This window comes from Anser anser, assembly GCF_964211835.1.
Source record: "Anser anser genome assembly, chromosome: Z".
In the NCBI taxonomy this organism is placed as follows: domain Eukaryota; kingdom Metazoa; phylum Chordata; class Aves; order Anseriformes; family Anatidae; genus Anser; species Anser anser.
Genome location: NC_139723.1, coordinates 66,687,895 through 67,264,610, shown reverse-complemented (window position 1 = coordinate 67,264,610; position 576,716 = coordinate 66,687,895). Strand labels below are relative to the sequence as shown.

The 576,716-nt window shown below is 40.1% G+C and overlaps 8 protein-coding genes and 5 long non-coding RNA genes across 50 annotated transcripts in view; 5 read left to right on the top strand and 8 right to left on the bottom strand.

Moving 5' to 3' along the window:
• Positions 1-123,030, bottom strand: part of PDE4D (phosphodiesterase 4D) — a 636,407-nt gene extending 513,377 nt beyond the window's left edge. Inside the window, exons 1-2 of one of the 2 annotated variants that reach the window (XM_083816167.1) lie at positions 122,877-123,030; positions 32,817-32,942 (exon numbers count right to left, since the gene is read on the bottom strand). In XM_083816167.1, the coding sequence (XP_083672293.1) occupies positions 32,817-32,858 (42 nt within the window). In that variant the 5' untranslated portion in view covers positions 32,859-32,942; positions 122,877-123,030. Of the gene's footprint in view, positions 1-32,816; positions 32,943-121,828; positions 121,950-122,876 lie in introns of those variants that run through there. The other variant, XM_083816168.1, reaches the window with a different exon arrangement.
• A 28,721-nt stretch (positions 123,031-151,751) lies between these two features.
• On the bottom strand, positions 151,752-174,240 carry DEPDC1B (DEP domain containing 1B). The gene is made up of 11 exons (XM_083816176.1): positions 174,077-174,240; positions 173,382-173,647; positions 167,174-167,309; positions 165,173-165,300; positions 164,300-164,430; positions 162,192-162,239; positions 161,625-161,765; positions 154,367-154,533; positions 153,326-153,502; positions 152,450-152,635; positions 151,752-152,153 (listed from the first exon to the last, which is right to left on the bottom strand). The coding sequence occupies exons 1-11, from the start codon at positions 174,122-174,124 to the stop codon at positions 151,992-151,994; spliced, it is 1,590 nt and encodes a 529-aa protein (XP_083672302.1). The 5' UTR covers positions 174,125-174,240; the 3' UTR covers positions 151,752-151,991.
• Positions 174,241-175,947: 1,707 nt separating this feature from the next.
• Positions 175,948-210,213, bottom strand: ELOVL7 (ELOVL fatty acid elongase 7). 6 transcript variants are annotated; one of them, XM_083816179.1, is made up of 9 exons: positions 210,059-210,100; positions 202,331-202,490; positions 189,286-189,379; positions 186,519-186,709; positions 184,182-184,262; positions 183,707-183,763; positions 181,974-182,079; positions 179,065-179,201; positions 175,948-177,829 (listed from the first exon to the last, which is right to left on the bottom strand). In XM_083816179.1, exons 3-9 carry the CDS (start codon positions 189,347-189,349, stop codon positions 177,626-177,628), a joined length of 840 nt encoding a protein of 279 aa, XP_083672305.1. In that variant the 5' UTR covers positions 189,350-189,379; positions 202,331-202,490; positions 210,059-210,100; the 3' UTR covers positions 175,948-177,625. The 6 variants fall into 6 exon arrangements, with proteins under 6 accessions (XP_083672305.1, XP_083672307.1, XP_083672304.1 ...); XM_083816181.1 differs by lacking the exon at positions 202,331-202,490 and having other exon boundaries at positions 210,080-210,213; XM_083816178.1 differs by lacking the exon at positions 202,331-202,490 and having other exon boundaries at positions 210,059-210,191.
• Positions 210,214-226,573: 16,360 nt separating this feature from the next.
• LOC310889118 lies at positions 226,574-228,465 on the top strand. The gene is made up of 2 exons (XR_014576389.1): positions 226,574-227,750; positions 228,299-228,465. It is a non-coding gene; the product is annotated as an uncharacterized lncRNA (long non-coding RNA).
• Positions 228,466-233,917: 5,452 nt separating this feature from the next.
• On the bottom strand, positions 233,918-268,617 carry ERCC8 (ERCC excision repair 8, CSA ubiquitin ligase complex subunit; the record flags this gene model as incomplete). Of its 3 annotated transcripts, XM_083816158.1 has the most annotated exons (13): positions 233,918-234,893; positions 237,269-237,355; positions 242,533-242,730; positions 252,495-252,619; positions 253,996-254,099; positions 256,794-256,860; positions 258,386-258,454; positions 259,074-259,155; positions 260,798-260,921; positions 264,176-264,354; positions 266,571-266,672; positions 266,813-266,908; positions 268,334-268,456. In XM_083816158.1, the coding sequence occupies 9 exons, from the start codon at positions 260,855-260,857 to the stop codon at positions 234,825-234,827; spliced, it is 861 nt and encodes a 286-aa protein (XP_083672284.1). In that variant the 3' UTR covers positions 233,918-234,824. The 3 variants fall into 3 exon arrangements, with proteins under 3 accessions (XP_083672284.1, XP_083672283.1, XP_083672285.1); XM_083816157.1 differs by lacking the exon at positions 264,176-264,354 and having other exon boundaries at positions 268,334-268,617; XM_083816159.1 differs by lacking the exons at positions 260,798-260,921; positions 264,176-264,354; positions 266,571-266,672; positions 266,813-266,908; positions 268,334-268,456 and adding an exon at positions 259,804-259,904.
• On the bottom strand, positions 245,189-252,488 carry LOC310889117. Its single transcript, XR_014576388.1, has 3 exons — positions 249,652-252,488; positions 249,406-249,501; positions 245,189-247,130 (listed from the first exon to the last, which is right to left on the bottom strand). It is a non-coding gene; the product is annotated as an uncharacterized lncRNA (long non-coding RNA).
• On the top strand, positions 268,607-328,438 carry NDUFAF2 (NADH:ubiquinone oxidoreductase complex assembly factor 2). Its single transcript, XM_083816160.1, has 4 exons — positions 268,607-268,742; positions 308,122-308,211; positions 315,401-315,441; positions 327,303-328,438. Exons 1-4 carry the CDS (start codon positions 268,616-268,618, stop codon positions 327,558-327,560), a joined length of 516 nt encoding a protein of 171 aa, XP_083672286.1. The 5' UTR covers positions 268,607-268,615; the 3' UTR covers positions 327,561-328,438.
• SMIM15 (small integral membrane protein 15) lies at positions 328,429-330,769 on the bottom strand. 2 transcript variants are annotated; one of them, XM_083816162.1, is made up of 2 exons: positions 330,629-330,769; positions 328,429-330,341 (listed from the first exon to the last, which is right to left on the bottom strand). In XM_083816162.1, exon 2 carries the CDS (start codon positions 330,314-330,316, stop codon positions 330,092-330,094), a length of 225 nt encoding a protein of 74 aa, XP_083672288.1. In that variant the 5' UTR covers positions 330,317-330,341; positions 330,629-330,769; the 3' UTR covers positions 328,429-330,091. The 2 variants fall into 2 exon arrangements, with proteins under 2 accessions (XP_083672288.1, XP_083672287.1); XM_083816161.1 differs by having other exon boundaries at positions 330,530-330,670.
• On the top strand, positions 330,769-339,089 carry LOC310889116. Of its 2 annotated transcripts, XR_014576386.1 has the most exons (3): positions 330,769-330,906; positions 333,649-334,608; positions 335,132-339,089. It is a non-coding gene; the product is annotated as an uncharacterized lncRNA (long non-coding RNA). The 2 variants fall into 2 exon arrangements; XR_014576387.1 differs by lacking the exon at positions 335,132-339,089 and having other exon boundaries at positions 333,649-335,088.
• A 16,202-nt stretch (positions 339,090-355,291) lies between these two features.
• LOC310889905 lies at positions 355,292-383,397 on the bottom strand. Of its 2 annotated transcripts, none has more exons than XR_014576901.1 (7): positions 383,293-383,397; positions 378,782-378,915; positions 375,816-376,075; positions 374,763-374,828; positions 369,151-369,312; positions 365,833-366,773; positions 355,292-357,216 (listed from the first exon to the last, which is right to left on the bottom strand). It is a non-coding gene; the product is annotated as an uncharacterized lncRNA (long non-coding RNA). The 2 variants fall into 2 exon arrangements; XR_014576902.1 differs by having other exon boundaries at positions 366,680-366,773.
• Positions 382,942-387,671, top strand: LOC310889904. Its single transcript, XR_014576900.1, has 3 exons — positions 382,942-383,639; positions 383,894-384,078; positions 387,534-387,671. It is a non-coding gene; the product is annotated as an uncharacterized lncRNA (long non-coding RNA).
• Positions 387,672-390,472: 2,801 nt separating this feature from the next.
• LOC310889902 (uncharacterized protein) lies at positions 390,473-405,287 on the bottom strand (the record flags this gene model as incomplete). Of its 27 annotated transcripts, none has more annotated exons than XM_083818135.1 (5): positions 405,181-405,287; positions 398,569-403,630; positions 397,059-397,133; positions 395,585-395,650; positions 393,928-394,379 (listed from the first exon to the last, which is right to left on the bottom strand). In XM_083818135.1, the coding sequence occupies exons 2-5, from the start codon at positions 398,690-398,692 to the stop codon at positions 393,928-393,930; spliced, it is 717 nt and encodes a 238-aa protein (XP_083674261.1). In that variant the 5' UTR covers positions 398,693-403,630; positions 405,181-405,287. The 27 variants fall into 27 exon arrangements, 8 of the variants coding, with proteins under 8 accessions (XP_083674264.1, XP_083674266.1, XP_083674265.1 ...); XM_083818137.1 differs by having other exon boundaries at positions 398,569-399,373; positions 405,181-405,242; XM_083818134.1 differs by lacking the exon at positions 405,181-405,287 and adding an exon at positions 405,065-405,179.
• A 220-nt stretch (positions 405,288-405,507) lies between these two features.
• Positions 405,508-520,463, top strand: ZSWIM6 (zinc finger SWIM-type containing 6). The gene is given in 16 exon segments (XM_083816156.1): positions 405,508-405,968; positions 405,970-406,004; positions 406,007-406,135; positions 467,920-468,276; positions 477,549-477,697; positions 478,231-478,381; positions 493,521-493,700; positions 495,264-495,440; positions 495,728-495,874; positions 498,926-499,072; positions 501,179-501,439; positions 504,708-504,843; positions 510,206-510,363; positions 510,894-511,057; positions 515,423-515,504; positions 517,852-520,463. Coding segments are annotated over 16 exon segments (3,516 nt in total). The 5' UTR covers positions 405,508-405,588; the 3' UTR covers positions 518,715-520,463.
• Positions 520,464-576,716: the final 56,253 nt, after the last annotated feature.

The following is a 576,716-nucleotide window of genomic DNA, read 5'->3' as shown; positions in this document are numbered from 1 at the left end:
CTTTCCTTTCCTTTCCTTTCCTTTCCTTTCCTTTCCTTTCCTTTCCTTTCCTTTCCTTTCCTTTCCTTTCCTTTCCTTTCCTTTCCTTTCCTTTCCTTCCTCTCTTTCTTTTCTTTTCTTTTCTTTTCTTTTTTCTTTCTTTTCTTTTCTTTTCTTTTCTTTTCTTTTCTTTTCTTTTCTTTTCTTTTCTTTTCTTTTCTTTTCTTTTCTTTTCTTTTCTTTTCTTTTCTTTTCTTTTCTTTTCTTTTCTTTTCTTTTCTTTTCTTTTCTTTTCTTTTCTTTTCTTTTCTTTTCTTTTCTTTTCTTTTCTTTTCTTTTCTTTTCTTTTCTTTTCTTTTCTCCTCTCCTCTCCTCTCCTCTCCTCTCCTCTCCTCTCCTCTCCTCTCCTCTCCTCTCCTCTCCTCTCCTCTCCTCTCCTCTCCTCTCCCTCTCCTCTCCTCTCCTCTCCTCTCCTCTCCTCTCCTCTCCTCTCCTCTCCTCTCCTCTCCTCTCCTCTCCTCTCCTCTCCTCTCCTCTCCTCTCCTCTCCTCTCCTCTCCTCTCCTCTCCTCTCCTTTCCTTTCCTTTTCCTTTTCTCTCCTTTTCTCTCCTTTCTTGTCTTTCTGAAATATTTCACTTTGAAATTTTGAATGCAAATTAGTTAAAATTTATTATATTAAACCAGTATTTCCCTTGGTGGTACTATAAATAGGAGTACTTTTATTTTATTTGTAGGATTGCCTACAAGTGGACAGCTGAAGAAAAAAATAATAACTGATTATCCTTTCAGAATAGAGACATACTGGCAAGAATATCAAACTAATTGAAGTCCACTTGTGTAGGAAAGTTTTCTAGCACTTAAAGTAATGAGGGTAAGAAAGGATGAATTATTAAAGATCCTTTTTAAAGGTCTGTCATGAAAATGCAGTCTTGTACAGGCCTGCCCAGTAATAAAAAACAGTCAAGCAAAATATTTCAAATAGGCTTGCAAATCACTATTTCAGCCTCTGACTGCTGCCTAACTGAAAAACATACAGAACCCAAAAATGATACATTTTGTATGTTTTTAAAATGTCTGTGTTTGTAACAGGATATTAAAACAGAAATGAAGAAAATTCAAAGAATTTCTGAGGATTTTTCACAGGTCTATTTCATGCTTTTTCTCTTGAATTCTCATGCAAAAGGAGCAACAGAAGGATTAGCAGTCCACTGAAGAGATAGCTTATTTGATTCCCAGCATCAGTGAAGTAAGCAACGACATGGTCACTCTCTCTATGTATGCTGCATAAGCAGACAAAAGACAAATAGAGGAGCAAAATTTCTGAGCATTTCAGGTAGTTCATTTTTCTTCACTGGACTTGAGAAACCTCTGTTTGACTTTAATGATGTTTTATTTCATTAGGAATGTTCCACTGGGTTTTTGGTTACCACTCTTCATCCTCTGTGTTCCCCAGCTTCACACCACATCTGTTTATGCCTTTCCCTTTATTGGCTGAAAGGCTTTCTCATAGACATGGAACCACCAACAACTCTTGCTTTGCTACTCCTGCACAGTTCTCAATACATTGTTTCTTCTGATTTCCTTTTCTTCCTTCAGTTTGGACTTTCAAAAAATGTTCTTATTAAATCATCCACTCATCTTCCATTACATGTATATATATCCCACTAACTATTACTATTATAGGACAACCGATGATCCAGGACAAATCAGCAGTGCAAGCACAATGTACACATCTTGCTTCCACTCTGCTCTTAAGAATAGAGTTATCTTAGGTAAACTGTTGCACAGACTGTGGTAGCAACCTTGATTTCATTTGTTTCTGCCTTACAGAAAGCTCCATGCTGGACTGTGTCAGGAGCTGTCTTTAGCAGGTCACTAGTCATAATAAGTCTGCCCACAAAAGTCTCCTCTCAAAAGTGATCATATGGGAACTGTACCAGGAAACAAAAAGACTTCATGGTCTCATTCAAGACTAAATCAGAAGAAATCATGAAAACAAAGTCAGATATGTTAATCCACTCTTTTAATAATACCATCCATGTGCAAGTTTTAGCAGTTGAGCAGAGAAATGCAATTTCTCCATCCACAGCTACTAGCACCACTTCAAGAAACCAAATACTTCAGTTCCAATAGGATATATTAGTAAAAGAAATAAACTACTGATCTAATCTGTGGAAACATTACAGATTCCCTTTATACTGGTGAGGCAGAAGAAAGTTTATTCCCTCATCTCCTCATTCTGTCCAGGTATTAAGACCTATTTTGAACAGCTTTCCAGCACAAGACAGAAAAGCTTAAGACCCTCAGGCTTCATCAAGCATGAAAATAGCATTCCAGTGCAAGCCTTGCCATTTTGGGCTACCATTTAATAGCTTAAAATAATCCTGAAATCTCTTCAAAATGCTGCTTAGAAATAGTTTCGAAACTAACAACTGCTGAAATGCCACTTTCTTAAAAGAAAATTCCTTTCACAATTTGTTGAATTTTAAAAGATTTTAAGTGTATTCTATTCTTTCAGATGGCATATATTGGTAATCATTCCCTATCTTGTTTTTGATATTTCAGTATATATACTATACATATGGTAAGAACAAATCTTGCTCTCCACAGACCTTGCAGTCCATTGCACATTATCATTTTTTCTGCATTTTCTCTCTTCTATAGGTACTTAAGGTAAGAACTGCCTCATTTTTCAACATAGAAAATGATCAATGATGCAACAGTTGAATAACAGGGCTATGCCACAGGTGGGAAATCCAGGAAGAATTTGTCTATATCAGCAGAACCAATCTTGGGATGTTTCTGGGCCTGCATGACTCGTTTTCAGCCTTCCTTTCCTCCCACCCTGCTGTGCCGGGGGAAATGGATCCATCCATGTTTTACCCTCTAATATCCTGTTAACAGACTGAAGGGCTTTTAGAACAGACATTGGAGAAGCCACTCTTTTCTAACATGGAGTTGATTTTCTATGGCTTTGTTTCAGAGAGCACAGCAGTAACCCTATTAACTGCATTGTGCTTCCATAATAAAGCTTCCTATTTACTCTACTCATGCCACCCATGTCTGCTGGGTATTAACCCATGCAGTAAGTCCTGACTGCAGAGTCCCTTTGCTCAGCACTGAGCAAGACAATCTGAGACAGCAGTTGAGATACCATGAGGAGACATTACGCCACACTCGACCTGCACTGCTTGTTCTCTTCCCTCTGTGTCCAGTGGCACTTCATGCATTGATTGCTCTCCTAACCAACTGCTAGAGAAAAGCGTAATTACCACTTATATGTTGGAAAATAATCATGTGACAAGGAAAACATCCAGGTTCAGTTCTGCACAGTGACAACAGATCAACTGAAGTGGACTGAGCGAGATGGACATACACACCCTTGCCCATATCCACAGACTGTGGACACCTTGTCCAATTGTGGCATCAGTGCTCTTACATTGTAACCAGACACCCTTTAGTGGGTCACATCAATACAGAAAATGAGCAAATGAAAACAGAGATAACTAGGCAAAAAAAAAAAAAAAAAGTTGGAAAATACCTCTGCAAGCCATTTAGTTTGACATCCTTTTGACATCAAGCAGTGCTGGCTTCAAAGCTGGGTCTAGTAGTTCAGGTGGCATTTGGACACAGTCTGTCTTTGGAGAACCCAACGTCCTTGCACAGCCCCTTCCAGTACTGGACCATGTTCACAAGGAGGACTTTTTCCCCTTCGCCCAACAAGTGTAACGCTTTATGATTTGCTGCCTCTTGACCTTTCACTGTACACAGAAGAATCTGTCTCTTCCCTCTCTACAAGCAGTGCCTAGCTCGTGGAAGGCTGGAGTTATCTCCCCCTGTGCCTGAACCTTCTCCAGGCCAAACCAGCCCATCTCCCTCAGCCTCTCCTTTGGATGTTATTTGCTCCAGCCCCCTGACCACACTGGTGACTCTTGCCCTGCTGAACTCTCTCCACCTTGTCCTCATCCCTCTTCAAATAAAAGTTGAACATAATTCCCTGTTTCTATCTTGTATTTATTCCAATGCCATAAAAAGACATTACCACAATGCTAGAACAGCTTTTCTAGATTACATTCAACAGGAGAAGGTGTACCAGCAGCTCCAAATACTGAAGCACTCTGTGATCTCGGTAATAAATACAGGAAACCAAAGTTCAGTGACCGTGACCTTAAAACTAAACTCAAGGTATTAAATTATCCTGGGCTGTAACTGAAATGTAATGGTCTGACAATGGGGATGTGAGTTTAATATTAGGTATTTCTTGCACCTGTGTTTAGACAATCAAGTACCTACTAGTAGATTGAGATGAACAGTCTCAGATCAAACAGAAATACAGAGAGTTAGACAACAGCTAGATTTCAAATAAATCTGAAGCAAAAGCGACCTGCCAATAGGCAACCAAAAGTGTTTCTTTAAGAATAAAAAAAAAATTAAAAAATCAAGATCTCTTTACCAGGGCACTTTCTAAGACTCTATTCTGGTCCAACTAAAACTGTTTTTTGTTTGTTTGCTTGTTTGTTTGTTTGTTTTTAAGAAAAAACTCATACAGTCATCAAAAATGAATTTTGACATGCAAACAGTAAACTGCAGAAATTTCACTGTAATATCTACCTGTAAAGGTTTCTTGGCACTTTTGTCTAGCTTTACATTTCCATATCTATTGCTCTAACAATCTCAGTGTTGAAATGTTAACTGTGTTGAAGGGATACTCAAACTGTGAACTGAATCGTAAATACTACAGTACTTGTACCCGTTCACATCTGTTTCCTTTCCTTCTCTTATTTCTTTCTCTTATTTATTGTCTTATGATAAAATTACAAACTCTTTAAGACTGTCTTGGTTTGTTTACAGTCATTCTGCTACATAGCCAGAACACATTTCAAATCAAAAATACAGAGTTTTTAATTTTATATAAATCATTCACATGCCTAATTTTGGTATATGAGTTTATAAGATGTATATTTATATGAGGTGTATTTTTGTTTGTTTTTGAAGTCTGATCTAACAATTCTATCAAGTCTCTGTAATGTCACTGAAGAAAATAACTCGTGGTTGGAAATATGCAACCTTGCTCATCCACTGTCTTCATCTATGTTTATGTAATACCACTAAATAAATATGCCATTACGCAAACTCCTGATTATTGGCAAAACTGAAATTAGTAGATGTGAAAAACAAGGGACAGATTCTGACCTCCAAACAAGAAGTTGTAGGAAGTTATACTAATGTAAGACCAGGGAGTATATAGTATGTTTCACTGAGTTCAGAAGAGGATTTGAATAAGGATTGGAACAAACCACCTAACATTCATTATCAAAAATGTTCTTTCATATTAAGAATGGTTCACCTTGACATATATGCTATGCCATTCTACTCATGTTTAAAGTGAGAACCTGGTAACTGATAATGTAGATTCTTCTCATCAGACACCATTATAATGTGCAACAAGTAAGAAATCAAGACTCAGATGCATTCTGTGTTGAATTTGAATACAAAGACAAAAGATTCAAATGATATACTATTTATAGCAATGGTATGCTTCGATTTATCCCACATTTTTCCTATTTTCTGCATTTTCCATAAAAGAGAGTGTAACCCCAAAATAGCTGCTGCAGCCAAAACAATAGCATTTCAATGCAACATGGTGCTCTGACCCAATGAATATCAGATGCTTCTGTCAAGCAGGAAACTTGCAGTTAGAGCAGCAACAGCCATACTGTGCCTTTTATTCTAACAAGAAGAGGAAAAAGAGCATTGGAATCTGCCATAATCCATCTTGGCTTAGCAGTATTTAATGACAGCTTGAGAAAAAAAAAAAGAAAAAAAAAAAGAAAAAAAAAAAAGAAAAAACAAAGGAAGGTGGGAAGCAGCTCACATTGAGAAACTGAAAGGGGAATTAAAATGATTAAAATAAAATAGTACTGATGCTTGCATTTTTATGGCTGTTTAGAAAGATCTTTAGTCAGAAAAAGGCTTCACCAAGATGTTAAGTACACTTTTAGCTAAATTCTGGTGATTTTCCACCTGAGAAATCAGTGGTAAATCATATTTCCAAAACTGAACTGTAGGACCTGATAAATCATTTACCAGTTTGCAATGAATAACTCAAGATTAGGTCCAGTAAGCAAATTATGCATTTCCTACATTTCTACCCTGGCTCTAGGAACCTGAGATTCAGATTTTCAACAGGGGCTATGTAACAGTAACGAATGATGCACATCAGCTCAAGTTCTCCCACTGAAGCCAATGGCAAAGGTTCCATCTCCTTTCAACCTAGTCAGAATTGTAACCAAATACTAATCCTAAATTAATTGCTTCTGTAAAACAGAAATTAATTGAACTCCTCTGATGTTTGACTCCTATCTGAGATAGGAGAAACAAATTCCCAGCAGTTTTTCAGTCCCTGTATCTATTTGCCAGGAAAGGCAGTACACGAGAAATTAGATTGGCACATCCTTTTAAAACCTTGCTGCAATTATTAATCTAAAGAGGGATGTGCTGGTATATACAGTCAGCGTTCATGAACACTTCAGGGACTTTATCAGCAAAAGTTTGGTTTATAGTCATGCACTACATTATAAGTAACACAGTCATAAGTCTTATTTTGAATCACTTAGAGGATTTCCTGCCAATGTTAAAAATGGCCATAGTTTATCTGAATGTGACATATCACACTCAGAAGAGGATTTCCCCACCAAAAAGGAAATATATATATATAATAATAATAAATATAATATATATATCCTATATCTTATATTTATGATTTCATCTTGTAAATTAATTCTGCTTGTTAATGACTACAGTAACTTACTATAATAATTTAAAGAGTTTCAATATTTTCACTGCAATATTCCATGCTATGGGAATTTGCAGTGTAACAAATTGAACCTGTCCTTCATAAGAAAGGAATCCATTTTCAGTAGGCACATATCTTTTAAATCTTCTATGACTTGATTTTGTTACTAAGTATTGTTACCACTGGAGAAGCACTCTTAATCAAAAGAAAATGCTCTGTCTTTTGCACACTGTAGACAATGTATATTGTGTTAACAATTCTAAACCTGATTTAGCACAATTCTCTACAGATTTGTTCTGTTCTCATATTCTGTATAATTGCATTAGATTTGAAATTTAGCACTTAATGGTAAACGAAGGTGTTTATTCCTACCTGCAGGAGCCTGCCATATGACTGGAATCTAGTTTACATTATGTTCTATATAGTCAAAATCTAGATGTACACTTATAATAAGAAAATAAAAAGCCTACATTGATTTTAAAAGGACAGTTAAATAAACTTCTGCTAATCCAGATTATTTCTTATTACTTTCATAAACCAGAACTTGAGTACTGACATGGAAAAATACTATGCCTCAGAAAATGATTCTCAGTAAAAAGTTCCTAATCCAGTCATAATCATCTATAAAAATAACAAAAACAAGACATCATTAAATCAACAGCCAAGAGTTATATTAAAGGAGGTATTAGAGCTGAAATCAGAATGAACTTGAATACAACAACATTGGAAGGGTATTGAAGTATTTTGTCTCCAGAATACACACAACTGTCTGTTGGACTTGCCAGAGAAAAGTGTCTGAATAAAAGTTTTAAGAGATAGCAAGGAATGAAATGAAAGGGATGTTCCTCCAAGGCACTATTATCATACTAAAATGTATACAGGTTTTACCCTTAATATATTACAAAAGCTAAGGAAAGAATTTATTTGTTTGACTTCTTACAGCACAGTCTCCCCATTCATACATGTCTGCTCTGAACATAACAGCTTTTCGGCATCACTGAACAATTTATAGACTGGGGACTTAATTTTGGAATATTAATCTCCTTTCAGTCTTTGCTTGTTTGCCAGATTGCAAGAAATACAACTAGATGGATATCAACAAAAATGTAACATGTCAGTCATAACAGAAAAATCACATTAAATAAATCTACAGATACAATACAAAGATAAAAATCAAAAACAGAAATAATGGATATTTTGAGAAAATTATTCTAGAAAATAGCCACTTAATCTTTTCTAAGTGGAAATCATGCCACACAAATCTAATAAAAGCCTTTGAAAGGGGTCACACAGTTCTTATTTAGTTAATAACCTGCTTGGACTCACAGAAGATTTTCTCCCAAGGCTTTTGAGGAAACTAGAATGATAACAAAATAAGAAGAGGACTTTGCATAAATAACCGATTATTTAAAAGACAAAAAAGGCAGGGACTGGGAAAATGATCAGGTTCAAGACCATCTAAGGAGCCTGAATGTGTACGTCTACGAGACCTGATGAGATGAATCCAAAGGTCCTGAGGCAACTGGCAGATGAAGTTGCTAAGACACTATTCATGATATAGGAGAATGTGTGGCAGTCCAGTGAAGTTCCCACGGACTACAAAAGGGGAAAGATAACCCCCCATTTTTAAAAAGAATTTAAAAAAATAAGACCCAGGGTGCTAGAGCCCAGTCAGCCTCACCTCTGTGCATGGCAAGATCATGGAGCACATCCTCTGGGAAATTGTGCTAAGGCACATGGAAGATAAGAAGGTGACTGGTGACAGCTGGCATGCCTTCACTGAGGGCAAATTGACAACGTTGGTGGCCTTCTGAGACAGGGTTACAGCATTGGTGGGTAAGGGAAGAATAACTGACGTCATCTACCTGGACTTGTGAAAAGCATTTGACACTGTCCCCGTACAGCATTATTATCTCTAAATTGAAGAGACATGGATTTGATTGATGGGTTCATAAATGTAAAAGGAATTGGCTGGATGGTCACACTTCTACAACTCTCTGAGTCTCTCTCCAGTGGCTCCATGTCCAGCTGGAGACCATTGGTGAGTGCTGCTCCTCAGGGGCTGGTATTGGGACCAGTACTATTTAACATCTTTGTCGGTGACATGCACAGTGGGATTGAGTGCACCCTCACCAAGTCTGCAGATGTCACCAAACTGTGTGGTGTGGTCAACACTAGGGAAGGGATGCCATCCAGAGGGACCTTAACACACTTGAGAGTTAGGCCTGTACAAACCTCATGAAGTTCAACAAGGCCAAGTGCACCCAGGTCCTGCACCCGGCTTGGGAAAATTCCAAGCATAAACACGAGCCGGGTGAGGAATGCATTGAAAGAAGCCCTGAGGAGAAGGACTTAGTGGTGTTGGTAGATGAAAAACTCACCATGAGCTGGCAATGTGTGCTTGCAGCCCAGAAAGCCAACCGTATCCTGGGCTGCATCAAAAGAAGCATGGGCAGCAGGGCAAGGGAGGTAGTTGTCACCCTCTGCTCTGCTCTCATGAGACCCCACCTGGAGTCCTGTGTTCAGCTTTGGGGTCCCCAGACACAAGAAGAACACAGACTTATTAGAATGAGTCCAGAGAAAGATCACAAGGATGATCAGAAGGCTGGAACACCTCTCCTATGAAGACAGGCTGAGGGAGTTGCGACTGTTTATCTTAGAGAAGAGAAGGCTCCAGGAAGACCTTATTGCAGCCTTTCAACACTTAGAGGGGGAGAAACTTTTTACTTGGGCCTGTAGACACAAGACAAGGAGTACTGATTTTAAACTAAAAGAGGGCAGATTTAGATTAAACAATGGGAAGGAATTATTCTCCATGAGGGTGGTGAGGCAGAGGAACAGTTCAGTGCCTGTCCAGAGAAGTTGTGGATGCCCTATCCCTGGAAGTGTCCAAGGCCTTGCTGGTTAGGGATTTGGGCAATCTGATCTTTAAGCTTCCTTCCAACCCAAACCATTTTGTGGTTCTATGAAACAGAAGATAGGTGTAAATTGTCAGTCTCTGCCTTCGAATAAGATCCCAGAATCACAGAATATCCCGAGTTGGAAGGGACCCACAAGAATCACTGAGTCCAACTCCTGATTCCACAAAGGACCACCCAAAAATCAGACCAAGTGTCTAAGAGCGTTGCCCAAACACTTCTTGAACTCCAGCAGCTCGGTGCTGTGACAACTGCTCTGGGGAGCCTGTCCCAGTGCCCAACCACCCTCTGAGAGAAGAATCTTTTCCTAACACCCAGCCTGACCCTCTCCTGTCCCAGCTCCATGCCGTTCCCTCAGGCCCTATCACCAATCACCTGAGAGAAGAGGTCAGTGTCTGCACCTCCACTCCCCCTCATGTAGGCCATGATGAGGTCTCCCCTCAGTCCCCTCTTTTCTATGCTGAACAAACCAAGTGATTTCTTCACTCCTCATATGTCTTCCTGTCTAGTCCCTTCAACATCTTTGTAGCACTGGAGTTCCATTGGAATGTGCCCTTAGGTCTGTGCTATTCAAGGGGCATATCAACAATATGATGAGAAAGTTTGGTAATGTTACTAGGTGTCCTGGTTTCAGCTAGGATAGAGTTAATTTTCTTCCTAGTAGCTGGCATGGTGCTGTGTTTTGGATTCAGGATGAGAATAGTGGTGATAACACAATGATGTTTTAGCTTTTGTAGCACAGTGCTTGCACAGAGCCAAGGACTCTCCTGCTTCATATTCTGCCCTGCCAGCAACAACGCTGGGGGTGCACCAGGAGCTGGGGGCGGGACACAACCAGGACAGCTGGCCCAGGCTGGCCAAAGGGACGGCCCATACCATGTGGTATCATGCTCAGCAATTAATATGGGGTGGTTGGCTGGGGGGCTGGGAGGGGTTGCTGAGCTGCCAGACAGGTTAAACCATAACACTAGGTAACAGTACTAAAATTAAGAGCTAATTGTGAAGAAGAGCAGAACACAGGCACAGGACTGAATGACCAGACAATAAAATAGCAGCTGAAATATAATACATACAAATAAAAAGTGATGCACTTGAGAACAAAAGATCTGATTTTACATATAAATCAAGAGTTCTGAATTTACCAAACAACTCAGAAGACTGTGGAGTTAACACTCCATGGAAACATAAGCTCACTGTTCAGTAAAGGTTAAAAAACAAACAAGAAAAAAAAAAAAAAACAAAAACAAAAACAGGTGTTTGACATTATTAGGGAAGGAATAGGAAATGAAACAGAGCACAACATTATACCACTGTATAAATATGTGCTTCAGGAGCATTTTGAAGCATGACGTAGTTCTGGCCTACTCTCATTTCAAAAAGAGCTTTATAGACATCAGGGAGGTTCAGAGATGGGTAACAAGGATGATGCAAAGTGCGGAAAAGCTTCTTCGCAAAGAGCTGCTAAATAAAATCATCATCATTATCATTGTTTTCCTCAGTGAAAAATGTTTCCTTTATGTCTAGCCAAAACCTCCACTCTTCCATTGAAAGTCACTGAACTGGCTGATGCTTATCTGTATCTTCATTCTTCAAAATAAAAAAAAAAAAAAGGAATTGGGGGAAGGGTCATCAGATGAAGATGGCAGGAGTAAGGTTCAAAACAGGAAAAGGATAGACAGTCTACACAGAGCTGTTTGAGTTGTGGGAGTTCTTGCCAAGACTCTTACAGGTTACAAAACTTAATGCGACTTCAAGGAGAGACTTGGCATGTTCATTCATATACATGGAAGCTTCTTAATAAATGCGTAGGAGACATGATATTTGGATAAATGAACCCTCATTTTCACCTGGCATAGCTGTTCTTAAATTACTGGTCTTTAAATAGTCATAAACTCACAGAATGGTTTGGGTTGGAAGGGACATTAAAGGTCAACCACTTCCAACCGCCTGCCATGGGCAGGGACACCTCCCACCAGACCAGGCTCCTCAAAGCCCCATCCAACCTGGCCTTGAGCACCTCCAGGGATGGGGCATCCACAGCTTCTCTGGGCAGCCTGTGCCAGTGCCTCACCAGCCTCACAATAAAGACCTTCTTCCTACTGTCTAATCTAAATTTCCCCTCTTTCCATTTAAAGCCATTCCTCTTGTCCTATCACTCCACCCCGTGACAAAGAGTCCCTCCCCAGCTTTCCTGCAGGCTCCGTGTATGTGCTGAAAGGCTGCTGCAAGGTCTCTCCAGAGCCTTCTCTTCTCCAGGCCGAACAACCCCAACTCCCTCAGCCCCTCTTCATAGGAAAGGTGCTCCAGCCCTCTGATCATCCTTGTAGCACTCCTCTGGGCTCATTCTAATCTGTGTCCTTGTGCTTTTAACTGTTCCTTGTAAAATATAACCGTCATTGGTGGGAACTGTAGAAAAACATTTTTTCTGTTCAATTTTTCTCCTTACTAATTCTGCATTAATGATAGCACATCTTCTACGTGGAGCTTTTTTATACAGTGTGTATAAAAGAAAGTTCTTCAGTTTTAAACATCATGATTCTACAGTCCATTTTACCTCTCATAAACCCACCTACATTGTCTTACTAGAGACCCAAAACATCACCTCTTTGTCTCTTTCAGACATTAAATTAGATGTACAGCAGGCAAGTGAGGATTTGTCAAAAATACCTTCAAGGCTCACAAGGCATTACAAATAATGGTTCTGATGGACAAGAACCTTTTTCATAAGTGCTAGCTCTCATGCTGTTATGAAAGCCGAATTCAGTGCTCTTGAACATTAAGGATAAATGTTACTTGCTACATACGGAGAAAGTGCACCTAAAATCTCTCCCAAGCACATTCACCAGTGTACTTCACGACTATCTCCAGCAGCATATCACTCATTTGGAACTAAAACTCTCCTGAGTATATGTTGCTGATCATTAAAAATTGTCCCAAATGCCCAGTTTCATACTTTGCATCAGCTGACTCCAGAGTCAAAACTCATGTAATTTAAGTCATTTCACTTGGGAAGGGGGAGGGAATAAAGATAAATCCCTCAAACAAACAAAAATAGGACAAAGCCCCAAAAAACTGACCACAGTTCTCCTCCATCTTGGTGAAATGTTGCTCTTTGTATGGTTTACTAACAAGAAACAGACCTTGAAGTTAAAATCTGCATGTTAAAACATTTTAATATCAAAACTGAAGTGCCAGTATCAGAGCATACTGTAATTGTCTCATGTCTGGTTTTATGATGGACGCCATTAGTTTTGTTATTTTATTTTAGGTAGTAAATCCTGAAGACCTCATTGAATATAAAAAATTAAGCAAAGAATAGTACAGAAAAGAAAATCTGGAAGAACATTTGTAACTAGGGAGAGAGACTATATTTTGTAGAATATATGACTGCTATGCAATTCCCCACAGTTAACTATGTTTACTGAGCTAACCATTAAAATTTTGGATTTTAGCAGCATAAAAAGCCAGATGAAATCATTTCAAATTAGGATGTGATTATCCTTTCCACGGTGTGTTTTATTTTTATCAACTGAAAATAAAAACAAAAGTTGCTGACCCAAGATTTAGTTCAAAGATGGGAACATACTGAACTTGTGTGGAAAAGGGAGGTTCAAAGATAAAGAGGAAAGAAAGGAATAAAATTACTCAGGCCAAAGCCGAAAGCTATAATGTGTCTGCATAACCAGTTTTGTAATTTTTAATACTGAGTGGTGAAAAAAGTTGAATAACTCAAAGTTGTAAACAAAGTCAGCCTTCAGTAGACAGAAATATGAGAAATTTGCCAGAGGTAAAAACACACTCTAAAAAAATATATCTCCTTCCCTGAAGGGAAAGTTTTCATTACATTGCTCTGCTTTCACTTGATTGAAAGATATTCCAAAAGAGACCTGTATGATATACAGAAGAGACACATCTTCTAATTTTACCAAAGACATTTTCTGAAATGCCTTTGAATACTACAGACAGCGTAGTTTAAGAGCTCCATAATGTCTTTCATTGCACCAATCATTGCATCAGTGCAGGCCCAACACTACTGAAAGGAGCACCCATACAAAACAAAGTACAATAGCATCACTGACGAAAACAGGGTTTTTTGTGCTTTTTCCTTCAGAAAAATAATTTGAGACCTGGTGGAGAAGGGACAACTATTTTCCCAACATACAGGATTCTCCAGAACCTTTATCTTCAAGGAAAAACTTATGTCAATTTACACTCTAACAATTTACCCTTTCCAGAAGCAACTTAGAGTATAAATAAACTGTAAAGCCAAGTACTTTGAAGAACCTTGCAGAAGAGGAAGCAGTCTAGCTAAAAACTGAGTTAATTATATGCTGTTTGATATAACAGAACTTAAGTCCCATAAGTGGGTAGTAAATCATTTATTAGGCGTAAAGTCCAGATTTCCACACATGGATCAACAAATTTCATTACAAGCAAATCTGAATCTTAAAAAAAAAAAAAAAAAGCATGTACTCTCCTCATAAAAGGTGTATCCAGCTTTATTCTTAGTTTCTTAGTTTAAATTTAACAGACTAAGAAGATATTTTTTTCAGAACATAGCCATTATATAACTTTTTTTTTGTAGTTTCCAGACCCAGCATCCCCAAAGTGTTGATAGCATTACAAGAGCTGCCCAGGATAATACAAAGGCAAACATATTTAGCCAATACAGTTTCTCCACAGCATTGAAAGTCTAAATGTGTAGACATTGCTGAAAAATTAACACTTCAAGCTGGGAAAAAAAGGAAAAATTCCTTAGGACAATTTATTTTCCCCTTCCCCAACCAGTAGCTTTGCAACCATTTAAAATTAAAGCCCAGAGGGGAAAAGATATGTCAGAAAGCAGATGGGAAAGAGGGGGAAAGAGGAACAGAACTTTCTAACACATCAGTGAAGACAAAGCAGCAGATATTCATTATCTAAATGTAGGAATGTGACTTTATGCAGGAGCCCAGAATCCTAACCTGCTCAGCACAGACAAGGACATGCTCCCATCTCATATCCTCTGAAATGTCCTAGAGAGTTCTCAGACAGTGGGAAACAAACGCTCCCGACCTGTGTATCTGAACAGCATACCTAAAGCATACCTGGGACCTGATGAGATGAATCCAAGGGTCCTGAGGCAACTGGCAGATGAAGTTGCTAAGACACTATTCATGATATAGGAGAACGTGTGGCAGTCCAGTGAAGTTCCCACGGACTACAAAAGGGGAAAGATAACCCCCCATTTTTAAAAAGAATTTAAAAAAATAAGACCCAGGGTGCTAGAGCCCAGTCAGCCTCACCTCTGTGCATGGCAAGATCATGGAGCACATCCTCTGGGAAATTGTGCTAAGGCACATGGAAGATAAGGTGACTGGTGACAGCTGGCATGCCTTCACTGAGGGCAAATTGACAACGTTGGTGGCCTTCTGAGACAGGGTTACAGCATTGGTGGGTAAGGGAAGAATAACTGACGTCATCTACCTGGACTTGTGAAAAGCATTTGACACTGTCCCCGCACAGCATTATTGTCTCTAAATTGGAGAGACGTGGATTTGATTGATGGATTCATAAATGTAAAAGGAATTGGCTGGATGGTCAAACTCAGAAAGTCGTAGTCAATGGCTCCATGTCCAGCTGGAGACCACTGGTGAGTGCTGCTCCTCAGGCGTTGGTACTGGGACCAGTACTATTTAACATCTTTGTCGGTGACATGCACAGTGGGATTGAGTGCACCCTCACCAAACTTGTGGACAACACAGTTGAGGGAAAGGACAACACATCCAGAGGTGTGGGTGAGAGGTAGGTCCATGGGAACCTCATGAAGTTCAACAAAGCCAAGTGCACCCAGGACCTACACCTGGGTTGGGATGATTCCAAGCAAAAGTACCAGCTGGGTGGAAAAAGAAGCATTTCAAAAACGCATGACCACCAGGACAAGGGAGTAGACTGTCCCCCTCTTCTCCACTCTCATGAGACCCCACCTGGAGTCCTGTGTTCAGCTCTGAGGCCCCCAGCACAAAAAGGGCATAAATGTATTATAGTGAGCCCAGAGGAGGGCCATGAGGACGCTCAGAGGGCTGGAGCATCTCTCCTATGAAGACAGGCTGAGGGAGCTGGGGTTGTTCAGAAAGCTCCAGGGAGACAATGGGATCCCATAGACAATGGGATCAGGTGCACCATCAGCAAGTTTGCAGATGACACCAAGTTGAGTTGTGCAGTTGATACAATAGAAGGAAGAGATGCCATCCAAAGGGACCTGGACTGGCTGGAGAAGTGGGCCCATGTGAACTGCATGAGGTTCAACAAATCCAAGTGCAAGGTGCTGCACCTGGGTTGGGGCAATCCCAGACAAGAGAACAGACTGTGATGGGAGAAGAATTCACTGAGGGCAGCCCTGCAGAGAAGGACCTGGGGGTCCTAGTGGATGAAAAGCTCGACATGAGCCAGCAGTGTGTGCTTGCAGTCCAGAAGTCCAACTGCATCCTGGGCTGCATCAGAAGAGGTGTGACCAGCAGGTCGAGGGAGGTGATTCTCTCCCTCTCCTGTGCTCTTGTGAGGCCTCACCTGAAGTGCCACGTTCAGCTCTGGGGCTCCCAGTATAAGAAGGATATGGACCTGTTTGAGTGAGTCCAGAAAAGAGCTACAAAGGTATGGTCAGAGTGCTGGAACAGCTCTCCAATGAAGGCAGGCTGAGAGAGCTGGGAATGTTCAGCCTGGAGAAGGGAAAGCTCCAGGGAGACCTCATTGTTACCTTTCAATATTTAAAGGGGTCTTGTGAAAAAGGTGGGGAAGGACGTTTTACTTAGGTAAATAATGATAGGACAAAGGGGAATAGTCTTAAACTAAGAGAGGATACATTTTGACTAGGTATTAGGAGGAAAGTCTTCACCGTAAGGGTAGTGAGGCACTGGAATAGGTTTCCCAGAGAAGCTGTGGATGCCCCATCCCTGGAGGTGTTCAAGGCCAGGCTGGATGGGACTTTGGCCAACCTGATCTAGTGGATGGCATCCCTGCCTATTGCAGGGGGGTTGAGTTAGATGATCTTTAAGGTTCCTTCCAACCCGAGCCATTCTACGATTCTATAATTAATGAAAGAAGAAAGCAGGAAAGCTGGAATGCATCTTTCACAACATGCCACATTGAAGATGGGAACTTTTTCCTATACTTCCAAATTCATGTTAATAAATCAAAGGAAAACAGTTCAATGTTACTAAGTTTCACTGGCATGGCATTTGAAGAATCCTCCTGTAAGGCCTCAATTATTTTCAGGCTGCATTTCCTGTTACCTTTAATAAAAGGCCATGTGGTGAGAGTTGCAACATGTGCTGAATTTGGCAATGATGTATCAGCAATTTATCCTAAGAACTGCAAGTGTAGGACTCAAGGAATGTCTTGCTCCAAAACTAAAATTTCAAATAGCTTCCACAATTGATTTCATTCTGCAAATACTCAAAAACTTAAAAGTGGAGAACACCCTCTGAAGAATATAGAATTGGGGTCACACTACAGTATCATCTTGATTCAAAAGAGAAAATAAAATGAGACATGGATATACAGGATAATTACTGTCCATTTTGTGCATATTTAAACTCAATATCCCTTTGTTTCAAAGCAGTAAACAGAAATAATTTTAAGCATCATCAACAAAACTTATTTTGATCAGGCATTTCTTTTCAAAAAAAAAAAAAAAACGATTTATTGTGGGTGAAGTTAGTCCATAGAAAAATGGTGTTATGATGCCAAAATCTAAGCTACCCCTTCTAAACTGGTGGAATCACTTAAAATACTATATGTTCCACTTGCTGCTTTCTATTCTTCACTATTTCACAAACCTTATTGGTTATACACAGATCACAGAACTCAGAACACGGAATTGTAACATTTAACAAATTTAAATTTCTTTAGCTGGCATCATGAAACTGCAACAGCATGAAAAATGAAGATTGTGGCCGTAGAGATACGTACACAGCAGCCAAGCCTGCTCTTGAACTTCAATAGTATCTGTACTCTGTGTCCACTTGTAAAAGTCTCTGCAGCTCCTAAAACACAAATTCAGTGCTTAAGCTCTGAATTTCCAGAAGCACTGAATGTGCACAGAGACGCAGATTTCTGTCACTTCACTTAGTGCTGTATAGACTCAAGTAGTGGCTATGACTCAACACCTTGGCAGGAACATCTCCTAATCATGCTGTGTTCACCTGAGAATCAGGCAATTAACTACTGACATGTAATTACTAACAGCCAATAAATTCACTGAACTCATTTCATACAATAATATCACAAAGTTATTTTACTAGAGATTTCTTATTTTAGAACATGTTTAAAAATTCAATTTACTGTTGAGAGAGGAGAGGAAGGAGCTGGACTGCTAGCTATTTGGATGGGTTTGAGACATAAAAATGTGCAACATCTGCACACAAATGTGTAGTGCCTCATTGCAGAGCTCATGATAAATTGCTCATCTCTGTCCATGCAAACATTGCCTGTGCTGACAAAACTTTTACCTACTCTGAAACTGGTACTTTAACAACTTGGTCTTATAACTAAAATCTTGTCATTTTCCAAAAATTAAGACATTGTTAGCAAGTGTGCAAACTTGCAAAAATGAAACTTTAGATCTCAGGTATCCATTTACGCACAGTCAAAAATGTCTTCAAAATATTGACCACATGTCATTTACAAGTCTGCAGTCCCTGGCTAAAGAAACAGGGTTTTGCTCATTTACCTGCTTTCAAAAACATTACACAGTAACAACAAGACTTCTACTCTTTCACTCCTCAGCTTGTAAAGGGATTTTTAATTAGATTTTGTTGTTTTTATATAACGAATCTTGTCCATTTTACATTTATGTTCCAATAAGAAGTCCACTTTAAAGAAACTTTCCTCCGAGAAGCTACAGGTGGCCTTTTTCCCCAGTCTTGTGTTTATCGAGTGCCACATTAAGCCATGTATCTTGCCTTTACTACTTTTACCGAGGACACAGCTTCCTGGATTCTATTCCAGTACTCTGAAAAACTTGCACTTTTTAGTTCTTCATGAATAGGAGAAATGGTTAGAAATACAGGTTGTAGTTTGAGTCTGTTCTCTGCTACTGTTTACTAACCCAACCAACAAATTACGGTCTTTCCTACACAATCATCCTGCATGAGAACCTTGTAACATCTGACCATTAACCAAATAATACAAATCTTAAAACACAGCTGCCACTGACACTGTCCAGTTCACAATTTCAGAGATACTCACACCTCTAATGAAAGTATGCTTACAATGTTATTTCTTTGTTGCCTTGGTGATGTCATGAATTTACTTTTGTTTCTATAGCACTCAGGAAAGGAATTCTTACATAGAAAAAAATAGATATATATATGTATTTCTATAATGCTGCGGACCTCGGATACAGACTGCTGTGTAGGAAAGAACATAACATTGTTTTGCTGAGATTTGTGTAAGTCTTTATCAGCTGCTCCTGAGTTTTACGATTTGAAATTTTCCCTTGAGTTTTAACACCCAAGCTCATCCTCTCCACCCCAAATAAGCCAAATTGCGCACTCCCTTGTCTTGATAATTTCCTCTCTTAAAACACTTTTACAACACTACTGTTTATTTTAAAGCCCTAGAAAAACAGGGCAGAGGAGAGAGGGGAGACAGACAAAGGCAGAAAGGAACGGTTCTAAAGGTTGAAGTAGTTGTCATCATCCTCGATGCATGCTCCAGGGTGCACACCAATTTACTGGAATTAAGAGTGTGTTAGCAAATCGTTGTTCACTCTAGACTGCTTCAGGAGTCACTACAACAGCATCCTTCCCTTATTTTGTTTTCTTACTCTTGGCAGCAAGGAGAGAACAATGAGCAAGAGCACACTCGAAAAACCCAGCAACATCTGTAGGTATCTTATGTCCTTGAGCCTTTTCAGATTGAACAAAATGCAAAAATTATGATGTTCAGTCTCTTTGTAACAGGTAAAAGATCAATGGCAATGGTTTTCTTTTTGGTCGATCAGCTCTCTTCAAAATATTGACCACATGTCATTAACAAGTCTGCAGTCCCTGGTTAAAGAGACAAGGTTTTGCTTATTTACCTGCTTTCAAAAAGCCCCAAAGACACCACACATACACAAAATATATTTTTTTAACTTACAACAAGATTCTCTCTTTCTTGTCAGCTCATACATAAGGCTGGAAGGGGAAAAGATAAGACCACACGGACAGCATTACTATCAGTGTAGAGATTGCCATCTGTTCTACATCTCTCCTTTAGTAGCTGCATGTTTTCCAGCCATTTAGTTTTCTTTGGCTGAGACTGTACTTGACTGAAAGCCAGCATGCAGAAACTCATTTTAGGTAGAACACAGCAATTAAAGCAGCAAAGCAATCAAAGGTAAGCACAGAAGGAAGACCATCCTTTTGGCATTGAGTTTATAACCACCCCATAAAAGGAGGTTGGGGAATCAATTGTGCATCTCCTGTTTACTATAGCCAGGCAGCAACAAGTGAGAAAATGGTATTTTTGCCCATTTGGGATGAAGATTTTGTGTTTCTCAGTCTTTAGCCATTCCCAGCATGGACTTCTGTGAAAAGCTGCACATAGGGTTTTCAAGGCCACATACGACATATCTTCTCATATCACAAATTGCTCCCTTTCCTGTTTGTAAATTGCCAACTGAGATGAATTCCCAGACCCTTGACAAAAGCAATAAATCATCTTTAAACATATTTCAACCTGCAGTCTACCAAACCCTGAGGGTTTTCTTTTTGCAGACCTTCAGGGCATATTGCAAAGCCAACAGATACTTTTCATCAGGGAGAGTTTTTGTTTCAGGGGAAAGAATAGCATTCAGTTCTATGAATAGAGTAATTAGTACTTTCAACCATATGATATTTACTTTATTCCACTATTAATATTTTTCCTTAGTGATACTGTGATGGATGAATTGCATAAACTGAAAGAATAAATATGATGCTTCACAGCTAGTTTTCAATGCTCTTAGAGACAAAATAACATTTTCTGTCCCCCATTACTTTTACTTGGGTTTCACTATTACATTTCTTTTCATTGATTCAGCATTATAATAATACACTGGAAATAATTTTTTTAATGACTTTGCATTTATAATCTAGAAGGATTGTTCACGGAGAAATAAAACTAGACGAAATACTGAAGTTAAAATAGAGCCACATACAGAAACCGGAAACATAGAAGGAACTGTTATGCAGTGAGAAACAATATGAACATATGGTTAACTAATGGGAAAATGAGCAGAGACCTAGTACTTGTGAACACTGGGGTGGGGGGAAGGCATGATTAACAAAGAAGCATCAAATGAATTTATTCCTTAACTGTATCTTTTCTATCCTGCTAGCTGATAAAGGCCATTAGGCAGCTGTCCGTAAATGACATCAGGGTCAGCACAAGCTAATTAATTAACATATATTTAATTCTAATTAGATTTTTTAGGAAAAAAAAAACTGTTTTTTTCCTCTGTTTCTTTTTCCTCTTTTCTATATGCACACACTTCTCTACAAATATAAAATCCTACAGTTGAAGAAAACAGGTGAAAATTTAAGACGTTCAGCCACAGTTAGCACATTGAGCCTTGTAATTGGAACAATCAAAACATGGCAGTTTGCTTTCCCAGGGAATTATGCAAGTCACACTTCATTCACTGTGCAATAAACTTGAGATTGATGAGCTTGCCATGACAGTATATAAGCTTTAGAGGTTCCAGTCTGTACCTCTGCTGCTGACAACTCATCTGAGAGCATACCGCTGTGTATTATTTAATGCAACAAAATAGGAATAGAAGGAGCAGAAGAGGAGACTATCAGTAGGATTAAAGAAAAAGGCAAGAATTTCCCATCTCCAAAATACCTTTTGCAAAGGCTGTTAGGTAACTGCTGAAAATTCCTATTTTATTTATTAATGAAAATGTACAAGACAACAGTCATTAACCAAATTCAGTACACAAAATAATTGAAGAATATCACAGAACCATAATTGTGTTAATTCTTTTTTCATCCATGGAGGAATCTCAAAGTGCAGACTTTTTGTTGAGGACATCACATCTGTTGTCTGTTATTTTAATGGCTTTAATTAAATCTTTGCACCAACATGCAGATGACAAGTGAAAAGCAATCACAAAAATAGCAGATGCTTGTAAAATAGCAATACTTCTGATCAGACTTCCGATCCAGTGCATGATTAAGGAAATACAAATGCTTAGCGGGGACTGCACTGCTATTCAAAGTACTACATAATCAATGAAAGTCAGAGGACAGCTTAGAAAATGCAAATACTTTGAATAGAAGTATTTGTGAATGCTCTTACAGGTGTGTTCAAAAGTTGTCAGAGCATCCCAATTATTTTCTATGTGTTCCTATTACCTAGCAATCTAGGTAGTAATTTTTTTAATGTAGCAATCAGAATAGTAATAATCATAGTAACCTTTGATTCTATCATCAGGAAAAAAAAATTCAATTAAGTTATTTTTATATAATTTTACTACCTGAGAATTTTCACCAATCTGAAGTAATCCCAAAAGGCACAGAATGAAAGAAAACTGTAAAGGTGTGACTAAATGCGTAGTAGGCATCACTGTTTTCTCCTCTTTACACCAGTTTAGTTTTGCTTAACAGTTGGTAAAATGTGGTACCATTTAATAATGCACAAGAGGAGAAAAAAAAATAGGCTGAATCAAGTTTACATTGGATAGCAGTTTTATGATGATTACAGGTCAATAGCTTATGGCAAACAATAATACATCTCCTTAGCGACAGACCTGCTAACCCTCATCACTAGGTGGGTATTCATTTGATATAAACATAATTTCCAGCCTTGCAAGACAGAGTTTAAATTATTAAAAGTATTATCTTTTACCCTGAGGAGAATGCAGTTTAAAGAAAATTAGGCAAACATTCAGAGTGAGGAAGGAAAGTGGTACAATACAGACTGTAGAAGAAGACTGTAGATGACTCCAAACTCCAGGTTTGGTTGTTTTTTGCTGTTTTAAACCAGTTCCATATGCAAATAGCGTAAATTACTAGATGGCACGTAGAGTGGGATGCTAGGACAGCCTACAGAGATACTTGTAGAAAGGTCCAAGTACAGCCCATCACAAGCCATAACACCATGCTGTATTTTTTAGAGTCACCTTCACAGACCCCAACTCAGGCCTTATTAGAAAACCACACAGCCTCTACAAAACATCATTAATCACTGCTTTACCTCATTTCATAACCCCTTATAGCTTCTTTTTCTTCTTTCCTAAAACAACCCCTTCCAGAGACAGAGAAGCTGCCATTTTGAAAGATGGAAACACAGAAAGAAGGAAAAGAAAATAGACAGCCTAATTTGCTCTATCAAGAGAAGATCATTAAATAAGAGTATCTGAACTGGGATGATTGCTTTATTTTGAACACTGCCTTGCAAAACCCCTGAGACCTGAGCGTTTACTGTCTAGATTGTGCTGTTGAGCTGAGCTCGTTTCTCATGAGGAGACTAACAACAGCTGAAAATTGTTTCAAGAAGGAAATTTTAAAAAGAACCAAGAAAACTTCCAGTACTTTATTTCCTGAAGCAAAGCAACCACAGGAAAGGCCAGAAGCAGATGCTTGTAGATAAAAGATCATTTGATTAATTATTTTTTTCTCACTGTCCATGTGTAAATTCTTCCCCTTCCATCCTATTTCATTTGCTCTTATGTTACCACTCAGAAACTATTGTTACTAAGCAATATCTAGGTCTCAGCATGTGTCATGTAATGTAGATATAGAGCCCTGCTGGGAAATCAATGATATGCAATGTTCTGCCCCAGAAAGAGAAGGAAGTTGGCTATTAAGTGACATTATTTATAAAGCACATGCAGTGAAATGAATGTAGACAACAAGAGTATGACAGTCTTTGTTTAAGTTTCAAGCTTCATATGTAGAAAACTCAATTATTTATTTACCTAACAGAAATATTGGGCAGTATTGCTTCTATGTATTTTCAACAGCTCACTTCCATTTTGAAGACTGTTTTCTCAAGACTCTGTACTTCAAAATAAATCAGAAAAAAACACAGCATATATGCTGAAAGAATATCTCATCTCATACAAAATTTGACGTTTCTCTCAATTCTTTAGCTAAAAATACTGAATATGCTAGTTTATTTTTAAAAATCATGTTATAACCAGCTGTAACTTGTGTTTATTTTCCTTGTAAGAGCAAAGTACCTAAGTGTCAGTTTGATATTCCTGCATTGGCCTTCTTCAGGTGAGCCCTAATACATTTTCTTTATACTTTTCCTTTTTCTTTTAGGAATCACTGAAAGGGCAGTGGGCAGCAACAACTTTCGTCAGTTCTATGAAGAGACAAAAGAGAAGAGAACGGGAAAATTTCTAGTTATTCTGCATATTTAAATATTAAAAATACAGAAATAAACATGAAAATAACAGAAATATAGAAGGACGAACTACACCACATGGGACAAACATCTCTTGGGGTCTCACTTGGTCTTTTGGGGTTGTTATTTAAAATGCATCTCCAAAGTATCTGCTGCAAACAACCCAGAAGTTTCATCAAAATATCTTAGATACATATTTTTTTTTTCCTATCTTGAAAATCAAAACATTAACATTAACCCAGTCTCAGCTCTGAAAGAAGAGACCATCACTTCGTGGCAGTTGTACCACCTCGTCGCACAGGCTTTACTAAAGGTAATGCTGCTCGTCTCTTTCTGTTAACTGTGTTCTCAAACTATATTCAAGATGTATCAAAAAACTTATTCTCTGAAACATGGCGAACAGCCTTTTTCTTTTAGACTGAAAATGGGAGAACAATACTGTAAACTGCTTTAAAGTCCACAAGTAGACCGATTTAGCTCTACAGAAGTATTACTGAGGACATTATTATTAATTCAGTATGGATATAATACATAGATTTCAGAAACAAGTTCACTATATATAATCATTACAGAAATTGACTGAAAAGCAAAACTTCCCCAGAACTAGGACATTTTCTTCCTTTTTTTGAATTTTTTTTTTTTTTTTGGTCTGAATCGTGTCAATTCAAAAGGGGTGGGAGGAAAATGGACAAACCAGATTTTCACAAATCCTACAGTGCTAAGGGAAACAGGAAAGCACCTGAAGATCTAATTATCACTTTCCGAGATGTTACAAGGTTTTCCATCTTCAAGCTACCAGAAGCAACATCCCAGGGGCTTCAGACCACACAGTATTGTTCATAGGCTGTCATGAGGATAGTTTGCCATGTTCTGTCTCAGGTAGCTTTATAATAATAATAATAAGCCTTACCTTGCTATGTAAGGTAACCAGACTTCATTTACTGTGAACTAAGTTATACTCAGTCACTGAGTTGAAGAAAACTAGCATTTCATAGAAAAGTTACATTTGTTATTAACTCTTTTCAGGACATTATTATTTGATATTTTTTTTTCTGAATAAAGGAATTACATATTCATTTAAAGAAAGCTCATCATAAGTTAAGGGCTTCCTGATGCATATTCACAGCATCCTGTTATTTCTAGACTAGCATGCAAATGTGTGCAAACATGCATGTATGTACAAGTACAAGATGAGATATATTACATGTGTTACAAGGAAATAAAGTGTGCAGCACAGATTAAAAAAAGCTCATTTTTCACATATAATTACAATTCTTTCTGAAGCCACTGCCAAAGGAACAGAATATAAATTGTAAAACTCCAGTAACACGAGAGCAGTGTATGAGTTCAGGGATAGTTTTAATTCTGAAATTTACTGCTCTTGTCAGCCTACTCAGAAACTTAAATAGTACTCAACTGTTTCACACATTCTGTTTCAAATTCTTCATATCTCCTGTTACTCCTGGTGGCCAAAGAACAGTAATCCTTGCTGTGGAATTATCTGCTTTTTCCATAACAACTTGCAGGAAAATATTTCCACGTTCTACAAAAATCTCTAGCAAACTATTCTTCCACCAGTTATATTTGTTCCCCTAGAAACACCTTCCATGTAACTGCTTCTTACCAGTCTTTAGTACCCAAGCAGTTACATCATATGTTGATATTTGCGTATTTTTATTAAAACTGTTTAATATTTATATTGCAAGCATGCCAAGGACCTCATCCATCATGCTGTTGTTCTATCCATTGCAGACACTCTGACAGACACAGATATTGTCCATTAACAACCTGCAATTTAAAATGACAATTAAAAGATGATAGGTAGATAAGGAATGTACGATTGAATTACACAATTTTGCATTTTCTCCATATATACTGTGCATCTGTCACATGCTTATTCCCCTCATGGGCCCTTCACTCTATCAGTGTGAGCCTGCTCCCTGGCATCATGTCAAAATTTGGTCTGAAAGAAGGGTTCAAAGGAGATCATGAACTGAAGTGCCTGAAAGATCACTTTCGTATTTAAAGAACAGAAAAAAGTGTGGAAACACTGAGTAATGGATTAGAAAGATAAAATAGTAAATAAGAAGTGAAAAAATAGGAAGAGACCATGTTGTTCAAATCTCTAACAGTACTGTGCATTATTTATAATATCCAACACCTTCATGCTTATCCTCTACTCCTCCCCTGACCACCAGCCTTCTACATTACAAAGTGCAATATCTAAAGTCTTGATCTTTATAGTCTTTTTCAGTCTAATTAATTTGCTCCATGTCCTCAAGCATTTCAGTTACCAATCTATTGCTTTCTTCTCTAATATATTCCTCTGTACTACATTCAAGTATGTGCTCTTTGAAGCAAGTATACTCTATTACAGAACAGCAGTAGAATCCTCAGGTTCACTTACTTTTATTTTCATCCATGTAGTAAATGATTACAAAGGTAAGAGAAAGTTCTCTCAAACAGCAAAAGCAAGAGGGCTGGAGCTGTTTTCAGAGAACAAGAACTGGTTTTGGCCAAACAGTAGGTAGTAACACACAACTGTAGTTGTTATTCTGATAAGAATGGCTGATGCCCCTCAGCCCATCCCACAGAACAGGGCCTGAACAATCTACTGTGCCTCCCAGAGACAGCCTGATTTCCAGCACTGGATGGAAATATTCAGAATTATAAAAGTAATCTGTATTGCTATGAACATACAGCATCACGTGTAGATGATTATCCTTGGGGAGAGAAAGAACTGGGATGGCAGTGACACAAATGTGCAAGAACTCCAGAAAACAGTTTGCTTGTGTAGCTGAGCTGTCAAATTCTCAGTCAGACCCACTCAAACCATCAAGAGATATTTTCTGTTGATACAGTTTAAACTAAATAAATGTTACTAGCCCACAGATTATTTTTTAAATCTGCATAACCATGGATGACATTTGAGTTATAGGTTAGACTTGTTACGTCAGTTAACATATAGGTGGGAGTGTTTTCTTGTTCCAAACTTTGTAGTTTTAAGATGCAAACTTCTAACTATTGCCCAAGCCTGAGATAAGGAAGTATGAAGACTTGCTTCAAAAAGATTGGAACTTACTTAAGAAGGTAGGCAGGAACGGAACCAGGAGATGAGTCACAAAAAGAGAGAGAATGATGACAAGATTGTGTGTATTAGTGTCAGAAATATCGCAGGCAGAAGGAAGAAAAGCATGCAGAACAGATTTTAGATCTGATGAGAATGGGATGGCTGGAAACATTAGTCGGAACATCCATGAAAGACTAGAGAGGGTGGAAGACAGAAAGGAAGAAATCCAGAATGAGTGGGAGGAGAGAAACAACACATTTGCAATTGCTTTTTCAGGAGTACACTAGCATCTTCCTGCTACAGAACCTTTTCTTTGTCTCCAAATGCCAATCCCATAGTCAAAATGAATTAATATGTACCCATGTCATTGCAGTAAATGCATACAAAACTACTCAACTTCATCAACAGTGCATATTGAAGGAATTAATTTGTTTGGAGTCAAATCCAACCACTCTCTCAGACTGCACTCTCACCATGGATATAAATTACTAACCTCTGTAAAAGGAATGTTAGAAAACATACAGGAAGGGTTAAAGTTGCTTCAGGTATTACTCATTCTCTCTTCAGGCATTTTCTGTGCATCTACTGCAGCTCTGCTTAAGGGAACCTGCTGCTTATAATGCCTCTATTCTGCCACTCGCCCACAGTAACTGACATTAACAGAAAGAGGCAGCACTCAATAGGCTTCAATTTGCCCTTTAGCAATGTCCCACCTTTGCTTTTTCTATCCTTTGCTTCTTTTGCAAACACAGTATTATGGATGGAGGGGTGGAAGAAGGCAAAGAATACCTAATGTCTTTGCTTACCAGTAATAAAGAATGGTCAGTCCAAGCAATCTCTTTCTAAATATTCTTTTATCAGTTAACAAATAGACCTAACTTTTTGGCAATGAGAGAAAAATCAATTTATTTCAAAGTAATACAAATTTACCATGAAAAAATGCTTCTGGAACACTCAAGCTTCTCCCATTTCTGTTGATGAATTGGTTACTTAGAACTATGTCCTAAAGCACGATTGCTCCCTGACAGAACTGCGCTGTGACAAGAAAAGGCCTGGGAATGAATTTATTTGCAGTTTCTTCACACGCCATGGAGAGCTACATCATTCTGCTCTTTGCTGTGGAGTGTCTTACCCTGTTGCTGAATAGCTCTTCTGTTTGGTGAGCAGAGGAGCAACCAGAGGACACTGCCTCTCCCTGATCGTTTGCTTACATGGAGAGTGGCAGAGAAAGAGCCCCTTGGTTTTGTCATCTCTGTGAGTCATCATCTAAGCAGAAATGAGCATAGGAGTAAAGGAAGTTTTTAACTTCCTCTTCACTCCCCCGCACCCTAGCAAGGGTTACGACAATCTAGCCCTAACTCCTTTGGATGAAAACATCTCAGTGAGTCAGTTGTTTGCAAATAGCTCTCCGCCTTCCTTTGCATTTCATCTCTGTGGGTGCTCCATGTCTGCTTTGCATTCGGATGAGATTTTTCCTCAGCGTCTGCACACAGCTAAGCTCGCAGCTGCTTTGCTGCAGTTTCTCTGAGCATCCTCCTTTGAGGTCCAGCATCGTTTGATCCCAACTTTGCTTTTAAAGTTTTGATCACAGGATGCGACAGCCATTTTGTCTCCTACTGGTGATCTGTAGTTTATCCAGAATTCAACCAACAGCTGTTGAAAATACACCTTTTATGAGACATATGTTTATGAATTCAAAACTGTCTCAGACTTCTAGGTTTTTACAGATATTCTGAAGTTAGAAGGCTGACCAAGCATTGTTGAATGTGGTACACAGCAGCTTTTGTTCTTTATAATAACATAAATGCTCCATAAATGCTCTAATTTTATTTTTTGCTCCCTCCAACCCCCTTCCCCTCCCCCCCCCCCCCCTTCTTTTTCTTTTTGGTTAAAGCTGTTGAAATACTGTAGGTTAAGCAGGCCCAGTTGCTAAACATATCTTCTTGGTTGGTTCATTTTCTTGCAATATAGCGACTTTCTGATTTCACCAGAATTGACTCACTTCTGACACAATGTTCCAAGATGAACACCCACAGAGTGTAACATTCAGACTTTATTCTTTCCTCCACATACACTGCTACTCTCATCACTTGAAAGTAGACGTTTTCATCCTTTGGCTGACCTGGTATGCCTCCACTATACCCCCTTAGAAATCTAGCTATTATAATACACTACTGAAAAAATATTATTACTGAATGGTCCGTAAAGCTATGTAAATTTAACTGAAGATAGGCTCCAAGCTTGATTTTTAAAATACTAATAAATAATGCATTTCATTATCTTTTTTGATAAAGAAAAAAATTACGCTGAAATTCATAAAGCTATCTGGATCCACCTACACTGTAGAAACATATTGGGTTGTCCATCCAGTTATGAAAATAATATGAAGCCCTTTCAAAACACAGGGAATTAAGTTTAACACTTTATTACAAACATACTACGAAAAAAAAAAAGTCTCCTTCCATAGTTGATCAGCACTAAATAAAATCCCTAACCTCAACTAGAAGTAACTTTGTAAGTAAAAAGAGAATCAAAATAGAGGGAGTGGGGGGAAAGAACAATGTTTAGCTGCATTTTCAGAATTACCAGATGGTAAGTCATGGAAGTTAAAGTGATAAAACAGCTAGGATATTCTGAGTAGTTCAAGACATTGAAAAATATAAATTTCAGAAAAAGAGGAATTTATTTATTGCATAACAATTTAAAGAAACAAAAAGCTACCTGAAGAAATTGGCTAGTAGTGAATAGACAAATACCATACATATATTGGAAAGGATGTAAATGCAGACATTCTCACTGAATACTGTGAGCAAGAGTAAGAGAGCTGACTACTGTATAAACCTTTATTACAAAACACAGTTAAATGCAATTTCATAGGCTACTAACAGAAGAATGATTAGGAATACTGTGCAAACCAGCCAGGCAGAGGGTGGCACACTAGCAAGATTACACATATTGTACTCTCTTAGGACATGAAGTACAAGCAATGGAATAAAAATCTATTAGAGAAAATTTTAAAATAAATACTAACAATGTATTTTCAATGACTAGAGTGCTTGCAAAGATTTTTTATTTATACAGCATCATAGCTCCAAGTTACAGCAGCACTCAACAATATTATAACTTTTTTTTTTTCTGTCAGAAAACCTGGTAATGTTAACAATGTCTTTTCTCTCTGCAGTTTGTATTACTCTGCACTGCTAAACTAAGCTTCAGCTGGTTCATGACACACAAAGTTAGTTCTACATTTAATGAAAATCAAAATGGTTACACGCATCTGCAGGTTCATTTTCCGTATTAGACAAATTATGTTCCTTGATATCTGAAACTACTGAACCAAAACGTTGATTGCCGTGCTTCCTAGAAACAAAATCTTCTTTGAAAGCCATGCAACAACATCCCAAGAAACAAAAGCTATAGTCCTTTTCTCTTTTCAAGATTATTCAGCTCACTGAAGAATTTCTTCCTTAATTCACTAGAAAGTCTTTGATGAAATGACTGGTCTGACAAACCACGGATAACTTTAACAATGCAAATGCAAATTGACAGATAAGTAGGAATTCAGAAGATGTGATATCACCATCATATGATATTAAGTCTTGGGCTGTACTCAACAAGTATAACAAGACACTTTCCTAAAGTCACTTTGTTCTAAGAGTAACACTATCCCCCTACTACCAGCAGTGAAGGAATTATTTAAACAGCACATTACCAATGGCTTAAAATAATTCCTTAGGAATAACATATTTTGCAATTTAAATTTAAAACAAAAGAGAGGAAGTATCTTATATGCCTGGTTTAAAGAAAAACTTCAAGGTGGTTATTCAAATTTACATTCAGACAGCAAGATGTACTAGGATTTAACACTAAAATAAATTTTGTGGGTTAAAAAAAAACTCAGGTTATGTTTTGATATATTTATTGATGTTTTAGAAGTAAATCTCACAAAATCTATATTTGGATGTTTGTACTAAAATATTAACATCAATTAACAGGTATTTGCTCAGAATTCATTCATTTAACTTATACTGAAATAATGCTGGTCTTTCCTCAGAATGTGACCAAATCTCATTAGCCTAACTAACATGAAAATGTTAAGCTTTGTAGTATTTAAAATTTTTTTTTGGACAGCTGCACACTTACCTAATTCCTCAGCAGATCAAACAACAGCATTAACGAAGCTTTGTTAAGCACTCTGAGTATCTGCCTTCAGTTTATTGAAACATATGATGCTATTTATTTGATCCACGCATCAAACAGTGGCACCGTTTAACATAGTTCTGTCACTTTCTTCCATGGCTATACTTAAATACACTGATGGCATATAGACCAAAGCTACAGGAAAGAAAAAGTTATCTGCACAGATTTTTCTTTTTTTTAAGAAATTCTTAAGTATAAGCCAAAAAGAACAATGGCTCTCAGCAAAAAGAGGGTAAAGCTGATACAGACTGCAGGATTCAGGAAGCTCCACACCAGACCTGATTGGAGATGTCTGCACTGACTTTCCACAGCCGAGAGAAAAGGGACACAGTTGAGCAATTCTGCATAAAGTTAACTAAGCTCACCCTCTTAGTCCAAGAACCAACCCCACTGGATGAAGAAGCAGAGGCAGCAAAGGGGAGAATGATGCAGACATACTAAGGCATTAGCAGCAACAAAGCAGAGGCAGCAGTCCCAGTGTCATTACCGGGCAAGATGGAAGAGGCTCAAAACAGAATTGAAAAGCTCAGTCCAGTGTGATCTGGAATATTTCTCAAGAGCACTTCCTTTACATACAAGCTGGGAATGCCTCAGGAAACAAAGAACTGTATCTGTAGCCTCCGTCCTTGTAGATGCAGCATCTGACATGCACTAACTTTTCTTTCCTATTGACATTTGTCAGAGCACTTAAATAAAATGTCCTTGACTACTAGGAGAAGGGGCATATTCAACAGCTTAAGCATAGCAATAGCATGTTAGAAAGGAACATTCAGTTCTTGTCTGTGCTTGTAAGGCAGAGTCATCAGTATATAGTATCACACATTAATGTTGTTCCACAAGCATCTGGAAGACAGTAAAGGCTACAGAAATATCCAAACCTATTTCGGCAGTACTCTTGAATATTGCGATAGATATACAAAGGACAAAATCACCACAAAGACCAGAGAACAAAAAAAAATTAAGCCTCATCCAAACCTAGGCATATATTGTTAGCGTATCGCCTCATTGTTCCCCTGGAGCACAGACAACATTTCTACAATGCATTATCAAATCAAGTGCATTCCTTGATACCAAAATCGATGCAGGGGCATATACTTATGACTGAATATGTTACATGTACTCAGTAAGCAGTACGTAAGCTTATATTTCAATGCATGCTCAAGAAAAATCTCACCTTTAATGACTTGGTGCAAAATGCGCTCACAAAAATGAACGTCTCAGTTCCGAAAAAATCACTCAAAACCATGCTATTATTGAATAATCTTTTATCTGTGTGTGTGTATCACATATACATATTCACTTAGGATACAGACACAAGAACAAGGTAAGACTAACAAAGATCTTATCACAGTTGCTATCCTGCTCAGAAGGGGGCATTTGAAAGGCTAACTTAAGTGGTATGGATGAATACCGCTATAAATATAGTGATAATAAATAAAATTAACTGATAACAAAAATAGAAGCAAGGAAAATAAAATCACCTACTTACACTTTTACTCCTCCCATGTAGAGTATAAGTATTCTTGTTCATGGTGACTCTGACTGAATCAGAAGTGTTCTGCAAGTTTCAGAGGAGATGTTTTCTCTCTTGGATATTCCAAAACCAGCTGTTATACTGAAAGCAAATTAATTTATCCAGTTAGCATCAAGGTCTTTTCAAGTTGTACAACATCCAGGCAAAAGCTGTTGCTTCACAGTACATGTAAGTTGCAAACAGTCCTAAGATCCAACAGAGCAGATGTTTTATATGCCACTAAACACAAGATGTACAGTTACACTGAACCATTCAATAAGCATATCCATGAACAGTGCGTGTTTTCCAGTCAATAACAAATGCAGGCCAAACCCAGAAAATTACAGAAGATTACACGCTTCTGAGGAAGGGCCTTTTGACACAGATAATTAACTAGATATTGGCAATATTGTTTGTAATAATGAAATAAGCCTTATTAGATATTTTTAGCCAGTCACTCAATCTGAGGGGAATCTGTTAACTTTCAGATTATTTAGACCAGCAGACACATGCTAATGTGGAAGAAGGTCAGCTAGAGTACTTTTCAAATCCAGGTGCCTAAGGATGCTTAAACCCCCAGCTGGGTACTTCCATATAGGTGACAGAGTTTGACAAATTGGCCTTTGTACTACAATAATAACTAAGCATAAGCCTTAGCAACTGGTAATGACATGGCACAGCAGCTTTGAAAAGCGGCATTCATCAGCCCCTGGGTAAGTGCACAGCAGTCAGCACGGAAGAGTAGAGTTAAAGGGAAATTCATATGCTCTACGATGAGGCAGTTGAAAGCTTTATATTCTCATTTAGGCCAGGTATATCTCTGCACACATTTTTTCCCTCCTCTGTCAGCCAAAGATGAGATAAAGTGTCATTTCTGACCAACAGAGCTGTTCTAGCAAAATCTCCTAATGTAGACTCAATCGTACCAGCAAAATGACAGGTATGGCTTATTTTCCTCATGGGCAGGCACATCACTGATACGACTCATACGGCTAGAAGTAATATTTTGCTAGGTTAGACTTCACCCACACCAGCACAGTGTTGCTGGCATAACTTGCTGTTTTAAAATGACCAAGTTTTTGAGACTCTCTGAAACCCACTTCCTCAACAACAACAGAAAATTAACTCTTCAGTGCAGTACGATACCAAAAGCCAAACACATGCATGCAGATACACACACATACAGGTGTAATTTCCCTCCCCAACAGGAGAACATGCAACAGATCTAAAAGTCTGGCATTCCTTCCTAAAAAACCCACTCATTGCAGCACATGATCAAGTCTCCAGCATACTACTTCATCTTTTGCTTTCTTTTCTAAAGTGTCAGTTCCTTCAAATAAATAAACAGAAAAAATAATAAAGACTTCTTGATTATTTATGTATTTAATTATTCATAGGCGGAATCCAGTTACAAAGAAGCAAAGCCAACTGTGGAGTACACAGATAATATTTCTTCATATTTAAATATATATTAACCCACACTGTCGTTGGCAGTTTTACAACAAAATACAGGATCTAATTTTCAACTAATGATATTAATTCACTGAAAGAAGCAAAAACTAATATAAGTATTGGATCTGCACATAGGTGATAAAGACTGTATGTGAAAAATCCTTTTAAAAGTTGCGTCAGTAGATTTGGGAGCACATAGTAGGTGATTAGTAGAGACTGCACTGAAAAAAAATATTATCTTAATTTGTGGGATATTTTTATAAGCTTTCCTTAAGAAAATTTGCATTTCCAGAAAACTATTTTATTATAAATAATTCCTGTACTAATAACAAACATAAATGAATACATGTAAAGGTACATAAAAGACATATCTACATTTTATGGAGAGAAAATGAATTTTCGGTGACAAAATTTTTACTTGCTATCTCTACATACAAATCAGTATCCACAAAACAGTGTCTTAGATTTACTTTTTCTGTTTAGTGTAGATACAGAATGAAACAGATACAAAGTCAGATAAGTCACTGCTTAATCTATTCCAGCAATGCTCAAAATATAAAAAAGAGAAATATTTACTTATTTAATTAAGTTAATGTATTTAGAAAAAAAAATCACCCAAATCATGTAAGATTTATGGGACCACAGATGAAGACAAGTTTTCATCTCATTCACCTCATTCAACTAGCCCAGAGGAGCTCCCAGCAGCCAGCTTGGTGCATTTTGATTGAGCAGGCATGTGACCCATATGGATAGATCATCCACTACAGACCTTCAAAGCTTCCCAAATTTTTATTCAAGATGCTATGAACCTTACTGCCATTGAACATGACAGATATGATCAATCCATTACCATAAGAAATAGCACAAGCAGAAGTTATTCATGGTGGACTTTAAGCAGAACCATAATATATATTTTCATATATACTTTCATTTATATAATTTCATATAATACTTATATTTCATATAATATATACTTTCATTTCATCATCTTAGTTATTAAGTCCTAGTAATTACTATTGAAATAGAAACTGTCAAACATCATCAAAGAAAGGAAAAGAGTCCTTCAAACAGGAGTTTTCTGATATCTCTTTGCTTTTAAGTAATAGGTCTAGGGAACAAGGTCTAGTAACAGGTCTAGGGAAGTGATTGTGCCCCTGTACTCGGCTCTGGTGAGGCCGCACCTTGAGTACTGTGTTCAGTTTTGGGCCCCTTGCTACAAGAAGGACGTCGAGGTGCTCGAAAGAGTCCAGAGAAGGGCGACCAAGCTGGTGAGGGGTCTGGAGAACGACTCTTACGAGGAGCGGCTGAGGGAGCTGGGATTGTTCAGCCTGGAGAAGAGGAGGCTCAGGGGCGACCTCATCGCTCTCTACAGGTACCTTAAAGGAGGCTGTAGCGAGGTGGGGGTTGGTCTGTTCTCCCACGTGCCTGGTGACAGGACGAGGGGGAATGGGCTAAAGTTGCGACAGGGGAGGTTTAGGTTGGATATTAGGAAGAACTTCTTTACTGAAAGGGTTGTTAGGCATTGGAATAGGCTGCCCAGGGAAGTGGTTGTCACCATCCCTGGAGGTCTTTAAGAGATGTTTAGATGTTGAGCTTAGTGATATGGTTTAGTGTAGGACTTGTTAGTGTTAGGTCAGAGGTTGGACTGGGTGATCTTGGAGGTCTCTTCCAACTTAGACGATTCTGTGATTCTGTAATAAAGGAAAATCAAAATGCAAACACTTCTACTAAGTTGGTAGCTCGATCACAAGGCATTTTTATTTTTGGAACTGGAGATTAAGCAATGACAAACTAAACCCATTTGTGTTCTGTTTCTAGGTTTATGTTTTGGCTACTCTTTCAAGACATTTGCATGTAGTGGAGGTCCATTGAGTAAAACAGCACATTCACACAAAGCAAAATACTATAACTCACTTCAAGAAATTCCAAGAAGCTAGGAAAAAAAGAAAAAAAAAAAAGAGTGATATTCAAGAAGGAGAAATGAAAAACAATCAGAAATTTGGCCAGATTGCTCGAGCAGATTACAGGTTGACTCAAGAGATTTTAAAAGTAAGTGACATAAGTTCTTGTAATATCTAGGGTATTGTGTGTATGTATGTATGCTTAACTCGCAGAATCACAGAATCATTGTGGTTGGAAAAGACCTCCAAGATCATCTGGCCCAACCATCCCCCTACCACCAATGTCACTCACTAATAAACCATGTCCCTAAGCACCAGGTCCAACCTTTCCTTGAACGCCCCCAGGGATGATGACTCCACCACCTCCTTGGGCAACTCGTTCCAATGCCTGAACTTGTCACAGGGGGAGCATATTTTATTTAAAAAGAACTACAGAACAATGCAAAATAATTCCTGCTGCACAGTTTCATGAACTAGCACTCTTTCTGCTTGCCAGCTAGCCTAACATTCCTTAAATTTGTTTTACTATTCAAAATCTTTCACTAAAACTTTTAAAAGCATATATTAAATTGGCTGCAAATCTCTTACTTTGTTTTGCTATTTATGACTTAACCATGAACAACCTGAGTGCTTTATGTTTGTGTATAACAGCCGCCCATCCACCTTGTATTAAGCATTTAACAAACAGCAACTAAGGTGAAGGCACTGTCTTCTGTGAGGGGTTAGCACTATGCATGCCAATATCCTACGCTTGCTCACTCTTACATGCCTAGTTTAAGTATTTTAACCTTAGGTACTTATCTAAAACCTGAGTAAATGGCCTTCAATAGAGACATTCAGACTGACGTTATCTTGGAGCATACGGCTGGCAGCTAGCAAGATTGTGGCACTAATTAATTTACCAAATCTGATTCTAAAGGCAATTGCATCTGTACCAGATCTTTGTTTAATGAAATATAGCTCTGGACTTTTTTTCTTTTTTCCCTCCTCCTTTTTGTGTGACCACAAACACAAATGTTACAGTTCATCATTTGGAAACATTCATAATCTATAAAGATTTTAAACTGATTTAGGTTGCCAATCACTGCCTAAAATCTTTCTTACAAAGGTGCAACAGGGACTTAAGGTATCTCTTAATCCCTGTTGTCAGCCCCCATCCATACAAATGAGTGAGATGAAGAACTCGTACCCTTTATCTCTGACATATTTCTCCTTCTGAGCAGTTCTGGGCTGAGAAAGTAGACAAAATTATTTCAATTAAAAAGATAGGAGGGGAAAAAAAAGCCCATCATCACACAGGATTAGAGACCTCTCGAATTAGCTACCTGTCTCTCTGATCTGCTATAAGAGACCTCACACAGCTCTGAAAGAGGCATGCTGTTTACAGATTTTTATCTCAGCGACAAGCACAGCACAGTCCCTTTACAATAACTGAGGATAAAAACACAAAAGGCCTGAGCTTCTTTCTCTCTGCAGTGTGTATGAGTCATTCAGTGACCAAGACTGATTCTTCAACGCTTTAATGTTGGTTTGTTTAATTTCAGCTGGAGATGCTGTTTAGGGACATTGTTCTTCCCCAGCACAACAAGAGGATACAAAAGAAAAAAGCTGAAACAAAAGAGCAAAGACACTCCAATGAATCTATTGAGCCCCACTGATGAAATTTTCAAGAGCAGCGGACTGTGAAAGGCCTGGACAACTGGAACAGACACTTGAAAGAAAGGAAAGAACATGAGGAGGAAAGAGGTTCCAAAATAAGAATGCATTTAGGCCCATCTCCTTCAGAGTACATACTCCATTTTTATTCATCCCTCCTATGTTTAGCAAGAGAATTTATTTCTCTAGTTATTATGACTGAGTAAGAAAAAAGAAAAACAGCTTTTATAGATAAATTGTTACTAAGATATGAGATCTGTAATTAAGAGACTACTGCAAATAAATTCTTGAATACTCAAGGCTGAAGGTATTCCTATCATGCTACTGGCATTTATTTCCTTAACCATTAGGTAAAGCCTGACCCAAAAATCAGTCAAACTTGTCTACCTAGACAAGCTTTTACCTGCCTTCATTCAACATCATGTATTTTTTATATCATCCACATCACACTACAGCCCTTTTTCATAACCATGGATTTCTTCAGTTAGAACACACAGCAATTTAAATAATAAATTTCAAGGTAGTATTTAAAACAAATTAGTTACATTGTTCTACAGAAAACAAATATCCAGAAACCGAGGCTGACAATTGAAGAACCCTGCCAAAATCTCCGGTTTTTTAAGTTACTTTAGAATAGTGCAACTTACATGGAATGTCATCATATCAAGCAGAATTTATATAACATCTGTGTTTTCATATGTTTACACTGCTATAAAAAACACAATTAGCATGACTGTAAGCATTCCACATTCTATACATTTGGCAAAATGGAGAGCAAGAAACAACATGTATGTTGTGCCACATGGTTAAATAAAATGTCAATGCCATATCAGTAAAAAAGCAAAACAAAACCAAACAAAAACAAGATTAGCCAGCAGGATGCTGGGGTTTTAACATAAAAGTTGGAGTAAAATTACCATAGCAGTTTATAAAGCGTCAAAGAATTCACAGATATTCCTATTGCTAGATTATCTGTTTTGTTCTGTGCATAAAGTTATAAAGCCTGGTTTTCAGGAGACAAGGGAATCTGATTTTAGCAGAATACAGCTTGACCTCTAGGGGGACACTAAAGTCCACTTAGTGGACACATTTTTTTAATACAACTTCCATCCATCCAGAGGTAAGTGCCCAGCACTTACTTGTCCAGAAAAATGCCTTTGAACAGAAAGACAGAGATGTGAAAGCTGGGTAACTCAGTCTGGCTTTTAGGCTGGGGGGGGGCGGGGCATGGGCAATTTTGAGTAAGAATATTTCCACTAAATACATTTTCCTTGTGACTACAGATTTGATGACTGCATTTATAAACTTACAATCCAATTACTAGTATTTTATTTGCACTGAGTACTTGCAGAAAGGGACTCAGGGCTAGAGATTATATTAAGACTTCCCCCAAGTATGTGCAACCCTACTGCATGTACAAGGCTAACGAACAACTGATCACAAACACGTGTGCACCTTTAACACATTTTTTTACAATTAACATTTTCCTTCTTTTTGTAAACAGTAAAAAGATTGTTTTTGTTTCAGTCTCTTTCTCCTACCTTAAAAGCAGATCAAAGGAAGACAGAAAACAGGGGGGAGGGGAGGAGAGGAGAGGGTTGGTTTTTTTACTAGTCCTCATCCTCTTCTGGCAGAGCAAATAAGAGTAGCATTAGATATCAACACTCTTGATTATGTAATGCTAAGTTCTACCTAAATAGAATTTAAATAAAAGGATGCCATGTTTCCCAGTCAGCATAATCCTTTTCATACTGAACAGGATCACTGAATATCCTGAGTTGGAAGGGACCCACACAGATCATGAGTCCAACTCCTGGCTCTGCACGGGACCACCCAAAAATCAGACCAGATGTCTGAGAGCGTTGTCCAAACAACTCCAGCAGGCTCAATACTGTGCCCACTGCCCTGGGGAGCCTGTCCCAGTGCCCGTGCAGAACCTTTCCCTAACCCCCAGCCTGACCCTCCCCTGTCCCAGCTCCATGCCGTTCCCTCGGGTCCTGTCGCTGTCCCCAGAGAGCAGAGCTCAGCGCCTGCCCCTCCGCCCCCCTCGTGAGGGAGCTGCAGGCTGCAATGTGTTTTATACTAGCCTGACAAATTAGACTTACCTGGGAGCACTGCCTGGCACCAAGGCCTAACAACCTGCATTCAAAACATTCAATTTAGCTTCCAAACCTTACTGTGACTTGCAAATTACCACAGCTATTGAGGAAGGCACTCGCAGACCAGAGCCCAGCCAGGCCCCCAATGACTCTGCCAGCAGAGCTGTTGAGGCAGTCTTGGCTCCCTGGCAACACACAGTCCCGTCCCATCCCATCGTCCCCATCACCACTCACCTACACTCGTATATGCTGGACATTGGGTGTAGAGGACAGGCTTTAAGGAGCAGGAGCTGAAGCAGTGCACTGCGTGTGTGGAGGCTGCGTGCTGCCCACAGCCAGTTCTGTCCACCCCGGTAAGCTGCTGACCTTCAGGCCCCACCACCCCAAGCACGCCCTGAGGGAAGAGGGAAGGGAACAGCCCCAAGGGCAGCTCCTGGTTTTCCTCAGCTACCTCTCTGTAGCCTGAGCTGTCCTGGTCAGCCTAACAATTTGTCATCCTGAACCCATGTCACATGAATCATCCCTCTCACTCATCTGAGCTCTACCTGAAGAGGCTTCCTTTTTTCACAGAGTGACCATTTGAATATTACACATGTGAGAGAATACAGTATGTGTCCCAACACAGTCAGGTACAGCTGATCCCAGGTTGGGTAATGATAACGCTGAGGAAGCTCTCTTTTTAATGGAGGAAATGGCTTTAAATAGCTGAAATGCACTGCAAGTTCTCAAACACATGTGAATCCTCCTAGCATTAAATGAATACTATACTTACTTAACAAATATGAGATGCATCCTGAGATACCAGACCAGAACCTCCCACACTGCTCAGCATGCAGGATCTCCTGGCACATACATATCAGCATAATACATTTCATGCTTTGTTTTCTGCCATTTTCCACATACCTGCTAACCATTCCACTTCCTCCTTGACCTCTGAGCATAAAGCTAATGTATTCATACATTGTTTACTTTTGTCCGATCTCATTTCTACATAGTAATATGTAGTCAGAACCCATCATACAAGTTTAAAGTTTGACGCCAGCACCACCGCATGCAACCAGTTTACATTTCATTTTCAATTTCATCTGGTATTTTACCACATTCTGCAGTTCTGCAATTTACACAGTTGTCTTTAACATCGTGAACAACTCTCACCAGCAAACTTTTTTTTCTTCCCCCCAAATCATTTTTATTGTATAGAACAGCATAAAGCTCTGCTTTCTTGCAAGCTTACATTGCAGAGGTAGTAATTCATCTGTTCAATTCCAGGGATCCTTTAATGTTCTGTCCACTGTTGTCCACTGTACCTCTTTATTTAATAGCATCTTCTACTGTTACTTAAATTTTGGACAGACCATTTAACGTCTCTTGCAAGAAATGTTCTCACAAGAGACTTCCCAAGATCTCCCGTATTAAGCCTTTGCCAAATGTTCTTTTAATCCTTGTTCTCTCTCTTCCATTTCACTAGCTGATCTGGAAGAGGGTTTTTAGGAGACCTTGTATGTTCACATCTTTGTTCCTGTTGCCTTTATTGGTCTTCCTTATTGCATTTTGTATGCAAACTACTCAGATTTTATAATGCTTTATATTTTCCTCATTTGGGTAAAACTTTTTGAAGGATGTCTTTTCTTTTCAAGCTTTATGTTTATCCCCCCATTTCACCATGTCAGCTTCCTTTCACTTTCTAAAAACTGCAAACCATACATTCAAGTTCTTCCAACTGTATTATTTGGCTTCTATTAATTGTACAATTACTGTTTCTTACTTATCTATTTTATAGAAACATATCCTTTTTCTTCTACCGTGTGTCCTTTAGTAATGATACTGGTTTTTTTGGCCCTTCCAAATTTTTTATCTGATAAAAATTTTCTAACTCAACTTTTCTTCAAAGGTACAGAAATCACCTAGGGGAATATATCATTTTGAAACATGATCTTTCAGAACTGTCGGTCTTCCCTCACACTTAAGATCTAAGACATAACTTAGGCTGAGTGAGTTTAAAACCTTAGTACAACCTCTTGATATGTCACCTGTCTATTTTGAGGTTCAAATAAAGTCTATCACCCTAAAAAGAATAAATCCCTCACTAGAGGCATAAATCCCTCATTCTTACTCTGTTTTCTCAATCACATGATAAAAGTTTGTCCCTCTGCTTCTCCTTGCAGATCAGCACAAAATGTGGGAAGCACTTCAGAGTACTACAGTGGAGATGGAGTATTACACAACTTTTAAAATCCTTTTCTGAAAGTGTTTACACTATCCCCATCTCATCACATTTTCATTTAATGAAGGGATTGCAATAACACATCATTTCAGAATAACACAGCCACCTTTTCTTTCCATTATAAGTACCTCTGTTAGAATTCATTGATGCAATTTTAGCACACAAAATTCATACTTGATTTCTTAATTTAAAAATGGAACATTACATACTTATCCACAAAACCTTGGCATATGCTATCCCCTGGAAAAATGTTTTAATTACTGTAAGGTGTCACTAGTTGTTTGCTTTCTGCCTTTCACCCATGCCATGCATTCACATTATGACCTTACATACGTGACCTTACACTGACCCCCTTCTATATGGTGTTTTTTGTGTCTTTTACAGACAGCAGCAGCACCAACATTGATCTGTGCCTTACGGTACTATAATTTTTTCACGTTCTGTGCTTTTCTCAAAACCATCGTAATTTCAGCTTTTCTGTCCATATGTATTACTGCATGTATTTCCTATTTTTCATAGTGCAAGTTTATTAAAAATTATTTCCTGAACCCCAAGCTGCTCAAATTCACACTGTATCATTTCAGGGCATTTCTGGAAGAAGAGGTCCAGGCTGAAGTGGTAGTGAGGCACTCAAACTCAGAATTTGGCTCAGTGCCAAATAATACCATGCATACAAGTCACTGTTCAGAGAGATCTGTGTGATGTGAGCTACAAACCCTTGAAACTTTTCTATGCAAGGCTAACATTTGTACCATTTAAGGCAGATGTGTGCAAGTATGAATTCTTCATACAGGTGAGACCTAGAAATAGATTAAAAGATTTGTAAAAAGCTAGAAAGAAAACCTTCTAGCATGATGATTTTCTATGTCATATAATGATAATGACAGAAAGCACAGAATAAAATAAAAGATGCTAAATCTAAAAGGAGATTGAGAAAACAACCTCACTGGTATGATTTTAATATTATTTTGTCTAACAGTGAACTACATAGTTAGGTGATATTGTATGCTATACAGACTCTTTAACACATTTGTTCCAGAGCAAATCCTCCTGCTTTATATTCTTGTCACATGTCAATGACACTCAAGGTCAAGTTGTTAATCCCTAGTTTGGAACTCTAAACATAAAAATATTACAGTGACAAGGATCTTTGCTTTCATAAAATAAGATGCATATGTACCTTTGGATGATATTATGTAATTTATTAAACTATCCAAAAATGAGAAGCATGTTACTCTGAAATAATTCACAGTGACTGAAAATGAGCTATTCTTAGGCTTCACAAACTTGAATATGAAAGGCTATTATTCCATAAGATTAAAGTGAGAAGGTGTACAAAATGTAAGTTTATACCGTTCTTCTTTTGGCTGAATTTAATTGAAGGAAATGGAGCTAAAAAAAACCAATTTGTTTAAACAGTTCAATATTTTTTAAAAAAATCATAATTTTTGACAGACATGATAGATTTTCATTACATAACACATTTTTCCTTTTTATTGTGTTTGCAGTCTTTGTCAATGGAAGACAATGTCCTTATGTCAAAGGACTTAAGATGATCTACAGAGAAACAAACAGAGGAGTCCTCATGGTATAGCTAAAATGCAGATTTATGGTTACACAAATAGTTCATTTGCTAGAGAATAATATTAATAATAACATATATATATATAAAGATATTCAGAAGAAGTGCAAAAGAAATGAGTAAAAGAAAAAAAAAAAAAGGAGAGAAATATAAGAAGTTGTGTTCAAGCCCAAAATAGTATTCTGTGTTTTCCCCCGTTTTTATCCAGCTGGACAGCAGCTTTCACAGATACAGATAGCACAGGCTTCATGGTATCTTAACTTTTCTCATCTCCTCTGCTGCAGATAAGATTTCTCTTAGTTCATGACAAACTCCAGGGTAAGTATCTGATTTTGAATACAGAAAAGATACAGCTAAATCTTTATCTCTAAAAGCCCAGGAAAGGCCACATAAACTTTTGTTTGATTGGATTTTTTCCCTCTTCTTTTCTGATGGAAGAGAGCAATTAAGAAGCATACAGAGGCCTCTATTTTGCTGTGTTTTCTAGTTAAAAATCCTAACTGCTTCTTTTGAAGTACTGACTATGGGAGGAAAATGAATAACAATTCCATGTATAAAGTATACCAAAATAATCACAGAAGCCATGAGAAATCAAAGCCATCACTGAAATTAAAGCAAATAAATAAATAAATAAAAACAGCCAAGTTACCTACTTGTGACTGAAAAAGAAGAGTATCAAGAGAAAGCATGCTAAGTCATTTGCAAGAGGACTTCAAGGTCCTTAATTTCAGAACTGAAAAATCCTTCTTAGCTACAAGTTACATGCCCAGACTCTTTATACAGTACATGTTAAGAAAATTACAAATATGATCTGCCACTAATAGACAACCAAGTTAACCTAGAACAAAGCCAAATAAATTTAATTAGAGATAATTTGAAAGACATTTCTTCTCACAGCCAGGAAAAAAAAATCTGAACTTTACATTAATGAGGAAAGGATTAAGGAAGAGGATGATACCTCCCCTCAGATCGGAAAGATTGTTGTCTTTGCTGGTTATCTTCATTACTTTACAAGGTCTAAATATTCCCAGAAATATGGGAAATAGAGGCTCAGCTTCATCTCCAGCCCACTTTGGAAGAGGGCCTTGAATACTCATTTTGCATTTCACAGGGTAGTGCTCTGTGTAACATGGAACTTATGTCTCATGGATTCTGAAGTATATCTGCCTTCTAGAGCTCCATGTATTACTATAATCAGGTATCTTCAAGAGTGGAAATTTAGTGCTCTGTCCTGAAAAACTGCAGTTTCTTTCTGCTTATGTTTTCGAATGGCATCATCAGAGGAAAACAAAGAATTCTAGTTAGTCAAGCTAATGTATCAAATAGCAAGATGCTCTCTACTCTAGACAAATTGCTAGTCTGGAGTAAACTAGCTTTATCTTGCTGAACCATAAATAAGATAAATTCCCTTATTCCCTTACTTTTCTTTGGGATAAGAACAGACATTGTAATTTTTAGGAAGAAACTGACATTCAGCTTTCATACAGGCACTGGCTTAGTGCACGAGAATTTGATCACCAGCCCATAACCCAGGAATGATTATTAGATTAATCCCCCCAGGCAAGATAACAGAGGAATGCTTAGTGTGAAAGTCTAGGTATTTTATACCAAATTAATGGCCAAACTGTTCAGTCATACCTGCTCATGGTATAATGCACAATCAGGAGCTAGTTTTACAGTGATACTCATGAAATTTATATACCTATATAGATACTAGCAGGTAACAGAATTGAGGATCCACATTTTAGTTCTATGCAGTTATACAGACTCTGAGTTAAGAGACCTGGTATTTACACACAGAAGGCTTAGACTTCTTCCCCACAAGACAGTAGATACACTGCTAAATTGTTTCTATGCAAAGTTCAAAAAATTGTTAGGAAAAGTGAAACAAAACAAGAAACATGAGATAAATGCAAACAGAAGAGAGCAGCCACAACAAGCTTAGTACAATTACCATGAAGTATATGTGATGTTGCTGACATTTCTGTGAGTTTGTACTTTTGAACTGATCATGTTCCCATCTGAGCTGCCACTGCCGCAATAACCATGATGATCGCACACAGCCTGCGTGACCTGGCCCACTGAGCCAGGACTTTACCAGCTGGTTAAACCTGCTGCACTGCATGGCTGGCAAACAAAGAACTTATCATTCAGTGTGTCCTTGACCTTTCCGAAATGTATGTTTTTCCCAGATGAGAAAAACAGTGTGAGTTTACGTTAATAGGTTCTTCAGTATTATGATGAATCTGAAATACTGCAGAACTGTATGTAAAAAATGCAAGCATATTTGTGGGTAGTTTCTAAAGCTGTGGTTTTTTTTTTTTGATAGCTGGATAGTGAAATAATAATAAACATGACAGTAAACCTACCTCAGGCACAGAATTGCATTTATTTTCTAGTTCCAGCAACCTAAGTATATACAGTGCCAGTAAGTGGTTCTTTAGAAAGTAAACAAGCTTAATTGCACACCTTTAACATCATTCATTAGATTTCTGTAGATCAGTAATGGATGAAACCGTTCTGCATGACTGCAGAACTGAACTTTAAATCCACAAGTCTATGTTTTCATATTAATTTCTTGATTAGTTTTTTCTATTCAAGGAATAATTTATTTTTTGTTTGGTCTTCCACCACAACAATAATAAGAATTTTTCTTTCGTTAAGTTTCTCCTTAAATATCTAGCTCTGTCTCAATTACTATTTTAAAAACCACTATTATAGCAATCATTACACAAGCAGTGCACTAAAAATTCTGCTTTTCTGAGCATTGTTGTCATTTCAGGCAGTAAAACCTCATTATACTACAAAACAAAATCTACATGCCTATTTTGTCCACCACACAAAGGGATTATACCCAGAAGGGATTTAATTCACAGGGGAAACCAAACACATGGAGGTGAGAAAGCATCTGATACTACGTAATCAGAAGAAAATCTTTTCCCAGCTAAAGAAAAAATCTACGTTGATGAGAATATCTGAACAGAAAATTATGTATGTTTAAATTTAAAAGCCTTGGAAACATGGATTGTTTAAAATCCTTTCAGTATGCTATAACTGTCACAAAACATACAGTTAAAGTGAGTATTCCTTATAAACAGTCCAGACAAAATTATTCATAATATGGATATTTCTTTTCAGGCTATAAAGTCAGCATGTTAATAACCTAAAAGTGAAAGGAATAAAAATAATCAAAATGGCAGCTTTGCAGTATAAGTAAATGTTAAACATGAGCCCCTAAGAACTGTCTCAGAGAAAGTTTTTCTTTGTTTCTTTCTCTCCTTTTCCTCAATATCTACATACCTGTGCTCCAACCAGATATATCATACCTTACAGGAAGTTATTATTGGAAAACAGAAATCTAATACTACCTTGAAAAATTAAAGTTAGAAAATTTGGACTTTTCTGTCCACTTTCTTCACAGATCTTCATCACTTCGATAAATTATTTCAAACTTTAACTCAACTCAAAAAGCTTTAACTCAGTCTTTAACTCAATGTAAATAAAGGCAAAAATCAAAGGAATACAGAAGAGAGATAACACACAAAGGGAAATGTTGCTCTCTAACTGCTGTAATTTATAGACAAATTTCAAAGTATTTGTATACTTAAATGCAAGAAAAAATATTCATTAAAATATTATAATATTTTTGACCTTTAAAGTATTTGAATATGTATATCTTGATACAGAAGCAACCAAATTACACAGAAAAGCTCATAGTAAAGTTGGCTTCAACACTGTCAGGTACACACGAAGCACAGATAACAGTTTTTCCCTGTATACAAAGAAATGCCATGTGTCCATCCCTACCCAATGCTCTACCTTCTACATCACTGCTACATCCCTATGCAATGTTTGACATACTAGGGACAGCATAAATAGTGTCATTTATTTTAATTCACTAGGACTAGTATTTTGTGTTTCAGCTTCTGTTCCCATTTGTTTGTTAAACTGTCATAAGTTAATGTTTCCTAAACTTTCCTCTCAAGAAATGTAATCTGCTAACTTGCTAACTGCATTGAAGTCCAGCTTCTTCTTAAAGTTCCTTGTATTTGTTTGCTGTTCTCTGCTGTTCCCTTATTTTCATTACTTTGTATAAACTGCCCTCCATTTTTACATTCTCAGGGAAATCCCACTACCTAGACAAAATCCACGTGAGCAGTACTTTATCTTCCTTTAACAAGAAGCTGTAACAAAATCATCAGGCATCTGATGGACAGTTACAGTCATGTTGTATTCCATCCCCAAAAGATTTCTGAGAACCCTTCCTGCTGCAATATCCAATGCCTTGATTTGTTCTCCAGTTGCCAGCAGAAAGCACTGACTACCCTGTCCTTCCAAGTTTGGTGGCATGCCAAGCAACCTCAACACAATAGTGCCTCTGATTGTTTTCCTGGTTTAAATACTGTCCATGGGATTTCAGCAGATCTCATTACTTCTGTATTCTGAAATCCAGACCAAGCATATACATCTTTGATTTATGGGGTCTCACACGTCTTCCCTCTTATCTGTCCTTTTATAGTAATATTCCAGTCAGACAAGTTCTCCCACACGTATCATTACGTCAGTAAAGCTGTAATGTCAATTTTGTGTTAGGACTTTCAGTTCCTTTTGCTTTGTTCCTGACTCTTCCTGTATTAACGCTGAGTCTGATTTAGAGTAAAGAAGTAATAGGAAGAGTAAAAGAAAAATATAGTAAGTTGGCAATGGCTTTAATGGTGAGGATTTCTCAATTTTTCCTTTAAGCACAGAAGATTTTTTTTAAATAGATTCCAAAAATCATTTTCATCTTCTAACTTGTTTCCCTTTGCTCCATACTAAATTTCTGTCTGGAACCTATCAAACCATCCTTTCCACATCTGGCTTACAGCTGTGCAATAGGGTAAGCCCCTAGAACTGATAAACTTTAATGACAGCAAACCGCTGTCGTTCAAAACTAAGTTTATTCAAAGGAGCCATTCCTGTACCTATACAATGGCACGACACTCGAAATATCTGTCCTTGCACCTGTGTACAACCTCTGCTGTGAAGAATGCTATGATTTCTAACGATTGCTAATGATTTTCAAGAAATTAGAAGAAAATAGGGAAATTATAATTGCACCTTCCCCTGGATCCACAGATTGGAGTCAGTTAAACATGTCAATTCTCTTTTGAGATTAAACAAGCCTGAAGTATATGAGCAAGTCAAAGATACAGGTTCGTTATGTACAATGCGGGATTAAAAAAAAAAAAATACTTCTTTGTCAATGTCCTCTCTTAGTGGATCTTCAGGGATTCTGTAGCGTAGGAGGTAGAAATATGATCAGATACAAAGTACAGCAAGTGCTGCTGCAGGTAGAGCACAAGGTGGATGAAAAATTAGAAAAATAGCTTATGGTTTAAGACATTAGGGAAGAGTGGAAAAAGTTGATTTCTTTCCTCCTTCTCTCACAAAAACTACTAGAACTTCCTGAGTACATACTGAAGCGGTTATCAAAAATGTCGTCAGGAATGGAAAGAGTGTCTGTAAGTAGTTTGATAATACATTTAATTACAAAATGTTGTGAATATCTTTATAAAAGTCAAATTTTCTATTTGCAAACTAAGATTACCCCATTTGTACATAGGAGATGTGCAAAAATTCACAGATTATATCACTGAAGGAAAAAAAATCCATGACAGCAAGGGCTTTCTTTCTTTTATTCTTTATTGTTTTTCTCTGATGCAGTCCCAAATATTTGGGGACATGAGGGCAGAGTGGAGACAAATCCCCTTCTTTTAAGCTCATCAGAAATGTGTAAAAGGCAATACCTTTCCTTAGAGATCTAACTACCCACTAGGAAAAAATGGCCTGGAAATTTTTTTCCACCCTTTGTTTACCATGCTTTGCTTACACCAGGACCACATTACAAATGCTACTTTGGTGTCTCCATCTCTCTTTCCAGCCCTGTGCTCTGCTGTTTTCTCCTGCCTTTCCTCAAAAACACAGGCTTCTTTACTCCTATGTCGCTCATCATATGATTTCTCAGTTTCTACAACCCATCTTTTTCCTTGACTGTTCTGCAGGCCTGACTATAAGACAGTGTCCTCTACTGATGAATAGCCCATAGGACAAAAGTGCTTCTTTGTCTTGTAAGTAGAAAGTTAGCTGCTACATCCAGGATGCTAAACTGTCTGGTAAGAACAGAAATCCTTCTGGAGGTGAATAAGACACATACATTCCCTTGGTGTTTCTGGGCATCTTTAAAAACTTTTTTTCACGCATGTTTTTTTTTTCTCTTGTCCCCACAGATGTGCTCAGATGAGTATCCCCCTGCCAAGAAAGGTATGTTATAGACAAGAATGTGTTTTCTTTTTATGTCCCTGTCACAACCTTCACATACCTGAGCAAGATGGTACATCTGAGCAGAGTAAAAAGATGTGTGCATAAATGATTTGGGTTAATAAACCCAGTCCAGATTTACAACTCTGCAAATCCCTTAAAATAAATAAATAAATAAATAACAAATAAATATATAAATAAATAAATTATAATCCTGCAGAGTCTCCTTTAAATGTAAAAGGAAAGTCAAATCCAGTTCCATTCAGGCTTCCTGTATGATTCCCCCTTTTTTTTGCCCTTCTGATATACTTGTTTTGTTTTACACCACAAAGATATTTGAATTTGAAATCAAGATCTTTGTCTCCATACAGTTTGTCTGATCAGGCCAGCTTCCTCTCTGCATACCAAAACCTTCTTTCAGGCATCACTAAGTCATCTGGAAACAACAGTATGATGGTCAAAAGATTACGCCAGAGTTCAAAGACCAAGGCCATAAATTATTCACAGATGGATGATTACAAATACAAATTTCATTTAAAAAATAAATGTATATATATGTAAATGCAGATGCATATCTTCCAAGACTATTTTATAGCTCATCCTGTAGCACAGCCCAACCATTTCCATTTTGTCTTTGTCCTAAATGAGAAAAATATGGGTTGCATCTAATCCACAATCAACTTTTAGTTCTCATGCTGACTGAAGAATTTTTTAGTAGTCAAATAAAATTCAGGTAATTCCTCTATTTTCACAAGCTTAATAATAATTAGCAATTGAAACAAAGATTTAAGTTCAGCTAGAAAGCAGTCTAGCTGAGCCAAGGTATCAAGAGCATCCAAGAGAAGTCTGACCTGCTTTAATTAAATTACTTCATGTCGGTCCATATGCAAGCCCTTTATCAAGCAACCTATCTATCCCCAGCCAAAGGAAGTGACAGCAAAAAGGACCATCTCTGCGGGAAGCACAGGCAGAGATTATATTGATTGTTACCATGTTTCTTGTTACATTCCAAGTTACAAGCCTGTATTTTGCTGCTGCAATGTGCATTTTTATTGTCCACAGATGAATAAAACAGAAACGCCATCCATGTGAATTTATAGATCATAAAAATAACTGCTAAGTTTCAATTGCAAAGACTGCCTCTGCTGAATGAAGAAAACCAAATGACCCCAGCTTTATTTCAATATACCAGTGTATTGGCAATACTTATAGTACATTTCTACCTTATAACAAAAAGAAAAAGAAAAAAAAAAAAAAAAGGAAAGGAAAGGAAAGATAAACATGCAAGCCGATAACATTATCATGAAAAAAGTTATTTCTTGGAGCAGAACTGAAGTAAATTATTTTTTATTTTCTCTTAGGGTTTGACTAACATGAGAGAGAACTGTCCTGGTTTTGCCAGGGGTAGAGTTAATTTTCCTCCTAGTAGCTGGTGTGGGACTGTGTTTTGGATTTAGGATGAGAATAATGCTGCTAACACACTGGTATTTTTCAGATGTTGAAGTGCTCTTGGCTTGCACAGAGCCCAGGACTTTTCAGCTCCTCGTGCTGCCCTGGCAGTGAGGAGGCTGGGGGTGCACCAGGAGCTGGGAGTGGACACAGCCAGGACAGCTGGCCCAGGATGGCCAGAGGGGTGTCCCACACCGTAAGATGTCAGGTGAAACAATAAAACTGGGAGGGCTGGCCAGGAGGGGCAGCCCAGGGGTGGCCTGGGCATCTTTGGTAGGTGGTGAGCAACTGCATTATGCATCATTTGCTTTGTATATTCTTTTTGTTATTGTTCCCCACCACCACCCATTTTCTTTCCTTTAAATTTACTTTCTTATTAAACTATCCCTATCTCAACCTATGAGTTCTTGCACTTTTCAGTTTCTGCATTGGAGAGGGCAGGGAAAGAGAGTGGACAGACATCTGTGTGGTGCTTAGCAGTCTGCTGGATTAAATCACAAGAAGAACAAAAAGAGTAACTGAATAGTTTGGTAAAAAGGATAAAACGTGTGGTAAAATAAATCCTGAATGACCATTTTTCTACAATCAGGCCAAGATTCAAATAATCACAATTATCTTCTAAAGATGTAGACTGATAAATAAATGTCATGCTATATTGTAGGTTATTGGAACCTAAGGAGACTATATTATAAAAATGCTCTCTCTAAGCCTATTGGTAAGTAAGAATCTGAGTAATATATTTTTAAAAGTACAAAATAGTGGTAATGGCAACTCATTAAATTTGTTCTACTGAAAGGCTTTAGTTATACACCATGTATTTTCTCCCTAGAAAGAAAGGTGTACTTGCTTGATGAAGAGCGAAGAGGAGGATGCACTGAGTATTTGATATTTGTTTTAGAGGAAGATTTTAACATTTCATGAAGCTGTATCTATCTTTGATCTCCTCTGTTTATAAATTTTTTCCCATGATTGAAATGAAGCAATAAAAATCAACAATGTGACACTTTGAGAATGGCAAGACACAGACTCATTGCAATGAAAGCTTTGATCTGATTGAGTCAATCAAAAGTAAATAGAAAAGCCTATCTATCTCTCAGCTTGTTAAAATTCAAGTGTCTGTGACAAAAATAAGCCAGCAATTCAGAAATTAATACTGAGGTTGTTGAACATTTTCTTTTAGCTGTAAGAGCAGACAGATCAACCCAGAAAATAAAACACAACAATAGCAAGTTAATAAGTGGAAATGGAACTATTTTGCTGATAGTAACAGGTGAAATACCTGTAGGAAGACACATCAAAATAACAGGTATTCTTAGAACAGGCCTATCATCAGTTCACAAAGTGTTCAACTGCTGGAATGGAAAAGGAAAGGGGAAAGGGGAAAGGGGAAAGGGGAAAGGGGAAAGGGGAAAGGGGAAAGGGGAAAGGGGAAAGGGGAAAGGGGAAAGGGGAAAGGGGAAAGGGGAAAGGGGAAAGGGGAAAGGGACTCACATTGTTATTGAAGAATTATGGTAGATGGTTTTGATCTTTCTAACATGAAGCATGTCACATTAAATCTTCATTCTGCGGTGCTTGGTTTGCAGATAAATCGGGGTATGAAGCAGTATGAGGTTAAACTTTGGATAAATGCCAAAATCACACTATTTGTTCTATTTTGTTAAAACAACAGTTACTGGGTGTTAAAACATGACCACTGATATCCCACAGTAGGGAGCAGACAGTATAGGTAATATATGGCTCAACAGGGTTTTACATTAAATTCTCATAGACCTGCTAACTGTCAGTATGGAAGAACTTCTGAAGCAAACTACTTTTCATTCACCTGTCTGTAGAGCAGAAAATACTTCACAATCATAAAGAGAAAATAATCTGTGCACAACAGAAAAACCTTGCAAATATTCGGGGTACTTTTAACAAAAGAGTATCAGTTGTAATATAACAAATTTCCAAAATGGTTTCACCATCAGCCTAATACACTTAATTAGAAAGTTTATTGTCCCTCCATACTTGACTCTGGTGAGGCTGCACCTTGAATACTGTGTTCAGTTTTGGGCCCCTCACTACGAAAAGGACATCGACGCCCTGGATCGTGTCCAGGGAAGGTCAATGAAGCTGGTAAAGAGTCTAGAGAACAAATCTTATGAGGAGTGCCTGAGGGAGCTGGGGTTGTTTAGCTTATGGAAAAGGAGGCTCGGGGGACTTTATAGTTACCTTAAAGGAGGTTGTAGCAAGGTGGGGATCGGTCTCTTTTCCCAAGTGATAAGAAATGGCCTCAAGTTGCTCCAGGGGAGGTTTAGGTTGGATATTAGGAGAAATTTCTTTACTGAAAGGGTTTTGCGGCATTGGAACAGGCTGTCCAGGGAAGTGGTTGAGTCACCATCCCTGGAGGTCTTCAAGAAATGTGTTGATGTAGAACTTAGTAGCATGGTTTAGTGGTGGACTTGTCAGTACTAGATTAAAGGTTGGACTAGATGATCTTAGAGGTCTTTTTCAAACAGAATGATTCTATGATTCTGTTCTATGATTTTATCTGGGACTGTAAAAAAAATTATACATGTGAAATGTAACAGCACTCCAATACATTTCCCCTTTCCCTACTTCTCATTAAAAATGGCTTACATCAATTACAAAATTGGAAATAATCACTGTGATCAAACTTGATTGCCTGCATAATCCAGACTAAGTGATTACACAAATTTAATTGTTATTTGAATAAAATGTATTCTTGAAACATCCAAGGCTGATTAAAAATGTTGCCACAATGAAGACTCCCTGGCAGTCTTAACAACTAGTCCTGTGATTGACTACTCTCAAATTTAAAAATAAAAAAAAATGTTCCTCAATCATCTAAATTTGTCTTGCTTCAATGTTCAGCCATTTAATCCCGTCTGACTCTCAGTCCTCTGTAATCAGTTTGATTGAACTCCTTGAGTCCTGTCGTGACAAGTCATTTTGCCTGAGCATTTTCTAGTTTTTCATCATCCTTGAACTTTAGTCTCCGCAACAGCATTCAGTAACAGTTTGCACCACTAGCAAATTGAAAGATAAACTGAGTAAGGCTATTCTAGCATTGTTTTGTTTTGTTTTAAATCCAATTTTGCAGTCTACGTTGTCATGGCACCTGGTTCTCTATCATGACCAGTTTTTTAAAAGTGCAGTAACTTTGTTAGGTCATTGGCATCTGTCAAACGAATAGCATAAAATGGTTATACCCCCCCCTCCTTTGTGAAAATTCACTTATATTCAAGCAATCAATAGGATAGTACAAATGGTCATTAACTACTTCAATTTCATTCCATACAGGTCAGTTAAAAGTTGATATTTCTATTATACAGGCTTTAGAGGTGAGCCCATGCAAGCCTCATGAGGTTTAACAAGACCAAGTGCAAGGTCCTGCAACTGTGTTGGGGCAATCCTAAGCAAAAATACAGGCTGGGCGATGAGTGGATTGAGAGCAGTCCTGCAGAGAAAGACTTTAGGACCTTGGTGGATAAAAAGCTTGACAAGAGCCAGCATTGTGTGCTTGCAGACCAGAAAGCCAACTGCATCCAGGGCAGCATCAAAAGAAGTGTAGCCAGCAGGTCAAGGGAGGCGATTCTCCTCCTCTACTCCACTCTTGTGAGACCCCACCTGGAGTCCTGCACCCAACTCTGGGCCCCCAGCACAAGAAGGGCATGGACATATTAAAGCAGGTCCAGACGAGGGCCACGAGAATGTTCAGAGGGTTGGAGGACCTCTCCTATGAAGAAAGGCTGAGGAAGCTGGGGTTCAGCCTGGAGAAGAGAAAGCTCCAGGGAGATCTTATAGAGGCCTTCAAGAACCTAGAGGGGCCTACAGGAAAGCTGGGGAGGGACTCTTTTTTAGGGAGTGGAGTGATAGGACAAGTGGGGTAGCTTTAAACTCAGAGGGTAGATTTAGATTGGATATAAAGGATAAATTCTTTAATGTGAGGGTGGTGAGGCACTGGAATAGGTTTGCCCGAGATGTTGTGGGTGCCCCATCCCTGGAAGTGTTCAAGGCCAGGCTGGATGGGGCTTTGGGCAACCTGGTCTGGTGGGAGGCATCCCTGCCCATTGATTCTGCTTTTTAGAGCTGCATACAATAGTGAGTTATAGCAGGAGTCTGAATACTGTTTACAGGTAAACAATGTGCTGCAAAATTACTTTACAGGTAGAGTCGTCTTATATTGGAACTCTCCAAGACAAGACAACATCTCACAATACATGAATGTCATAAACTCTATATTCTCCAAGTAATTCTAAACAGAACAGCCATGGGTTATTTTGGCCAATGCCTGAAAAGTAAGTATTTTTTATTCTAAGAGTAGAGGTAAGTGCAAAATACCTAGACAGAGGGCCGAGGCCTCATTGCTTCTGAGAACCAAACCTTAATAAATTAAATCATTTGTGCCTTTTATACAAAAATCCTTGAGATATTTCACAAGAGATGAAACATAATAGATGGAACATTTGTTAACAATAGGTATGTCAGATACTGGTCCAAACACTGGATGTAATATCATCCTTTTGTTTCAACAGACCTATGGCATTTTGTATGACCAAAAGTGACCAAGACCTCAGTTACACACACCTGCCATCTAAAAATTATATTTTCATTGATACAATAAAAGCTCTGAATTCATCTGTAACTTCACAGTAGGATAATATTAAGGCACTACTTGATGAGCAGTTCCATTTCCTGCACAATTCAGTAACTTCTTAAAATTGAACAATGTTCAAAAACTGGGATCATGGACTTTGCAGTAAGGTCAAAAGCCTTAATTGTCTTTTTTTATCTCCTGTTTTGCCCCATTATCTAGCCACAAAGCATGTTTATGCCGTCTGACCGATATCACAAGTAGTGAAACCTGTTTATGCAATGAGTTAAGTATGCATATTAACAGAAAGTCTCCTACTAGCAGAAAGATAGACAATTGTTTGATGGTGACATCACTCATTTGCACATGCATCTGAAGAGATACAGAAGTTCAAGAAGTGGAAGGAAACAACACAGGCTGGAGAGAGACTCCAAGAAATTGGTTAAGTCAGGAAAAGGAAAAAGTGATGGATATTTCCTTACATCGGTACTCCAGAGAAGGTGGCCTTTGGGTACAGAGTTTCCGTCACAAACAAAGCAAAACAAAATCTTGGAGTCTGGGACCCAGATATGGGAGCAGTCATTCTCCTTGCTGCTAGCACAGCTGCTTCTCCTGTCATTAGCAGGGTTTCCAACCAAAATACACACAAGGCAGGTTTGCAAATGGTCCTACAGGAGAACTATAGTTTAAAAAAAAAAAAAAATCCAGCAGCTCTACAATTACTTTCAGTTCTCAGAGTCTCAAATTTAAAAACTGAACTCATCCAACAACACGACTCAAGGAAGAAGAAAAAAAAAAAAAAAAAAACGCGAAATGAGTGACTCACCTTTACCATGAAGAAAGTGTGTCTTTTATTGAGGTTTTAAGCAGCAAACGTTTAAATCAGGTATAAATGATTCTATTTTTTAAAAAGGGCTACACCCAGTTTAAGGGCTACATCAATTTTGCAAGGTGCTGTGCTCAGTTGAACTCTATCATATTTTTGTCATTTTACTTTATTTTTCTTTAACATGTTATCAGAATACACAGGGGAAAAAAAAAAAAAAAAAAGAAGAAAAGCAGCTGAGCCACTGACCAATTTAAAGAGGGATTTACTTCTATTTGTGTGAAACCGAAGAACTCTGACCTGGAGTGCAATCACAGAGCAGGTTAAAATATTTAATAAAAAAAACAAAAGGACTATTTAAAATAATAATTATAATGAAACATAATATATTTATCATTGCAAGCTTGGCAAGTTTCTTTCCACCCTCTTCACCCTTTAAAATGCAATACATTTGTTAGAAGAGAAAGAGAACAGCCAAAGGATCTACTGTCCTCTCCCCCCTGTTTGTTTGCATGCCTCTGTGCAGTCCCACGAAGGGTTCTCTGCACTGCTCCCCACAGCCTTTCCTGACACTATTAGGGCCACTTTCAGCAATACAAGCCAGAGTACTCAGCTGTGTATATAGGAGGGAAAAAAAAGGAAAAAAGGAAAAAAAGAAAAGCCAACAATAACAACAACAACAACACAAAACAAAACAACAACAACAAAAAAACAGAAATTGTCACTTTGCAAACCAGCAAGAGGCATGCCAGAGTCTCACTGGGGATCTCGCAGTACAACAATGTGGTCACAAAGTGATTAGTCACAGGTTATTTTTGAAGCTCCAGACTGCTGCATGGACTGCCGTTGTAACCATTAAAGCGTGAAATGTTTGCACTCATTTTCATTCCTGTGCTTCATGGAACATTTAATGCCAGCTCCAAAATCATTTAAAAGGCAATCGAGTTTTCAGCTCAGAAAAATAAGATGACTCCCAAACAGTATCAGCATATTGACAAAGCTTCAAGTAAAGAACAGCTTGAACTCAAACAGAATGTGAATTCTTAAGGCAAAGGCAGATTTTGAAAAGTATTTTTGGAAATAAAGACTCAAGAATAGTGTGTAGGTACTCATTCTCTGCCTTTCATTCGAGTCTTGCTCCTGAAAGGATGACACTATAAAGGCCTGCAACATTTTCCAATTTAAGACTTTTCCTAAAATGATAGGATTACCGCTCTCCACACAACATGAAAAGCCTTTGCATGCATCCAGTCAGACATAAATAGATCGCTTAGATACTACCTAGACTGGTTGCAAAACCAGTCAAGACACCAGAGCTGTCCTTCATATAAGCTATATGTCATTGTTATGAAACTTTCTGCCTGTTATTACCCCTTTCTTAGAAGAAATGAAGTAGGTAACTAAATTCTGAATATTCACTGTGCAGCCTAAGTGACTCTCACTTCATCCAAATAAACTGGAAATTCTGGCTGAAATAATGACAGGGTCCCCATGAAAAGAGAAATCAGCTGGCCAGTTACTAATAAAACACCACTGTTGTTTTTTTTTTTACTGTGGTTTACCATGAATTCTTCAGAATTAGAAGGACAACATTTACATTATTTCCATTGAAGTCTGGGGAAAAATAATATTATTTGATAAAATCTACTTCAAAACAAAACCTGAACAAACAAACAAACACAAAACAGTGGCCCTAATAACTAACCTCAATCACTTAATTCATAGATAAGATCTGACAGGGTGTATTTCACATGAATTGGCCTTCATTCTACATTGGGCACCACCAGTTGTAGAGGTGAAGTGTACACAGCTACAGTGTTGTTAATTTAAGGAATAGCTATTAATTTAAAGAAATCCCTTAGCCTCCCTAATGCCTAGTCACATCCATTTTCAACCTCTAGTCTGCTCCCAGCTTTTTATCCATCATCATAACTGTTAATATTGATAGTACAGTTAATCTGCAATGTAGTTCCTTGATAAACAAGCCAGCTAGGCTGTTCAGCATTGCAAAATACTTGATAGTTTCAGTTTGACTACTCAAAAGTACAACAAGAATCTGTGTATTATGCTGGATTTTAAGTAGATTGAATGGTCAAATGCCCCTCATACTCACACAATGAACCCAGACACCTGGGGAGAAACAGTCTGGGGGCTGTTTGACACTAGACAGCAAGCCAGTTCTATAACTAAGAAAACAAACTGACAAGTTTCTGCTATATCATTTTTCCATGCTGTCTTCCCTTCATTTACAGAAATGTCTGAATTTAAAACAAGAGCCATAAATGGCCTGGCATCCTCAAAGAGAGGATAAGTCAAACAGCCTCCAAAGATATAAAAAGACATCATTCATTTCTTAAAGAAAAAATATCTTTACTTCTAATACCTTTGCTATTTAAGTATATTTTTTTCCAACAAAAATAAACATTTGAAAGAATTGAAAAGAATACCTGAAACAACAACAAGCAAAAGAGGAAGCTGGAGGACAGAGAACTTTCTCGTAAACTATTTAACCAATAGGAGAACATTTAGATCTCTGCTATCTAAAATGCAAAAATTTCTGTGACCTGAGGTAAGGTAACAGACCTTTCCATTTGAAAAGCCTTCATCCATGATTACCCATGCTTTGCAGGCAGCTCAATTCCAAAAGAAAAATGTTATATGAGCTAGTTAATGAATTGGGAATATTTCAGTCATTTATATCAAATTGGCAAAGGCATCACGCTCAAATGTGAGTTAGTAAATTATATCCCCATCATCAACAGTTAAGATTCTTCAGAGTAGGTAATACAAAAATCACCAGATGTTCAGAAAGGCGAATGAGCTCAGTTAATCCAATCGCTAATTAACATTTGTACATATCAGAACACCACCACACAGTTTAGCACAATTTGTACTTTCTATTCAAGGGAGCCCCAGACTGGACCAGCAGGAATACTACAGATTGCAACAGAGGAGTTTCAGTACTGTCTTGTATGAGAGTTTGCAACAGACCTGCTTACTCAGTGATTTCCAAGAGCACTAGCTGGAGGCATTCACTATCTTGAATAACAACTTCAGTCCCAAAAAGGGTGCAAAGGAGGTTAAGTTCATTCAGGTCAGCTCTGCACAGTTTATATAATTTAAGTGTAGACTTGATATTCCAAACCTAATTTACATTCTTCTGCTATAGATCTGTTGGGAGACCTAAGAGGTACTCAAAGCAATCATCTCAGATTAGGGAGAACTAGGAAGAAACTGCTCCTTGCATCTAAATAGACACTCATCAGATAGTCAGTGCCCTTTTTAAGGCAGAAAAATGTGTTTAATTTTAAGCAGACCACTTAAGTCAAGCGCAAAGCACTGCTGTGATGTAGTGTGCCTGAGCTGGCTACCAGCTGACTCTTTTGTTCCCTACTTATATTTTAATCCCACTGCCATCCTCTCCCTTCTTGTTTACGTAAGGTCTCCCTACTGAATCTATGCTTGGGGATGTGTTTAACACTTCTTGTAACATGGATAAGGAATCTAACCAGCTGAAGGGTCTAACTGATATCAGATAAATTCAAACTACAAGTAGTGACTGCAAAAAGGTTAGAGTAACCACTGGAATATTTATTAAGGAACACTACTGACTTTGTACTAGTCAAAGCTTTTATTCCAGACTGGATGATTTTATGTGTTCCGGGCAAGTGTAAGTCTTGCTGTGGAATAGCAGAGTTTATGTTACAAAGATCAGATTATATGACCCTAATAATCACTTCTAGCCTTCAAATTTATGCTGCTTATACACAGTGCATATTGCAAATATATAATGTACAAGTATTTAGCTTCTAGTACTGGATGTTATTTAGCTACAGATGTAAGCTTTTAGTCATTGTAGAACTGCAGCTTTTAAATGATATATGCAAAGAATTTATCAACTCCAGATCGACATTCATCATAATCCTTATATTCTATAGACTCATCAGCACAGTGAAATTGCTTTAAAAGGCAGTAAGTTTTGTTAATTATTAGCAGGTGCTTTGAAATCCACTCTCAGCTCTTAGCAAAATTTATACATTAAAAAACTTTAAAGTTTGCACCAGGAGACCAATAAGAATAAACTAAAAGGTTCCTCTGGAAATAATCACATGCTGCCAAGGACAATAACTTTATTTTACTGTTCTTATGTGCAGAACAGTAGGATTAAAGAATCCACTAACACCTAAGAGCTGATGAGTTTGTCTTGGCCCAGGCAAAAGGATATGGCTTGCATCAGGTAATCTAAGAAAACAGAAGGCAGTGATGAGGAATCTAGCTGCAGCCTGAAGAGTAGATTAGGGAGACATTTCAAACAGAACATCTCTTTGTCAGGAATAGTGCCACCAAGCAGCTCTCTAGGCTCTCAGCACTTACTTATGACACTAAGCTCCCTTCCATCACTAAAGCATATGTTTGTTCTTTCAGCATATTAGCTAGATATTGAATGAGATATGATTTAGATCATACAAACAAATAACATCTACGTAAGAGTTAGTTGAGCTAGGAAGGAACACAGTGAAAGGAAACATTCTTCTTAATGTTACCTTCCTAATGTAGTTACACTGCTCTAGAAGATTAATGAATGAGGTAATTACCGAATGCTGATCATGTTGCTATTGGTTTTTCCTTATATATTCTATTACAAGTAGCATCTCATTAGGACAACTAAACAGAATCAGACTCGGTCCATGAGTTGGGGATGGGTTAGCACCTTCTCTGACTGTAAAATTAGAAAGAAGCTTGCTTTGTTCCTCCAGCCAAAGCTGGATTTTAGGAAACTGAATTATATCCTGGCAGTTGTCTATTTTAGAGGGGGTACAGCAGATAAGTCAGATTTGCTCAGTTCTTCTATTTATGAATGTGTATTACAGGAATTAAACAACTTGTCGTCTTGATACATTTCTGAACTGCCTCAGTTAAAACACTGAAGCTATATTGTTGCAAGCTGTTGTAGTTTGAATTTCAGATCTATCCTTCATTTAAGTATAAATATACAGTATATTTTACAATAATAATTGTTATGTATTTCTCTGCTAGAATGTCATTCATAGGATCAGATGAACTTATTTTCAACAATGGCATTAAAACTTCAAGTTTCTCATTTACTTGGCAGGACTAAACCAGGCATTTCCAGAAACTGCAGTGAAAATTTACAATAGGATGAGATATTTAAGTATAGAGGAGTGTCCTGGTTTTGGCTGAGATAGAGTTAATTTTCTTCCTAGTAGCTGGTGTGGTGCTATGCTTTGGAGTTAGGATGAGAAAAACACTGATAACACACCGGTGTTTTAGCTGTTGCAGAGCAGTGCTTGCACAGAGCCCAGGACGTTTCAGCTCCTCGTGCTGCCCTGCCAGCGAGGAGGCTGGGGGTGCCCCAGGAGCTGGGAGGGGACACAGCCAGGACAGCTGGCCCAGGATGGCCAGAGGGGTGTCCCACACCATGTGGTGTCATGATGAACAATAAATATGAAGGAGCTGGCTGCGGGAGGGCTGCTGCTGCTCAGGGTCTGGCTGGGCATCGGTCAGTGGCAATTGCATTGTGCATCGTTTGCCTTGTATATTCTTTTATGATGATTATGATGATGGTGATTATGATGATGATGTTGATGATTCTCCCTTCCTTTTCTTTCCTATTAAATTTTCTTTCTCTCAACCCACAAGTTTTTACCCTCCCCCCCTCACCCCCCCCCCCCCACCCCCTCCGTTCTCTCCTCCATCCTACTAGGGGGTGGCAAGAACTGAGTGAACAGATGTGTGGTGCTGAGCTGCCTGCCAGGTTAAACCACAACAAGGAGATATATCATAGGGCTTTACGCTTAGAAGGAATAAAAATAAATAAATTGTCTTTCTCCCCTCTCCTCTCCATCCCCTAATATATCACTAGTAAAGCAAAGGTACAGTTTTATCTGTTGAATAGACAGGCAAAACTAGAACTGATTTCAAAAGCTCCTTGAATTATTCCTGGCTTCACTGCCTATGCTGAAATAATTTTGTCTTTAGAATTACATTCCATTTTATCAAATCCCATATCATACACAGCAAGATGATTCAAAAAGATTAGATCACTACCCTAAAAAGTTCAAATACTCACACTCTTAAAAAAGTGTGCCATTAAACTAATTCATTGAAATTACTGGAATAGTAGCTTTAAAGCTCATGAGAAAGGAAGACCTGTAATATTACAGAGTTCTATTTTAAGTACTACATTTTCCTTTCAGACGTTTCATTCATTTTTAGAATTTTTAAATTTCTAAAGTGCATCAGATACTTTTCTAACCTTAAAAGTGTAAGATCACATTAATCTCATCTGTATTTGACTAGATAAAATCACAGATAATTGAAGCAAGAACACCATCAGAATGAGAACAGAAGTTCTTCACCTACAAATGCATTCAGCATTAACATTCTGAGTCATGGATTCCAGGAACACAAAATATACTTCCTCTTCTCAACAATCTTCTTCAATATTATATTGATATTAATTTTTATTTTATTCAATATTATTTTTTACTTAAATAGGAAAATCATTAAACAGTTACCAAAGGGAACACACACAAACTATCTATCAGTGCAAACAAAATAATCCAAGACTCCTTGACGTTATTCTTATTATTCTCCCCATAAAGCAACACCATGTAGAATTAGGAACTGAACATGAAAACTACTAATTTCAGTTACCCATCAGAATGCCATGAAGGAGAGAGAGGAAAAAATTCTCCTTTTGGTAGCCTAAAGGTTGCTATTTTGTACCTATGGCAGTTAAGACACTAAAACTTCCAAAAGGACAACATCAGTGAAGTTATAATTTTGAAAGGGAAATGTAACACTCAGACTACCTTTCCATTTGCAATTCAACTGACTTTGAAATAAGCATGTCCTGTAGCTATAGAAATCCTAGCATTAGTATCAGCTAATGCTGGCAGTTATGGGAGATATCACTTTTACCATCTGGCTCTTACAATTCTTCCAGTAAAGTCTGTTTCACGTCAAAATACTATGAAGGTTTAGCTTCTGCTCCATTGGCAACATATTTTTTCCTTATGGCTGAGTCTCCTAATATTAAAACTATTATAAAAAGTATTTCTCTTTCCATTACTGAAATGGTTGCATAATCTCTTGGTATAGCATCATCTGTTAAGACAGTTTAAAGCTCAATTAAAATGTAAATTAAGTCTAGACAATGCAGCAGCAATTGCTGCAAATGAACAAAGGTAAAGCCAGGTTCAGCCGGAAATGAAAATGTTTGAGTTATAACTGAATTTGTAATTATTTTCATTGCAGTGCCTTCACAAATTTCATGGAAAACCAGCAGTGAATAAATGCAAATGTACCTGTTAAATTATTGGAGCCAGGTCACTCTGAGTGAAAAATGTTGGGATTGGACAAAATCAGCAATGTCTCCACAATTCCTTTCATTTTGAATTATGCCTAAATTGACTAAACAGGAATTCCTTAATGAACAATTATGGAGGAAAACAAAAATCCAAACCTGTTGTCCTAGCAAGGGAAGAGAGCTTTCCTATTACCATATATTACAATGACATGTGAAAAGAGCAACTGAGCTTCTTTATTATTGATGGTTTACCTCCAAATTTCTTCCCTTTATTCAAAGTTTGTGAGGAGACTTCTATCTGCTACTGTAACCTTTTTGTTTCTCTCTTTAAAAGTGGAGATAATTTAAATTAAGGTAGGTGTGATATTAGTTTTTCAGGAAAATGAGTGCTATCATTCCAAAAGCCTTCATTTTAATTGTTTATTCATTCTTCTCAAGAAGGATAGGAATCCATCAGTAGAATAGGCTTAGCATAATCACCTGTGAGATATGTTTTATTCCCTGGGCAAATTGGAAAACATGAGCAGAGTTAAGTTGAGATAAGCACTGGGGCAACCAATGAAAGAACAAGTCCTCTCTTAACAAAACCACTCCCTTATTATTATCTTTCCCAACTTTTTTTCTGATGGAAGTATGTTGACATTTCTTTTTACGTTTTCAGTACATCCAGCTTTTTCAAAACCTTTAATTTTACCATACAACAATCATAATAAAATAGGGATGAAAAGAAATTTTTACATTGTCTAAACTGGAGAAAAGCAAAACATACTTCCCCATCATTTCTATCTAATGAATTGTTTTAGTACTAAAGTGTTCTCTAATATTCCTCACATAGGCTATGAATTACTGGGAAATAAGTTTTGCATTACAAATTCACCATTTTCTACACTATTTTCCACATCGATTTCTTGTAATTAAAAAAAATAACATTATTTCACATACCTAACAAAGAGATATAACTAATCGATGTATGATACCAATATAGCCACTGGCTCTTCCAGTGAGTAATGCAGAGTATCAGAGGACGGAGGTACCAAATACTTGGGCCCTCATAAAGCTCTCATACCTCTGCCTCCCCAGCTGTGTGTCACTGGGATTTGTCTCTACACAGCTATACTAGTACAACAGAGCTGTCACGACAACAGTTCAAACCAGATCACTGAAATGACGAAAGATCCCTCTCCACAGCATGTTTTATTTTTAAGAGGGCTGTTTTGGGCTAGATCATGGCAGTACTCTTGATGCTGTTCACAAAACAGCAAAATGTTGCATAGGAAAAAGCTGGCAAATGTGGGATGCTGCAAATAACCCCTCCGCTGCCTTCATTACTACTGCCATCATCCAGTATCTTATCTGCAAGTTTAGCATCTTAGTATCTCCAGCTATGCAAGAAGGATGAGTGTCTAACCTGGGATTCAAAACTGAACATTTAAAATGAGCTGTTGTATACTCTCAAGTGTTTCTGAAATCCTAAGAGACAGATGTCAGTCTCCAGGGGTGGCTTTTTAGTACCTAGTTGGTTATGCTTATGCACAGGAAGCGTGCATTATATTGAAGCGCTGGAAAACCAGCCTCCCCTGGGAACTTGCAAAATTGAGCATTGCTAGCCAGAGTTTTTGCTAGGTTTCTGTGAAAACGAATGCCCTAAAATTTTGCTCTATTTTCATATGCATATATTTGATGTATTAAAAGCAAAGGCCTCCAACAAGAAAAAAAATATATGTTCTTTGCTTTATAGAATAAAGATCAGACTCTGTTCTCTTTTGGTCAGTAGATAGCTGGTTTTCTAGTAAAAATAAATGAGTTTTATTTCTTCTAAGAATTTAAAAAGCTGAGCATATTCCAGGTGCTCTTCGGTCCATAAATAAGAACCACGTTTCATTGCCAACCTCCATTTATGTAAACAAAGTCTTTTGTCACACACCATTAACTCAAGATGCTATGAATCATGACACAACACTTGGAAGTGACAGCAGTGACCTTAAAGAACACTGACATTTTAGAAATTGTTTTTAATCAGCCACAAAATAAGCATTTTCTAAATAAATAAATAAATAAATAAGACATAGCTGTTTCTCTGACGACTTTTTTAAATGACCATATTTAATATCACAGCCTTCTAAATATCTAATTCTATTACATCTCTTGAATGCAATGCCATTCTTTCTCAAAATATTACCTCGAATTTCCAATTTATCTGTCCATTATTACACAAAGATTTCATTGGTCCTTGGTTCTTGTTCGCATGTGTCAAGGTCAGAAGACTAAAACGTTAATATCAAAGATGTTCAAAGGCTTGCTAGCTGCAAAAATTACCTAGTGAGAGCTTTGAAAACTTCAAGGCATCATTCTTCCATTGATTTCAATGAGTTTTGCAGGGATAGGCAGTTTTTGAAGTTTCAGGAGTTGCCCGGCTCAGTCTGTGGGTCTATTTATTAAAATGAATCTCATCTCATGGGGTATTAGTTACTTCTGAAAAATGGGCCTAGAGCATTTTCAGAATTTTGAACCGGACCTCTAGCTGAGATAAAGATCTTTTTAGTATAACTCAGTATTCCTATGATATCATAAATCGTTTATTGCACTATTTATTGCTTGAGATTTTCTATGCATCAAACACAAGAACAGGTCTGGCAACGATGTTACTGCCGCCAAATCCTGCATCACTTCCTCCATTTGACAATCAGATCAATAAGACGGCTAAGGGGAACATATTATTTTAAACTTAGATTTGTACCTTGCTAATATAACCAGGAAACCAGAACATACAGATTGGTTTATTTCAATGACATTGTAAAAAATAAATTAACAAATAAAAGCAAAAATATGTTGTTTTCAAAGAGTTACTTGTATAGCAATTTTGCAGGCTACATTTGGGAAAATACAGCTAGTTTGTGTTTTTTGAAGTTGCTTTCCTTTTCATTGTCCAGGGCATCTAAAGAAAGTTCCAACTATTTATAAGCAATAGCCACAGAGAAGCAGAACACATTTAATATGATGTAATATAAAGTGGGCAGGACTCTAGAAACTGTATTTTGGTTTTTCTTTTACTTTTCGTTTTCTTATTTACTTCAGTTAAATAAGTAATTTTCTTTTGAAATGCTAATACGTTTAGCATTTAGAGGGCTACAGTACAGCCAATTTCATGACCTAACAAACATTTTTATCTGGTGATAATCTTAAACTGCAAGACAGTTTTAAATACATTGTTTTACATTGTGGTTCAGTAAAAGCAACATATGCTGTTAATAAGACTCTTTGTTATCTAAAATATAACGAGATATGGATCAACCAGAGCAATGATGGTCCTGCTGCAGCTTTAATCCACAAAATGTTATGTGCAGCAGAAGCTATATACACACCTTTTAAAGAGTGTATCATTATGAGTGGAAACAGAAATGAAAAGTCACACATCAAAAGCAATGCTTCCATGTGTGGAAACAAGCAATATCGAAAGAGCCAGCAATTTATTCACATTATTAAATTTTTACATGCATTTTGTACTGTGTACCTGCCTCAGAGGCAAAAGTGCCCATTTATGCTTAAAATTCCATGGGAGTAGGGGGAAGGAAGATATTATAAAATTGTAATGTAATACAGTAAATGACGTGAACCCACTTTCATGTAAAATGCATGATGACCCAATAAAATGATGGAAAAGAACCAAAAGCAAAAATTGTGCACAGACCTACCACTGAAATACTGAAAGATATTTTCCCACTATTGCTGGAATGTTAATCCCTTTTTCAGCAGTTTATTTTACAATCTTGCAGAAAGGATTATGAACAAAAACTTTGGAGGCTTTCAATCTAATTAATTAGTAGATAAGTCTAAGTCAAAGCTCTCAACAGTCTGTGGTAGTAATTCACATCTTGAATCTTTGGCACTATCAAGATTCAAATCCATTTAGTACCAAAAAAAAAGAAAAAAAAAAAAAAGAAGAAGATTTGGAAATTTTCACAGTTCTTGAAGACAACCTCAGGTAAAATACCACTTTGTGTGCACATAACTGTGACTCCAAAATGAACTCATGATTCCCCAATTCAAATTAATTTTCAGTTGAATCAGTGACTCGATTCACAAATACGGTATTAGAAAGAAAAAAAAAAATCGTTTCCACAACAACCAGTTTCACTGACATTACTGTGATCATCTAAATAGCAGAACAATATCTGGGACAGTTATCTTTACTCAACACCACTACGCAGCAGAAATAACAAGAATGCATTTTGTATCCTTATGTTTTATCTAGGTTTGTCTGATCCCTAAATTCCAGTTATAAAAGGCCCATTGCATTGGTATTGACTTACGGTTGAAGAATTAGCCATCCAAAATTAATAGACATAAGGAAAAAAAAAAAAGAAAAAGAAAAAAAAAAAAAGCTTATATATACCTTTGTTTGTAGTTCTGCAAAATTCAAAAGTGCAAAGAAAATCACGTAACAGCGAGTGATTCACCATGAATATCAAGGCTCTTTCCTCAGTATTTTAAACTGTCAGTAAATGGAGTTTAAATAGTTGAATTTTGAAAGATTTTGGAGCACACAGTTTATTCCATCTATTTCAGTAAGAAAGACAAAGGATAGTAGGGCAAGTTTCTGACAGCACAGAAGGCAGTGTAGTGGGATACATTGTATGGAAACACTGTGGCCTCCTTTTTTGGAGGGTTCTAGAAAAACCTTTCTCTGGAATGAAGATCCAGGTATATTTAGCCATACCCCAGGACAATTGCATGAGGCAACCAATTTTTTTTCCAGCCCAGTGATTCCATCATAGTGCAGTGAGCTAGTTAAATCCTGGGCAGATAACAAATCGCTGCAAACTAATAACAGCACACAGAAACTCCCTACACTTTAAGTACGACTTAACGGATTCAGACAGAAAAGCAAACCATATTCAACCTAACCACGCAAGGTTTTTATTTTCATTCACCTCCCTGGCACATGCAATTACAGAATCTCTTAAGAAAGTCATAGAAGAACTCAGTCATAACGAGCAAAGACCTCCCTCCCAGTCTACATGAAGAAGCAAGGATGATATGCTGAATTTTATCCTGTGTTCCTGTTTCACAAGATAACTATGCAAAGCCCAGCCTGCAAGATGAAGAGACTGTTGTTAGGACCTACAGCCTAGCAAGATGTCCTTTAACTTGTCTACAGGTGAGGAAAAAAAACCCAAACTCACTTCCAAGTGACTCCAACCTTATCATTCAGCTAAGCCCAGACACCCTTGCTGTTCTAAATCCTCTGATTTAATAATTTCTTCACTCCTGAGATTGCTAGGGTTTATTTTGACACTTCAGACTGGTCCTTTGCTCCTACGCTTGTTTTAGTCACAGTCCTCCAACCCTACATTATAATCATGTATGTAATTGAATGTGCTCCTTGAGCCTCCGCAAATATAGATGGGAGTTAAAGTCCACATTTCTCCTTAATACAAGCTCCATATAATCCACTTTTCAGTGAAGAGGCAGCTAAGGATTCTAGCTGAGTGAAGATGCAATTGAGTTGTGCAGAGATGATGATAGCCTGGTACCATCCCAAAATTCCCGAGTGTTGCATACTGCAGTGCTTCTGTTTACTCACTTCCCACTCATCTGCCTACACCTGAAGACATTTTCTAGTTCATAGGCAGTCGGCGTTTAACCCTTTCCTCCATCTTCAAGCAGCTCGCTGCAATTCACTTGGCAAACACTTGCCAAGCAGGCTTCCAGCTGAGCAGAGACACGCAGGAGCAGGATGGGTTTGCACGCTCAGTTAGAGCCTCCTTGCTGCAGCCTAAGCATTAGCCATAACTCACAGGCGGTTCAGGCAGCCTTGGCTCCCAGTCCATCCCCTCTGATGAGCAGGGCAGCAGAAGTGAGTCAGCTGTCCTTGGGGAGGCTGAACTCCCTGGATGTGCTGTTCTTTGGACACAGCGTCTGACATTTAATCACTGAGACCAATCTTTGCCCATGCGAGCACTTCTCTTCCATTTCAGTGCAAAAACCCGGGAGACTAGCCCATCTGACCATGGGGTGGAAGAGAGCAGAGCCGTGTAAGCACCAGAGGGAGCAGTTATAACTGAAATAACTTAAATACCTTCCAGTCTGAAACCATCTCAGAACAGAGAATGAAAGTGGGGATGAGCCAGAGTAACTAACAACATAAATAGCATCTGCCACAAATTCAAGGGTGGCAGCCACATGGCCTGAAACTCACTATTTACCTGTCACTGCACTGAAAGGTTTGACCTTTTATTTCACCATTACGTGCTCAGTAGGAATTTTTCAGGAAAATCAGTGTTCAGTATTTTACATTTTGTAACAAGTCAAACTGAAACAGCCACAGAAAAGATAAACAAATTACATATAGATCTCAGTGTATATATTACCCCAGGATTTAGTCTCTTGGATGGACAAGCTAAGGAATCTGGCATTCACAGACTAAAAATCTATTCAAGGCTAGACCAGGAGAATCATTTAGATATACTCCAGTGCTGCCAGAGAGGCAGTTAAATAGGAGCTACCATCTTCAGTTTGTATTCTGAGAAAACTTGCAAAAAGCAGGGGAGGAGTTTTCTGGTCTTAATCAACAAAAGGTACTATTTATTAGGGTAGCGCATGCAGTGAAGTAGCTCTATTTTTCATTAAGAGGATAACTTATTTATACCTCTATATACACAGACACAAACATATGTTTTTATACATACATATATATCTTTGCAATGAAATACCTAGGCAAGCACAGTCTGCCACTCTCCATATAGTCTCAGAAATCTGCTGTGCCAATCAGTTGCTGTTCCTACAGGAGCTTTGCTCCTGGCAACCTACATTATGTAGTCCTAATGCTGTAACTTTTGAAAAAGAAGAAAATTATTTGCGATGTATGTGCTTGGCTGCTCCAATTTAGCTGTGGTGGGATGTCTGGGGAAGAGCTACGCTCAGTTGTTAGCAGCTTTATGCAGCATTCCCCACGCTGTCCCCGCTGATGATACACTTGGGTAAATTTGGCTGCAGAGAATCCTAAGATACGTAAAGCAATTTTTTTTTTGGTGAGGGAATGGCTCCACAGCTTAAAGCAGAGAGTGGATGGAGCTGCTGGCAGCTCCGTTAGCATTTGAATGAAAGCAGGTCTCCTTTATCCAGATATACCAGATCTTATTGGCAAAATTGGCATCCTGCACTTCTCAAGAGTATCACGTGTTGTTCATCTGTCTGTCTCTGTGGTTGTTTGAGGCCTGTATAAAAGTTTGTGTGCCAAACATCACATTATGAATTCAGCTTTCTTGTTCTCTGAATGCCAGCTATGCCTAAGAGATGTTCATCCCATCCAGGATCCTATTCAGAGTCCATGTAAAAACATGTCATTAGAGATTCAGATTTACTGCAGTGTTGACATATATCCAAAAACAGTGAAAAGAAAACACGTATTTTATACACAGGAGACTGCAGATTGGCATTTTGTGTTCATTCCTTAATCTTTCATTAAAGCATTAACAGAGATGCCACTTGCAAAACTTCTGCTTTCATTACAGAGAGCTACAAAGCAGAAATGCAGTCAACTCATTCCAACGTGGCCTGCAAACAGTTTTAAGATGGCAGTGATTTCCTGTACTCATTGAACCAAGTTGTATTAAAGTAACTGATAAATTTTTATATAACATAATATTGCATCATCTTTTCCTGAGCCATCCCTGACCTGATTAGAAGTTCCTCTAAAATTTCTGAAATCAACATTTTTGTTTCTTATGCCATAGCAAAAAGGAGCTCTTTATGAAGAAAATAAGTTAGACACCTACATCTTTGAAAGAAGAAAAAATAAAAATAAAAATAAAAAATAAAAATAAAAGACATAGACACTTCAGATATGAAATACAACCACTTCCTTTCTGATGCTTTATTGTGGGCTTTGGGTACTAACATAACATGCTCCTATTCTGTGGTACAAATCTTTGTAAGAAGAGGATTTTAATCACACATCCTCGATACAATGCAGATCACACCAACTTGATTACAACAGCGGTATGAGAATTAGCTGATTATTTGATAACGAGTCTTCTTTCACACTTAAAAAAACCACAGTAGGCTAATATAAGCTGCATTTGTTTTCTGAATGTTTTTGTCTGTCTGGTGCTAGGGAAAGCCCTAGAAGACAGTCTGCATATCTCAGGAGACCTTACCTAAGTTTTTTGTTTTGTTTTGTTTTTTGGTAGAAGTCTATTTAGTGAAGTACATTTCTCACTACAGTGTTTCCAGATGTTCCCTTCTTCCTTGCCCTTGTGCCAAGTAATCCATATTCACTTTGGATTAGGACACTTTGGGATGCACGTTCAGGAGCAGAGGCCACTTCTGACATGATGAGAGCCACACAGCTGATTAGCACACTTGCTGCTCTACAGCCACACTCTGCAATATCTGTCTGCTGCATAACAGCCTGGAGTGCCTTGGAGCAGCAGGGAGCTGCTGGAGAGACATCACCAGAAAGGCCTCATGGGTGGTCAGAAGAAAAAGGTAACTTGAAATAGACAACCAAGAAATATAGAGCAGTTCAAGCTTGGACTGAATTCCAATTATCACCCAGGAGAAATGAAGGGTTGTATGTAAAGGGACACATGCAACCTGTGGAGATTGTTTCTGAAGTGTACTAAGGCTTCCCAGTAAATGTGAACGCTGAAATACACAATCTTTTGTTCTAGCACTACACCCTGAGTAGATTTTAAAAGTGTGGATGGAGAAGACAACAACCAACACACTTTAGCTTCTGCTAAATACAGTTAAAGTGCTTATGCTGAAAACCATCCACAGACTTCTAAACGTCTTTGCTGTTCACGCAGCATGAGCCGTCTTTTGTGTCAGATGTGCATATTATTGATCTGACTCTCCACCACAGGAAAGCCTTTATATCCTGTTCTGCCAAGCTAAAAGGTTGAAAGACTCAAATAAATTCACTTTGCTGCTGACTGCTCCTGTAGCCACAGTAATAAGTGAGAAAAAATCATGGAACATTGGAGAACTTCCGCTGATTTTCAATCAGATAAATAGCTACTACCCGAAAATGCTTTCCAAGTTCAACAGCTCTATTATGGAGCAGGTGAATTAAAAAATACTTGACAAGACAAGATACAGAGACACAATCTCAGGCATTTCTCTTTTCTATTCATCCAGCTAATACAACACCTGCTACACACTAACAAATGCACACACTTTACTCAGACAACTATAGAGGACATGACAGTCCACCCTTAAAATGTCTCTACTTGCAGTTCTTTCTTCGAGCTACTAGTCGAACAATACTGAAAAGAAATAGCAAAACCTGAGACCAATATATGTCACAATTTTGCAGCTAAAAACAGATGAGAGGAACTCATACCACCTTTTTGGAGATCCATGGATATTTGGAAGAACTGATTGAACTCTAAGCTTGTGTCTAAAGCTCCAAATTTTAGTAGGTTTTTGAACTGGAGTAACACAGTCACACCCAAAGGGAACAAATCCAGAGAAAAGAGAATCAGGAAGAACAAACAAATCCATTCAGAGCAAGATCTCCAATCTACAAGGCTCATACCTTAAGCTCATACCTTAAGATCTATGAGCTTCGCCACCATGGCTAGGAGGAACCTTTCAGTGACTAGCAAGGTTGAGTGAACAGCAAGACCTTCAGGGGGATCAATATTATCTGTGAACTCATATCAAATTCATTCATCACTTCCAGGTTAAAGAAATGGAGAATCTCCTTCAATACTAGTAGAAATACGGATTTTCAGTGGTCAGATCCACTTCCATGAAGGTCCCATCGCATTTAAATTTGTTATGACCACTTGATAAAATTAAACATTTTAATCACCATTGCTTCTGTTATCCAGGTAATGAGTTTTCCAGGGACCAGATAGGAATCATTATGCATGATGGATTTCCACAATGTAAAAGGCTTAGGGACCTGCTAAGACAGAGGAACCCTGGTGCTAGCCAGCTTTCCTCTCTATGCCCCAGAAAACCACACAGAGGAAGAAGGTTGTTTTGCTAGCTGTCTGTTTCCTCAGATAATAAACACTGCCTACTTGCTGCTGCTGCTCCACTCCCTATCACCTGGGAAAACACTCAACAGCAGTCTGACAAAATTAAACTGCTTCATGATTTACTTACATTGCGATCACATGCAAGTAAATCCAATACTACCACTCTTGTACCAAGAAAATGGCTGTTCAATATGATAGAATACTTCTAAGTGTCTACCAAGGGCGTCAGACAACTTGGTGTGTGCCTTGAGGCCTTCAGGATAGGAGCTCTGGTTACTCCTTCATTCACCTATAGACACATGAGGTTGCATCATGGCAGCTCCATCTGGCATTAAGAGACTGACTCATTCCTGACAGTGATTGTCAGAAATGGGTGCCCTGAAGCAGTATGTTTTTTCCTTGTCAGTTCAGAAAGAAGGAAACATGGCTTAAATATTAATTTAAGCAGTGTTAAGAGCTTGTTGCTTTCACACGTATATCAAAAACCTTGTAAAAATCATTACAGTTGCTAGTGTTGCCAGACTGTCCCAGAAAATGTCTATTAATTAGGCACAGCTTTCACAAATGAAACATATACCTCAAATGAACCGGTGAGAGACACTACGTCGAGAAGTATGTTTTATGTATTAATAACCTTTTTTTCCCTCTTAATTCTCCACATATCCATCAAGTTTCTACAGGGAAGATGAAATAATCATAAACAACCTTACACAAGCTGCTTGACTGAGTTTGAAGGACACTGTGCTGAACTGTTACAGACATCTGGAGTAGTGAGCCACTCCCCTAAACAAGGCTGATGTGCAAAAATACATGATGCAGTAGAGTTTGCATGATGTTGGGGTCAAAGAGACACGACCAGGTTTGGGGTCAGATACAGAGCTCTATCAAAATGTCAACATCCTAGTTAATTAGTTTAAGAGTCAGCAGAGGACCAGCAGTAGCAGGAGAAAAAAAAAAAAAAAAAGGATATTTGGATGGAGGGCCAATAAGCAAGCACATTATGACACTTGTGCAAGACAAAAACATGGTGATAGTAGCTAAGGACTGCTTGCTATTATTGCCTATTGATGTAACTTTTTTTTAATCATTCTTGTGCCATTTAAAGGAGACCTTGAAACAACCGTCCCCACCCCCCACCCCCAATGGCATTTTAAGCATCAATTACTGACTATCCACTCCAGATGTGAACATAACACAGGTTGAAAATGTTAAGTATATCTTAACATTTAATGAATCAACACCTGACTTAGCAAATATGTGTGGTAACTAAGGGTTTTAACAGTCCTTCAGTTGTTTTTTACCATCCATTTAACACAACCTCCCTACGGCTTTGCAAGTGAAATAGGGTGGTGCCAATTGGGATAATTTAAACTACCTTCATCAGGTATATAACCTTGCCCAGCTGGCTTTGCCTGAAGTAATGTAGGAACCAGTCATATAATCCCTTCTTTCAGTAGCAGACTTGTAGGCTAATAATGGAAGCAGGATGGCAAGCAACATAGTAGAGTTGTCTTCATCTGGCTTGGCTGGGTCCAAAGGAGGTCATTTGTAGCCTCCTACAAATCTTCAGTCTGAAGAGAAAGAAGGTTACTAGAACCTCAGTTTTAGCAATACATGGAGTTGCACAGGGAACTTTAGTTTTCTTTGTGCTATCTGATGTACTACACAACAGAAAATCAGCAATGACAGAACTCTGGGCTGTTCTGCCTCTGTGCATCATCTCACCAAGAGCTCACCCTCTGCCTCATCTCGTGTTAAGTGCCAGCGATGGCAGCTGGAAAAGGCAGTCGAGCATTTCTGTGAGTTACTACAATTTTTCTTCATCTGTTTTGAGAAAGGGTATTAGATTTCTTCTAAGAGAATAATCCTAAATACCTGATTTACCTATTTGGGTAAGGAGGAATGGATCATTACTCTTTTATAAACAAATTCCATCAAAACAGATCTCTTAATGTGCAAGCACAACACTCTCCTCCCACCTTTTTAATTCTTTGCTCATGTTTCTCAGAGAAAATATGTTTTTCCCTTATCAACAAACCTATTCACATGCAAAAAGGATTTTTATTAGGCTTTTAAAAGGACTTACACAGGCGTATGTTCTGTAAACAAATATGATTTCAGAGATGATTGTTGCAAAGGGCAACTATACATATTATTTCACCTTTATATAATGGTGTGTGTGTAGAAATCACAGGTTTAAACAACAACAACAAAATAATAATGGACAGATAACATAGCACTAAAAGGAATAAAATCCCAGGTTCAAACTATAACATAAGCAGGGAGCCATCTCAACCGCTGGTTAAATACTGTGTTTTATATAGAAAATATGGGATCTGGTGTATTTCTGCTCTTGCTTAAATCTCTATCTAGAGCATAATAAACAAGCCAGCCAGGAACAAACAGAGAATTATCCCTATGCAGCAATTAATTAATCAGACATTCATCAATGTTGGTAACTAATTATTGGAAAGCCCAAGTGAGAAAGTGAATCTATTCCGATCACATGCACTTCCTAGATGCATACAACATTGGGTATAATTAGAATTTTTTTTTCCAGCATTTGAGCTCTCCCATACTGCCCCCATTAAAATTTCATCATGATAGGCATTATATCAAAAGAGAGAAGAACAAAGAGTCCAGAAGTTCTCAAAGGAGAGTCTGGAATGAAAGGGAGGAAGTACACAGCTCCTAGCAGCCCTCCTACACCAGAGCTATGCAGACATCTGGCCTGGGTTGCAGCATTAGGCCAGTTATGATTCTTTTCAGTCTTTTCAAGGTTGGAAGTAACCCATATGATTGTGTCAACTGCTCCTGTTTTTTCTCCTTTTCCTCTCTCCGCTTACAATTTTTTATTTTGTAATTGAAAAACACAAGGCATAAATAAGGAGGAGAAAAAAGAATTAGCAGCAAACAACAACTTTTCATTTTCAGAAATGCAAGATTAAGGCTTACATTTCTCCATAGCCAGTTTAAAACAACAGCAAACAGTAAAAATGCTACTAAAACTTCTTTGTAGCACAAGTTATTTTAAAGTGTAAAGTGAAAAAATACCCAGCTTTATCTGTGCAACTGTGACTATTCAGAAATATCAGAAAGGATGCTTTCATATTTATAATGTTGATGTTGAGTAAGTCTGTGGCAGTTGTCAAGATTTTCCTTCCATTCCCAGCACTTCTTATATGAAAATAGATGTTTGCTCTTAAAACATCTGAATTCACCTTATTTTAATGGTTTTGTGTGCATCCAAAGATCTTTTATCAGCCATTATAACAACTCAACGTAAAACAAGCTCAGCATATTGCAGTCATTAAGAGACATATTTCAGCCCAAACCTGCCAGAAAAGAAAGCCAGGAAGAAACAAATTCATAGAGGAGCACGAAAAGAGAAAAATCCCACATAGCTTGCTATCTGGTTCAGTAGAGCAGCAGAATGTGAATGCATTTTATTCCAATAAAGACTCTCATTGAAGGAATCATTTCAGAATGGGTAACGATTGTTTTGCCAAGGAGGCAAAATTCAAATGCTGGGTACCTGACAGTAAAACATTCACACTGATTATTTTCCACATAAAATGCTGAGCTGTCACCATTAAAATATGATGAAAGGTTACAAGTTCTCCAGTTTTTCAACGGCTGCTTGTGGCTGCCATGTGATAGTTTGTCATCTTCAATCTTTTAGAAATGCAATATTCTTTATGCCAAAAAAATGTCATCTGCATGCCTGAATGGCTTTAAAATTATAAGGATGAATTTTGACATATTTCACAGATATATGAAAGGAATTAAAGCACCATGGCAAAATGCACTTCTATGGTTTCTCCTCATTCTCAGCTTATTTTGCATTATTTTATAGTGTTTGTTTCAAATACTGCAACCAGCAGAATCCATAAAAATAATCTCTTTACCCTCTGGGTCAGGAGGTAAGTATGGCAGATAAATCTCATTTGATTGTCAATTCTAAGGCTAGCTGGTTGCTAACACGTGATTCATCTGCAGCCAAAGTTTGCCCTGGAACAGGCCAGTCAGTGTGAATATGTCTTCAAAATGGTGTGGGACAACACGTAACAAGAAGGAATGCTCTTTAGTAGTTAGCTATGCCGCTATAAGTGCATTTTTTTATCAATAGCATTTCTTTTCAAAGTTACAGCCTTTTCTGATCTCTTGCAGTGCTTTCTCTATTTTCTCAGCAAAGAATTGCTGAAAGGCAACTTCCACAGGTTGATGAGAAATGAGGCTGAATTGGTGCCATTCCTTACTTCACTGTCATTTCCAAGAAGTGAAATACTTCACATGGACTTACTGAAATCATCTCATAAGGAAGCAAAAACATTAGCAATAATTTTCTAAGGTCCGTATGATAGAATACATTTCTCTCTCATATAGTCTGCAGATTTTGTCACTTCTTTGACTGTTAGCTACCTGGAAACTAGCATGCTTGCTTTTATTTATTTTATTTTTTCTCCTGAGGTTATCCGCACTCTACTTACTTTAAAAGCAGCCACGTTTTGTCTGTTAAAAGTAGACTTTGCAACTTGCAGAATGCACAACGGTTTCCAGCCATGGCTTTTGAAAGTTCTAGCAATGGAGCAAAAAATCCTTTGGTGTTCTTCTATCTTTTTCAAAAAGTAGTTAGCTGTTCTAGAGTGTGTTAAGATTTCAAGGATATTTTCCCATACAAGTATACCAAGATCACCACAAGAGACCTAATAAAGATGTAATGATATAGTAACATATTTTGACAGAGAAAAAGTAGATATTTTCAGACATATATTGTGGTTGGCAAAAAGTCTCTCTTCCTATTGACCTACATTTAATTATTTTTAAAAGGAATGCACCCTTTCCAAAATTTTTATCCTCATTTATTAACATTTAGAAATAGTTGCAGCCAAAATGAGCCTACATTGCAGTTAAGTTACCAAAAAGTCTCACCTCACTTTTTAATTTTGTTTTTAATTTTGTAAATTCATCAACAATGCACTTTCGCACACACTTTGGAAATAAACAGCCCTGGTAATGATATCAACACAGAACACTTTCTTTAAATTAACAAAAAATGTAAATTCAAAATGTAAAAAGAACATGTTAACCAAAGGTAAAAATCAGAAGACGACATCAAATGACTGCTATTTACCACAGTGAATATTCAAAAACAGTGCCATAGATCTTGTAAAAGTCAAGAAGATACTTGACATTGAATATTTCCAATCAGTATTGATAGGCAATGTTTAATACTCTCGATCTAATGGATAGAGAAACACTACAGGCATCAAACACTGAACAAGCAAATAAGACCCACAATCAACAGGCTAGCAAGCCCACATCTGAAGCATGAAAAAAAAAAAATCATTGATAGAAAGGAAATAAAGGACACAAGAAGAGATAGAAACACAGATTTTTAATGTTTTGAAAATCATCTCAATGACATTCAACAGACTGAAGCACTGCGCCAGAGTAGTCCTGAATATGTTAAATCTGCTTACTTTAGCTAAGTTATTTTATATTATAGCAGAAAAGCCAAAGATTACATAAAATCATTGTTTATGCATGTAAAGCCTAAAGTAGAGATTTAGAAGAAATCTTCATATAAGCTGCAAGACCTTTTAGGAATACAAGTGCCATTCATCTGCTTCTATTGCCTCATGTTAGAAAGGCTAACTTTGCTGCAGAAGATCTCTTAATGATCTGGGAAATGCTCACACTTTCTTCCCACCTTACCTGATTGGCTGTAAATGCAGACAGTTGAATAATTCTATACTTTATCGGATATAAGGCAGGATCTCCCATCACACATTGCCACCTTACCTACAGTTGTTCTTAACTCATAAGTAAACAAAACAAAACAACAACAGAACCACAGATGCAATTTCAACACTCTGTAAAGTCTAATTGCTTGCATCTATTACAGGTCATTTGTTAAAGGGCAACAGGTCATGGTATGCTCAGACATCAGGCTAAAGATAATACTGAACTTTGATAAAGATAATATGAACTTTGTCTGTGTTATGCAAATAATATACTTCTTCACTTTCAGTAGAACCTGTATAGACTTCAGCATAGAAAACTGTGATTTCTTTCTCAGCATTTTGTTAGAGCATGCAGTCAAATGCATACAAAATTGGAAGTACATGAGGAGATGCCCAACAAGTCGTAGTGTTCTCCCTTCCCGCTGAGTCACAGCACACCTTTGCCTTCTCCACAGAAAAAAAAGAAAAAAGAAAAAAAAAAAAAAAAGATAAATCCTCTGATAGAAGAAATTATCTTAAGTCTCTGCTATCAACAGCTATGCAAAAATAAAAGCATGGTCTTGACAGCACTTCAACAAGGCAAGTATTAGCAGCACAAAACCATGCCTGATCCTGGCTTGTCCACAAAATCATGCAAACATGAACTTACTGTGAGAGACAAGAAAGTAGCTCCACTTAAGCAGCCTCTTGAAAGCAAGGGAAAGATGCAATGGTAAAATGGAGTGGGGAAACAATAGCATTTATTGCCACCACTGAAGTTCTCCTGTGAAGGAGAGCAAGATTTATGTCACTCACTAGAGAACTTCAGCTTATTAATAGTTTCTTAAAAATTATCTTCCTCTTTCTGAATGTTTCTCATGCAAGTAGGCTTGCCACTCATTTGGGAAGTTTGCTTTTGGTCTCAGCCACACCTGCTGGCAAATAAATGCTCACGCCAGCCAGCAGCGAACTGGGACAAAGCCTGCAACTGCAGCAGAAAACCATCATCACAAACTATAGCCATATGCAAGTTTCTTATCAAACGTCCTCCCCCCATACAGAAACTATGCCCTATGGCTTAATTTTTTTATGTGACAAATGTCAAGTTTGATCAGGAAGAGGAACATCAGTAGACTTAAACACCCGATGCTAAGGCATTCATTAAAATTCAGGGCCACTTTCCCTCGTGCATGCCATGACATTAGCTACCAGCTGCCTGAGGAAGTTTACTATAATCATATAGAGCAGAAAGAAAACGAGGAGAATCATAAAACAAGCTGTGCTTTTTTTTTTTCCTTTTTTTCCCTTTTTTTTTTTTTGTAGAGTTTAGCTCTCTTTCAGAAGTATCATAGTAAGCATTTCCTTTGAATAAAGATTTAGTAAAAATACATAAATATCATAAATGCTAAAACAGGTTTTATACAAAATGATAGCAAGGCAGCTAAAAGCAAATCAATATTAAATGTTGGTATGTATAAAAATTCTAGTTGAACTCCTACCTCTTTATTCCTACAGTAGTTGTATTGTTATTGTCTCTTGGGAGTAGGAGGGAGTTGGGTTTTTGCTGTTGCTGTTTTTTAATGGAACTAGATGGATAAGTGATTGGTTACAAAATAAGACATTTTTTTCTATATATTTGTTGGATTTAGTAGCATCTAATTCTGTTCATCTAATTCCTAGCATCTAAGGGATTTCACATCCCTTACACTATCAAACAGAAGCTGTTGGTGTCCTCTGAGAAATGTATAGCATACCTCGGTACTGTTCCTTATCCTCTGGTTTGTTGTTAACACAGATTAGCTACGAGGCACAGATACCGACTAGTTTTCATTCAAGGGCAGCGAACACAAAGGACTGAACTCCAGTCAGAAATACTAAACCCTTTAAAATCTTTCTTTGCGAATGACTTGAGGGTAGAAGATATGCCTAGAAGCTGCATAAAAAAGAGAACTTGGAAAGCAGGCACTGAACCTTATACTTCCTTATGACGTTAGCTATCAGAATTCTTTGTCAAAAGAATCAGAAGATAATAATAAAATAATAATAAAAAAAAAAGCTGACTTAAAGTTCAGGTTTACACAAAGAGCAAGCCTGCTTATCATAAAGCTTAGATATTCCACATGGCTTGTGCAGTCAAATCAAGCTAGCTGTGAAAAGGATAGAGGAAAATATCTGAAAAACAAGAAGATGCACACCTACACTACATACAGGTATTTTAAGATCAAGTTTTAAACAAATTATTAAAAAAAAAAAAAAAAGAAAAAAAAAAAAGTCATAAGGAAGAAACTAGACCTGTAAGTATTCATTGCAAGGACTTTCGTTGATTTTCACTCAGCTATGTCCACAAAAATGATACTGTGCGAACTATTTTAGGACATGTGTAAGATCATTACACTGTATTCCATTGACAAGATGCCACAGATGTACTGCTATAACAGTGTGTCTCAGTAATTGCTGGTATAATACCTGCTTGGAACAGAGATGATTTCATCAAGTGTAAATCCAGGTTCTGTCTTATCTGTTTGCTTGCAAGTCTTGTGAAGAAATACATATAATAAAGCTCATAACCATACACATTTACACAGAATCACAGAATCGTCTAGGTTGGAAGAGACCTCCAAGATCACCCAGTCCAACCTCTGACCTAACACTAACAAGTCCTACACTAAACCATATCACTAAGGGCTACATCTAAACGTCTTTTAAAGACCTCCAGGGATGGTGACTCAACCACCTCCCTGGGCAGCCCATTCCAATGCCTAACAACCCTTTCAGTAAAGAAGTTCTTCCTAATATCCAACCTAAACCTCCCCTGGCACAACTTTAGCCCATTCCTCCTCGTCCTGTCACCAGGCACGTGGGAGAATAGACCAACCCCCACCTCGCTACAGCCTCCTTTAAGGTACCTATAGAGTGTAATAAGGTCGCCCCTGAGCCTCCTCTTCTCGAGGCTAAACAACCCCAGCTCCCTCAGCCGCTCCTCGTAAGACTTGTTCTCCAGACCCCACCAGCTTCGTTGCCCTTCTCTGGACTCTCTCGAGCACCTCGACGTCCTTCTTGTAGCGAGGGGCCCAAAACTGAACACAGTACTCAAGGTGCAGCCTCACCAGAGCCAAGTACAGGGGCACAATCACCTCCTTAGACCTGCTGGCCACACTGCTTCTTATGCAAGCCAGGATGCTGTTGGCCTTCTTGGCCACCTGAGCACACTGCTGGCTCATATTCAGCCGACTATCAACCAGTATTGCCAGGTCCTTCTTGGCCAGGCAGCTTTCCAGCCACTCATCTCCCAGCCTGTAGCGCTGCTTGGGGTTGTTACGCCCCAGATGCAGGACCCGGCACTTGGCCTTGTTGAACTTCATACAGTTGACTTCAGCCCATCGGTCCAGCCTATCCAGATCGTCCTGCAGAGCCTTCCTTCCCTCGAGCAGATCGACACACGCACCTAACTTGGTGTCGTCTGTAAACTTACTGAGGGTGCACTCGATCCCCTCATCCAGGTCATCGATAAAGATATTAAAGAGGACCGGCCCCAGCACTGAGCCCTGGGGGACTCCACTAGTGACCTGCCTCCAACTGGATTTGACTCCATTCACCACAACTCTTTGGGCCCGGCCATCCAGCCAGTTTTTAACCCAACGAAGCGTACGCCAGTCCAATCCACGAGCAGCCAGTTTCTTGAGGAGAATGTTGTGGGAAATGGCGTCAAAAGCCTTACTGAAGTCAAGGTAGACCACATCCACAGCTTTCCCCTCATACACCAAGCGCGTCACTTGGTCATAGAAGGAGATCAGATTTAATTGTATTCTAAATACATGTGCTGTTAAAGTAGCATGAACTCAGGTAGTAGATAATCAGCATGAAATTCCATATTTTAATAGGTATAGTATAACAAATAACTTTCTTTTCATCCAGCAGAAATAAAGACCTCTTTGTTCGTGTTGTACTCCAAACTCTAATCACATGAAGCACCTGGGAAGAATTATTCTGCAGACCATGAAACACTTAACATCCCTCCCATTTTACTATTAGAAAATAAAAAATAAAAAAATAATAATAATAAAAGGATTTATATCCGTTGCGTGTAGGTGAAAAGATATTCACAACATAGGAAAAACTCAGAGTGCCTTCAAAGCAACTATACTTTTATTTATCAAGAGGTGGAGATTGTTTGTTTTCATATTTAGAACTGTAAAAAATCTACTCTTTTGTTATTTTCCTTTTCTGGAATTAACCCAAAACAAAGAAGGTATTTGGAATTCAAACCACTAGGCTCATTTGCAATGCGTATCACCACGCCAGAAGCTAGGAGGCTATGTCAGAGAAAGCATTGTTCTGTACATGCCCTGTTATACTCTTCTGCAAACACTGGCTTCAGGACATTGTCAAATGGAGAATACTGCACTCTGTAGCTTTAGGCATACCAAGACTTTTATGGCTAACAGGTAGCACCTCTGACACAGAAGAGAGGAGGGAAAGCACAAATGGATAAAAAGTAATATAAGAAGGAAACAGCAGAAGCAAGTAATACTGATTATTTTTGTCCCTGGAGTTCCTAATGGATTCCACAAAAGCACCTTTCAGAATCCGTTGGACTAATCTCATTTTTTGCACTGAGCTCAAAACTGAAAATGTATAAGGAGCAATGACCCGTACACTTGCCCCACCGAAACTGGAGAACAGATATGACTTTTCCTCCCCCAGAAGCTGATAGTATCATTAACTATATGAAACCTCATAAAACATTTCCAGTTTAAACCTGAAGATTTTCCATTTCTGTCATAAATTCTACACAAACTGAAGATAAATAGGGACTTTTTCAAAACACAACTTTACTATTCTTTACTGGGATTAGCTTCCACTTCATTACATTCGACCAAGGATGAACAAAATACCTTAAATGGAACCATATTTGCTTTTTCTTTGTTCACTCCTTTGCAAGCCATAAAATTAAGCTATCAAATTTAATAGCACAAGTAATAACTCTTCATTGAGCAACAGAATGATGAAAGAGAAGGGTGAACAATGAATGTTTAAGGAGAAGGAATAGACACTGGAAATAAATCTAGGAATAGTTTGTTTTGATTTGCAAGTACTGTGCCTGCTTCGTTTGTACCCATGCCAGTATATCTCACAGCTCTTGTCTAAACCCGAGCTCCCTCACAAACATTCACATTAGACCAGAAGAGCTGTGTTTAACGTAAGCTTTAATGACCAACAAGCACCTAATGGAGAATTTTTGCATGTTCTAGATACTCATATTCCCCTCACCCCTGACCCTCAGTACTATGCCAGCAAGAGTGTGAACCATGGGTGCACTGACCCAAGGCAAAAAAGCAGAAGAAAAGCAATTACCTGGAAAGTAGTCCAGGAGCTACCCATTAACAGGTATTTCTTCCCTGAAAGTCTGGAATCATGAAAACACAAGAAGGTGGCTACCCCAGTTGACAGAACCCTTGTGCTCAGTGCCTTGTATTTGATGTAAGTTTTTTCCTTTGACCTGAACATGCAAATTTCCTTAGTTTGATTATCAACATTTTGGTTTGTTTTTTCCTCTTCTTTTTAAACAGAGTTGCTCTGGGCTTCATTTCTTCCTGCTGTTTTGCCCTCTTATCATCCTAATGTTCCAAAGTGAAACAGAATTTATTTCACAGTAATAAGTAGTAGTAATAAGTTATTTCATAAAAAATAAAATAAATAAATTTTAAAAGAGCACTCAAAGATTATCTCTGAACAGAATTCCTTTGAGCTTTCTCTATTTATCTGTTTAATTGTGAAATTATACAAATGGCATAAATTCAGCACAAGGAAAGACTTTCCATGCTAATACAGTAACCTTGATAGTAATACTTCCTTGTTATTTACATGCATGTAACAGAATGATAGACTACAGTGACAGATGCCATTCAGTAAATTCTGTGTAACGCTGACACCATGGCTGGGAACCAATCATCGAGAAGAGAAAGCTGTTGTATTAGAAAAGTTTACTTATTCATTAAACTCATTTCTCCAATGGTCTGAAGCCAGATCTGATTCTGTCAAGCACCTGAAGATCGTCAGTCTGTACTCTCCCCAGACTGTTTTCTGTGTTACTCTTTCAAAATGTAATATACACCAGCATTGTGGCAAATATTTAATGAAATCTGAGCTGAAACTTTGGAGAATTAAATAAATATATTTCCTCTAGCAGTTTACAAGCTTTTGTCTTCTGTTAAAGAAAATGCACATGCCTTTCATACACATAATCTGGTTAATGCATCCCTTGTGCACCTACTTCTCAGTGTGAGCTGATAATGATATCCATTGTTATGAAGTATGTAAAGAAAGTATCATAATTTAAAGTCATCCATCCAATCAAATCCTTTTTAATAAAATATCTAGAGGTTAATAAATCTTTCTGAACTGAAGTGTTCAGCAATATTTGTATTTAAAAGTGACCACCCTGTAGTAGATGAATATCAGAATAGTTTTTCTAGATAAAAATTTTATCTAGAAAATTTTACCTATTTTTTTCCAGATATAATTTTTATAGATAATAATAATAATAATCCCAGAAATAGCTGATGTTTAGAAGCACTTGGAATTGGAGTTTATCAGATCTGATTCAACATTTACATTAATTCTCCCTCAAACTGGCTGACTTAAAGGACAAATACAGAGACAGCACACATTTTCATAAATAACTATTTTGTATACTTTTGAATTTTCCCAAAGCTTATAATGCAACAACAACAACAATAAAAAATCATTAAAATTAAGTATAAACCTTTTTTCCCCTTCCATGGAAAATAAAAAATAAAAGGGGAAAAGGGCAAAAAAGGTATAGCAATGAAAAAAGGACATGTTGCCATACATGTATACAATCCTTTTTTGGGTTTTATTTTATACAACTTTATACTCCCAACAGCAAGTCTTCACTAAGTCAGTCTCAGCATCAATCCTTGCTGCTGCCAATGATGTACCAGCTCTGGAAAGGATGAGGGGTGGGACGGATTGCAATGCTATCTATTGGCAAGGTACAGAGAGGGAGATTGAAATCAATTTTAAGATAACCTGTCAGACAGAAGGGAACAGAGATATCCAAGCAGATGAGCAATGGATAAAAGTCAAAAAAAAAATAACATTAAAAGTAAAAAATAAAAAATAAAATTTAATCATTGCAACTCAGATCTGAGACTATTAGAATGAATCGGTGTTGCAAATTTTTATGTATGGAAATTGTTGCTGGAAACAATTCTACACCCATGCCATAGGAGATGCCATATTTATTTACCGTCAGAATTGCCCACACAGGGAAGGTTTCAGTACCTGGGAGCAGAAGTCAGGACAGAGTTGTCACAAACATCTAAGAAAAAATTGGGAAAAAAAGCACATGGTCTAAACACAGAGATGAAAGACAAAGGCTTTATTTTATATGTCTTTTTTCATGTCTCTACAACTTCCAGAATGAATGTGATTTATCTCACAAAAAGCTTATTACGTCTGGTTGATTTAAGGAAGTTATTGTAATATTGAATGCTAATAGTAGATATACATTGTTTTTCTGCCTAGTACCTGAGCCTGAATATTTCTATAAGATGGAGGAAATGGAGAGTCAGCCCTAATGGTTACCATTGGGATGAACAAAACACAGAAAAATAGGAAACCATAAATCTTTGAAACCGTGTTTGTCCCGACTTGTCTATAAGGCCAGGTGGGAGTAGAGGGAGGAGAGAAGTCGGATTTCCCTGGTAGGGGAAGAAAGGGCTGAGGTATTCATATTTACGAAATAGAGCAAGAACCCAGAAAAAAAAATGGAGAACAAAAAAGGAGAGAGACTGAAGAAGTCAGAGAAAAATTCTATGATTTTTACATTCTCAGTGTACAAAAGGAGAACTGAAAATTTGAAAGGATCCTTATTCAAAGTTCAAAGGGCACACAGGTATAGGAAATAACTATCTACAAGGAATGGCAGACATGTATGTTACTGCTATATCCAGTCTAAAATAAAACTAAAATGTCAAAAATGAATCACTGTTCTACAGTGCAAAGGCTCAGTTTGATTAACAATCTTATTAAAAAACACTCTCCAGAATACCCTCAGCAGGACTACCTGTCCTCTCACGGGTATCTTTTAGGAAACACAAGGCTCACTGTCAGTGAGTAAGAAGGTCTTGCTTCAGTAAGGGACATGATACAATGTGGTCAGAAGCCACCATGGATTCCATAGCTCTGGGGCCAGTCCAACAACCAGCGGGAGTTTAGCGCCAAGGTCTTCAGCACATGGTCCACACGGCAGCCCAATTAACGTAGCATTGGGAGAGTTTGCACAGAATAGCAGGAGAGCACAAATACTAGTTTTGTTTGCTTGTGGTGCAACTGATAGTGCATGGCCAAGCCACAGTGTTTAAAATATGCCATTCTGCTCACAATCATTCCCCTCATCAGTAAGGAACAGTTTAAGTTCAGGAACATGTGTTACTTCACCAGCTAAATAACTATGCACAAACCTACCCGCTACCGGCTTAGGAGAGACAGACTGATCCAAAGTAGAGCAAAGAAAAACCAGAAGATTCTCCGTATCATTGTGGCAGTTAATACGTCAAAAGAGTTGAGTACAGTTGCAGCAACTTGTCCACCCTGCATAAGTCACTGGAAGGGTCAATTAATCTTTATAAAAGACTTTAGAAATAGAAAGAGATTTTTTGTTTTGCCTTGTATTTTTTAAAAAACAACTTATGAAAAAAAAATGCCAACAATGTCAATGCTACTCCTCAATTTTGAAAAAAATTAAATGAAAAATGAGAATTGGTGAAATGCAAGTGAATCATGCAAATTGTACATTGACAAATTAGACTAATCTGATGGAAAGGGCTGAGAAATCAACCACCATTTATCAAGCTGATATCAGGCTTGCACTGGAACTTGCAACATCTCTTCCACAAAAGAGAACTTGAATGGGAACTGTTTTAATGCTTCCAGAACTCAAAAACTGTTTCTCTACTCCTGAAAGCCCCTTGTAGTTCCTAGGAAATATATTCGATTTGCCATACTGTCTAAGAAGCATGCAGTAATGTATGATCTGTGCTAGCATCCCCTTTTTCTCCAAAATGTAAAAGCAGATGACCTTGAATCATACAAAAACAGCTGTGAAGATCACACACATAAAATCTGCTTGAATAACCTGGACCTCTGCTAATGCCGTTGCATGTTACCAAGGTCTTACCATGTGAAAAACACACATATCCCTTCTCAGAAATTGTATTAGACTTGGACCTTGCTTCAATAAAGCCTCTGTCTAGTACAGAAATTCTCAAAAGAGGTAACTGAAAGCTTCCAAACTGCATTATTATTATCCACCCACCAAGTTAAATTACTAACAAAGAAAAAAAAAAAAGATATAATACTCAACAACATCCTAGAGGGTTTCCTTAATTTTACATATCATGGGATGAATCTTGCTTTGTGAATAACTGTTGTCATGGCAGTAGTGTCATGGTCCCAAAGGGAAATAAATCCTCCTAACAATTTGTGACAAACCAGCCTAGCAAAGAACAAAATTACTTCAATCTTGCTCAAGGATTATTGACTTATTAGTTGAAGCTCAGCATTGGTTATTGGAAAATCACTACCATGTGTTTCTTGCTTTGTCTTTTTTTTTTGCATGTTTTCAAGAGCAGAGTGGGGGATAGCTAAGGATTTTCTATAGGGGTAATTTTGTTTCAGAATATCAATTTCTGCAAAAGCAAACTTTCTGAACTCACCCAGGATAAAAGTCAACTATAAAAAAAAAAAAAAAAGAAAATGTGTATATTAGTTCTGGTTGTTTTCAACTGACTCAGAATACTTTTACAAATGGAGAGAGGCAAAACATTTCTCTTTAAAGCACTCTGATATTACACTGAATTTCTTACTCATTGCCTGCAGAAGATGTGCTTGCCGTTAGAGAGATGGATAAGATGAAGACTATAGCAAATGTTTTTTCACATAAACAATTGACCTGCATGACTCCTCATCACATGGAAACCACACCCAGTTCAAGATATCACCCATCTATTGCTACACAGGTAAAACCTGGACTGCATTGGCAGCTAGGAGAAGGAGCCACCATCTATGCTTGCTCTACTTCTACATCCTTCTCAGCAAATCTTAACCAAAGCTGAGATGGAATATGGGGAAAGATAGGCCTTATTTCTTTGCTGCTACAGGCATTTCAATGAGATTCAGGAATCTGAATTGCTTACTGAAGTTATTACGCCTTTTGCTAGATAGGACTATCTGGAATGACTCAGGCTTCTCTGCTGAATGGCATCTTCCATGATGCGACATAATCTCTGACAGTGACATGCTGTATTAAGGAATGCTCATCTCAAGGCAGAGGTCATGTAAAGATATAATCTAATAACTAGAATACCAAACATAACTCAAACAAACAGGCAAATTTGGTTTAACCTGGAATTGACCCATATTAAACATTTGGATTGTTCTTTAGCTGAAAGAGTATTCCCAAATAATAAACAAGTTGAAAATTGGGATTCTCTGAAAGGCAGAAAGCCTTCAGTTTCCCTGTTGTACTTTTAATTTAAGTTACTCTGATGATATATCATCTCTCTTAAAAGCTGTGCTGAGTACCTAAAACTTTATATTTCTTTCTGCACATAATAACTTTAGTTTCACTGTGACCGAGACTGATTAAAATTTTTAAACTGAAATTCTTATGACTCCAAATATAAAACTGAATTAAGTAGCAGTAACTAAATATAAATGTTATACTTGAAAATAAATCCAAATAGCTGTCTTTTCTAATTCATTGCTTAACTACAGCAAAACTATTTCCTCCCTTCAGACACAGATCTCCTGTGACCTTCTCTTTGTATGTTGTTCCAGCCTGGGTCTGCCACAGCTCCCCATTCTTTGGGCAACTTGATCACCCTCAGGCTCTGGGCATTGCTGGTTTGAAGCTGAAACCTAGCCTCAGCAACAGCTGTTTGATATGCCCAATTCAGCTAACAGAACAGCTGATCTGCAAAGCTAAGTCAGAAATAAAAACTTAACTGCTGTTTTAGGCTTCTATTCTTTAACATCAGACAGGGTAATTTCTCATGGTTTACTTAGAAGACTCAGCTCTTTGCAGAGCATGTGCCCTGCTGATGCCAAGTATGACTCAAACCATAGCCCTTCTTCAAGCAGTTCCCTGTTTTCTTAAGACAGGATTGCAAATGGACAAGGTAACCTTCATCTTCCTTACCCAACCCAAGGACCATGACTAAACAATTTCCCTCTAAGGTTTCACAGAATACAAAAGGGCACATCCAAACACACTTGCTTTCTGACTTCTTCATCAGGTCACTAGACTGCTCAATTTTCTATGGTTAGACCCTTCAAAACCTTACCAATATTTGTTACACCCTTCAAATGTGGATAGGTATGATAAAGCACACAGCATTTAGAAAGCAATCATTTTGAGAGACTTCTCAGCTTTGCTTCCAGTCATCTATGGTGGGGGTTCACATAGACTCACAGACTGGCTGAGGTTGTAAGGGACTTCTGGAGGTCATTTGGTCCAACCCTCCTGCTCAAGCAGGGATACCTACAGCAGGTTACCCAGGACCACATCCAGGTGGCTTTTGAAGATCTCCAAGGAGGAAGAATCCACAACCTCTCTGGGAAACCTGTGCCAGTGCCCTGTCACCCACACAGTGAAGAAGTGCTTCCTGGTGTTCAAATGGAACCTCCTGTGTTCCAGTTTGTGCTCATTGCCTCTTGTCTGGGCATTGGGCACCACTGAAAAGAGCCTGGTTCTGTCCTCTTTGTACCCCCCCTTCAGGTACTTATAGACATTGATGAGATCCCTCCTGAGCCTTCTCTTCTCCAGGCTGGACAGCCCCAGCTCTCTCAGCCTCTCCTCACAGAGGATGTGCTCCAGTCCCTTGATCATCTTGGTGACCCTTCACTGGACTCTTGCCTGTATGTCCACGTCTCTCTTGCGCTGGAGGGACCCAGAAATGGACCCAGTACTCCAGGTCTGGCCTCACCAGTGCTGGTAGAATGTTATCAATTTTTTATCAATAATCTGAGTCAGGGAACCGAATGTGCAATAGAGAAAGCAAATAGCTGTTGAGCATGTTTGGGGAGGAAGGGTAAAGGATGGCAGAGACAGGAACCATTTTAGTTGCAGAATGAGCTGAAAAAAGATAGAAGTTACCAAAAGGAGGAAATTTCTTACAGCAGAGTGAGTACCTTGGGAAAAAGAGCCAAATGCCTAGTGAGTAAGCAAAAGCAAAGGTCTGGGAGATGAGATTAAGCAAACAAGAAAGAGTCTGTTGTGGGCAACAGGAGTTGGAGATGAAAATTCTCTGGTAATACTTCCCAGAAGTTTCTAGTCCGCTTTCCTGTGTGGATGTTTATTTTCCAGAATTTTAATGCAGGGATGAGCATGTTTTCTCTCCACACAGGAACATGGAAATTCACTCTAACAGAATTTTGTATAAACTTCATCCCTCAGAAGACCTGAAGCTAGCTTGTGAGCTACTACTTCCATTGTTTTCCAAATGCTTTATGAGCTGTAATGCATTGAAATGCATTATTTAGTCCTGAGGTAGACATCTTCAGTCCCATGCAGCAGATGCCAGATCTCACAAGGAGGATGTGAGAACGCTGGCAGCAGTGATGTGGCACAAGTTGCCGAAATTCAGGAAGCTAGGGCAGAGATTAAAGAACGGTCTGAAAGATTTGACTGCAGCAGAATCCTCCCAGGAGAGAGGAGAGCACAGAAAACAGCACAGTAAAAAAATAGACCTTGTTAAAAGAATAAATGCATGAAGGACTTTAAATAATAGGAAGGAATCAGCAGGAAGGGGAAGAATATTAAACCAGCCAATCTGCACAAGTACAACTGACGTGTCAGTCCTTTTCATTTGGTTTCCAATCCCTTTGTGAAAAAGTTTAACTCTCACCTTCTTAAAATATTATAGCCTTTGCAGCCTAGACAATACATCAGCCTGACATCAAACATCCCTATGTTTGTTTTTATCTGTATCATATTTTGGTAGCTCAGTCTCTGGAGTACTACTCCTGATTGCCACCAAATTGTCATCTGAAAAGGTTATTGAACTGTACGCTGAATGTAACAGCAGCAGCATCTATACTTCACTGCTTATTGTGGAGCTTAATGAGTGTTCTTAATGAGCTTTCAAAGATCATCAAAACAAAGTAACTACCTCATAAGAACATAGGAAAAGTGAAATTAAAATAAGGAATCAGTATGTGTGGGGGTGACTGTTCGTATGCATTAATTTCATCTGCCAGTTCTCTGCATGTTCTATAATGAAGTAATTTCAGACCAGACATTTAAGGTTACATCTGCAGCTACATTTTAAAGCTACCAATTTAAAATTCTAAAGAGCCATGTCCATAATTTCCAAATTCAATTAAATATGAGAAATATTTATAGATACAGTTATTACTTCTACCATTATACTATGGTAAATTGAATCATCTACTAGAGATACTCCAGCTGATCAAAAGAATTAGAATCAATCACTCAGAAATAGGGAGTGAGAGACCTGCATGCCTAGCATTCCAGCCTAGCAATATTACAGTGAGATCATTACATTTCGTCTAGAGTTTCTTGACTGCTTAACATCATGACAGACCTATTAGAAAATATCCTGTCTAAAACACCTTCCCATTCCTCTTTTTCTTTCCTTTCCCCCAGAATCTTTGAGTATCTACTCCCAGCTCCATTTTTACTATTTTCTCTCCAAATTTCCTGCTGTGTACTGCCACAAAGAGCTTTTGGTATCAAGAATCACAGTACTTCTCCAGACCGGATGCTGTCATGCCTCTGTTTCCTTGTGTCTGTATATATGCCTAAAATCCTCAGCTCAGACAGAGAATTTCACTACGAACTCTTTTTCGGGCAATTCATTTGTAAACTAACTCCACCCTTTTGTCTTGTGCTTGGGGCTAAACCATTTTTCCTGCTTTGTCACAAGGCTGTCCAGTCATTTCTGGCTTGTCTTTTGCATTTCATCAAAATGCCATAAAATCCCTGTCAACCTTGTTTCTCAGTATCTGGCTGTGTTAGCAGTAGTACAGAAAATGTCTTGGTTATTCACTGGGCCTGTGGTTGTCCTCATCCTTCCTAAAGAGATGCTTGGCTACTTTGTGCAAAGGACACCCCATCTGGGGTCCTTGTAGGTCAGCCCAGACTGGATGAAGCTGTTGGCAACATATCATACATACCATTGCATCAAAATCTGAACCTGAAGAAAAAAAAAAATAAAAAAGATGTTTATTCTCACTGCTGAAAAAACAGGAATGTAAGCCTGAAAAGAATTCAGGGAGAGCTGAAAACAGCTGTCATCCAGAGGCACAAGACATATGAATGGCCACTGGGCATTTCGCCAGGTGGTAGCTAAAGACAGTTAAAACTTTTCCAAGATATCTCATTAAGGAAAAATGGCTATATGGAAACATATTTGTTTCAAAGTATGTTTATTTCAAAAAGGCACCTTTGGAGACAGAAAACATTTCAATATAGCTGAAGGATTTTTCTGACCTTTTTAAAAAGGAACATTTCAATCTGCCATTTCAACAGAACTCTTTATGTTTTAGAGAACACAAAATTGCTGTCAAAATGGCAACAAAAAATCTCAAATCAACCAAAATGAGTTTCCAGAGTTTGTTTCACTAAGAACACTGAAATGTATTGTTTTCATTTCGTGGAACAGATATGATTTTTTCTAACTGTGGGATTGCAAATATAAATGAAGATCCCACCCAGCTCAAGTCCTTATTGTACCAAGATGCACTGCTGTTGGAAGCTGCAATATTATTGCAATTTATTGCCTATAACAGTGCACACCATTTTCACCAAGCATTAAGGATTTCCCCTTGCTCTCTAGAGAATGGAAGAGAAGCAAACATCTCATGCTGCACAAACAATGGCAGAAATGAGAAGGAAGGTTCCTACACACCACTGTTCACCTGTGTTCATTCCCAAAGCAAACTAGGGGTAACCACAGGCCAGATGGAAAAAAACAATGTCATCTTTTCCTAGAACACCAAAAAAAACTGTCTATGAAAAGTGATGACTTCATGTAACTATTTTCATTAATTTGTACTTGTTCTCAAGATTGTATTTTTCCAGAAACATTCCTAGAGCTAGGGAGACGAGAATGATAGGCTATGCATGTCTACACCAAATAAGGCAACTGGTGAAGCACACGCACAGTCCTGGCCTGAACTATAACACAGGTCTAATCTCAGTGAAACCATTTCTGCCCTATTTTGTTGGTAGGAGGAAGATTTGCTAATGATACTAAACTGGGAGTTGCTGTTGCCTCCCTGGAGGATCGAGAGGCAGAGGGATCCCTTGCACAGGGATCTGGATACATTGGAGAATTGGACAATCGTTAATGGCATGAAGTTCAACAAAGCAAAATGCCCGGATCTGTAGCTGGGATGGAGCAATGCTGGACACAGGCACTGCCTGGGAGGCAAGTGGATGGGGAGCAGCTCAGCAGAAAGGGACTTGAGGGTGCTGGTCAACAGCAGGCTCCACATGAACCAGCAGTGTGCCCTGGCAGCCAAGGGGACAAACTGCATTTTGGGGTGCATTTGACACAGCATAGCCAACCGGTCATGCCCTGAATGTTGTGTGCAGTCCTGGTCTCTGCAATACAAAAAAGATGTTAAGGTCCTTGAAAGCATCCACAGAAGGGTAACAAAGCTGGTAACAGGGCTGGAAGGCCTGTCGTGTGAGGAGAGGCTAAGGACACCTGGGTTGTCCAGTCTGGAGAAAAGGACGCCAAGAGGCAGCCTCACTGCTTGCTGCAACTTCCTGAGGAGAGAAAGTGGAGAGGGAAATATTGATGTGTACTCCCTTGGTCGCCAATGACAGGACAGGGAATGACATGGAATGACACAAAGCAGCAGCAGGGGAAGTTCAGCCTGGACATAAGGAAAAATTCCTTTACCCTGAGGGTGGACAAATGCTGGAACAGACTCCTAGAGAGGTGCTTGATGTTCCATGCCTGTCAGTGTTCAAGAGGCATTTGGACAATGCCATCAGTAATGTAACTATTTGTTAGCCCTGGAGTGGTCAGGCTAAAGGATCTGCGAAGGTCCCTTCCAACTAAACTATTCTGTTCTAAAGTACAGAGATCCACAAATCATAGTAAGCAGGAGCTTTGACTGCCAGCAGATCTGAGAGGAAGCTAGTACATGGGAAGGATTCAAAGGAGCAGCCAGGAGAGAAAATTTGCAAAAAAAAAAAAAAAAAACCACAGAGCCAAATCCTCAGGAACACTCAAATATACAGAGGAAACAGACCAGAAATGGCAAAGAAATGATTCACTGTGTTGCCTAGATCCTGTAGTGGAACTGAGCTTGTGTACACAGTGTTACAAAGCAATACTACAAACACGCTTAATAGTAAATGTGCACAAATTAAAGCCCTGTTGGTCTTCTATACCTATATAGACCACCGCCTATAGCAATGTATCCCCTTTACTTTCTGAGGCAAAGAGCACTTGCTTTATAAATATATCAGGATAAACTATGTGATACTTGCTTCCCATAACTTGTCCTTGAAAGGATAAAGAGAATACCTACTGGGAGGAGGGGAAAGAAACAGGAAGGATATGCTCAAATCACTAGACAGTTTGAAGATGTTCTGTACTTAAGGCCAAGCAGATCACAGCCTCCTGCTACATATTCCCTATGGACTCCTGTAAGATTTCTGTGTTGGCTACACAGCCCTTGTTTCTGAATGTTCTTTTCACAACCAGAGCAGGTAGATAATTCCTTTTTTTTTTTCCTTTTTTTTTTCTTAAGTCAAACTCTGGAGGAATGCTGGGCATCTGGATACCATGAGGAGGCACAAATCTCTCTATGCTAACTTGTCCTGTGCCGCCAGATTCAGTAACAGGTACCTGCACTTGCTTGAGGAACAGTACCTATGCTGGCAAAGCCCACCTGAGATGTGCCAGCGTGTGCATACTAGTGCCCTACAGTGTCTCAGAGGCTCTGGAAGCACAGTCAGTTTGTGTCCTGCTGACCTGGAATATGTCAACTGTATGACTACAATTTGGAGAACTACAGCTTGCTTTCCATGTCCATCACATACCTGCTCTCATCATGGAAAACACAGACAACTGCCCTTCTTGTCTGTTCTGAAGTAGGATTTCAGCTGATGTTTTTTCTTCCCCAGAAAAGAAACAAACACTAAAAAGCTAACCCATTGAATAAAGGACTGTATGTCAGAAGGACACTAAAAATTGATGTGTGGGAATATAGCAGTGGGAATGCAGCACACCTAGCGCTGCGTAGTGAGGCAGGAGAGAGATGAACAGCTGCTTTGCTTTAAGATATATATTTATACAATTTGGCAAATTTTGCAGCTCCTTAGTACCCTGTAGATGCTGTGGGGGTGGATGGAAGAACATCGTGACCATCATCATGAATCTCATAACTTCCCAGAGAGATGGATAACGATGTTCTGAGAAAGGGGCTGCAATTCTGCTTGAGTTTTGCCTAAGAGGGCAAGAACTAATCGCCTTATGAAGAGGGGTCAGACAACATAGACCCAGTCCTAATTTACCCAGGGACTCTTTTACCACATTGGTACAAAAGGTAAACTAACTGTAACAGAACCAAACTGCAGTTCTGCATGGACAAAGACAACAAAAATCAGCCTTCTCATCAGCTACTTTGGAAAGCTACAGCTACTTTGGAAGCTACATCTTCCAATGCCAGCAATCTGCACTATGGCCTTTCCAGAGTGACATAATGCAGGATGTGGAAGCCAGAAATACCCCCAAAATACCACCACATTGAAGCAGGAAATTTCGTTATTGCATTCCCACACGTGTTCACATGTCATGCCACTTCCATAAATCAATTCAAATAAAAACAGAAGCCTGTTTTCACCCACCAGCATTGGATGGGGCTATATTGGTATCAGAGCAGTTCACAACTCTATTTGTAAATGTGACTACTAAAAGAACTAGCTTCTGAAAATAGTCTGTTTAAAGCAAAAACTGAATTTGTACAAGTTTTTATATGGAGTTTCTGAGATTAAATATGTTAAGTATTATTAAATATTAATATGCATTATTAAATATGTTGCTTCTATATATATGTGTGCACATGTATATTTTCAGTTTTTTTGGGGGGGCTTGTTCTTTTTTTTAATGAGCTAACATGTATCCCTTTACAACTCTTGCTCCAACAAAGCAATTTTCTTAGGGCATTTCCTTTTATGTACAGCTTCTAAATAAAGCAGTCTTCTATCTTGCATTTTCCGTGATTCTTATCAGATTCCTGTAAATGCCATGTACAGTCTGCACTGGACTTTCCAGACAGGAAAGTACAAAGTTCCTAACCACTTATATTTTAGCTCATTGAACTTAAAACTACTATTCAGAGAATCAGTAAGAGAAAATAAATATATTTATAACATCAGAATGACAAGCATTACAAATCTAGTCATGACCTATTTTACAGTGAATTAAGGACACTGCTGACACAAGCAGCGATGACAGACGTGAGAGACAAAAATTGGCGAGTATCTAAGGTTAGAAATGCATATTTCCACTTCTCTACATTTCTACTTTACATCAGAAGATTGCATTTGATCTTATTTCTCTATCATTTACTATACACATGAAATTTGTATCACAGATTTATCTCTTTACCACCATATTTCAGTGTAACACATTAACCTTTGGGTGTTGACATATTATGTTTCCACTAGAGCAGAAAGGAACATTTTAGCTGCTCTACCAGCTGCATGCCCAAGTATATTTGGGAGCAGAGGGAAGACCTGCACTCGTGGTGTGGAAGAAGGCAGAGAAACCAGTCTGAACTCTGAAGTTATAAAGGTGCACTTGTTTATCTTCCAAATTACTGGCCTCAGATGCCAACACAAAGATGGTTGCACTTAGAGAGTCGTGCTCAACATCTCAATGTCCAGGTGGAGACCAGTGATTAATGCTGTTCCTCAGGGGTCAGTATTGGGACTGGCACTATTCAACATCTTTGCTTTTTAACGGCATTTGATACTATTTCCCACAGTCTTCTCCTCAAGAAACTGGCTGCTCATGGCTTGGACAGATGTGCTGTTTCCTGGGTAAAAAGTGTCTGGATGGCTGGGCTAAAAGGGTTGTTGTGAATGGAGTTAAATCCAGCTGGTGATCAGTCCCAAGCGGTGTTCTCCAGGGCTCACTACTGGGGATGCTTTTGTTTAACATTTTCATCAACCATCTGGATGAGGGGATCAAGTGCACTCTCACTGAGTTTGCCCATGACACCAGCTTGGGCAGGACTGCTGATCTGGTTGAGGCTAGGAAGACCCTGCAGAGGGACCTCGATAGGCTAGATCAATGGGCCATGTCCAGCTGTATGGCATTCAACAGGGCTAAATGCTGGGTACAACACTTGGGGCATAACGACCCCTTGCAGCCATACAGGCGTGGGGAACAGTGGCTGGAAAGTTGCCTGGCAAAAAGGGACCTGGGGGTGCTGGTCAACAGCCCGATGGACATGAGACAGCTGTGTGGCTGGCTGGCCAAGAGAGCCAACAGCCTCCTGGCCTGCACCAGAAGCAGTCTGGCCAGCAGGAGGAGGAAAGTGATCGTCCCCTTGTCCGCAGCACTGGTGACACAGACCGCACCTTGCGTTCTCTGTTCACTTTGGCGTCCCTCGCTACAAGAAGGACATTGAGTTGCTGGAATGCATTGAGAGAAGAGCAGCAAAGCTGCTGAAGGGCCTCGAAAACAAGACCTATGAGGAGAGGCTGAGGGAGCTGGGGTTGTCTAGTCTGCTGAAAAGAAGGCTGAGGGGGACACTTCATCACTCTCTACAACTACCTGAAAGGGAGTGGTAGCAAGGTGTGAGTCAGGCTCTTCTCTCAGGTGACAAGTGATAGAATGTGAGGCGACAGCCTCAGGGTTCTCCAGGGGAGGTTTACATTGGATATCAAGAAGAATTTCTTCACAGACAGGCTGGTTAGACATTGGAAAGGGCTGCCCAGAGAAATGGTAGAGTTGCCATTGGGTTGGGTATTTGAGACGTGGATGTGCCGCTTAGGGGTACAGTTTAGTGGTAGAATTGATAGTGTTAGGTTGATGGTTGAACTTGATGATCTTAAGGGTCTTTTCTAACCTACATGATTCTGTAATTCTGTGAATACAGGCTGGGCAATAAGTGGAATGAGTGCAGCCCTGAGGAGAAGGACTTGGGGGTACTCATGGATGAAAAGCTTGACGTGAGTCAGCATTGTGTGCTTGCAGACCAGAAAGCCAACCATATCCTGGACTCCATCAAAAGAAGTGTAGCTAGCAGGAGGAGGGAGTTGATTATCCCACTCTGCTCTGGAACTGGGTGGTCTTTGAGGTCCCTTCTAACCCAAAGCATCCTATGATTCTACAATGAGAAACGAAGGGGCTCCGATGTTTTGCTAGACAACCTCAAAAAGCTTAAAATGTACAATGTGATTAGTCCTCTTCAGAGCCATTTTGTTAACTGAGGCAAATAATTTAATCACAATGTACCCCTATGTTGCTGGTTAACTTAGGACTAATAAAATACCCATATGAACACTACACACAAGATTAGATGATTGTCAGTCACAAGGCAAGTTTAAATAAAAATTTAACACCTATAAGTTAACAGTCCTATTTCTGTTGACTATATCATAAATACAGATCTATTCCACCTAGAAAGATCTCATTTTTCTTTCTTTAATTAATTTTTTTCATGTATTTTTTCCTCATAATAGTGGCTTTGTTTTTAATTTTCTACTGACAATAGAAGATTGTGCTTTGTTGGCTGCAAGACACATTCTATCAGTTTGTGAGCATGGTCATACTTCGTCACAAACACCCTGAGGATATTCTTTGAGAAATAGTAATTTTAAGTTACCATTAGGCAAGGCATAAGATTAAAAGCAATTTCACTATCCACATGTTAGAAACTGTTTTGGTTTTGGTATTCGCAGTCCATTTAATTATACGGCTAATGAATATGAAGCACAAAACAAAACTAAAAAAATATTTTTCATACTTTCTCTGCAGATTGCCAAATTTACCTGTTTTGTTCTTATTCACGTCTGTTATACTAAACAGTCATTGAGTAATGCCAGCTAATGCAAACACTTGAAGAAACATTATTAATAAATTTCATTTTTTTCCTGTGAAAGATGCATAACAAAAAACCTTGAATTGTCAGGATGAGGAAAGAGATAAATGTCTTCAATTTAAGTGCACCTTTACTATCTAGCTTCTTGAATATCTTTTCCCAGCATACAGAGTCATTTTGTCTATTATAATAAAAATAATTTAAAACTTAGATAGGCTCCTAATTGTGTAAAAAGGTAAGTAAATAGGCTTTTCAGAGGAAATATGAGCATAAATCCCATACATAGTTTTAATCTTCAGATATCTTAAAGTGTCTAGAATATAGCCTAAGATTTTCTTATGTGAGTGCTCATGTTTATGCACTTGTGATCCTTTGGTGCTTAGCTAAAGCCAAGTTTAGAAAATGTCCCCAGTTGCGAAAATAAATCAACATGAAATTCTAGTGTTTACAAGCCCTTCTCCCTGAGCAGTTTTATACACCAGGCTCTCTTGTTTAACCCTACATGGCACCATCTTGGCAGATGTCCTTACACATAATAAAATTTCCTGGACGAAGTGAAGTTATACTCAGAAATGCAAAGTCAAAGAACACAGACCGTACACAGAAACACACGTTCCTACTGCTCAAAGCTCCTCATCCTCATTTTTGGTCAACACAATCCACAGCTATGTTTTTGTGCAAACAACATCTCTTTTAAAGTGTTCAAACTGGCAACTGAATTGCCTCCATTAGCTTATGAGTCATCTTTGATTTCTAGTTTGCAATTAGCTTGAGACTATTTTTGTTTTCATTCTCTGCTTCCTCTAGTTTTCTCATACTGAATTGTTCAAAAAAGGGGAAAAAAACAAGTAAGCAAACAAATAAAAGCTGTTTTACATCATGGGTATATTTAAAGGAGTTATTACCTCTCATCTTCTTAATACACTACCTCTAGGCATGCTTTTTAAAGTCTGAATTGCATTTGCAGAGTCCTTTCTGCATTTTGGAAAGTCAGGCTCAATTTCTTGCCTACTGACTATTTGTTTTCTGAAAATTTTCCCCATATCACTAAGTTCTGCTTACAGGCTAAAAATCCCTAGATATTAAATTTTGTGACCTTCTATGATGGGTTACAGTGTTGCTGGATAAGGGAAAAGCAATTGAAGTCATCTAACAGGACTTGTGCAAAGCATTTGACACTGGCACAAAATCCTTGTCTCTAAATTGGAGAGAAATGGATTTAATGGACAGCCCACTCAGTGGATAAGGATTATGCTGGATGGTCACACTTAAAATGTTCTGGTCAATGGCTTGATGTCTTGGTGAAGACCAGTGAGAAACGCTGTTCCTCAGGGGATCTGTACTAGGACTGGCACTATTTAATGTCTTTGTCAGTGACATGGACTGTGGGATTGAGTGCACCCTCAACAAGTTTGCCAAGTTGTGTGGTAAGGTCAATGCACTGGAGGGAAGGCATGCCATCCAGAGGGACCTTGACAGGCTTGAGAGATAGGCCTCTAGAAACCTCATGCAGTTCAACAAGGCCCTGGAAGTGTTCAAAGTCAGGTTGAACGAGGCTTTGAGCAACCTGATCTAGTGGGAAGTGTCCCTACCCTTAGCAATGGGTTGGAACCAGGTGATCTTTAAGGTCCCTTCCAAATCAAACCATTCAATGATTCATTCGATGTCCCTGTGATTCTTCGCGCTATACCCTTCATCTTCAAGGATACTCTCATCCAGTTTAAATGTATTGTATTTAATATTCTGTACTACCTAATTTACACTGTTACTTCTAAGATTTATTTAGGCCATGATCAACACATCTCTCTGCAGCACTACCCTGTAGTTCTCATCTTTGGTTATTTATCACAGTTATTTGTGCAGTCTTTAAAGACTTCATACATACGACACACACAGCACACATACAACACACAGCACTGCTCACAGTAAACCCACTCTTCTCAGAATTAGGGTATTGCTCTGGTTTCTGGACCTACTGCCATTTCAATTGCATTTTACAGAAATCTGAAAACCACACTGAGTTCTCAGCCAACAGAAGAATCATCTCTTTATACTCACTTTTCCACCATACACTGCCAGTTGCTTTTTATCACTGCAACAGGATTTCTAAACACTGCCTAGCACATGGACATCACTAAAAGACTGTTCTTCATTTTAATGAGCTGACCTCAACAAAGATTGCATTTATTTCATTTTCAATCTTATAGCACTAGCTCTTCACCCCCTGCTAACATATCATGCACTCTTTCTAGCTTCACCCCACTTTTCTGCCTGTGGAATGAGAGCTACCTGCAAGGCCAAATCACAGAATAACACAGACTCACAGACTGGCTGAGGTCATAAGAGACTTCTGGAGGTCATTTGGTCCAACCCTCCTGCTCAAGCAGGGATACCTACAGCAGGTTACCCAGGACCACATCCAGGTGGCTTTTGAAGATCTCCAAGGAGGAAGAATCCACAACCTCTCTGGGAAACCTGTGCCAGTGCCCTGTCACCCACACAGTGAAGAAGTGCTTCCTGGTGTTCAAATGGAACCTCCTGTGTTCCAGTTTGTGCTCATTGCCTCTTGTCTGGGCATTGGGCACCACTGAAAAGAGCCTGGTTCTGTCCTCTTTGTACCCCCCCTTCAGGTACTTATAGACATTGATGAGATCCCTCCTGAGCCTTCTCTTCTCCAGGCTGGACAGCCCCAGCTCTCCCAGCCTCTCCTCATAGGGGATGTGCTCCAGTCCCTTGATCATTTTGGTGACCCTTCACTGGACTCTTTGCCTGTATGTCCATGTCTCTCGTGTGTGTGTGTCATGGGGCAGGGGGGGGATGGGGTGGGGTGGGGTAGGGGGGTGTCCTTTTAGAAACCCTTTTTGTTGCCCTTGTTGTCCTTGGCCAGATTCATTTCTATTTGGTTTTCAGCTTTCCTAACCTGACCCCTGTCTTCTCAGACAATGTCTCCGTATTCCTCCCAGGTTACCTGTCTCTGTTTCCTCCCTCTGTAAGCTTTCTTTTTGTGTCTGAGTTTCGTCAGGTGTTCTTTGTTCATTTATGCAGGCCTCCTTCCTCTGTGTTGGGATGCATTGTTCCTGAGTTTGGAGGAGGTAATCCTTAAATATTAGATAGCTTTCTTGGGCCTCCCTTCCCGCACTTTATCACACAGTACTTGACCAAGTGCATCCCTGTAGTGGCCAGTGTCTGCTCTCCTGATGTTCAGGCTTGTGAGTTTACTCTCCATGCTCCTGACTATCCTAAAGACCTTGAACTCCACCATTTCATGGTCGTAGCAGCCTAGGCAGCCTTTGATCTTCACATTCCCCACAAGCCCCTCTTGGTTGGTGAGAAGGAGGTCCAGCATAGCACCTCTCCTCACCGGCTCCTCTGTCACTTGTAGAAGGAACTTGTCAATGCATTCTTGCATTGCTTATGCCCTGTTGTGTTGCCCCTCCAACAGATACTGGGGTGGTTAAAGTCCCCCATGAAGACCAGGGTTTGTGAATGTTTGCACAGAGCCTCATCCACTTGTTCTTCCTTGTCGGGTAGCATGTAGCAGACACTCACTATCTCACTATATCACCTGTCCCTGCCCTCCCTTTAATCCTGACCTATAAATTCTGTCAGCTCCTCATCCATCCCCAGGCAGAGCTCAATGACCTCCAGTTGGTCATTGACATAGAAGGCAACACCCACTCCTTGTCTCCCCAGTCTGTCTTTCCTAAAAAGCCTGTATCCATCCAGCATCCAGCTCATCTTGTTTACTCCCCATACTGCATGCATTAGCGTACAGGTATGTAAGAGGGGCAACCGGCATTTTATGTTCCAAGAAAGTGGGGGGGGGGGGGCGAAGGGAGGGGGCGGGAGGAAATGGGATTTCTCCATGATGATGTATTGTATGCTAGCTAGCAAGCAAGTGCTGGAGGTGACACCACACAAACCGCATATCACTGATTTTGTGATCCCTCACTATCAAATCAATCCATGCCCCTTGTTCAGCAGCTTTCTGCATCTCACCTACACAGGGAAGCTGGTGCAGGTAAATTTCTCAAAAAATTCACCAACGATGAATTTCAAACATATTGAATGAAAGAAGGGATTAGGGGAATGACAATATTAATAACATAAATCTAAATACTTAGATTTTTTATAAAGAAGAAATTAGGGGTAATTCTTCCAAGCAAATTCTTTGAGTACTTTTTCTTCTCAGTCCATTTTAAGAAGGCTATAGTGAAAAACACAACAAGAAGAAAGTAATTAGTCCTGAGAACACTTGAGTGAGTTCAGAAACTTCTTCATAGTAAGTGAAGAACTCATTCATACATATAAAGAAATACATAGTTCTCAGAGTACAATGCTGCTAGCCAAAAATTTTTGCTTTAGCAGATTACCCCACACGTTCCCATTAAATGCATTCAAAAAGACAATGTCTCAAGTGAGAAAAGGAGTACCAGTGGTGATCAGAATCAATTGATTTTACAATTGGACATTTGATCAAGCTTTAAAGATGGGACTTGATGATCTTCAGGGTCTTTTCCAACCTACATCATGATTCTATGAAAAGGCCACAGATTTGATGCAGGAACTGGAGCATATATCCTGTGAAGAAAGGCTGAGAGAGCTGGCACTGTTCAGCCGGAAGAGCAGAAGGCTCAGGGGATCTCAACAAGGTGTACAAATATCTAAATGGAGGGTGCAAAGAGGACAGAGCCTGGCCCTTTTCAGTGGTGTCCAGTGCAACAGAACAACTTGCCCACAGAGGCTTTCCCACCAGCAACAAGGGACGAGCCCTTCTGGCGAGTCCCTCTGACAGCCCTCAGAGGAGCCGAGTCAGGGCGCTCTGTTTGCACCCAGGGCATCACCAGGGTTCCCTGCTTGCATTGCTGGAGCACGGAGCTCAGCAGCCTGCCACCACAGGACCCAGCATGTCGGAGGTCAAACACTGCCGCTAGGCTGTGACAAGATGGCAAATGCCCTGCAAAGCAGCAGGCTTTCCCCTGCGGAGGGGCTGCTGTCCCCACTGGGCAGCACTTGGGGGCAGCCCCAGAGGCCTCTGTGATGTCACAGAGCAGCACCCGTGACTTCTCCAACCTCACCGCTCTGCCGCGAGGTGCATTTGGTTCAGGACTCCTGTGAGTTCAGACGTGTGGCGTGCAGGCTCCAGGAGCGTCCCGGCCTTCACTGAGTTGCACCTTTGTGCGTTCTTGTGTGGTGGGGTACTGCTGGTCCCCACAGCACCTGTCCCGGAGCTGCAGGCACAACGAAGGTGCCAGGGTGCTTGGCACCATCAACAGCACCCAGCCAGCTCCTCCGCCTTCTCTGACCTCCTCCTTCAGGTACCCTCTGCTAACTCCAGCCGTGCTGCTGGCCTGGGAGACAACATGGGGGGCTGGACGGGCTGGGACTGGGGGGACAAGGCAGGTGCCGAGAGCAGCCCTTGTGATGGGTGGCCCACATGGCTGAACCTGATGATGATGAAGAGGAAGAAGAATTTCAGCCCACAAGAAGGCCCGTCAGGAGGCCCTCACCTCCCCGCTACCTCCACTCTCTTGGGCTCTCTTGGCAGGCAGGACACTCCATCCCGTGCCGAGGAGGACCTGAAGCAGAGCGGTTCTGCAGGAACAGCCAGCGGGGGCCAGATGCAGCAGGCGGGGCCATCGGAGGCAGCGGCAGGGAAACAGTGCCCCATCTGCCTGGGCACCACCAGAAACACCGCCTACGTCTCCACCTGTTTCCACACCTTCTGCTTCCGCTGCATCCGGCGGTGGGCCGCCACGAGATCCACGTGCCCGCTCTGCAGGCAGCCCATCGACCGCATCCTGCACACGGTGCGAGCGGACGACGACTACCAGCAGTACGTGTGCAGATCGTCCGCTCGCGGCCGCAGGAACGCCGCCAGGGAGAGGGTCCGCAGCAGATCCCCTCAGCGCCGCTACGACCTGCGCCCACGGCCCAGCAACAACGGCCCCGCAGCTGGGAGAAGGGCGCCGCAGGGGATCGGACAGGCAGACGGGGCTGGCGCAGCTCCAGGGCCCATCAACGCTGCCCCCCAGCAGGCTGCAGGGCAGCGCCCCACCAGCCCCACCAACGGACCCATCCTCCGCATCGGCTCGCTGCTGCTGCGGCCTCTGCGCATCCAGCTCCCCGACACGAGCGGCCGATGAACAGCAGGGGCCTGACAAGCACCCATGCGGGACGGGAGGGCTCTCACTGTGAAAACATCTGTCCTCCCGAACAACGGCTACGTGCATTGAGGCCCTGCTTTTCCCTTTAGTTAAATTATTTAATTAATAATGATTTTCCCTTAATAATTACTTTTCCTTTAAATAAATTATCCTTATCTCAACCCGTGAGTTGTTTCTCTCCTTTTCTTCTTCCTCTCCTCTGCTGAAGAGAGGGACAGAGCGCTTGTGGTGGAGTTCAGCTGCCTAGCGAGGTAAAATCACCACATGAGGGGATCAAGTGCACCCTCACCGAGTTTGCCCATGACACCAGCTTGGGCGGGATTGTTGATCTGCTTGAGGCTAGGAAGGCCCTGCAGAGGGATCTCGATAGGCTAGATCGATGGGCCATGTCCAGCTGTATGGCGTTCAACAGGGCTAAATGCTGGGTACAACACTTGGACCATAACGACCCCTTGCAGCGGTACAGGCTTGGGGAACAGTGGCATTGCACGGGGAAGTGGCGGAGTCAGCATGTACCCTGAAGTACTTGAGACATGTACGATGCGGCGCTTAGGGACATGGTTTTGTGGTGGACTTGGCAGTGTTAGGTTGGACTCTGCGCATCCAGCTCCCCGACAGGACCAGCCGCTGAACAGCAGGGGCCTGACAAGCACCAGGGCGGCGGCCTCCAAGCCCATCCACCAACAGCCGGGCTGCGGGTCCTCAAGGCCTGCCGCTCCTTCTGCCAGGACAGCCCTGGCCTCCCTGGCTCCCCGCCGCTGCCTCCACACCCAAATTTCATCTGGCCCAGCAGCAGCACTGGCCCAGAGGGAGTTCCTCTCCTTCCCAAAGCCAGGCTCGTCCTGCAGCAGCTCTGCACAAGAACCACCCCCTGCAACAGCGAGCAGAACTGCACTGCCAAGCAGCTGCGTAGTCTCCGTGCTTGCAGATACCTCAAAGCCATCTCAGCACGGTCCTGAGACACCTGTTCTGGGTCTGCCTGCTTGAGCGGGAGGGTGGGACAACAAGACCTCCAGAGGACCCTTCCAACCTCATCCATTCTGTGGCTTTTTAGTTATTTTCCAACACACCAATAAAACTACCACTGAAGTCAGAAAGCAGGGACCAGTTTGATCACAGTCATTTCATACAAAAGTCGGACATTTGATCAAGCTCTGCCCACGACCTAATAATTTCCCCGACAACCAAGCACCTCCTTCTACCTGGGCTTCAGCTGAGCTGGAGCACTGGCCGCTGTGGCTCTTCTAGCGACGCAGACGTCAGCCATCCAAGCACAAACGGAACCCTTTCAATGATCACAACGGCACTCCGTGGAGCTCTCTGAGATACATGGGCACGGAGAGAAGCGGGCTCACTGAGCCCTCTGCTTCCTTCCCCATCCAGCTATGTCCATCCCACAGTCCCGCCTTTGGGCCTTCCCCAAGAACGCTCACAGGGCCTCACACATTTCCACCAGCCTCTGAACAGCGGCCCCTCACAGTGTTTCGCCACCCGCAAATGCTCTTGCCCCGTAGCCTGTCAGGTCTCCCACAGCCCTGGACGCAGCGACCCCTTGCAGCCTGCGAGGCCCCCACACACAGCTGCTGCAGCTGACCCCTCCCAGCTCTGCAGAAGCCCACCTGGTGCTCCTTGTGGACACCAAGAAGAAGGACAAGAAGGCTATCAGCAAAGACGTCTGCCAGCTCCCTGGCCTGCATTAGGAAGGGTGCTGCCAGCACGCTGAGGCAGGTGATTCGTCTCTACTCAGCACTGCCTTCTTGCCCATCCTGCTGTGCTCTACCTTTGGGCCTTCCCCAGGAAAGCTTGTGTTGAGCTTCACACATTTTTCATTTCCTACTTAAAATTGTTTTCTCATGAGAAAGACTTCTAAGTAAATCACTATTCTTAGACATGTCCCTCATTTGGTTTTTCTATTTTACTCTATAGCAACTTCTAAATGCCTGTAATTTTTAGTGTAATCACATAAAGAACACGTTATGATACCTAATTTATCTACTATTTTGAAAGAGATTTTTTTTTTCCTATTAATTCTTAGGTTTAGATCTCTGTTCTTTTGCATAATGAAGTATCTATACAAAGGACATATGAAGACTTATTTGGAAATTACAAATGCTAACAGCTGTGCAATACACAAACATTCAGTAAAGGAAGAACAACAAAAGTAAAGAACAACGTAGGGTAGGCAGTTCCCATACTCCACCATAGGTAAATATCCAAGTATTTACTGCTACATTCTTCTCAATGTGGCAATGTGTATTTTTACTATAGGAGTATATACAAAGATCTGCAGAGCTTTTATCTTTTGGTCAACAAATAGTGAGTCTGCTCATTCTAGAGATACATGGTTTAATCAGAGATACATGGCACAATCATCTGGAAAAATATTTTTCCATCCAAGGGAATTACCTCTGTCAAACAGATAACGGTAGATACTTTCATCAGTTGCTTGTCTTAAAAGGGAAAAATATTATGATAATAGAAAAACAGTGAAAGAAACTAAGGAAAGTATTCAGAAACATTATTGGACCGACTTGGCATGGTCCTGGACAAGCTGCTCTAGGTGACTCTCCTTTGAGCAGGTTGGACCAGATGACCTCCAGAGGTCCCTTCCAAACTTAACATTCTGTGATTTTATCTACTGTAATTAAAAAGAAACAGAAGACTGTTAGACACAGAATATGATCTTTTTTTCTGAATTTAAGTTGCACATACAACTTTGTAGTGTCATAAGGACTGGTCAGATGTTCAACAACACAGATATTCTCTTAAGCAATTAAAAGAACTCTGTCTTTGTTTAACCAAACTATTCCATTGTCTTTCACCATACTGAAGCAGGTACTGAAGCAGGAAATAAAAAATCTTTCCATGTGTTTTTTTTTTTAGCTTTTTTTTTTAAACAAAAACTAATTCAAATTCACTAAAAAACTAATTTCAAATTGAAATATCAAATTAATAATACTTAACATTTACATAATTTGCATAACATTACCTTAAGAAATTTGGTGTAATAATGCCCTAAACCTTCCATTTTCTCTGAAATGCTTGTCCAAAGTCTTGCAAAATGCTTTCAGTACACATCTGAGTAGGAAGCACTATGTTTTTACATGAGCTTGTCCAGCAAATCTCTAAAACAAAACCAAGATTAAAAAAAAAAAAATCTAAAATAACTTTACACTAAAGGTAAAAAGTTGTTCTTTGCACAGAATCTGCTCTGTACATATCAGCAACATATTTCTCCAAAAATGGGCTTAAAACCAGATGACTATGAAGCAGAGGGGAATTCTAAGCCTTATTTGGACAGAATCATAGAGAAATTCAGGGTCCAGATTGTCAGCTGTATCTCAAGCCAGGCTAATGCTGGTGGTACGCAGATGTGCTTTTTCAGATGACAGCACACCTGTAGTGGTTTAGGGGCAAACACGTAAACCAGCTCTCATCTACAAGAGGGAGCAAAGCACAGAGGCCATCATTTCATCACTGTGAAACTGGCTGCCAACAAGCCTAGTGCCATCATGTCTGAGTGACACCAGGACCTCCTCTTCTCAAAGATCTCTGAAGTGAGCACCTGTCTCATCGTCATTACAGAAAAATGGCACATGAGATAAAGGCTACTAACTACCCTCAAACTACACCTCTTAGATAAAGTTCCTTTACCACTCCTCTCATGTGAATCTATTTTCTTCTGCTGATAAATTTTGCCAAACTTAATCTGTTTAGAGTGAAATTTCCCTTAACAGATTGTTACTTCAAACTGAATTTTGGGACACAGGTTGGCCATAGAGTTCAGCGAATCTGGAAAATGCAATGAAAGGAAAATTTGGATAAATAAAACACATCAGAGATGTGCTTTCAGCTAGCCCTGTAAATATTTCAAAGTAATAAAACCTTGGCAGGTCAGGGAGGAATAACAGATAACTTGCCATATGCACTATAGGGACCGAGTCCTGCTGCTGAATTTTCAGAAGACTTGGATTAAGTGATCATCTTCTGTCCTATCTCAACTTCTGTAGATATGACATCACTGTATCACAAAAAGACTAAGAAGGATATGCAGTTGACACATGTACAGACAGAGTTATAATGGACTGACATCCCAAGTACAGACCAGGTATATATTTCCGTAACCACCAGGACTCTCCTCTCCAAGATTGATACTGATTTTGAGGCATAGTGAGTACTAAGGCATAAGCAGCCACAGCAATGCATCAGGGAGTCAAAGTGCCTGCAGAGAAGAGAGAAGGACTGACACAGGGAAGTTAACAGGAAGGGGAAATGGAAGACAGTCAGAATGGAAATCAGCATGGCTATTGAGATAAGAGAGTGAAAAAGCTGTGGTAGGTTGACAAAAGGAAGTATAGGAGATGTTGCCAAAGGTGAGGACTGGATTAGAGTACAGGAGGAAGAGAGATACGTGGACACACAGAGATAGCCATAACCAGCAGATTAAAATCCCATAGAAAAGATGAAATTAAACCCAGAATTCTGCAGGGGACTGCCCCTGATGCAGAAAATGCAGCTGAAACTGCTGCCCAGGCCTGTACTCTTTCCCTTATTGAGTCATCTGCACAGTAGGGACTGGCAGTACTAGCTCTAAAATCTTCCTATAGTTGCATGTTTTCTGTGACCTGCACTTTGGTTTCAGAGATCTGAACCAAAATCAGGGACCAGGTGCACAACACATGTCACAACGCAATGGTGATTTATATTTGTTTCCTTTGAATTGAGTATGGTGTAAATTCTTGCCATGGCTTTAAATCTAGGGCTTTTGGAATGATCAAGCTTAAAATGCAATTTCATGAATGGATTAATATTATAAATGCTTTTAGCACTATGCTGCTTTTAAAATAAGCTATTTGCTGCTTGATTTACATGGTCTTATATAAGATATTTCACTGACTTTTATTAATAAAAAGTGTAATTGAATTCCAAAATTACTGTTTGACAGCTGATCACTTACAAATCTGATGAGAAAATGAATTTAAGTAGCAACTAGGAGGGAAAAAAGGAATAATGATAAAACAAATATTTTATTATAAATTGCCATTCTATCATAATTGTATGATTTGCCTCTCAGTTCAGCTGTCTTAGTTCAGTCATTAGTCAATATCTGATCATCGTAGAGTATAGCACACTAAAGTGTTTAGTGCATGTGTCAGCAAGATTTTACACACAAAGCAGCACCTGTAAATCTTTATTGTTCAATAGTAGCTTCAGGGCCAGAATTATTTTGCCTGGTGACATGTGTATATATATAATGCATATTATATATGTATTATACATGTTATCAGTCAGAAACTATTTTCTATTCACAGAATGTCTGTTCATGAATTAACTCCCAGAAGCAACATCAATATGTTACTTCAGATTTCCCTAGGAACCATTGATCGAAAATTTGGACATTTGACTTTATATGCATATCAATCAACTCCCTGAAGCAGCACAGTAAGATTTTTTATTTTTATTTTTTGACCAAGAAGGCAGAAACTTGATCCAAATTAAAGTACTTGTGTACTACTGGATATACTGATGTCAGACACTGTGGTGTAAAGCAAATCAATGAAAACACTCTACGCAAATACAAAATGCTTAAAAAAAAATCCCTGCCTTTTAAGCTGGCTGTGGATTATCCTGATGAACAACAAAAACTAGTGACCTTTAATATAAAAAGTGCAAACTACAAAGTAGGGGGAAAGTTACATTCTCAACCTTTTCATTGTGAATCTCTGAAATGCATTTTTAACGGAAGACAGCAAGGTGTTGCATTATTGCCTAATTTCAAGCACATACTTCCACTGAAATCATTAGCTTAACTTCTTTCATGCTTTAAAACATTGTGTTCTTTCTTTGGGATGTCAATACACTGTAAATATAAACCTCTCAATGAGCCTAGACACAAGCTCCTGTGGAAAAGCCTCAATTTGTGTTGTTCAACTTGAAGTTTTCTCAAGTCTTTTTGTAAAAAAAACTCCCAGAGCACTTGAGAGCAACACAACTGAAGCAGGAAAGGGAAGCTGGTCTAGATCTGCGCCCTCAGGATCACTTAGTAATGGCCATTTGAAAGCTACAGTCACAAAGCCACTGGCACCGGGTGCTGCAGAGAGCATGCATCCAACAAGAGGGAAAGCGCACACAGTCCCTAATCTGAAAAGAGGAATTCCTCTTACCTGCCAGGTTTTCTTTGTGCAACTGCATTAGGCAAACAGAGGGCAGTTGGTTGGTGAGAGCAGAGAGCCTGTCAGGGAGCTGGTCAGTCAGTATAGGCTGAGAAGTCACCCAAACAAAATACGACTGTAAAATGAAGAGGAAACAGTGGATAGACCTGTACTCCTGAAGGCCAAACAAAATGTGGCTGGGGTGCAAGCTTGAATCCTGGGCCACTCATCTTCCATGGGAACAGCAAACAGTTTGCTGGCATGGTACTGACTGTGCCGGCTCGCATGGTGGGATGACAGCCAGGCACGACTGGAAGGGTGGCACGTCACAGGAGTCATTCCCATCAGGAGGAAAGGACAAGGGTTCACCACGTCTGTCTCCCTTAACCTTTCAGCTGGCTTCATACCCTCAGATACACCATCAAGTGCTCCTGCCAGACTCCGGAGCACAGTAGACACATCACATTTTGTACTAAAAAAAATTCACCTGCAGGAAATTTTCTGCAAGAAATCATAATTTTAACATCATTTCAGATGTTTTCCTCCAGAGACAGAGAGAGGTAAATATATATATATATATGTATATAAATATTTTACCCTACAAAAAGCCTGAATTATATTTTAGAGCCACGGGACCTGGAGCTGCATAAGATGAGTGCATAGACTCAGGACCAGTGTGTACTTCATCCCTAGTTTATTAAGGATTCTGACACAGCAGTCTTGCAAACAGCTACCTTTTCAAATAAATAAATAAATAAACAAATATATAAATCCCAATAACAACACAGACTTTGCTTACTATCAGAAAAGCACATTTATAACTTTTAGTGGTCACCTTGCAGTGAATTTTGATCTTAGAAATATCATGAAAAAACAGATTTGAGGGAGAACAAATATAGAAGAAAATAAGTGTATTTTTTTTCCAGAACAGACCATCCTAACACACAGACACATGGTAAATTGCTTAATATTTCTGAATGTGACAACTGCGATGAGCCATGAAAACCTTCTGAGGGTGAAAAGCTTCAAATGAAGAGAGAAATTTTAAAGAAATGCTTCACATAGCTGAGACGGATCAAGACTATCTGAAACCAGGGATTACGTTAAAAACCTTAGAATCTTAGCCAGCACTGGAAAATGTTTATAATGATTTTATCACAGATTAATAACAGAATTAGAAGGTGATATTTTGCTCTTAAGCTGCAATAAGACTCACTAAGAGAATTAAGAGACAGTAGTTGAAGCTAGGGGAAAATAAAAGCCAAAGCTATGAAATTCTTCTTCTGTTAAAAACAGCATGTAAGTGCAGAATTTCAGAGAGAAGCTAGAACAAGACATCCAGAAAAATTTTCAGGCCATAAAGCATTGCCTTCAAATCTCTCAGTCCAATTGCTAAATGCATTCTTAAGTGAGGAAGACATTTCCTGGCTTTTCAATTAATGGCTTCTGAAAGGGTTGTTGTATGCATTTTTCCAGACTCTTTTCCCCATACTACCAACTACACCAATAAATGTTGCTAAATGCCCTGCAGAAAAATAGTTTTTTTGTTGTTGTTGTTGTTGTTGTTTTCCTTCTTTCTGCTATTGCTTTTTTTTCCTATTACACTCCAAAGCTGGAAATAGAAGGCCCTATAGCCCCATTGCATTGATAAAGCTATTTTCTAGTGCTACCTTTTTTTTGTGAATTTTAAATGCTATCTTTCATAATTTCTCTTGCACAGAAATATTACTAGAAGATTGTTGCTTTGAGAGGAATGCCAACAGTATCACTCTCTTCCTGTGGGTTACCCTACGTATCAATATCCCCACAGCTCGACACATGACCAGGCAATTGAATGTGAATGTTTTCATAAAGGACCTTAATATTATTTCTGTGAGAACACTTCAGGAAATGGCTGTAATGACTGAGGTTTATGTTCTCAAACTCTGTTTTGCCATCAGGAGTAGCTGGCTTTATCCAAATAAACTTGGACAGATGATTCAGAGCAACAGATGTTTTTCAAACACAGTCTTATGTTTAAATTTTTTAAAAATAAAAATAAAAAATGTTGATTAGCAAGGCATCAGGTAGATGATCTGATACCTTTTCATTTTAATTAAATACACAGCTTATCAATAACTGGTCTTTTCAGGTCTCAGCTAATTGTTTTATTTACTATATACACACATGCTGTGCTATATCCACTATATGAGAATTCCTCATAAAACAAGCCAGTAATTAACAAATACCCCCCTGTCCATAATTAAATATCTTCATAGGAAACATCAATGTGGAGATAACAGAGGCAAATAACAGATTTCACGTCCCTCAAGTCTAAGGGAAGCATGCAGCTAGAAATTTCATATACCAAATGGCTGGAACAAGGCCAGACTTTTTAATGGCCAAAGATAGGTAGATGTATAAACACACTTGTGCCAGACGCTGCAAAGGCCTGGGACATAACAGATCTTGCCATCTGTTTAAATGGATGGGCCACAGATGTTCAAGCTTCCATGTGAGTTCACTCCAGAAGCTGTATAAAGTATTCAGATTCTGAAAAGTGGAATATTAAAAAGCAAGCCCTCAATTTAATTTTAAGACCAGTTACGCATCTAATTTGGATTTTATAGCGTTTCTCTGTGTAATGAAGATTTATACACATAGGGATCTAACAGTAATTTTATGTCTGTGTATGCATCACAGGCTGTTGTGGTTTGGCCCTGGCTCAGCACCACCCAGCCACTTGCTCACCCTCCCCAGGTGGGATGGGGGAGAGAATCAGAAAAGTAAAAATGCAAGAACTCATGGGTTGAGATAAAGACAGTTTGTGAGGTAAAGCAAAATCCATGTGTGCAAGCAAAGCAAAACAAGGAATCCATTTACTACTTCCCACTGGCAGGCAGGTGTTCAGCCACTCCCGGGAAAGCAGGGCTCGTCACATGTGATGGTTTCTTGGGAAGACAAACACCATCACCCCTCCTTCTTCCTTTTTTAACGACAGTTTTTATTGCTGAGCAAGACACCACCTGGTGTGGGACACCCCTTTGGCCAGCCTGGGCCAGCTGTCCTGGCTGTGTCCCCTCCCGGCTCCTGGTGCACCCCCAGCCTCCTTGCTGGCAGGGCAGCACGAGGAGCTGAAATGTCCTGGACTCTGTGCAAGCACTGCTCTGCAACAATTAAATATATCAAGGTGTTATCATCAATATTTTCATCAAATGTCCAAAACACAGCATCAGAGAAGCCTCTAGGAAGAAAATTAACTCTATCTCAGCCAAAACCATGACAGACTAAAGGAAAAAACACTTTCTCATACACATATATCTTATCTTCCATATTGCTTTACTCATGAGGCAGGAAAGAACAGGCAGAAGGATAGAAATTAACACAGACTCGTTATCTGTAAATTAATGAATCTACAACCCTTCACATCAATACCCAGATCTCAAAGAGCTTGGGAAGGATCAGATCCCTAGATAATTAAATAAAGAATAGAAAGATTACATTTCAACTTCTTAACTATTAAAGATTAATTTTAAAATACTAAAACATTTTGGTATGGATTGAAAGAGATCTTACATTTAAAATTTAAAAACTGTAAACAAAGTCAGCATCAAAATTCAATTTTAAGCTGTGCATATATTTTTTTACATGTGTACAACACCACACTAACTCTGTTTTGGGTGTGTGTCATTACAAATAACACATGCAAAATAAAACATTTATGCTGTAGAAATAACTATGCTAAGGAGCTTAATGCTAAGTAAGGGCCTACATTTTCAAAATTGTAAGACAGAATAAGCAAATAGGGGAAATACAACTCTCACTGAAAACTTCTTTGGTCACATATCAAAATTCAGCTATTCAAGCAAGATCAATTGTATTCCTCTCTCCTGTTGAGTAAGATAGCTACATACAGTGGTCAATTGCAATTCTTCTCTTCTCTTCTATTTTTAAACAATAATCATAAAGTTTAAGATATAAGAGAGTTATTTGGGATAAACACAGACACAGACGAGTGTATTTGATTAATCTGTTTTTGTGGCATTCACATCCCTTATAAACTCTGTTTTTCTGGTGAAACTGCGTACTAAATATTTTTCAGGCTGTGCCAGCTCAGTTCAACAAACAGTTCAGCAGCCCTGCAGGTCCTAGGAGGTCTCCATCTAGATCCTTTTCTGTTGCAGGCCATAAAGCCACCTTTTTTTTGGTCCTCCACTTCAGCTTCTAACTTGCCTTCTGCCAACTTCCAAACACACATCAACCCTTCACACATGAATCCACAGCTGGTTGTATACACAACAAATTCCATACAGATAATACACAAAGCCATTTCTCTTCTTTCATCATCTTTCCAAATCTATTGCCGAGGTGGAATCATTTCATTTTTGTGTTTGGCAGCCTCCATACGTTATGCTTGCAGTCCTCAGAGTGCCTCTGATAATGAAAATTCGAGTTTTGGTTTGTATTGGTTTAGCAGAACTGGAGAGAGAAATGAGAACGTGATGCATCAAGAAAGCTAACAGAATATGTGTGTCCTATAATTTAGATCCTAGGCTATAGCAGACCTGATCTTTGCTAGCTATCCGAGTCGTTCTGGCAGGTAAAGCTCCTTGGCAGGTTATTTAATGCAGAAGACACTCATTTCTAGTACGGTGAACAGCAAGATCCAGTGAGCCCCTGAAGGAACAGCAAGTTCTCTGCGCAGCAGCCAGGAGCACTGGTACTTGGGGAGAATATTTGTGTTGCTGCCTGAAAACTGAAATATATCTGTATTCTCCTTTGTGCAGCAATACTTTCATTCAGGGAAAGCAAGCTGGGACACAAGAACAGATTATTACTCTTTCAGGTACACAAAAGGAAGCTAAAGCAACCCTATCCTTGACCCTGAGACTGTAAATAGATGCAGAGAACCTGTACCCTTTTTGATTCAGGCATTTTCCTCATATATAAAAACTGTAAATGCTCACCTGTTATGAACACCCAGCCGTGCAACTTTGAATTGTATTTTAGTACACGCACTGCATGACTGTTTACAGAAAGCAACTGTAATGATCAAATTATACAAGGTTGCCAAGAGCTGCCTCATTAATAATACTCCTGAAGATTTTCTTATTCCCCTCTGGGCTAAATTGCATCACATGCTTCATTTAAGAGTATATAATTTTTATTTTTTTTGAGATACTTTGGAGATCTTCATTTGAACAGCTAATTTTATCTTTAAATTTCCCACTTCTTCCCTTCTGGTTCCTCCTAACAGACTCTTTTTTTTTCCCTTGTAGATTTTCTTCTCTCCTCTTCACTCTTCACATGTTCTACAGCTTTGAATGTGACAAGAGATCTCTCAACAGACACATACCACGAATACATTTCTATGCTGTCTAAAGAGGATATAATACATTATCATACTGATGTTATTACATTTTTCTCTTTTCCAATATTGTTGTAACTCTAAATGATCAGCCAGGAAGGAAGCCACAGTTGTCCCATTTAAAAAGAAAAAAAAAAAATCTTCAGCTATTTATTTTTTTTCAAGCTCTAGAATAATCTTTATATTATGCAGAGGTAATTCAGAAATGTATACTGACCACCACAAACAAATGAGAAGTGCAGTACACTTTGGACAAAGCAATTTTTTTTCCTGTGAACTTTGTGTGTTTTGCATGAAAGATTATAACATTAAACCACAACAACCCAGCCATGTCAATATGTTTCTTCTGTAAAACCAAAGTATTTTAGATCTCTAAAACTGAGGAACACCAGAATATTTCTAGCATAAGCAGTGCCAGACTTAAAGTTCCTTTATGTTGTAATTCAAGTGATACTAGACAGCCACAGTGGCATAAGGCCCTGTCAGATCCTCTACTTAAGCAAACCTCTGCTTAATTCCCAAACCTGCCATGAATTATCAGCAGAATCAAGGGCTTGCACTAACTGCCCTACTAAGCAATGTTCATGCCTTTCTGTGGTTTTGTAGGATCACTTCTGTCAGTCGTTTGCATGAAGGGCAGTGGCTAAGATGGGCACATTGTTTTTAGAAGACAAAAGGAAGGTTTTTGTTTTGTTTTGTTTTGGATTGGTTTGATTTTAATTTGGGGGTGGGGATTTCTTCCCACAGCTGACATCTGGCACACAGAGACACAGGTGGAAGAAATGCTTCTACTGGCTGCAAATGGCTTAGAATTAACTGCCCATCAGGACGCTTTGACACAGAAGCAGAGCAGGACTCTAGTGCAGGACTGAGCAGATAGTTCTGAAAATTTGTAACCAAAATGTTTAGCAAAGTATTTTCCAAAGCATATCAGAGTTTTCACATAAATATGTTGCTGCAAAGGACACCTGAGCTTTACACTGATAGTTAACCAGCAAAGCGTCAGACCTTCAAGCTTTAAAGAAGATTTTAGTTCTTTTTATAAGCTCATCCAAATTACATACAAAAGCATTTCTTCATATCAGTCTTATATTTAAGCAGACAAACATGCATGAATTTTATCCGCCTAGGTCAAATACCAATGCATACAACACAAGCAGTAGGACTCAAGGTAGGGGCTATATACAAGCTATAACTTGGGCCACCTTTCCTTTAATTTATACAGAAAAGCCTCTGGCATGTTCTAAATATGAATGCAAATATGAGACTCTGCTAAACAATTGTGAAAAACTTAAAAAATTTCTGAAAAATCCATCTGTCCAGATTTCCTAAAATGGATGCAAAATATTGGAATATTTAATGTAATAGGGTAAAAAACGTTTCCCTTGAGAAGAGTCTGTATAGTCCAGGAGGCACTGAACTCTGAATTAAGGAAGCCTCTATGCAGGAAGTAGTACAATGTTCGATCCTAGTCCAGAAAAACCCTAATTACCCTTCTCACAACATACCTTTGCTGCTTCTAGGATCAAGAAGATGTTCTGTCGCGGACCCCCCAGTGCCCCACTTCTTTGCTACAGGTATGTCTAATAAAACATCATATCGCAGATATATCCCAGGATTTCATTCCTTCTTGAGTTGCTGACCTGCCGTGACTTGCCCAAGGTTATGTTTAAACTGTGTGTGCTTCCATCCTGTGCCTACCATCCTGTTTGGTTTATAATCTCAGAGGGGCAGGGACAACCTTTTAATACTTGTTTGAACAGCATCCAGCACAATAGGGCTTTGATCCAGCCTGTAGGCACTGCTTGCAGTACATTAGATTCCAAATCTCACCTATAGAATTCTGTATCAGTAAAGGTCCAGTTCCTGGAAACATGGTATTAACAGTATTGAAACAGTGCATGTACTCAGCTACAGCAGAAGACTGATTTTCCACGTTACTCCTCTTGAGATCACAGTGTACAGGTTGCTTTAAGAAACTCACTTTAAAACTTGCATTTTTTTTTATCCGTAAGTTGGTGTCTCTCACTTTTTTGAGCTCAGATAAAGTAGCAATACTCAAAGTTAAGCAACCAGACAAGATTTAAAAATAAATAAATTAAACTTTCATGGCAGAGATAACATTCATTCAAACGAGAAGTGACAAGTCACATGGCTGTTCAGACCACAGCACCACATTCTCCAAGTTAAATGCCTCACCAAGTTGTTTCCCTCTGTTTTGCATATGTCACAGAGAAACTATGCTGGTCCAGCTTTTCCCTTCTGAGAGAACTACTTTGGATTTCTTATTTTAGAAATATCCATAGAAAGTAGTAATTCATACTATAATTCATTGACTCACTAAATGAATACCTTCTCAGTCAAATGAATTTCACTGTGGTTTAGGTTTTATATTACATATATAAATAGCGTATGTATTTACTATACCTGACCACTACGGCAGAGCTGGCAGAAATTATCTCAAATATTACCTGCATGAACAAAATACATTTTTGTTCAACTTCATAAAGCAATTTAGAGGAACTAAACAGTTTGTTTTGCTGATCCACTTCTAACAAAAGTACTTTCAACAGTATCACAGCAGAATTAACTTTCATTTTGTGATCGTCTGCTTGATTCTATGCATTACAATGCAAGAGGTACAAACAACAATACTGCATTCACCCCAGGACACGGTATTTGTAACTGACCCATTGAAGTAATACACACACAAACACACATTCTTTACAAAAAGTGGTTCTATAAGCATAAAACCACTATTAAATTGTTTTACTTCAATGTTAAACATACATTTAACAGTTAATTCTTTTCTAACTGCTTTGAAAGTCGAAAATGTAGCCAAACACTACGTGAAATTAGAATTTTACAATAAGGATAAATGAAATTTCAAAATTTCATTCTTATTTTTCAGCTTCAAAAGATAATGTCTTTGCTGATGAAATGATTTTACAGAAGTTTTGCAAATGCATTTTATACCCCTGGAAGCTATAATATTCAGTGCAAAGAGCAAGTCACCTATCTGAAGAACTTCTAGTATTTTAAAATTCTTTACTCACACAAATCCATCTGAAAAGCTACAGCTTCAAGAAGGAAAGCTATTAAGGAACAGCGTAGGCTTATATCCTGCTTGCAGAAAGTATGCACTTCTTAGTATAAACCAAGCTATTTACCCACAAACGCTAGCTTTATTACACCACACAATGAAATGATGTTTCCAGTGGAAAAACAAGCAATGTGGAAAGTCCTTTGCATGAACTAATGCATTTATAGCAATGAATATGACCTTGTAGCATTTACCAGAGAGGTGTAGTGCACTAGCTTGGTAGCTTTCTGATTTCTGATTTCAATCTGCTGCTCCATTGTTTTAAACCCCAGTCGCACAGAGGTAACACCTGGCTATCTCAGGAAACCAACGAGGGAGTCATTGTGATAACTCCATCTGATTAAACTGCAGATCCTGAACAGCATTTCCCACTGGTTTCTAATTCACTGTGAGTAGTTTTTGTTTTTAAAATGTGTGAACTCTAACATGCTGGCATTTAGCTTGCTACAGAAACAACCCCTACAGATTAGGAAAAGCACTATAGCACCATGTGAAAAAGGGGTTAATTAAGCTATACAGTTGTTTAATATACTAGTTGTTAACACAGCTTTTTTATCAGTACGTCTGTTCTTATTTAGAGAATATTGGGGGGGGGGGGGTATTTATATAGTACGCTGAGAATATTGTGCATTCCTTCAATAGTTTGACTACAATTGCTACTGTACAACGTACAAACAGTATAGAAACATGACAGCAGCTGAAGACATGTTATACGCATTGATTAGGTAAAGCAACATCGTTATATTTGACTACAGGAGCACAAAAACATGAAGATCAAACACAGCTGGTTTCAGAAATGAATGAACCCCAACAGCACTGACCACGCATAGCATCGTGAAGCTCCGTTAGCCCTGGCAGGAGAAGAGCTACAAAGTTAACTGTACCTGAGCTGATACAGCACAGAGTCTCAAAGGCTAGCTACTAATGAACTACTTCCCAAACACAAGCATTCTTTTTTACAGTACTTAATTAACAAAGTTGAGAAAGTCAAAATTACTCACAGAGTCCTGAAGATGCAATAGCAAGCTATCTAAGACAGGAAATTCCAGGGCAATATTATAAAACAAGTAGAAATAAACATGCATAAAGTCAGGAACTGACAGGCCTCTGGATTACTGCAACTGTAGGAATCATGCTCATGCTTGCTGGGCTATAATTTATGAAATGGAGCCCAGGAAACAACCAATCAGTTAGCTCCTCCTAACAAGTCCAACTGGCTACAAAAAGCTGGAAGTGCGGCACAGAACAATGAAGAGGAGCTATCCCACGTATTAATCTGCTTATCTAGGATTGCTTTCTGTGTAGAGAGAGGGGAGCATGAAACAAGGGACAGGGGGGGAAGAGGAAAATCACAGTTTTGCTGTTGAAACAACAGGATAAATTTCAATCAATGGGCAAATCTTCCATTAAAATCAGATGTCTAGTATTATATTCAGACACTTGTGATATCAGTTAAGCATTTCAGAAGAGAACCATCCTCCTTATGAGCTGTTTTTTTTTTCTTTTCTAACATTATTGACAGAAAGCTATGCAAACAGAATTCATATTTCCTATGCCATTGTTTCAGTGCTCTCCTGCTCTTAATTTAAATATAATGCTACTGCTTAATATGAAATGTCCTTCCATAAAATCTGATTAGATTTTTTTTCAGACCACAGGTGGCTGTTCAGTGCATTAATGAGCAGCCCTCACCGGAAAGCCATCTGCATGCTCCTAGTTTAAAGAAATGAAGGGCTTAAGATTTAAAAGACTGTCATTTTACAGAGAGATAAGGAAAGAAACAAGAATGTCTTCAATAAATAACCGAAAACAGAAACATTTGAAGCAATCTAGGACAGGCCAGGATTTACACACTACAGCATATGCAGACCAAGTTGTCCCTCCTGGGAAATTCCATGGTTTTGAAAAGGGGGGATGACCAATTTGAAATAAACACACAACACTTTAACGTTTTCTACTGAATAACTTTTCTTGAGTGTTTCAAGCTAACATAAAACATTTTGTTTTCAATTCCGATTTTATAAAATATATATATATATTATGTATATTATATATATATTATATATTATTATTATTTTATATATACATATATATATATATGGTTTCACCTAAGGAAAAGTACTTAGGGATCTGACAAGACAAGAATCAAATTTTGTCCTTACAGAACTATCTTCCTGTACACAAGCCCACTGAATTCTTCAAGTTGATTAATTTCTACTTACTCTCAAAGAAGCATGAGAAATATTTTAATACAGGGAAAGCTACATTTTTTTAAAGGAGCTGTCAGGCTGTTTACACAGAAATCCTAGTAATGTTGAATGAAAACAGAGATACCTTGGGATGAGTTAGCATGAACTTTACAAGGGTAGAAGTCGTGTATGTTTGCTTGTTTCATGTTTAAATCCTTTTTACGTACAGTTATTCTTCACATTTCTTCCCTTTTCTCCTTCTTCTTGTAATCCATGCTTTATAATCATTTCAGAAATCTGCTAGGCAAGACATCTTTGATAAAATCCACTCCAATGTTTGCAGTCATGACATCAAATTTGACAGTTTCTACACATATTTTGCAGCTTTAGATATCTACCCAGGAAACAGCTAGTAGCTGCAGATGACCATCTGGACCCCCTTGTCCTGCTGGGCATCATTACTTGAATTAGAGAAATGGAAGCCTTTAATCTCATGAATCAGGTCTTTTTGCATACCTAAGCAGTCTTCTCCCCAGGTCTCCAGTATATCACTACATGTAATAATCATGAGCTATTTTAGCACTGCATCCTTTTAAATAGCTCTTGATGAAAAATTACTATTAAAAAAAAAAAAAAAACCACAAGGTGAAATTCAACATTTAACAAATTAAACAAGTGTTAAAAATTTATAAGGGCTTCTCAGGCTTGGAATTTGAGATGACCACCTTTGCAAGCCAGGTATCTAGTTGGAAAAGGAAAAGGAAAAAAAAAAAAGAAAAAGAAAAAAGGAAACAGAAACATTAAGTTTCAGTTTCAGCTTTCTGGTCCCATAACATGAGGAAAATAAAGCAATTACCATCCGGTTTCTTTCTGCAATAACTGAGGAACAGCCTTTTCCAAAGAAAAGGATTCACTAACCAAACAGATAGGTGAATATAGAGAGAGACATATGCAAAGGGTTTCTTTTTTTTTTGGTTTCTTTTTGCTTTTTGTTTGTTTGTTTGCTTGTTTTCAGGTTAATTCAAATAGAGCACTGCCTTTCTCACACATATAGACTTCATAGTCCCCCCTTCTACCCCACCATCCACTGAGACCATCCTCTGCAGGGAGGAGGAACCGTTCTTCCCACACCTCTTCCCACACCTCTTCCCACACCTCCCTGCCAAAAACACCCCTCTTACACCTTCTGCTTCCCCCCACTTCAAAAGTGAAGGTGCTAGCTCCAGTTCTCCCTCTCTCTCTCTCAAAAAAACAAAACAAAACAAAACAAAAAAAACCATACTCTCACCTACACCTTAAGAGAATGGTTCAAGAGAATTCAAGTTCAATGGTTCAAGAGAATTCAAGTTCACAAAAAGCATTACCTCCATTTCCACCAGTGCAGGAGATGTACAGCCTGACACCCACACTCAGTGTTTTGAAAACAAAATCCACTGCAGTACCGAAATATATTGGTACCGATCCCTTATTTACTGTGTAACTCTACAGAGTATCACATTGCCGGTTTTCTGTAGTTACATTTATAACCAAATAATTTACTGAAATGAAATCTGCAGCAAAGAAAAAACTTTCACTGAATAACTGGAATGGGAGAGCTAGGGCAATGAAGTTAATCCTTCCCTACTCAAGATATCATATCCTTGGCATTTCATTTTTTCCTATCTTGTTAAATTATTCACCTCCATAATAGGCGCTTTCTGTGTGTAATTCTTCCTGTCTGTCAGAACTCGCTGATTTATTGGGCTTCTGGGCCTGCCACACTGGCATTAATGTCATATCTACTCAGAAAGTCAGCAACCTTGAAAATAATTCATGCCTCTGCCTTTTTTTTTTTTTTTAATGGTTCACCCATAAGCCATTTCTCTTTGTCAATATTTAAAATACTTCTGTTAGCTGAAAACTTTTTAAACACTATAGCACGCAGCTTGAAAGGAAAGCATATCAAGTAGGAGCTTCAACACTTATCTGCCTGGAGGTTAGTCTTTCTGGCAGACTGAAGGGAAATCCCATTTTCATACATGGAAGTGTCTAGGCACAGTAGACTTTCAATGCTTAACTGATTGGAAGAGGCAGGAACACCTAAAGTGTGCATGAGGCAGCTTGACAATTGCAGCTGGCTGCATGGGAAAGTATTCACTGCGTCTGCTTCCTTCCTCCTCTCTCCTCAGCTAAGCTGGAACCTGTGAAAAAAGGCTACTCATATCATCGGCGTTTAGGTTGTCCAGGAGAAGAGTGCAAAATTATATATTATATATATTAAATGTGTTTTAGTTTTCTCAGCATACTTCCAACCTCACTGTTGGTCGTGCTGCTCATCCTTTAAGTTTCACATTCCATTATCCCTGCAGTTCCAAGAGTGTCTGAACTTTAGGTGAACTGATACATACAAGCTGGAACATCCACAGCATTCACTTGGTTCTGCAGAAAGTATTTGTGCTTAGCTTTACTAGGATTACTTGCAATCCATGAAGTTCATATGAATGTGATGGTAACTATTTCTCTGCATGGAGCAGCTATATATACAGTAACTATATAGAAGGAAGTAGCTATAAAATCATCCCTTGCCATTCAAACTTAAAAAATACGTGGAGAGAAAGGCTTATTACTATTATACCCAGCCCTAGAGACGGCAGGGAAATTCTACAAAATGGGAGAGCATTGAAAACAGAAGGTATGAACAACGCAAGCAGTGATCTGCAGCCAGTCTACAGAAGAAACTGTGTTTACTCATCTGATTAATCATCAGGTATAATACACTATTGAATGTAATTTGAAGAATAAGGTTACTCTGATAATATTAGGAAACAAGTGTAACTTGAGGTATAAACAAACATACAATAGTTTAATAAACAAAACTTATTCACGTCTACAGACACTTATTTTACTTAAAACAGCAGCAACGTCAACAAATAGATCATAAAAGATAATTGTACTCTATATGGTAGTTTTGTGCAGGAAATCTTTTGAACAGTGCACAAAAAAAAACATGGAAAATATGCAAGGAATGGAACATATGATCCATGAATACACTGCCTACGTCAGAAGCAGAAGGACCTCATCCAACATGTAATTGTGATGATTTAGCAAAACAGTACATAAAAGAATTTGAAACTCCTGCTTACAGTAAACAAAAGTAACCTCTAGTTAAGATTACACTGTGTAGCTACAAAAACAAGCAGAAGAGAGAATTCACTTGGCAGATTTTTTTAGGGGGGAAAAAATCCTATATACATATAGTAATTTAGTATCTCAAGCAGTCATTTGTACTGGTGGTTCAGAGCCAGTGAACAAGTTCACAAGCCCAGCCAGTGCTAAACTCACTATTAGATGCAGGGTTAACTGACAACTTTAACACAGAAGTAATGCAAGCAATTTTCATAGATAATCAGCTTTGCATAGAGAAAGAACAGTGCTGTATAGGTTGTCTGTACCACTTGCACCTTAGTATGTAAGCCAGCTCAGTATTATGCTGTATTGTATGGACTTGCTGGTATTGTGCTTCAGATGGAATTGCTTGAAGTCACCAAAGAACTTCTAAGACAACATAATATTTAATAAATATTTTTATTTTTGCAGTTAAAAAAAACCTACCTAATATTAATTTTGGTAATAGAACTGCTGTACCTAGTCAGACTGAAAATTAATTCAGCCCAGTGTCCCATATTTGAAAGTAAGCTGTACTGGATGCTTAGTGGAAAACATTCCCACCACCATCACCACAAAAAACAAATAGGTGGTGGGGAGAGGTGGGTGAGGAAGGAATAGAAAAAGGATAAAGATAGGCTTACTTATTAGCTTTTTTTTTTTTTTTTTTTTTATTAATATATAAAGCCTAGATCTCAGTCAGACTCTCTAGGACTCTTTTTCGTGTACATAGAAAGGAAAAACCTATACAGCACTTATTAAAAAAAAAAATGGGAGTACAGAATTCCTGTTTCACACATGCCAAGGGATTACACTATATTAAGCAACTTTCCCATGATCACTGACTATGGAAAGGAATCCATTTCTTCCAAGACTCACTCCAGGATTTAAGCTACAAACTGCCCATCTCCATCACTATTTACTGCAGTGAGTTATAGCTTTTAAACTACCAGTGAAGCCAGGAGGTTATTTAAACTGCTACTATATGACTGAGCATCCTGCATTTGTACAACCAGCTTAATGCTGCGTTGTACTACCTAGATCCCAGGCCAGCAGTGATGGAGAATTGTTAAATCTCAGTGGTCTTCTACAAAACAAAGTCATGTTTAGACTAAGAAAAGTCCAAAGTCGAGGGAAATCAGTCTACCCACACAGTCTGGTCCATAAATGGAGAAAGATAATAGAATTATTCCAGCACAAGATAGCACAAGATATTGGGACATCACTATGAGTCCATTAACAAGATATATATATTTATAGGAAGCTTGATCCAAGGGATGGCATCACAGGAGACAAACATATCAAAATACAAAATGTATTGCCTCTCCCAGAGAGGTAAGAAATACAGATGAATAGGAGGAAGAGAGACTCCTTGATCTGGATAAGTCTTCATAAGAAGGGGCTCCTGTGTTCCATAGGAACTACAGACATCTGGTCAGGAATGAAACAATCTCTGACAGCCTAAGACAGCATGCCTTTAAAAGGATGATAAACCTTACACTCAGACATGCCAGATAAGCTAAGAAAGGAACCATCAAGTTCAGAAGCTATAAACTCAATGCATTTACAACCCTATCAATAAACCTACTAAGCGCCTAGCTGGGGAAGCCTTACAAGGCTTACAGTTTTGTTTCTAGAAAAATCTGATTGTATTAAAAATAAAATAAAGATAAAAATAAAAATAAAGATAAAAATAAAAATAAAGATAAAAATTAAAATAAAGATAAAAAATAAAAATAAAAATAAAAATAAAAGTTGTTTGCATTGCAGACACAATCATTAGAAAGTTTAAAAATGCTAGCTCTGCAGTTGCACACAAAATTGATGCATTCAGTCACAGCAGTAATTTTGGAGTTCTTTGAGGATAGACAGCAACTGTGGTAGAAACTATCTATAAAGCCTGGCATTACCAAATTCTGAACACTAGATTTCAGAAAAAGTGTAGCATTTTGCAGAGGATTTGCAAGGGAAGTTTTTCTGGAGGGGGGAAATGTCGATACACATTTATATTGAGAAAAAGTGTACGCATGGTATCTGCCACTCGAAGGCTTCAGTGGTGGCTGGGGGGATCTGATGCTTGATGGCCTATAAAACATATTAAGCACTCACTATTTAAACATGTTACTGACAAGCCCACAAACTTAGTAGCCTGCTGGTGTGCCGAGCACTGGCTCCCAAGGAGTGAGAATGAGTGGATCCTCCCATTACTTCTCCCCATCCTAACCTGGGAAGCTCAGGCTCTTCTTTCATTGCTCCCAGTTGCAAAAAGGAGACATATTCAAACTATTTATTGGATCTTGGTCTCCTATAAATAGAACCAGGTACAAAACAGAGAAAACAGAGTGGGGAAGATTAAAACAACACGTTTCCTGCCTAGTGAAATTCTCAGAGGTGCTGTGAGTCAAGAGATCTGTGCAGAGTGATATTAACAGCAGGAAAAAAAACAAGGCATTTGGTGAGACACACACACACACACCGAATTACTAGGAAAGGGAGGAGAGTGCAAGGCTGTTAGGAAGAGGAGGATTAAAAAACAAAACCAAACAACAACAAACAAAGAGCAATTAAAAAAAAAAAAACCACCACTGAGCCTGCACTTTACCTTTTTCAGGGAGCTCCATACGTTCAATGGTAGTGATGGATCTGTGTGGGGCTGGACTCTTGCCCCGATCTTCCCTCTCACCCCCTCTGGCAGTCTCAGATGTTCTTAGTGAAGCAGCAGCTGTCACTCTGGCAGCAGCAGTGTGAGCCCAGCTGAGTTCATATGTGCAGTTATTTTAGCACATTGCCTTTTTCTTTCTTCTCAGAAAAAAAATCTGGCAATTTAATACTTTGGATAGTTCAGCTAGACCTGGATAGGATCTCACTCAGTAGAGAAAAAAAGCCCTAAACAAGACAGTTCTTTCAGTCCTGAAACTCTTTTTCTCAAACTGTTGTGAACAAAGGCACAAGAGATTTAAGAGGAAAGAGTTGTTGGTTTTTTTTTTTTTTTTTTTTTTTTTTTTTTTTTTTGGGGGGGGGTGCGGAGATGACCTTTTCTTTTCCTCTGGTAGGAATTGTTAAGCAACCAAGCTATAAGCAGAGTTGGTCACAATTTTGGTTGCAAAATGCCAACTGAAATACTCTTAAGAATATGAAATAGCCTTTTAAGAACTGTCAGTGTCATCTCTAGACCACAACCAACTTGTATAACGTTGCTACAGGATAAACCACGTTGACTCTTCCTTTTACACTCTCTTTCCTGTTGCTCTTCTCGTAGTAAGCTAGCCTGGAAGCTGAGCAATTGTTTGAGTCATATTTCTGTCCAATTCGCCTTCTGTAAAGTCAAAGTCTACCCTCCCTCCAGGTACAGGTTATTGACAGCCATTTCTTGTCAAAGGTTTTCCACTCTTTACAGAACAGGAACAGCTTGCAGTGGACACTTGAACGTCCCATATCTTCTTACCTCTATCCCAAACAGGGGCCATACCTTTCTGTCTTCATAAATCATAATAAATTAATAAATATCCTTGTATTGTACTGAAATATTACCAACAATGGGCAACCACATGGTAAAAATGTGACACGGGTCAAGTCTAAGCTTCACAAACTCTGGGATTTTCTCACATTGGCAACCAGAAGATGCCAATCAAAGAGCAAATGCATAAAAAAAAAGCCTCTACAGAATGCACTTGCAAACTTTAGTGACCTGTGGATCAGCAACATACTGAGACAAAGTTGGTATCTTATTTTATAACAACTCCCAACTAATTCTTTTCTTCCATTAATTTCCAGTCACTTCTTGAACCCATGTAAGACTTCAATATTCATAGAAACCTGCTAGAAAGAAACCCATAGCTCAACTAGACAGACTATAAAAACCACATCCTTTAGTTCCAAACCTGAAACCTGTCCTAGGTTCATTTGATGATTCCAAGATTTTGTATTTGATAATACAAGTAACTGATTCCTATTCTTTTTTTCTCTCATTATATCACAGACATCAGTTTTACCCTCTATCGCCTTTTCTCCAGGCTGCAGATTCCTGGTCTATTTATTCATTTCTTATGTGGAAGCCTTTCCAGTATTCTGTATACAGCTATAGAAACAACTTCTACACTGGCATAAAAACATAACCTTGACGTTGTAATGTAATTATGTAATTTCTATATATTCTATAGTGACAGCAAGTACCCTACCTGTCAAACAACTGTCATGTCATTATTGGACTCTGTGCAGAACTGGAAAAGTTCCTAGCACTGTCCGTTCTCCTTCTCTTCTACCTCACTGCAGAGAGGGAGAGATTCAAGATTTTCATACAGTAATGCAATAATGCAAAAGCCTCTTGCTGCATTGTATGACTAAGAACTTTCTATGTGCTTTAGAAGACCAAAAATGTGAATCATTGATGGTTTTCATCTCTGCTGAAGGTAGTTTCTTTCAGTAATTTCTTTTATTCCCCTTTTTTTAAGCTTGCATTTGTTAAGTCCTTAAAAAGTTACATCATGTTGTTAATACTGTTGCTGAATCTGATATTTAAGTATTGTTTAAGTAATTTCCAGTATTTTTATTATTTTTCCTATTAGCAGAAGTTGCTTTGGCAGGCAAGGCAATGAGCATAAGAGTTATCTTCCTTGTGCTATCTATTTCTCAACCATTCATGTGCACCGTTTTGTTTTTAAATGTTATTAAACTTATCAAAGATTATTAGCTCCTGGCTCCAGCATTGTTCATTTTGAGATATTGTACTTGCTAAACTTCTGGAAAAGTGTTATATTCCCTGAGATTTACTTACCTCATTGTTGGAAATGAAATTTGTTCATATCATTTGAGACACAGAATAATGACTAGTTTTGTTTTACTGTCACATACAATGAGAACTTGACCTTTGCTTTTAAGCACATGTTGAGTGGAAGAAATTATTCTTCAGGGCATCTGTGTATTCAAGCCCTTAATGAAATCTGGAGCTTTAGTAGTAAGGGAGACTATTGTTTAAGTCTAGTGCTAAATAGTTAACCGTATTTCACATCCACATGCATGATAAGCTCTTTGGCAGCAAGCATTAAAAGAGCAGACACCGGTTTGACCTTTAAAAGGTGGTACAAATGAAAGAATTACTAGTTCAGTCTCCCTTACTGGAAGAGTAAACAAGTTGAGACGTGATGAAAACCTTTTCAATTTCACATAATTAACACAAGGCATACAGCTCAATTTATGAAAATACCATAAATCCACACATATTCATTAAAAACTAAGTTAGTTTCTAAGAAACAGCTCTTGTTTAAATAATTGGTTGTTCTTTAAAGTATATCTGCCTGACTTGTTCAAAATGGCCTCTCTCCATTGCAACTTCTCTCTCCTAGGTAAATATGTGTAAATAGCTTTTATTTCTTGAGAAAATGATGATACTTTTGGAATAGGTACCATTTTCTTATGCATATTTTTAGCTTCATTAAAGTGTTTGAGAAATTCCTGTGAAATTATTTCTTATTATGCTATGTCAGATCTATGAAGCAAAAGTGATCAAACATGTTAGAAGACAAAGCAGCCATTCTAATTTAATCATATCAAGTTTGCCAGCAGTATTGTTACAGCTGGAGAAGAGGAAGAAATATTTATTTTCATATATTATCATAATGCCAATATAATTTCCTTTTTCTTTTCCTTTATTTTTTTCCTCTCATTTTTAAATCATTTCATATTGGGACAGTCCTCTCAACCCAATTTATATCTAGAGAACTGGGGAAGGTGTAGCCAATAAATACTGTATTGGAAAAGTAAAATGACCTGACTTCTAGGCTGAAAATATATTTCAGTGTCAGATGAAGCATCTAAGATTTAAAAGCAGTTCCACAGAGTCCTGCAGCTGGCATTCAGAGATTTAGCTATTTAGTCAATGAATGTGGAGCAGCAATTAACTAAACTCAGACCTTGGGTAAAGTTGCAAATAAACTAAAATTTATAGTGACCTTTTAGGTGTTGTGAGGTTTTTGGCAAACTACCTACAAAGGGTGAAGCAACAAAGCGTGAAGATTATGTACATAAACTGAACAGCCATTCAGTCTTGTTACAAAACACTAGCTCCTAATTTTTCCTCCTAACAAAAAACGTGCTACATAGACACAGACATAGAAATATTAAGGGATACTGTCATTTCTAAGGTCTGAATGTGAGCTGAAATACTCATACTGTTCTATCAGTGTTAATTATCATATACTACTAAAACATCAATTTCAGTAATCACCAAGCGTGATCAACCATCTTTCTGTGACATGTTTATGTTACAGCAAGAGAAAACAGAAGAGCGCTGCCATAGTCTCCTTAAAAATAAATGGGTACAGTGTGGAGAATGTCACCTGAGTGCCCTCAGGCAGTGCTTCAAGCACTTCAGCTACAATACCTACAGTTTCTGTGTGACTAGGTAAAAAGTAACAGTCCTTCCTAGTCTGACTACTCAAATTGAATACTTAAATTAGATGCAGAATTCATAATACTTTTTAATCCACTATCTGCAGCAATGAAAGCTACTGATATTTGGAACATATATTCAAAAGCCAAGACAGTATTTCCTTCCTGTCTTCAGGCATTCATATTTTTTGAGCTACAAAGAAAACAGGTTCCAATCACTCTTGAGAAATGCCTCGGAGATCTGTCATCTGGTAATTATTTCTTCAGTTTTCTCTCCATTAACTCACACATATTAGTGCAGACACAGAACACGACTCGTAAGCAGCTAGACAATTATTTAGGTTGACTAGACACATCAAGCTGCATATAGTAGTAGTCTAGTCATTTAGTCATTTTTGTTACATCACTAACAAACAGTTTCAGGGAATCCTGGGGAAGAAGCTCACTGGGGAGGGCTGGAGTGGAAGATTATAATAAGAGAAGATTACAGAAGTCCTGCATCACAACAACAAAAAAAAAAATTAAAAAAAAAAATTGCATGATCTAGATTTTTATTTTTAAGCAGATTCACTTGCCGTGTAGATTCATTTGAACAGTCAAGAAGTGACAAATGGATAGTCTAGGACAACCAGTACTCACCCCAAGCTAACAGGAACAAAGCCATATATTTTTAAAAAGTGAAAAACACTAGGACAAGTTTTGAAAAGTTTTCCAAAAAAGAAAGTTGATTCACTGTTCTGTGTTTCTAAGAAAGCTGTACTTCCATGGCACCAAGCTGAGATAAATACTAGTGAAACACTGCAAGCCAAATTAAGTTTTGTGATAGTTAGCTAAAAATAAATAATAATAATAATTAAAAAAAAAAATCCAGTAAGGTTTAAAGTTACCTGATAAATTTCATATTATAGTTCAAAATGGTTCACAGTTCACTCAGGCCCACATTGCCCAAGCAACAGTCTGTAGGCTCAGCCTGTCATGAAAAAGCTCATGGTCACATCTGTGTATCCTAAAAAGTTAACGTTGTGACAACTTAATGAAATAATTGCCACAAAACGAGTAAGCTGTCAAGTGGCAGAAAGTTGCTTTTAGAAAAGGACAGGGTAAGAACTGAAAATGTTATAACACCATTATGCTTACTCTTCTCTTAATTGTGGTCACTTGCTACCCGGGAGGACACAGCATAAATGGGAAATGGGAAAGGACTACCAAAGAGTTCAGAAGTGCCGAAAAAAAAGTGATTCAGAGAAATCATGACAAGAATTCTCCTTAGAAAATAGAAGACACTTAATTTGCCTCAAAAATACCAGAAGCAGTGGACATGCACTGAAATTAAAGGGCAATAAACTGACAAAAGTGGTTTTAGTATATTACTATTACATATTCAAATTTAATAAATATCAGTAAAGTTATCTTATGCCCAAAGTAAAAATTTACACTACTTTCCATTTTTTATATTCAGGAAAATGATATTTCAAGTCAATTGATTACCCAGGTAAGAAAGAGACTCCCGTTAATATATACCTCAATATATGAATCACACTGGCAGCCTATTTGAAAATACCTTTCATTTCTGGTATAGAGTAGTTGTTTTTTGTTTTGTTTTTTTCATTGGCATCACCTACTACTTTAAAAAAAAAAAAGTATGCAAGAGCAGCAGTGTCCAATATGCTTCTGAGTATTTACATGAGATGAATACTGTAACCTTTTTAGGTGTCACAATGGAACAGCACTAATTCTTTTCCTCTTAAAAAAAAAATAGTTGTTCAAGTCAGTTGACAACAAAAAAGTTAGTCTTTATTTTAGCTAGCTGACCTTTAGAATGTATGTTTGGCTATCAAGCAGTTTTTAGTAAGTATGGATCTGGCACTAGTCACATTCTTGCATAATTCCTATTTTCATAATGCATATGATGGAGTTCAAAGAGCTATTAAAGAGGAAAAAAATCAACAACGTACAAAGTAGCTTTTGTCAATAGCTGAACCACAGCTTTCCAGTTACTGAGTTTCCTGTGTCCCACCTTAATGCCAGCAAACATCAACACAAAGGAGTCCTTCATTTCACCAGGCTAACAAAGAGCTGGTACCACTCTTTTGAACTTTCTTTGTGTGTCTTTTCCCTCAAAAGGATTTAATAGCTCAAACTTGTCTTGGCCTGCTAAGCCAGAGTATGCATTGCAGGGAGAGTTTGGGAAGTCAGTAACGCTGAAAGGGTTAATATTGTAGGTGGTCTAAATAAAGAGCTACTTACTCCACTTTGTAAATAAAAACAATATCTGAAAGTGATTGTTCATAAACATTGTAGGCAAACGTTTAAATGCTTATATATCAAGTATATTTATTGATGTATTGATTGCTGTACAGTCTGTGAAACAAAATGTCTCATATTGGACCATTGAATTATAGTAATGAGCCATGCAAAAGGCTGCTAGATAGTCCTGTATAGAAAACAATATCTAATTTAAATAAAACAAATCTTGTTTTAGTAAAGGAGAATGGTCACCTGTCTCCTGAACAGTAAAGTGAGAGGAATTTGAGGTATGAAGACTAAAACTTCACAGACTTTTCAAATACTATTCTACACAAATTTTAATATTCTGACTGAAAATCCACTGTAAGAACTTTGTAAGCAGTTTTAAGTTTATTTTTTTCTGCTACTATAATAAATTAGTGGCTCCTAATTTCTAGTTCAGATTTGTCAGAATTCAGTTTCTAGTTGCTTTTGTCTGTTGTGTTTCATCCAGTAGACGATGAAGTTTCTATTAATAAATTTTATCTCTACTTACTGACAGAGTAATGTCTTAAAATCCTCTGAACATTATGCAACTCTTTTGCTGGGGACATCATTACTAACTATGGCAACAAATTAAAAGGTGTGTCCTGTCTGAAGCCATAATGATTAGGCACAGTAAATGAAAATACCAACCCTCATATAATACAGAAAATAAGCATTTTTTTGATGTTTCAGCTCAAAGAACAAACGCTTCAAGTTCTTGGACAAGCTACCTAGGCTGAAGTCAGAGAATCTGAAACTCTGTAAATATGCCCGACCTTATCTATGGCAATTTGTTGGCATTCTTAAGACTGCTTGCCAAGAAAGGTGTTAAACAAGGCAGCAATTAGGAAACAGCTATCAAGAAATACAGTAGCTGAAGGCGAAAGTGTTCACAGGAAAACAGAAAGGATTAAATAATTCAAGAAACTGCAGTCAGAGAAGCAAAGATGGCTTTGGCTTTTGAGATGGTGGAGGCGAGGAATCCATGAGCTGGCAGGTCAGCATTGGACACTGCAAGGTGAGTGGTGTGGCACACGAAAGTTAATGCTGCATAGCTGCAGCTGGTGTAAGCTATGATGCCTGAACATTTGCCTAGAAGTTTGGACCACACTGGATGTAAGGCTCTGGTGAAAAGCTCACTTATTAACTGAAAGAGATGTAGTAGAAAGCAGAACCTGGAAATGCATTCGTGTGGTTTCAAGAGGTGTGGCTGATTGGCAAGCCTCTCACATACTGGAGGGCTGGCAGCCCTGCAAAGGCAACTGCAGCATGGTGAATCGTGCCAATTTAGTGAGATTCGTGGGCAACTGCTCCAAGCAGAGGAAAACTAATTTCTCAGTGGAAACCCAAAGGATGATTAATTTGAGGCTTTTCAAGCATTACTAGTAATGTGTATAAGACAAAAACATTATGCTTCTTCACTGTCTGGGGCAATGCCTCAGAAGAACTTTCTGCAGCATAAGGACAACATACAGCGCAGCAAAATTATAGCTTTCCTATCCCTTTATTCAAGTACCAGGCTCCAGACACAGGGGCCCTCTAGAAGGGGGCATCATATCTTCAAAGTTACCCTAAAGGAAGGAGACTCGATGAAAGGGAATTCCAAATATAATGTATTCCAGCAACATCAAAGGGACTAGGGCTGCACTAAGCATCAGAAGCTTTCCATGGTCCTCCCAAAGCACAGGCAGTGAAACTGGCTTGCTGACAGAGGGAAAGAGAAGGTGCAAGAGGGTGTGTTTAAAAAAATAAAAGTCTACGATCCTAACAAATTGCACTAGCATAGTAGTAGAATACTACTACTACATACTAAAGTAGTATGCTACTAGTATGCTAGTAGTATGTCATTCTTTAAAGTACGCTACGTTGCTATAGTTAGCAAAGTAGCATACTTTAAAGAATGACAAAAGCACTAAAGCACAAAACCCATGCAATTTATTATATATATACAGATCATTCTACTGATAATTTTTCATAAAAATGAAAAAAAAAATACTGTTATTTCATATAGTTTGAACTACCAGTAATAAAACATCATCCTCATGTGTTCTTTGCAAAGGAATGGCAATTAGAGACTGGATTGATTTTTGTTTGCATACAAGAATTTGTAATCACCAGCTACAATTATAGGTCTCAACACCTTAAAGCTTTTCAAACAAAGACTATAATGACCTTGTTTAGACCTTAGGAATGTGCCTTGCATTATCTACATGATAGAGTATTTAGTCTCTATACTTTTTTTGATGCAGCTATGCAGTAACACCAAAACAAGCCTGCCCACATACTCCCCAGACACCAAAGGGCAGCTATGAGCAAATAAATGGTGACAAAGATCCTAACTTAACCTACCAGTTTGTACCTCCCAAGGATATAATCAAAAAATAACTTAACTGAACACAAATAATCGACACCAAGATTACAATTAACACCTGCTAAGTTTTCAAGGCAATATAAGGAAAGATCAGTCCTACTACTCTGAAGAGTCCTATGCTTATGAGGGACCAAGATAAAAGAGTATCTCTGTGTTTATGGAAGCACTGCAGATACAGAAGCTTACCCATCAGTCTCTTTCTTGAAACCCATAGCAGTTAACTGCAGTTTATACTGCACTGTACTGTGAAGCAAGCATCCGTATGGAAAAAATGTTGTCTGGAACGCAGAGGGAGGAAAATACTAAGAGGCTAAAAGCGTTCTTGACGACATATTTCAGGTTTCCTCATGTTATTTACATATGAAAATATCTGTAACAATGGTGAGACCAAAGCAAAGTTGCAACAGTGGAGATATGCCTCTCACTCCAAAAGACAATATATAACCATTCACAGTTTCATTCTTTGCTCCTGAAGCTGCTTAGTGGTACTTCTGTTTCTCTCTTCCAGTAACCTTGCACGGGGTTTTCTGAATACAGAACACTCTTACCATTTATTGCAAATTAACAATCCTTTAAAAAGCTGTCTGAAAGATCCTTTCCTGCCTCCTGAGCACACATTAGCTTTCAGCATTTCTTCACAAAGAAATGTTGAATGCATTTTTTCTCCCATGCTTTTATATTCCATTTTGGTGAAATAGGAACATGTCCTCAGTGGAAAATAACTCAGCCAACTACAAGCCCTCAAAGCAGTCTCCAGAAAGTAGAAGATGGGCTTTCCTCCTCCCTGCTAAATCCCTGCCTACCCAGAGGTAACCATCTCTAATTTCTAAGTCTTCTCTAAATTCAATTTTCCTGAAGAGAGTATCAGGCTAAGATAGTCTCATTACTGAATCATTTTGATTACCCTCCTGTGCATTATATTATTTTCTGTTGTTCATTTGTTCATGTACAAAGCTGAATGAAACCATATTAATTAATAATTGTGCCAGACAATTCATGGGTGGCTATAACAGGCATCTTGACAACCAGAGAAGGTTCCACCTCCTTCTAACAACATCACTCCATTGATTTTGTCCAAAAAATGCCTAATGTCATGGCTCACCATTCTTCACTCATCTGCTTTTTTACCACATCCTCCTTTTTTTCTACCCTCTACAATTGAACTTCTCTTATTCTGCCAAAAACTTGCATACTGGTCTTGTTGTAGGCTAACACTAAGAAAGTCTTGCCACTCTTGGATGTGATTACAAGTGCAGTTATGACCCTAGTTGGAGAACAGGGTTCATGAGTCCTGTGTGGATCTAGGTTTGTAGAGGTCATATACAAAACCTGGTCCTTACTTTGGTAGCAGAACATGTTTAAATTTGATATATCAGCATTAGTAAAAAATGTGTGAAAAGACAAGCCTCTGCAGGTGCTCTGCTAATGTAATTTCCAACCAATTGTCAACTGTGTTAGGGCAAGGACTAAAGACACAGGAAGCTGACTGTGACCTCATCTTGCTTAATGCTTACCTTGCCATAGAAAATTAACTGACAGAATCTTGTCTTAATAGAGGCTGTTCTTCTCTGAGCAAAGATATATGTTGAAAAGTCTTTCCCACTGAAAGCAAATACCTTGGAGAATAAGTGTATAAAAACAAACAAGCAAAATGCCTTTCATAAAATGGGATTATTCAGTTTGTATCTTACTAATGTGGATAGCATTCAGCCTCAAGTTTGCTCAATTCAGGTCTCAAGAGAAATGCTGTTTTGTGTTAAGCCTTTAGAACTGTGTAAGTAGGCATACTTTTATCCAGTCATTGAGACAACCCATCATTATTGATAGTAGTGGCCATTTTTTTTCTGTTATGCTCCATGACATCCTACAGCATCATTATCAAGATACCTGACTCCACAAGCCTTAGGGTGATTTATTTATCCACAGCAGATGGCAAGAGACAATATTCTTCTCTGCTTTCTAAATAAAAATGTAAATTAAGTATGACAAATTCTTCAAGTAACACACCAGAGATAATGCAAAAGAGATCCACATGCCATTTTCTTATCCATTTATTGTCCATGGAGGGCAAGAAAATTAAAGTCCTTATGATTTCCCTGTCCTCTTGGGGTGACATATCCCTACCCTCTCAGGGCAAAGCGGCTCTGTCTCTGGCCTGAAAAATTCTTGAATGATGAATCAAACTGATGGTTAGAGAAATGCCTCTCTTGTCTCTTTGGCTTTTAACGTTGCCTGTTTCCACAGAGTTGATATACAATATTTACCTTTTTTTAATTTATTATTTTTACTTTATTCTTATTTCTTGCCTAGGTATCCATCTTACGATGATCCTATGTCAAGTTGCTTTCCCACTAATTACCTTGAAAAAAATGTGTTATGCATGAACTTTTTTTCTTAGTTAAATACTGGAAATCAGAAAAAAATCAGCATATGTAATTTCTTTCCAAATATAAGGTTATCACTCAGCATAACACTATTTGATAGAAGCCAGATTTTTTCATTCTTTGTCTTGTAACTCATGCAAGATTGTAATCGCTTTTCTTTAAATATATATTTACAGTTCAATTTTACTAACCTGTATGACATTTAACTATGCAAGTTAGCTCATTTAATCTATATATTATACAATACTTTGTTAAACCTGTATTTGGATTCATGTGCTCTTCAGGTATTCTCCCAAATATATATTCAACACACCTCTGATGAGGACACAGTCATAGCTTTGAATTAAGCCGGCACTAACAGTCCTAACAAAGGTCATGACAGCAAGGACTTCTGAGTAGGCCAGAGACCAGAGCACATCTCCATGGCTCCGGACAGGTTTGCAAGCTGCACTGAAAGCTGTTTCTTCACTATTTGCATCCATGTTACCACATCAAATTAAATTCATCATGTTATAGAATGCTGCAATCTCACCTACATTTGGCTTCACGAACTTGAGGGAAAAAATAGCAGGTTGATTTTTTTTGGATGATAAAGTTCATCTTGCATTTTTATTACATGGAGCAAGAGAGAGACTTTCTGAAAACAATACATTTTAGTTCAAAAGGCAGGAAGTAAGTGCTGAAATTTACTGAAAACAGCAATAAAACATGATCCAGTTGGGATTTATTGTTTATGTAGCTGAACTTGCATATAACAACTCCCATCTTAAATAATAATAATAAGTTGGCCAAGCTTTCTGTATCACTCTGCTTTCAAATTTAAAATTCATTTTCAGGGTTTCATGGTTTGAGGCAATAATTGCTTTCTTTAATACGAATCTCAAAAATTATTGACAAAAATGAGGTGAGAAGTACAAAGAAAACTGCAATATTTGGTATGAGTCTGGATATTGAAAGCTTGACTTCCAACCAAATCTCAAGGTAGAAAAACAAATCATATATTATGCCAATATTACAGAATTAATGTTACACCTGAGTTTTATTCAAATCTAGATTCAAATGTCTAAATAAAGATGTTTTCTTTATGCTGCAGTGCTTTTCAAAATAAATAAGTAGATTTGGTAAAATAAAGCTTTCTAGATAGTTTATAAATTGTGAAGAAATTTTATTTTCCTAAGTTCATTCTTGCCTTTACTTACATATTTGGCATTGAAGACTATAAAACTTCATTTGCTTTGATTCTATTTCCTGACGCAATGAAAATCCACAGAAAAATAATTGGTGGTTTCAGATACCTGTGAAATGAACAAATAGGCTGTCTGGAACATATCCTTAATTATCTCTTATCAGTCAATATTTTGCAGATATTTTGAGCACGTTCATATACAATACCGATCATATATATGGAAAAACTTGGCAAATCAGGCAGTAAAGGATGGTGCCAGCTTCAAACCTTGACTCTTTTCTTCTTCTTTCCTTATGTTAAGAAAAGAGACACTATTGTGGTACAAACATTATTATTCTGCACACAGATGAATCTACACGTCATCACAAAATAGCAGATGAACCTGGCAACAGATGAACAGAAAAACAGTTGTTCTAACTGAAAAGAAGTCATGAGAGTAAGTGAAGCAATTAAAATTTGAGCCTTTTTGACTCTTAAGCAATGGAGAGGAAAAAAAACTTCATAGCCTGTCTTGTAATGAGCTTGAGTTAAAGAAACTCAGGTGGCTGTTTCCCAGATGAGCCTATTAAAACACTTCACAGGTGAGCATGTAGCCTAGGGAATTCAAATCTGATTTGTCTAGTTCACTGCATTTTCCTAGGTTGTTTTTTTTTTTATTTAAAGAAAAAAAGAAATTCAAGCCTTCATAAATTTTGAAGTGCACACTAGTTAAATATCATAGCGCATGCTGTTCTCCCAGGCTGAGGTGTCTGAAATCTAGTGTCCCACATTCAGGAGCATGTGGTGCAGCTTTTCCATACAGATTTACACGTTTACTCTTGCAATTTTTTTGAGTTATGTAAGTCTTTCCTCACCCCTAGCTGGGAAAAAAAGGAAGTGTTACCAGAATTTTTGTTTTGTTTTTGTTTTAAATATTCATGTTGCTAATTTGCCTTATAAACCACTATCCTCATTTTGAAAGGACAGAAATTGCCTGTTTGTTCCTGTTTAATTCAGATGTGTGGAATTTAAGGAGTAACACATCCTGGGTAAAAGCACTTAGATCTTTTAAAGACTCATGAGATTTGTAGACAGCATCCCAGAAGAACCTGAGCATTGCTGTGTACTTCCATTTGCCCAAATTATTTCTTTGATGAAAGTTTATGCATCCTTACAGATACAGATGTCTGAAGTCCAAAGAGGTTTTTAGCTGAGGCTTACATACCTGTGTGAAACTTTGAAAAGCAGGTTTCTCTGCCAAAACTAGACCAGATATTCCTGTGCTGTATTCTCAAATGCAAGTGTGGTACAGAGCACAGTGCAAACATCTCAGTGATTTTTGCTTCAATAGTCTATGTTCTGTTGGGTTAATCAGTTTCAGCACACCTGGACCCAAGCTGATTCAATTCAGAGAACCTGTCTCTGCACCTGCTTTTGCTTCTCAATGTTTAAGGAAGGCTTGTTATTTTGAATCAAAGAGTTGCTTACACGCCTGGGTTTTCTATATAACAAAAAGTGGTTGGAAAAAGCCAGTGTGCAGAGCACAAACTATGCTTTCAAATAAAAGATTAAGAAAACAGAGGCAAGAACTCAAGAGATGGGGTGCATGATATAGTGATAGTTACTTGTGCAACATTCACAATATCTTTCTATTAGGTTAGGGCCTAATTACATAAGCACATTATCAGAGTCCATAGGATGCCCAAATCATACAACACTGTTTTCATTTCCATGGAATGAGTGGACAGGCACAAGAACAGTAACACACACTGTGGCTGATTAAATAGAGTTCTTTGTCTTCAGACCTTGGCTTTCTTATTCTCCAACTAATAACAAACATTAAGTGTCCTCAATAACCTGTTCAAAAAGAACACACTACAGAGTTCTGGTCACAGCACACTAATAAGAGCTTCCATTTCAGGAAAAGCTTCCATTTTAACACAGTTATTTTATAAAAATATTCTTGAAATAGAGATAAAATAATGCTCTCTGGCTGGCAGTTTCTTGGAGGGTTTGTAACCATCTTTTGCAAAAGAGAAAGAAAAATGTAATAGCTGCTGTTGCACCAAGCTAATCTCACCTCCTTGAAGGCAAATTAAAGAAAAAAAGGAAAAAAGAAAGCATTAAAAAGCAGTCTCTATTCCTGAGGCTGATTTTGACTTGCAGCCTTGCTGCTAAAGAGACACTGAATATATTTTTATTAGCTATTCCAGAAACTCAGAATATTGTTCCCTTCTCAGTGTTTTTAATGTTTAAAAAACAACTCCAGAGCATTAGTAGCCCTATTTCACAGATTAAAAAAATTGTACAGTAACAATAAGGGAATAAAACATCTTTGCGACATTCAGAAAACAAACAGGATGTATGAAAAAGGCAACATGTTTTCTCAGTTTCCAATGTCATGCTCTAGTCATTAAAGCAAGTTCCATTGCAGAAGACTCAGCTGCAGCTTTGACAAGCCTGTTATTGCATATTCACTTCTGCTGCCTAACTGGATAAAACTACCTTGGACCTCTCTCAAGTTACACAGAAAATTGTGTTCAAGCTAGGCAGAGCAATTTTATCAGCCGTTGTTGACTCTGCCAGTTGAAACTGAACTTATAAATCAGGTAGTCAGACAATTTAAGACAAGATTGCCACTACTACTGATGAGGACTAAAATGTGAATTGCCAACGCTACATGCAATTAGAGTGTTATGCTTATTAATACCAAAGAAACTACCAGTGTGTATTCTAGCATTGTGATAAAAAATAGGAATAGCGTTTTACAGGGTGAACAAAACCTTTAGGCTTCAGAACTGGTCCTAGGGGTGGAACCCCTCCTTTTCATCCTATCTTTCCCCTAACTTTTTTTTAAGCATCAAAAATGAAAACAAGATTTTTTATGGAAAGGAAGGAAAACCTTTTATTCCTATGCACAGTTAGAAAGAAGTGACAATATCTGCCTATTCTTCCCACCTCCTTCCCCAACTTTTCTTCACACCTGCTTTCACCATTAATGTTGTCCAGAAATACCGCTTGAAGACATCATCATGAAGCATGCAATATTCAAACAACAGTTCCAAGTGTAGTTCAGTGAAACAATATCAAGAGGGAACACAACCAACTCTGAAAATATAATTCTGTTATTTAGTCAAATCAGTAAGAAGGTATATTAGTACACTAACAAGGCTAACATTTGAGAGGTAACAATTCTACAAAACAATAAAGAGTCCTAGTATGTAAAGACAATTTACAATGAGGTATTTAAGAAGCCACATCTAGCTACAACAGAGTAACATCACTCAATTCTAATTAGCAGGAATATATTTAATAAAATTCCAAAGGCTTTTATAATAACTTTACTTATACTCCTTTTCTTTGACTATACGCCTTGAAAACTGTCACAAGGCTGACCTCTGCTGGGTCATAAATTACCAAGCATCTAGAAGGATACACAATACATTAAACTCTATACAGTTAAAAGAGAAAAGTAAGAAATTTTTCATAGGATCCCCAAATAGTTTGCATAGATTCCAACATGAAAAAGACATTCTTCACACAGTTTCTTGAAACAAGAAAGCTAATATTCTCCAAGCCATTGTATCAGACAAGAAACTAGCAAACCCACTACTCATTCTCTCACCACTATTTGAACACAAAATCATCTACAGAAAGGACTGCATTTCATGAGATCAAATTTAAAAGCTAGCACTGCACATCAGCTTTGGAACAACATAGCAAATCTTAGTCATGCACAAGGCCAGATCCTCATGCAGATAAGCACTTAAGCAAGGAAACAAAAGATCTGCAAACATGTAAATGCATTAAATTATGCTTTTTATTCACCGTCAGAATCAGTCTTGAAGTGCCAAGGTCAGTCCATCCTCTCTTCAGCAGGCAAGCTCAGGAAACACTGCCAGAAGCTTCTCTTACATTGTTAAAATTTCAGGGAACCTTGCATTATTTCAAACCACAATTATAGAAACAGTGTAAAAAAATTCACAAGAAGAGTTAGCTATAGACAGCTATAGGTTAGTGCTAAGACAAAAGACACTTCAGGTTGCTTTGGATGTTCAAGAGTTGTCTTCCCTAAACATGAATTTGATCAGTTCAGCACCATATAAATACCACGTTGAAAAATACAAGACTAAGACATACATTTTAGAATGCCTACTTAGATCACAAAGCAACAAAGACTGTATTACTGGAATTCATACCAGCCACCAGACCACATTTCTATGCATCTTATCCTCTCTCATTCCCAGTGAAAGCAACTGCAGTACATCAGAGACATACCTCAGTCTCCCTGACCAGAGTGCTGTACAGAGCAGAGCTGATTTTCAATATCCCCATAAGCAGCTGTGCCCCAACAACACAAAAGGTGATGCCTCTTTGCCTATATTCACTGCAGTTTGGCTGAAAACCAAAAGTTAAAAGTACTGTTTTCTTTAGTTGCATTAAATAAAATTAAAAAATAAATCAAGAGAGTTAACTGTTTTACATCATTTCCTGAACACAAAGTCACTCGGTGAAGCTGATGACTTTGAACAGATGGGGGACTCCTGTAAAACTCCTTAGCACTCACACAAGGACTGATGAGCCGTGAGATTTTGCCTGGTCTCCCATATATTAAGTCATTATGCTTCTCCTTTGCTACCCATGCCCTCAGCTCAATGTTTTCAGTAAACATACACCAAAAAGAACACCTCTGAGAAACTAAGAAAAAGTTAAAATTCACCACATTCCAATCATTCAGTACCCTCAATGTCAAAACAAAACCACAACCCCCCCCTCCCTATTTAAACATATCTAGCTCCATCTTCCAACCACTGAGTATTGCTCCCTTCTCAACTCATGTCTTTATTCCTTACCAATATATGTACTTCTTTACGTGAATGTACTTCCACGAGCTAATCAAGTGACCTCTTGTTCCTGTTTCTCATGAATGGAAAAGACTGAAATAACGTAAATCCTCACTTTAAGGAAAGTTATTTTGAATTCTCATCTTGCATCATATACAGTTTTTCAAATGCCTGCAAAACCTGCAATGTTTCAGTGTCAGTCACTCAGTACTGAGCGCAGAGGTCACACGAAAGATGAGTCAGCTGATCTTATGTAACATCCTCCAATTTAGACCTCCAAGAATCACATTAGCCTTTTGCCTCAGCATAATGTTGGAAAGCCTTGTTCACTGTGGGAGTAAACCCTTACACAGTTTTAGTTCTCCAGAACACAATCTCTCCTCACCTTTTTTCTTCTTTTAAATGACCTACACTTTCCTCTTTCAGATAATTTTGATATGACCATGCTTGAATTAATTTTTAACCTGCACTGTTCCATATTAATGCCTCTATTATTACTGAGCATTCTGAAAACACCAATGAGATTACCTACACTACCAACAGCTTTTTTTTTAATATATATTTTCATATCCTGTTTCCTTTCCAGTGAAAACACTGACAGAAGAACCTAGTACTGATTTCCTGCAAAAATCATTAAGAGCATCTCCATCAGTTACTATACCCTTGAACTTGTATTTATGCAGTTCTTAATCACTTAAACTATTACTGGCTAATGTCAGTATTTGATCAGATGTTACTTAACGACATGCCATAAAAAGCCTAATGCATCCAAAATTTTCAGCCATATCTGTGGCTCCATAACTACTTATGAGGAATCCATAGTAAAACAAATAAAAAATAGGTCTCTTGTCAATTTACCTGAATCTGACATACTGCTATTTTACCCCCCACGGCAAAAGTTTCAGAATTAAAAGCTGAAACACACTCTTTAATGAACCTGCAGACTCCAACCCTAATAAAACCAAGTTCACCATCCAAGACAGCGTACTTTCCATAAAGAATTAAAAACAACATATTGACTAAACATTAGCTATATTACTCAGCATTAGATTTTTACCACTGAAATTCTGTATCAGTTTTCTCATTCTTTTACCCAGATTTGCTGTCAGATGCAATCACACTTTTCTTATTCAAGAGAATGTGGATTTGGTACTCTTCTAGTCTTCCACTTCTGCCAGAATGAGCAAGAAATTTCTCTATGCAGCCTTGGCTATCCAAAGTTCCCCCAAAAAGCAATGAATTTGAAAATGACAGCCCCTAAAAAAATAGTTTAAAAATCCTACCTCTTTTAATTTCTTCTAGAAAGGACTTCACATACATGTATCAGTTTCCTCTCTTTTAAAGAGATGTAAGCATATCTTTCATGTTACATAATTATGTCAGTAAAATCACATGAGAGTCAGGCACCCAAACATAAACTCATGAATAGGGACTTACTTCATCTAAATTCACCTGTTTATCATTAAACTTGCCAACTCCTTTTACAGACAGCAGAGTGCAACACCAATTTCTCAAGTATGAAAAGATATTGAAAAAAATATGAAAAAGATATGAAAAGTATTGAAAGATAAGATAAATCCAGTCTACCTGGACTTGTGCAAAGCATTTGACACCATCCCCCATGATATCCCTGTCTCTAAATTGGAGGGAAATGGATTTAATGGATAGAACACTCAGTGGGTAAGGAATTGGCTGGATAGACACACTAAGAATTGTGGTCAATGGCTCGATGTCCAGGTGGAGATCAGTAACGAGTGGTGTTCCTCAGGGAGTCAGTATCAGGACTGGCACTATACAACATCTTTGCCAGTGACATGGACAGTGGGATCAAGTGCACCCTCACCAAGTTTGCCGATGACACCAAGCAGTCAAAAACGCTGGAGGGAAAGGATGCCTGGGCAGGCTTGAGAGGTGGGCCCATGTGAACCTCACGATGATCAACAAGGCCAAGTAGATAGTGGATCTGGGTCTGGGCAATCGCAAGCACAAATACAGGCTGGGTGGAGAAAGGATTTAGAGCTGCCCTGAGGAGAAGGACTTGGGAGTGTTGGTTGACAAGAAGTTGAATATGAGCTGGCAACGTGCACTTGCAGCCCTGAAAGCCAACTGTACCCTGGGATGCATCAAAAGAAGCATGGCCAGCAGGTGGAAGGAGGGAGGTGATTTTGCACCTCTGCTCTGCTCTCAAGAGACAATACCTGGAGTTCTGCATTCAGCTCTGGAGCCCCAACAAAACAAGGACTCATTGGAGTGAGTCCAGAAGCAGGGCCATGAAGATGATCAGAGGGCTGGAGCACCTCTCCTGTGAAGACAGGCTGAGGGAGTTGGGGTGGTTCAGCTTGGAGAAGAGAAGGCTTTCCAGGGAAACATTACAGCAGCCATCCAGTACCTAAAAAAGGGCCTACAGGAAAGCTGGGGAGGGACTCTCTGTCAGGGAGTGGAGTGATAGGACAAGGGGGAATGGCTTTAAACTAACAGAGGTTTGGCTTAGATTAGATCTAAGGAAGAGATTCTTTACTCAGAAGGTGGTGAGACACTGGCACAGGTTGTCCAAAGCTGTGGATGCCGCATCCCTGGAAGTGTTCAAGGCCAGGTGGGATGGAGCTTTGAGCAACCTGATGTGAATGGAGGTGTCCCTGCCCATGGCAGGGGAGGTTGGAACTGGGTGGTCTTTAAGGTCCCTTCCAGACCAAACTGTTCCGTGATTAGCTGCTAACAATGGAAGCTAATACTCCAAGAGTGACTAACATCAGAGGATCTGAGCAGAAACAGAGACAAGCAAACCAAAAGATTTTTCAGATGACTGATAATTACCTTAGGAGCTGGAGTCACCTGCGTTTGTCGAAGGAAAGAAAGCAATGTAACAAATATCAAGAAAGAGGAATGTTGAGCAAAGTCCCAGCTCCCCTCCCAAGAAAGGAAGATCAATACTTTCTTACCTCTTTTAGGAAATGATTGAGCAGAGCTTTCACAGCTGTAGAATCACTAGGAAGTAATAGGTCAGGAAAAAAGTTATGGTCAAGGTGATGCTGGAAGAAAAAGGATTGCTCTGCTGGGGCAAAACTTAGCATAGCTAAAGAATAAATACAAAACCAAACCAAAATATGAAATAAAATAAAACCTTTAAACTCAAGATTCTGGTTCTTGTCCAAAAATCCTAACAGTAATTTGACACCTAATTTCGTTACAGTATAAGTTTTAGTACTGTCCAAATCTAATTTTTTTTGTACATTGTCCAAATCTAATGACAAATTAGCTCCTCTTTACGTATGAATTTACAAGTGGATATTTAAGATAATGCTCTTAGATGACAAACATGAATTTATCATCCTTAAATAGGAAGAAAAAGCAACTAAACCAACAACATCTACCTTTGAGTCTTCCACCTGCTATGTTTAAAAAGGGTGCCTGCTAAGACTTAATTTAGTGAGCCTCTTCAGTAAACAGCCACTGAGATAAGCAAAAGAATGTCTGGCCTCACAGTTTAAGGGAAATAAACCTAATAGATACCAGGTTGTTCAGTCTTGGCAACATCAAGACACTGAAGGGTTTTAATACAGCAGTAAAAGTTAAATTCCTGAGAACGTTAATACGAAAACTGAAGTTTCTATTGACTATAGCTTAGGGAGATAAAGTGTTGTGTTTTTTTCTTAGACAGTGAATCAAGGTCAGTCTTCTCTCAGCTAGCTTTCAAGCAGCCTTCTACACAAGTGCAGTTGACCCACAGAAATGTGTCATATCTTCAACTTCTACTACTGGAAACTAATAAGTGAACACTAATTGCTGTTTAAAACAGGCTAAAGATGGCTAAATGAATAGTAGGAGTGGAGCAGTGGGGAAACCATTCAATGTGACACTAGAAGGCTTATCAGCAAGCAGTGAGATTACTTCCTACCTCTCCTCCGCAGTTAAGAGCAAATGTCAGGTGACTTAGGGTTGGCTTCCTCATTTTTAAGCAAGACACTTTCCTAATAGCCGTTCTTATGCTTCATGCATTACTGTTGTAACCAAATGATTATACAAGTAGTCTAGTCAGTCTAAGATAATTGCAGATAAGCACATACAGCACGCTATCACAAATTTATGAAGTTACGTCACCTTCAGAGACCTAGAACAAAAGGTAAGAAGTGGCCTCAGGCTACTTTTAATATTAATATTTTCTTAATATCAAACAAGAACAAAGTTACTTTGTATCACTTTTGTTTAAACAATGATTACTGATATGAAGTCCAAGTATGAAGGCAGATCATGGAGACACACACTGTTCGTCAAAAGAACTATACCTGAGAAATATTGCAGTCTGCTAAGTCAGCAACCTCACAATATACATCTTAAGGCTTATTGACTGGTTAGGGGGTTAGCAAAGAGAAAAAACTCACTGTTTCATTCCACGATAATCACCTTGCCACTTATTAGAATTTCAGACATAATTGTTGAGATGTCAGCTATCTTCTCTACTGCATAAACTTTGTGACATTCAGTAAGGTATGAAATATTGTTCTTTAGAACTCTAATGGATAACCTGAAACTATCACTAAGTAAATACCTGAAAACATTAATGCTTTAATACCTCAGAGATGCTGTCACAATCAAGGTATACACAGTACAGTAGGTTTCATAATGTAAAACAAATGAAATCATTAAACTAAGAAATGTAAGGCTTCAGATTTTTCTCATAAAATGTGTTCTGTTGGACTGGCATCCAATTTTGTCCAGCAATATTTAGTAAGAGTTATGGAAAATAGTTAAAGGACTGGGTTGATTAACAGACTAGGTCTGCAATAGTGAAATCCATGGAACTTCAACAAGAGTTGGGTCAAGCTATAATGCATAAGAATTAAAATTAATAATGAGTCTTTACAGTTTTCTGAAATAAACCTTACATATTAAGAACACTAGGCTAGCATACACATTATCAAAAAATCCAGTGTTTCATACTTATTCAGTTCTGTACAGAATATGAATTTCTCAAGCTACGCGTGAACAAAAGCAAACTAATTTACATAAGATTCATTTTCAGGAAAAAATGCTGCTCACTAACAACATTACACAAATACATTTAGACCTTGAAATGGTCAAACTACAGCAAGTGTACCTTATCACCCATGTAAGTTAATCAAGTTTTTAAAAAAATACAAAATATTTTTAAAGTGTTTTACAAAAATACTGATATTGGTTCACATTCCTAACTCCTCAATACTTTCCTCTTCTTTTGACCTTTTTTTTTTTTTTTAAAAAAGTCTCAATAGTATCCCCAGTACTTTTTTTTTTTTTATGAGTTAATTACATGCTGCTTAGGCTCCTTTTGCATAAGATCAATTGATATGTTCTGACGCAGTCCGATGATGTATTACAAACCGTTCACATCCGAAAACTTCTGGTTCTGTGAAATGGTTGAAAAGGCTTTTTTAAGGCCCACATCAGAATTGGTGGTTTCTGTTTAGATTTTTCAGGAAATAGTACTGCTTCAGTTTCAGGGGTAGGAAATCGTTCTCTGTACACCTCAGGGTAAGATTTCTGAAACTAGAAAAACACAATTTAAAATGAAAAATTCATTCACACTTGGCATATTAAACAATGTCACCTCCATTTACAGAGCAAGAAAATTCCTCTGTCAGACTCTCTATACGGAAAATTAACTGATATTTTCCAATATGGCTTGATTCATTACAGTACCTCTATTCAAAACAATTAAACAGCAGTAATTGCCCAAGATTATCTATTATTTTAAGCCTCAATATTTGTCTTGAATACTTTACACCTAAGTCTTGATAAAGAAATTTTAAAAATTCTGTAAAGACTGAGGAGGAATTATTTACTTGTTTGAGCTTCTTCTTCTTGTCTTTCACAGATATTTCTTTGTTCATTGCTATTTCTTCCAATAAAGCTGCCAGTGGTTCTTGAGAGCCAGTAGCCCTTTGGTATTCAAACTCATCTGTGCTGATTTGGTGACAAAAAGATGGAGCAGGAAAAGTTGCATCAGTGTCAGCCCCAGTGTATTTTATCTGTAAAAAGAGGGAAAAGAGCTGTTTTCTGCAACAAATTTGCAAAAACCGGCCTAATCAAGTTGTCCATCATTTACGGAATATTAAAGTCATTCTGGTCATTAAAGTCATATATGGCCATTAAAGTCATTAAATGTTATTCACAGACATTAAACGGAAAAGGAGAAGAGACAACAAACTGTACTTATCTCCTGCACTATTTGATCAAGTGCTAGCAAGTCAAAAAAACAAGATACAAAGGAAGTCCACGTAACTCTGAAAAAGTTACAAAAAACTATTTCATTAAGAAAACTTGGAAGGCTGAACTAAAAAGCAGATTTAAACAAAAAATATGGTATCAGGAAAAAGAAATAAAGTTATACAAAAGTCGAGCAAGTATGGATGGCTCCAGAAGATTGGGATTCCATTCCTGGAGAAGATGATGCAGACCAAGACCACCAAGATGGGAACATATTTAAGAGTTCTTGTCCTTTAGTCATCGAGTCATTCAGGATCAGCATAGTTTCATTTAAATATGTTGTTATGATTGAGTATCAGCAGTCTGAATTAATTAGCTCTTCAAATGTTAGCAGAGACAGAATAAAGTGTTAGATGTGTCTTGTTGATCTGTAAGATCAACTGAAGACCAGAAAGCGTAAGCACAGAAGCACAGAGACAAGATTTTTTTTATTTTTTCTACTTGACACCTACTTGGACTCTTTGGACATGTACAACATGTTCCTCTATAGACGATTTCAAGGAAGAAGGAACATTTAAGATCTCTTGATAATTGTCCATGAGAAAAGATACTAGTTTAGCAGCAAGCAGTTCATCCAAGTCCATTTCATCTTTAGAGCAAAGAATGCAACGGGAAAATGCCTGAACCATCTGGAAAAAAACATCATTATTGTATATTTTTCTGTTTATAGAGAAAAATAGTTTGTTTTAAAAAAAGAGATCTTTTTAAAAAAGATTAACAGCACTATACTTACCATACTTCCAATGCATCAGTAAAAAAAAGAGCATTATGTACTGAGATGCTGAGTGGACTGAAAATGGCTCTTGCCCCATAAACATAATTTAACTCTTGATTTTTGGCATACAATGGCTGAATTCCATTTTATTCTCAAGACTTCATCAAACAGGCATTCCACGTGGCTTTTCCATTTAGGGCAACGATACTTTCAAGATTTTAACACAGCAATTGAATAGAAGTTGCACACCAGAAGGAAGACTTGATGCCATTATTTTCAAATCCAAACTTCACATCCAGCTTAGTACATGTAATCTCATACCAAAGTGTTCAGTTACAAGTCTTCTGGCTATGCACCAGTCACTTAATGTTTTAAGCACAGCCAGCACACAAGTTGTTCTGTCTTGTGTCATAGATGACACCACTAAATTAAAACTTAATACAAAGTACTTGTAAAGGACTGTAAAGGATTCACTTCTAAAAATAACATTTAGATTATAATGTAATTATTTTAATCAAATACCATTCATTATTAAACTCTTAATTGCTATGAAACAAATTTGGATTTATGAATGCTACTATAGGATTTTTAAGGACTGGCTCTCCAACCAAGTTTTGTTGTCCTACTCCACGCAGAAGACTTGAAAGTTAGCCAGAAAGACTAGAAAAACTATTCATCAAATAAGCAAGCTGTATTTTGTACATGCTCTCTAGTAAGAATGTTTTGTCTGTGCTATTTCAAAAGCCTTGTCCAACTTTTTGCCTTTCACTATACTTACCAAGGTTCTGGTCCTCACTGATTCAGAAAGAGGTGGCAAATCTTGGTTAAAGCTAATTCTTGCCATCATCCTCACTAACAGCTGTAGTTTCCTCCGATTTTCTGGTGGCAGCAGGAGACAAGATATTTGAAGAGCTTCTACAGCCTTGCTGTGTTTTTGCAACAGACCTGGTTTATCAGGATCAGGAAATATGGCAACATTTCTCAATTATGATTTTCCATAAAATTTAATACAGCACTTTCAAATCCATCTCTAAATTCCTTCCCCACATATTCACAACTCCACTCCCCAAAGAGTCTAGAAATATATTGCTAGAACTGGACTCACTTCACACTACTCACTTTAAGTATTTACAAGACTACATTCCGATACACTAGAAAATATTAATTATCATAACCCAAAGCTGTAGATACTAGCAGATATGAGCTACAATATTTTAGTTCATCCTTTGCTTATTTATGACACTGAGATCTGAAGATGGCTGAGATACATGCACAGATGTAGCAACTGTATAAAAATAGTTGTCTGGTGCAACAACCTGCGAACCCAAACAAAACATGTGCTCATACTTCATTAACACCAATGATGATATGTCCCCCAGACCTGTATAAGTTAAATTTGTGTTCTAATTCTACTTAAACTCTTGAGAAAAACATAGAATGTAAGCACACGAGATAAATTTGAAGATTGGATACACATAGTAAAATCTGGAGGTAGTTTATGCACCTATAAATAGGTCTTAACTTCAAAATATCATCCTCTTTTGGGTTTCTAAGGCTCATTCCAAGGCTCAGTGAAGGAAGCATCTACTAGATATTTGCTTAAATAGAACTAGTATCAGATTAGAACAGCTGTCAGGAGAAAAACATCTGATTGACTGTGTGGTTCCACACTGATGGCTAGCTAAGCTCCACCACATAGCTCTCTCACTCCCCCTACTCAACGGAAGAGGAAGAGAAAATACAATGGAAAGATAAGACTTTAAATAAGGACAGGAAGATCACTTATGAATTACTGTCACAGGCAAAACATACTCAGCATAAGGAAGATTAATGCAATTTATTGCCTACTACTAACAGACTAGAGCAGTGAGAACTAAAAGCAAACCAAAAACATTTCCCTGCCCCTCTATCCATTCTCCTCTATGTCTTTCCCCTAAGCAGTCCAGCAGAATGGTGGCTGCAGTCAGTCCCTGATGCTTCTGCTCCACTGCTCCCTCACGGTCACTCTCTGCCCCTGCTCCATTTGGGGTCCCTCCCACAGGATGCTGTTCCTCCCGAACTGAGCCTGCGGGGGCTGCCCACAGGCAGCAGCTCTTCAAGAACTGCTCCCACATGGTTCTGTACCACGGGGTCCATCCCCCAGGAGCAAACTGCTCCAGCACGGGTCCCCCACGGGCAGCAGTTCCCTCCGGGCCCCCTGCTCCTGCGTGGGCTCCTCTCCACGGGCTGCAGCTCCGGCCCGGGGCCTGCTCCTGCGGGGGCTCTCCATGGGCCGCAGCCTCCTCCAGGCCACATCCACCTGCTCCACCGGGGGCTCCTCCACGGGCTGCAGCGTGGAGATCTGCTCCGTGTGGGACCCATGGGCTGCAGGGGGACAGCCTGCTCCACCAGGGGCCTCTCCACAGGCCGCAGGGGAACTGCTGCTGCCTGCCTGGAGCACCTCCTGCCCTCCTCTGCACTGACCTGGGGGGCTGCAGGGCTGGTTCTCGCTGCTCTTTCCCAGCTGCTGTTGTGCAGCAGTTGTTTTTTCTTTCTTGCACATAGATTTATGACTGAGAATTATTGCTGGTTTTGAAAGTCATGCTACATTAAAAAGTACAGTCACAGATACAGACCTGTTTTTCCATGATTTGTAAATGCACAGGTTGCTAAGCAAATACTGCTTCAGAGGCAGCACTCAGTACTAGCAAGCCACAAATAACACTTACACAGGAGTACTGTGCAGTATGCATTATCCTTTACATCCCCCTAAAGCTTCATAACAGTCTGTACTTTGGCTTACTGCTAAGTGAAGACTGTATTATACATTAGGCTGAAACCCAAACTCTCCTCTTTCTCTCAGCTGAGCTCAGAAAGAATACCCCTCCTCCCCCAACCAAGAAACCCAGGTCTAGTCTCAGAAGAAATAATGCAAGTGATTAGAGATAACCTTACTAGCAAAATAAATCATGCATTTTCATCTTTTACTTCATAGAATGGTTTGGGTTTGAAGGGACCATTAAGATTGCCCAGTTCCAACCTCACATGGGCAGGGACACCTCCATTCACACCAGGTTGCTCAAGGCCCCTTCCAGCCTGGCCTTGAACACTTCCAGGGATGTGGCATCCACAGCTTCTTGGGCAATCTATGCCACTGTCTCACCACCTTCTGAGTAAAGAATCTCTTCCTTAGATCTAATCTAAGCCAACCCTCTGTTAGTTTAAAGCCATTCCCCCTTGTCCTGTCACTCCACTCCCTGACAGAGAGTCCCTCCCCAGCTTTCCTGTAGGCCCTTTTTTAGGTACTGGATGGCTGCTGTAATGTTTCCCTGGAAAGCCTTCTCTTCTCCAAGCTGAACCACCCCAACTCCCTCAGCCTGTCTTCACAGGAGAGGTGCTCCAGCCCTCTGATCATCTTCATGGCCCTGCTTCTGGACTCACTCCAATGAGTCCATGTCCTTGTTTTGCTGGGGCCTCAGAGCTCAACACAGTGCTCTAGCTAGGGTCTCACAAGAGCAGAGGAAGGGGACCATCACGTCCTTCTCCCTGCTGTTCACGGTTCTTTTGATGCAGTCCAGAAAGCCATCTGTACCCTGGGCTGCAAGTAGACATTGCTAGCTCATGTTCATTTTTCCTATCAACCAATAACCCCAAGCCCTTCTCAGGGCTGCTCTCAACCCATTTTCCATCCAGCCTCTATTTGTGCTTGAGATTGCCTGGACCTGCTGCAGAATCTTGCAGTTGGCCTTGTTGAACCTCATGAGGTTCTCACATGCCCACCTCTCAAGTCTGTCCAGCTACCTATGAATGACGTCCCTTTCCTCCAGCGTGTTGACCGCACCACACAACTTTGTGTCATTGGCAAACCTGGTGAGGATATCCTCAATCCCACTGTCCACATCACTGACAAAGATAATACCAGTCCCACCACAGACCCCTGAGGAACACCATTTGTCATTGGTCTCCACTTGAATATCAAGCTGTTGAGCAGAACTCAGAGTGTGACCATCCAGCCAATTCTTTTTATCCACAGTGTTCCATCTGTCAAATGCATCTCTCCCCCATTTGGGGACACAGATGTTGTATAAGACAGTACCAAATTCTTTGCACAGTCCAGGTAAATGACATCAGTTGCTCTTCCCCTATCCACCAATGCTGTAATCCTGTCACAGAAGGTCACCAAATTTATTAGACATGATTTGCCGTTGCTGACATGAAGCCATGCTGGCTGTCCGGTGACCTCTGTTCTCAGTGTGTTTTAGCACAGTTTCCAGGAGGATCTACTCCATGATCTTGCCTGGCACAGAGGCGAGACTGACAGGCCTGTAGTTCCCTGAGTCTTATTTTTCCCTTTTTAAAAATGGGAGTTATGTTTTGCTTTTTCCAATCCCTGAGAACTTCACCAGACTGCCACAACTTCTCAAATATGATGGACAGAGGCTTAGCCACTACACCCATCAGTTCCCTCAGATGCATCTCATCAGGTCCCATGCACTTGTGCACCTTTAAGTTCCTTATCTCATCCTGAACATGAACTTCTCCTACAGTGGGCAGTTCTTCATTCCCCCAGTCCCTGCCTTTGAATTCTGTGACTTGGATAGTGTGGCTAGATAACCTGTAAGCAAAGACTGAGGCAAAGAAGTCATTCAGTACCTCAGTATTCTCCACATCACAGGTAACCACGTCCCATGTAACCCAGTCTCCTGTTTCCTTCTTGAGTGCCCACATTTTCACTAGTCTTCCTTTCCTGACATACCTATAGATGATTTTCTTGTTACCTTTGACAGCCCTGGCCAGATTTAACATCACTGCTTCATCTTTCCTAACCTTATCCCTGTCTGCTCAGATAATACCTCTGTATTCCTCCCGGACTCTGTCCTTGCTTCCACCCTCTGTAAGCTTTCTTTCTGTGTTTGAGTTTGGCCAGGAGCTCCTTCTTCATCCATACAGGCTTCCTAGCATTTTTGCCTGACTTCCACTGTGTTGGGATGCATTGTTCCTGAATTTGGAGGAGGTGATTCTTAACTATTAACCAGTTTTCTTGTGCCCCTCTTCCTTCCAGTGCTTTATCCAACAGTACTCAAGCAAGTAGACCCCTGTAGAGGCCAAAGTCTGCTCTCCCAAAGTCCAGGGTTGTAGGCTTTCTCTGCGTACTCCTCACTGCCCTAAGGACTTTGGACTCCAACATTTCATGGTCATAGCAGCCTAAGCTGCCTTTGATCATTGCATTCCCACAAGTCCCTCCCTGTTGGTGAGAACAAGGTCCAGCATAGCACCTCTCCTCACTGGCTCCTCTATAACTTGGCAAAGGAAGCTGTCATCAACATATTCCAGGGACATCCTGGATCATTTAAGCCCTGTCGTGTTGCACCTCCAACAGATAACAGTTTTTCAAGTTCCCCACATAAGGCCCTGGCTTTTTGCATGTGAGGCTGCTCTTATCTGTCTATAGAGGGCCTCATCCACCTTTTCTTCCTTGTCAGGTGGCCTGTAGCAGACACCCCCTATAACATCACCTGTCCCTGCCCTCCCTTTAATCCTGACCCATAAATTCTCTGCAGATCCTTATCCATCCCCAGGAAGAGCTCCATGAGCTCCATCTGGTCACTGACAGAGGATAACACCCCCTCCTCATCTCCCCTGCCTGTCTTTCCGAAAGTCTGTATCCTTCCATTCAAACAATCCAGTCATGGGAACCATAACACTGCATCTCCGATGCCAGTAAGATCACAGCCCAGCGATTATATGCACACCTCCAGTTCATCTTATTTACTGCCCATACTATGTGCATTTCATAGAACTAAACGGCTTTGTTTGGAAGGGACCTCAAAGATCACCAAGTTTCAACTCCCCTGCCATAGGGAGGGATACCACCCACTAGATCAGGTTGCCCAGGGCCTCATCTAACCTGGCCTTGAACACTTCCAGGGATGGGGCATCCACAACCTCCCCGGGCAACCTGTTCTAGTGCCTCACCACCCTCTGAGGGAAGAATTTCCTCCTAACCTCTAATCTAAATCTCCCCTCTATTAGTTTAAAACGATTCTCCCTTGTCCTATCATTATCTGATTGAGCAAAGAGTTGATCTCCATCTTTTTTATAAGTCCCTTCAAACTGAAAAATTTCAGAGAGGTCACCCTGGAACTTTCACTTCTGTAGGCTGAACAGCCCCAGCTCTCTCAGCCTTTATTTGTAGGAGAGGTTCTCCAGCCCTCTGATCATCTTTGTGGCCCTCCTCTGGACCCACTCGAACAGTGGGTCTAACTCATCCTTCTTGTGCTGGAAGCTCCAGAATATGCATTTGCATAGAGGCATTTAAGTTGGGCCCCTTATTTGCATTCTTACTGCTAATTCCAAACAGTTTTGAGTGCAAAAAGGAGAGTTAGGCTCCATGACAGGAAGCCAAGTTGTCTTCTTGACCTCCCTCTGTTGGCTAAATAAGAAGCCTCAACAAAGCAAACAAAAAAAAATATGTTTCCCACAACATTCTCCTCAAAAAACTGGCTGCTCTTGGCTTGGACTGGCGTACGCTTCGTTGGGTTAAAAACTGGCTGGATAGCCAGGCCCAAAGAGTTGTGGTGAATGGAGTCAAATCCAGTTGGAGGCCGGTCACTAGTGGAGTCCACCAGGGCTCAGTACTGGGGCCGGTCCTCTTTAATATCTTTATCGATGATCTGCATGAGGGGATCAAGTGCACCCTCAGTAAGTTTGCAGACGACACCAAGTTAGGTGCATGTGTCGATCTGCTCGAGGGTAGGAAGGCTCTGCAGGACGATCTGGATAGGCTGGACCGATGGGCTGAGGCCAACTGTATGAAGTTCAACAAGGCCAAGTGCCGGGTCCTGCACCTGGGGCACAACAACCCCAAGCAGTGCTACAGGCTGGGAGATGAGTGGTTGGAAAGCTGCCTGGCCAAGAAGGACCTGGGAGTATTGGTTGATAGTCGGCTGAATATGAGCCAGCAGTGTGCTCAGGTGGCCAAGAAGGCCAACAGCATCCTGGCTTGTATAAGAAGCAGCGTGGCCAGCAGGGCTAGGGAGGTGATTGTCCCCCTGTACTCGGCTCTGGTGAGGCCGCACCTCGAGTACTGTGTTCAGTTTTGGGCCCCTCGCTACAAGAAGGACGTCGAGGTGCTCGAGAGAGTCCAGAGAAGGGCGATGAGGCTGGTGAGGGGTCTGGAGAACGACTCTTACGAGGAGCGGCTGGGGGAGCTGGGATTGTTCAGCCTGGAGAAGAGGAGGCTCAGGGGCGACCTTATCGCTCTCTACAGGTACCCTAAAGGAGGCTGTAGAGAGGTGGGGGTTGGTCTGTTCTCCCACGTGCCTGGTGACAGGACGAGGGGGAATGGGCTAAAGTTGCGGCAGGGGAGGTTTAGTTTGGATATTAGGAAGAACTTTACTGAAAGGGTTGTTAGGCATTGGAATAGGCTGCCCAGGGAAGTGGTTGAGTCACCATCCCTGGAGGTCTTTAAGAGACGTTTAGATGTAGAGTTTAGTGATATGGTTTAGTGGAGGACTTGTTAGTGTTAGGACAGAGGTTGGACTGGGTGATCTTGGAGGTCTCTTCCAACCTAGACGATTCTGTGATTCTGAAAGCAGGCCAGAAAGAATTTTTAAGGATATTACCAAGAGTATCTATTGTCTAAGATGAAAGTCAAAGAAAAGAAACTGTATTCAACTTGAAGCGAGATTGTCAACTAGATACTAACGAAGTATTAAAATACTAAATTCAAAAAAGCAAACCACTTTAACAGTAACTGACAAGTCTCTGTACTTATTGAAAGAGTGGTATATCACCTTAGCAATTAGTCAATGTAATTATTCTGAATTCTTTTTTCAACACCAAAGTTCATTAAATGCAATGTTATCTCCCAATTACTATAAAAGTTCAGAAAAAATGGCATGCTACAAAGTATGTTTACTTTTGAACTCAGAATTTGTTCTTTCCTGAAACACAAACATAAAATGTAATTTAATATTTTCATACTTACTGTATCTCAGGGGGCTTAGGGTGTTAATTCAAAAGAATATATTTTTGTTAAATCCAAGACCACTTACCTAACACACAGACAAAAATATCAAAAAAATTAAATGTAAGAAGCGGTTCTTTCATCTGGCCAAAGTAGTCCACTATAGTTTTGAAGACATCTCTTTCAAATCCTGAATATGTAGGCTGCTTCAAATCTGAGCAGCTTGGCCCTAAATAAAAAAAGAGAAAAAGACAGTTAATTTGCAGCTACCAACCAGGTCAGTATTTTCTATTCCAGACCATGTAAATGCAAATTCTATCAGAAAAACAAAACAAAAGCTTAGACAAACTATTCAAAATAACTTTTTCCATATATTTCCAATAGATCTAGTGAAAGTACACAAAAAATATGAGTAGGTATGAAATAACATGAATAGAATCTTTATACATTTCATGGAAATAAACTGCATTGTCAGGAGAAAATATGCTCAGTATTCTTTTCCAGCTTTGCTTTCAAGGCCAGGATCAGAAAAAATATTGACTGTGAATATAAATTATATATGATGAAGTGGTAAAGGAACAGTCAGTTCAGTTGATTTTTTTTAATGGGCTTTTAATATTTTTCCGTTTTACTTACAATTTTCCCATTTACTTACAATTTGCTAGGCATTTCATTGCTGACAATATCCAGTGAGGTAGGTCCTCTGCATAGGGGAAAAGCACAGAGAAATGAAAAGGTTAAATAAATCTGAGACACTTGTTAAAAAAATTCTAAGATAACAGTGAAACTGAAAATTCATTAAGTTACTTCTATAAGTAGATTGATTGCAAAAGCATATTATTCATGAATATCTCCATCATACAGTTTGAATTGGATCTATACTATAGAACTTTCAGTACTCAGTATCAGTTACACTACTGCTTGTACAGCTCAATTAGCAAAACCAATCACATAGCAAGTCCTTACTGTGCCTTGTAAAAAGTTAGCCAAGCACCTTCAAACCACACCTTCACTGCTGCATTATAATAAATTGCTTATTTAGCACTGAAGATGATGAATAGCACTCTCACATTCAGTTCTGTCATTCCTGAAAGGGGGAAGGTAATATCTTGAATTGCACCAATTGTTTGGAAAATGGACGTGTATATGCTCTAGAGTCGTTTACTTCCACAAACCAAGTCAGATTCCTACGTGATACGTCACTTCGCTACAGATCTTGTGGAAAACAAGGTGGTAATATTTTCAATAACCTATCACAGCAGAAGTGCTTTCATCTCTCCCTGATGAGCAAAGTAGTTTTAAACTTGGTACTAGTTTCAAAACATGTTGACTGAAAGCTCAAAAATGAAAAGTTCTAAGCTCCTCTGTGTGTATTTTGATGCTTTCTCAGTTTTTACTAAGTATTGCCTTCATGTAGACACTCCAATTCAGGTTAGACTTCATACACTCCATACGAGGTTAGTGTTCTTCAGCCTAACTTGACAAAGCCAGCTTCAGATGAAAAATATCCCTACCCTTGAAAGTGAAAACTCACTGCTCTTTCATCTTCTTTCGATGCTGATGTGGTGGTTTCACACTGGTAAGTAGCTAAGCTCGCCACATGGCTCTCTAACTCCCCCTCCTCAAAGGAAAAGGAGGAAAAAATACAATGGAAAAGGGATCAAGGGTTGAAATAAGGACAGGGAGATTGCTCATGGATTACCATCACAGGCAAAACAGACTCAGAGTAAGGGAGATTAATGTGATTTATTGTCTATTGCTAATAACAGACTAGAGCAGTGAAAAGTCAAAAACACTTTTCTCCCCATCCACCTACCTTTTCGTACCTCTTCTCCCCCCCCCCCCCCCCACACACAGCAGGGCAGGGGAACAGGGACAACAGTCAGTCCATCGTGCTTTGTCTCTGCCGCTCCTTGCCCCTGACTCTCCTTCTGCTCCACCATGGGGTCCCTCACAAGGCATGCTGTCCTACCCAGACTGATCCAATGTGGGCTTCCCACAAGCAGCAGCTCTTAAAGAACTGTTTCAATACGGGCTGTGCCACAGGGTCCATCTTTCAGTAATGGACTACTACAGCATGGGTCCCCCATAGGCGGCCGCTCCCACTAGACCTCATGCTCCACCAAGGACACCTCCATGGGCTGCAGGGTGGAAATCTCTTCCACTGTGGTACACCATGGTGGGCAGGAGGACAGCCTGCTCCACCGTGGGCCTCTCCACTACAGGCTGCCAGAGAAATTCTGCTACAGCACCTGGAGCAACTACACCTTCTCCTTGGTGTCTGTGGGGTTGTTTTGCTGGTTCTCACTCCACTCTCCAAGCTGCTGTAGCACAGCAGTGTTTTTTTTTCCTCTCCTAAATTTTTTCTTTCCTAAATCTGTTCTCCCAGAGGCCCAACCGGTGTCACTCACTGGATCGGCTCTGGCCGGCAGCAGGAACCTTTTGGAGCCAGCTCTTGTCTAACATGGGGCAGCTGCTGGGCTGTGCTCTCACCGGCCACCCTGGTAGCTCCTCTGCTACCAATGCATTGCCACATAAATCTAATACAATTACTAAAGCAGGGATATGTTCAGGAGTAAATATGGAAGAATAAACACTGATCCTTGTTATTTGGACAATAGCATAGTCAGTAAAAACTCTAGTATGTTTGTATGACCACATCTAAAGATGCTACATGTTAGTATAGAGTAGAATGAATGTTGTTTCTTTCCTTAAACCAATAAGCTACAATATAAAAAAGGTGAAAATTTCTAAAATACTCACTTGACTTATCTTCTAAAATGACAATGCCTTGCTTATTGACATTGTATGCATTTTGGACAATATGCTTTGAATTCACAAGCTTTGTGTCCAACACTTCATCCAGAGAATTCAAACCCAAGACCTTTTGTAGTCTGCAAAAATACATAAACACATAGTATGTACATCATCTGATCTGAAAGAGGTAAACGAAGTATTACAATATATAGTTTTGAAAGGGTATTCTTTCCAGTAATTGTCTTAGTCCCAAACACAGAGGATAGAGAATTTAGACATCTATTCTCCAATCATTTAAGTTTCTATGCTACTGCACCAGATCAGGTTTGTTACAGAGATGGTGTGCCAAGCCTAGATAAAAAGAACACATTAGTAAAGACTCAACTGTGGTGTAAAAATAGCTAATGTATATTTTTGTAGGAGGAAAAAAATATTCTAAATTAAAGCCCTCAATTTTGCATAAGATATTTGTTCTGAAGAGTGTAACAAATATCTCAAAGCCTTCTGTACTCAGATATTATGTTTCTTATATTAAGTATTATACTTGTCATTAAATGGTGTCATGGTATCATACCCATACAAAAGTGATTCAGTTTCATGAAAAGAAAAAGATTAACAAAAATGTGATTAAACAAAACAACCCCACACAGTAAAAGGACATATACTACAACAGGAAAGAAAAATTCAGAAGGTATTAAACAGTTTCCTTGCGGAAGTTATCTGCTGAATTTGATAGACAAATAACAGGTGGTATAGTTAGTCTAGCCACTGTGACTTTAATGGCATTAATGAAATGTCAGTGGATGAAATTATAAGTACTGCTAGAGAAGACAGACAAGACTATCACATACTATACAGTCCTACTCTACAAATGCTCACCGTGACAAAGTCATGGACTTCCATATCTCTTCTATATTTGCTTGTGTTAACTCCCTGCGGAGAACAAGTTTGCATGCTGGTACTTCCCCTATAGCTATACTGTGACGCTTGTACCACATTTCAGAGTTCTACAATCAGAAAAAAAACACTTCTCATTAGCTGATGATTTCTCAAATATTAAACAGTATAACATTTGTGGTAGAGCATGTTTCCTATTACTAGTGATCTAGTTATTCTTAAGTTCTAGCAAAACCTCCAGAATGCAAGTATTTAGGTTTCATAGATGTGCAACGTCTTTTCTCTTTTATATAACTTCTCCAAAGCTGAAAAATCACATCACTGACCATTAAAACTCAGGAGTCAATAGCACCTAGTCCTTTCTTCAGAACCTGGCCCTGATTAAAACTAGTTCAAGTCACTTGTTTTCAACTACCATTCCACCATTATAACAGGAATGTAAAAACAAGAACGAAAGCCTGTGTGACTACTTGTCCTTTATTCAGCATTCAGATCCCAGCTTGAAGATTGTCATTGGTGTGTCAATGTGTACACATACAATACAAGTTGTGTCAGCAACATACTTTAAAGCAGTGCTCTGGATCATTCCCAGTTACTGTGCTTTGACTTGCATCACAACCATCCTAGATCACATTAACAGTATTCCTTGTGATTACAGCTAAGCCACAAAATGCACTCCAGGAACACACCTAATTACTCCAACCACTAGTCATGTCATGAAGTAACAGACAAGAGCTGTCTCTTGTCTGTCTAGTTTGAAAGAACACCCTCTGAAATTAATATCTGGCTTTCCATACCAGTATTTCAGTACTCAGGTCCGCATCTATCAATTCACACGTAGACAATAAGTGCTCTGATCGATGCTGCAGCAATTTATGGTTTGCTTAAACCACTTTCAATTACCTGTCCACTTCACCCTTCTACTGGAAGCTACACCTTTTTTTTATAAGGCAGCCAGCAGAAGCAACCTTATTCCTTTGCCACAATTTCTTAAAGTCCTGTGTATTAACCAAATCTGCCAAAGAATATGCTTTTGAGCTATGCCAGATTTCATGCTGTCATATCCGAGACAGATGTAGATTGGCAGACCTTTGCTAACTCTTATCAGGGCAATAATCCTTTTCAGGGAACAGACGTTTATTCAGGACCTCTAGATGTCCAGCAGAATGGTAGGAACTACTTTTCCAAACAGATCTCCAAGAAAAATACCAAAGCTAAAGCCCTGCACTGGACAGCATTAATAAAAAGGCCAAAGTTATCGAAGATGTCCCAGCAGTTTACAAGAAGGATGTGAATACTCAATGTACACTGGAACAAAAGTTCAGAGCAAAGGTAACTCAGGAGGCCTATACTTTTAGGATGTCAAATTAGTAAGAAGTGATACAATTTTATTTTACTTATAAAAGCACATTTTTTTCCAATAACTTTGCAAAAGCTGGATCAAACTAAATGAATACAGAGTACAATGATTCTCCAAGCTCAAAAAAGGCTGACAACAAAGCTAGGGCGACTTCTCCTTATAGCCACAATATACTCCTTGGAAAAAAAAAAAAAAAGGAAATTGAATAACCAACAACTTCACAGTAGCTAGAAAGGGATTAATACTGTATATATTCTGCTACATGAAGAATTTGAATAGGAGTTACATTGTAGGTGACATTAAAGGAACTATTTTGTCTTGTAGTATAACAGATGCTTAGATGTGTTACTGGAATTAGAGCAAACAGAGGTAAACACATTGGCAAATGGAACCATGCTGAATTTAGGATGCCAAGGATATTACAGTCTGTAGCTGAAAGAAAACTTAAAACCAACATCCTCAGCAAATAATTAAGAACAACTTCACTTCACATACATTTAAAATAAAAGCATTTTACATTTAAATCTATAAGCAAATATTTTGTGCCACAATGAAGAAATCATTGGTTGAAATTGCTTTCCAGACATGCATATGTCTGGGGAAATGAAAACTGGATATCTTACCATTGTGACAGATTTCACCGGGATGTGTTCTTGGGAAACGCCAACCTTTGTTTCATTCCAGTCTGGAAATTTAATGACTTCCTTTCCAAATGAAGGCTTCTTTGGGTATGGCTTCAGAGGTGAGGAAGGAGGAAATCTGTAATTGGAGAACACTCTTAAAGCTTCTGAACTCCACACTATTCAGTATTTATTAATGCAAAACCATGTACTAGACCTTCACATGAGTAAACACAGCAAAAGCCTTAGAGATGCACAATGCAACTTAGTTGCCTGAAGACAGGTGTTGAATAAAAGTTCAGACATCTTAAGATGTCTCATTTGGCCTCCTTGTGCTGCTCCAGAGTAGTTCAAGTCCTTTGTACAGCCCATGACATACCTGAAAGACTTGGGTGGACATTTGATATCCCAGCGTGTCTCAAATAGCACCAGCTGCCTATACTCAACAACTGACCCTGGTCTTCACTAGAAGTTGTTGATTCTGCTGAAAAAGCTGTAGATAGATTTCCCTCATGTCATGTGCACTGCTAGCATGCATGTCCTAACGCACGTAAGTAAAGGCCAGGCTGGATGGGGCTTTGTGCAACCTGGTCTAGTGGGAGGTGTCCCTGCCCATGGCAGGGGGATTGAAATTACATGGTCTTTAAAGTCCCTTCCAACCCAAACCATTTTGTGATAATTAAGTGACCTGATTAACACTTTGATTTAATTAGAATGCATGCAAGTGCCTACACAAAGTTTTGTCCACATTACCATGTCCTTCTGTGTCTACATGCTTTCTATGCAACGACCATATCCAGCAGTTCTGGAGTATTTTTCCAGCTGTTTGTGCAGGAAGCTCATTCACCATTAAAGGCAATTCAAGAAATGCCTTGAAATTGGCAGAAAAACCTAAGCTAGCTCTTGCACATATTAGAAAACAAAAAACTCCAAATCACATTAAACTCAGGCACATCTTGAACTTGACCAGAATTAAATTACCTGCAAAACTAGGCCAGAGCACATACAAAGTAATAAATGGCAACACATCAGAAAGAAAAATCTGTTTCATAACATTCTTCATAAGCAGATCTCATTTACCTGCACTTATACGTTTTAGATCCTGAGTTTCCTTGTGCTTCAACAAATTGCTTCTGCCTCCCTCATTCCCTTGATCAGAATGTAAAGGATGCTTAAGGCAACAAGAGACTGTACACCACTGCGTAGCATACATTCATATCCTAAAAGAAAGCTTCCCATGCTCAAGAAATGCTCAAATTCTCTCTAAAGTTTAACCCCACCTCTCAAGGCAGTTCCAACATTCTATTAGTTTTCCAATTAGATTTGTCTTGTAGTTTTATTAGTCCAGTAGCAATATACTGCATGGGTTAAACTCTTCATGGTTTTGACTACACAACACTGAGCCCATTTGCTATGTTCAACTAAGCTCTTCAAGAAAATCTCTGTATCACAGGGAGGTATCACTTACAACAAACCCTGAGGGAGGGTAGGAAGCATCTTATGCCAATCCTGGAAATTTACTTTGTCTTTTAAAAGTACATTGCAGAAGATGTTCAGCTGCGTTAACTATTTTTTCAACAATTATTTGTTAGAGTTTAAGTCTATAACATCTGTTGTCTTCATCTTTTGCTTTACAGTATTCTCAGTAGTTTCCACTTTCCCTTCAAGTTCATTTTAACTTCTAGCTTTGTCACTTTCTACTCCGATTCCTCAAAGAATCATCAGTAAAGGAACGAGTTCTTACAACCAGAAAAGTATGTACATTCCTCCTTTTCAGGTATGACAGCAAGGTGCTGATAGAGCCAAGCTTTTGGACGCCCAATGAAAAGCTTCTGGTTTTATGTTTAATAAAAGAACATTAGATAAGAGCTAATACCTGGGGAGCATTCCAAGACTGACATGTTTTTCAACCAGCAATAGTAGTTTTGTAAGTCTAGAGAAGGAAGAAATAAAGCTACTTGTTTAAATCTAGAGTAAAGGCAATGTCAACTAACCTTGAATTGATGGTGTAACAAACGCCACAGATGAATTCCCAGAGGTTTACTAGCAGTGCACATGTACTGACCCTTTTGATTTCAATACAATTGCTCTGATTTCAAGACATGTAAAGCCTGAAAGCGTCCAAAACTGTAACATATCATTGTTATAGACTACACTGAGCCAGTAGGTCAGACTCACAGACAGCCTTCACTTATTTTAGAAGCCATAATACTTTTCTCACTCACATCTAATAGTTTTCTAACATTCTCACGCAAACAAACATTTGGCAACATCTGTTTTATGTTTTCTATGGAGTGAATAATAGAGGACAACTACAGTTACACAAGAAATTAAGGAAAGATTCAACTACCTTGTTTCCAATGACAACTCTGCATCAGAGTACAATTGCAGTTACAGTCAATTACCATAGAAATTTATAGAAAAGATGCTGAGCACATCAAGCTTTAAAGAGTAAGGATTACCAACAGAACTGAAAGCTCCTTGCATTTCTACTTAGAACATGGTGAGACATGCATTTAAAAAATTAACATTGGGGATGTCCACCAGAGGGAGCTGCCAGGACATTTAATACATGAGTAAAAGCATTCTGGAAGACTGATGTTTAGCTCCAAAAATAGGAAAAAAGCACGTTTTAATACTTAAACACACAAAGATCAAAAATATGAGTATCCTACGTATTTTATTTATGCATCATGGACAGTGGAGAAAAAGCTGGCTTCTATTCAAAATGCATGAAAGGTATACAAATTTATTTTAAAAATATCTAACTGTTCATTTAGTCACTTAGTTGCCTTCTGAGGAGAAAAAAGTTAAGGTAGTTATCACCAAAGAGCTCTCTCTATAGAGTTTAGTCTAATAGCAGAATATAAAATAAAATGAAAGGCATAGAGATAATTCACCCAACTCCTACAGCCAGCTCATAGAAGTCATGGCTGAAAATACAAAGGAGAAATGAACAAAATTTGAGTAAGTCATGATTATATTACAAAAAACACCACCAACCATTATACAGAATGTAGATATGTAGCAAAATACAGTTGTATATATAAATATAATTAAATTCAGAAAAAAATGATTTTTTTGACAAAAGGGAGTCAAAGTCTGGGAAGAAAGGAAACAATATTCAACATGTATGGCATCATTTTTTTTTTTAGAAGATAAAACACAACACCTCTGTGCAGATAAAGAACAGAGAGCAGGACTAGGCTAGGAAGTACACCAAACCAGTACCAGACTTATCAGAATGAGCTCTATCAGTGACTAATCATTTTAATAATATTTCAGAACACACTGCTTTTCTGTTCTTCAAAGACTGGGGGATGGTAGAAGGAAAAGGAAGTGATGGTCAGTGAAAACCCTGAGTTTGTGTTTGCAGGACACCTTAATATTCAAAATGTCAGACTGCCACCTTTTCAATTTTGAATGAAAAGCTAGTAATGTCCAACACAAGTATGAGAATGTTCTGTTTGTGTCACACATTTATCAGTTTACAGAATCTGATACAGAACACTGGTAGGAAGAATAAAACACACTTCACACCAAAACATAAGCTATCAGTAGATGAAACCTATGCTGTGGTAAAAAGATCAAAAGAAGCCACCAGGTCTACAAAACCTCTATTTGCACCCCCCACATGGTACAACCCATAGGTTCACAGTAGTCTCTAAACTTCTTCCTCGCAATTTGCTTGTTCCTAATTTACTCAGGGTAGCAAAAACAAATAGGAACAGAACCCTCAAAAGTTTCAGAAAAAATGGAAGGTACATTGTACTGCATGAGAAAAGATCTTCCCTGCACAGCTTGCATAAAGACCTAATCTTGGAAGGAAACCTGCCAGAATACTAGCATAAACAGAATAAATAGGTAGTTCTTTTATTTCTTCATCTGCAAGCAGACTTATATTTGAGTGTTTTAAGTTAAAGTTTTATTTGTACACTGCTTTCCCTGAGCTTCTTCCAATTTGAGGACAGTTTGAGTGTTGGTGGCTAACCAACAGTCCTCACCTGTAGGATAAAATCCATAAGCAATATGGCTCCTATGTAGAATGGACTGGAGGACATTGAAAGGATTAGAGTGCATCTTCACAGATTATGTCATTACCTGGGAGCAAGTGTTAGAAGTAACAGGAGACTGACAAGTCCAGTAAAGCAAAGCTTGTGAAAGCTCTCTGAGAAAATAAAAGCTAAAGCTCGAATTCATAAGATCTAAGATAAGCTTAGAATCAGTCTATCGCCCAGTACCAATATAAAACACCAGAGGACATCAATTATTATTCATTTGTCCTACTGTTTCCACATCAAATGTGGCTTTAAATAAAGTTTTCCATTCTTCTTCTAAAGGATTGTTTGTACAACCAATAAGAATTGTTTGTACAAACAACCAAAGGATTGTTTGTACAAGCAACAACAGTTTGTACAACCAGCAACCTGTGCCCTCCCCTTACTCTCCTCTTCTGTGTTTCTTCAAAACCCCCTCTCCTTCCTCAGCACTGCTGCTCAAACAGACACCTGAAATTATCCTTAGAACCAAGCTTGCAGTCTTTCTATTCCATTTCATGAACATAATCCCTACAACCACCAAACCAGTACACTGACAGATGTGATATCAATCTCTGTTCTCTGTCACTCTCAGCATTTTTATGCTACTACCCTCTGATCATCTTCCCAGCAGAAGATGATCTGTAGCTTAAGAGAAGAGACAGATGTTTTTCCATTTCTATTTAAACCAGCTAGAAGCCCACACCTTCACATTTAACCTTTGACTCCAGCTTGAAGTTCAGATCTAAGAGTCTCTACAGCTTGTTCTCTATGCCTGTCTTCCAACCCCAACTAGTCAATGATTACCTGCACCATCCCTCCTACAGGAGCCATAAACAGCTGGCCAGAAGAGAGTGTAAGAAGAGGACAACACACAGTACTTAACAGAGTCCTCACCCAGCCTGCAGTCATTCTCAGCTCATAACCTTCATGAGCAGCGTATCATTTGTAGATACTTAGGCAGAGACTTTCTTGGATGAACTTGTTAAAATATTTTCCATTTACAAGTCACCGGGTCCTTAGAAATTGAATTCAAATTTCAGAATTTAACATTTCCCTTTATTATTGACTACATTGAATTCCCCTTTTTGGAGCTAAATGAACAATGTCATGAACAATGGCACAGCACAGCTGTACAGCAAAGCAAAAAAGCTTAGGCATCATTTTGTGAAAAGATTAGTTAAGATCGCAAATCAAACAAGAATCTGTCTTTACATGAAATGAAAGACTTGTTTTTCCATGTATTAGGTTAAAAGAAATGGGTATAAAAAATTCATTACAAAATATCAATACAAAAATTCTGTAAGAAGAGGACTAACAAGTAGAAGCGTATCATTATTGCTTACCTATTTTCCTTATAGATCTGCATGAATAGAGCTCCTACTACCTCAAAAGAAGACTCATCACAATTTAAGTGACACACCCATGCTCGGGCTAATGCTAATTTTAACGCTACTAAACAGGACAACACCAGAAGGTACAAATTTGGAACCTGTAACTTCTTAACACCCAAGCCTTAACTGAAGTCGTAAGAGGTCAGAGAACAGCCTCCAATGCTAAGCTTTCATCACAAATAAAATTGTTTTCCTCTGTTGACAAACCACAAGTAACAAGGTTAAACAATCTCCTTTGAACATGAGCAAATAAAAATTTCTCAGTTTCAACAAATATCTTATCTAAAGGATACATTGATGACCCAAGGCATACAAAAAAAAAAACATTGTTATGAATAACTGTTAAATGCAGATGTCTTTCTCTTCTCTTAGAAGAAATGGAAATGTAGAACAGAGTAGCAGTGGGTGGGGTTGGGTGCTCAGTGCCATCCTGACTTTAAGCAGCACCTTTTTCACACAGTTTCAGTCACCAACAAACCTGATGTCTATCAACAGCAAACAGAAGTCACTACCTTCTAAAAGCTGTAAAAGCTTTTGCTAGTATTCATCAAATTGAAGTCAAGTTAAAAGTTCCCTAAAACTATTTAAAAAATAAAAATCAAACGTTAAACCCGACCCTTGTCATCACTAGAAAGACAAATGCCTTTAACAGGAAGGAAAAGGAAAAAAAACATTGATACCATTCCAACAGCATTTCACAAAAATATTTGCAAGACTAACAAAAGTTATTAGTGTATTCATAAAACTTAAGTTTTGCAGAGACATCATATATAGACTTACCTATACAAATGGCCGTCATCTTGAAAGTCCTCTTTACCCCATCTTCCTTTAATATCTTCAATGACGTGATTTTTCAGGAACTTTTTAAGCAGCTTAACCGTTTGACTGCGAGTCACTTCAGGGCCAAAGTTTTGATTGGAGCCGAGTAGTTCATGTAAACAGTCCACGGCCTCTGAGGCTTTGAAGCAACGCTCGTAGCTTTTGAAGCGGCACCGATGCTTCCGTAAAGGCATCGCGGCACGAAACAGTTCAATTATCTCGTTCCACTGGGAAAGGGGAACAAAGGAAACCGTTAAGGGGAATGTTGCACGGGAAACATTTGGGTTGTACGAAAGGAACTGAAAATTCAGATGGATGTGAATACAGAGGCGCATACTTTTGGATCACCTGTGCTGGCAAGCGCTCTGAAACGTGAAGCTATGGTTTAAATAGCTGAGATGTGAGAACATAAGATGGGGAACAGGGGAATCTACAGCCTTGTGCTACCCACAGCCACAGCTAATGCTTTAAATCCCCCCCCTTACGGCTTTAAATCTCCTCCCGGCCGCTACCGGGAGACCCCCCCACACACCCCCGGGCGGGGAGGTAGACCCCTCAGAGGCAACCCGGGGCCCCCAGCGGAGGAGCGAGCACCGAGTGGATCCCGGGGGGGCCCTCCCTCCCTCCCTCCCTCCCTCCCTCCCTCACTCCCTCACCAGCCGCGTGGCGCGGTAGGGCCCGGGGCCCACCAGCCGAGCCGACATGGGGGTGGCCGGGCCGAGCAGCGCCGTCCCCAGGGAAACCAAGGCCGCACGCGCCGCGCCCGCCGACCGTTTGAATCCCGGCCTGCCGGGAGCCGCCTTTTCCCATTGGGCAGCCACTTGTCCACGTGACCAAACCGCCGCCGCCTCGGATTGGTGGAGGCGGACCCTGCCTTGCCCCCCCCCCCCCCCCCTTGTAGAGCCCGGTGAGGGGGCGGGGCTGGGCGTAACGGGTCCGTCCCCACACACAGGCACAGGGAGGGGAAATGGCGGTTGCTGGGAGTGGTGGCTTCTGACAGCGCCCGTCGGTGGGGCGGTTCGGCTTCCCACGAGAGGCTTGTTTTTCTCAAAACGGGCATTAACTGCCGGTTTTCATTTCTGTGGCTGAGCAGAAAATGGTTCAGGACAGGGGCCCAGGCGTTGGCTTGGCAAACGCTCAAACGGTAGCAATGGAAGATGGATTTATCCATCAGTTCATCTGTTTAATTAGCACCTTGATAAAGAATTGTAATGTACCACAGTCCTTTCACTAATTCACAGAAAAAGAAAAAGTGATAATTTCAGGACTCAGTTTCTCAGGAGTAGCTAGTAATACCAGCATTTGTCCTCCACCAAACCTAAGGAACACAACATCCCAACCCACTTCCCCTCATTATCTCTCAGTGTTCACTGTAAACTTAGTGGTTTAATTGAGTGATGCACTCCACTTTCCCCTGTAATAACACAATTTTTAGGTAGGAAAAAATGTAACTGTCCAGGTGCACACCGCATGATTCTCACAGGCTACATCACAGAAATCTTTTCTATTGAAGCCACTCAGGTAACTGTACTACTATATGCAGCCTCTTACGATACACCCGTACACCACACTGAAAGAACGCATTTTCTTTCTTCAAATGCTTCGTAACACAGAGAAAACTAAACCATTGTGCAAGAAACGTAGCAGGACAGTGAAGTAGTACTTGCTGACAGCCCACAGACTGATCAGCATCTCCAGTTTCTGCTCCTGCTTATTAAAACTTAATCTCAAATTATGGAAGCAGTTGGCTGCTGCACAAGTGCCAGACTTGGACATTTTTCCTGGCTCCTTATAGGAGGCCTGAGCAGCTCAGTTTTGACCACGTGTATTCTCAGACCCTACTTAAGCTTCAGAGAGTTTGAAGAAGTAGGTGCTGATCTAGGTCGCAGACCAACAAACTACTGTCTGGCCCCTCACACTCAGCAGTAGGATGCACTCCTTTTACAATGCAGCTGCATACACCCTTTCTCTTACTTCCAAGTGGTTCTGACCTCTGCATATTTATGCATTTTCTATTGCTGCGGTGGGTGGAATAACTACAAAATAGTGGGCCAAAACTAGGACTTCCGCACCAGCAATGCAAAACTACAGAGTAGTCTTTCTTCATCAGTACCTAGTTAAAAAAATATGCAAAAATAGGTGCCACTCAAGCTTTAAGAAGAGACAAACCCTTTTCAGCTGCTTGAAAAAAAAAAAAAAAAAAAAACAACACAGCACTAGGCCCCTACTGTCAGGAAATGACCCCCCCCCTCCTTTGGAAGCTAAGCGTGTACACACAGCTTGGAGGCTGGAAGGATTTGAGACTTGGAGTCAGTGATCAGATTTCCCACTGAAAATACATGTGACCCCCAGTCAGCATCCTGGCTGTTCTGGGTTCTGTGCTAAAGCACCTCTCTCCCTCCCTGTGCACTGCCAGGGAGCTGAAACTCAGCACAGAGGATTCCGTGATTAAGCACCTAAAAACTGCAACAGTCATGATAATCGGATTTCAATCTGCCATGAGAGTTGATAGCTGCGGGGATTAAAATAGGGGAAAGATAAAACATAAATTACTTTTTATTTGTTTTATAAAGATGACTTGTATGCAATTTCATAAGAATTATATGCAACACATGTCCATGATAAAGTTTAAATTCTTTTAGCATTAACAATACACCATAAATGTTGCTATGCCTATAAATATATTGAGGTAACAAAACTTATTTTCTTGGAATTTTACAACAGGGAAGCAATTGAAACCTGCACCAACATTTTGGATATTTGAAAATCCCACAGATCAGGTCAAGCACAAAGCAAAAACGACAAGCTTCTTCTCTGTCAGTAGTGAACGTAATAGAAAACAGTACATTTAAAGGTAACATGTTAATTTAAACACCTCTACCTCCTCAGTTACAGGTCTGATGCATGAATCTTTTCCTTAATAACCTCATACAATACAAATGCAGCTTATGTGCAAATAGCTAGGCTCTTTAATTTCTCTACGTGTGTGCCCTTAACAATCTGCCATGTTTCCATGTTTCCTAACATGGAAAAAAACATACTGGTCAATCCGATATGGACTCCACACATGGCCTACCACCTTGGCCAGCCCCAGTCTCAGGAGTTCAGAGAATGTCTTGTATCTTTTTCTCTAGTTTGACAGAACAGAGACAAGGTAACCAGTGCTACTTAACAGAGAAAACTTTAAACTTGAGTTGTTAAAAACAAACAGTAATAATAATAAACAATAATAAGAAAACCCCAGAAAGTCTTTTGAGGCATGTATTTCAATAGATAATGGGAATGGAAGAAAACAGAGCACAGTACAGTCATGGTATCTAACATTTAGGCTTCAATCAAAAAATGTGTTTCTTTAAAAGATATATAAGGACTAAGATTTTGACTGCTGAATTACGTATTTATCCCCACTAAGCAGTCTATCCTACATATATAAAAACATACTCATAGATTAAGATTATTATAACACTTCGGTGAACAAATCACTAGGCTGTTTTGATCATTACACTACAAGACAGTTTGGATGACCCTCAAATTAGTAGGTTTCTTGCATTTAGGATAATTTTTAAATGAATACAAGTTTCCTACGTAAAATGAATTAAGTTATCTCAATCAAAGAGGGTACATATAAAAGTCTATCTTCAAACTAAATGCCATACTTCGACAGATTAACATACATTCCTTTCTTTAAAGTAATATTGTTTTTAAACACATAATGCTTATATGTATTAGTTATATTAAGAATAAGATTTATATTCAAATATAGTATTTATTGAAGATTCATTCTTTTAATAAATTGTAGCTGACATTCTCAACAACTTATAACAATTAAGGTCATTTTTTTCCTCAATGTTCAAAGTACTTTGTACTTGTCATACACACTAATTTTCTCAACAAGTATCTTTATTTTCCTGCATCTTCTAGATAGAGATCATCTATCCATTCATTTCTTGCAGGAAAGACATGAGGAAGTTGTTGAAAACACTTTTTTTTTCTTTTTAATTCAGAGATACATGCTGTTCTACCCCACCCCCCAAATTCTGAAACCCAAATAACTTATGGTAAAAATACAAGTTCTGCTTTGGAAGAAAACATACAAAATATACACAGTGTAGCGTGTGCACCTAAATATCTTGATTGTCAAGTAGCTCAAGTTTTCACTCTGATGTATACATTTTTTTCTTCTTTCTTGTAGACAAGAGTTTGTTTCACTGATCTTTGCTGATGCCATTTCGTGTCGTCTTTGGTAGTCGTTGTCCCTTTGTGTAAGCATGGTACCAGAAGTGCAGAAACAAGACTAAAAACATAGAACCATATAGCCAAATAATAAACATGAAAATTGGATACTGGTATGGACAATCATCCATGATGTAGATTTGTCCTATATGGACTGTAATCATAATGAACTGGACCTGGAGGGAAAAGATAAGGAAAATTATTAATTTTAAAAGAAAGACAAACTTTCTACAGACCTTTTAAAAGATTTAGCAGAACTTGCATTCACAAAAAGTTGAGGGCAGGGGCTTTTTCAGCTATAGATAGGGTCACCATTATTGACCCTCTCCCAGATTGTTACTGCATTGAAAAGCACTTCCAAAGAGTAAAGAAAGACATATTGTCCAAGGACAATACGAATTACAAGCAGCAATGAGGAACCCCTACTAGAAGAAAGGGAGTCTGCACTAGCCAGTTCAGTAAAGAAAGAAGTAATTTGACACGTTTGACCAGTGACAAATGGGATATTGCTCTGGAAAAAAAAAAGCCTGCAAAAAAAAAATACACATTAGGATCTGTGAACATGATAGTATGCAGGTCAGAGGTGAGGGGAAATTCATGTGACACAAAGGTCTGCAGGTCCCAAAAAAGCAATTTAAGGGAGGATTTAAAAAAATTCCACATGAATTCTAAGTTAATAATCGACAGGTAATACCGCCAAGACAAAAAGCCTCTAAACTTATAAATATTCAAGCTAAGTCATTCCTAGTTACACAGGGTTACGTAAACGAACACCAGACCTGGTGCAAGCAGTTACAGCCATGGCTGCTTCTCCCTGCTTCTTTTGCTCATCTGTGAACAGGCCAAACTGATTGTGTAGCCAGAAGCTGAATTTTTAAAATTTCTATTAAGGAAACTGGGCATCAAAAAGCACCCTGAGCAATAACCATTTCAGAGTGATCTAATGCTAATAAAACACTTAATGTAAATTCTCTACACACAATTTCTATGAAAGAAGGGACATGACATTAGGAAATACTTCTTTTTCCCTGCAGTCATTACTATTTACATGTAGACTCTGTACATTAGATATGTTTTCTTGGTGTAAATTTATATTCTAATTATTTTTATACAGCCAATGAGTTTTGCATGTAGTATTCAGTGAATACATTTAACTGAAAAGCTTGTGTCTATGATTTTATGGTGAATGTTGTCTATGATTTTATGGTGAATGTTGAAGTCAGCAGATTTAAGTAAATAACTCAGTGGGGGCTCACAACTTTTGTTTTACTCATTTAAAACATGAGTAAAAACTGTACCAACTGTACTGACCATATAGATCAACATTAAAGAGTACAAATCTATTGCACTGTTTGCATTAGCCACAATCAGCTTTCTGAGAGATGTTCAAGTCAAATAGAAAATTACTCACAAGTTGTATAGTTGTCATGTATTTTTTCCACCACAAGTATTTATGATAGGCTGGTCCCAAAGAACAGATGCCGTAGTAAGTATACATGACAACATGTACAATGCAGTTCAACAAAGCATGAAACGTCCCTAAACCACCTGTAGAAGGAATATAATAAGGTAGTATTATTGCATCAGGTTTATTTAGGTCATCTAAAAGCCACCTGAGGTCCTAGTAGTTTGTTTTGATTCAGAGGAAAACAACCAACCAACCAAAAAAGACGACAAAAATTATAGATTTTGGTTAATCAAAGTATTTAACCAGAATTGGGTTGACACCGATTCTGAAGGATCTTATCACACAGGTTTATCTTAGCTATCCCAAAACAGCAGTAAATTGGTCTGATCTAATGACCTTAAAAAAAAAAAATCACTATAACTTCTCAAAGTGACATATATACATGAAGGAGGCAGAAAGAATTTAGTAGAAGCAGCATTCCTCCTGTTTTACACCTATTTTCTGAGCATCACGACGAACTTTGCAAAGTTTTAGAGGATAAGTAATTCCCCAACAGATTTCCAGAGAAAGAATCACAGTTTCAGACAGTAAGTTTCTGGAATCATGATGTAAGTGAAGGCCTCAAAAATCCACGTTCCATCTCAAAAGCACACGTACAATGGAAAGGAAATTTAAGGCCAACTAATGACCTTCTTTGGGACAAACTCATGACTGAAACTGGTGAGATATTAAACAGAGTGAGTGAGGAAATTTTTTTTTGTTTGTTCGTTTGTTGTTTTTTTTTCCCCCTCCACGGATCAACAGTGGAGTTAGATGATGTTGCTCAAGGTAATTTTGTTTTAAAGAACATAATAAATTATAGGTTAAAAATGATACAAGAGGTGTCTGATAAAGTATTTTGAAGATAAATATGAACATGAAAATGTTGAGCATCAGGAAGAAAACAAAATGTTACGAAAAGCAGACACTTAGTGAGAAATATTTCTTATCCAAAAGCCAATTTGCCATTAAGAATCACTTAAGTTAAAAATAAAGCTTATTTTGTGATTTTAGTAGCTCACACTAGTCTTCCAGCTTGATAGATCATAACTCTTCCACCTGTGATTGCAAACTTTCTTTGAAAATTACTTGTCTTTTTGAAAATAATTTGAGTGTTCTCACAGTCCAAAAGTACATACTTTTTTTGGCCTGCACAGTGAATATTCAAAAGAAAAAATAAATAGTTAAAGCAGAGAGAGAGGCAACAGTACAAGAATATGCTTCAAAAAGCAACACCGTACATAAACAACATCTTACAGTTCTCTATTTATCAGAAGAAAAATCAGCATCTCCTTTCACAAACCCATTTTTTTTTAAACACAGGTTCCAAAGCTTGGTCAGTAGAGACCGTAGTGCCACTATTTAGAAGGAAGGACAAGCAGTGATGGAACTGAATATAAGATAATCATCAGCAGGATTGAAATTCTTGGAAAAAAAAATAAGTTGTCAAACAGAACAATATTTGGAAAGATCAGTATAAAGATAAGCAAAAGAGCTGCAGGAATAGATATAGCTCTTCAAGGCTCAGTATGACTATTATGAGCAGAGGATAAAACAGACCTTGCACAATTTTTTGAAATATATGTCAAATTATTACATGGGAAATTTGAATCTGATGCAAAATCAGAAGCCTGTATCTGGTATACTGATCCAATCTCCAGATAAAAGGCAGAAAGTTAATCACCTATAAGTGGAAACTTTTCAAGGTTGAAGAGGAGAGAGTGTTAGTTGCTGGAATTCTTTGCAGATCTATAAACAAACTGAACTGCATGCTGAAAAATCTACTTTCAGTTTCCTCATTAACTTAAAATACCAGTTATTCATCAACATTTGAGAAAGACATGATCAAGCTTCCTAATAACAGAAACTCAACAAATGCAGCAGAAGTATAGCCTTTCATACACTAGCAAAATCTGCACACTAGACTTCAAAAGACCCAATCTACAGATATCCTGGACTGCTTTTGGGGCTTATTTTCACATTCATAAAACAAAAACTAATAGATCAGATGTAACTACCATGGTTCTATTCTTCAGTTTGCTATAAAAATAACATGCCAGAGAGTATGGGTGAAGAAACATGTATGGGGAAAAAACAAAAACAAAAACGTACCCTCCTACAAAACATACCCTGTACTACTAAAGGACTCTCCATTGTGCTTACCAGGCTATTCTCATGGCATGCTATATTTATTAGTGTTGTACACTAGTTCTGTAGCATAGAAAGATGCATGCACATAGAGCAGGGAAGGAGACAAGTGGAGCTATTCTGGAGTGGACAGAAACTCTTAGTTCATCACAATACAAATACAGGTAGAGCCTAACTTTCTATAACACATAAGGTCAAAAAAATATGTCTGTAGTTTTCTGAAAGCTAAATAAAGTATTAGGTGTAAGTAAGCCCCACTTGTTCTGTGGCTTAAAGACAGTAAAAATGACTGCTAAAACAGCACTTTAAGGATAGTAAAAAACGATGAGAATGTAGTCCTCCCGTCCAATTCAATTCTTATGGATTGAAGGAAAAATGTCTTTGAAGAAGTATAAGGTAGATACTCTGAAACTTCTTCCATACCACTTCTAATTTTGCAATCACATTTCTTTTTCATGTAATATTGCTCTTTGTTTGTGTCTCTCTCCTGTGCACCTTTTTCCCTCAACACTGCACAAAATGACATCAAGTAAGAAAAATTAGTGCTCCCCACCCATTTAGATAGTTGTCGTGTATGGTGATCTCAGATGGTACAAAAAATTCTGAAGACATACAAATCTAAAAATGTTGGTGTTTGCAGGAATTTTTAATCCGTTCTTCAAGTATTTGTCTAGCATGTTTTTGGTACCAGAAGATATGTAAAAGTTGAACTGTCTCTTCACTACCTGCAGCAAATTTGACTCCAAACCACCAGGTCCATGGCATGATGGAATGATGAAAGACATGCAGGAATGTAACTTGGTTGTTTTTCTTACGTAGCACAAAAAATATCTGAAACAGATTTTAACAAACAGAATGTTATAGAACACTCAAGCCCAACATACTAAAAGAAAACTGTATGCATCTATGCTGGTTGCTCACTACTATACACTTAAAAATTCTTCACAGCTGCAGTCTAGAGAAAAGATGGGAAACATCTGACTGATTTTTCAAAAAAAATTAAAACCAGTATTAAAACCCACCTGTGGAGTGAAGCCAAAGCAAGCTTCAAAAAGCAAATACCCACAGCTGAGCAATGAGTGCAATGGACAATGTAAGATGGGCTTGCTTGGGCTGAGAATTATTTAGAAGCATCAGATTTTAAGTCCCCTGAACTTCTAAAGGAAACACATTTGAGAAAACGAAGTGAAGGACTAACAAAAGATACAGACAGGAGAAAATATTAATTTAGAGAAGTAGCCTTTCTCATTAATACTGACTTAGCTAGCCTTGGAAAAAGGCAACATTGGGAAGTATAAATGTAACTACTCTAAACAGATATTGACAGGCCACACTTAAAAGGACAGATATTGTGAGAAATGTTAAGGGAAGACAGAGCAAGAAAATTGTATAAGAAGTCAGGTCATGAGAAGGGTGGTATCAGATGGCAAAGAAAGTAATACAGAGAGAAGTCTGGCATGCTATGGAAAACATTTGGAAACAGATGACTTAAATACAGTTAATAAATAACTTCTGCAATAATACCAAAAAGCTGCTGAGAACCAGGTACCTGATTGGATAGATTCAAATAAAACAAATAATAATAAACAAAAATTTCAAGCCCAGGGCTAATTAAAAAGGGGCAATCTAACAAGAGGGTAGTAGAGAAGACTAAGCCAGTCAGGCTTTTCCAGTTTTAGCATTCCTGGCACTTACATTACCATTCCATTTGGCCCAGTCAGTAAGATGTTGAATCATGACTGTAGATGAAAGTTAGATGTCTAACTTTGCTTGCGGGGTATAGAACATCCCAGCTGCTCATGAGTCAGCTCCTGAATCACCACTATTGTGCCCGACACAGCTCCACCATCCCTAGTAGGTGCCAGCCTCAGGAAAAGGGGAAGGCAGATGGCCGGTGGTGGTGAGCAAGGTCTGCATTCTGCTTTAATGCACTGCAGCTCAGACTTTCTTTAAAACTGTTCAGAGTGCAGGCCAAGTACCAAACACATCTATGGCCAGCAAGGTATTCACAGGAGTTTAGAGCAGGTAGTTATGATAAATTATGCTGTATTCAGTTCTGTTGATGCAAATATTCCGAAAGTGGAAGATAAAATCTGAAGATGACATGGAAAAAAAATTCAATGTAATCAACACTGATTTTTTTTTTTTTAACCTGCCATGTTGAGACAAGCATTGCTGCAGCACAACAGGTTAGTGTATTTGACTGATAAATAGCTAAGTTATCAGGGCTTCCAATTTTTTTTTATGGTATGTTCTCTAATATTTTCCCTGATAAATAAGGAGTGACAGTGTAAGGGTAGAATAAGATAGTAAGGGTAAACGACCTGGTGGTATTCTAATAGTGAAGGCTGGAGTAATAATGAAAAAGCAATTTATGCTGTCAGCCCTCAACAGCAGTGGTTCTTCTACTGTGAAAGGGAAACATCACTACATTGTTTATTAGGCTACAAATACTTACAGTGTCTAATAGTTCAATGAACTTGGAAAAGTAGTACAACCAACAAGTTCGTACCATCTGCAAGAGTGAAAAACAGACATTGTTAAATCCTAATAGTGATAATTAAAATTAAGAAGCTGCAAGAAAAGTAAGAGTATAAAAGGAAAATAGAGAGAGAAGTAAGTGGTGTCTTGATGATGTATAGTTTGTTGTTGTGGTGTTTTTTTTCCTTAAAAAAATAAAAAAACGATATTCTTTAATTGTTAGAGAATTTTAAAACCAAGAGGAACAAGCCAACAAATAGGCTGCCTTTTTTTTTTCCAAACAGTAAACCCCTACAGTTAACCCCTAAATATGTGAATGCTTTATATTATACAGTAAGGCATTTTTCTTTAGAGCATTCCGCTCAACAGCAATACATTTGGTTGTTCAAAAAGAATTTCCAAAAATAAAGTCAGTGTAGCATAACAATTTGACCATGCATTTGGCAACTTACTCTTAGAGCTGTAGGTGACCTTGAGTAGTCAACAATATCACACCGGAATGAGTACCCGGTGGCCCAACCCGACATAAGAAACTGGAGCAGAGAAAAAGAAAAGGGCACGGATTACTTTGTGTCTTATGAAAAATTCATTAAATTCAGATTACTATTGCAATCACTAAGCATGAGGGGAAAACAACATTATAAACTTGTTGGATCAGCAACCTTGTCAATCATCTACCTCTGTGTCTACTAGCTACCACAAGATCATTTGCTGCTACGGATTGATTAATTTATAATTCCGTGACCACACCTATGGACAAGAAGCTTCTTTCTACACCCATTATGTCAGCATTAGTAAATGAAGAGGAGAAACAGCTGCATCTCAACACACATGCTGGCTAAGCAACTTATTGTGTAAATCAGAACACAAAAACAAGTGAACCTTTTAGAAATTTTTGGAAGTTATCACAGCCAAATATCTTACTACTCAAGAAAACCATCACAACATAACAACATAAAAGTAGACCTTAATACTTTAAAGACAAAAAACAAATCAATATGCACTATATTTTTAGTATCCTAGTTCCTAAAATCTTGCTTAGTTGAACTGCATGATTTAATGAGACTTTCACTAATACGATGGATGAGAAGCTACTGTTTTTACAATCAAGAGCACATGTACAGGGCAGGACTATATGTATCATCATTTAATCATTTCTTTTGATCATTTGATCTTTTCTCCTGGACTATATTAGAACTCAAGACAAGAGCCACATTGTTAATATTGCACTTGGCTCATTCTCCTACCAGCCATTAGGACAACTGTATCTTATATCAGTTAAAAAAAAAAACTTGTCATCAATTGATCATAACCCACTCATGCATGATATGAGGTTCAGCTCTTAACAGATGAAGGTTTTTAGTCTATGGCGCATTAGATGTTTTAACTTCTTAAAGAATCAGTTGCTTAAATAAAACAAGATTTAAAACGCCATCAAGATATCTTAACACTAAAACACCCACAAAATGGCTTGGGTCCAAAGAGGGAAAGAATCAGCTTTTTGCTGAGAGTCTGAATCCCTGCTATTGTCTCTCTGTTATACAGCATCTATGCACCCTTTCATGAAATTTTAAGATAGAAGTCATGACAGCAGATTGAGTACTGTGTTAGTAAGAGACACTGCTAGAAGTTTAATTTAATTTATTTAAGTTTCTGAGGGCTTATAATCAAACTAAGCTTATCACCAAATTACAAACAGATGTGTTTGGTGATTTTTCAGAAAAAAGAGCAAAAAAAATGTAAGCATTTTGTCCCAACACTTACAACATTCATTGCAGCTATTACATGAAGTAGCTGCTGCTGCACTGTCATTTAAGTGCTGTTAAAAGAAATGTCAAGCAGTTCACTGTAACTCATGATGAAATTTATGCAATTTGAGCTAACAGAAACATTGCCAATTTTATGGGATTATATTGCAACATTACCAATTTGCCAAACATAACCACATAACCAGACTTAATATGAAAAGCATCAGTACTGGCATAGTGATATTTAACCAGGCAAATGTAGACAGCTATCACTCACATAATACTATTGTTACACACACACACACACACATATTTTAATTGAAGCAGGCGTCAAGTATCTTAAGGTTTAAAAACTGGTTCTAAAACTTCTACATAGTCTATACCATTCATTCTTACGGATTTTTTGCTCTATCAACCCATAATCTTACACAATGCCAGGCTTTGCTGTTTTAAAGTCTAACATTTGCTTAAACACTTGCTACAGACTACAGCAAAATCTCAACACTCAAAAAAAAAAGACTTCCTGTTTCTGAAAAAAACAGGCTAAAACTGTTCACTTTTTTGTTTAAGTGTTTTAGAAGATGAAGGTCACCTAAGTAGATATCATTAACATTTGCGATTTATAAGGCTGACCTAACCGAAGATTATTGTTTAGTAAACATACAGTGTTTGAAACATCAGAGCTGACTATCAAATAGTAGGGTAAAACAATTACAACAGATTAAGAAAAACATATAGTCTACTTTACCTGCTACAACCCAGGGAAATTAAATAAGTTACAAAGATTTTTAATTTTGTGCATTATATATAACGGAACATTAAGTATTTTACCATGGTTCTCTCTAGGTATGACTTACTCCTTTTTTATCGAGTATCAGCTCAATAATTTTGTTGTATGGATCACAGAAATATAATTACAACAATCAGAATAATAGTTTTGAGAATTGAAAAGTGGAAATTGTATTAATAAATTTATTAAAATGTATAAGGGTTTTTAGAGACATAAAATATATGTGTGCTGCCTATAAAAGTAGTACTTACTTCGTAAGTCATGTACAAAGAAAGGATTACCACACTAAAGTTATAAAATGCCATTATCTGCCTGAGTTCAAAAGGTTTTTTATTTTCCATGAGTTTGGGTCCCAGAGAAGTGACAAAATAGATGTAGGTTCCAATGATAAAGGTCGTTGGAAAAGGTGAAGACATTAGTGGCCAGCCTTCCAGTCTTGGGTCTAGAGGAGGGGAAGAAAAAAAAATAAGTCAGATCTTTCCAGTACTCATTAAATCCTAAAGAGGCTGCTGAAAAGTACTTAATTCCTAACAGTTTGGGTTTTGTTTTCACTGATCAAGAAAACATTTACCTCAAATCTGCGCTGACTGGATAACAAGATTTAGCAACTGTCAGATTACGTCTTCCTGCATCATAGAATCATCTAGGTTGGAAAAGACCTAGAAGATCACCAAGTCCATCCATCGACCTGACCTACGGGGTCCCATCACTAAACCATGTCCCTGAGCGACACATCCACAGGGATGGTGACCCCACCACTTCCCTGAGCAGTGTGCTGCAATGCCTAACCACCCTCACCATAAAGAAATTCTTCATGATAAAAAGGATCTAAACTTCCACTGGCACAACTTGAGGCCATGTCCTCACATCCTGTCACCTGAGAAAAGAGACTGACACCCACCTCACTACAATCTCCTTTCAGGTAGTCGTACATAGCAATGAGGTCTGCCCTCAGGCTCCTCATCTCCAGACTAAACAGCCCCAGTTCCTTCAGGTGCTCCTCATAAGTCATTAATTCTTCACACAAAGAATCACAGGAAATGTGATTTTCAGTCCAGAGCCCTCCTCCATGAAAAGCCTGCATCTTCATACACTGCTGTGGCTCAGAAGGCATATAGGAAAGCAATGCACAAGCAGGTCACAGAGCCTGCATGTCCAAGTGAGACTTCATTACCCTGGAAAAGCATGTGTTTTGTCTCACAGGTGAAGGCACAGACAGGCAGTAGCCCCACTTTTCAAGATCCTCAAGCCTTATAAGCAGTATGGTGTTAGATGTAATAACCATGGGGAATTCAGACTGAGAAAACACCCTCTCATTGGTTGGCATTCACAGATTGTTCCTAAGAAGTCCTGACACGTCACCATTCACAGTACCTTAAAACTCATAATTTTATATTGCAGATCTCCAAACAGCAAATATGTTGCAAGTTCCTCTCCAGTTATCCCATACTGATTTCAGCTATTGCAGAGAGTCCTTCTCCTGCTCATGCTGCTGTTACCTCTCTTCACAGCTGGGACTGACAGACCTACCCTTTAAACTTCACCTTGATCCCATTGCACCCATTTGTCATTCATCACCAAGTCTCAGCTCAAAAAACTTCAACATTTCTCCATAACCAGGATAAATAGAACAATTTTTTTCTAAACTGACTTTTGGAAGTTTCGTTTCTGAAGGACCCCTAACCTTCCTGTTGAGTCAGCAAACGGCTGCTTTCATGGTCTGCTGCTGTATGTTGGGCTTGAAATTACATCATTGCAATTTTTGTTAAGTGTTAAAATCATGGCCAAATGTCTTAAGTTAGTGATGTTCAACCCATGGCATTCAAGCAACATGTCTTGAGGCACTCTGGTGTTGTTTACAGCCATCTTTATTGTTTGTTTGTTTTTTAAAAAAGGTTGAGGAAAGCAAATTATAATGCCATTTGCAGCCTGTTAGGTGCCCCATGCTGCTGCCCATGGGCCAACAAGTATTGCGAAATGCTGCACATTAGATTTAAAAAAAAATTACATCTGTTTGTGTAGCACTGCAAGAGAAGAACCCGCTCTCCACAACTGACTGCTTTTTTGCATTCACCCCTTGCACTGATACAACCAAAACCTTCCTGCTGGTTTTCCCAGCTTGATTCTGAGAAAACACATGTTCGGGCACTAACGGTACAATATGCTATGCCAAATGCAAGCACTGGTAGGCAGAGAGATGAGCAACTGAAATTGTGAATTCGTGGACAGGGCAGCAGCAATATTCCATCACCCGTCCCAATCCTCTTCATCCACTGAGTCATACTCACAAAGCGCCCTTTTCACGTGCATGCTCTGATGCTACAGAACAAGAGAAATGGTTTTCAGCTATACTGGAAAAGATGTTACTAATTGTAGTGATCAAACCTTAACTGCTTCTTAAGCTTTCCCCAGGAATAGACTAATCCTGTTCATTACGTGACTACCATGATGAGGAACATTTTAAGATTACGTTAATGTTCAGTGCTCAATGTCCTCCTTGTAAGAGGTGCACCAAGAGACTACAATTCTTTTCTGGAACAGGGCTGTGAGAATGAATTACTCTGAGGGCAAATTTCAATACACTATAACTCACCAGGGTTTGTATTTCCTTTTACTTTGCAAGGGGAAAATAGAGCAACACCGCACACCTAACTCAACTGATATCATAACATTGTTAGTTAATGAAAAAACAGAGCTTTACATTCAGTAGAACAGAAAAAATAATTAAACTATATATTCAAGGCGAGCCAGAGACTCTTACAAAGTAATCACTGTTGGCACTCTATTAGTCTGAGGTTATAGCCAGAAGTTACCTGAGTTTTGTTTTTTTCCTTTTTTTAAATTCAAAAAATAATTTGTTCTTTATAGTTAAAAATGTCAGTAGGTAGCCTGGCAAGTCTATTAAACATATACAGGAAGACTAGGCTACTTGAAGCTGATATTAGTACATCTACACTAGCTACATGCTGCTTTTCAAACTTATTGAAAGTTAATAAGTTTTAGACTTTAATGACTCACCAGCATCTTTGATCCATTCATCATACAGCAGCACAGCCTTTGATGTCAGATTGCTGAAGGCCATTTTCACTTGATTAAGATTTTATGATGCTGCCTGCAGGGAAAAAAAAAAAAAAAAAAAAAAACACAAATATGGATTTCAGTAATTAATAAAACAAAGGTGAATAAAGTGTTTTGGAAAAACAAATCAACAAACAGAATGGAAAGAAATGGAGGAGGTTAACAGAGCACAACGTGAAATACAGATCAGGTAGTGTTAGCTGGACAGATCACACTACACGTGATGTTGATTTATAGCTGAGCTGTTATGCAAAACAATGATTTTGTAATCTCTCCATGCCAAACAAGGTGCTTCCATGCCATAAGGCGTTATCTCAAGAAACCATGCTGTGGTTAACCGTTACAGTTAAGGGAAAAATATAAATAAAGAGCAGCTGCTAAAAATCGGTTTTATTGTCATCTCCTTTAGAAGTCCACACTGATAATGTAAAGTTCAGCTTTGCAGCATTTACTGCTGAAAAAGTAATTTTCTAACTAAGAAGTATTTCTAAGGTAGGTGGGAGGGAGAAGAGGTGCCAATGTCTGCACACTTGTTTTAAATACAATAATTAGCTATGTTATAATTAGTATGCAAATCACACACTGATGAATCAACTGTTTCCACACCAGGATTATGAAGCATCATAGTACCACCGGTAATACCATTAACTCACAAAAAATTTCCAGCACTTCCAGTTTGCCTGCAGCACCACCCGCATACGTAAAACGAAGAAGTATGCTTGTATGAATACTGATTTTTGCTCCAACATCAAGTACTCACCAGCCCTTTGCTTTACCACATTTCCCCCAGAAAATACTGTTGTTTCTTTTTTAAAAAAAAAAAAATATATATATATATGTTTGACTGGTGCTTCTCCTATTCCCACTCGGCGTTTCACTGTGCCATATGATTTCTCTCAATACCTCCACATAATCTTCACACAATATCCACCTCTTAGTCCAGGCTGCACACCTCGACAATCAGCTCCTTTCTTCTGGAGGAGAAGACGGCCTTCTCAGAGAGCCATCTCAGCCTCCTTCAGTCTAAGCCAGCTGCAGCTTTTGGGAGCCAGTTCTGCACCCCATGATGCTGCAATGCATCTCTGCTCACTCCCTAGATCTCCCCACTGTCTTCTTCTCATTTGTGCTCACCTTAGCAAGCCTACACAATAATTTCCCCCATATTTCTAGTTCTAAAGCTGTTCACTGCCATTTCATAGTATTTAGACACCTCAAAGAACACTATATCCCACACCCTTCATCACAATACAATTGCGACCAAGCTGGTGAGGGGTCTGGAGAACAAGTCTTACGAGGAGCGGCTGAGGGAGCTGGGCTTGTTCAGCCTGGAGAAGAGGAGGCTCAGGGGCGACCTTATCGCTCTCTACAGGTACCTTAAAGGAGGCTGTAGCGAGATGGGAGTTGGTCTGTTCTCCTACGAGCCTGGTGACAGGACGAGGGGGAATGGGCTAAAGTTGCGACGGGGGAGTTTTAGGTTGGATGTTAGGAAGTACTTCTTTATTGAAAGGGTTATTAAGCATTGGAACGGGCTGCCCAGGGAGGTGGTGGAGTCACCATCCCTGGAGGTCTTTAAAAGACGTTTAGATGTAGAGCTTAGCGATATGGTTTAGTGGAGTACTTAGTGTTAGGTCGGAGGTTGGACTCGATCTTGAGGTCTCTTCCAACATAGAAATCTGTGATACTGTGTGATACTGTGATACAAAATGCAACACTGACAAGCCTGCCTTTATTAGTTTTCACATGATTTACCTCTTCCCAATTCTCATTTTCCTACACGCTTTTTCCTGCTTGCATTTCTGCTATATGCACCTGTGCATCTGAAACTATTTCTTGTACAGAAAGTGTTCCCTCTGCTCACGTCTTCCAGAAATACAATTTTCCAGCATCAGCACTTCCCAGCTCAATGTCAGTGCCTTTATGCTGACCACCCTCACATGCCCACTGCTACCTTGATTTAGACAGCACCATATCAATTCAAATTGCTGCACAAAGCATCTTCAGTACAACAAAGAGGGCAGGCTTCTTATTTCTTCATAGCCATCTTTTTTAAGATATATCATCATAATTACTTCTTCCTCTCTACAGATGCTGCAAAGCTATTTTTGTGAATACCAGAAAAAGTCAACATTGATCCAGCAAGCCTGTCATCTTTCACCAAACGATTTCTAGGCAACCATCACACACATCATTGTAACAAGCAATACATTAAGCTAACAAACATTTTACATAAATGCAAAATTACTCCCTAACGCTCAACAACAGAAAAAGATACACAAAGCCACTAAAAAGGAGAGGACAATCCCATCCTCCACACAATCTGCTAACTGCAATGCTCACTTCACAGAAGTGTTATTTTGCTGTATTGAACTCTTCCTACTAAGTCGGACTCTCTACCACATACCCAGTGGGTACAGGGTGCTGCTGAGACAGCTCTAAACATTCATTGACATTCAAAGTCTTACTGAAAGCCATCAGAGTATTTCTGATTTTACTATGTAACTGCACAACAGCCAATTTCTACCTACATAGATTAATTTGATTGCTCTGAATTACTAACCGTACTATTCCAACATCATGAGTGTGGTTCAGACACATGAGCAAAGAAGCCCACAGTACAGCGACCAATTTCAAGTGATCAAATACTTCTTTTTAATCTAAATCACGTATGAATATCCCCTTTCTGCCCCCTTTTCCATTTAAACAAGCAAACATAATTCAATCTATATAGCTTAGAATAACACATCAGGAGCTGGATTTCTGTAGAAGCTTCAGTTTCTTCTTTTTTTTTTTTTTTTTTTTAATTAAATCCAGTGGTGCCTTGCTCTATCCATCTCACTGTCTCACTTTGATGAAGATCAAGGGCACTTACTGTAACCAACAAACTATTGTCCACGCGTTCCTCAGCAATAACTGTGGCCATAAGCCCATAGCAATTGCATTACTCCACCCCGCCCCCCCATCCCCCCACACACACACAATCATGCTGCAGGTCAGTGAGCACATGTAGGCACATGCACACTTTTAACAAAGCTCAATGTGAAAGAAATCCATGTCCATTCTTACAGAAGTATCGCAGCATTTGCTACAAAGAACACCAATGTGTTATAAAACTCCGTGTTTATAAAGGTTTATAAAGGAAAAAAGAGTAGATGCAGGGAACATCTCCTTCCTATTCTAATGGAAACCTGAGTGGCCCTATTCTTTTTGACACTAGCTGAAAATGGTTAGAAACAGATAAGTATTGCTGCCATCTTGCTCAATAAACCAAACCATGGATGATGTCAAATGAAGTAAACCCCACCCTGTCTTGAACACCACGTACTTCAGATTGTACAACAGTGACAACTGAGAAACCCAACTGAAGGTAGCTGGCACTGTGGGGGGAAGTATTATAAATCTGTATTTTATGTATAAATAACTATCAAAATAGATTGATTACAATAAGTTATACTTAAAATGCAGGATTCTTCCTATTTCCATCTCCTGAGAATAGTAAATTAAGAGACAAGGCATGTCAAACAAGATACCTAGTTCAAGAGTTCTAACAATATTCCACTAAAACCTACAAACACCTTGTGCACAGAAAGGCTCAATATTTCAATAATATAAAATATAAATATATATATACATACACATATATTCACTGAAGACAAATAACCACATGATATTTAATCAGCACTTCAATAAAGAAAAATAGCTTATTGAATTCACTGCCAGTCAGTCTTCCTTCTCTCAACCTGATGAAGATCTTAATGTAACTCAGACTGGCTAGTTCAACACGCTGACCAAGACCCATGTCAAATGAGCAGCCTACTGTTTCAAAATGTGCTTTCCAAAAACCGGAAATGCTGTGGTAGTTGGCTTAAAATGCATTGCCATTTATTACAAGTTTGGGGGTGTTGATTGACTTCTCCTCCTTATGGTGCAAACTGCTCAGCCTGCAGATTGCAACCTCACAAATTCACAGTTCTTTGCATTTATCCATTTGACATGTCAACACCAGTTCAGTTTTGTATTAGGAGTCAGATAAATGTGATGTTGGTATTTAATAAGCACTCTTAGGGTAGCTGGCCATTTGGACCAAACACTATCATTGTATCTGGAACTAGACTACTTCCAATACGTTGCTTTTGCTCATGGTAGAAATGCAGCAGACAAAATGGCATGTTCTCACTTTTCCCATGCTGCTGGAAAAACACTTATCTACCCCTCCTGACCCCAGAACTCACAGTTCTTCTCCATGTAAAAGATTTGATAAGAACTGATGCATCGGAGCCCCTTAGTCTTCAGAGTTTCTATGTTCAAGTCCACAACAGCTGCTAAACTTATTTTGAAAGTTTTGCAGTTAAGTTTTGCAGTTCTTTCATCCTTGAGAGAAGGATGCGCCAGTCAGAGCAGACAGCTTAGCTCAGCCTAAGGACACAGAGATACTGACTGAGAAATTACTCCTAATCTGAAAATAAGCAAAGCACAATAGACAAAACTTATTACTCTAAGAGTGGGAGTAATGTCAGGAAAGAAGATAAAGCCATTTATAACTTTTCTACAGTTAAAAGACTTGATATCAACTTTTGCATACAACACAAATACTTTATTTTCAAAGTGTTTTACAGCTCTACTTTTTTTTTTTAACTTAACTAGCTACCTAGTTTTTTCTTTGCAAGTCTACTTTTATGAAGAATTTTTTGCATTTACATAACTATGTCAGGATTTTTTTGTTCCTTTGTTAACTATCTCCAAGTAGAATTAGTGACAGCAAGGGAGGTATTTGGTCTTATCCCATTACATTTACTTCACACACAAGGTCTCACATACAGGGAAAAATATGATCAAGGCCTCTTGTGTTTTGTTACTGTTGATTTTGTGGGTTTCTTTTGTTCGTTTTTAATACAAGACTGAAAAAAAAAAAACACACACAAGATAAGCAACTAGATTATGCTTCAGCAAAATAAATAAATAAAATCATTTTGAAGGACTGCTCTTTCAGAGTACAACCATATCATTGGGAAAAAAAACCAAAGATGCTCTGGCTTAATACAGTTTTCCATAGTGTTTGGCACTTTTGAAGCCTACAGAACTTATCCTCTAAACATGAAGTTGGAAATGTTTAGACTGAAGGGGCAAAGACCTGTGGGCAGAGAAAGCCATTTGTTAACACACAGCTTCAGTTCTTCATGCTATAAAGCCATCCACACATGAAGCATTTGTTTAGCCACAGTTCAGTCAGAATAATGTACATTTAATTTGCATAAATGTTAACATATTTACAGAATCAGCACATCAGCACTTTTATTTCCAATGTTCTACTTTCTGCTTGTAACAGTATTACAAAAAGCAACTAGAATGTGCTAGCAACAGGGAAATTTATTTCAAAAATGACATCTAGACTGTAGTAAACTTTCCCAAAATTACAGAAGGCACACTAGCAGACTGATTTTCAAAATTGGGCTACTTTAAGTGATGCAAGAGAAGCAATTAACATAAATTTAAAAAAAAAAGTCATTTACATTCAGTCTGCCCAGTCCAAAAAATTCTAAAGAACATATATGCAGCCCCCTGAAGCACATACATTTGGAAAACAAGAACTGAAATTATGTCTATGAAACCTGTGAAATCACCTATGAAAAACTGAGGCAAGGCACTCAGCTCTTAGAAAGAAATAAGCGCTATTTTTCTTTTTATTTAAAAATGTCAATGGGAATCATCCTGTGTACCTCTGTTCAGGCCAGCTGCGCTAACATTTCTAAAGACACCTTTAAACAAATGTGCCTCTGTCATTGTAAATATAGGGGTGTAAGTGAGCCAAATGATAGAATGGGCTGTGTCAAAAGAGTAAAGCCATTTGCTGGCCCCTGGTTCCCTACAGCTCAGCAGACAGCTGAAATAGCTGCAGCTGAGCTAAGGCCCACAGCTTTGCAGAACCAATTTCAAATGTGACCATTACCTTTACCGGAGAGGGAGAGGTACATAAGATCATTTACATCAGCCAAGAATGTGCATTTTCCACCCAAAAATGCCACATCAGCAAACTATACGAGTATGCCACAAGATGACAAGTGGTAGGTATTAAGCTGTTACAAGTTCTGTTACTATGCAAAAAACATTAGTGATTCTTGTAATAGGAATTACTGGTATGCCTCACACATTCTTTATCTTTAAATGAGAACAACAAGCTTCTAGCATTCCTTGGCTTAACCCACATGAAAGATATTTGCCATTCTTTGTGCTTATTTATTCCCCCCACGTAGTTTTTAAATATTAAAACGTATCGAAATCTGCTTTTAAATAGTAATTTAAAAAGCAATGTTTTACATTGATGGCTACTAAACAAAGGAAGCAAGCAGAAGAGCGTGACAGAACCAAGCAAAATGAAACAATACCACTGGGAATCCAACATCAGCTTTGTCACTCTAGAAACCAACTTCTTAATTAATTTAATTAATTAATATTAAGGCAAGACTTTCTCTTCACAGAGAAAAGCTTGCTATTAGAAAGGTGGAGATACTAATCACAGAATCGTTTGGGTTGGAAGGAACCTTAAAGATCATCTTATTCCAACCCTGCACCATGGGCAGGGACACCTCCCACCAGACCAGGTTGCCCAAAGCCCCATCCAGCCTGGCCTTGAGCACCTCCAGGGATGGGGCACCCACAGCTTCTCTGGGCAGCCTGTGCCAGCGCCTCACCACCCTCTGAATGAAGAATTTCCTCCTTGTATCTAATCTAAACCTACCCTCTTTTAGTTTAAAGTCCCTTGTCCTACAGGCTCCAGTAAAAAGGGCCCTAGTTTTACAGGGACCTCTTAGCAAAAGACAGGAAAATATGATAACGTACAAGCTTCAGTGGGGTAATTTTCACCCAAGTCAGATGCCAGAAGCAAAGTTTCTGGAATATTACCCCTCTGACATATCCAGCAGGTTATGAGGGAAGGACCCCCCCCCATCCTGCAGGAAGATGGGAAGAACATTGACCCATGCCGGTCTGATTTCAAAACGATAGCACGAGAAGTGACAGTAATACTTTGTGACACATTCAGGCACAATTACGAAACATTAATGCTTCAGAATCACTTAATATACCATTGTTAATTTTGCTTTTGAAGTTCACAGGGTAATTAAATCAGAACATTTCACAGATCATATCTTTGGCTTTACCTGGGAAATATCAGCTCTGCCCTTCCTATTTCCCAAGGTTGTGTTGTTACATAATTGCAGTTATTTTAACTACTTTACTCCCTTATGCCAGGCTGCAAACAAGTACAAAATGCCTATTACATCAGATTGGTTACTCACCTATATTCTGCCACAAAGTTGGATATCACCTGGTGTTATAGGTTTGCCTGAGAAAAGTTTCTGTGACCTTCCTGATCCTGTATGTCTTCTCTCAACTAAACAGTGCATTTTGGGGAAGTTTCATCTCACATGTAGGCTGGCAACATCCTGCTTAGCATTAGGTGGCTTTTTTATTGCTGTTGTTAATATTGCTTGTAAGCACTGTTCCTGTCAGATGTCAGTGCTCGAGTTACAACTCTGTAACAGAGGGATGTGAGGAAATTTCCAAGTTTTTAAGAGATGTATTAGTTAAATGTTACCTTGATTAAATTTCAAACTTTGTCTCTGAAGCCAGCCCATTTTAAAATAAAAATTACTCCTTAGTGTGCATCAACCACCTCCAGTAGACATTGGTGAGGGAATAGCACATTTCCAAATAAATGTAAATCCCTTTGGAAAGAATGTGGACATCTTAAAAATAGATGAAGGAGGTTTAGAAACTGCATTAGAATGTCTGCTTATAAATTCCCACACCAGCAGTATTCAGTAAGAGACCTAATACTTACCCTGTATTGTCACCTTTATTGAATTTGTTGTATGGCACCTCATTATTTAATGCTTTGCTTTTTAAACTAGCACCAAAACTACCATTTACCTACACAACTAAAGTAGTCTGTAGGCAGCAGAACTAGTGAAAACACAATTCATTTCAACCACATTACATACTTTTTTTTTTTTTTGTCCTGTCAGCCTAGTAGATTTCCCATTCTGATGCTGGGTAAAATAAAAACCAATTTGTATTTCCTTCCATGCTCACACACAATTTGTTAAAAGAATGGATACTGCAGACTTCAAGCAAGGCTGATTGCTAATGGGCACATAAAAGCTCCTCCCTATGGGAACTGTTTCAGGTTCTTCACTGAGCATGAGTACAGCCCCACTTTTGCCCTGCTTCCAGCTGATGTCAAACAGGCATCCTCCTGGTCCACATACACTGATCCAATGACCAGTGACTGCTGAATAGGGAACCCCCAGCGTGTAGTCCCATGGCAGCCCTACTGATGGGTCTGGTCCTCAGGCAGCTGCAGGATAAGCCACAGCAGCTCAATGACCCAACTGAAATCATAATCTTGCAGAAAGAGTTCCTTTTTCAGTCAGCACAGTGGCTGCACCTGAGGGAGCTCATGCAAAGGAAGCAGCAAGACACCTAAGCTGGGATGCTGCAGGAAGGTGGAAAGGTGGGAGTAGCAGCCCTGTCATAGACGTTTAAGCTGATGATGAAATCATGTAGTGAGGACACAGAATCATCATGTCTGGTCCTGCCTGCGTAGCCATAGACAATCATGTGCCAGATCGTTAGTTAAGACGTGCACACACCGCGCCTCAGCAAGCCGTCACTCTGTCCATCACATGCACGAGGAGTACTTCACAACACAAGAACCGAAGCCACAAAAACGCCTTTGTGCTACAACCTGGCAGCAAAGTATTGGGCATCACCGATACGTTAAATTACCTAGTGAAGCAACTGAAAGCAATCTAGGTACTAATCCTAGGCCCTCCAGGACCAAAGAGCCCATGCAAACGTAGCCTGGGAAGAAGTTTCCTTAAAAGTCTGAACTCAATTATCAATTTAACTCAAGTATGAGAAAGACACTGGGCTGGTCCCTGAAAGAATTCCCAGTTTCACTTCGGAAACAACCACCATAAACTACATACCTACCCGTTTTTTAATCCTCATATTCCCATTGTTTCAGAGAAAGGCGAAAACATAAACTGGGTGTAAAGCTGCTAGAATTTTAACTAGTTATCAGTACTCCCCTGCCTTTACCAAACCCCCTTCAGCACTGGTATGTCAGCCACCCTGCCTCCAGCTAGCCTCACCTGCCTACCTGTGTGCTGCTGAGAGGCTCCTGAGCCTGGATTACCGCAAGAGCTCTTCTCGTTGGTCTGCCAGTGCATGACTTGCACTTGGCTCCCTTGGGTTTCATGCCAGTGGGGTGACAGCAGCTCACAAAGTCACCTAATCCCGCCTGCACAGTGAGCCCCATGACACACATCCCATGACAACTTTCACCTAGAAGTCAAAATAAGGTTTGCCTATGATGTAATATTTGTATTAATGCAACCGCATTTCCATTAGATTATGACACATCATTACCCTTATCAAAAACCTCTGGCAAATTATTCATTTAGTATTTGGGCCATATCCGACTCAGGTTAATCTTCTGCTTATCCAAAAGACTTAATAGCTCCTCCTTTTTCCTCCTTTCTAACTATACAAACAGAAAACTTTCTGCAGTGTCTTAATTTTTATTTCAAGATCAGCTAGTCTTTGTGTCACTTTGAGCAAGCTTTCACAAAGTGAGAACCAGGGGACAAGGCAGCAGTAAGGCAATCTGGTATGTTCAGATGAGCATCACAGGCATGCGCCCTGTGCAACCCATTCATTCCTCTACAAGTCGGTGTCTTCATAACACGCAGCTTTTACCCCTTCTGGACTTCTTTGTTCTGGAGCAGGGATAATTCTGACAGATATGTGAAAGTATTTTTAAGTGTGGTATTTCTAAAGCGTATACACATTGTTAGCAACCAAGCAAACCACAGTGTAAAACTGTGCTGATCTAGAGGGCTAAGAAGTGATATTTAAGCTGCAGTGGGTTTTTGTTTGTTTTTAGCCTGTACAGGAAATACTTTACTTTCAATAAGCAATTCACAGATGAGTTCTATAAAGGTAGTGGGAGTGGAAGTGCTAGCTGAATACCAAGAATGAAAATGATGTCTCATGACATCAAAAGTTCACATTTTAGAAGACTAAGAATGAAAGGGCTTTGTGGATGCATCCACAAAACAGAATTAATGGCATTTAATTTTCTCTCATTGTGATGATAAAAATTCCTTGTTTTAAGTATACACCATAGTTATTTGATTGCTTTGGTAAGAACCTTTTCAGCTTTCTACAGGACACCTATTTTTAGGGAAAAGCATAGACAAAGTAGGTAGAAGCATCCTTGTAACAGTCCTCAATACCTTTATTGGTATACCCCGAGAATGGGCAGGCCATAAGCAAAACAGACTCAGCTAATGATGTCACATTTGTGTTCAGCCTAAAGTTCTCCCTACTTCTCCTGTGTGATACCATTGCACAAAGTCTGCATCATTCTTACACCTCCATGTAGGATGGTTTAGAATTTGCTCCTGTTATGAGCAAAATTGGTTGTACCTACCTTAAAGGTACTTGTGAAAATATGAAGAGAGATAAGAGTGAGACCATCCCTTTCCTTCAGCTGCAAGCTGAGCCACTGGGTTGGCTCCACCACATCATCTATCCTCATTAAGAGTTAACAGGTGAATCACATGAGAATCTTATATATCCAATTAATTAAAATATAAACAGTTTGCTACCAAGAATGGGTAGAGAACTTAGTTTACGTTCACCCATTATTTAACAGAACAATGGCGTATATTGACATTAAGTAGGCATTGTGGGGGGCACTCCACAGAAGCTGAACAAAAAGAGATAAGAGGTGTAGCAAGAGTTCATCTTGCAGAGCAGACTCCTTAAAACATCTGGGAACGAGATTTGTTACACAGGTAACATACTGTGAATCTAGCTAATACCAATGGAAAATAAAAGCAAACAAGACTTCTTGTTTCCATTGACATTTTGTAACCAAATAATCAATGGCAATGTACCTGTAGCTATTCAAGAATGCAGAAATTGAAAATCAATAGAGGAAAAAAAAAAAAGACTATAAATTTCCATCCATGGTAGGCAAAGATGGGGACACTGTGCTGTCTTTTGTAATATGAAAATACAGCAGAAAGGAGATTCATGGGAAGAGGAGACAAATATATACCTGTATATATATAGTTACCTTAAGAGCACAGTACTTAAGAAAGAAGTGAGCAAAGAAAGTGAAAAATATTCATCAATACTGAATGAAGAAGTATTTTTCTACAGTCATATCTTGCCTATAGCACACACTCAGCTCAGTTACTGTCACCTCAGATGACATGATGCAGAGTCACTGCCGATTTATGGAACTTTTATTGCACCGCCTGCAATCTTGCTGGGTTCAAAATATTAGTAAGCAGCAACACTGATAACACCGGTGTGGAATTGCAACACATTATTTTGCTCATCCTTTAATGCAGCAATTTTCAGAAGCTGAGCTGCTCCCACACCACTCACTCATGCTGACATGGGCTAATTTCCTTTACCATTGTTTCCCGCCGCCTTGCACTTGCTCAACTTACCCACCCTCGGGTCCTAAGCTGATATCCTCGGCAGCAAAATAATGCATTCCTTTTGCTCCAATGTTGCTTGCACTGCACTAGGCAGGCATAAATTTTAAAGGCGTATGACCTAGAACTGACACCCTCCCTATCCACCCACCTTTTTTTTTTTTTTTAAGATACTATAGTGCATAGCGGACATGCTGTTGCACACTGTAAACATCAGCAACTGCATCCTCCCTAGCAGGCTCTTTCAAAAGAAAGCTGGGACCAGCTGTGTCCACAACCTTCTGCTGCAATGCACGCAGCACAGCCGCCAGCCCTGGGAAGTGCAACACAGGCTGCTGAGCACTGAGAGGAGATGGCAGGGATTTTAGGGCCATTTTCGGAGGAGCCACTTTAAAGGAAATCTGTGCTCAGCATTGTTTTTAAGCTAAAGTATTGGAACACGGAAGTCTGCTGTCATTGTCATTAAAAAAAAAAAACTGCTGCTCACAAGTTCAGTCTTGGCACATCGGCTGATGTTGTGAATGTGCTTTCTGGAGTGCTCCAGGAAGTTGCTGTATGGCCACATCCTAAATCTTTCCAGTGCAGAGGTGATAATTTATAGGGATGCAGTCCCAGATCATCAAGGGATGTGCAGCTGGATATAAAGGCCTTCTGTTTTTTTCATTTGTTTTTTAAATCAACATTCTTCAGCATGATGAAAGGTCTAGTTAATCAGTACAAAACAATCAGGAGTATTAGTGTCAGGCAACCCACGAAGACACATTATACTGTTGCTTGGAGATTCAGGCCTCTCAGTCAGAATAACCAAGCAAAGTAATAAGAACATGAATAGACTTCTAATTTCTCCTAGCAGCCCTGTTTTTCATCTACACCCCAAAGATCTCCACTTGGGGAAAAAAAAAAAATAGGAATTGGTTTACACTTGACCAGAGTTAACGCATAAGTCCAATGCAGCTTTAGAAATTGAGTTGACGTGGAAATGCCTTACAAAAAAGCCAGATGTTTCCCAGCCAGTGCTTGCTGTATTCTGTCCTCAAGGGAGGAATCACAGAGGGGTGGAGAACAGAAGGCAAAGGGATGCCCAAATGTCAGGGACGGCTGGAGGAAGTGACCCTGCAGACTCACCCTATAGTCAAGATATACACTGTCAAGATAGCATTGTGTTTATACTTTGAGTCCAGGGGTGAAAAGACAGAAACTAGTATTTTATAAACTCCCACTTGATACCATTTGAAATCTGAATAAGCTTCTGGGTTCCACCCAGGCAGTCTTGGATGCTGCTTGCAGTACGGCTTGGTCAATAGCTTTCCACAGCACCTTTCCCTTTCAAGATGACTGCACCCCTTGCATGGTGATCCAGTTTCCCAGAGCTTGGACACGAGACATGCATAAAAGAAAGGGAGCACCTTCACTTTGGCTTGGCATTAAGAGCAATTCCAGAAAAACTTTTGCACTTGCTGTGCAGGTACCTTTCAAAGGACTACAGATGTGCTGGGCATCCAAAGGGTTCCTGTGAAAGAGCTGTTGGTCAGGACTCAATTAGAAGTATGGACCATAGACATTCACAGCTGCCTACAAGTATTACAGAGAGGAAACATCCAGTCCAGATGAATCAGAGAAGTGGACAGCCTATGGAGACAAAAGGAAAAGGGCAAAGCAATGCTGTGTGGGACAGCAGCCAGAAGACAACCTACCCTCAAAAGTTTACACAGAAACAAGTCTCTCCATCAGCTAAGAATATTAACTGGCTTTGTTAGCTAAGGGAATCTTAAAACATTTTTAGAAATCAGACCTTATTAATAAAATTCAGGTTCAGGGATGGATATGAGCTTTTTGTTCCACTTCCGAGCAAAAAATATGCAGTAGTTTGCACAACACCAAATGTCAAGTAGAGGTTGATATTATGGACAAAATATGTTAATGACATGACAGAGTTGTGACAGGTGACTTTTGCCCCAGATCTGGTTACTTAGATCTTAGTTGCTGTGCTAATAGGAATTTTAAAAAGTCTTCAGTACATTGCACTTTCAAGAAGAGTGTATGAAACACCATTGTGCAGGCTGGGGTGTCTTTAAATTAGTTTAACACTGATTAATAACTTCACAAAAGAACAGAATGAAACACACCACGTTACCGGACAGGTTTATCACAGGTGTGCTGTAATGCACAATTCCACCTGGGAGAGATACTGAATATTTTCCACCTTCTATCAGCATTTTCCACTACCACAGCAGAATGCAGTTTTTATCGTCTTCCCAAACACTCAGAGACCACCCAGGACCACAACACATGGCCCCAGTTTAAAATAGATCAGCTCAGCTAGACAGTGTGTAGGGATGAACCAGGCCATATCAACCACACTTATTTTTCCCGTTTCTGATCCTGAAAGATTGCCAAATACAAATAGCTCAAGAAAAAAATAAAATAAAATAAAAAAAATCCATCAACAAAGTGCATTAGGCAGTGGACGTGCCACATTAGAATAACGCAGGAGACGATAATACTTTCAGTGCAGAAGCTTGGCAAGAAGCAGAGTACTCAGACTAATACTGACGTTCCTGTAAAACAACAGCACACGAGAAACACTCAGCATGCAACAGCAGGAAAGGAGAGGAAAGCTGGAATGTCTCCAGTAGAAAGACTGAGCTTATATCTACACATTTCTGTTACCAAAAAAAGTCTGAGATGGCATTTTTCAGGTACAGGTTTCAGCGTTCTGTGGAGGAGGTCAGCATGTTTGGTTTATTCTCTGTGCAGAGCAGAGGGCAGGTCACTAGAGAAAAAGCAGCACTTTTCGCACTCGGCACAGCAAAGCTGTGAACAAAACCAGAGTGTTGGTGCCAGCTCAGTATTCCAATTTCTATGCAAAACTACCAGGCCACACACCACTGTCTGAACCTAGAGCAACACCACAACCCTCGTCACCCAAGCAGGTTTCTAAACACAGCGGTTTGTCTCTTCTACCTCACCTCCAGATGATTTCACTGTTCACACTCAGACCAAGGAATTTGCTTTCACCCACGCTCACTGTCCTCCACACACACGATGCAGCTGCAGGTTCATTCAGCTGACTGGGTCCAAACAGTAAGATGCTTTCCCTCTGACGGGTGGAGGACTGGACCTCTTCCCACAACTGTTGTCTCAACAGACGAGCCAAGGTCATACAACTTCATCATCTGTAAAAGCAGCTCCCTTTCTTATCACAAGCCTGTCTTGGTTCAGTTATGTTTTGTCTGATGCTCCGACACCTTGGATGACATGAAATTAAGCTCCTCAAGGACACATATGAAGTGTCCACAGAACACCATACTGCACAATTTCCACAGGTCCAGAGGCAGTTTTCCATTCAATAACTTTAAATGTAGGTCAAATGGAGCACCTAAGCTGTTTAGTTTTAAAACAGAGTAGCAGCTTCCTTTCAATGAATCGGGAAGAACTCCAGATCAACCCAGAACTCCCTCAGGCCAATGCACTGATTAGATTTTGGGGAGCAGTTTCAGGATAACATGAAGCTTGGATGGGGAACTTCTTACTCTGTGACATTTCAAGCATTCATGAAAGAAGTTGTTGAAGGGAGTCAAGGAGACCTTTAACAGCTTATAACTTCTGCACTCCCTCCTCCCAGCTTTCTCCCTTCTCCAAAACGTAGGAGTTGTGTTCTTGGTTAAAACTTAAAATGAGCGGACTTCTTGACTGCCAGAGCTATGCGTGAAACAATTTACAGCCTTTCTTTACAGTTTTATTACTTCTTCATGAAAAAACAAACTCAGCCTCCTCTAACAACTTAGCTTATTGCAGAACAAAAGGTGCTACAGAAACAAAGTTGTTGGCACCATAGTAGTAATACAAGAGGCAGAAGAAATTAGCATCTATAATAAAGTTCCATGAAACATGGCTCAAAAACAGTTTTGTGAAAGGTTTAATTTCAAAGTTGGTGGTCAACACCTCACTTACTACACCAGTCTTGTGGCTTTTGTACATAGTCTTTCATACATCTTGTCATGAGTGATAAGGGTGGACAAGGCACGTCCTAAATGCATTACAGTAATTTAATTAAAAGCTTGTCAGGCCCATTCTGTACAGTTAAAAGTCTCAAAAATTAGCCTTTTATTTCAGTACAGAAAGACAAGCCACAGAACTCTGAGTACAAAAGCGATTAAAGAATGTAATTCAATCCAGATATTTCCAACTGTACATCCAAGCAAATAAAAAAGAGATTGTCATGGATGATGTAAATGCAAACACTGTAAAATACACTATTCTACTGCAGTGTATCTGGATTTAAGTAATTTTCACCTTTACAGGAGAAGGCAAAATTATGAGATACTACTGCTTTGAACAGACAATAGACATTATCTGTGTAGTGTCTATGTAGTCCATCCCTATCTATTCGTAACACCACATGGCAAACAAATACCACAGTATTTGCTTAACAGAATAAATGAGCATATCTGACCTACAACCCTGATACTCTTGACACTTCAGCCAATACCTTTTAATTAAAGAGAAAACTGGAAACATTTTACCAAAAGAAAACAAGTGAAAATATTGTCTGTTAAGTCCTTACCACAAAAAGACAGATATATTAAAAAAGATTGTATTTCAAAACCTTACGGAGCAGAAACATGTTTCCCCACTCCAAAAGATATTTTCTCCTCCAGCAGCAGCAGCAGCTCTAAATCAAGGACTTTCTACTTTCTGGTCACCTTGCACTCTGCTCTGGTACACATCACAAAACATCAGCTTCAAACACTAGTAACACGTTCCAGGCACTTTACTTTGTAACTGATCAGGCACAAAAACAATCAAAAAATAAAAATTAAAAAAAAAATTGTCACCTCAGATAACTTTCCTGAAAGAAAGGGAACAGTACCAACGTTAAATGTACCCATACTCTAAGAGCATACAGAGAAGCATTGAATCAGGCTTTTGTGACTTTGTTTTAAGCCATTTTGGGATTGATGATACAATGCAAATTATTTCCAAATCAACAAACAGATCTTTGTGTTTCAAACCCCAGCAGAAGTTGTCCCCTTCTTTTGTTGGGCGACAAAAGAATAAAAGGAACGGAGTTATTCTTGGTGAGCTATGTTTTTATCTCAGACATACCCGTAAGTCCGGCATACAGCCCCTGGGATAGCAGGCGTCTTCAACTTCCATCCAGGAGAAGCCTAGAGAAAGTTACTAACTTTTTGCACTGTACATGGTATTTGTCTGCATATGTTTTAAAAGCACACTGTACAGATTTATAACCACATTCACACCCATTTGGTGAGGTACTGCTTTAAAAAAAAAAAGATTTTGAATAGAGGCTCCAGGCACAGGGCCCAATGTGCAAGGCACCGTATCAATATAAAAGATAATCCGGACTACAAAGAACTCACAATACAATTAAACGTCCACAGGGAACACACAGGAATTCACAAAGCTTCGACAAGAAGCTTCTCTTGAGCACAGCAACTCTGGCTGTTTACAGGGTAAGTTTACAATTAAATAGTGGTTTTAATGGGACCGATGTCATCTTAATCAACTTCTCCTCCCATTATTCACTCCTAATCCCACTTCACCCTTTACTCATGCTGGAACAACCGTTTTTCTCACTGTGTAATAAAACAGACTGGGAAGCACATCAAGGGCAGGGGGGGGACAAGGCCACAGGAAAAAAAAATAAAAAATAAAAAGGTATTTTTAACCCAGAAGAGATCATCAGAATAGTTCAGCACTGGTCCTCTCCAAGGGTCCACACCAGCACAATAGAAAATAAAAATAATAATAATAATAATAATAATAAAGAAGAAAAAGCAGCACAAGGGCAAAAGCACTTAGGATAGGAGAACGGATGGTGCAACTGCAGCAGGAGGCGGAGGTGGTATGGTTAGGTGAAGGGAGATAAGAGTCAGCGTTCGCTGCTTTTACCGTGATGAGTAACGTGGCCCTGACACGGCGGAGAGGAGCAATCCAAATACCATTGCTCCTGGCAAATACGATGACTCAATGAGTTTATTTATTGCCACCTGAATTCATCCTCCCTGTGACATCCGTGCTACTCCGTGAGTGGCACCCGGAGCTTACTTTGGGCTGGATAGGCTGTATAAGTGGTAGTTTACAAGAGATGAAATTTGTGTGTAAGCTCTGGATTTCAAAGCTAAAAATCTGGTTCCTCTGATTCTCACACAGTACCAAGATAACAACCAAAGCCCTGTTTACACCTGCGCTGCTCTAAATTCAGTATTCTGTTCACATTATCCAATCTATGAACTGCTTACAGGTCTCCTCTAGTCAACATCTTAAGTAATAAAGCGTTTTCTGTAACCACCATAAACAGAGCATAAGTAGCAGAAGACACGAAAAAAAATCAAGACACATCGACAGACACATGGTAAGCATTTTACTACATGATTTTAGTGTGGGGGGGAACCCTGCACTATTCAGTGTTTCCTGTTCAATGACCAGCATTTAACACTGAAACCAAAGACAGGTAAAGAAGAGAGACGTCTGAGTTCCTCTGGTGTGTCATTAGGCTAGACTTTCATATTTAATATCAGCTGAAGTAATCCCGATTACTTCTGGGATTTCACCCAAGTATCAGAAAGATAGAAAAACTTTTAATTGCTACATCACCTGCAACTTTGCAAAAATTCCTGTAAATTGAACATGGCAATTGAACAGGCTCCAGAAAATTGCACTGTGTATCCCTTTTTAGCTTTCATTGTCTTGCTTTTTAAAGGAACTACTTTTTTTTTTTTAAAGTACAATCAAGCCTAAAAAATGAATTATTTATTTTCTTAATGTTTTTGTTCAAACATTCCAACATTTTCAAGTAGGAAAAGGTTCACTTTTCACCATTTAGGCTGCATTTGCCCTCTGTAGCTGCAGCACTTAGCCTGGGTACCAGGGGGAGGCCGCCAGGCACCTGCAGGGGCTCTGTGGCCCTGCACAACCACTGAGAGCAACCACCAACCTCTGAAAGAGTATTTAAAGTAAAATTAAGTGAGCAGAAAGCGCTGAACATTAAATCTCAAAGCAAACCATGAAGCTTTTCCTTTTCTTATATACTTTAACTCTTTTTAAGGTATAGGTTCTCTGCAAGTCTCTCGGTGCGGGGCTCCCAAACAGATCAGCTTCCTCCTTATATTCAGAACTGCTTTTTGAAGTATAAATTGTAACAGAGAAAAAGGTAACCAAGCCTATCAGCCCTTCAAACTCAAAGTGTTTTTGGGCAATGGGGAAAGAAATGAGAAAGTGCACCTGTGCATATCACCTGCTCTGAGTTCAGGAGAGAAGAGCAGGACAAAAGCTGCTGCGAGGGACAAGGGGGTAGCAAGAGGGAAGGGGCACGTCTCCCTTCCCAGCTGCATAGGATCTGGGAAGCGGCTCAGTGCTGCAGACATCTACTAGCCTGAAACCGATACTAACGCCAGGCTGTGAAATTATCTTTGCAGAATCAGGCTGCGCCCCTGAGGACGACGCCAGCCCTTCCATTCATCCCCGCCTGCCACAGGCACTCGCCATACGTGTTTTACGAGAGGTCCTGTCCTCTGTCCGCTCCGGGACAAGCCGGCGGGGAGCTGGCACAGACCCTGCCCTGGCACGGCCGGGATTTGGGGATTTGGCCGGCAGATGGGGAAGGGGAGATGGGGAAGGTGCAGGGCAGGATCCGGCTCCCTTCGCCTCCCCGCCGCCGGGCGTGGGAGCGGCGCAGCAAAAGTACAGGGTAGGAGGAAAAAAAAAAAAAAAAGAGAGAGAGACAAAAAGTTTCCCAGTTTCCTGGTTTGCTGCGGCTGAGCGAAACAAAGCCAGGAAGGGCACGGCACAGTCAGCAAAGGCAGCCGAGTCACGTCAGGATAGAGAAACGTACCTGATTAGCAATTTTGCCGGTATGCAATTAGTTGATAGACATTTCGTGGCATTCGGGGAGCTGCGTTAACGAGTCAAATCCTATTTGTCACGCGTTTTCCTTGGCTAACGCCGCGGCAGCTCCCCCGGCACATCCCGCGAGTATGAGTATCTCTTCCCGCGCCCTAACCTGCCTCCCTCCTCCCGAAAACGAGCCCCTAGTGGGAAGCTGGCGGGCACCCCGCAACGAAACGCCGCAAAAAGGCCTGCTGTTCCCCGCCCGGGCGGCAGAGGGGCTGCCCAGGAGGACTTTAAGCCGGGTTTTCTCACCTCGGGTCTTTCCTCGCACTTTCTCCGAGCCAACAAGCAAGTGCAGGGCGCTCCCGCTCCCCGGGAGCACCTCGCACACGAAAACGAGCGGCGGCCGTGCGCCGGCAGCCAGAAAAACCCGCCCGGGCTGCCCCCACGGGGAGAGCCGCTCTCGGGTCTGGGGCGCCAAGCGGGGAGGAAGGTTCCCGATTTGCCCAAACAGCCTCAGCCGACTCGTCTCGACCCCCCTCCCGCACAGCAAGAGCCGCTCCGCTGCCTCTTCGCGCTTTTTCCACCGCCGCCCGGCTCCATCCCCGCGGCTGGGGGGGGCCCGAAAGCGGGCCGAAACGTCGCCCACCCCACAGCCCGAGAGGCGGCAGCCCCCTGCCCCGCTCCCTCACCTCCCGGAGAGCCCCCTCCGCCGGGGGAAGGCAGCGGGACAGAAGGACAGACAGACAGAGCCGCCCCACTCCCAAGCGGCTGGACGCCGTCCTCCTAGCCCTACATTTTGGGATCCTCCCGAGCACGTGGAGCACACCTCTCCCCCGGGGCTGCTCCTGCGGAGCGGGGGTCCTCAATTCCTTGATGCCCGGCACCGCTCGTGGCTCGGGGGGGGTAGGAAAAGGCCACTTTGGGGGGGAAAACAGCCCCGGAGCAGCCTCCTGAGCAAGGCGGAGGCCGTGCTCCTGTCTCACCTCCGGCGCGGCTCCTTCCTCAAGACGGGGCGAAGAGCTCGGAGCGGGGGGCACGGCCGGGAAATCTGGGGGGCTGGGGGTGAGGATGAGCCTCAGGGGGCACAGGCACCGCGGGGGGGAGGCAGGAGGGGAAGGCACAGCGTGGGGAGAGGCTCGGGGAAGGCTTGGGGGAGCCGGGACGGACAGACGGAGGGAGGGAGGGAGGGAGAGAAGCGAGCAGTGATTTGGGGGCAGTGACTTTGGGGCGGGTAGGAGCCACCCCGTGTCCCGCCCCGCCCCCAGCACGGAGCCGGAGGGGCTCCCCTCAAGCCCTCCAAACCCCCCCCCCCCCAAAACCCCCGAGCCCCCCGCACTCACACGGCAGCGGCGCGGCCCCACCTGTCCCCGCACCGCCGGACGGGACTGCGGGGCGCCGCGGGACACGGGCCGCCACAGGGCGCGCGGCGGGGGCACGCCCCGGACACGCCCCGGACACGCCCAGGTCACGCCCAGGTCACGCCCAGGCCACGCCCAGGCCACGCCCATGCCACGCCCCGCGCCCCCTCCCTCGGCCCCGGCCGCCCCGGACCCCCCCGTTTCTGCAAGCAGCGGGATGTCGAGAGACCAGTAGGAAGTCTGGGAAGACAGAGCGTTAAAAATAACAATAATAATAATAATTAAGACAAACTGCCCAGCTTCAGCCTGATACCTCAAGCCACATCTTCATCCCCCAAAATATTGTGGTACACAGAGATTTTCCTCTCTCAGGACCTATTTAGGATGAAGATGATGCTCCCGGATGACTTCCATCCGCAGATGTAAAGGGCAAAATGGGAGGTGATGAGGAATTTCCAGGGTGTAAGTAGGTGATCCTCTTTTTTTTTTTTTTCTGTCATTCAGCCCACAGAAACCTGTAAACGACAGGTTTTGAGGTGGTTAGCAAGGATGTAATAGCTTGAGTGAAAAGAAGAAGCAAAATCAAGGAGGAAGGAGAGGATATAAAGGCAAAATTGAAGAAAAGAGACAAACGCCTTTTGCAACTTGTGGAAAAGCATAAAAGGAAGGGGCTGAGAGTTGATGGTGTGAAACTAGTACAGTCTATAAGTGCAGAAGTGGCCTCTGAGTTGGGGGACACCAAACAATTCAAAACTAGACGTCTGAGGCAGCAAAAAGCAGAACCAGCATAGGAAGCCTTTTGCAATTGTGGAAACACTAAGGCTAAAACCAGGTGCTGATGTGGAGATGGAGAAACAGCTCGTAACAGATCCTACGAGAGCTTTGCATTGCTGAGCAGTTGATTAGGCTGGAGATTAAGAGGAAGACCTTGAGGTTTTGGGTTTACTTCATGCTCCTATTGGAATTGTTAAGATTATGACGAGTGAGGAAATCCTGGCACTTTTGAGAGGGCATCATAATAAGTTCGTTGGGTTTGGCTAAAAGGGATATGTAGAAATATGACAGTCCATTGAGCAATACTACATGTCTCACCTAGGAGGGGAAAATCTCAAAACCAAATTAAACAGCCCCCCTCCTCCATCCCTTAATGTTCAGAACTTGGAAAGATTTCTTTGATTTTTTGGTTCAAAACTTTTTATTTTCTAAGACATCAGCCAAGAAAAACTACAAACAGACCTTAGGAACCAGTATGTCCCAGCTCAGGCAGAGCTTTTGGGTGCGTTATGACTAATAAGTCTTGACTTGTCCAGAGGGATGCGGCTATATGGCTCAGCAAGCAACTAATATTCCTCATGTGTTGTAATATCTATTTTCCCATGCCTGATAGGGCTGCCCTGGCTGTGGCAAAATGGGACACTGTGGTACACAATAATAAAAAGTAAGTAGGTCACCTGGAGTCTTCCAGATACAAGGTTGCTGCCATTAATGGAAAAAAAAAATAATAATAATATATTGACAGCAATTACCAGATGCAAACAAGAAGCTCCGGCACTTTTGATGCCAGCAGTGTTAGGAACAACTGCTGCTACTGCTCTCTTCAGGGCCTGATAACGAGAGCAAGCGGCCTCGCCTTCGGTGAGGAGCAAAGGTAATCCTAAGCATTGGGTCGGGAGGACAGGAATAATGGTTGACCTGCTCACGGCAGGTAAATGATTAACATCCAGTTACATGGGCAGGGGAAGGGCAGCAGGAAGGAGATGGCTGTGCCCTGCACAGAGGGAGAAAGCGCAGGCACGCCAGAGGTCAGAGACATTTAAATTACAAGAGAGGCAGCTCGCAGCAGCTCGGCTTTCTCAGTGTTTAGCACGTGAAAGATCTACCGTCAAGATAAATGGCTGCTTAGGTCCCCTGCATTTGCCATCCTACAATGGTGTGAGAGGGAAATGAGCGTAGGCACTGGCGATGTCTCCGTGGATGTCCTGAGGTGTTGAAGGCTCACCTCCATGCTGCACGACAAGCCGAGCTGGCCACGCATACATCTCCCCCATGCCTTTCCCTGCTTTGTTGCCTTACTAGAATCAAAGAGCTCATACACTACGCTCAGATGGTCATGTTGTGGGTGAGACTGTGATTCACCAGCCTGCTAGATACGGGTGCTCTCGGGGGCCATATTTGGAGCAGGAGGGCCCGGGGAGCAGGAGGATGGAGGAGCTCCCTCCAGCTCTCCACCAGCGCTGGGAGCCTGCTGGAGCAGGAACAGCTGTAAGGCAGCCAGGAAGTCACCCAAAGCAAACCAACAGCTATCTGCATACCTATCTTGGAGAGACGCGCAGAAGTTACCAGATCTTGTTTGCTTTCCTAGATATCACCTGTTCTGCCCATGTACTTGCGCGGGCGCCCCGAAACAGGACAGCCAATCCTGCCCCCAGCGGGCTCCGTAACAGCACCGGCCTGAAGCTGGAGCTACTCTCAGCTTTTCCTTGCTGTTCATTGTAGAGAAAAAATGGCCTTTTCTACCCAACTCTCGGCCCAAACAGTGCACAACGTGTGGCTGCAGCCTTCCCGAACGTCCCCCTGGCCAGGCCCTGACCCGCAGAGCTGTGCACGTTCAGGTCTGTGCTGGACACCAGCGCTGGCCTTCCAGCAGCCCAACGTCCACCCTGCGCCCACCACATGCTGCCGAGGTGTTGTCAGGCCTGTTCTGCTTCACCAGGGCTTTGCCTGCATGCTGGGCTCCACAGCTGATTGAACAACACCGACAGAGTCTTACAAAACCTGTTCAGAGGGGCGAGTTCATGGGGAAAGTTCCCTGTCTCAGGCGACCATAAAAAACATCAGGTCCTCACTGTGAAAAGCTGTTTTATGCAGCTGGGACCGGTGCTAAGCAGGAGTGAAGGAACATGCTCCAAAAATAAGGCAAAAAATGGCTGTGGCAAGAGGAGAAGCCATGATTGTGAGTACAAGAAATATCTTTAAAGGGGATGTTTAATAAAGTAGTGTTATGGTATAATATATATACACACAAAATGTACATATATTAATATGTATACACATGTCATAAGTATACATTTGAATCGTATATATGTGTATATACTATGTATGTACTTACATTTATAATATATGTATATAAACTATGTGTATATATATGTGTGATATATACTATCGATACACTTACATATACATATACCATATGTTTAAAAACACACATATATAATACATATACGCACAGATACATTACATAAAATCTAGTTTTTCTGTGCTTCTCAAATGAAAATCAGTAGTGATACAACTCTCCAGAACATATCACTTACGTGCAGGTTGATCTCAACTCAATCTATATACTGGGAAGCAAAATATATCCTGGTGTAAAATAAAGCCAAAACACTTGGCCAGCCTATTCCCAGATATCATAATCTTGAATCACCCAATTTTTTAATTCTCATCTGTCTCATCTCTGAAAATCATATGTGAAAAAATATGCTCACTATACTTACATACTTTATACTTATAAAATAAGCTCACTAACATTGTGAATACAATCTCCAATTTAAAAATGTGCAGAGAGAGATTTAAATGATCATTGCCCAGCACGGGGAAGCACCGAGTGAAGGCTCCAAGCATGTTCCACCAAACTGCAGCCCCGGCTGTTCAGGGGCCTGCAGCACCTTACGGCTTTTCACCACTGAGATCTTGAATACAGATGCTATCTACCAACTGTTTTGTTACACGAAATTAATAGCTACTTCTTTCATTTACCTGTTTGTATTATTGACAGTGATAGCAGCAAATGTTTCCTTCTGCAGGAGCTCACACAAAGGAAGCCAAAGGGATCTCTTCAGGATGTGGGAGGGTTGTGGGGTCTGGTTGTTGTACCTCGGCCACAACATCGTGCCATTTCCACAGCCCCATCTGTGAGCTGGGGGTGTAAACACGTCTGGAAAAATAACTTCCTTTTGGAGAGCAGTGCTCCATGACTGCCAACACAATCTAACACATATCATAAAACAAACAAAAAAACAAAAGCCCTTGACAAAACAATGAACATTAATTCTGCAGAATACCTGCCCTGTACTCAATAGGCTTTCGCTGGCCAACATGTGCAGGTGCAGGAACACCACCCTGGAATACACCAGAAGGATGGAGAGCACTGGGAAGATTGATAACAAAGTGCTGTTAGCGCAGACCTTGCCATCTCCAAATGAAAGTGAGAATCTTTGCCTGAATTAAAGTTTGTTTTGTGCTGTTAGAAGCAAACAAGTTGATTAGGCAACCTGAAGATAAAACGGTGCAGCCTAGGGAAATTCTTGGTGCTAGTGAGGGCTTAGCCGTGCACATGACTGTGGCATGCCATGTCCTGCATAACATCCGCAAGGATAAGAGCAAAATCTTTGCCAGGAGTGGGCTTGAGTAATTGCCGATTTGCATTTTGCCTGAACACGAAAGGGACAGCTCCTTCACCCACATCCCAGCAGCGTGTGATGACATGGAGCTGTGCAAAGAGCTGTGCCTCGCTTGTCATTTCGGCCAAAAGGCTGTGCTGCGTGAGCTTGTGTTCTCTGGCCAGGAGGGACAGGGATGCTGTTGAAAACTGTTCCCTTTGTGGTGTTCTGTGTCCATGCAGAAGCTTCAACTAATTTTGCCAGCTTCCAGACATTTTGCTGTGTGAGTCACACATGCACTATGCAGGAGGTACACCTGGGTTCAGGACCAAGAAAAGACCTTGAAACCAGAGGCCTTGGGTTACCCCATTTGTGTCACACCCAGGAGATGTCAAGGCTCAGCAGGTGTTGTATCAGATGACTGAGTAGCACAGAGAGAAATGGGCATCCACAAAACTTTTGGGGTACTCACTGAATGCTCACCTGCACCCTCTCCCAAAGACCAGCCACCTATTTTTTTCCCATCTGTTCTCATATTTCTCCTGCCTGTGTTCACACACAGTTTCACATGAACACTGCTAAATAGCAGTCTTGCTAACAGTAGAGCAGCTTGTCTTTCACTTCTCTGCCAGTCTCTGAGGCAGGGACAAAAACTAAGGACCAGGAAAAGGAGCTTAACCATTAATTACAACAAATACTCAGTCCGTTCTGCATTGACAAGTATTCCAATACTAACAGGATGCAAAACTACAACCTATCATAGCAAGAAATTAATCTCAAAAATTCAGGCTTGATCAGGCTAGAGGTCCTCAACAATGCATTGTGGAAAGTGGATTTTTTTCTTCCTTGATAAAACTTTCTGCAGACAGAGGGTTGGGAAGTAGAACAGGAAAATAAAAGCAGAGAAATCGAGAAGGAAAGAGAAAAAGGTATTCAACACCAATTCTGTGAAAACATTGCAGTTTCTCCTGGCTGGGGTTCCTGTCTGATTTCAGACAGTGGCTACCCTCCTCTCCATACTGCCCAACACAGTAATGTCACCTGTGCTTGATACATAGGCCACAGACCAATAAATTACTTTGAAGTTGAAGGTACCCACTCACTATTCATGGAAAGGTAAACCATGGAAAAATGTCCTTCATGCTTTCCAAGATGCACAGAAAAGGAGACATAGGTGAGCTATATTTCAAATGGATTAGAATGAGTACCACCAATTCCCTAATAAGGGCTACAATAAATTCAGAATAAACAAACTGATGAAGTTTAAAACTTGCTAGCTGAGATGAATAAGGTGAGATGCTAAGAATAAGCTTGGAATTTGAATGTCTAATCTTGCTGCAGATTAGAGGAGTCTTTGTAGTTCATGTGATGTTGTCAGAGCGAGGTTACACAAATAAACAGGTTGTTTTTGAAACTGAGCCTCTTCACTGGCAATGCTAGACCTGTGAGACAGCAGTTCCTGAAAATGAAATCCCATAACCTAATTACCAATCAATGTTTTATTTGTGTAACTGTTGCATCTGAAGCCATTAGGTTGCAATCAGCTATACCATAGGGTCTCTAAAACTGCTGACTCTTTTCACGTGACTGTAGTCAATAAATAGAAATCTGTATTACATTTCATAGCTAATTATGCTTCTTCTGTGATTTCTCATACCTTTAGTACTGTCACAGATCATGTACTTTAAAATGAGTCTTTTGAAATTAAAAAAAAAAAAAGCAAAAAAGCAAAAAAAAAGGAAAAACAACTCTTCATTTATATATTCATGTTTTTCTAGAAATATTTGCAAAAGGTATTAAGGATATCTTTCTATATGTACTATGTAAGGACACCATGTAAGGACATTTTATATGTAGAAATGTGGACACCCAATGACTTTCTTTCATGAGAGGACACACTCTGCTTCTTTCTTGTACCTCCTCTCCTTTGTGCCTTTCACAACATCTCGAAGGAGTAGCAGTTAGCATCACAGAATCAACTCAATTCTATGAGCAGAAAAGGTTGGCAAAGACCATCAAGATCATCAAGTCCAATCATCAACCTGCCCTACCGAGTCCCATCTCTAAACCATGTCCTTTAGTGCCCCATTCACACGTCTATTAAATATCTCCAGGCCAGGGACTCCACTGCTTCCCTGGCATCTGGTTCCAGTGCCTGACCACCCTCTGCATGACGAAATTCCTCCTGGAGTCCATTCTAAGCCTTCCCTGGCACAACCTGAGACCTTAAACAGCCCACAGTCTGAGTTACAAGACCACAACAAAACAAAATGAAAATAAAATAACGTGTGCAGATGGACAAGCCGTGCTCAATGTTTCCCATTCACTTACATGGGTCTATCTCTAGTGCTCTCCAGACAAGTCTGATCCTTTCTACATATCCCTGGCCAGCTAGCACAGACACGCATACTCATCACCATCTTTTCCTCCATGAGGGAAGCAGACAATCTTGGATTATAACAGAGACTTTTTTATTCAAAGCATTACTCGCATCCCTTTTTTCTTTAACCTTTGCAATCAGAAATGAGGTTTTCACAGGAAGCACCTGGACCACCACCAGACACAAGCAAGACAACACATGCCTACACATTGTCATTAAAGATCTTCTAAAGGAAGACACCCAGTTGCAGCATTATCAGTCGCAACAGTTCACATAATCATAGCTGGACTCGTATTTGTGCCAGCTCAAGTGCCTATAAGTAACATAACCACAGCAACAGCAAGCACAGAGCAAGTAACTAATGTTTCCTTGAGGGCTCAGCAAACACTCGTCAGCCTGCCGAGGGTGACAAATCTGGCTGTGCTCGGTAGGCACCATGGCAGGAGAGAGGAAAGGAGAGGAGCTGAATCTATCAGCTAATCCAGCAGTTGCTTGTGTTGTTACCAGGCTAAGCATCACCTCCCTTTGGGAGAGTTTACTGGCCTGGCTTTATTAGTGCCTCATGGAAAAAATCCTGTGCAGCCCATTGCAGACAAGCAGATGATTCAAAATTAACAGACCAGCACAGGTGCAATTTTATTCCCATACTATCACTGATCTTTAAGGCAGCTTTTTGCATGAGAGTGGTCTTTTAAGTAGGCAGTACTAATACATGCCACTGCTGCTGGTCAGGTGGGAGATGTGCTTCCAGAGGAGCTCTGAGTACTCCTTTTTTTCCCAAAGTGCTCAAAATTCCTGCATTTCTGCTCAGCAAAAACAGCAAAAATGTCACTGCCAACAGTTCAGAGCAATGTGCTTTTGCAAATAAAACTGTCTCCTTTCTGTGTATGAAGGAGCGCAGTGGAGCTATCAAGAGACATTCAAGGTGAGGCTTAAGGATATGAGTAGAAGCGTGACTTTAGAAATTCATTCTGCCTTGGAGAATCTGCCCTGAAACCTAAAATGTTCTGTAGAGGATTCTGGGGCCAGTGTGGAAGTAAGGTGTGAAAAAACAAACCAGTGAAACTTTTAGTCAGAATTGAGTAAAACAAAAGTTTTCTTCAAAAAGAGGTCCCAGTCTTCCTAGTTTAGCTGAGAAATGAGAGTTGTCAGTGAGAGCCTCCAAATGCAATGGGGGTGCAGCTGGGGTGGCTGCTGTGGGGGCTCTGCTGCCGCTGAGGATGCTCTCTCAGGAGAACTTCGGCTGCTGCATCTGGGGATGTGTTGGGCAACAGTGAGCAACTCACGGCAGGAGCTGTCGTTCTTCCTCTCCTGCAATTTCTTTACTGTTGGAGCTGAGAGTTTAAATAGGTCAAGAATAACAGGTGGAATTGGGAATGTGGCTTCGTATCAGATGGCAGAGCATTATCTGACTCTTATGTGTAGGTGGGAGCTGAGAAAAAATCCTTTTAAGTGGACTTGTTTTCATATCTCCACCCATTTTGACATGCCTTAACACTCACTCTAGTGTAGCTACAGGCAAAATAATGAGTTATAAGAACAGCTCAAACAGAGATTAATGCAATTCTTTACAGCATGTTGAATCTTATATAAAAAGTCCTAGTCTTTCAAAACAAAGCTTACACTTTCTTTGTTGTTACGGTTCAATGAATTGTTACTCCTGCATTAATCAACAGCATAGTACTACAGAATAACACAGAGCCCAATGTTCTTCAGCTGGATAAATTTTGGGAGTTAAATTTTCAGGGAGGTTTGGAAGACCTACGTTCTTAGACCATTTTTGAGCTGAGGTACTGCTTTCTCTGTGCATGTGATACACACACACAAAGACGATTTTAGAGGGAGGGAGATGGGGATGAGTTCTGTAATCTTATAATCCAGTAGTTTCTCTTCAAAACTTAGACACTGTATATTAGAAAACTGCTAAGTAAGGCTGCCAGTCCTTTTCTGCCATTCTAACATGGCTTCTCAAGTATTTCTAAAGGACACTCTGAAGCTTTCTCATTTTGCTGCTTCCTTCCTGACCATTGTCTTATCCAGAGGATTTACTGTGGTTGAAGTAAACCGTTATTATATTTATCGTGCCCACCTTTGCTTACTGAGAGATGCTGTAAGAGGACAGAATGGAAATTTTGCACTTAACAGCAGCATTTTTAGAGACATCTAATGCTCTTATCTGCTAGGCTGCCCTCAGCTTGATCTTGTTTTTTATTGCTTATAATGAGCTCTACATACATCTCCTAGTCTCAAAGGCTACACAAGCTCATACATATGAATGCAGATGAAATCTCTCTCTGCAGATACAATGTCACTGTGACACAGAGAAAGGTCTAAATTACTGTGCTTACTATTCTCTCTTAACCATTTTTAAGGCATTTTGTCTCTTCATCAAGTTCTCAAGACAACCAAAAGGAAGTTGCTTCCAAGCACCTTTGGTTCTTCTGGTGGTAGCATTTTCATATATGAGGCCATGCAGGAATTAGGGCTTTTTGTCAGGACATGTCCCCTAATCCTTTGGGTCTAAGACCTTGAACATGGAAGAGAATACTGAAGTAAGTCATCCTAAATACTACCAGTTGATGTAATAGCAATGAACAAATAACCATACAAAAATAAAATAGCAATTAAAAATAAAGAACTACAAAAAGCCAACATCATTTCATTTCTCCTACTCTCTGGTTGTCAGTTTGGTCAGTTCTTGTCCCAGGTCTTTGATTCTCCTAGAAGATCCAGGTGAATTTATAGCAGAATTTGTAACAAATAATTATTTTTCTTTTTAAGACAGAAATCGAAAGGCCACTTGAAATTTCACTGAAATTCCTGAAAGCAAAGTGATCTCACAGTCCAGCCTGCCTTTTACTCTTTCTTTAAGAAGAGTTTAGCTATTTCAGTCTAAATGGTGAAACAGTTTCTCCTGTGACTTAAAGTTAAAAAATATATCTCAGGGTCGCTAAAGAAGGATTAAGCAAAATACTCTGCAGGAAAACTCTCACTGACCTTGGCAACTACTTTTGTTCATCTTGTTCAAAGGAAAGGTTCAAGTATCTGTATCTCTTGCATATATCTGTATATCTTGCAGGGAAGTCCAGGTGAAGTTGGAAAGTTCTGAGCATTTAAATCAACTCTGGTCTCCAAAATTCAACGTGAGAGTAGACACCATTTGGAAAACACACAGCCTCAAGTTGCACCAGGGGAGGTTTAGATTGGACATTGGGAAGAACTTCTTCATGCAGAGAGTGGCCAAGCACTGGGATGGGCTGCCAGGGAAGTGCTGGAGTCACCATCCATGGAAGTATTTAAGAGAAGTTGGGACATGGCTCTAAGGGACATGTTTTAGTGATGGGACTTGGTAAGTCAGGTTGATGGCTGGACTTGGTGGCCCTGAAGGTCTTTGCCAGGATAAATGACTCTATCTGCTACCAGTGCTTTAGCATTGGGTTTTATCTGTATCACATTAGGTCTAATGGGGTCATTTCAGAGCTTTGCTTTTCCAGCCAGATGTGCCCTTCATCCTCTCCAAAAGGCCCTTTTATGTCTGAACTCCCCCACCTGGGCCTGACTCACTGCATTCATCCATCTGTCTCTGTGTGGCCATGTGTCCAGCCCTCCTGCCCTCCGCACTGCAGGCGCCCAAGCCTCTCTGAAGGAGCTCACTAGAAAGCTTTGTCAAAATCGAGATCTCCAACAAATTGTGCCACTGAAAGACAGGTTCTCGCACTGGCTCATTTGCTGTCAGCAGCTTTTGTGCCTCCCCATGCGGGCATACTCCTTTAGCCTGCGTTTGGTTGTTTTCCACATAAGATTTGAGCTTGTCTTACTACCAACCTGTGAAGTGTGAGTGAGCCATTGAAGCATTGCTAATAGCTGAGTTTCAGAATGTGGCAGGCAAGAGTCAAGTGTCAGGGAAATGTGTGCTTTTCCACAGATGTTTTAATGGTTAATCTTTAACAGTTAAAAGGCTTTTAGATTAGAGTTCCTAAGGAAACACCTTGTTCCCCCTCCACCCCCTCAACAGGCCACAAAGGAAGGTGGGGAGGCTGAGAATGGTCTAAAAATGTGAAAGGAAGATGGATTAGATAGAAAAGAGAGAGAGACACACACAGAGAGAAATAACCTGAGCAGACAAAGCAAGGTAGTTTCCATACAAATTCTACCCATTACGCCGGATTTCTTTTAAGGACTCTGCAATGACAGCAGGATTTTCATGCATGGAAGCTGAAGAAGCAATCTAGTCCTGCACAAAGAGCTTTCCTTCTTGCCACCTGAGGTGGGGCAAAGTTAATTTTAACTGCTTTGAACTCCCTCGCCCAAACTGCCAGGACGTCCCTGTGCCTGTTCAGCCTGTCTTGAGCTCAACAGCCCCGAGGGACTCCAGCGCTGCAGACTCGGGTGGCTGCTGCGGTGCAGACCTGGCAGGCAGCGATGGTGGAGGTGGTGGAGCAGGGCTCTTCCTGCTGACTCTGCCTGACCTTGCCGTCTCTGGGAATGACTTCGTCTCCTGCAAAAGGTGGTAGTGCTGAGAGAGATATAAGGTGGGGTGGGTTTGGGATAGTATCCACGCACTTGCAGATTTCTGCAGTGCCAGTCCAGGTCGTCTTCTCGTCTGCTTTGTGCAGTTTGTATCAGCTCTGGGACAACTATCTTTCTCTTCAAAGTGTTTCTGACAAAATTTCTGACAAAAGTGCGTCAAGCATTAGCAGCATCAAGCATCTCTGTCAAGGCACTCTATGCAGTGTTCTGTAGATATCTTCTGTATTTCTTTGTTAATTGTCCTGTAAAACTTTAGAATACGTTCATAAATGTAATCAAATACTACTTTGTTTTGCTGCTAATGTTAGGTGAAGGTTTACCTACTGTATTAATTCATTCACATGTTTACTGTACCTGTACTCTAGGATCGAGAATATATGAATCTTAATACAAAGAAGGGGTAAAAGCTTTTGGACAGGAGAAATGAAGAGGAGTGGATGATGTGATCATGCAGGAGAAGCAAGATATATTTGTTGGCTACAGTCAGTTTTCCATTCTCTAGGTTACTGATGGTTTTAGACACCCAGGACAATGTGAAAGCATGTGATGCTGCTGAGAGCACAATGCAGAAATGTCTCATGAATATTTAAGACGTAACCATAAACAAATGTCTGACTCATTTTCTAGGACATAATGACAGAAGTGGGTCTTGAAATCTGATAAGAATGGGAAGTTATAACCTGGGTAGACCAGCTTGGGGTAAGGTCATAAAAAGGGTGGAGATACTTGGAAGAGTAAATGAACAAAAATTGCTCACACAGGCTAGGTCAGAATTATGGAGTGTATTGAAAGGAAAGAAAAGTGGTTGAAAGAGGAATTGACATGGTGGAAGAATAGAAGCAAATAATAAAAAAAAAAAAGGTAAAAAAAAACACAACGTAAAAACAATTAGCTAGGTCTTAGTACAGGAATAATCTAATGATCTTAAAATTTGTGGCACCTTTCATTAAATAGGTGGTAGGCATGGGAGTAAGCGAAGGATGTCATGAGGATGGGAGATGAGGGAATGAAAGGTAATGGACTCTGAGACACTGAGCACAAAAACAAACAAACAAACAAAAAGTTAGACCAGATTTTATGAATAGTTATATGGGAAAAAGTGGTAAAATCTCAGTGCTGTATGGAGCAGAGCTTACAGCTTTGTGTCGTGGGGACTGCTGGTCTTAGATATGATGAAGGAAGACAAGGCAATGGAGAACACTTTAAAAGAAATTAAGTAACTCCATTTGAACTTGCCTAAGATTAAGGTGAAATGGCATTTAGAAAATCATGGGGGGAAAGTCAAAAATGTGAAATTTTTGTAGAAAAATTTGAGCAGAGGAAGATTATGGAGAGGTATCATTTACAAATCAGGATAAAGAACAAATCTGGCAGCTGTTCTATATTGCAAAGTTATAAAATTGGGAAACACTTTAATATGGCAATTAGTAGTGCTCCTGATTTTCTGCAATACTTCAGTTACACTTATTTAACTAAGTCTCCTTTTACATAAACTAGAGATCAAGCATTTATATGATAGCTTTTGTTATTAACAGTAAGATTTTAAGAAGCTGTAGTTGACCGGGTAAAACAATAATGAAAACAGGTCAATTGTAAATCAAAAATAATATTTAAATGTCAGGTTTTTCAGGACAACCTTTCCTAGTGACTTAATGAACAAAAGCTGCAATGTGGGAACTAATGAGCTCTTTGCAGAAGTATATTGCACTGGGTCCAAGTGAGTTAAAAAGCAGCTGTTACTCTAGAAACTGCCTGTATACGTTCACACAGGGTTACGAAAAAGCTAATGAATCCTCCCTCCCATTTGCCTTGTTCCGTGGGTACAGTTCAGCCCTAACATAGCCAAATAGGTTTCAGATCAAAGCTCTCACGTTCTTCTGCTCAAAAACACAATTTGACCTGGCAAACCGCTGTATGCACCTAAGCACGTAGCCGTGCCAGCCAAATGGAATTGGGGAAGCAAGGGGAGGATGGGCTGAAGGGCTGCCCAGAGAGGCTGGGTGATATTTCCAAAGCAAAGAGAACACCAGTTCTAAGCAGAAGAGCTTGATGAACACTACTCAGTGAGCAGAAGGTTGAAGATTTGAGTGTGGAGACAGGCTGGGACTGAGTCCCAGCTTGGCAAGCTGTGTGTGGGCATGGCTGTGTGCAGCAGAGAGCAGGGAAAGGAGATGCAAATTAACAGCAGTGATTAGAGGCAGGAGCTGGAGACCGTGAAAGACTTGAACTGAACTGCCTCTGGGTAAAGCAGTGGAGACAGAGGGAAGACGGAGCTGTGTGGGGTCCACTGCTCTCACAACCCACGTGTGGAGCAGTGCCTTCACCCACTGAGGTCTGGGAGGTCAGGGAGCCCAGAGGTGGGCACTGCCCTGATGACACACTGCTGCAGCAGAAGGTTGTTAAGCATCCATGCCCAGTGCATGCACAAACAGGGCTCTACCTTCCCTTCTGTAAACTAGAAAGGCTGCTGTGCTTCTCTTACCTTCATCCTTCCTCTGCCTGTTAAACTTAATGCTTGAGCAGGCTGGTGAGCTACAGGACCATGCTCCACCCTTTGATTTGTACATTTTTTCCTCTCTCTGGCAGGAAAAGAAACTTTTCTGGCTCAGTTCTCAAGGTTGCTTGGACATATAAGCCTTCCTACTGATAGGAGATATACCATTGAGAAGACATTATTACGTATTTAGGGTAGACAGAACAAGCCTGCTGAAGTCCTGAAGCCTATAATCCCAACACAGGGCAATTCTGCTAAGCAGCAGTATCACTCATATCCAAGAGGTCTGCATGTCTCACAGATACTTGCATTTAACAGGGCAGCCCATCACGGAGTGTTATTTAAATTACTTTGATATACTTCATTAGTCAACATAAACTTTAATAGGTATCTGTAGTGGCAGAACAGGATGAAGCAGCTGTTTCGCACATTCACTTAGGCCCTCAGGTATATTAGCTGTGTGCAAAACAATTAAATGTTCTGGAAACTTTTTTTATAAACAATGATGAATAGCATTCAGATGGCGGAGCTCTGTGCAACTTGAGAAATGTTTTTTTTTTTTTTTTCCCTGGGAAACAATATGTGCACTACCCTGAGAACGTGCCAAACACTGCGAGTGAGTGCCAAATGTGACATTTCCCATAGGAGATGTGCAGAAGTCCTGCACGGCATAAGGCTCCTGTTGAACGGCGGCCATGCAAAACCACAGGACAGTGTCAGGCTGTTTGGATACTTTGGTTGCTTAGCTTCAAATCAGAAGGGTGGTTATGCATGCTCTGTGTAGAAAGGTGTATTCTCTGGGCCACATACTCCACCTGCAAGCAGTAGTAATAGGCAAAAGAAAAGAGCTTCATTCAGATCCATTTCACAAAGTCCCAAAACATTTTTTTTTCATGTTTGCTAGCATGAGAATCATAATCAGCTGATTTCCTTAGGAGTTACAGCACAGTGTAGGAGGCGATAGCAACAGTAATTAAGTGTTGAGCAACACGAGACACTCCCTCCTGACTGCCACAAAACATGAGAACTCCGTATTCTTACCCTACACCTCCTCTTCGGCATATCCCTTATTACAGCAGACACGGGCTCCACAGGCTGCTGCATTCACCGTGCTCTTTTGGTGGGTAAATCCACCAAGAACAGGAGAGACGTGTGCTCACGCAGGAGCAAGGACAGCAGCCTGGCCGTGGCAGCAGGAAGCTCCACATGGGCGAACGGGGCAGCACCACAGCGCTGTGTGTGAGGCTGGGCTGCTGCAGCAGGGCTGCTCATCTAAGCTAGGGTTAACATGTCTGGATTATGCTGTTGCCTGCAGAGAAGACATACCCTAAGTTACAAGAAAGGATTCCCTTCCCTTTCTCTCTCTCTCTCTCTTTCCCCTAGACTAGCTGTGTTTCTTAAAATAGTCCTGACAGATTAAAGTTTCGCTGTGCAGACCAAGACACATTTCTGTGGATGAAAGTAGCACCATGCAGGCAAGCATTAATAGCTACAGTTCCTTCAGAGGCCACCCTGAACTACTAACACAGAGGATTATGAGTCAACTTTAAATTTTAAATACAAATGGAACTGGCTTGCTACCAAATGTAAGCCTGTTCTTCCCAATGATCTCCAGTGAGAGCATAACATATTCCTTCATTTATTATGAATTCATTTTTTTGGATGTAACTTTTCTAAATATATGATTCCAGATTTTGTTAGAATATTTTAATGATCCTGTTGCAGGCTAGGACCTTAGACTTAGAAGAATACCTTAGCCTATTATAACTAATATAAAACAAGTATGCTAACACTTGCAACTGATATGAAACAAGTATCCTGACAAATAAATGCAGAAAAAAACAGAAACAGAAAGTGCTCAGTATCTTTCAAACTCAGCCACTGAGATAAGCAAAAAACCTTTTTAATAACCTGTCTTTTCTCTGCCCCTTGTGTTACTCTATTCTGCATTAAACAAAGGCATATTATTTTTGTTGCTGAGTAAATTACCCTATTCTTGCTTAAACATGTTACTCTAGATTACAAACATATGGCTGTAAAAATAACTGGTTGGACTGATTTAAACTGCTGATGTTAATCTCCAATTTGGCACCAGGAAATTTACTATAAAACCTTTTTAGGATCACTGATGCAGCTCTGTCCCACAGCTGCAAGAAAAAGGTGGATTTGTAATCTTCAAAGTGTTCTGGGACAGTAGCACCTCTCCTGTGAGGAGAGGCTGAGAGAGCTGGGACACAGCCTGGAGACGAGGAGGCTCAGGGAGATCTCAGCAATGTCTATAAGTATCTGAAGGGGGGTGCAAAGAGGACAGAGCCAGTCTCTTCTCAGTGCCAGAACAAGAAGCAGTGAGCACAAACTGGAGCACAGGAGGGTCCCTCTGAACACCAGGAAGCACCTCTGTGCTGTGCAGGTGACAGAGCCCTGGCACAGGCTGCCCAGAGAGTTTGTGGAGTGTCTTTTTTGGAGATCTTCAAGAGCCACCTGGGCACAGTCCTGGGCAGCCTGCTTGAGCAGGGGTTGGGCCACATGGGCCCAGAGGTCCCTGCCTACCTCAGCCCTTCTGTGATTCTGTGCAGACTTCCTTGACTGAAAGTCTCCTTCTTAGCACAAAACTGAAATGCATAACCAAAAATACTCTCTTAATGCCCATGCAATTGAAGGAAAAAAAAAAAAAAAGTTTCACATGTAAGTAGAAAGCTCTTCTTCAGTAGTTCCTTTTTTTTTTTTTTTTTTTTTTTTCCCAGTCTCTTGGGCCTGGTGGAATTTGGCAGGAGTGGGGTGGTTGCAGGCAGCCAACATAGTGAATGACATTGGTTAGCTGTCATCCCGGCAGGACGTGTGGGCTGGTGGGTAAGGCTGACCACACAGAGCACGGATATGATTAGGAGGGATGAAACTGTGGGCAGCAGTTATGCACCTGCCTGAATTCCTGGCCACTCAGTCATGCCTTTTTATCCTCCATTCCCATTGTTTTCATAAAATAGACTAAAAGAAAACAAAAACAAGGAGAGGAGGAAGAAGGCATGTCCATTTTGTAGCTCATCTTTAACTACAAAAAAGGACTTCAATTACATGTTTTACATATTTTCCTTTAGTTGGATGTTACAAGCAGGTAACTGCTCTCTACTGAAACCAGTCTTGCCTTCAAGAACGTCTCTTAGGTGTCAAAACCTCAGCACACATCTCAGTGGCTATGCACATGGCAAGTATTCAGACTCTCTCTTTGTGGACTGCCTTAACCACGCTAATCCCTATGTGTTGTATGTCAACAGTAAGTAGCGGGACATTTCCCATGGCTTAACTAATAGTTAACCATATATCTCAAACTTTAATTGTACTAAGCTAATACTAAGGCTACATGTCCACCATGACAGGTCCTTGACCAATATTCAATGAAGAGCTTACAATTCTCAACTGTATGCATTAGACTTTTGCCTGTGCTAAAAATTTGGTAAGAAGAAAAGTAAGAACTTTCCCCTAATGGTGCCAAAACAGTATCATTTCTATTATATATATACACACCCTATATATGCCTTCCATATATATATATCATATATGTATATACACATATACATACAAGGTAGGATAAAAGCCGTAACACAAAGGTAAACATCAGGGAAAAAGTTAATTCTGTTGATATTCCTAAATCCAAGAAATTTTCAGCTTTGCAATGATGGGTGTCATACAGCCCAGAATTTAAGCTGAGTATATGAGGAACTCGTTATTGATTAAAAAAGATGTCTTGTGCAGTGAGAAGCCTGGCCTGACTACAAAACCAAACAATGCCAAAAAAAGTGGCAAACGAATACTTGCATTTTCAGTCTCACGAGCATAATATAAGAGCAAGTATAAGAGCAAGCATATCGGGTATAGAGAAAGGGGCAAAAGCAGGTAAGCACATGGTGTGAACCTGTTTTTTACAGAATCTGAGAGTTAACTATCTCTATATGCTCATGTGCTGATGCTTTCCCCCAGGTTTGTGTAGAACAGCAAAAACCAATCTGCTTGTTGCTTGGATGTCTAGATGCCCAACTCTTCAAGTGTCATAACTTAGACATAAATAATCAAGGAGTCCTGTCTGACCACAGAGCTCAGTTCTCACTCAGGCTGAAGGAGGCTTTTTTAGGTGATCTGGATTTCTTCAGTGGGACTGGGTAAGACTGGCTTCCACCTCCAATGTTTCCCTCGGCTAGAAGGGAAATTCTTTGATCTCTTGTCAGAGCAAATACATTCTTTTCTGTCTTTCGGTACATTGTGTGTCAAGCTCAAATAAAAGCCTTCTCATCTTCCTTGACCGGGACGCAAAGCAAGTCTTCCAAGCAATGTTAAATTCCTGGAATGGCCTGAAAGGATGAAAACACTTTTCTATGTATTCTAATATAGAGTATGACTGCTAAATCCCAGTACCTGCTACTGAGATTAAGTGCTCTCCAGTTCAGCTCAAACTCTTTTCCAAATCTAAACTTTCTTACTCTTTTTAACATGAACTTAAAATCCAGTTATCAGCTAGTTGTCTCTTAGTAAATGACTGTCCTGGTTCCAGTTAGGACAGAGTTAATTTTCCCTCATAGTAGCTGGTAGGGTGCTATGTTTTGGATTAGGATGAGAAGAGCGCTGATAACATGCTGATGTTTTAATTGTTGCAGAGCAGTGCTTACACCAGGCCAAGGACTTTTCGGCTTCTCGCTCTGTCCTGCCAGCGAGCAGGCTGGGGGTGCAGCAGGAGCTGGGAGGGGACAGACCCAGGACAGCTGACCCAAACTGGCCAAAGGGGTATTCCATACCATCTGACGTCATGCTAAACAATATATAGGGGTGGCTGGCCGGGGTGGGGGGCCGGCTGCTCGGGGATAGGCTGGGCATCGGTCAGCGGGTGGTGAGCAATTGCATTGTGCATCACTTGTGTCGTACACATTATTATTAATAATACTATCATCATTATTACTATTATTATTATTGTTATTATTATTTTCCTATCTTAATAAACTGTCTTTATCTCAACTCACAGGCTTCACTTTCCCGTTTCTCTCCCCCATCCCAGAGAGGGAGGGGGGAGGGTGAGCGAACGGCTGTGTGGTGTTTAGCTGCCAGCCGGGTTAAACCACAACAATGACTTTATTTCAACATGAATACAGTACTTCTTCTGACACCCGAATAGATTTTCAAAAGTTTTTTTTTTTTTTTGACTGACACAAGAAGTGCAATTAAGCCTATATTACCTTACTTCATGTGTTTCTGGCTCTGAAAGAGCTCAAATACTATAAAAATATTTGCTGTAAGCATAGAAACAAAATAGTCATAAAAGAAGGGGAAAATTCAGATCTAATTAGCACATTAAAAAGGTCTGGAAAACATAAATAATTTTACTACATCTAGAAAAAATTCACAGGAATTCTAGACAAATTTTCACAGAAACTGATGTCTGAGATGATGCACAATACCAAAAGGTTTCAAAACTTGGAAACTGAATATCACCTATGAGCTACTGCCATTATACTGAAGGTTTGCAGCTGCTTGATTGTAGAATGGTCCTGGATTCTTGCCCAGATGAGACAGAGCTGTTTCTAACTTCCCTCACCAGAAACATCTCTCCTTCCATCAGGAGGAAGGAGAATATCATCAACTGATAGCAGAAGAGACTATGGGAAGATGCCTGTGTAAGAGATAATAGGTGTTAATAGGAGCAATAACCCCCCCAGGCAACTAATTCCTATTTTTAGCTGTCTGGGACAGCATCAAACACTAACCCAACAGGTACCTGAAGAAATAAATACTTGGGCAGATAATCCCCAGCCCACCTCTTCCTGAGCTGAATCCCACGTTGTATTCATGGCAAAGCTTATGCAAAACTGGTGTGATGCAAAAAGTTATACTGCAACAGCATGAAAACGAGACCTGTAAAGGCATAGAAGAATAGAACAGAGCAGAACAGTTCAGTTGGAAGGGACCTTCACAGACCAACTGATCCAACTGCTCAGCCACTTCAGGGCTAACCAAAAGGTAAATCATGTTACTGAGGGCATTGTCCAAATGCCTCTTGATCATTGACAGGCCTGGGGCATCAACCACCTCCCTGTGAAACCTGTTCCAGTGTTTGACCACCCTCAGGGTAAAGGAATTTTCCTAATGTCCAGTCTGAACCTCCCCTGGTGCTGCTTTGTGCCGTTCCCTCGTGTCCCGTCATTGGTGACCAGGGAGCAGAGACCAGCACCTCTCCCTCTGTTTCCCCTTCTTCCAGTCAGGCTGCCTCTTGGCCTCCTCTTCTCCAGACTGGACAACCCCCGTGTCCCCAGCCTCTCCTCACAGGACAGGCCTTCCAGCCCTGTTACCAGCTCTGCTGCCTTCCTCTGGATGCTTCTAAATACCACAACATCCTTTTTGCATTGTGGACTGCTGAACTGCACACAATATTCAAGGTGAGGCCACATCAATGCTAAACATAGTGGGAAAATCACCTTTTTTTTTTTTTTTTTCCCACATTTTGAGATACTCAGGGTTCTGTTTGGAAGAATCCCATGTGACTTGGCCCTGGAAAGAAGATGGGTCCAGGAGAGCAGGTTGATTTTCACCTTCTCTAAGTTAAAGCATGATCCATCCCTACTCACAGGAAATCAAGCAGAGGTGGAAAGATATCTGTGAGGATGAAAAAGGAGCTCCTGACAAAAGTCAAGATTCAAATAGGAAGTATACAAGAGGTGGAAGCAGGGAGGAATATTAAAATATACATATATGTATATGTCTGATGGGGTTAGGAAAGCCAAAAACCATCTGGATTTAAATCTGGTGATGAATGTGAATGCAAAAAGAAAGCCTTCTATGGGTATATCAGCAGCAAAAGAAAAACTACTAGGGAACGTGTGGGCCCACTGAAAAGGTGGGCAAGGTAACTGGAGACAAAGGACATGGAAAAGACTGAGGTACTCAGTGCTTCTTTGCCACAATACTTACTCGTGAAACTGGCCTTTAGCAATTCCAAGTCCCTGAGATGAACCTAAAGTCTGCAACAAGGAAGAGTCACCCTTGGTGAAGAAGAATCAGTTAGGGAACAGCTGCACAGACCGGATATACCCAAGTTTGTTGTGCTTGTCTGGATGCACCCACAGCTGATGTCGTTGCAAAGCTGCTCCCAGTTATCTTGGAAAGGTCATGGCAAGCAGGAAGGGTTTCTGAGAACTGTAAATGCAATTATGTCCTCAAGAAGGTCAAGGAGGAGGACACAGGCCAGTCAACCTCACCTCCTTCCCTGTGAAGGTAATACAAGTAACCCTGGAAACCATTTCCAGACACGTGAAAGCAAAAGAAGCAAAAGAAGGTGACTGGGAGCAGTCAGTATGGGTATACGCTGGGGAAATCGTGACTGATCAGCCTTCTGGCCTTCTCCAAGGAGGTATCTAGCTTGGCAGGTGAGGGGAGAACAGTGGGTGATGCCTACCCTGACTTCAGTAAGGCTTTTGATACCGTCTCCCAAAGCACATAAGCACATACATAAGCTGAAAAAAGCACGAACTAGGTAAGTGGACAGTGAGACAGAGCGACAAGTGGGTGAAGTGCCAGGCGCAGAGGCTTGCAATTAGTGGCCTAAAACCCAGTTGGAGGCCAGTCAGTAGTGGAACACGCCACAGGTGTATACTGGAGCCAATACTGCTTAACAACTTCACTAATGACCTGGATGATAAAACAGGATGCGCCTCCAACAAGTTTGCAGATGACATATGACTGGGAGGAGTGCTTGGCACACCAGATGGTTGTGCTGCTGCTGCCATTCAGAGGGACCCCAACACATGGGAGAAACAGGCAAACAGCAATCTCATGATGTTCAATAAAGAAAAATGCCAAATGTGGCTCCCGGGGAAGAAAAAGCCCATGAGCCAGAACAAGCCACGGATCAACCTGCTAGCAACTTTTTTGAAAAGGACCTGGGAGTTTTGCTGGACACCATAAACCAGCGATGCACCCTTGCTGCAAAGAAGGCCATCAGCATCTTGGGTTGCATTAAGAAGAGTGCTGTCACCAGGCTGAGTGGGGTGATCCTTCATATGAGGAGGGGCTGAAAGAGCTGGGACTATTTAGCTTGGAGAGAAGGCTCAGGGGGACCGTATCAACATCTAGAGATACCTGATGGAGTGGAAAAAAGGCAGCATAGAGAAGAGGAAGTCATACTCCTCTCAGTGATATCTAACAATGAGGCAAGAGGCACTGGGTGCAAACTGAAATACAGAAAATGTGATTTAAACCTAAGAAGAAACTTCTACTGAGGGTGCTCAAACCCTGGAACATGTTCAGAAGTTGTGGAGATGATCAAAACCCAACTGGACACAGCCCAGAATGATCTGCTCTAGGTTACTGTGTTTCAGGCAGGGAGCTTGCACTAGATGATCTTCAGCGGATCCTTCCAACTTCAATGACTGTGTTCAAAGCAAGAGAAACGGAACTTAAGACAAAAAGGCCATTCAAAAAAACAACAGAAATAATACAACACTAATTTATGGCTTTTACTTTTATAATTTCACACCTTTTAAATAAATCTAGATTTCTTTACCTCTTCCATTTTATACACCATTCCAAGGCCACCACAGACCTGTATTCTTGCTTTTTTTCTGGTGTGCGTGCGTGTGAACCTTTTTTCTTACATCAACACCATTTATGGTCTTGTTACAGACAACTGAAAACTGATTGAAAAAATAATTAATTTATTCTTTGATAAGGAGATTTGCTATGACTTACTGAGGAACATTTTAGAAAATCAAATACCAAATGCATGCATTGCAGTTGAAATATACAAAATTGATATGAACAATTATCACATGCAAAAAAAAAAGTCACCCTTAATAATATTTTTAAAAAATAAAATGAAAATGTGTAATCTTGCTTCAAATTTGTACCCCAAGTTTTCCACTTTTAGATGGAACAGACAACATTGGTAATGAAAACTATAATTAAAAAAAGTAGAAAATTCTCTTCTCTAGTCTTGTAAAATGATAGGTTGGTCCTTAAACTAACTTCCTTTGAAAGTTCTGGAAGTCTTTCACCTACCAGCTATCAATCTAATAGGTCAAATTAAATTTTAGGTCTGCCTCAGCACATTTGCAGTATGTATGAAACTTGTTTAATCATAACATTCCCTTGATATGCCCACTCCTCACTTTGTATTATTCCACTTCTAGACTGACATAGAAACAGTCTCTATCTTGTATAGATATTAAAATACAAAAGCACAGTGAATTAATTCCAGAATGCATAATAATCGGCCTAACAATACACATTATACAAGGATTAACTTATTTTCTTTCATTTATTTATACAGTATTTTTTTCCTTCTGCCTGAACTTTTGCTCCTAGCATCACATCTGTTTTGAAAGGGATTTTTTCCTGGAAGAACTGTATTGAAACCTGATGGGACTCTCCAGCTTGGGTCTCTGATTGGTGATTAGACTATGTCTGAGGCACACACTACTGACTGAGATCAGACAATGAATCCAAAAAACTCCTCCTTTTCGAAGCAGAGAAGGTATTTGGACCACAAATTCAGATGAAAACAGTTTTGAAGGAGTACATTTGATATGTCTGACTTGACCATTCTTCGCCTTATTCTATACCTCAAGCCTGTTTCTGTTTGGGAATTCTTCATACTGGCAACTGATGTGAGTGAGGCATACATAGAAGCCTGATCTTGAAAACCTTTTAACAGGAGCGATAAAAACCTTAATAAAACTAATCTCTTTTCTTAACGTTATGGGACAGATTAAGATACTAGTTGATGGGATCACCATACAAATACTTGGACAATCCCAGCCATACCTCTGTTTCTGAACTGAATATAGCTGAATATAACTGAAGCAAAATTAATAAAATGCAAAAGAACACAACAAAATCCTGTTTGCTCCCGCAGCACAAAAGCACTTGAAAATGGACCCACTCCACTCCATCTAGACATTGCAAAAATAAACTTAAAGTAACCCTGAGTTAGTCCTCCTCAAGGCAAAATGCTTTGTATCATCTCTCTCCGAAATGAAGGGATTATCTAGCTATGTATTAGTGATACCAGAAACAATGCAATATTAACTGGTCCCAAGGGCTTTTTATTTTTTTCTTTATCAGTTGTTCAACACTGAACAAAATACACAAATACAAAAGGCTAAGTATAAATATCAGTAAATCTGAAAAAGCAATGCTTTAGAGGTGACAGTAACAGTGTGTCCTGGTTCCAGTTAGGACAGAGTTAATTTTCCCTCATAGTAGCTGGTAGGGTGCTATGTTTTGGATTAGGATGAGAAGAGCGCTGATAACATGCTGATGTTTTAATTGTTGCAGAGCAGTGTTTACACCAGGCCAAGGACTTTTCGGCTTCTCGCTCTGTCCTGCCAGCGAGCAGGCTGGGGGTGCAGCAGGAGCTGGGAGGGGACAGACCCAGGACAGCTGACCCAAACTGGCCAAAGGGGTATTCCATACCATCTGGCGTCATGCTAAACAATATATAGGGGTGGCTGGCCGGGGTGGGGGGCCGGCTGCTCGGGGATAGGCTGGGCATCGGTCAGCGGGTGGTGAGCAATTCCATTGTGCATCACTTGTTTTCTTACACATTATTATTATTAATACTATTATCATTATCACTATTATTATTATTATTGTTATTATTATATTCCTGTCTTAATAAACTGTCTTTATCTCAACTCACAGGCTTCACTTTCCCGTTTCTCTCCCCCATCCCAGAGAGGGAGGGGGGAGGGTGAGCGAACGGCTGTGTGGTGTTTAGCTGCCAGCCGGGTTAAACCACAACACAGTGAATAAAAAAACAAACAAACAAAAAACAAAGAGAAAAGTGGAAACTTATTTCTGAAAGACCTTGCTTTAACAGAACAGTACATGGAATCCGGTCACAATAAATCTGACAACATCCACTTCTGTAGATAAAGTCCTTGAATGCAGTGCTTGAATGTCAATTTTGTATCACCACCTAATTGAAATTCAGCCTTCATCATCAGTGCTGCTCCATGCATCTTCATACGCTGGATTTAAATGCTGCTGAGGCAGACACTAAAGAAAATAAAAATTCTCTCAGTGGTTTGCTTAATTAAAAATAATAAAATCAAATAAGGTCAATGCTAAAGGCATTTCTTAAACTACTATCTGTAGACAAACTATTGTTTGCCTTATGGCTATTGTATTTTTTTAACAACTTCTTTGGCCGTTTTGCTGTTTTGAGTCAAGATAAATTATGAGAAGAAACAATATTTAATTCCATTTTCAACAAAAATATCTGAAGCACTGGCTGAAAGCTTTACATAGATAGATATGACAGATAGATATTACTGTTTGTTTTGTGTCACTGGTTTCTGAATCATGATTTCACTAGCCTCGTATAGGTTGGCACTAGTGTCTCAAGAGGTAGTCCTGGCCTCTGTCCACTTATAGGCACACAGAATGGTTTGGGTTGGAAGGGACCTTAAAGACCACCCAGTTCCAACCCACCATGGGCAGGGACACCTCCCACCAGACCAGGTTGCCCAAAGCCCCATCCAGCCTGGCCTTGAGCACCTTCAGGGATGGGGCATCCACAGCTTCTACAGACAACCTGTGCCAGTGCCTCACCACCAGTAAAGAATTTCTTCCTTATATCTAATCTAACCCTACTCTCTTTTAGTTTAAAACCACTCCCGCTTGTCCTATCACTCCACTCCCTGACAAAGAGTCCCTCCCCAGCTTTCCCGCAGGCCCCCTTTAGGTACTGGAAGGCTGCTATAAGGTCTCTCCAGAGTCTTCTCTCAAGACTGAACAACCCCAACTCCCTGAGCCTGTCTTTGTAGGAGAAGCTCCAGCCCTCCTCTGGACTAGTTCTAACAGCTCCATGTCCTTCTTGTGCTGGGGGCCCCAGAGCTGAATGCAGGACTCCAGGCAGAGTCTCATGAGAGCAGAGCAAAGGGAGACAATCACCTTCCTCGCCCTGCTGGTCATGCTTCTTTTGATGCATCTCAGGATATTTTTGGCTTACTGGGCTGCAAGCACACGTTGCCACCTCATGTTGAGCTTCTCATCCACCAACACACCCGGGTCCTTCTCCTCACGGCTGCTCTCAATCCATTCTCCACCTAGCAGCTAGTTCTCACCTCAGCTTCCTTTGCGTCCACTCAGTGGTTCATGTAATCACACACTGCACTAAATCATAGTTCGGACACTGGGTAAAACTGTTTTTCTTGTTTACTTCTGTCCTGGGTTCATATTCTGCCCATACAGGCACTCAAATGTCTGTTCATGAGAGGTAGCAGGAACTAGTAGCTGGTGGAGGGCAGAACTGCTTCTTTCAGAGGCAGTGCTAATTTACAAAATTTGCAAATAACAACTGCAGCTTAATTGCTTTCGAAACAATGGCACATTTGACAGCTCCATAATGTCATACTTAAAGTGGCAGTTATAATCAGAGCTAGGCATGCAATGTATTTTGTGTTTATTTTGTTTTTTGTGTTAAAAAAAAAAACACAACAACAATAAATTTGCCAATAGGAAAATTCTCAGCTAAAGCAAAAATGTTTATTTCAGGTCAGTTGAACACATTTTGCCTTTGTCCAACTTCTGAAGCTACTTTTTAAAATTTGCTTAAACATGGGATAGTTTTGAAATATGTTGTGTTTCAAAGCAAAGAAATGTTACATAACTGTTACAATTCCTATCATTTCCCCCCCAAAATGAAATATTTCAGAAATTTAAAAAAGTGGATTTTCTTGTATGCTATGAGCCAAAACATTACTATCTCTTGATTTATTAACACAAATACAGTTTGTCATGCTCTGATTTTGTGAATGGTTTCAGTTGCTTGATATCTAGAAATTTCTTCCCCTCCCTTCAAACTGTTCATTCAAATTCTTATGGCCCGGATCTAATATAAGAGGAAAAACATACAGTCTTGGAAAACACTGCTATAATGATCTTCCTGATAACAGCCTGAATGTCTTGCATCAGCTGCTACAGTTAGCTTACTAGAATCTTCTTCATACTTCTGCACCAAAAATATTTGGGTATGAAGTATAGCATCCCTAATCTTATTGTTTAGTAAACTGTGTATTTCTAAACAAATTGAAATACAATCTTTGGTACCTTTCCAATTCCAAAATAGTGTAAACTACATGGAAATTAATGAACTTAAAGTGAAAGTTGAAAGACTTATAGCCAAATGACAAGTACTACTTTTAATTAAACAAGAAGCTAGATATCTGCAGAAGGTTATATGAGACTACCAATGAAAAAGCCCTCTCAAAACCCCACAACAACCAGAAGGCTGCACTGAAGCAGTACGTGATTCTCCTCTAAATCAGCAATTGCTACAAACACCTACTTCCTATGTAATTACTTTTTCCCCCAAGTATAACAGTCATAAAAAACATAGTTTAAACTGACAAAATATTAATTATAATTACCTTGTCAGAAACATCATCAGGAACTGGCTCTCGAAGAGCTGGTATCCATGCGAGGATATTGCAATCTTTGCCACCACTATAAAGTTCCTTTAAGAAAGCAAGCAAAAATGACTCTTATGCAAATATACTGGATACTGAACAATGTTGAGAAAAAAAAGTGTATGACATTTATTTAGAAATAAAGACAAACATATCATCTTGAGTTTGTAATATAATCCTGGTAAACAATATGCTTTAAAAATATGCTAAACAAAAAGAATAAGTTTTGATATTTCCCCCAGACCGCTCACCAAAACACTACAGTTCTTATTTAAATGAACTTTATTGCTTAAATGCACTTTTCTTCTTCCCTCTTTCATAGGTCCTGAAGAGAAATCTATTTTAAAAGTTAGTAAGCTTAAAGGATGATTTATTGTCAATGGGGAAGTAAGAAAAGGGGAAAAAAAAAAGGGAAAAGGAAAAGGAAACGATTTTTTAATGTAACTAAAAAGTATGAATCAACTCAAAATCATCTAAAAAGATACATGCCAGAAGAGTGCATAAGTATGGAGCAAAGAAGTATTAAGTAAACATAGTTTCAGTATGCCTAGGGAAGGAAAAGAACAAATAAAGAACAATATGAAACCTGTGTCCTGCTGGGAAGGCAGAGATCAGAAAGACCGATTTATTATTTTTAATATAAATAACCCTATTTATTATGGTAATGACAAAGGACTGAGATCCCATTGTGCAAGGCACCCTGCAAACACATGGAAGCAAACAGTCTCTGCACTGAACAGCTAACAGTCAAATATAGCTTTATCTATGTAGTTCGTTCGAATATGGACTTCTCTGTCATTTTAAACTGAGAATGTTTTGCTAATGAGAAATACTGCACCATCTTTGCATTACATTTTGCACTAACAATACTTATATTTTCCAAATGAACAAGCACAAAGTTATTCTCTTACGCCTTCAATCTTTAGTCATACTCCTGCTTATTATATAAAATGTCTGACAACACTTAAGTATTGTCATGTGTTTAAACTGCCCAAGAGAGATACACAAAATAATTTTTCTGTATTAAAGCTGACAGTAAAAAAGCTTTGTTTTAAACGTGCTGGCTTCTGAACCCAAGATAATAACTCTGTGCATGCGTGCATAATTATTATATGTTGATTCAACATAAATTCAATAAATTATTTCAGTTCCATCTTTGAAGAATGTCTCCTGTATTCTGTATATCTAATTCTAGAACTGCCTGAATTACACTGACGGTGTTGGAACTTAATGCCTAATTCCTCAAAATACCCATTTAGTCTTGGGTATTAGTGGGTGGTTTTATTCAAGTGAGCTAACATACTCACTTCTGTAAAACCACTCCCATGAATGAACACATAAAACACATAGAAGTTTAGAGTTTATAGTTTTATGACAGAGAAACAACCTACTTATCTTGCTTAATAGAAGACTACAGGTCAAAGTTACACCAAGGTACCGGTCAAATCTCACTTCATCCTGTCAGCAGTACTCTACTCAATCATACTATCTTTTGGCAGGATGCAGAATATCACTTGAACTTTAAAACAAGGAACCCCTCCCCCCTCCCAAATTCCTCTTTGTAAGCAATATAATGGGGACATCAGCATACTTCCACTTAATCTTTATTAATACTTGTCTCATTTTCTGATCCTGGGATTGCAAGATCTTCAGTTAATACACACTGCACTGACTAGTATTTACAATTAATTATTACAACGTGAAATGGTGACTCACACAAAGTCAGTCAAAAGAAGAGCCAGCGGATAAAGCTCATTTCATGTTTACAGTACAGTATAGTATAATATTTCCATATGATGCTTTAAAACTCTGAGGAAAGGTTGCAATAAGACCGAATCTAACTTTTAGTTATCTTTATGTGTTGTCCTACACTGTATTTGCCAAATACCTTTGCAGATGTCATTGGCATTTCCTGAACAATAAAAGTAACTATAATTTAGAACAACACTGGTTCCTGAGGCACAGCTAATATTTTATGACATGTTATTTGTGTGTGGAGCTTTATTTCGCTTCTTTTTCTGAGAGGGAAACGTAGGTCTTGTTTGTTTACTTAAATTATTTTAAGCAGTTAACGTCGCACAATGGTATCCAGCATATTCAATCGAACAGTAAACATCATCTAAAAGATTTCACAATGAGGATTTCCTCTTCCACACCACCCTTGAAATTACCTACCTCTGATTAGATTAATGGCTCTTATTAATGGGCCAAATTCTGCAGTTCTTATTACTCAAGCAGACTAACATCTTATTAACTTCACAGAGAGATTTACGTAAGAAAAAAATAGGCCAACAATAATATAGGGGATTTTATGGCTCTATTCCCAGGATCTCATAAGGGATATATACACACATTAACTAAATCTCATACCACCCTGTGGAGATAGCTCCACACAGTATCTCAAACACAAAGGATTTTCCACACAAACCTACTAATTAATTTGGACCTAATAAGAACAGACAAAGAGTAATATCATTGGATTGCAAATAGCTAGCTGCTTGGATATCTGGGATCATATTTGATTACATGGTTCTGATCAAACAAAAGAAACTTCTCACCTCAAATACAAAATCGGTGCAATGTTGAAGTGTCTTTAGAGACTAGGCCAGTTATGAGTTGAAACGATGATAGTGATTAAAATACAGCTAAATAAACAGAAAGAAAGTAAAGGACTGGCTGCAATCAGTATCAGCCAGAAGCTCTGAACATAGTAAGGAAAAACTACTGACCAGATTTGGGGGTGGGTAGGAAAAGCAATTTGGGAGGGTTGAAGAAAGAAAAAAAGTTTAAAATAATACTAATACAAAAAAAAAAAACTAACAAAGACAGAGACCAACTATTAGGTGGAAATGGTAAAAACTATACAGAACAGATGTAGACCTTGCTTTGTATGAACAGAGTTTACCAGTTTTGGATGTGCTAAAAAGTAAGAAAGTTGTGAGAAAATGTCACCAGTAGGTGAGTAACTTGCAAAGAGACTTAGAAGAGTTGTCTCAGAAAACTTCTGGCCTGATTATATCTTAATAAGCAGTGAAATATGACAAAGCGGAAAGTGAGCTAATACGCCATTCAGAAGAACTAAACAAAAGTAAGTGGAATAATACATATATTAAAGAACAAATAGACATTTCTTTAATCCTAAACAAGACAGTGGAAAGATGAATAAAGGAATCGGTTAATGCAGAGTGAAGGTATTAGGAATATAAATAAAACAAGGCAAAACATTTTGCAAATTATTAGGTTTTATCAAGCAAAATTGATTTTATTAACAATTAGTTCAACTGAAAATAGAAATGCACAGTTGTGAGTAACTCTAACATACTGATTTAATATTGCTTGCAAGAGTAAAATAGAATAAGTAACTATACATTTTACAAATGCGGCTGCATTCTCAAAAAAAGGAGATGTAACTAGGAAATCATAATTTCTAGGTGAATTATATGAAGACTGATCAATGTAATTGTCTCAAGACAGAATGAGCTATTTGGAAGCACAAGTGTGAACATAAACAGATGAAATACCACTGCCACTACCTTTAGTGTTGACACAAAGACTATAATAATGTGATTCCATCAGAGAAACAATTTAATACTAACAAAAGCAAGGACATTTAAAGAAAAAGAAAATCCAGCTACAGTTCAAGAATGCAGAACTGTACTGTGGTAAAGCATGAGTCTAAAAGAGAATCAGGGATCTCAGTGGATAAACAAATGAAGTTTCTATCAACATAAACCTACAGCTATAGTGACCGAGCATCCACCCACTGCGGCTCATGGGTGGATGCACAAAAGCACACAAATCACGAGTGATTGTTTTCTAAGGATCTTAAAAGGGAAGCACAACACAGAAAGATGCATTTCCAGACTGGAAAACATGATTTACATTGAGATTTAAGAAGTCTCATCTCTTCAGCTTATCAAAAAGAATACCGACAATGACTTCATATAAGCACACCACCACTTTCATTTGGAAACTATTCTTAAAAAGACAAAGGGCTTTTTACTCTAGTCAAGAAATATCAAAAAGAACTAATAAACAGAAACTAAATCTAGAAAAGATGTATCTTAGATATTACATGAATATTCCACCTTTCAGTGGATCCACTACCTGACATTCCAGAATATTTTACCAGGTCTAGTAAAGCCCTGGCTCTATTGACTCATCTATGTAAGTTGTTTAAAACTTTCTGTGACATCCTTCTCAGCGGCAGGGAAACTGTGTTTAAATCAAAGTTACAGGACTCAAAATGAGAGCTACCATATTAAATTCTGATGTGTTTTATAAGAGGTCACAAAAAGATACCACTATAGATACCACCATAAATGATACCACAATAAAAGATACCACCCTTTCTTGACTAAAATATTTCTGCCTGATATTTTAGAACTGAAAGACTAGAAAGGAGGAGCTGGAACATTAGGCGCAATCCTCAGCACCTAAAGGCAAGTATACAATGGACTTAAAATCCATGCTAACCTTTACTTTGCTCTTGCCACACCACCATAAGCCATAAGAACAATCTGTTGTAAAATATCACACGACAAATTGGTCTTTGTTATTATTAAGTCTTTAACAATGAGAGAAAAATATACCACAGGAGGAAAGGAAAAGTGTGAAAGAAAATAAAAAAGTTTGGCAGGGCCACAAATCCCTGTAATGCTGCGCTATTTACTAGATGAAACATTTTCAGATTAATTTATGAAGCTTATCAGGTTCTCAACGACTTTATTCAAACTACTCGTAGATCCAGTGATGGGTATAACTACAGACATCTGAACAAGATTATATTAGCCAAATACTTGAGAGGTTTCTCAGTACTGCAAGTAATACTAATGCATTTCACCTCAATGAACAACACATTCTTTCTTACTGTGAATATTCTTAGGTATTTCATGGAAAGACAAATACCTCCTCTTCACTCTTACAGAAAACAGGAAAAAGTCTTAATATATACGATGTATTAATAGCAATATATTGTCAAAAATTATTATAGGTGTATGGAAAAATTACCTATGTGAGAAGAAATGAATAGTGGACGGAACCCAACATACAAAGGGCCATCACAGGAACTTGACCAAACCTTTTTTCAGTCAATACAAAGGCCACAGAAATCCCTGTTTAGTCAAGTTTTTTGATTAAAGTTCTTCCCTGAAAATGCTTCTTTTTCTGCATATGGTTTGTCAATCTGCATAAATATTCCAGGTTGTCTCCAATACTTTACTTACCTGAAAGTTAGGTTGAAATACACAGCAGTCAACAGTATTATAATGTCCTCTAAGCATAGTTATCAGTTCTCCTGAGAATACTGTATAAACAGCAATGGTACTACCACATGGCACAAAGGCAAACTCTGGATTGCAGCCACAAGAGATGGCAAATTTGAGTCCTTTTCTACTTTCATTGCGGACTTTACCATAGTTCACCTGCAAAATAAAAGATTATGTAGTTAGCTATTAATTAAAATGACAGGAGATAACCTTACATAAAAAGGTCAATTTTATTTCTTCATTAATACCCAATAAAATTCATTAAGTAATCTTCACAATGCTAACTCAACTCTTGAGATTCCCAGTTACTGATGTGTATCAAGAGAATAATTTTATTGTTATTTGAACATTATTAATTAATTAATATTGTTATTGAACATTATTAATGTTCACTCTCGCCTTAGTATTAACTTTAAGGAAGGGAAAGAAAGATATGCCTAAAAGACAGCAATTTCACACTTGGAAATAAAATTTGCATAGGTTGTTATGTGCCAGATCTACACTGAGTACCTAAACTACCACTGAAATCAGAACTGGTTCAGGAATTACCTCCTTAAACAGACTCCTAGATGATCCAACATAATTGCTTTCTCTCAAATACTGAAACCATTAAAAGAACTCATTACACACAACACTATACAGTTATAAGACATATTATCTTAGGTTCCAACAATTGGATATTTAACATTTAGAGCTTTAAAGATACAGCAATTACCTTTTCACAGCAAGTTCTCCTTACAATATGCCAAGTGCACAAAAATAAACATTGATACATCACATCTAAATATTAGTTTTCAAATAGAAACAGAAGAAGGTAACAATGTTTATTCTAGTTGGTAGTGGGTGTAGGCCAAGCCACAGGGTTTTATTTACAATTTCAGCAGGAAGTGTAAAGTTAGTTAGTGGTCTCAGCCTAGCTTTCATCGACTGCATTCATGTCAGAAAGATATTTAAAATCACACCAGTTTTCTGCAAGACTTTTGTCCACAGACTGAAGAAAAACTGACCTACCATTAATTTCTCACTGTAAGTACCCTTTGTTTATCAGTCACCCAATGCTGCAGAGAACAAAATTTCTGAAGTGTATGCACGAATAGGATAGCAAAGAACTGAAATGCCAGTCTAGTCAACACAAGAACTAGCTCTCAAGAGTTTCTCAGTAAGTCATCCTTTGCTCTAGGAAGAAAGAACAGAGGAAAAGCATCTGCAACACAGAGATTCTGCATCTCTCCCTCATGAGTTAGCAAGAAATGATAGAAGATAATAAGCAGTATGAAAACAACTGAAGGGCAAGCAGAAGGATGGCATTAGTAAAAGACGTCAAAGATAAAAGTAAAGAGCTTAATAATTTGTTAAAATATTATGTACTAGTTAAGAATGATAAACAAAAATTCCCTGACCATATAAAAATGTCCCTGCCCATGGCAGAGATATTGGAATAAGACAATCTTTAAGGTCCCTTCCAATCCAAACCATGCGAAACCAAACTACAAAAAATGCCTGTCTTCTATCAGCAGCTAAAACTTGGGAGTTCACTACCAAGAAATTCAGTATTGTTCACTGTAAGAACAGCTGGGCTAGGAACAAATGTCACATTTCTGAGACCCTGGCTTATGAGTTGTATGAAGTGCCTTGAAAATTAAAAGTAGTTTGAAAATCAAAGTAGTATTAAATATTCATTGAAAATGAAAGTAGTATTAAAAAGAATAGCTTATTAGCATCTATACATTCAAGCTCTTGATAAGTCTTATGCAGATGAAAAGCTCCTGAAGGTTAGAAGCATTGTTTCCAAACTGGGAAACACTCTAGTTAGAAACATCAGTCTAAGTAGGTCCTCTATAATACACCAAAAGTAATTCATGAAAAAATACAGTAGCATATTTACAGGAAAAAACTGTATTGGGCTTACGTGGCAAGGTTTTGGTAGCAGGGGGGGCTGCAGGGGTGGCCTCTGTGAGCAGAGCCCAGCAGCTGCCCCATGTCAGAGCAGAGCCAGCTCCAGCCAGCTCCAAAAGGGACCCACTGCTGGCCAGAGACGAGCCAGGGAGCAGCGCTGGTTGGGCCTCTGGGAGAGCACATTGAAGAAAGAGAAAAACCTGCTGTGCTACAGCAGCTGGGAGAGAGGAGTGAGAAGCAGCCCTGCAGACCCCAGGTGAGTGCAGCAGGAGGGCAGGAGGTGCTCCAGGCAGGCAGCAGCAGTTCCCCTGCGGCCTGTGGAGAGGCCCCTGGTGGAGCAGGCTGTCCCCCTGCAGCCCACGGGTCCCACACGGAGCAGATCTCCACGCTGCAGCCCGTGGAGGAGCCCCCGGTGGAGCAGGTGGATGTGGCCTGGAGGAGGCTGCGGCCCATGGAGAGCCCCCGCAGGAGCAGGCCCCGGGCCGGAGCTGCAGCCCGTGGAGAGGAGCCCACGCAGGAGCAGGGGGTCTGGGGGGAGCTGCCGCCCGTGGGGGACCCGTGCTGGAGCAGTTTGCTCCTGGGGGATGGACCCCGTGGTACGGAGCCGTGTGGGAGCAGGTCTTGAGGAGCTGCTGCCTGTGGGCAGCCCCCGCAGGCTCAGTTCGGGAAGGACGGCATCCCGTGGGGGGGACCCCATGGCACAGGGGACGAGAGTGACCGAGAAGGAGCAGCGGAGACGAAGCCTCAGGGACTGACCACAGCCCCCATTCCCCTGCATTGCTTGGAGGGAGGAGGTAGGAGAGGGTGGATGGGGAGAGGGTGTTTTTAGTTTGCTTTTATTTTCTCACTGCTCTAGTCTGCTAGTGATAGGCAATAAATTGCGTTAATCTCCCTATGAGAGTCTGTTTTGCCTCTGACGATAATTGGTGAGTAATCTCCCTGTCCTTATCTCAAGCCATGATCCTTTTTTCATCATGTTTTCTCCCTCTTCCTGTGAGCAAGGGGAGTGAGAGAGCTGTGTGCCAGAGCTTAGTTAGCCATCATCATGAAACGGCATAGCTTACACCTAAATAAACTTAATCAAAACTATTATAATTTTGACAAATAAAACATACATATTTTTTCGTGTAGAGGGGGAAATCAACTATGAATGCCTGAAATTCACAAAATATTTCATGATTTAAAAGAAATAGTCTTTCTAATAGAAGTAACAATATTTTAAGACATTATATAAATTCACCGTACTACATAGCATTATAAAAATTTTGCTTTTCAAATAATATCATCCTGCAACCATTGCTCTTTGACAAAAATGCACACCTATTTGTATATGCACTGTTAATAAAGCTCCCTGGCTTAATTTTAAAGCTCTCTATCTAATTTCCATGGCTTTTAGTGAAAAAAAAATATCCTCAGTGTGAAATCTTTCAACAATAAGCTAACGCATTTGTAAAGGTTGTCAGGTAAATATTCTAAAACGGATGTCTTTCCTTGCCAGGTTCTTGATCCGTACCATGTTGATTGCCTTCACACATTTGAGGCAAATACAAGGATCAGTCAGGATGAGCCAGGCAAGGAGGAAGACTACTTGTTGCTGTAATGTTAAATAAAGTGCATTCATAGCTAAGAGCACTTACGTAAGAAAAAAATCAGTAAAAAGGAGTCTAGAGAAAAATCTCTCTCATCATAAAAGTGTGTACTAAGAAACAGTTTTATTAGCATACAAATAGGTTGTTTTTTTTATATTGAGAGAATATTTTCATGAGATATGGGTATTACATTATGTCCCTTGTGGATACTATTGCTCATTTTGTAAAGATAGTGTCTGTAAACACTGACTGTGTTAAGCCTTGTTAATGCTAGCACTTTTAAGAGGCATATTACTGTGCCTATAAAGAGCAATTAAAGTCCTTTTCATAACATGTCAGCTGTAAGAGCCACAATTCCCAAGTCACAACACTGCTCATAGCAAAGGCATGTACAATAAAAGGGAGGAGTAAAGGTTAGGAAGAAAAAAAATTTGGATATACATAGTTTAAACACTCCTGTTGGTAGAGATGCAATGGAAAAGAAAGAACGCTGCCAAAACAAGAACTGAATTAAGATCATAAAAACTGTTTTTGTTCTTAGAGCAGAGTAAGAAGCAAAAATCTGCCTCCTCCTATTTGATTATTCCTATTCTCTGTGAATCAGTGCTCTGTATTCGATTTTGCGATACAGGATGCACACAAGAGGTGAACAGTTCCAACATTAACTTCTTTTACTAGCAGAAACAATCCATTAGGCCCCAAGTTAGTCTTACTGCTCAAAAATTTCACATGCATGGATTAATTTCTGTATCCTTTGATGGAGGAATATTCAAATTTGAAGGAAAAAGTAGACATATCTATCACTGAGGTATAGATGGACTTCAGAAAACCATTGCGAAGAGTTGTTAAGCATTATATGAAGCAGCTTAAACTTTTGATGCAGATTTTCTTCTTTAAACACATTCTTCAGCATCTTGATTCTCTTTTGTGCCCAGTGGATTGCTTAGTAAGGATGGGATGCAGAATCATTGCATTTTAGAACTTACACCTTTTTCCGTGGCAACAAATAACATGTCTTTAAGTTTGTTTTATGCCAATGTTTTACTGAGTGATTCATCACAGGGGTCTTATCTTAAAAGGAAAGAAAAGACGCTAAGTGCTATTACTGGTTTACAATACAAACCAACAAATCTTGTCAAGAAGTCCCCATACTCTGAGTTTATAACTGTAAAGGAAAACTGTTCATTATCTCTTGTAATGTTCAAACCACATTTCACTTTTTCCAGTTACAATGTTTATTCTCTATCATCTACTCATGTAACTAGGAGTATTTTTGTCTGAACAGCTTATGACGTTTGTTGGTTACCACGAGTATTGAAAAAACTGCCATGCAAAATGGTCTCTTCTTTGAAATAAATAACCTTAAAAAAGAATTATAGTTTCAGTGCTGTTATTACATACCAGCTAAATAAGTGTATCTGTGCCACAGTTTGAAATTCTGCTGTAAAAATAACTATTTAGTATTTAATTAAAATTAATTGATAGGGTACACTGTCTTCGATCCTCACAGTTTATTTTTTATTTTGATCAGAGTTTTGAAGTTTTTATGTTGTCACTTAGCTGTGGAATGACTGCAATCAGCGAAAACACGCGATGTATTGGTTACATGCACTGTTTTAATTGGCTTAATATCCCCAAAGACAGTATAAAGGCACTAACCACATATATTAGGGCAGTGAGGGAAGAACATAATGTTGTCTTCTACAGGAAAGCTACAGTATCACTTCCCCAAGGGGATCCAAAATTCCTGTATTTCTTTCTCAACACTGCAAGCACGGTTCCTGTTTTACTTCCATGCCACCACTCTGTAGAATAGTGCATTTAATGGACTGGGATGTGAGCATCCTACAGTGGCACTGGCAGCTTGTTCCTTGTGCAAACTTCTCCAAATGCTTCCTGTTAGACTAACTCCAGCAGAGTATATTAAGAATGGTCAATCATAAAAAAAAAATAAAAATCTTTCAACATAGAGGAAAAACATGCTTTGCATTAAAACTGCAGTGTCACCTCATACCAGAGCTGGCACTTGCCCAGCCTCATAAGGAACCAAATCAAACAGCTCAAACTACAGATTAATAATCAATTATTTCTAAGGAGCTCACTAAAAGGTCACAATAGCTGTATGGGTGCTATATGGTGCAAAGGCATGCCAGTTAAAGTGTGCGACAGGGGAGAAGTGTGGTTTTATATATGCTGTTTTATTCCTTGAAACAGCAATGATGCATTTCATCAGCTTAGTTATAATGAAATTACAGCTGAAATGCACTTGCTACCTTGGTTATAATTGTTTCAATTTCCTCAAGCAGCTAATCAGTCTCACACGGAAAGATGTGCTGGGAAGACACACTGAATCATAGAATATCCCGAGTTGGACAGGGCGCACGAGGATCATCAGGCCCAGCTCCTGGCTTCACATAGGACCACCCAAAAATCAAACCTTAAACTGTATTCATTGTTACATTTCTCAGTATTTTTTCCTATAATATTCACATCTTAGTTTCTTCTTCTAACTTACTAATTGAAGGAAGCTAAAAAAAAATGCTGCACAATTTTTACTGTATTTAATTCACAAAAAGGAAAAAGAATAGCAGGTACAATATTTCTTTGTTGTTCATAACTAAATGTTAGAACTAAAGTGCTTTTTTCAATGTTTAAATTGATATTACAGTCATTTGTATTTCTGTAGACTATCCACATAAAAATACACTAAAATTTTCAATAGAAGAGTTGAAAACATAAATCAATTGGCATTCTAATAATAATAATAAAAAACTAACTAACCAAAACAAAAAATTGTAACTCAGGGCTCTTGGTCCTTGGCTCTCTCCACTGAGACTCTTCAGGGATCTGTTGTGGGACTGGTACTGTTTAATATCTTTATAAGTGACATAGACAGTGCGATTGAGTGCACCCTCAGCAAGTTTTCAGATGACAACCAAGCTGAGTGATACAGCTGATACAACAAAAGGAAGGGATGCCATCCAAAGGGACCTGGACAAGCTAGAAAAGTGGGCCCATGTGAGCCTAATGAGGTTCAACAAGTCCAAGTGCAAGGTGCTGCACCTGGGTTGTGGAAATCCCAGACATGAGCACAGCCTGGAAGAAGAACTCACTGAGAGCAGCCTTGCGGAGAAAGACTTAGGGGTTCTGGTGGATGAAAAGCTCGACACGAGCCAGCAGTGTGTGCTTGCAGCCCAGAAGGCCAACTGCGTCCCGGGCTGCATCAAAATAGGTGTGAACAGCAGATGGAGGGAGGGGATTGTCCCCTTCTACTCTTCCCTTTGTGAGGCCCCAGTTAGAGTACTGCGTCCAGGTCTGGGGCCCCCAGCACTAGAAAGACACTGACCTGTTAGAGCGGGTCCAGAGGAGGGCCATGAGGATGATCAGAGGGCTGGAGCACCTCTCCTACAGAGACAGGCTGAGGGAGCTGGGGCTGTTCAGCCTGGGGAAGAGAAGAAGCTCTGGGGTGACCTCATTGCAACTTTCCAATACTTAAAGGGGGCTTATAAGAGAGATGGAGAATGACCTTTTGCTTGAGCAGATAATGACAGGACAAGGGGAATGTTTTTAAACTAACAGAGGAGAGGCTTACATGAGATTTTAGGAGGAAATTCTTCACTCAGAGGGCAGCACGGCACTGGAACAAGTTGCCAAGAGAAGTTCTGTATGCCCCATCCCTGGAGGTGTTCAAGGCCAGGCTGGACGAGGCCTTGATCTGGTGGTTGGCATCCTTGCCCATGGCAGGGGCATTGGAACTAGGTAATCTTTAAGGTCCCTCCAAACCCAAGCTGTTCTGTGGACTCTGGATGGAAACAATCAAGTGACAGCAGCCACTTTCAGATCTGTCTCAAAGTCAGAATTTTCTAGCTTAAGCATCCCAGGTACAAAAACAATCCTCCCACTGTAAACAAAACAATACAAAAAAAAATGAAATAGCCAACTTTTATGGAAAAGGGTCCATAAATGTCCTGCATTATGGATTTGAGAAATTTGGGAGGACAGCTGAAACTTATTTGTATTTGTTTCTAGCACTTGCACTTAATCCTACTTGCATATTCAACCCCCCAAGAGTACAAACCAAACTTCATATAGTTATCAAGTATTTAAAGCTAGCTTACAGAGAAGTACTTATGTTTCATATCTGCTGTTGTGTGGTTCTCTTTCTCTTCATAAAAGCTAGGTATCCACCAAAACCTCTATTTGTTGATAAAAATTCCTGCTATAATCAGGAATAAAAAACTGGGACATTTGGGCAGAAGCATATATAGGAATTTGGGTGGAGAGGTGTAGAAAAAAAATGAGGCATACAGAGGTTATTTTTTGCATACATTTTCACCCAGTGTGGTGGCAGATTCAATATAGTCACCTGCTTTTAGTGCAGGCTTCTTTATATATTTCTATGTCCAGCCAAAGAGAAGGGGGAAGGTGGTATTAGCAAGGAGAAGGAAAAAAAAAAAAAAAAAAGAAAAAGAGTTCAAAAGGACTGGCTAGCAGGGGAAATAAAAGGACTGTGGTATGAGCGCATATTACCTTCACATGCATTTGTCTGCTGGTGTCTTAAAATTATTTTAAGAATACCTCTAGTAGAGTGTGAGAATAAAGAAAACTAAGCAAAATAAATCTGGACCTTAGATAGCATGATAGGATCATGCTACTCAACGCCAAAAAAGAAAAAAAAAAGTAGAACAGCCAATGAAACAAGTCAATGAACTAACAGGCACAGAAAAACAAGAAACAGTGACCCAGATGGTCATAGTAGAGTGAACAAACTGTATTATCTACTTTGGTAATGGTGATTTGAAGACAGAAAGATGTTTGTATATAAAGTACTGAGAACAAGCTGGCAAATATGGGTAGCATGGGGACAGAAAAGTGCTTTCATTTAAATGCCTACAGGGAATGTTTTTTGCTCTGTTCTGAAACTAAGCAGCAGAATTAAAACTGACAGTCTTAAGATGTGGGTCTGTGCAAACCTCATGAAGTTCAACAAGGTCACGCACCTGGCTGGGAGCAATCACAAGCACAAATACAGGCTGAGCAGAGAATTAGCTGACAGCAGCCCTGAGGAGCCCTTGGGGGTGTCAGTTGATGAAAAATTCACTGTGAGTGGGCAATGTGAGCCTGCAGCCCAGAAAGCCACCTGTCCTGGTCTGCATCAAAAGGAGCATGGTCAGCAGGCGGAGGGAGGTGATTGTCCCCCTCTGATCTGCTCTCGTGAGACCCCACCTGAAGCACTGCATTCAGCTCTAGGGACCCTAATATAAGAAGGGCATGGACCTATTGGAGCAAGCCCAGAGGAGGGCCACAAGGATGAATGAGAGGGCTGGAGGGGCTCTCCTATGAAGACAGGCTGAGGGAGGTGGGGTTGTTCAGCCCGGAGAAGAGAAGACTCTGGGGAGACCTTAGAGCAGCTTTTCAGTACCTAAAGGGGTTCTGCAAGAAAGCCGGGGAGGGACTCTTTGGAAGGACTATAGGAATTGGACAAGGGCTTTAAACTAAAAGAAGGAAGATTTAGATTAGATATTCAGAAGAAATTCTTTACTCAGAGGATGGTGAGGCACTGGCACAGGTTACACAGAGAAGCTGTGGATGCCCCATCCCTGGAAGTGCTCAAGGCCAGGCTGGATGGGGCTCTGGGCAACCTGGTCTGGTGGGAGGTGTCCCTGCCCATGGCAGGGGGTTAGAACTGGGGGGTCTTTAAGGTCCGTTCTAAGCCAAACCATTCTGTTATTCTATGAAAAGATTTCTAAGACAGAGATAAAATTTATTTTCCTGATAGCAATGACAGACCATCTTATCATGACCAGCTAAAATCCCATGGAAATTGACCTACCTGCTGTGTCCTTCTCTCAATTTAAATATAGGAGACAATTTTATTTACTGGTCAGAATATTAAAACAGGCCATAGAAAGCACTGGAGCAGCAGAAGCGATTTTCTTCCTGTTTGGTTGCAACGCAAATATAGAGGGATAGAAAATTTTAACACTGTTCTAAGACTCCCCAGGAGAGATTCCACTAAAACATAAAGGAGAGTTTCAAGAAAGCCAGACAGTCAATTAGTGAAACACTCTGATATGGACACCTGTCCTGTAAATAGTACAATGGTGACTGTAAAAAAATTCTACAGTCACTGTATATCAAGTTTTTCATTATTGTCTGAAGCATTTTCAGCTATGCTTACAAATAATGAGCTTCAAGTTAACAATCTTCAAGTAGATCCAAGCTTCTTGATATATTTTTTTTAATTTTAATAAGCAAAAATAAGAAAAGAACTCTGGAAAACAAAGTGCTCAAAAAGTCTTCAATGTGATTAAGCAGCTACATCCTTTATGAAAATGAATAAACAGCCAAAGTGGTAATGACAGTTGCACAAATAAGTGATCTTTTAAAACTGAATGTAAGTAAAATTATAACTGAAGATCCTTGAAAACTTACTAATGTATTTTCTCCAGTGGAGCTGTTCCAGAGTCTCATGCGATCATCCGTACCAATGGTCAACAGATGAAGCCCATCACTTGTATAGCATAAACCATTAACTCTCCCATTGTGAGCCGTATTTGCTGTCAGGAAAAAGAGCTGGTTCAGATTTCTACAGAGGAAGTTCTGTTTTGTATAGACATTTAAAGGTATGGTACTTAAAGTAATGTTTAAATGGTAATGTATAAGTAAATTAATAATTTAACTCTTGGTTTATAAAAGCATGACTATCTCCATGGTCACTTAATTTAAAAGAAAAACAATAATAAAGAGATGGTATATACAACAGTTCATTGCACATATTGCTTGTAGCTTAATAGAAATGCATTCTATTGATTTCACCTGGCGAAACTGCACATTCTTAAGTAGGATAAAGTGCTAAAATCCAGCTCCATTCTACCACAGCACAACTATGGTGCCCACAAATTAACTCACTCAGAAACAGATAAGGTATCTCTGTCTGCACTATACTGCAGTACACAATTCAGATGTACCTCTTAGGTTAAGAAGAATAAAAAAGCATTATCTGTTTTCCAACAATATTAATCACTATGAATTATGTTACAAAAATCCTTTTATTCAGAACCACAATATACAGTCAGTTTCTACTTTGTGATTTAATTCCACTTACTATGTATTTTTACCTCAGAGCAGAGACTGTTCAAGTAACTTTTTGGCATTCCAAAATTAAGTATCTTTGGTCCAAAGTTGATCCAGAGTTAAATTTATGGACTATAATCTACAGTACTGAATCTTTCCCTTTAATTTAGTTTTTTTTTTTTAGGTATAGAAATGTGACCTGAAGCTATACAAATAAGTTGATATTGTAACCCAGTAAGAATTGATACTAGGCACCATTAATGTGTAATGTATTGAAAAAAAGAGTTATTTAATTTTACAGGAAGCTAAATTATACTGTCATAAATCTAAACTCTGTTATATACCCTATAGGATATAATTAAGTAACATAATTGATTTTACAGCACCATATCTGAGACAAAATATTCTAGTGGCTTGCATTGGAATCAAGATTAATTTAAATAGGAAAAGGAATGTTCTTTTTGTGGGTTTTGTTTGTTTTGTCTTGCTTTTAAGAGAGGGTAATTAACTACTGGAAAAGCTCATAAGGTACGAAGTGATTGTTGATTTTATGAAACCTAATCTACACCAGCAATGAATTCTTCTGCTCATAAAATAGATGGCAAATTTTCCCATTTTAAGGGAAAAATCATTTAGAACAGAAACAACACTGTTGTCAAGGAGATGTCTCTAAACAATATCCCCAACCACAGACACACTCTCTGTAACAGATGTACCTGAAAAAATTCAATGGAATGTGTTATGCAGTAGGTAACAGCTGGGTTACCATTACTGCCCTTGCTGGCCCTAGTATTCAACACTTAGGAAATATAAGAAAGCTAGTTACAAATGGATTACTACCAGTTATGGTCTGTTTTACCTGCCTCAGAAGATGCTTTGGTCTTTTCTCCATTGTGCTGATCAAGCGTAGTTAGACATCCAGATGCTCTCCTCACATCCCATAATTTTACTTTACTGTCAGCACTAAGAAAAACAAATTTCACTGATGTATGCATTAGGGAAAATGCTTTCACCCACATCGATATCTGACGTTAGCCAACCCACCTGGCACCCACCCTGGTCCAACAACTACTCTGAACTACTCATCATGCAGTCACATTCAAGCCAATAGAATTTCATGAAGAGATTTTAAGACAGACTTCAGACTTTTGTTTACATGAATTAATAAATACAGCTGGTACCCTTTAAGCACCTAAGTTAAGAGTGAAATGGTTGCCTGGGAACTCAGGCAACTGCTTTGCTATCACAGCAGTATAGTGTCACTGGTACACAAGCTGGCTACCTACATGTAGGCTGGCTAAGTCACATGCTCAGTTGTCATACAGACCAATGACTGAAAAAACAGTGTGACAGCTGGCTCCTGTAAGAATGTACTGGGTCTGACTACATTGTCACACTGGCACAAGGAGGGAAAGACCAAATTTAACAGTATCTTCATCAGCAACAAAACCTATGCTAACTGTTGCATAGGTTCCTGCACAGATTCAGACAGCAACACTGCAGGCAGTGCACTTTGTTTGGCACCTTGATTTGAGCACTCCACTGGTGTGCTTCATGTGTACCACAAGACTCCAAAGTATACATGAGAAAAATTAATAGAAAAGAGCATTTTCCATGCACTAAGTGCATGTGTTGAGATGTGTTTACTAAAATGATTTGCACAGTTCCCCTCAAATTAACCATTCTCTTTGATTAAAACAACCAAAAACAGAGATCACTTTTCACCCCAGCTAAACAAAGACAACTGCAAGGACAGTACAACCAAACTGCTTCTTAGATAAGCCATCCTCTACCTGAAGTAAAACATGCCTTTTCCTTTGCATTCTCAAGTTAGATCTGCGCACTAATAGTGAAAACACATATAGTAGATATATACTGACAGACCAAAACAAAAACAACCATCTGTAAGATTATTCCACATCTGTTCTGCACCTGACAAAGCTAATGTTTAAATTTTTAATGTAAAAGCATGCTTTTCTGTGCTCCCATCCACTAGAGACTGGTTCTGTTTACTTCCAAGAGGTATTCCAAGTGAACAAGCTAACACATTAGTCTGCTGCAAACAGATATTGTAGGACCGTAAATACAGGTCATTGAAGTTTGAGCTTATCATAAAGTGAGCAACCAATTGCAGGTAGTTCACTGAAATATTCTTGACAAGGGCATATGAAGAGATTCGTTAGTACAAAAGCCTGTCATCCAGTTTTGATGATGCAGTGTCTATTGGCTAATCTTCTCAAACCATTTCTAATGAGAAAGAAAGAACTTATCATCTCTAGTGCCTGAAACTGAAGAGAATGGAAAACATCCAGAAAACATCTCTTCTCTGACTATTCCAGTCTCCTGGCAGAACTATAGAAGTGCCTAGCATCATTTAGAGAAATTTAAAACATGTTTCATAGGCAAGTCACATAAATATATATACACACAGTATATAGTATAATATTTTTTCCCTCCCTGAAGTGATGACAAGCAAACATACAATTGCCTAGGAAAATAGTTACATTGGATAAATAAGATCAGTCTAGATTCTCCTTTTAGCAGTACTGGTCATTTTCTCCTCTCTATATTTTCATTACTTCAGTGTTGACAAGTCTTATCCATATTTGTCTTGGCAGGCAGAAAGACTGCATTATGTTATTAGGAAATAGTAGTCCAACAATAGTAGTAAATCAAGAAATGAAGCCAGGAGAAACATATTTAACATACAATTACCATAAGGCAACATAACAAGATAGGTAGATGCAGTTTATAGTTATGTGACTTTGAAGCAAATTGCTTTTGGATATGTCAACAAATCAATATTTAATAAATATCAAAAATTGCTACTCTTTGTGTGATGGAAAGACAACGCAACAGTTTTTCATTTGCTAAAACAAAATCACACTGTTAAAAAATTTCCCAACTCTTTTGAGCCTTCTAAAAGCACAGCAGCACAAAGGCACACCAAGGGCACATAACCCTGTCATTGAAATGAATTGTGCAGACTTGAATTCTGAAGTTGAATTATTCAAATTTCACTCTCGATTTAAAAAACAAAAGCAAAACCAGCCATTTCTCTCTATAGTTCGAAAGGAAAAAAACTTGCCATTCAAAAAACTGAGTAATGACAGAAAAATCAAATCTCACAGTTTCAAAAGCTATAGGAAAGCCAAGAATATCTTTTACATTGGAAATTACTGGAATGAAAAAAATGGTCTGAGATTATCAACATACAATTCATACAGACTGAATTATTGAAGCTGGGAATTATTTCACCTAACCTACCTGCACTATTTGACATAACTGACCATGATTAACCAGGATGGTATTGTGAGCTAAACATGTGTTACTTTGTTATAAAACAGATTAGCAACATGCATAACATTACACAGTATGAAGTGAGCATTTCTATAGTGCTATATAATTTGCCTGTAACTTTAAATGCTACTACTATTTCCAAAACTCTGTACAATCTTCCCATAAAATAAGCATAATTTGGATAGCTCTTCAGGCTGCTTTTTTGGGGTAAGATCTACAAAAATTAAAATAAGTTAAAGCAAACAATGAAGACTAACTTTCAAAGTGCATGTGAATTGTAAAGTACATGCACAATATATACATCAAATTTTGTCATCAGACTTTTTATTGTATGTAACAGTAGAGCAGCATCTCTACCTTGCTGTTGCCAAAATATATTCATGACGTGGAGACCAAGACACTGCCAGTATTTCTTGTCTGTGACCTTTAAACAGTAAAAAAAAGCTTATATTATATTCTAGGAAAATATTTATACACACTATTTTACATAAATGACTAAAAATAAACCAAATGATTAATTCTATAAAACAGACCAATCCAGAACAATAATCTAAATTGCCTAAATTGTAACATATATTTGGATTTTGTGAAAACAAATTATTTTGAGCTAGAGATAATTCCCCTTTCCTCTTGCTCATGTGGGACTGCAATGAGCTGAATTTGAGGCATGGAGTATTACATATCTATATCTTTTGATAACAAAGATGGTTTTATATGTGCAAAATACAATATAAAACAGCACAGCTGTTGAGACTACTTTAAATATCATTATTAAATTGTAGCACTAATGTTCTCAAATGCAGAAGAAACATTACTTCAGTTTTTCAGCAAGTTTTTACAAAATATTTAACAAAAAATACGCTTATCCTATAAAGCTTTATTCAGCTTACCCTTTAACATTCTGCTCTTGAATTTGGGGGTAACCTTTGTTATGTTCCAGATATTAAGACAAATGTCTTAGTGGTAACATGCCCAGTGCAACTTAGCAGCAAGTAATATATATATAAACTTTACAACTTTGAAAGTTTCAAAAACATTAAACAAATACAGACAATAGGAAGTCTGGGTCAACCTAAATGCAAAGATTGTAACTAAACTTCACATAATAATATAAACACACTCCTGAAAAATAAAGTCATAAAAATACATTTTTGCTATGCAGTTTAGAGCTATGTGAACCACCTTGATTCTGGTGCATTAGCTGGCTTTCCATTACTTGACCATATATATAAATTCTCATCCCTTAAAAAGTAAACACTAGGAAAATAAGGGATTTTAGAAAAAGTTCTGAATATTACTTGATTTTACTATAACCTCCTAAATACAATGGGAATTTCTTATAAAACATCCACATACCTGCTATTAAACAGTGCTTTGTAGCAAAATAACACTAGACAATAAGGGCAAATTCTTATTAAGTGCAAGAAGTAATACATTACAGAATAAGAAAAAGCTATGGCTTACTAAACTAGGTAAATACGAGGGATTAGATGTTATTCTTCTAGAGTAAGTAGTATCTTACATTTTATTGATACCGCTAAAAAAATATGCAAGCATCTCTACAGGATATTTTGTTAAAAACAGTGACTTTTTTGCTCTATAAAACAAAAACGCCCCAAAAAAACAGAATCCCCGATATTGAATTTATGTGAATACAAAAACAATGCTAACACTTAACCATGTAATAATTAGTAATCGCTATTGATTAGATCATGAAAGTGTCCCAACATTTGTAATAACTATTCATTAATTAATATTTGTATTCTCCAATTCATTACCACTAGACTAACACCCAGAAGAATCTTTTTCACTGTGCAACTTTCACAACTGGCACTAAATACATTAGTCATGTTACTTACAAAGAATACATTGTATACAATGTTTCTTTATAGGGCCTAGTTAACTCAAAGTAGTTATTGTTTAACATTTATGTTTCAGACTAAAAGTACCCTGCAGAATGTGAGAACAGGATCCAGACTTCAAGTCACAGAGCTGTACTTTGGGGCTTTTGGTACCAACTGTAAACAAGAGAAACAAAAGACAGCTGAAAAAATACCATAATTTGAAAGAACAACAACAATCTTTGCAGTAAGAAAGAAATAGAAGAAAATTTTAGCTGCCTAACTGTTCATTTAATGAGAGTAACCAGCTCTGTAACATTTACATTTTTAGTGCAAGTAAATTTACTATCTAACAAGTAACATGTAGAATCTGGGGGCAAACAAGACAGTACTCATACAACTTAAGAATTAAAAATACGATCTCTTCTTTAAATATTTTTGGGCTAAACAGATAAAATTGTTTAGTTGGAAGCAATACAAACTCAACCACTTAAATGACTTATTCTGTTAGGTTTTAATAATCTCTAGAAGCTACTTATGTACTTAAAGGTAACTTAGCTGTAACTAGGAATTTTCATCTAGAAGGTGAATGGAATGATGTATTATTCCAGAAGAACAAATGAGAATTCTCATCAACACCATTCAACCAACTGAAATGTTTTTTTTTTCAAAAATGTATTTTTTATGAAGACTGAAATTATGTAAGAATGTCAGGAGGCGAAAAAGTTATGAATATTACTTGCTTTTTACTACAACCTCCTAAATATAGGGAATTTGTTAAAAAACATCCACATACCTGCTACTAAACAGTGCTTTGTAGCAACTGAAGACATGTGATGGCTATAGACTGTTCCCTCAAAGTGAAATACATCTGCAGGCTGATAATAAAAAGATTAAATTAATCAGACTGTAAATACGTTATCAGAATGTAAATCCTCACAAGTAAGTATTTTTCGAGTCACAGCTACAAATTAGACTAAAAAACACTACTATTTGCACACTAACAATAACTCCCCTAGTTAGAAATCCAATCATGCAAACATTGCTAAGTAAGAAAGTCTGCTTACAACACTAGACAACTATGCCAGAGCTGGGAGGAGACCCAGAAGAAAGTCCAAGGAAACTGGCTGATCAGAAACATGAATTCAGAGGATTTATGGATTATCATAAATTAAAAGTAAGCAAAGAAAAAAGAGCAAAAAAGAAAGCTGCAATATGGAGAAAAAGTCAACAAGAAGGAGGTACTCAGCCTAGATCTAAAAGCCGCTTGTCAATGCACAAACGTTGCATGCTAACTTACATTCCTAAAAATAATTTATATTTATAAAAACAAACAAAAAACCCACATAATTAGCCACTTTGTCAGTGTTAAAAATTAATGACATATAATATTGGCTTTAATAATCAGTACAATGAATTTCAGGTATCATTGCTTTTGTTGTCTAAGTCTAAAATACTGTATAGAAAAAAACTAATCTTCACACTAAGTTGTTTGTGTTTAGTGGAAGAACAGGTCAATCAATTACCTTCATGTGAACTTGTAAGTGATGCTCACAAAACCACCTGGAAAATGAACTGAACTCTGCATTTAGGAGGAGATTTAGTGTCTGCAAACATATCTTCACACCTCACAAAAAAAAAGTCTGTCATCCTAGGAACATAACTTAAACTTTTTTAAATTTTTCATTCTTTCACTGTGCATTGAAACAACATTCAAATACCACCAGTGTAAATCCATTAATATATGAATACTGGAAGCACAGTAAACTGCTCCACAGAATTCGTTGTTCAACAGTTAGGTGCTAGGATTAATGAGTCCACCTAAAAGCCTACAAAAACTGTTATCTTTAATAAAGTCAGTTACATTGGTTAGCATTTTCTTAGTGGCTTCTCTCATTCTCCATCAATTTTTAGGAAAAGTATCTGTAGTATTTGCAACAACAGACTTTTGGACTTAATGACCCAGCGAGTTCATTACAACCCTATGTGACTATCGCTCTCCATATAAAACACTTTGTCCTCTTTATTTCTAAATATCAAGAAGATCAGTCCTTCAAAAGCAGTATTTGTACCTTGGTTACTTAAATAATTAGCCCTGCTGTACACTGCTGTTGCTACACAACACAACCAAATAAACTGGAGAGGGGAGGAGGAGGAGAGGGGAAGATGGGCAGAGCAATCCCAGAGAATGAGCTACACCTTCAGACCAGTGGACAAACTTATGTAGCATAAATAAACTAGCTGTATTCCTGTTCACAGCAAAAACAGAAAGGAACTGTCCCAAGGGCTCCATGCTCTCATACAGTTTGAGCACTCAGGTCTTCAGAAACAGGCAGCTACACACCAATGAATGCATGAATGCCAGAACCATGCTACCCTGATGCCGTACCCACAGTTCTAACAACTGGCTGTTTTTCATCCTTCTAAATGCCCTCTCCTGTTGAGCTCTGGGTGAACTGCAGATATGAAATGAGTGACATGTATAAAAAGAAGCCTGAAGTTGCAGAAATTTTTTCTTACTTGTAAAGTATTAGTATCCCAAATTTTCAAGGTTTTATCAAATGAGCTGGATGTAAACATGCCAGTATCATGAGGATACCACTGGACTGTCTCCACACTGAATCTATGTCCATCAGGATGGCTCCTAAAATGAAGTAAAACATTCCAGTTGGTTAGTGTCTTGGTAATTCACTTATTATACCTAAGTTTTCAAGACAAACTAGTTATTTTCGTGTCTCAAATTTCAATCAACCAGTATAAATTGCCTAACAAGAGTCCTTATTTCAGCAATGTAGGGATCATTTACCTTTTCAAAATATGCTATCCGTAGCATACCTTAAATTAAGATCTAAGATTAAGTCTAAGGCATAAAAGGCATTAATGTCTTTTGAAATTTTTCAATTTTTATGCTTAAAAATCTAATGTTTAACGTTAGGGCCTAACACTACAAACATCCCACTACTACATCCCACTGGCTTAAAACAAGATCCATTGAAAAAGACAATCAAATAAATGGTTCATAAAATTCATGATTATTAGCTAATAATTACAGCTAAAGAGTTATTGGAAATTCAGGTATACTAAAGTCACCAGACAGCAGTAGATAAGTTACTGAGAGTTAATTTTTTTTGCATTCACAAATACAAAAGGAGGAATGATATGAAACTTTCAACTCAACAATGCATAGTAACAAAACGTAATCTAATTAATAATACATTAACAGTGCTGGGAAGAAGGGACACCAGAGCCAATCTTTTTACAGCTCCAGGATATGATTCAACCAGACAGACTCTGAACAGGACAGGCAGTTCCACATACCTGCTAGGCCACTCATATCTGAGCTGCATCCACAGGGATTCAGCTTCAGGGCCCAATACCATGCTCCCAGGTTCAGAAGCACCATACTGTTGTGGGTTAACCCTGGTAGCTAAGCACCACCAGAACTGCTTGCTCAGTCACTCGCTCTCCCCAAGTGGGATGGGAGAGAGAATTGGAAGGGCAAAATGAGAAAACTCGTGGGTTGAGATAAGAGACAGTCTAGTAACCCAAAAGAAAGAAACAACTGAACAAAAAGAACTAACAACAAAAAAATGAGTAGTGCAAAAGCCATCGCTCGCCACAAACTGGCCGATGAACAGGCAGTCCCTAGGCAACAGCAGCCCCTGAAAAACTACTCCCCCACACCTGCCCCAAGTCCGCATGACTTTATATGATATGGAACACCCCTTTGGTCACCTCAAATCAAGAGTGCAGGCTGCATTCCCTCCCAGCCTCTCATCCAGCCCCAACCTATTCGCCGAGGGAGCTCAGTGAAAAACAGTGAAAACCTGGATGCTATGCAAGTCCTGTTCGATGACAGCAAAGACACCGGTGTGCTATCAACACTGTTTTGGTCACAAATCTAAAACACAGCATCAGGCAAGCTACTATGAAGAAAAATAACTCTATCCCAGTTGGACCCAGTACACATGCAAAAGCAGTCCAACTGGCTCTTTCTGGAGCTAGTGAAGGGCTCACAGGATTTCTTCACTCCAACTCTTATCTGTATATTGTTCTTTCAAGTCTCCTGGCCTCCAAAGTGACAACTATTGCCGGGGTATCGTTGTGTAAATACAGATCCAGATCTTCTGTATAGATCTGGCACTACACCTAAGCTGATAAACATTTCTGTTTACTTAGGTTGCTAGAAAGCACAGAAGGTATCTGAATGTCTTTAAATAGAGTCAGCCTGAAGCCAGCACTGACAATACTAAGAACTATTGAGCAACTATTGAGCTCAGTTTAATAACTCCTCATTGGTTATCTCTAAGCCATAACCCTACAAGAGCCTGTTACCTTGTGCTTAGTCTACCCGTATTTTGGGCACCTATTCTAGAGGGGACCAGGGTAAATATCTTCAGTACCTGTAGTGCCAGCAAACTAAGCCTGACTCAGTGTGAACTTACTCCTGCAGAGGCATTTGTACACACCATGCAGAAAAATATCAATTCACTGCGCAGAAAAAATGAATAAATAAATAAATAAATAAATAAATAAATAAATAAATTCGTGGAACTAATTATGCTGGTGCAGTAAATACAAGTGTACAGCCCTGGACTGTGTTCAGTACTGCACCAAAACAGTCGGTTCTCCCATATTCCCTCTTGAGTAGCTCTGCAGAAATCATCTCTGTCTGGCCAGGCTTAGTCATGGCCACGTGCCATTCCACTTGGCTTCATCTCTCGAGGCATTGTAAGCTTCTAGTTCATTCTAAATGCAGTATTTTTCCCCATTACTCAGGATATCCCAACCTTTGCTACAAAAGAAAAATACAGAAATAATTCTACAGATGGTAATGTCACTATCATAAATCTTGGATAGGTTTCAAATAGAGGAGAAGACCTACACAAACTATGTATTATCTAGAAGCTGGTACTGTTCAGTTGCTCTCAAGTGTCAGTTTTTGCTACATCACAGCACCAACTGTACGAAACCAGGTAAAAGCTCAGTGTGTTGATGCCCAGCAGAGCAAGGAAAAACGTAAAAATTTCTTTTTTATTCTGAAGATAGCCCCTCATTCTAGATAGGAAACATTGGTTATCTTGCAGTCCACTGTCTGGAATTATCTCCTCTAATGGTCTAAACTGCTTTATCCTCAGCTAGCCCACGTCAGAATCTATTAAGAAATAGCTTCAAAGGGCATGTAACGAGAGCTTATTCTTTAAGCAAATTTCATACTAGAGTTGCCTTGTGCCCTGCAAACTTGGAGCACAGACAAACCTTTGCAATACGTAATTATCATATGTTTCAAAGATAGGAGCCAGATAGTCAGATGGGAAGTATTTCTCACTGGTAATTATAAATTCATTTATGATGTCATGAAGTCTGCATGAATGGTATTCTAATATCTGAAGCTGTATCTGTAGCTAATTAGCTACAGTAAGTACTTAAGACATACCAGAAAGCTACACAAATACTTGGAATAAATAATTTGAGGCAAAAACCCTGCTATGTTTACTTTAAGAAATAATAACAACAACCCCATCATTTAGAACACTGTGCTACATACACTTAGATTTGCTACTATGAATTAAACTTCTGTACAAGTGATGAGAAATAAAAGACAAATCTACCCAAACAAACACCTGCTCAAGAAACAGACTGCCAACTTGCTGTACTCATAAACATATTTTTTAAGTATGGTATGCTTCAACGTACCAGACTGAGAAGTAAACAATGGCTTGATTTTAGCACAGATTTATATTTTTTTTTGCTGTGTGTTATTAGCACATATTTCTTCAGTTTGCCGTGTTTCAAAATTTATTTTAGTTTTGGGATTCAGGGATATATAGTCATTACTTGTTCTTAATTACAATTTTAATTTATTTTGTTCAAGAAATCCCAGCCATCAACACTTACCAAATACAGCTTACTTGCAGTAGATTCTGTTCCTACCCATTTGTTTTGATGTAAGTTCTACAAGTCCTTTTTCTTTCTTATGGTCCAAGATACCAATCCGGGACTCTGTATCTGTTACAAATATGTTCCACTCTTGCTGATCTATTCATGAAGCTCTTAGACCTCAACTAATCTGAAGACTAGAGAAAAATAAGAGAAAAATGTAGCTACTGACTTTTTTACAGAGTTGGATAGATCTTGTTGTTACCCTCAGATAAAGTTCTAGCCTATGGGAAAACCTTAATATCTAAGCACAAGGAAAAAACAGCTTTTGCTAGAGGACAAAGCCAATAACGGACAAATTTATACTGTCTGCAGGGAAGGTCTTACACCAATAGAAGTTTTGATTTTTTTACTGATTATACAAGCATTATGGTAGTACCCAGTCTTCAGAATAATATGTCCAACTTTTGTTAGTAATGCATCTGTCCTCATTCAAACATGTTCTTAAGAAGTTCTGCATTAATTACTACTAGACCTGATGAACTTAAAATAGCTACTTGTAAAGCTGGGAGCAGAGAGGGGAAATTTGACACTGCTCCCCTTGATATCCTTGTCTCTAACTGGCAAAGACATGGATTTGATGGATGGACCACTCAGTGGGTAAGGAATTGGCTGGATGGTCGCATCAAAGAGTTTGGGTCAATGGCTCAATGTCCAGGTGGAAATCAGTGATGAGTGGTGTCAGTATTGGGTCACTAATGGTCAGTACTGGGATGGGCACTATTTAACATCTTTGTTGGTGACATGGACAGTGGGATTGAGTGCACCCTCACCAAGTTTGCTGATGACACCAAGCTGTGTGGTGCAGTCAACATGCTGGAGGGAAGGGATGCCATCCTGAGGGACCTGGGCAGGCTTGAGAGGTGAGCTTGTGTGAACCTCGTGAGGTTCAACAAGGCCAAGCGCAAGGTCCTGCATTTGGGCAGAGGCAATCCCAAGCAGAAACACAGGCTGGGTGGAGAATGGATAGAGAGAAGCCCTGAGGTGAAGGACCTGGGGGTGCTGGTTGACAAGAAGTTCAACAGAAGCTGGCAATGTGCACCTGCAGACCAGAAAGCCAACTGTATCCTGGGCTGCATTAAAAGAAGCATGGCCGGCAGGGCAAGGGAGGTGATTCTGCCCCTCTGCTCTGGTCTCATGACACCTCACCTAGAGAACTGTGTTCAGCTCTGGGGACAGCACAAGAAGGACACGGAAGTATTAGAACAAGTCCAGAGGAGGCCCTCGAGGATGATCAAAGTCCTGGAGCACCTCCCCTGTGAGGGTAGGCTGAGGGAGTTGGGGTTGTTCAGCCTGGAGAAGAGAAGGCTCTGGGGAGACCTTGCAGTGGCCTTCCAGTACCTAAAGGGGGCTTACAGGAAAGCTGGGGAGGGACTCATGGTCAGGGAGTGGAGTGATGGGTCAAAGAATAATGGCTTTAAACTGAAAAAGAGGGCACATTTAGATTAGATCTAAGGAAGAAATTCTTTACCATGAATGTGGTGAGGCACTGGCACAGGCTGCCCAGAGAAGCTGTGGATGCCCCATCCCTGGAGGTGCTCAAGGCCAGGCTGGATGGGGCTTTGGGCAGCCTGGTCTGGTGGGAGGTGTCCCTGCCCATGGCAGGGGGGCTGGAACTGGATGGTCTTTAAGGTCACTTCCAATACAAACTATTCTGTGATTCTAACTAAAACCCACAACTGTAAATATTTTTTTTTCCAATTAGCTGAACAAGTTATGCAAAGGTTATTTTTCCTTTCCTTAAACACATAATTATTCCAAGATGCATATATGTTTTTTAATTCAAGAAATATTTCTACAACAGTCATGAAGTGATCGCCTCATGGGTGATAGCATAAAGTCAGCAGATTTTAATATAAACTAGTAAGAAATCTCAAGGGTGAAGAATTGTGACATAGAAGAGGATTTTTTTTCTTACTGTCAAAATATGAGACTGGAGTACTATCTCTGACCATGGTCTACATCAACGCAAACCTCTCTACTTTAGTTTCTATTTGAGCACAATTAATCCTCTCCATTTTAACTTTCAAACTACCAGAGATGTGATCAAACAGTATCAACAATGAATCACTGCACATGCATAGTAGCTCTTAGAACCCAAAAACTAACAAACAAACAAAAAAAAACCAACAATCCCAATACTTAGTAAACCACATAAATTGTCACAATGTTTCTTGCTTTTTTTTCCCTGTATGCCAAAAACATAAACCACAATCTACTCCTCAAAGATTTCTGGCACTATTTTCATGTCTTCTATAGCCTAGAAATAAGAAAGCACATTAACCTGTGAATTTAGTGCTAGTAACTCAACATATATCACTATGAACTTTTACAAGAATTTCTGAGTACATACCTTCCCACGGAACAAAGTGCTTTACATGTGTAACTTGGTTTTCTGCTCAGGTTTTCAAGGTCATAAAGTACAATAACACCATCGGAACCACCTGATAACATGCTGAAAGGGTAAATAAAGCAGTCAAGTTACACGTATGATCTCAATTTGATCAATTAAGTTCAGAAATAAAATAATTTGGTATTACCAAAAGACAGTGAAGTGCTTAAAAACATTTTTACCAAACTAAAGTACATACTTACTATCTTCCCTCAACAGGCTCAATATCAAGGCTATTAATACCATTCCCATGTATTCTTTCCACATCTCTATCTTTATTTAATTCCAAACTGAGAACCCTTAAAAAAAAAAGAAGAAAAACAGAGATGAACAATAAGAACAACAGATCTTTAAAATGTTACTATGTAGTTATAAACAGCTAAAATCATATTTTCACCCCTCCTCAATGCATCTAACCCGTTCCCATATTTTTTCTTTTTTCCCAAAAATTAGACTTGCAGACACAATACAATGCTGGAAATAAGACTTGAAAATTTGACAGAAAAAGTATGTGTTGTTTGGAAGGTAAGATGGAAGTACGTATGTAAAACAGGCTCAAAGGAATACCAAAGCCGCACTTAGGGTCAACATACGAAGCATTAGAACAGGAATGTAGTTTAACAATACAACATAGGGTAAACATTACAAAATATTTGTCACAGCTGCAACAAATATTAGTTACTTAGAAGCTTTATTATGTGTCATCGCTCCTACTTGGAACTATGGACACCTAGTGGACAGATTTGTTTAGTTTAACAAATTACAGTATTTCCTCTCATGGCACAATCTTTGGGTGTTATGTTTTCTGCAGCATCAAATAAAAAGCACGCCCTCCACATGGTGAAGCTTCCCTGAAACATTTTGGAGCTGTGATTAGTATTTTCTAATATTTTCTGTGAGAAACTTAAAATGTTACAGGCAGACCCCTGACAGCATGCCTATAGACATGCTTCAAAAGCATTAAGTTCTTTAAGCCCTTTTAAAATACAGGAAGCAACACAATTATGCTAGAATTTTGACATGTACAAGATAGTTAATTAAACACTTTTGAGCTCAAGACTGAATTTTAGTGAAGGGGTTTTATCCCTTCAAGAAATGTTTTAAAGCATGTGACTTGAAAAGGTAGTTACAAATGCCATCTGCTGAAGACTATAGAAGATTTTTTTCAAAACCAAAATGAAAACGTTTAGGGAGGAAAGAAAAAAAAAGTTAGGTAAATGGTTGTTTGAGTTACGTAAAATCTGCACGCTGTGCTTCCTTCTCAGCGCTGAATGACACGTGAAGGGAGAGAAAGCACACGTTTTGTAAAGATACACAAGAGAAACGAGCTTCGTGAATTGCAGCATTTCCACCATTTACAGTTTATTTTCCTTTACAGCGATAGAGCCACAGAAGTCCAAGCGGAGAGGAACAGATGGGTAAATCCGCAGCACAAATCCTCCCAGCTGTGAGGGTGCCGTGAGGGTGCTGTGAGGAACTGAGCCGAGGTTGGCCCTACCGGATTTATCTTTGAAATACAGCCGCGAAACTTATTCCCCGATCAAACGTTATCGCGATATTCCAAGGAGCCCCGACGAGCCCCTCTGTCCCGTCACCGCTCCTCCGCTGGCCCCAGCGCTGCCGACGGGCAGCGGCGAGCACAACACACGTGAGGGCCCCGCGGGCTCTCAGCGGGCTCTCAGCGGGCTCCCCGCCCCCGTCCCCGTCCCCCCGGGCCCCGCTACCTCCGGGTGGCCTCGGCGCGGCGCAGCCGCAGCGGGTCGTCGAGCCCGGCCTGGCGGCCCGACAGGAACCCCAACATGGCGGCCAAGCGGCGACACCCGCCGCCGATCCGCCATCTTGGTCCCGGGCTGGCCGGGGTTGCCCGGGGGCGGGCGGGCCTCCGCCAATGGCGAGCGCCGTTGCTGGCATGCCCGCCTCCGACTCTAGGGGCGGGGCGGAGAGTGGCGGCGGGGCTGTGTGGTGGCGGCTGGTGGCCGTTGGGGGCCGTTAGCGGCCGCCCCGCCATGAGCCGGGCCCGTCAGGCGCTGCGGGCCCTGCGCCTGCGGATGTTCGGTCCCGGCAAGGAGCTGGCGGGCACCGACCAGTTCGGCAACAAGTACTACCGCGTGCCCGAGCACGAGTCCCGCGCAGGTAGGCAGGGCAGGGCCGTTACCCGCTGCCCCCGGGCGGGCCCGCGCGGCGTGTGGGGAGCGCAGCGGGTGTCTGTCCGGGCGGCTGTTGTAGGGCGAGGAGGAGGTGGAGCCCGTTATCCAGGGGTTTTAGAGCGCGGCTGCCAGCCTGCAGCGGGGAGGTAGCCTGCGAGGGGGCTCTTCTCATTACTTCTGAACTCTTTTAAAAGTGCATTCCTGCGTGTGTCCTCGCTGCACTTCTGAGGAAAAACGTTTTTCTCTGCTTCTGTTTGTATTTGAGGAACCTAGGTGTGCTTATAGCACGTCCTTACATCGTTCTCAGTGCTGCACAACCATGCGTAACTAACTGAAGGTGTCACCCCTGAAGTTGTGTGAGTGAGTGTACGCACCACGATGTTTTACAGTTATGTTTTCATTCCCTGCACAGGCTAATTTATCTGCTTGCTGTACTCCATATATTTTGCATGGTCAATTCAATCAGAACACCCCAAGGCTGTGGAGGCTCATTCTATGTGGTGTTCTTCAGAGTAAAAGCAGAGAAGTAGGAGCAGAAGCAGAAGGTCTGAGGCTGTGCAGTCACTGAAGTCAGTGTCCTTCCTGAAATGCAGGGGGTAGGGAGGGCACACATCATCCCTTCAGATACATGTAATGTCTTCTGGAGTAGTGGTGCCTTCCAAGTAGTTCCCTGACTTGTTTTGCTGTACAGCTTCCTGAAGAACTCGCGGTGACTTAAAGCAGGTCTGCTTGAACAAGTATTTGGGAAAATGATGTGAATGCCCTTTTGTCAGCAATGATTCCTCTGGGTTAATACAGCAACGTAACAATCCCAGGCTTCGTGTGTCTTGCTTTTGGTCTTCTCACTACTGGGGCTTATTGTGACTTTGAGGAGTATACAAAAGTACTTTAAGGAAAGCAGTCTGTATTCTGCACAGCTTTGTATTAAGGTTTAGAGGGCTTCTTAGATCCCAGGTGGAGGTTCACCAGCATAAAAACTTCCCTTACTCAGAAAGCGTTCCTCTTTATGCTGAAGGGAAAGAGAGACAAAAAAGAATCTATGAGTATCAGAAGGGTAGATACAGAGTTTACGGCAACCGAAAGGGAGAGATTTCTTCTCCCTATTTTCTTTCTCACTGCTGCTAACTTTTCACTGTTATTTATTTGACCTTTCTGCAGAAAACTTTAATAGAAAAATGATTTAAAATGACTTGATGAAGAATAAGCTGCAGGCTAGAGCTGGCACGGAAGAGAGAATGAAGGTGATGAGCTGTTAGATAGGGTAAGGTTATACAAGTTGTCTTGAAACAGAGTCAAGAGCTATCATGTTTACAGTCATACCATACAAACTTCTTTACCATGTTTACTTCAGTTTTCCTCGACTTTCTATTAGAAAGTTTGCTGTTAAGCTCTTTTCTACTTCCCATGATCAAACCCAGTTAAATGGATATTGCTTGAGAGAAATCAGGAATTTTAAAACAATATTAAAAAACAGGCGAGGAATAAATATCTGGCAAGGGGCTAATGTTTATTCACTCTTGCCATGCTTCTCTTCTATTTTTAGAATGAAAGTAAGGGAAGGGTTATAATTTTGCTCCACAAACTGAAATTTGGATTACTCAAAATCGATACCACATCTTTCATACATGTCTTAATTCACAGACAGACAGTTCTCTCTTTTTGTCCTTTTTATGTAACTACAGTACAGGAGAGTGCACATGGGAAAATATTACTAGATGTTTATGTGAAAATATTTTTGATAATTCTGTTTTATATTTATCTCACTGATGAATGCTTACAGGTCACTAATTTTGGCTTTAGATGATCTAAAAAAATCCGTCATCAGGAGCAGGATGAAAGAATTCAGAATGAAGTAAGCAAGAATTCCCCGCTCAAAGAAGTGGTGGTGGAACTTTTTCATGAATGCGTTTATACTTTGCTTTTTGTTCTGTTGATTTGTTCTGTATTATACTAACTGATGGAACTCACTGTTAAAATCTGACACACTTGACCATAGTATATGGGTTATAACAATTATTATGGAGGGAGGAAATAAGTAGAATGAAAACAGTATGCTTTAAGAAAATGGCCTTCAATACATTCAGAAAGTGGGTAGAAGAGATTCTGTGAATATCTAAGAAGAGTATAGGTGAAAAGGTGTGTAGGACAACTCATAACTCCTCCAGCTGTTAAGGTCCCAGTACACATGACCCTGCTGTGGATGGAGGCTTGGAAGCACAGCAATAAATTAATGTGGCCAAATCATGGATTTTTAGTGACCTCAAAAAGACAAAACCCTCCATGAATCCGGTTAACTGTCTTGGGTGCTGGAGAAATGGATGAACAAATAATAACTGTTACATATATTCACAGGATAATGAGTGAAAACTGACATAAAGTTGTTGGTTTTACGAGATATGTTCTTAATCAGAATTGTTTTCTAAGTTGATATTGCTGTGGTGTTTTTTTAGAACATTTTGTATGTAAAATCTAACTGTGAATTATGAATTTTCTGTGTGTCAGAAATGTTGCCCTGTAAAACATGGATGATGGGGAAGGAAATTTATTTTAGTCTACAGAAACTAAAATGTGTACATGCAGAAATTTTCTGAAGCTCCATTTTCAAAGAAGTTAGGAATTTAGGTGTGGAGGATAAATGTATCCAAGTGCTCTTTTTGTGTTGAAGAACATTTTTTGTTGTACATGAAGATAACAGAAAATGTTTTTATAAATAGATTAACACGAAAAGGAGGACTGAGGAGAATCTCCATCCTTTACTGAATGCGGGGAGAAACTTAGTGATGAGAAATGAGGAAAAGGCTGAGGTGCTTAATACCTTCTTTGTGTCTTCAGTGGTAAGACTAGTTGTTATCTGGATACCCAGTACCCTGAGCTGGTGGAAGGGGATCGGGAGCAGAATGTGGCCCTCATAATCCACGAGGAAATGGTTGGCGACCTGCTACAGCACTTAGATGTACGCAAGTCGATGGGGCTGGATGGGATCCACCCAAGGGTGCTGAGAGAACTGGCAGAGGAGCTTGCCAAGCCGCTTCCCATCATTTATCGGCAGTCCTGGCTATCAAGGGAGGTCCCAGTCGACTGGCGGCTAGCAAACGTGACGCCCATCTACAAGAAGGGCCGGAGGGTAGACCCGGGGAACTATAGGCCTGTTAGTTTGACGTCAGTGCCAGGGAAGCTCATGGAGCAGATTATCTTGAGTGCCATCACGCGGCACTTGCAGGGCAACCAGGCGATCAGGCCCAGTCAGCATGGGTTTACGAAAGGCAGGTCATGCTTGACGAACCTGATCTCCTTCTGTGACAAAGTGACGCGCTTAATGGATGAGGGAAAGGCTGTGGATGTGGTCTACCTTGACATCAGTAAGGCTTTTGACACCGTTTCCCACAACATTCTCCTCAAGAAACTGGCTGCTCTTGGCTTGGACTGGTGTACGCTTTGTTGGGGTAAAAACTGGCTGGGTAGCCAGGCCCAAAGAGTTGTGGTGAATGGAGTCAAATCCAGTTGGAGGCTGGTAACCAGTGGAGCCCCCCAGGGCTCAGTGCTGGGGCCAGTTCTCTTTAATATCTTTATCGATGATCTGCATGAGGGGATTGAGTGCACCCTCAGTAAGTTTGCAGACGACACCAAGTTAGGTGCATGTGTCGATCTGCTCGAGGGCAGGAAGGCTCTGCAGGACGATCTGGATAGGCTGGACCAATGGGCTGAGGCCAACTCTATGAAGTTCAACAAGGCCAAGTGCCGGGTCCTGCACCTGGGGCACAACAACCCCAAGCAGCGCTACAGGCTGGGAGATGAGTGGTTGGAAAGCTGCCTGGCCAAGAAGGACCTGGGAGTATTGGTTGATAGTCGGCTGAATATGAGCCAGCAGTGTGCTCAGGTGGCCAAGAAGGCCAACAGCATCCTGGCTTGCATAAGAAGCAGTGTGGCCAGCAGGTCTAGGGAGGTGATTGTCCCCCTGTACTCGGCTCTGGTGAGGCCGCACCTCGAGTACTGTGTTCAGTTTTGGGCCCCTCGCTACAAGAAGGACATGGAGGTGCTCGAGAGAGTCCAGAGAAGGGCGACGAGGCTGGTGAGGGGTCTGGAGAACAAGTCTTACGAGGAGCGGCTGAGGGAGCTGGGATTGTTCAGCCTGGAGAAGAGGAGGCTCAGGGGCGACCTCATCGCTCTCTACAGGTACCTTAAAGGAGGCTGTAGCGAGGTGGGGGTTGGTCTATTCTCCCATGTGCCTGGTGACAGGACAAGGGGGAATGGGCTAAAGTTGCGACAGGGGAGGTTTAGGTAGGATGTTAGGAAGAACTTCTTTACTGAAAGGGTTGTTAGGCATTGGAATAGGCTGCCCAGGGAAGTGGTTGAGTCGCCATCCCTGGAGGTCTTTAAGAGATGTTTAGATGTAGCCCTTAGTGATATGGTTTAGTGGAGGACTTGTTAGTGTTAGGTCAGAGGTTGGACTGGGTGATCTTGGAGGTCTCTTTCAACCTAGATGATTCTGTGATATATAGCACATATCTTGTGGGGAATGGGAACGGCACTGAAAATAAAATTAATTCTGGAGCAAATATTGTAGAAAGACTCGGTTGTTGTGTACAGGTTCCACTGTGAGATCCCTTCAGGGTGTCTGTGTCATGCTGTTGAGTTTTAGCCCCAACGGGCGGCTCTGTACCATGCACCTGCTCTCTCACTCTCCCCAGGTTGCATGGTGAAGAGAATCAGAAAGGTAATGGTGTGAGAACTCATAGGCTGACACAAAGATGGCTGTAAAAAGCAAAAAAAGGTAAAGCAAGGCCCACATGCTCAAGCAATACAGAATGGGGAATTCATTCATTACTTCCCATCTGTAACCAAGTGTTCAGCCACTCCCAGGAAAGCAGGGCTTGTCATGCACAATGGTTTCTTGGGAAGACAAACGGCATCACTTCAAATTCCCCTCCTTCTTCCTTTTTTAACCCCAGTTTTTACTGCTGATCACAGCACCACACAGTGTGGGACACCCCTCTGGCCATCCTGGGCCAGCTGTCCTGGCTGTGTCCCCTCCCAGCTCCTGGGGCACCCCCAGCCTCCTTGCTGGCAGGGCAGCACGAGGAGCTGAAACGTCCTGGGCTCTGTGCAAGTATTGCTCTGCAACAGCTAATGCATTGGTGTGTTATCACCACTATTTCCATCAACATACAAGCCTCTAGGAAGGAAATTAACTCTATCCCAGCCAAAACCACGACACATGCTTTTTTGTGCTCCAGATTTGGAGAGACTAAATAGCTCTAGCACAGTGCTGGGCCTAATGTGCTCTATGCCTTTGTACAGTACCTGACCAAATAAGCTTCTTGTAGAAGGAGAGTGCAAAACAGACAGCTGCTGCTTTCTCTTTAGTTTCCTGTGCTTGGTAGGTCTGCTGGGTCCCAGACCTGGGGCTGGACTTTGTTTCAGACAAACAGAGAGGTTCTACCTTGAACTGGAAGTGAGGATGGACTGTTTATAGTAGTATCCATCAATCTAAAAGCTAGCTGCCAACTTTCTTTTGGCCTGTGCCGATGTCTCATGGAAGTTAGAATAGAAATACATGGAGGCTATGATACAAATAATTTACATTTAATTTCTTTTGGTTGTTCTCTCCTAGACACAGTCCTAGGTCCAGGACTCTCTTGAACCTTGGGGCTCTGTCTACCATTAGTAAGGAGTGGTTGTAGCAGATCAGTGCATCTCAGTACTTGGTGTTGACTTCCCTTGTACCTCAGTTCAGATGCAGTGGGACTGACGGTACGTTGTGTGGTATTTTTCAGGGACTTTTATTTCAATGTAGGAAGAAACTCATCTTCTAAGGAGAGTCCAACCTTCAACGCTATGGTGAAGGAGGTTTGTTTTGAAGAAAAAATGACTCTCTTTTTAATAACATTATATAGATTTTTTTTGCCTTTTTTTTTTAAAGAAGATTACTCTTAAATGATGACAATGATTAAGTATTACAACTGCATTGTGCTTGTCATGAGATGAGCATCCAGCATAACTCATTAACTCTGAGATAACTCTTCAGATGCCAGTCCTGAAAGCAGATACAGTAGAAGCTGGGAGTAGACAACTGGGTAGTGGTGATTGATGACTCATTTTGGTATTTCAGACAAGTATTTCACTAAAAAGACTAAATTTATCAATGTGATGCATTTATTTTTCTTATTGTATAACACACTGCCATGGCATTGCTACATGATGAATTGTTTTTGCTGCAGAACATGCAGTGATTCTTAAAATGTTCATATATATTAATTACAAAACAAATTCTTCAGTTTATATTGACAACAATTTTTTTTGTAGGAAATAACCAATTTCATTTTCCATTGAAAAAGTTTATAGAGGCTCTTTCTGCATTTTTATTGATAGTGGTATAAAGAGTCACTGAATATTTAAGATCAGGTATATATTTTTTATCTTTTCTGAAGGCTGATTAATGACCAGTTTATATTTAACCTTTTTGTGTCATCTGTTGTGGGGACTAGTAGTTAAAATGAGCATTCCATAAAATAACAGCCATGTGCAAGTTTTTATAACAGTCGATTATCAACGAGAGATTAGTTTCTGTAAATGCTTATGTATCAGTGCTAAAAGCATGGATCATTAGTTTTAAAGATCCCTGTAGAAAACAGTAGACTAAGGTTAAACTTGGCTTGGAGTTGCATTGTGCCGGGAATAGCTGGAAAAGGCCTGAATTGTACCTAAGTTTTTATGTCTTGCATAAACTGCACATTAGGGGGCATATGTGGCCTGAGCTTGTGACGATCTGAGCTTTTAATATGGAAGCTGACACACAAGACAAGTTTCTCAGTATTCTTGTAAATTCTATCTAAAACAATAGTGGCAATGTTTCTGTGGGAAACATTTCTGCATGTGGAATACCATCTTAACTTCACATTGAAAGTGTTTTTTCCGAGGAATTGTTTTTCACAATAAAACAGAAATGTACAAATAAGAAAGAATCTGTACAGGAAAAGAAATAATTGCTCAATTGTGGGAAACATATAGGATGTCCTGACTTTAATAGAAATATGTACATGTATAAAACAGTCCTGATGGGATTAAAGGAATCCTGTACGATTGTTTTTGTTGCTGCTTGTATTTTTTTCTCTTCTGCTTTAGATAGTGGTCTGTTGCCTTCCTGTGCATCAGAAGCATAGAGCAGAATTTCTACTACTTTTTTTTTTCAGAATTCTCTATCAAATAAATCTTCTGCTGAAGGCTAGAGGGAAACATTCCTGTAATGTTTTGTAATGAACAGGATAGAGTGGAAGGAACAATGTCTCATCTCTAAAGCTTGTCTTCTGAGGTTAAAGTTAATGCTTTTCTTTTGAATATTACGTTTCTTGCTAACAGAAATGAAATCCGAGGAAGAGGCAGAAATTGATTCTGATGGTACGAAGCATTTGCAAACTGATTATTGAATATTACTGGTGTACATCCAAAAAGAAGTTCTTTAAGCTAATTTTTCAAGTAGAAAGTTACAGGTTTGTCCAGATGGTGGCAACCGTTGTTTCAGAAACAACCCTTATTGGAAACTCACGGAATTGAGCTTTCAATTGAGACTGCATAACAGGAACATAGCTCTAAAATAATTGTGTATATGTGTATTTGTACAGAAATAAAACTTGCATTGCAGACTGCCAGCTTCTAGGACAGTAATTCTGGAATGACAAAATAGCTTTTCAGTCTGGGTGATACATTATGCTGCAAAGCAATTACACTGTGAAGAGCTTACTGCAGATTATAAAAGCATTAATATTTTAAAAACAGTGTTTGGGTGCAGTGATATGTTTTTCTGTCAGCTGCCAGAAGTGAATTGACAACAGCCATGGTATGTTAATCTTGCCGACTTGAAAACCACAAATAGCAATAAGTAGTCCTGTGCACAAGCAGTAACTTGGCCGGGTTGGATCTCTGGTATGTACATTGATATTTTACTGAGATGCTGATTTAGTTGAATATGCTTGCCAGTGTTTAGTTTTATATGCTGAACATTTGTTACTTTTAATTATTCTGGTTTTGGTTTGAGAGCCTGTTTTCATACTTGCAGAGTGTGTGTTATTTTTTGTTTGTTTGTTTGGCCAAAAGTAAAAATGCATTTCTTGTGTTAATAACTTTCTCTTTTTATATATAGAGAAAGAAACAGTGGAGTACTAGGCAGATAAATGTTTTTAATATCTATAAAAATCTTAGCTGATGTTGTTAGTCACACTGTCTTAAACAGCTGCCACCTGCAGTGTTCTAAAAACAGCCCTTCTGTTGGTTGTTACGAACATGTTTCTCTAGACATATTTTTTCTAAGAGTTAAAATAACTATAGGGTACTTGTGCTGACTTGTTGAAGTTGCTTGCACTTTGTTTTCCTATCTGTATAATTCAAAGTAGCATGACTCACCACTACATCACTCCACTCACTGTGAGTTAGCACAGGTGAGCCTGTTTTGAGTCCAAAGTGTCAGGAAAAGGCAGCTGTCCCAAGAATAGAAGTAACGCTTTTGTTGCTATCCTGTGAAAAAGTCAGCAGCCTTGCCCATATTTCATCCTTGGAAAATGTTCACTACAGAGATACGAGTTTGTTGCAAACATGATCATCATATCATTCATGATTGTCATCATATTATCGTATCCACTTTATGGCATGAGTCTGTCACTTCTAGATTACTGGGGGAAAAAAAAGGAGAATTTGACTTATTTTCCTTGAGAAGAAAGAGGAAAAAAAACGATAAGAAAAATCACTCTGTATAAAGCTCTAGGGTTTGAAATTGTATTCATAAACTACAGAACAGATCTAATGTACAGCAGAGACTTGAAGTGTATCTAGCTCATATAGGAAACGTTTTTCTAATATCCCTGTTTAATTTTATTACTTATATGAATCTGGGTGAACAAAATTATAAATACTGTCCAAATGCTTTGTTCATTTTGATAGTCATGTGAAAATTTTTGATGTCCACATCTGCCGGTAGCTTATTTGGTATATCCATTTATAGGATATAGTGGTTTATTACTGTGAAATAGGACTAGGAAGAAAATTAGAAAAAAGTGGAGGGGCTATATTATTGTTTTTTAAAAAGGAAAAGATAGAATAGAAAGAGTAAAGAACTGAAGAAGAGAGTGCAGATGAGAAATCACAGTAAAAGAGAGGTTAAGTAAAAGGAGCTGAGGAAGGCTGGCATGCTACCCTGTGGGCCACTGTAACCTTTTTGGTTTCTCCTGAAGAATAGAGAAGGTGGTAAGGAATTAGGTTTGACTTCTGCTTTGTACAATAAGTTTTTTGTATTCTTTATAGATCATAAAAATACCAAATAAAGTTTCTGTCATAAGAGGCTTGATAGTTTTAAGGTCAGATTTACAGAGATACAAATGGCTTTACGTTGAGGGGAGGGAAGAATCATTTTCACGTTCTGCCTCTGGGTACAGGAGTTGCATAAAGAAGAAAAAAGACTTAAAGATGAGCATGACAAGCTGAAGAAATGGAAACAATGAAATAGGGAGGTAAAATCTCAACTTCCAGATGTCCTTTGTTTATGGCCATGTGCGTATAAAACAAGAGGTGTTACCATTCTTCACTTGAAGTGAAGGACTAATGTCCCTAACTTCTTTAGTCTAGATGATCTAAAAGGGAATCAAGAGGAACTGCAGTCAGTATGAAGTTTGAGTCTGGTCAGGAAAAGTCAAAGAATGGATGAATTCTGGCAGATGTCTGGCAGGTAGTGACTAATGCTGTAGGAGTTAGGATATGCCACAAGCCTTGGAACTCATGAAGCATGTGGACCTACTGACATTTTGTACCTGTAAGAGGGATATTGAACTTGCGTTAGGGCAGGGATGGGGGAAGAAAAGCTGGCCCACCGATCTACTACCAGAAAGGTAGAATGATAACATCATACAGGAGAATGACCACTGCAGACTTCAATTTTGGTGTTGAAAGCTGGTCATATTGAGTCACTGTTACTCAGAAAGACAGTGAAAATGTGTCAGTGAGAATGGCATCACCTCAGCCAAAATGTTTTTGATTGTTATGGTTAATATAGAGAATGGGGTAGCACGGTTATATATGGGTCTTTGCTTCCATATGGTCAGTATTTGGATAGGGGTGTTGTTTGGAAGCGTATTGGAAGAAAATACCTGTTTGGCAAATAGGTGCTTCTGCATCTAGTCTGCCTACATTGCCTTAATTTTTATTCCATCCTTGCAGTCGAACTTCCTATAATGTAGCATTTCCAAGTAACATAGTTTTATAGGCATTTAGATGTGTGTAGATTTTCCATACGCTCAGCGGTAGGTGCTTATTCCCATCAGTCATTTATTTGCTTCTTTGTAAGAAGACAGCAAAAAGGTTCAGGACATAAATTGAGGCTTACCTTCCAGTGCCATGGAATAATTGTTTCTTTTCCACTGAGGAATCTTAAATTATGATGATCTAATGAGGCAGCTTGGAGTAACAGAATACTGCTAGTGCTTCTTAGCCTCATAGTCCTGTCTACACCTTTTTCACCCTCACCCATAACCAGTATTCGTGTTTTTCCTCCTTTTTGATTAGTGTGTAGAAGTTACAGTTGAGAATGGAGAAATTAAAAGTTGTAACAGGAAGATACTATGTAATGAAGAAATGGAGATTAATTCAGATCAATTGCTACTTTCTATTTTCTTGTATAGAAAACTACATGCATCTTTTGCAATGTCCCTGTTTGGTCAGAAATATTATTTATCATGTTTTGTTTTCTGGATCAAGATGCACCATCCCAAAGGCTGATTGCAGTGAAGGCAAGGTTACCACTGAAGCAGGGGAGGAGTTCATTCAGGAGCATTGTTCATGTTGGATTAGTATAAAGGTTAAATCATGTAGATTGATAATTATCACTGCACTGTTAAATGAGCTAAACTGTTAGTATAGTTTCTCCCAAAGAGTGATCACAAGAAAGGAACTGAACATCTTTTTGATTCAGTGTCTTCAGTAAAATAAACTGATGTTCAGGGAAGACTTCGTTTCGTAGTCTGTTATCTGCTTCAGCTACTGTAATGGAGACTTAATGATTAGGAATTGGATAGGAGGGATATAATGTTCCCAGTCATGCTGAGTGGCAGAATCTGGGACTTCCTTTAGGATTGCAGGCGGTTATTTGAAGCAGATGCATTAAGTAGCAAGGTACTAAAGGAATACTTGTTTTGCTCCTATGACCAAACTGATCACAAAAGATTTATTTTTTTTTAAGAAGACATTTGGAAGGCACAGCTCACAGTAGCGTTGTTTGTGGGGAAGAAAACACAGGAAATTTAAAAAGAATTCAAAATTTATTTGCAATTCAACAGGACTTCAAGGATAGTTGTATAAGGTGAGCCATGTTCTTGGTAATTTTTTTGGGAGTGTCATGTTATGATTTTGTTTGCTTGGTCCATGGAAAACCACCTCTCTTTAGGTTGTGTTGCTTCAGATACTGGTGGTGCCTTAAGATGATCCTTGCTGCTACTTTTTCAGACAAGCATGGGCCCAGGGCCCAGTGAGTTTTGTTAGCTTAATCAGTTTGTATTTAGCACCTTTTCTTGTTGCACTATCAAGAAGCAATCATTCTGTGGTAACAGAAAGGGGAAAAAAAAAGTCTGGCGAAGAAGAGCTTCATGCCGTACAAGAGCTATGGTGGGTTCAGGTTGAGCGTAAGTTTAGAGTTCGTTTTTACCGGGAGACTTTACAAAAGCTGTTCCAATGTTATGGCTGAGTTAAGTCATGAAATCACAGAATGATTTGGGTTGGAAGGGAGCTTTAAAGATATCTAGTTCAACCCCCCTGTTTGGTCATTTGATCTTGCCCTCTTGTGTGAGGGAAGTAGCAACTTTTTCCATTACACTAGGAAGAAATTGAAGTACTGAATTCCGGTTGGCCCAATCATGACAGTATTGAAACAACCAAGGATTATTTTAAACTTCAGATGGATTGATATTCCTTAAAAGCTTAAAAAAGTACAGAAGTTTGTACTGATGTTAACCTCTAACTGTGAAACTGTGAACGTGTTGGTTATAGTGATGAGACCTTCATAAATGTGTATAGTGTATCTTTATCTATTTTTAGTTAGTCAAGAAGTGTTAGTTAATAGAGGAAGACTTGATTATGGCCAAACCCATGTGTCAATCTTTTACTACATAAGATTTTTAAAGACGACTTCGGACTTCTCAAAGATATAAGAAGAAATAGATTCTATTGAAGTGAATGACAAAGCTTCCGCTGTCTTGCAGGTTCTCACCTCTCTTTTTGCCATTCTTGCAAAATAGCTACTGAAAGAGCAGCTCTGTAAATAAATCTGTTTTTAATTTAATGCATGTGGCATGTATTGGGGTTTAAACTGATTTAAAACTATAAACTGTACATACTTGATCTGAGCAATACTCTAGAAACAGTGGATTCTAAAATTTCTGAAAATAAACTGTTAATGGCTCCATTTTGTGAGAAACTATGTGGCTATACTAACATTAACATTTGGGCTTATTTCCATGATACAGTAAATCTCTGAATAGAGAGCAGAAATTAGTATTTGTCAAAAAAAAAAAAAAGAAAGAAAAAAGAAGCAGGTGGTCTTTTTCCTTTGTCGGGCTGCTTACATTTACTTTCTTATCTTGGCCTCTGCCTCTCTTATTACAAGTGCTGGTGCAGCCTCATGCTTTGTCCGTCATCTGTGTAACCTAGTGTGCTTCCTATTTTCAGGAAGAGTTGTTACCTGGTCTAGTTCATGGTATGAGCCATACAAATACAACATTGTAAGGCAGTAAAGTACCCAGGGAGGAGACCAAGGCATGTCTGCTACTTTCAGTGGTTCTTCTAGTTCAAATGCCAGTTGTACAGCTTGCCAATCCACATTCACAATGGAACAATTCTGGTAGTTCTAAAGAATCAAGACTGCACTGCTCATTGTTGCCTATCTGTAAAAGCAGAGATTTGCAAGGTACTCATACTGTTTTTCTTAGCTCATATTTGTAAGAGCATTGTGAACTTTGTTTTGTAAACTAAGATAACAGTGGCAAAATTCTTAATTAAAGCTTGTATAATGATTATAAAGGAATCGAAGGAAAAAGGTTCAAAAATCAAAGGTTCTAGAAATAAGTTGTGGTTATTGTCTTACCTGGCTAGGATTAATTTTTATTTTTTTTTTTTTAGTTCAGCATAGTAGTTTTGTATCTCCGTAAGAATTTATTTAGTATGAACAAATATCTGTTTCATCTAATAGAATTTATTTGGTATTGTAATGTGGATATTTTCTCCTTTAAAAAAGAAAATAGTTTTCTTAGTCTACTCCTGATTTGAGAACCAAGAATGCAGCAGTAGCGATTTTTTTTAATAAGCAAATCATGATGTTGCTTCAGTGTGATGCACCAAGATTTCCTAGGTTGTTCTTGAAATAATTGTGAGAAAATGTCAGTTTATGAAATCGGTTGTTTTTGTGAAATTCCTGTCATCTCAGATAAAAGACATGTCATGTAAGCAGTTTCTGAGCCAGAGCTGGAAAATGGGCACCTCCTGTTTGTGGATCTGACCCAGATATGCAGCAGTAGGGGATGAAGTCCAAAAAATTGGAGCCATGATCTCTAGTTGAACCCAAAGGTGAAGTAAGATTGTTTTGGCTGATTTGCATAATAGATTGATGATACTGAAAGGGACAGATCTTGTTCTTTCTTTACCCTCTCTCCCTCAAGCTGGCTCTGGCACTTGAGACATGTGGAGCCAGTTTAACTCAGTGTTTTTGTAGGGTTTTTGTTTAGTGTTAGAACAAAGCATAAATTTTATTTTTATTTTTTATTTTTTGTAATGAAAAAAGTGGTAGTATTTGCTAGAATAGGGAAGTATAGTGTGATTTGTTTTGGTTGAAGGTGTATGGCAGGTATATTAAACGTTTTTATGGTCCTGGAAGAAGCCATTTTAGCGCTCTCACCAGAAGAGATTACCAAATTGAGGGTTTTAACAAAGTTTCTATAAAGATTCTGTCAGTGGAATTTCTATGAATTCTGTACTTCCCTTCAGGTGTACTGTGGGTTTACATGGTCTGTGCAGGTCCTGTGTGATGGCAAAATAATGCTTCTGAGCAGCTCCTCCTGATGGTTCTAGGACAGGGCTTTCTTCTGATCTGGAGAAGGAGGAAAGGATGCCCAATCTATTCTGAGGTCAAATTAACTCTTAGACTTTTGCAACAGCCACAGCATTTCCAAATGTGATTATCAGTGCTCTGAAACAGGAATACAGGCAGTCTCTATTTTGTGCAAAAGGGCTGTTCAGTACAGCCTGTAACTCTGACCTGATCTCTTCTGTGTCCTAGTTGTTGTGTATTTAGTATTTTGCTTTGCGATCGTTGAGACAGCTGGTGAGCAGACAGTTCAAATAAGGAACGAACGAGTCACCCGAGCACCTCAGAGTCAGTTGCATCTACCATGTGTACAGGGAGAGAAAGAGCTTCAACCAGCAATACATCCTGAGCTCTCTCCTGAGTGACAGCTGTGCGCTTGGCTGTCTGTCTGGCTTTTATGAATAGTGACTTTGTTTGCGTCTCTAAGCTTTGTCTGAGTATATCTACATACATGTAGTAAGCTTTGTTTGAAAAGCCGTAATCAAAATATCTTGTAGTAATGCATTTGTAAATTGTTAAAGTACATCAGAAAATGTTACTTCTAATATGAATTACTATCTTGGGACCCAAAAAAGGCTCTGGATTGAGTTTTGTCACATGGTTGCATAGCTGTAAATATTACTAGTTTACCATGGAAATCATTTATCACAACTGGTATACCTTTGGGATAGGGACAGGGAAGGGGCAAAACCACGTTATGGTATGCAAGGGAAGATGGAATTATCTAAGATACTTTTCTGTTCGATGTCTACATCTAAAGAATGATCTAAGTTTTCACCCTGGAGGTCTGCTGGTATGAAAATCTTACTGCAGTGGATCATGGACTTTACCATGAAGATCAGTAGGAAGACATAGCTGCACTTACCTGAATTTATGTCCCACCTGAATTTATGTCTAACCTTGTCACCCTCTCAGATAAGAATGAATCAGATGGTGGGTGAAGATGGAAACTGTCAAGGAGTGGTGCTGTTCCTTAGGAGAGCTTGAGTCTCTTTTGATGGAATAAATGTTATTCTGAATGCTTTTTTCTCTCTAAGCATTTTAAAAATCATCTGCAACTTGAAAAAGTTGCTTTGAATTACTCTGGCTTGAAAGTTTGGAATAACATGATGTTTAAGTGCATGTTAATTGATTGTTTCAGACTCTGCTTGCCAACATCCATGCACTTTTACTTACTGTGGGGCCTAAATACATTCAGTAATCTCTGGCTTGTGGAAATTTTTTCCAGCTTGGTCACTACTCTTTAAAAGGGGGTGTAGTAGTATGCCGACACAAAGCTACATTACCTCTGGTACCTGAGACAAAAGAGCTGGTGATTTAAAATATCCACTAAAAAATCTGCTTGTGGACTCTGACCACAGTTGAGCTGAAGGGGATTGTGTTTCCTTCCTCAAGTGTTCTTGTATCCCTGTAAATGCATCATTCTGGGTACAAAGAGTTCATGAAGGAAATCTTCCTGTAGTGCGGAGAGATGGCATAACTTGAACTAGTATTGCAACTAAACAAAATGCATATGGGAAGTTAAGTGGAACTGAATTGTGTGAGCTAGAAGAAATGAAGTTGGTAATTGTGGCACAGTGGGTGGCACAGTGGAAGTCAAATTTTGCACAATGCTTTGTTCTGTTCGGATGTATACAGCACAAATGTAGGTGCTCTGAATAGAGGGATGAGGAGATTATAATTCTTACCTTCTTTTCATTTAAATGTTGTTTTTGTTCAATTGGCCAGCATAGCCTGAAACCAGGGGTGGCCTCACTGGCTGTTTTCCTGTCTGGGTAAGCAGAATAGACTTATTAAAGAGTCTAGACAAAATATTGCAAGGCATTACATAATGCTAAAATTACAGCTGCCAGGTCATATGTTCTGTATATTGATCAGGTGTGGATTTATATAGGCAGCTAAGTGGATTATAGACATCTTTACTGTTACACTGACATTGCTCAGTGTAATGCAGTGGGATTGATGATTACTGGTCATTATTTCTGGCAACCCTGTTTTACTGTGACTGCCTCTATATATCTCCCTTCAAGTATTAATAAAGTTAGAAAATCTCGAATATGCTATTTCTTCCTTACTGCAATTTCATTATCTATAGGGAGCTGTTCTGTTTCTTTTTCTACTAAACACTAAATTGAAGTGTCTCATGTTTTGAAACTGGAAGAACCCAAAAGAACCACATTAAGAGCAAAAATAAGTTCAGTTTCTGCATGGGGAAATATGTTTGTTTATACGCAGTTTTTTCAAATTGCTTACCTTATAGCAGGAGAACACTCTGCCGTAGAACTACTTCAATATTTTCTGTATCACTGGCCAGAGAGCAAGAGGTGTCTGTAGTTTTTTGTTATCTTGCTGCTGGCTATTGCTGCACTATTTTTCCCATCCATGTAGTTTAAATTTTTTTACAGGTATTGCTTGTAAGTGTATTATTTGTAAGTGTATTATGCTTATGAGCTACAAACTGTGGCTTGCCTCTGAGTGTCTGCTTACCTGTTGAGACAGAAAGATAGTCTTCTTCAGAAAACTTTGAAGATGATTCATAAGAAAAGACACTTAAGACAAATGTGGATAGTAATGGCAAATATTTAACACACTTGTAGCCTGACTAACTGAAATTCTTGTTTTAGACTTCATGGCAAAGTAGAATGTATAGGAAAATTTTGAAATTAGTTTGTTGATATTAGAAGATAAATTCAGTTTGTCTGATACAGATTGGTCTGTGATAAGAGTCCACCTGTCTCAGGCTACAGAAAGACGACAGAGGAAGGGACAGTTTGCAGAGGAGTTTGAAAACAACTCGTATCCTGGGTGGAAAATAGAGATCCTGTGGAGGGCCTAGAGATAGAATTGAAGTGCTCACAGTTTCTGAGTAGAAAAGTAATCTTTGCAACAGTATTATAAATTCATGAGTAGGATAGAATGCATATGCCAAGTCAGGAGAAAATGATGTTGTAGTAATTGAGCCTGGATGACAGATTTAGCAGTGTGGAAAATCAGGAAAGTTTTACTGAAAAAATGTTTTGCAGAAAGAACTGGTAAGTTTGAGATATATCCCAAGTGTAGAGATGAGAGCTCCAATTCTAAAATAATACCAGTAAAAAAAGAAGGAGAGTGATGGCATTTTTCATAGTGACTGTGGGGAAAGGAAGGAGAATTAAGATCTGGTTTTAATATAAAGATCAGACATGTATTTGGAGATGTTGGAGAGACAGATCTTAAGGCAGAGGGAGGTACATCTTGAAGTTCTTATGAGAGAATAATTTGTGTTTGTGTATGAGATGGGAGAAGCCTAACAGTAAACTTGAACAGCTGTGGGAGGGTGCTTAGCAGTAGCGTGTATCAGAAATCAGCTCTGAAAGAGATTGGCTTTATGCTTTAGCATTTTGTGCTATACAGTATTTGTCTGAAGGGTGTTTGTGTTACAAAGATTACAGTGTATTCAGAGATGAAATACAGAAGGAGAAGAGGGGAACAAGGAATTCCCTAGTGCCAGGAGGCAGTAGCCTTTTAAGTACTGCAAAATAATTATTAGTTATGTATCTCTGAGAGCAGCTGTTAGAACAATTGCCACAAATCCTGTAGTGCACTGGAGCTTTCTAGCTCATCTTGCTGTTCAAAATGCTGACACAACAGAAAGATCTGGAAGCCAATGAGGTAGCATAAGAGAGACAAATGTAACCATGGCAAGAAAAGTGTCTTGTTTTGTGTTTTTTTTTTTTTTCAAATGAGTACACTCCAGATAAGGGTTTCAAGGCTATCAGAAATTAATTATATTTAACATTTCTGAGTAACTTGAATATTAGCATCACTTTGCAAACGGTGCAACAGTTCTGGAACACAAGCTTTTACAGCAGTTTTACGTGCACATTAATATACTGAGAACTAGATTTGAGAGACTGTAGAATGACCGTTTGCTATTAAGAGATGAACCTTGTGTATATTGGGGGTATTGTATAGTGGAGTATATTATATTATATGGAGTATATATATAGTGGAGTCTATTATATTATATAGTGCATATATTATATGCAGTATTACATTTATCTAAGGTAATCCGACGTTATCTGAGCAATGCTTACAAAATTCTAGGAATGCTTTAGTTTGTGCCTGAAGGATAAAATAAGCATTTCCATTCACTTTTTTAATTTCACTAAGGCTCTACACTACAGCTAATATGACAATTTTTCTCTAAGGATCCAACAGCTGGTGGAAGCACCCAGTTTCTGCTTTCTCATGGGTAATGGAAAAGGAGAGGCCATTGAAAGAGATAGATGCAGAAAGGAGATGAAGATACAAGCACATATGAACCTAGCTGTCTTTGGAAGGACCAGATATTTTTTCACAAAATCATAGAACTGTAGAATGGTTTGGGTTGGAAGGGACCTCAAAGACCACCCAGTTCCAACCCCCTGCCATGGGCAGGGACACCTCCCACCAGACCAGGTTGCCCAAAGCCCCATCCAGCCTGGCCTTGAGCACCTCCAGGGATGGGGCATCCACAGCTTCTCTGGGCAGCCTGTGCTACTGCTTCACCACCCTCACACTAAAGAATTTCCTCTTTATATCTAATCTAAATCTACCCTAATTTAGTTTAAAGCCATCATTGCTTGTCCTGTCATTGCTTTTTAAGTTGTGATGTTGTTTTTTCTCTGTTACTGCTGATGTCCAAGTTCTTGTCTGCAAAGTCTTCCAGAGAAAAGTCAAGAAGGAGAATATCCCGCCACACAGCTTCCTGTTGTTGCAGTGTTAGGCTGTTTGTTGTGAATCACTCTATTTCCTTGTTAACATGTGATGGATAAGTGATGGAAACTGTACAGAGTTTGAAAGTTGATGTTCCTGGGGAGGGCATATCTTTCATACCATGTCGTAAATGTGACAATCCTGCAAATAGTAGATTTGACTGCTGTATTTCTTTTCTGTTTTGAAAACTATTATATGCATTATAATGCTTGCTTAAGCTTCATCTCAGTTTTCATGATGATATTTTTAATGATTTTTTTAAGTGGAACAAGTTACCTCACTTTTCCTTAGGGGTTGTTATGTTACAAAATACCTTTGATGAGAAAGTAATGAACAGTTACATAAACAAAGAGCAAAACAAACCCTTTTGTTTATTTCCATTATTCATTTCATTGTCCCTTCACTCGTGGTTTTGCCCCCTTCTATTACTGTCATTGATTACCCTTTGTTTTAAGACAAAAATTAGCTTCACAAGGTTGTAGTGCTACCAGTCTTTCTAAGAAAAAACTTGTTAGATCTCATGCCATTTACAAATGATTGTAGTTGCTTTAGGAAGAAGATGGGGGAAAAAAAAAAAGAGAAATATTCATGAACTTGTGTACATGTGTTATTAAATTTAAAATGAAGCTAAATCAATACTATGTCCAATCAATATGAAATTCAACCAAGGTAAATGCTGAGTTCTATGCCTGGGACAGAGCAATGCTGGATGCAGATACGGACAAGTGGCTGGGGAGCAGCTCAGCAGAAAGGGACCTGCAGGTGCTGGTCAATAGCAGGCTCAACGTGAGCCAGCAGTGTGCCCTGGCAGCCAAGGGGACAAACTGCATTTTGGGGTGCATTGAACACAACACAGCCAGCCAGTCAGAAGAGGTGATTCTTCTGCTATATTTAGTGTTGGTGCAGCCTCACCGTAAATGTTTTGTGCAGCTCTGGGCTCTACAGTACAAAAAGGATGTTAAGGTGCTTGAAACCATCCAGAGGAGGGCAGCAAAGCTGGTAAGAGGGATGGAAGGCATGGCCCTGGCTCTCCTCAGAGGACACCTGGATTGCCCAGTCGGGAGAAGAGGAGGCTCAGAGGTGGCCTCATTGCTCTCTGCAACTTCCTGAAGAGGGGAAGCAGAGAGGGACGTGCAGGTCTCGCTCCCTGGGAAGCGATCACAGGATGCGAGCTAACAGCACAAAGTGGTACCAGGGGAGGTTCAGACTGGATATGAGGAAAAATTTCTTTACCATGAGTGTGGTCAAACACTGGAACAGGCTTCCTGGAGAGGTGTTTGATGCTCCAGGTCTGTCAGTGTTAAAGGGGCATTTGGATAATGCTTTAAGTTCTGGTTAGCCCTGAAATGGTCAGGCGGTTGCACTAGGTGATCTACGAAAGTCTTTTCCAACTGAGCTATTCTATTCTATTCTATTCTATTCTATTCTATTCTAGTTATTGACTATTGAGCAGAGAAGTCAGGGAAAATATTGTGGTGGAGTTTTAACCATGATCATTAAAAGACGTGAGCAAGGCAAAGTTTGTAGACAGAAGGGAACGTTTTTGTTAAAACAACCAATCTATATCTTAAGGAAAAAATAAACAGACCAACTTTGATCTAAGAAACATTAATTCAGGTTTTGAGTCAGAAGTCAACTATTTCAACGATAAACATGTGAGTTGGGAACATCTGGAAGAACATCAATACAATCTGCAGGTGATGAACCTTAATGCCATAAAAATTACAATTTTTGTGCATCTGAAATACTTCTGACACCGTGGACAAATGTAAGCTTAGTGTCATTCTAGGTTTATGAGACTTGTTTAATTACTATTATTTATGACTACTATTTATATTACTACTTTGTGCATTTTCTTTTATATATATTGGCAAATGACTGAATTCTTCTCCTAATATGACTTTGCATTACATAAAATTCTAAAACTATTTCACTCAGGGTTAGGGCTCGTTTCAAGTGCATAAATTTACTATGTTTGCTAAGCATACATGTGTAGTTGATATGCTAATGACTTTCAAGGTTATATTGGAAGGGGAAACATTACACTTGCTTAGTAACTATAACTATGATGCCAGAAGATGGTACTGAACAAATACATAGCACATCTTAGATTTTGTAGGGTTGAATGTGTTGGTTGCATACCATAGTGAGTTTTCTTTTGTGCAGCTCTGTGTTACCTATTCACAGTGGTTTAATTTTTCTTGCCGAGGTTTTACAGTGAGTTGGTGTTTACACTTATGGTAGGAAGCTTTGCAGTTGGCATGTCTGAGTCTGCATTAAAACTGGAAAAGTCCACACTTCGTTGTGTTAAATGAAGGTTTAATCAGCTCCCCATGGAAAGTGCTGCAGCAATCTGTGGTTTAATAAAGCATCGTGGCCTAGGACTTGAGAGGTGAATAAAATGGAAGTAATTGTTTTCGATGAATGGTTGTGAGGTTTTGAAATAGTGCAAGACAAAATTAAATCTTAAGCTAAATGGTAACAAGTGCCAAATGGTGGTTGATAGTACAATTAGAGTGGATTCCTGGTGCCTGTCCTTTGCATATATTGCAGTGAGTACTATCAGCAGTGCTCTGGATACTTTGAGAAGTGGACCCTGATTTTCTTGTTATACCTTCCTTGTTTTTTTTCTGGCAGGCTCCATAGGTAAATTTAACAAAATAATGTAATATCCAAGAAGCTGTTATAATTAAAGCTATTATAATGCATTCAGTAATTACCATTTTTACTATCTTCCCTACCAGAATCTGTAGCTATACTCAGGTGCTAAAACCTGTGAGTGGAAACTGTGTTATGGAATGTCTGCTTGACTATGCAAAGTGACTGGCATTAATGAATAGATTGGTATGTGCTTTTGTTTTGCTGTTAAAACTAATAAATATTTGACCATGTGAAACTGAAATCAAGTCCCAGCATTATTTGATCTGGGATGTTGTGACCCAATGAAGCAAAAACAGAGACCTGCTGAAATAACATTTTGAGTAAAATCTTTTTGTGTGTGTGTCATGCTGAGCAGAGAATTTGCAGTCTAGTAATAGCAGGTTTATAAAAGTGAGTTTAATGAGTATGACCTAAAAGGGAGCACAGGTATTTTTCTCTGAGTGAGTAGCCTTGCTCACCTGCTTGGTTGTTAGAGCATAAGGTTTCACTGAACTGCCCCCCTTAGCAGCTGCAGGCCAACATTCTTACCTTACCTACAAATCTGATTTTTTGACACAGACTAGTTCTCTCACTTTTCTTTTTTAATAAACAAACAAGTCATACTTAAGAAATTATTTATTTTTGTGTTTTTTTTTTTAATATATAAATAAATCATACTTAAGAAACATACAGGGAAATTGTAAGGATCAGTTAGTTTTGAGAGTTTGATAATATGATCAATTCTCAGGTCATTCTAGTTCACATAAAACAGAATGCAGTTACAAGTTACCTGGGGCAGGTGAGAGACTTGAACAAACCAGTGCTTCAGTGACAATAAGAGTGATAAAACCTCAGTAGATTTTCAAGGGAATCATTCTTTAGCTGCCCATATTTAGCTTGCTTTCCTCATTCTGAGAACTAACTGAAACTTTGAGGCATAGAAAAAGCAGATGCCCTATTGAATTTTTGTGCAAACTGAATAACAGGCTTGTGTTTGGGGAGATGGGGTTTCTGTTGAAACATCCAAAACAGAATCACACATTTCAGTGTTGATAAAGTACAGTTCAGTACATCCCCCTGGTCCCAACACAAACTTTCATCCTTGGAGAGGAGAAAACAAATAGACAGCTAGTTTTTAACTATATGGATATATAAATTGTTTTTATCAGTGAATTTCTCATTGTGAACGGTATTCTTGTATATGGAAAGGAGATGAGAAGGATATGTAATAAATTACGTAATATATCCACTACATTCTAATGTACATAAAATACATAAATTATCCATAAAGAAGGATACGCAATAGATCGTTTAGTCTACTCACAACTTGGAAAAGTAGTATTGTTTTACATATTTCATGTTAATGTATACAGAAAAGAAATAGTTTTTTAAAGCAAAATAGTTGGGTTGCTATATTACACTGGATAGTCTCTGTGTGCTTTCTGAACTGTGGTAATTGAATGAGAAATTGTATTTTGCTTTATGGTATTAAGAAAACAGTGATTTGTTCACAACTGTACCAACAGTTCCAGTCTTAGATATTTTCTTATGTTTTCTTTTTTTCCATCAACTTTTAATGTAAGTGAAGATTTAGAAGAAACAGAATCTGTCTCTGCAAATTGAATTTGCTCTCTTTGAATATTTGACGATCTTGACACTACAGGAATTTTTCTCAGTTTTACTGCAGCTAATTTCTGGGCTTTTATCAATGCAGAATACTCTAAAATGAATAGAGAGTTCAAATAACTGATTTGAAAAACCTTTGGTGTATACTCTCTATTTAATTCTACTAGTAAAAGGAATAGAAAATGTAACTTAATTTTTTATATAAAAGGTAAAAAAAAAAATCTGTGGGTTATTATTTAACCCTTTCAGTGACACAGAGGAGATAATGAGGAGAAAAATGACTTGTCTCAAGCTGCTAGACACTATATCTGGGCTAGCTCTATTTTAGTGCAGCTCAGATTCTAACATGAGAAAATTGCAGAAATTTACAATTCAAAGTACGTTTCATCAGGGAGAAATCCACAGATTGTTTTGACACTCAGTTAGAAATTCAGCATGAAGATGGACGTCTCATGAAATTTGCAGCTGCTGATTGAATTTATATTTCCATAAAGGCTATCAACAGTAGCAGCCTGCGGGGGAAGTGGGGGGGAAATGACAAAAATTGTGAGGCTAGCATTTTTTCCTCAGCCTTATAGTAGCAAATTACTTGTAATAAGGTCCTACACTGACCAGGATTAAAGAAAAATATAGGCAGCGAGGAGGGAATGATATCTCAGTTTAATTGATTTGAACTAAAAATGTCTGAATTTGATATTTAAATATACGTTTAGGCATGTGTATGGTATGTAAAATTCAACTACAAATCAGAAGTGTCCTTAAATTGAAAAATAAGACTCTTACTGGTAATTACAGAAGGTTTATCATACAGGTAATTTGATTTTATAATAAATTCCTAGGACACAGAATGAATGATATCAAGATGTACAAAAGTAGGTCGTCTTTATTAGGGGGTGAAAATCTCATCTCATCTCTCGAATGCACTTGCTCCCTCTCATTCATAGACACACATACATATATGAAAGGATGTGCAAAATCTGAATTTATTTTTCTGACTAACAGCTCTCATTATGTTGATCATTTAAAAAGCAAACATGCATTTGCAAAAACAAGTTGATGTTGTCAAAACAATTAGTAAGAAATGTCATTGGGACAAATGGCATAATATAATTGATCTTTTGTTTATGATGTTTTGTATCTTGCTTTCCATGCATGTTTCCATAGAAGGAATTGTGTGGGGAAAAATCTTAAATGTTGTAGAAATATTTTTTTTTTTTCTTAGAAACACTATCATTATTATAATCATCCTTGAGAGACTACAGCTTCCTTAACATCCATGTTTCAAAATACGTGTGGACTACAGAAAAGGTGAACGTTTAGGTGTTCTTTTTTCATCTCAATGCTTAGAGATCTAAGCATGTAACTCCTGATGCATAACAGGGCAGCTATACCCACCAAGTTGTATTCAGAAGCCTTTTCCTCATAGTGAGTGATCTGCATCTGTACCATCCTATGCTGCAGTTCCATCACGTCTTGCAAGATAAGCGAGGTCAACAAAAAATATTTTGAGTTCAATGGACACTTAAATGTTCCAGAAACTGGTAAGGGAGTTTTCTGTAGCTGATGAAAATTTATTTGGTACTAAAGACAAAAGTAGGTAAAGATGTAACTGTACAACTTACTATGAGAAGGGTTGTTTTTTTTTGTTTGTTTTATTAGTTGTTCTAAACTGTCTCCAAACTGTATTCAGTCTTTACATCTTGCATGACAAGTCTCCTTTGAACATGCTGAAAAAAAGAGTTATGCTTTCCTAAACAGTTATGAGATTTCCCTTGTTTCATTGCAGAGTTGTGCTTCAGTATGATGAGACATAGGTCATGTGTCGTCATGGTATCAGTACAGTTCCTTCATACTGAGGTCTTTAAGAATGAAAGAGTGTGGCGTCATAATTTAAAAACATAGGGATCATGTATCCTAGCTACTCAAATCAGAAAGGAGTATGTTAGAATTCTAATGAGATTAATTCAGTAACTTTGCAGTAATGAGAGGCTCTATGAACATCATTATTACTGAAAGTTTACATTTTAGAGAATGAATTGGGAAAATGTAAATAAAGTATATTTTTAGTTTTACTTTTTTAAATTAAAGTACAGGTTAGGAACCTACAAGTGTTTGAAGTACCTGGAAATGAAGTTGTTTGATTGTGGAGTTTATAAGTATCAACAAGAAAGCTTGTTTTTTGTTTGTTTTATTTTTTTGTTGTGTTTGCTTGTTTGTTTTTGTTTTTCTTTTCCGGTGATCATAAACTAAAGTTTGCCATCCAAAGGCAATCTTGCATTTTCTTTCATTGGCATAAGCATAAACGTTTTCACATAGAAACCTCTACATATACTTATTAGCTACAGTAGTTGTAATCAGTGCTTTCGCCCGCCTTTAATAACAGCAAAATACTCTAAAATCAACAGGCACACAATTGAGTATTTAGGTACTTGATTAGGTACTTATATACTGAGAGAGTACATAGTCCTCTGTATTTCCTGGTTAGCCTAAAGTTTCTTTACTGAATCTTGAACTATGGAAGTGGAAGAACTGATCAGTGGGGAATGGATGTTACTTTATTTATTTATCTATTTCTAACTTGCCAGGTAACCACAGAAACTCCCAAATTTGAACAGAAAAATACAGTTCTTGGGTTGACACAAGCTGAAAAAGTTTTTTGGATTTCAGCTAATCCTTAGTCCCTGTTCCACTCCTTTCTTTTCATGCTCAAAATACTTTTTTAAAGAAATTGAGACATTGCTGCAATACCTTGGTTGTGTGATTTTTTTAATTGTTTTTTTCCTTCTTAAACACCTACAGCACTCTGAGCTGACCAAAAGCAGCTAAAATGTTTGTTTGTTTTTCCTGAATTAGCACAATTGCAAAATACATTAACTAATAGATGTACACAGTCCAGCTTAAAGAGACAAACTTTAAGTGTTAAACTAGTGAATCAGAAACACATTTAGAAAGTTGTTTCTAAACTTGCGTGCATTCCCTTTTAGATATGTTATTTTAAGCATCTCTTTTTCAACTCTCATACGTTTTATGTATAAGTTAGGATGCAAGAATAAAACTGGGAAGTTTTCTGGCCTGTTAAGTGTCTACACAGCTTTTTAGGGATTCTGAGGGTCAAGCTATTATAATAATTAATATAAACTGCAAAGGATTGGGTATATCCTCTGTTTATTAGAACAGAGATAACAGTTTTGAATTTGTCTGTCCATGTCATGGTATTATATATACTGTCTTTAAGCCCTTTTCAGTAATAATTGTTTTCTTACAGTATATGATTTACTTAATGTGTAAGGTTCAGTTAGTTTACCTGAGTAAAAATTTAAACTTTCAAGTTGGAAATAAGTGATGGTAACGTACTTGTATTTGAACTCATTGCTGCAACATTTGTTCTACATAACATTGGTAGTTTGAAGCATGGAAAATTTTGTGATAGCATTTTGAGCTATTAGTTCAATGTACGTTGTTTTCAAACAAACTTCAATATTTTATATATAACATGAATAAAATGTGCAAAAGATGGTTGCAAGATCTCACTCTTCAGCTGTTAATACAGTGGCTGTATTCTCAGGCGGCAATGCTCCTGTGAGTACACCTGGATTTGGTGGAGTAATGTCGTTTTTCATGTCAGTATGTACCTTTTCACAGCCTTCTAGGCTGCTTTACCAAGAGCTGATGGGGAAAGGCAGTCAGTGTTGTCACTTTACCTGGTTGCATTGATCCTGACTGTCTCATCTCACAAGGCACTTCATTGCCATGTGGATTATTTTATAAAAGTACAAAACTTCCTGTTAGACTCAGCTTCATGATGAAAGTGTTTTCTTTCAGGGCAACCCTGGCAGACTTTACCATTATCTGCTTTTATTTCAGTCTTTGTTAGATATTTCATTTGCTTTAAGATGTATGGTTTTCCTCTTGACTCCAGTAGGCTACACTTAGCAGATATTTCTGCACACCATTTGCTTGCTGAGGGTCATGCTGCATTCACTTCTCTAATTAGAAATTGCTTCCTCATCTCACAAAAAGAAGCAATCCCCTGGCTGGCATTGTGTGAGGACCACCCTGTGTTTAGGCCCTGTACTCTAATTTCCAGCACTCCCCTTTTTTCCCAAAGCCTCAGGTTATCACAGCAGTAAATATTTCTTGTTTTCTCCCCAAAGTCGTATTATAACTCATGAAGAATCTTACATGACCTGCTGGATGAGGTAACCTTACTTCACCTGAGAGAGTTTATTCAAACAGAGTTCAGCATGTCTCAAGTTGACAATGGCATTTGCAGAGAGGGTTAGTAGTTCAGTCAGATTGTACTCAGACTGTTCAAACAGATTTCAGACTGTACCACCAACTTCAGAGTCACATTGGCACATTTAGATGGGGCCCACCTCCACCTTTTGTGCCTCAAATATTAGGCGCTCTGTTCACATCTAGCTGAGATGCAGACTTTGAAGGAGTTGTCTAATTACTTCGCAGGTGAGAACAAGCAGCTGAAGTACTGTAGGAGTTTATTATTTATTTATTATTATTTATTGTTGTGTTATGTTGATGTATCTGCATCCCCTTTCTTTTGGTCTGAGTCTGTATTTGTGAGACTTCTGTTCGTAAAAGGACTAGGTCCTTTATATATACCTTCTCTTGTGTTCTCAACTGTTCTGTCTTGGAGTACATGAATAGTGCAAGCACAGCTGCAAAGCATAATTTTGTAACATACATGATAGAATAAGTAGCATATAAATTGTAGGACAAAGTCATTTTTAGTGCTATGTAAAAGAAATGCCTGTAGGACAGGCATATATCTGATATGGATAATATATCTCAAAGGACAAGTTACTCTGTTGGCTGACATTCCTTCAGAAGTTGTGCTCATGTGGACTCCCCTATACTCTGCAATGAAAAACAAAATGAAGTGGAATACAAGTGTTCTCTAATCCTTCAAGTACTATGCACAGTATTAGTTGTAATTGTGTTCAGACCTTGTATGCGACTGAATTTGCTTTGCAAATCTCAAACCAGTAATCCTTTTGTAAAATTTATTAAAACTTGCTTAAAAAACAAAACAAAACACAGCAGCAATCGCATTAGCTCCTTGACAGTGTTATGTGCAGCCAGCTGTAATAATTCCATTTATTTTGGAAAAAAAAAAAAGGCAAATGAGAATTTGTAAATGACTTATAATTGAAATATAATTAATCATCCAAACCAGACTGTAACACTGCTGTGTTGGGTCATATTGCTTAATTGATGTTCTCCACAGCTGTAACTTTCTTTTCATTTCATTTCATTTACAATTCATACCCTTCCTGTCATTTGCCCATTTCTCTTCCCTGCATGACTGCCTTTTTGTTTATCTTCCTGCGTTATGTTTTTATTTATAGAGTACAAGTTATTGTACACTTTCTGTCTGCTTGCTAAATTCCCCTTATACATGCTAAATTCCCATTTTAAGCCATTCTTCATACATTTACAGAAAATATTCTGTACTTTATTCCTGGATTTATTCACGTTTTGACAGTAATTGGTAAAAAAAACGATTTCTTGAATCTGATAGACCAAAGCAAAACTAAAGAACAGTTGGGAGAAATCTTCTGCATGCCAAAACACTGAACATTGATCAGCTATTCAAGGAAGTAGGATCATTTAGACTTTTGTTGCAAAAACAATTGTGATGTTGCATATCTTTAGTACGTTTATTATAGATTCATTTACAAAACAGAAGTTCTTTTTAAAGATGTCATACGAAGTTGTTGGGCTTTGTGCTGCTTTAATGAGGTACAATGTGCAAGGCTTTTAATGAGCAAGAAATGGGGGCCAGGTTTTGGTATGTCATGCTGGGGGACTAGAGTGACAACGGGCATTCAGCAGAGAGCTTTTAAATCTCATTGTCCAGTGCAGGAACTTGCCTCTCAGTCAAACTGCAATAAGGTGTTGTTACAGCAGCTGCTGTTGTTAACAGCAGGCTTTCAAAACATAAGGTTTGCTTACAAATGTATCAAAGCCATGCACTCTGATCCCTAGTGCAATTACAGGTTCATCTTTTTCAGATTGTTAGATTTGTCATTCCTGAAAAGAAAACATAAAACACGGGATGCTTTTTTCATATATTGACATAGAAGTAGGTGAATACAACTTGACTGCTCAGCAGCTTATAATTGTTCATAGCAATGTAACTTTATTAGCATAAACTGTTTAATGTTAGAGAGAAAAACACAGTTCTAGCATCTCCTCTGAGCAGTTTGCATGTCCTACAATGACAAAAAGTAATAAAAAAAGCTGAAAACAAGATGGTAGATTGGGTACAGAGAAGAGAGATGAGAATGAGAATGTCTGAATTCATTTTGTCCTTATAAACAGAAAACAGGATGAATCTATGCAGTTCAAACAGAGGACAGTTATCACATATTTACATAAGACCTGAAGTGAGCATCAAAGCAGACTTCTTTCCTAAAGAGCTTTCAGGCCGATGTCACAAGTGAAGTTTCAGTATTTCTTACTTATATTTGTAAGGAAAGGCAAGGCAAGGTTTGTTGCTAATTCTGTATAACACCTGAATACATAGTACCAAAGGATAAATTATATTCAAGGCCAAGAAGGATACCAGTACCACATCTGAAGCAGAAGCTCATGGAGCTGAAGGAAAGGCTCTCTTCTGGCTCTTCCGTAGCTTACATTTATTAGTCATGCTTTCAAATAGAATAGAACAGTTCACTTGGAAGGGACCTTCAGAGATCATCTAGTTCAACTGGCTAACCTCTTCTAAGAGGTCAAAATTAAAACTGTGTTAATGTGGGCCTTATCCAAATACCCCTTGAACACTGACAGGCACATCAACCACCTCACTAGGAAGCCTGTTCCAGTATTTGACCACCCTCACTGTAAAGGCATTTTTCCTCAGGTGGTCCAGTCTGAACCTCCCCTGGTGCTGCTTTCAGCCGTTCCCTTGCATACTGGCATTGGTGACTTGGGGGCAGAGACCAGCACTTCCCTGTCCACGTCCCCTCCTCAGGAAGTTGCAGAGAGCAATGAGGCCACTTCTGAGCCTCCTCTTTTCCAGACTGGGAAACAGAAATGTCCTCAGGGTCTCCTCACAGTACAGGCCCTGTTACCAGCTCTGTTGCCCTTCTCTGGACACTTACCTCCCATTGCTTTTACTGTAAATAATACTACTAAAACGAGAATGTCTGTATAATGATAAGAGGAGTATCTGGAGTAAAAGCTTCAGAAAAAGTGTAGTTTTGCATTATAATCTCCTAAACTATGGTTACCTAAAGTACAGATTTACTGTTGAAACCTCTGCCATGTATCGTGCTCTGCCTGCATAGTGGTTTATCAGCTAAAGAGTTATGAAGTGATCATTTCTTGCTGAGAACTAGGCCATGTTCAGAACCTAGCCAGTCTTACAGTCATTCATAACAACAGAACAGGCTTCCTAGATTTTGCTGGACAATTTTTTCAGCCTACCTCTTAATTTTTTTATTATTTTGTATAATTTTTTAATAATGTTGTATTATATCATAAAAGTATTTTTGTATTTTGTAAAGTGTTAAATGAAATAATAGTTTATTTTTAATATATAAAAAATGGAATACCTAATTTATCAATGATTAATGGTTGTGGTGATCTTTTTCTCCCTTTGCTTATCTTTGACCTCATTAACAGAAGTGTTGCATCTGTTAGTTTTTTTTTTGATACCAGTTCATAGCTTTTTAGCATTAGAGTCAGAGTTGTAATAGCAACTACCAGTTTGCCAGGGACCATGTGCATGCATAGAAACTGTGAAACTGTCCTTCTCATCATTAGCTGCTTGACAGATGTGAATAAAATTTTTGAGTTGTTTCTGGGTAAATTGTACTGTCCAAAGACTTTTGCTAGAGCAGATATTGGCAGCGTGTATAGCTCTTGACCATTATTTTAAGAATGAGACAGTCAGAATCATCATCATAATCATTTGTTTGATCTTTGTGGAAGTAAAGTATTTCTCAGTGTGTATGAGCCCTAGGCAAATCCCTGACTGCACACTGACTTCTAATCTTTCAGGGAAATAATGTGAAGTAGCTGCACCAAATGTTTAATGTTCTCACTTCATATTTTGCATTCCAGTTCCCTTCCTTCTGTCTTTATAATGCATTTTTAGATATTTTACTGGACCAGCTTCTTACTCCCAGTGCACCAGTGGAGTGTTACATACTGTTTAGATATTGTGGACTTTCTGAAGTCTGCACACGTTTGTCTGCTTACCCAAGTGTAACACTTACATTGCAGTGAAAATGCACCATTTGGGCCTTGTCTTTTTGTCTAGGGCTAAGGTTTTGTGTGGTATTTTTGTTGTTGTTTAGTTTAGTTTTGTATTTTTTCTCCTTTCTGTCTGTAAAGAAGATGCTGTAGAGCACCTGGATCCAGGGAATTCTGTGACTTCCTTGTTTTTTTTATTATATGAGTTTAGTTTTGCTGCTTAGAAGGAATTTGTGATACCTCAGAATGGATGTCTTCATTTGGTTTACAATCCCTTTATCCCTAAGTGCTCTGACAAAATACTCTGATTACCAGAGAGAGAGAGTTTGTATCTTTTTTACTGCTAATTAACTACCCTTTTATTAGAGTAGTGTTTGGTGTTTTTTTCCTGTTGTGTGTTTGGTTTTGTTTGCTTGTGTGTTTTTCTTCTTCTTCTTTTTTTTTTTTTTTCCTTCAGTAGCACAGGCATCAAAGATAAAAAGCAGTATGGTTTCATCGTTGTCTATGACATAGATTTTTAAGGTATTGATATAGTATATGTAGTGCTACCTGTATCCTCAAGAACAGTGATGGCATCTGCATCCTCAAGAACAATGTGACAGAAACAATTACTTATAAAATTTAAGAGTCAGAGTTCTGGACAAATAGGCAGGGACTATGTACTAACGATTAACAAATTCAAATTCAGCCCAGCAGCTAAAATCTGTAGAAGTACTTAAATCAAACAATCCATGCCACACCAGATCCAATAAACTAATTCCTCAGATGAGTAGATGTCCTCAGAATATAAGGAACTGGGTAAATAAGCTTTGCTGCTTAACAATGTGCAGTATAGCCTCTTTATCAAAAGGCAGTAGGTGACCAGCACTGTGAAGTTGGGGTATGTCTGGACTGCAGTCCAGAAGTGACTGTAAAGCATGCTAATTTAGGCAAAATTTTTTGTTTGTACCTAACAGTTTAGAGATGTTTAAACACAGCTGCCATAATCCTCATGGAAATTGTTAAACTTTTGGCAATTAGAACACTCACACAGAAATACAGTTTGTAGGGTAAAGAAGAGACCAGCTTGAAAGAGAAAGGAATGCATGTATACACTAGCATTTTGAATTTCTTAATTCTGCAGGTGTTAATATAAAGTGACTTTTGGGAGACTATTTCTATTAACTTTTGCTTAAAGTTTGAATCAAGAAACATTATGAAGATCACCTTACAGGACTCAGTTCTAAAAGGTGGCAAGCTGTTTCTGTAAGGGACTGACCTTATTAACAGTGACATGGTACTATGTTGTCTTGGTGAGTAAACTAAATGCAGAGAACAGTGTGTTAAAGAACACCTTTTGACTTGTGTCAGATCTGTGGTTATAGATCGCCTTAAGAAAATGGATAGTGAAGTAGTTATTAGCACTGCACATTGTCTAATTGTTGTCCTGTTGTTCAGTTGTTGATTGCATCACTATTAGAATACTTGTTCCATTACCAGTTCCAGAAATTACAGCGATATATCAATGAGCCTTACAACCCATGTATGTGCATATTTCTTTCTGTCAAAGACATTGCTTCCAGACAGATTTTTATATTGTTTGTCATCTTAGTTTTCTGTGTACTAAACAGATGTGTTCAGGGTAGAGTCCTAGACTAGGCAGGTAGTGGTCTTCAAAAAAAGCAGACTTACAGTTATGAGAGAGAGAACATATGTGGGCATTTAAAAAACAAACAAGCGAACAAAACCCCCATAAAGTCTGTTTTCTGCTATTTCTTTTTTGACTTGTTTTTCACATTTTAACTATAGCAAATATATACTTAAACTCAGAGATCTCTTTTTTCCATTCCCATCCCCCCAGCCCTACCTTTGGGATTTTGTAAGTATTTTTTTCAGATTTATTGATCTATTCTGTGTCTTTATTATCAACACTTTGGTTGCGTAACTTTCATTTGAACGTTGGTATTATCTGTATTACACATTTTAAGCTCCTGAAACTTTTAATTTGTTCTGAAAGACTAATTAGGCAATGGGTCATAGAAAAAATGTGTATATATATATATACATATATTGAGTATATCAATGACTGAATACATGCAAGGGAATTACTAAGCAAAAATGTAATTAGGGTGGGCTAATGACTGACACAAGCATAGCTCCTTTGATTTAAGAGGGGAAAAAGCAGTCTGCTGTTTGCGTCAAACTGGAAAGCTTTTATATGCATAAACATTTTTAACTGGTAGATGGAATCAAATTGCAGCCTGTACACTATAGGTGTTTGAAAGATGTTATGAAAGCAGATTGTCTTTTTAAAGAGTTGAGGGAAAAGCTTGTTCCCTATTAAGCAAAATAGGGACAGTAAGAAGAAAGAAACAGATAAGCTAAATACAGAGAAAAAGAGAAACAGAGAAGCTAATGCTGTCAAAATAATTCTGGTTAGTGGACAAAAGGTACAAATTGGTATTTGAAATTGGAATGAATCCCTGTAGACCTGGTTACCTGACAGTATTATTCATGTTGGGTAGAAAACGTTACAGTATTATTCATGTTACAGTATTAATCATGTTAAGATTGGGTTAAGTAGTGCAGGACCGAGTTTTGCCCGCTTGGAAGGCACTGTTCTATAAGGTACTATGTGAGAGGATAAGGCATTTAATTTTGTTATAATTGTACAAGACTCCAGCAAGAATGTTACTAAATAATTTTTCTATGTGCCAGCAAATAATTTTCTTGCACTCTCTTCTCAGAAATAAACAGTATGGCTCTTCTTTCAAAGAATAATGTGTGGTCGTTCTTCTTGATGTAGGTTTGTTTTTTTGTTTCCTTGCCAAGTACCTAAACATTGTGATGGATCAGTTATCAATTTGTGGACTGTTGGACAGTAAACCTTGTTTGCAAAAACTTCAATTTTCAGCATATGCTTATAAGAAGGGCAAAATCTCAATGATATCTAGAGTTGGGTTTGTTAAGTTAACATTTTGGATTAACATTTAGGACAGTCAGGCTAACTGCACTATAATGCTGTTGAAATAGTAGCGTTGGTCACATTTACAAGAGTGAGAACTTCTCTGGAGTACCAACAGTCCATCCTAGAAAAGCTTTTGAAGTTTATTTATATACATACCCTTTTCATTGAGAAACTGACAGTGGATTCTATCAAGATGTGAAAAGTCATCATCAATGGAAATTTCAACAGAGAAGTAAAGTCTATGTGCTGCCGTTACACTCATATCTGTTTCTGACAAAACATACAAGGCAGGGACATGTCTCTGGCAAAGTTAACGTTCCCTCATCTAAATTCAGCTTTAAAATTTGATGTCTTCCCTGGTGACTGCAAGTACATTGTGACAACTAAAACAAAAGCAAAAAGCTTTCTCTCCTGTAAGAGACCATAAGTCCTGTAAGTCTGATTTCATCTGTGTTAAACTACTTGGGCCATATTTTTTAAGGTATATTGACCAGAGGCTTCAGTAAATGCAGAGTATTTGTGCTAGTGTTAATTGCTGGGTCAGGTTTCTGGAAGATTGTCAAACTCAGAGAGAAGATGGGAGAAAATGATCAGAGCTCTGAATTTGCTGTGAATAGGTAGTTTCTGGTATGTAAGAGAAGTCACTTAAAACTAGCTTGGCTATCTTTAGCTTTTGTTGCAACATAAACCTACCCTTAATCTTTTTGTACGATGTCAAACACATTATTTGTGGGATATGAAGAATACTTAATGAATGTTATTGGAAAAAAATCTCCTAATTAAGTGAATTAAACATGGCAAACTGTTTCTGCCTTGTTGAATGTTAGTTGAAAGTGCCATAGAAAATCAGAGCAAGGTAGGAATAATAATTTTGGTACACAGCGTGGGATTGTTGGAGCCGCAGTTAATATAAACGAAGAAGTAATACTTTGGCAGCATGGTTATGATGCTGGCACTGTCAGCTGGCATTTCTTTTAGGAAAAAGGTACTGGCAAGCATGTACTGCCTATGAGCTTTTTCCTTGGACATTGTGTTCCCAAAAGCAGACGCAATTGTCCTGACTTCAAACCTTCGATAGAAATCTGAAGAAACCTATCTTCCTTCGCAATGAAAATAACACTTGCAGACAACTCTATAAATCCAAATTTATTGTTGAGAAATGCAAGATAAATAGCAAAATAAAAATAGCAAAAATTAAAATCACGATTTTGGCTCTGAGTGCCAGGTACTTCAAGCTTCTCAGAACTTGCTCATTCAACACGAGTTTAGTATTGGTTGGTCCTGTACCACTGTAAAACTGGAATTCATTGATCCTTGTTCTCTTGAGGTTGATGGAAATAGGAACCATAGAATGAAGCAATCCATGGTCTCACTTGCTACTCTTAAAAGTTGAAATGAGTTTCTAATATAATTTTATAAAGCATAAAGTGACTTATAATTTTAGAAAGCATTAAATGACTTGAAGTCTATGAATTATTGGAGAAAATTCATAAATTGTGGTTAGAGATAGATGTGACATACAAATACTAATCTTCTTGTCTTCTGTTCCAGTCACTCTGCTAAAAATCTATGCCAAGGAGAGATCTAAGCTTGTACAAATTAGTTTTCACCTTTAAAAGGGTTGTTTTCCTTTTCTTCACAACATTTTTTTTCTCCAATAGGGACGAGAATTTACTTAGTTTGAAGGTGATGGATCACTTACGCAGCTGGGAGAGAAATAATCTATTTTTTTGTCCTTCCTAGAGAAGTAATTTTCTGTTTTGTGGGAAGAAATCCTGACGGTTCAGTTGCTTTGCTAACTAGCAAAACATGTGGAGTTTGTTGAGGTTTTACTGGGCATGAGATGAGAAACAGGGGACCCATTCAGTGAGCAACATAAGGTAGTGCTAGAAAAAAATTTAGAAACTTTTATTTTCACCAGGCAAAGTTTATGTTGCATTACTGATGATGACATAATGTACTGACAGTAAATGAGCTATGCAATGTCATCCCTTAGAAGTGTGTAGCACTTTTATAAATAGGTATGCTTTCAAATTGTTGGCTTGTTTCTTCAAAAAGTTTACAGCAATGCCGTGCAACTGAAATTCAGTCTGCTTAGTCTGTTTATCTTAAATTGAAGGCTGCATATTTGGTCTGAGTGTAGTTGATGGTTTTTTTTGTTTGTTTGTTTTTGTTTTTTCTTTATCATTACTTTTCTCTAAGCAATTAATGGTGTTTCTTCTATGGACTCTTATCATTCAAACAGTGCAAAATCAGGGGGCCAAAGGAGTCCTGGTCCTGAGTTCTCCTGAGTGTCTGAGATTTATTTGTTTTGCTTCGAAGTAGTGAATTGTTGCTTTAGTGTGGTAGCTCCATGCATGCACACATGTAAGCAAATGATCTCGTTTCCATCTGCTGAGTACAAAACATCCTGGTATTTCGCAGCTATGAGGAGCTCTTGCTTAGTTCAGGTATCAAAAATACCTAGGTCCTTGCTGGTAGTCCAGTTTCTTTTTTAACTGATAATGCATGCCATAGTTTGTCCTTGTTGTACATGTTAGGTGTACTTATCTGGAGTTTAGCAGAGAAAGCTTTTTCAAATAACAATTTTATAAACTGTGAAAATCTAGGGCTACTAGATATCTTTCAAATAATATATATATTGTTATAAGAAACTGATGTGGAAAGAATTTTCCTTCAATTACAGAAAAACACAAGCTTGGTATTATTCATTATTCAACTTCATTTTGCGTTTTGATATGGAGGGTTCTTCCTTTTTTTTTAGTACAGATGTGGTTTAGTGGCTGCAGTGAAAATTACTAGGATTTTTTGTTTCTAGGAGAGGGACCCTTCCCTAGAATACACTGAAGTATTAAAATATTAATTTCATAACATCTACACACGCCTACAGTTAACCATATTTTTGTCTGTAGAGAAGGCTGTAGAAATTTAGAAGGTAATCCATTAAGCCATTTGCTAACCTCTCATGTCAGCAGGCTGCATAATGCCTGTTAAACACTTTTGTTTTCAATCTTTAATAGAAATTAAAGTCATCACACTGACTTTTAGACAAACTGGGACAGAAAGGCTTAGAGGAAATAGGTGCAGTAAGAAAGTATGCAAATCCAACAAAACAAATCCAACAGTTGAAGTCAGTGTTCTAAGTGCATTACAAATGCAGAGAGATGTAAAAGCCACCAGCGCTACTATGCAATCATTCTTCAAAATAACATCTTTGAGAAATAATTTTTTGAGTTCAGCTCTCCAATGTGATTTGACTGTGGAATACAGGGAATGAATTTTTACATGTGTCTTACAAAAGCTTGCAGCACAATGCAAAGCATTGTATGTTAAAAGTAGATTATAAAAGTAGATTATACATTCTCAAATAAAATATATTCTTAACTAAAGATGTAACTTCAATCACCGTTTGAGGTAGCAGGTAGAAAAATACATTCCTTCTTTACTTTTGCTTATGTTAATTTACTCACAGTCGTCTTATACCTGCGTAGGACTGAAATAATGGACAGTTTTTAAAGTGATGCTGTGCTCACAGTAAAATGTAGTGACTATCCAACAATGGAGAACAGTGTTAATTCCAAGACTTCTATAGGATCTATAGATAGATCTTCAATTTTTCTGGGAATCTTCCCAATGGGGAGAAAATAAGTCTATCTTTATTTTGCTTAATATGTAAAGAAGAGGTTGTTAAAATGATTTATCCTCAGTATTGTTGAAAAGAAATTATTTTAAGCAAGTGTATGAAGTATAATATATTCAGCGTATACAAATTGTGTATTTATAAAACAAATAAATATAAAACATGTATCTTTTAACACTAATAAAAGAATCTAATTTTGGTGATGAAGGCACAAAACACTGTATTTTCTTTACCTGATGATGCATCTCTGAAACAGTAAAAATGTTAGATACAGAACTCAGCAAAACTGATACATTGTTTAAAAGTAAAAAGAGATAGTATAAGTTAAAGAAGGTACTTAGAAAAGGAATAGAAATATCTATACAAATTCTTATTATTTTGCTGTATTAAATACTTGATAATGAACAATAGTATGCACTTTAGCTATTAATCAGTGATGGGTTAATTGTAACTACTGACTTTTAGTATGAAAAATACATGTCTTATACAGTTACTTCTTTCATTGTTTCCTAACGATGTCAAATTTCTCCATAGCAGCCTCAGTGCTAGGAGAAAAAGCCTGGGAAATGTTACGTGTTTTTTTTGTCTGTAAAGAATGGGGAACTTTCACATATTTCCCAGTATCTGTTAATTTAAAAACATTGCAATGCTCTCTCACAAGTGAAAGCTTAGTGGTTAAAAACACTTTAAGTATTTTTTTTTCAATCTGAAATATACACCATATACTGCTGTATGCTATATCATCAGTCAAACATTCGTTTTTCCTTTTTGGGTATAGTAGAATCTGTGGGAAGGGTGTAGGTTGTGGTTCTCCACATTGGCTCGTCTTATAATGTATCAAATGTTTACTATCAGAGATATGCCTAATGGTTTTCATTTTTTAATACAGAAAATACTCAGTTTTCAAGTGCATGTGAAAAGACTCGTGCACAGAACAGTTGCCACCAATAGGACTGATGTGGCCTGGCTGATGGGCAGGGCTCACCAGTGAACCATCTGTGCTGGTTTTAGACTCTAGGGCAGTTTCAAGTTGCTGATTCCTCACCAGCAAAGGTGTGGAAAATGTCCAACTGAAGGAAAAAATGGGTGATGGAAAACTGATTGGAAACTTGCCTCAGAGAAACATCCTCAAAGGGAGGACTGAGGTGGGCATTTTGACTGGAAATACATTTGTCATTAGTGATCCAAGTGAACGGTAAAACATTGAAGCTTCTGTTAAAATTAATAAAATAGATAGCATTTCAGATAGGCTTCTGTGGGAGATGATAATTGTCTTCTCAGTATTTTAATCCTTCATTTTTATCCTGCAGCCATCGTTACGCTTGTGTAAGAAGAATTCTTTCAAAACAATAGCATAACCAGCAATTTAAATACTGTATATGTGTATATATATATATATATATACATATTTAACTGTCCCTTTTTTTTTTTTTTTTTTGCTATAGGGCAGATTATACCAGAGAGAAGATTTGTAGAAGCAATAAATCGGCAACCTTATCAGTATGAGATGGGTGACTTTCCAACAGAATGGGAAGGTAAATCTTGAAAATTTTGGTTTTATTTCAATATAACTTTGCCATTGAATTTAGGTTCTGTATTTTTAATGAAATGCCTGACTATATGAATAGGTTGTCTCTTATCTTTCCTTTTGGGTAATGCAGACTTTTGTTTAACTGCTCAGTTATTACAAATTCTTATCATAACCCCTTTACAAATAGGATAAATGTTTAGGAAATTGGTACTTAATAAAAATGTAAATAAAGCCTGTGTAATCATGACTCTCTCCTGTTAAATGTGAACATACTTGTGCCCGAGGGGGGATCAGATAGAATAACCACAACTAAACGTATTAAACTTCTTAATTATGCCTTCACTGCAGTGGTAATTTGTATATCAGTTGAATTATTGGTGGCACAGTGATGTTTGTTGTTGCTTTTGTTTTCAGAATCGTATCTGTTTTTCTGCACTCTGGTTTCTTATACTCCTCTTTGCACAATCTATGAGAATTGGAGAGCCTGTAAATAATTAAGCATTTTTCCACCAGTAGTGGTGGAAATTTCTAGGTCCCAAAGTTTCAGACAAATTCAGGGAGGCTGGGGAAATTCCTCAAAATTAACTGAGCAGCCCCTGGAGAAAGAGAGAAAGGAGAGAGGGAATGTGAGTTGGTCCTTGAGGCTATAGGAGCTTGAGCCAAGAATGGGGTCAACTGAGCCAAATGGACTCTATAAGGTAAGCAAGGATCCTCTGAAACATGGGAGTTCCACAAAAAAAGCTAGCCTATGGGCTTTTTTTGTTGAATGCCATCTAAATTGTATAAACAATTTTGTGGAAATTTAAAATAAATTTTAAAAGCCAAAACTAACTTCTGCTGTGTTTGTAGAGGCTCTTCAGAGAATTATCTTGTCTTTGCTACATATTGAGATATGAACTAGTGATGTGGGATGCTCTGAAGTTTCGTTCATCGCTACTTCTTTTCTGCTTCCTGTAAAATGCAAAATTTTCTTAGTAAGAAATGGGAAAGAATGAAAAGAGTAGAGGGTTCTCGTAATGCTGTAGAATACAGTCAACAGAGTGGGAAAAGTTTAACACAAGGTTTTAAGACGTACCTCGCTGAAAGGCTCATTACAATTCTCTCCCTGTGTTTTTTCCTCTAAGAGGAAAGGAGAAATCTGATGTTTCCCAGGTGCAGAAGACCTGTGCTGAACTTTCACTCTGTTATCTTGTGTCCAGGCACTTGAAAAATTCCCAGTGCATTCTTCCTTTGGGTGTTCACTTGATGACTTGTGCTGTTGTGGACACTGATCATTCCAGCAAATAGTCTGAGGCTTTGCAGGAGGATTTCTAAAACAGTTGCTGTTTATCTCTGTAGTAGAAGATTAATATAAGATTAGAAGGCTGTATAATACTTCCTATTATTGTTTTTTCCTTATTGTTGGATTTTGGGGGAGGATTTTTAGTATTCTAAATCCTCTCTGCTGGGCACATGCTTTATACCTCCAGGGGTCTTCTCTCCAAATACTGCATATGCACTCCGACATTTGCAGCCTCTCTGCTTCAGTTTTGTCTGGCTCATCAATAGCATTTTCCTTTCCTAGCCTTCTCATTCTTTCCAGTTAAAGGACTGTACTAAAGTCTCCGCTCCTTTTTTCTAGAGAGCTGCAGAGCACTTCTTTCACCTGAGCTGCCTTTGTGCTACCAGGGCTCAGCTTTTTCACTTCTGACTAATCCTTAGTGACTATCTGATGTAAAGCCACTTACCCGGGCGGCCTTTCCCCCTCCCCTTTCTTTACATCACAGTGTGATGTAACCTAAATGAATAAAAGTACTATCCCTGGAAATATTTAAGGGCAGGAGCTGCCTGAGGAAAACCTGCATGAAATTAGGGGCAAAGGGATTGCTTACAGAGTGGGAGCAGGCTGCAGTGAAATTTGGAGGGGGTCTAAGATAAATCTCATTGTATTTCTAAGACATACAGCCGGTACTGCTGGTAAACTAAGGGGCTAATTTTGGTACTGTGTTTATCAAGTTATAAACACGAAATAGGGTAAGTGAGACCAAGTAGGAAGCTATAAAGCAAGACAGTAAAGCAATCATCCAGATTACAGGCTCAATGTTGCAAGCTGCTTCTCAGACTTGGGAGAGGATGTTTGTGTGTTATTCCTGGGAGTTTACCAAATACAGGGCTGAGGGATCGCTCCCGAAGGGTTTGACTGGAATTTTCTCCTGAAGATACTAATTTTAAGTGCATAACAGGATTAAATTTCTTAAGTTATCAGACCTGTGAAATTTACAAGACGCTTGAATGTCCATTAAGGCTTTTGTAGAACTGAAACATGCTCAGTGATATAAAGATAATCCCTTGTGTTCTCCTTAGTGTTAACTATTTGTGTGCAGCATATAAAGTCAGTTTTTGTTTCAAAAATCCAAAAATGTTTCCTTTTATATTATAGTTTTGAATTTAGAAAGTAATTCCGGCACACAATACAAATAGTACATATTTTTGTTTAGATGAGGCCTCTTATATTTTAGTACAAGGTGAGAGTGCATACTTTTCTTTTCCCTAGGCAGCCAACATATAACCTTTCTGTGACATTAGTTCTGAATGTTCACCTACTGTACAACATGTAAGTTACCTCCTCAGGACGTGTCAATAATGCTTCTGAGAGGAAATCAGTAATTTTACATATTTACAGAGATTCATGAGATTGCATGCGTCTTGCAGCATTTTATTGCTCGTCTACTCCTAGTCCTCTTTTTTTTTTTCCCCCCCCCCCCGGTAACATTTAGTGATTAATGGGAGTCTTAATTTGCATGCTCACTTTTACGCTTATTACAGTGTGTTATATGCCAGTAGGAGTTTTAAAGTTCAATGAAAATCTCATGCATACCAATAAGAATGCAAATGAGCACTGATGAAAGAATGTTAGGGTCGCAAGGTAGGAAACATCTAACTATCTTGCTTAATTAACTTAAAAATTTCTTTTAGACAGAAGTCGCCTTACAATGTGTACAGAATGTAGGAAATGCTATCCAGATAACATTAGAAGCAGCAATGTAATTAGTTTGAAAATAGAGGCAATCAATCCATTTTGCTAAAGCATTGTAGGGGCTAGGGGTCAGGGAAGCATGTTTTGGTTGCAGTCAGTACGTACATGCAACCTTCATTGCTTCACCTTGTTTAAAGCATCATGGCTGACAATGCAAGAGAACATTTTGTTCTGTTGATGTAGAGGATGAGAGTGTTCATGTGGAAATACCTTCCATCTGTAAGTGTCACTGGACATTAATTAAGTGTGCATGCATATGTGTGTTCAAATAACATGTAATAAAGCACACACCTACCTTGTTTCCATCAACAAATAGGTATAAATCTGTTTACTAGTTTAAACCTCTGTTGACCAGAAGTGTAATGGAGAGCATAAAGAAAGCCGGGAAAGCTACATACTGACTATCCACCTCTAAATTATATATCCTGGCAGTATTTTTAAAAGAGAGAGTGAAGTGTGTTAATTTCAAGTTATCGTTCTGTTGGATATTGTTAAGACTGGTGCTAGATTAGTAAGGTATCACCGATGATACAGTTTTTAAACATACATTCTTTTTTTGTTACCATGAATTTCTTATGCCTAAGTTACAAAGGGTTGGTGTCCAGTATTTTGCAACTCTATGTTGGATGCTGAAAATATTATTGATACTATAGAAAAATTGGAAGGCTTTTTTAAACTTTTATTTGAAGTAGAACCACCAGAAAACTGTTGGGGATTAACTATATTAAAATCCCCCAGATCTTCTCCCTAAAGACTGATGAAGAGTAGTCAGGTAAGTGCTTTTTAGAAAAAAAAAAAAAATTAATTCAATTATAAATTGAAATAGAAAAGATTGATAAAACTATTTGAAACTTAAACAGAATATACTGAAATACACCCAATTCAGATGATGTTTTTCTTGCCTTTTCTTGCCTTTAATCTTGTAATGTATCCTGAGCTGTGCTTTGTGTAAAATATTTCTGAATTGGATTTTCACAGAGGGAATATTATATATTAAAGCTAACTAACTTCATCTTATGGCTATAAAGAGATTTTAGTGATTTTTGTTACCATATTTCTCCCTCAGCTCCCCAGCAGTGGAGGAATTTTTCATTAAATGGTGATTTTCTAATGCAGCTCATTAGAGATGCTAAAATGAGTTTACCTATAGGAAAATGGTCGCTCATCTTTGAGTTTTATTTTTAAGTTTTATTTAGAATTGAGGTGAAAAAGGTTTGTAATCCTGATGTTTGTTAAAAAGAAGGAAGGTTGATAGCACCTATATAGTGTGTAGTTAAATGTTTATTATAGCTGGGAAGAAAAATAGCATGGTAACTATATAAATTTTTTGTGTATTTAAATAAATACAGGATAATTATGGGTATGGTTGATGAGAAATATACCTAAGCTGAGGATTGTTTTGTTGCTTTTGAGCATGGGTTCTAATTGAGATGTATTAATGAACGAAAACAAGTTGCATAATGCTCCTTCTTCAGAGGTTTTATTCACAGAACTTGTTACAGTATATTACTCTTCACTGTTCTGTTTGTGGCTTGTTAAACTCAGGCAGATAATTAAAAGATAATATCATTTAATAGAAGCATTCCATTCATCTGAAAATCATTAATGAAACAACCAACTAAAAGTCTCATCCACCAGTAAAACAAAATCTATTGTAGTGACTATATATCAGCAAGATTTTCTAACTGCAGCTTAATTTTTGTAGGATTGCAAATTTTAAGAATCACTAGTTGTAATCTAGTTGTTAAAATGCAGCTATGAATATACTGGCATTGTAAGAAAATACTGGCAGTTTGAACAACATTAAGCAGTTTTTAGATGCTGAGAGCTGTGGAATTGAAACCAGTAGTATTATAACAAATTACCTCCATACAACTGAGAAATGACACATGTGAATGAAGGAGGATGATACTTTGTTGAAAGTAATCCCTTAAATTTAGAAGGCTTAATAATTCATTTTTCACCAGACATTTTGAACTACTACTTTTCCAATTTTCTCCAACTGTGCATCTTTTATTGGTTAGTCTCCGGTAGACATACTTCACTATACTTGATATTTCTAGCACTTTCTTGCTTTTCTGTATGTGGTTAGAACTGTTGCTAAGTATGAGCAAAGATGACTTCTGGCAGGAGGAAAGGCTTGTGTGCTACGATTTTCTCTAATAACATTGTTGATCCTTTTACAAAGAGTGTCTGCAAGGCTGTCAGCTGAGAAACGTCAGTCTCCATCATGCCAATTTAGGCTCTGGTCTTGCCAGATTTTATATTTGGAAATTCTAATAAAATTGAAATGCTTGAAAGTGCTACAGGTACATACAATTTTTTTTCTAACTCTGTAGAATTTAATGAAGTCGTATGGTTGCATTTGTATTATCATAATGGGCTTTTTTTTGCTTTCCAGTAACATAAAACTTCTGCAGAAAGGCTGATGTTGACTGTTCAGTAATCACTTACTTCCCCACATTGGCATATTTGGGTCTAATCTTTGTTAGTATCAAAAGACTACTGAGAAGAGCTGTCACGTAGTGGTGTTTGTAAGATGTTTCTGAAAATGTCATCTGATAGACAAGAAACAAAAGTAAGACCTTGTTTCATATCATTAAAGATATTTCATTGTTAACCTTTAATTAAGGCTGTTGGCCTTGCCACTTTTTCTAAGCTATGTAATGGCATTTTGCCTCCTTTAATTCCATTCTGATAATAATTGGAAGCTATTTCTCCTAAAACCAGTTTCATAATGTTGCTGAAGCAGAATAGCATTAGACTTTTATCGTATGGGTAATTACACTTTCAGTAGCTGGGTGAAATAATGACTCCATGCAGCTCGTAGTGTTTTGGACTTGCTGCCTGACCCATTCCCAGTTCCCCCCAGCACCTGGCATAAATGGCATTGGAAAATTAAAATTTGAAATAGTTCCTTCTTAAAGCATTTCTGAAACTTCAAAGGCAGTGTCAAGTCAGACCGGGAATTTGATTGTGGGATAACAAAATGTCATTTTTGCTCTAATTTTGAAGCACAGTAACAAGCATCTAAATCTTAATTATTCAAACCTACAAAAGAACATTTTGCTATTTCTCTGCACTTGGAACTGGCATTCCTTATGTTTGTCCTTCTGCTCATTAGTAGCCACTTGCATTCTCCTACTCATTCATCTGAAAAATACAAGCAGAAAAAAACAAGTGTCTACAAAATATGCAAACTGGCACTTAGCAATTCTGTGGATTTTAACTATTGTGAGAAAATGCTACAGCAGTGGTACTTTTAAAGAGATGGATATTGACTTGGTCACAGTCAGGGAATGTGTTTCTCTGATAACATCTGTAATAGAGTTGGGGCTCTCTATAATAACTCATTGACCGAATGAAGCAAGATTGGACACGGTGCTGCTTTTCCATCTGTAGGGGATCCCCTTGGATTGCTGCATCTGATCAGCTCCACACTGACTTTAAGTTTGTGGTGGGAGTGGGCACACATCTATTGACTTTGGTTCATGATGGAAAACCAAAATCACAGGACAACCAGCATTGACACTGCTTCAATTCCTCCGCTGTCCTTTCCAGCATGAATTTACAGAGATGGAGGGGGTGTGCCTTCCTTCCCTGTGTTACAGTACCTCCTCCTTGATGCAGCATGTAATCCTGTGCATCCATCTGACGTGATGCAACCAGGGCTCATGCAGGTTTCGGTCTGTATCTTGCATCCTTGTAAAGGAACTCCAGGCAGCACTAATGTCAATAAGAGGTTTTCAGGCTTTAACGATGCCTGGGGCATATACAGGAATCCTTTTTCTCCTGAGTGGTCTAAAGCTTTTCATACTTTTTAGTAGTCATCTTGTCATCTTCTCAGGGTGAAGCTCTGCTTTGTATAGCAAGCTCAACAAAAGGCTGGGCCTTGAGCCCTGCTTAAGCCCTGTTTCGGCAGTCTGGGTGGTATGTGAACTGTGCTTAAGCTCTCATAATAGGAGTGCCTTTTTTCCCTTCTGTGAAGACTGAGAGTATTGACATGGGAAATAACATCCTGGAACTTTATACTTTGGGAAATTATATTATGGCTTGCTAGGTTGTGGCAAGTTTTTGTATAAATATTTACTTTCTGTTAAAAAGTCATTATCATTTTGAGTTGTAATACTGGCTGTGGTCTTCAATATAATCAATTGGATTTTTATTTCCTTTGCAGCTTGGATAAGAAAAAAAAGAAAGGATCCACCAACCATTGAAGTAAGAGATGAATTGTCTTTATGTTTTCAATTGTTGTAGTTAAACTACGATAATACATTTAAAGTGAGTTTACCTGTACAGTGATTTGTCACTTTATGGAGAGAATTTAGTGCATTGCTTGCCTAATTTGTGAAATTTAGATGTCTATCTCTTAGGACAAAAAAGAAAAAGAAATGGGAATAAATACTTCAATGTCTTTAGTTGTTTCTCTTATCTGTGTGAAATAAGAGTCTTTAAGATAATCATGGTCACACAAGAATTTCTTTAATCAGGTGAATTCTCAAATTACTGCTGTGAATTTTTAAAACAGGTCCTCTACGTATTAATAGTTTTGTTTTTTTTCAAGGTAGTTGACATGAAACTGTGGGTTTCAAATTCAGTTGCCAGTGTATTCATCAGTACAAGAAAATAAAATGTATTAACATTTTACAGTGCTAACAAGATGAAGAAGTAACAGCAATGACTTCTTCCATAAGTGGTTTCTAGTGGAACAACACAGTGAAATATCCCACCGTCTTTCACGCTGATGAGTTTGTAAAGAGTGGAATGAGTTTAACTGTTGATCTGTGTACGCACACACATGCACTCCTTACCCTTGACTTGCTTTACAAGTTAAGTGCCAGCTAGAGTGATTGAGTAGATGAAGCATGGGTTACTATAGAAGACTGAAACTGACACCCAGAGGGGCAGGTTCTTGGCTTGCATCAGTAGAAATAAACTGCATTGAATGCAGTGAAGCTACGCTGGCATGCTCTGGCCAAGGGCTTGGCCACGTAGGTCTTCTAAAGCGCACTGGTTGTGAAAAGTTGTCCTGCCTACCTGTATGTTAGTACGAACTTGGAAAGCTTGTCCATTGATGTTTACAAGCCATAGCTCACAGAAGTGAGCCTCCCACACAACTTCAAGCTTTTCAACATTTATCTCTGCCTCTTTTTCCCATTTGCCACTGAGGTTTTAGAGACAATAAGGGTTATAATACACTCATGAATGGAAGAAAATTAAGTAAAATTTCTCCTCAGAGCTTTTTAGGACCTGAAACAAACGAACACACTTTGTATTAACCTTCAGAGAAGTAGTGTTTTGTTGTTTAAACTTAACTTTTTTTCCTCCTGCCTTCTAATCCTAGTTATCTGTGCAGAAGGGATACTTCAGTAGGTGTTCTGTCTAAGCTTGGGGCTGACCTCCTTATAATTAGTTGTGGCTCATGCTAATGGTATACATATAACTTTTATTGTTGAACATATCACCTCATGTGATACTTGAAGACATGGGGTGTTGCATGTCTTCTGTTCTGTCACTTTCAAAAGCCAGACTGCCCTAATTAGGCTAATATGAACCTGGCACAGAGAACATGGACAGCCCTGGTTTTAGAATTGGGGCAATAAAGCTCCTTCTGGCACTGGAGCTGTTCATTCTGTATCCAAAGGGAGTCTCTGCTGATGAGAGCACTGTGGATCAATGGTGTTCTGAATATTTTAGCTTCCAGAAAAAGCAGTTTATGGAGGATTAGACATTATTGTGAATAGTGGTGCATTCAGAGTAACAGGACTGCTTATACCTTCAGTTTCATAAGGTAATAGATCCGAAAAATTATTTAGCAGCTAGGTACTTTACCTGCAGGGCACTGCATTGACCTTATCAGAGCAGAAGTGATATACCAGGAATTTGAAAGGTAGTTACGTTTTCTTTGGAGTAATCTCTAAAGTGCTTTTTTTTCTCTCCTGTGTAAGAAAAGCTAGTTCAAATATACGCATATTAAAAATTCTTGTTAATTTGAAAATATTATAGTCACATTTTAAATGTGATATGCAGCTTGATTTTTTTCTGTAATATTATGGGGGTGATGAGCATGTTCTATTTTTTTTCTGATTTGAAACCTATATATCACGATATAATAATACTGGTGAAGCACATACTTACAAACATTACTGTTTGGCCCACATATGTAGGGCTGAATGGCTTTAGTGTTTTAGGTACATAAACTTTACTGGCTGCTATTCTGTGTTATATTCCCATTTTGACAGTAATGCTGATATGGTAAACTGCTGTTTGACAGCTAGGGAACCAGGGAATATTTCTGACCGTGTTTCTTGTTGAAACCCTGTATAACAAATCTCCTTGTTCTTTCATATATTTCTCACGGGGCTAGACTATTTCTGAAAAGGAATGCAAAGCCCACAAATCTTGTATTTTGTGCCTTAATGACATTTTATTGTCAACATCATATTGTAACACCACAAAACAGCATTACAGTTCCTGAAACATAAGTTTCTGCAATTGTGCCAATATTCCTACCTTTGGAGTCTGTATTAACACTTTTATGATTATTTTCCATTTTTTTCCACTGTCCATTGTGCATCTTTTTTTTATATCAAATTTGACATGTGTTAAGCTTTATTAAAATTTCTGTTCCTTTTCTTTATTCTGTTTGTCTACCATCCCCCTTTAGTGTGTTTTTTGTTTGTTTCTTTGTTTTTGTATTTGTTAGGCTTATCTTTTATTTACCCCCAGCTCCCCACATCTAACCTTCACGGAGTTGTAGAGAGCAGTAAGGTCTCCCCTTCACCTCCTCTTCCCCAGACTAAACAACCCCAGTGCCCTCAGCCGCTCCCCACAGGACTTGTGTTCCAGGCCCTTCACCAGCTTCGTAGCCCTTCTCTGGACACGCTCCAGGGCCTCGATGTCCTTCTTGTGGTGAGGGGCCCAAAGCTGAACACAGGACTCGAGGTGAGGCCTCACCAGAGCAGAGTACAGGGGGACGATCACCTCCCTGGGCCTGCTGGCTACACTGTTCCTGATACAAGCCAGGATGCCGTTGGTCTTCTTGGCCACCAGGGCACACTGCTGGCTCATGTTCAGGCGAGCATCAATCAGCACCCCCAGATCCTTTTCCCCTGCAGAGCTTTCCAGCCACTCTGCCCCAAGCCTGTAGCGCTGCATGGGGTTGTTGTGGCCAAAGTGCAGGACCCAGCACTTAGCCATGTTGAACCTCATCCCCTTGGCCTCTGCCCATAGACCCATCCTGTCCAGGTCCCTCTGCAGAGCCTACCCTCCAGCAGATTGACGCTTCCCCCCACCTTGGTGTTGTTTGCAAACTTACTGAAGTGAGAATGAATGTGAGTTGTCCTTACTTACACTGGTCAACACAGTGACCTTATGACAGCAGCTAAGGCTATTAGACACTGTTCTTAAGGCTTGGTAATATTTTGTAATCAGGCCATTCTTTCTTCCAGAAATACCTAACATCTTTTTTGTCATTATAAAACATGAATTTTCATGTAGAAGAAATGGCTTCACATCTTCTCTTTAGATTGTAATTTTCCTTATGGAAGAATACTGCAGTGACTTCACCAGACAACTTGTTCAGTGTTGAGTGTACCACATGCATACAGTTTCTTTCTTTCATATCCCCAATTGCAATTCCCCCACTATTTTTGGAGGACAGTCTTTTGGAGCAGGACTTTCGTGCTCTGGGCTAATCATAACCCAAGAATACTGCTTATTGCCTTGGTTATTTCTAATCTGACCACCAATAGAAGCCACAGCAAGCTTCTGGGACACTGGAAGCAGTTGCTTGCCTTTTGATATTATTACAGATTGAAATATGCCAAATCTCATTCTCAGTTATGATGAGGGTGAAAACTTCTCAAGTGAATGCATATCAGGTTGTTTCTTATCTTATGTTTAAGCTTACCCTGTTCCTATGGTGATTAGGGTGTCCATTTTGATAGAAAACTTTGCATCACATCTGTACCCTGTGTAAGCATGTGTGTGCATACACATATATACACATACTGCTTTATAATATGTGAGAATCTGAACTTGTATATGCATATTTTTGCATAGTTATATCATTCTGTCACCTGTCCCTTTACATATATTGTGTATGATCATAATATGGTTGTCTGAAAATAAATTGTCTTTACATTTGTTCCTGTGCAGCTCTAAATCATATTTTAAACAATTTAACAAGTGATAAATAATTGGAGTATCACATTTCCTTACTGTCTGTATAGGAAAATAGACAGATGTAGCCTTTGGGGGGAAAACAGGAAATCTTTCTTGCCTAGAGAAGTTTTTAAATAAATGAAAATATTTAAAGACTACAAATACTAAAATATTTTTAATCAAATCCTATTTTGTGGAAGCAGATTTGATAATTTATCCCTTTATATTGACTTCTGTTTACCTGCAAAGCATTCATGTCTGAAATTATTACTAAAAGTTGTCTTCAGATATAGCACTTGTTTTATAGGAGTGATGTTTCATCAAAGGAAATTATTTATTATAATTATAAGGAGCAGCTGAGGTCACTGGGCCTGAGGTCACTGGGCCTGTTCAGCCTGGAGAAGAGGAGGCTGAGGGGGGACCTCATCGCAGTCTACACCTTCCTTGCGGGGGGCAGTGGAGAGGCAGGTGACCTATTCTCCATAAACACCAGTGATGGGACCTGCAGGAGTCGTATCATCAAAATTGGTTTAGATATCTTGTATCTAAGACATGTTGAGTTTTCAGCTTCTAAACTGGAGATAAAGAATTAAGAGAGATTTTTAAGGGTGAAGCAAACCTTAAAAATATCAGGCATCTAGTGAGGTTTTTTAATCTTTTCTGTGCATAACTTCCATTTGGTTTCTTTAATATTTCTGATTTCAGTGTGCACTGGAGTTGTAGAGGCTTTTAGAGAATCCTGATGTCTGCAACACAAAGTACCTGAATGTATTGAGAAATTTAAGCCTTGTTTTTTGCCCACAACAGACCTTGCAGCTACACACTACTCCTGACAATGTCCTGAGGTTCAAAAGCATCAGAGTAGCTTGGCATTGTTTATGACCTCATTGGTAGAACGGAGATAGAAATAAGGTTACAGGCAATCTTGGGGTGCCAGAGAATGTATGAACTAAAACCACATAAAAGGTTCTCATGGCAGTTCCTAGAGAAATTGTTATGGGCAGGAATGTGGTTCGTTTCTGAACCTGCCAGTATGATAGCCTGCAATTGCCAGATGCCTACCTATAGTAAAACTACTCTGTGAACACACATCTTTATACTTGAAGACACTGCACTGTAACCTAGGTGCTGCTTTCTTTGGTGTCCATACAGGGCTGCATAGCTAGAGGTATGCCCAGTTGAAATCAAAACCTCACTGTTGCTTTGTATGCAGGTAATATATGGTAATATTGGTATATATGTGGTAATATGCATGCATATATGGTAATATTTCACGGGAGGTAAGATAAAATTGCCTGTTTTTTTAACTAGTGCCAAGAGCTTGGAAATAGTTTGAAATAAGAAGTACCATAGTGAAGGAGTGCTCTTCTCATGCATTATATACTTGTTACACAGTAATAAAACTCTGTAGCTTCTGAATTGCGTAGTTTTATAATGGATGAAATGTTGAGAGGGAGAGAAGGGAGGAAAAATGTACTTCAGTGACTTGTAATAAGCACCAGGTTTCAATGGTTGTCCCTCCCTGTCCATCCCCCAGCCCCAGTAATTGCACTGAAATTGCGTTCTGTTTGGTTGCCACAGCGCATACCCGCTTTTCCCATTTGTTTGATCATAAGAATTATTTATTTGAGAGATGGTATGCTGTAAACTAGTTTCAATCATGGAGATTCATTTATACAGAATTCACCTTCCTTTAACCAGAATGGGGCACAGTTTAGAAAAATTCATTGTTTGACACTGTTTGGATTGCACATTATAGTTTGCTTTTATCTTCTTTCAGATGCTTCAGTTGAGAAGTTTCAAAATAAGAGCTCTGACATTGTACATTCTTACTCAGAGAATAGGCTTTAGCAAATGAGTATTTTATTCCTGAAGCCACAAGAAAGCTGTGGAATATGATTTATAGTTCTTGGAAATGCTGTTAAAAAAGCAAAGGGATAAACAGCTCTTCTGAGCAAAATACTTTCCACCATTATTGTCAGGGATCACAACCATGATTGAAAATTTGGGACGTATTCAAATGATTTGACTTGCACTAAATAGTATTTTACGTAGTAAATTGTGCACGATCCCAGACAGGATTATTACTTAGTGTGAAAGGGCATTTTACTTGACAATATAGAGCTGAGCTACAAAGCCTAAATTAAAGCGAGTATTCAGAGAAGTTGCTGGGGGTGGGATTTGAAGAAGACATTATCTTTTACAGTTTTTCCTCTTATTCATTTTAACTTTGATTTCAAGTTCAAAACATAGGTGCTTGTCAACATCCGCAGAAGATTATTGAGGTCCCCATACTTCCCACTTGCCCATGTTGCAGATCCCAAAGCTGTATGGGAGAGAGCTGCTGCCACTCTGCTGCTCCTGTCAGTGTGGGTGGGAGTGCATGGAGGATTGATTGGCTCTGTCTCGTAATTCACTGTCAGCACAGCTGAATGGGGGTGGAGGGAAAAGTAACGTGTACCAGGAAGAGGGTTGGTACAGATTGCATCATGCATGAAGTAAGGGGAAAGCAAGCACCAAACTGGGACTGACTCACAGCTATAGTTCTTGTCTGCTCTATAGGCAGCAAGGCTGTGTGCTGCTGCCCTTTATTCCTGGCAGACTGCACTGGTGCCAGGCTAGTTTGTGATTTTTGCTGCTTTTACATAGTTTCAGCTGTGGTCTTGAACATCTCTGTGGTTCTGTACAGAAATCTTTGCTGTATTGCAAAAATAAGTCAGAAGCAAACCCCTTCTGACTCCAGGTGTTTTCAACACACTTTACATTCCAGGATCTGTGCCTTTCTTCTTTCTTTTCCCTCTCATTACAACATTCTTGCCAAATGTGTGTACCACACTGTAGTGCCCTAGAAACTCCTTCAGCCCATGCCAGTTATTCTGTAGCTCAGGAAGAACAATTCAGTAATTCAGTAATAGCTACCATTGCTTCTGCGTAGGTTTGATTTACACAAAAATTGCTGTGAGTTAGCATTAGTATTTAACAGATTTAACTTGGTAGTAAATACGGCACTGCGTTTAAAACTAAATACTGGGCTATTATTAAAGCATCTACTTGTAACTAATATATTGGTTTAACACACACTGTTTGTGGAGTGCTTTAAACCTTCATTGCAAGTTTTGTGCTGTTACTGATTAAAACCAAAGAGCTTGCGCACTTCTCATTTGCAGCATCAGGAGCACTGTTTTCACAAGGCACAAACAGCATTCAGCTTAAGTAAACTTTAACAGATAAACCTAAGGAATTACCTTTCCTTTACAGAATAGTGGGAGTGAAAGTTTGTCTTGCCAAAAAGCATGCAGTGCCATTACAGGTCTGTTTCTGCATCTGCATATGTTCAAGGGGTTGCTGCTGGTTGTAAGTAAAAGTAAGTGTTTTGAAACAGCAGCTATGCTCGTTCAGTAATTCGTTTGAGTAGTTTATCTGATTTACATTCAAAGGTAAAAAAAAACTGTTGTACAAAACCTAGACAATGAAAGATGCCATAAATTGTCATGTATCCTACCAAGATAATTCTGGTCGGTTTAGTTTTGAGTTATGTAGGGAGCATCCTTCTTAAAAAATAAGATCTATTGTACAGAACTCAATCTGTATTTTAATGTTGCAACTAGTCAGATATTTGAAGAAACAAAACAAAACTAAATAAAGCAAATCTTGGATTGATTTGACTAATACCAATTGTTGATTGACCAGAGATATTTAGAATATCTCTTTAGAATTAGTAACCAGCTGGCTCAGTGTTTCATTTAAATTAGTATTTTAAAAAAGCCAGATAAGTCTTTCTTTCTAGTTTAAACTGCTCTTCTGTTTTTTCCATGCACTGACACAGCCCTTCATTTACCACATCATTTGTTATTCCCGGCCTGGTGCTGCTGAGCTCATGCTCAGATGCTGAGTTAACAAGACCTGTCCTGGGTCAGAACATGCAGTGCTTCCCAGTGACAAGGTCATCTCTTGCCTCCTAGTCTTGAAATATGGTATAACATCCCATTATTTTGTCTTGCCTATTTAACGTGTGGAACTGGAAAAGGGAGTTTAGTGAACCAGTTTGGCAATACTACAGAAGCAGATCATTTGACATGACATCTAGCACTTTGCTGGACATTTGTTTATTTTGTCAGTAAAGAAAACAGTCTGACATTTTAAATTGTCTCACAATCAACTTTTTGAATATTGTTTCAAAACAGATTTTTCTCTCTGTCTTTTTAAAAATTTGAGTTTAAAAAGGATTTCTGCTAACTTATATATATTCATTCTTAAGAGTTCAAAGTTCAAGTTCACTCGTGATTAAACAAAGTGTTCAAGCTAGACACTAAAATGCATGCATTCTATGAATATGCAGTGTCTGTACAGCTCAAAGAACATTAATCTGTCCAGATGTTTCTCAGTTCTGGCACCAAATACTAGTGAGCTGATACTGTTCAAATCAGTTGAAATCATAAGTATGTCAGAGTATGTAATTAAAATAACTTAGGAAGTTGGAACAGTTTTTAAGGCAACATTAGGAAGCTATTTTTTATTTTAGTCAATATACAAACCCATCTGAAATGGAATCTTTGGTCAAAAATAATAATACATTAAGCCCTTGTATTTATGGGCTTCGGTGTAGTGTCTTTAGAAAATTGTCTGAATAGAACAAAAACAGGTAACAGTGTTAAAATAACCTTTAAACAAAATTCCTTTGGATATTGTTACATTGTACTGTATGTCTAGCTACCTTTATCCTTAGAGCTAGTTGCTCATAAGTCTGGATTGTCCTTTGCCTTCAGGAGATTGAAAATGCTTCATAAGAGGCAAGTGGTATTATAACCTGTGGATGGCTTGAAGATGTAGAGGGAAATGGGAAGGAAGGAAGAGGAAGGGGCGAAGGGGTTCCTCAGATTGAAGGGTTCAGGAGTGCTGCAGGATAAAAAGGGTGAAGTGAAGGCATTTGCCTGTGGAGATGAGCAGGAAGTACTCTTCAAGGACTAGTCACTTCTGAGCAAGACCCCAGCTGTGGGAATAAGCAAGTATAGAGAAACCTATTTTGCGTTTATGGTATTTTCCTACCAGGAGGAACTAATTTATTCTGTAAGTCTGCTTGTTTATTCAGAAAGGGTAAAGCAGCAACATTGTGAGATCCTTGAGGAGTGAAAGAACAGTCCATTCCAAACCTTCAACACAAAAAGCAGGTCCTCTATCTGCAGACTTACACCACTGAAAGTCCTTTGACCGGGGACAGACCTCTGAATTTTTCTCCCTTCCGTAGAGTATAGACATAGTTTCCAAATAACAGAGAATGCTTGGCAATACATCTCTGTGCAAGTTAAGTGAGAGCTCTATACAAAAATACAGCTTGCAAAAGTTAGCAAGAAAAGCAGAAATTACTGAAAAATCCCTCATCAGCTCACTCAGAGGCAGCAGCTGGAACAGGCACACCAAGGGGGTCACATGCCAGCAGCATGAAATACAGTGTGGTCCCTTTTGTAGCGATGCACTTGGGAGTCAGCCAGATGTCCTGGACTGCGCTCACTCCATGAGCAGGTCATCTTTTGCTCTTTGTTGGTTATCGCATTCAGATTTGGAACTACTGGGACTCCTTGGATTTATCTATCTATTTATTTATTTATTTAAATGTCTGTAGTGGCAGGGAAACTTCAGTCTCTTAATTGCTTGAAACTGTAGTGCCTATGGAAATTGAGCCAACGGTATTTAGATATACAATTTCAATGTTTAAAGAATGTGTAAGTTCTAGTGAGAATTGAGAATGAAGTAAACAAACAAAAAAAAAACAAGAAGTACTTAGCGTCTATGAGATGCTTTCGCAGAACAAACCTAGTATCAAAGAACAAGATGTTTATGCTAAGAAAACCCTAATCTGTTTGACTCAATGTCTCTAATCTGCCACAAGATTCCTGATTCACATTTTCTTTGGTTTCATCACAGGAACCCTAAATTCAGTGCACATGTTAGTAGCATGAATTTTATGCATAAACTGGATGTGCACAGTTTCTTTCAACCTGAAATTTTTGTCTTGATGTGATTGTATAGATTCTGAACAAAGAACTGCATTTTTATTTTTTTGGTATATTGGCTAATGACAATCATTTCTCATGCTTCTTTTTCAAGATAAGCATGGTTATTTTACTAAATTGCAGCTATACTTTGGCTACTGAAAGCTGATAAAAGAGCTTTATCTGAGTCCAAAAACCAGATGATGATCATACATCAACATGTAAAATGGGCTTAAAGCATTCAGGATTTAGTTACAGCTGTTATTACTCGACCACATGAGATAAATTTGCTGAAGGAATCATTGGAAAAGATTCGAAGTTATTAAGTAGCTGTTCACGGTAACTGAATTAAATTCCTATTTTAATAAACCATTCTGTGCTGTTGTAGCAGATGCTATGAAGCAGTCTTCAAACATCATAAAGGTATACGTTCTAATTTCTTAGTAGTGGGGTAATACAAGCACCCCTTGAAATCAATAAGGTCATGGTCGATTTATGTGGTAAACAAGACAGAATTGAGAGATGTAATAATGAGGTTTTGCTATATTGGCTGTTGAAAATTTGGCCTTGTTACACTTGGCAATATTTTTATTTTTGTATGGGAGAATTTTCCCCACTGCCCCCTCCAGTCTGCAAAGTCATTTATATTCTGCTTGTGTATTTTCTTGCTATATAGGCATGTGAAGTGTTTTGCCTCTGTTCAGTATGTTTGTGAATTTAAGCAAAGAGGCAATTAAGGACTAAGGAAAATATGTTAATATTTGTATCTCTGTGATAAGGCTTTCTTTAAATACTGCCTTATACATATGTGTGTTCTTAAATGTTGCACATAATTGCTATGTCAACTCTTGGCAATATCACATGCATTTTAATGCTGTTCCTAAAATAACGTTGTGGTCTTCTGCACAGAAAGAAGTGTACTGGTCTAGTTTCTCCCTAGCGCTGCCATGTACTTGTAACCTGGAGAAAGCTGCTCAGTCGTTTCGTTTTCTATCACAGTTCTGAATTTGGATATTAGCAACTTTCTTGTTAAACGGTGTTGGTTACAATTAAGTTGTATTTGGGCTCAGAGTATTGTAAAAATTCATTATCGCTTTGCTGCTGCTGCTTCTACTACTCTTCACTATCTGCCCTAACAAAAGCATAGGCAAGTTTTGTTTGAAGAATTTACACCCTTAATCATCCTTACAAATCTGATAGCTAGAGTTAACATTCAGCCAGCCTAAGCATTGGTGCACGCAGTGTCCTTACCACAATGCGCAGTTGGCCTTTGCTGGATCTCTGGGACAGGGTTCACCACAGCCAGTTTTATGTGGTTTTTTTGTTTGTTTTTGTTTGTTTTGTTTTGTTTTTCCTCTCCTGAATTACTAGTAACCACCTCAGTAATTTCAGTTCTGTTCTACCTCCTTTCAGTTATTTTATTTATCATGTATTTATTAATCTTGCATGGCTTTAGCATATGCACTAACCGAGTCAAGGTTGTCCATCTGCATTTCTCGAAACTGCACCCTGGGGCACAGATGCCTGAAGTTCAAGGCGTAGTGGGTTACAGGAGGAAACACAAGTGATAAATAGCTGTTTAGCAGTAAGTCCTACATAGAAAATAAGGTTAAAGGTAACTTGATTTTCAGTGCATTTGTGGATGACTATCTAATTATTCTCCTTTCTGATCTAATAGAATAGTGAAACTGGGACATTACAGTACGGCTTTGCTTCAACAACATAATCAGAGCATTAACATTTTAAACTAGGGCTGAAATTGCAGTTGTAGAAAAACAAGTTCACTGCATTTTATTTTACCTACAGAGCTGAACACTTGGATTATAAAATTAAGAAAAACACTTTCTTTAAAATGTTTCATTCCAACATTGTGCATTGAATTTTCATCCGTTGTATCTAATTATCTTTCTGCTGCGTTTTTAGGAGATTCTTAAGAATGAAAGTTATAGACAAGAGATGGAGCAGAAGGTCAAAGATGTGTATGAGAAGGATAAGCTTCTTCAGGCCAAGGAGTACAAGGAGGGACTTGTTGCTGAACCAGTTCGTACGCATGTTAAAGGCCATGCATCAGCTCCTTACTTCGGAAAGAGCGAGCCTTCCCAAGATCCAGCAAGCACCGCGAACACCTTTCAGCCAGGCTCCTGGATCCCACCAGGCAGCAGCAGTAGTCAACCTAAATAACCATCTGTAATGTACAGATATTGGCAATGGATAAACACGTCAACAGACGGCATAAACAGGCGTTATGTATGGCGAGTGTGCGCTTAACTGGTATTAAAACCAAGTTCCATGTATTTTTGCAGAACAGTTCAAGTAAGTTTAGTTGTGACAAACTACTCTAAAATGCTTTAATTTAGTGAAAAAGTGATGCATTACTAAGTTCATTCTCCACAGTTGCTGTTCTTCCATTATTCTTTAAATAATTTTAGGTGGGTTTTCTGGAAAACTTAATTTTCTTAAATAAGTTGCTTTTTTTTCTTGAAGATGGATTTATTTTTTAAATCGTTTTTGATGTAATAAACTTTTGTTAATTAGTACACTTAAATTATCTTCCCAAACATAGGCATTTAATATAGTTCTTCAGAATTCCTTTTCACTTCTATGACAGTGCCCAGCATTGCTGAATGTAGAAGCTTTCCTCTGGCAGTTAGATGGAAAAGTTGATTTAATGAACAGGAATCACTGTGACACTGCAGTAATTTTAGAGACATTCTTGCAACTTCAGTAAAGGAATCAACATATTTGAATAAAGTTTTACCTGAAGCCAGCAGTAAGCACAGGATAGTCAGTCTGAGTTAAACTGTCTAACATTATTGTAAGAGGTTTGAAGCATTTAGTAAAGCTGGTGAAAAATGGCAAAGAGATTTCGGGAGAAGGGATTGTCACTAATACCCCTCCACGCCCCAATAATTTTTAATGTCTGCTGTATGTTAAGACTTCCCTAAATTATTAGATGTGTTTGGTACTTGTTCAGATACAAAAAATGTGCACATTGTTTGCTTAGAAATCATGCTTGAGAACTTCAAGTCAAAATAAAGTCCACACAATCTTTTGAAAAAGTATCAAATTTATTTATGCAGTGCATCCTCAATCAGTTCTGTTCAATGTGTTTTAAACTATGTAGGTACTAAAGGTGGCATACACATTTGACATTTGAGACAATGGTGACTTAATCACGTACCACAGATGTGGGTATGTCATTCTAACAATGCTTGCCTTGACCAATAAAACTAAAAGATGGTCATCAGTTTCTGGTTGCAGTTACGTACTTCACGTTCACTTGAAGTCATTTCAGTTAAACGTCCCCCTTCTTATCCTGCTACTGTCAGCCAGCCCTACGGGTTTCTTTGCTTCCTCTGACATTAAGGTTTCATTTTTAAACATATAATGAAGTACTAGTTGGTAGCAACCATGACTTTGTGTTGCCTTTTAGAAATATGCAAAGTCTGAAAATGTAATGACTTTGACAAGCTTTAAAACTAGACTAATAATCAAGATTAGGCTTTGAAAAAAATTGTTTGTTAGAAAAACATGAATTGGAATTAAGGTTAAAAATTTTTGGCATATTTACAACAGAATCCCCACTAAGACTTTTTCTACTATGCCAGCATTTTGCAACCTGGAGGGCGGCGAAGTTTCAAGGGCCACAAGAACACAATGATACCACCTGGAGTCTGAAGGTCCTAAATCAAAGGTAGCAAGTAGGAAGAACCGCTGTCACCAGCATGCACATCCTACTTGTGTACTCTCCCCACAGCCACCTGGATCACGAAGACATAGAACATGAGACCATTGGGCCTTTGCTCTGACCCCATTTATGGCTACTCTCTGAGCCATAAAAAGCTTCTGAAGACAGAAATGAGTTACAGGTACACTGTTCCGGTGATAATGATGGAAAAACAAACAATGCTGTAGTGTACTTTGTAGAACATGAATAGCCTCAGACAAATGGAGGCATTAAGAACAAAAAATGAGTTTCCTAGAGAAAACAAAGACTGATGGTGGGTCGGTAGTTCTGGAAACAGGAAAAGCCAAGTTAGGTTCTTTGTGCAGCCAAGCCCCACCATCAAATAAGCTACAGCAGCCCCTACGGGCACACAGTGAATGAACTGCACAGCCATATGCCCTGAGTGTCGATGAAACACGAAATACGTTAGCAAACCAAGAAGCTTGGAAGCCAGCTTCTCTACAGCTCTGCTGCAGGTGTACCAAAGCTTGCCTTCCTGTATTCCAGTTTACCAGGAACTACAAAATACACATAAGCACAACATGAACAACCACATAAAAGAGGTCCTGCAACACAGAAAATGGCTTGCTATACCAAGAAACCAAAGGTTATAGCATTTAATGAGTCATCCCCATAATTTGACACTTTTAAGACACTTGTTAAGTCATAGCTCAGCTATAGAAAAAAATAATAATAAATAAATGCCCCCAGTGCCACCCGACTAATTCATTTTTGAATTTAACATGCAAATTTAGAAAAGCAGCCTGCACTGGAACACAAGTAGATTAAATGGCTGTAACATGTGTCACTTGGGCAAACTTTAACACAGATCATTTCGGCAGAAAAAAATATACTGAAGGAGTTAAATTTCATACTTCAAGATGTAAGAGGATCAAGTATCAAAGGAAGGTTACAACACAAAACGTCCAACAGTGCTTCAATAAAAAAGTGGATTCTTTTCACGAGGAAGGCCTTTCCTGCCCATTTAATCCTTCTTTGCTCGCTTGGCTTTTGCAATGTTCTCCTGGCGTTTCTGCTTCTTCTTTTGCTCTCGCTCCCTGGCCTCGATCATTTTCGCGAGCTTCCACGACAGCGCCGCGCTGATTATGAACAGCGGCGTCAGGGCCAGGATGACCGTGGTGAGGAAGCCGTACGGGTCCTTGGCAGCCCACTCCACGACGTACTCGGCCCAGCCCTTCACGTCCAACATCTTCCCCGCTCCTCAAGCGGCGACGCTGCGGGAGGAGACATAAAAAAAAAAATAAGAAACAGCTTCCGAGCGCCCAGAGGAGCGCGGCCACTCCCTCACGCCGAGCCACCCCTCCCCGCTACCGCGGGCAGCGAGCGGGCCGCGCCGGCAGCCAGGCCCCGGCCGTGTCGCGGGGCGGCCTGTCGCGACGTGCCCCGCGGTAACGGACCCCACCTGCGGGCGGCGCGGTGCCTGCGGGCCCAAGCGCCGTGCCGTGAGGGCGGGACGCGCCCCGGCCGCCCCCCGCCGCCCCTCGCCCGCCGCCGCCCGTACCGGAGCGCTGCGGGGCCGCACGGCGGAAGCAGGAAGGGGGCGGTGGCCCCGCCGCGCCTGCTTACGGCGGCACCGCCCCGCCCCGTCATGGCCGCCCGGCGGCGGTTGGGGCGCTAACGGCCGGCCTCAGGCGGCGCGGGGCTGGGGCGGGCGGGACGTGCGTCTGTTTTCTGCCCGTGAGTAGCTCTGTCGCTCAAAGGGCAGAAGGCAGGCAAATGAGAGTGCATTTTGGCAACGGGGAGTTACTGACGAGAGGTGGGAGCCACCCAAAATGCTCAGTAAGTTACATGCAGTAAGTTAAAAAGACTTGAGTAAGTTAAATGCAGTCCCGTACTGTGTGGTACTTCTCGTGAAGGGCTACCTGTGAGTTCCTACCCAACACCTGTCCGCAGAGTTCAGGCTCTTGTAACATCTGAAAACGTGATCTCTGCACATGACTTAACCTAGGCATGCACATAAGCATTAGATTTCTTCGGGTATAGGTCCCTGTTTGATCTGTAGTTTGCAAATGTTAGCAAAATGTAGCTGTCCGAATTTATTGGCACTTAGATATTAGTTCTGAGGTGTTGTTCTGTATCACTGTAAGGTGTTTTTGCGTGCTGCGTAGCCAAGCATGCCTAACATCATCACCTTTAAACCTACTGCAAAATTAATTTCTACTTCCCGTCTTTCCCATAATAATAATAGTCTCATCTGTCTGTTTGTGTCTCCAGCTCTTCTAAGCTTTATTGATTTAAAGACAAAAGTGCCTGATTCACCACAGCAGGGACTAAACAAAAAGCAGGGATTTTTTAATTTGCTTTCCCAAGGAATCATCTTATGTAATTACCTTCTCTGTGTGTTCTGCTCCCTCTCACAGCTTCTGAAGCTGTTGACCAGTTACGCTGGCAAAGCAGCAGAGACCTGCTGCATAATAATTATGTCCTGTTCAGGTTTGGGAAAGTGAGCAGCTAGCTGTAGGAGAGAGGCCCGGGCTATACACAGCCTTGCATCTGTGTTAGTCAGGAATGAAGGGAAGTTACAGGATGCCCACCCGAGGGGGCTTAATTCAGAACAGTTCAACCTCCTTGTTTTGCTTTTGTGAGTTACATTTTCAGTTGTTACACTTCAAGTAGTCAAAGAGTGAGCAGAAATTCCAGAGTTCTCTATCAGTTAAACAAAACAGCGCAACTGTTCGCTCGCCATCAGAGTACTTCAACAGACCACCGTAAGCGTATGTTTATGTTCACTGTAATTTTGGCAGTTAGCTGCGACTTTGTAAATCTGGACTTTATTTGACATCTCTTTTGAGACACCTTTAACTGATCCGTCCTGTTAATTTGTATGCATGTGCCTGTGTGTAGTTTAATCCAGGCACTATTTAATTTTGTATGTCAGTCATAAGCAGAAGAGTGAGAGAATTGTAAGGGCGAGGACAGGGAGGGAAGGATACACTGGTGAAAGATCACATCATTTAGAGTGTGTTTTGAAAGTCACGGTCTGCTGCTTCATACCAAATATACCAATGTTTTACTTAGGCCTCATTCCAGATATCTAGGATAGGGAGGAACCTTACTTAGCATGGAATTAAGCTTGTCCGTAACTACATGCCAACTCAATGCCAGCAGCTACAAAACTAGCATCAAAATATCATATAGCAGGAATTTATGAACCATCAAGTTTGATAAAATCACTTGTCAATTTTTAAAATGTATATACGTACACATACATGAGAAGCTTAAAAGTTTATTTCGATGGAATTTCATGAGAACATGCCGGAGGGGACAAGCATTACTGTCCATTGTCACACTTTCAAAGGGGGAGTGGGCAGAGGAATGGAAATGGCTCTCCAAAAATCCAGCAATAATAAAGTAAGATTCAGTGCACAGAAATGTGCTGAGAATGTAATGCAGGCATGGGAAACAGGAGAGCTACTTGCATGAAAGCAGAGCATTTCTCATGCCAACAGTCACTGAAGAGTCTATGGGTGTTTGAGCGTGCGTGCTGAAGATAAGCTTTGAGTAAACGCATTTGTTTCGCGGGGATGTGTTGACATGCGTCAGTGGTCCAGAATCTTTCTATATAAGGAAGTTGCTAAACTTTTCACGCTGTGTAATCTCTAACTACCCTTTCGTCATCTGTGAATTCTGAGGATGAACTGGTTCCTTGAAGCTACTTTTTTCTACATGCAGTATGAATTCTACAATAACCTTTGTGTTTACTTACTAATTTTGTGGGCATGTTGTATTCCACCTGCTGAATGTTCCTGTCTCTATAAGAGCCAGGTAAAAATCTTGTGCCATTGCACAAGGGTAGTTTTGAAAATTAAACTCAACTATTTTTTTTTCCCCCTCCCTGATCCTGTAAAATCTCAGCTGTGAAAGCTTTATTGGCACTTTTTTGACAGTGCATGATACATCCACAGTTTGTGCCAGCCAATAAGCAGTCTGGGTTCTATAGCTTTACTGGAGCCAACAAAACTCCTTTGTACCGCTGGGGATTAAGGATTCTTTTTTTTTTTTTTTTTTGCCTTGCTACAAATCTCTATTTAAAAACATTGGTGTTTTATGTTTAAGTGGATCTGCGTTACATCTTTGTTCTGTAAATTGCATGAGCAACCCCTTGTATTTGTTGTTTGGCTACCATTCAGCACAGCTAGGCCTGAGAATCCAAGATGAAGTCGTGAGTAATAATGCTGCTCCGCTTAGATCACTTCCAACCATCGTTATAAATTGTCCTGATACCGTGTGCTTCTAAGAATGGGAAATGTGTTAGGACAGTGCATGACAGATAGGCCAAGTAGTACCTTTTGTATCTTAAGAAAGTGGTAATACCTGTCTGTATCTGTATCTATAAATATAAATATATACATTTAAACAATACAAATATATGTAATATTAAAGAACGTTCAAATGCTTCTGTGCTCTTAGGGGACTTACTTAGGTAATAGCATTATTTTTATTATCCTTATAATTAATTATGTAACTGAAAAACTAAAGCGCATCAAGCCTTACTCCAACCTTTATTTGTTCCTATTTTAGTTCTTCTACATTTAAAAATGGAAAGGAAATATCAAAGATGCAAATGGAAGTTAAACAAATAATATAGATGTTCTCCTAGATCATTACTGCAATCTGATATGACAGTAACTGATACGAGTATTAACTGGTTCTTGGATTTTCTTGGAAAATCTTTAAGGGAAAGGAGGGTTAAAAATCATCATCAATAGAGCTTTATGAATCCTCAGAGCTTTTCACAGTTTAGTGTCACAGTTAAGTAAGAAACTGAGCATCACGGGATATTACACGGACGGTGACACTAGGCCTGGGCTCATCCTGAGAACTTTAGTCATCTCCCGCGAAGTCTCACCGGCCGGGAAGAGTGGAGAAAGTCCACGGAGAAAGACTGATGCCTCCGAACAATGATTCAGGCCCTCCACGATGCGAACCGCTCTCTGATGCTGCCTGTTCCCTTTCACGGACCATAGAGGGCACTAAGGATTGAGGATAATGCTCCCTGATTTAAGCACCTCTGTTAAATGCCAAAGTGAAGTGCAACGAACACAGAGCAAACAACATACCCTTCAGTGTATCAACTCCGTGTCTTTGTGTGTATGTTGGGGATAATATTTATGCGCCTTCTTAAAATACTTTGAAGTTGTTGAATAAAAGAAACAGTGCCCAGTTGACCACGAGTATAACTTTTAGGATTCAAATTCAGGTTTCCCTTCATTTTGTCGAACCTAGAGTTTAACATCCAGTACATGCTTATTATAAAGCCATACACAAGTAATGGATCTAAACACAAAGTTTTCAAATTCATGGAGTATTGATGCAGTTCTAATATTTTCTTCTATTTGTGGTCTGACCCTATTTTCTACTATATAAACTTCATAGAAGTTGGTGTTTGTAGTGGCTACCTACTCATCTCCCAAGATTTTTTTTGTGTGTGTGTGTGCCTCCCTTAGCAGAAAAGGTGAAGATGAGGAGACTGATTGACATGTAAGTCTTAAATTATTTTTATGACTTCATGCATGTACACTCTAAGGTAAAAAATTTAGCCTGCTCTGTAACTACCACATATGTTCTGAGAGGACCTGGAGAACCAGAGACATATTTCTATCTAGTTCATCACATTTCATAAAAGAGCTGAGATAGTTATTTTTAGTTTAATTCCAAGAGCAGTAGAAAGTAATGATGCTGCTTCATGAAGTTGCAGCTGCTTCAGTAAGTGTCACGCTATTCCTACCTGTAATTGCACGAATGTCCCAGGATGATGACTCCAAGAACCCCTCTGCTTGAATCATTGTGCTCTGTATACGGTGTAAAAATGAGGTCCTGATACTTGCAATAATAATAATTGTACTCTGTAGTATTTCAGTACTCTGAAGTGTTTGTCTCATAGCCAAGAACATCTCTCATGGCCTTTCTAGTGTCCTTGCTAAATGCTAGATCAAGTAAACCACATTTTCCTAAACAGAATTTCCCTTTCGTAGCTGTGATGATTTCGATTTCCATTTTACAGGGTACCACAAGAATTCTGTGTGATCCAGGACAGAAGTGAAATCTCAGACTCTTTCATTATGGGATAAGGTTTAATGACTCAGGACTGCTTTCATAACAAAGAACCTGTATCCTATTTCTTCTCTGGGGAACTAGACCTATATGCTACAGTATATTTTTCCTGTGTCTTGTCTGGCTACTATTTTCCATCTGAAGATTGCATAATCTTTTTTTTTTTTTCCCTTCATATATGTGTTCAGAAAAACTTCAAAAGCATTGGGAGCTCTCTGATGATTAAAGATACTGTGTAATTCCTCAGTACCAATATGGAGTGTCCATTTCAGCATTAAATTAACTTACAGGAGTGGTGTATGTACGAGTCTCTGAGATGGGAAAGACAGCCCATGTTGTGAGCTGCTTACTGCTCTGTCTCATATGGAAAAAAAACTGTTAGTAGAAGTGGGAGTCTGTACCTTGCTGGAATTCCTAGTCCTACAAAGTGGAATGCTCTAGTAGTCTGTAGCATTACATGTATATCCCTGCCTTCCACTCAGCAGCAAAGCCTTGGATATGGCAAAAAAGTGAATTCTAGTATGTTCTTTCACCTTGTATTCATGCTGGAGTTTAGACACCTAAAGTTAAAAGCTTTTCAATTCTTTCTTAGCAAAGCAGAATGATCAAAGATAGGGGAATGTTGCCAAGATTAGAATATAAAAACAGCAAACAGTCTTGAGACTGATCTCATGATCTGAAATACCTTGGCTTCAGGATTGTGCTCCAAAGACATCAGTGATCAGTTTAGCAAAACATACAAATGTGTATTCTTGAAATCAAGTTGTTAATGACATGCATATCAGTCTGGATAACTGTCAGCTTGCCCGTCCTTGCCAATGCCAGGTCCACTCCCAAGTTTTAAACATATAGAGGATCCACTTAGAACAGGCATCAATTAGCAAAAACAACCAGCTAAAATCGTGTGACTTAGGCTGTCACCAGATACACTAGTATGCATCTGATTCATTTGAGGAGCAGCTTGGTAGCCTGACTAGAACAGCTCAGACAGTTGAGCTCAGGCACATGATAATTGTTTTCAGGATGTTTCATGTCTGCAAGAAAATCAGTTGCTTTTCCTTAACAGTTTCTTCATTCTGAGTCATTCAGTATGGATCTTTCCTAAATCTGAACTTCGTATCTTCCACTTTCACACTTTAGTTTAAGAATGCTGTGAATACTTAAAAGCTAAACAAATTACAAAAATAAATAAATAAATAAATAAAGTACAAATGACTATTGGACACCTTTAAAGAACGTTTTACTAGATGCCCCATAAGTCAAAAATCCCAGCATCAAAAAGCAGATGATACAGTCTAAAAACCCCATTTAGAGAGAAAATTAAAGCAGCTATTTCAGAAATAAGTATAAAGAAAGGGAAAACTAAACATTAATTTGCATTAGTAAATCAGAAGATAGAAACTGCAGAAAAGTGGTAAGAAGAAAAGAGGATGAGTTTACAGCCAGCAGGTTTAAGGATAACTAGGAGTTTTGATTATATTCTATTCTAATAAAAGAATTGGTTCAGAAATAGTTGAAATATTCACTAAATATTTATGATCCACATCTGGAGAAGAGACTCGTTCATGGCCTAATATGTGCATGCACTTACTATAAAAGGATAGGTCAGGCTCACATACCTTGAAAGGACCTTTTTCCAGGGAAAGAGAGATTTTATGAAGAGGATGCTTCAAAGAAATCTTGTGACCAGGATTAAACAAGAGCTGGAACAGGTGGTCATAAGAGATTTTTTTAAAATACATATTTAGTGAATAGTCTATGGAGTCGAGACCAGCGATTCTAGTGACAATGAAGTCAGTTGGTGGTGGCACCTGAAGGAACTTTTTGCCTTTTAGATTTAATTTTTATTTCCGGTTAGAAAACATAATTGTATCAGTATTGCTTTTGAAACAGTCTTAGTCAGTAGTATTTTTTATTGCAGAGTGATCCTGTAAGTTAAGGATCAAGATTTTTTGGTATTACTGTCTCTCATGTAGCCTGGATGATGAGGTAGGTGTTGCTTTGTCACATCTCCCCAAGGTTTCATCTGCTACTTTCCACAGCAGATAATGGGTGCTGGAGAAAGCCACTGGCTTTGGTGTCTTTTTTGAGTGGAAGTGTTTCATAATGTGGTTGAAGACTCTGATTCAGCTTAATCTTTATATAACATGGATACTGAATTGCTTACTCTCACCAACATTGAGACCCCTTCAGCATAATATGAAAGAGATCTTAGACTTGCAGCAAACTGTGATTAGCAAAGAAACACCTGTATGATTGTTTCTTCTGTTACAAGTTTTACTTCATTTCTCTGCTTAAATTTTATGCTTTTTACTACAATTTGCTTCTAAAAGGGAAGCCTTTTCCTCTCTGCCCCTGTCGGGCATAAGCTTTCACTTAATCAAAAATACCAAGGAAGCATTCCAAAGACAGAGGGCACACGTTTTTCTGCTCTGACACAAAAATATTTTTTCACATTCATCACGGTCCTTTTCAAGGAAGGGAAAGGCATGGACCCTCATTCCTAAAACGTTTTGAACCGAACAAGTTTTGTTTATACTCAGCCCCGAAGTTTAAATACTCTGTGTTTGTTGTGTTTATTTAATTGTTCAAACATTTCCACTGGAAATTTTGCTTTCTCCATTTTCAAATGGAGAACAGAAAGACGTGTGACTTGTGGTTTCAGCAAAATGCCCCGATAACCACATTGCCCATGTCAGCAGTGGAAAGGACTCCTTTGCTAGATGAAGTGTAGTCTTGGCACCAGGACCACTACTGCCCTGTTGGTGTTGGTATTGAATTTCCCATTGACTTGACTGGGAGGAGAATCAGACTCAGAAATGACAGTGAGAAACAGGATGCAAATTTTTTACCCACAAAACAATTGGTTAAATCAGTCCATGGGAGGCAGGTACTGAATTGTTTGTCTTTTTAGAAGTAGCTGCTAGATTTTACTCCCCTGGAGAATCTACATAAGAAAAAGTTAAAGGCAGAGGAGGGGGCTTTCTGAGTTGTTTAGGGATGACTGCCTATGCTCAACTTGCATGTTAATTTACAGTATAATGCTTTACAATGTGCCTCTGCCTCAAGGAGCTAAGTTAAAACAGTTGTACCTAATGAAGGAAGGTAAAATAAATAAGAGGATTTCTTCCTTGCATTGCGCTTTCCTCCAAAAGCACAGAATAGCAGTACCCAAGTCCCCTGTATCAGTGATTCAAATTAGATTCCTTAGTGCTAGCAGTGGCTTACCGGGGAGGAGATATTCTCGGATACTCTTTGCTCTCTTTATCCTCCCTGGTAGTGCCATGGAAGTATGGAACAACGTTAGTGTAACTGGGGATTGGGCTGACACAATGGCAGATTTGTTGCTTCTTTTGTAGGAAATGCTTATATTAATTTACAAACGCTCCCATAAATCATGGCTGGAAAAAGTCTTGTATGTTAAGCATCTTCACTGTGCTGCCAAGGGGTAGAACTTGGGGCCCTGCTGGCTACATGCCCTTTGGAGAGAAATCAGTAATGTGATGTTTGGATACCCTCCAAGTATAACTTCTGCATTTACTCTGCATTTCACATCCGCCGTGAGAGGTGCTGATAAGCCACCTCTTTTCTCAGGAATCTTCGGTCCTGATTCCAGTCAGTTCCCTGGAATCAACTTTCATCAAGACTATGACTTTCTATCAATTCTTGGCTGTGCAAAATTTCCCCACAAAGAATCTTCATTATAAATAAACCTTGTGAGACCCATTGTGCTATGTGTTTGCCTCTGGTGCTCTATTTAGCATCTTTAACCCCTAGGTGAGAATGCATTAAAAAAATGTACTTAACAGAATATAGTAAGTGTAAATTTACATGCAGTGATTCACTAATGTAGTGATTTCATGAAAAGGTATCGGTTTGATGCTCACTTTAAAATTGTTTTTGATTATCTCTCTTCCAGTTCTTTGAAACATTGCCTAGCTCCCTAATGTGGTCAGTGAATGTGGAAAAGAATATGAAATTATGACATTAACCTTCTGAGTTGGAATGCATCACTTTTTTCACCACCTGAAAAATATTTTCTTGTAGGTAGGTTGCACTTTGGTTTTGGTTGAAGTTCTCTCATGTATTTGGTATTCAAAACAAAAACCTCTTTCAACTCTAAGTTATCCAGGGCTTCTCCCATGGCCCTGCTACTCTGCTAACTGGGGAGCTCTTTAGCAAGGTACCTGTATAGTAGCATGTGAGGGTGTGTTGGTAAAGCTCTAATTTCAGTAATGCACAAGATAGGTAATTTCAGATTTATTTTCAGAGATGTTTCTTCTGTCCTTTCTCACTTTTACACCCTTTCAAGACATTGAATTACATAATCCCGAAACATCAGATACCAAGATATAACACTATGCAGTCAAAGCTGAACTTCACTGTTGTCTGTAATCGGTGATGCATTGTAAATATCCATATATATTTGTACATGAACATATATATATAAACACATACAGAGAGTAGTTCACTATCGTACCGTGTTTGAGGATATGTACTGTACATATCTTCATGCAATATAAAGAAACACTTAGCAGTATTGTATACTGCTGGTATCTTTAAAGGCCCTTAGGATTATGCTTTGTGAACACCAGAGGGGTTTGGTTTAAAGTCTGTGCAGAAAGTGGTAACAGAAGAGTGAACTTTATTCTAGAAACTCATGTTGCGGTTACACTAAGACTTCTTTGAAATGTGCCTAATCGTATCTACAGTTATGTCTGCTTTAATGTCCTTGTATTCTATCTGAGTGTTATAAAGGGGATGTAGTGTGGATATGTCTTTCTTTGTAGCAAGTATTATTGCACTTATGTTAAAGTATATTTTTATTGTTTTGATTTTGGTCTGGGGGAGATTTATATATAATTATTTATTACTTGCTTGGTTAACAATTAAAGCATAAAAACAATGCATTAAATAACCTCACAGGCTACTGAAACTAGGTATAACTCAGACCACTTCTGCTTTCAGGCCACTTCAGTATTATTTTAGCATTAGTGTTTGAATCTTTCTCAGTTATGATTTGTGGTGCTTAAGAATGTTTTTCTTATTGACCAGAATTCCTACAACCATTGCATTTTACTTTTTCTCATAAAAAAATAAAGGACAACATAGTGGAATGCTTTCTTTTTACAGTCTACACTTCTTCTTATTTATTGATTTGATTTCTGCACCACCAATTTGATTTCTTAGTGTATAAGGATACGTTAGTGTCTCTTTAAATCACTTGTGAACCTTTTAATAGCACCCTCTGTGTTTATAGAAGCTGCCAGAAACCAGTCAGAGCAGCAGTATGCCCCTAGCTATATCTTGCATGTTTGTGTATTATTTAGTAAGTGCGGTTATTTGGGACTCAATTATACTGCATGGTTTCTTTGTATCGTTTTTGTTGTGGAACAAGCAAAAGACATATATAATGACCCCTGGTTCCAAGTACCTTTCGGCATTTAGCATGACGAAAGCCTACAAGTTTTCCAAACAATACTTGAGTTCATCAGAATTTCCAACTATGAATGTTCCTATTTACATATTCTAAAAAAAAAAAAAAAAAAAGACATTCTAGAGATCCTTCTTATGAAACCCCACCTACATTGTTCTTCATTTTTCCAGCTTTTCCATCTCTCAGGACTCATCCTCTTTGAACGCCTGTAAGATAAGAAGGACTATGTAGCATGCCTGGAATGTTTCTAAATCCAGGAACTAGTAGACCAAAGAGGGAATCGAATTCCAGAGCTTAGGGCCCCTCACGGGGAGTACTCTATAAGTCCTGAACTCTCAAATATTTTGGAAAGTTTCAGAGTTGGGGCTTGGGTTTTGGGCCAGTGCTATCTAGCAGATACCTGGCATAACACACAAGAAATGTAAAGAAGAAAATAAAGATTATGCAGTTCCTTTGTCTAAGCATGGGTTAGCAGCTGTAATTGTGAAGGCAGAAGATTTTTCTTTTCAAACATGACAGCATCTTCACAGAGAACATATGTTTAATATGACAATGTCTTCTGTTTTGTACATGCAATGTAAGCTAATCAAACTCGATGTTTGCTTGTTTAAAGAGGAGGGTTTTAAAGAAGTAGAATATGAGAGAATGTAAAAAAAAAAAAAAAAGGAAGCCTCCATGTCAAGGAGGCTGTGGTATTTTCTATTATTTACCTGAGATTTACTCTTTCAGTAGTAAGAGTCAAGTGTTTGCCCTGCACTTTGGTCTGATGCTGCAGATGTGTGCAGTGACTGTGTAAGATACAGACTTTTTAGACAAGTTTCTCCTTTCCTAAGAGATATAATAAGAATCTAGAATTTCCAGTTTTTCATAAAAGTTTTACAAAACAATTACTTGGATCCACAGCAAATACATTTTGTATAAAGCATGGAGTATGGTTTGGGAGAGTTTTTCTTTAGTCAGTTTTAAGAAAGTATTCTGCATTTTATTTTTCATCTTTTTACTATTTGTGCATTCTTCTATATGAATCCATATGTGTCTCCACTACCACTGTGTCAAAATATTTTTATTTGTAAAATCTTTAGAAGAACTAACTAAAAGACATCATTTCCTGGATTAGATTGCCACCAGATTTTTACCAACAAAGTAGCTGGATGCTTGGGACTCTTCTGTTTGTGAATGTCAGTGTAAAATAAAGTGGGTTAAGCATTACAGAACAAATATATATGTGGACACTCGTGTTACATAAACATGTTTTCCTGTTTATATCATTTATCTCCAAAGTGAATTAAAAGCAACAGAGCTTATTTTTGTCTTGGATGCTAAGAAGTCTGGAGCTGCCATGGCTACTCAGACTCCGTCAGGTGAGCTGCTAACTTGTGTGCCAGTTTAGCTCTCTAGGACATCTCACTGCTAGGTAGATAAAAGCCAACTCAGGCAAGGTGGCAGGACCTACGAGCCACCATTCCCCCAGAGACACACTACTGCATCTCTTCCCTTGAATTTTGTGAAGTTCCTCAACCTACCCCTTTCCACCTGCCAGGATGTGAAGGAAGAGGGGTTTGGGGAAAGAACTTCTGGGTTTGGCAGCAAGAGCATGCTACATTTATTTGTCTGTAGTGTTAAAGTATATTTTCAATAACCCAGTCATGAAATTTGTCTGCCATACAGTTGAATCACATCAGGTCTTCTGTATCCAGGGTCTTTTGGGGGTGAGAGAATAGAGATAGTACATGATTCTCTTACATGGCAAAGAACCATCGTACTGTAAAGCAAGATTTTCTAATGGTGGCCCATGGGCCATCTCATCTTTAAGGCACATTCACAAGATGTTACTGTAACAGTTGGCAATCCTTAAGATAGATCTAGGTTGTAGTGTCACCCACCTAGCCTTTCATGTAACCCAGAGTGCAAAGCTTCTGGAAGTTCTCATTTGAACTGACTCTGCAGGTCATTGCAGTATCTCCCGCCTGTATTTTCAGCACTTCCAACCAAGTGGGGAATGCTATCAGCAATATTGTGGAGATCGGAGAAGTCTGCTCAAGCGGGAGTGTGCAACATCTTTTTCTTCTTGTGTACAGCATATAGGCTGAGGAAAGATCACTTTCGTCTTGGTGCTGCGCCAGGAAAGAGCTGTGCCCTGAGAGATTGACTCCATCCACTCGATTGACTCCATCCACACCTGCACAGTGTTAAGCATGGACTTCTCTCTCAAGCTGCTGGCACTGTATTCCTCCAGATAAGGATGGGCGTTCTCCATGAAACAGAGAACTTTTCTGTCCCTAATAATTTCCCATCCCTCTCCTGAATCTGATCCCATTCCTGGAAGGTTTTATACAGGCTTTTCCCGCATTTCATGCACTGATTTTTTTCTTTGCTTCTAATTGGGATGTGTCTCTTCAACAAGTATTGGTGAAAAGATTTGTCTTGCCTACCTGCTACAACTAAGTCCTAATACCTCGTTACAGCTGCTGAAAGAAGTGCCAATTTAAGGGTATGATACATCTAACGCAACTCAGACAGTTGGTTCCTGGTAAGATGAACCGTAACCCTGGAAATGCCTAGTTGTTTCTGCAGTATCGTTAAAGGGACTTCGTGTGAGCAGCTCATCCATAGACATCTACTTACAGTTAGGTTAATTCCAAATGTATGTGCCTCTCCCCTCCTCCTTCTTCTCACGCTGCACCATAACAGCCCTCCCACCCAGAAACTGCATGTCTCTTCCTCAACACTCCAGAAGCACATGTGGGTGCTTCAGGCCCACATGCTCTTCAAACTGTACACCTTAAAAACCTAGTATAGCAGCCCTCAAAGCAAAGAGAATGGCATTCAGAGCACATTTTTCCTGCAATATAAAATGAATTTACACTATACAGTTTTTGGACTAGGCTTGCTTTTCACACTACATAAATGTTTAGTAAAAAAGATTCTCTCCTTGCTTTCAGAAATAAACACAATTTTATGTTTCTATGTTTTGTGTTTCAGTACAGATTTTGATGTTTTCTTCGCCTGCCACTTTCCAGAATGACACTGTGCTTACTGGATTGTATCATGAACTATTTGGTGTTGCCTAAGCAGCTTTGAAAGCAATTTATAAACCAGAAAGTAACATCCAGGAGAGCCTTTATAAATACACAAGAGGATCTTTTCATTACATCTGGAAATTAAAAGCATTTATATTGAGTTCATATGGCAGATACTCAGGAAGCAATTTTTAACATGCATACTTGAATAACTGGTTTGCCTATAGAAAAAAAAATACCAACAAGGAAAGCAAAAATTTATGATACAAAAATAAATATTTTAGTTATCTTCTAATAAATACAGTTTTATTAATGGCAACATTCTGTGTATAAATGTCTGTATGAATTTGAGTTATTGCATATCACATAATGGAGAATATTCTGGTCTCTCAGGTCAGTGCTGTCCCACATAACAATAAAATTAGGTAGAGAACACTGCAGCATCCTGGCAACAGAATCTCCTTGGAGTCATATGATAAGGAGGTGGGATTTTGTGCTCTCATGCATATCCGTGTAGCAAAGCACATGGAAAGACCTTCACCAGCTAAAGGAACAACAGGGTGCCTGTCGAATTGCTTTTCTTGGTATACTTTCCCTACCAGTACAGCTCCTTCACGAGTCCCACTCCCATTATTAAGGCCCATCTCAGGCAACCCTGCACAGTGTGGGGTATGTGTGCTGCTATGACCTACACCAGAGAATTGCAGGAGTGCTGAATGACCCAGAGATGCAAACCGGGATGCGCAGGGCAAACTTGCTCTGGCTCAGTTTTCTCATATTTATTGCACAGCAAGTGTGTTTGCATCATTTGTGAAATTCTTTGTGTTAGCAGTACGCACTTGTCCTGGATTTGCCAGGGGTAGAGTTAATTTTCCTCCTAGTAGCTGACATGGTGCTATGTTTTGGATTTAGGATGAGAATAATGTTGGTAACACACTGACATTTAATTGTTGCAGAGCAGTGCTTGCACTAAGCCAAGGACTTCGCAGCTTCTTGTTCTGTCCTGCCAGCAGGCAGGACAGGAACTGGGAGGGGACAGACCCAGCTGACCCAAACTGGCCAAAGGGATTTTCTGTACCGTATGTCATCATGCTCAGCAAATACATGGGGTGGTTGGCTGGGGGGGGGGGGGGGGGGGCAGGTTTATGGCTGCTCGGGGATAGGCTGGGCATTGGTCAGTGGGTGGTGCGCAATTGCATTGTGCATCACTTGTTTCGTACACACTATTAGTAGTAGTGCTATTATCATTATTATTAATTTTCCTTTCTTTTCTGTCTTTTCTGTCCTAATAAACTGTTTTAATTTCAACCCACAAGCTTTCACTTTTTTTTTTTTTTTCATTTTTTGATTGTCTCCTCTATCCAGGGGAGAGAGGGGAGCAAATGGCTGTGTGGTGCTTAGCTCCTGGCAGGGTTAAACCACGGCAGCACTGTAAAAGTCCAAAGACACAAATTAATAGGTAAGCTGGCAACGTTTTTCAGAATCTCTCTCAGTCTCATATCTTGTGCCTTCTCACTCAGCCTGTTGTCCAAACCCAAGGAAGCGTAAAGGTCCAGGGCCTATGCACAGGAGTTGTTATACCCCACATGAAGGAAGTGTTTCTGTACATAAACGTAATGTTTTTGAATTGTTTCTGCAGGCGCTCCTTCTTCTTGGAAGTCAGCAGATTGCTTCAGAATATCCTTGACAGAGCTAAGGAACATGTAGATATAAGCAATTTTTATTCCTGGTGTATACAGTCTTTATATAATAAAATCAAAAGTATCCTTTTGGCTTTGAAAATAGCTGTTTTCATTTTCTCTTTGCTTTGTACTTGCATGGATAAATGTCTGAAATGTTGTGGAGCTCTCCTGGAGATGGGTACATTTGGATTGCATGGGATAGCTCTCACCTTTGGTAATAATCCACAAATGATTTTTGTTCTGTTCTGCCATTTATTTGCCTATTCATAAGAAAAACGAGAAACCTACTATTTTCTTTTTTTAACATTTTTTTCCTTTTTTTCTGTTGTATTACACCAGACTAAAATTAGATCTTCATAGTATCCATTAAACATGGAATCTTCTTACTTGAAGTAGAAAGACGTAAGCATATAAAAACCTAACATAACTCTTATTCTTCTTTATGTATGCAAAAAAAATAATCTAAAATGTTCATTTTAAAAAATCCTCATTTTTTTGTTGAGCAAGAATTCATAAAGAAAACTCCACCTAAAATATGAGCATATGTTTTTATAAGAAGAAACTGCTGATCTACGTGTAGTTTTGAAATCATGCAGCAGTAACTAGCCATGTAATTCAGTGCGCTTAGAAGTCAGTGGTAGGACTTCTATTAATTTCAGTGAGTTCTGGACCAGTCTTTGAAACAAGGTGAACTGGCACTTTGTACTTCCATTCTGGGACTTGTTCTGGTTCAAACTCAGGTGTATTAGTGGATATAGACGTCTTCCCGTGTTCACACATGTAATACTTCAGCTTTTTAGAGAAAATAACAGGTATAAATGGACATTCTCTCCTGCATTAAACGAAGTCCTGTTCATATTTACTTTGAATGGCTGTTTGCTTAGTACAGCTAATGTGGAGGAGCATAGTCTACTTTGTCCGCACAGTGACATTTCCAAGTGCTGAGTAAATGGCTAAGGAATTATAAAATTTATATTTATAATTATAAATTTATATTTATATTATTGTTCAAAATTTAGCCAAAGGGGTGATGTAAGTTCCTATAAAACTGTGCATATTCCAAGAATTAGTTTCTGTTTCACTGCTGAAGTGTAACAAACCAGTTGCAAACAGAAGTGTCACAAGTTTTTTTTTCCTATTTTTGTGAGAAATATTGCATTTTGCCTTTTTTTCTATAGCTTTTTTTTACAGTCATATTTACCAGGAAGCACTGAAAAAATACCTCGTTGAGATTGTTTATACCGTTTATGCAGTACTTTCCATGCACTAAAATATAATTGTGAATCCAGGAGTGAGCACACAAAGAGAACAACCTGTTAAGTTTTTTTTTTCTTGTTTTCTTCATGTTTATTTTATAATATACTGCATTTCTATTTATAGGCTAATGTTTCACAGTACACTCATGCCCTGTTTCTGCACAGCTTCCTTGCCTATAGAAAGATGGTTCTTCTGGGCCAGCAACTGTGTTCATTTAATTTCTCAGCTTTGTTTTGGATGAGAAATAATTCTAGATATGTGTGACTGATACAGATCACCTTCAGGTGATGGAGGTCATTCTCAGTGCATTGTACTCAGCAAGTAGACAATTGCCATGATTTCAGCTAGATTGTTATAATGATGTCCTGATGTGATTGCACATCACATTATCAATTTTCAGAATCATAGTTAGATATTAATCCTTAATAACAAACCATGCATTATCAATTATATGTAAAACATGAATTTGGGATATTTTGGGATATCAGTATATGTTTGGGAGTAGGGCCCATATTTTGTCCACATTAACATGTTTTTGGAAGATTAGGGGAATATAACTACATACCAGTTGCTTTTTACTATTTGTTATAGTTTGCCTTTCAATCAGTAAATCTGCTTATAGTTGCTACATTAGGAAGCAAAATGAATATAACTGAACTGATTATCACTATTGCTATTATCACTGAGTTATGTAATAAAACTACCCACTCATGTAGAAAGTAAAGGTAATTTCATGGAGATTTCTTATGATAAATGCAGCTTGGTGCTTCTTGTGCTCTTCTCCAGGTGGTCTTTCACTCTGAAATGTACAGCAAAAAGAAATCCACCGTACGTTTCAGCACCTGGTAACTCTGATTTCATGTTTAACACCTACCCTCCTTTTCTCACAGCCACACTGACATAACTATCTCTGTAGGGGCTGTCATGGTGAAATACTGGATGGTCTATAACTGCAACAATGCTGCACAAAGTTAAATCAGGAGCAGGGAGTAACTTTTCATTAGTGAGCTTGAAAATCCTGAGCATCAGTGTGCTGCAACTGTGTACAATGACTGAAATTTTGGCTTCGTGGCATGCAAGTGGCAAAGATCCCACTGCCTTTTTCAGTATAGCCAGGATTTCACTAATTGAGTATTTGAAGTAATAATCCCTCTCAAAGACTGACTATTGTGGAGTGGCATTGGCAGATCAGCAGCTATCCTAAAGCAACCCTTTTCCTCCCAGCTATTGAATTGGAAGCAGCACCTCCTGTCAGGCCCTGATAAGAGGCACTGATTGAGGGGCACTGTTTCTGGGTATGAGAAGAGGTAGCACAACTGAAGTGAAACTAAAAGTAGTAGGCCTGGTTTCAACATACAGGCCTGATTAAAACTACTGTACAGCAGGCGTATTTTGATTAAAATAGAATTGAAACAAATGCATGTGTTTGACAGCATTAGTAAGGAGAGAGGTGAGAATGACATGAGGGGAATACTGCGGGCAAAGCTGTGGAAGAAACATGAGGATAAGAAAATTTTTGTTAAGATTTGTATTTTTGCAGAGTTGCTTAGTTTTTGTACTTTCTCATGCACATTCCTGGTAATGTAGTTTACCTGTAATCTAATCTGTCTCCATTCTTATTTTACAAATGATGAGACTGAAACAAACCAATGGTGAGGATAAGATATATGTTAAATTTTCCTCTGAAGCTGGCTGCCTCAGAGGGAATCCTTGCTCCTTCTTACTGTCTCCCTGTGCCCCCTGCACCCCTCTAGTGGTCGTGTGGCTACAAGTCGGGATGACTCAAGGACCTAATCCAGAAGACATGTAAGCACACACAAGTGAATATAGCTGCCAGTTTAGCCCCCTGCACCTGTGAGGTCAGACCTAGCACAAGAAGAAAAAAAAAAAAAAAAAGAAAAAAAAATCAGCTCGTGGGAGAGTAAGGTGGGAGCAGGACAGCTCTTTTACCAGCAGCTAGCTGGCAGATCAGTTTTGCCATAACAAGAAACCTCACTCTTAGTCATTCAGAACTTGGCTTCAGATATTTATGACTTCATCCAGAGAATATCCCATCTGACTGCAAGGAGAACTGCAGGTGTCCAGCGCTTTTGAAAAGACAGGCTCAGTGTCTAAGGCAAAGCATCTGGAATTAGAAGCTGCTTTTGAATATTTGAGTCTTTGTGATTCACTCAGTTAAGAAACAAGCCGGTGGCACAGTCTGAAATAGAACTGCTGCCTCCTGTCTCAGCCATGCTCTCTGTGCAGTAATGCTCATGCTAGACCCTGCCATCTCCCACATACTTTGTGATTCATTCTGTCCCTAAAATTATTTGCACCTGGCGTTTTACTAACACTGTAATGGGTAAAAATATGGCCTTCAGAAGCATTTAATTAAACCACAATAATTTGCTTATCGTAAGCCTCCAAGCTTTTATCCTATGCTCCATAGTACCTGTATTTTCCATTTTGTCGTTGGTTCTGCTTAGCAGCATTTAGGCTCAGATGCACATACATAGGAAGGATGTAACTTCCATCTCCTGTATCTCTCATGCCTACTCAGTATTCCCAATGTACTTTTCTGTATCACCATTAAATGTGTCTTTAAAATTCCTTCCTGCCATGAAGCTCTCCTCTTGTGCTGCTCAACAAAGACACATCAGTGTTTTGTTTTTTTTTCCTTTTTCTGCTCTTCCATGTTGCTAAGTCAGAACATAATACCCTTAGAGCTGGCTTATTGTCTGTGTGCTTAACTAGAAGAACAAAGGCACCTGCAGTGCTCATTAATATTACTACTGCCATTACTCCCCTGGAATCCTTAAACTCATATTTCCTTTTACAGCATAATCGATTCCCTGTGTATGGGTTTTGTACATCTCCTGGTATGAAATTAGGCAGAGCTGAGTTTGTGAATGTGACATGCATATTCCAAACACTAAAAGGTGGAAGTAATCTGACTAGCTAGCCAGCTAGAAATTCATCTGATAGAGCAGCTATTTAGGATTACTTTGGTGATAAAGGTATAAATTTTACCAAGAAGCATGCTTGTACAGTGAAAATGTTGTGAGTATTGTGAGCCTTAAAATGAACACTGAGTTTATGTTTGTTTCACTCTTTTCCCTCCAAAGATATTTGATGATACTAGCTGGAAGAGAAGCACAAGGGCTATTGTGAATTCTTCCCCAGGAGAAGGTCTGAGAGCCGCTAGGAACTTCAAAATCACACCTCTTGCTCAATACCCTGATGTCCAGTAAATCTGGCTTCTTTGTTGACATTGGCTTCATAGACTGAATCTGGCACATTTGAATTGTCTTCTCTGAAGGGAGATTTGTGTAACTGAACACACTGAGGCTAAAGAGGGATCTTAAAATCTTTAGTTATAGGAGGAAAGCTGCCAACAAAACTTCCACCCTGGATATGGAGAGAGCAGACTTCAGGCTGCTCAGGGAACAATTAGTAAGGTCCCTGGAAAATGGCTTTTGAAGACATCAGGGTCCATCAGTGCTGTTCATTTTTTAAGTACCACCTCGTAAGAACAAAGGAATAGGCAATTCCAAAATGTTGGAAGTCAAGAAGGTGGAGGAGAAGAACGGCTTGGCTGAGCAGGGATCTTCTAGAGCTTAGGTGAAAAAAATAAAGTGTATGGCCACAGGAAACAAGGTCAGGCAACATAGAAGGACTACAGGGATGCTGTTCATAACTGTAGGGAGAAATTATTGTGGTCAAAGCTCAATCAGAGTTGAAACTGGCCGGTACTGTGGAGGACAATAAAAAAGGTGTCTGTTACATGTTAACAGCAAGTGGAGTACCAGAGATAACATTGGTCCATTACTGGATGGGGATGGTCACCTCACAAATAGGGACGTAAAAAAAGCAGAGACGTTTAATGACTTCTTTGCTGCTGGCTTCAACATCAGTGATGGGCTCTGGGACCCTGAGGGCCCTGAGTTGGGGGACTGGGACTACAGAAACAACAAACTTGCAGCCAACCCTGAACAGTGGGACTTGCTGCTTCAGTTAGATGCGTACAAGTCTGTGGAGCCTGATGAGATTCATCCCAGGATACTCAGAGAGCTGGCTGATATTTTTGTGAGACCTCTCTCAATCATTTTTCAACAGTCTTTGGAATCTGGAGAGGTCCCAGGTGAATGCAAGCTGGCAAATGTTCCCTTTTTCAAAATGGCAAGAAAGAAGACCCTGGTAATTACAGGTAATTACCTGTCAGCCTCACTTCAGGGGTGGGTGAAATCATGGAGAAGATTATTCTCGGAGTTATTGAAAAATACCTGAAAGACTGCACAGTCATTGGTCATAGCCGACGTGGGTTCATGAAGGAAAGGTCCTGCTTAATGAACTTAATTTCCTTTCATGAAAAGGTCACCCCTATAGTTGACCAATGGAATCCAGTTGATGCAATCTCTTTTGGATTTCAGCAATGCTTTCAATACTGTGTCTCACAATATCCCTCTGGACAAAATATCCAGGACAAATCTTGATAAATGCATAATATGATGAGTGAACAATTGGCTGACAGGTTGGCCTCAAAGGGTTGTAGTAAATGGGGTTACATCATATTGGTGACCAGTCGCCAGTGGGTCTTTTCAGAAATTCATTTTAAGGACAGTTCTCTTCACTGTTTTCATAAATGACTTGGATGCAGGACTTGAAGGTATACTGATTAAGTCTACAGATCACTCTAAATTAGGAGGAGCTGTTGACTCCGCTGAGGGTTGAGAGGTTTCACAGAGAGATCATGACAAACTAGAGAGCTGGGCAATCACCAACAGTATGAAGTTTAACAAGAGCAGGTGCCAGATTCTGCATCTGGAATGGGTCAACCCTTGATATAAGTACAGAATGGGGGACAAGAGGCTGGCGAGCAGCCCCGCAGAAAGGGGACTGGGGGTTTTGGCTGACAGAAAGTTGAATGAAAATCAACAATGTGTCCTGGCAGCCGAAAGGGCCAACCATACCATGGGTTAGATCATGCACAGCATTGCTAGCTGGTTGAGGGAAGGGATTGTCCTGCTCTGCTCTACACTGGTGGGGCCTCAAATCAAGTGCTGTGGTAGTTTTGGACACCACAGTAAAAGATGGACAAAAAGCTATTAGAGAGTGTATAAAGGTGGGACACAAAGATGTCAAAGGGTCTAGAGGGCAAGATGCATGAGGTCCCTTGATTTGTTCAGCCCAGAGCAGAGCAGGCTGAGGGGAGGCCTCATGGCGGCCTGCAGCTCCCTCACGAGGGGAGCGGAGGGGCAGGCGCTGAGCTCTGCTCTCTGGGGACAGCGACAGGACCCGAGGGAACGGCATGGAGCTGGGACAGGGGAGGGTCAGGCTGGGGGTTAGGGAAAGGTTCTGCACCCAGAGGGTGGTTGGGCACTGGGACAGGCTCCCCAGGGCAGTGGTCATGGGAACTCCGGCCTGCCGGAGTTACAGAAGTATATGGACAATGCTCTCAAACGCATGGTCTGATTTTGGGGTGGTTCTGTGTGGAGCCAGGAGCTGGACTCGAGGATCCTTCTGGGTCCCTTCCAACTCAGGATATTCTGTGATTCTGGGATTTGATGATTCGATGATTCTATGAACTTGGGTTTCCCACTTCAGGTAAGTGCTCTAGCCATTGGGTTGGATAGATCATTACCTGTGCTACCGGGAAAGGAATCTGAAAAGAGTAGCAAACGCAATTGTATTTTGTGAAGGATATCATTCTGTCACCTTCAGTTAGGCGTGACTGGAGAGGAGACGCATTTAATCCCTGTGGAAGCAGCTGTAAGTGGAGATGAAATCAGCATTGCTTTTGACATTTGAGCTGGCGACCCATCTTTTTTCTAAGAGTTGTAGTTCTCTCCCAGATTTACTATGCTTTTGTGGTTAATTTATATATATATTTTTTTAGTTTCATTTTTTGTGGAAAATACACAATATACTATAAGGACTACCAAGGACAGCAAATATAGCTCTGGATTTCTAGACAATTGCACCAATACTTGTTATGGCAAACATCAGAACTACCAAGGAATGCCAATAAGGGAAAGACATCACATGTTCTTTCCCTTGCATTTCTCATGTTACTAGGTACGTGTCTCTTTCACTAGGACAAAGACATTCTTTATTTTACAGGTTTAAAATAAAATATTTTAATACCTCTTGCATGATTTTACTAGTCTTGGGGCAGTGATTAACATGTGATAAGCTCCCCTGAGAGCAAAAACATTAAGTTGTTAACAAGTTGCAAAGTGTGCACATGTAGAGTTTACGGTAAGGTATTGGATGTCTGCCATAAAGTATTTAAGACTGGCTGAGCAAAATCAATGTAGTTTTGCCACTAACTTCAGTAGATAAGGATTTCATGCCCTGGGGAGGGCTACTAGAAAGAATTTTTGGCAAAATTCAGTATTAGCAACCTATTTCTCTCTCATTCAAGAACTTACCTAATAGGTAACTAAATGATGTCTTCCTGATAAACGTTTACATATCTTGTGAGAACAGCTAGGGTGGTGTTTAAGCTTGATGAAAAATCCTGATAAAAAAAATAAAAATAAAAGCAGCAAGGTGAGAAAAATTTATTTCTCCCTGTACCCTCTCTGGGGGAACAGATTGGCCACCACTGTGTATTCTGGTCAAGTTATTTGTTTTGGAGAAATTAATCCCACTGAGATTTCCTTCTGCACAGAAAGTGTCTAGCCAAAAAAAAACTTCAACAGAAAGCTTTAATGGTCCTACATATTTTTAGTATCCAACCAGTAGCGAAACAGATTTGCCCAGCCAGTATGCTATACAGTGCAGGGGACACATCTGATAAGCAGCAGAAGTGGCTATTTGGTTTTGACTTCCCTAATTTTCAGCCTTCGAAATTATACTTTCTGGGCCCAGAAACCTATCTTATTAAAATTATCATGGATGTTATGGAGAGCACTGGACATTTTAATATGATGAAATCTTAGTCTAAGTCTTAGTGATTTTATATTTTAAATGTCTTCATCCATTCGGGTCAGAATTTTCTCTGTAGTACCAGTTTCCTGGATTGACAGAAAAAGAAGTAACTACAGCAGGAGCTGACCAGTGCTCTCCCTCCTTTAAGTAGCAGCCACTGCCTTTGAAATGACAAACTGCTTGTCTCATCCAGTTCCTGATAAACTCGTGTTGGTTTATCAGAAGACACTGACACTTGTTAATGAGCATTTATAGAGAGCAGTTCCCAAGAATGACTGGATGTTGAGACAGACCAGTATTCTCATCTTTACATACACACTCTTTAGTAGTTAATGGTGGATCCATATGCTCTGAAAATGCTTTTCAAACTGAGAAATAAAATGCATTCTGAAAACCACATCAGTAGGTATTGTATTCAGGTCAGTTAGGCCCAGAAAAATGCCTGAATGATCCCATCGTGTGGATGCATTTTTGCGAAAGGATGGAAATGGACTCAGAGCTGTACTTGATGATCCTTGTGGGTCCCTTCTGACTCAGGATATTCTGTGAGTCTATAAATCTTGTTTGAAGAAGCACATCTGTTCTCGTGGCATGCCTGACCCCAAGATGAATTGTCCAGTCTTTCCCTTCTGAATAAAGAAACCTAGGGAAGTGCTGGTAGAACAGTGCAGCTCTAGAGAAACAAATATTTCTCTAATTTCTGTGAATTGTTAGAGAGAAATTCACTTTGCTAATAAAATAGTTTGCAGGTAACAATTAGATATCATGTGGTACTTTTCCATGGGGGCAGATCCTTGATGTTTTGCACAGCTTTCTTTCTCCCAGGGAACAGGGGGAGTCTTAACAATGTGTCTAAGTACTTGATGGGAAGAAAGGAAGAGGGAGCCAGGCTTATCTCCGTAGTCCCCACAGAAAGGACAAGAGGCAATGGACATGAATAGAAACACATCAACTTCCAGCTGAACACAAGAAAACACTTCTTACTGTCCGGCACTGGAACAGGTTGCCCAGAGAGGCTGATAAGTCTCTGTGAAGATTCTCAAAACCCAACCAGACATGGTCTTGGGCAACCTGCTGCAGCTGACCCTGCACAAGGTTTGTGGGCTAGGTTGTCTCCACATTTCCTTTCCTACCTTTAATGCTTCGAACAGGGGCAGAACCTCAGGTTAGACTATTTTCAAGTGTATCATTTCAAAAAAGCCCAAAGAAATAGTGGTGTATATGCCATTCCACCACGCTGACAAATATTGACCACTGTAAAATTCAGGGCATTTTCCTTCTCCACAGTTCAGGTCCATGTTATTGTAAATTCTGTACCTTGCTGACAGTGTCGCCCTGGATTCATGGTACAAGGGTGGAGGGGTTTTTGTTAGTTTGTCTTTCAGTAAGCAAGAGCTTCAATTATTTCTCATGCTAACAAAACTAGGAAAACAAATTAGTTTTTATCCTTTAAGACGGGTGAATGTTCATTACTATGCCACAAACACAGTGTCACTAGCAACCATTTATGAGAAACAGGACAAATTTCTGGAAGGGAATCACATCTTGAAATAAAAAATAAAGGAATATTCTCCCTTGAAGAGGGAAATTCCATAAAAATGCAAAATAATATTGAAAAAGCGACACGCTGAAGTCACGTTGTCAAGGCAAGTACCATGATTGTTTGATGTTTACCAAGAGCACAGCAGGAAAGAAGAATCTCTTTCACACTGCAAATAGCTGTTAGTGAAGAAAAAAATCACTAGTGTTTGTTACTTAAGAAAGACAGGTACAAAATACTGAAGTTTTCACATAAGCAAAAGTATGAAACATTCAGTATAAGCTGCCACCATGTTATTCAGAGAGAGACTGAAGGACAAAATGACAGTTTCACCCCTTAAGACTGTATTTTCTCCTTCATTTTTTCTGTAGCCTTAGTGTCTTTCAATATTCGTGAAGGCTAGCTAGAAATGTAACTATAATTTTGAGACTCATGCTAATGTTTACTCTAGGTATAATTCATCTAATAGATCAACATGAGTCTGGGGGTCACTCCAGTGTATTATTTCGATGAAAAATCCCAAATCTGGATAGCCAATCTGTCAACTTAGAAAAAGACTACTCTGATAAATGCACTGCAGTGTTTACAAAAACATGTTTTATTTCTCTCTCACACACACGTAATCAGTATATTAGATTGTTGTGGAGCAAAGTCCAATAAGACTCTAATGGTAAGTATTTGGAGCAAGCATGCTTTGGCATACATTTTTTATGCAGATCCTCTAAGATTTTCAGTAGTTAAACCTTCACAGTACCTGTCAGCATTACTCTTTTGCTTACAGAACTTATTTGGTGTTTTGTTTCTCCCTCCATTGTGCTTTTCTCTTTGAGGTATACTGTTTTGCAGAGAAAAAATTACGTTATTACTCTAGAAATTTTTCTATGCATTGTAAATCAGTTTTAATGACATTTTAAAAATCTGCATTTTTTTTTTCATAAATGGGAATTTCTGAGAATTCTTTTGATAACACATTGTCAAAGTACACTTATTTTAACTAGTAACAGAATAATTCCTACCCTTTGCATTAACACATACTTCTGGTGTCTACATTGCATGCCTATTGATTTGAGATGATTTAGGAAATATAGTTGCTCTGTCTGTGCAGTTTTGATTTTAAGGAGATGCTGGTAATAGTTTGGGAAATCTTTCTGAAACTGTTTTTCTGCATGAGATGACTTCTCATTTCTAGTTTACTTTTAATCCATTTGTCGTTTTCCAAAAGAATGGTAAGGGTTGATGTAGCTCTATTCAGCATGCTTGCCCTGCTGTTACAAAGCCAATGAATAATTATTAATCCCAAAGTTACGCTGGAATCGTACATGTTTAGGATACCAAAAGAAGTAAAGCAGGATATCTTTATATAATTCCTTTTAAAAAGGGCTGTTGCTTTATTTGACAAGTAGAAAAAGCAAAGCTGGCAAATTAATGCATGTTCATTTCATTTTTTTTCTGGTACTATGGTCAACAAGGAATTAAAAATAAATACTCAAATAATCAGATTCATTCTGTAATAATAACAAAGAGAAAAAAATGACCTAGGGCTAACAAAAGCCAAATGCAAATTTAACATTTATGCCAAAGACAAGCCCCTTGCCATCTTTGTTTTTTTAAATCCAAGTTTACTTAACTAATTGGATGACACATGGGCCAGATTTTGGCTCCATTACAGCCTTGTCCTTTTACAATACCAGCAGCCAGCATAACATCAAACCAGGAATATCTCCAGGACAGGTCAAATCTTCAGCATCTTCTGCTTCAGGGAGGAGTAGAGGCTGAAGAGCAGAAGCCAGGGCAGTCGAAGCAGCCCGGGCTCCTGTCCATGACCAGCCCATGGACAGCCACTACAAGGTGGCCTCCAGGGGCTGGTCCCTTGGGTAAGCTACAGAGCCATGGGGACTATCCTGGTGGCGTGGCCCGAACGAACATCTGGTGGTGTAACACTCAGGGGGTGTAGCAACACACCTATTTCCCCGCCTTGGCCTTTCGTCAGGATGTGTTGAGCTTCCACTGTACCTCCTCAGTGTTTGGGTATTACATCTCTCTCCATGGATGCAATAGAAAGAGGCTTTGGGATCGTTTGTGATGAGCAGATGATCATCTTCAAAAGATCCTCGTGGACATGTGCATCTCATTTTATATTTTAGAACTGTGATCTTCCAGCTGTGCTTCTGTAATTACAAAGACCTATCAATTAAAAAAAAATCATTTCTTTATACAATAAATGGCAGCTGACGCAAACTATCAAGTAGTTTTTTTTTTTTTTTCTTTAAATCACCATATAAATAGAAGTTCTTAGAACACTAAACACATGCCAAATTTCATCAAAGTCATTGGGACTTTGGGACACAGAAGGAATGCCGTCTTGTGACATATTCTGTGTGATGTGCTTCAGATGGAAACCCCCCCACTGGACACTGTTGCAATAACAAGCCCAGATATTACAGCTGTAAGACTCAACTGCATGACTAAAGCCTACGCAGTTTGGACCCTGAAGGGCATCATATAAGAGTAGTCACAGTTACACTGTTAACACATGCTCCAGCCACATGCACACATGCTGTATTGTCTAAATGTTAAGGCCGTGACAACTTTTGCTCTTTGCTGTGCTTGTGGGTACGATCAGGGCAATGGCACAGAACAGTCTGAGCTATTAAAAAAGTCTGCTGCACACTTCCTTCTACCCATGTGAGTGTGACTAACCATGAAATGGGTCAGAAATCACACCCAGGCTCACAGCTCAATACTCTAAGACAGAAATGAAAAATCTTTTGATTAAAATCCTATGAACTTTTTAAAGTGAGTTTTATTATTATTGTTATTATTATTATTATCATTATTATTATTATTATTATTATTATTATTATTATTTTGTTATCATTATTGCTAGCTTCTAAGTATTAGGCCTGATCCTGCTCCTCACACCTGCTTGGTGTTAAATCCTGTTCATCCTGGGTTTCGGCACATTCCATCAATTTCAGCAACATTTTCATAAATCTGAAGCATGGAAGGTCAATCAAAACGTATAATATCAGAATAATTAAAATAACGCCATGTTAAAATCTGTAGCAAAGTCTTGTCCTGGTAGATTAACAAAATGTCGTAAGTTAATTGCCAGAGTTTAGTAGTTGTTCAGAACCTTACGTAGTCACAAAATGTCGTGCTATGGGACAAACTGTGAAGGAGCCATGGCTAAGAATGATGGCAGCAAGTGGGAAAGGTGTTTGTACTGAAGGGAACAGCAAGAAAAATCCCTTTAAAAATATTTTCCTTTATTTTAAGGAAGAAGAACGTCACGTACCTACAAGAGGCACACAAAAATTAGAAAAATTGTAAGCAGCGTAGAGGATGGAGGTTAGTACTGAAGAATGTGGTGGAAGCAGGAACACGTGGTGAGAAGTGGCTGTAGCTTTGCTGCACCTTCTCTTTAGCTGTGTCCTTCTTACCAGCTGGGCCTTCTTCAAAAGGCCACAGCCAGCCTCCTGTCCTCTCCGCTTTCCACAATACGGCTCATATTCAGTGGTGCCCACAGAGGCAGTGGAACCTTCTCAGCTGTACAGATGTAAGCAGGAGCCCTGCCACGAGTTCAGCTGAGTGACTTGGCCCTCTCAGACGTGTAGTAAACCGCAGCATAGCAGCGTACGCCGAGCTGAGGCCACAATTCTGCTTCTGGTTCTGTTGCTGAGGCCTTGAGTAAGTTGGGTCTACTGATTTCGTCCCTTCATGCCTTCCTTTCCCAGTCTGTCAAAAGGGGGTGAGGGGATACAGAGGTGCTCACCTCTCCAATGTAGTCCTAGGTTGTGGGTGAAGCTCGGAAATTATTATATGAGGTTTTATCATTAATGTTACTCTTAACAGTGTTGTTCAGCAAAATCACTGGATCTTGTCACTTTTGATCATGGATTGATAGTGTGCACACAAACATTTTATACAGACATTTGTTCATAAACATCTAAAACTTGTTTTTTGTAGTCACCTGTGTTTGCAAGCCAGAGACTTTCTTTATTAATGCTTCTTATAAACAGTCATATAAAGCAAAATATCTGAGAGTGTCTATAGTGTGTTTGTTTATATAAACAGAGGCTATGTGTACATTATCAACGTACACACCCAAATGTGATTCTTGCACATAATCACTATAATTTAAAGAGGTTATTTCCTGGTTCAGTGCAATGTTCTATTTTCTTTTTTCTTATTCTTTAAAGTTTTATCAATTTTGGGACTCTCTGTTACTAAATAGTAGACCAAAACTAATTGCAGACAGGATTCTAATGTATATACTCATAGATCTGATGTGTAGCATATATAGCACAAGAAATAATCTGACAGCTTTTTTTTTTTTTTTTTTTTTAGAGAAGGAAACGGCAATGCCTTTCTTTGTTGTTTTGCTTTTATTCCTTTTTTTTTTTTTTTTCAGGTCTATAGCAAACTTGTCAATGGATTTTTTTTTTTTTCCGGTGATTCTCTTGTACATTTGTATAGACAGATACAGATATATATGGCAGGTTCAAACTGACTCCCAAGCATGTCACCTGATTAGAAATTATTTTTGCCTTAAAATATCATAGATGGTGAGGAGCTCCACTGGAGCATTCTAAAAGGGAATCTAATTTTTCAGCTTGAGAGAGATGGCTGCTAATTCTAAACTACCATTTTCATTTTTCTACAGCAGAAATGCATATTTTCCCCAACGATAAAATTTTCTCATAATAGAAATGAGCCGGTCCCCACGGGTGTGGTTATCAAGAGATAATCTCACCCCAAACTGATTAGAGCCATAAGGCTTGTGCCTCAAAATGCTCCAGGGTGTGATTATCTTATGATAACCATACCCGGTATCATGTCTTATTGATTAACTAATAAAGCTTCAGCATTATTATTCAGAGGAGGAACTAAGATATCAGCAAGAGATCTGGTTCTGGAAGGGGGAAGATTCTTTGGAGCTCTCCAAATAGCCTCTCTTGTTCTGATTATAACATCTCTGAAATTATGGGGTCACCAGATGCCAGTTTTTGTTTCTTATTGGTGATTATATCAATGGTTTATTAAAACTGAGCCATACCCACAAATATGTAAAGACCCATTTTCATTAAACTGTTCCCTTTGCATTTATATTACAGATTTAGATTTACACAGCAGAATACAATTATGTTCTCTGGAGAGGGTTTTGCAGTCTAGACACTAGCTGAGCACCTCTCGCAGGGCAGCTCCGTGTTGTCTGTATAGTTATGGCGTGGGGAGGTGGACACAACTCTGTCCCACCAGGGGATCGCTCCTTCCATGCCCACACTCCCTGTAAGAGGGGCAATAAAGTCAGCCCCACCAGCCCTGGGTCTCCTGAGTCCTCCAGTCCCAGTCATCCACTGTTACAGGCTGAGTACAGCTGTTTAGCCATTAAACCTCCTAAACAATAGCACAAAGAGGCCTTAAACAAGTGCTGGAGCTTTAACTAGAAAGCCACCTCCCCCTCTCTGCAGTGTAGTTTGTTCTGTATAAAAAAAAAAAAAAATACTTAATGATGTGGGACTTGCTTGAACAGGCAATCTGAAGGCTAATGTCACAGCCAGCAGATTCTGATCTCCTCTGCATCAGTGAAGCACTGGAATTATTTCACTGACTTCGGTGGAGCAAAACCAGGTTAATAGATACATCTAGGAAGAAAATATGGCTGGTGTATGCAAAAAGAGCTTCACTAGGAATTCCCTTGCAGTGCATCTTCTACATATGGACGGCAAAGGAGGCAGTATGTCCCTCTCCGTTAGAGTTAGATGGGAGTTTTTTTGGAAACAAAGGCAATATTTACATCTGTATTGCAGTCTTCTCAATAAAAAGTGAGATGAAAATATAAAACGATGAAATGTTTGATCAAACTTCTCATGTAGGGATGTGCAGCTCACACCTAACAAAGGGCTCATTATACAGCAATGCAATCCACACCACAGTAATCCACTGTAATGAATTCTTTGGCAAATTCGTTGTGTCTGTTGTGTTGCCATACGCTCTGTTAATGGAGAATGTTAATTTCTGGAGCTAGCTGGAGCTTGCTGGAGAGCTGTCATCCTGCCCTTTCATGCTGTGTGGCAAAAATAGCTTCTTGTTCCTTGCCAGCACAGCTCCCTTTTGGATAGTCACAGGGGTAATGTGGGTATAGAACAGGCTCTGAAGACACTGGCATTTCCAGGACCATGTTACCTACAGCTTCCCGGAGCAGGTTAACGTGACTAGTAGCCAAAAAAGACTGTCTTCCTTCAGCATTCTCACAGATGTTTCCACCACTGTGGCTGTGTCACCATTTTTCACCGGGAATTGCTAACATCTCTGGAAGAGACGAGATATTTAGACTGTAACCTGTCTCTTGTTCGACATTTCTTGCATGGGATTCATTCTGCTTTAACCATATAAAGATACAAACTAGACTCAGGGGTTTTATCATCCAGCTTCCATCTGCAGTCAGTGGAAAGAGATCGGCAGCTTCAGGAGGTGGGTGATGTTATCCTAGGGCAGGTGCCCGTAACAGACATGGTAAATCACCCACCGGGGTGCCTGTCCCCCACCCTTGACATCAGGGAGGGAGCCCAGATGGCAAGTTTGGGTGGGGTGCTCGTACACAGCCAGGTGAGGTGAGAGGAGTCCTGGCTTCCTGCCTTAACTATAACCAAGTCTTCACTGGAGCTTGTGTTAACAGTACACAGTCTTCACTGTTGCACCTCTGCTCCTGATCCACGTGGTTAGTGCTGCTCTGCAGGCTGCAGGCTGTGTCCCTCTTAAGTCTTGTCTTTCCCTGTACAATGGTTCTGCTGCAAAGAAACACACAATTCCTGCCAAGGACGCATCCTAGTGAGGACATTTCCCCCTTCAACAGCACCTTTCTGTTCCATTGTTAATTAATATGAATAGAGTTCATCCTGAATCATAATGCATATTCTTCTTGTCTTGAATAGGTTACAGTCCAGGTGACAGAAAAGGAGGAGGCAGAACAGATTTAGAAGACCAGAAAGTAAACTACACTCACAAAATGATCTTATTTTAAATGTCAGGACATTTTATTGCTCTCTTGCAACTTGCTATGATAATTATAACTTTGTTTTTTCTGTGATGTCCAGAAAGAATTTTTGCAAAAGTGTTTCTGATTTTGTCCATATGTTTTTTAGTGGAAAATGTCATGTTCTCCATATATAAGCCTACTTACCATAGACCTAATCTTATTCCAAGAATTCTCTTTTCCTTTTATAGAAAAAGCAAAAACAAATGGTCATCCTGACTATCAAAACCAAAGTTGGTATTTTTCCATTCTCTGGAACATCCTAGAATGAAAAGCACACCTTCAGGACAGGGCAAACAGGTGACTACCAAGGGAAGGAGTCAGAGTCCACGTTATATCACACTTTCTGCTTATCTTAAGCAATATCCCTCTGTCTGAAATACATGGAGCAATCAGTTCTGCTCCCACAGTGAGATGGGCAAGGAACCTGAGTTGCACTTGAAGCAGAGCACTGCAGTAGTCCCAGAACCCTTTTGAAACTTAAGAAGTGATTATCTGTTTCCATGAGAATTACTTTAGATGTGGAAACTCCAATCTTTAGTCCAATCTCCACTCCTTCTAGTCCAAAATCTCTACTCCTCCAAAATCAGAGGCATGTCATAATGAATAAAAGAAAGTCTCAGGGCACTCTTGTTTGAATTTAGGCCTATGTTCAATGGATGGTCTTTTTTTTTTTTTCTTTTCTTTCTTTTTTTTTTTTTTTCTCGAAGCTCATCACAGATATGTAAACCAACTGCAGTTGCTGTGACAATGCCGCTTTGCCTTCCCTCCACTGCATACGACTTCTCTCTCCCTGCTCATGTTGCTTTGTTGCTGTGTACCTCTCTGTGTTCCCCATCCGGGCTGTGCTGCAGAGAGGCTGTGAGCAGCAAGGGGTCAGGAACCTGGTGCAGCCTGCGGAGCATCTCTAGTAATTACATAAAACTGCTAATCTTCCAGCACAGACCATAAGCAACCAAAAATGTAATTTCAGTGAGCCAGGAATAATACATCCAAATCGTGGCAGTGCCCTAAACCAAGCTGCTCTACAATATCATGAGCCTAAACTTGTTTGTGTGTGTGCGCGTGTGCATATGAGTACAATCTTCAGACTGACACATTTTTGCAAAATCTTAACAATATTTTAAGGATATTTGAGCAGCAAAGCATGTAAACAGACTTTAACTTGGTACATAATAATTTTAAAAAATTAAATATTTCATTAAATCTTTGTGGGCATGAAATAGAGGCATAAAATATGTTATGCCTAGAAAATATTAATCCAGCAATTCATATTTACTTTGTTGCTCATTTAAATGTAGGAGCATTAAGTTAATCATGAGGGAGGATTTACTTCTTTGTTTGTTTGCTAATTTGTTTATTAATTAATTTATTTTTTTTCTTGGCATTATCCTAGGCAATGTGCTGGACTTGCTGCACGGCTGTGCTTACGCAGGCACTGCAGTTATGAAGGGTTAGAAGTCATTGTCCTCGCCATTCCTGAATGCTACATTATTCCACAGATAGTTTCCTGTATTTTAATAGAAAAACTTGCACAGTAAAATATTCTCCAATACTGGAAAAGGAATGAGAGCATGGTTTTGTGCCATTCATGTTACGTTTTTGTCCACCAACTGGAAGTTAGAGAGAAGATTTTAAAAATATGTGTTATTTTGAGTGCTGCAACAGGAAATGCAACTACCTAAATCAGCATATAAAAAGACATCCCATGGAGTTAAGCATGATGCACAAAAGCTGTAATGCAATAGAAATGATACTTTAAACCCTGTACGGTGCTATTTCAAGCAGAGTTTTTTGGCAGATTTTAGTTTTTTGTAAAGACCACAAAAGTGTTGTTATTGTTGGATAAAAATAACAGCTGCAAGGGAGGCTGAAATTCTTTCTGAGATAACAAAGAACAAAGGAAAGACTTTGCATCGGGATTTGTGTCAGCTCTAACAGCTAAATTGTGCTCTCAGCTCGGTGGGCAGGATTGCCATGAAGTCATTGTGTGACCACGTTAGCCCATGCCCAAGGGGCGAGTTTGGCTCGAATGAATGACCAGATCCAGGGCCGAGGGCCAGCAGCCAGTGAATGAATTGTCCTTTCATTGAAGCCCTTCAGAAAACGAAGGGGCTCATCTCTAAGTCTGCGTGCTGTGGCAAAAAAGGGAGGGAGAGGGATTTAAGACATGCTAGTCCCCCAGCCTGTCAGGCAGGAGGGTATCAGGAGGGAGGAGGGAGTGTGTTGCAGCACAGGGCTAAGTAGCTGCGCCTCTCCTTATGGGGTGGGATACACCTGGGTGCCATTTTTGGAGTGCAGGTTACATTTTTGCTGCTGCTTAGAAAACGAGTGATTATTGAAGCGTTTTGCATTCAGGTCTAGGACCAAACAAAACACAATACAGCCCCAGGTCCCCTGAGCCAGAAAAGGGCCTTTGTGGATGATGTGCATCAGTCTGGAATGTTTATTCTGTGCAAACTGAGGAACAACAAGATAAAGCAGAGTTTGTTCATTCCTGAATAAGTTAGCACATGTGCCCTGAAGAAGTTCTGATCGTGTAGGCTTTTGTCTGCTGGCCCTTTGGTCTACAGCTTCTGAAAATTATATGCTCTTTCTAAGTCTTTAACACCCCTTTTTAACAGATAGGGTTGGCTGTGCACATTTTGGCAGCACTATATGCAATGAAAAATGCAGATAGGAATGCTCTAAGAAAGTATTTTTTTAATTACTGGAAAATGTGTTTCATTTCGCTGCAAAGACAAAAGACAGAAGGGACCAGCAATTTGGAATTCCCTCACAGACCGAGGCCAAGATACAACACATCATATTCCGCCCCTGAGCCGTGTCCCTGGGCCCAACTGCTCAGAGGCAGTGGCCAACCAAACACCACCTTTTTGGGGTGCTGGGCTGAAACAGGACGTCTCTCCTGTCTGGCCACGCTGGTGCCAGCAGCCACTCACATGTCACCAAAGACCCCAGTATCAAACTCATCTGGGACCTAGACAAACACACGGGCTTGTGCAAAGGAACAGTCCTCTTAAAACAGGTTTTCTCTTTTTGGAAGCTGATAATACAGTTTGCCTCCAGTTACCATGGATGTGTAATGGGTTTGCTTGCTTTAAAACCAGCTCCCTCCATTTAGGAATGAAGGAGAGAACAGAGTAACTGTATGTTGGACTCTTTCCCGCTCTGTGGGTGACTTACAAGTTATATTTTAAGCACAACCTCATGTTTCCCTGGCTTTTGCCATGAGTGGGGCAATATGGACCCCCGTGAGACATAAATCTAGCATGTAAATAAATAAGCAAGCAAGTCGTGTCTAGTTATTACTCCTAAGATACACACAGCTAAGGACGGGGTAAAGGGGACAGGGAGATGTACAAATGTTTGTTTGAATACAGGAGAGATGTTTGCAGCCTTTTTGCTTGTTTACACATATCTCCATGGTCTCTGATCATTGCAGGGATTGAACATTAAGCTATACCTGAAGCAAATAAACACCTGCACCGAGTCTCTGAAAAGCAGATGAGCCACTCACGAGCCACTAGCACCTCTCTTCTACTCCTCCAGCCTGAGCCACCAATGCCACCGGCCCACAGAGGATAGAAGGTGAACAGGTTGGGCTAATGAGGAAGGGCAAAGAGCTGCAGTTTCCTTCCCCACAGCTGTGCATATGGGCTGATGGAAGGCAGCGGGGCTAGCCCTAAAGCTTTTTCTTTCCATCCCGAACTGCACTGTTTCAGTGATGGTCTCCCGTGAGGGAGTCCTCCAGCACTCACCCGTGTGGCTTGTTTGAATGCTGTAGATACTTGGAACTTGTTCTTCATTGTAGCACCTGTCCTGTGGATCTTGTTGTAAAACTTCATCCTTTTTGCTCTTCTTTAGAAAAGAGCAGGCTTAGCACCCAGTGTGCTGCAGCATGGAAACTGGCAGGGCACAGTCTGAGGCACCTAGAAAGATGATGTCCTACAGGTTGCTGAAATACATGTGGACAGCCCTCTATTTGTCTTTCTGCAGGGCCTGTCAGTGCCTTTGGTCTACAGCCAGAGACTGGGATATGATAATGCTGAAGGTCATAGTTCTAACATCAAAATCTGATCCATGGGTATGCTGGAAATTTGGCGCCTTGGAGTGGGATTTGTGGAAGACAGCTGGGTGGGGAGCTGCCAGAGATAGGCAACAGCTCTGCCAAGGAGAGGAGGTATGTTTTGTATCCTGTCCTCTTCTGAGAATTAGAAGTCTTACTCTGGGCAACAAAAGATGCCATTTTGGAATTGCCCTGCTGAAACTTCTCTGCCTTTCTCTGAAGGAGCAGAGAGCTTCATGTTTGGCTTTCAGAAAATCCATGTTGCCCTGGTGCTGGGGTGCCTGCTGCAAGCCTCTGCAGAATGCCAGCTCGTCTCCATCAAGCTCTTTTCTTCCATGACGTTTGCACAAGCCTGAATAAGTAGGGCTGCAGATGTGCAGTGTGTACTGCCTGACAAGCTGTCCATTACTACTATTTTTCTCATACTCCCTTCAGTGCCTGCTTATTGTGTCTTTTTTAATATCAAGATTGTAAGGCATATAGGGAAGGAAATGTCATTTTGCTGTTTGTTTTGCTTTTTGGTCTTTGCATGACATTACCTCTCTGTGGTCCTAGGCCAGGACAGAAATGCAGATCTTACTCTCTGTGTGTGCTCTCACATCTATTCAGGAGATAGTCGCAGTGTCTCAGGACCTGCAACCCAGAGAACAGAAATTAGGATCATTGGCGGTGAGCTTTTTGCAAACACTTTGTTGGTAAGGAAATACTTGCTAACTACCATTTGCAAATCTTAAGTAGAGGGTGACTTCAGAGAGTCTAGGTGCTATGCTCTGTGTATTTGTATAAAGCCAGCCACCTTTACATCTGAGCAATTCTTTGCTGGCCGCTTAAACAGCAGGGAGCAGAAGACAAAAAACCTTTGACAGTCTTCCCCTGGGATATCATGGGCTCTGTGATATCTGTGATAGACTGACTAAACGGCTACCACGGCACATGATGGGAATGATGCATTAATTGTCTTACCTGTAACAGAACTGCTCCTAATCAACAGGCAGATATGTAATAGCTGGCTTGACCTGCTTCAATACTAAATAAATATTTGGCTTCAGATAACAGTTAACATTAAAAAAAAAAAAAGAAAAAATCAACAATGTTTTAGAAGGACATCTGGGGAATAGTATTGAAAGGAAACTCATACCCAAGTTTATTTTTATCTACACTGCATGCTACCTGAAAGTTAGACAGACAGTTTTCTGGCCTCCCTCTCTAGGCTGTGGAGAAAGTGCTGGGTGGGATGAAGCATCTTCCAGAGGTGCTCTCTTTAATACATCTCAGGTGGCTTCAGTGATCCTGGAAGTGCCTGTTCCTCTTCTTTGTCTATAGGTGGAGGCTTATGACTACCCTAGCTAAATGTCTAACTTTTAAATAGACACAGCTGAGTAAGAGCAACCTCACCCTTCCATGTGCACCCTCCTCACCTCTCCACCTGTTCCGTTTCACTGGTGAAGAAGAGCTTTTGGGGTCTGGAGTCACCTCCTACGCTAAAGCGACGGGGCAGCACCACTGCCAGCTCATGGCCATCACCAAGTCTGGGCCGTGAAGGGAAGCCCCGAGCCGAGGAGACCCCTCACCTGCCACGAGGTTTGGTGGGACGTGCCAGGGCTGGGGCTGTGCTGGGTGTTCCAGCACCCCTCAGCCTCGCAGGGCTCGGGGGTCAGAGTGGGTTCTGAGGGTTGTCTGGGGCTGTGGCACCAGCATGCATGTGCCACAGGAGCTCAAGGAACCAGAGGAACATGTGTCAGCTCTGCCCAGCGAGTAGGAAATTTCCCCCTGTAAATAGTGAGATGGATATGGGATAGATTGTTTTTTGTATTGGAAAGAAAGATGGGTAGAACCACAGCTGCATCCCTCCTGGAGGGCGCCTCCTCTGCCCCAGTAATTCCTCCTGCAATGACTCCTCACTCAGGTCTCCTGTAGGAAACATGGAGGGAAATCAGATTGCAGCCACCACTTGCTTCTGCCAGCGAAGCAAGAGTCACTCAAGTTGTTCATTCTTGTGCTCCATGCAATAGCATTCAGTTGTAGGCAAGCTGAAGTTGCCAAAATTTCGCTTTTCTTTGAAAAAAAAAAAAATAAGCAGAATTGTGAAGCCCATGTAGAGCTAGCCAGCTTAACCAGCTGCCAAACCCTGCTCAGGAAAGAAAGCAGATAAAAAACAAATACATTATCACTCCACCTTAGCTAGCCCATACCACAAACGTCTTTCTCCCCACCTGTCTGCCACTCAGACATTTAGACAGGCTGTCATTATCAGCCACCCGCTGCCCCAGCTTTGCCCCAATTTTTTTAAGCCCTACAGCACTGTCATTTGATGTGTCTGGTGAGAGAATTAAAGTAGATGAAGACTGAGGATACCACTCCCTTAGGTAATGATATATTCTGATTCCCTCCAGCTATCTTTCTGACAATCCCGTCCTCCTCATCCTGGCCCTACTCCCCTCTTCCATAGACAGAAGAATAATTAAAACTCCTCTGCATAAGGCATGGCCGCATTCAATATTCAGCTCCAACTCTGTTAAAAAATGCTTGTGACAGGTGGGGTATATTCTGTGCCATAGCAATAAGCAGTCGGCAGGCAGTAGTCAGCAGGAAAAGCAGACAAAAATACCTGGCATGCAAAGGCCAGGAAGGAAAGGAGACAAAAACACTGAAGCGTTATGTACTTTTGAAACACAACCTTAAATAAGACCTCATAAATTTAAACAATAAATGTTAAAACTTAAAATTATTATGCAGGTACTCTTCTGAATGCATCCAGCAGGTATAAAACCACTAAGATATATTTCTTGGTCCAATAGATATGCGAGAGACCATAGGATGAGCTGGAATGTGCAGTTACTTGGAAATCCAGTAATACTGCAAATCAGGAGAGCTGCTCCTGGGAGGTCAATATTACATGTTCCAAACTGCATTGGAAAGTAAAAGGGAGATCTTTAATGAAATGGACCACAGTTAATGCAAATTGCCTAGTAAGGAAGGACTTTAGGAAGAAAGTTTCCAGAACAAGCACCTTAAATACCATCAGGCTGTCAACACGCCCATGCTGGGGTGATCCTGGAGACATTCATTTTCAGAACTGTTTCTTCCTACCAGCCACGGAACTGCTGGGCTCTGGTGTAATTAGTCACATGTTTAGATGCAGCATTCGGCACTCAGAAGCTTCCTTCCTATCCTAAAAACACAGGAAGGGAATCAAAAAATGTGTCCAAAACACCCTACAAAAACACAAAACTCATGTTTAACCCAAAAGCACCCACACCCAGTTGTTCTGACAAAATGATACTCCCTCAAAAGGCAAAGCTCTCGTGGCTTGTGATATTATCACAGCCTTGGAATGTGTGCACAGAGTTGCTTGCAGAGTTACTTTTTTTTTTTTTTTGAATTGTATTCGATAGTTGATGGATCACATGCTATTGTAACAAGAAAAACAGGTTTGATAAAACAAATACGCTGGTGAATAGAATGTGTAATCATAATTATTTTTAAGAGATAAAATTGCCAAACATGAGAATTAGGGCCAGAATAAAACTGGATGTGCCATGGTTTCTTTGATTATGTGTGCTCTGTTTCATGCTCCTCAGAGGTGGTACAAGAAGTTGCCACTGGCTGCCAGATGATCGGTGTCTGAGCATTTTTCTTTGCTGCATGTTGGGCATGGCAACACACACTGCTCTAAACCAGGCTGCAAAGGGACCCTTGGCTGTGGCTGGTGAGGGAACCCTGCAATATGCATTTATTCCTTTGTACAGACTCTCCATCACTTTCAGTGCAACCTGAATTGTCCGTTTTATGTCAGGAAAGGGAGACCGAGGAGCTGAAATAGTCCTTTAAGGACAGTAACCAACAGAGCAGTTTTGCCTGGGCAGCTGCAGCCCAATAACAGCGCTCAGAGAGCAAGTTTTAACGAGGGCAGAGAATGGCAACATCCAGCCAAGGGGAAGGAGTTATCACCAAGACCAGACTGGAAGAGCAAGCGCGAATATGGGGGAGCAGAAAGACTTGCACTGCCCAGGTGTACCGAGGATACCCAGAAATGACATTTCCTATTTTTTCCCCCAGCTCTCAACTCTCTTGTTTCATCTGTAAATGAAATGGGTGACTGCACAGCCAAGAAGTTGGCTTGTGAAGGCTGTAAATGCTCTGCTTATCAAATAACCCTCAGAGAATTGAACCATGAACTGGAACAACTATGTGGTGGGCTGCACAGTCCCCAGGGGGGCTACCTGCACCTGGGGAAGGTCCATGGATGACTTTTAGAGGCTCTGTGGATGCAACCCCTGTTGAGCTGGTTTGAAAACGAACACAATGTAAAAGCCAGATCCCATACATCAGCCCCGAGACCAGTCACACCGAGGAGCCCAACCACGGCTGTAACAGGAGTCTTGTGAGTGAGGGCCCCTGGCTGGAGGTGTCAGAGGGTACCAAAGGCAAGCCACAACAGGTTTGGTGGGTTTTCTTTCTGGTGTTGTGACTTTGATAGATAGCTTAAGTTTTCAGAAGGTGTGGTTTAGATATCAGAGATCATACACCAGCAATTACACACTTGATTATTTGTGTACAGAGTTTATCTGCATGTAGAGTCCCACCGCTGTTTCACCACCTATATTACTGGACTGTGAGATGCTGTTACTTTCCTGGTTGGTTGGAGCTTGTAGCCATAACTTTGGGCTAACATGGTGAAGGGACGGGAGGTACCCAGAGGGATATGACTAGGTAAAAGCACTGTTATCACCAAGCGTAAGATACCCACTCTGCACACGGGGTTATGTCAGGAGCTAGCTAGTTATAGAAGAAAAGGTATTATAGACTGTTTCTGGTCAAGAGGTCTTGCTTTAGTGTCTGATCAGGGAGTCTTTCCCCCAAACTCATAAGGGGGAGAACATATTTACTCTCTTACATGCAGAGATATGCAGGAGGCGGCTTCCAAGAGTTGGATCTGCCCAGGACTGCTGAGAAAGGTCTGAGCCTGTGGATCTGCCTCCTAAACACAGTGATGCTGAGCTGGCTGAAACAGAAGCTGAATTCCCTTAATGTGTGGACTTTGCTTTGATATTTCCTGGTCATTCGTTGACTTTCTTGCCTAAGACTCAGAGGAGGCTTTATGGGAACGGCTCTGCTGAAGCTACACTTTTTAATATGGAAGGCTCTGGGTTTCCTTGCTTTCATCTGTAACTAATAAAGGAAGAGGAGTCACTTTCCAACCCATGCACTTTACACTCTGCTGCCTATTATTCACAGAGAGACCTGGATAACAAGTGATGCACTGAGCAGAGTCAGCCTAGCCATTTGGAAGGAAAATGTTCCTTCACAGCAGGAAAAGCAAGTGGGATGTGGGAGAGCAAGGGAAGAGAAAGCAGCCTCACTATTCCAAACTGCTTGTGTAAAAAAAACCAACCAACCAACCAAAACAAAACAACAAACAAACAAACAAACAAAACCCTACGTTAGATATGGGTGGCCCCGATCTTTTTGTTTTCTTCTTAAGGGGAATAAACGACAGCAGAACATACTACCACATCTTGTGGGAGATGTGGCAATTGGCGGACGTCTCGGTCATAGTGACCATGAAGTGGTTGAGTTTAGAATTTATGGTGACAGAAGGAAAACTGTCACCAAAACTTCAGCCCTGGATATGGGGAAAGCAGACTGCAGGCTGCTCAGGGAACTAGTCAGCAAGGTCCCCTGGGAAACTGCTTTTGATGGCATTGGCGCCCATCACTGCTGGTCAATCTTTAAGCACAGCCTCCTAAAAGCACAAGATCAGGCGATTCCAAAATATGGGAAGTCAGGCAAGCAGGGTAGAAGGCCGGCCTGGCTGACCAGGGAACTTCTACTGGAGCTTAGGTGAAAAAATAAAGTGTACGGCTACTGGAAGGAGGGTCAGGCGACAAGGAAGGACTACAGGGATGCTGTTCATGTTTGTAGGGAGAAAATTCGTGTGGCCAAAGCCCAACTAGAGTTGAAGCTGGCCATGTCTGTGGGAGACAATAAAAAAGGTTTTTTTTAGATACGTGAACAGAAAAAGGAGAACCAAAGAAAACACAGGTCCGCTACTAGATGGGGAGGGTCTCCTCACAGACAATGACATAGGCAAAGCACAGACGTTTAACGCCATCTTCACCTCTGTCTTCAACACTGATGATGGGCTTCGGGACCCAGGGTACCCTGAGCTGGAGGGCCATGATGGTGGGAATGACAAATTCCCAACTGACCCTGAACATGTGCGGGAATTGCTGCTCCACCTGGATCCATACAAGTCCATGGGTCCGGATGGAATTCATCCCAGGGTGCCTAAAGAGCTGGCTGACGTCATTGCGGGACCTCTCTCAATTATTTTTCAACGATCTTGGGAATCTGGAGAGGTCCCATTGGACTGGAAGCTGGCAAATGTTGCGCCAATTTTCAAGAAGGGTGAGAAAGAAGACCCTAGCAATTACAGGCCTGTCAGTCTCACATCAGTCCCTGGTAAAATTATGGAGAGGATGATCCTTGAAGTTATTGAAGCACACCTGGGGGACAATGCAGTCATTGGTCCCAGCCAACATGGGTTCATGAGGGGTAGGTCCTGCCTAACAAATTTGATTTCCTTTTATGATAAGATCACCCATCTAGTCGATCAAGGGAAACCAGCTGATGGGATCTTGGACTCGATGATCTTGAGGTCTCTTCCAACCTAGAGAAATCTGTGAATCTGTGAATCTTTTCGGACTTCAGCAAAGCTGGTGACACGGTTTCCCATAGGATCCTACTGGACAAAATGTCCAGCGTACAGCTAAACAAAAACCTCATGCAGTGGGTGAGCAATTGGCTGACGGGCAGGGCTCAAAGGGTTGTGGTAAATGGGGCCACATCTGGCTGGAGGATGGTCACTAGTGGGGTCCCTCAAGGCTCCATTTTAGGGCCAGTCCTCTTCAATGTTTTTATAAATGATTTGGATGTAGGACTGGAAGGTGTTTTGAGCAAATTTGCCGATGACACCAAACTTGGAGTTGTAGACTCAGCTGAGGGTGGAGAGACCTTGCAGAGAGATCTGGACAGATTGGAGAGCTGGGTGATCACCAACTGCATGAAGTTTAACAAAAGCAAGTGCTGGGTCCTGCACCTGGGACGGGGCAACCCTGGCTATACGTACAGACCGGGCGATGAGACGCTGGAGAGCAGCCCCGCAGAGAGGGATGTGGGGGTTGTGGCTGACAGCAAGTTGAATATGAGCCAGCAGTGTGCCCTGGCAGCCAGGAGGGCCAAACGTACCCTGGGCTGCATCAAGCACGGCATTGCTAGTCGGTCGAGGGAAGGGATTGTCCCACTCTGCTCTGCGCTGATGCGGCCTCACCTCGAGTACTGTGTGCAGTTCTGGGCACCACAGTACAAAAAGGACATGAAACTGTTGGAGAGTGTCCAGAGGAGGGCGACAAAGATGGTGAAGGGTCTAGAGGGGAAGACATATGAGGAGCGACTGAGGTCAGTTGGCCTGTTCAGCCTGGAGAAGAGGAGGCTGAGGGGGGACCTCATCGCAGTCTACAACTTCCTCACGAGGGGCAGTGGAGAGGCAGGTGACCTATTCTCCGTTATCACCAGTGACAGGACCTGTGGGAACGGTGTTAAGCTGAGGCAGGGGAAGTTTAGGCTGGACATCAGGAAGAGGTTCTTCACCGAGGGGGTGGTCGCACACTGGAACAGGCTCCCCAGTGAAGCAGTCACTGCACCAAGCCTGTCTGAATTTAAGAAGCGATTGGACTGTGCACTTAGTCACATGGTCTAAACTTTTGGGTAGACCTGTGCGGTGCCAGGAGTTGGACTTGATGATCCTTATGGGTCCCTTCCAACTTGGGATATTCTGTGATTCCATGATTCTGTGATACCACCCACCACTGATTGCCAACTATGCCGAGAGTAGGGGTTAAAAAATAAAAAATAAAAATAAAAAAAAGAAAAAAGAAAAAAACCCACACATTTAAGAGAATATTTTTTTAAAAGAAAAAAAATAAAAGATATCACATTTGGTGTTTTCATATGAGTAGATCAACCTGAGTTTTGTCCTTTATACCAGGAATATCATAGCTAATTAAGTCTGAATGCGTTTTTATCACATTTCTCATTTTCTAAGCAAGTAAAAGATTTAACACGGCACTCTGATGACAACCTGAGAATGCGACTTTTTCAGTAAGTTGTAGTAGTCTTCCTCAAATTTCCTCAGATGTGTTTGAATGTGTGTGTTCATGAAGCATAAGTAATGTTGGGTTTGAGAGAGCAAACACTGGAAGTCAGACACTTCTCCACCTTCAGTATGCCGTACTCATTTGCCAGCGTGCATCCTTTGAGTTTTACAGGCGTGAGCTAACAGCGAGCTGCCCTTGGCTTTCGCTAGGAGCTCCTGTGCCATATGGTGAGAGCACCTTGGGCAACCCTCGCCGTGCAGCCAGACATCCCAACCATTCCGCGTATCTTAGCGAGGGTGTCGCAGCACAGCTGAGACCAAACGGCTTGTAGATCTGTCTGCTTGATGCCACCTCTTTATCCTCCTTGCCCGTCTCCCTGGCTGTGGTTTCCCTGCTGGAGTTTCCCTCGCTGCCCTTCGCCAGCCTCCCACAGCTCCTCAGCCTCCCTCCCTCGCCCACGTACCCGCTGCAGCCCCTTCTGCAGCCTCTCTGGCAGCCTCGCAGCTCCCGTGGGCTCCTCCATCCTCACCTTCAGGTTTCAAATCCAATGGGAAAAAAAAAAAGAAAGAAAAAAAAAAGGTGCGAATTGAGAAACGAAATAGTGAAATTTGGGGCAGAGCTGTGAATGCTTTGATGCTGATCATGCAAAGCGTCTCAGTGTGAGCCGAGCTGCGTAAGCTGCCTTCTGCAGCGTGACTGGGAGTGCATGCATCTGCTCATCCCGACTCTGCCTGCATCTAAGGCTGTGTTTATTTTCACTACAGAGCTATTATTTCCTCCCCTTGGTCTCTCTCTCTTTTTTTTTTTTTTTTTTTTTTTTTTTTTGATCTATCCCTGCACAGTGAAGTAGCAGGCACACTTTAAACCTCATAACAGAATGGTGTCAAGAGAGTAACAGAGATTGATGCTGGCTGGAGTGAGAGTGAACTGTTGACAAGAGAGAACATAAAAAGTTCACTATTTGTGGTGTATATTATGTTTTTTCTTCAATATCTGAGAGGCATTTGGAGAGGCAGAACATTAGGTCTTTATTGATGCAGCTCTAGAGAGATGTAAAATGGTGCACTCAAACAGGTAATGCGCTGCTGAAAATTATTTTGGAAAGATTGTAAAGGAAAATATTGAATCATCATTCAGGGCCTCTTTTCTCTGATATAAGCATTGCTGCCATCATCAGTGACACTACGTTAGTATTGGCCAACACGATTGTTAGCGACATAAACCTTGGGACTAAAATAAGATAGTAGTCTCTTTGGAGGTGTCCCCCAATTCCCAGCTTCTGGGATTGTTACCCACCTTTGTCTGTAGCCCCAAAACTTTTGTTATCACCACAAAATTCAGCAGTGACCAAGCGGCAGTGAAGCTTCACCGTATCTCCAACCATTCTTCCCCAAAACTCTCTTTCCAGCTCTTGTCCCCTGCCCAAAACCAGAGTGATTTGAAGACCCCCTCATTTTTATTTAGGACATCTTCCCATCTCTGTGTAAGAAGTCAGTAGTCCTAGTGGTTTCCTTACCTCTGTTCTCACAGTTATAGGTGCTGAGAGGTTAAAGCTGTGAATTTAGAGATGGATGCTTGGGGAACAGCAGTAAATGGAGAGATCTGGTATTTTCAGTCACAGATGAAGTCGGCTTCTTCATGAATTCAAGTGCTCTGACACAGCCGATGTTGTGGGGACCTCAGCAGACTGATAATGCCAAACAGTTCAGTGTTATGCTGCTGTGTCAGCAAGATCCATCCTAAGGCAAGCTCAGGGATGAGCAGATGTCACACTAGCTGTGGAAAAATTTAATCCGGGTGAGAAGCCCTCTCTCCGCTCTTCGTCTGCTTACTCATGTGCTGTAATTTGCTTAGGCAATTACCATGCAAATATAAACCAGTGCTGCAACATGTACAGCACCCGACATTTGTTCTTATGCAAAGACAAATGACATTAGGAAAATAATGTAACTGCTTATTCTAATAGCATGTTATGCGGCTTGTGAGAGGTTAGAAAATTCAATGAAAACTCTCTGTAAGAGACAAGAAAGCCCAATATGTTCTCCCCTGAATGACTACAATGTGTGGGAGGATGCAGCCAGAAACCGTACCCCCTGCAAGCTCTGGCAGATCACCAGGAGGGAAGAGCTCAAATCCTTGGTTCACCATTGGAGATACATGGGTGCAGCAGAAAGCTGTGTGAGAAAGAACCGCCTTTGTGCTTGGTCATTACGAGAAGCCCATCGCTCTTGGACGCCTCACTCTGCATCCCGCCGTGTTTCTGGCAAAGCGGAAAGTGTAACACCAAGTGATGGAGTGAGAAATGTAGTATTAAAGTACGTCTGCTTTGGGCAGTAGAGTACAATACCAAACAGATCAATCTCACTTGTTAATTTAAGTGTGTGATTACACAGCTAGGTGGATGTCAGTGATCTGCAAACTTGAGAAAAGTAGAGTATATCTAATTTCTTTAATATATATATTAAATATTCTATATGTATATACATGGAAAAGAGACAAAAGACACTGAAATGCTCTGGTACTGTAAGGTTTGGGGAATCCTACATGGCTTGATATCCGTGTTGTTTCAAAATCCAAAGACAAAATGTGCCTGAAATCTAGCACATACCAAAAACCACACATTTTTTCTCTCAGGCAGATAATGATAGAATGAAGGGGAATGGCTTTAAACTAAAAGAGGGGAGATTTAGATTACAGATAAGGAGGAAATTCTTTACTCCTAAGTGGTGAGGCAGTGGCACAGGCTGCCCAGAGAAGCTGTGGATGCCCCATCCCTGGAAGCGCTCAAGGCCAGGCTGGATGGGGCTTTGAGCAACCTGGTCTGGTGGGAGGTGTCCCTGCCCATGGTGAGGGGAGTTGGAACCAGGTGGTCTTCAAGGTCCCTTCCCACCCAGAGCATTCTGTGGTTCTATGACTATGAAATACAAAGCTTTTTTAATGATGGGTCATACAAAGTATGCTAGCAGTCCTTCCAACAGTAGCTTGTGCATCAATTCAACATTAACTTAATGTATAATCAACTTGTGCATTATTTTATTTTATTTTAATTTTATTTTATTTTATTTTATTTTATTTTATTTTATTTTATTTTATTTTATTTTATTTATAAAATTCCAGTTTCATTACTAACAAATGTGTTATTGAGCATGAAAAACTAACTAATTGTTCAGGTCTCCCTCCTTTGCTCCTCTGAGGAATAAAAAGTCAAAAGATGAACCTTAGTAGACTATCTATTGTACTGTGGATCTTCTCTCAGCGTAGCCAAATCAATAACTTTTTCCTCTCTCTTTCTCTCTCTCTTAAAAAAAGCTTGAAGAAATTTTTCTATGCATCATGAAACTGATTGCTCAAAAATGGAAATTATTTTGTGATTTAGACCAGATCTTGCTGTTGAAATGTAGCTAAAGTGATACACTAGAAGTGAATCCTTGTATGTTATGATTCAGGCTAGAGTGCCTGTATTTAAACAATGTTTTTATTAAAGTAATATTTAGGCCGAGTCTCAGATTTCAGTGATGCAGAGATCACAGAATGGCTTGGATTGAAAGTGACCTTAAACACCATCTGCTTCCAACCCCCCTGCCGTGGGCAGGGACACCTCCCACTAGATCAGGTTGCCCAAAGCCCCATCCAGCCTGGCCTTGAACACCTCCAGGGATGGGGCACCCACAGCTTCTCTGAGTAACATGTTCCACTGCCTCACCACCCTCACGGTAAAGAATTTCTTCCTTATATCTAATCTAAATCTAACCTCTTTTAGCTTAAAGCCATTCCCCCTTGTCCTATCACTCCACTCCCTGACAGTCCCTCCCCACCTCTCCTGTAGCCCCCTTTAGGTACTGGGAGGCCACTGTGAGATCACCTCGGAGCCTTCTCTTCTCCAGGCTGAACAACCCCAACTCCCGCAGCCTGTCTTTGTAGGAGGGGTGCTCCAGCCCTCTGATCATCCTCATGGCCCCCTTCAGGACTCGCTCCAAGAGCTCCATGTCCTTCTTGTGCTGGGGGCCCCAGAGCTGAACACAGCAGTTCACGTGGGGTCAACCAAATCATTTAATGGATAAACAAACCATTTTTTTCTGTCTTAAAACAGAGTATATTAGCTTTTCTAACTAATTTGCAGCATTGCTACCAGATGGTGCTTACAACACATATGACAGTTATACCTGATGTTAAATGGGTGCTACTACAGCTCTGTAGCATCACTGCCTGCAGTGCAGCAAAGTAGGAAGTAGTGAAATTAGCAAAAATTTAAATTCTGGGATGACTTAATTTGTTTGTTTGTTTTTGTTGTCTGTGTGTGTGTGTGTATTTAATTCTAAAGAAACACTTTTTTCATCTCTACAGGATAAATACAGAACATCAGTTTTATACTTTTTTTTTTTTTTCTGTGATGAGTGTTATGTCTTCTAAAAATCTCCAGCCAAAAAGAGAAAGAAGTTCCTTTTATTGTTTAAAATCAGATGAAAATGAAAAGATGTTTACCCTGTAGCCATTGTGCAGACCTTTCCATACCAAAGCAAGGGCGAGAAGGTTCATCTGGGGCACCAGCTGCAGCCTGCACTACTTACCCCAGCCAAACTCCAGTCCACTGCTTCACTATAGAGTTTTGTAATAACCTGTGGGTCAAAATAGGATTTGGATGTCACAGAGTACATGAATAAATACCAAAATGCCAGCTCCTATCCTGTCCTACATATGCTCTACGTTTATGACATGATGTAACAGCTTTTAGTGAAAGGAGGGTGAAGGGGGAAAACTGGAGGGAAAATAAAACAAGCAGGGTTTGCACAGCAGACAGGCGCCTTCTCACCTGCTCAGCTGCTGCCAGCTGGCACTGCTTCGTAGTAGTGCCTGTTACAACTTCAGTCGCTGCAGTTACAGGTTTGGTTATCGTTTGTTTGCATTACTCAAAATATTCTAAACCCTTGCTTGACCCAGTGTGCGTGTGCAACCACCGCTCTTTAGCTCCCCTTACCGCTTTCTCTCCCTTTCCCTCTCTCTCTCTCTTTCTCTGCATTTTTCTCTCTTTTTCTTTGTTCATAGAATCACAGAATGGCTTGGGTTGGAAAGGATCTTAAAGATCATCTAGTCCCAACCCCCTGCCATGGGCAGGGATAGCCTGTTCTATCCCTTTCTCTCCCTCCCCTTTTCTCCCCCTTTTTCCCCTTGTCTCCCCTTTTCTCCCCTTGTCTCCCCTTGTCTCCCCTTCTCTCCTATTCTCTCCCTCTTTCTTTATCTGGGCTTTTAACATATTTTGAATGAAAGGCTGAAATTAACCTTTTCTGCACATCGCTATATAAAATTCTTAGGGTGGCTGCGATATACATTGAAGACTAGCCTCTTCATTTCTCTAATGCCTGGGCACCAGCACGGCTCCGGGACCCTCTCTGTGGGTCCCTGTGCTGGCGGGCAGAGCTCTGGCTGGTGGTACAGCACCCGGCGTGCCGGGAGCCACGTTGCGTCGCTGCTGAGGGGCTGGATGTGCGTGGCAGAGGCTGGAGAGGAGCAGGGTGGGATGGGCGGTGGCATCCAAAGCCTTGCAAGCAAAGCCCTTGGCCTCTTCTTTGAGCTAAAACTGAAAGTAATCCTTAAACACTGATGCTGTGCTTTGGGTTTCCCAAGTCCCCAAAAGGATGGTAAAATAAGGTTAAACGTGCCTTGCTGCTTTTTCTGAACACTGCTCTGTCTCGCCTCTGTCCGGCATAAATAGTGGAAGCAGACTGGTTTCACTGGCAGGCTCTCACCAATGAACACTTTGCCATTCTTTCCACAAGAACAGCATTTTTTTAAATCATTACAGTTGTTATGTTTCTCATCTTCCTTCTTTCACACTTTCTGACATTAACAATAGCAATAACCCTGAAACATTTCAATGAAGCACAGCGTGTTCCTATCTCGTGTCATCAGGGAATTGTGACACTAATCCATGATACCAAAAGTAAAGAAATAGGGTAATTGATTTGATGCTTTTAATAATTTCCTGGTTTTTATTAAATGTTATTCTCCATTCTTTTATGTAAACCAATTTTGAGATTTTTTCCTGTCATTTTCCACAGGTATTTTAACATCATTTTCCACATTTCTACATATTTACTGGGTCTTAAGACTGTTGTTTTATTAATATGACAGATACTGATGAAATAGAAATTGGAACTTGTGCATGGTGTAGAAGTAGTACACAATATTGGCATAGAGATATTGTATATTTATTTAATGAATTCTTGTTTTGATTCCGATAACATCTTGTAGAAATCAGGGCTAATGCAGTTCTCATGAAATTTTCCACAAATTATCTTGAGGCAAGTATGTTGTAATTGGGTGTTGAAAAAATGTACTGCAGAAACAGCTCTAGACAAGTACAGTCTGTATTACTCAGGAAGTAGTAACATGTAAATACTTAAAGTGCATCTTTGAAATATAATGATACATAAATTCCTAGTCTAAGCATCATCAGCACAGGGACTATTGGTGTGGGTGGAAACATTTCTTTTGCTCTTTGTTTTGTTACGATGAAATACAGCACTAAACATGCGATGGAGAACTGGTATCTGGACTGGAGAAGTCCAGAAATCCCCAGCCTTGTCAATAGCCTGCCAATAGTTTTGTCCTGTTGAGTCTGGATGGAAAACAGCTTTTCTGTCTGTGAAAAATTTCAGAATGCCTTTTATTTCTATACTGGCACCAGATAATTCCTTTCAGGAAATGAGGAACATCTAACAGTTTTAAAGAGAAAGTGGGGAATTGTGCTTTCCATTAAAAAGAGAAAGGAGAAGAGGCAAGCCTGCATCGGCCAGCAGCCCCGAACCCACCCCATCCCAGAGACACCCTTCACATTTCTGTGCTGTTGTCGTTGTTGTCAAAACTGCGCCTTCCTGTGAAACATTCAGTTTCAACCAACTGTTATTCTTAGGTGGAAAAAAAGCTTTCTTCTGAAATGTTTCCACCTGCTGTGCAGAACATGTGTCTGCTCCTGTGCATGGCCCGGTTGTTTCCACAGGACCGCTTGCGGCAGCTGTCACTGGTGAGACCCTCGCCCTGGCCCGGCACCCCGTTATTTTAGCTGGGAATAACAACAACACAAGGCTGAGGGTGCTGTTATCAGCTATTTGAACCCTTCAAGTTGCCACTCACTTGAAAATCAGACCCCATGAGCCCAAAGCTACCACAGGTGTCGAGGATGCCAGCTAATCAGAAAAACAGCTGCAAAGAATTTGGCATTTCGTCTTCAAACTTCTCAGAATTAGTAATGCTGACAATAGGTCTGCCAGCTTTACAGGCAGAGAAAATGTCCACTGCTTGCCTGTTGGTATTTTTCAAAGATAAGAAGCGTTTACTTGGTTTCTTTATTTTTAAAATGAAATGGAAGCCTACAACAAATGACTATCGTGATTTGAAATATCGATGCCCTCATAACCGTGAGGAGCAAAGACTGACGATGCCTCAATTGGTCTGAAGGGTGCGTACCCAGAAAGAGAGGACTTAAAAACATGGGGAATAGTGGAGGTGTCTATTTCCACGACACCCTGGCTTGTTGTGAACCCTTTCTCCCGTGGGAGCAGCGCTGGGGCTGAGCAGGGCACGGCTTTTGTGTGCCAGAGCAGCTCCGGCCTCCTCTGCCACCACTGTGGGGCTGGCTGGGCACGAGAGGCAACTATCTATCTTTAAGGCTCCTTGGCTCTTTTTTTTTTTTTTTAATTATTATTTTATTATTTTTTTTTACAGAATGGCTTGGTAGTTAGCAAAAATACGTTCTGATCCAGTATTTACATTGTAATTGGATTTATCCAGGAAAATCATTTCGGATTTGGCTTGACAAGGTTTGAATTGCAAAACAAGCTTTGCAACTATATTAATCAAGTCAGGCTGCTATCAGCATGACAGCCTGTTTTGCCACAGTGAGACTTTCTTTGTTGGTAGACTCGAGTGCCAAAATAAGCAGAAATGATGTGCTTATTCTCTAGGGGCAAGTATAGGCCAGTGTGTTTTTAACTCGCCCTTTGAAGGCCTACCCACAAAATGGTATAGGTGTAGGTCCTGTCAGAAGCAGCTGAGAGGAATCACTGGGAGCGCTCCGCTGCATCAGCCCATGCAGCAGATGGGCACTCTCTCTGGCTTGCAGGGGAAGCTCAATTTAAATGTGGCATTTGCAGTCTGGCAACATGGCCCCTTTTCTGAGGGACTGACCAGCCAGCTTGGATCTGCACAACCCTGTAGCTGATGACATGATCGCAAGCAGAAGTGAAATACGCCGAGAGCAGGGATGCCCACGTGGGTGCCACCAGTCCTGCCCAGCCCAGCAGAAGACCCTTGGCCCATCCCTGCTCCACGATGCTCTCCTTCCCAGGGTCACCCTCCGGGGCCAGCGGGCTGTGCTGGCAAGTATTTCTGCCTGTTTCCCAAGGGCTCTGTGTATCTTCCTCCGGTACGTGCTTGGAAGTGCACCCATCCGTGCCCATGATGCGACACATCTATTCTGTGGCAGAAGCGTATGTAAAAGACTCTTTTCTGACCACATTATAATGCAAAGACAGAGCTGGAGCCTGTGACGGCCCCCAAGGAGGCAACACAGCCCACCCCCATTAAAAAAAAATAATCAGATAATGCTGCTTTAACATAATAATAAGCCCTTATGTAAGCACTTTTGATGTGAAAGTTCACAGACAAGGAAAGGTCTTTGCCAAGGTCCCGTCCTGAACCCCTTAATTAAAGGAGTAGTCCTGTTAATTTCATAAGATTACTTGCCTAAATACGTACCGCTCCTGTGAAGAAAGTGGTGTATTATTTAGCCCTAAACAAATTAGACTATGCTTAGCAGATTGACAGGTGAAGAGTCCATTAAAAGATGAAAAGGAATCACAGAGTCTGCTTTGTTTTGAATGTTAGTTTGATTATTCTTTAGAAGGGCACAGAATAGAAGGTATTCAAGGTTTGTTTTTATCAGAAGTAATCCAATCCGCACCTAATCTTCATTTTAGTGGGCTGAATAAGCCTACCTCTGGAAATGTCCTTGGTTTGCCCCTCCTCTCTAAGAGTGGTTCCTGTATATCCCTGGTACACTGCATCTGCAAGTCTTGTCTTCTCCAGGCACTTTGGCCTCTTCACTTCTCTGAGCTCCTCAGATACATCTGGGGTGAAGTGGAGATCTCCTGCCGAAACCGATGGCCTTCTGGAAGACATCTGTGCCGCTTCAGGCTAAGCTGGAAAAGCAGCAGCTAGAAAACAAAACCCACTCCAGAAGTGTTGTGTGCATTTGTGGCAACATAAAATACAAATCAGAGAGAGAACACGATCATTTCTGTTTAAATCATGTTTGCAGTTCTTCACATCTTTCCGCCTAGAGGTGCCTTTAAGAAAATTTCAAGCAATATTTTTGCAGTCGGCCGTAGGGACTAAACACTAGGCTGAAAATCAACAAGTCAGCAGTCGGCCCGGTAGCAGAATGCCTCCATGTGTCCCTCTGAATTTTGGGTTTACTTCAACTGGGTGCTAAGTCTTTGAAAATTGGATTTACTTATGGTCATTAATAATCGTTTGCATAAGCATTAACCAATAACTGCTAAAAATCTGCTTTCTGTCTTATCTATCTATGCCTAGGTTTTTGGAGCTCTCCAGTCTATCAGGTCCTACATCCAGATAAATGCCCAGAATCACGTCCTACTGCAAGATTACTGTTGTTTTTTTCCCAGTCCTGGAGGATGTTACAACTGGCGGTTGTAGCTTACATCTCCTTCGCTGTTACTGACTGTTCATAGGCTGTCGCATTCTACCACAGTCCTAAGGTATAATATTTTGCATTTTTTTTATTTATTTTTAATGAAGGATTCTTTGTAAATATGTTTAATAGTATATTCCAATTCAGTGAGAAACAGAATATTGGGTCACTTTTTTCATTAACAGCTTCAAAACCAGCTTAGTCAAAGATAAGGACAAGAATACAAGCTTTGGTTTCTAAAGAAGTTGACTCATGAAGTCTAAATTAGTGGGAACAAAAGAGATATTTACCTAATTTTGTTTACGCATAATTACTTTCTGTAATTTTGTTTTCTTGTATCTTCTCTGGTAGTGAATACTGTAAAGGGTGCAATGACAAGAGAGTGAGGAACTCCTGTACAGCATACACTAGTGCTGCTGTTTTACACATACCAGCCGTACCCTTTACTGAATATAGGTTATTATATTAAAATATAAAAATTTGAGTATTTAAGGCAATATAAGTAAAAAGCCCTTCAAGGTAACTAAAAGACTCCTGTTTAATTATAGATTTATTATCACAGGTTTATTAAAATAATTCTCAGCAAAATTAATTTTCTTTCAAGGAGCAAAACTCTGAATTATAAGAAAAGTAATTCTGAATCGTGTGCTAAGATACCAGCAGTAGTTAAATTGAATCAGTAAGCATTGCTTCTAATGAGTCTGGTTCCACAGCTATCCAATTAATGTATACTTGTTATGGTGGAGTTAGTCTGAACTACATGCATATTACCAAGAAGAACTAGCTATATATTCAGTTCTGTTAAGACACTAGTTTTTTTAACCTGTTATTACCTGAAACTGCGATATAATGACTAAAATTTATTTGTCATTAAGGGCAGGGACTTGGTATCAAAGACTGAGATCGAGTTTTACTACACATATCCAAACTGCAGATAATTTCTCTTAAACAATTACAAGGTAAATTTTCTTTGATATTGGTTTATCCTTACTATGAAAAAGAAAAAAAAAATGTATGGAACAAAAGCTTGAATAAGTGACTCTGACAAGCTAACGCTGAAGAAATCTTATTAATTTAAAATTGTTGAATTGGCTGCATAGCAATGCAGCCTGGAAACCTCAGAGAGAAAAAGAAAATTTAAAAATGCTGTAAGCTTTAAATAAAACATAAAAATATTTTGTGTGTATACGTGTGGGGGGAGGACCATTACACGTAAGTTGGTGTTTGATATGTAGCATATAATTACAGGAAGTTTGTAGAAGGTGCCATGATACCTGTCAATTATCAGCAGGCAGAAAATGCTGATAACATACATAATTCATCAGCATACTGCCCTTTGTTGTTAAGCTGACTGATTTAGCTCCATAACATAACTGCTTATTCAAAACAAGACATTTCAATTCAAATGAAATACTGTTACCTCTTTAAAATGCATTCAGTTATTATACTGATTCAGATGTACATATATGCATTGCTAAATGTTAGCAAGGAAGAGTACAACTGCACTAATTTATATGTGCACACAAATTTGTTTTACTGTAAGGAAAAAGAGCAGCTACCAACATCAGTCAGATCTTATATTATGACATGACAGAAATGCCTTTAACAGAAAACATCTAACAATTAAAATGATGTTAATGTCCTCAACGTATGTATTTATTCTGTTAGTTTCACATAATTTATTTTAATAATTGCAAATATACTTTAAATTTAATAGAAAAATCAATGTAAATGTCAATTCAGCTTGATTTCTCCTTCTATGGCCTTTAATTGGGCCTCCTTGATGTCAGATAGTTCTTAATAAAAAAGCCATGTATCTAGGTAAGAGCTAGCCGCAGGTGTGAGTCAGGTACGGTGGGGTACGTTTTCATGCTTTTATTCTGAGTGTGAGTGTCCTCACTTAAAGTGAAAAAAAATAATGAAAAAAATAATAGAAATACAGAGGTTCTGGAAATTATAAGTTTCCATTGTTTGCACAGGAGAAAGAAAAATTCAGTATTTAGTGGGACATAGATCTGAGATAAAACAGAAATTTGAGCACAGTACAAAAAGAACAAGCAAAGGAAAGAAATTAACCTCTTATTTACATTTTTGTAATATAAGAAGGAGAAAACGCATGGTAAAACCGAAAGGACAACAATAGAAAGCTTGTCAAGGAAATGTGTTGTGTAGAAAAGAAAGATTTTAGTAGTTGGAGTTCATTCCCACAAGGTGAGTGGGAGCAAAAAGCTCTCCTGCTTCAGAAGGATTTCCACCAGGTTTGAACTTTTATGAGTGACGAGTGCATCACGCCCATGTAAAAGAAGCTGTGAATGTTCTCATTGCATATGAAGGTCCATGCTACTGTACTGAAGCTGCCACTCTCTGATGGATGCATTTCCCTTATGAGGGGGTTGCGTGCATTTTCCTGTGCTATCCTGACTCTGGACAGGCACATATACACTACACACCTACAGCACACTGCATCCCGTGTGTAACTAAACAAGCACAAAATCCTTCTGTGAGGCAAATCTTTTTTACTCGGAAAACTGCTTTCCTATATCATCAAATTCTCAGTGAAACTTAGCTTCTTGTCACAAGGTAGCTTTCGTATCAGTCCTGTCCTTAACTGTAGTGGCCACGTTTTGGGTCATACATTTTACGCTGCTGATAGCAGCAGGACATGAGGGTGAAGAAGACAGTGGTTTGCCTGTTCCACTGGATACACAGTACTTGGCCTGACAGAGGTACTACAGCTGCTACGGTCTTGTGTAAGTGGGTTTGCTTTCTTTCCTCCGCCCTTATCAGGATGCAGCCCTTGCTGCCTGATGTTCACGCGCTGGTCAGGCCGGCAGGATGTAGGCAGCTTTTTAAAGTGGCACTGGGAGGGGAGGAACAAGCAAATTTCAGTATGAAACCTTTCACCAAAACACTTGGGGCATTTGGAGCTGGTGTGAGGGGCTGCTCGGACTAGAAGAGGTGAGGTGATAATCCCATGCGGCTCTATCACCTTCCTCCGGCAGCTGATGTCACCCAGGCAATTGGTGTCACTCCAGTCTCCAGGCGTAGCTGCTCCACAGGCAGTGGTGAGCACGCCTGACTTCTGTCAAACAAGCTTTGTAGGCTGGTCAGAGATTAAACGGAGTATGCTGGAACAGGGAAGAACAGGATCAGAAGGAAAGCAAAGGTTGTGGCTTTGTTTGGGTTGTTATTCCTCTGATTTATTTATTTTTTTTCCTTAAAGCAGCATAAACCAGCACTGATATGAAATTGAAGCAATAGAAAAGGGTATGAATAAGGACCTGGAATTGCAGAAGGGAGACTGAGCAGATAAGGATGTCATGTGGAAAGAGGAGTGACAAAATCTAGTAAATCAGATGACCTGAAAGAGATCTGAAAAGGGGAAGATGTGCCAGGGATCTGTTCTCTCTTTCTGGGCTGCATTTAACTAAAGACAGTTACTGGCACCTTACCCTTGTCCTGTGATCCTTTCCAAGCTTTTTTTTTTTTTCTTTTTTTTTTTTTTTTTTTTTTCACTCACAGGGGAAAGGAAAATCCTGCTAGTTCAGCTTAGTAAAATGTTTTTGGTTTTGAAAAGACTGTTGACGGAAATAGCAGAACAAGAAGCAATCGACTACAACCCGGTTCACACATTGTTAAAAAAGGAGGGACAGGCTGCAAAACCAGCTTAGTGGGAGGAGCTCATGCTGACCCCCTTCTCTGCATCTCAACATCTCCCAGGGCACAAGCACTTTCCTCCCCAGCTGCCAAGGTGAGAGCTGCATCACCATTCCACTTTGCCTAGCTGCCACTCAGAGGAAATTATGCCTGTGCTGTTTCAGGGCTACGAATATCCCCTGCTGACGTGACTTGAACCGAAGGAGAACAAGTATTGTAACACATGATAATTTGCAGTAGAGGACTTCAATTGTCAATCCTCTTATTTCAGATATACTTCATATGCTTAACATGTAGAATGGCATTGTTTTAGTTTTTGCATGTGCAGCTGGATTCAAAAGCTATTTCAGTCCTCCTGATGATTACATGGAAAGGTGTCCAGTAAATGTAGGAACATGTTAATTTTTTTGTTTATCCTTCCTGTTCTCTTGTTTATTCTTGCTGTACGGGTTGTGGAGCTAACTGATATCTCAATGGGTGGGGCATCCTTTGGCCAGATCCGAGTTGTTGCAGGTACTGAATCTTACTTTATATTTTATCATGCAAACTCATTTCTGCCATAAGATGCTGTCTATTTGTTCTAGCAAATGCCAAAACGAATATCCATAATTAAAATCAGGTTTTGGATATGGCACTTTGCTTAGCTGCAAATAAATTCAAATTAATTTGTCAGCATGTCAAATAACCCAAGCGTTGCCATATTTGTGCCCAACACATAACATACACTCTCTATCCATGATAGCACTGCAAAAAGTAAGCAGCATATTTTGAAGCACAAGTAGAAGAAATAGTCATTTCTCCTAAGGGAGTAAAGCTCTACTCAAACATGCTGGCTGCACAAAGTATTTAGTATACTTACAAGTTATCTGTTTACCCTAAATGTAAAAATGACTGTACTTCTGATTATTTCCTTTAAGTACCTATAGTTACACATTACGGGTATATATATGTATATGCAATTTTCTATGAGCATACATTCCCATGTAATGGCAAGATGGCAGGGGAATGAGGACTGGAAGGACTGGAAGGCAGCCACTGTTTGGATAGGCAGAGGATGTTGTCCCTCTGTAGTAAGATGAGGTCACTGAGAGGCACACAGTAGTCAAGCAGCAGTGAACGTAAAAAAATTGGGAGGCTGAGTAGAGGAAGTACAAGAGAAGTTTGGGGAGCTTCTTGTTTAAGCTTTGCCACCAACCTAAAAAGGACATTTTAGCTACCCTTGATGGTGTTTTATTTACCTTCTGTCAGACAAATGATTTTTATCATGCTTCTGTTTGCACCTCCATAAGGCTTGTGAAAGGCAAGTGTGTTCCTCTGGCATGCAGTGTGCTCTGCTGGGTCAATAGCTCAGTCACAGCTATTGTCCAAAGCAACCAACCCATGATCCCCTCACCAAGCCCCACGACTGCAGTAGGACCTGACACGTATTGTTGAAATCTCACTCACAATTTGAGATTGTAAACATCTAGTTTCTTTAGATTGGTTAGTCATAACTCATTCTTGTTTACACATTTGTAAGAAAATTTGACTACAGATGAGGAAAGAAAAATAGTGCCCAACCCTAGCTTGCTCCCCCTGCCCCTATCCCCCTCAGCAATTGGAGGATTTAGGAATTAAGTGGTAGCTAGAGATTTCTCAAAGTATGCATGAGGGTATTAAACAGAGGGGATGATGCAGCGGAAACATGAAACAACTGGCCCTAGAGTTAGATAAACCTTCAAGTAGCAGGAAAAGAACAGAGAAGCTGATCTAAAACCCACTATTCTGTTATTAATCAATGTTTCTACTCATGCATACCAGGAGAAGTTACTTTTAGGTCTAGATGGACATAATGTCCTTGCAAGGTGCACAGACAGTCAGATCAGTGACTTCTGGGGAACAAGTTGGAATAAAATTTTATTCTTTTTCTCACTGATCTATTGCGGATGTTTTTTGAGAACAGACAGAAACTTCTGCCATTCAGTAAAGGTGTCCCCAGTGGGTAGCAGTCATGAAGTATGCCTGAGCCAGGCCTGAATGCGATTTATAAAAATGTGCTGTTTATATCTATGCCCTGTTGTTATTAATAGAAAGGGAGCAATTGCAAATAAATTTCAAAGTAACAGGGGAAAGCTTCATGCCTTATGGCTGTCCTGGTTCCAGTTAGGACAGAGTTAATTTTCCTCCTAGTAGCTGGTAGGGTGCTATGTTTTGGATTAGGATGAGAAGAGCGCTGATAACATGCTGATGTTTTAATTGTTGCAGAGCAGTGCTTACACCAGGCCAAGGACTTTTCGGCTTCTCGCTCTGTCCTGCCAGCGAGCAGGCTGGGGGTGCAGCAGGAGCTGGGAGGGGACAGACCCAGGACAGCTGACCCAAACTGGCCAAAGGGGTATTCCATACCATCTGGCGTCATGCTAAACAATATATAGGGGTGGCTGGCCGGGGTGGGGGGCCGGCTGCTCGGGGATAGGCTGGGCATCGGTCAGCGGGTGGTGAGCAATTGCATTGTGCATCACTTGTTTCGTACACATTATTATTAATAATACTATCATCATTATTACTATTATTATTGTTATTATTATTTTCCTATCTTAATAAACTGTCTTTACCTCAACTCACAGGCTTCACTTTCCCGTTTCTCTCCCCCATCCCAGAGAGGGAGGGGGGAGGGTGAGCGAACGGCTGTGTGGTGTTTAGCTGCCGGCCGGGTTAAACGACAACAATGGCACAAATAGTTCTTACAGATGAAACTGTGTAACATAGTCCAGTAATATAAAAATGATTTGTTCTGTGTGAATTGTTAAACCAAGAAGTGTAAATAAAGAATACACATTTTCCTCAAACACGCTGTGATAGACACTTTATTTACAGTATCACATTCTGGAATAGGTCAGAGACCACGCTTTCTGTAAAACATTTCACAAATTCTTACCATATACTTGACATAGACAGTTGATGTGCAATCCATGCAATCTCCTATTACTTACAAGGTCAGATAGACACCAAACATCAACCAATGTTCATGTGGCTTGAAGAAGAATATAGAAATCAAAATGAAAACATATTAAAGTGACAAAGCTAAGCAGCTGCTTTAAAATATCATGTATAATAATGATCATGGTCAGTATAAAGGCTTTGCAAAAGGAGTGTTGGCTTTCAGGTCTCTCAGCAAAGTTGCTGTCAAGGGCTTTTGCAGTCTCTGTTCAACCTTCATTTTTGATAAAATACAGGACACTATCCCAGTTACTCAGACACAGGACAAAGGACTTTAAGTCTCTAGCATGCAGTTGACTGCTGGCAGTAAGTAGCAGGTATTAAAATAGCTACACTTGGGCAAATACTAGGCACTTATTTTTCAGATTAGTTAAAATAGCATCTGCTTTTTATTATATGGTTTTCAGATGCAGAACCTCAGATGGTATAAATTATCAAATCCATTGAAGTTGACTAGAACTATGATAATTTACACCAGATGAAAATCTGAACTATCATTGGAGATACAGCCTCACTGCAGGAATATTAAATGAGAAACGATGCCCAGTGGATGCAGCAAGAAGTCTGGAAAATCATTTGATCTGATTGTGTCAGTCAACCCATATGTTAAAAGCAAGGTATGAGAGTCAGGGGAATGGCTGCCAGTTTGTGGATAGGATTTCATTGTAATTTAAGTGCAGGTTACATGCTCCATTTTGTAGTAGAAACAAGATGATATCTGTGGAGTTGAAACTGCCTTCAAGAGTACCTCAACCAGGAATGCTTTCTGCCTGGTGGAGCAATTAGATTGCTGCTACTAACAATCAACTGTTATCACTGCACTTTGACATAAGCCTGGTCTGTCTCCCAGGAAAACCTCATCAGAAGTCTTTAAAAGACTTGGGCTGCTTCTGAAGAGAAACTTCCTTCAGTGCAAAGACAGAAAGCCAAACTGGGGAGAGGAGGACGGAGAAGATTTTGCCTCCATTCCCCACAGACACAGACCAAAAGTTGTTTCTTCAGATGCCTGTGAGAAAGGGTGGAACGATGGTCAAGTGTAGTTGCATGTAGACCAGCAAATGCTGTGCTGAGTGCATGCATGAAGACATGAGACTCCTTATAGGAGAATGTAAAAATCAACTGAGGAGTCATCTCACAACAGTTGTACTTTGGAGTCTCCTGTCTCAGTGGGAGTTGCCAGGCAGGTGAGACATCCAAAGATCCAATGTTAAAGACGATTCTTAAAAACACGCAATCCAAAATTAGAGTTCCCAGGGCATGGAAGCCTTGGACCATCCACCCAACAGACTCAGGCCTATGAAATACGAACTGTCTGTGGAAACTGGATGCTTTTCTTAGCTGTAGATTTCCAAAGTAGTTTGCTTTTTAAGTATGATCAAACAGCTATCTAATTCAAACATGGATGGGGGAGTGTAACACATAACAAGTACTCCTTGATGAGTGGTGACCAGTGAAACCACACAGAACATGCAAAGCAGTCTGATGAGAACATAAAAGAGAAAAACTACTCCTAAAAGTGAATAAATCATCTTCTTGGTAGTAAAATATGACTGTTTGGGAGCTTAGTTACTCACTTCATCTGAGTAGAGGCTAAGACCTGGAGCTACTAATACCAAGGTGAGCAATAAGCATAGCTTCCTCCTAGTCAGTGCTACAAAGACGAGGCGACCAGTGCTAGCTACTGCCTTCATGACAGCACTGGCACTCTTCTTTCCATTGACTTCTTTAATCAGTTGATTTATTAGCTTCTGCAAAAGAAGACAGGAAAACACAGGGACCTTTCTGTGATTTTTTTTTTTTAAACACATCCCTTCCTCATCGGTATCAAAGTATTTAAAGAGTTTGGGAGACTTGCGTGAGATACCATGGCCAACTTTGCACCAAAAGTCTGCCAAGAAGGGCTGCTATCAGGTATAAGGTTTCAGTTTGGAGGAAGACTAATAGAACATTCAGAAGATCATAAAGAAAAATGTGTGGCAGCAGACATACAAACATCCAATTCTTGTTAGGGATTACTTGGAATGCTGATCTCATTCAAACATGCTCCCCAACTTATTTTGAATTTCTTACGTAATTATACTCTGTTTTTAAGTTTTTGTCACTGCACAGAGGTCCCTTTTGTATAAGTTCAAATTTGGGTCAAGTTCAGAAAGGCTTCACAGCCATTAGAGACAGGACATTGTCTTTCTGCCAATGTGGTTTTGCCCCAAGCTGCAATAAGGCTGAAGTAACCATTGTAAGGGATCTCTGCATTTCTTATTACTTGCAAAAAAGAAATTTTCAGCCAGGCAAATACATCATTTTGGTCTTCTACGAGCAAAGAGGGAACTGGTTTGCTGTAAATAATGATAAGCTAGTGTTACTTATTATTTTGCATTTTTTCCTTTAACGCTAGATACCACTTTACAAGAGCCCAAAACCAAATTCTGGACAAGCCAAAAGATCAGGTGTCCATATGGACATATCCTTGGTGCATTTAAAACCATGCAGGAACACAAAAGTTAATGCTAGCACTTTTAATCCAAACAGTATTCCACCTTCCATCTGGAATCTTATAGAAGCACAGCTACCAGATGAACTCTTAATTCCTAAGATTGTTGCTTAGAAATTTCAATAATTAGAAAAGGGAGTATTAAAATTCCACATGTGGCTGGTTGTCCTCTGTGGACACCTTATCTTTAGGACAGGCTTTTATGCAGTCCGCACCCCTTGCCAGACCATTTAGACAGGTAGTGCTGCAGCTGTGAGCATCCATAGGCAAAAATATGAAGCATGCGGTAAGCCCATAGCAGAGCTGAAGTAGAACCAAAACCAGCTTGGTCCCCACAGGAGATTACGCTAGAACACCTACTGTGACCATCTGGGGCTGATCAGTTTTGTCACAGAAGTTCCTGAACCACCTAGTTCATCTAGAACATGTCTTTTAAGAAAGACAACTCGTCAGGTAGAAATGAGGAGAGATGGAAAGGCCATTATAATTCTCACAAAACTGTTCCAATGGTTAGATACCCATTGTTTAGGGAAAAATTTACCACACGATTCTAGTCAGGTTTTGTTTGATTTCAGCAACAGCAATTGGATAGTGTTATGTCTTTGTGAGCTAGATTGAAAAGCCAGGTCTTAAGTTTCTATTTCACTGCAGGTACTTTTGGACATTAGTCAATACATTTTTTGGTTTAACAAACCACAGAGAAAAACTTCCTTATATCACTCATCCTGTACCACAAGAATCAATGATTTTTTTACTTCGTAGAATAGCTTGGGTTTGAAGGGACCTTAAGGATCACCTGGTTCCAACCAGGATGGTTGGATGCTGCTGGATGCAGCACTCCCAGTGGGGCCTCACAAGGGCAGAGCAGAGGGGCACAATTCCCTCCCTCCACCTGCTGCCCACCCCTCTGTTGGTGCAGCCCAGGACGCAGTTGGCCTTCTGGGCTGCAGGCACACACTGCTGGCTCATGTCGAGCTTTTCATCCACCAGAACCCCCAGGTCCTTCTCCGCAGGGCTGCTCTCAATGGGTTCTTCTCCCAGTCTGTGCTCATGTCTGGAATTGCCCCAACCTAGGTGCAGCATCTTGCACTTGGTCTTGTTGAACCTCATGAGGTTCAGGTGGGCTGACTTCTCCAGCCTGTCCAGGTCCCTTTGGACGGCATCCCTTCCTTCTGTTGTATCAACTGCACCACACAGCTTGGCGTCATCTGCAAACTTGCTGAGGGTGCACTCGATCCCACTGCCTATGTCACTGAAAAGACATTAAACATTACTTGTTCCTAGACAGACCACAGAGGGACACTACTCGCCACCGGCCTCCACCTGGACACAGAGCCACTGACCACCACTCTCTGGGTGTGGCCATCCAGCCAATTCCTTATCCGCTGAACAGCCCACCCTTCAAATCATCTCTCTGAAATTTGGAGATAAGCATGTTGTGTTGTTTTCTTGCTCTTCTCTCAAAGATTTCTGTTTACCAACAGTCTTCTTGGATCCTAAACTGGACAAAGCAAATTCTAACAAAAAATTGCTTCAGTGACAAACACAGAACTACTATTGTCGTTGTAGTCTCTAGAGATTTCTCTCTTTGTAGCCAAGAATTACATGAGTCTTTTTGACCAAAGCATCATGTTCAGGAGTTCATTCATTGTTATCTTTCTTGATAAATCCCTCTGCACCTCTTCATTTCTCCTCTAAATCCCCAAATAAAAACTCATTAACAGAAGAAAAAATCCAACCTGCACTTTCAGTTCTTATTAGGTCCAGCAACACACAATTTTCTGAAGTTGAAAAAGGCAACAGCAGCATTAACTTTGCTATAATGTGACTGATGATTAGATCACAGGAATTATCTGCAGATATGGCTTTACTCCCTTATTTTTTACAGCTGTACCAATACAGTTGTTCAGAAATGATCTAGGGCAATTTTGTAAGGCTCTAACACTAGAAGACCTGGAAGAGACAGGAAAAAATGAGTGTGCAGGAAGAAAAGCACATATGTATTTTTTTTTTTCCATGAGAACCATTAGCACTAGCAGCATTAAGGCTGTTTTGTGTAAGTTGGGTCAGTTAGAGAGCTAAAAGATCCTCTGGCATGGGGATTGTCTGCACAGGGGAAAAACATGGTCTGTAAACTTGCTGATGATTATATAAAAGTGTAGTTTGATTGATAGCAAATGCAGAAGTAGTGAAGCAGCTATGGTACAAGACAAATATTTAAAAAGACTGGCTCAAAGTTCAGGAGTAAATCTATAGCACGGGAATGTTACAGAATTACTGTGAGATGACATAATGAATTAGTTTAAGCATGCAGCATAACTGCAGGCTTTAAAGATGATAACAGCCATAATACTCAGAGAATCCCAGAAAAACAAATTGGAAGGTCCCCTAAAACAAAAGGCTGTGTTTTCTATGAAATTTTATTTTGAAAACAACTTGCTCAACTGACCTTCAATGGTCCTGGATTTGGGTGTCTTCTCTGTTCTTTCTTGAGCTCTGGTATTTGGTGAGTAGACTAAACGGACAGGTGAAAATGACAGCCTGCTTTCACTGTTTACAGATGTATTACTTATTAGCTACCCACAAAACAATTGTCTGCTTGCATTCAACTTACTAAACAAAGTCACCTAGACTGCATCATTGACTTATCTTTGTGGCATATTACATCCCCATCTTTTGAGCTATGGTTATTAATTTTGTACAAACTTTGATGTCATTTAAAGCAAACATTAAGTTGTACATAGCAAAAATCGATTCCTAAAATAATCTTAATGTGCTCAGTCAAAATCCCCCATTTGGTATTTTGTTTTCAACCGTCAGTTAACCAATGTTCTGTTAAGTAACAGGTCATATTAGCATGACATATAGAAAGTGCCATGAAGTAGTAAGACAAAAAGTCAGGAAGAAGTCTAAGAACTACACAAACACTATTGTGATGTAAACACTGTATGTTTTATCAAGTGTGTTGTCTAACAAAACTGTGGTCAGATCTATTTTTCATATACCCATAGTTCCCAACATTAGTTCTGCCAATTTCCTTTAATAGCTTCTTGATTGGACTGATATAAGTTACACATTTTTGGCTGACGTAGGTGCTAGACTGACGACCAGTAATCATCTGAATTTTGCCCTTTTTGCTGCCAGTACTCTCAACTTTGTCAAGTCCTCTGGATTGTCTTTACCAGTTTCAAATTTATTGAGAACTAACAGTAGCAATCCAGATAGCTGCTCAACCAGTTAGAATGTAAACGCTGATTTAAGTTATCTGAACATGTGACATTTTAAGCCTAGCTCCGGTGGCTAACATCTTCCTGAGTTACTGCTGAAATAGGATGTGTTTTCTTACCCTCTGAAGTGATAAAGTTTGGGTTTTTCCCATACGTTCCAAACACAGAAAAAATATCTAATTAGTCGTTTATATATTACAAGCAGTATTTCCATAATTTCTATAGATCCGTATTATTCTTAGGACTAACATAACCCACCCTAAATGCATCATTTTCAGTCATGAGGGCAGCAAGGGACATGAAGGATGCTGTGTTCTTTGCAGACGCAATTGCCTTTTACAGCACTGACTCACAGGAAGTAGTAACTCTACATAAAATATTCCATCAGACTGGCCGATGTGTTATCCCAAGATGGTGTGCTGAGGCAATAAAGAGCAGTCACTGTTCACAGCATCTGTTGAAAGGGCAGAGTCAGCTTAAAATCTAGCCAACTTTCAAAAGTCACTTAAAAGCAGTTCTGTATTTTCCTACACATCTCCTAAATGACTTGTGAAGCTTATTTACAGAAACATGTCTTTCCTGCTATGTGACAGATGCACACAGAAGAGGGAACTGACTTAAACAAAAACGATGAAGCTAGCCACAGATAAAACTGCAGGCAAAAGTAATCAGGGAAATATTTTTGTTCAGGGTTACTTGCAACAGGTTGTAGTACTGTCATCCAGAAATGCGTAGTTACATTTGACTCTGCTCCTTTCAGAAAGAAGTGACCTGTACAGGGACATGAAGAAGCGATGTATTATTGAGTCCATCCTCACGCCGTCAGACCACGATTCTCCATATAAAAGACTTCTGCAAAAAATTCACACAACATGCAACAGCAACAAAAATTAGTTACAAGACTATCAACAGTTTATACCGAGGACAGCAGAGGACTGACTATGATCTAGGAGGTTCCTTTTACATTCCCCTCCTTATTTCCATTCACCCCAGGCTCTTTTTTTTTTTCTTTATATGTAGAAATAGTATTTATTTTATTTTATAAGTAGAACTTTCATCTTGTCTAGGAATTATCATTCTGTATTTTTCCCCAAGTGAACTGATTTCAACTATCTTTGCACTAAAGTTGAGCATAAAACTCTAGCTGTATTTGTATTTTTCAGTATACTTAAGAATCACCACTGACTATTAATATTTACACCATTATGTTTTCACTCATCAAGGTAAGATCTATACAAATGATACCACAAATATTCTCGCTGAGAGCACTTAAGCCAAACTAGCAAATTTTGCATAACGTTCTCTCTGCAAATGGTGAAGCGTATCATCATCCAGACTGTAGTCTGAAACATGCTTTTTCAGTTCACAAGCTACTTTCAAACAGTTGTCTTCGGAATGCTAATTTCACCCTTGTGTTGGCAGATCCATACAGAGCGTGTCATGAATGTTGCCATGGTTATACTCCCCATTTAGTAAACAGGACGAAATAAACCCACATTCAATGGCAATAATGCAACTTAGACCAATCCCCAGTTACTCTTAAAGTGGTTCCTCTTCATTTACACTTCTTAAAAACCTGAGTCAACACAGGTTGCATACTCATTTCCAAGTTGCTAGTATTAGGGGACACCGTCCCTTTCGATAAGTGCTCAAACTGAACACACAATTTTTCACTTCACGGACCATCCCTGCAGACAAGGCAAGAGACTGAGGAAAGGGAAAAAGTTGCCTTCTTCCCCCTAGCAGATGTGGTGACTGCAACTCATGAGTACCAGATGCAGGTTGTCACCACAGCATCAATTATCGGGAAGGAAACTGCAACTTTTGTAAGGCCCAGAGCTATTTTAGGAGGATTTTTCTGATGCTAGAATCAGTGCAGGGTGGATCCAATTTCCCTGGCAGCAAATGCCATTTAGAGGGTGGAGTTGGCAATAGACTGGGTTTATACACCAGATCATCCTTCAGCTCTTACTCACATTAGTTCTGCCCTTCTCTTCCTCAGTTCTTCCAGTCCTAACTCACAGCCTAGCGATCTCTTATTTTCTTTTTAAAGATCTCTACCTTTCCTAGAGAATTTCAAAAGCAGCCATTCAACTGCAGCCAGTAAACACTTGTTTAAACAAACAAATGAACAAAAAACCCAAACAAAGCAAAGATCAAAGCCTTCGTATTTACAGAGATAAAAGGCTGAGAGTAGGCTACAAACCAAACCAGGACTGGTCATCCAAGCGAGCGCATGGAGAGCTGTGCTGCCTGTGCTGTGCCCTGAGCAAAGCAAACACTGGGCAGCATCCGTCAGGCTTTGCTACTGCTCGGAACCATGGAGACATGGAAGAAGTTGATTTTTGTGCTGGCTGTGACAACGCCCTGAGAAGCACATATTAAAATTGCTGACTGGGAAGCAGTTCTGACACAGGGTACTGGAGAGTTTCTTCCTTCTCCTCAGTTTGGGGAGCAGTTACGTAGCATCAGACCTTTACTGCAGCTGGATAAATTCAGAGGCTCCGTAGAGACCTGTCCCTGTACAGAGGCTCCATTTTTTTGGAACCACAAAAAAAAACGTATTTTTACACAAACAGACCGCAGCAGATTACTATCCCTCCTGCTCACGGATCGCAACATTTGCAGGATGACTGATGGTGACAACTGCCTAAGGTGGCAGTCGGCCTGACACAGCGTCTCCTCCAGCCTCTGAACCACACCACGCGCGGAGCTGTATCTGCTCCCTCTGAAGGGCTCCGAGCACAGCCCAGCAGAGGACAGTGTCTAGCAAGAAGACAGCTGTCCCGTGGGTTCTGCCTAATTTACAGAAGCAAAGCAGCATGGAGACACATTAAGTATCAAGCGGTCCTTTCCTGTTCAGTAGCTAAAACTGCCGAATTCTTGCCAGTGCTGGCACATCCCGCTGGAAGCACAGCTCTAGCTTTCTGGAAATATATGAGTGCATTGTGCCGCTGTTATTCCGAGTGGAGAAGTGAAGCGGAGGCATATCTCTCGGCTCATCTTAATCCCTAGAGCACAGAAAAGGAAAAGGAAGAATGTTCTCCCTTTCTATTCAAAGCAACTTCAAAAGTTAGATGCTATTAGCGACAGACTGGTAGGAAAAAAAAAAAGAATTAAATCCCTGTCCAAGACACAGATTCCAATGAAACCTTTGAAGCTACTGAAGTAAAAGGAAGTACTTGGTTCCCTGACAAAATTTTACTGCAGAGCTCTAACCGTATCTTATCTCTATCTTCTGAATTTGATTACAAGGCTTAGCCTGAGATATTAGCTCTGGTACAATTTCAAGATTACAGGGCAGGAAGACTAAGACTAAGGAAGGCAACTGGATGGAACATTTATAGGCTGTTTGTCAGGAAAGAACTACGATGTACCACGTCCTGTCAGTACCAAAGCATGGTCACGGGTAGGTATGAGGGAGGAAGAAGGCATAGAAACAGGAAAATATACAAAGAAAACATATACAGTTTGTATAAAGCAAAGGTGAAATCATATCAAGATCATCCCAAATCCACATCAGTAAGCTGTGTTTAACTCAGAAAACTGATGGCTCCAAATGGATGCCACATTCCACAGCTCAGTTACCTGGTTTTGCAGGAATAACATGATAAAACAGGCATACATCAGTCTAATTAGCACTTGAGCTACAGAATTTCTAATTGTTTTTAAAGCCCCGGGACAAATGCCGAACTTTAACTTTGTTCATCAAAACCTGCTGAAGTACCATCACCTTTAGATGGCACTTTGCTAAAGGATGCTGCTATAAATACTGCTATACACATATGAGTCGACTATGAAATCCGAAAACAAACAAACAAAAAGCCAACTCCACGGAATGTTCTGCCCTCACATTGGGTCTTTACTAATTACTCTTCAGTGCACAGTTCCCTTTAACTAAACGAACCTTAACCAGATGGTACAGCACCACTTCAGTGCCATATGGAAAATCTCGGTCTCTGATTTCATAGGGTGTCTAAGTCATACAGAAGCCCTCGTGTTTAGACTGATCCCTTGAAAGCTTGTCTCCGATACAAACCAAGACGAGTCCGTAAATCCTAACTGGAAGTTTCAGTCCTAGCAGAGGTAGAGACACATTTGTAATATTTTTTGAACGTTAGTGGATTAGGAGCTTAACAACCAGTAATCAAAGCTTAAATGGACCGTTAAGAAAAAAGTCCAGTTTGGTTTCCCCAGCTTGCTAAAGGCAATCACTGGTGACAAAGTTAGAGGAAGCAGATATTGTAGCCAAGCTTTTTAAAAGAATGCCAGTTGTTTAAACAGGAACCATTTAAGTGTTGCTTAGCTATCTCTGACTGTCCCTGCCTCCATGCTTTCTGCAAGTCCTCAGTTATAATTTATAAAGGCACAGTAGCTCACAAAAGACTGGCAAATATCGGAAACAACGTCTGGCCAGGTAGCCAGCTATCTCCTCTCTGTGCACCGCTGTCTTGGCTGTGCTGGGGGAGGCAGGGAGGCGGCAGCACAGCCAGGGCCCTAGGGACACGCACCACCGGCAGGAGTTTCAGCTCCTGCAGGAAGCATGCGCTTTCAGTTTTTGGCATATGTAAGCTGTTTACTTGTGGGTACAGCTCTCTCACCATCACAAATGAATCTGGACTCAGAATCCTTGAGATGGGAAGCAGAGATTTTTTTTTTTTTTGCTTTAGAGCCATTCTACCAGAACTTAGCATCTTGGAAAATGCTCATAAGAGAATTTTTAGTGTATATAGTTTCCCTTTGCCATGGGTGAACAACTGGGAAAGCAAAGCCTTTCATTTCTGACACTGGTGGATTGAGAAACTCGCGCAGAGTTTCTATCCAAGAATTAGTATGTTGCCTGCCACAGCAAAGCAGCTGTTTGGTCTAATGCACAGGAGTCTGAAATAAAGTGCAGTTTAAAGGGAGGAAACTGTAGAAGGCAAAAAGGAGGTCTGTTAGTGTCGGATGCGTACCCACAAGAAGGCACTGCCATGATGTCTCCACTGAGACCACCAGCAGCACAGCTTTGCAAACAACCCCTCGCTGCTGGTGCATCGTAAGGGCAGAGGTGCTCTGACCCGTGCCAGTAGCCCTGTCAGTGGCATTTTGCAACTCATTAACTTCTGAACTGGCCTATCACATTTGTGGTGGAGGATGTCTGACCAGGAGAGGTTAAAGTTTCTAGAGCTTTGAGGAATCATTTTTTTAAACTATTATGAATTTTTAATCATTACGCAGATACCTTACCCTGATTAAGTCTATGTACTTGCTGCAGAGAGGAAAAAATACCCAGGAGACAATTATTTTAAAAACTGAAAAAAGTTTTTATCAAATTGATTTGCTTTTATTTTGATATTAGAAAAACATAATCCTTTAAAAATAAAGTTTATAAAAGCTTATGAGAGGAATAGCACCGTTTTCAGTTTGAGTGTTCACGAGTTCTGAAACTCAGATCTATAAAAGTTCACAATGAACCCAGAGTGATGTTAAATCTATTTTCCTCTCAGAGACAGGATCTTCTGCTTTTGACTTTTTGCAAAGGGAAGCAAGTTAAAACTCCGAAGAAAGCTGAGACCGCCTTATTTTGCTGTTCTGAGACTCTGAAATTCTGAACCTTGTAAATCAGTTACACGAGTTTAATTTTAAGAAGTCACTTGCACATTATCATTTTACTCGTAACAGTGATGCTTTTATCCCTAGTAACTCAGTAGTGAGCTAAACTGTCCCAACAGATATTCCAACACAAAGCTCCTTATAAGGAAGAAATAATTCCTTCCCAGGGTCTATTCTCAATAAATGTAAACTGAATGGGCTCATTCCTTGAGGAAATACAGAGCAGCATTAATTCACAGAGCTCTGGGACTCTGGCACACACAATGCCCACCCCTTCAGCCCATCTCAGAATGACTTCATACGTCAAGTATCAAGCCACAAAAAGGCAGAGGACACAGAAATGAATGTCAAGAGGATTTAGTTCAAATTAAGATGTTTATCTCTTTACGTTATTTTAGAATAGCGCTAAAGCATGCTTAGTATTTTAAGTACATTTTCCTAAATGCTTTTGGACGCTAGCATCTGACTCCAGTTTTAGAATCATCACGGAATTTAATTAGAATAAAAAGCTGGCCTTTGAAAGGGCTCTTTCAGTGCTGCTGGTTTATTTACACTTTAATAGAGAGACTCTGAAGTCTTAAAAGAGCTGGCAATATTTATCCTAGAGTATTTGATTTTATTTAAAAGGCTAGTAAAAGGCAAGCTTCCTATATTTTTAACTCCTGAAATTAAAAATAGTTTCTGAACATATCCAATGAAACTATTTAAGAGAACGTTATAAACCAAAAAATTGATTGTGTGCTATTTTCTTCATTGACCAGTCTTCATCAACACTCATCACTACTGTCTTTTACTCCTGTGTTTGCATTTCCAGAGTCACTGCAGTGCAAAGTATAGCGATATTCACTACCTTTACCTACACCGCTGTTTTTCAAGCTTTCCAACGATGTATGTTAAAATACATTTGGAATCCATAAAACCTACAGCTTTTTTATACGAACTGCTTTGTTATCTCAAAGTCCTTCATGAAACAGGTTAAAAAAACCCCTTATTTTAGCACTGTAAATTCAGCTGTTTCAGTACACCTATCAGTCTTTCTTGTGCTTGATTATTTTAATGCCATCACCTCTTGATATATTTTAATTAACGCTTAGTACTTTTGCTTGTGTCTTTCTGTAAAGCTCTAGCTCTAAGAACCATCTAGCATCCTTTCCTGAGTTTCTTCCTTTTTCTCCCTGATCCCCTATCCTCCTTATGTTTAGAAATATTTTATGCAGCACGTGAATCTAAACTCTTGTTCAGCTTAAATGCAGGAATGCCAAGTCTTTCTCTGAACGGTTGTTCTTGTTCTCATCTTTCCAGATAAATTTTAACCACCAGGGAGGGTGACTTTCGCTGGCCAGCATTAGGTTGTCTGCAATCCATTTTCCACATACAGACCATTGTTTGCTTCATACAAAGACAACTGTGCAGCTGTATGCGATCTTTCTTTCAAATTAGGGCAACTGGTAGAATGTTCTGTCCTTGTGTGCGTTACTGCGAGGAACGAGAATGACTGCAAGCAGCCAAATGCTTTGAAACATTAAGAACAAATTTCACTGAGTGGTCGCCAAGGGTACTTCTCCGAGTAGCTCACAGAGCAGACTTTGATTAAGTGCAGGAGGTTAATCATGTTAAGGCTGCTGTTCTGCAGCTTTCCCTCTGTGCAACTCTGGAATGCAGACCTTCCAAAACTGTGAGGCAAAAAAAGATGAAATGAATGCTTAGCTCAGCAAGGTCCTTCCAAAAGAAGAACATCCACTGAAAGAGAAACTGACTACAAATTTATATACGGTTAAGCTTTAGTACATTTTAATTTCTTTCCTGGAATTAACACACCCTTCTGGTTGTTTTCAGAAAGCTGAGGAGCTCAAGCGGCAATACTGGCAGGACAAAGGAACTTCAGAGTATAATTTGTGAGCTGTTACGCTGCTACATCGATGCAGAAGGAGCCCAAGGAGAAGCGTAGCTGTTGCTTACGGCATAATTTCAAAAGCAAAGATGCCATTACCTCTTCGTGTACTTCCTAGCCCAGGAAAGAAAAAAGCTTCAATAGCACCCCGTGTAGCTATTAATATTCATAGACTTAGTGGGAAGTAGCTATTCCTGCTGAGTGGTAGATGGATGGAGAAAGTGGATCTGTGGGCTTTTCTCTTGGATTTTGTAAGTGAATTTGATAATGGAAAAGACCTGAAAAGACCCAAGAATGACTAAGTTGAGGTAACAGACACACGGGCTACTTTTGCCTGTTAGGGAATTTCTATTTTTCATTGGTGTACTTCTCACTCTTCTTGTTCCTCAATTTTTACTGTAAAGCTTCTTTGCTATGAGAGGAAGAATTCCTCCAATAGCACCAACGTGTTATTTTTATTGCAGCAGGTGGCTAAGACCTGTTAAGGCACAGCCATTACCCAATTTAGAAGAGCATTTCTACTGACTGGCTAGACGCTTGCTTAAAACAGAAATAGTGCTAGAGCGACGTAGAAGAAAAATTGCTTCAAGATGCGAAAAATTATTAGCAACGACTAAGCGATGGGGACAAAATTAAATACATTTTTCCTCTGCTGCCGTGTGCGATCGCAAAGTCGTTAAGCTTTCACCGCGACAGGCGTTTCTTTTCCCTGATCCCGGACACACCGGAATCAGCGCCACGTTAGCCGCAAGAGGAAGCTCACCACGCCCGCCTCTTGCCGGGAGCGCTCAGGCTCCTCAGCACCCCCACGATCCGGTGGGAGCTCGGTAGGCGAGGCCAGCGGGCCGCCCGCACAAGGGGTGCCCACGGCGACCCCCAGCTGCCCGGCAGCACGGCGCAGCGCCCCGCCAACGGATAAACGAATAAAAACGGGGCTGGGGGGGGGTCGGTACCTAGAGACAAAGGGAATCTCTGCGGGTGGAACAGTTCGGTGCTACCCCCAGGCCAGCCACGCGGCTGCTGGCGCTCCCCGCTGCTCCCAAGGCACGGCGCCGTTACCGCACGGCTCCCGGCGCCCGCTGAGGCACCGGGCGGCCGCTCCGGCTCGGAACGCGCCACAAGGCCCCCACCTAACGGCCGGGCACCCCGCGGGGGTCGGGGCCGGGCCGAGCCCCCCCCCCCCGGCGGTCCCGGCGGCGCGGCGGAGGGCACTCACCTGCGGGCCGCCCGGCCGCCATCTCACCGCCGGGGCCCGGCCCCGCCGCCGCTACCGTAATGTCGCGAGTTGCGCGGGGTGCGCAGCCCCCCCCGCGGCACGCGCCCGGCCCTTACCGTATTCCTCCTACTGCGCGCGCCCCGCGCCGCAGAGGTGACCGGGTTGAGGCGGCCCCGCCCCCGCGTTCCGCTCCCTGCGCGGCGTCAGCGGGGAGGGAGGGAGGGGGGAGGGAGGGGGGAGCGGCGGCGGGGCGGGGCGGGGCGGGGCCGCGCCCCCTTTTTCCCACACCGAGCGCGTGACGTCAGCGGGGGCCGTGCGTGCGTGCGTGCGTGTGTGTGTGTGTGTGTGTGTGCGTGCGGGCGGGCGCTCGCCTCCCCCCCCTCCCGTGGGCGAGGCGCTGGCCACGCCCCCGCCGCCATATAAGGGCACAGGGGGCGTGTCCTCCGGCGGCGGCGGCGGCCGTCCGCCCGGTGCCGGTTATAGGCTACCGCCACTTCCGCCGCCCGCTTAGAAGCGGCGCGATCATGGCGGAGCGCGGACAGCTCCCTCCCCCCGCCAAGCGCCTGTGCTGCAGACCCGGCTACGGGCCGGGCTGCCGGCCGGGGCAGCGGGCGGGCGGCGGCGGGGGGCCCGGCGGCGGGGCGCTGTGCGCCGGGCCTTCCTCCGCAGCCGCCGCCGCCGCGCTGGGGCTGCTGCCGCTGGGCAAGACGCAGAGCCCCGAGTCGCTGCTGGACATCGCGGCCCGCAAGGTGGCGGAGAAGTGGCCGTTCCAGCGGGTGGAGGAGCGCTTCGAGCGCATCCCGGAGCCGGTGCAGCGCAGGATCGTCTACTGGTCGTTCCCCCGCAGCGAGAGGGAGATCTGCATGTACTCCTCCTTCAACACCGGCGCCGAGGACCCCGCCGCCGTCTCCGCCGTCGTCTCCGTCTCCGCAGCCTCCGCCGCGGCCGCCGGGGGGGCCGGCACCGCGCCCGGCGGGGCCGCGGAGGCCGCCGCCGACGAGAGCCGCCTGCCCTTCCGCAGGGGCATCGCGCTGCTCGACGGCGGCTGCGTGGACAACGTCCTGCAAGTCGGTGAGTCACCGCGCGTCCGTGTGTCCCCGCGTGTGTCCGTGTGTCCCCGCCGCCTTCCTCCCCCCCCCCCCCCGGTGCTGTCCCTTTAACTGCCGGTAATCCCGCCGGGCTCTGCCCCCCTCGCAGCGCCCACCCCCGGTAATCCGGGTCACCGCCGTGCCGTGCCCCCCCCGCAGGGGGCTGCCGTGGGGAGGGGGTGCCCCCCGCCTTGCACGCTCACTTGCACACTCACATAACACGCACACACACACACGGAGCCGCCGCCGGTGGAAATGAATCAGCAGAAGGCGGCACACGGGGGCGGGTTTGGGGAAAGGGGGGGGGGGGGGGTCGGGGAGGAGAAGGCTTGGGGGGGGGGTTTAAGGGAGAGGGGGGGGAGGAATGCGGCGTGCTCCGAAATAAAGAGAAGCGAAAACGGGTGCGAGACCCCCCGGTCTGCGGTGCGGGGGAGGAAGAGGAGGAGGGTGTGTGGGGGGAGCCGCGAACAAAGGCATTTCTAGGGCAGCGGCGAGCGGGAGGGACCGGGGGGGGGGGGGGGGTGGACACACGAAATCCGCAGCGTGCGTGTTATTTTTGTTTTATTTATTTATTTATTTATTTATTTTTGGGGGGCGGGGGGGGGGGGGTGGGCGAGGAGCTTCGTGACAACAGCGGTGACAACGCTGGGGGGAGGGTGGGGGGCTGCGCTTCCTCCTGCTGGAACAATGCTCCCTCCTCTTCCTCCTGCTGCTGCTGCCTTTAAAGGGGCACGGAGGTGGGCGCACTGTTCCTGCGGGGAGGGGAGGGGGGGGGACGTCTCTCCTCGCCCCCCACCCGGGGTGGGGGGCGAGGAGAGGCGTCCCCCCCTTCCCAAAACACGCGTGGGAGACCCAGCTTCCACGGGGGGTGCGCTTTGTGGCTGGCGGTGCCCCGCGGAGGAGGCGGCGACCGGGCACTTTGTTCCCATTTTCATGTTTATTTGCGTCTCTTCCTTCCCCCCCCCCCAACCACACATACATACACACACACCCCGCCCCCGAGGGGAAGCCAGACAAAAGAGCCTGGTGAATTACTGTGTGTTATCTTCTTTTCATAATTTTTATTATTATTATTATCATCATCATTTTTTTTATATGGTTTCACGCACGGCGCGTCCTCTGAGCCTTTTGTTCGTGCCGGGCTCTGTCCCCCCGCAGCCTGCCGGCTGCTCTGCATGGCCATTTATTTCCCGAAGGGAAGCTCTCCGTTCCCGTTCCTAGGCTCGCTGCCCTTCCCTCCAGCCTAGAGGGAGTTCGGCTCCAAGACAATCACTTTTTTTTTTCCTCTCCTCTCTCTAAATCTAATTAACTTTCTTATAAGTTTCATCTTTTGGCTTTCTCTCCCTTTCCAAAGGTCTGAGGCGCATCTGTGGTTCCTCAGGACTGGCAAAACCAGAAGTAGGGCTTTTTTAGTTTGGTTGGCAGCGCTGAGTTTTTTTTTTTCTTCCCCATTTGCTTGCACTTGATTCTGTTTGCAAGCGATGAGGAATGACAGGAGTGCACATAGGGAGGGTTTCTTGGCTGATTACATTTAAGCCAGGAATTCACTGTGAAAATAAAGCCAAGGGGCGATAAATAAAAGATGCAATCTTCCCTAGGAGACAGACACCCAGCGTGGGCTTTGCCTCGCTTGCTTTCAGTGGTGGAATAGGCCTCAGTCAGTAGCTGTGAAAGGAAAAAGTAACTTTTTGTATGGCTCCTAAAGGGGAGGGGCGTTGAGTAATGTTGGCAAGGGTCAACATGAAGAAAGAAAATATGCATAAATACAACTGAAGTGTTGACTGCTGCTTCTGGAGCCCTTACACGCATTCCAAACAAACGCTGAAAATACATATATTTTCTCTCCTTTCCCAACCTTATGTGAGCCTCCTTTGGAGAGCCGTGAAAAAAACAGTGGTGGAAGCCATCGATAGCGAACACGTCGGCTCGTCCCATGGCTCGGGTGGCCGGGCTGCTGGAGGACACCGCTGGCACGGGTCTCCTCCGGAGCAGGGAGGTGCGACTGAAAGCAAACTCAACCGGGGCGAGTTGGGTTGGGTGGGGAGTGGGATCGGCTCCGTGTCACGCAGCTGAATGTGTGGCATTGAGGGAGATTTAGCGCGGAGTTTGTGTAAGCGCATGTTTAGCAGCCATATAAATGTGAACTTATGTTCTTTGCAGTGTGAGTAATGGAAACTCTGTAAATGTTTACTGTAGTACTATGGAAAAGTGCAGCTATTGGACAAAGTACATTTTATTACATATCAGTTGTAAGAGACTCGCTTGTAACACTATTACTATATGCAGGGGATACAGATTTGATTTGCGAGGGGGACGCATAAATTTCGCTTTGGTGGTAGTTGAATGGATCCATTTGCTTCTGAATTTTACATCTTAGTCTAGCCCCGCATAAACATTCAGACAATCTTTTCACAGCAACTCGTTTCAAGCCATAGAATTTCAAAATCCTGGTGTCTACATGCTGCTGGAAGTCTTCACGTGCGTCTGCTTCGTGGCCCCAATTCGTCTCACACGTGTAATGCAGAGAATAAAAGGGAGTTGACGCGTTGGTGATATGCACAACCCGTGTTCTTATTAATCAGGTGGTAAGGCTGTCCACTAGCCATTTAAAGTCGAATGGTCGTCCTAGCATCATAATTAGTATTACTTCATTTTGGAGGATTTTTCTCCAGAGAAGTTGGCTTCAAAATTGTACTTGCATGTAACTTACTGGTTTTTGTAGCTTTTTTGATATCTTTCAACTGGATGTAAAGATTTCTTTAGATTGTTTATAAAAATAGAAGGTATGTTCTTAGAACAAACCATTTAAACAGTATAAAATGGAGCTTTTCTACTATATGTGTTTTTCATGTATTTCAAGCCAAGTATTTTTAGTAAAAGTTGCAGTCTAAACATGAAAGCGCTGGGTAAATACAACAATCTGGGAGGAAAATTAGAAATCGGCTGTGCTTCATTTGGCCAAATTCATGAAGATGCCAGGAGCGAGCAGACAGTTTTAGCTGGTGGAGTGTATATTTGGTTTCTGAGGTTAGTCCCAAATTAGTATCCAGCGCCGTGCCGCCGTCACGGCGGTGCTGTCAGGGTTAGCGAGAGGTGCGATCCCTCAGTAGCGCAGCTGGCGTGGCGAGAGCCCTATGCCCTGCTTGGGGAGAAGGGGAGAAGCCGCCTTCCCCCTGCTCGAGGACTTTCTGCTCCGAGCTGCACTTGCTGCAGTGGCCCGAAGCTCGTCTCTGCCACTGAGCTGCATCCGCGTTAGAAGGACCTGATGTGTTTTTTTGGTATGCCGTGTAAGTACTCCTGGAACATCCTCGTCTGCCTCTAATTTGAGGTTGGCTTGCCTGTGCTGCACGGACCTTGCTTGCTCATACGGGTCTCCCTTTAAGGTGTTAGAGTCCTCTCCGCAGTAGCGTAAGGCTTTGTAATCACCGTAGTCATGCCTCTTAGGTATGAATGGCAAGAGGGTGAGTTGGAGGGAAGAAACTCTAAGGGAAGGGAAACAAAGTAAAGAATTAATTGACTGGTGCTTACCGCAGCTCTGAAATTAATGTTAACGTTGGGAGGTGGAAAGCTACCTTGTCTGGGGGAGAAGGGTTCAGCTGAAGTGTCATCAGCGTGGAGCTGCGGGTTTGCTTGTCTGAAGCCCCTCGGTGAGATGTCATCAGAGGGGTGCAACCGAAATGCTTTATTTAAGAAAAATAAAGTAGAATTTCTCAAGTGTAAAATAATGCTAGGAACTCCATGGATGTTTCTTTAGTTGATTCCTAAATGAAGTTAAGACTTGGGACTTTTTTTCCTGATTTTCTTTTGATGAGAAGTATTTATCTTCTGACTCAGAGGTGCGTTTATCATCTATTATTCCAGCTAATTATCCCCCCTTTTTTCTTCCTTTTTTTTCTTTTAAACAAGTATGAGCTACAAGGTGGCGATTGCGTTTGAAACCAGGAGAAGCCATTTTTAACCAGGAAGAGAAGCTTTACAAGACCCTCCTGGTAACTGCTGTCTGCAATTCTGGCTGAATGGGATATACATGTATGGTAATCAGCAACTTTCAGGTCCTTTTAGTGGATGATGATTCCCGTTAATCACTTTTGTCCTTCATGGCCATCTTTGCCCAAAACAACATGGAACTGTAGAGCACATAAAACAAGCGTAATTTCTCTTCTCTGAGGGTTTAATTGTTTGAGTGCCAGCAGTATAATGTGAAACACCTTTCCGTTGATAAAAACCACACCAGGTATATTACTAGCGAAGCTGGAAATGCACCATGTAGCAGACATGATGATCTTCGACAATGCTTACAATATATATCTATTTGTTGATGAATCTTGTAGGACACGTGGTTTTAGTAAAAAGAAAAAAAATTAATAGCAAGTAATATTAAGTTATGTGACAGAACTAAGGCTGTCATTTGTGGAGATACAAACATTGTGTTCTGCGTTAACTTGTTGGTGTCCTGGTATGTGTGGTGACCTTTTTCCACGGGGAGAAGGTTGCGTTAAACTCCTCCTCAAACAGGCAGAGTTTATCTCCTGGCATGCCAAAGAAACAAGCATGGTTTCTTCAGCAGCCAGCCTGATGTTGGGGTTTGGTTAGGAATGTATGACTAAAACAAGCAATCCCAAATTTGTTAATACAATATTGTGGTAGGGGAGTAAACAAATGATGTCTGACTTTTTTTCTGGACTCTTCTTGAATTGGATCCAAGACCACTAGAGTCTTGCGAAAATATCTTCAGTGATTTCAGTTTCAGTTTGCTTTAAGAAATAACTACCAATATATCTGAGTTCCGGAACAGAAACAAGTAAACTCATTTTCAAGTATTTCTTCCTGAAAGAGAAACATCTGAATGCATTCCAGTTTCCTTGTTAGATTTGGAATGCAATGTATTAATTAGGGAATGCGCAAGCTATTTTCGGTGTGTATGCATGTGTGCTCTGATGTACTATCCTTGACCTTGAATAATTTCTGTGGAAACCTTTTTTAAAAAAAAAAAAAAAGAGGAGGGGGAAAGAAGCTTTCTTTCAAGACCAGGTTAATAAATGTGGAAAACTTCAAGTCAACTCATGCCTTCACTCAGTTTTTCTAAAAATGTCTAATCAGGATTTCAAGAGAAAGTGAGCGTTTTACAGTGCTTCCAAGATGTGGAAATAAAACTTCATAGAGCCTTTCCATGTAGTTATAAATAGTAGGATAGATCTGTAATAGGAGCGTGTCACTACTGCTCTAGAAATGAGTTCTTTCTAAGTAGAAAATGATTGGTGAATCAACGCCCATTACAATTTTTAAAACAACAAAAAAAATAATCAAAGTTTTATATGGGGTTGACCTAACAAAATTTATCATTATTCGCTTTAGGTCAGTTTTCATGTTTCTCATGTTTCATATTTTCCCCCTAACTTCAAGGCTTTCCTCACTTGCAAGAAAACAGTTTCCATTTTCAAAGCTTGCTTTCAGTTTAAGAACGTGATTCCATCTCTGTATACAATCAGATGTTTTGGTATGTAGCAATTCTTGGATTTGAGCCAGCTGTCATGCCAGCAACTGAAGCTTTTTCTCTCTCTCTGTCTCTCTCTGTACTTTGAGACGAATGGTTAATTAAAAGCAATATTTGTGAGGGTAGGCTGAAGCTATTCAGAAGTCAGCACTGGACAAATTGTTTTTCCTTAAAATTCAGTAGCTAGTTACTGTATTGTGCTGCAGCACTTGCTGTCTCTTTTTTAATCTGCTAAAATTGAGCCCTTACATAAGACTCTGGTAAAGTTATAACTTGAAAAAAAAAAACTTAATTGGAGGAAGTGTATTATCACATATAGCGTTTTTCATTGGTGAAGGATGAGGTACGTTGGTTGGTGCCCTATAAGACGTGTCTGCATGGGTTTGGTTTTTAATGTCACCTGCTGTTCTGGTAATCTAGTTATGTCATGACAAATCCTGAAGTTTTGTAATACTGTAGCAAAACATTTGTGCAAACTGTGGTAATGTAGGAATGCAGCTGACACCCCTTATTTTCTCTTTAGCTGGTTTTCTTTGGGGATTAGGCAGGAGAATTTACTGCTCCTTGAAAAGAAAGGGAAGAAAAAGGACCCAACTATTTTAACTGACAATAGCTATCCTAATTTATGAATATGCTTGTCTGTGACAGGAACTAATTTGAAATTTTAAAAAGCTTTCATGTGCAGCAAGGGTACAGATTTAATCCGAATTCTGATTGCCTGGAATGCAGTCAGCCTGACAGCATGTGAATACTTGAGCACTGTCCAATAACTACACTTGTTGTGCTGGGAGATCTGTCTCCTTGAACTTCCAGTTTTTCTTCTTGGTTCACTATCTGAAGCTACCTGTGTAAAAAGCTTCTCTCAGCTGGATATGCACGCAGCTCTTGATGTGTCCTCGTGGCCTCCCGTGGCCTGGATCGCTGGCGATGTCAGCTGGTGCCATGTGCTGGTGTGCGTTCCCCTTGTAGCTACGTGCCAATTACCGTGATTTAGTGGTGCCCTTGCGATGCCTTCTGACGGGGCGGCCGTATGCATCCAGCCTTCGTTGCCTTCGCCCCGCTATGAAGGTCTGGAAAACTTGTGATATAAGTTGCTATCTCAAAAATGAGCTTTTTTTCCCCCCCTTAATTCTACAAACATGTAAACAGAACGGAGGAGCATAGCCTTCTGCTAGTAGGTTAAGGGAAGAGCATTGCTTTGTGGTTAACTCAAACTGATACAAGGCCTGCTGTAGGAGCGTAGTGGCCGTGCAAAAGACCTTTTCCGATTTGATGCAATTTCAGTGTAGGCTGAAGTGTCTCTCAATGTAGCCTTCTTACCTATACTTATTAAACCTTCCTGAAAAGTGAAAAATGAACTGTGAAAGAGGGCCATCCTTAACTGCATTTAAAGTATATTTTAAGGTAATTGGTGATGTGCACCGTCACACCCTTTAAGAAGGCGGCCTTAATCTTTTTTCCTCTAAGCCTTTCCTCCGTGTTGCAATTGAATGTGTTTGACAGTCTTGAAATATTTGGTAATTTTTGCTTTGGAAATGCATGGGCAATGGCTGAGAAGGTCTGACATTAATTGGAAGGATGCAGCAAAACCTGTCAGTAAATTTAAGTTCATGCTAGTAGAGCTAGCTGATCAGATAAATCAGAAGCTCATTTACTGAATTAATGCGCTAAAAACTCAGGTGGCTTACCTTTTGTCCTGCTTTATAGTTATCAATTTGCCTGTTTGCCTAAGTCATGTTTCATTGTTAATTGGTGTCAGGCCCCTCTAATATGTTATGGGGTTGTTGGGAAAAATATGTGGGGGAGAAGTGGCATAATAGAAATTCAAAGAAACAGGCGTTATTACATCTTTATTGTGTCTATTTTATTTTATTTTTTTAGCCAAAAGTCAATTACATTCAAACAATCATTTTAAAGTCTAGGAAAATCAAATGTATGTAGCTGTGTGACTTCTAAGAAATGAGACACTTTGTTGTATGCACGCCAACTTTAACTGCTAACTGGCTACTGACAGCCGGTGGTAATGCAAATACAGTGCAGGAACTGTGCAGGAATTGTGCAGCTGACTACAATGTTTAATTTATACTGAGTAATGAAATAAAGAACATTTGACCATTGAGGCACTTAAAATTGGATAAACTGTTTTATAAAGTCTGAGACAAGTTTGCAGCCTGTAATACAGTAGAGGATCAAGTTTGCACATATTCTACTTATTTTTGTTTTTAATGTTGTGTTAAAAGAAATGTTTTCTGTTAAAGGATTTTACCAGCACTGTCTCTCTTGGACTTGTTTCCTTAAGTTTTTAAGCTTAATTTCTTGTTTTATACCAGTGGCTTCTTTTCTTTCTGTGTACCCATGTTCAGCTATATATGGTGGACACAATGGCCATGCAGTCTCTCCATCAGATTGACTTCTAGCATACCCTTCTCAAGAACATCTTGTGAGTTTTACTAATACTTGGTTTCTACATTGAGCTTTGATATTTTGACTTGCCTGAAGTTTGCAGAGCATCAACCCACATTCAGTGATCAATGATAGGAATCATAGCATTCATAGCATGTTTGTGGAATGTATAAGTAACTGCATGTAACATGGTCTTACGGTTTCATATGCTCGGCAGCTGGTTATTTTTGCCACTTACCTGTAGTTTTGACCATGGAGTGATGGCAGATGAAATGACTGCATTAAGAATGCATTAACAAAAATGGCTATTATCCTCAAGTCTCCTGGAAAACATGGGCTAGTCAGTGAAGTTGCATGAAGAGCCTTACCATAAGCGACTGATTACTTGCACAGCAGCAGTTGCCTCAGTGAAGTACTTACTTTCCTTCTGGTACTTGTTGGAAACAATGCACTGCTTTGGGAGGTTGGAAAGTAGTCTTAGTAAAACACTGGATTGCATATTTACAAAGCTGGCCTTGGTGACCACATTAAGCATGACTTGGGCTTCTTCAAGGCAATTCTGCTGAGTCAACTGATTTTGAGAGTTCAAGAATGGGGAAAAATCAATAATCTAAATGAATTGTTTAATATATTAGCTACATGGAGGAAACCTGCAATGCTTTTATTCTGAAATACTGTGTTACGACCAATGACAACCAGGACAACTGGCTGTACCGCTGATGTTGCACATGCAGAATGAGTCTCAGTTCTGCCATTGATTTAGGTTGTAAACTGAAACCTTGCAAACTGACTACAATTAGTGTCCTGGGGATAAAATACCCAGTTCATTATATTTTGTATCTGTGGCTGGATTTGGTGTAGCTGTATTACGCAGAAGCATGAAACTTCAGTTTCTTTTCTAGAGCAGAGTGATGACAAAACGTGTAACTGTGGTGGTTTTTTTTAGCTCTTTGTTACAGCAAGCCATGATACGTGAGATAGCAGTCACGCAGCTTTCCTGGTCAAACCTAAATGCATGAACTAATAGAGATGACTTCAGCTGAATGTGCTACTAATGCATGAATGGTAGACAGTGACTAGAAATAGGACTTGATGTAACAGATGCCTTGGCAGTCTGATGGGATAAGGAAGCTGAGAATAACTTGATTAGTGCTACTTAGACCTTTTAGAAGCAGCACATTGCTTAGTTTTACTGACAGTTTTCAATGATCAAGCTTTACATTGTTATGTATCCTGGCAATAACTTACAGGCTTAATTTCTGAGTAGTTACGTAAATGATAAATGTAAGTGGCTGTTTGGTGGCAAGTGTTCAGGAGTTTGGCTTCTTGACTAAGATGTACTAGAGGAGAAGAGAGGTAGTGAGATGCTGGGTTGACCTTTATGGGTGAGAGGCTTGGAAGAGAAGTGAGGAAGTGGTGATGCCTGAGATAAAGTAGGGGTCAAAGTGCTCAGTAGATGCCTGAAGAAGGGTATTTAATGAAGATATAGTCTGAATGACTGACTGCTCCCTCTGTGTGGTCTACTTTCAGTGGGTAGTAGTGAAGGCATGGAAGAGGATAGACTTCTCTTCTACAAAAAAAAAAGGTGATTGAAATGGAAAACAGATTGGGAAGTGCAGTTGCCTTTTTAGATTTTGAAACTGTAAGATATGTTGAAAGTTATGAAGTGACTGGTCTCTTACCTCAACCCTTACATACTAATTTCAGTTTTGTCAATCAGGTTTTATCAACAGGCAATAAATGGCTTAATTTTAAAACATTCTATACTGGAAAAAGGACAAGTGTGTGTTTCTTATGTCCTTTCTTTTCCTGTGCAGTAGTAAATACGTGTGTTACCCAGACTTGTGAAAAACCTTTTTTTTTCAGGGCTATATATTGTGCTGACATATGGATAAAGACTGGGTATGCATTGAGGAAAGGATGGTTATCTGCTGACAAATGACGCATGGCTTTATTAGGCACCTATTTGGACAACGGTAGGGAGGAGGAGAAGAACTGGCTGTGTCAGTGCAGGGGTGGTCAGGATTGGAGTTTCCTCTGTGGATAAGAGGCCATGCAGAAGACAAACCTGAAACTGTTAGGGTTAGAAGATGCTTAGTACAGATTGGGAACATGGAGAGAATGTGAACACTGTAATCTTATTAGCTGAAAGATCTAAAGCTGCTTTTTTTTTTTTTGGTTTAAAAGGGAGCATTTGCATATGCAGGCGGGACAAGGAAGGGTGCTGATGTCAGAAAACTGAATAGTCCCAGTGTGGAGAGTAGGCTGGAAAGGAGCAAGATGCCAGTAAGATCAAAGCTGCTGCTCCCTGATTAACTCAAAGTATGGAATGATAGCTAGCGAAATGTTAGACTGGATAAATGGGAAGATGTGAATCATGGGCATGCACTTCAGTGAATCCCTGTCTGTTACAAGGTCCATCTTCCCCTCCCTCCTTGAATAACAAAAGGAAGTTAAGAAGTACAGAAAGTGTTGGGAAACATCTCCTGAAAGGAGGAAGCAGAGGATGACTGTGCGATGAGACACTAAGCTGTGATTTTTAGGAAGTAAAAGGAGAACCACAAAAGCCAGTAAAGGTCAAAAGTTCTGGGAGAGGAGTCTTCAGTTTACAGAAGTGCTGAAAGTTAAAGCAATCCAAATCCTGAAATGCATCCAGAAAAGTCTCCTGGAAACCTGAGTGAGAGCTGGCTCCGGTGTAAGGCCACTGCGCTGTAACCAGCAAATGCTCCATGGTAGAACCACATTCCAGACAAGGGCCTCAGCGTACTCAATTATTGGGACGTGGGAGAGAGAAGATAGGGTTGTGGAGAATGCAGTGGCACGATACTTCTGCCCGAGGTGCTTGCGTTGTCACACGGGTGGATGAGGTGTGGGAGTCAGCAGCGTAAGAGTGCAAGAGAAGACGTCTGGACATTATTAGCATTGCACACGTGAAGCTTGGTAGGTAGGTGGGGGGCAGGTTGTCTCCAGGTGTGTTTTGGGCCAGGCAGCTGAGAGGGTTTGCCTTGTGTGTGACCTTAGCAAGGAAGCGAATGTCCTGAGCCTGGTAATGGGGGAGCGTGGTGTGAAAGAATAAGAAAGGAAGTGAAAGGAGATCCGTGTATCTTGTGGTTGCTGCCAGTGATGCTTGTTCGAAGTGCCAGAAGTACAGCGTGAAGGGTATGTTTGTGGTCTGGTCTGGAGGTTGGCTGTGACTTGGTCTCTGAGTAGCTTGTCACAAGCAGCGTAGGACACCTGCAGTCAGCTCAGCACAGGCTGGGTAGACCTTTGGCCTGTCCCCTGCAGAGCTTGGTGCTGCCGCACGCCACTCAGCTCCTTCCTTTCACACGCAAAAGCACTGCCAGGCCTTGGGCAGGTCGCTTTCCTGTGGGAACAAGTATGCTTACGCACAAGCGAGGCTTGTTGGAAACATGCACTGCAGGTATCAAACATCACTGTCCAGCGTGGTGGCTGCAGCTCGTCGAGTCCTGGCGTGGGCACGGGGCACTGGGAATTAGTGTCACGATGGATGGGCCTCCATGAGCTCAAGCTGTGCCTGTCAGCTGTCCAGAGCATACCGTGCCAGCTGACAAAACCCGGGCGGGGGCATGAAGATGTTGTACAGATCAAAGTCTGGGACCAGCAGACTAACGTCTCCATAAGTAAAGGCTGAAAGCTCAAATACAAGCCTGATGTCTGTCTGTCTTTGCTAGGCAACCTCAGGATACCAGCCTTACAAAGATTATAAATGACAAAGGCCATAAACCTTTCCTCTGAAAGAAGTTGAAACTGTATTTCCAGTTGCAATTTAGCAGAGTTATCAACCTTTCCCCCTCCCTTCTTCTAGGGAGTGGGCACATTCCTCATTGACTGAGTCTGCTGCTGTAAGGAAAGCTGCTGATATAGCAGCACAGTGCGGTCATAATGCTTCCTTGTGAGCTCGGGAGTTGTTCTCCAGCAGCCTTTTCCAACAAACTTGCTCCCTCTTGTCACTAGTGAACTCTTCCAAGGACAGGCTGTGAAACAGGCCTATCAAAATAAATGTATTCCATTGTGAAATACTCTAGTCATGAATATGGTAAATGAAATAACTGACTCATTTACTGTGCTGTGACTCACTTACTGCTCTGTGCCTTGTTGTGTAATTCTCAGAACAGAAGATACGTATTGCTGTGCTTAAATGTGCATTTCGAAGGTTTTTTCCATGATCGTCATTTTCAAGCTTTGCCCACTGTGAAGATCACTGTGGGTCATTCACCCCGAAGCCATGTGCCTGCCTTAGGTTGCCTTAAACGCACGCTGCTGTCAGAGGGACATTGCACTTCTCAGGATTACACCTGGTGCCAGGGTTGCATAGCTGCATGGTGAGCTGGGGAATTGTCCCTGCTTGTGAATTTAGGTCTTGCTAGGTGAGTTTTACCTTTGTTCATTTTGTAAATGTACTGTTGATTCAAGGGAGAGGAGGCTGGAAGAAGGGGGCACAGAGAAGGGCAGGACTCTGTCAGTCACACTTCGGAGAGTTTAAAGTTATCAGTAAGTCCTGGCTGCTGCCTGGAAACGGGATGGCTGCTGTGCTTGGGAACTCACTGCTGGTGAGAGGCGTTCGTGGACTGCGGCATGGGCCTTCCCTGAGCCGTGGCGACCCATGGGCCTGTATGAGGGAGCCATCCTCAGTACCTGTTCATCGACAGTGGTTTTCTGTGTTCAAAAACCTTGACAAAGACATGAATCCAACCACCATCCTTCCCCTAGTGATTAAAAAAAAAACTAAACAAATGCTTATTTAAGACTACAGGAAAGGGGAAGGAAATACCTAACTGCTTGCTCCATACGTATGTGCTTGCTTCTTTCTGTGTGGCTCTTGAAAAAAGTGCTTTTTGTCTTCCAAGTTCATATGTCGCCTCTTCTCAGACAGCACTGAGCTTCAGCATACCAATGTTTAACACAGGCTTCCAAGGCGATTTTCCTGCTTATTGTGCAGTTTTTGACCAGATAACATTCCATGTTTATTTACATTCATAGCTGTTGACCTCATTCAATAAAGTGTTCCCAGCTTTCTGTCTGGTTAGGCCTGCTGAGCCAATGTAGCTAAGAATGAGATGGAATCTTCTCTTTCTTTGGCTTTGATCAGTTGCACCTCAGCAATCATGCTGAAGGCTGCAGGGTTATGGTGGTGTAGCGCAGACTTCAGCTGGCTTGTATGATCTTCACTGCTGGTAGTAATGCATGAGCAGGAAATGATGGAACATGACTTTCAGATCTCAAGCGGGGTTGGTAGGGCTGGCAAGTAGCAGGGGGAAAAACACCTTACTGCATGTAAACTGAGCACTTCTGATACACTGAGAGTCCGAAATAGCTTTGTGGGGTTCCAGTATCATTACTGCTTCACCAAGTAGAACAGCAGTTGAGCAGAGTGTTGCTGCTTTTGTATAACTTGGATTGTGTGCAAGTTATGTGACAGCTGCTCCTGTAAGTGAGGCCTATTTACTGAAATGATCTGTGTTCAGGAGTGGAATAAAGCAGATGTGTGATCTGTTCCAGATGGACCGCAGTAATGCAGAGCTAAGCTTGCCCATAACTGATGGAGGGAAGAAGTGCATTGGCAGCACTGTTGTATACTTAGTGAAGTTGAGCCCATTTTCAGGGCAGAAATTACTTTTTAGCATAAAGAAAGATTTAATGGGGAGTTGTGCAGGTCATTGTGGGATAGGATGCTTTTGCTTTCTCAACTGCTCGCACTGGGGGAGATAAAAGCTTACTTCTGGCTCTCTTTCAACAGTAGCCTGTTTCAATGTGTAAGGATTGATCTGGGTTGCTAACTTCCTGGAGCTCTCCTACAGATCTGCCTGGAGGATTGTGGCTGTCAGATCCTTTAAGGCATGCATGAGTGAGAGACTTTGTACTGAAGTTTTACCGAGCTTGTGCAGGGTACTTTGCCTTTCCTGGTTATCTCTTTCTGGAAAGAAGCCTGCATGACCTCCAACCCTTACTGAAGTGTCTTGCTTCCTCCCTAGCCTCTGCAGGTGGTGGTTGTCATTAATGTACATATTTACCCGGGCTCCTAAACTAAATATTTTCTCATTTGGGAAAGGTGAAGTTACCCAGTCTGTTATCTTTCCTGATTCATTCCTATACTGCTAACACTCTTGTAATGTTAGATGGCTCCTTTCTGTCAAGTCATATTTTAGGCTGTTGGTGGGTGTTTAACATGATACTTTAGTGAGATGAACATGATTTCCACAAGCCAGGTTTCTTAAAGAAGTACCAGCTTGAACTTTTATGTCGTCTTAGAGAACAAAAAGCAGTCAAGTGTATCAGTCCTTCAGTTTTCATAATAAATTAGTTTGGTTTCACAGATGTTGTCCTTTTAACCCTTCTACCACTACCCCTACTTCCTCTTTGCTATTTTGCAGACAAATACAATCAGGGGAAGCCGGCTGTTCAAAACTGTAGTACTGAACTATACAAAGCGCTGTTGTTAACGTGAAGCTAACAAATATGAAAAAGAGCAGTCCCATGAGTAATGCAAGAGGCTCTTTAAACAGTCAAATAAAACAAAAACGTTTGGTTTTGAAGCTTGGCTAAGCTATATTCAGTGTAAGGAGTGCTATCCCAGCAAGGATGAAGGGCTTACAGGACTTGAGTGGGATAAGAAAATAGAAGTAGTGTTTGTAGACTTCATCTGTCTTCGTGAAATTCTTAAGTTAATTCATCTTCTGTGGCTGTATGTGTCTACTTCTTTAATATATTTATGCAAATTCCAAATGGTGCCACAGATTTTGGTTAGTCTGGAAAAAGTACCTAAAGTCACACAACTAAGTATGTTTTGATTTTAATCTGGAGAAAAGATCTTTGCCTCAGCAAGACAGCATTATTTTATTGGAAAGGCATTTAAAATAAGGTTAACTACCAAGGATTTTGTGTGGTACAGGTGAGCAAGCCTCCTCAAACCTGTCAAACTTACAGTTCTGTGGGATTGATGTTTCTCTGTGGAACAGACAGCTCATGGTAAATGTTCCCATTGCAACTCTGGGATTGAGTGGAAAAGAGAAAAACATCACAAAAAAAAAAACACTGAGGGGTTCTACCAACTTCTTTGTGTACAGATTTGCTCACAAGCTCAGAATTTTGCAGAACTGGTTCAGGAATCTTGACTTATACTTAGCAACCTCGCCAAAGCCATCCAGAAGCATTACATAAATACCTTCATACCAGCTGAAGGTGAGAATGCTGCCCATGGGTGCATGGCCAGAAGCTGCTACGTGTCAGCTGATCGCTGTAATTTCCCCTCTTTGGACCTTTGTTTTGCACCTTCCTGAACGACAGCTGACCACTTGGCACCAATAGGTAAAGTACTGTGGATTACTTTCCAGTCCCTGTAGAGAGACTGTCCACAGGGCAATTTCCATAGAGCAATGAATGTGCTACTGGCCGTGCCTCTGCATAGTTCTTGTTGCTGTATAAGCATGAAGCTGTACAAGGTTGTTCAGCCTAGCAGAGAAATCTAAGGCAATGCTTGGATTTTAAATTTTGGGGATGTGAGGAAGAGGTCCTATAGGGTTTAGATAACTGATACTGCTACAATTGTTCATGTAGTTTTGTCTACGATTGTTCTATTTGAATTCAGGCCAGAGAGTTCCTGTCAATTATGCTTTGCAGATGGCAGGTCTATTTCTTCCATCAGTCTCTTTAAATGTGTCCATCTTTAAAGATGAAATGAGTGGGTGCAAACTAGGAGCGAGGACTTGTGAAATTACTTTCACCACAAATTTTCTGTTCAATGCATTCTAGAAGGACTTAGTGGTTTGATGGGCTTCCATCAAGCTGAAGCTGTTGCAGAATCAGGGTGTAAGTATTGGATCTGTTTTATCTTTGAATGTTTGGGCAGAAGGAACAGACACAAAATTGAGTAGCGTGAATTGCTAAGAGGTGCACAGTGGTAGTATCTTTTCAAAAATAATGCTATACCAGGTAATAAAGCAAAGATGTGTTTTTTGTATAACAGTTGAAATGTTGGCTACTGGGAAATCTTGTATGCCTGTTGCTCGAATTCTCTGTATGAAGCTTCCTTTAGATAGGAGTGGCTTGTCTCAATTTAGACCATCGTGAATGCTTGGTAAATCCAGACATTAAAAACAGCGTGTCAGTTTTGGAAAATGCCAGCTTCCTTAAAAGAAGGAAAAATCTTCATTGGATGATGAATTACGGCAAATATCCAGGTCCACCCTGAACTACTCATTGAGTTTCATGATGCGTTTCCTCCTCTTCCTTTTTCCTGCGCACCATGTAGAAGTGGCAAGAAGAAAAGACAAAGGCAAAACTGAATCCCATGGTGTTTGTTATGAAGATACCACTAAACTCACAGAAGCAGTTGAGAGTTACAGCTTCTGTTTGGAAGCAGAATGTGCGATTGACCTCATTAGACGCAATGTTTATGATCAGTGAAATCCTTTAATGTGTAACTGCTGAAAACTTGAAACATTGCAAACTTTTTAATATCTCTTCATATTCTTGTTTTTTCGAATAGTTTGGCACATTTTGATTAAGCTTGCTTACATTTGATGTGTGTGGAGAGTAAGCAGAACTCAAAGGAGAAGTCTCAACTGAAAGCTGTAATAGTTTTATTCAACATGGTCGTTTAGGAAAAAAATGTATTCTCAGAAAATGGGATAAAGTGTGCATGTGCTCTGTCTTGGTCATCATTTGGAGTTTGTTATGCTGGAAATAAAATACAAACCAGTGAGCTGTACCTTAACTGACAGCCTGTTGTAGAGTGACAAATGGCGAGTGAAGGAAATCTGACTTTTTACCAGTTCACTGAAAGTTCTGTAATTCTTGAGCATGCCTGGAAAGGTAGGAAAACTTTTTTCATCTGTTGACAGTATTTACATTGATATCAGCCCAACTAGTGTTTTGCTTAACAAAGGAACAGGACCTGTAGGAAAACCTTCATTAACCCTCTGCTGATGATGACTTTGCTGCTTCTTACTATTGCTCTTGCATTTCACGTTAGCACTTAGCAAGGGGGTAGGCTATTTTTGGCACTCTGGGTTAATTATGTTTATTATTCTCTTCACACAGACTAATTTTGAAGGCTTCCACAAAATAGGTGTGGGTCGCTGAGAAAAATATTTCAGAATATATCGAAATGCTTACGTGTTTTGGAGACTTTCTGCCATTGTAAACACAAACTGCTTGCCAGATTTCATTTTCTGTTGGTAGTAATAGGTATTCTGTACATCCACAGCTGTTTGTGTGGACAGCTGACAAAAGCTCAGGCTTTCAGGGTAAGGTGAACTGGCCTCTGGCTGAAACAAAGACCTGTGGTGGGTGGGGGGCTTTTTTCTTGAGAAGCACAAGTGTAAAGGCAGCTGGCAGCATAAGTGCAAATCAGAAACATCTCTGGAAACTTAATTCCTCCCAATTGTGGTGTTACTGAAGTGCAAGGATGTATTTTTACCCTGTTGTCTTTGAAGAATGTTAATATTTAGCAAATAAAACTCTGCAGCCGCTTTTTGGTTTGCAAAATGCTGCAGTGCACAGAATAATTCAGTTAAAACACAGGGAAGGAAGTGCTTGCACAAGTGGTGTGATTTGTCTTGTGGTGGTGGGGGTTGCTGGGGTTAAACCAGATTAAATAAATAAACCCTGTAGGTCTTGGAGCTCTTGGGTTTTTCTGAATCTGGCATTTTGCGGGAGTGTTTTGGAAATAGTCATTTAAAATAAGCAACCCCTGATGTTTGTAAACCGGTATCTTGATATGCTTGCTTTTGTAATACCCTTTCCACAGCCATGGTACCTCTTACTTTGCATACGGGTTATTACTTAGATAACCTTAAAGGAATGCTACTCATCTCCCCTCTATTTTTCCTTTGTATCTAAATCATTACCACAAACCCTTGATCTGCTCTGTGACTGTGTTAACTCTCGGGTTGTTTGTTTACCCTGCCATTTAACCATGTATCTTGGCAGCATTGCTGAGAGAAAACTTTCTGAAAGAAATGCATGTGTTCTGCTGTGAAGGGTAACCACTGAAGAACTTGAGTGCAACAGCATGATAATAAGAAAGCAGCCCAATTTCACTGCATGGGGTAAATGACGTATGGAAAGTAAACTCTTGCACAAATGGAATGAGGCAGTGTTGCAAAATTCAGCTTGTTCATTTGCTGAGACAAAATTGCTTTGTGTTGATGAGAGAAACAAGAAAGCTTTTCTATTACAACCTTCAGTAACTGGCAAACAGATGTTTTTTATCTCAGTTTATAAACTGTCATGAATCTACTAGTCTAAAAACAAAAATAGAAAATGTATTTTTAATTTAAAGTATATTTATAATGTGATATACTACTGCTTCTAAAATGTGTGCTGTTGAATGCTTTGGGAGGTTTTCTGGAGGAAAGAGCTATGAACCTAGATGAATTGCATGCTCTCAAATAGAATAACATTTGTGTTTAACATTTCTTTTGGAACTTAAGTGATACTGAATATTGAAAATAAAAGTATTTAAATTCACCAATTAAGGAAAGTTGTGATAGTAGATGTATGTTTTTTATGTTGTTCGGTTCTATGTCAGTCGAAATCTTGGAAAATAATGCAGTTTTGTCTTGCCTGTAGTAGGTATTGAGCTTAGTTACAGCAGCATTGAGCACGCAGGCTGCCTTTACAGAGGATAAGATGCGATGTGTTCATTGAACAATAGAAAGCAATTTAAAATTGGTTACAACCACTTTTCTTCTAAGCTCTTTACACTGTTTTTAAGTTACTCTGCTTTGCAGTTATTCAACTATATTGTCCATGAAGAGCGAGAGATTGCCACATTCTAGAATTCTTTTCTTAAAGGGCATATTGCATATTTAAAAACTGAGTTAGAACAGTTCACTGACTTACGCATAGGGTTATCAAAACACAGCATGCTCAACACTAAAAGATACAGTGAATTATACCATTCAAAATGTTCTGCGTCGGAGAGAAAGTTGAGCTAAGTCTGACATCAAAAGATCATGGACAGCAATCATGCTATTTGCCTGACGAAGCCTAAATGACTTATCTCTATTGTAGTCTTGACATTTTTTTTTACTTTTTTTATTTTTTAAAATCTTGATAGTGACAAGCTCTTTATCAGCTATTGAATTGGTTACGGAGAGTAATATTACTGGAGCTCAGAAAGTCACTTCGGCGTCGCTTTGGCTTGATTCTGACATCAACATGCTCTTCCTTCTGCTCTTCTAGCCCTCACAATTTTTGTACTGTTCTTGACCTCTTGCAAATGAAGTTTTGTCTATGACCTTTGTTAGCTTTTTTCTTATCTCATGTCATTAGAAAACTCGGATTATTTTAGTTTGTGGTAATGAAGCAGTAAGAAAAATAACTGATCTATTACAGATTTTTGGGACTTCATAAGAAGTCCAGAGCCATTTTCAAGGGTCATCTGCAGATCCTGAGACACGGTTCAGCCTGTGAAGAGTTGTATGTAATAAGACTAAATATCATAGTTTGATTTTTCTTTGCAGTTTTAGACCCTGATTGCCTTCACAGGAAGGTGGGTGTGGTTTATGCTGAGAAGACCTGTATCTGCATTGTATGTCATTGGTCATTCCTGGTGCTAACTAGCTTTGGTGGTATCTGCAGCTGAAGAACACCTCTGGTGGTGCTAATAGGCCTTAAACTGAGTTTACATCAATTGCATGTGCTTTGAGGCATATATTGCTAACGTGGAACCTACTGAAAACTGACAACTGATTGCAGAGCTTAAACCTAATTTTCACTGAAAGCAGAAACCCTTGGAGTCAGATTTATTGAGTACTTTATACCTAAATCTGTGGACAAGTGTATAGCTCAACAGTAGTTGTGTGGCTAATCACGTAGTGCATGTTTGTATTTGTTGGCGCTAAAATGTCTCTTAAAAAAAAATCCTCACTGGTTTCTTTCATGAAATAATTGTTCCATGAAGAATGAACTTTAACAAGAGATTTTTAAACAAAAACAACTCTGCCCCTTTTTATCTTTTCAGGTCTTTATTTTCAGGTCTTTAAGGAGGCATTAACCACTTTTGATGATGAGTTTGCTGGCAGCTGAACTTAAGCTTTAGAATTTTTGGACAGTTATCAATACAGTTTAGGCCTATTGTTCTTCATTTATTTATTTTAAGTGCTGACTGACTGAGAGTTGACACTCTTTAGTCTGGATTTTTAGCAGAGTTGACCCTGGGAGAAAACTTGATTGTTTTTGGGACTCTTACCACTCTGTCAAGGGTGAAGAATATTGGCAGGCATACTTACCAAACTGATGATGGCAATACATACACAGAAAAAAGTTTCTTTGGGTTTAGGAAGAATCTCCTTTGTTCAATTTATCTTGTCCCTCAGAACCGCTGAAAAGAGTGTGGCTTCATCCTCTTTTGCACCCTTCCTCCAGGTATTTATAGACATTGAGATCTCCCCTGAACCTTCTCTTGTCCAGGCTGGACAGTCCCAGCTTTCCCTATAAGAGACAGGTCTTGCAGAGAGATCTTGACAAATCAGAGGACTGGGTGATCCCCACGTGAAGTTGAACAAGAGCAAGTGCTGGATTCGGCATCTCGAATGCAGTTGCCCTGGCTGTACGTACAGACTGTTGGACGAGATGCTGGAGAGCAGCCCCGCAGAGAGGGGACTGGGGTTTCTGGTTGATGGCAAGTTGAATATGAGCCAGCAGTGTCCTCATGAATATCTGGCAGTCAGAAGGGCCAACCATATGGTGGGAGCTCTGTCCAGTATATCCTTGTTGCCCTTGTACTGGCGAGCCTACTTGTACTGGACACACTGCACACTGAGCTTAGAGTCTTCGGGTCTCTTCAATCAGCAGAGTGGTAGAGGTGCACTTTAGTTACAGTAAACAACTGCTGGGGCTGAGATCTTCTTGCACTTGGACCTAAGGTACCTTTAAAAGAACATTTTAGGTCTGTATTTGAACTGTGGTGTGCATCACTTCAGTTAGTGAGGAGTCTTTAAAACAAAACAAACAAAACAGCAAAAACTTTGATCCCTTTATTCCTCACATTTATTCAACTTCCACTTGGGAAGGGGGAGAACAGTTTGAGCAGGAAGAAAATATATAAAATGCTAGCTGTGTTCTTAATCGAGGTGCAGATACCATGGTGATAGCTGCAAACAATGATCATGTGTTGAATGCTGAAAAAAGTTCTGCTCTGTTCAAGAGTGCAAGTCCCACTCACTTCTTCAAACTGTATTTCTCAGTGGATTATGATTTAGTGAAAATACTTTGCTTTTCTCAACCTGGAAGTTAAGGGTAGCTAATGGTGATTCTGGCTGAAAGTAGAATATAAATTTTTTGCCTGTAAGTATCCTTCCAACCTTGTTAATGAATGACCACTTGCACTTGTTTGTCAGGTTTTAAGTTTTTTTTGTTTTATTGATATTTTCTCCTAATGGAAGCGAAGACATTTAACTTTAAAAGCTTCTAATTATTTTTCAACCAACAATCAAAAGAGAACAGGTTAACTTCTAGTTGTTTAGTTTCAGACTAGCCTTAATCCCAGAGGGCAGTGAAATAAAATCACTTGCTTAAATTAAAAAGCAATCACAACTCCTCAATTGTCCTGCCTTTGTAGTTGGAACAATTCTGTTCATCTCTTTGAGAAAGAGGGAGCAGTTGTAAAGCTTGAATTTACAACATTGGCTTTAATACTAATACGTGAGTGGGTGGGGTTGGAATTGGTGCTGCTTTTATTTGGGAGGAGCTACAGAATGACTTCATTAATTGTGCGTTTTCCCTGTTACTGTATTGTTTGTTAATCAGCCCATTTGTCATGGTTGTTTCTACAATTTGCTTGGATTTCTGTTTAACAGAGCTTGATTGCAGGTGACCCACTTGCTGCTTTGTTTCTCACAGGCAAAGTTGGGGTTTTTGTTTGTAGTTCAATTTGGAGGCTAATTGCCAAAGGGAATGATAGATAACTGATCCATGCTCCCATCTGCTTTCCCTTTCATGCTCTTTCAGAAGTTGATTGTATTGGCAGAAGCTTTTTTGGTTAAGAATCTCCAGGTATCGCCAGAGGTATTTAAATTACAGTAATAATAAAAAAAAAGGAAGAAAGGGTACCACATTTTTAAGTGTTTTTTCCTAAGTTTTACATACAGGTTCCATGATTGTCTGTCATTATAATCAGCAACTTTGTTCTGTGTTTGGATTACAGTTGAGAAATATACAGGTTGGCTGTAGTTTAAGTAGAAGGCTGGTGGATGGATGGATGGAAGACAGGAAAGTAGGTAATAAAACAGATGTATAGATGCTACTTTGCAGTCAAAGTTCTGGCCCTCACTCTCAGTGAACTTGTGTGCTATTTTCTGTTTATGTATTTATTTCCTGTTCTCTAGTAGAAAGAGGAATGTAATATCATAGGTCCAGTCTTTTCTCTTGTGACCTTTACTGTAATCAGTACTGCAGTGGTATGCAAACATTTGCCATATAATAACAGTTTCTTAGATTCTAATATTACCTGTTAAAATCTAAGGTATTTAGATGGTCATAAATACCTACATTGGACCTTATGTATTTTTAGCACTCATTGGAAAACAAATAGCAACTTGCCAGTATCGGGAATGTTAACATCATGGAAAGAAACAAATAACACAAGTTGTGTACAGCTGAGTTTATCATTAGTTACTGTCATTGTGCTGCAGCAAGCCTGCAGTTACAGGTCTAGGTTCCCATGTGCTAGGTTCTGTGGAAATAGAAAGAAGGCAATTCTGGCTCCGTAAAGTTTACAGTCAAAGAAAAAAGGCAGTTATGTAAAAACTGGATGTAGTAGGAGTTTCTTGCTTGTATGAAATTGCATGGACAGCCAACTTGCATGATTGCCATTAGTTTTCTGGGAGAGTATAACAGAAGAGGATTTGAAGCACAAGTAGTGATACAGCTTTATAAACATTTGCAGGCTGTTTCTCCAAAATGAAACAAAAAGAAGTAAGCAAGAAAATGTTCTTTATGCAAGTGAACAATGTGTTTTTTGACTCAACTCCAGTTCGTGTGCTCAACTTGTGTCTCAGAACTTGAACATACACTACCTTTGCAAATTGTCATGTTCTAAAATGGTCCTCCTTTGGGGCAGTTTAGGCAAAATTCCCAGAGACCTCCTATGCACACTCCTCCCTCCACTTCTTTTGTTCCTGTGAAGATCTGCTTTCTTTGAACAATTGGTGGAAAACCTCAAGTATTTTCTGCAATTACCTCTGGATGTGTAAGGGTGAAGTCATAGCCACAGCCTAATTGTCAAATACTCACTTGTTGGATGTATTATTTTAGGTGGACTTAACTTTACTTGGAATCTGTTAAGCTGTAGCCTTCCTGCATACTCTTGAAGACATCTTGCAGCAGATGGAGATAAGTATGCAGAAAGTTCATGGTAGGGATTAAATGGCTGTCTCTGTTTTGATTGGAATGCAAGGCAGAAATATTGCTATTGCTTTTAGGATGATGATAAAAAAAAATGCAGTTGTGGAAAGAGTTGATCCTGAATGTAATACAAAAGATTTCGTGGTAATTGAATGTAACAGATAATTGAAGATGTACGACTAGGTAAAAATTTAAAATGTTTACGATTATGCAAAACACAGGGAAATATCTCAAGTACAGCCTGAAGACTCATAGTTATTACATTAGTGACAAGTAACCTACTGGATGTTTGTTCATTCACATTACCTCCATGCCAGGAATGTACTTAGAGAAGTATTTGTTTCGCCAGTTTCATCCACACTAAAATTTTGCCTTGCATCTTGCCTAAAATTAGGTTCTTCATAATAATAATTAGTTAGGGAGAATTCTGTATTTTACATGTTGACAGTGAAGTGACACATTAATGGAATTCAGGGACTGAAAAGCATGTTAACAGGGTTTGAATTTAAACATCTAACCACAGGAGACAAATAGATGATTTCAGTCCAAAAGGCAAAGTTGTTTGGCTCTAAACAACTTGGTTTGGCAGGGAAGTTGGTACAAAGATGTGGGTAGTTTTTTTGTTTAGTTGCTGGCTTTTTTCTTGACAGGGCAATTGACACCTAAAAAAAATTCATCCTGGCCCCTTCTGTTCATATCCTCTGCCTCTGCAGTTCATTATCATGGTCACCGGAGAGCGGTGACTGAGAAGAGGACACCTGTCTCGTTTGGCCTTGTCTTGCTGTGCCAGACCTGGTTCCTGGCCTGGTGTTTCATTCTCTGAGCTTTCATGGACTTTTGTCCTTCCCTTAAATGCTCTGATCTTGTCTGACCCTCCTTTGCCCTCTGACCTATGACCTTCTCTGGTTTACTTGGATCTTCTGACTTGTTCTTGTTTCTGACCTGCCCTTTTACTTTTTCTGGCATCTTATTTGTATCCCCTTCTCTTCTGTCCTTCGCTGCCCTTTTTCTTTGATATTCTCTTCTCTGACTTTCTTTTTACCCATGTTGCCTCCCATTCCCCTCTACTATAACCTTATTCTTTAACCTACTTTTCTTTGAACTTGTATTGCTGTATCTGACCTTCTCTATGACCCTCTTTGACCTTTTCTTGAATCTTTTCTGACCTTATCTTGTTCTCTGTCCTTCACTGGTTTTCTCCTCTCTGCTTTTCTCTGTTCTCTGTCTTTCGCTGGTTTTCTCCTCTCTGCTTTTCTCTTCTCTGACTTTATTTTTCTGCCATGTTGTCTTACATTCTCTCACCTCTTCTTCTCTGGCCTTCTCTTCCTTTGCTTTTTCTGACCTATTTTCTCTTAATTCCTTATTTCATCTTCAGAGTGAGCTAACAGAAGCAGCCTACAGATGCAGCAGATAGCACAGCAGTCTCTGGTTCTGCTTTGGAAACCTCAGGACCTCCTGGGGACAAGGGCCAGGAGCACTGAGGGGATGCCTGGCAGCCCTCGGAGAAACTTGAGGGTGCACACTGCTTTTAGGCAAGGGCAAAGTAAGCAGAGACATAATGGTGTGGGCCCAAGGAAAGCTCTAGCAGCTTCTAATGAGTGTAATTAATTGCCCTTGACTGAGGGTGCCTGGAGCTTTTGCTATAGCTGCACCCCTTTAACTGCTGCTTGGGAGAGGCCTATATAAAAGCATTGTCCAGGGCGAAACCAACAGATGCAGAAGTCTGTGTAGAGGCTTCTCCAGAAGAGCATGAGGAGGGTGTTTTAGAAGGGCGCCCACAGTTGAATCTGACATTATAACCATCGCAGTTAAGGTGGTGACATGCCACGTGCATTTTGCCAGCAGTTGTTGGAACAGCCATCCTTGCTAGGCTGTAGGCTTAGATGCAGACAGAGCTTCAGAGGGCAGGTGCAGTCCTCCGGGTCCCTGGCTGCAGAGTGCCTGGGGCTCCTTGTCCTGCAGGAGGTGTGTCGTACTGCGGAACTGTGCTGTCAAGTGGAGGAGGTAAGAGGAAGGGGGCAGGCTGCGAGGCATCAGGGAAGATGCGAGGGAGACAGAACGTTCTGAGGCACAGCAGCTTGAAGAGCTTCTGACTCCAGCTGCAGGAAAGAGCTATCAGTGTTGAGGTAAGCGTGAGAAAGTGGAGGGTGGAAGCTGGTGACTTCTGGCACTAAGAGGAAGGCTCCTGCACCACTGGAGAGTTTGCAGCTCCAAAGTAGGCTTACCACCCTCGGAGCTGAAGAGGAGCTGTAGGAGGAAGAACTGGCAAGTCACTGTAGTGGGTGGCACTGTGCTGTGAGGAACAGAGGCACCTTTCTGTCAGCCTGACTTATCAGCTAGGGAGGGAGGTTTGCTGCCTGCCCAGAGGCCCATATCCAGGATGTTGTGGAGGCATCGCTGACCTGGTATATCCAACCCTCTGAGTACTGCCCATTTTCTCTTATTCTATGTGGACATAAATCATACTGATGGGGCAAACCTGCACAGTACCAAAACTGGCTGGGGCAGTAGTCAACGGCCCAGGGACCCAGGTGGTGTTCTCCTTCCTGCTGGTGAGGGGAAGGGTGTGAGGAGAGCACTGATAGTACAAGTCAATAACTGGCTGCAGAGCTGGTGTTAGCAATGAGGTTCTGAGTTTTATGAACATGGTACCCTCTTTGCAGATCCCTGTCTCTGGGGGAGAAATGGGATCCACCTCTCTAACCAGGGCAAAAATATTTTTGTCAGTAGGATGCCTAACCTCATAAGGAAGGCTGGAGAAAACTTTAAATGGACATGAACAGGATGGACAGGAAAGGGAGAAGGTAAGCAGCAGCCCTGTGAGGGAGTGATGGACAGGGTTGCTGAGCAAACACTTTCTAGAACCCAGCATGCTCAGGTGCCCATCTTAAATGTCTGTGTACTAATGCACACAGTAAGGGGAATAAACAACATGAGGTAGAGATGTCCATGTGGTTGTAGGGCTACAGTCTCGTTGGGATCACGGAGATGTAGCAGGAATGGCTCCAGTGATGAGTGTTGTGATGGAGGGATGCAGGCTCTTCAGGAAGGGCAGAGTGGGAAGACAAGAAGGAGGTGTCTGCTGTGTGAGAGAGCAGCTGAAGTGCATGGAGATGTACCTGGAGAATGGATGAGGAGCTGGACGTGTGGTAGGATTAAAGGGAGGACTAGTGACATACTGGGGTTCTGATACAGGCCACCTGACCAGGGAGAGCAAGCAGATGAGGCCCTCTGCAGTTAAGCAGGAGCAGCCTCAATTTCACAGGCCCTGGTCCCCACAGGGGACTTCAACCACCCTGATACCTGTTTCAGGGACAACACAGCAGGGCATAAGCAATCCATGAGGTTCCTGAAATCTGCTGCTGGATGAATTCCTTCTCCAGGTGATATAGAGGCACTCTGCTGGACCTCATACTCAGCCAGTCCTTGAGTCACTAAGCAGCAGGTTGGGTAACCTGTCTTGCCTAAAATTTTTTGGAAGATGAAATAGAGCTGTGTGAGGTTCGGGCTGTGGTGAGCAGATGTGGTGTCGTTTTGACAGAATGGAGACCTGCCTCTTCTTCAGTGGCTTTAGGTTGAGCTGTTGTTTTGCCCAGAGATTAGACCATGTTATGTAAGGCAACTAGGATGAAGCCATATTTCTTCCCAATTCTCTCATTCCATGCAGGGCTAGTGAAGCAACAAGAGAAGCTGGCCTGCAAATTTATCAGTGGCATTTACCTAAGACTTGTTTTCTGCAAAGTGTGGACTTGCTTAAGACAGTTTTTTCTATTCATATCTCCTTCTTCCTCAGCCCATTTCATTTGACAGAGAAGTGGTACATTGTTTCTGGCCAGCACCATCCTGGAGAGAGAAGATAATGTATCTTTGTTAGAAAAGTGTTTTCTAGCTGGAAGTAGACGTTGCCACAACTAAACTTGTGAGAGAGGTTAGTTAAATACTTTGTTTTCATCTGTTTTCCATTCTTGTCTTCACCTTCCTCAGTAACTTCTGAGGTCATCGCGTCCATCAGAAGTCAGAGCTTCCTTGGAACATGAGACAGTAAACTCTCAGCAGGGGGTTTGGCATAGCTTTGGTTTACAGATTGTAGTTTATGTCCTTGCATGATGATTAAATACGGTATCGGGTTTTCAGATAAAATCTGAGATAACCACCAGTCAGTTGCTTAATTAAGATCTGAAGGTCTGTTCTTTGAAAATATAACTATAAAAGGTTACATACCCTGAAATAACAGCAATTAAATAAAAGGGCTTGAAGTATTGAATTTTATCGCAACTCAGTCCTTGATAAATAAGGTAGTTTAGGAGCAATAAGAGGGATGCTTTTTGTAAGTGTCTGCGTTTCTGTGTTGCTAAATTCTTTTTTATTAGAACTTTAGGAGACTTTTCTCCAAGGAAGCTGACCATTCTGTGGTAATAGGTACTCCTTGTAGACAATTTTCTTCCCTAAAGATCTTTGCATAACATGAATTATGCAGGGCTGGACTGGTTTTTGCATCTCGGTTTTGCAAGTCTAGCTTCTATCATTCTGGTGTTGGGAAGTTTCCAGGAGGCTAGTAAGAGGTTCAGTGGCTGCTAATCTGCTTTGACCTTCACCCTTACCTTCTTAGAGACTGACTCTTTTACAAAGGCAGTCTGAATTGAATTCCCTGGGACCTCAGTTCTATTGTTGCTATGTTTTGTTTAGGACAGTCCTCAGGTGGTGTTGGTGGGGTTTATGCATCCTATCCCTGCAGACAATCTTTTAATAAGTCAAGATACAAATGAACCCCCCACCTGCTGTTCAGTAAATAAAATTAAAGCCTGTAAGTTTTGTTACGAACTGTTAACATTACTGCTGTAGGCAGTATTGTTGCTATGATTTTTAAACATCCTGCAAGTTTGGCTTTTTACTAGTCTTAACTTTTTTTCCTGTGATGGTAGCTTTTCTTGGATGATAAATATATTACCCATTTTTTGGCATTTGTTGGGGTAGCTTTGAGTCACTAATGCCTCTTAATTTTGCCCTTTTGCAGTTACACTGTAGTGTTTTGATGTACTTGGCAATCTTGTTTGTTCACTTTATTTTGGTTTGCCTCAGCAATATTAAAGTTTTAACTCTTCTCTCTCTTTGTGCAAGGTGGGAATTTTCCCATTTCTTTTCAGATCAATTAAAATGTAAATAATCAGAGGTGGTTCCAGAGAGGAGTCAGTTTTGAACAGATACTTGGCTAGTGGCTTATGAAATATGCTTATTTTAAGTATCTGAATATTCTTCTTTGCGCGATGGCTTCTGTTGCCTGATACATAATTCTAACAATTGTACTGCTGAAGCATCCTAATACGCTGCTATGCATTTTTACATGTCATTTGAACCCTGTGGTGACACTCCTTTAGATGCTAGACTTGAAGTTCTAATTAGCTGATGATGCTTTGTTGTAGACAATAGCGTTTTATTACGAATGCTATACTGTAGGCAGAAAATACAACAAAGGCTGTAGTTTGAACTAGAACAGCTCTCTGTAAAGGTTGGTAATATTAGGTTGGAATTTACTATGGTATCCTTCATGCCTCTTCTTGCAGGGGCTTGACATTTCAAGAGAACAGGTTTAACCCATGCTAAGGGTTTGCAAAACCATCGTGAGAAGGAAACTAGTGATGTATACCCTGAAACAAGTCATACTGAAACACAGAAGTTGGAACATGATGTCTTTTACTTAAAATTGCATGGGTACAGTTATGTGTATGCAGAGTGATTGTGAAAGTTTCAGACTGCTTCAGGAACGTTTACGTTGTGGTGGCTTATTAGCTATAGTAGTGCTGAGAATAATGAAGCTAAGGGACTGATTTTCATGTCAGATGAACAACTGATGTATCTGGGTTCTGTTTTTTTCTTTGTAATAGTCTGATTCTCTGAAAGTACACTGGAGACGTTGCTGCTGTATATCAGTCCACACTTGTGTGGAAACCTGAATTTTTGGTTCAGCAAGTTTGACTTTGAAATATACATTTTAAATTGGTAAGAACCTATTAAAGTAGTTCTGAAGATAGGCTAAAGTTTTGCAAATGTTTTACCGTTGGCTGTGGCCAGTGGGAGAACTGAGTATGTACTTATGTAGGACTTAAGCTGTGGTTTCGCGTACATTTCTTGTAGCCGGTATGTGCCAAAGCTGTCCTCAGCTGCTTCTTTCGGTCTTCGCTCTACTCCTTTAGTTGTGCCAGCAGAAATAGGGCTTTTGTTTTGTGTGTGGCCTGGTGTGGTGTTGTGGAGCGTGGAACTTATCCAGTAAAAGATGGCTTATTACTATTTCTTTCCTCCTAGCTGGGTCTGTTCTTTGATTCAATTCCCGTAAGTTCAGAGGAGATCTGGTGAACCTAGAGAGGTCACATTATGGAAATGAGTGCCAGTGGCTGGTGCAGTGTGCTGCAGCTCCTGCCTTTCCTCTCTTGTTGCAAGTGACACATGAAGCTATGCCTACAGGTGTGTTAGCCTGAGGTGCTACGGATTTCACAATGCTAATCGTATTCCATTAATGGCTAATTTTTTAACCTTCTTTCTAATCTGTGTTTATGCTAAGGCAGTAAATCTCTCCTCGAGGAGGAGTGGGGAGGTACCCTTTCTGTCCAGCTCATCTAATTTCTCCTAGCCAGCTCTTAAATTACACTAGGCATGGCTGCTAAAGAAATTCCTCCCCCCTCTCCTCCACCCAAAAAACAACGGAAGGAGGGGGCAATTACTATTTCAAGCCATCCAAAGCTAAGGGGAGGAAGAAAAATGCCTGATAAGTGTGTCCTGTTTTTCCCTTAGCTGGTTCCTCTAAGAGCTGGGTTATTTGATCTAGTTCTGCATGTTAAAAAAAAAAAGTCCATGTAATTTGCTCTCAGTGGACAAGCTTCTTCCTACTTCTGTCTTTGCTGTTTGAAAAAGAGAATGTATGCTGCCCTGCTTCCTGAAACATATACAGGTTGGCTGAGGAAAACGAGGGAGAATTGTTCCCTCTGCAGCACCGTTCCTTTGCTATAGAATCCATGAAACGGCCTGGTTCTTAGCCCTTCATCTTTAGCCCATATAAAGCAGGCAATATCTCGGCACTGAACTATCCATTGTGGAAGAGGCTGCGTAGGTAAGTTAAGGCCATTTGAAACTTCCCTTTTTTAGGCCTCCTATGAATGAAATACGGGTTTGCGGAGGCAAGAGCTAGATCTTTTTGAAAGTGCAGAGGTTGCAGGAGAAATCCGTGTCTTACTGTGCATAAAGGAAATGCAAGAGTTCAGTTTGTTCTTAAATAGCACTTGTGAAGAGTTGCCAGCTTTAAAGAGGCTGCAGTTTAGCACTGAATTTTCTTGTTAAGAATAATTGCAAGGCTAGTAATTTACTTTTAACTGCAATAAAAATAAAGATGCGTATTGGTTATAAAAGCCACCTTAGTTTTTCTCTGAAATGGAAATTTTAACTGTATGATCTTCATGCTGAGTTGTCCTTTTGCTTCCTTTCACTTCCTTGTTCTTGTGTTGGAGAAGTCTTCCCTGTCTGGATTTCCTGTTTCATACTCTTCATGTAAAAAAAAAAAAGCTTTTCATAACATTTTTTTCACTTTACGAAGTCTGAATGATTTGTTTAGTTCATAAAGTTGTTACCTTTGATTAGGTGAAGATGTTGTCCTTTGAAGGATTTGTTCATGGGCTGTGTACGCTGCTAGTACAGTACTTCCCCTTCACGCTTGCACTTACTCGTCTGTGTTCCACTGCAGTGTTTTCTTTTATCTTGTTTGTGCTAGATCCTGTACAAACTCATCTTACCAGTCAGCCCTAGTTCTGAAAAGTTTATTCTTAAGTAACAATGCAGAAGGTGTAGCAAAAGAGGGGAAGAGAGGATGAGGACAAAGATGTTAATGTGTGGCTTCACAGGCTAAAAAGGTATAGCATTATATAATTAACTGAAATCTCCAAAAATTGTGATTAATTTCTTCTGAAATTAAAAGGCTTTAATGATAAAGACCCTAGGAGATAATTTTGAAATTCCTTGGCTATTTACCTTTTGTAATGCTTTTTAGGGATTTGCAATTTTCAAACTGTCCTTTGCAGCTAAAACAGTAAGTTTAAAAAGAGTCCAAAAGCTAAAAATCAGACACTTAGAACTTTACTGTTTTAAGTCAGAGAAGCTCAACGACAATTAGAAAACCCCAAGACACTTAATGTGATTAGTATAGCATTGCTTTAGAAGGATTTTATTCTGAGGACTATCAAGATAATCGTGATACAGTTTAAAAACAACAGCAACACTGAAGTGACATTGTTTTCAGTGAGAGAGCTTCCTGAAATTTTCCTGAGGAAGTGTTGCATACAAAGCTAAATCTAAATCTTAAATTCTGTCCACTTCTACATCTAAAAGTAGTTGTTAATTTGAATCTTATAACACTCTGTAGTGTAAAAAAAAAAAAAATGTACTAGAAGTTTTCCAACTTGTCTTATATCAGCAAATGTGACTTAGGGGCATAACTGGAACAACAGAAACTGGGGAGGCTCGTGGGGAGCTATTCTTAATGGTTCACGCAAATACCCGAAAATGAAAACCTGGAACTAGGAAAAGTGGGAGCTCAATAATTGAAATGCCTTTAACACTGCTGTCAGTTATCCAGCGGAAGATTTTAGTTTGTGGAATTGACATTGTTAGGAGTATTTCAGGAAGATTAATGACTGTAGATCTGTGAATTGTACTCGGTAATGATAGAACAGATAGATAAAGCAACAGATCCTTTCCAATCCAATTATGTATCAAATGTAAAAGAAATAGTTTGCATGCTAAAAGCGAGACCAAATTTGTAAATGTCAAGGAAACTAAAAGTTATGGTCCCCACAGCAAGTATTGTCATCCCCTAGTGTGCTCAAGGTTTTTGTGCTGCTGTATATGCAGATAAAATATTACCTTAAAATATGTATGTTGTGGCAGTTATAGTAGCTATGGGGAACTTTTATTCAAATAAGTGCTCTGGTGCTTTGAGGACATGGAACTGATTCATTCTGTGCATTTAGATACTGGTGTCAGTTATGCATCCAGGTAAAATGATCCTACTCGTAGTAGTAAACTATTCACTTTATCCCGCTCACCACCAAATGCAATCTGCCCAAGATTTATAAAACTGAACATGAAGGGAGTAGTAGAAATACTAGGTATTGTTAGTCTGTAAATCCTTTATGCTGTTGGTTAAAGTAACATGTGTGTTGTGATCTTACAACATTGTAAAGCTTCAGCTCTGAAGAGTCTGACAGCTGGAGCTTCTGCACCTCCTAACAGTGGTGGTTACAAAAAGCTGGATGAGATGGCTATCTTTCTTTTTAAGTTGGGAACCTACGTTTTTTTCTGATTAAAATACGGACATCCATTTTTGGCAGCTTAGTTTGTCATTTAAAAAAAAAAAAAGTAATTTGTGAAGTTGTGTCCTTACCAGCACTGTGCTTGCCCCTTTTCAGGAAGTATGGAGACATTTTTTCTTTGGAGTTGGATGTCTTATGTAGTAAATGGTAGTGGGGGAACAGCTATCAAAACTATACATCTGTAAAATGTGTTAAGGCTTTTTGTAAAGAATTTCTTTTAACAGAGTTGCACATACGCAGATGAATTAAAACTTTAATTTTACTGTGACACTTCTCAGAGTTTGTTACAGGTTTGTAGTATCTGTAATCTTATGGTAGTGTTGTGATGCTGACGATTGAAATCGTAAAATCTTACCAGTTTAAAACAATCAGTTATTTCCTGGGGTGATCACCAGTCTGTTGTACTATTAGTCCCCCTTACTGGATGAAGCAGCGTGTACTGGATAGATGTTCACGTAACAGGGCAAAAACTTTGTATACGCTCGAAGTACTTTCGTGTTGCACATACTCAGAAAAATGGAGCTATGCTTGCAGTTTTAGCAGAGGGATCTGTGATTAGAGAACGTTACAAAATGGAAGACCGCAAGTGTGTTTTATCAGGGAAATCGGTGCGTGCTGTTGTTGACACTTGCACTTGGCAGCGTCAGACTGGTTTCAGCTCTTGCATTTAACTTCACTCTTGAGCCTGAACGGGAGAAGAGGCGCAGGGGCAGCGGGTCTCCCTGTGACACCGGAGGGGATTCGCCGTGCCCTGCTGTCCTCGTGGCTGCAGGGTGGGAGCCCTCTGGGTTTCAGGATGGGAGCCCCGTGGTCGCACGAGCAGCGAGGCCGCACGAACGAGGCGTGTAAGCGGAGGTTACGCGACCTTCCGCAGGCCCCCTTCGTTTCTAGGGGGAAGCCATCCGTGTGACAGCTCCCGGCGGCCGCCGCTGCTCTCCCTCGGGCCTGCCGGGCCCGGGGCGGGGCGAGGCGGGGGCGCGGGGGGCCCGTCCCTGCCTCGCTGCCTCCCCCCGGCATTATGCAAGCCGCTCGCCGGGAGGAAGCGCATTGCGAAGCGCTGAGCTCAGCCGCCTGGCCGCCCGCCAGCTCCCTCGCTTTCCTGGCTCACAGCTGAGGGCTTTCTAAGCTTCCCACCGGCGGCTCCGGCGGCACCGCCGAGGAATGCGGCCTCCCCCGCCAGCTGACGGCGGCGAGGGCGGTTCAGCCCGGGGACAGCCGCCATCATGGCGGCGGCGGCGCCGCCCAGCGACCGCCCCCCGCCGCGGCCCCTCACGGGCAGCGGGGGCTCGGCCGGCTCGGGGCCGCGCTCCGCCGCCCTGCCGGGTGCCCACGGCCGGTGGGACCCGGCCGCGGTGCCCGGTTGTCCAGAGGAGAGGCTGACGGCGCCGCCGGGGGGCGCGGGGGCTGCCCCGGGTGGCAGGAGGCACGCCTCGGTACGGCCCTGCCGGCAGCGTGCGTGGATGTAGGGAGCCGTGCTGCACGCGCGGTTCTCGGCTCCTCTTGGTTTTCATAAGTATTTCAGGAGAAGTCCCGGTTCTAGAGGCTTCTGGGCTGCCTGGGCGCTTGCTAAGCAGGGCCACACTCCTGCTGTGAAGCTGCTCCTTTTTTAATTCAGTTTTATAACTCAGTTTTACATTTCTGTGCTACCTTACCTCCTTGTTGCTTCTAGTCTTCACTAACAGATCCACAAAACTGCTGTATATCTCATCGCAGCCCAGCATACAGGTCTCCATAGGTCTTACGTAAAGCGAGCATACCGGTCCTGTTATAAATGGGTCGTACAGGCTGCAGGACTCCACGCAGTTTAACTGCATGCACATCGTGGAACTGATTCACTGAGTGTTACGAAGGAGGAGGGGAGACGGAAAGCAGCCCAAGAGAAGCTCTCTTCTCGTTGTTCTCCCACTTCCTCCCCTGTGAACGTGTTGCAGACGTAGGTGGCATCAGTAGAGAGTTGCCTGTTTGTATAAATAATGAGGATGAACGGGAGATCAGCAGGAGGGAGGTGAATTTTGAAACTGTTACAGAGGAAAACCTGTTTGTGCAAGGCAAGACTAGTTCATGAAATTCACTGGCAGAGGGTGTTGGGGCCAAGTCTTAGTAGAGCCAGAAAAGACCAGATGTACTAGTATGGAAAACACCTTTTAAAATTGATGTTTGAGAGGTAACTTAGTCAGTGGTTGGGGCTTTGGGAGTCAGAAGAGGTGAATTTCTTCTGTACCGCTGTGGTGCTGTATGCCTCTGGGTGAGTCACTCTGCTTGTGTGTTGCTTTCTCCACTGTCCTTTTCCTGTCTTGTCTGTTGGAGATTATTATTAAATTTCATGACTGCTACTGGGCAGTGCATACCACAGTGGTGCCTCAGCTTCTGTCTGGGGCATCCAGGCAGCAGTAATACAATAGCATGACTACGACGAAGCCTCTGGGTTGCCTCTATGAATCAGACTAGTTTTACACCTCATTCCAGTGAGCACAATCTGGGATTTCCTCTTGAGCTATAAAATGACTAAGTCTAGCTAAATGCGGCACAGACCATTTAAAAAAGAACATGCAGGACGTTGGAGTGTTCAAGCTACCTAAATATTACTGTGTATTGTAGAGTAACTGGGAATGTTGGTTTTGGGTCATAAGACACTCACTGAAGTTCCATGAAGTTCTATGAAGAATAGGCACCATGTAAAACATAGAATCATAGAGGTTGGAAAAGACCTCCAAGATCATCTGGTCCAATCATCCCTGTACCACCAATATTATCCACATAGAATCACTAACATATTGCCTGCTTCAGAAATTCACTGTTGGAGGTTTAATTTGTTTTTGTTGGGTAAAGATAGATTAAATTTGAAGGCTGTGGATTTTACTAAAATGACTGCATAAGCATGCATTTCTTTTATTTTTGGTATTTTAATTGAAACTGAATTAAGGCAGAAGCAATCTTGATTGCGTAGTTGGTTTTGGCTGTTGTTACGGTAGATAGTGTTCCTCATATTTACTGTTTCGCTTCTCTTTTTCAGAGCCTGTTTTTTCAAGGTGCAGCACTCCTTTCTTTTGTACCTAGAAGTCCCTCATCATGGTGACTCACAACGAAACAAGCCTAGAAGCAGTTCTCTGAGGGAGGCTCTTCCCTTGTAAACCAAAGGGAAATGTACCCATTAATATATCCACTAAGAAATCTTGTGCAGTAGCATTTAACACTTAAAAGAATAGAAGAATGGAGCGGTGCTGCAGTGCCGGTACCCAAATGGCACGTTGTTCTCCCTTTGTGCCCTACCAGCTGGTGGTCTCGTCTTGTAGAGATCTGCACCATCTGTAGTGATGCAGTACTGGCAGTGCAGTAGGATGTCAATGCAAGAATTCAGGAACAGAATGCCCAAATTCTTCTAAAACACTAAAACAATACAGTAGTAGCAACCCCTTTGCACATCACAGGTGTTGTGTCCCTCTTTTAACAGGCAGAGGGTAGTAGGCAAACAGATAAAACCTCTAATGAATGCGGGGTGTGTGTGTACTGTTGACTTCCTGTGGGTGATCTCCCTTTCCTGGCAGGCTATTAAGTACCATGTTGAGGTTTTTTGCCCTGTATTGACCCTTTGGGTAAAGGGATACTGGTGCTAAAGCTGCATCCTTGTCCATCCTTGTCTCTAGTTTGGGTAACTTCTTGCTGCTTTTCTGGAGATGTTGACAAGAAGGCAACTTCACATGCAGCTTGAACAGAAACTGCTTTAGCCAGGGCTCTGATTAAGATACCACTTTTTCTTCCCCTCCTTTTCCCCAGTAGGTCTTTCTCTAGGGACTGCCCATCTGGTGAACTCCTACAGCCAGAGAACTGAGAGCAGAGCTCTCACAGCTGGTGGATAAATTAGGAATAATAAATGAGGCAGCTATTTGATTAGGTAAGAAAATAACACTCAACAGAACTAGTTTCCTGTGTATTATGAATAGATTAAAAAATTGTTTTTGAGTGTGGCAAAAAGCATTTCTAATGATTCTGAGTAGATTTTTTTGGAGAAGAATATGAAAGTTTATCAAGTGTCTCCCCTACTTTTTTTAATCTGCAGCGGCAAATAAATGGCTTTGTTTTGCATCTGTTTCTTGATTTTCATGGAGTAGGGATAGAGATGAACCTCTAGCTATAAAAAAAAAAAAAGGTTTGGTCTACTTTTTGCTTTCTCTCTCTCTCTCTCCTTTCTGGTTTGCTGAGTCAGGATGAAAATCTCTCCTGTTTGTTGCTTACCCTGTTGGGTTTTGGACACAGTGGGGGTGACAAACAACATGTCTGTTCCATCCCATTTGCTACATACTGCTTCCTCTTCCATCTCTCCTTCCCTGACACTTGGCAGCTTTTGCTTCAAGTCTGTCTGCGTGGTGTATTCCATGTTGTCCCTTCCCCAGGATGTGAGGTGTGGTGGCATTGCGGTGGGTGCCCTTTGCCAGGAGGTCTTGCGGGACTGCAAGAAGAGCAGAGCAGCGACGAGGAGAAGTGTGAGACCACACGCTGTCCCTGGGAGCCCTGCACCAAACTCCGTCCGAGAGATCCTGCACAACACAGACTTGACTGCGGGTGGCTGGCTTTGCTGCCTGTAGCCATTTACGTTTTTCTTCTAATATCACTAAAATAACTGTATCTACAGGGGGCTGCAGCTAAATGAGTGAGGGGAGCATTTCTTAAACTTGTGTTAAAATCCCTTCTCAGTCCCTGTAGAAAGTATTTTTTTTATTGCTAACTTCGAACTCGTAGTTTTTTGACTTGAACCTTTTCTGATGCTGTGTTCCATTCTCTAACCTTATTCTTCCAAATGTATTCTGCGTTTTGTGAACTTCGGGATGTAAATGGTGTAGTTCACTGAGTGTTCTTCTGTCCTCATCCCCAAAGCGAGACACCAGTTGGCATGTTTTAGATGTCTCTGCAGGTGCTCGTAGGGGGTCCAGAGTTAAGAAAAAACTGAATCCTCCTCAGTTAGAATTTGGTTGAAGAGGTTTTGCGTTGCCTTTGTTGTTAACTGCTTCTGATGGCTCAGGTATGTGCGATTATGTTCTGTGAAACATGGTGTACCCTAGTTCTATCCTTGAAATATATTACAGAGCTCTTTTGTGCTAGCTGACAAATCCTTGTATCACACTATGGTACTTATGTCACAGAGATATTTTAATAGTACATGGAGATACAGCGTCATCTGCATTTGTCCAGTGCTTTGAGGTTGGTAATATCCATAGGAATGGTGTGGAAGAGTACAGGCTTGCTTTTGTCAGACTTCAAGTTTGGGGTTTTTTTTCTCAGGCTATTTGAAGTATGCTTTTTGAAGTGATGGTTGCTGCACAGATCCGTATAATCAACATGCTATTACAGTGCTACCTGAAACTAAAAATGATATGGGGAAAATGTTTCACAAGTTTAGGTTCACATAGTTGTGCCTGCCTGGTAGGAATAGTATGGCTCTTTAATTAGTTTATTACAAATGTATTAGTTGCAAAACTGACTGTGGAAGTACAGTATCTGGCTTTTGTGCTGATAGCTGAACACATTAAAAGAATAATTTCTTTGTGTTTGGGAGCAACTTCTGTGGGTAACTCTGTACGAATACTTTTTCTTTTCCGTACATTGATGTTTCAACAAATAACAATTGCAGGAAAGTGACAAAGCAGCATTCTATAAGCGTATTTATGCAGGTTGCTTTTTTCCCCTTGCTTACTGCTCTTTTCCCTGTTTTAGCATAAAACAATGAAATACTTTTCACAGTTGGAAACATGAAGAAAACTGACTTCCCTTGCCTGCGTAAGGATCTGTTGTCTCAGTTTTTTGCTGTCTTCAAAATAACAGCTGTTTTTGTACTAGCAATTTACAATTGTATTTACTATGAACTAGTGCCTAGCAACATGTAGGCAGTGTTGTTGCTGCTACAGATTACTCTGTCACAGAGCTTGTACTACTGAGTTGTATACTAAGGAGTTGATTTCTAGCTGAGTGGTGTCTGTTTGAGATAGCGTGGAGTGTTTGAGTTTCTGCGAGGCTGGAACTGGCTCGCTGGGTTTGGTCGGTGGTGCCTGGGCTCTGAAACACCCAGACTGTGAAAGAGCTCAGACGTGCTTCTCTTTGACCGAAAGGTTCGGGTAATTCTTTAAAGTTTTTACCGTGTGTGAGGCTTGTTCTCCATAAATAAAAAATTCCCCTTTGAATGGAGCATTAAGAAGCAATCCCTGGTGAATTCTGGGTGATTCTTTTTGGCAGGCGAGGACGTTTCCCAGGGAGGTTGCCAATACAAACACACTGTGTGAGCGCTACCTTGGGCTCCTCCTGCCGCCCCACCTCTTCGAAACAACTTTGTTGGCATTGGCTTTGCCAGCTGCTGTTGTGCGGGCTGCCAGAGTCGAGCTGGTGCTGCCATTGTTCGGGCCTTATTGCCTAAAATTAGAATCCCCTTAGCCAGCAAGACCTGCCTATGGCTGGGAGCTCTATCTGCAGTTTGTATTCCTGTCTCCATCTACTGGGAGGGGAAAATAAATGCAATGCAGCTGAACGGATTTCGGGGAGCTGGGGAAACCAAGTGACCAGGTATAAGCTTTTGCTGAAGGTGTACCTGTTTGGAATAACGTGAGTTCAGCGTCGTTTGGCTTTGAAGAAATATTTGTGGGTTTGTGGATGTTTTGTAGGCTTCTAAGGTTTTCAGTGAAATGCAACTTTTATTGAGGTGTTGCTAGTTGGGAAGGTTTTCATTAAATCCACAGGTGCTTTTAGAGGTGGGAATGGAAGGCCTAATGTTTAGAGAAGTTGATCCCAAATGCTTTTGGCTATCTTGTTTAAAAGCGCATAGGCTTTTTTCTTAACCCAATGCTTATAAATAATTGTATTTGAGTTATGAGTGGAGACTTGGTTTATTAAAACCAGGGCTACCATGAAGAGCAGTAGTGTGCTAAAGACTCCAAGTCAGCATGAAGCATGCCTGGAAGTAGTTGTTGTTGGTGGGGATTACACATTATGAGTATTGGGTTTACCTGGGGGGGGGGGGGGAGAAAGTTGTATGTGATATGCCAAAAAGTATTTCTTCAGTAATTAAACAGAGTTTTTATTTGACACCATTTCAACTACCTGCTTAATTTGTGAGGTTTAATTAAGATATAGTCAGCTTGTGCTGGCATGGACAGAAAATCAATGCCTAGTTTGCCTGAGGAAAAGGCTCTTTCCTTTTGGACTCTGGCTAGGTCTTTTTTTTTTTAAAGCATTAGCAATTCGGAGAGCAGAAGCAAATAGCCATTTTTAAAATTCATGTCCTCAAATGTTAATTTGATGCTTTGAGGCATAAATGACCTTTCTAACCAGCCCAAACTTGTCAAACAAAGGAACGATAGAAACAAGCTGCTTTGTTCTAATACAACAGGCTGCTTTTCAGGGGAGAATTTCAAAACAATTCTGCCTCCCTCTTCTCAACAACATTAAATTAAACTTTGGCCTATGCTACATTTGAATTTAGATGTGTATGCATCATTGGAGAGATGGTGATGGAATCTAGACAACCTGTGCAAATTGAACCATAGACTTGAGATTCTGAAGCCCAGGGCAAGTGAATAATGCTTTCATCTGTAGCTGCCCCAGCTGGTATTACTTAGCAGTGGAAAAGCAGTTAGGTGTGGGTCAGAAGCAGAGAGGAGCATTACAAGAGGATTTCTTGTTTTCACAAAACTGAAAGGGGGAAGGGAGGAGAGAAACAAAACCATTACTGCTGCTTGAAACCTTTCATTTAAGTGTTTAGGTTGCAGTATAGGCCTTGGAGGTCAGATTTAAAAACTCAGTATACATTATGTAGCTCACAGGAGTTTAATTGAGACTAGACTTGTGTAAGTATGTTATACGAATGGGAAAAACACTTCATGCATCAGTGCCAGCTCTGTCATTATAAGATTTAACATAAGTGCATAAAAGGTCAGGATTGAAGGTATAAGGCAATACCAAAAAACAAGTATGTCTTTATACTAGGTAATGCATTCTTTTCTCTATGTTTTTCCAAAAAAAAAAACCAAACTGAACTACGCTTGGTAATGGAATACCATTCCTCTCTGCTAGATGTGCTTGTGGAGTCTGAAAATAATCTCCTGAAAGAATTGAATGTTTCTGTAGCAAGCACCACAGTAGTAAACTTCTCCAGGAGATAAGTAAAGTTTAAGGAGTAGTAATCTGGTGCTGCAGTTGTTTTATCTTGTCTGCTTTTTCTTAATTACATTTTCTGTTTTGCTCATTGCTTACACCCACATCCAAAGAAGGAATATCCAACTCTAAAATTTGTTCCAGCTTTCAAAAATACACAGCAGCTGAGCAGTGCTATAAAGTCTGAGGATTGTGTTACTACTGTTCATTAATATTTGATTACTTGAATCTTTCATATTAGGGCTTATTTTATTAATGGGATGAAATAAGTGGTATGTTACCAAAACATTTGAGGAAACGTAATGTGGCCTCTTCAGCTTTTCTTTTTAGATGACCTCCTTAACGTCTGTTTCCTATAAAATGGGAAGAAGAAAAAAAATACTTCTTGGTTTATCTGCTTGGCCTATAAGCTCATATATACTTTCTAATGGTTATTTTTCTGGCATGTCAGAATCCATTCATGATGGTATTTTACATTGATAGACTTGCAGATTTCCGTTCGTATTGCATGATTTTCTCACAGTTAGGTGATTTTCTTTCTGACTGGTTATGAATCAAATGTATGTTTTGTCTTCTAAAGCCTTCTGTTTTGTTCTAATCACACTTTTTATTTGGTCAAGTCAAAACTGATACTATTCCCTAGCAAGGGAAAACTGCTCAGATGGCTTGAAATCTTGTATAAAGCACTCAAATCTGCTCAGAATGAAATTCGGTGTGATGCTGTGCCTGTGTCAGTCGTGGTGGACCAGAGCATAACCCCAGTCACTGTGAGAAGTGATATCTCTTTCCTTGCAGAAGTAAATGCTTAATTATTGCTTCCCAAAACACTGAATTCTTTATAAAACATCATCTTGTGAACAAACTGTAGCACACACTGTTCTGCTCTCCGGATGAGAACAGAGACCCCTTTTCTACTTTACTGCCTGCAAAATGGGTCTGCCGAGCTGTTGGGGACTGCAGAGCACTTTATCAGCCTGCAGCCTTCGTTCAGATGTACGAACTAGCAGTGGCTGCTGTGAGGAACGCATATGCATGCACCAAACTCATACTGAGTTGCTGGTGCAAAACCTGGGCCAACGGCATGTAGCTCAACATATTCACATAAGTACGAACTGCGCTTGTTAATTATCCCATAGCTTATTAAGTTTGTAGTTGATTCTGGTAGTTGATCCAAATTGCTGTCAGACTGTATTTTCTTGCACACAAACACATGTGCTTTTGCTTTAAATTGGTTACAACTATTTCAAATCTAGTTGTGCATATTTTAAGCAACTGTTAGACTCTCTTATGTTTGGTTATTTGAGTATTGAAATGAATAGGTATCTGGATGGAGCTTTAGACGAGGCTTTAAGCAGCGCATAACTTAAAAAAGAAACTCTACTTTAGTTACATCATCACTGGCTTTTATCCAGTCAAGGATATTGGCTCTCTGAAGCCACAGCTTTTTTAAAGATCGGAATTCCTCTGTGCTGTGTACCTATAGGATATCCCCGTAGTAAGCCTCTGAAAATGCATCTTCACCTGTTTGGCCTTGAGAGTGTTTTGTGCTGCTATGACAACTTGGTCACAAAGAGCCTTGGGTTTGTGGTTTCCAGGCCTGATTAATACAACGTACTGTAATTAGGAATAGGAAAAAAACCCACAGGCTCTTCTCCAATTTAAATATTCCCACTGTTCCCAAGACTTCCCCAGCTTTCATTGTGCATTGTTTCAGATTAGTCATAATTGAAATATTTATTTTGTTCAGTGTGGCCTAGACACCGGAAAGAGTTGCTGGAATTTATCCGAACTTTCAGCCTGTGAACCACGTGGTATTGGGGTATCACTGAGAACATCCTGTGACTTGAGATGTACCCCAAGAATGACCCAGAGGTACCAGTACAGCAGCATTTCAGCATCCTACTTACATAGCACCAGTGCTTATCTACAGGGAAATTGCAGATAATAAGCGAGGCTACCTATTTAGTTCTTGTTAAATTCTTCAGTTGCTGTTACTTCTTTCCTATGTCAGTGGGGTTGGGAAATAAGCTGAAGAAGCTTAGAGCACTGAAGCGGGAAAGAAATCAAAACATAAAGCCACGTGTATTTATTTTTTCTAGTTACAATGGTAACTCATTTGATAGAATTGTTTGAGTTTTTTGTATTTTTTTTTAGTATGAATTGTAACTTAACCAAATGGTATTACTTAAATTTTTTGACTACAGCTGCTGTAACAATGTGTGCACAGCTACTGTTTTGGTAAACAAAGCCTAGTAGCCAGATGGCAGTAATATTTAAAAAGTTGAGCGATATGGCTTGGGAAGTATCCAACTGGAATATGCCGTGCTTTGCCTAGGTACCTTAGATTTAGTACACAGTGGAAGACTTTAAATGTGTTATCACTGCAATGGCTTGAAGGAACAAATAGACTATTATGTAGAATGCAAATAATGCTTATTAAACTTGCAGTTGATTCTTTCTGATAGATGATCCAAATTGCTGTCAGACTGTATTTACTTACACACAAACAGATGTGCTCCTGCTCTAAATAAGGATAACCATTCCAAACCCACTTATGCATATTTTAAACAACTGTTAATACTATGTTTCAAATAATTTCTGGTTTCTTGAAGACCTAATTTTTTTTAATAGGTCTTTTCCTCACCCTTATTCCGTGCTCTTAATTCGAAGGGTAAAACTTGGTATACTTGGTTAGCTGCCTTATGACTGAAGAGCTGCTCCTGAATGAAGAAGGAAAACTTTTTTTTTCTCCCAGGATTTCAGCATCCAGAGTACCCTGCTGTTCTTTGTCTATTTTCAGTCTGTTGGTAATGGTTTCTAAAATAGTCGGCTTACTGTTTTTTTTCCCCTAGCTTCTAAAAGGCTGTGGACTAGGTTGAAGGATTCTTAGCATAGACTTAGCAAACATGAGATTTTTGGGGAGATAGTGGATAAGATTCAAACATTGGTGGTACAGCCACAGGAAAACATGATCCTTGAGGTATTAAGTGGCAAAATAATCTTCTCTAGGACTTTCTTTCTAACCTGTGCTATGACTAAGGATGATCAATAAATGGCAGCAGACTTTCATTATTAAGAAACGGGGTAGGTCTTCCTGCAAGGCTGCGTTGCCCGCTGCTTCCTAGCCTTTTGATGTGGGAGAGCTCTTCACTGTGAAGGAGTGGAAGCAAACAAGCTGGACCCCCCTCCACCCCATCCTGTCTAGACTGCCTGTTTCTCTCTCATGCACTGGTCTTCCTTGGGGCAGGCGTAACCCACGTGTTCTGCAGCTCACTACTCCAGGAGCAGCAGCTTCGGTACTTCTCCTGTCTTCCTTGCGAGCACCCCTTCTGCTGGACTTAGGCAGCCTTCACGTCTGACCTCCCCGGGTTACCCATTTGACTGCGGAAGCTTTGCATACGAATTTATGTTTTTCATCCTGCTGTAAATATGTTGCAGATGTGTTGAGTGTGCGTTCCTCAGTGTTCCTCTGGCTTAGCCCTCTCTGACCTCCCGGTGTAGACACCTTTCGTCTACACAGTGGTGCTCAATCCACAATAAAGGGGGGAAATACGCACCCCCTAACCCCCTCTGTGCGCACACAGAGCAGTGCCAATGATTTTTGTGGATTAGGCGTGTAAATCATATTCTGTAGTGCTCAAAATGCCTCTGGTGTTTTGGAGGCTTTTTCTCTGTCCTTTGAAGTGGTTGTGGAATGGGTCAATGGTGTATAACTACCCAAGTGGTGCAGTGAGTTACTTCCTTACAGCACCGCCTTTGGAGTCCTCAGGAAAACAAAGCAAACTTCATTAGATGGTTGGAGGCACAGGTACTTGGTGATATTTTAGGCATTTTCTCCCTGCTTATTACCCTGAAAGAACAGTAAGAAGGGAGGTTTCCTCAGCTTTTAAGAAAGGAGTTTTCTTACTGGAGAACTTCAGGCCAGGAGCTCTGAATCAAAATAAACTTTGAAAATAAACTTTGTTTTCTTCTTATTAAGGCTTTTTTCTTGCTTAACAGGCAATTAAGGAAAAAAAGAGTTCAGCAGTTTCTTTTAGTAAGTTTTACCACTGATTTCAATATTAACTCTGAAAGAATAACTACAGGTAATATTTGTTTTTGAGCTGGTTAGATCATAGAACAGCTTTAAGGTAATTACTCCTTTTACCAAACCACTATTTTGTTACAGCAGTAGAGCCTACCAGTGTTCTCAGAAAAACTTTGGTAATAAAAATTAGTTCATATAAAAATTCCATGTCTAGATGTGGTAAACAATAAGGTTTCTGGGACAGCTAGATTGAAAACAAAGTCCCTGAAACTCACCTGATAAAAATGATGATTGTGGCTACTCTAGTGCTTATTTGTTTGGAAGGCAGACTGAAGAGAAGATATAAAGGTTCAGGATGAAGGGAAGTAACAACTTTTTTATTTTGGTTTAGCTTTTTCCGGAAATGAAGAATTAGCCTGTTTTTAAAAGGTGGTTTCTTCAATCCTCTATTGGTTTTCATGGTCTAGAAGGCTTGGAATTTGCATTGCCCTCTCACACAAAAAGCAAATATCACCTTTCAAAACAACGTGTGAACTTGCAACATCCTGACTCTTAAAAAGAACGTACTTTTTGTCTAGACCAGTCTTATCTCAGGCAGGAATATTTTAAAAGCATATTAAGTTTGCAAATCCAGAATGTAACAGTTCTATTTTCTACTTTATGAATTTTCTGTAGATAATAGATTTAAAAAAAAAATAACCTTTTTTAGAGGAGGCTTGCTTCTGCTTCATGGTTTTGGTATTACAGGTTGTTTCCTTTCATAGGGACTAGCAGGGCATCTATTTGTTAAATATGCTGGTTGTGGAAGAAATATATCTTTTTCCTCCAGAATTTAGCACAATTCATTCAAGGAATGGTTTCGTGTTCACCCTTACGTGCACGATAGTAGTTGTGACTGGCCTTCCTCACAGATTGGGTTACCACTGGTCTTGCTTTTTGTCTAGGCCTCATCCATCCTCATCGTCTGGAGAGCACTGAAGGGAGTGCTTGGCTTACTGCTTTTAGAAGAGACTTTGTATGTCCCATAAGAGCGCAAAACACATACATATGCTTCATGTTTCTTAGCACTGTCTTCGGCAGATGCAGAACGGAAAGGATTAAGTGGTGTTTTTCCACTTCTGGCTGCGTGCGAGCAGCGTGTATCTGCAGGGACGTGTAGCGGGGATGTTGGTCTTCCCCGCTGGCCCTCCCTGGCACAGCCTTCTCCGCATCCGCAGTCCTGGCCGCGGTGCTGAGCAGCACGGAGCGGAGGGCAGCCTGCTTCATTCACCCCGCTGCCCACTCCAAGCTGTGCGGCGGCTGTGCCTCATGCTCCCCTTCCCACGGCTCTCAGGGCAGCGGCTGGGTCGCATGCTACAGCGTTCGCCGAGCAGCAGCCTCAGTCCGCTGCAGTCTCTCCTTCCTCAGGAATGAGGCTGGCCTGCTGTGTAAATAGAAATGGGGGGGAAAGGGTGGAATAGGGAAGCCTTGGACGTGGTTTCACATGAAAACAAAGGGTCATTTGACTGTCACATGCTAACAGCAGATAAGAGCAGATAGGTTGAGGTTCTGTCTGGCCAACAAGGGGTGCCTCTGCTTTTTTTCTCATGTTCAGATTTATTTGCAGCTTTGAAGGAGGAGAATGTACCAGCTAGAGTTTTGTTCTTTTAACGTCCTCAAGCAGCCTGTGGGGATACTTTCATGTTGTCATAGCCCCCAAATCTAACGTCAAAAAGATCTGAAAACTAACTCTAGAGCAAATGTCTGAATGGGTAATCCTGAGCGTCTGGTTGAGATAAAGCTCGTTTTAGCTAAGCGTATTGGAATGCCCTTTGCCTTGCCTTACGTTCACCCTCCAACAGAGAGCAGATTATCTTGTCTTGCTCCAAAGCAAATTTGAAGTACTGTTTCCTAGAGGGCATCACTTAAGTGTAGCAGAGTAGTTTTTTACCAGCCTTTGCTTGGGCTGTTCTGGAAGCAATGTAATTAAAAGTCAAAAGCTGAGCTGCAAACCATGTATATGCTAGTGCTCCCTAGACCCAATGGTCAATCATTTTGCTACCTGGAACAACCGTATTCATACCCTTGTTCTCTCTGAGTTAGATGCAGGGAAAGGTGATGACACTGCCTTAAAGAAGACACTTGGCATTGGATCATACTGAAGCCTTTACTGAAAGACGTAGAACATCTTGCATGCACTAGTCCAATACCTGACCCCAAAAGCCTCACTTCTCTGGTTTAAAACTTTTTTCTGTTGGAGTCATTTGCTATCGTGAACAAAGCTATTAATAACTGTATGCAACAGAACTTACTACTTGGAGCATCCTCTAGTAGAAAGAATAAAATCTTTTGAAAGTCCACTGCTCTAATACAAGTTTTCATATTTCCAACGGCAAGGATAACCTGGAGCAGGTTTCCCACCAGTTTTTGAGATGATTCCCTTTCTACTTCCCTTCATATCAAAATGATATAAGACTATACACCAGGGAGTGAGACCCAAGAAATAAACCGTGTTATATTAGTAGTTGCTTGTCACAATTAGTTGCCTCACCCTGAGTCATGGGCTTTTTCGATCTAGAATAGCCTATGAGCTGCTCATTTGGGACTCCCTTACAAAGCACACCAGGGAGAAGGCCTAATAAGAAGTACAATGTTTTTCAAAGGGAATAATGCTGCTTAAGAGTACATAATATCTGAACAAACAGGCAATGAACAGCATATAATTCTGCACATTGTGCAGCAGCATTAAATATACATATTAGTAAGGTAGCAGATGCTGCAGTTCTGAAATTGCCTTGTAAAGTAGCAGTCTTTCGCAGCAGGGTGCTGCTCTATGTGAGACTCCTTCACACGTAATGAATAGCTAATTTCGGCTCTATAGTCCATGAGAGACTGGAGGGGATCGGGGAGGGGGGGGAATATTCCAGCAACCACAGCCAGCAGGATGTGCTGTGATGTGCTTTTAATGGAGCAACGTTTCAGAGCTCTTGGGGGTAGATCCATAAAGAGGGATGCTCATCTGTTACTTCGTAGCCAAACCGAGGATGTATTGCTGCAAACAGGCGGGCTGGCCTGCGAAGTGCCTGCTGCCGGGAGGAGAAGGTGGTAGGTTTCGGTGCCTCTTCTGAGGCATTGGATGTCTTGTCTCTGTATGTTTTTTCGTGCAACCAAAAGATGAAATAAACAGAACCAAACACGTCCCCGAGAATTGGTACTGAAAAGGTGAGCGGTGTTTTCCCTCATCCCTCTTGCAGAGCATGGGAGGACGCTTGTTGATCCAATTGACGTATGTCACGGGTTAGAAGATTCAGCCAGCAACTGAATCCAACGCCCCCTTGGCGTTGTCCTGCAAGAGGTGAGAAATAGGGGTTTCTTGCTCATAAGCGGGGGTCAACAAGCGTTGGGTATTCCAGCTTAATTAACCAGGCTTATTACTGATATATGCTGTGCTTCTAAAGTATTTTGAAAATACTTGGTGTAGTGGTCAGATATTCATGTAGGAAGGTGACTTTTAGCCTTAAATTATCGTTGTTGCCTGTTAGGAGCAAGCTTAGGTCTACGAATTTGAACATCTAAGACTTAATTGGAGAGTAAAAGAAGGGAGGCAGGCACTGTCTGGATATCTGTTGCAGCTCTGTTCCAGAGACTTGGACTGCAGAAAGGAAAGGCAGTCCAAATCTCCATTTTTAAGGAAATGGCCAATAGCGCTTGCATCTCCTGATGTGTCTCAGTCCTTATCAGAGGAAGAAGCCTTCTGTTTGGATAAGTAAACAGGAAAAAACGGGTGTAGGGAGCAGTAATCCTTGCTTAGTCTAATCCACCTTGGTATAGAGAATGATATACTTAAACCCCCTTCCAGTAAATAAAAGTAAACTAAATCATGGAGTGGTCAGCCTTCTAGAAGCCTGATGCTAGCTAAACAGTTCTTTTCCTTCCCATTTAACTGATAAGGGCCAGGATGTATTGCTGGGGGGGGGGGAAGGGGTATTTCAATTTTAAAAACTGAATTACTTTGGTATAGTACCCAGCTATTTCCTCTGAATTACTCTGCCAAGTGAGAGGGTAGGGGAGATTTACAGGAGAAATGGGCACGTTCTTGAAGAGAACAAGACTGAAGGTATTCTTTCTATGAATTTTAATTTTCTTCTGAACCATTTAAAGTATAAAGGAAATAAATCAATAGCCTTTTATGTAAGGGGCCTGACTTTGAATTATTTCAGTTTGTTTTGATGAGAGCTGGGATATTGACAGTAGTAAAAGTTAAAAGCCCAAGTTTACTGATTTTCATCATCCTAACAGAGGCTGTATATAGAATTGAACCCTGTTCTATTTCTGCCTTTAAATACTTCAAATACAGGGGTGTCTTGGACACTGCTCTTAAGTAATTTATATGTTACCTTGTCTCAATCTTGTTATGAAAGTATACTGTGATAACAACATTAGGCAGGTGACAATGGTATAAAATAATAGTGCAGTTTACTGCTGAATTTCATCTGAATTTAACCCCAAAACAGTTTTTAAACCATTAGTACCAAGAGTACCAACAACTGTTCAGCTTTTCTACAAGTGAAGGGCACCCTTTTCGGTGTTTACTTGCCAGTCTATCAGAGTTCATACAAACATCTTTTTCTTCAAGAGCTTGGAATGGTCGTCCTCTCTTTCCTGGTTATTTTAAATGTAGGTTATGATGAAAGCTTAAAAAATAAACACAAACATAGGAAACATGAGAGAACCTTTTCCTATTGCAAAAGATACACCTTGTAGGCATGAGACCTGTATCAGAAAAGAAATTTAATACCACTGCAAGGCCAATGTGTAGTTTGAGATAAGTAAAATAGACAAAACAACCTTGAGACGCAAAACTGGGGCAATTAACAATGTACATGGTCTTGTGGATTGGGTTTCATGTTCATCAGCAAGCCTAACCTTTGACTATTTTAGCAGACAACTAAAGCCAACAAAATGAAGCATTAACCCCCCTTCCACCCCCTAACAGCTTATCACACATGCTAATAGTTGTTCTATAGATAACTTATCAGAACCTGAAGTCCAAAAACAAATGGCAAGGGAACCCAGGGATCTGGGAAGGAGAGAGAAACCTTACCAGCACAAAGAGGATTTACTTCTTCATTGCATATAAGCAGCTTGTTGGTTGGCTCACTGGCAGCTGGAGAGACTTGCTGTCCTTGAGGTTTTGGTCTTCTGTCTCCTTGTTTTTGTCTCTACAATACGCTGTAAAAATGAAATAAATGATGGTGGTTTTGTGATCGTTTCCTTTTCCTTTGTTAAAGATAGTTGTAAGGTGTTTCTTGGCTTTGCAGTGAAAGTTATAAATAAAAATCTTACCAGAAGTGCTTTTTGTTGGGGTACTCATTCTAATACCTTTCATACTGTAAAACCCAGTCTGGAGGTCAAACCACAATTCCAGTAACTCGGTAATAAATCTGAAAGATAAATTAGAGTGCTTAGCTGTATTTGTCCTCTTTCCTTTTATTGTTTTGTTCTTTACTTTATCATGGAATTTTTTGCTTTCTTGATTGTGCAGTTTTTTCCTGCTTTCTCTTGCCTTTCCTAACTTTTTAGTATCTCCATCTGTGGTGTTGGCTGGAAAGTTTTGATTTTCTGGGTGTGAGGTTCTAATTAAATATGTATATGTTACATATTTAATTTACTGTTCAACCCTATGCACGTTAGTAGAGGCTTGGATAACATGGTACGTGCAAAAGTACTATCTAGAATCTTATTAATAGTCAGGATAACTATAGCTTGTTAAACCTGTGGGTGCTGCAGGTTAGAGGTAAATATTCCTAAGTATTTCTTGGCACTGGCAAGGAAGAATGGTATGCCTTGCTAATTCAAGGGGAATTAGTGTGTGGCTATAGAGGAAGGGGTGGGCTCCTAAATTACCTGGTAAAGAAAATTGCACATTAATCTTATCTGCATTGTTTGAGAAGCAGCTTTGTGCTCTGAATGTGCTAATGTGGTGGAAAGGTTTCATTTAGTCAATAAAAAAAAAAATAATTCACCAGGCCCCCCACCCTGCACACACCTGCCCCTTACCTGTTTCAAGTGCTTGCTGTGCATGTGGCTCCCAGAGATCAGAGATGCCAAGAAACTGCTGCCTGGGAATGCACATAGTTTTTGATTGACTGACAGATACTTATATTTTATAAAAACAAAAAGATAGGTAATCAAGTTATACTCAAAGTTTTTGATGCATTTAAAATTCTTGTGTTCCTGCATGAAGAAAAGATCCTTCCACATTCTCTTTGGAGAGAGGTGGTGCACATCTATGGATAAAACTGTGAATCACAAGAACCTGTTTTCATGCACTGTGTCCACCTGTTGTGTGGATTTAGGCTGGGTGACAGTGTTATCAGGGATATTCTGATTTATGGTATAGGTGACCTTCTCATGTTCCTTTATTTTTGTAAATTTTACTTTTATTTTTACTACAGCAGTTCCCCAGGATTCAATTTGTTTTTGGGACAAAAACAAATTGTTTTTTCCTGGACAGCTAGAAAAAAGAATCGTGCTGGACCCCTCAGGCTGGCTTCAGCCATGCAAGGGTGACTCATATGTGATGTTGGTGTTGTTTTAGACTCATCCTGGAACTCTTTCAAGACTATGGTTTTAGTGGCCCTTTCTCTGCTGCTTTGTCAGGAAATACTACGTTGCACTTCATTATTTTTGCTGGAGTCCTTCGTAATGCTCTGCTGACCAGAGGATGTTGCTGAAAACATTGATCTTGTAAAATTTACAGTCCAAAATGAGCTGAGCCCCTCTTGAAGTCCTATATAACGACTGTTGTTCCTGCAGTTCAAAACCTCTTTTTCTCCTTCCATTTTGATTACGAATAAACAGGATTTCAGTGAACATCCTGACTCTAGCAGTAATATGTAAACACTTGTTGTAAATAAAGTTAAAACAATAAAAAACTGTAAATGCTAAGAATAAAGTTTTTGACTATTTAATATACAAATGAGAGAATAAACAAAGGCTTTAGGGACTCTCTTACTTTCTGGAAGTTTGAATGCTATTTTTTGTTTGGCAGAAGTGTACCACTGACTTTTCCTTTTTTTGTCCATTTTAAACAAAAGAATTTATTCCACAACTAGTTATGGAAATGGGAGTGGTAATTTCCTCTTTTAGTCCAAGTATACCATTTCCTGATGGAAGGTTCGCAGTTTCAGAAATATACAGGCTTGTGTTTTGGCATAGCTTAAACTTGAACTGTTTGAGTACAGCCTAAAGTTGCTTTATCAGATAAATGTTTTATGCTGTTGGGATGACCTAAATGCTTTTTATTGCGGGATGCCTGTGTATCAGACATCCTGTGCTGGGTTTTCCCAAACTTTAAGCACCTTTATGGAAATCCAGACTTGCTCTTTTCAGGAAGTAATCATTTTCTAATCTTGTTAAAAATGTCTTCCCAGGTTTCTATTAGTGATCGGTGTCGTCCTCCTTTTAGGGTTTTACCCACTTCCCATTAAATGCAGTGGCAGTTTGATCAAGCCTTTATCAAGAGGATGAGAAATAAGTTTTTCCTGATGATAAAGCAGTGTTATGAGTCAAGCAGGATGTGGTTTTTAAAGGCCCTTCTTTCTTGTATTCACCCATCTTTTCTGATGAAACTCTGTGCTGTTCTGTGGCATGCATGAGTTCAACTCAGTTTGCCTTTGAAAAGCAGTGTAGACAATTGCTCTTCAGTTTAGATTTTGGGGCTTCTTTAGCCTGGGCTCAGGCACTCGATCTTATCCACTGTGGGACTTAGCGCTGTTGATCATGCTTATTTTGTAAAAGCCATGCAGAGGCACTGTTTGAGTAAGAGATGATGTGGAGCCTGATAAAGGAGCCTGATAAAGAGTGGGGAAGAGTATGGAAAGTGCATCCATTGAGCCCATTCAACGTGAGGAGAGCAGAGATGATGTTGGACTGACAGAGGGAATTTTCAAAACAAAAATTTCATTTTGAGCTGGGTGCTTCCCTTCTTTTCCTTGCCTTCAAATCAAGCAGGTCTCGCTGGACGTTTTCTTCAGTTTGAGATGATTTAATTTCTCTTATTTCCTTTCAGTGGAGACAGAAGATTCTTAGTTGAGAGTAAGCCTTAAACTGTAGGCATGTTATGTGGAAAATTTCTCCTCTTAGCAAAAATAATGTAAATAGCAACTTTAAAAAATGTCCGTATTGTATCTGTTTGACAAGCAAGTCATCTTCTGAGTTGCTTAACACAACTGATACTCTCTAAATATTTACTTTCATGAATGTAAGAGCAGCCTATTCCTTGCTGTGTTGCTGTAAGGATATTTTAAAGAAAGCAAGAGGTTTAATCTCAACTTTGTTTGGTTTTGTTACTTTTCCTCATTTGCAGTCACTTTCCCATTTGCCATACTTATACTTGTGCTGTAGCAAATAAGCATAATTTCTCCCCATGAATGCTGTGATGTGAAAACCAAGCAGCAGCAAGCGCTGAAGCAGCATCACCTCGGGTGATAGCCAGGGCTGGGAGATGAATCTCAGCTGCCTGCTTCCTGCAGGAGGGATGCCAGCTTCTGCCTGCCGCAGTGGAGCGAATTCCTCCCCAAAAGCTAGCAACAAATGTCTTCCCACTGATTCTCTGAAGGATTCTCTGAAGACTGGTAGTAATCAGTCCTTGTTGGGTTCCCAAAGCATGTTCCTGGGATGCGGATCCTTCCAGACTGTTTGCACATCCTGCTGTCTCAATCTGTTCCCTTTGCAAAAAAAAAAAAAGGCAAACAAAAAAGGGCCTGAGACGTTCACCTGCATTGTCCTGGTTTCCTTTGTTTACCCCATACTAGATATCTTTGTAGTGAAACAGAGTGAAGATTTGTTTCTCAAAATGTAACTGCAGATAATTAGTCTACCTTAACCTTTTGTTTCTAGCTTTTGTTATGGCTGAGTGTAAACCTGAGCCTGCTGTTTGCCTACATTTATATTCCATGACAACCTATAAACATCGTAGTGTACACTAGCAGGAGTATCTGGACAGCATGATGAGCTGAAAACATAATTATGTTAGTATAGCTCCATCTCTAGCAACATTCTTGCACTTTAATTACCCTTTTTTTCCCCTTACCCTTCATTTTGAATTTACTTCCAGTTTTTCTTTAGTGCCAGTCTAGTTTGATGACTCCCACTTCACATTTTCACTGCAGCAAGCTATTGTATTATGGTTCCAGCCAGTTTCCCTCAGCTCAGATAAACTATTACTTCTCCCTCAGAAGTTTGAGGCTTACCATATTCCATGCATCATAAATCATAAAATGTTAATTTGTGCATGTTCTATGAAGCTTTTGATTTCTTTGGCATTCTTAATTTGTTAATAACCATCACATGATCTCTGTGGGATATAATATCAGGAAGAATTTTCGGATATATAAATCAATCTCCTGTCTGCTGGTGTCTCACAGTAAACAGTACTTTTCTACCCATCAACTGCAGCATTTCCAGGGTTATGCTGAGCTTTTTTTTTAAAAAAAAAAAAAGGGTTTGTTTGCTCTTCAGATAGGGTGTACTGGGAGAGGATCTGTTAAACTCTTAGCAAAGAGAAGTGAAGTTTGTTTTAAACTGATACCCCTTAAAAAAAAACAAACAAAAACAAACAAAAAAACCCAACACAAAACACAAAACTTGTATTTTATACCTGCTGGAGTGGCCTGCAGCCATTGACAGCCTTCTTTACCTAAGAGGCATCCGTCAGCGTTCACAGTTCTAGAGGTTGCTCTGTGCTATATTCGACCTTTAATTGAAGAGACTTGATTGCTTCTGCTCTGCTGCTGCTCTGTGGGCAATAAGCGTTGTTTGCTGTATTGTCCTAGATGGTAATCTGAGCATCACTGTGCTAGAGGCAGACTTCTGTGTTATCGCTGTCCAGAAGGAGATTTTTCATTGTTGTTGTTAGGTTTGGTGCGTGCTTTTTTTTTTTAAGGTATTTCTTATTTACACCAAGACTTTGCTGCTTTTCCTTTGGCTGCAAAGGTAATGCTGCAAACTGGGGCTGATTATGTATGTATTAGATGGGTTGGGGTGCAGATGGTTGTCCGCATTTGCAGAGGTGTGACCTGAGACTGTGGGCAGAGCTGTTGAGAGCATGGTCGTGTGGTTTGTGTGGGATTGGATGAAAGTTATAAGCTATGGGAATTTGGTGGTGGAACTTCAGGGGACCCTTGAGGTTGTACTTACAGGGGAGCAGGCTTGGTTTGGTTCTTTGGCTCCAACTCCAGGCAGCAGGAGCTGCTGTAGCCAGTGTTGGTCTTAAAACAGGGCTGATAAGGCCGCTGGGCTGGGGAAGGCTTTTTGCTGCGTGACTTGCTGTGTGAACAGCCTTTCCCTTCCCTTAGGTAAGAGTGGTCTGGGTGGACACATCCCATCCCAGCCTGTCCACAGCCATTCGTCACCCCTCTCGGACCGCAGCGTCGAGCGGTGGCATTTGAGCAGCAGAGATGTGTGACTCTCAGGCTTGAGCTCCTGAAGGAAGTCCTGGAGGAAGGCTGCCTTTAAATAAGACTGTTGCGTTTGCAGCCTCAGGAGGAATAAATCAGCGGCCTGCGCCGCCTGGCAGCGGCACAGTGCACGCGGCGTTGGAGGCGCGCCAGCAGTCGCGGACACTGGGGCTGTCAGCGGGGCGGGTGCGTGGGGCTGTGCGCCGCAGCCTCTGCTCCCCCTTGCATGCAAAAGCCCCGGAATATCAAATCCTGGCTGATGTCTTCATTGACACGAGTCACCGAGTCCGGGCAGGTGTGTGGCTGGTCATCTCTTAGTGCTTGGGTGCGATGGTAAAGCCAAATTTGTCCTAGCAGCACTCCCCAAACATAAGTTACTCTATACCCTGTGCATTCATTACGTACCTAAATCATTTTAGGCACTGCCCATGTTAATTAATCCTTTTTTTTTGCACTCCTCATTACTTTTGCACCCACATATTTAAGGTGTTATTATGGGAAGGCATTTTCCATTTGAAATCGGTGTTTCTCTGGTTTGTAAGTGGGCTACTAACGCTACCTCTGGGCTGAGTGTCGGCACGTGAAGTTTTACTTCAAAATAATTTCAAAGCGTGCTGTTGATCTGTTTTTAGAGTGGTCCAAAGTTCATACAGAACTTTGTACTTTGTAGGATGCTACTTTGCCGTCTTAGAGGAATACCACTTCTTAAAGGCAAAATCTGAATGAGGTAAACATAGTTTAGACTTTTGGTTGTCTTGGGAAAAAAAAATGCAACCACTGATCTAAGTTGTGAAAAAAATAGCTAACGGGCATAGCTGGAAACTACTTTCCATAAGCATTTCACAGAATCATAGGGGTTGGAAGGGACCTCAAAAGATCATCGGGTCCAACCCCCCTGCCAAAGCAGGTTCCTTAGAGCAGGCTGCCCAGGTAGGCGTCCAGACGGGCCTTGGATATCTCCAGAGGAGACTCCACAACCTCCCTGGGCAGCCTGTCCCAGTGCTCCGTCACCCTCACCGTAAAGAAGTTCTCTCGTATGTTGATGCAGAACTTCCTGTGCTCCATCTTGTGGCCATTGCCCCTTGTCCTGTCCCCACAAACCCCAGAAAAGAGGTTGGACAAATCCCTCTGTCTCTCACACCTCAGGTATTTATAAACATTGTTATGATTTCAGTCTTCTTTTCTCCAGGCTGAACAGACCCAGGTCTCTCAGCCTTTCTTCATAGGGAAGACGCTCCAGGCCCCGTATCATCTTTGTGGCCCTCCACTGGACTCCTTCCAGGAGATCCCTGTCTTTTTTGTACCGGGGAGCCCAGAACTGGACACAGTACTCCAGGTGAGGCCTGCCCAGGGCAGAGTAGAGGGGGAGGATCACTTCCCTTGACCTGCTGGCCACGCTCCTCTTAATGCACGCCAGGATCCCGCTGGCCCTCTTGGCCACCAGGGCACACTGCTGGCTCATGGTCAACCTGTCGTCCACCAGGACCCCCAGGTCCTTCTCCTCAGAGCTCCTCTCCAGCAGGTCGCTCCCCAGCCTGTACTGATACATGCGGTTGTTCCTTCCCAGGTGCAGGACACTACACTTGCTCTTATTAAACCTCATTTGGTTTCTTCCTGCCCGTTTCTTACTGTTCTTTTGTAGGCATGATGAAGTAGAAGTGTTTTTCACTGTACGTGGTGATTATGTATGCCAGGTAGTATAGTAGTCTAAATAAGTCCTAGCTGGCAGGCCTGCAGGTTCATTTAAATGGCTGTTAGAGATAGAGGGCATGATTCTGGTTACCAGAATTTGCCAGTGTAGGTCTGGCTTGTTGAAAGACCCCCAAGCTCTCTGAACAAGGTCTTGCTTTCCTTTACTCTGTAAGCAGCCTCAGCTCTTGGTCTGTTCTTCTCTGAGCTTGGAACAGCTCCTGGGTTTTACTGAGTAGGTGTATGTAGACGGTACTTGTAAACTGCTTGAAAATAGGGTTCATGGTACAACATTAAGGAATGCTTCCAGTTTCCAAATAGAGTTAGTAGCGTGTTTGCTAATTTTAAGGTACTGTATGAATACTGGATGAGGTGTATATGGTATTATCAAAAAGTGTGTGACAGCGAGCTACTCAAAATCACTTTTTCAAGATTTGGGAAATTTTCCTGTTCTGATATTTTGCTATTTTCTGTAAAGGACAAATAGTACTACTGGTGATGTATGTTTGCACTTCAATCTAAGTTTTCTACTGTGAGTGTGAAATTAGTGTTGTCTTTTTTTTTAATTGATAGAATTCTTGATAGTGACGATATATTTTTAATATAGGCAATGCAGATTTCATTTTTTTCTTAGAAATTTTGTTAAGAACTATTAGTGTACATTCATAAGAACAGCCTATATTTAAATCTGTCAATGTGCTTGTTTTGATTTCATGTTATTAGCATTTATGAATTGTCAGCCAAAAAGTTTTTTGAGTTTTATTCAAAATATTTTTTCAAATAAAGTTGGCTTTATAATGCTTTGTTGTATTGTTGACTGAATCACAAATGGATCCAGGTTCTCTTGCATAAGAGGCTTTTTTCTTTACTTTTTTTTTCTGTCTACACCAGCATTTTAGAATTATGAACTCAAAATTACTGAGAGAAATATCCAACAGTTCTAAGATTTTAGATTGAATTATTATTTACAGTTACTTTAAAACATATGTTGTACTCTTCTTTTATTTCCTTAAGCCACAATGTCTTGAAATCTCAGCATAAAGTTCCTATTATTTTTCAGTATTTTACATAGCTTGTTGTTCTTGGTAGTTTTTGCTTGTCTTGTTATCTTTAAAACACATCTTTGGAGTTGGATATGTTGTAGAAGAGATTTTGTAACCTACAGCGACAGTAGAAAACAATTTTGTGAGACCTCATTGATGTTGCTTATTTAGTGCCGTAGATTTGCTGCTTATCCTGTTAGAATAGTGGAACTTGCTGTTTCAAAATTTGCTTTTGACTTGAGAAACTGAAAGGCAACCTGCTGCTGTGTCTGTGCGTCCCATTTCTCCTCTCTATTTTCTTACTTTTTGAAGTTTCCTTTGTTTTGTTCTAAAGTATTTATTTTCCATGACAAACCTCAGAAAGACATCTGGAGAGTTTGTACGTATGGTCTTACTACTGCGTAGTAGTAATGTGAATTTTCATTTATCAGACAGTTCCACAATCCCAGACTGTTTTTAGTTAATAGATAGGACGCTGTCAAACAGATTTTGGCAAATATTACTTTGTAAAATTCAGCAACTTCTTAATGTTTTCATCCTGATGGCACTTTGGCACCGTCCCCTTCCAAAAGTACGGCAGCTGAAAGCATTATTTTTTTGGCTGCTAAATCGTCTTTGTGGTGAGCTTTCAACAGAAGCAAAATTCCTTTGTGAAAGAGCTTCTTTTAATACATTGTCTTAATGCTCTCATCGGCTTTCTAAATGCATTTTTTTCTGAAATGCGAAGCCTCTGCATATTGAAAATATCAGTAGAGCTTGAATTACAGGTCACGTGCTGTTTTGAAAACATTAAAACATCTCGAAGTGCAGCAGCTGAAGGGAAAAGCTGAAACGTGTGCTCTATAAATAGCTTCTGTAGTGAGCACACCCTCTTCTGCCTGCAACTCTTTTGTTGTCTCTAGATAATAATGAATGAGCTATCTATTTTAAAGGTGAAACACGGGGGTTCTTGCTTGGCACCTTTTTTTCCCCCCGTGGAATGGATAAATATTTCCAGCGAAGGTTTTTAAATTTGATTAAGAGAGGAATTTTCTCTTTGTAGAGGAATGCCTATTGGAGCGAGGGGTTGCAGCTTTTAGCAGAAGAGACTGTCTGCTGCTTTGGATCTGTCAGTGAAATGTCAGTACCTTCCAGTCCCAGCACAGGCGATTCCCTCTGCCTTCCTCAAGGAGCACCTTACATCTCTCTTCTTGGCAGCCTGGAAATTGCTGCTGACAAAAGCTTTTTAGCAGAGCACCATGAGTCAATTTTCTACCTGCTACAAACTTTTGATACTTTGTCTGGAGATTGTTAGATGGTTATGTTAAAAAAAAGATTAAGGCTATGTCTGCAGGAGGGGAACAGCCCTCCCTGTTCAATTACAGCAGCCCTACCAGGGCTTTAGAGGTGAAATTTCCTGAACTGTATTTTCTGGCACGTTGAAACCCTTTTAAAGGTCATATTTATTAACAACAATTTCCTTTTTCGGAGTATTTAAAGAAAAGAAAAATCGTGCTTCCTAATTGCCAGGCATAGTACATCGTTGCAACACAGTTCATGCAGGGCTGCTGCATTTTCGGCTGCAAGGGCAGTTTGATCTTTCTGGTTAAATCCTGGTAACATAAGAAGGGAAGGTTAGGTAACTCAGCTGTGTCAGTGCCATCATTGTTTAGACCAGGATCTCTGTTTATAAATGTTGCTGCTTGTAAAGTGAATTCTCAAAATACCTGTGTGGAGCGAGAGCAGGGAGCAGTGTGTGTCTGCTCATGAGTAGGGACTTGGAGGCAGTTCTGCTGTTGACTCTATGTCTGGACATCCCAGTGGAATTTTAACCTTTTCAGTGTTTTAATTACAGGGTGAAAAATTAAAAGTGGTAATATTACTGGAGTAGCTGGTTGGGCATGTCTTCTGTTTGTTTTCATAGAAAAAGAACCGACAAAAATTTTTCCATAGGAGTTAATAGTTCAGCTGCTTATTGAAGAGTAGGAAGGAGGGGGATTGAGCCTCTTCTGCGTCCAAGTGTTAGTCTTTTTCTCAGCTCATAGATGAGAAATAGTTTTATGTATGTGTCATAGGAAACTGATATTCAAAAGAAAATTCACCCATTCAATTTCTTTGAGACCACTAATCTATCTTTCATATACTGGGAATTAATCTGAAATATAAACAGAGCTGGCTAAGTTTTAAGTCTTTTATTTTATTTTTTTTTCCCGAGAGGGTGCACTTACAGGAGCAAGTCACCACTACTTAAAAACAAAAGGGAAGAGGGCAACTCCACTCCCCTTCTCTGTGCAAGTGTTGAGGGGAGCCAGGAGCAACACAACAAAATGCTCAGGCTTGTTCAGCCTCCCTTCCCTTCCCCTCTGTATTTACAGTATACCGCCTCTTCAGTTTCAACTCTAACCACTTAAACCAGTAAACATCCTCGCACAAAGTCTAGGTTAGTGTGTGCAGATGACCTCCTTCAGGGTAGGGTATGAGTGCTGCAGCCAAATGTAATCCAAACAGTGATGCTGACTGCAGAACCTGCTCTGAAATATACAGCATAAACAAATGGAAAAAATGATTTTCCTCTTCATTTCCTGTAACTTGAAGAGGTTTTTTTTTCAAAACAGTTGGAGATTTGGACTAGAGCAATGTATATGTTTCTTTTTTCCACATAATTTTTATGTCATACTGCTTCCTACAACTCTCTTGTTTCACAATCCTAAATCAATTTTGGACTTCGAGTGGTGTGGTTTTATATTAATTCAATTATGAATAGTTAATGTATAACACCTCACTTACAGTGCTTGTTCCAGATTTTATATGCACTCTGTTCAAGTTTAATACTGATCCAGCGTATGAGATGTGGTTGTATTTCTGTGCATCCATGCCTCTGCGTTAATGCTTGAGACAGGATCAACGTCATGCTTATCTAAAATCCGGAAGAAACACCCCAATTCTGTTGTTCAGTGAGACAGTATTAAGAGCAAGGCATAAGTCTTCATCTTGGAAAAATAACGGTGGATTTGTGTCTGATCTCTAGAGGACAGTGTTTGAGACGTTTGTTCAGATGTGTTGTTTGTCAAGCAGCGGCATCTTTATTGTCACAGACCATGACTTAGTATATAAGAAAGCCTTGTTCTTTTGCGTTGTGCTTTATCATGCTGACTGGAAAACAGACTAATAATGCAGACTCCTGTTGTGGTGCTTGTGCATCTCATTCAGTGCTGTAACTCTGGTTTCCTGTGTATTGGTAACTGCAGCAATTTCCATCTACGAGGAGCTGTGCAGCCTTCCTGCATCGTTTGTATGTAAGTGAGCTTTAGCATCACCTTAGTGGTGGGAGAGTTGAAAGCAAAGAGGTTAAGTGACTTGTGTAAATGAAACGGTGGCAGAGCGGAGATTAGGACTAGGGTTCGTGCCACTAGAGTGCACTACTTCCCTCTTGCTTATTGAGAGAATGGTTAAATTTGCTGGTAGGTGCAATCTCCCTGGTGTAGGGTTTGGAAAATTGCTGCCAACTTGCTGAGCTACTGGGAGTTTCACAGCTATCAGTTACCGAATAGATGTTTTTCTCACTGTCAAGCTTTTATGAACGTTGTGATAGAGCGGCAAAGAGGGCTTGTAAACTGGGTTTTTACCTCCCTTAGATTTTGTTGGAAATGAAAAGGGTATGTACAAATGAAAGAGTTCATCATATTTATAATTAAAGTCAGGTACTTTAAGATGCATAATTTCTAAGAAATAGATAATGACTGTGCTGACTTTTATAATGAAAGGTAACTGATAATGAGATTATAGTATTTTTCTCAATAACTTAAGCTCTTTCTCTTTTCCCGCCCAGGTTTCCACTTGAGTGGCACAGTGACAGAGCCTGCAATGCAATCGGAGCCAGAAACTGTTTGCAATGTAGCTATCAGCTTTGATCGTTGCAAGATTACCTCAGTGACCTGCAGCTGTGGAAACAAGGACATCTTTTACTGTGCCCACGTTGTGGCACTCTCTTTATACCGGATCCGCAAGCCAGATCAGGTCAAACTGCATCTTCCCATTTCAGAGACACTCTTTCAAATGAACAGAGACCAACTACAAAAATTTGTACAGTATTTGATCACAGTGCACCATACAGAAGTTTTGCCAACTGCTCAAAAATTAGCAGATGAAATTCTTTCTCAGAATTCAGAAATCAATCAAGTCCATGGTAAGTTTTGATGCTTGTTCTTCCTTTTGTCTCATTTCCTCCTTGGTTTTGAACATTTCTGTGCCATTCAGGAATATGACCTGCTGATGTTCGTTCCAGCCTGAGTTCTTCTGCAATTCTATAATGTTTACAAAAGAGAATTGTTGTTGAAGCTTCACTTCAAGATGTTTAGAAAGTAAAACTTTTTGGAAAAAGAGAAGAATTCATAAGCAATGAGCTTGATGTCTCCAGTGCTGTTAATAACATGGCCTGATCTACTTCACGCTTGTATTTTTCTGCTATGAAAAATGTCAGTGCTCTTCCTTGTATAGCCACATTGCTCAAAGAACCAACTTACTGACTGCATCTTTTGGTACTCTGTTCTTCTTAAACTAATCTTACTAGGTTTTTGTTGTGTAATTTTTGTTTTAATGGCAAGGTATGCAAGCAAGTAGGTGTTACTGGTCTGTTTCGAACATTAAATATACTTTTATTATCCTTTAGGAATCTGTTTTTATATGAAGTTAGGAGAAATACAAATCTTGTATTTCAGTGCACTTTTCTGGTTACTGTTGCAGCAGCCCACAGAATCAGCAAAGGTCTGTCTTTTCTGCTCTTCCTGTCACACACATTTTTAATGGCTTTCAGTTTCTTGTGCTGAACATCTTACCTTTTTTAAAGGGTGTTGGGTGTGACTTGGGGCTTCTGAGGTGATCCTTGTATGGACCCCAGTAAAGTACAAGCGAGTGATTGTGGGTTTGAGTTGACCCAGCTAGTTTACAGTCCTGTGTTCCTGTAAGGTCACCTGATAAAAAGCTCCAACGTGACCAGTGCTGTAAGCCTAAGTGCAATTTGGAGGGGAAGAATAAGTTATCTAAATACATCTTTTTTTTTAGTTTGTTCATTGACAGGAACAGTTCTTGTGTGTTGGATATTTAAGAGGGAACAGTGCTGTTGCAAAGAATTTGCAATACAAACACAGCCAAGCTGCCTTAACGTTAGAGAAGAAAACCCACACATTTGCTATATGCACTGTAGGTAGAACAAAAGAAGTGAAGTCTTTCTGACAACAGGGTTCACCTACAGTCTAGCCCTTTTCCTTAGGGTCCAGCGACCCTCACAAGCCCAAGCAGGCAGTGCTGCAAGAAGATGAGTTTCAGGAGCAGTGTTCTTTTTTGGATATGGGGTACTTGGATGTGGCCAGAGGCCAGACTATGCTTCTAGCTCTTGTGGAACAGAATGAGAATCTGGCTGGCAGAGCTGCCTGGTGCCACTGGAAAGAAAGGGAAGCTAAAGCAAATGCAGGGCATTAGCAATAGAGGAGGATTCTCCGATGTTGTAAGCTGAAGGCATGTATAGCATGAGAGCTGGTAATAGCCTGAACATAAGGATTTAAAGGAAAGGAAGGAAGAATTATGGTGTGTATGTGAGTGATGTGGGGAAGACTAAAACAGTCAAGGGTGATTAGAAAAAGGGGAAGGGAGGGGTGGGAAAGGAAGGGCAGATGACGGCTATATATGGCTATATTAGCTATGCAATGACTAATGTAAGATGAGAAACAACAGAAAGGATGTTGCAGGGAGTGCTTAAGCTTGATCAACTTTGTCTGTAATTATTCTAATCACAGGCATGCTGATCTTTGTCACCTATTTCCTTATTGTCAGAATATCTCTTTACTCATTAGTATTTATTTTTAGAGAAATATTTAATGTTTGTCACAGTCCAACTAGCAAAAAGAATTACAAAAAAAAAAATCACTGTAAGTTTGAGTAGGGTACTTTAAAAATGCCCACTGAACTAAAATGTTTGTCTTGTATGTGTTGCTGTCTTCCTAGCAAATGAGACTGCAGTTCGTCTTTATTGACTATTGGGGTTTCTTAACAAAATACTAGAACTGAAGTAGAAAATGCAGATAGCATAAGAAAGTAAACTGCCATTACCAAAGAAAGCTGGGTTACAAAAGAGGATCTATAGCCTCCTGCTCTTCCTCCCAAACTCCCATTAAACGGTAGTCTGATTTGTTGTTGGGTTTTGGTTGGTTGGTTGTTTTTTGTTTACTATGTTAAAAAATACAGGATTCTTTTAAGGAAAAAGTAACTTCCAGTGATTATATAGCAAGTGAGGATTCTTCTTGGATACATAACTATAATTCTGTTATTTTGATCTTTAAATCCTAAAAACAAAAAAAAAAGGTATCAAAAGAAATGGGCTAGTTTTAATAACATAGGTCGATGAATGTAAGATCACCATTCACTGTCAGATCTCCTGTGCTGCAGATGTTCAATTTGTAATACAAAACTGTCTTGTAGACCTCGCTTGCTTTGAACAGTTTAAACTCACTAAAATATTGTTTGAAGCAGAATTACATTGAACACTGCTTGGGGGCACAGGTAAGTCAGAGGAAAAAATTACAAAAACTTGCTTTATGAAATTAAGAAGAGACTTGACACACAGAGAAATACCAGAAACAGCTTTAAAGAGAATAACGTCCTGATTCTGTAGTTGTGTGATGAGGTATTCTTCAGTGTTACCTAGAGGAATTCTTATTTCAGGGTTCCTTTATCCATTTTTTTTCTCTCATGGTGGCCTCACTAGTTCTGTTTTTCGTATTTCCAGTAATAGGCAAAAGAAATCAGCTCTGTTGAATACCATTTATTGTTTTATAAGAAAGATCCAAGGCTTTGAAGAGTTCTGTCCGCAGCATTGTTTTTGACTTGCTTATGAACTGGCTGGGGAGATGGAATAAACTGTGCAGTACTTTCCTTGCACAAAAGGTGAATTGGGTATTTGTTCGTTTGCTCAAAATTTTGTCTTGTGCAGCATTTAATGACTGCTTTCAGCCACTTTCTGGGGTTAACTAGTGAAGTGAATTACATTGATAATACGGGTTGTGAAATGAGAAAACCCTCTGAGATCTGGTACAAGTGATTGAGATAGATATCCTTTCTTGCTTCCTGACTGAGCCTCACCCCAGGAAGAAATCAGGGAATGCTCCTGGAAGCATGGGAGTATGTGGTCTACTCACTAAATTCAGGAAAGCTGAATGAGTTATTGGGAATCATATTCTCTGTTCGCTATGCTAATTTTCACTTACTAGTAGTTACGCTACAAGAGGGTTTTGCATCTTTTTAGGGCACAAAAGCACCTCTTACAATTGAGAAGATCTATTGTATCTGATTTTCACTTGTGATCCTGCTACAGCTGTACAGGTTCCTGATCCCAAACCTGGAGATGCGCAGAGTCTTAGTCATCTGTATCGAGGACAACTGTAGGTGTTTATACCAATACCCGAAAGTCTGTGCTTCGTAACGGCTAGCTGCACATTACATCCATCCGGGGGTGCTGACTCAGCAAGTTGGGTGTAGATTTCCATCCTACTTAGCTGAGGCTTTTCCTTTTTCTTGTTTTTTTGTACTTCATAGCAGAGGAGGCTGGCAGGTGTGTAAGGCTATACAAATAGTCAGGAGGATGGATTATCAACCAGGCTAGTTAACTTGTAGCAGGCTTTTTCTAGGTATGAAACTTTCACTTAAAGTTTGATCTTGCAACCAATTTATATGTTCCTGAGATTATTGAGTGGAAATAGGAAAGTAACTAAGTAACTGCAGGATTTTTGGGGGGGAATCAGTTTTCATATTAATATCACATTAGAAATGATTTGTCATTATGTGCGTAGTGGAAAAAAGTCTTTCACTGGTATAAGGACAGCCTAACAAAACAATTTCATTTTTTCATTTAAGTTATATTGTACCTTTCGTGTTTAGTCTCTCTTCTTAAAGGATCTATATGTATTTCTCCAGACTTTCTCTCGTTCTCTAATTAGATACAAAGCACAAGTCACTTGTTTATGTAAAGCTACATGCAGATGAACTCAAATTTAATGTCGAGGAACTGGGAGCAGCAGTCCCTGGGTACGTACTTCTGTATTTGTCCAGGGAGATCTATGTATACACCCTCTGCAAAGATTAATCTGTAACATTTACTAGGAGATGCAGTGGAGGCATTCGGGAAGGAAGCATCTATCAAAAAAAGATTTGATTTAAAAAGAAAAAAAAATCACATTGCCTGAAAATTTCAGAATATCTAGTGCTGTTCCTGTATTGTAAGTGTCAACAGGCAATCTAAATGTTGTGTATTTAATTGATGCTTGTTTTTAGTGGAGAATAGTAGGGTAGGGCTGAATAATAGAATACAGTGTATTGCCAATCCACTAGAGTTCTTTAAAGTGAAAAGGGAACTGATTAACATTTAAAGAAGATAAATTATATTTTTAAAAGAGGGAATCTTTCATATGGTCCTGCTTAAACTAGCAAAATTGAGAACCTAAATGTAAGGGAGGAATGTAGGAAATAGCTGGCAGTTTTATTTTCAAGAAGGAATAATGTGAAGTGCCCCAGTGCTTAGCATTAGAGTTGCCTGTGATCCAGATTTGGGAAGGAAGTAACAAGACTAGTGAAAACTAAACAAATCTCAGAAACTCAAGCGGATGTGAATAGGCAGTACAAGGTAAAATGAATTGAAGGATTGATAGCCACAAAAAAATGTGAAAACATACTTTATGGAATTTGTATGTGTAGGAAAGGTTTTTGCACATCCATTAAGCATTAAAACAGAACATGTTGTTTAGAAAATAAATCATGAGCTTTTGTTTCAAGATGTGGAACGTAAAAATAAGGGGACGCAGTGAAAACACTGTATGCCAGTCTAGACTGGTAAGGAAGTTTTTATCTGTCATGTGCACATAGGCTTTGAAAGTTACTGCTGTATAATGTTTGCGAGACCAGGATCTTAGCAGGAGAGGTTAGATATTGTCAGCAGATAAGTTAATAGATTTTGCTGTGCAGATGGAAGGGGAAATAATTGTTTGGAAGTTATATTTGTTGGGGAGAGGGAGCGTTGTTAAATTTCCTCACCAGCTTACCGTAGCATGTCCTGTTTTTACCTTTTTTGTTATTAGCACTGGCTGCTTCACAGCAGTTCCTGTTCTCCTTTGATGCTGTGCGCTGCTTGGCAGGTGTTATAATTCCACCTAAGAGTTCTGAAATTAAGGACCAGATGAAGTGACTTATGTATAAACTTTGAATCATTTGGGAAAATCAAAGGCCTACTAATATCTTTTAATCATTAATTTTATGATCTTTGGTTTTATATAATTATTGTTTAGAATAGTCCTGAGTATACTAAGTTTATAAAAATCAATTACTGTTCTGTTGTGAATCAGCATACAGCAAGCTTGCTCTCTAGCTGGGACCATTCAGTCTTGGTGTAGTACTCAGTAAGCCACACTTTTTATTTGTAATTGTTTTTCTTATCTTCTTCTGAATGCTGCCATGGGATGACATTTAATAAAATGTAACTGATCTACAGTTCATTTGTATACTTAAATTCATAAGACTTTTATAAAGTGAAGTTCAAAAAATTCAGTATGGCTACAAGTGAGTAATTCAGCATAGTGTCAGTTGAAGATTTAAAAAGTTCATGCTTTAAAGACTAAATTCTGTTATTCTAATGAAATTTCACTGTTGATCTGCTCCTGAGTAGCCTGCAATATAAACTATTCCTAACTATTCTTAACCTATTTTAGTTAATGTCCCTTGCTTTGCTTCTGCTTACTTTTGTTTCTGCTGTTGTTTTCCACATACAACACTAATTCTTGAATGTGGTTGCTCATTTTGAAAGCAGCTGCACTTAAAATCGCTATGTAGATGATCAGTGTTTAAATTTTTAAAATGCTCCTACTTCTTAGAACTTGAAAGATGATTATGCTTAACATGTAGCCTGTTGTGACCATAAATATCATAGGTTTGTACCCCATTTTCAATCTTATTTGGGTGTTCACTGTTAAAAACAATCGAGCACAGTATTCCTGCTTTGGTTGCTAAGATCATATGATTGTTTTAATTTTAGTAAAAGAGCATGAGTAAATGTCTGGCTGTATCTGAGTATAAATACTCTATTTGTTGTATTTAACTGTCAGTAAGAACATGACATAAAACCTATTTCAAAGACCAGTCATGACAGAAGTTAACAAAGCCAGAGGTTGGAGGGAGGGAGATTAATATGCGAGTGTCTATAAACTGACACAGTTTAATTACAGGTTTTAATTTTTAGTATAATTATACGGTGCTTTTCACTTTCATAGTTCGAATGTGAACTAATTTATCCTCATGACACCCTTCTAAAGCATGTAAGTAATATTTATCCCCAGTTTACAAGTGGGGAAAGGGATTTGCTCTTGGTACCAAGCCGTGTTGCAGAGAAGGTGTTCAGGACCGCCTGGCTCCAGGCTGCCCTTTGATGGAGGCCTCGTGGTGCCCACCCAGGGCCATGCTGCACCTGGGGTGAAGCCACGGGCCTTGAACCGAACCGTCGGAGCCTGAGCCTTCCTGCTGGTTGCTCTTAGGACTTCATTTCTCAGCTCCTAGGGCAGTGCCCTCCTGCAGTCCTGCTGCTGGTTTAAATAGCTTCTCCTCTACTAGTCTGGTCCCATGCCTTCTGAAGGAAAGTTGCAGTTAAAAAATCCTGTCCACTCAGGAGCGATGCATGCGTGAGCAGGAGAAGAAGGCGGCTTGGTCAATGAGCGTTCACGTTCTTGTAAGCGAATGCAACGGCCCTGAGAAGTGCCTGTTGGAGAGGCCTGGAGATGGTGGTGTGCACCTCAAAACAAGAGCAACACGGGCAGGGGAGCTGAGGCTTCCCCGCCGGCACCAGCAGGACACGCGGCTGCTGCCCGGGCCGGGACAGGGCCTGGGCCTCGCGCCCAGCCAGACGCGCCGTCTCCACGCCTGCTTAGTCCGTGGCTACTGCTGGGTGCTGCTCCAGTGGTGTTGAAGGATCAGTGAATTACAGCCCTGGCCAGTGCCAGTTAAACGTACACTCCAATTTCATTATACGCCCTGACAAAAAAATCTCGATCGTACTGAGTGTAGCCTGTCTTGTAAGGAAAATAGCTTTGAATCCGAAGCATCCGTAGAGCTGTACTGAATACCGTCTTAATGCTCAGACCCGTGGCTTGGCATCTTCAGCTATTGCAATCTTTTAGCCCACTGGCATGAAAATAATGTTAGTGTAAGTATAGTGGTGCTGAGCCCCTGGGGAAAATATATTTGGGATGCTGCTGGCAGAAGGGGCCTTGGCAGGGGCACTGCCCCTGTTCCTATGAAGGAACCCTGTTGTTAAAGAATCTGCGGTAGCTGAGCTGAAACTTAACCTTCCAGCACAAGCTGACCGACCGGCTTTTGATAAAATGTAAACAGTTATGGAAGGAATTTTTTTTTTCCCTAAATAGAGAAGCTTAGCTGAGGAATCTTGAGCTATTTTTAATATAATTTAAAAGTAGCCATACCAAGCTTATTTAAAGATAAAATCCCAGTGAAGTGAGGGATAAATATATTTTGTATATCTGTGCTCTCATATAATTCATTTTTACGAGTCTTTTTCTCCATGTTTTAGAACGGTGAAATATTTAAGCTATGTGCAAGGTGATACTGTAAACCTGGGTCTGTGCAACAGCTGCACTGCTCATTCTCATGTGGCTTGATTTCCCTTTTTATCTTGTTCTTTGCAACTGAGGACTTATTAGCAAGTGTTTTATGTAGCTGGCTGAATTGAAACCTCCTTAAAACTAACACAATAAAGATGGAAGAACTCAAGAGGAAGTTTTTAATGCCTTGTTTTTTTGTATTATCTTGGGCTTGATTCCTGTCTTTGGAGACACTCCTGTGGTTCCCGTGGTGGCAGGAGAGTTCTTTCACATCTTGAAAGACACCATTTCTTATTAATCTGAGTGTATGTGTGTAAGGACAGCAGGGCTGTATTCCCAGTTGTAGGTTCTGAAGTTGGAGGCAGTTTAGGAAGTTACTGAGCTGGAAGGTTTTTTTTGACACTCTCAGCAACTAGTAGACAAGGCATCCATCTGACCTTTAAAATCTTCTGGTTGTGTTTTCATCGAATAAAGATTCCACCATTTGTGGCAACTGCTGAAAAGCTTCACCTACATGGCATGGCTACAAATGTGAAATGAAGGCATAAATCAATAGGATCAATGTTTAATTGCTGTACATTTGAAGATCTGTAGATGTCTACTTTTCAAGTTCTCGGGACTTCTTTGAAACCAAGCTTTTACAATTCTGACCATGTAATTTTCATTTCCTCCAGTATTATTCTTTTAGTATTGGCTACAGGGGTAACATGGGCTGGGATTTAAAGGTGATAGACTGTGTAATGTAATTCAATTTCTAACATCTTCTTGAAAACTAACAGAGATGGAGATTCCACAGTAGTGACAAGCCCAAAAGCAAAATGTCGAGTTAAGTTGAATCTTGGGTGTGCTTAAAATACTTTACGTCTGGTATGGTGATACATTACCTTGAGTTGTTTCTCTGACAGTCTAGATGAGTGCTTTTCAGCCATTTCAGTTTGAATCCTTTTTTAAAAAAATACCCAGCAAAGCAGTAGACTTCTTCAGAAATATACTAGATGGTGGAAGAACTTGGTTTAGTTAATTCTGTCAGCCTTCAGATGAGGCCACCAGATGAGTGGAAAATCTCCTATCTCAACTGTAAAATTTGATTTAGAGCAACCTGTGCTTCCTTCTGTAAATCGAGTCACTTCAGTTTGCACTAGGCTAATTCAGGCAGAGTTACTCTGAACTGATTCTGTACTGATGACATTACCTATGTAAAATTGCTCCTCTAGAAGCGTCAGTCTTACTCAGCTCTAACTCTTGCTTATGATGGAAATGCCTCTAGTACTTTAAGACTTTGGATTTGTTTGGGGATTTTTTTACTCTTTGTTTAGCTTTTCAGAGCCATCACAGTTCAGAGGCACCGAGGTGATGATTTTCCTCATGTTCATCAGTAGCAGCGCTCACTAGCAGTCACTTAAACCTGAGCAAGATTGCAGAAGGTACAGGAATTATACAGGTGTTTTGGGGAGAGTGGTTTTAACATCACAGTTGTAGAAGTACTATGCAAAGTATAATTTTCTTTGTAAAAGCATTCAAGTATGCCTGCTGAGATGGGAGGAAAAAGCTCATCTTTGTTTTAATGTTATAATATAAAATATTATTTACCTAAACAGCATTTTGTAGGCTGTCATTTCTTTTCCACTAAGTGCTTAAGACTACTGAGAAGAAATTTAAGTCTGTTTTAAAAAGAATGCTTAGATTAAAGCCAAGACATTCAAAACAGGACAAAACACAAATCCGTAAACCTCTTCAATACTTCTCTCCCTTGGACCCATGAACCTTTCATCTTCATGTAGAACATAATTTCTTTTCTTGCTGTTTACAGGTGCTCCTGACCCAACAGCAGGTGCTAGCATAGATGATGAAAACTGCTGGCATTTGGATGAGGAACAGGTCCAAGAACAAGTTAAAATCTTCCTCTCCCAGGGTGGATACCATGGATCGGGGAAGCAGCTCAATTTGCTTTTTGCAAAGGTGTGTTGAATATTTTAAACCTTCCCCTTTTTCTCTCCCCCCATTTCTCCAGCCAGTTTGTACTTGTTAGCGTCTCACTCCAAGTTCTGTTGTTCTAAAACAATACAAAGCCTTGGGAATGTGGTAGCAAGTTAATAATGGACTGTTGTACAGAAGCAGACCACAATCTCCTGTGTCTTTGAGATTGGATTAGGTTATGAAGTAACATTTCAGGCATCTGCACCTTCGGTGTTCTTTTCCTTCCCACCCCCAGAATGCTGGAGAAACCTGTAGAAATGATAGTCTTGTAGTAGCTTGCATAATACACCTGTGGATTACTTGTGGAAGTGTTTGAAAAATTGCAATGGAATCCTAAAATCAAAGTCATAGTTAAAATTGGGAAGGTAGACTATTTTTTTTTACTTAAAATATGTTGCTTCAAGTATATTAATGGTATTTCTTATTCAACAGAGTTGGAAAGTTTAATGCTGAAAAGTATTGTCTGTCCTGTGGTGTATTTTTTTCAAGTTTGTATTAAAAGCCTCATTTCCTAGGTGCGAGAGATGCTAAAGATGAGAGATTCAAATGGAGCTCGCATGTTGACGTTGATAACAGAACAGTTCATGGCTGACCCTCGTCTGGCACTTTGGAGACAGCAAGGAACTGCAATGACTGACAAGTATAGGCAGCTCTGGGACGAACTGGGTAAATGCACAGACTTCAAAATCATCTAGGTGTTCATGTGTGTAATGAAGAAACAATTACATGTTTGGGGGTGGAGGGAAACTTTATTGTGGTACTAGGTAAAACAGGTTATAGTTTTCTGCAGCTTTGCTCCCTCAGTTAAGGTTGGGTGAAATTGAATTTCTGATCTACTGCGTGAGACAATGCAGTTGAAGGATAGGAAGCATGGTATGAAACAAGTACAGTTGCAACAGGTTGTAGGTAACCTGAGGATCTAAATAAAGCAAAAAGTGGAAGTGTACACAGCTGAGGGTAGGTATATAAACCAGTAGTGCGGAAATGGGAAGTTTAAGAAAGAAATCATTTCACAAGCAGAGAGAAATAGAAGGCCAAAAAAAAAAAAAGGGAGATTCATTAAGAGTATTAGAAGACTGCAACAAAGGAAAACAGAAGTCCATTACATAGCAGGAAAGGAGATCAAATAACAGAGGGCTGAAACAATTAACACTTCTCTACAGGAAGGGTCAGTTGTGACCAGATACATGAGTTGGACAACAAAGAGAGGAATGTGAGCTGAAATGGGCAAGGAATGCTTAAACTGGTCTGAGGGCACTTGCTCTAAAGTGTTCCAGAAACTCGCTGACACAACTTTGAACTATTTGTAGCTGCTTCAGAAGTTCTCAAAATGTATACGACTTTGTAGTAGGGTGAGGAAATTCAAAATAACTTGAAGGTAAATGTCACCAAGATTTTAAAGGAGTGAAAAATATTAAGTAGCCACCAACATTGCTTTCATAGAGTGTAAGGTACTGGAATGAACTACTAACCAGTTAGTGTTGTAAGCATGTAGAAGATAAGTGATAAAAGACAACATGAATTATTTGAAATACAGTGGTAAATCTGTTTCTCTAAAAGAGTGTGTGAGCGAAAGGATTAATGTGGTGTACTTTAGATACATAAGGTTTTGGGTGCTGTCTTGGAGGCTTTCTGAAAGCAAGTTGAAGATACACAGCCTAGATGAAATTGCCTTGTGGTTCATGGAACTCATAGTAGTTACCTGTGCTTTCACACAATCTGCAAAGACTCTTTAAGTCTAGACTTACAGGAGCCTGTCTTGAGATGTGTTCTGGCCAATATGGCTATTCCTGACTTACGTGGCATGGAAGATGCATATATATAACTTAGAGATGACGCCCCATGGGATTATGTGTAAACACTGTGGAGAACAGAGCCAAAACTCTGAATGGCCTTGGTAGGTTTTAAAGGTGCAAAATAAAGCTGAATGAAAATAAAGCCAGAATAATTTCTTCATTTAGAAAAGTCAAAAGCAAAATTTGAGTTTTCCCACTTGCAAAAGTTAAAGATGACCATGATCGATTGCACATTGTCTGGGGAGGTTAAGATTAGATATAATGTTAGCATAAATTATGTTCATTCTAAATGAAGCATTAGGTTAATAAAGCACTGGCTGTCTAGTTGACATTATGTATTTAAGTGGTAGAAAGCCTTAATATCAGAGCAGGCAAAGCTCTGTTACAGAGAGTGTAGATATAACCACTTTGCCTTAAGTGTAACAACCCTTTTAGTATGTCATTTTTATGATGCTTTGGCTTGGGGAGTAGCACCTTTTGCCAGGCAGGACATGTGCTTAGCTGGACATGCACGCAGGAAAATGCTGTATCCCACCATACTGAAAACTGGAGGGTGTCGTGCTACATTGCTTATGTGGGTTGAGCTGGTAGGTGACGGGAGAGGCACAAGTGTGTTCTCCATCTGTTACCTGTAACAGTCTTAACCACATGCTGCCAATAAACCTAAAAGTTTTCCTTAAATTTTCTTAGCAGCTCCTCTTCTTGTTTCATCAGTTACACACTAACATCATCTTCTTGACAGCACCTTGTCTGAAGGTGGAGGAAATGGAATCTGCCTGCAGCATCAAATAAGCAATATCTTAGATTAATTGAATTGATTGATTTACCTCTGTTTAATCAGAATTATACTTGCCACTCCTAGAAAGCCACAATGCAACCTCCAGCTTCACCACTACTACGCTTGTAATCTGAGGCAGACCCTGCTGTTACAGTCCTGCACTGCTCTGCTTCCCCTAACAGTATCAAAGTATTTTGATCGTGTAACAGTTTCAAGTGCAAATGCATTTCAACCAGGTCAGGCATGTAGTAGGCTAAAAGCAGAACATAGTTTAGTTCTTCCACCTCTATCCTGTGTTCGTGTTGCTAAACTGTCCAGTTTGTTCCCACGCTGGTAGGATTCCTCCCACTGGTGCACTGCAAGTTCCATGAGAATTGCTCTTAACTGGGTGATTCTCTCCAGCTTGCCTCCTAGCCTATGTGAAAAGTACAAGCTGCTGCTGCGTTTTGGCTAGGGTCTCACCCCAAGTTTCATTCAAGTTGAACACATCTCTTTTTCTGGGTGAAACATACATATCTAAAGACATCTGAAAGTTTAAAAGTCAAAGGAGGTTTTAAGACAGATCATATTTACAATAGCAACCTACAGAAGAATGAGCAGGATGTCCCTGGAGACCCACAATCTGTGGTGTTAGTGGCAGGGAGAACTTGGACGTGGGTTTTGAGAGGTGATGGTATCATTATGCTCTGAAGTAACATTGGTTTCCTTTCTTGTTGTCATCCTCTAGGCTGTCAGGGAACTGAAATATCAATAAAGGAAGTGGGACAGACCGTTCTCATACTTTACTTTTTTTTGGGTATCTGCTCAGAGTAATCTGGGAGTAGCATATATGTATTTTGTTTTGGTTTTTTAATTGCTTTATTTATGATCTCATTTATTTCCCAGGTGAGTAGCAATTTGATGTTGTAGTTATGGAAGATTTTAGGACATGTAAAGTATGTAAATATAGGCTCTGCTTAATAAAGGCTTGCTTGCTTGCCCTGGTATGCTGTCTGCCAACCACTAGGCATATGGCCACTTTGTCAGCTCCATCTTGGCATAGGTTTTTAAACATACCTAAATAACTTCAGCTTTGCTCCTTGACTGGGTCACATGAGCCTTTCATTAGAATTTAACTGATGCTTCCTGCCTGGCACTGAGCATTGGCAAGGGTACTGGAAGGACACACTAGTCTCTGATCAGAGTTTCTACTGAAGTGAATGGTAAATTGTGTTGACTTCAGTAGAAGTCAGATTGGGTTTGAGCGTTCAAAGGTGCTGATTTAAATAAATAAATTAATTAAAAATAAATACTTCATGTCTAAGTGAGAGCCTAGCAATTTTCTAATACAAAGTCCTAATTCAGTAAGCAATTTACAGTTCAAAGGCCTCAAGTTGAATACCTAGTTGTGTGTAAGGCTTTTTTTGTTGTTTTTTAAAGTCTTTAGAACAAGAGGAAGAATATAATAGTTATGCTCAGCTGATTCCCCTATTGTACGTCAAAGAATGGGTTGAACTAAATACTACTTAAGGAACTCCAAAAGCGCAGTATTGGAAAGATCAAGATTACAGGCTGAAGCTCATATGCTTTTCAGCCTGGCTCATATGCTTTTCATGCTAGAAGAATGTAGATGTGACTTCAGTGATGCACTGGTTAACACTTATAACTTGCCACAGTAATACGTGAACGCGCTTTCCAGAGTTTAGAGCTGAGTTGGAATTCTTCGTGTTGTTGCTGTTTAAATGGTGTCTCAGTAGGTAAATTCCACATGCTGATCTTTAGGTGTTTAACTCTCAGCAACTGTGGTTGAAGACTTCAGTCTATTGGAATGATTAATTGTCTGAAGCCCCTTGGTTTGCCATTTTAATTAAATTGCATTGATAAAATGGAGCAATATGGAAATGCACAGTAAATATCTGCTGATGCCTGTTGAACTGAGATCTCTGATCTCAAGGAAAGGTCAGTTAACCTTCTTTGTACTCTAGAGGGGAAAAAAAATGGTCCATGCAATCATACTACAGAAGTAATTCTTTAATATTCATCCATCAAAATTAAGTTGAAGTTGCTTGTGGTCTACAAAAGTGAAAAGATTTCTTTAATAAAAGAGGAAAAATTGACTTTGTGCCCCAGCACAGGGATTGTGAGGGCTGCAAGGCTCTGCTTTGGAATTAAATGTTGAGCACTGCCAGATGCCAGGCATCGAGAAGAGGCTGAGTTTTGTCGGCAAATGGAACTGCAAGTTAATTGGTGTTTTCTGCAGGCTTCTGGCTGTGAAATGAAATTGGAAGCCCTTTAGCCACATGGATAATACAGGACCTGAATACAAATGTCACATGTCACCATCAGGGCCCACTGTGAAACAATAGTGTTCCCACTCGAATGCTGCGCCATTACAGATCATTTAAATATGGGGATTACATTTAAACTAAAAGCCCCATTTGCCTTTTACTGCAATTTAAATGTCCTCTTAGCAAAAGCTAAGTGACAAATTAAATGAAAAAAGTGCCCACATTTTTAAAGCTGTAATGCAAAACAACCTTTTATTGCTTCTCATGTGCCACGAATGAATCATTATACTTGTCAACCCTAAACCAAGCCATAATTGGAGCAGCTACTGTTATCAAAGCGGGGCTGCGCTTGTGACAGCTTAATAAAGCTGAAACTGTTAAATTAAATCCCAGATGCTTAATCTGATGAAAGCAGTCAAGTAGAAGAATCTAAGACAAGTATCTACTGCTTGGTGGAGTGATGGAGCCCAACAGCTTGTCAACACGTAGATTACAGGATCAGATATATTTTTTTTGTGAACTACCATTTTCAGTATCTGTATATCCTCTTGCTTGCCTTTGCTGTGAAGAAACTGCACGTAATTTGCATGTTTCAAAACAAACATTTCTAGCAGATTTATTCCATTTTGATATTTAGGAACAGTTTCAGGGGGAGGAGAGCTGTTTTTTTGAGCCAAGGATTATGTTTTTATGGAGCAAAAATATGATGTCTGTGTCATGGGGAATCTCCAGAGAGCTTGTGCAAGTCAGGGCTATGGATAATTGGCAAATGTGTTCTGGGTTTTCACCCTTCTTAACCTGATCTCTGTTGGTTCTTACATTTCACAAAATTAAGGAGAACTTAAAAGGCATTCTCTACATCCAGCTGGGTCTCTGTACTTTAATGCATAGGCTTTTACTGTCTACCACATGTTGGTATATAAAGTTTTTGAGTGTCAGAATCTCTTAAAATATTGCCATGAGCTTCGTCTGTGGCATAAAGCTTTCCTTGGTGACTTCTAACAATACTTCCTCTTACGCACACCAAGTGAGTTGTTCTCATAAAGGTATTTCCTGAGCAGAATAACATGTCTTTGCCTTAGTAGTTCTAGTACTCTTAGTCTTAGCAGTTTCTCACTGGCATTTAGACCTAACTTGAGCTGCTTTTTAAGTGTTATAACATCCAGGTGGTCTACTTTGAGTTCATGTTTGCTGATACTTTGGCCATTTTCTGGATTAGTGATGTACTTTCATGTTAAAATTTAAAACTAAAATATTATTTTACTGGGTAATGTCATGTAGAGAAATAATGGAACATACTTCCTGAAGAATCACGCCTAAAATTTTATTAGTAACACTTTGCTCCTCATCTAAGACTTAAGTCTAAATGCTGAATTTAGGCAAGGAATCATTATAGATTAATTAAGAGAGATTTAATTACCATTTTGCCATGAGCAAACTAATGATTGACTGTTAAATAAAGCTTTTCTGATTTGAAAATAGCTCCAATTTTCTCTATTACAAGTTTATATTCATCTCTGGAAAATACCAAGTTATAGATTTTTAACCTTAACTAAATGAAGCTGTATTCTCCATCTATATTTCTATCTCAGGCATTCCTTCCCTTTGCAATTAGAGAGACAAACTTGTACAAATGGGACATGCCAGCTGTTCTAAACAGTTTATCTCGGCTTAGTATTTAAGGGAGGGAGAAAAAAGACAAAAGCAGCCAGGGTTGTTGCCAGTATGCCCCTGGAGAAATTCCTTCTTGATGCCAGATTTGGTGACTGCTTCAGGGCTGCCATGAGAAAGAATCACTAAAGTTAAGCATTCATTACAGTTTTTGTGCTCTAACACTGTTTTTCTAGGGCTGCATACTTTGTCCAATGCCTGTGTAGGATCAGTATATGTCAGAAATATGGACTTTTCCCCATGTTTAGTGGTATTTCTGAAATGGTATGGCAAGGCTGTAATTTTCAGATTTGAGTACTAGGCATATATTTACATGATTCCTGCACCTTCATAAAATAACCTTAAAATTTCTTAGCTTAGGTAAACCAATTGCACATATCATATATTTGGCCTTGAAGTGAAAGCTGTAGGAATATTTGAGTTTCAAAGGACATGGGATGCACCATGCTGTACTCAGTTGTGAGAATTCTAGATGGAGTGATGCCTTAGATACTTGCCTACAACTATATCATATCCAATGGGCTGTCATTGCTTAATTGATAATCCCTTTCTTACTGTTGGGTTGTTTTGTTTTAGTGGCCATTGTGTGGTTACCATACAGTTACAAAATGTATGCCTTCAGTTCATGCACTTGAGGTTGCATCTGCAAGAATAAGCTGTTAATATATGTCAGTGTATTGGAATGATTTATACTATTGGAGGCAGTAAATTAACAGTACTTCTGAGTTAGCATCACAAGACAGTTTTGCTGCTCTAAGGCCTGAGTTATGAGTGACAACTTAAAACAATTGCTGTCATGGCCCTAGAGTGTCTCAATTGTTGCTGTCACCTTCATTTCCGTGGTGAATGAAGCCAGGCTGCCATTCTGCAGAGATGGGTTCTGTCCATCTTTTCTGAGGGCAATTTCTTTCCTCCTTAATTACCAACAGTAGAAGTTTATTGGCATCTGTCATAATGGTATTAGAAATGCTGGTATTTTAGGCTGTAGTATGACAATAGATGGGAGCTATTTTCAAGGAGGGTATTTTTTTCATGTGGTAAAACTGCATTTATCAGATTTAAGGAATAATGGGAAAAGTAATTCCAGTGTGTAAGCATAGCTTGAAGGGTTTATTTTTAATGCTGTGCAGAACGTTTGGGTTTCCATTTAGTTGAGTTGGATGGAAAGTACTTTTACAGTAGGAGCCAAATTTTTTTTAAGTACCCACATTAAAGCTGTTTTTTAAGTTTCTATTCCTAAGTTACTGAACTGATTTACTCACAAATGTTCTTAGATAACAATAAAAAAAAATATGTTCTGTCTTGTAGCTGGTACAAACTCATTACTGCCCTAACTGTGGAACTGTGACTTCCGTGATTAAGGTTAGAGTTTTACTATGAACCTAGACAGGTATTTAGCATTATTTTTTTCCTTCCTCTCATTCTTTTATTTTTCATACCTCTATAATGTTAATCTGTCATTTAATTTTCTGCTACCACTTCTAGTAAATACCAGAGCTAGAGAGAATTGATAGGCTTATGGAGTGGAGTTACTGAATCACTAATTTCTCTGAGCTTTACTGCAGTCCAGCAATCTGACCATGTGATGTTGTCCAGTTTTCTCTTGAATGGATACAGGGAATATAACTGAAAAATTGGAATAGCCACTAAAAGTGAAAAATGCAAGAATCATAGTTGTCTTAGGCCTGTCAAAGCAAGACAAAAAATGATCTTCCTCATGATTAGGGACCTATGTAGATTAAAAACTTGATAGTGAAGATGCTCATCAAACAAAAGGAAGTTGAAAATACTAAGTAAAGCTGGATAAATTAAACTAAAAATAATGTTAGAATTTTGAATCACAGTAACCAGGCATTGGAATAAATAACCAAGAGCTGTGCTAGATTTTAGAACTGGAAAATTAAACAAAAAAGATGATTGTAATACTGTTTTTTGTGAAAACTCAGCCATCAGTTTTGGAATTGAAGCTGAAAACAACCCAGGAAATCATAGGGTATTAAGGAATTCAGACTAGACAATCAGAATGTGTTCTATCCATTTAGAACCACAGAATCACAGAATGCTTTGTGTTCAAAGGGACCTTAAAGACCATCTAGTTCCACCCACCCTGCCATCGGCAAGTACACCTGCCATTAGATGAGGCTGCCCAAATCCCCCATCCAACCTGGCCTTGAACACCTCCAGGGATGGGGCAACCAGAGCTTCTCTGGGAAGCCTGTGCTACTGCCTCACTACCCCCTGAGTAAAGAATTTATTTCTGATATCTAATCTAAATCTACCCTCTTTTAGTTTAAAGCCATTCCCCCTTGTCCTATCACTCCACTCCCTGACCATGAGTCCCTCCCCAGCTTTCCTGTAGGCCCCCTTTAGCTTCTGGAAGGCCTCTGTAAGGTGTCCCTGGAGCCTTCTCTTCTCCAGGCTGAACAACCCCAACTCCCTCAGCCTGTCTCCATAGCAGAAGTTCTTCAGCCCTCTGATCATCCTCATGGCCCTCCTCTGGACTTGTTCTAATCCTTTCGTCTCCTTCTTGTGATGGGGGCCCCAGAACTTCAACTCAGGACCCTTGGTGGTGTCTCACGAGAGCAGAGCAGAGGGGCAGAATCACCTCCCTTGCCCTGCTGGTCATGCTTCTTTTGATGCAGCCTAGGATACAGTTGGCTTTCTGGGCTGCAAGTACGCATTGCCAGCTCATGTTGAGCTTCTTGTCAACCAACACACCCAGGTCCTTCTACTCAGGGCTGCTCTCAATCCCTTCTCCGCCCAGCCTGTGTTGGTGTTTGGGATAGCCCAAGCCCAGGTGCAGGGCCTTGCACTTGGCCTTGTTGATCCTCATGAGGTACGCACAGGCCCACCTTTCAGGCCTGTCCAGGTCCCTCAGGATGGCATCCCTGCCCTCCAGCGTGTCGACCACACCACGCAGCTTGGTGTCGTGGGCAAACTTGGTGAGGGTGCACTCAATCCCACTGTCCATGTTGCTGACAAAGATGTTAAGCAGTGCTGGTCCCAATACTGACCCCTGAGAAACACCACTCATCACTGATCTCCACCTGGACACGGAGCCGTTGACCGCAACTCTTTGATGTGACCATCCAGCCAATTCCTTACCGCACAAGCGGTCCATCCACCAAATCCATGTCTCTGCCACATAGAGACAAGGATATCATGTGGGACAGTGTAAAATGCTTTGCACAAGTCCAGGTGGACGACATCAGTTGCTCTTCCCTTGTCTACTAACACTGTAACCCCATCTAGAAGGTCGGGGTGTTGGGCTGGTTAGCTTCTATTTATTTGTAGAAGGCTGTTTAGATTCTATGAGCATTGTAGCGGTAATCATATTTATTCTTTTCTGACCTTTCCCACTATGCAATGGAGTATTTGCACTTGCTCCGCTTTTTTGAAGAATGAGAGGTATTTCCCTCCCTTTCTTTTATGGGTATCTTGTTTTATTCTTAAACTTTACAAGTGTGTACCTTCCTCAGAAAAGAAGTGAGAGGAACTCATTCACCAATTTAACTAGGGGTAGGATACTTTATTTATAGTTAGCAGAAACGTCTACTTTTCTCCTGAAAATTGTCAAAGTCTCTGAAAGTAGACTGCTGAGAGTGGATTTCTGGGCAAAATATTTGATAAAATAGCTAATGTCTGCTTTGGGCAAGAGCACTGTTTGTGTTTACCACCTGGTTGTAAATACTGGAATCTAATTGAAAAAAAATGCAAAGAAACACATAAAGATGATCATAAAAGAATATTTTTGTACTCTTTGTACTAGTATTAGCAATGCTTTTACCTTAAATTGATCGCTTGTGAGCAAATGAATTAATTGTTTTGTGAATAATAGAGAACTTAATTAAAGCAGGATACTAGAAGTGCGTAGAGGGGTGTTTAATCGACATGTGACAGATACCCAAATGCTCTCACAGGGGGACTGTAGTGTCAGTGCCAAGCAAGTTTCCGTTCTTTTATGAAACCTTTTGGTCAAATGTTATGGCATACTGTTAGTGCAGTTTGTGTAGCAAACTAAAGACAGCATAACCCAGAACAATGGGCTCATGCAAAATGACTGAAGTGTGTGGCTAGTTCCTGTTCCCATTGTGCTAGAAGTTGAAATGTAGGAAGACCAGAGCAAGAGTTTTTATTACTTGACACGCACAGATCAGAGCATGTAGTTGATGATAGCTTAGAACAAAATTTCAACCAAATTCATGTATGGCTTTACCCTTGGAGCAGAGGTATGCAGTCAGAGGGAAAGGAGACCTTAAGGAACTAGATGGTGTTTTTTTGTTGTTGTTATTTTTTGTCCGAGTATTACACCTGCACTTTCTCTATCCAACACATTTGGAGTTTAGTGTGCAGAAGGGCAATGATTCTCTCTTGCCATCAGTGCTGCAGGTAATCTATTGTATTAATCAGCCAGCTAGTGTGAAATGCATGGGGAGTGATTATACTATCATACACAATACAATCAGCATGAAGCACTTGTCAAGACCAATACATCAAAGTTTAATTCAGTAATAGAATGAATTAGAGCAAAATGAAACGTGTTCTCCAAGAAACACGGCACCCATAGCAAGCTTTTTTCTTTTTTTTTTTCTCTGAAGGCTGCAGTGAGAAACCAGAGTGCATTAAGGAATTGTTTTTATGAATAAAATTGCAGCTTGGACCAATCTGAATACTGTGAATACTTTTCCTTGGGGTTCTTATCGAGGAGAGTGCAGTATTGAAGTGCTTTGCCTATCTTCACTGTTCCATAAAAGCAACTGTTTAATTGGAGCGTTCTCCAGTGGGACTCCTGATTATGCTTTGTTCTAGTGGAGATCTCTGCATGCTTGCAGGAGGGAGGTGGCTTTGCCAGTCATTCTGAAGCCACTTGTCCTTCTCATTGAGAAGCAATAAATAGCGAACACTACCTTCTTTGAGGTTTCCAAGTGGCTGTCCCAGTGAAAGTGCATATGTGTTTAAACACCAGATGTAAACCACTTTAAAATTCTTTGCTGACACTTCTATTTTAAAGGGGTCATAGGTTCCGTCTCCTAATATTTTTTCTATTCTGACACTCCCAATGCTGGAAAATGATGCTTTTGTAACTGAATTGATGAGGCTCAAATGAGGCACAGTAGCAAGTGTGCAGCAAGTGCCGAAGCTGAGCAGTCTGTTGCACAAAGGGAATGATGATGATTACCTGGCTCCATTTTCTTTGAAACGATAAAATGATACTAACCTGCTATCTTAGGGGATTTTATTTTTAAAGAAACATATATGCATCAATGGGAAAAACAAAGAGATGTTAAAGTAGATGTGCATCTGTTTCTTACATATTTTGATTTTACAAATGAATGTGTTGATCTTAAGTATATTAAATGTAAAATTTTAGGGCAAGCTCCAAGTTTCAGACACTGGTAATACATGGTATTGTAAATGAGGAAATACTGACCCAAGCATAATTGCACAGCAAGGTAGCATAATACTTCTAGGAAAAGCAGATTTCCTTGGAGGACTGCAATCAGTTGCACGTAATCATGCACTGGATCTTCAGTCATGCCCCCTGCCCTAGCCCCCAGTAAAATTGTTTCCACCGCCACCCTCCCATTTACTGGGGTAAGAGTAAAACATAATGGGAGTTCTGAAAAAACGAGCAATGCTTAATCACTAAGGAGAGTCTATATACATTCCTTGCACTTCTTTAGCTTCACGAATACATGCATACACAGGACATGTAATGATTACAACACCTGCTTTTACAATGACTGGATACTTCTTAGCGTTTTTCGATTTGCATGTTTAAATCTGGATCACTGTGAAGGTATGCTGACCCTTACTCCCCCATGAATTCAGAAATATGGATGTTTACTGAGGAATACAAATGTACTGATGTTTGCCTGTATGTAAAGGAAGGCACGCACTGTGTAAAGCAATAATGTAACTTTTTTTGTGATATGAGGCATGCTAAAGATGAATGACAGCTACGTGATTGAACCAAAGCTTGGTTTGGCAAACCGGGCTTTTTCCAGGTCAAGAGGATTATTGTCGGACCAAAATAGACAATTCCTCCCCACAATATGACAGTTTTAGTATTCGTTCCCTTGTGAAATTAGTACTAAATTGCAGTTGCACCATGACTTATCCACCAATTACCTTCTAGGGGAAAATATATATTGTGTACTGCTTTGTCTTATTTTGCCACCGTGCTGTGAGGAGTTTCATGTTAGAAAGACGTGGGTTACAGTCAAGGAATCCAAACCCGAACTTTAGTTCTGGTTTAGTAATCTGTACTTCTCAGGGGCTGATGCTTTATCCTCTGGAGTTCTTGTGTGAAAAGATAGCTGGTGTCTGGGGAAAGGGAGACAGTGAAAAAGAAAGCTGTGTTAGAAAGACAGAATATGTAAGTGCAAACACATTCTCACACTATTTTTTCAATTAATGAGACTTTTGTGCATACTGCAGGTGGTATTGCTGACATCTAGTTGAACAGGAGAACTTCAGAATGCCAGGAATGGATTTTTGGGGAATCAGCAGTTTCTCAGCATAGGATCCATTAGGCCAAGATGAGAAAAACTCTTGTTTGAGGCCAGTGTAAGCCTTCAGGTTGGTGGTGACATTTAAGGGCCAGCTCAGGGGGACTGGACTAAGCAGCATCAGAGTTAAATGAGAATAATATCCTCCAGGCTCCTTCCAGTTGGCATGTGGTAAAATCTGGGCACAAGTGAATGTTTTCCATGGACTTTTCAGTGATAGAAGCAGGACAGGAACCAGTGAATGGAAGGAGACAGAATGGAGCAGATGTCAGGGGAAAGGGAGAGGCGCTCAGGGAGAAGGAGGAGGAAGAATTGTGAATACAGGCAAGTGCACACATGCTAAGGGGAAAAAAAAAATACAAGAAAGAAAGAAAAAGAAAAACAGCAAACAACCAAAAAAAACAACCCCAGAAACCCAAATAGGCTGAAGAGTGTGGGGTCATTGGCATTGTGCTTCGTTCTCCCAGATGGTGGCCTTTGTAGCGCCACAGGAGTTGAGCCCGAGGCCCTGTTCCCTTCCCTCCTGCTCTTCTCGGGGGGAGCTCTGTCTCGCACCCCTCATCCTGCAGGCAATGGGGCAGCCCTGAAAGCTGCTCCAGGGCCTGGGCGAGCTCAGATGTGTGCACAGCTCACGCTCAACTCGCTGGGAGCAGCGTGCAGTTGGGCTCTATTGAAATGTGAAGGGTTTGTGTGGGGTTTATTATAAATATGCTTCTCCTTGTGCTTCATTTGCATACAAATAGCCTGGGTTTCTGAGACGAGCTGCTGACAATGTAGTTATGCTTAACATCACTTCCCTCCTGTAGTGAAATAAGTTTTTGAAGGGTTTTGATACTTTTGGTTCTCTCTTCCCTTTCCTACCTGCTAGATACACTGTATGCATAGTGGAGCTTCTGAGGAAGGCCAGTGAATTCATTTGCCTCTAGTGGTGTTTGAGACACAATGAAATAAAAGGCTACTCATTTTGTAGGGGCATTGTGTAATCAGTAGTATGTGTTCTGCCTGGCCAAATGGTTGAAATGCTTCCCAAATGCAGTTAAGATACTCCACTTTTCTTTTGCTTTAGTCTGAAAACACTGGGAATCTGGCTGCAAAGTACTAAATTGGCTTTCTTTTTTTTGAGATGCTGAAAGGTGCACTGTTTCCTCAGTGCCCTCAAGTAATACTTGATTATGAAAACAAATAAGTAAATAAATCCAAGCTAACTGTTCTCCGCGGCTTTCCAATATGCCCCATTTTCTGTTTTGTTTTGCAGATTGCAAGAAATATATGCCTTCTGTCTTGGGTAGTGCTGAATGCATTGATGCTTAATAAGAAGAAACATTTGTAGTTTGACTGTGTTTACAGAGTGACACGTGTTCAAGAGGGTGTCTAAACTGAAGTCTTATGATTTGATTTAAAATGAAGTTTTTGCAAACAATATTGGCTTTACTCATTCCCATGACAAGTTTCAGATGCTTAAAAAACAAACAAAAAAACTTGCCGTACTGTATTCAACCAGTGTGCAGCAATAATCTTTATTCGTGTAGTATCTCTCTTTGATGTTCTGCACTGTAGCATATCTTATTTTGTTGAGGTGTTCAGATTTCTTTGCTATTACTTCCCCATTCCATGGTGGTCAGAATATCTGGGGACTTGCAACATTAAGATCAGGCTCTGTTTCCACTGGCTCCCATGTTGTGGCATACCAACATGCCAAGCTACTCTAGGAATGACTGTAATGTGATGGCTTGTGCTCTGGATGTCCGTTTTGCATTCTTAGTCAGCAAAAGAATACTCGAATGTTAAAATTTTATTGTCCTTGAAGAATCAGCTGCATTTTTTTCCCAGCCTGTCATGAAGACTGTTGAATAGCTTAGGCATATTCCCTAAATCTCTTGTAGTGTATAAAACACGTTCTTAATGAGCAAATGAACTGTCGCTAAATAGCACTTTCAGATGTCTTCATGCTTCTGCCAAAGTTCATGCTGATGAAGAGACAGCTGATTTAGAGCAAAATCTTTCCATTTGAAAATTGTTGGTAGATACCCTGATATATTTATGCCTGCCCTGTTATATAGTGTCAGGGAGCAGATTCTAAAGTGATGGTATGTGTGAAATGTCAGCACAAATTAGCTTTCCCTTAGAGCTCCATAAAGAGAAAATGTAAAACAATTTTTCTACTGTAACCAAATTACTGAAGTAATTGCAGTAAAAATATCTTCTCCCTATTAGACTGCACAAAACCAGTGTTTACTGGATCTTTGCGATCCAGATGTGTTTGGAAAATGAATTATATGATCAGCAGTTCTTCTGCTGGGTTTTCAGTGCGGAAGTATGTGTTTACAAAATATGTGTCTTACTCATGCACTTGCTTGGTTGCTGTAATGTGAAGCTGGAAGATGCATAGTTCATGTTTGTAGAAAACAACATTGACTCCTGATACAAAAATTACAAGAAAAACTTGGGTAATTTCCTGCTATAACTTCATGCGAATTCTTGTTTGCTTTTGGGTGATACTCCTGTCTGATGACCCATGCGTTGTGAACTCTGGATTTTCTAATACAAAAGACCCACTTAATGCCTTTTAATTGAGATTGGCTTGGTACAGTCTTCCAGCTGTTCAGATGGGCCAGGTTCTGAGTCGGGAATTCAGTCTGCCTGGTGCTAGGTGTAGCTGGGAAGTAAGCAGTGTAGCCTTTGAGGGGAGAGTAAAAATATTACAGTATAGAAGTTTGCAATTAGTCATTGGCTGCTTCATTTTTAATAGAAAACATAATTTAGCAATTTTTTTAAAATCAGGTGCTCTGTGGATGTGTATAGTCTTAAATCCCCACTGCAAGTTGGAGCAGAAGGCCAGTTGGCTAAAACAGCTGAAAAAATGGAACAGTGTCGATGTTTGTCCCTGGGAAGATGGAAACCATGGAAACGAGCTGCCCAATTTAACCAATGCTTTGCCTCAGGGTGCAAATGCTAACCAAGGTGAGCCTAAACATATGCACTGACTGCAACATATAATATAACCTCTATCTTATGTACTCTAGCCTTGCAGAATTCAGCACTCTTTCCTGGGACAAGTAACTTTCTTGTTGAGGATTGACCAGCCAAATTTATTTTCACTAATACTATCCTTGCAGAAAGAATAAATAGTGGTTTTTTTCATGCTGGGGCTGCAATATTTTCAAAGCAAGTATTTGTGTTTAGTTAGGTCTTCTAACTTTTCACTTGGTCCTTCTAAATACTTGTTGCATGAAAATTGGATGTCCTTGAAGTATTTCATGTAAAAGCTTGTTGTTTCTTTGCTTCACTACAATCTTGTATCCCTTACGGTGTTGGGGTTTTTATTTTGTTTGCAGTTACAAAGCCTTTGATACCTAGTCAAAGAGAGATCTGTTGCAACTGCATTAAACTGAGTGCGTGAGAAAGTAAAGCAGCTATTTGTGGGATGTGCTCTGTGTTGTGCAGTCAGCATTGCTAGGTGTGGGGTGGGGGTGTAGAGGCAGCATTCTGATGTCTTAGAGGAGGTGTCTCTTCTTACTCGATGTCATGCTTTCTAATTGAAAACATGATTATTAAATCTGACAGAAGCCTTGTCCAGTCCTCTTCAAGCAAGATTTCTACTTTGCTAATCAGTGGGGAAAATGCAAGATATTTTGCTGATGGGGGAGAACCTCATAATCCTCAAAACCCTCAGTATTTTGATAGATATTTCATATAATTATGATAAAGTTAAAATTAAATGCTTATGGGGGGTGGCAGATTTGGGTTTAGTTGGGTTTTTCCTTGTTTATTTTTCTTGGAAGATTACTTCTGAAGGAAATAGTTAGACTTAGTTTTTTTTATTATTAATAAATGTCACATTCTGGGGCCAGAAGTTTATTCAGCATATAACTCCCTACACAGGTGGGTTTTGCTCTGTGAATCTCTCGATGTTCAGCCCAACCTGGGCAGGCTAGTGACAACTTGGACACGGCATCTCAACATACACAGGCAGTGCTGTGTCAACAGAAAGCTTTTGCCATGGGAAGATGGCCAGTAAGGGTTATGTCAGTCCCATGGCCTCTGTACCTTTTTTATCTACAGTATTTGTGTATATTTATGACAAGAAATTAAAGTTAATGTCACTTTTCAAAGAGAAAAATTAAAAGTCCTTCACGTGCTTTTCATTCATCCCTGAGTCTGAGAAGGGGAGAGGTGGGCAGGTTTGAGTAGCTGTGCCATACACTTCCTAGTTTGTTTTCAGGAGAGCTGTCAAACGTCCTTCATCTTCAGCCATTCCCTTTGCGAAGCCCTGTTTAGCATTACCCTTGCTGTTCTGCAGATCTCCGTTTCTGAATGCAGAACGAAAGGCGCACGCTTGGTCTGGCCTGTTGGGTAATAGGATGTGAAATGTCATCTGCAGCCCGCTCCTTGCAGAGCGGGGCAAGACAGGCCGCCATCGGTTGGGGGTGGTGAATAGGCAGAAGACAAGAGTACTGTGAATGACTTATTCACATATGAATGAGTAAAAGCTGATGCAGCTTTCTGAACTTGTGAAAATGACAGATTCATCGAACAGGCCCCATCGGACGGTGTTCACTCGAGCCATTGAGGCGTGCGATCTTCACTGGCAGGACAGCCACTTACAGCACATTATCAGCAGTGACCTATACACCAACTACTGTTACCATGACGACACTGAAAACTCGCTCTTTGACTCTCACGGGTGGCCCCTCTGGCATGGTAAGTGGCTAAACCGGAAAGACGTTTCCATGACTTGCTGCTTTGTTCAGTTTCTATGGCATTATTTTGGGGGGGACGGTGGGGAGATGAATGAAAAGCCTGGCAAAAAGAACAGAGGCTCCCTTGAAACACTGGTTTCAGAAGTAGTCCTTTAAGTTTCTCTTGCATAGTTTTAAAAACAAAACAAAAAAAAGGCAAACAAAAAAGCCCTTTGGAGTTAACCTAGCAAAACAGGCCACTGCAGACATGGAAGTGTTGCTATTCCTCTATTATTTTCTCCATTTTAGAACATGTTCCTACAGCCTGCGCGAGGGTGGATGCATTGCGATCTCATGGATACCCAAGAGAAGCACTGAGGCTAGCGATAGCTATTGTTAACACACTAAGAAGGCAGCAGCAGAAACAGCTGGAAATGTTCCGGGCTCAGAAGAAAGGTAAATGTGGGGAAGAGAGAAGGGCAAAGGATGTGACAAGGTGACAATAACACCAGAATAGAACTTTGCATGAGAAAACTGTTTTTGAAGCTGTAAAACTGAAGAGGTGCCGTTAACTCTCCATTAGAAGTGGTTGTAGTGGTAATGTAATGTTCTGGATATTGGAAGCTTTCTTTGTGAGCTCAGGAGGGCAAGGTCTTGATTCTGCCTTCTGCAGTATGTCTGACACGACTGGGCCTTTATCCAAAGCAAGGTTTTTGGTTACGCAATGTAAATATTAATTTGTATAATTTATAGGCTTTTAAACAGAGCTTTGTATTTGGCATGTCAGGTATTTTAAATTATTTCATCCTCTGACATATAATTTAGCAGATCTATATATTTCTGAGGCGGAAGCCTAAGTTTACATTGAGGGTAACACTGAGGCAAAGTCTGCACTACAGAAATTCATCAGATTTGTCAGTTTCTTTCCAAAGTCTCATAGAATGCCCAAAATTTTATTGTTTCCAAATGGAGTTGGATTGACTTAAATGGAAATGAGTTTTTGAAACGCTGTTTTTTATAAGATGCTCTGTTACTATTCTTCTAATTAGCAATACCTTCCCCCTCCCCCCCCCCCTTTTTTTTTGGAACAGACATTGTTTAGATACAATGTCTATGCCACCTGATGCTTGCTACCCAAAGGAATCCTGCACTGAACTCTTGGCTACTACAAGAACATCTTAATTCAAGCTTTTAGATCTTCATTGCTACTTCATTAACTATTTGTATCTTCACGCATTGTAAGAAAAAATACTACTGTGAAGTCATATGTAAATATTTCAAGTGTATGTGCAGGTGTTCTTCCGTAAATGAGCACTTAGTAGTTTAAATGATGACAATGTATACACCTGATTAAAAAAATCAGCTGGCAGTTTTTATGTGCCTCTCTTTCTGTTTCACAGTACCTAAGCTAGAAGTCTTGTATACTACTTTGTATTCTAGATTTGAACAAAACATAAAAGCATTTTATGTTATTACAGGAATTTTTCTAAGTGATTTCTATCATGTAATGCACCTTTCCTTAAAATGCATCCTCATAGAAGGTTTGCAACTTTTCCAGCCTCTCAGGTCAGGGAGAGAAGCAAGGAGGGGTGGTGTATGCATTTACATACCACTGACCTGTGATGAGTCCGCTGCAAGTGTGCTGGTCATAGTACAGCCCCTTTTCATTCCCAGTTGCTAATGGAGTATCTAGACATTTAATACTCTTGTTCAGTTCCTGTTGCATGTGAACGGTGTCTGTAGCTGTCAGCTAGTATTATGCTATTATAAATAAAAGATGGATTGTGTGAAATGTGGTCCATCCTATCCTGAAACAAAGAAGTTTGTCATTTCTGTAGTCACTCACTGCTTTTATATTCTTTCTTTGTATGTTCAAAATTTACATGTTTTTTAATACTGCAAAATGTTCTGGTCAACCCTATAAGCAGATGAATTCTGCAACTCCAGCCCAGCTTTAGGTTTCAGTTCAGCAAACACCACATGCTTCTCCTTAGCTTTTATTCATGTGACTGATCTGATGTACATGGAACCACTTGTGTGGTTTAAAGTTAAATGCCTATATGACTGCAGGACTGAAGCCTTTGTTTGATGTGACAGAAGTGAACCACGTAAGTAGACACAATGGATGAAATAGAATATAAGTGAGTCAGTAAGAAGTCAATGTGATTAATCTTTTTTGGGTAATATTACTTGCTTCTGCATGTCATGTATTGCACATGCTATTTGTTAGTAAGACAATGATTTACATGTTTGTATTGCATATCATTTGATTATTAAACAACAACAACAACAATAAAAACCAAAACAACCTAATTCTCCTGAGCAATCAGTTCAACTGTGTGGCTGCATTTCGTTTTGTAGCCTCACACATTTAAATAGGTAAGAAGTAGGCTTTTTAGCATTTTAAAGCTTTGCAATAATACGTGTGGCTTCTGAGGAAAGTGGCACTCCATGAATGAGGGTGACCAAAGGCAGCTACAAGGTAGTGTGGAGTGGGTAGAGGAGCAGAGCATCCACAGTAGCTTGTATACAATTTTTAAATGGCCCTAATGAGTCTGATCTCCCATACCTCAGTAGTATGTACGTGTCTAAGAGAAAAAAAGCTGGTTGGAGTGAAAGGGGAGGTTTAGTGGAGGACTTGTTAGTGTTAGGTCGGAGGTTGGACTAGGTGATCTTGGAGGTCTCTTCCAACCTAAGTGATTCTGTGGGAGCTAGTGCCAGAAGACCCTTAGTAAAAAGGAGATGGGGAGAATCTATACTTTTGTTAACCACAGCCATGCATTCTTCAGGTCATTGTGCTAAAGGATTTTGTCCTGTTTCAACTGATTTTGTGGGTTACAGTTACAAAGCGAAGTATCCAAAAAAGTATGTTGCTGACTGAAATTTTAGGATGTCAAAATTCACTTGATTCAATTAAAGGATATTTTTCTCTTACATACCTCATTTAACCTTTTTATTCCTTTTTAAAGGAGCTGTCATCCTGAGCTTATTACTTTAATAAATATTAAGATACATGATAAGCTCACGTTTTATTTATTAAAATAGAGCATATTTTAGAGTATTGCCATTTATTTTATCACTATCATTTACATTAAAATGTAAAAAATGGTACTGCATCTTTTGAATCAGGAAAAAGTGGATCTTTTGCAAAAAAAAAAAAAGTCACCAGGTCTTTGCTATAATTTTTTCAGCAGGTGTTTTCAGAAGACTTTCTGATATTGAGTGAGATTTCAAAAAACACTGCAGTCGAAATAGTTGACCCATAATACACTTGCTAGGGCTTGAATGGTGTTTGTCCTTTGTTCTTTTTCTTTCTCCTCTTCACATATGCATAGAGGGCAGTGGATACGTCCTGAAAGATGCTGTTTTCTCCTTCTAAGCAGGAGTTACTGTTAATACTTTGAACTCTGTACTGAGAGCATCTTAATCACTTTTAGTTCTATAATTGTTGTAAGTGGCTAACATGCACTCTTTCTCTCCCTCCTCCCTCCATCTTTTCTAACACAGAACTCCTCCACAAAGGAGTAACCTCAATAACAAATCTTGAAGGTTGGGTGGGACACCCTTTGGATCCAATCGGCACCCTCTTCAGTAGCCTGATGGAAGCCTGCAGGGTGGATGATGAAAGCTTCCATGGATTCTCAGACTTCATGGGTAAGGCTGTGCAAAGGGAGCTATCTTTTATACTTCTTCATTCACCAGAAGCATTTTTCTATTTTTCCATTCCAAATTAACTTTGGAGTCAGTGTTCTTATAAAAACTCGTTCTTGAAAAAAATCTGTATTTCGTGCCTGAAATAAAAGCAAATAAGCTTTTATAGCAGCAACACTTTCCACATACCTTCCTCTCTCCTTTTTTCTGAGACATTACAGAAGATCATAAAATAGTTAAGGTTGGAAAGCTCCATAGATCTGCTCAGAGCAGTGTCAACTACAGCAGGCTGCCCAGAGCTGTGTCCAGATGGGTTTTGAATAACTCCAAGAATGAAGACTTTATAACCTCTCTGGGCAACCTCTTCCAGTGCTCAACAGCCTTCACAGTAAAAAAGTCTTTTCTCATACTCAGATGGAACCTTGCATTTCAGTTCGTGCCCATTGCCTCTTGTCCTGTCACAGGCTACCACTGAGGAGAGTCTGGCTCTGTCTTCTTTACGTTCTCCTGTCATATATTTATACACATCGGTAAGATCCTCCTGAGCCTTCTCTTTTCCAGGTCAAACAGCCCCAGGTGTTTCAGTCTCTGATTGTATGAGAGATGCTCCACTCCCTTAATCATCTTTGTAGCCCCTCACTATATTTGCTTCAGTATGTCTGTGTATGGGGGGGCCCTGAACTGGGCACAGGACTCTGTATGCCTCTCACCAGTGCTACAGAGGGGAAGGATCAACTCCTTGACCTGCTGGCAACCCTCTTCCTAATACAGCCCAGGGTGTTACTGGACTTCTTAGTTACACATGCACACAATACTTCAAATGAATGACAAAACACTTAAAAATGGTAACGTACACAAAGAATATTAATTGGAAAGTAGTGTTGCAGAATTCATGCATGTTTTCAGTCAGGTTGTGTATGCCCAATTTCAGTATTTGCTTCCCAGGAGCTTAAGTGATGCATTCTTCATTCTCAGACTGTTTCCATCTCTGCAGTAGTTTGTGTGGACCCCATCCCTCTACAGCTTTTTTGCATGCACGTTCCCAATTTCCAATCTTCTTGGATCTTTGCCTGTAAACTTATTGTATTCGATTAGATTTTCTTCAGTAAACTTCTAAACCCATAAACACCTATTGTGGAAGAACTTTTAATTAAAAGAAATCAGAAATCAGATTATTTGCAATTACCAAACCAAGCCAAAATGCCACCACCAAACAAAACCCTGCCAACGAAACAAAAACCCACAACAATCCACAAAATAAAAGTATTATGTGTTGAAAAGTAACTTCCCCGTACACATGCATATGTGTTCTGCCTTCTCGTATTCTGCACTTGCCAATCTCCTTACACCTCTCTATTGTAATATTTTGTTCCCTAACAGGACTGTTAACTGCTAGAGGTTGGAATAGCGTTTTGTCTATGGTAAATCTGTGAAGTGCCAAATGAATTGTTAGTACTCTTTAAAGCAATTTATGGTTTGGTCTGTATGAAATTTACAGGTAATCTTTACTAAAAGTAAGAATTGTAGTGTCATTAAAATTTAGAAACACTACATATGTTTATCACAAATACAGCTGTAACATATAATACAAAATTCTGAAGAGAGCTCCAGCAAACAGTGAATGCTTAAAAAGTTATGAAGTTATCAGGCCTACTGCCCTTGCACAATCCTAATAACTTCATTTGAAATCTATGCAGAGGTATAAATGCCTTCCCTTTCCACTTACACAACATTGAGGCTTTAAGGAGATACAGAAATGGATGGAGAAAAAAAAAAATAAAAATTGAAATGCATCTTCCAATTTTGGCCATGTTAACACAAAGCTGGAAAAAAAACTGCCTTTCTCCAAGTCATACGGTTTAAAGACAAACGCTTATTTTCACTTGAGTGGTTATTTTTTGAAACCCGATTGTTTTGTGTATTTCTCCCTTGTGAAATTGGATCAGGTAGTTTACATTGGATCTTTGGATCTTGAAATCAAGCTAAGTAATTTAAATCATTTAAACAAATGAATACTGACAGAGGTAGCAGTTGTAAATGTGGCAATGTAAGCAGATTATGGATTAGAATGGCTTACTGATATGCTGTTCTTTGTTTCACCCTTTACAGAGAACATGGGGCAGTGCAAATCTCTGGAGTACCAGCACCTGCCTGCACACAAGTTCTTAGAAGAAGGGGAATCTTATTTAACGCTGGCCGTGGAAGTAGCATTGATAGGGCTGGGACAGCAACGAATAATGCCAGATGGCTTGTATGCACAAGAGAAGGTTTGTCGAAATGAGGAGCAGCTCATTTCTAAGCTACAGGAAATTGAATTGGATGATACTCTGGTGAAGATTTTTCGAAAACAAGCAGTCTTCCTATTAGAAGGTAGCTCAATATAGATGCTAACTGCTTCTTTAAACTGTCTTCACGTATAGAAGCCCACAGAACTAGTATTCCTGTGGAAACTGACCTTACATACTTCAGACGTTTTTTGATGTAGAACTCCAGCAAAATTTTGTTTTCAATCTCATATGAAAATCAAGCATATGCGTAATAATACCATGACTGTAGAGATATCTGCTGACTTACGAGCCTTTAATTTTAATTTTTATTGCATATTTTGTTCTTTAGATCTGTTACTTTATCGTAATCTCCATATCCTAATTATACAGCCCAGGCTCACACTTTAGTCTTATAGACATCAGTTATCAGCAGTTCTCAGGTAGCAGAATTCTAAAGGTCGCTTGTATCCTGGACTGTCAGCTTTGTAAATGCATGACGATTTTTACTTCTTTTCCCAAGTGAAGAGCTTAGAAAATTCACTTAAAATTGTTGGGACAGAAGTATAACATTTTATTTGTAGCAACTAGGAAATGAATCCTCTCTGGAATTTCAGTCATACCTGAAAATTAGAATATGTGTCCAAATATTGAGGCTTAAGGCCTGATCATGTGACTAAACTGCAACTAAGGCAATTTTCTATTTGGGAATTGTGGTAGATTGCAATAAAATCTTCAGGGAAAAAATTGCATGCCTTTGCCTTAGCTTTTAAAAAGGCTTAACATATCATTTAGCCTCATGTTTAGAAAGTAGCCTCATGGGTTCTGAGGTTGTCTTTCTTGCTTTTTTTTTTTTAAATGGAAGAAAAAACTTTAAAGGAACTAATTAGCTGAAGGTAAGGTCCAAGTTTTGAGTGCCCGCTCAAGGGATGGCAGGAATATTGCTCTAGGTGTGTTGTGAAGACTGTTACACAGCAGTCAGGTTTTGCTTTCTTTCTGTGAGACATTTGTCTTTTAAAACTTCTCCTTTAATGGAAAAGACACAGTATGCCCAGATCCTTAAAGACTTTGGTACCTGCTGATGATGCCATTTGAAACTGCAGAGAAGCTGCACCATAGAGAGAGTTTCCATTATGGTTTGGCTATACTGCTGCTTTATGGTCTTTGGACAAGAACAGCTGCTCACTGGATCCAGCTATTAACAACCACAAGACAGGGATCCTATGGATTATAAAATCAATTTGCTGCATCTCCATACTGTTAAAGACGCTTCATGAGGAAAAGGCAGCATTTCTCTCAAATGTCCTCTGATAATTCTGGTTTACTACTTGGATCACTGATACATCGTTGTCTTAGAGTAGTAAACAAGTGATCATAGCAAAAAATCTGCTAAAATAGCTACCAATGAAATTGTGGTGAGCAGTGTGCAAAGAGGGTCTTGCATTACTGTTTGCTGAGAAATTCAGCTTTCCTGCAGTAGGTTCAGCTTACACCAGGTTAGGCAGAAACTGTCACCTCACAAAGAGGAAATAACTGTGCTGTGACTGAAAATCGTAATCATATCAGTTGTGTTTTTATAGTTAAAGTCTTGTAGACGTAATAAAGAAAGCTTAATCCAATATTAAGCTGATTTCTATGTTGTTAATGCAGATTAATGCCTCCTGTATATAGCTAACATTTGGTATGTGGGAAAGCAGAATGTTAAGACTGTGTTGCAAGAACTCTTATTTTTTTGTGTGTTAAGTTTGTGTTTGCAAAGTCAGTGGCAGAATATATTTTCAAATAAATGCTTTGTCATGTACTTCTCATGTCCTAACTGAGTTTCTGACTGACCACCAGTTGGCAAATGTACATGAAATGGTTTCTTTTGTTGAAGCAATGCTATCTAGTTTTCAATGGCTTTCAACTTAACTTAAAATGATTATATGAGGCACACTCTGTCACCTACTAAATCTTCACATTTCCTTTGTAATCAGTCCCAGTCTTCACAAATGCCCACCTACGGAGCTCAGATTTTTTTCCATGCCTAGTGGTTTTTACCTTTGCGTGTTGTGCTAAGGTGCCAGTCAGAAAAACATTGCTGAAACAGCTGTGCTGCTCTTAGTTGTTGCCACTTCCATCTCGTGGAGTTCATCCTCCTCTGCAGCAGAAGTGGCTGCTGCATAAATTGTGCACATCCTCATCTGCTTCAATGTAGGGCCAGTCATGTTAGTTTGAATTGCTGCTGGAAGCTGTATAAAGGACGTGTGACTCTGCAGTGAAGTGTGCTCACCCAGTCATTGTCCATCCAGGTGTGGTGGGCTGAAATCTCTACTACAGGAGGAAGTAAAATCCTCTTCTCCCACAGTAACTTCTAAGACTGCTGGCTGGTATCTGTGCTGTAATTGCCCAGTAATACTTAATGTATGATTCTTATTCTATATCTTACAGCATTTTATTCTAGCTGCTGAAGTCAAAAGCTGCTTAACACAGTGTTCCTGTTAACAGGAATAACAGCCTCAGGGTTGCAGGAAAAATGTAATAATGGGATTCATAGTCACTGTGAACATTCAGAACTCAGCAAGGAAATAGTTGAATTTCAATTTTCTTCTAAATCGTCATTTCTGCTGTCAATCGACACCACTGTTACGAATTTTAAATACTGCAGTGACTGCACTGAACATGTACGAAATCCATTCTGCTAGCAATTGGGATAGTTTCCCAAAGCAAATATAATTTTTAAGATCATGGGGGTGTAACAGACTAGCAAAATGACCTTTGGTACAAGGTCTGACCTAGTCTTCTCTGGAGACAAGGTCCATATCCAAGGGTTATTTAAATACTTAATGTCACGTGAGACATTAATAGAGATCAAGTGCTGCTACAGTGATTGGTCATGAAAGTTCAGTCAAAGATACACGCTTTTCCACTGTAACCACACTTTTTTTTTTCCCCAGTGAATTTTGAGAAAGAAATTATGCACCAACAGTGGGTGCATAGGAATTTGTATGCATAACAAAACTGTATGGAGGCAAAACTGGTTTTAACACCTTCGACTTTTGTATACCATAAACTTGTTGAATGAGCTCCATAATGTGCTGGGACCATTCTGTCATTTGTATGTGCATTGGTAGCATGCTTAATACTATGCAATTTGCAGTCTGTCTTATTTTCTCAAAGAATATATAGTATATAATACATTTGTAATATATCGTTTATATATGGTACATGTAGAGTATGATTCACAAAAAATATTGATGCAGTTTTTAACTTTTGTACAGCAAACTCTGCCTCTGAATTCCAGTTCTAACTCAAGATATAGGTAGTAGTTTTGAAGGTGCAGAATTTATTTTAACAATCTGTAAAGATGGATGTTCTCTTTCTCTTTCCCACAGCTGGACCATATAGTGGTTTGGGTGAAGTCATCCATCGAGAGAGCGTTCCAATGCACACATTTGCCAAGTATCTTTTCACCTCTCTCCTACCTCATGATGCTGAATTGGCATACAAAACTGCACTGAGAGCCATGCGGTATGTATTCACAAGTCGTCTAGAAACACCACAAGTAGCAGTTGAGAAAAGGAGGGGAAAGCTTGATAAAGCTTATTCCCTTTAAGGAGAAATTACTTTGGTTTTGTCATGTGTAAAAGCAAGTGATGTTTGTAATAACTACAGTATAATCATCTATAAACGTACAATTAGTGTTTACCTGCAACCATAAAACAGCATTCTGTTATAATCTTTTGTTCTAGAATTTGTCTCTGGGGACATGTGGTTTTGTTTTCAGCAATGGCAGCTCTAGCACGTGTGTTCTCACCCATGTGTTTGTGTGCACGTGATGGCAGTGGTGAGGAAATAAGGAAAGAGACATCCTACCAGCAGTCTCAGTGTCTAAGTCTGCTGCTTAGCCTGTTCTATAGGACTATTTGTTCCACCAATCGTCTTTATAAATTAGCTCTCAATGGTAGATTTGAAACCATATGGTGTGGTCTGAGCCTGTGTTTTTTTCTTGTGCTTCACAACTAAGCAGTCTTGGACGCTTCTGGGTGAACATTGGGATTTAAATGGAGTATGTCATATGACAACAAAATGTGTGACTTGCATCTCATTTGTCTTCAGTAATTGGGAGAAAGATGTTTCTTGGGGAGTGCTCAGTGTGTGTTGGCTTAAACTCAGGGCAGGCCAGATTGCTAATGGTGGCTAAGAAGAGTCTTGTGAAGGAAGTTTCAATGGCCTAAATGATCAGTGAAAAATCTGTGTTGTCCTCCTACAGTGCAGGGAAGAAACTGGCCTCGTCTGGATTGTTTGGTTGCTATCAAGAACTTGTAGTAAATTATGGTTGACAAAGAATAGGAGCAATCAGGTATCCAACTAGAGACATATGTGTTGGGTTTTCATGGTCATTATTATCAAGAATGATTGCAAAGTGATTGAAAGACGCTATCAACATAAGTAGTATACAGCTTCATCAGACAGGTTATGTCCTAGTGGCCTGAAGATTTTTTGTAGTGTTTTTGCAGAATGCTAAACAGGGAAAAAACAATTGTGTGTTCAAAAGACTAAACATGAGAAATTTAGGAGCTAGATTAAAAAGACAAAAATGAATTATTTACAAACTGCTGAGAACATTCAAACATTATGTTCAGAGCTGTCTGGGTCAGCTAGGTATACCCCTTTTCTATCATTGCAAGTTAAGTGCATCAATATTCCTGGTTGTATCAGATCAGCAAGTTAGCATAAAATGTGTATTAAAAAGAGAAAAGTTGGTCTTTTTTTTTTGTAAAATAGTCTTTTGTCTTTATATTTGTTTCCAGTCACTATCTTAAAATGTTTCTCATATATTTGTTTGTGTGGGGTTTTCTTCTTTAATCTAAGCTACATTGAGAGGTTGGAATAGAAGTGCTTTGCACACCACACTGTATGCTTCAGTGAACATGACAGCAACATGCCATTCCTCTTGAACAAGGACTTGGGCTTTCCTCAGAAACAAATCATAATTGAAAACTTCTCTGGAAGCTTCCTTTCTCAACTGGGAAAACAAGCAAGATGCTGAAATATGATGAAATCTCTACTTAGTCTTTGGGAGCTCTAGCCTTTTTTTTGGCATGAAGTTATCAGCTCAGCTGAAGTTGTTTCTCTGTATCGGAAAGATCTGCCCATTTGTTTCAATCTGGTGAAATCACAGGAGACGTCAGCATAATGGGGCCTGTTCTCCATATCCTTTCTGGTATCACCTTATACGGCTGATGAGAATTCAGCCCTAGACAATAGTCAATCTTTCTGCATTTTATTATTTGGCAGTCTTCAGAAATGTAGACTCCCATCTTGAACTGTGCCAATGGCAGATACAGACACTTTCTGTTCCATGTCTGTCTGCATTCTTCAGTACTTCTCAAAAACCTTTAAGAAGGTTGGTTACTCTTCCCATTCACACCAAAGTGGTAGTTCATGTTACAAAGAACTCCTGATAAAAGGAAAGGAAAAAATGACTTAATGTTGCCTTGAGGGGGAGAAGAGAGCAAACGTGTAGGCTGAATGTTTTGTCTTATAGTTGTGAGGTGGGATGGATCAAAAGAGAGAAATTTGAGGATCTTTTTCCTCCATGGCAAAGAGGAAATGGCAATGTCACTGACAAAAATCTCACCTGGAAACGGGTAAAGATGCTGCATAGGAATTTATACAGCTGCTTATGCTTTTCGAAGCAGAGCATATTTCTTTCTTCAACATTTTTTCAAAGAAGTTAACTTTCCAAAACCATAGCTAATTGCTTTACACACATAAAAGTATTTAGTGTCAGTCTACACTCAAGTCTACATGAATCATTGACCCATGACAGTAGCTCTGGAGTTTTTTGCCTGTCTGTATTCAGTGTCATCTGTTTGTGCTTCATTTTGTTTTTTTTAATCCTCTTTTAGTGTGGGGAACACACAGTATGAAACCAATAGAAGCTGAGACTATAATGCCTACCATGCACCTCAGATTTGCAAGGATTGCATGTGCTGTCCTTGATGGTCACTTCTGTCTGCAGTTCTCTTCTTGCAGCACCATAACGTATAGAGCAGAGCCTTGAAAAATGTGGGTCTGCAGTGACCTAGTTGACTGCTCACTTGGAATCTGAACATTTGGCTTAGTTTGACTGATCCCTTGTTAAGCCTTAAATTCACCCAGGCTTTGGGATCCAGGCTTTAATGGTGATGTTTAATCACAAGGTAGCCTAGCTAAGACCCAGCAAAATAATTGATGTTTGAAAGGGGAGAAAAAAAAAAAAGTGAAGCATGCTGAAACTGCTGTGGCTTGTGCTTGTTCTGATGTTCCCTGATCTTGCCAAAATTGCATGAAAGCCACCGATTCACAACAGCATTTCCTTTTCACAGCAAAGGAACATAGAAACTGGCAATGAAATTCAGAGTGACAAAAGATTTCCCCAAACAGCCTCTTCCTTTCATGTTCTTTGTCTATTTACTGTTACTCATAACCTAATAATCCCTTTTGCATTTTGTAGTTGGAATTTTTCCTGTTTATTGAAACCATTTAATAATACATCTTTTTTTTTCCCCCCACTCTGTGCATGGAAAAAATCAGCTAAAGAATTTATACATATTTTATTTTTACACACACAAAGCTATGTAAAAAGATGCCTCAGTGGTACTAGGAAAGAGATTTGACTTGATAAAAATCAAAGGGACAGTTGGTTAATCTGTATTTTTTCATATTAGCATGCACATACATGTGTCTGAAAATCTTAGTGTAACTCACTGATGGTTAATTATGTGATTTGCTGTATTTATATGTGCCTGCTAAATACCCTGACATACATTCAAAAATATATTCAAAATGACCTTTCTTAGTGAGTTCTTAAAGATACTCTCGTATGCCTCAGGAACCTACAGAAAAAGGTGGAACTGTTGCAAATACCTTAATACTTTTATCTTAAGGTCCCTGTTCACACTGCAAAAGAAAAGCGTCATACACTCCAGTTTCAGAAAGAAATTAGGTATTTATTTGAGTGCAGAAAATTGTAATATGTTTATTTCATAAGAAATATTTCTGTCACAGAAAATCACAATGCATTGGATTTTTAATATTATTCAGTATTTATCAAATTCCCTTTGTCTTCCCAGATGACTTCCTGCTAGAAAATCTCTTGCATGTGAAAGAGGGTAGAAACAGAAGCATGGGTTAGTGACACAGGGCAAATAAATTTTTGAAGTCCTACACCAGTACATCCATCAGATCATGGAACTGAATAGTTTGCTCAAGTGGAAGTTTGGAGTAAGGTGTGTGTGTGTCCCAAGAGAACATTAGATATGATATTTGATAAGTAATTGTATAGGATATGTATAAATGAAAGAGAATAGCTTAAAAATTTATCTGTTCTGCAGAAATACCTTAGCCTACAGCTCCTGTAGAAGTAAACTAGCCCAGCTGCTGGTCATGTTAGAGTTGACTCTGCTGAGAGAATCAAAATGACCTTCAGAAAACTTCGCAGAGAAGTCGGACACTGTGGTTCATTTGTACCAGCATTTGAGGTAGTTAATTTAGACCTAGCCTGGCTATGTCCATATGAACTGTTGTATATCCTTAAGTAGGATTTCATAACTCTTGCTATTCCGCATCTTACTCCGTTTGTCTGTAAAATTCTTCACAGTAGAGATGGATGTTCCAAAATTGAGTTATCTGATAGTTGTTATGAAGTAGTTCGGAATGTCAAGAAATTGTCTGCAGAGGATGCTGCACTGAGGCTCAAATATGTTCAGACACACAAAGACGTTCCTGCTTGCTTTATTGGATAACAAGAAATAGGACAATCTTAGACAAGGAACAGTTGGCATGTTACAGGTGTGAATCATTAGGAAGCCTTTAGTATAGGAGCACATAAACAGATAAGTCTTCACTTTTTTGAACTATAACTTGCAATAGTGTTGTAAGTGCCAGAAAACGCAAATCTTAATCCTAATCAAGAAACTAATGGTTGGAAAGGTTTTACTTCTGGATATTGTCTGTTACTGTCATTTGATGTCTCAGTAACCTTTTGCGTTCTGAAACTGTGCTTAACTGTCTTGAATATAAGTGTCCATTTTAATTCAAGCACTTCTGTTTTTTCTGTTGGCATTTATGTTGTATCTACTATATTGATTTTGTGTGGAAGAAGGGCCATCAGTTGAGTCTCTGTTACTAACCATCACCTCTATCATAGCAGTCAACAACAATAATTTGAATTTTCTAAGTGCAAGTACTCCTTGGTGGATAAGACTGTAGATTGACACGTACTCAAATTCTTTCTTCAGTAGTAGAAAGTGGAGCCTGAAAAGTAACTTTAAAGGCAATTTTTCTCCATCACTGCTGTTCAGGACCCTAATATTAGGTTATGGAACTTAGTTCAAGATTGGTAGGCTAAAGTTTAAGGACTTTTAAAAAGGAGATCATAGTTGAACACTGAAATGCCCTTCATGAGTATACATCTCCCTTACTTCGCTAATCATTTGCAAGTGAAGGAAGTTGCAGTTGTGCATGCAGTAATATAGGAAAATATTTATATATATTCTCAAGTATGATGGTGAACCATTTTTCTTCTTGACGTCTGTGTTTCAAAGACTGAAAAAAAATGCAAGGAAAACGTTTCAGCTCTGTGGATGGTGCAGAAAATCTCAGTTGTCTAGGCTAATGGATGGCTTAATTGTCCTGTGAATTCCTGCAGATGCCTGCTGATAAAAGCAAATTTGGCAAATGGTCTTTTCAGATTTCCCCACGAAAAGTGACTTTTCAGTATCTTTTTATACCCAGAAAGGTACATTTCAGAAATAAGGTCAAGTGTTCTTGTGGCTTCAGTTTTGCTGACGAGCAACCTAATGTAATAATGATTTAATGAAAGAGAATTTCTTCCTTATTTCAGGTTGCTAGTATTGGAATCTACGGCTCCTTCAGGAGACATGTCCCGCCCACACCACATTGCGTCAGTTGTTCCAAACCGGTATCCCCGCTGGTTCACCTTAAGTCACATTGAATCCCAGCAGTGTGAGCTGGCATCGACCATGCTAACAGCAGCCAAAGGTACAGTACTGTCAGTTACATACTCAGCTAAACGTATGCTTTTAATATTACATGAAGTAAACAGATTTTAAAAGTTGTGTTTAGGAGTCCAAATTACACTCTGTCAGGAGCTCAAAATGGGAACAAAAAGCTGAACTGACTTAAACTTGTCACTTAATCTTCTAGCAAAGTAGTTAAACTAGCTAGATGGTAGCCCGATGGGCTTGATTTAAGGCTGAGGAGACAGCTTCTTGTTCTTCTGACACATTATGTAGACTGTGAGACCCAGGAGTGGACAAGTCACTTCTAAATTCACAAATTGGGATGACTTTTTGGTATGTACTGCACTAACACCATTAGGCACTAAACGAGTTTGTGCTCCCTTGTATCTTTTGTTCATATGTGATTTAATTATGGAATGTTTATAAAAACAAAATACATACAACTGAATCATCATTCTATGGCTGCAGCAATGGCAGGCTCAATTATAATGCATCTCTGGATGTTCTGGGAACTTGTTCTGTTTTGCTGATTCTATTTACATTTTGCAGGTGATGTTCGGAGGCTGGAAACAGTGTTAGAATCCATACAGAAAAATATTCACTCTTCATCACACATCTTCAAACTCGCCCAGGATGCATTTAAAATAGCAACACTCATGGACAGCTTGCCAGACATCACTCTTCTGAAAGTTTCACTGGAGTTGGGCCTTCAGGTATTTCTCTTGTTCATTATTACTATAGCAGAAGACAGGGATTTGACCCTGTGCTGGTGGTACAGCTCTCTGAGTCACTGAAAGCCATACTGTCTTGTGCTCTGCCTGGAGATTTTAGATATTGTTTGCTAACGTGAAGCACAGTTGACTGGCAAACACAGAGCAAAGGTCTGCTCAGCCCCTTTGTGCCATTTGAGTGGAAAGAGATGGAAGTGGCTGGCTGCAGGGCGTTTTTCTGTTCAAGGGTGAGAGAAGACCCATGCAATGAGGTCAGGAGTTTATGCTGGGGTGGCCAGAGAGCAAAAGTATTCTGCTGTTTAAAAATGCACTAGATCTTTTGCATGGCCTTGAGAGGCTTCTTAATATTCCTCGCATTCTTCCCTCCCTTTTTTTCCCCAAACGAGATTTAGTAGGTGCTTTCTGAATTAGCACAGAAACCCAAGGTCAATCATAATGTCCTGATTCTAAGGCAGATAGTGCTAACAGTAGCCCTCTGGCTTTCTTCATCAAAATGCACTCCACATACTTTGAGATGGCCATCCACATCAGACTCAGTCTGAGGTGTACAAGAGCCTCAGTTCAATTTTAAGGCTCTTAGGAGAGACTTTACAAGCTAAAATGAGACGGCTAAGCTTTAGGTATCTGGGGTGGTATTGCCGTATACTGATGAATCTTGGAGTTTACACAGTTCATTTCAACAAAAATAAATCTCTTCATCACTCTTCAGGGAGTTCTTCAAAACAACATGCAAAGATCAGGAAACCACTTATTACTTTGCTTCAGTAAACAAAGCTCCAAAGAATTCTGGGGAAAGGAAATTGTATCCCAGTTGCTTTTCATGCCAAAGGAAGGTAGTATTTGCCTATTCTAGACTTTTAGAAGCTAAAGTCATTAATCAGAAGGCTGAGGTACTGTATGCTTTCTTAGCCTTTCTTATTTTTAAGGTTGCTGTGGAAAACAGCTTCTTGTTTTGCATCTTGGTATGTTTTTACTTTCAATGTTTGTTTACTTGAAAGAGAAAGATCTTCGTTTGACCTGTGAGTCGCCTCAAGCTTTCATCAAGTATCATTCAGAGGTAGCAGTACACTTTGGATACCACTTTATTTATGGATACCCCTGTGTGGTTGATTGTGTCATCAGAATGTCTTCAGTGAGATTTAGTGAAAGAAATATCATAAACTTGCACTTCCTATGAAAAGGTTCTTCACTGAGAGGGTGGTCGGGCACTGGAACAGGCTGCACAGGGAACAGGTCACGGCAATGAGCTGCCAGAGTTCAAGAAGTGTTTGGACTGTGCTCTCAGACATCTGGTCTGATTTTGGGTGGTCTCTTCCAACTCAGGATATTGTATGATTCTGTGATTCTTCCTAAATCTAGATCTTGGGATAAACTGGTGTATAAATTGTTCACTGTTCTGTTCCAAGGTGATATCAGCAATTTCACAATTTTCACTGGGATTTCTATTACAGAAAAACCTCTTAGATTGTTCTAAATTGGGGAGTAATGTATGGATTACTGGGTTCTTTCTCCCTGTTTCCACTGTCAGCATGTGTTCTGTGACTCAGAGGGAAGACATTTAAACTAGTTGTGGAAAGAGGTCATCAGCATGGCTAAATGGGCACGAAACTCCAGGTGTATTCTGTCCTACAGAACCTTACTGGCACAGATAGTGTAAGATCTGCAATTGCAGGAGAAACATATTCCTACACTTGCTTATTGTATGGTACTTCCATGCAAGTATTACTGCACACATGCAGACGTGCTGCTGGCAGAACTGCTGAGCAAATTAGTGCAGGTGATCATTCGATGCATATTTAGAAAGTGGTGTCCTTTCCTTTAAAGCCTATAAATAAGTATATAAACCTTTCTATGTGTATGGTAAAGGGGTTTTGCCCTGCTGCGGAAGCTAATGGTTGACTGTTTCTTGCATCCCTTATGGGTAGTGAGATCTTCCATCCATAGTATGGATGCTCCATCCCTGGGGGTGTTCAAGACCAGATTAGATGAGGCCCTGAGCAATCTAGTGGGTGGTGTCTCTTCCCATGGCAGGGGGTTGGAATTAGATGATCTTTAAGGTCCTTTCCAACCCAGGCCATTCTATGATTCTATGATCTTCCATTCTTCTAGAGTAAGAAACTTTAAAAAAAAAAATCTATCAGGACAAAGTCAGGGTTATTCCCAGTGGAGAGACATCAGCTTTCAGACAAGCTATGTGATTCACAGGGGTCTCATGTCATTTCCAGATTTATTGACCTGTTGGGAAGCTCTCTTCAATTGATAGCATCGGTCTTGGACAAATCTGAAACTTTTTTTTTTAAGAAGAGGTGTCTCAAGAAGAACATAAGTGAAATAGTTCTTTGGATACATGGATTATGGTATAAATCAATTTTAGCTCCTCCTTGATCAAGACATCAATACATGCTTTATTTGAAATCCTTGTGGGTTTTTGTTTGTTTAAAATCATCAGTAAGGGGCCCATCTCTTACTGTTCTTATCTTGTCAGTTTAATCAAATGAAAAGGACCTGATTACAGAACAGTTCAAGTCAAACTTTTCCGGGTCAAGGAACTAGATATAATACTGTTTTGCTCTCAAGTTAGGACTGTCTACACTGGAGTTATTATTATGCCCACTTGTGCTTACTGAAGACTCTTGTGACTAATCTCTGTACAGACCACTACAGAGAGGAAAGTCATCAGAGAAGGCTTTCAGAGAAGTGATCACACATACCCTTTTTAAACCTTTTTCCTTCATCCATCAATAGCAGAATTCGGTCCATAAACCTCTCTTTTCTCTTGGATTCACTCTAGTTGGGGGGAAGCTGAAAATTCATCTTGAATGTTGGAAGAGCATTACCCTTTAATTTTGTGCGCATCAGTAAAGGAAGTCACCTAGATTCATTCTCTTTGATAGAAAGAATAGGACGTAATGGCACTTCTGAGCCGTTTGACTTGCAGATTCCTGTTTTTCTTCCAGAAATACTTTAATCAAATGGGTGTTTCCATGCTCTGCATTAGCTATGTTTTCATATTTAAACCATGTTGAGTTGGTCCTTACAGATAAATTTGCTTTGTTTCAAAATGCTATTCTCTGCTCTAGCATTTAGATTACTGTTTAGTCAAACTGATACCGCAGTGTTTGAGGCCAACAAAGCCAACAAATTTCTTACCATATGACACCAGTTACCAAGCTCCCAAGCTAGGAATGCTTAGAGGCTAGCGTGGCATCACCGGTGGTTGCTTATAACCACACTTCTTAAAGATTTTCTGTTATTTCATGCTCCTCAGTAGTCTTTCCATATTCTTAATTATCCTCTCTACAGCTGAGGACTAAAAGAGGTGACAGGAGTAGTTGTTATGACAGAGGGCTACATGCCACTTTGAAATCACTTTAGTATTGCGAGGGCACATGAATTGAGAACCCTCTTGCAAGTGCTGCTGACTCCAATCTGTTTAGTGAGTGTATTTTATGACTTTAATATGTATAGTTAGTTGCTGAGAGCTTTATGATTGACCTACTATGCTTTTTATTTCATTGCTACAAGTAGTAATGCCATGGTATCATTACTGATGTAAGGGGAAAGCTACTAGCTTTCTTGACTGGTGTCTATGGGTACTGTTCAATTAGCTGAAGCAAGCTTTCTCTCTGTGCAGTGTATTATTTTTTTTTCTGAATAAAAGTATTTGCACACATTTTGATAAGCAACCTAGGCAGTAACTGCAAGTGATATAAAATATGGGCACTAGAGTCAAAGCTTTAAAAGCTCCTTTTTCTGTGTTTCTGATGGTTTTACGATGGGATTTCTTCACAGGGTATACATTCAGGTAGAGAAGTCATCACTATGAGTGTTTTAATAATAACTAAATATATTTGGAAGAATATGTGTATCACTGTAGAAGTAGCAGGCAGTTGAATCTCAGTAGAGTCTTAGGTGCTGTCTGTATTGTTGAAGTCAATGAAAAGAAACACACATGTAAGGGAAAATTGGATGGGTTAGTTTGTCCAACAAGAGTGGACATGTTTCCGCTTTAAAGACTACCTTTCATAGAGGGAAGAGGCACAATAGAATTTAATTTGAATCATTAGTAATTGATTGGGCTTTGTTTTGTTTTTGTTCTTCCCTAGTATAACAGTCTCTCATTTAGACTTGAAAGACTTGCAGTTGGAATTACTCTCTGCATGCCCTTCTAAAGTAGCTGAGCAGTATTTTTCAAATCTTTTGACATATGAGTTGAAAAGAGGTTACAGAGTGAAAAGGGCAAGAGTCTCATGTTTTGAATCACAATGTATCTGAATAACTTAAATACCTATTTTTTGGTATATTCTCTTGGTTTTGCAATAGAATTAATTTCTGTTGTTTTCATAGGTGATGCGGATGACACTGTCAACACTGAATTGGCGACGGCGGGAAATGGTGAGGTGGTTGGTAACATGTGCAACAGAAGTAGGTAAGTTCTGAGATACTACTCAAGGGCTCCTGCCTTTTCATCAGTTAATCTTAGATGGATTGATCTTGCTTGTCAATGCTTAGGCTCTGCAAATGTCTCACACTTCTCTTGATCTATAAAATTCTTTCATGTAGAAGATGTTAATTGAGTGTTTTTCTATAGCACATGATAGAATAGGCACAGGCCAAGTTAGACAATAGTTGAGTAATGTAGTGTGACTTGTTTCCTCCACAAGATAGAGGGGTGTATTACCTCCTGGGAGATATCCAAGATTTCCCCTTCTTCCTTCCATGCTCTCTCTGGGTTTGAGGTTGCAGCAGAGAAGAGGCTCATTGTTATGGGCTGCTGCAGTGTGTTACAACTTTGCTTTCTCTGAAAGGCCAAGTTTTGGTTGCAGGTGAGATAGTTATCTGGTCAGCTGTGGGGAAGAGGAACCAAAAAACAGATGAATGAAATGCTGATAATGCTTCCCACTGTGTGAGAGGCAGGATCTCATGAAGAGGTCCTCATATTTTTGTTTTTTTGGGACCCTGGATAAATCCAAGCTTAGAGTGTAATACATCTTTGTTATGTGGTTATGACATTGTGCAACCCTTTGCTCTGCACTGGAAAGCAAACCAAATAGTAATGTACCTAATGTTTAAATGTGCAAGGTAAATAAAGGTGGAAGGAGAACCAGCCTCATATTTAGAGGACAGCAGTGGAATATTAGTACACTCAGCAGGATATTATGTTCATTTCTTTGTGTTGATGAGGCATCCCTTAGCTTCTGTATTCCAGATTACCATGTGTATGATGAGATTACAAAATCCAAAAGCGAATATGGGGGCATTAGAAACTAACTGTAAAAAATAAAAATAATAAAAAATCAGCAGCTGTGATATTAGGGACAGCATAAATAATATGATAAGGGAACAGCTTTAATTGTCAGTAGAGGTATTTCTGGAAAGCATGCTTTCCTGCTGTATTTGCTCATTTTTCATGCGTTTGGGTTGGATTGTGTCTCATAGATGCTTCTTAGTTTCAGAACTTCATAAGATTGCTGATGCTTATTCTCTGAATTAGTTTCTTTGCTTTATGCTTAACTGGGAAAGTCATGTTGCCAGTGTCTTAGGAAAATACAGTTTGCCGTTGTATGCCCTCAGCCAGAAAGTGTTTTGTGTTTGCAAATTTTCGTGCAATGCTTGTTTTATTGTTTTTATATCTTTGCTATGATAATTATTACAGAAGTTATTTTACAGATATTAGTGTCTGGGTATTATTTTGTGCAGCTTCATATTGGCAAATAAAACGCTGGTTCTAATACTCCTTTAAATTAGTTTACATATTCTAATAGAGGTATCCCATAAAGAACCTATAATGTCATGCAAAGTACTCTTGAGACTTAATCAAGTTGGTAAAGCAAGGAATCTGTTTATAAATGAAGATCCGTTATTCTCTGGCTATGTTGAATTTTTGCACATGAGTTAAGGGGTGTGCAGGAAGCATCAGAGTCCTACAGAGAAAATGAGGACCTCTGGGTGTGGTTTAGGTGGGCTCACAGATGTGCATAAACTGCCTCTAGCAATAATAAAGCACTCTAGTTGGCTATAAGGTTCAATTTATGGAACCCATCAGTCACCATTTCCCCCTTCCTCCCCCTGCCAAACAAACAAACATGCACATACACCAGGAACAAAATGATTCTAAGGAAAATACCTATTTCGGATAATAGCCAGTAGTACATATTGCTCAGAGTATTTCCCTAGTAAGGAGTTTGACATTCAAGTGCATATGAATATGATACAAGATATATCCAAAAACCTGTTGGGAGGGGATGGGGGCATTGGGATTTTCATGACTTTTTTTTTTAAGGGCATACTTAGTAATAGATGCCATGGTGTAGATGCTAAACAGAGCCATTTAGAATGTTTTCATGTTCTTTTGTGTGTGCACTGTACCTTGAGATGAACATTGAGAAAAGAAGTTAAAATTGCCATTTAAAAATGTTTAATGTAGTAAGGGCTGCTTTTGAGTGATGTGAGGAGACCAAATGAGCCAGAACTTGTTACCCAAATGGTCTTAAATACAAGTAAAACATCTCAGTTGTCACACCAGAAAATTAAGGCGTATCTTGCAGGATTTTTTGTTGTTCTCTGCATTTCACTGATTGCTACGGAGTTTGCACAGTAGCCTTTGTTTTAATGTCCTTTTCCAGCCATGTTACATGGGTTGGCCTTTCTTGCTGATGCTCATCCCCTTGGATGTACCAGTAACCTCATAGACTTTGCTGAAAACATAATTTCTTGTTGAACATCTGTATTGCTAAGTTTTGTCAGTTGTGGCTAATCCTTTCTTTCTCTTCCAGGTGTTTATGCACTGGATAGCATCATGCAAAACTGGTTTACACTTTTCACTCCAACTGAAGCCACTAGTATTGTTGCTACAACAGTGATGTCCAACAGCACCATTGTCCGTCTGCATTTGGACTGCCATCAGCAGGAGAAGCTGGCTGGCAGTGCTAGGACGCTTGCCCTACAGTGTGCCATGAAGGATCCTCAAAACTGTGCCCTCTCTGCACTGACATTATGTGAAAAGGATCACATAGCTTTTGAGACCGCTTACCAAATTGTTCTAGATGCTGCTACAACCGGCATGAGCTATTCGCAGCTTTTTACTATAGCACGATACATGGAGCACCGTGGTTACCCCATGCGGGCCTACAAGCTGGCCACTTTGGCCATGACGCATCTCAACCTGAGTTACAATCAGGACACACACCCTGCCATTAATGACGTTCTGTGGGCATGTGCGCTCAGCCACTCCCTTGGGAAAAATGAGCTAGCAGCTATAATACCTCTGGTGGTCAAAAGTGTCAAATGTGCAACAGTACTGTCAGACATTTTGCGTAGGTGTACTTTGACCACTCCTGGCATGGTGGGACTTCATGGAAGGAGGAACTCTGGTAAGCTCATGTCACTGGACAAAGCCCCTTTAAGGCAACTCTTGGATGCTACAATTGGAGCCTACATTAATACGACTCATTCACGTCTCACTCACATCAGCCCTCGACACTATAGTGAGTTTATAGAGTTCCTCAGCAAGGCCCGAGAGACCTTCTTAATGGCTCATGATGGACACATCCAGTTTACACAGTTTATTGACAACCTAAAACAAATCTACAAAGGCAAAAAGAAACTGATGATGTTGGTTCGTGAGCGGTTTGGTTGACGAAAATGTGTGAATGGGGGGGGAGGGAGGGGGAGGGAAGGGGTGGTTTGTTTTTACTTGAGCCTGCCTTTGTATCCTTTTTAACTTAAAGAAACAGAGCCACACCGGTATTATATGTGTATAGTTATATTGAGTTTGCAAACTAAACTGTCATGTTGTGAAAGTTTGTGTGTTTATTTTTTTCCCTTTTTTTCTGTTTTGTATGAGAGAGAGGTTAAAAAAGGTTTGGTTTACACTGAGTATATGTTGTCAAGTGGCAAAAGCCCACATCACTCTCCTGTTCTTTCTGTATACGTTCACAGCCTCAAAAACAAACATATATTGCAATGGCTTTAAAAACCAAACAAAACACCTCCATCCTGTGATAAGTACCTCGAATGGATTCAGCTTTACTCCTTTGTAACTCATCCTTACATTTCAGCGTATTTAAACAAACCAACAAATGAAATACTAATAGTTAAAAGGCTGACCACGTGGCTTTGCAGTGCTGTTCATCCAGAAGCATGGCACACAATGCTTGTGCATGTGGAAACTTAGCGACTGTCAACATACATTCTCAGGGATTTATCAAAAAAATTAAAAAAAGAATGAGAGCATTTATTGTACTGTATATATATTATAGTATATGTCTGAATATTGAAAAATATAACATTAACTAATTTATAAAAAAATCTATGTAATGCAAAATACTTGAAGCTGCAGTAGCTTGGTTTTAAACAAAAAAGAAAACCTATCAGAAGGACTAAAGTGCGCCTTGCTTCAGGGTTGGCTCAGGTGGTGAACTATATGCTGGGCATCTATGCAGAGCCACCTTTTGGATTGCATGGTTGGACTGATACCTATTGGGGAAAATTTTATATATATATATTTATACAACCCGTGTATACATATATATGTATACACACATACACACATGCTTGTAACAGGCACTATAGTAAAGACGGACAACAAAAAAATACACAGCCAGAGCAGCAAGCCTTAGCATTAAGAATACAGTATGCCAGAATTGGGGTTTGTGCCTCCTAGCCTAGAAAACTTAAAGAAATATCCTTTTTGACACAAAACGCAAAATGTTTTCCAAAATGATTGACGTGATACATTACGCCTTTGCAGTGAGCTAATAATAAGCTAACCTTTGTGCACAAATAACATATATATATATTATATATATATATTCTGCATAGGTATTTTGACTTTGTGCAGGACAGAAAGTTGTGTAGGTATGACTGTTCTACTTTTCAGTTTGTTTTTTTAATATATTTTATTTTCTCTAGAATTACTCAAACAAAAGCAGCCTTCTATCTTGCCTTGTCTTAATGCTTTAAAATAACCAAACTGGAGATCTAACTACCAAACTGTTCATTATATTATTAAATACCAACTTTGGTTACAGTATAGTGTCTTTACTTTAGCTGATGGTTCTGTATCCTTGTGCTTTTTAAAGCAGTTTTTATGTTTTGGTGCAAAAGTTGTCCAGTGTCTCTTGTTCCCTTCATTAGAGAACATGCTAGAGGTATGTTTGTAGGTATTTTTGTTTAGAAAAACTATTTCATGCTCTCCATTTTATTTATTATAATAGGTAAAAAGGTTGTACTTCATCACCCATGTAAACATGCTCATGAAGTTGAAAGTAATTAAGATTTGATACACTGATATCAATTTATTTATGTAACTAAATCACTGTTTTATAAACTTGTTAATGATCAACAATTTTTTTGTTTTGATTAAAATTAGTTTTTTGAAAGTTGATTCTGCCTCCTTTATGGTGTCTGTTACTGGAGTTGAATTGTGAACGAATGGATGGTTCTTAAATGCCGAGCTTACAACTGTGGTGCATTTTGGTGGTAAGCGATATGATCCCAAGAACAGGACAAAAACGTTTTGTTCCTCAAAAATCTGCTGAGTAGTGGCAGTGCTCATAATTGCACCAAGTATTGTGCAGCTAAGGGAAGAAGACCTGGTGCATCAGAGGAGGCACCAAACTTTGCCTGCTATTGAAGGAAGATGTGTGGTCTATACAATGAAACAGTTAAGACTTGACATACTGCCCTGGAGTGATGATAGAGTGGCACGTTCCCACCCAATGGATTACTTAGGTGGTCGTGAGAGTTGAGAGGTGCTGCAAATAAACACAAGGACAGTTCTTGCTTCTCTTTGCTTGGCTTTATAAAACGCTTTGTGTGGTATGAACTGTGCAGCTCACTCCACCTAGCATGGGGACCTTGCTCACACCTGACAGCCTACATTTCTGCTTTTTGGGAGTCCTTTCTCTAGGATGTGTGTAAGTTTTCCAGCCCTCAATAGGATATGGCATGGTTGAAAATTGAAGAGGAGCTTTCTCCTTTACCAAGATTTTTATCATTGTAGGTATGTTATATGATGTCGTATTTGACTGTGCCATCTGAACACCTTTACTTTCTTTTTTAGTATCTCCATCTGAAAAGAGAATTAGCATGCAGAAAGCAGCTATTAGGGAGGCAAGTGTACCCTTGAATTCTGATTGTGAGACTTTGTGTCACCGGAAGATGAAGGAGGAAAAGGTCTGAAAAAAAATCTCACTTAAAATATGTCTTTACCAAATTTTCCTAACAACTGTGTTGTTCTCAAATGGTAGTGGTAGTGTTCTGTAGTTTCTGCAACTTTTATCCCTTCCAGGTATTGGATCCTTATTATATTTGGAATTTTCTCATGAATTTTCTGTTGCATTGAATAAGGAACAACAGGATACCCCATTCTATAACAGGATTGGCAAGGTTTTCTTTTGCCTCTTAAAAATAATTCAACATTGTGGACTGTGGAGATTGTAAAACAGAAGCCAGTTTGAAGACAAGGTTTTAGAATTAAATGTTGTCCTGATGATTGCAAACTGCTTTTGATGAGCAGAATGGCTTATTTTTCCATCAGAACTGATGGGAATTTATTTGGTGTCTTTTCACAATTGATTAACGTCTCTTGTGCATCCGTATTGGTGCTGCACATTGCAGTTGGCACCATGTTAAGAGCCCTCATGGACCAACAGAAGTTTGGCCAATATCTCTAGTTTATCTATGTACTGCTCTCATTTTGTCAGGTAGGAAGAGACCAAGAAAAAGATTCCAGGAAAAAAAAATCATCTGAGGGCTCTTGGTGAAAATTGTCATCAACTATTTAAGGTAAATATAAAGTAATTTCTAAAACTACATATTGGAATTAATTTTGGAGCATAAGTAATGCCAGTCAAATGCAATGTCTGAATTTGTTTGTCTTCTCTTCAGAGCCATATCTCTGAGATATGCAACTGAACACTACTGCTATCATTGTCTTAAAATGCTACAGTGCTTTTCAATATTCCCTTAAATTAGAACTTTTTTTCTAATCCAGGATTGGTGTTTAGTAGTGGAGGGAACTGAACATCGCTCTCCCACATCATAGGCCACCATTGAATCTTCACTCTTGGTGAGTTGAGTGAAATCATGAAAGATGTGAAATTACTTCTGTTTTATGAGATTCTGTTTTGTGGCTCAAGAAACTGACTTTTGCTAATAACTTCATTTTCAAATTTCCTTTATAGTCTATTGATTCTGCCAGAACTGAAGCCAGGAGAGATTTTTCTTACCCAAATTATATTACTTTCATTTGGCTTGTTAGTGTTTTAACAGTTACTTCATTTCCATATCCACTTTTCCCTTTAGAGGATATTGCACAACTTTTCAGCATGAAAGAGAAGAAAAGGCACATATGGGAGACTGAGATCTGAGATACTAAGGTGCAACTGAAATCCAAGACAGCTTAGCTTCACCGAGTATTTCACATCTTATTCTCAAAATCTTTTGGGTTTAATAGTGTGGCAATAGAGTTAAACCTGGATAGCATATACATGACAAGGAGTTTATTAGATTTTTTGAAATTTTAGGTAATCTGAAGCTGTAACCAGAAGACAAGGTCTGTAGATCACCATGGTTGTCTAGTAGAACAGATGGAGCTCTTTCGAAATGATGAATCTGCTAATATGTGCAATCAGTGCTTTGGATGACCGACCAACAGCTTTTGCAGTACAGATGAAATTCTGGAGGGCTTTTTCTTTCTTTTTATTTATTTTATTTTAATTTTCTCTCGTTTTTGAATTTTTTGAATTTCAGAAAGTAAAAATGGCATTGTATTATTTTTAAGTACAGAAGATATTCTGAGTGCTTTGCATGAGTAAGTTTATACTGTACAGAAAAAAAAAACACATTCCATCATTTTCTTCGTATATACATCGTAAGTTTCATGTTGTAAGCTTTCAAAAGTCTCTGTGAAAGTAACTTCTCAATAATGCCTTAGTGTACTGTCAATTTAGTTTGAGCTACAATTTTCTTTCAGGTTTGTCTAGTGGCAATTAAGTTTTTATGTAAGTGGGTATAAGTAACAAGTGCATCAAAACAGGTTGCCATTTATAGAGAGGGAAAGTTTTCTTTCTGAGTTGTACCAATTTAGATTTGTAGTTCTGTAGAGTGGATTTGCACTAGAAGTAAATTTCACTGAGATACCTTTGATTTGTTTTAAAATACAGATTTTTACTAAAAAAATCAGCCAGCTTTTCCTTTTTTTTTTTTTTTGTATTTGAAAAACAATAGTCCTTGTAATTTATCTTCTTTTAATGCAGGATATAACTTGCAAAAATACCAATACAGCTGGTACCTTTACAGGGTTGCAAAATATGATACACTCAAGCGTTCTCTTGCTCTGCAGCTCTGGCTACGAATAAAAAATGAAGTGTTTGTAGACAAAGATTTTCCCATCATCTTAAGTGCTCGTTCTCTCATCCTTTTTGCAAAGATAAGTGGGGAAGGAAGGAGCACAAACCCCCAAGTGTTATGTCCAACAGTTGCCTCATGACAATGCAACAAGTAGCAGAGATTTTTAAGGGATTTTGCAATGTTGCAGACAATACTGAATGTGAGATGAAAAGCTTCAGGGTATTCCTAATTAGAGGAAACAGTCAAGTTTCCAGGGTGACTTCACTGAGAGAAGAGGTTGCTTCCCTACAGAAGCGTATGCCTCATACCACAGTTGGGAAGACAGGAGCATTGCCTCCATCAAACCCTCTGGGATGCTGACAGCAAGTAGCAGCTAGCCCTCATTTGAAATGTTTGCATACCATTCTTACAGGTAGCATCAGAATCCCCAAAGACAGTAAAAGTAGAGCATCATATGGTCTGAGAAAAAGACCTGCCTTAAAAAGAAAGAGACATCAGCTGCTATATTTGCAGACATCTGCAAGGTCATAGTATCAAAAATGTCTATTAACATGTTTTGGCTGCAAAGCACAAGTTATTTCTAAAACCAACCTTGACAAATTTCTTTGTCTTCTAGTTGTAGAGAGTGTTTATGATTAGAAGCTTAGAAAGTATTATGGTCACGAACTGACTTTTTTAAATAAAATGTAACCCTCTATTACCTATGTAATGTGAAGAGCTTGCTTAGATTGGTTTCTTTCCTTGATTATCTAATCCAAATATTTAACATTTTTATGCTTTCTTTGTTGTTTGCTGTTAAACCTCATATTTTGAAGACTGGAGAGCAAAACTTACCCAGCAATAGAAGAATCCATGATCCTGGTGTTCCACTATAGGTGGGCTACAGTGTTTCTGAGTAGCAGAAAAGGTGCAGATGCCCCATCCAAATTTAGCTGTCTAAGCCACAATCTCTGAATTAGCCCAGGAGACAGCCAGTGAGTATATATAGTCTTACTGAGTTTTGTACCAACTACATTTCGTTGTTAAAACTTCATTTTCTAGCCCTTGTCTTTTGTGTAGATGTAATTTCAAGAGCTTCGTATTTGGAAAAATGCTCATCTGGAAGATGATGTGCATGGTATTTCTTTCATGGGGTCTGAGGGTATAAAATGAGCAATGGAGTGGTTGCTTGGTAACCGTAGTCCATGGCCAAGCTCTGCTTGGGCTGTGTTGGAAGTATCCATAAAGCAGTGAATGAGAAAAGTGGACAGACCATTGGCACTTTAGAAACTGACGAGCTGAGACCTGAGGCAGCAGACACAGCTAGCATGTAGAACCAGCACTGCCTGCCAGATGACCACCCTGACATTGGAACTGCACAGTGTCTGACCACAAACAGTCTTGATTTGGTGTCCCATGAATCAAAGGCAAATCACTGTTCATAGAAGGATTTTGGAAAGTCAAAAGAAACTGGATTGGGGGTGATTCAGGACAGAGCTAAATATTCCTCTGTTGAAGTTGCTGGAATTACATCAAGGCTCATCTTGGCACACACTTTAGTGGAGCCTGTTAGTTATAAGAACAACAGTGGTGAGAGAAGTAGTGCCAAACTCTGCCCAGTCAGTGGGCAGGAAAAATCATTTGGGGTTTGTGGCCTCCAATTCCAGATGACCTGTACCTCATTAAACAGCACAATGACTAACTATAATGCTTTCTTTATCGCCTCGCTTTTCCTGCACGCAGGGAAGTAAATCAGGCAGACTGCAACTCATCTCTTAGATGTGTTACCAAAGAACAGCTGAAGTCTTCTCTCCCTTCTGAAAACATAGGGTCTGGGACAAACGCTGGCATTGGTTGGGCCAATTTGCTTACATATTACGGAACCTTTAACAGCACAACCAAAGTGATTCAGGAGGCTAAGGCTGCAACAAGGAAAATTGCATGAAAGGTTCTCCCAGCAAGATACTATTTGTGTAATGCCAAACAGCAGTTGTTCACTTAAATGAGTGGAAATTGTGGTTTCTGAGGAAAACATGATTTCTTTTGTGCATCTAATTGACATTTTGAACATATTTAATAGATTGGTATGGTGACTAAAAATATCCCAAACTAACCACCACATTGGAAGTCGTGATTGTCCTTGTTGCTGAAAGGAACAAAAGTATTTGAATAAAAAAATTTTCGCAATCATGGTCTGCCTGCCTCACCGTGAAGAAGGTGAGACACCTATTGACAGTACTACAACAACCATCACCCCTCTCTGGCTGGTTGTGGTGGGGAAAGAAGGGAAGGAGGTATCTTTGGAAGGTGTTTTGTTTGATAGGTTTTTAAAAGCCTTTCTTCTCTAGCCACCTGATGGATGATTTGTATTGGTGTGTTACAGGGAATTAACCAGTTAATACAGCGTAGATGCAGCAGTAGCCATGGGAATGCTCTGCCTAGTTACTCAGTATATCTTTGCTCCACCACCCCTCTATGTGATCCAAATGCCTGACACAATACATACTTCGTTGTTGAGCTCTCCCGCACACTGATGTTTTTACATCCTTTTGGAGGCTGTTTCCACTCCTATTATACTGTGAGGTCTGGAGCCTCTTGGTTTTGAAAGCTGAGCTTCTCTGATCATTCTCAAGGATCCAGGATCTAAACTAAAAACACTAGGCACCACAAGACTTTAGATAGTCTGTTGTAAGCAGTGTTGCTTGCTTGCTTGCTACCTGATCATCTGGGAGGTCTTTCATGTAATGATGTCTAAATCATACCATGGCAACTAAGAAGCCTAATAGGCAGGTTGGGAAGTTTAGTGTGAGATGATACCTAAATAATAAAAAAGAAACTTCATCATTGCCTTACAGAGAGGTGATCGGGGGGAGGGGAGAGATTTTGTCCTTGCATCTAGAGTTCTCAAGCTGCTCTAAACTTTAGTCTTTTAAGGGGAAGGTTATTGTGCATGAAGAGGATTAACTGTTGTGCTAGCACACAGGCTTTGATTTCATAGCCTGCATTTTCCCAACTGTCTCTGCATTAGCCATGTGCAATGATCTAGGGCTTTCTCCAGACCTCAGCCATTCTCTTCTTCTTTTTCACCCCTTGCAAGGCTTATACAGTGTCATTCTGTGTTCTTCATGCTGGGCTATGTTACCTTCATGTAGCAAATATAGTGTGGCCACTTTTGTTTTGGTTTTGTCTGGAAACACTGAGCCTTACACCAGTCAGTTCCTGTCTCTCTGAGATAATTACGGGCCATATGTGAGGAAGAAGTGACCATGGCTCATGAGGAAGTGATATGATGCTATTCAGAGTTTGATGTCTTTCATTTTGTGAATGTATTGACTTCCTTAAACAGGAAACACAGGCCATAAAAACCAGTAGCTAAAAATAAGCTTTAAAAAAATACAAAGATTTTCCAATGTTTGGTCTTTCATCAGAAAGGAATCAAATCAGGAAAACAGTAATTACCAACAAGAGTTTGGACTGCGTTACTAAGCATATACACTGCCAAGGCACAAGTTCTCTGTTCCTAGAAGAGTCCAGACAAACCAAACAGAGGATGATTTGGTCTTTTAGTTGCCTGTTGTTTAGTACCCAGATGGTCTCTTTAGTTTGTGTGTGTTTAGTAGGGTGGGAGGGGGGTGTTTAATTGGACGCACTAAAATGGCACTGATTCTAGTTAGCCCTGTGTGAAAATGCTGCTTTATGCACCTGTTTGTCCTGCTGAACTAGAGAATAACATGTATTTCTGGCATGCTTGCCACATTGGCAATCTCCCTGTGCTATCTCATTGCTCATTCTGTGTTACTTGTAATACATCTAGGTTATCTGGTACCAGCAGCAATCCCGAGTCTGTTTTCTGCTGATGGGAAATGAAATGAAAGACGTTTCTAGCATTTGGTCTGCTGCTTGAGAAGTGCAGCTGCACTGGTGGCACTGAGCGGCAGCCTGAGCTTTAGGAATGGCAGAGTTTTTCATTTATTGTGCAGAGGTTTTGTCTTTGCTGCTGCTCGAGTGTGTGCTTTACAGGTGAGCATGTTCAGTGGGAGTGGATGTAGACTGCTCCTGCAGTGTGGGGATGTGAGGGGAGTCCAAGCCCAAGCCACAGACCTAAGCTTTTCTTCAAGTGTTGGAGCTGGGTGAAATGTTTGTTCCCACAGTGTTTGGCTACAGCTCAGGTTGGCTCACTAGCTGACAGCCATAGCTTCGGTCTTTCCAAGCAGCATGTACATCCTGTGAGGACATGCTCTAGTCACACCAAAGGACAGCAAGAGGGGTCAAAATAGCTAGGTGAAATGTTTGTCTCTGGCCACAACTACACAGCTTGATAAAACATAGACGTAGGTAGCCCTGTTTCCTCTTTCCCTAGTACTAAACACTTCGACAGTGGTGAGGATCAAGGCAACAGGGTGAGCATGTGACTGAGGGAGATCACAGATCTTCCCTACAGCCTCTGTGCTGGGTCATCCCATCCCATCCCCTTCATAAGCCTCAGGCCTTGGCGCCTTTGTTTGAAGTGAACACCCTCTTGTGCAGCTCTTGGTTTTCTGCAGATGTTCTAACTTGCCAGGAATGGTGGTGATTTTTATGCATGCAAGAATTATGAGGAATTAAACTGCTTATTTAACTGCTGTGCTGTGAACTTGTGATTAAATTCAAAAACAATAGAGTTTGGGAATTCAGTCATAAAACATACTCCTTGGCTTGTTCAGTGGGTCCTTGGTTTCTGGGTTTTCCAAGCAGTGGTGGTCTTCCGCATGCTGCATTTATTGCATGATCAGTGGAGCAAATGCAGAACCCTCTCAGCACTTCAGAAAGCAAATGCAAGGTACTGGTCTCTGGAAGTTGTAATTCCAAAAGTTTAAATACATCTAGCTTTTTTTTTTTTCTTTCTCTCTTTTATTTTTTTTTTCTTCCCATGTATGCTGGTGCTGCATACCAGGCTAGCAGCAGCTCCCATGAGCTCGGGGATGCCTAACATGAAGACCAAATGTAAGTCTGGAACAGTCTTACTGGTTTAGGCTCTGGATTCAAAAGATACAGGAGCACACACGCCTGAATCTCTGTGCATGAACAGTCCCTTTGAGGTCAATGGTGCTTCCCATATCTGCCAAGTCCTTTGCTAAAAAGAGGACCAGATAGCAGCGTGGAGAGCACAGCAAGTGTCAGGAGCTGGCTCATCTGTCCAAAGTGCGTGATGTTTGGGGGCACATGCCCAGTGCTTCTGGGGGAGCAAGAGACTCCCCGTATCCAGCCCTTGCTGCACAGCACCAGTAGCGTGTCCTGCTCTGCCTGGAGAGACCCCTGCGAGTGCTCCTCAGAAAAGCTTTTCATTTAATTTTCTTTGTTTCCTTTCTTCTCTCTTTTTTTTTTTTTTTTTCAGCTTAAAATAAAAAGTGGAACAAGAGTAAAAAATAAGGCTTAAACAAGTTGCTTCTTGGCAGCTCTGTTTCACTCACTGTTGTTTTGCAAATGTATCAAAGCTCTTTGCAGCCCAGTGTTTAAAAAAAAATCTCCTATTTAAAGGTAGCCTTTGTAAGTGTCTTCTAAAGGAGGTTTTTAGACCACTGCTTGTTTACCAAATAGCTCATTACAGGCCTGCTGCAGAAATGTGTGTGGGGAGGATGAGGGAGGCTTCCTCCTTAGGAGAAATTCCTGTTGCAGTAACATTATAACCCTCCAGAGAAGTGGGTACAGTGTAAGAACAGTTGCTTTTAAGGTTTGAAAAATATGTATATATATAACTGGCTACAACAGGAGAACAGTGAAAGTAAAGGGCTATGTCACTGACTAAAAATTATTCTTTTGATTTAGATCATTTTGGGCTACAGCAATACATTAAAGACTAAGATCCCACAAATTCTTTTATGTATGTGTGTATGCACACTTTTCAAAGTCCTGGTATAGAAACAGATGAATTGAGCCTGTCTCTGCCAAGTGCCATATGTTTACAGCTGAGTTATAAAACACTTTAAAATAAGGATTTATAATGGAAACACTGACACATCCCTGAATACGTTGATGCTAATAGGCACCACCATAATAAATCCCATAGAGGTTTTAAAAGATATTTGTTGTTCTGGAAAAGGATATATACTGGCTTCTGCCTGAAGTGAATCTTGTAATTTCTGTTCTTCAAACCATTTGAATCTTCACTGTCATCTAAGTAGCCCTGGATTATATCTAACACTTCAGGTGGTGCCAGTATGTAGCTAAATAACGTGTTTGATATCTAAAAGCTTTTCCAATTGCAATATGGGAAATAGAGTCCTTTTCAAAACATGCTATTTTACCTGTGCGTGCATGATGTAGAACATAAAGGCATTCCTGTTTGTTCCCTATTTTTTATTTCCTGAAATAAATCCCAATATAGATCGACTGTTCGAGTGTTTTGAATACTGACTGAAATCACCAAACTCCTGCTTTTGTTAAATTCTTCCCAGGGGAAACCTGCCTTTCTTTCAGTGACTCTATTCTTATTTTTTTCATTACGGATTTTAATAGGCTTCTGGCTTTGCTATAGATAACAGTAGACAGAAGCACGCTGTAGGCCTGTGAGCTGAATTCAGCAACAACATTTGCACATCAGCCATGGTACTGGGATAACATTCTCATTCTGGAGAGCAGGGAGCGGGGATGTTCAGCATAGGAAGGCTTCTGTTCTGTTGGAAATCATCCTTCCTTGTCCTTTTTTAAACACAACCTCTTCTGAGCAGTCAATGGGACAGGGCCAGGCCGTACATGCGGTCAGGCTTGGGGGCAGCAGCACCAGCAGCCACGTCCCACCACCCAGCCATGACCACAGCCACCACCTACCACCAGGTAAGCCAAGCATCTGGGAAACACACCTCCCCCACCTTTTTATATATTGTTTTTACTCAGAATATAAACAACAATGCCAAAGACAGTGAGCGGTGTGAGGTTTTTAGTGTGTTTGTTGTTGTGTTCCCTTGTTGTCCACCACAGAACAAAATGTCCCCCGGCTGCTGGGCCTCACGGTGCATGCCAGGAGCCAGCTTTGGCCTGAGAAAAGTCTCCTGCCCTCAGCGAGCTATGTGGGGAGGAAACTATGCTGACTGTAGTGTGAAAAACTGTGCGGTATGTCTGAGGAGGCTTGGAGGCAAGGAGGAGGCTGTTGCAAGGCTGGACTCGGGGGCAATCTGTCCACAGCCCTGTGAACGTGGGCTGGGTCTCTTGGGGTGAAAGGCTGAACTGAGTGCTGACAGGAAGATGATGGAAAATCTCAGTGAATGAGAAAAGAAGGTGATTTGCACAGCCTTTGATGGTGGCAAGGAATGATCTTGGGGTCTTTTGAGCTGTGGGGACTGGTGGTTCTTACAAAAGGGGGCGGCAGAAAGCAGGCAATCTGGTGGCCACAGGTAATTGCTGTCCTCTGCTACTGGAGGCACAGTATTGTGCAATTTCTGTTATATCTTGAGCAAATTCTTCCTGCAAAACCCCTGCCTATGCCTGCCCTTCGCCGCAGCTGATAGTAGCAGGGGGATGGTGAGGGAGGAGGTGATACAGGAGCTGCAGGCTGGTATGAGCCAGCAGCGTGTGCCCTCAGCTCACAACCAAAGCAGCTCAGTCCCTTCAGCAGGCCAGGCGGGGGCTCAGTTGTGACATTTAAGTCTCTTCTCAGGTGACAAGCTACAGGGCGTGAGGAGGCAGCCTCAAGTTGCACACAGGGAGATTTAGATTGGACTTCAGGAAGAATTTCGTCATTGAAGGGGTGGTCAAGCGCTGGAACAAGCTGCCCAGGGAAGTTGTGAGCCCCCCACCCTGGAGGTATTCAAGAGACGTGTTGACGTGGCATTAAGGGACATAGTTTAGTGATGGGATGTCAGGATGGTGGCTGGACTCGATGATCCTGAAGGTCTTTTCCAACTCAGACTATTCTATGATTTCCAGCTACAATTTCACCTCTGTGTGCTTGAAGAGTTTCTTGGTGCAAATGTTGGGTGAGAGAACGTAGTCTTCCACATAACCTACTAACCTGCTGTCACAGAGGCACCAGTTTGCTGAAAGCTACATATTATACGTTATTATATTGTACATATTATTATATATATATTATACTGAAGCTCCATGAACATATTTATCCGGTTCTTCTTCCCAAGTCTCAGTTTTCCTTCCATCCTGCCTTTTTTCTGAATCAGTCACAGAGAGAGGTGGCTTTCTCAAGATCCTGTTCTTTAGTAAAACTTACCCTCAGGGAGACCCACAACCTGCTACTTGGGTGACAATGAATAGGAAAACCTGATCAACAAATTCAGTCTGTAAACAAGGCTGTAAGCTTGTGAATGGTGGGAATTTACTGCAGTGAACTCCAGAACTGCAAATAGTGAATAGAAACCTACTGTTTATATTGTCCGACTTGTAAATACAATAATGGCCATGTTGCCTGAATAAATCACTCATTGCAAGCTGTTTTGTGGGTTCCTGTTATAATTAATAATTTCTGAATTGAAGTTGTAGGACAAATGTACGTGTTTACATGATGCTAGTATCTGAAGACCCCAGCGGGGGGCCATGTGTCTCCTGGCATTTACAACACCTCAAGAGTAGGCATGAGAACAAACACAGAAAGAATCCATCTGTTTGAAACTATATGGCATTTCTCTGGCAGCTCCCCTCCCCTCCCCTCCCCGGAGAGAGGCTGCAGCTTTGCAGAATATTTTGGCTAATCAGTCTGTCTCCACTGCTCAGATAGGGTCAGTGTGGTAGTGTAGGAACTTCAGATATAAATTGCAATCTTATATTTTATGTAATAATTTTATTAATTGCAAATAATAGTAATTTATGTAACAATAATATGATATATGTGACAATTTATAAAATTTATCAAAATATTATATAAAAATAAAGTTTTAAATTGGTAATGCTCATGGGATTGCTTACTAGCTTCCACAGAGCAGAAAATAATTAGAGGCATCAGGAGCAGCAGGCTGTTTAGCTTTCTTACACAGCTGGATAAAAGCAGCATTATCAGAATAGCATTACTGTTAGCACTAGGTTTATCTGTGCATTTTGGTTCCCCAACAGTGGGACTGTGGAAGAGTTGGATCCCATTATTAATTTGTCTCAATGTACCATGTAAAATTAATAAGCATAGAGAAAAAGTGCTTTCAGATCTTGAGAGAATTAAAGAGTGTCAGAAACAACATGGACTTAAATATGTAATGGAAAGTAAGCTGCATTCAGGGATTTCTGTAATAAAGCTAATGGAACCCTTAAATGCAAGAGGGTCAATGAGCTTTTATTTTGATCTTATCTACTCTGTAAAAACAGCTCTAATGATGGATCTAGTTACAAAACCTTGCCATCCCATCAAGTTTACAGCAAGACTTCAGTAATATTGTTAGAAACCACCTGTGCTGTAACTGCATTCCCAAACTATGCCCTTCAGAGGTCCATGATTAAAACACAAGCTGCAAATTCAGTTTAAATACAGTTTGGGCTCAGGAAAACTAAATGATGCTTTAGATGAAGCCATGCTGAGTGACTAACTGGTCTTCAAAATAGCTGCTGTTGTGATCACATTAAAATCAATTGCCTCAAACATGGCTTACCTAGTCGAGGTAAAATTTCTTCAGCTGATCTTGGCAAGTCTTTCCTATTCTCTCTACTGTTCCAGAAATACCAAATTTAATCTCTTCTCCTGAACAATGGCAAGTTGCATGCTCCTCTTGGCTCATACCAGAACCAACTGTGGGAATTAACAGCTATCGAGTAGCCTCTCCTGAAAATGATGGTAATAAAATGCTATGGCTTGCTTGGCAGCAACTTTTTAATTAGCAAAAAGTAATCAGGTGGTTTTTTTTGTTTTTTTTTTTTTTGTTTTTTTTTCCCCACAGTAACCCACTGTAATCTACAGGATGCAGTGGAAGGCAATTTGCCAGGGCAGTGGCCAAACTTCGGGAATTTCTCAAGCTTGAGTGCTGGCAGGTGCCTTCCAGGTGGCAGGGAGTTTGCAATATTTGAGAAGAAGCACTTTGCATGCCTCCTAGAGAGATCTGATGGAAGGATATTTTTCCTTCATCACAGGATCTCTAAGCAGATTTGTTACAGGCAAAGCTGAAAGATCTGGGTTAGATTCAGTACTAAATATAACATTGTAATCAAAAAATAATCATAATAAGAGTGTGGTGACTATGTGGGTGACAGAGCCCTGGCACAGGCTGCTCAGAGAGGTTGTGGAGTGTCTTCCTTGGAGACCTTCAAAAGCCGCCTGGGCATGGTCCTGGGCAGCCTGCTCTGGGTGTCCCTTGCTTGGGCAGGGGTTGGAGCAGACGGACCCAGGGTCCCTGCCTACCTCAGCCCTTCTGGGATTCTGTGAGTGGAGGAATCCTGTCTGTTGGTTAAAAATGTTTTAAAGTTGCTTGTCCTGAGATACGCATTGTCATTCCCTACTCAGAAGTTCTCAGGTTGAAGAAGACCATGCACAGAAGAGGTTGTTCTTGGTAGTTTTCTTTGCAGATGCTTCTACTCCGCCCCAGACAGCACTGCAAGGACACTTCTGCGAGTCTCAACAGCAAGCAGAGGTGGGCTTTAGTGATCCCTAGTGAACTAGGTAATGCCAGGTTGGACAGTGCCTGTGGGTTATATTATGACCTATTTGATGAAGTATGTTCAGTTCTTAGGCATTATTCTACAAGTACCTATTTTAAAACACGGAACCATCCATGTGATATTCAGCTCATAAGACTTTCAAGGATGGGACAGAAGTGTTTCTTTCACTCATAGGTGTCATGTGCACTCTGTACATGACACAACAGCCAAGGGTCTTGCTGGGAAAGGATGTTGATTTTGCCAGAGAGATTTTCTACAGTGGAAAGCCAACAAAGCCAGCTCCCGAGGCACCCAGAGATGCGTGGTTGGAAGGATATGCAGGCGTGCTTTGTTGCACTAAATCACAAATGATGTAAGAAATGCCCAGGAGGACTAATGCCAGGACCAGCTGCTGAAACTTGTATTAGGACTGAGGCAGTCTAACTGGCTTCACAACTCATCTTTGTGTCTTAGTCACTGTTCAATGCAAGAGAATGATTTCTCACTTTGACTCTACTGACGTATTTGTCTCCTGATATTCCAGCCAGTCCTCCTGAAAATGCAAGCACCTCCTCCACTGATGTTCTTTTATTATGGAGAGTGTGCAAAAATGCTTCATTTATAGCTGCCATGAACATAGGTTGTAACTTTTTTGGAATGTGTGATGGCAGCTTTTAAAGGCATATTTAGACTAGTTTTAGTTAGCTTGGATAGCAAGAGTGAAGTCATGCTCTTCAGCACAGACTACACAAAGTGGGCGTGCTGCGTGCTTCCTTGGATGATTACTTTGGTGCCTAAGTTCAACAGAACAATGAATAATTATTTCCAGGCTCCTGTACATTCAAGTGGGAAGGAAGAACAGCCAAATACACGCTTGAAGTAAATGAGCTGAATACAATGCATACATACATATAGCACTGAAAGAGAATGAACTTCATACACAAAATCTGAAATCTCACTGTCATTGTGCAGAACATCTGCAAAAACAGACTAATTGCAACCGTTGGAGTCACTGGAGAGCTAAATAGGAATTTGGGGGCAGGAGGGGGGAAGCCGGCAATGTGTATTATTCATCGTTTGTCATTTGCAGTTGAGGAAATGGAATGCCCTCTGACACATCTGAAGAAGTTCATGATTTATTGGAAGTAGTGAAAGAAGCATAAAGCCAAATAGTAATATAATCCTCTGGGGATGGCTTGCTACAGTCTTTTACATAGCATTAGAGCCACTGTAAATAGTTGGACTCAGATAAAAATCCTGGCAAACATTTGACATGAAATGCTTGAAATGTGAAACTATTCATTCTTTCAAGTCAACTGATTTTAGTCTTGTCCAGCATCCTTATAAACTCTTATATTTGTTTAAAAATCATTCAAACTCACATAAACCAAAGGCATTATGATGAGACTTCCACTCTCTTCCAAACCTTGTTTTACTGGAGATGCCCTGGATGATGGATGCCAGCACCTTGGCTTTGTGGACCTGTTGTAGCAGCGGGAGCAACCTATTAATTCACAGTGATCACAGTGGGCATTGTATGAGGCTTGTTTCTTACCTGGGAGAATATTGTCTTCATTTATTTCCAGTAGCCAGTACAAATAGAACCATTTTATAGAAAGAGGCCAGATGGAACAAAATATTTGATGGCTTAAAAAATAGTTATTACATACATATATGCAAGAGTCATTATGGAAATGTAGTGTAGAGTAACTGTTTTCCAAATATTACCTATAAACTTCATTTGTGCATGCAGGCGTAAATGAACAGCAGTGCAGCTTCCTAAACTACACATACTCCTGAGAAGCAGCACCACTTTAACAAATGATATATACACAGCCATTCTTGCCTGGACTTGATCCACAACCCGATATTTGTGGCACGAGCACTCGCTGATTTCTTCCTGTTGCTGCATTGCAGGTTGCTTACTTTGCTTTGTAGACCAGGAATTCCATGCATTAGAGCATGGATGGAAACAAGAGGAAAAGGATATAGAGAAAACTAAATCAAGATTTCACCTGTCATGGGTCCAAACACCAGAAAACACATGCTGTTGAAGTATGTTTGCTATGGGCTTTTAAATAGCACTGAAGCCACTGTAAATAGCTGGGCTCAGACAAAAATAAACGGTGCTGGGAAGGTAGTTTGTGGCTGTAGGTTACGTAACAGCTCCCATATTCATTTGAATTCTTGTGTTTTGTCCTTGGACAGTGCTTTTCCTCTAAATGATCCTAAACGTGATTTCATTTTTGAAATAATCAGCAGTACACTCACAAAAAGCAGCAAATCAGACTTTGTGCATGGTAAGCAGGGGAAAAATCTGAAGCTGGTAAATTACCGAAGCAAGTGCAAGTTAGTTCAGTGATTCATGTGTCAAGTAAGTTCATATAGCGAATCATATGGACTAGTGCTGTAAGTGATATCCTAAGGCAGGAGAAAAAGAGCCACGTGCCAGTGTCAAGTAGCTCTATGCAGTTATAAAATGGTTGTGTCAAATAGGGTTAAACTCCACTTCTGTAAGTCGAAGTTGCATACAATCCTCATGCAGTTTAAACATAAAGTTCATTTATTTTGTTTGGCTCATTTTTGCACATGCAAGGACTTATTCATAATATTAGTCCTTACCATTAAACCCCTGCCATTATGTTTGCTCTTCTCCCTCTGCCAGATAGTTTTAGTGGCCAGTTCAAGAATGAATATGCACACTTCAGCTGACTTTGGATTCAATGGTTCTAAATTCCTACATAGTGCATGGCGCTGGGTTCACACTCTGGCAGTCTGGCCATTGAAATCATCAGCCATTTAAGCAGAGTTCAAACACAGCTTGGCAATGTTGCTTATAGCCCTGAGTAGACACAGCTGAAGATCAGGATTGCCTACTGATTTTTTCCTGAGCATGCTGCGGGGCAGGCACATCTGTGTTTTGCAATGTGTGGAGCCAACTGGAGAAGAGGAGGCTCAGGGGTGACCTTATCGCACTCTACAGTTACCTTAAAGGAGGCTGTAAAGAGGTGGGGGTTGGTCTGTTCTCCCACGTGCCTGGTGACAGGACGAGGGGGAATGGGCGAAAGTTGCGACAGGGGAGTTTTAGGTTGGATGTTAGGAAGTACTTCTTTACCGAAAGGGTTATTAAGCATTGGAACGGGCTGCCCAGGGAGGTGGTGGAGTCACCATCCCTGGAGGTCTTTAAAAGACGTTTAGATGTAGAGCTTAGCAATATGGTTTAGTGGAGTACTTAGTGTTAGGTCGGAGGTTGGACTCGATGATCTTGAGGTCTCTTCCAACCTAGAAATCTGTGATACTGTGATACTGTGACTAGCCCAAACAGTTGATAAAATGTTCCCAGTTTGTCCATTGCCATTGAAGTTTCTGGCACCCTCAGCACATACTGACATCTCTTTTCTGTGAGCATAGTATAATGATTTGGCGTGTCTTGTCTAGTCTCATTTTCTTCTTTGATTTTTGTTTTCTTCCCCAAATGATAGGTGCTGGTGGTGTAGTGTGATGACTTTCCAACTGCTTGTTCCCTGTGGACTGTCTCGTACACAATCCACTTGTAGCCATGCTGTCCATTATATTCTTCACAGTCTCTCAACAGTCAGGATACCTTTCATTACGTGTGGCCATCAGCAAGGCTAGCCCTTAGCCTCCGTGCTAGAGGAGGTAATGTTCCTGAATCAGCCCAACCTTCCTCTCTTTCTTGCCTGGCTGGTTTTCCTCCTGATGAGCTGACCGAGTTAGCAATTGTGACGCAGTTGCCCACCAAGTCCACTACGCCAGTCCCTTACAGGGCTATGTGCCATGTCCATTACCTTTCAGTGCATGTACACTAAAGATTTGGTGGGACAGAAAAGCAGTAGGAGTGTTCTGCAGGGGCTGTAAGTAGATGCATAGGTGGAAGTGTAAAAGAAGCCTCAAAAACTCTTTAATCTCATTGAAATAAACATTTACAGCTTTTCTGACCTTTTCCTGTAGATCATGTCAAGACCTTCATCAGGTTCAGCATGATTTAAAATTTAGAGCAACATTCCCTTTAGGCTGTTACATTAAAGTCCAGATGCGAGTGAGTGTTCAGGCTCAATCTGAGATTTTCCACCAACTTCCACATTCATATCCTGCAGGCAATTGCAAGAAGGTTGGCTGCACATGCCTATTCATTGATCCCAAACAGGGACTCTGTGTATGCGATGACACAGAGATGATGTAGTTTTCCCCTTACTGCTTTGAAATAAAGGTAATTTACTAACATGGATTTTTTTTTATTTAAGAACCTGTGCTTAGCACATGCCTTGCCATGTGGCCACACGTAACATGCTTTAGCCTTTGGTTTGAAAGCTATTTTCTTATTTGCTCTGCTGAAATATTGTCAAAATCTAGGATAAAGAAACATTTCTTATTACCTAAAATTTATACTTCTTCTGCAACATCAAATATGCTACAGATGTTCTAGTCCTCACATAAGGCCATAGATCTGAATCACGTTATGAACACGATGATGTGCACAGAATCTCTGAGCTAGTGTGATGCAAATAGGACTTTAGGAAACCAGCCTTGACTTTTGTCAGGGAGCTAGAACAGAATTCAGTGGTAAGTTTTGGAGAAACAGCTCATATTACTGCAGGCCCAGGGACGGGAGCAAACATGTTTCAGGCACCTACCTGCTGTACTCCCTCTGGTTTGTGCCAGCAGCGAAGGAGTGTCCCCCAGCCTGAAATGCAGTTGCCCAGACTTGGACAACTCTGAATACCAGTGCTGTTTGGCATCACTGTGTTGCTATTTGTTAGTAGCTCCAACTCTGTTCACTGTTTCTGTCTTGTGTTTTGCTTCAGGGACTACAGCAGGCCAGCTCCTGACCCTGGACTCAGAGGACACTCCTTGTTTAGACACTACATGGCCTTTGCTGGCTGTGTTATGTTGCTAAAGCAGTTTTGGAGGGACTGGAAAGATAAGATATTTATCTGGATGCATGCAGTTGTTCAGTCTAGTGCTGAAACTTTGTCCTAGAGCTCATATCTGTAACAACCCAGTGACATAATTCTTGTGTTTAGAGTCATTTATGGCATAGACATCCACGGTGTACCTTCCCCAGCGACCAGCCAGCATCAGGCCTGTCTCAGGCACTGTGGTTGTTTTGACTAAATCTGTGAATACAAGTCACTGCTGCTGCTCTTAGCTCTTCTCCAGGAGTGCAAGCAGGGTTGCATCCTGTACTTATTCCTCCTTGCATGTATGCCACTAAAAGGAATCCAGTAGTGTGTTTATTATCATTAATCATCTGCTGTAACGAGTTTAGATTTTTTTTTCCCATAATCACATCTTTTTATTATGTCTGGAAACACACAGGTTTAATCAGTGATTTCTCCTTTGAAGGGGAGAAGTAAGGATGCTTAAGACAGTAAGGTAGGGAAAGGGTTCATGGATTCTTCACATCGACACTCTGCTTGGAGATGAGCAGTGCAATCCCAGATCTGTGACCTGAGTCCCACCACTCACATCCTCCCTGAAAGTTTGAGGAGTCGTAGAATCACAGAATGGTTTGGGTTGAAAGGGACCTTGAAGATCACTTATTCCAACCCCCTGCCATGGGCAGGGACACCTCCCACCAGACCAAGCTGCTCAGGGCCCCACCCAGCCTGGCCTTGAGCACTTCCAGGATGGGGCATCCACAGCTTCTCTGGGCAGCCTGTGCCAGTGCCTCACCACCCTCACAGTAAAGAATTTCTTCCTGATATCTAAATCTCCCCTCTTTTGGTTTAAATCCATTCCCCCTTGTCCTATCACGCCACTCCCTGACAAAGAGTCCCTCTCCAACTTTCCTGTAGGCTCCCTTTAGGTACTGGAAGGCTTCAATAAGGTCTCCCTGGAGCCTCCAGGCGGAACAACCCCAACCCCCTCAACTTCTCCTCTGATCATCTTTGTGGCCCTCCTCTGGACCTGCTGTAATAGGTCCACATCATTCTTATATTGGGAGCCCCGCAGCTGATCACAGTATGCAGACAGGTGGGGTCTCACAAGAGCAGAGCAGAGGGGCAGAAGCACCTCCTTCCTCCTGCTGGCCACACCTCTTTTGATGCAGCCCAGGATACGGCTGGCTTTCTGTGCCGCAAGTGCACATTGCCAGTTCATGTTGATCTTCTTGTCAACTAACACCCTCAGGTCCTTCTCCTCAGGGCTCTCAATGCATTCTCTCCCCAGCCTCTATTGGTGCTTGGGATTGCCCTGACCCAGGTGCAGGGCCTTGCACTTGGCCTTGTTGAACCTCATGAGGTTCGCACAGGCCCACCTCTCAGGCCTGCCCAGGTCCCTCTGGGTGGCATCCCTTCCTTCCAGCATGTCCATCGCACCACACAGCTTGGTGTCAAAGGCAAACTTGCTGAGGGTGCACTTGATCCCACTGTCTGTCACTGACGAAGATGCTAAGCAGTGCTGGGCCAAATACTGACCCCTGAGAAATACCTCTTGTTAGTGACCTCCAGCTGGACGTTGAGCCATTGACTGCAGCTCTCTGAGTGCAACCATCCAGCCAATTCCTTAACCCATGAGAGGACCATCCATCAAATCCATGTCCCTGCCATTTAGAGACAAAGTTAGTGGACAGTAGGACAGTGTCAAATGCACAAGTCCAGGTAGAGGATGTCAGTTGCTCTTCCCTGATCCATGAATGCTGTAACCCCATCATAGAAGGCCACCAGATTTGTCAGGTATTTGTCCAGAATTTTCATGTGGGTGTTCCAACTTAGCCCCTCCAATAACTTCATGATTACTGGAAAATCTCACTGATTCACACTGCCAGTGCATCTTGTACTTCCCGTGCTTCTTCAGTCTTCCCCATTCTCTTTTCTGCTCTTTCCATGTCCTAACCCCATCCCACAGCATGCTCTATTCTGAGGTCCCAAACCACCCCACACCACTGGGTTTCTCTGTCTTTCCATGGTAAAATTCTTTGCTGGACTCTGGGGTTTCTTACTGAACACCTTACCCAAGCTATAAAACTAGGTAGCAACATAGGAAACTTTCCAAAATCAGGCACATTTTTAAACCCTATGAATTTCATGTGAGAATGAATCATAGAAAGAGTCATTTTCTTCTCACGCTGAATAGGGAACAGCTTTAAAATTGAGAAACAAAATGATTTGTAAAGTAACTCTGTTTGTTTCGTGTTAAGACACACGCCCCAAGCTTTTTCAACTCCCCCTCTGCCTTTTTTCCTAACTTTAATGAGAGAAAGGGCATAGTTCTCCTCCCCAGTCCAAAGAATGAAATGAAACATCTTGTTCTGGGGTCACATTAAGCATTTTAATCCACAATGAATTTCCCACTGCCAAAAAGTGGATAAACTGCTTTAGGTTGACTCATAACCAAAAATGTGCTCTTGGTGTCACAACAAAGCAAATGAACCCATTGTTGTCACAGCTCAAGGGAAAGGCCTACTTCGAGTCAGGGGCTGGGAAATGAACTTGATGTTGCGTTTGACCTTGCTGATCTCCAGACAGGGAAGACGCTCGAGTCGTCCCTCTGAGCTGTGGATTGGTGACATCCTCCAGCCCCCGGTCACGCGTGGGTGTGGAAGGCACGGTGCGTGACCAGGAGGCCTCAGGCACAGGCCCGGTGTGGACGGCAGTACTGAATTCCCTTTTTACACCACTGTAAGGGGCACCACCACAACCTCCATTTCCTCCTCAGGGAAGCCGTGAGCACTGCGCTCTTCCCTGGAGGCAAAGGTCATTACCTCGGTGATGCTCCCAGCCTCACTAATTCCCGGAGCAAATGACCCAGAGTAGCTAATCAGAACCAAGCCTCCCTTTTTACAGCACTTTGCTTTTGGTTATTAGGCGGGAGCCTGCTGCTTTACTTTCCAAGTTTTATTAATTTCAATGTGTATTGCTGTTAGCTGTGCTCCTCAACAGCTAGTGTATTTTGTGCTACAGATGGAAAACAGGCACATACAAGGAGCTGTCTTCAAATGCAGACCTTGAGGGGCCTGAACTTGAGAACGTTACTGTGCACTTGCAGTCTGCCACAAAGCTCAGGAGGAAATTTGAAAGCATCTGCACCTCTGTTTACACGGGCTATGTTCAAGGACTTTCCTAAGTGATGTGAGACAAAGTAGGCATGGCAGAAAACTGTGCTGCTCAAGCATCTCCTCGGTGTTGACATCTCCTGCTGAGTACAAGTGTCTAGGCCATCTAATCGCCTTGATATGTGCTTGCGTCTACATTCCGATGCACAAGATGTTTCACTGCCAGCAAAGCAGGGCAAATGTGCTCAAGCTAACGCATCTGAACATCCCAAAAGGCTGGGAGGTGTCTGGGATTCCTCCAGGTGAAAGGAGACCTGGGCTGGGTACTCTCACATTAAAAGAGCTTGAAGTTCATTGTAAGGTCACTGTAGTTTCACTAGCAGAAGCTGTGACCATCCTGTTGTTCCCAGCTCCTGGAGAAGGAGCCTATCTTTGCTTGGAAGGAATTCCTGTGGCAGGATGAGGAGTGCTTGGGGATGCACCTTTTGCCCTTCACTCCCTGCTTCTGCTGGAACATTCACCCAGAGGGGTGCTCGTTGGCATCCTTGGACAAGAGGATAATTTATTGCCATGCTCACGTTACACAGCACTTTCAGGGGCTGCATAAATACTGGTTAACCCTTGAAACATCTGAATGATGTCAGTGTCACCCTTATTATTTCACTGAGGAAACCTGACTCATTCGCCCAGCTCTTGTGAAGGAGGGGAGAAGCCAGTGCCGGAGGACAGTGTGGCCAAGGGCTGACTCATCCTCTCACCTTTGAGGAGGAAATGAGATGAAGTGAGCCTTGCCCTCTGTGAGACTTCCCTTTCTAGTGAGGGACAATAGGAGAAGAGAAACCTAAAGTACAGAAGGAAGGATGTAAACAAGAGGAAGCAGGAAGAAAGGATGGAGTAAGAAAAAATGTCAGCAAGAAGGATCAGCTATCACAAAGCAAAGGCATGACTATGAAAACAAATCCCCAAATGACGGAAGGAGATACACCAAGACATCTCTGGAGAGATGTGTTTGCTCTTGTTTCTATACTTAAGCACTAGGCTCCTGAAAAAGGAGAGAAAGAACTTACACTTTTGATCTCTCCTGCAATAATCTCAGGTCTTACCTGTGGCAATGGGAATTTAAAAAGTGCCACACTGAATTTGACATGCTGGGCCTCTCTGAGCTCCCTGTAGCTGCAGCTTTGGCTGTCGTTGTTGTAAAGGTGGTTCAGTGTGCAGCTCCACTCCTTCAACAGCACCTTTTGCTGCGCAGTGCTGTCCTCCTATGTACCCCTTTTTGTTCAGTGGACACCACAGGTGAAGGTAAGTAATGGCAAACATGTGAGAGTTTAGTATAGGAAAAAACAAAACAGAGCAAAAAAAAGCTTTCACCATGTTGTACCTTAGAGCTCCAATGAGCCAAGCACACTGGGTGAAAATATGGAAACGCATTTTTCAATCTCTCTTTCACTGCTACTCTCACAGTTGGGCATTTTGGGTAAAGCACAGGATATGTTACAGACACCACCATGATTTTTTGAGGCTAAAACTCTGGCACCTACAAAATCAATAACATTTATTAGAAACACAGGGTCTTGTACAGGATTTGTTTTTTGACCCATTTTACTGGTTTCTTGCTTTTATATTAAAAAATGTCCCCATCAAATATTGTTTACACTTCTTTCCCCTATAAAACTTCTACCTTCACAGTTTCTCCTTGGCCTTTCACCACCTCTGGCATTTTTTTGTTTCTACAACAGTTCTGGAAGACCTTCCCCCTCACTTGAAAAAATATTTTTTAAAAAGTTCACCCTTCTTTTTCACTGGACATATGAAGGACCATCTCATGACTCTGTCAATAATATGAGGGAGATAGGAAAAGAATGCCCAGATGATTCTTTGTGGTGATATTCAGGAAATTTCTCATGAGCTGCTCATGAGAAATGTCTGTGTGAGCAGCTGGAAGCATCAACACCAGACCTGGCAGCAGAAGAGGAGCCCTACAGAAGTGCGAGGGACAGCATTGTGCATAAGCTGGGGATGGGGAGGTGGAGGAAGAGAGCTCCCGTTTCAGTCCCTGTCCCCCTTCCACCATTTGAAGTCTTCTCCTTCCTCCCTCCAAGAGGAGTGCAAAGATGTGCCCCATGCCTGCCCAGTTGGCAGACGTAAGTAAATGTATAAAGAGCTTCAACAAACAACTCAATGGGCATTTACTGCTTCTTTCTACTTCTGCTTCTATTACTTAGATGTACATTTCTCCAAGTTACTGCGTTTTTCCTGCATATGGTTATTGTGGCTCTGCATTTCTCTCTATTTATCCTGGTGTGCAGTGCCCAGAGGCAGTAACTGAGCCTCCTGTTTAGCCCACCTCCTTGTCCTCCTTCCTTAGCAGTCATACCCAGGAACATTTTTATCTTTCTTCCCATGTTCTTTTGTCAACCCCCTTTTTTTTTTAAAAAAAAAAAAAAACTGTGCCTCTCCATCCTTTCCCTGCTCCTTTTTCACCCTCATCCCTCTCCTCTTGTTCATCTCTCCCTCCATCACCTGTTTGTCCCCCGGGGCAGAAAATTCACAATGAAGGGTGAGGGGTGCCCACACCTGGAGGACTCAGCTGAGGAAGGATGGCCCTGCGGGAGCTGAGAGGACTGCCACTGCATGCCTTCAGGCTGAGAAGGAAGCTGAACACAGATTTCCGATTTCCTAGGTAAGTACTCTGCCCAATAGGCTAAGAGCTGACTTCATTTATTCATTCATTTACATTCTACTGACTGCACACATGAACACACAAAATTTATTCTCCTAGGAATGTGCAAAGGAATTGCAAATGTGATAGGTATTGGTGAAAAAGTGTACATGGCTGATTGATTATTCTCATTTTTAAAACATGCAACTTGCAAATGCTTCTTGTGCTGGGGGAGGGTTGCAAGGAGAGCAGAAAAAATACGTGTTGACTTTGGTGACCAATCACACAGTCCAGCTAGTGAGCAAGCAATAACTGTGGCACAGCATTCACAAGCAAGTACACAGTCTGCAAGATGTTTCCATGCATTATTCAGTGAATAATTCTAAGTAATGAAAACATTGAAATCTGTGTGTAGATGTAATACAAGAGACCAAATTAAATGCATTGTTCAATGGAAGAAGCTGACCCAGCTCCAGTGAAGAACAGCAGCAGCTATTCAGAAAGGCTGTGATTACATGTAACGCGACTTTACTGTGCACTACCAAGAGCAGCCCAAGTCCATCTATCTGCACCAGGTACCATTCAGAGTGACGAAGCAGTTGGCGAGCTATGTAAGCTTCACCCAGAGGCTACACCTTCACTGCAAAGTCATCTTGTGAGTCATTTGCCACATTGACTTCTCTTGAGATGACTGCAGTTAGACGAGAAACACCCCCAGAGCTCTGCACCATGCACATGGTGCCCATCAGGTGTCTGCTGCGCCATGATATCAGCCATGGCTGATGAGTTGTGGGTGCTCAGGCTCCAGCCTCCAGCCACTGGGACCTTTATGTGTAGATTAGCCTTGAATTAATGGCAACACACAGGTTATTATCTGAATCAGTTCTTGCAGGGAAGATAGGTACTTATTTATATCACCTTGGGGATGTTACAGCTTCGCACAGATTTAGTTGTTCCTTTCTGAGCTCCAGCACACATTCAAAGAGAGCAAAACAATAGCTCTTTCTTCCCTTAATGTACCCATCAAAGTAATCACATAGGTTAAAAAAATGAAACAAGGAGTAAAAATACCTCATGACCAATATATTCATGGATTTTTATTTCCCATAATTATGATATAGAAGAGAGGGGTTAAAGCTCACAGATGTTGCAGTGAATTTCCCTGTTGTTTTTGAAATGTTCCTCTTTGATGCAAGGCAAAACCTTAGGAAAGTTTCTGAAGGGCAGTGGGGAATAAGAGAGAGTTTATATTTAAACAAGAAAACGAGATTAAGGTAAGATGTTTTGTCAAGCCTTCACTTGTCATAAAACCAAGCATAAGTGAGTAAATTGTAATAAAAAGTTGCACATGCTTTTATTGACTTTTGATTGCATTTTTAATTTTGTCTGTGCAGCCAATGTGTTGCTTGCTTGCAATTAAGACCTGACAGTGAGAGAAAGAACAGTAACAAGAAATTGAGTCAGTCATTTGTTTGAAACAAAGCCAAAAATAACAGTATGGAGGAAAAAGGAAGGAACTTGTGAAAGATCTGCTTACTGTTGTATTTCCAAAATTCAACTCCTTAGTTTTAATAGTGCTTAAAATACCAGTCACAATTTGTGGTCGTGAAAGAAAATGCACAATGTTTTCTGATGATTGAGTGTTTTTTTTCTAAAGGCACCACAGGAGAAGAATGTCTTGGGGCTTCGGCAGTTTTTAAATGTTGTACAAGAAGTCAGAAAGAAATTGATCTAAAAGATGCAGTAAAAGGATTTACAAGTCTTATTGACATCCCTGCTGAGTTACTGCTTCCAAAAGGATCTGAAGTCCAGGTCTGTACTAAGGGATTTTCCTTTCCGATACTCAGCCTGCACAATCTGCTGGCATCCAGAATTGATACACAGTTTATTTTTACTGGAGAAACACAAGAGGAAGGGTAATAAAGTTTTGTTTTTCTCAGGTTTTAGTGACGTAAAATCATGAATGTTCTGGAGAATCTGGGTTCTCTTTGCTCAAACCCCCAAAGTTTTGGTATGTTGTGGTAGAACACAAACCATATTTTGTCTTTGCAGAGAACCAAAGCAGAGTGGTTGTATGGACATTTACAACATAGGTTTTATTCAAATAACTTCAGAAAACTGAATCAGATTCTGTTTTTACTGGAATTGTAAATTTGGAAATTCAGCTGGATGATTTTTCCTCCCCCTGGCCCCAAAACTCTGACAAAAAAGTGAACTTTTGTGTTTTACAAATGCCTGTTGCCACAGAGGCTGCAGTGCCATGAGGTCAACACACACTCCTTTCCATCCAAGCTTGAAAGAGGCACGTCAAAATGAAGAACCAACTGCCAAGCATCTTAATGGAGAAGCTCTGTCTGTAAATTGAATTCTGACTTAACGTTATAGGGTAGATAGGAAGTGCATCTCTGGGGTTTGGGAATGTACCACTCCTGTGCAGTATATCTTATTTGGGGAGCTATAGCTGTGTGAGCAGAGTTTGTATTACCGTGGAGAGAGAAACAGGTCTGAGGGGAACAGCTTTGGGTTTTGGAAAAAAACCCAAACACAATACCATTCCCTCTAATTGCAGGGCTCTAAGGCTGTTGTTTTTCCAGAAATTTGGGAGTGGGCGCCCATGGCCAGTTCTTGAGAGTTCCCTGTTTATCTGTCACTAAAACCAAGGAAAGCAGGTCCTCTCTGAAAATATGGTATCCTGAGCAGCTCTGGTGGTTGTCCTTGCTTGAAACACCTCAGCCTGGGACTGAACAGAGCTCCAACAGCACTCTTTAAGAAAGCCACAGCAAAATGGAAAGCACCCATCAGTCCTCTAGAAAGGCAACAAAAAACACCTCAACTCTCAACCCCCTAAGTTACCTTCCTAACCAAACATGTTGTATGTTGCAACATCTCAGCATTAGGTTCCTCTTTGGAGGAGATGAATAAATTTAAACTTTTTTTTTTTTGGGGGGGGGTATTGGGGACAGGGGGGGCAGGCACAGTAATTTTAAAATTATTCCAATTTAGTTAAGGAAGATTACAAAAGCATGGTCTATCCTTTTCTTTGTACCTTGAACACAAAGAGAGATTGGCAGGGTTCAAGGCTAAGCAGAATTTTATCTGCAGTTAACTTGTTGAAAACAGTCATTAATGAAATTTTGAAGGTCATTCTGTTAGTGTTGACCATGGAAATGTTAGGCTAGATAGGAAATCCTTAACATCAACCCCCATAAGGGCTACTTTCACTTTCAAGAGCATTCTTTTTTAATCAAATACTCATCAGAATAAGGTGTATGAAGAACAGAGCAATGTTTGTTATCTAAAAGGCAAAAATTGCAAAGCAAATTTTTCTCCCATTTGTAACTATATTCTATCTTCTGGTTCAAAACAGCTACAGTATATTGGAAATCAGGGAAAACAAGAGTGAAACTTCAGAACAATGCAATGTTTCATTGTTTTTTAAAACTGAAGCAATCAAAACTTTTTCTCTATTTTTCTCAGCACCGTCCTTTTTTCTCACAAGAAAAATGTCACTGTCAAATTTGGAACAGGCTGCCCTCATTCCTAAGGGCATTTCTTCACTGCACCTCTAGCTTTGAATAAATGTGTACAGGCCTTGACCAATTTAAATCAGATTGAAAGAAAACAAGCAACATGACTGCAGCAACCAGGAGCTCTAACCAGGTTAGCTGTGAGCTTCACCACGCAAACCATTTACTCACACTCTTGGCCAGGCTTTCCACCTCTGTTGAGCCCTGTGTTGCAGTAGCATCCTGTTGGCTATACCCAAGTCAAGCTACTGTCCAACTGCCTTGCCCACATAAGGCCACACGAGCAGCTGGTCTCAGCAGTGACTGCAACAGTAATGAGCCCACAGAGCTGGCACACGTCTCAGGGAGGATCTTTCCATCACCGCAATCCAGCCCTGCAGTTTGGAGCAGGAAATCTGTGAATCAGTTGTTGCAGAGTACTAGTTTCCAAAGATTTGGTATCAGCAGTGTGGGAACAGCAGCTTGAGTAAATTTAGATGAAGATTAGAAAAATATTTCCTGCCTGTGAAAGCAGAACAATATGCCAAGAATGAGTGTGAAGCCCCATAATTTGGTACATTTCAACTCCAAACTGTAAGAAACAGCTCTGCAATGTCAGGGAGGAATGTGACTGTTCTAAGTGATTTTTCTTCATCTCTGCTTTTTAAAATCTGTGTTGTGTGTATTAGATACATACTGATACAGCAGGTTTAACATAACTGTGTGAATAGATGGGGAAGGCATCTGGAACACCTTGTTTTTGAATATATAGCAGGGGTGCCCTTGGATGATGGATCATGTGAGGGGAAAGGCTGGTGGCACACGTCTTTAGAATGTGTGTTAGCACAGAATGCAGTGTTAGCACCTTCACTTTCCATCTCTTCCTCCTCTGTGACTGTATGGGCATCACATATTGCCAGTGCTGTGGCAATGTATGTGTGTGTGTGACTGGAGCATTAGAAAGAAGATGCAGTCTCATACTGGACACACCAGGACATTTTTGGGGAGGAAGAAAAAAGGGGTAGCAGATAGGAAACATATGAAGAAATTAAATCCCCTGTGATGCCAGAGTAAAACTCTGCCTGGAATACAGTTCCACCATGGAGTTCTTGGAAAGTAATTTTGGGCATGCAGATTGACCCCGTCAGCTATTTCTTGATTACAGACTGGGAGTATGCTCTTGCCCATGGTGTACGTGGAGTAGCCTTTTCCCTGAGAAGGGAGAGAGAAGCTGGCGTACATCTGCCCTGGAGTTAGAGCATCCCCATGGGTGGCTACCCGGAGTGACTAACAGCATCCTGTTTGTTCTCATCTCAGCTTAGCCTGTGGTAAGCTGGTTGTGTACTGTATGTGAAGGTCCTAGGAAGAAAGCAGTTAGTTTATGATGTAAATATCAGCTTTCTTTTTCTAACGGAGAGAAGACTTCCTGGCATACTTTGTTCTGGAATTTATTTACAGTATTCACATGTGAATTCACTAAAAAGTTATCAATGCTGAAAATGAAAATCTTGGTAGCTCTGAATTAATGTCACAAGCAATGCCAGAAGGGCATTTGGCATCACATGATATGGTTAATATGAAATTTTCTGCTGCTGTAGGATATATATACAGTGTATAGCATCTTCTTCTCAATGGATGCTGAAGGTGAGCATAGGTGTTTTATGCTAGGAGGCAATCTTTATTCCAGGCACAAAATCCTTTGCTATGCACCACAATACACCATCATTCAAATAAACTGCACACAATAGGAGAAAAATACCCAGGCAGACATTTTTTTCCTCTTTCCTTCTGCAAGCACTTTTTTTTTTTTTCCCCTTTCCTCCAAGCACTGTAATTATAAGCAATCAGATAGTTTGGAGCATATAGGATGCAGGGCTGTCCTTTCTATTTCATTTTGCACAAAACTACTCCACAATTATAATAGCAATAAGGGCTCTGGAAGGCCGTGTTACAAAATAAGCTGTTTTCAATGTGCATCTATTTTAGGTTTGCATGCTAAAAACACACCAACGGGACTAAGTTCGTCTACATTTTTCTGTAAGTTTTTACTTTCAGAATTTTGTTTTGGTTGGTATCAGTCCTTGATATTTTGTGTTTTTGCATACCTCAGCAAGCTTTTTTGTTCATTTTCCTTTTCTATGCCATTACCTTTCAATTCACTCAAAGTACCATGGGAATACATTTTCCTGTATTATTTTCAGTACCACATGTAATGGAAAACACAGTGTACTTCATGTCTTTTGTCAAGCCATTTGTTGTGTCTGTGTACATGCGGATATAGAGATAATATATACATTTTAGTGGTTAATTATAGATAGAAATCTAATCTATTCTATGAAGATAACCATTGTGTAACAGGAGAAAATAATACAAGCATTGGACAAAGAATGCTAAACAATTAAATCTTGAATGCACTAATCTCATTACTGGATTCCTTTTGTGTCTGACCTGTTAGGCTGTGCTCTGCTGTCAATGGCTGGGGTTCCCACTGATCCAGCTACCACTTAATTATGAAAAACAGGACATGCACAACAATAACTGCAAGGGTCCAGAAAGGAAATTACAGCATTGTGACCATTTGCCATGTATACAAAGACTCCAAGATGACAGATGTACGTATTAGGGCTAAGAAGATGGTGAAGGGTCTGAGGGCAAGATGCCTGAGGAGCAGCCGAGGTCCCTTGGTTTGCTCAGCCCAGAGCAGAGCAGGCTGAGGGGAGGCCTCATGGCGGCCTGCAGCTCCCTCACGAGGGGAGCGGAGGGGCAGGCGCTGAGCTCTGCTCTCTGGGGACAGCGACAGGACCCGAGGGAACGGCATGGAGCTGGGACAGGGGAGGGTCGGGCTGGGGGTTAGGGAAAGGTTCTGCACCCAGAGGGTGCTCGGGCACTGGGACAGGCTCCCCAGGGAAGTGGTCACGGCACCGAGCCTGACAGAGTTCCAGAAGTGTTTGGACAATGCTCTCAGACACGTGGTCTGATTTTGGGGTGGTCCTGTGTGGAGCCAGGAGTTGGACTTGGTGATCCTTGTGGGTCCCTTCTGACTCGGGATATTCTGTCATTCTGCAATTCCTTGGGAATGGCCGGTGCTGCAGAGAGCCTTGGTTCAGAAGTTCCTCCAGTGCCTGGTCTGTCTCTCACCAGTTCATGCTGGTCATGAGATTTGGGATTTAGGTGTCAGCAGAAGCCTGAGAGTGTGTCCTGTGGCCTTCCTGCAAGGAGCTGCTCAGGCAGGGTGCAGCAGGCAGCACAAATCCCCGTGTCTTGGTACGGGGTGTGCAGGTGCAGTGTACTTGGATGCCCTGGTCCAGATCCCTTCAGACTTGAAACGACATCCATCTGGAGGAAACATAACAAATGGTCTATCCTATGCAGAGGAGGAAACTAGACAGCCCCAAAGCCCTCCTACTCATGCAACATATGGCAATTTGCTCTTTGATTTTTATTTTTTTTTTACATGTTAGGTTTCAAGACACATCAAAGCAAGAAAGAAGCTCTGAAACTGCTGATGAGAATGCAGCTTCTGACATGTTTTGCAAGAGCAATTCCTTGTAAACTAATGAAAGCCCCATTTTGCACCTCAAGGACCATGGCATAAAGCATGCTGCTGTGTTATACAGCTATATCTAATGGCACCAGACCCCTGACTTGGGTGTCTGCCTACCCCGTGACAGCAAACATGCAGCAGGTGAGTCCCTGGGCTGCTTGCTGTGCTGGTTTGTTCAGCAAAGAGGCAGGCAGCATGAACCCACCGCCGTCATCTGGGAATGGAAACTAATCCCAGAGGGAAGCCCTGGCTATCAGTAGCCCAAATTACAATTACTACAACCCTGCTCATCTGGGTGGATAGAGGAGCAAAAAGACCTCCAGCTGTTTCCAGCCTGGCTTTCACATGTGATGAAGGTGCATGTGCAATGACATTGCAATACTATCTGCAAAAGTTCCCAGGTGTCAATCTTCCTTCCTGTCCCTTTTGCTTTACCATTGCGAGGAGCTCAGACCCTCCCTCCTCCCACTCCTTTCTGAGCTGCCAGGATTACTCCATTGACCCAGCGTGGATGAGAAATGCTGACCCTGGTAAGTGAGATCCTAACCTTGCCCTTTCCAGGGCTGCCTCATTCCTAGTGGGCTCATAACCTTTTGGGAACTTAACTGTTCTAGCTGAACGTGGCTTAATGTCTACAGCAGCAGACTTTTTCTTTCTTCTTCTTCTTCTTTTCTTTTCTTTCTCTTTCTTTCTTTCTTTCTTTTCTTTCTTTCTTTCTTTCTTTCTTTCTTTCTTTCTTTCTTTCTTTCTTTCTTTCTTTCTTTTTCTCTTTCTTTTTCTCTTTTTCTCTTTCTTTCTTTTTCTTTCTTTCTTTCTTTCTTTCTTTCTTTCTTTCTTTCTTTCTTTCTTTCTTTCTTTCTTTCTCTCTTTTCCTCTTTTTCTCTTTCTTTCTTTTTCTCTTTCTTTTTCTCTTTCTTTCTTTCTTTCTTTCTTTCTTTTAAATGTGTATTTGAAATATAAATCTGAGGAGGCAGAGAGGACGGGTATAGATTTTTGGCATTTTTCTTTCTGTTGCATAGGAGAAAGATGTTTTTCTTATAACTTGTGTACGCTAAATGACTTCTGTAAGATTGCTCATGGACTTTGATTACACAGTAAAAATATAAATTCCAAGCTGTCATAATAGCCATCACTTTGGTGACAAAAGTCTGCTTGGGTGGGGGAGGTGGGGAGGAAAGGAATGCATGTCAATGCAGCAGAGGAGGAGAAGTGGGGGGCTATGTGCCTGTGGAAATGCTGAAAATAAGAAAGAAAGGGACTGTACAAATGCAGTCAGCCATATAGTTTTCCTCAAGCGCTCTTGCTATTTTGTGAGACATTCTTTGTCCGAAGGAGGAATGAGAAATCAAAATGGGCTGGGTGGCAGCTGCTGGAGGTGGAGGAAGCACTGCCTACACTGAAGGGGGTCAGGGGACCTTGAAGGAAGGACCAGATGAAATGTGAATGGGACTAGCAGATGTACTGTGGGGTTTGTTGCTGCACACACAGCACGGGGAAGAAGCATTTTTGCTATAAGGTTGTTCGATGGCCCCAGAAGAAAGTCCTGAGGCACTCTGTTGATCATAATGTAGCCATAAATGCAATGGACCTGTGAAGAAAGTGCAACCCTAGGTGGTGTCATTAGATTCAGGGAAATATCTCTCTTTGCACATATCAGAGGGTGCAATACTGAAGAAATCCCATCTGGAAACGTGTATGTAGGTCTGGTCTCCTGTGTTTAACAGAGGCGCTCAGATGGGAGTCGGGGAGAGGAGGCTCTAGGGCTGCCACAACAACGCTATCCTGCTCTAGGGGATGGGTCCCTAGCTTCTTGCCTGCACCAGCAGATAAAGGGACATGGCCACTCTGAAAACAGCCTGGGAAGCAGGGTGGTTTAATGCCAAGGTGGAAAGAGATACTTACTTAAACAGAAAATATCAACGTAAAAACAGCTCCGTAACAACTGTCCCTGAAAATAATTTGAGGGAGGGATTAGTAGCAAATTCCTCATCAGCGTGAGGCATTTTAGCATCCTGCACGGCTGGGGACATAGACCTGTTTTGCATTTCGCCTGACCTGTTTAGAAACAGCATATTTTGATGCTCTTGCCTGGGGCAGGAGCAGCTGTCCCCAATGTCCCTTCCAGCCTTGTTTTCCATGGGAACTGGATTCAGAGGAGACTTTGGTTCAAGAAGCCTGCTTAGAGCAGATCTGGCACAGGGACAGCTGCTTTAAGGATGTAAGCCAGGTCCTTAACTGCTCTTCCTAGAAATACTGGAATATGTATTCAACTCATATGTTAAGAGACAGTCCCTCACTCAATGCCAGACTGTCAACCGTCAATCATATTTGCTAGAAGACTACCAAGAACTGTTTTGTCCAAGAGGAAAACAACATTTGCAGATGAAAAATAAAAACAAAACAAACAAACAAACAAACAAAAAAAACCCAAAAACAACAGCAACAACAGAAAACAGGTTGTGCTGTGCAGCTATATGATTTTGAACAGGAGGGAAGACATGGTTATGGGAACCCTACAGTTTTGCCTACAGTTTTCATCCAGCTAGCCTCTTTTCTTGAGTCTCCTCTCCTGTCACCACTGCTCCTCACTGAAACTCCTTTCTTCCTCTGCTGCAGCTCCATTGCTTTTTTTCAGAGTCCCGTGTGTCCTCCTCAAGATGCCTCGAAGTCCCACCGAGCCATGGTGGGGCTGGTTATGTCTTACGGGTTACCCCCTGCCAGCCCCACCAAGGCAGAGGAGACTTCCCAGAGCCTGTGTTGTGTCTGCTGCGGCTGATGGGCCAAGTCACACAGCCACCACTGGCACTGCCAAACACACGCGTGTGCGCACACAACCATGAGTCAGGAGAGAGGGGAATTGTTGGGAAACCCTCTCCTGCAACTCAGCCAGGCTTAGTTGCCAAGATAGTTATGCCTGCAGAGTGTGCTCCCTAAAGCACAGTTTTCCTTTTGCTATAGGTTGTGTACTTCAGGGTCACCTGCCCAAATCTGGCTCTGACACTCGGTACAGCGACCCAATGAGCTCTCTTAATAATGAAAAACTGGACTGCTGCCTCTTATTAACCTACTTATTAACAGTCCATATCTTTAAATTTCTGCTGGAGCACTTAAAATCTTGTTGATTGTCTCAGGAAGGGGTGTCAATGGGCTGAAAGACCCCCTGCACTTTTCTAAATGGCAATGTGGCTTCCCTTACTGGCACAAAATATTGAAAAATAATGTTCTTCTGTAGTGCTTGCATGGCCTTTTCCTCAAAGGCCACATGTGGTATTTGAACAACAATAACCCAGCACTTGCAGTCCTACAAGAAGCAGTGATTTGTCCTGAAAACTTAGAAAGGCCTGTGCCTAGGCTGCTGTGAATGGTTATAAGCTTTGTCTTATTGCACTCATTCCTCTGGACGAGAAGGATAGGAGCTGTGGCACGAAGTTTTGAGAAAGAGAAATTTTCCTCATAGTATGCACTCGGGTAAGTTCAGTCTCCCACAGTGCTAGAAAATATACCAGAGTTCACTGCAATTGAACCTCAGAAGGTCAGAATTGTTCCAGAACAAGTTCAAATCATTAAAGAACGTTCTCCAAGGACTTTGCCTCTCTGGGATTTCCAAGTCCATGCCTCCTGCTGCCCAGAGAGGACATGGTGAGCTCCAGCTCCTTCTTCCCCTGGAGCCTGCAGGCTCTCACCATGTCAGGTTTTGGCTGGCACAAAGATGCCCATACAGGGTGGGATGTGGGGCTGCTGTGGCCCCACATCACCTGGGAAAGGTGAAGGTTTGCTGGCTCCTGCCTCTCCCGTGGCCAGAGCTCGGTGGGCCACAAGACCCTCTCAGGTAGGTGGAGAATCATGGATTGGATACTTCTCTTGGAGAGACATCCCCAGCGTGCTTGGGCTGTGATTCAGGAAAAAAAATGTGTTCTAAGAAAAGCTTTATTTTGAAAAAAAAAAAAATTCAGGGAATTCTTACAACCTTTTGCTACAAAAGCAGTCAGATCAGATGGCCGCAGTTGCCTTACCTGCCTTTACGTCATGTTTTCAGTCTATATACCAAAGAACCATATCCACAGGTAGGTACCTTGCAGTGTGGGTTTGCAGGGTCCCTGAGCAGGGTCTCTCCATCAGAGACGTGGCTGCTTGAGCAGCCCAGCTCCACAATGCACTATGGCCCTGCCAAAACTCTGCTCCATCACATCGCTCCGTGAATAAAGGACTGCCAATGCTCAGTGCCCCTCCACTGTCAAATGTGTGTCACCACTTGCCAGGACCTCTACAGGGAGATGAAAAAAGAAGCAGGGAAGCCTCATAGCTACGTTAGGGTTGTCACATTGATGTAAACACATGTAGAAGATCACACAAAATGGAATTAATAAACAGACAGATTCCCCAAATCAGTACAGGCAAATTCTCATTTTCCTCAATCAATTTTAATATCCTATAGCCTATATCGCAACTATTGCTTTTTGGTGCTGTTCTGATCAATGTGTATGGCAAAGCACTCTAGCAATTTACAGAAAACGATGCCCTTTCTACAGGGGTTTTTCTAACCTTCACATAACATATATTAGAAATATGCAGTTCCTACAGAAATTCATATGGTTATATAGAAATATACAGAAAGGACGTTATTCTTTATGAAAGCTATTGGGTTTTGGAACGACTTCTTAGGATTCCTCCTGATCTCAGCCCTAATCCTTATAGGGATAACAGCTGAACTAAATGCAGAGGTCCCTACTTATGATAGGATGAGCTCTATTTGTTCAATTTGTGAAAATCTAGTGGTGAAAAAAAAAAAAAAAGAAAGAAGCACTTTTCACAGCATAAAAATTGAACAACATTAAACTTAATGGAACATTCTTAACGTAATAATGCCTTACACTCTATAGCTAAATACATGCACAGTCATTCATTAATTAAACCTAATAAGTTGTAAAGAAAATAATATTCTCATTTTATAGATGAAGAAACTTAAGAAATTGAGTTCAGAATAGTATTTGGAAAGGGAAGACATTCCTGGTTCTTCTTTAATAGATTATTCTTGAAAACAAAAGGGAGTGTCTGGACCTCAGGCCGCCTATTAGGAGTGAGGGGCCCAGAGCAAGACACCTTGGAAGATTATACAAAATTAGAAAGTGCAAATGGTGTTGCTCAAATGCATTTCTATTTGATGTGGTTTTGAAAAGTCTTATTTGTCTTCAAAGGCATAATAGTTTGCTCTCTCATTTGTCACTAATGAGCCCTTCAGAAATGTAAAATACTTCCGGAGGGAATCGACTTCAGGAAATATCTGTTCTTCCCAAGCTGCCTGCCGGCACCAAAGGATGCAGAGACATCCATCTCCACCTATGATGCTGCAGGCACAGATTTGGCTACTGGTGACTCCAGAACAGACGTACCCTAAAACAGTGGTTGAGCACCCATCATTTTAGAAGTTTGCACTGTCAAAGTGCCCCACTGCAGCACCGAGCAGGGGGAAGGACCAGGGTTAGGCAGGGCTCCTGGTTCACCCCCAGCATGAGGTGCTGCCTGCAGGGCCAGCCCCTCTTCCCAGGTATGTGAGGTTGGTGGCTCTGGAGGAAGGCAGAACGAGACCTTTGCTCCCCCCCCAAGCCTCCATCCAGCCACTTTGTGCCCTAATTAATCAGTGCAGCTGTGGGAAGTCAGTGAGTCAGCACAGGAGTCAGGGGTGGTGAGATTAGCTGATGAATTATTTTTTCCTTACTAATGATGAAGGAGAGAGGACTAATTTAAGAGTTTATTCTGATATATTTGTACCATACTTATTAACATCAGATGTACTCGGAGTTTTTGTGGCTGCGTTTGATCCCTTGTATCCCATTTTAGGCTTGGTCTGAGATTACTGGGTAAGCTCCTACACATGCACATGGATGTGCTGTGAAGGTGGAGGATGCGGTGGCCTGGTGACTGTTATGCTGTGCCACAGCCAACAGGCCACACCAGGCAGGGCCGCTGGGGCCAGCCTACCTCCAGCCTCCAGCTCCAAAATAAATCACTTTTTTTCCTGTCTTTTTGTCTCCTGTAATGTTCTTCTACTCTGATTCATATATTTTCACTCAGGGTGTTTCCACTCACTTGTAATGTTTTTCTCTCTCTTTGATCTTATCTGGCACCACTTTAAGATGCACACTGCAGAATATAGTGATATGGTAAAGATCAGGATCTTGAAATCCATCTTGGTGAGTGGATGTAAGTTCCCTTTCCCTTCTCCGTGCGTGCTCAGAGAGCAGGAATCAAGTGCAATGACATGGATGAAGAAGGACTGTGTAAAAAATAAACCAAAAAGAAGCAAGGGAAATATACATAGGGATGTGTATATATATATATCAAACATACACTCCAACATGATCATGGGGAAATTTTTAATACCAGCAAACTATCAAAACAATCTCAGGCTTGGGACTCTGGTTGTGTTACTTCTCCTCTATGTGCTCATCCAAACTTCAAACACCATTCAGTGTGTGTTCACGGCACAACTAATAATCAAAGCAGACAAAATGAGTGAACATGGGTGACAGCTCAGTGTAGCAGTGGCTGGTGTTACATCACCTCAACCTGTGACTATGTACAGAGCTGTTTGGGGAGAGAAAAGGACTGCCTTTTCTTAGCTACGACATGCATGCATACATGTGGGTGTGTGATGGAGCAAGGAGAGGTACAACTGTGCACACAGAGCCTCCAGATGTCTGACAAAGCCCCAACTTCTCCCCTAGCCATGGAGCTGCACATGCAGACTTTGCCTTTTGCTCGCTCCTAAGAAGTTCTATGAGGGTTCATTGGTTAAAAACCTCAAAAAATGCAAAACCATTCATGAGAGGAAGTGAAGCAGTCCATTTTCAGTGTTTCAGCTTGCCCAGCATCACTGCACAGTAGGATGCCAATGTTGAAATGTTCCTGGGTTAGCTCCTGGTGTAAACAGGGCATGGCGCAGCCATGGCACGAGGGCTGTGCTCACCTGTGGTTGGTTCCACCTTCCTTCTGAAGGCCTGGAGATCGCTCTACCAGATCTCCTCCTTGGTGAAGTTAATGAGCTCTGGTTAACTTAAACTTTAGAGTGATTACAGAAAAGCAGTTTTGGCTTGGGTTTGTATCCAGATGTGGTTCCACCACTTGCCCAAACAAAAGTGCAGAACTTGAGGGAGTATCTTGGTTCTTGCTTTAGCTTTTTTTGAACACTCCAGACTTTCCTTTCATCCTCCCATGCCCATGAAAACCAAACTTAAACACATCAAAGCAGGCATGAACAAATGAAAAGGAAGAGCACGCAATTTCATATGGAATTGCATGCTTTGTACGTGAGGTGTTTGCTCCCCGATACAATTTTAAAGCCATGGAAGCTTGCCAAATTCCAGTGTACACTGAAATATTTTCTGAAACTAGAGAGGTTATTAGAATTTTTTACTAGCCATCAGATACGTAAAGCTCAAGAAAGGTATAATTTACTTGTCTGTATAGATTTTTCTAGTATTATAATTAGAGTTATTATAACATAAATTCATAGGCATTTAGGACTGGGAGGTACTTGCTGTGCCATCGCATACAGTTTTCTACTTTTTTAACGCAATTGTGTCATATAATGCCTGCTGCAAACTGTCCAAATAGTATCCTAAAGAGAGTGAGTTGTCTGTTCTAATATTTTCCTTTTTCCTTTTCCTTTTTTTCCTTTTTTTTCCTTTTTTTTCCCTTTTTTCCCTTTTTTCCCTTTTCCCTTTCCCTTTCCCTTTCCCTTTCCCTTTCCCTTTCCCTTTCCCTTTCCCTTTCCCTTTCCCTTTCCCTTTCCCTTTCCCTTTCCCTTTCCCTTTCCCTTTTCCCTCCCCCCAATGTTGTTGGAAAGATACATGCTGTGGACTCAAAGTCTGCAAATGAGTTTCATAAAAAGTGAAATCGAGCTACACATAAGCACATAGTTTCTGCAGATAACTTGAGAAGACCTACTAATGATGCAATGAAATGTTATCTGGGCAATCCGTGTAATTTTTAAGAAAGGAGCAGTCTGGTGATCTGTTCCTCAGAAATACAGATGCTCCCCAAGCCCCCAGAGACCTCTATCCTAACACATAGGTCCTAAATCATGGAGCCTCTCCACCTGAGATCTCTATAGTGTACCCAGAAATGACTTGGATATGAGATTTGATAAAAGTTAGCTGTAAGTATTGTGTTTATGTTGTGCGTTTGGTGTCATCCTCAAAGCTTATACTGCTCTGTAGGAAAGACTAGCTGCATTATTATTAAGACAAATGCTGCAATTGCATGTTTCCAACGTATCGGACTCTGCTAATACAACATAAATAATCCATTAGATTGTGGTTGTGATGGTTAGTGCTTATCACCTGCATAAATATAATCTCTATTGCAATCATCTTTTAAGTTTTTCACTGAACACTATTGATCGGGTGCTATTAGTAAGGGCTGGCCTGAGTTCTTGAGGATTCCTTCCGTGTTGATAGAGAGAAATGGGTTTCTCCAGACGGTGGTTTAGAGTAGTGTTGGAACAACATCCACAGGAGCCTTTCTGTATTCAAACACAATCTTGCTGGCTTTTGTGACTGCCCACAGCTGACTGAGGCCACAGATGGGCCTGGATTGTTGTTTCAGCACTGGAGCACACAGCAGTGGTGGTTGTGAGCAAGGTGTTTCCACCCAGCGGGCTGCTCGCCCTGGTCTTTGTTCTGATGGGGAGACCCCAACCAAGCCCAGGGGGCAGAGGTTCACTCACCACCTACAGAGCTGTGGGACCAAGCCCTGCATGCTGCTGGTGCTCTTTCATGTCATACCAAACCCTTTCATTAACTGAGCAAGAATATGATAGAGGTTAAACTCTTGTCCTCTGAGAAGCAGGCAGAAGCACTAAATCTTTCAGAGGAAGCACACTCATTGAGCATGCAAGCTTACAGTCAAAGACTGAGGGAAATTTCCAACATGCCATGTCTGCAAAGATCTCATACCGCTGAAGCCCATCTACTCCTTTTGGTTGCAGCCTTCATATCCTCAGGGACATTTGGGGCTTGGTAGAGTGCCCCTTAGTCCTTAAATGACTTAATTTGAGCTTCCCAGGCTGTATTAATCTGTATTTGGCCACATTCCAGATATCTCAGTGTTTTGCCAGGAATGTGTGGAGGGTCAAGGTGCCAAGGCTGGTCTGAAAAGAGAGGTAGTCAGAGGAACATAAGTGGTTTTTGAAGAGATGCCCAGGGTACTCTCACCTCTTGTGTTTTTTCCTCTCCAGACCACTCTGGACTCTGTATTCACTCATGGGAGAAAGTGGGGACAGGAGGGCAATGGCAGCCCCGCAAAACCAGTCAAAAGCTGTGGCAGGCTCTTGCATATCTGCCCTCCCCTGGCTCTGCAGACATGCTGACCAGCTGGGATTGCCCAGGGCTGCAAGACCCCCAAGCAGACCAACACCTGCAACAAAAAAAGGCAAGAGTGCACATTATCTCCTGATTTACCAGGTTCAACAGAAAATGTAAGAAATACTGAAATCACCACAAAACCAGCTCATGGTCCACACAGCGGGCGCAGCCTGCTACTTTGTGCTTGTCCTGGAAATGGAAATAAATCTGGCTTTGTGGACCATTCAATATGCTAAGTAAGTGATAGCTGACTAGTGAGAGACAGGGGGGTGGGGAAGTGGGGGAGAACTTTCTGATTATTGAAATATGTAGATCTGTCTCCATCTATGAAAAAAAAAAAAAAGAAGAAAAGATGTTCACAGGCAAATCCAGGGGCTTATTAATTAGGTGATGGAGGGAGGGAAGTATGTAAAAGTTTGGTATCTTAATGCTTGAAAGTACCAAAATTTCTCTTGAGTCTTTAGTGACTACAGCTCAGCTCTTTATCTTCTGGAGATTCAGTAACATCTTATTAAATTCCAGACCTGATATGTATTGTGGTGTAGAAGCAGCTGGTAATTTTGAAGGAATATTTGTGTTAACTGCTGTGTTCTGTTGAGACTTAATATAAAGAAATGTATTCAGGAACTCAGTTCGCTATATTGGCAGTGGGAATTGGGAGTGTCACTGAAAGGAGCTGCCTCTTATTCATTTCTCAGGTTTAATTTTATTAATGGATGCAAATAATTTGTTAAACAAATATAAAACAAAAGGAAAAGGAGAATGAACTCTGTCACCACGGGGCTCTTCAGTCTAAACATCTCATTAAAAATAGCCAAAAAGCCCTGGCTATCAGGTGCATTTTATCTTAGGCTTACACTACCATCTTAATAAAAGGCCTTGGAAAGAAATGGGTAAAAAAAACACCTTAAAAACCTTCAACATATTCGTGTCAGTCACACATTTGCTAGAAGGCCAGGTCCCTGTTTAAGGTCTAATGTGTTTGGAGAGCAAAAAGAGCTGTGTGTTACTGGGCAGAATCCCTTTTATACACAGGGAATTGGATCAATTTGACCCTGATTGTCTCTCTCCACTTTATCGTCCCACGACTTCAAACACCCGGCCCTTGGCATTATCTTAAGGAAGGGGTTGATTGAACTGTAGGTCTGACACTTGTCAGTTGTGGATAATGTTGGCTTCAGTCAGTCATGTTCACACATAAATGAGTCCTGACAGAGATAGACTGTTGAATAGAAAAAAAAAAATTTGCTGTGGATAACCTTCTTGTGTAAATGCAACAAATAATAAAGTCTGCTCCACAGGAAAACAGCCTGAGATAAATAACTGAGGGATATATTATCTCTTTTGCTAGCAGGGACTGTCTGTTTCAAAATAGGCAACCTATGGGGAGAAATGGCAAAAGGGACATAATTATAAATGCTACTCCTGTTCTGTAACATGAGGCAACTCACAGGGCTCCTGCCTGTGAATGGGAGACATTGCTGTGCACAAAGAAGTGCAGCAGCATTGCTGTGACATCAGATCTTCTTAGAGCAAGGTGACACATTGATTAAAACAGAAGAATTAGAAGCTCTCTCCCTGCTCTCTATTTAGGTTTTTCTTTCCTTATGCTTGCCTAGAAATCAGAAATTTAAAAACAAAAACATTCTTCCATATGAACCAGAGAATGAAAAGAATGATTGCAGTGCACAGCCCTCTAAATGGAGGAAAAACAAACAAACAAACAAACAAAAAACAATATAAGCTCATTTCCATCCGTGTGATGTCACTGCAACTCTGATATGTACAGTTTGGGAAGAAAGAAAAGAGAAAAGGGAAGGAAGTGGGGAAGGAAGGGATGCTGTTGTTTTTTTTTGTTTTTTTGTTTTTTTTAAAGGCAAATACAACTCCACCACGCTTTCAAAGCAATTTGCATAAATGCCGGTCCTGTGATTTTTTTTTTTATTTATGGCCCCTAAGTTTCTAATTAAATACTAATTAATACTATCACCAGAATTGTCTCCCATCCTCAGTTCTTCATAGCTTTGTCACTTTGATTAATGCATAGTCATTTATTAACTTATTTAACAAGCTGAGGTGCCTCATGACAAACCAGATTAAATTATCCCCGTAACAGTCTCATTACTGCAAAAAAAGGAGTTTTAAACTTAATAAAAATTATCCTCAATAATGTTAAAGCTTTTTCACTGCAACCTTAGAAGATGGAAATAGGTTTTTTGTTTGATTTATAATATATGGAGTTGTATAAAGCATCCATTAATAAAATTTATATGTTCATTTAAGCTTGATCATTACAGTGGTTCTGTAGCCTTTGGTGCTTATTATTTAACTTTTGCTGTATTTATGAAGATAATTAATGTTCTGACCAGACAGAGACTAAAATACCCACTAGAATGAGATAATTAGGGGGCATAAATAACATTTAGTTCTTGTGTGTTGCTTTTTTTAATTAATTGTTTTGTTTTCTGGCTAAACCTGCTAAAGAGGAAATCAGAGTTTACCTGGGGATTATGATGACTCTGCATGAAGTGACTTAACAAAGGTGGGGAACCGCGGGGCTCAGCCCGGTGCAAGAGGGGCGCAGCACCACAGGACACTGCTGTCCCCATGCTGGTGGAACTATCACCTCCTGGGGACCCCAAATCCCACCTTCTTCTTTCCTATTCGCCCTGATGTGCAGGCTCCTGGAGGATGTGCTGCTTTTCTGCTGTTTGATTTCCATAGGCCAGGAGGGCTGGAGGAGGCTGGCAGGCAGCACTTCACTGCATTCACTCCTAAAGCTTCATTATTCCTCCAGGTTATTTTCATAATGCTGTATTTATTATTTATTCTGGTTTCATTTAACAAGAAACTACCTGCCATTCTACTTACAGGCACCTTGAACAGTGTGTATAAGTCATATAAAAAATAATAAGGATTTAGTGATTTGACTGGGAAAGTGAAGCCACCTCTCTCCAGCACCCAGTTTCCTTTTATTCCCATGCATTCCCCAACAGAGACGATGGGAGCAGTCTCAGGCAGTAGCAAGCACATCAGGACAAAGAGGAGGGTATGTTCCCAAGCTGAGAAGATGCAGAGAAAATGCTCTCTGTTCACTGTTGTGCCTGAGAAATAGATGAGGTGGCATATCAAGAGGCAATAAAAAGCCCAGTGGCCCAATAATCTGAAATGTGTTTGTCGTAGGTTCCCAGTGACTGCATATAAAGAGCAATTGCACACGTAAATAGCTTTTGAGATTGGATGTTAGACATTAATTTTACAATCTACCACGTAAATCCCTATTCAGGTAAATAAAGGTCACTTCTTAGGGTTTCTTTGACACCAGGGATGTGGCTTTGGCTATGTAACATGACCCAATAAAGCTGATTAGCATAATTGGCTTTTCACCAACCTCTGATGAACATTTGCAGCAAAATGACACTTTCTAGCTACAGAGCCTCAGGACATAAAAAGCAAGAGTATGTGGCAAGTTAAAGTTAAAAGCCAATGACAACAGCTTATATAGAAACTGCTCAATAGTCTGTACTCCTCTTACATATCTTCTGAGGTAAACCAGCTTTGCCATATTCTCTTTTTTATTATTATTATTATTATTATTATTTTAATTATTTATATGTTTCCTTCTTTGATATTCCCTCTTGAGTTTTATTTTGTGAAAACTGAAGACAGGCAATGGCAGGTTGTTGTGCAGGTAGAGGTCAAGTCCTGAAGGACAGAACCCAATAGCCTTCACAAGTGTTTTGTAATGATTACAGAGTTTGGGCTAGGTCCAGGTTAAATAAGCACATCTTCATTTGATTCCCAGTGTTAAATAAATCAAAATCAATGACTCCTCAGTGAAGCAGAGAAAAAATACAGCATTGAGGAAGAGTCAGTCAGTTCACTGTAGGATTTATCCATGCAAATTGGGGAATGGACTCAGCTTCTCCATCTACATGTGAGAGTGGGAGATTTCCATCCTCTCACCACTTCCTCCTGCTTATGGAGACTGTTCAGAGACCTGTCACGCTGCACTCAGACCCTCTATGAAGTCTGTGGGTTGCTATGACAGCAAAGGTATCTCGATATACCTTTACCATCCTGGAGTCTGCTTCAAAAACTTGAACTTCAGAGCCAAAACCTGGCTATGGAAGAGTTCAAGGATTTTGAACCTGTGTTGAATTAAATAGCCTGAGGCAAGGGATTGCTACAAGTAACAAGGAAGTTATGTTAGGTCCAAAAGAAAGAGAAGAGAGAAATGACAAGAGAGGTATGAGCCAGTCAGGACATAAAATATCATGGAATCAGTCCATAAGGGTGGAAATATCATATGGACATAAGCATTAGATAAGCAACTTGGAAAAATAAAGGAGTAAAATTTATGGGATCTGTTTTTAATATCTGACACATACAATACGAAAAGTTATTTATGGGTTGTTCTTAAAAATAATAATTAAAAGCAATGCAACCTAGATGTTTATTTCTAATTCCAAGCTCTCTTGTTCTACCTGGACAGAAGACTGGCTGACATTGTTATTAATAAAATAGCCAGTTCCTAAAATACATTAATAGACATTATAGAGGATGCTCAGTACAAAACAATCAAATAATGAGAAAGTCCCGACAATCTTTTTCAAATTAAAACTCAAGATTAAACCGCTAGGTAACCTTCCTCAGTTTAGCTCAATAAACAGGCTTATTATTTTACTCTCAGGTATTTATGTTTTCTTTCCCCGTGTACAATGTTTTTATTATACCAGTCTCAAATCTTTCTTGAATAGCAGTTGTCAATGTTGAATAATTTTGTTAAATTGTAATTGGTTGATCTTTCTGTATAATAGCTTCATCTTGAAATATTTGGTTTCTTGCCACCATTATTCATATTAGAAGATCATTTAACCACCTTGCTCTCCTGGGAAAAGACTCCTTCTTATTTCCATCTCACATGTATTCATGTTGATCTGATAAATTAGTTCTTGCTCCAGCACTGTCCATTGCTTAAATATCATTTCCCTCTCCCCCTGTATGTAAACATGGGTGACAGTCTCCTTCAGTTTTTATTTGCTCTGCTAAAGACATTGAGCTCCTTTCTGCCGCATTTCACAAAGCCATGTGCCTTGCTGGTTGTTCATATTCAGCCAGTGATTTTCTGATATCAAAACTGCCTTTCTCTGTATCTACTACTTTGTTCCCAGCCAATAAGTCCTTAAATTTTCTGGCCAAAATTCCTGCCATTGGTCTCTCAGCAGATGACCTTATTTCTGACGATAAATTTAATCCTCATTCTGTTGTGGTCAACCCCAAGTTCATCCAATGGTACCAAGGTAACGTGATCCTCATCTGTATTGACGGTGCCTCCATCTTAGTGATACTAGTGCATTTAATTAGCACAATATTAGATTTTCTGCTCTGTGTGTCTATGTGTGTAGATGTGAGATGTGTGTGAGCGTGTGTACGTGCTTCCTTACACATATACATAGAGAAAAACAACTTTTTTTTTTTTTTTTAATACAACAATGTTCAGTGTATAATTCCAGAATGGAATTCTTCAATGACATTTATAAATTGGATGGCTTAATCGTATGGAATTTCATATTAAGGTGTCTGCCTATATGCACTCCTAAAAATCTTAACCTTAAAAAGAAATAATGAAATGACTAGAGACATTTCTTTCACATATAAAAATGAAAGCCCTTATTTGTAAGGTAGTTGGACCAAATAACTAAAGGTGAGTTTGGATCATTAAATGAGAAATTGCATCCTTAATAATCCCTAATTTTTTCTTTATAAGAGTAACCTGTGAAAATTCACAGCATGAGGAAACATACAGCGTCTAGGTACTGAAAGAATTGCATTTCTAGCAGCAAAACCAGTGCACGGTTACCTTGGAGAGCAGGGAAGTGTTGTCACTTCTCACACAGTTGATGGATAAGATGTAAAGTTAAATTTCAAGGTGGAGCTGCACCCAAGAGGTTGCTCAGTCTGCCTTAATACATGAGATGTCTTTGACACCACTGCACAGGTCCTTCTGTACTTTTTATACATCAGAGTTGATAAATGCATTAAATGCATAAAATATTTATTGGTTCTGGGACAGGATACAACATGACAAGAAATGAGATCTTTCCCTACAATGCTACAACATATGAAAATTGAAACTGTATTTTTCCCCCACTCAGAAACATTATGCATGTGAAATTTTTTCTCTTTGAAGATTTAAAGCACAAATTCTCTGGCAATTGAAAGTTGCAGGTTTGCAAAATCAGTGAATATTTATTCTGTTTTTAAATAACTCGTTGTGCAAATTGAAGAAACAATATTGCTAGCCATTATCTCTTTAGTACTTTCCAATTTAATGCCAGCCGGTAAGTAAGATTTAACAAGATATGTCAATTCGACTACATCAAACTAGATGACAAGAGACTTCTATGCCAGGAGAGGAATGAAAGTTTTGCGTATGGGGAAAGAGGTGGGGGTGGAGTCATTCTCATTGCATGCCGTGTGCACTTACAGTGTTTAATTATTTCAGTGAATTGAGGAAGTGCACTGAATGTATAGCTGTAGATACCTCTGTTTAGCAGCAGAGTAGGTAAAAGGCAACCTCTAAAAGTGCGGATCCAGAGTGCTGGCGTGTCACTGGCAGTGCCATCTCCACGTCTGCTTAGATGTCTTCCTCTTCTAACATGTCACTAGACGTGGGATAGTTGATACTTATCACCAATGCACATGGACCCTCCAGTTTGTCATCAGTTTGTGCAGACATCACATCCAATCCCAAATGTGCTTCACCTTTGACAGTCTCCTGGGTTGTCACATTCTCTGTCCTGGGCTGGAAGGAACAGAGCCTCATGTAGTGCTGTACAGCAGGGTCACAGCACAGGGATGTGACTCAGTCTCTCCAGGTAGTAAGATGGTGACATTAGAGGTGGGGACCACCTCAGCCTGCTCTCAGCTTCAAGCAGGAAAGGATCAAGATACTGATATCAACTGCAGGAAAGTTTACATTCACTCCAGATCATAATTTAGTTGAAGCAGAATCATTTTTCCAGAGAAGAAAATTACGGTGTTTGTGTGTATGCGTGCATGGATATGTAAACGTAATCACCAGTGATTGTCAGAGACTCTGAGAAGGTATAAATCAGAAAAAACGTTAGTGACACTTAATCAGCCTTTGCAATATGCTTTGTAACTCCACTAAGAAATCAACTATAGCTGGAAAATGGAAATTCCTTGCATTAGCACTTCGTACTCTGTTGGTCAGAAGTTGTCCTCTGGTGCATATGAGTGTGACAGCCCATGGGGAGTTAACAGTATGTGGCAGCTCGCGGGACTATGCTCTGTGCCCTGTTTCTCTATAACCTTCATGATGGGAGATGTGAGGATGCATGGCACCTCCTAGGACTCTGAATGTTGTCCTGTGGCCTCACAAACATATCACATACCATCCCTTTCACAAATTTATCTTGAGACATCTTAGAACCGGTTAGATTTCTTGTTGCCCATATGTCTATTGGCAGTTTGTTGTAGAAGGTCGCTTCTTGGGCGACAGGAAACCTCCTTCTGATTTTTAGCCTGTGGGTATTTATGGACATTTGATATCCTTTTCTCTCCTTCTTACGCTGTCATTTAGCCTAAATAGCACCTCTCCTCCCACAGTATTTATAAATGGCAGCTCTAGTACTTTTAGTCTTTATCTGCTGATCTAGACAATCTGTATTTGCTTCCATTCCTCAAAGGGTCTTCCTTTCCCTCCCCATGCCTGCTGTCTTTCCTTGTATCTGTTTCTGTTTTAACTCATATTCCACCAAAAATAGCCACCAGACCTTGCATTTGGATGTTACCTCTCCAAGGCCTCGTCTCATGGCATTCCTGCTCTTTACACCATACATAAATATACATACAAGAGTATATGCTATATAATAATGCATCCATACAGTATCATTATGTATATAAGCATATATAAGCAGGTACATATACTTACATTTTAAGTATAGTACAGTCTGTATATACTCTCCCTATATACAGAGCATATTATATTTATGCTCTCTCTCTGTATGCTCAATCTCAATTTCTTGCTGTTGTTTTTCCTCTATGGCAGTCTGCTTGTCATTCATTCCATAGTCCTGTTTCTGTGCCACTGTGTGTGCCAAAAGAATGAATTAATATCTGTTCTGAAATGTATTGATAAGAGTCTGCATTGGTAAATGTCTGTGCCTGTAGTTTTCTTCCAGACAGATATGTTGTTTTTTTCTCCTCTGGCTAGTTCTGTGCATATCTTAACATCTGACTCACTCATTTTCACAATTCTAACTAATAGTTTCTCCTGTGGCATAATATTAAATAACAAGTAAATAATATATTTTACTGAGATATGGTTTATATTTGATTAAACTTTTTATAAAATCTAATATTTAAAAAAAGGGATAATAATTTACCCTGTCATGATTTACGAAGAGTTTCTGTTGCAATCTTCTGTCTAAAGCCTTACATAACACTGAAGTGAGTCTAACAGTCTTGCCATTCAAGTCCTTTTTCCTATATCCTCAAATACAGTGTCTGAGTGTGTTATTGTGTAGTCATGCAACATTACTTTAACTTGAAAGATTTGCAAAAAGTCTTTCCTCATGGATCTGCAATTTCACATGCCAGTTATTTTACCACCATGGATGGTGATTGCCTGGCCCCCACCTTGGCTTGAATACATTAAATTCTCGAAGTTTTATTTCCATCCCAGCTGTGTGAGCTCTGCTCCGAAATCTTCATTTCCATTAGCCATCCTGTTCTTACCTTCTGCTCAACATCATCATTCTACTAAAACTACAGCAAACTACTTAAATGTGAAGTCATACTTTGTTAGTCTCTCCCTCTCTGCAAAGAAAGCCTGCTATTCCACCCTTTTCTCCTTGTTGTTTATATGACTAATTCACTTTTCATAGTTTGTTTCTAGTTTTCTTTGCAAGACGTATCTAAACTAGAATTGTGAGCTCGAAGGTGTTCTTTTCCTAGTCAGTCTTTTCCTGTTTCAGGTGTTCTTTGCTTATTCCTGCTTTTTTTTTTTTTTTTTTTTTTTTTTTGAAAATGGCAGCTTAGCCATCCTGCAGTCCTTCCATAAAAGATTTTTATCTTTCCTCAGTTCCAAAATTTTTTGTATCTTTCACTTAAGAGTACTCCTGAGTTCCACACATGCAATTTCTTCAGCAGTTCAGACTTTATCAACAATTTGTTTTATTTTATATTTATCCTATTTAAATAGAAAATAGTCCAGACCTACTTTTGTTTAGCCCTCCATTTTATCTAAACTGAATCTTCTCGTGTCAAGTCAATTTGAGTTTATATTCTGTGACCAATTGTTCTATACCTCTCTGAGTACCTATCAAGCCCATGTCTGCCATTATCTGTAGTAGGTTCAATGGTTATTTGGCAGACACTTGTCAGCTATCATGTCCAAGAATAAGTAAGCTCTACTTTTCTTGCATTTACTTCTTAATTTACGGAAGTCAATGACACGACAGTGGTGCATCTTTGGTAATATTTATCTCTATAATATCTTAATGGAGATATTCATCCATTTCTAAATCCAATCCTGTTGCTGACGACAAGTACTATTCCAGGAGAAGTTTGGAATTTGATACTTTGATATAGATCAACATTAATTTGATATGAATCAGCTCTGTTACACAAGCTGTTCAGTTGTTTTTCGATGACCCCATCCAAAAGTAAAGGCAAATTCAGTCCTTTCACAAATCACAGAATCATAGAATCATTAAGGTTGGAAAAGACCTACAATATCATCTGGTCCAACCATCGCCCTATTAGCAGTGTCACCCACTAAACCGTGATAACACCTCTGACCAATATTCACACCCTTTTTTGTGTATTTTTCTTCTCCATACTATCTATTCATTGAGGAAGCTTGACCTATTGCCACGTGTATTTTTTACTCCTAAACCTCATTTTCTGATCCTCATGTACAAAAACCCAAGAAGGAATTTGCCTCTCTCCTGACTTAATTTGATTCCAAGTATTTTAAGGTAGACAAGTACATCCAGCCAAATTTCAACTATGCTACAAAGGAGAAGATGAGCTACGCAGCAGAGCCTCCAATAGGCTCTTCAGGGAGCCACTGCACAGATAAATAAATAAATTAATAAATTACTAGCATAGTAATTACTCCTGATGTCACATCATAGATGTCATTCAGCGCTCAATAAGGGAAGGGGTTGCTCAGCTTAATCTTATAGTCTTTTTCCTTGTTCAAATGTCATGGAGTGACACTACTAATACAAAAAAAAAAAAAAGAAAAAAAAGAGAGAGATGTCAGAAGTTGTTATAATTACATAATATTGGTCAGATTATAATATTTCTGTGTAAAATGCTCATACAGTATGCTGTCTCCAATCCATCCCAGACCAGACTGCCCTTCTGTGGTACAGAGCAAATTATATGAAATATACAGCCATCATTATACCAAGCCACACTCAAAAAATATTGTCATCAAAATGGCAAATAAGTGATCATTTTACTATTTTATTGTACCAATCGTGCAAATAAAATATAACCTTTTCAGTTTTCCAGTGATCTCTTTGACTTTTGAAATCACATAATCTTGACATAAATAATGATTCATTATACTCTAACAAAGGCACCTAGGAAATTAATCTGCAGCATTAACACTCTGAGAGACAAGCTCTGGAAAATATTGCTGCAGAGGTCTAGGAAGTTACTACCACACTTGTCTTTTTGGCTTTCTTCTTGGAAGTTAGTTTCTCAGTAGGAGTTGGTAGGAAAGAGTTTGTCCCCCTACCTTGGCTGCTCCCAGGCATGTACCTGTGCGTTGGCTTGATCTGCTGAAAGAAGTACATTAACACATGATTTTTTTCTGCCAGCCCTGATATGCAAGGTGTGTTACTCAGCAGGGAGTGACAGCAGACAGCTGATGAACAGATAACATTGTTGGCTGCAGTGGTTGTCAGCTGCATGCCCGTATCAGATCCCCCAAACCCACAAGTGCTAGACAAGGACTTATATTTGAAGCATGTGAGTCAGGAAATACTTGCAACTTGCAGACCTGTTAGGTACGGGTTTGATTTTGAAGACAGCTGGTATTCTGTTTATTTATGTGTGTGATTTAATTTCAGTTCTGATCCCACTAAGAGGAAAGCTCTTTCTATGTATTATTGGTGCTGTCCTCCTATGGTTTGTTTAATGAAGAAAAAGGGCTGAGCAGACAAAGCTATTCTTTGCCCCATAGGATCTAAGAAACAGAAACAGAAAAGAGACAGTGCCTTGGGAAAGACAGACTGCTCTTAAATATGTCCCCCTATCTGTATAGAATATATTAGTATGGAGAGAAATACCTGCACACCTGCCAAATCTAAGATGAAGATGACCGCCTTTTTCTCATGCCATGTATTTTCTAACATTCAGTCCTAAAAATACACAATCATCATCCTCTGAATACATCCTGTCTCACATCCCTTTCTGTGTCTATTCCTTCTCAGATCCTGTACTGAGGACAAATACTATTCATCACCAACCACATTTTTTGCCCAAAGAGTAGCACAAAAGAAAGGTAGAGCAGCCTCTGTTTAGCTTCAGACGAAGAATATTAATTCAGAACAGGAACAGCTACTGCATCTTTATTTCTGAATGGGTACTCCTCTTTCCTATCAGTCTTTGGGGTTGAAGCTTTCATACGCTTCTCAATATAGGTGCATTTATCAGGCTGTTTTAATTAAATTGCTGGCAGCTACTGGCTTATCATTACGTCACAGGCATTGCACGCCCTGCATAACTATTTTAAGTTGTTGCTGAGTGCCTCACTGTATGTAACACCTGGTCCTTAAAGAGCAATCCACAGCCGAAGCGATCTCCAAGAACGCCCCCAGGACTGGAGTTGCTCTGGGCATTGAGGTGCTAGGGCAACCTGCTCCTCACCCACCAGCTCTTCTTCTACCTCTGCAGCCAAAGATGGGGTCTTCCTTTCCATCCTTGGGGCCTGGGTGACACTGACACCACATGTGGAGGGTGAAATAACATTGTAGGGATATGGCTGGAGCCTGCTGTTTTGAGTTGTTTTATTTGTAATGCTGGTGGCATATATCGTGGGTCAGACACTTCAAGTTTTTTTAATTTCTGTGGAGGAAACCATGGGCACTGAGAGAACCCATGATTCCTTGCACAGAAATTAAAAAAGGCTTAAAGTGTGGCCATGTTCTGTTCAGTCCAGAGAGGGGAAGATGACCCCGATTTGACAGTCACAGACTCAGGAGATGCCGGGGAGACCTCTCCACCCCCTTTTCTGTTCAAAGCTGAATCTCCTCCAGGTGAGGACAACACTGGTACCTGACCTCTATGCCTGCAGGTCGGATACCCTAAATGTGTATTCAGTCACAGAACATCCCTGTTACACTCCTCTTGGTGGGGACCAGCAGATGGAGGGAGGAAAGTGACAGAAGAAACCTCTTTGTTGACCGCTCTGTCTTCTTACTTAATGGCCTGTAATAAAACCATGGTATAGCCGTGAAGTGGATACCATACTAATTTGGTGTTACCTCTTTTAGTTGTGGTGAAGTCATCTCCCATGGACCCAAGAAACAGGGGTGTCTGTATGGAGAATTACAGTCTTTTATGGGTGTTGAGCACAAATGATTCTGAGCTGTTGGAGAACAGCTTCTCTATAGATGTACTTCGTTGTCAACCTGAACTATTAAAGATCACACAACCACAGTTGTGCACCTACTGATTGAACAACAGGTAATGGATGGCACCAGGACGTACACATTACCTGGTAGAACAAAAAATGTCACTCACAGAATAAGTGCCCTACAATGGTATATACAAAAGACAAAGAACTGGCATCACTCTGTTTTGCCAGCAGTCAGCCTTCTAGATCCTGGTGGGTCTCAGCTTACCAGGTTCTCTCCTCAGATCTAGTTACTTGTTCTAAATGAGAATAGAAAGGAGGAATATCAGTGAACTACTTCCTTAAATTAAATACTAAAAAGAAACTTGGTTTGAACATCTGGAATTTTAAAATGGGATGTACTTACTAGCTTTATCAGCCAGACCTGTATGCCACTTCTGTAAAAAGAAAAGTTGTCACCCAACCTCTTGTATACAGAACCATACAGAATCTGTTTTTAGTTAAAGTGATGAAATTTTGATGTTTCTTTAAAAAACAAACAACAAAACAAAACAAACAAACAAACAAAAACAGCTCTTAAGATGTATTATATGCATGTAACCTGTACCTTTAAATTCACCAGTGCAAGATGGACCAAGATAAGCAAAGTTTCAATGGTAATGGATGTCTACATATTCATTAATGATGACTGGTGTAACTTTGTATCAGCTGAATTAAGCTAATGCAACTTTATGCAATATAAAATTATACCTTTAGTCACAATATCCCAACTTTGTATATAGATGAGATCAGATAAGGAGCAGGAAATTCAAATGTATTTGGGTTTCCAAAAAATACTTGCTAACACCCATTGCAAGAACATACTAGGAAGTTTAAATAATTACAGAGGGAAAAATAATGTTCTGTCATGGATTAGAAACTGGCATAGTGGAGACAGAGATGAATGGAGATAAAGTCATTTCCCAACATGAAAGGAGCAAAATACGTGGATACTGTGACTGGTATCATGACATGACTTGTCTGGTTTTCCTCTGTGTACAATATGGAACATTTTGAGTTCTGCCTAGGCAGAGAAAACCCATGTTGTTCAAAAAGCATTAAGATATTTTCGTAGAAAATTACTGCATTAATTTCCATTTTACAAGTTTGGAAGTTTTCTTTTTTTATTTTTGTTGTTGTTGTTTTGTTTTGTTTTGTTTTTAAATCAATCCCATTTTTGGTGCAGGTCTATCAAAAATCTTTGCAGATGCTGGCGCTGTTTTAAAGATGGAAGGAGGAACCTGAATGTCCAATTTCTTCTCTTCTAGTATCTCTCTTCCTTCCACACTTCTCTTTATTTTTATTTTTTTTTCCCATTTTGCTACTTATAGAAAAAAGAAAATGGAAGAAAAAAATGATCCATTTCCAACCAATGATTCTTTAAAAAAGTCCATCAACCTCTGTGGTAGTAAGCATGGATGCACAGATGTTAACCCAGTGGGAGAAGGAGTGGATCCCTTCATTGCCACACTGACTCAATCACAGCCTGCCACTGACTGGCGCCATGGTGGTTCCTCTTGTAACACCATCAGTCAAATGCTGGTTTCCAGGGGAGCCTGACCTGCAAACACCCCAAAAACTGAGTCACTCATTAAACCTCACTCCCAACCTGCTAGCCTGTATGGGGCTGGAGCTATTTTCTAACTAAAGTGAGAGAAACCTCATCAGTTTGGTGCTGCATCTGGTGGACATCTGGTGTCTGTGAAAGGCAGAGACGCCCAGCATGAAATCAATCATGTGTTTCAAAGTGCTTCAGCTCGTGTAACAGGACTTGTGGTCTTGCATATATATATATATATATATATATTATATATATATATATAATATATATGTTATATATATATATATTTTTTTATTATTTTTTTTTCCTAATAGTTTCTCCTTAGCCACTGAGGTGTGTGAGTTTTTGGTTTTAAACCCAGTGGTTCCTCTGCTCTCAGGACTCTGGCTCAGCAGTATCTTCCCCACTTTAATGATTATTTTCATCCACTTTGGAGCTGTAAAAAAAGTCCAGGTTTGCTAAACAACTAACCATTTGCTCAGAAATCCAGTCACATCCTGGGCTACATCAAAAACAGTGTAGCCAGCAGGTCAACAGAGGTGATTCTCCTCCTCTGCTCTGTTTTCATGAGACACCACCTGGAGTCCTGCATTCAGCTCTGGGACCCCCAGCATAAGAAAGATGTGGGCCTGTTAGAGTGTGTCCAGAGCCTCTTCTGGAACCATGAAAACCTTTCTATGAGGAAAGGTCAAGAGAGTTGGGGCCATTCAGCCTGGAGAAGGGAAGGCTCCAGGGAGACCTTATTGCAGCCTTTTATAAAGGGGACTTATAAGAAAGTTGGAGAAAGACTTTTTTACCAGGGCTTGTAGTGACACAGCAAGGGACAATCATTTTAAACTGAAATAGTGCAGATATAGAAGAGATATTAGGAAGAAATTCTTTACTCAGAGAGTGGTGGGCACTGGCACAGGCTGCCCAGAGAAGCTGTGGATGCCCCATTCCTGGAGGTGCTCAAGGCCAGGCTGGATGGGGCTTTGGGCAACCTGGTCTGGTGGGAGGTGTCCCTGCCCATGGTGGGGGGAGTTGGACTAGATCTTTAGAGGTCCCTTCCAGCTCAAACAGTACTGTGATTCTGTGATGACTCTAGTAAAGTAGTAAGAAACAATGATTAGCAGGGGAATCCAAAAGGGGGCTGATAGCCATGGATTGAACAAAAGCTTTCCCACAGCAGCTAAAATGGAGACAGTCAGGCCCAAGCCAAGAAAGAGGTGAGGGCAGTCAGTGTTATATTCCCTCCTCCCCCTTGTGTTACTCTGAGCTGTTGCTCCATGCTGCCCCTGCTCCCAAGCTGTGGACAGCCTTTGGACAGCACAAGTAGCTGGTGCCACTGCATCACCCAGGCACCACGGTCCTTCCTGGAGCCATGCATCCTCTGGTGTTCCCCGTGGTCCTGCTGGCACTGGTGCAGCAGGGAAGGGCGAGGTGTGACCGTGCACCTTGGCGC

Bases quoted from the DNA above. Each gene is read 5' to 3' on its own strand.
- NDUFAF2 (XM_083816160.1), top strand. From the start codon at position 268,616: ATGAGCCGGGCCCGTCAGGCGCTGCGGGCCCTGCGCCTGCGGATGTTC. The intron at 268,743-308,121 runs GTAGGCAGGGCA...TTTTTGCTATAG, and splicing joins CGAGCACGAGTCCCGCGCAG to GGCAGATTATACCAGAGAGA. The intron at 308,212-315,400 runs GTAAATCTTGAA...TTTCCTTTGCAG, and splicing joins CTTTCCAACAGAATGGGAAG to CTTGGATAAGAAAAAAAAGA.
- SMIM15 (XM_083816162.1), bottom strand. From the start codon at position 330,316: ATGTTGGACGTGAAGGGCTGGGCCGAGTACGTCGTGGAGTGGGCTGCC.
- DEPDC1B (XM_083816176.1), bottom strand. From the start codon at position 174,124: ATGTCGGCTCGGCTGGTGGGCCCCGGGCCCTACCGCGCCACGCGGCTG. The intron at 162,240-164,299 runs GTGAGTATTTTA...TCCCCTATGCAG, and splicing joins CATTTTAGAAGATAAGTCAA to AGGACCTACCTCACTGGATA. The intron at 154,534-161,624 runs GTAAGTGGTCTT...CTGATAAACCAG, and splicing joins TATTTTTGTCTGTGTGTTAG to GTCTGTTGCAAAAACACAGC.
- ELOVL7 (XM_083816181.1), bottom strand. From the start codon at position 189,349: ATGGCCTTCAGCAATCTGACATCAAAGGCTGTGCTGCTGTATGATGAA. The intron at 179,202-181,973 runs GTAGTGAAGAGA...TTCCTTCTACAG, and splicing joins TGGAGTCAAATTTGCTGCAG to GTGGTTTAGGGACGTTTCAT. The intron at 177,830-179,064 runs GTGAGTAATTTT...TTTTCCCTCCAG, and splicing joins ACATGACAACTATACAACTT to GTCCAGTTCATTATGATTAC.